Here is a 553,719-nt window from a genome sequence, read left to right on the forward strand (position 1 = left end):
CTTCATGACAATCCTGAGGCAAGCACTATTATTATCCCCATTATAAAGATGAAGAAACCACAGCACAGAGAGGTTAAGTAATTCAGCCAAGGACACACGGCAAGTTAGTGGCAGAGCTGAGATTGGATTCCACATAGTCTGACTTCACAGATCCTGCTCTTATCACCTGTACAGGTGAACTATCTCTTACAAATTTTCAGAGGAAAGCAGTAAATACAGATTTTAATGTGAAATCTCAACACTTTTAATGTTTCTAAATGTCGCTAACTAGTCACAGCTGTTTTTCAATACTGTACAGACTGGAAAGTTTGGTTTAACACAAAGGGAGGGGTGGACACACACCTTTGGCTACTTCCCCAACAGCAGTGCCACCCTGCCCACCTCCTTCCTCCCGACAGTTCTGGCCGAGGCAGGGAGAGCCTGTCACCGGGCATCCTGGGTCCAGCCAACGGCCACGCTACGGCGGGCCACCCTGCACCTGGCAGCGTGACTCCAGGCCAGGCCCTGCCCCTCTCTGAGTCCCCATTTCCCCTCTGCAACCTGGAGAGAGAATGTTCTGTCTCACAGGCTGAAGTGTGATAACTCGGCATAGAGTAGCGACTCAGTAACTGTTAGCTGCCTCATAACCAGCTGGAGATACTGCAGGCCAGCGTTTGGGCTGGAGAGGCTCATCAGGGACAATGATAGCGTTAACTGAGCACTGAGACAATTCCAGACACGGTGCAAAGCACTTTCCACGCATTGCCTCATTCAACCTTAAATCGCCCTGCTGGTTACAAGCCTAGGGTGTTTTGTTTTATTGTTTTTTTTTTAATCGGAGTATAATTGCTTTACAATGTTGTGTTAGTGTCTGCTGTACAATGAAGTGAATCGGCTGTACGTATACATATATCCCCTCCCTCAAGCCTAGGGTTTTAAGCCAAGCAGACGTCCTTGAATCTGCCACTTCGTAGCTGTAGGACCTTGGGGCGTTACTCAACTTCTGAATGTCTATTTCCTTCCCTGTAAGATGGGGAGAATAACACCCACCCTTAAGGCTGCAGTGAGGATTCAATTAATTAAAACCTAAAACACATAGTAACTTGGAACATATTCAGCGAGCACTTACTGCAAGTTAACTTTTCTCCTGATCACTATTCATTCCCATTTTTCCGATGGGGAAACTGAGGACAAAGAAAACTAAGGGACTTGTCTAGGGCAGTGGTTCTCAACCGGGGGTCCTTTTACCCTTGAGGGACATTTGTCAATATTTGGAGACATTTGTGGTTGTCACGTCTCAGAGGGTGCTACAGGGATGCTGCTAAATGCCGTCCCCGCGACACAGAATTACCCCCCACCCCCCCGCGAAGGTCAAGAGCGCTGAGGTTGAGAAGCCTTAGCCTGACTAACTCCACTAAGAAGTGACACAATCAGGGTCTGAGCCCAAGCCGGCTGGGGAGGGGGTGGTGCAAGGTAGCCATGACTACCGCGCTCTGCTGCCCCTCAGGGTGTCCCATCTGTGAGTCCTGAGCAACAAGTTGGCTCCAAAAGAAGAAGGTCACGCAGCCCAGTGTCAGGAGCAGAGGCAGGACTGGGTCCCAGGTTTGAGGCCTCCCAGCCCCAGCCTTCCCCCAACAGCCCCTGCCCCTTGCACCAGGAAGCAAGGCTCACGTGATACATGGGCGGACCCCACTCTCAGCAAACCCCAGCCACTCCAACCTGCACCTCCAACCTGATCATTTGAAGGGCGATGCTTTGCACAACAAGAGTGGTATCTTGCCTGCAGACCCACCCGTACAAGGCCTCTGTAGGGCCTCTGGGGGTGGCTCTGAAGAGGCTGGGATTGCTGCTGGCCGAATAGCAGCCCTGGAGTCCCTGGCTGGGCAGCTGCCAGGGAGAAGATGACTTCGCTCCTCAGGGAGTCTGGGCGAGATGCCCCAGGGAACTGGCACGAAACCTCCATCCTGGGCTGGCTGGCAGGGGGTGGGGGGCTGCAGACAGACCCCTGCAGGATCTGGTGGGCTCATCTGCCTGGCACTGAGCCTCTCTGTGCAGCCCCAGAAACGAGGAGCTCCCGGGAGACAGACCAGGAAACAAGGCAGAGAGACTAGGGTCATGCAGAAGGATGGCCAGGCTTTGCGGAGCACAGAGCCGAGGATGACCCATGTTTTGCTGAGGAGAGGCCACTGGAGCTGGGCTTTGAGGGACAAGAAGTGGCCCGGAAGCAGGAAAGCCAATTGGAAGAGAGAAAAGGCCAAGGCGAGAGTCAGGAGAGGGGAGAGCCGGTCTGGGGACTGTTGGGAGCCCTTCGGAGGACAGGCAGCTGGGGAGGCCAGAGCCGCAGAAGGCCCTCGGTTCCAGGGAGCAAGTGTGGGCTTATCTGAAGGGAGGCGGGGGACCCAGGGCAAGGGTGGGAAGAGGGGAACTGAGTTCAAGTTCATAGGACTTCATAACCCAACTGCACTACTAGGAGTTCACGGGGTATCAGGTACATGGTAGCCACGCAGGAAACGGTCTTATCCAGGAGGGCGTGGCCTCTGTTCTTCCCCAGGCCAGGCCTCCACAGCGGAGGGGTAGGGGTGGGTGTCCACCCTCTACCCAACACCAGAGACGCCACCAGGGCCAGGACTACGGGAGCGGAACATTTCGGAGAAAGTAGTGATTTTTCAATCCTTTAACTCAGGCAGTCTCTGTTTTTGGTGGAACAGGTGACAAAAAATGAAAGAGGAAGAATGAGAGAGAAACAGAGTCTGAGGCAGAAAAACGACAGATACACAGAGAGAGACACAGAGCAAGAGAGAGATAAGTAGATAGGACCATTGCAAAACATGCAGAGACAGAGAGAGACATACGCATGGATGCAGAGGGATGTGGGAGGGGGCAGGGCACGGGGACACAGCAAAAGAGGGGGCAGGGAGATGGAAACGGGGATGGAAAGGGAACCCCAGCAGAGAGAGGCAGAGGAGAATTGCCTGCTGTTGCATCACTACCCCAGCTGAGATGTGAACCGCGCCCAGGATGCGCAGGTCAAGACCGTGCCAGGGCCTTTGCCTGTGAGTGTGTTGCGGGCGGTGGAGGCTGCCCTCTCCTCTCTGTAGAGCTGAGCCAGCTCCTCCCTCTTTATACATCTCTTCCCCATCAGGGCTCTCTGTGCTCCAGGATGGCCCCGCTGAGATTTGAAGATGGAGATAGCCATTGAGTTCCCCAAATCTCCCCCATCGTGCATTTACTGAGCACCTACTGTTTGCCGGCCACTGTCCCAGCATCGCCTCCCCAAGCCCTCTGAACCACTTTACCAGGAACCTGAGGCTCAGAGAGGTTAGGCTGCTGGCTCAAGGTCACACAGGAAGTATGCCCTGAGATAAAATTCAGATCTACCTGTGATGATCCAAGGATTTTTTCCCACTGCCCCCTTCATCCTCCAACTCCGTGGTTTTAAAACGCCTGTGCCTCAGAATGTGCTTCAGTTTGTCTCAGTATTTTTAGAAATTTTCTTCCTCCCCCTTCTCCCAGGTTTGGTTGGAAAAGGAAGGGAGCATGGAGGGGGCAGAGGTGGGTTCAGAGGGGGTCTCCTCTGCCTCCCAAGTTTCATCTGGATCCTTCCGTGGAAGCCTGGCAGTTCCCCAGGCACCCCTCCCTCCCTCCCCGTAGTCCCCTGGCCTCTTAAGAAGCTGGAGGAACAATTGCTAATCAGCTCCCGAGAGAGCCTGGGGGATAAACGGAGGAGTGCCTGGATTGCTGGCAGCTGGCCGCCTCCCCGCACGGCAGCCCTGGCGCTGGCGCCTCGCTCCCCTTCTCAATTCCAGCTTTGCCTCCTTCTGACTGGTTTTCTCAGGTCTCTTCAGGGTTCTTCCTTGACATGATGAAGCCACAGGGATTGACAGATGTCCCCTGCCTGACATACCCCCTTCCTTCACTCACCTCCTCCCCGGTGAGGCCCTCATAATGCTCATTACGTTTTCATCTCTGAGCCTTTGCACACTCTCCTCCTTCTGCATGGACAGCCCTCCTCTGGCTGGCAAACTCCTACCCACCTTCTAAGATCCAGCTTACACGTCACCTCCTCTAGGAAGCCCTCCTGGGCCTTTCCCGCTCCTCCGAGACAAACTCCCTCCTCTGGGCTCCCATAGCAGCCCACACTGCAATATTCATGGCACAGTCCTTCTCTCCAGTGCCCAAGGCAGGACCTGGCCATGTGGGCAGTCGGTACGGCAGCGTGATGTGTGGGAAGAGCACTGGAAGTGGAGTCCAGTGGGTCTAGTCATGGCTCTGACTCGTAATGGGGCAAATACTAACTTGAGCTGTTTCTCTGACCTGCCTTTTTTTTTTTTATTTGCGGTACGTGGGCGTCTCACTGTTGTGGCCTCTCCCATTGCGGAGCACAGGCTCCGGACACGCAGGCTCAGCGGCCATGGCTCACGGGCCCAGCCGCTCCGCGGCATGTGGGATCTTCCCAGACCGGGGCACAAACCTGCATCCCCTGCGTCGGCAGGCGGACTCTCAACCACTGCGCCACCGGGAAGCCCTGAGCTGCCTGTATACCTCCCAGTCCTCCTCCTCCAGGTCTCAGCTTCTCTGTTGCTTCCTTGTTCAGACTCCTCTGACCCCTCCCCTCATCTACCCTCCTCATCCCACTAGGAGTGACTCATCCGTTGTCCCTGGGCTCCTCTAGGGCAGTGGCCCTGACTGCGTGGGCACCAGTGCCTCCCCATACGTGGTGCACGATGCATTCATGCATTCATCATGGAATGAATGAATGAATGGATGAGTGACTAGAACCTCAGGCTTCTCATCTGTAAACTGGGGATAGTAGTGATTCTGCCCTCCCATTGGCTAAAATCAAAGTTTGCTTTTCACCAGCTCTCAGTACTCACCTCTCCTGTGACTGTAAGTGTTGACTGAAGGGAACCCAGTTCCCCCGAGGTTGTTCTAACGGGATTCCTGCAGGCCCAATACCTGGAGGCTGTCTTGGAGGAGCAGCCTGAGTGCTGGTGGGGCGGGGCTGGGGATGCAGAGGGGCCAGAAGATTGGTAGAGTCAGGCTGGAGGTATAGGCCCAAGAGCCAGACTGGCAGCTCTCCCCTTCACAGCTCCAAACTCCAGACGGAGCCCCAAGTCATAGCTGCCGATGGAGAAAGAGAAGGGTGGACGAGGGCCACGCGAGATCAGCAGAAAGGTTGGACTGTGGCCTGTACACGCTGGTAGAGCAGCTAGTGCCCCCCCTCACCCAGGGCATCACAGTGCGGCCCCTCTGTCTCCCGTGTTCTCTCTCCCCCACTAGCCTGTGAGCTCCAGAGCACGGGGTGGGGGGTGGGGCCCAGAGAGTCTGCTTGGCTTGCGACCCCGGCTTCAAGCCCAGCATGCAGTAGGGAGTCAGCACAGCTTACTGAATGAAAGCACGGAAACAAAAGCTGAGAATGACGGACACCTGGAAAGCTGAGTGCCGGTGATGGGCCAGCATCCTTGGGTGGGACGGACGGGTCGGGTGGTGGAGACTGAGCCCTGCTCCTACGTGGGCCCCGGGGTGGCCCCTGGCCCAGGGCTGCTGCCGCCAAGAGGAACTGCATCCTCCCTGCCAAATCTGACCTGGCCCTGACAACACGAGTAGCACATGAAGTGGGAGTCAGGAACCAGGAGTATCCCCGACGGTCAGTATAATACAAATATTAATATGCCACTAAGTCACATGTGCAGGACGCTTTGTGTTTTATTGACATTTCCTCATTTGGTAAGAACTAGTCAAGGTAGGCACGGTTGTTCCCACTTAACAGATGAAGGAACTGAGGCTCTGGGGATAACAGCTGTGATGGTGTAGCCCAGGCCTGTGGTGGCACAGACTTGGCCCCAATCCTCTTGCCAGGCCTGGGGCTTCCCTTCTCCCTGCTTCTGTGGCAGCTGTGGCCCGGGGCTCAGTCTGGGGTATCGGGTTTTTCTGGGTGGGGCTCTTTCTGCTGAGTTATTCCTGTGGACTCCAGCCAGAGGAGGGCTTGGGGCGGGCCAGGTGGCAGGAGTGGTGGCAGATGTGGCCAGTGGCATCAGACCAACTGAATTTGAACTCAGGCTCCGCTGCTAACTGCGTGAGCCCGGGCAGGTTGTGCAACCCAGGCCGGCTGCAGGCCCCCCATCTGTCTGCTGGGGATGAGAACGGGGTCTCTGCCCTTTGCCCAGGCAGCTCCCTCCTCCAGGAACACCCTTCCCACCTTGCCCACCTGGGTGTGAGCTTAGATGCCAGTCCTGCGGGCAGCTTTTCCTGGCCGTCATTTCAGACTGACCCCTCCCTCCCTCCCCGGTGTCCTGGAAATCCGTACTTCCTGTCCTCAGCTCTGTGGGGTTTGCAGTATACCAGGCACCGCGCTGGGCTCGGAGGGTGTGACACAGGGCCCTGTTCCCAGGAGCCTGCTCACACACCTCGGGGAGAGGCTGACATTAAAATGCAAGGTCAAGGGCTTCCCTGGTGATGCAGTTGGGAGTCCGCCTGCCAATGCAGGGGATAGGGGTTCGAGCCCTGTTCCGGGAGGATCTCACATGCCACCGAGCGGCTGGGCCTGTCCGCCACGGCTACTAAGCCTGCGCTCTAGAGCCCGCGAGCCGCAGCTGCTGAGCCTGCGCGCCGCAACTGCTGGGGCCTGTGCGCCTGGAGCCCACGATCCGTGACAGGAGAGGCCACCGCGGTGAGAGGCCTACGCGCCTCGGCGAAGAGCGACCCCCCGCGCGCAGCGGCGGAGACCCAGTGCAGCCAAAACTAAATAAATAAAATGCGTAAGTTTAAAAAAAGGGGGGAGGGGCTTCCCTGGTGGCGCAGTGGTTGAGAGTCCACCTGCCGATGCGGGGGACACAGGTTCGTGCCCCGGTTGGGAAGATCCCACATGCCGCAGAGCGGCTGGGCCCGTGAGCCATGGCCACTGAGCCTGCGCGTCCGGAGCCTGTGCTCTGCAACGGGAGAGGCCACAACAGTGAGAGGCCCACGTACCGCAAAAAAAAAATAAATAAATAAATAAAAAAAATAAAAAAAAATAAAAAAAGGGGGGAGGAAAAAACTGCAATGTCAAGTGTGACTAGGACGACGAGAGGGCCAGGGTGGGAGCCACTCTGGTGCTCAGGGGCGGCTGCCCCGAGGAGGGGGCTTCTGTGAAGAGGCCTGGAGACAAGTGGATTTGGCCTGAGGAGGAAACTAGGTGTGTCAAGCCCTTGAGGTGAGAGAAAGAGCTCGGCACGTGGGAGGGGCTGCGGCCTTCACGGGGGCTGGAGCAGAGTGAGGACTGAGGACAACGAGGCGGGGGGTGGGGCCAGATGGCCCAGGGCGCGTGGCCACCCTGAGGTGCTCCTGCGGACGCGGGGGTGGCCACGTGAGCTCGGGGTCCTCAACAGTCCTTGCTCAGAAGCCACCTGAGGACTGGAAGCAGGCGGCAGCCCCAGGGCAGGGGCAGCCCCAGGGCAGGGGCAGCTGGGCGTGGACGTGGGTCTGGGGTGCAGCCTTGCCAGCCACCGAGGCCACCACCATCCAGGTCTGATGGGTCCTGGATGAGACCCCCAGACCTGGCCATCGAGGGCCTCAGCTCAGAGGAAGCCCAGTTCACGCCCTGATCTTGGGAGGGAGGGGCAGTGTTGGCCAGGGTTCTTCTGAAAATGAACCTGAAGCCCGGGATAGCAGGTGGGGCAGAGCTGGTGGGATAGCAGGTGGGGCAGAGCTGGTGGGATAGCAGGTGGGGCAGAGCTGGTGGGATAGCAGGTGGGGCAGAGCTGGCATCTGCAGAGCAGGCTGCAGGGAGATGGCACTAGGCGGAGCCTGGAACGGCTGCCCCGGCCCTGCCCACTCTTTATTTTTGGAGGGTGAGGTGGGTAAGGTCCCTGCTGCCGTGTCACACGGGCCTGCACGGAGGTCCCAGCTGCTCCCGTGACTGGCTCTGAGACACTTGTCAAGTAAGTAGCTTAGCTTTCCTATGGGCAAAACGGGGATGGTCTCAGTGCCCACCTCCCAGGGCTCGAGGGAAGATTCAGTGACGTAGAGCAAGTCAGTCACGTAGTTCGCGCAGCACCTGGCATGTGAGAGGTGCTCACAAACGTCACCTGTCGCTGTGACTCAGACACGGGTCTGCTCTCAGGAGCTCACAGCCTCTCCAGGGGAGTCTGCCCCGCCAGGAATGAGGCTGAGATCAGGGCAGAAGAGGAGATGAGGGTGCACCCTTCTGACTTAGTGGATGCAGACAAAGAGGACGTGCAGGCAGGGTGGGCTTTCTGGAGGTGGCAGACTTGAAGCTCAGCCTTGAAGGACTGATGGGATTTCCACAGGCAGACACTGCTGGACGCATCCCATGAGACCTGAACTGTGATCTCTGGGGGCCGGTGTGGGCGAGAGGATTTGTTTGAGCCCCCAGCCAAGCCCCTCTCCCCTCTGCCCCTCCCGAGCCAACCCCTCCCCAACAGGAGGAAGAGAGAAGGCTTACCAGGCACAGGGGGCCGCGCGGGGCGGTGCTTGGGGGGCACAGTGCGCCGTGTCCGTGGACATCAAGACAGGGGCGGGTGGTGCAGAGCTGACTGGGAGGCGCCCCAGGTCGCCCCTGTCTGTAGGAGTTGGTGGGGAGGGGCTTCTCCCCTCTGCCCTCAGCCTTCCCCCAGCCCTGGCCCCCCCTCCCCTCCCTCCTGGCTCTTTCAGATCCTCCCTGGCCTGGAGCTGAAGAGGGCTCCGGCAAGTCTCTATTCTTGGGCCTTAACTCTGCTTCTGGGGTCTCACAATCTAATAACAGTGAGTGAAAGCACATAGGTTACTCACTCAGTGAATGGTTATCTTGGTTGTGGCCTCTTGGTAAGAATGCTACCTGGATTATCTGGGTTAATCCTCAACAATTTTCTCAGTCCCATTTTACAGGCAGAAAACTGAGGCTAGAAGATGCGTCTGTCCCCCGCCCCTCGGCGTCCCTTTGGAGGCCGGCAGCCAGTGTTGAAGTCCCCCCACCTCCTCCAGACTCCTCAGCCACACCTGCCTTCCCCTCTCCTCCCATCCCGTCTCCCACGGGCTTTCCCAGCCCACCAGCGCACACCCCCGCGGCCCCTGGGGTCCCCTCTCTCACCCCCACCACCAAAGGGCTCCACTGGGGGAAGAAACACAGACCAGGAAAAGTTGAAGGCAGGGACAATACTTGGCGACCCCGACGTGCAGGCCTAACGTTGTCGTGACGTAAGTGGAGATTTAGTCTGGGAGACTTCTCGGCTGGCCCTCGTGACAACCCACACTTAACCCGTCCCAGACCGACTCGCTGTCGTCCCCCAAGCCCGATTCCGTTTCTGGCCCATCTTAGTGAATGACGCCTCCATCCCTGAGTCGGGCAGCCTGGGGACAGCCTGGGAATCACCCCAATTTGCTTTCTCACTCGCCTCCCCAGTTTCCTTACAGATATCTCTAGGTCCGCCCCCTTCTCTCTGTCCCCACGGTTCCAAACTATGCCAACACTCGGAACAGTGCCTGGTATGTAGTAGGTGTTCAGTGAAAATTCCCTGAATGAATGAACAGGTTGGGGTCTTGCCAGCTGCCCGCAGACTCTCTCCCTCGAATCCATTCTCCACTCAGCAGCCAAAGTGACGCGTGGGCCACGTCAGCCCAACCCCATCCTGCTCTGGTTCCAAACCCTCAGTGTCCTCCACCCGCCACTGAGTGCAGGATGGTGTTCACTCCCGCCTCCTGGCTCACAAGACCCTGAACAGCTGGCCACGTCCACCTCCCCAGTGCCCTCTCCCCACACTGTGCTGTATATGGAGATGTTCCAGCCGTCACATGGTGTGCGTAGGCAGCCGACAGCGCCAGGCTGTTCCATGCTTTTATCCTTGCACATGCCGAGCCCTCTGGCCGGAAGTCGTCCCAGACTCCACCCTATCTGCCTGGTGAACTACCTGCTTCAGAAGCCGGACCCAGCAATCCCACTACTGGACACATACCCTGAGAAAACCATAATTCAAACAGAGTCATGTACCACAATGTTCATTGCAGCTCTATTTACAATAGCCAGGACATGGAGGCAACCTAAGTGTCCATCGACAGATGAATGGATAAAGATGTGGCACATATATACAATGGAATATTACTCAGCCATAAAAGGAAACGAAATTGAGTTATTTGTAGTGAGGTGGATGGACCTAGAGTCTGTCACACAGAGTGAAGTAAGTCAGAAAGAGAAAGACAAATACTGTATGCTAACACATATATATGGAATCTAAAAAAAAAAAAAAAATGGTCATGAAGAACCTAGGGGCAAGATGGGAATAAAGACGCAGACCTACTAGAGAATGGACTTGAGGACACGGGGAAGGGGACGGGTAAGCTGGGACAAAGTGAGAGAGTGGTAGTGTATATATGGACATATATACACTACCAAATGTAAAATAGATAGCTAGCGGGAAGCAGTCGCATAGCACAGGGAAATCAGCTCGGTGCTTTGTGACCACCTAGAGGGGTGGGATAGGGAGGGAGACACAAGAGGGAAGAGATATGGGGATACATGTATATGTAAAACTGATCCACTTTGTTATAAAGCAGAAACTAACACATCCTTGTAAGGCAATTATACTACAATAAAAATGTTAAATAAATAAAGTTCATCTTGGCGAAAAGGCTCAACGTGACCACCTTGCATGCCTCCCTTGTACAGCACTTCAAACTCTGCTGTTACATGTGGATGCGCCTGGCCCCTCAACGCAAGGGCTGCATCCCCAGGACCTTGTTTTATTCATCTGTGTGTGGAAGGAAGGAGTGAAGGAAGTTTCTCAGTGTCAGTGAAACCTGAGGCACAAAGGCAGCCAAGTCCAGGTACCTGAGCAGGCATCCTGTACATTGACCTTGACCACGAGAAGGTCACTCTTCCAGCTATTCGCTGATACATGATAAATGACCCTAAAGCAAAATTGCTTAAAATAATGGCCATTTATTGTTTTTCCTGGTCTGAGGGTTGACCGGGCTCTGCAAAGAAGATCTTCTGCCCCGTGCAGTGTAGCTGAGGTCACTCAGTGGCTGCATTCAGCTGGGAGCGCAGCTGGTGCTGGGGCTTCTCATCCTTCGCGGCCTCTCCATGTGGCCTCTCATCTCTCTACAGGGCATCTTGACAGCATGGCTCTGGCTTCCATCGAGGACCACTCCATGGTGACCAGTCCTAGTGTGTGAGACCCTCTTAGGGGTCACATCACCCTTTCTAACATTTCATTGGCCAGAGCAGGTCATATGTCCATTACTTGGGCTGCTTCATTGGGGTCATCGATGTAACTGTCCACCACGGTCATGCTTCCTTTTGTAGAAATGGCCCTGAGTACAACTGAGAACGCTCTCTACCTGTCAGTTCAAGGCAAGCTGAGTTAGTCGAAGACAGTTTGAAGTGGCTTCTGATCCTCTTGCTTTGAATCTAAGGCTTGGCCAGAGTTGGGGCCTGTCCCATTCACCTAGGCTTGGTTTGCAGGTGAGGCCATCAGGGAGACACCCAGGCCCAACCTCTGTGTGGAGCATCTCCCTTACCCTTGGGAGCCTGGGTCTTTGAGAACAGCCCCCTCCCATGGGACACCTGTCACTAAAGCCAGTAGAAAATGGAGTGATACTCTTTGTTTACTACCAGGATGGAGAACAGAAGGGGGTTCCCCTCAATGGAGGGCTTTGCTGCTTGGAGAGGGCAGGTGAGAAGAATCTTCCCCCTGCTTCTCCACTCCCCATCTGCCCCTTCCTCATTTCACTTTCTCTTTCCCCATTTCTGATTCAGGGACTTAGGCTAAATGACGTTTAAGATCCCTTCCAGCATCCCATGTTTATTCTTCCATCATCATCCGTTATTCTTTATTTATTGAGTGCCTAGCATGTACCTGGGCACTTTATCTGCCCTCACTTGAAGTCCCTGGAGGCCACTGAGCTACCTGAGTTTCATACACTGTCCTTTAAAGTGTGGTTCTGGGACCTGGGGCTCATCATCCCGGTCCCTATCTGAGGTGGTTCTCATGAGACAGTTCACTAAACATTTCCAGCTGTCCTCCCTTATCACATGGGAGGGCTGCCTGTCTTCTCTGACTCTGATGTTATGCTTACTCTGGTCAATGTGTACAAGCAGAACTGTCATGCATCACTTTCAAGTGAAGCTTTAAAAGCCAGTGTGTAAGTCACCATGTCCCCTTCTTCCCACCCATCGTGGTCATAGAAGCACATGGTAGAATGGAGCTTCTGATAGACTATGACCTTGAGTGACTACTATGTCCAGAGCCCCTGCCCTGGATATGTGGTGAGTGAGAAATAGACTTTTCTGTTAAGTCACTGAGATTTGGGGAATGTTTGTTACTGCAGCATAACATAGCCTATGCTGACTGATACCTACACTCAGGTTCAACACAAGAGACCACAGGGCTGCTGCAATCACTTGTCTAGCTCTCATAACCAGCCTTTTTGGAAAACGGCAAAACATCTTTCAAGCTCTTTCAACATCCATTTGATAAATTCCATGGAAGTCAATATGGGTCTTGATGGTTAATTGGTTATGGAGGGGTGGGGGAAATGGAGGAGCCAGGCTCCAAAAACAGAAGGAAATCCCCTCCCTTAATTCACCCCTAAACCAGCCAGGAGAAGGATTTCTTCTCACATTAGGCCATTTGGGAACATCAGGGATTTATTTTTCCCCTTCCTCTCTCCCACACTCCTTCCTTCCTCCCTCCCACACTCCTTCCTTCTTCCCTCCCTCCATCACTCCCTTCCTTCTTCCCTTCCTTCCTTCCTTCTTTCCTTCCTTCCCTCCTTCCCTCCCTCCCTCCATTCTTTCTTATTTACTTTCTTTTTTTCTTTTCTTTCATCTTTTTTAAAACATTGCTTTCCAAAGTTGGGTTAAGATGGAATTCTTGGTAGTGTTGTTTTTTTTTTTCCTAGTAGAACTCCAGTGATACACTTCAACAGGCCCCGCTTCCTGACTGGGGTGAGGCATCTGGATTGCATACAGATGATTGCTTTATAAAATATTTTAAAACCCTGACGGCTCTCCAAAAGAGAAGCCTGTTGTTAGAAGAGTGCAATGGCTTTCAATTTCTCTTGACCTTTAAGGAAAAGTAATTTGAAATGTGGTGTTTATTTTCTGCCTGCACCGAGCACTTGAAGAATGCAAGATGGCATCATGTTGTCAGTTATGTTATTTCCAGCTTAGAGCTGCACAAACCTGGCCGTTATTCTATTACCTGCAGATAGAATCTCCTCTTCTCCAGGGGGCTGACATGAGAGTCCAGCAAGGGAAGCAGGAAGTCCATTCTCTAGGTTTCAGTCTGATGGCACAGATGCATGGTGCATGGAGCCGGGACCCCAAGACTCAGCATTTCCACACCATCTTCTTCACCAATTTATTAAAATGTCATACTTTTTATGAGCATCCTGGCCAACCTCCTCACTTGGCATGGGGCAAATGGAAGCCCAGAGGGCACAAGGCCAGGCCAGGGCCTCTCAGTGGGTTAGGACCTACCAGGAGACGACAGCATGATAGAATGGCGGAATGCAAAGAACTCGGGCTTAGCGCTGGATGCGCTGGACTTTGGACTTCAGCTCTGTCACTTACTCACTATGTGACTGTTGTCTCAGCTTCAGTTCCCTCACCTCTAAAATGGGAACCATAATGATCATCAACACTCATAGACCACTACGTGCAGGAACTCTATTTCAACTCAGTTTTTACAACTGCACTCTGAGATAGGTCCTATTTTCACCCCACTTTTTTTTTTTTTTTTTTTTTTTTTTTGCGGTACGCGGGCCTCTCACTGTTGTGGCCTCTCCCGTTGCGGAGCACAGGCTCCGGACGCGCAGGCTCAGCGGCCATGGCTCACGGACCCAGCCGCTCCGTGGCATGTGGGATCCTCCCAGACCGGGGCACGAACCCGTGTCCCCTGCATCGGCAGGTGGACTCTCAACACCTGCCCCACCAGGGAAGCCCCTATTTTCACCCCACTTTTCAGATGAGGAAACTAGAGGCCAGAGGAATTATAAGACTTGCCTGAGGTCACAAAGAAGAACACAAACTCCAACCCAGCCATGTGGGGAAGATTGTACTTTTCTCCCTGGAGAGTTGCTTGGGAGAATTAAAATGCTAGAATAGCAACAGGGCTTGACATACAGGTGTGCTCAGTGAAGAATGGCTATTATTGTCATTCAAAAAGATACCACCTATTTGAGAAACAGTTGACCCAGAACTGCACATGAAGCCTTTTGCTCACTCATTAAGAATGCTCACTCCAGGGACTCCAGTGCTCCCAGGAGCTCTATCACACCTTGTCTAAGGAGAGGAGATTTTGGATCTGAGCCTTAAGAATAAACAGCTCACTTAGCAGGCGGGGCCAGTGAGAGGATGCACCAGGCAGAGCGAGCAACATTGGCAAAAGCCTACGAGGTGCAAAAGTGTGTGTGGTTGCAAGTAGAGCGGGGTGGGAGCTGCTGGGTGTTATTCAGATGCTTGTTGCCGGGGGACCTCCCCTGCCCCTCATCCTCCTTCAGCCGCTTCAAAAACCGGACCTCACGCGCCACCTGGTGGCGTCCTCTGATGCTAACAGGGCAGAACCTACCAACGGGAGTAAAAGCTGCCCACAACCCTGTCCCCTGTCCCTTCCTGTCCCTTTCCCCGGAAATGGACTTGCTATAAAAGTGACAGAACAACAATCAAGAAACATTTTTAATTTAAAAATTACATTTTTCCAGTTATCAAAACAATGCATGGTCATTGTAGAAAATTGGGAAAATACAGAAAAGTTTAAAGGAAAATAGTCTCTCTCAATTCCATCACCCAGAGTAACCACTATTAATATACTGGCATATTTGAACCCAGAGATTTTCTCTGCATGTAATTTTCATGTAATCCACATATGCTGAGAATTAGTGTGTACATATATTTAGGTATAAATACATATACATATATATGGACTCAGTTATGTTTAAACATACGTGGCTTATTTCTGTGAACAAAGGGTTTGGTGTGAGGGGTAGTGTGGGTGTTGGGAGCTGGGTGCTAGTGTCAGATCACCCTGAGTCTGAATCCTGTCTTTGCCTTTACAAACTGTGCGACTCCAGCAAGTGACTTCTCTTCTCTGAGCGGCGATTTCCTTCACCATCTGTAAAGTGTGGCAAATAACGGGATTTATCCCAGGGCCGCTGAGAAGCTTAAATGACACAACGTATGCAAAATGCTTAGTACAGTGCCTGGGACAGAGAGGTTTCTGACTGATATTAGGTTACCACGGAAAGCTTAGTCTGCCTTTCTGATCGTAGCAGAAACCTCTAGAAATGGGATGAATTTCTGGGTCCAAAGGTAGGAAGAGCCTCCAGGTCGATACAGTTTGCCAAAACCAAGAGGGAAAATTTCAACCAAGATCGCATGTCTCCAGCACCACAGCTGTTCTCATTTGTCTCTATCTTCCTCCAGGTCCTGTTTATGCAGAACAGTCTTTAAGCGTTGTGATTACGATGCTTGCACCAGTTCGCTAATGTTATATCACCAGGATACTGTTTATCCTAAGCGGCTAAAGCTGTCATTGACATTTGCTATAATTTGCATATGTATTTTCTTATTATTGAATATCTGAGTTTAATTTTTAATTCGTTCATTCATTCGCTTGCTCATTTATTCATTCGTTTGTTTATTCATCATTAGCAAATTCATTCATTCAAGAAATGGTTATTGAATGCCTACTGTCTACCAGGCACTGACTGGGTGTTGGGATATGGTCAACTAGAACAGGACACTCCTTACTTTTGGCACTTGGACTCTGGTGAGACAGACCGTTATAAGTAAACAAACAAGTAAAACTCTGACTATAAGCTGTGGTGAGTGTGTGAAGGAAAAGGAGAGACCTACTTCTTTATACATTTGTGTATTTTGGGAGGTGGTCCTGGTCCCTGATTCTCACCTGCTCTTTGCTCCGCAACAGCCGTAACTAAGCTCCCCTGTGAGGAGTCCCATGTGGGGTTGGATTTTCCACCAGCACACGTTAGAATTTCCTGAGAAGTCAGAGGTCAGCACAGCATTCGAAGACCTGACAGGGAGCTCCAATGGGCCTCGCCTCCTGCTCACCCTTCCTCTAAGGCTTGTGTTTCCACCGGTCTAGTCTGCTAGAAAAGCCTATGATTATCCCCCCTTTTTTACAGGACTAATAAATTTTATTTTTTTCTTCCAGTTTTACTGAGATATAATTTACATAAGCCGTGTATAAGTTTAAGGTGTGTACAACGTAATGATCCGATTTACATACACCACAAAGTGTTGATCGCAGTAAGTTTACTGAACGTCCATCACCCTATATAGGTACAAAATTAAAGAAATAGAAAAAAAATTTTTTCTTGTGATGAGAACTCAGGATTTACCCTCTTAACAACTTTCATATATAACATACAGCGGTGTTAATTATATGTGTCACGTTCAACGTTACATCCGTAGTACTTATTTATCTTATAACTGGAAGTTTGTTATCTTTTGACTGCCTTCATCCAATTTCCCCTCCGCCAAACCCTTTACCTTTCCCCTCGTCCCACCTCTGGTAACCACGAATCTGTCCTCTTTTTCTATGAATTTGTTTGTTTGTTTTTGAAATATAATTGAATTACAACACTATGTTAGTTCCTGGTACACAACTTAGTGGTTTGATATTTCTATACATTTCAAGCTGATCACCATAATTTATCCCCTTCTTAAATTTACTTGTACTGTACCTTTTCCTCACCTCCCTCTCAGTACAGGGCTTCCTTTAGCCCTGGGAGCCTTTGAACCAATCAGCAAAGGTGCTCCTTTCTGGTGGACAAAGCCTCAATGGGTGAGGCTAGGCAGGCAGAGTACAAGTTGGATTTCAGCCCCTTTCAGGCCCCATGGGTCAACTGCATGACTGTACACGCTGCCGTGCCCACAGCCTCTGGAATGACCACCCCACCTACTTTCTTTCTTTTTTTTTTAAAATAAATTTATTTATTTATTTTTGGCTGCGTCGGGTTTTTTGTTGCTGCACGCAGGCTTTCTCTAGTTGTGGCGAGTGGGGGCTACTCTTCGTTGCGGTGCGCGGGCTTCTCATTGCGGTGGCTTCTCTTGTTGCGGAGCACTGGCTCTAGGCGCACGGGCTTCAGTAGCTGTGGAGCACAGGCTCCACAGTTGTGGCTCGCAGGCTCTAAAGAGCAGGCTCAGTAGCTGTGGCACATGGGCTTAGTTGCTCCGCGGCATGTGGGATCTTCCCGGACCAGGGCTCAAACCCATGTCCCCTGCATTGGCAGGCAGATTCTTAACCACTGAGCCATCAGGGAAGTTCCCCCACCTACTTTCTATCTAGCTGATTCTTACTCCATCTTGAAGACTCAGTTTATATTCTATCTCTTATATGAAGTTTATCTAGCTTTATAATTTACAGTAAATCCTCCATTCGTGGAACTCCTAATTTTTCTTCTTACTCTTTGCCTCATTTGACACTTAACTGCATACTGCCTTGTGATTCCTCTCGTTTTCCTCTCTTGTATCATTATTTCATCTGCAGAGTGTGGCAAAGTTCACCACTGTGGGCTGTCACAGCTACTGTCCTCAGTGTGGGGTACTCTATCCTCCCACCCCCATTCCCTGAAAGAACAAATATGGTTCCCTAAGGTGATAAGGGAAAGCCCTCTCCTTGGGTTGGCTTTAAAAATACATGGCAACCCAAAAGAATGGAGAGCGGGGACTCAAATAGGTATTTGTGTGCTCATGTTCATAGCAGCATCATTCGCAATAGCCAACAGGTGGAAACAACCCAAATGTCCATTGTCAGATGAACTGATACAATGTGGTCCATTCACACCATGGAACGCTATTCTGCCCTACAAAGGAATGAAATTCTGATAATGCTACAACATGGATGAACCATGAAGGCATTAGGCTGAGTGAATAAGCTAGACACAAAGGGACAAATATTGTATGATTCCACTTCTATGAGGTAATAATCCAATTCATATAGACAGAAAGGAGAACGGGTAGTTCACGGGCTGGGGGAGGGCGGACGGGAGTTAAGAGTTTAATGGGTACAGTTTCAGTTTGAGAAGATGGAAAAGTTCAGGAGACGAATGGTGGTGATGGTTGCACAACAATGCGAATGTATTAACGCCATTGAAGGCTATACCTAAAAATGGTTAAAATGATACATTTTATGTTATGTGTATCTTACCATAATTTTTAAAATGACAATATGAAAAGGGTTGGTTAATGTCCTCAACCGCGAATCTGCAGGCTTCTCCACGGCCTCCCTATGCCATTGGGAGCTCCCTGAGAACAGGGAAACGTGTCTCCCCTCTCAGTCTGGGGCTCTCCCAGGACCAGAAAGGGATTTCCTCAAACGGGGAGCTAATCCTTGAGAGTTTGGACTTGTCATGTCCATCATCAGACTGAGGTGCTTCCTGATGGTGGAGCTGCCTAGAACGGGTGAGGCTGTGCTTCCTCCAACAGACCGGGAGTTATCCCAGTGAGTGTGTACGGGGTGGGAGAAAGTGGGCTTCGTGTTTGAAATTGTTGCCTCTCCGGCCCAGCCCCTGGGCTCACGAGCCCCGCAAGCGCCTAACGGCTTTCTGCCCTCAAGCTCCAACCTCTCCCCTCCAAGTTCCGCGGGCTCAGAACGCCAGCGGGTTGTCCGGCTGGGCGGGCAGAGGCCGCTTCCGCCCTCTTCCAAGATGGCCGCCTCCTCTGCGACAGGCACGGTCACGTGAGCACCCTCGCCTATGAGGTAGCCGGGGCTGGGTCGGCGATTGTCCCTTCCCGCGCCCCGTCCCGAGTCGGCGACTGCCCTTGTCAACCGGAGCCTGAGAAATCATGGCAACTGGCTCGGGTTGGGAGCGAGTGGCAGCTGCGGCAGCGGCGGCAGTTTGGTCGCGGGCCGGGGCGGCGGAGCGGCGGCGGCGGCGGCGGCAGCAGCACTGGCGCTGGCACCGGCCCTGAGCACCATGCTGCGAGGCAGACCCGAGAGAGAGCTGGCGGCCTGGTGGGAGGCGGAGGCCGTGGCCGCGGCCAAAGCGCATGCGGCGAAGGAACAGGTCCGCGTGGACCCGGGCGCAGCCGGGGAGCCGGAGCGCAAGGCGGGGGAGGAGCAGCCCAAGGAGCCGACCCCGGCGCAGCCCCGCGCGGCCGAGGAGGGCGACGCCCGCTCCCCACCGCGGCCGCCGTCCACGCTGCCCACGTACCAGGCGAAGCCGGTGTCGGCGCAGGGCCTCTACCCGCACGGGAAGTCCAGGAGCAAGAACCGTAGCTGCAAGCGGAGCTCGGACCGGTCCGAGGAGTACTGCTCTCCGCGGCCTGTCACCGTGGACAGCTCCAAGGCCAGGACCTCCCTGGACGCCCTGAAGATAAGCATTCGCCAGCTCAAGTGGAAGGAGGTGAGGCCCGGCCCGGCCGCGTGGGCACAGGGGGGTGGACTGGACGACCTCAGAGGAGACGGACGGCCCAGGCCAGGTCTGAGGGCCGAGCTCCTGCTGTGCGCCACGCTTGTCAGCCGCAAACTGCTCATCCTTCAAAGCCTAGCCCCCAAGTCACTTCCTCAAGACGGCTCTAGACCCCTCCAGGTCAAGTTAGCCACTCCCTCCTCTAGCGCCCCTGCAGCTCCGCTCCAGCTCCATGGTCTCCAGCCATCAGCGCTGGCCTTCCCACATGGTAGATATTTGTTTATATGTCTGCTCCCTCCACCAGTTTTTGAGTCCCCGGAGGCCTGGATCCTCTCTCTGTCTTTCACTTCTTCCTTAAGTTATATTTATTTAGCATTTACTGGGTGACCCTTGGGGCGGTTGAACCGTTTGTACTTTGGAGGCAGGCAGACTAGGGTCTCAGCACCCTGCCACTTAGCTCTGTGACCTTGAGCAAGTTGCTTCACCTCTTCAGCCTATTTTCTTCTCTGTAAAGTGAGGCTAATAAAACCTATCTCATAGTTTTCTTAGTATTAGAAGACTCGCCGCTTATTGTAGTATAGCCCAAGTGTGCAATAAATGGTAACTAACCTTACCACTACTCCTTTCTCTCTTCCACCATCACTATCACCATCACATCACCATTAGCATCATTGTCATCAGTGTAGGCACTGTGTTTTATGTTTCAAGGCTTGGCTTATAGCAGGTGTCAGGAAGCGGTGGGTGAAAGGGTGAATGAAGGAGTGGGTTATTTGTCCCTGAACTCATTTTAGACCCGGTGGGGGCTGGGATGAAGCACCAGTGACATCCAGAGATATCTGTTGCAGTTGGCGGAGTGGATAAAGCCATTTGACTTTATTTGCAGCACCTAAGGTTATTTAATGTGCTTTTGGGAGTGTCAGGATTGTGGTTTGGGGTAGTCGAATCTGGAGGCTTGGACCCAGATGGTCTGCTGATGGTATAGGATCTGTAGCAGGCAACATGAGGACGCAGGTCCTTAGCCCTGGATCTTAGTTATAGTAGAAGTTCAGGAATGGTTTAATGAAGTTGGAACATGCAGAGAGGTGGCCACAGAAAGGATTGATGAGGTCAGAGGGTTGATATCGCAACAGAAGGGGTCGTGTGGTTTGGAGGGCAGTCAAGAATCAGGCAGGGCAGACTTCCAAGTAGGGAGGTGTTAGCCATTGCGAAGTCTGATTCCAGGGGTCAGGGCCCCCCAGCCTTGGGGCTTGGGGTTCAGGGGAGGACTTTGATGCCTATGAAACCTGGAGAAAGTGAGGGAGGCTCCCAGTACTAGGTGTCTGGGTTTCGGGACAGGGTCCCAGGTCCAGACCAGAGATATGAGCACCAGAACAATATAAACCTGGAGAGCCTGTCAGTACTATAGTCCTAATGAAGGGAGGATCCAGGAACTGAGACCAGGCCACAGAATTAAAGAAGGCTGATTGGCCCAAGCCTGTGCTTAGCTTAGCCCTGGGGAGGAGAGAGACGCAAAACTGGCCAGATCTCAAGTGATGGAGCCACACGGACTCAGAAATCAGCAATCACACGTGCTGGGCCAACTTCATTCACTCATTCCGTAAGTGTCCATAGTGTCCACTGTGGATACTGGGCCCTGCGAATCAAAGATGCTTAAGATGTAACCCTTGCCTTCAAGGACCTCCAGGTTCAGTAGGAGGTAAGACACAAGTAAAGAAATCATTGCAGTAGTTACAGGGCCTTTGCTACTGCTTCTTGAAATGCTCTTTTCCCAGCTGTTGGCATGGCTTACTCTGTTACTTCAGATCGCTGATCAAATGCCACTTCCTTGAAGAGGCCTTCCCCCAATATCCCTCCACTCGTCTTTATTTTTTTTTTCATAGCACTGAACTCTAGTGACATTATATTTTGTATTGTTTATTGTCTGTTTTTCTCAGTAGAATGTAAGCTCCATGAGGGCAGGGGCCTTTATTTTATTTACTGCCATATCCTCAGGTGCTCGGCACATAGAGGTGTTGATTGGATGAACACCTTATGGAATGAGCGTTTCTCTCTCTTTGTAAAGGCATACATGCTATAGGAGATAGAGGGGGGCCATGTCAGGGCCAGGTGCTGGAGGAGAGAGCCCTGAGCTGAGTTCTGAGTGCTGAGAATGAGTTGGCATTATTTAGGGGTTGTCGACTTTGGCTCCCTGGCCGAGGGAGTGGGATGGACCAAGCAGAGGTGCATTTGGGGCTTCACAGGTAGTTCAGTAGGGCTGAGTCATAGAGTGGGGGGCAGAATGGTGAGAGAGGGGGCAGGAGGGGTGAGCAGGGGTCAGATCATGTGCTACACTGTGGAATGTGGATTTTTTTGGAAGCCTACATGAGCCACTACAGAATCTTAAGCGTCTTCTGTTTATCTGCTGTGCTACTTTGGCAAGTGAGTTAAATTCTTTGGGCCTCAGTGTGCCTGTCTGTCAAATGGGGTTGGGTCGGTGGCTCCCAGTCTCCTTACCGCTGTAGCCACGTAATGGTAATGTGAGTCTGTGTGTGGCCCTTGCACAGGTGAACCCGGTGGGGTGAGCAGTTTACAGGGCGCTACCTGTAACTGCCTCCTCCAGCCCCAGTCCTGCCTGTTCTGCTCAGAAAGCATGTTGGCATGTAAGTGGAGATGCTCATTCTAGTATATTTTAAAACATAATTCACTCACAACAAGACTTTACTATTAGACATGTAATTATTTACATAGTCACGCTTCCCTATTCGTCTGTGAGGTCCCGAGGACAGGAGTGTTGTCTGACTTGTGTCCCTGATGCCCAGCAGATGGCGGGTGATCCATAAATGAATGAATAAATGACTTGCAACAGAGCTCACATCTCATCTTGACACCATAGAATGTGGAGTTTGAAAAGTGCCAGACTGGGTAAACTTTGAAGTTCCTTCCAGCTTTAAACAATGGTCATGGTATTCTTAGTACCTACCACAAAATTGGCTGCATGACAATTAACATATATGTAAACTGGGTGCTAACAAAATGTAAGCACAGCCTCCCCAGGCCTCAGTTTCCCCATCTGTTCCAGGGGTGCTGTTGGAAAAGGTCACCTCTAGCGCTCAGCACTGATATTCTAGGAGCAGGAAGTCTGCTGGGGGCTGGGTTGCAAGGAACTGAGCTGCAGTGTCCCTTGTATGTCATGCTGTGCTGTCACTGCAGGATTTGGGAGTCCCTAGCTGGCTGGCTTTGGCAGGGGTTGGGCAGCAGCCCAGGCAAGAAATAAGGTTACGAGCACCAACCAGTGTGAAAGCTCTGTGTCTCCTTTTGCGAGTCAGTGGTGAGGGGTTCCACCATCGGGCTATTCAGCAGGACAGCGCTGAGCCAGCGTGGGAGTTCAGACGTTTGCTCAGCTGCAGGGCACAATCTCCCTTCTTTCTGCACTTTTCTCTTTTCTGCACACACTTAATGACAGTAACGATAACAGTGATACTGAACAGCAACTGTGATGAAGCCTTCCACAGCTCTTCCCCCGTGCCAGGCACTCTTCTAAGTGCTTTACATTATAGCCAAGGAGTTGATTCTCCCAACAACCGATAAAGTAAATGCCCTTTTGTCTCCATTTTACGCAGGAGGAAATCGAAGTACACAGAAGTTAACGTATTCAAGGTCCGACAGCTGGTAAGGGGCAGAGCTAACATTTGAAACAGGTTTCCCCTTGAAACCAGCCTCCCGTTCTGTGCCCTTCCCACTGCTCCCCGCTGGCTGATACTGGCGGACCCTGGGTCAGGGGTGGCATAGACATGACAAGTCCCTCCTTGCCCTCCAGGGATAGACATGCATACAGAAGATTGCAGTCCAGCCTGGGAGTTGAGTGGGTAGATGGCATTCCATACAGAATAGGAGCAAAGGCAGGGAGACCCGGTTTTATATGCAGGATGGGGTGATGGTGGCTTAGAGAGTGTGTGGAGAGCAGAGAGAGATGAAGAAGGAGCCAGGTTGGAGGACGTCGAAGGCCATGCTGAGAGGCTTGCACTTCTGGCTGAATATAATCTCAGATTCTTGCCATATATAGACCGAGCTTCCCTTGCCCACTCTGTCAGTCTCAAGGGCCCCACACCAACTCTCTGAAATGATTCAGTTGTCAGTTGTAACTCCAGTCAGGTCTAATGCAATGGTGCCCACCATGCTAAATTTGTTTCTCAAAGGACAGTTCACAAATGTTAGCTCTGTAAACTTGTAGGTAAGACGAAAGTTTATTCTAGAAGAGCAAAATCATGTTTACAGAGTCACCGTGAAGTTGCAACGTGAAGAGGGATGGTTCCTGGCTCATAGTAGATGTTCAATAAATATTTACGGAATTGTATGGTCCTCTTCCAATCGTGTGAGCCTCTCTCCCCCTCTCCTGTATATTCTTTTTGCAGTTCTGACACCCTCATTAGAGAAAACCTTAGGGAAAAGACACCATGGAGGATAGATGCCACTGTTGTTGTGAGCTGCCCTCCTTGGAGATGTCGGTTGTGTATTTGTGCGCAGTGGTACCATGGACACCAGCTGACGTGAACGAGGGCCCTGAGAGATTTGATAGAGGGACCTTTGTTGATAACAGTTGGCATAAGCCCCATCCCAAGATCTATTACAGTGTGAACTCTTTGTCTGAGAGTGTCCAAATCAAGTGCTGTTTTCTGAAATGTATCCAGCCTTTCTTCAGAACGTATATATATACTTATGCTATCATCCTATTTATAACTTGTACTATGTTAGTTACTGTTTATGAAATACCGTATTATGTGCTAGGCATCGTTTTACGTGCTTTATACTCATTAAAACTTGTGTAAAATGTTTATTATGGATTATTTTATTTAATCCTCGCAGCAACCCTCTGAAGTGGATCCCCTTATCATTTCCAATTTACAGATGAGGAAACTGAGATTGAGAGGAGGTTAGTTCAGGGGTGAGCCCAAGTTCACACAGGTAACAAGGGGCCGAGCCATCCAGGGCCTGTGCTTGTAGCCAGTATGCAATCCTATACTGTCTTCTTTGCTAATCCTTTGCTAAAATCCACCCTGCAAGGAGTTACTCTATTTTCATTATTCCCAGATAACAATTGAAGAAACTGAATTGGGCACAGCAAGTAAGTGGGAGGGTCAGGGTTCAAACAGTCTGTCTTGTTCCCAAGCCCACTTTTCAGTATGTTTTATCATCCTCCACTTCTTAGCCCTCCAATTCCTCATCTGACTCATAACTCTGAAATGGCAGTGGTGTCACTTAGAACCAGGAGGGTGACATTGCAAACAGGACTTAAAGTAAAACACATTGAAACATATCCTGCCTGGCAGAGGGAGCATTTGGTGTCTGCACCTCGCAAATCCTATCTCATCGCTGCCCACGAGGGAGAAGAGATTCTGGTGCATTTGACTTGCCGAGTGGCCTTGCTCCTCTGCAGGATGTGAGCCTGCTGCATGAACTGCTGTGTCTCAGACTCTTTGGGGAAGAAGGCAGATTAGAAAATGAAGAATTGTGTAGTTTAACATTCCTCCCTTTCTTATTTTAATGATAGTCATCGCGAGATTTACTTTCCATTTTTTGAAAACAGCATTACCTTTAGGGACGGTTTATAGCCTACTCCATCAAATGTTCGCCTTCAATAGACACGTTATTTTAACGCCTAGTCCACTAGAATTTTTCCTTTGCAAGTTAAGCTTGTCACACCATAAAAGTCACAATTCACTGCCACTCTTATACAATATATATAATAGCTTCAAGAATCCACACTAATGCCTTAGAGTCCTTTAAAAGACAGTAAATTCCAGGAGCTCATATTCGAGTTCTATAACTACTACAAATAAAAATATGGGTTTTTAAGGTGTTAAAATTGTTAGAGCAGTTTTCTGTGTTATACAAACATGCCCTCTGCTGTAAATAGCCTCGATTTTCTTAGCGTTCTCGATTTTGGTTTTGTATCGGCAGAAGTTGAGTGCAAAAATTCAGTCATACATTTTCTTTTTCTTTTAAATCTGTTCCTTGAAAAGAACATATTGTAAAGGTAATTGGCTACTCTTTTAGGTGGCTTCTCTAGAGTGAAAGTATTGTGTTCCGGAGCTAGCGTGGACTTTGAATTCAGACAGATGAGTTAAAAATCCTTGCCACTGATTACTTGTGTGACCAAGCCAGTTGGGTACCGCATACAGAACCACTCTGAGCGTCGACTCTTCGTCTGTATCGGTGGGCTAGTGATGCTTCTTGCAGAATTCTTGTGAGATTAAATGAGGGGATGTATGTAAATTGCCTTAACCCAGTGCTTTGCACATGGTCTGTATTCAGTTAAGGTTACTTTTCCTTTTGTTGGATAACTATAGACATTGGTTATTTGATCTATATATTTTTTTAAACTAGAAAACAACTAGTATAGAATTTCATCTGCATATATAGGTTACTGGTTAAATAGACATGACCGGCTCATTTGAATCATTTAACCAATACTTTGAGGCCTGCTTTGTGCCGGGCTATATTTGGGTTCTTGGGATACAGCAGATAACAAAAGCACCCAGAGACCTCTGCAGGATAATGGAGAGTTACAGTTACATTTTTTGCATGAATGTCAACGTGATGTAGTTTAGGTTTAAAATTTTTTAAATAACACTGATTTAAAGTTCTTTTCTTTTAAAATCAATTATACTTTTAAGGTTTCACGAGTTTAACTGAATTATTTTAAATTTATTTTATTTTTAAATTTATTTTTGGCTGCATCGGGCCTTCATTGCTGTGCGCAGGCTTTATCTAGTTGTGGCCAGCAGGGGCTACTCTTCGTGGCGGTGCGCGGGCTTCTTATTGCCGTGGCTTCTCTTGTTGCGGAGCATGGGCTGTAGGCACGCGAGCTTTAGTAGTTGTGGCACGTGGGCTCAGTAGTTGTGGCTCTCGGGCTGTAGAGCGCAGGCTCAGTAGTTGTGGCGCATGGGCTTAGTTGCTCCCTAGCATGTGGGATCTTCCTGGACCAGGGATCGAACCTGTGTCCCCTGCATTGGCAGGTGGATTCTTAACCACTGTGCCACCAGGGAAGCCCCTTAATTGAATTTTTTAAAGCCTCTATTCTGGACCTGGTGCCTGTCTCATCATACTCTGGTATATTAACTATATATGTCACCATGGGAAACTTATTTTAGCTCTTCAGGTGACATCAGTACTTAACTTTTGTGTTCATAAAACAAATAAGGAGGTTGTTGATGTGAATGTATCCGTTAGCTATATAGACGAGAAGCAGATTCCCTGGGCTGACTCCTTAGTTTCATCCCTAAGCAGCCCTCCCCACTGACCCTGCAAAGTCCATGCCAGGCATGGGTTTGAATCTTGGCTCTGTGACCCTGGACAAGTTCCTTTACCTCTCTGAGCCAAAGGTGCCTCATCTCTAAGAATGAGCATAAAAACATGGTAGGCTTGTGAGGATTAATTCTGAAAACGTTTGAAGTGCCCGGTGCTTTAAAGTAAGAATACCTGTTGGTTTGGCTTTCCCTCCGATGAATTTCTGTGACATCTTAATTCAATTTTATAATAGAAAATTGATTGGTGTGAACAGGCAAATAACCTTGCTGTTGCTTTAATCAGTTTGGAGCCCCTGCTTCCCACATGGCTGCTCCTCCGCAGCGCAGTCACTCCCTGAGATCCCGCCACGAAGGCTGTGGTTTTGTCAGAGAGAACGATGGTCTTGTTTCTCTCTTCCAGATGGACTAACATCTCTCCTTCCGCATCACCTCACATCGGGCCCTGCCTTAACAGCTGCCTCGGCTGCCATTTGTGTACATGTTTGTTTCTCTGGGTGTTTTGAAACCGTTTTCTAGTAATTTTTTTGTTTGTTTGTTTTTTGCGGTACGCGGGCTTCTCACTGCTGTGGCCTCTCCCGCTGCGGAGCACAGGCTCCGGACTTGCAGGCTCAGCGGCCATGGCTCACGGGCCCAGCCGCTCCGCGGCATGTGGGATCTTCCCGGACCGGGGCACGAACCCGTGTCCCCTGCATCGGCAGGCAGACTCTCAACCACTGCGCCACCAGGGAAGCCCTTATTTAGTAGTTTTTATAAGTGCTCCCTAAGTCCTGGCAGGCATTGCTGACAGCTCCTTCTGTTCCCCCATCTGCTTCTATGTCATCTGAGAAAAACCTTCGCATCCTTATTGGAGCTGGAAGAATAGGGCGGTTTGTCTCGCGTGCTGTCATCCCTAAGTATAGTGTTACTTTTCAAAGAAGCCCTTCAGTCTCTCTGCCTAGAACTCTTACAAAGGCCAGTTTTCATATTTTGTTCGTTATGGTCACAGGGGGATTTTATTTGTGTCAGAACTGTGGTTATTGGAATTTTAAAAAGCAACAATGTAAAAATTTCTGGACATCTTAGATTATTTGCAAATACCTTTTGTTCAAATTCCAAAAACAATATGTGCTTATGAAAATTTATACAATTCCCAAATATGTAAAATAAAACCCCAAAGTCCCGCTGACCCCCATTTCCTGCCCTTCCCCTCTCCCATTCTCATTCTTCTCTTAGGGTAGCCCCAAGATTGCAGTTTGGTATGTATCTTTCCAGATTTTTTTTTTTTTCTTATTCCTCTATGTATCAGGACCACTAAATTGTGCTGGAGTATCAGACAACCACAAACTATCAGTGGCTTGCTACAACAAAAGTTTCTTTCTTGCTCCCACCTAGGGGGTAGATGAGATTTGGCATGGGGGTGGGGCGAGAAAGGGCTCCCGCCATCTTGGTTATTCAGAGACCCAGGCTTCCCAGCGCAGCACCTGCTTCAGTGAGTCACGGAGAGGAAGGGAACGTGAAACATTCTGCGATGGCTTTTAAGCCTTCTACCCCGAGGTGATTCTGCTCACATTTCATTTGTCGAAGCAAGATACATAGCATGGTGAACTTCAGAGGGGCTGGGGCATGCAGTCCTACCATGGGAGTGTAAAGAGGAGAATCAAAACATCCCACTAATGACCACCAACTACACATCATATGTAGAGATACAAGAGATACATATATAGTATAGAAATAGAAATAGAAACAATTTTCATTTTATTTTAAATGCTGACATTGTACAATATATATGGTATTTGGCAAGTTTTTCTTTAGCAATACCTCATGGACATCTTTCTCTGTTAGTACATATGGATTCATTTCATTTTAATAACAACCAAAGAGTCCATTCGATGGATATACCACCATAAAACGTATTGACGGATGTGTTTCCATATTTTTTGTTTGCTGTTACAAAGAATGGTGCAGTAAACATCACTGTGTACAAATGCTTCTGTAGGATAAATTCCTAGGAATTGTTGGGTCAGAGGATACGTGTACTTTGTATTTTGATAGTTACTGTCAAGTTCGCGCCAGCAGTGTTTGAAAGTGCTCATCCATGCATATCCTTTCCAATGCTGTGTACTATTAATCTTCTACATCTTTGCCAAACTGATAGGTAAAAATATGTGCTTTTAATTTACATTTTTGTAATTGTCATCAGGGTTTGGCTTTTATTTTTGCGGTACGCAGCCCTCTCACTGTTGTGGCCTCTCCCGTTGCGGAGCACAGGCTCCGGATGCGCAGGCTCAGCGGCCATGGCTCACGGGCCCAGCCGCTCCGCGGTATGCGGGATCCTCCTGGACCGGGGCACGAACCTGTGTCCCCTGCATCGGCAGGCGGACTCTCAACACCTGCGCCACCAGGGAAGCCCCTACGGGTTTGGCTTTTTGTATACGATTTTTAGTCATTTGTACTGTTTCATCTGTGAGATGCCTAAATGTCTTTTTGTTCATTTATCTTTTGGGTAGTTTATGTTTGCATTTTGTTTGTTTATGTTTTTCTTATTGGTTTGTAAATATTATGGGTAGTTACTTTTTGTCTCATTTGTGTTGTAAATCTTTTCCCCCGTTGATATTTAAACATCTAATAATCATTTGCCTTGCATAATCTACATTATTATAATTTAAAACATTTTTTTTCTTGCTACTTACTAAAAGCAATCTTTATTTATTATTGACTTAGCTTAAGAGGGCAGAAGAAACATGCAATTCTGACTTCAGGTAATATTAAACTCCTGGAGAATTAAGAGGCAGTGTGGAGGGCCTTAGAGTCTTACATTTCCAGGAACTAGATATTTTATGTGGAACTGTCACATATATTTATCTAAGTTGACTTTTACGTTGTGCAGTAAGCATGGTAGACCTTGTTATTTCTGTTTTACAGATGTCAGTGTGGTGTGGAGTTAGATTTGGGTATGAATCCCCACCACTATTTGTTCTGTCACACGGGGCATCGTGATACTTGTTTTGTACGCTTGGTGTCCCATTTTAATAACATATGTAACCTGTATTCCAAAGTCAGAATGCACTAAGTATGTGGTCTGTTTCAACTTTCCCACCATTCAAAGGTGTTAAGTGACACACAGCTCAGAACTCGAGGGTGGTGTCCTGGCTCTCAGGCCAGGTCTTGTTACAGTGGATCATACTGTTTTCTCTAAGTAGAGTATGATTTCCTGGCCCTTAGAAATAAGACCACTGGAAATTAGTGTTTACTGAAGGCATTCAGTGCAGGACTGGGCTTTGAGCCGGGCCGTTAGTTTTATTTAAAACCACATTTATCACTTATGTAAATAATCCTTGGGGACTTCCCTGGTGGCGCAGTGGTTAAGAATCCGCCTGCCAATGCAGGGGACACAGGTTCGATCCCTGGTCCGGGAAGATCCCACATGCCATGGAGCAACTAAGTCCATGCGCCACAACTACTGAGCCTGCGCTCTAAAGCCCGTGAGCCACAACTACTGAGCCCGTGTGCCACAACTACTGAGCCCGTGCGCCTAGAGCCCGTGCTCCACAACAAGAGAAGCCACCGCAATGAGAAGCCGGCGCATCGCATAGAAGAGTAGTCCCCGTTCACCGCAACCACAGAAACCCCGCGTGCAGCAACGAAGACCCAACGCAGCCATAAATAAATAAATAAATAAATAAATAAATAAATAAACACACCTATTAAAAAAATAATAATCCTTGTACATTGTTTAAAGTATTAAAATTTTATAAAAAATAGAAAAACCCATTTTTAATCCCACCACTGAGATGCAATGACTGTTTTTTTAAAGGTTTTAATATTTAATTAAAAACCCAATTAAACAATGAAACGTTATTATTAGTAACTAAAAACAATTCAAACTCCTAAATATTTATAGTGCTTGTTTTGCAGTGGTGGGATTCTCTTTTTTTTTTTAATCAGTGTATTTTATTTTTAAGTTGAAGTATAGTTGATTTACAATATAATTTCAGGTGTACATCATAATGATTCAGTATTGCAATGACTTTTTATTTTGAAGGATTTCATTTCAGTATTTCTTCTAGGCATACATTTTTATATTTTACAAAGCTGATATAATTTTGTTATATTAACATTAATGCCCACATTATAATTTAAACATTTTTCACACTATACAAATTTTTCATAAATGTCATTTTAATTACTGCAATATATCTCAGTGAAATATTTTTCATTATTTATTTTCATATTATTAAATGTTTAGATTGATTCATCTATGAAAAAATTTTTGGTTTACTTTTTTCCCTATATTTCACATTGATTTAAGACAACTTTCCAGAAATGAAATAATTAGGTTCAAGGGCATATACATTTTAGGGCTTTGGAATGTACTACCAAATTGCTTTCCAAAAAAGTTGTAGCAGTTAATATGCAACAGTGTATGAGGGTTCCTGTAAGTGCTTGCTTTTGAAGAATATAATGACAAATATTGGGGAAGAGAGTGAAATAAATGAATCTTCTCTCTGTCTTTACCAAATCTAATTCTAATAATCAGTGCCTAGCTCAGAGCAGGGCATTTTGACATGGCTATTTTGGTGTAGTCATTACATCTACATTACATTTGATAGCCATATCAAAATGTAAGCCACTTTTGAATTTTCAAATAATGTATTCAGTGGACACGTTTGAGTTTCTCCCCATCGTCGACCCTCTCCCTGCATCTGATTCCTTACCCCATCCCTGTTCGTCTATAGATGAGCTAAGACTTAAGCATTTTATGTACAGTTGAGCAAAGAAACTGCTGGAAGTCTCAATAGGTTATTTCTTAGGTTTTTGTCAGAAATATCTCGTATGAAAAAAGGATACATTAAGAGCTGTGTTCAAATGTCATATGCCATCATTAGCCAATAGGGAAGTGAATATCAGAACCACACTGAAATACCACTTTGTACCCACTAGGATGTCTATAATAAAAAAGACAGATAATCTAAGTGTTGGTGAGAATGTGGAGAAATTGGAACCTTCATACTGGTGGGAAAGTAAAATGGTGCAGCCATTTGGAAAACAGTTTGGCAGTTCCTCAAAATGCTAAACACAGAATTACCCCATGCCAGCAATTCACTCCTAGATATACACCCAAGAGAACTGAAAACATAGGTCTACACAAAAACTTGTACACGAATGTTTATAGCATCATTATTCACAATAGACAAAAAGTGGGAACAACCAAAGGCCTATCAGCTGAAGGATAAATAAAATGTGGAATATCCATACAGTGGAATAGTATTTGGCCATAAAAAGGAATGAAATACTGGTACATGCTACAACATGGATGAGCCTTAGAAGCGTGTTATGTGAAAGGAGCCAGGCACAAAAGACCATATGTTATGTGATTCCATTTATATGAACTGTTGAGAATAGGAAAATCTATAAAGACACAAAGTATATTCGTGGCTGCCTAGAGCTGGGGGTGAGGGAGGCTTTTGATGGGAGAAGTGGGGAGTGACTGTTAGTTAGGATTTCTTTTTGGGGTGATAGAAATGTCCTTAAATCAATTGTGTTGGTGGTTGCCCAACTCTGTGACTATACTATAGAATGTTGAATTGTACAATTTAAATGGGTGAATTGTATGGTCTGTGAATTATACTTCAATAAATCTGTTGAAAAAATGCCATATGCTTATCCAGTTCTCATCATTGAACAGTACTTATCTCCTGGGTAGTAACTGGAAATATGTTTCAGGAACTTAAATCAATCAAGTGCCCCTGTTAATTCTGCATGTTAATTCTGTGTTGCCAGGTTGCCTGTCAGTGGTACATGGGCTCCTTGGACACCTGTGTCTAACAGAATCTTTCCCTGGTGGTATAAAGTAGTGGCAGCTGTAACAGCACTCCAAACTTTCATCATAAAGAGGGAGTTTTTTTTTTGGTGGGGGGTGGAAATTCAAACATTTGCCTGAAGAATAAAGTTAGGGCTTATCATGGAGGCTCCATGTGAAGCCTTGCAGTGATGCAGTGCAGCATATGGCAGTTGAAAGTATGGGCTTTGGAGCCACACAGATATGGTTTTGAAACAACACATTGTATAACACTGGGAAAATTTTACTCTGAGCCTCAGTTTCTTTATCTATAGAATAGGCATAATACAGTCATACCTCATGGAGTTGTTTGTTGCCAGAATAAAAAGGTATAATCATGTAAAGTACTTAGCCTGTAAATACCTGGTACGGTTGAATATTTTTAAATTAACATTTGGCCCTAAGCTTCTCTAGACTCACTTCACATATTCCATGCCTTGAACTTTATCTACTGCCAACATCGCACTGCATGTGGTTATCTTGAACCTTCGTGCTGTGCCATTCCTCTTTACCTTTGTTCATATTTTTCCTTCTCCTTACTTAGAATGTCCCCTTCCTTTCTTTGGCTAACTTACACATTCTTCAAGGATCTCAATTTGATTAGTTTTTCCAAAGAAGCAACTTTTGGCTTATTGATCCATCTCCATTGTATCTTTGTTTTCTATTTCATGGCTTTCTGCTCTTCTTTTCTTCAACTTTTTGAGGTTTATTCTGTTCTTTTTCTGACATTAGGTTGGATGCTTAGCCTATCATCTTTTCTAATAAAAGCATTCAAGACTACAAACTTGTCTCTAGATACTGCTTTAGCTGCACCCACAAGTTTTACTATGTAGCATTAAAAAAGTCACCTTTTAGTTCTACGTATTTTAAATTTTCATGAAAATTTTTTCTTTGACCCATGGGTTATTTGAACTGTGGCTTTTTAGAGTTTCTAAACATATGAGGTTATTTCTACTTATTATTAATTTCTAACTTAACTGCAGTGTGGTTAAAGGATGTTCTTCCTTTTTTAATTCTTTCCTCCCTTCCTCATGCCCTCCATCTTCATTTTGTTTTCCTTTTTTTTTTTTGCTTTGTAGCCTAATACATGGTCATGTTCTATGTGTGCTTGAAAAAAGTGTGTATTCTCTAGTTACTGAATGCAATATTTTACATATGTACATTAGATTAACTTGTGGATTGCACTCCACAAATTTTGTAGTCCTAATATTTTTGTCTGATCTATTCATTACTTGAAGAGGTATATTTACATTTCCCTGTATGATTATGGATTTCATATCATTTTACATTGAGTTTTTTCTTTTTCCATTTCACCCTGTACTAGTCTGGAAGTTATACATTTTGTTTTTATTCTTCTACTGGTTATCTTAGAAAATGTAATATGTATATAATTTTGCAAAGTCTAAAGTTAGTATCTTCACTCTCCTCTTAACAAGACAAGGATCTTAGGATGCTTTCATTGTGGTTGCATCCCTCCTGACTTATGTGCTTTTGTTGTCCACTATTTTACTTCTGTCTTACTTTATCCTTTTTTTTTAACTTCACAAATTAGACCTTATTTTTATTTTACATAGTCTCGGTGTATTTTAGGTTTACCCACATGTTTACCATTTTCTTTGTTCATTATTCTATTTTATGACTCAGACCTTCCTTCTGAGATCATTTTCTTTCTCCTGGAGTAATCTTTTAGAAGTTCCTTTAGTAAGGGACTATTTGTAATAAGCTATCAGTTTTTATTTGTCCAAAATTACCTTCATTTTTCCCTCACTCTTGAGAGATAGTGTTGCTGCACATACATTGCTAAGTTGGTAGTTTTATGATCTCAGCCCTTTGAAGATATGCCACTGTTGGCTCACTTCCATTTTTGCTGTTGAGAAGTCAGCTCTCAGTCTGCTTTTTTCTTTTGCTCGTAAAGTGTCTTCTTCTTTCTGGCCGCCTCTAAAATCCTTTCTTTGTCTTAGATGTCTTCAGTGTCATTATGACTCCCTAGGTGAGGATTTCTTTTTATTTGTTCTGCTTGGGATTTGTTGAGATTCTTGTCTCTGAGGTTTTTTATCTTTTACTAATTCTGGAAAATTCTCATCTATTTTCTCTTTCAGTATTATCGGTCACCCAGTCTTTCTCTTCTCTCTTCCTGGAGTAATGAGTTAGGTATTTGTTGGACCTTTTTTTGGTAGTGAGCTCGTGTTCCCTGCAACTTTAATCTCTGATAATTCTTTGAGGTTTGGGCTTAAAGTGAGGATTTTCATCTTTTGCAGATGCTTCAGAGGGCTCTACTACCCCAGAACACTTAACACTAAAGTTTAGGTCTTAGGCTTTTTAGGTTATTGGCGTAGCTGAATTCTGACTCCAGGCTTGCGTCAAGAAGGTGTTATGACGGTGCTCTGAGGGAGGAGACTCCTCTCCTTCTCTTTCCCCTTCCTGAGCCACGGCCAAGACAAGGCAGATTTTCTTCTAGTTCACCCTCTGAGGATATGGCTTTGCAGATGGTCTGGCTGGATATGGGAGTTTCCAATGTGATGCTTGCCTTGCCGGCCGACATTCAGGGGCCAGACCACATGCAGAGGTTAGACCATTGCCTATGTACACGGAAAAAGATAATTACACTTACCTTTTAAAAAGTTCACCCCAGCTGCCCTACAGAGAATAGATTAGAGTTCCAGCAGGGAGGCAGAGGCAAGTTTGGATGCTATTGTGACCCCAGGGGAGAGACGGTGCTGCCTGGGACAGCAAGGTGCTGGGTGGGGAAGGTTATTGATTGAGATGGTCTGTCTCTTCCCCTAAACTATAAGGTATTCAGAGTGGCAAGGAGCTTGTCTTATTCATCTTTGAGTCCTTCATGCCTGGCACAGAGAAGGCATTCGGCAAATGTTAATTGAATTGAACTGTGTAATCAGTAATGGTTCTAGCGCTGTTTTTTTGTGACCGTTTTCTTTAAAGGGAAATGACATAAAGGCATTCCAGGCAGTGAACTCATCCTATCTCTGGCATTGCGAAGCTCAAGCCAGAAATAGAGAGCCAGCTGTTTGTCAGCCCCTGCAAGCCTTAGGTTTCGGCCAGGTTTACTTTCCATGATAGCATAGCTTTCTTTAGCCTCTACACTTGTTCCTTTCTTACGGAATCTCAGATTCTATTTGAAACTACCTACATAAAGCCTTACCATCTTACTGGGCTTTCTCTCTAGGCAGGTTGCAAAGGTGTCCCTCTAATGGTATGTTATAACTGTGAAACCTTCTGACTCCTAAGACATTCTTATTGGGAAAAAGTGTTCTGTGTCTAAGGAACAAACGGAGAGGCAAATGGTCCCTGCTGGGTGACAGTTTAATAAGCTTCAGCTGGCCGCTTAGGACTGTTCTAAGAGCGTATGCATTACTGTTCCATTAGAATGTGTAGAAGTATTTCTAGAAAGTACAGTGAAATAAAGCATACATATATGATTTTAAATTCTGAGGCCTTGAAGATCTTCATTTAAACAAATATACGTTGGGGCTTCCCTGGTGGCGCAGTGGTTGGGAGTCCGCCTGCCGATGCAGGGGACACGGGTTCGTGCCCCGGTCCGGGAGGATCCCACATGCCTCGGAGCGGCTGGGCCTTGGTTTTCTTTATTCGCCGTGTGTTTTTGTTAGACTAGGCTAAACTGTTGTGACAAGCAGACCCAAATACTTAGGGGCTCGACAGAATGGCAGTCTATTTCTCGCCCTTGTAACACCTGGGTGGTTATTCAGTTTGGTGGGGTGACATTTGGAGACTCAGGATTCTCCAGCCCGTGGCCCTGCCATCCCGTGGGGTCTCTGCATCAACAGCCAGGTCCCAGGAGAGGAAAGAGCGAGGGGGAGCACACATGTCGCTTCTGCTCACATCTCAGTGGGTGGAACTGGGGCACGTGTCACACTTAACTGTCAGAGGAAACCAGAGCTGGACAGTCGTGGTAAAAACAGCTTTTCTTTGAGAACTATTGCAATTAGGGAAAAGAGTCTTCAGTATGCAACTGGGCTCCATTCCAAATACAGTCGGGGCAAGTAGGGATTGGTAGCCAAGGAATTTGATTAGATATTGAGGGAGATCAGATATCAGGGGTGGGGCATTCTTGCTAAACTCCCTTTAGCAGGATTCTTGCTAAAACTGCGATACAGTGATGAACACGGAAGCCCAAAGGTGGAGGCCTAGTTGGGAAGAGGGTTCAGAGGAGCCTGATGGAAGTTCGGGCAAGGAGAGAGTCTTTGTCGCTGCCAGGGAGACTAGCGTTGTGTCCAGGAAAGAGAGGAACTGGATTTTGGTGAACTTCCCGCAGTCTCTGCCACAGTGCCGTGTAGAAAAAGGGTGTGGAGTTTGTCAAAACTCCTGGTTCAAATCCAGGTCCGCTCTTTGCTAGCTGTGAGGGTCTGGATGAGTCACTTAACCCGTCCAAACTTTGAGCCTCAGTCTCAGCTGAATAATGGGGGAGAGTAACCCCACCTTAGAGGTTGATTGAGAGAGAATGTAAGGAAAGCCCCAGTGGTACATAAAATATGTCCAATCCATTGTGACTATTATAACTCTGGTCGTTATTACCATGTATCTCAATTTTATTGATTGACTAAAAATTTAATAATATGCACATTGCAAAAAATCTGCATAGTATGAAAGTATAAACACAGAAAAATATGTCTTTCACTCATCCCACCTTCATTTCCCTTCCTCAGAAACAGCCACCATTAGCAGTTTCTTGATATGTTCCCAGAGATTTGCAAACACAAGCATATGTGTACAAACAGCCTTTTTTATTTACCTAATGCTTTCATATGATACACTCTGTTCTACACCTTTTATTTAACAAAATAACTTAGCTATTGCTTCATATCAGTATATATTGATTTATTGCATCTTTTTTTTTTTTTTATGGCTGCATAACATTCTGTAGTAGGAGTGACCCATCATTTACTTAAGTTCGTGCCACACTGACACTCATTTAGCTGTTTAGGGGGCTGTTGCCACCATATCCTGGTATATATCAGTATGTCTTTGATATATACATATCCTGGTATATGTCAATATGTCTTTGTGCCCTTGTGTGAGAACAGCTGTAGGATGAAAGTCTAGGATTCGTACGTTGCATTTAATTCTCTTCAAAAATAGGATTTAAAATCTGGAAGATTTTTCACTTGGGTAACTATTGTGGAAAGAAAGATTAGGAATTAGAGACCTCGCTTGTCATGAGAAGGTGAGATAAAATACATTGTTTCTTTATTTTTAAAAGCTTTACTAATACAGACCTCTGGTCCCTCTTCCCGTGGCGCCTTGGATTCCAGATTTTGCAGCAGGAATATTTGGCCGATTTATAAACCGGTGCAAATCGGCTCTTAGCTTCAGAATGTATTTTCCCACAGAAACGAATTGTCAACCAGCTTTCTGAGCCCCACACTTGTTAAAGAAGTTAGATTCACCACAGTAGAAACAAAGTCCACTTTGTTTTGTCTGTTTGTTTTTGTGGCTGAGAAGCAAACACTGTGGAGTGCTTTCTCTGTGTTTGATACTTTCTCGTAGATGGCCTTATTTAATGCTTACAAAGCTTTGAGGTGAAAAATATTATCTCTGTTTTCCAGACAAAGAAAGGGATAGGTTCACAGATGTTAGGTAACTCGCCCAAGGTCACGCAGAACCAAGATGTGAGCTCAAGTCTTGATGACTGTACCACTCTGTGGACCTCTCCTTCCTAATTAGGAAATTCAGAACTTTCCTGAATGGCAAAGAAGTTTGACCTGTTGCATAAACATCTGCTGATTAGCAGTGCCTCTTAAAGATGCTGTGGCCTTGCTGAGCTTAGTAGAGAAAGAGGGTCTGTTATGGCCCCAAGTTCGGTATCTGACATGCTTAGAACTTACCTCATTAATCAGGCAACTCTCGGGTGATGGTCCAGTGTCCACTGTCGGCTCTGCTGGTTTCCACCTTTGAATTGTTTCTACCCTCAGTTCTAAGGCAAGATTGCTCTCTGCATGACCCTGGACTCTGGCTCTGTGATTTGTGTCCTTCCCTGGTGTCCTCCCCACACGCTTTATCCAGCTTGTCTTCTTACTGTGTTTTCTGTCTCTTAGCAAAGGAAAGTTATTTAAAGCACTTTCTAAACTGCATGGCATTACTATTTATTTATTTTTAATTTTTATTGAAGTATAGTTGATTTACAATATTGTGTTTTTGGTGTACAGCAAAGTGATTCAGTTATATATATACTTTTTCATATTCTTTTCCATTATGGTTTATTACAGGATATTGAATATAGTTCCCTGTGCTATACAGTAGGACCTTGTTGTTTATCTATATTTAGTATTTTGTACCTGCTAATCCCAAACTCCTAATTTATCCCTCTCCTACCCCCTTTCCCCTTTGGTAACCATAAGTTTGTTTTCTATGTCTGTGAGTCTGTTTCTGATTTGTGAATAAGTTCATTTGTATCGTATTTTAGATTCCACATACAAGTGACATCCTGTGATACCTGTCTTTCTCTGTCTGACTTACTTCACTTAGTATGATAATCTCTAGATCCATCCATGTTGCTGCAAATGGCATTTGCATGGCATTATTATTACTAATGACCCACAACCCCCATCGTCACCACTTTGCTCCCCTCGTTCTCCAGCCTTCGAGCTGGTGTCACCTCACCCTGAAGTCTGCTCTTGTTTTTGGAACCCTGGTTCAGTTCTCCCAGCTCTCAGGAAATCTATTGCCTATAAACAAAATTAGCACCTCAAAGCTCCCTCCCACCCCCACTTTTTAGAACATGCAGAGAACCACGTTAGAATTCAATATGCATATACTGGGGCGCCCCGTTTTTCCAACATAGCTTAGAATTAGTGCCTTGTGCCTGTGAATCTCTATTTTATTAATTTAGTATATCTTTATTACCTGTTGTTTCCATATTAGTACAGTCCTTTTCTTGTTGGGCTATAAATCCACCCTTGTTTTATTATTTATTAACAAACACTTAAGGGGCTGATCGAGTCAGACCACCACCTCCATTATCTTACACATTCCTCAGAATAACTCCACAGAGAGGGTGTTATTAGCCCCCTATGCAGTTGGGTAAAATGAAGTTCAGAGAGGTTCATTAACTTGTCCATGTTTCATCTAGTAAGTGGTAGGCCTGGGATTTGAACCCAAGTGTTCGGATTCTAAATCCATAACCTCTCCCAGATGAAAGCCAAGGCTTGTAGTTTCTTATTATCTTGTTGCTTCAGTTACTCTATTCAACTCCTTAATTAATGATGACTCCAAATTAGCAGAATGTTACTGAGGCTTCTGGTGTGGGAATGGGTCTTGTTTTGACCGCAGTCACAAAATCTATACTGAGAAGACATTACTTAAATCCAGAATGAGAGACGGTGAAAATCCACAGAAAATCCGGAAGAGAGAGGGACCAGTTTTATGTGACTGGCTAACCGATTGACCTCTAGAGGGTTTTTATTTATTTTTTGTCCATTCCTTTGCTTCTTGAAAGGCTAAATTACTTCAAGGAGCTCCACCCAGTTCTTAAAAATGTCCAGGAGGGACTCCCCTGGTGGCGGAGTGGTTAAGAATCCGCCTGCCAATTCAGGGGACACAGGTTTGAGCCCTGGTCCGGGAAGATCCCCCATGCCGCGGAGCAACTAAGCCTGTGTGCCACAACTACTGAGCCTGCGCTCTATAGCCCGAGAGAGACAACTACTGAGCCTGTGTGCTGCAACTGCTGAAGGCTGTGTGCCTAGAGCCTGTGCTCCGCAACAAGAGAAGCCACCGCAATGAGATGCCTGCGCACCGCAACGAAGAGTAGTTCCCGCTCGCCGCAACTAGAGGAAGCCTGTGCACAGCAACGAAGACCCAATGCAGCCATAAATATATAAAGAAAAGAAAAGAAAATGTCCAGGAGATTGCGGTTAAGTAAACTCCCAGCGTGTAGGGTTTTAGGTTTTCCAAAGTCTGATATCCCAAACTTGTCTGGTCATAGGAAGCACTGGGGCATTTGTTAAACTTTGATTTCCCGGTAGGGGTAGGACCTAGGGAATCTTTATTTTTTTTAACAAGCCCCCTTGGGCCGATTCTTCTGATCAGACTAGCTTGGGAAGCACTGATACCAGCACTGGGAATCAGGTCCTCCCTTTGGGCTGTCCCCTTTAGATTTGAAGCACAGCTGGTCACATTGTATTACAGTAGAAGGAACAGGAATTCTGGAGTCAGAAAGCACAGGAATCAAAACCCCAATCTGACCACTGATAAATTGTGTTATCTCGGGCACATAACTGAATGTTCCCAGCTCGAAATGTCTGCTGCCACTTCCTCTGCCTGGAAACAGGAAATTGTTTCCCTTTCTCTGCCCACCTGTTCTCGACTCCTTTGTCCTCTTATTCTTTTTTTTTTTTGATCTACACATTTTGTTTATTTATTTATAATTTAATTTTTATTGGAGTATAGTTGATTTATAATGTTGTGTTAGTTTCTGCTGTACAGCAAAGTGAATCAGTTATACATATACGTATATCCACCCTTTTTTAGGTTCTTTTCCCATATAGGTCATTACAGAGTATTGAGTAGGTCCTTATTAGTTATCTGTTTTATATATAGTAGTGTGTATATGTCAATCCCAATGTGCTACTTTATCCCTCCCCCCCTTTCCATAAGTTTGTTTTCTGCACCTATGACTCTGTTTCTGTTTTGTAAATAAGTTTATTTGTACCATTTTTTTAGATTCCACACATAACTGATATTATATATTTATCTTTGACTTACTTCACTCAGTATGACAATATCTAGGTCCATCTGTGTCTCTGAAAATGGCATTATTTCATTCTTTTTTATGGCTGAGTAATATTCCATTGTATATATGTACCACATCTTCTTTATCTATTCCTCTGTTGATGGACATTTAGGTTGCTTCCATGTCTTGGCTATTGTAAATGGTGCTGCCATGAACATTGAGGTGCATGTAACTGTTTGAATTATGGTTTTCTCTGGATATATGCCTAGGAGTGGGATTGCAGGATCATATGATAGTTCTGTTTTTCATTTTTTGAGGAATCTCCATACTGTTCTCCATAGTGGCTGTACCAATTTACATTCCCACGAACAGTGCAGGAGGGTTCCCTTTTCTCCACACCCTCTGCAGCATTTGTTGTTTGTAGATTTTTTTGGTGATGCCCATTTGTCCTCTTATTTTTCAGCTCTCCAGCACATGCCCAGATTCCCCCCATACTGGGTCACTCATAATTATCTTTGTAATCATTTTTAGGTGTCTGGCATTCCCCACTAGACTCTAAGGTTCATGAAAGCAAGAACCGTGACTCTCATGTTTATTACTTGTGAATATTATGTTTAATATTTGTCATTTTATTATTATGACTCTCATGTTTATTGTTGCATACCCAACACGTAGCATAGGGTGGTATGAATGACCTCTGAGCTTTGCTTTCCTCTTCTGTAAAAATGGAAGAATATGATCTATCCATCGGGGTATTGGGAGATTAAAATGAAATAGTGAGCATGAGAGCAACTGGCATACAGTAGGCATCTCATAAATGTTAGTTTTTGCCTTCCTTTGGAAAACCCACTTAGGATTACTGTACTGAATAGAATAGATTATAACCAAGGCTTTAAAGCTGTTTGCTTGACACTCTATTCTAAAAAGGTTCTAGTATTCTTATTCTTAAGGTTTTAGCATTTAGTCTTCTTTCCCCACCAAGTCCAAAGGCTCTTCCATCAGACTTTTAACTTTGTTCTGGTGACCTGTTTTGAGGTCTCTAATAATTTTACTTGATTTCCTGTGGGTAGCATATCTTTAAGCTTTCTTTATTCAGTTCAGTGCTGAGAATGAAAATATGATTGTAGATTGAATGAATATTTTAAAAAGATCATGGGTGGTAGAATGGGTTTCAAAGGTAGCTTTATGGAATCTCTTTTCCTGGAATTCTTTAGAAGAGAATAAGAACACTGACTTGTGAAGATTTCTTCTAATCCTTTGGCTGTGAAATCCAGGCTGATGTTATTAGGTGAACCACGTTCAGAGTTTTATTTTTTTCCCTACCAGTTAGGAATAATTTTCAGATGTATGGCTGCCTTTCAGATATAAAGTACAGGAGAAGGGCTTGCTATTAAGGCCTTCTTCCACACATTGGCAAATGGAAGCTGCCCCAGTGCTAGGATGACCAACTGTTCCAGTTTGCCTGGGAGTAAGGGGGTTCCAGGGGCACTGGACTTTGAGTTTTAAAATCAGGACAATCCTGGAAAAGCTGGGATGAACTGGTTGGTATCCTACTCAGTGCAGAGGAGCTTGCTGGAGGAATTGGAGTAACAGGGAAGTAAGCATTAACATGCTTTCCTGTTGTTTAAAAAAATAGAAGAGCCACAAGAAGTTAAAAGTGTCTTAAAAAAATTTTTTTAACATCTTTATTGGGGTATAATTGCTTTACAATGGCGTGTTAGTTTCTGCTTGATAACAAAGTGAATCAGTTATACATATACATATGCTCCCATATCTCTTCCCTCTTGCGTCTCCTTCCCTCCCATCCTCCCTATCCCACCCCTCCGGGCGGTCACAAAGCACCGAGCTGATATCCCTGTGACATGCGGCTGCTTCCCACTAGCTATCTACCTTACGTTTGTTAGTGTGTATATGTCCATGACTCTCTCTCGCCCTGTCACAGCTCACCCTTCCCCCTCCCCATATCCTCAAGTCCGTTCTCCAGTAGGCCTGTGTCTTTATTCCTGTCTTACCCGTAGGTTCTTCATGATATTTTTTTTTCTTCTTAAATTCCATATATATGTGTTAGCATACGGTATTTGTCTTTTTCTTTCTGACTTACTTCACTGTGTATGACAGACTCTACGTCTATCCACCTCATTACAAATAGCTCAATTTTGTTTCTTTTTATGGCTGAGTAATATTCCATTGTATATATGTCCCACATCTTCTTTATCCATTCATCCGATGATGGGCACTTAGGTTGTTTCCATCTCCGGGCTATTGTAAATAGAGCTGCAATGAACATTTTGGTACATGACTCTTTCTGAATTTTGGTTTTCTCAGGGTATATGCGCAGTAGTGGGATTGCTGGGTCATATGGTAGTTCTATTTGTAGTTTTTTAAGGAACCTCCATACTGTTCTCCATAGTGGCTGAACCAATTCACATTCCCACCAGCAGTGCAAGAGTGTTCCCTTTTCTCCACACCCTCTCCAACATTTATTGTTTCTAGATTTTTTGATGATGGCCATTCTGACTGGTGTGAGATGATATCTCATTGTAGTTTTGATTTGCGTTTCTCTAATGATTAATGATGTTGAGCATTCTTTCATGTGTTTGTTGGCAGTCTGTATATCTTCTTTGGAGAAATGTCTATTTAGGTCTTCTGCCCATTTTTGGATTGTGTTGTTTGTTTTTTTGTTATTGAGCTGCATGAGCTGCTTGTAAATTTTGGAGATTAATCCTTTGTCAGTTGTTTCATTTGCAAATATTTTCTCCCATTCTGAGGGTTGTCTTTTGGTCTTGTTTATGGTTTCCTTTGCTGTGCAAAAGCTTTTAAGTTTCATTAGGTCCCATTTGTTTATTTTTGTTTTTATTTCCATTACTCTAGGAGGTGGGTCAGAAAGGATCTTGCTGTGATTTATGTCATAGAGTGTTCTGCCTATGTTTTCCTCTAAGAGATTGATAGTTTCTGGCCTTACATTTAGCTCTTTAATCCATTTTGAGCTTATTTTTATATATGGTGTTAGGGAGTGATCTAATCTCATACTTTTACATGTATCTGTCCAGTTTTCCCAGCACCACTTATTGAAGAGGCTGTCCTGTCTCCACTGTACATTCCTGCCACCTTTATCAAAGATAAGGTGTCCATATGTGCGTGGGTTTATCTCTGGGCTTTCTATCCTGTTCCATTGATCTATCTTTCTGTTTTTGTGCCAGTACCATACTGTCTTGATTACTGTAGCTTTGTAGTATAGTCTGAAGTCAGGGAGCCTGATTCCTCCAGCTCCTTTTTTCGTTCTCAAGATTGCTTTGGCTATTCGGGGTCTTTTGTGTTTCCATACAAATTGTGAAATTTTTTGTTCTAGTTCTGTGAAAAATGAAAGTTTTTGAAAATTAATTTAACTTTTAAAGCCACTAAACTAGATATAGGTGGTCTTAAATAATAGTAATATTATAAAGTATTAATATTAATAAGTAATAATATTAATAATAATTTAAAAACTCAGTGACAGTCATTTAGAAACAGGACTTCCCTGGCGGTCCAGTGGTTAAGACTCAGCGCTCCCGACGCAGGGGGCACGGGTTCGATCCCTGGTCAGGGAACTAAGATCCCACATACCGCGCGGCGTGGCCAAAACATTCTTAAAAATTAAAAAGAAAAGAAAAGAAATGAATGGTATTGTATTATAAAACCCAATCTTGTCTTTTCTGCACCTGAATGGCTATAGCTTTGAATGGCTACCATTTTCTAGTGTTAATCATTTTCACTTATTTTGTGAATAGTTTATCTTTGAAGTATTTTTTCTACTTAAATATCAACAGTAGAACTGATATTATCATTGATGAATCTTGAAAACAGGTCAGTTTTGAAAGAAGGGCCTTAACTCACATAAATGTGAGTTTTATTTAATTCTTATTAAATTTATTTAATTTTATTAAATTTATTAAATTTTATTTAATTCACTTAATTCTCACAAGGTAAAATTTAAAATTATTTTAATGCGTTTATGCCTATCTTATTCCCTAAAAGCATATAAGTAGCTTTCAAAAGTACTTATACATTGTTATAGAAGTACTTATACATTGTTATAAATTTTAAAAAAAATTTAGGTGAAGAAAATCAGGGCAAAGGAACAATAAAACAATAAAAGTGGTATAATAAGATGAAATCAGGGAATAGTTAGCATCTAGAAATGCATTATCTAAAGATCTTGCAGTTTTAATGATGGGACAACATCAAAGTTTTAGTTCACAGAACTTTCTGGTTACCAAGGGAAAAAATGTCCGAAATTTTAAGTCATGGTGCCCGTAAGATAAAATAAAAGAGGTTGTTGAAGAGAAGTGCAGCTTTTCCTAACACTGAGAGCTGGGAGAAATTTCCCCAGAGGGCTTCATAAAGGAGCCCCCATGTGGTTAGCATCCCTCCAACAGCACCCTTTAATCAATACAGTATCAAGGTTTTTATGAGATAGCGCCCCCCAGTGGACTCTGAAGGTATAACAACCAAGTGCCAGTAAGACTGGTTACTACATTTAATACTGTGGTCCTTCCCTGGGGCTGGGCTTCAGTTTCCTGGCAAGCTTTTCAGCATGCAGATTTCTAGGTCCCAGCCCACCTCTGTTAAATCAACAACTCTTTTGAGAAGGTCCTGGATAATCCTGATAGAGAACCACTTTAGAGTTTTTTTAGAGAGATAGTCAAAGAGGAAACCCAAAGTCCAATAAATATTTGAAAAAAAATTCAGTTTCACTAGTATAATCATGAAGATGCAAATTAACACAATGATGAGATGCCATTTCCCATTGATTAGACTGGCAAACATATTTAGCAGCAGCTAGCAGAGGTGAAAATATGTGTACTCTGTGATCCAGACAATTCCACTTCTAGAGAAATTCTTGTTCATGTGCACAGAGATGCAATGAGAATGTTTACTGCAGTGTTCTTTGTAATGAGGAAAAATTGGAAAGCACCTATCTTCCATCAATGGTGGGATGCATAAAGCAATTTATGACGTGGGTTGAACTGTGTCTCCCCACTCCCCAAAAGATATGTCCAAGTCCAAACTGGTATCTGTGAATATGACTTATTTGGAAATAGAGTCTTTGAAAATCTAATTAAATTAAGTATCTGGAGATGAGATGATCTCGGATTAATGGGGCCTAAATTCAGAGATGAGCATCCTTATAAGAAACAGAAAAGGAAAAGACACAGAGACACACAGAGTGAAGCCCACGTGAAGACAGAGGCAGGGATTGGAATGACACGTCTGCAAGCCAAGGAACACCAAGCGTTGCCTGCACCCACCAGGAGAGGGAGAGAGGCATGGTACAGCTTCTCTCTCAGCGCCCTCCGCAGGGACCAACACTGCCAGTGCCTTGTTTATGGACTTCTGGCCCCCAGGACTGTAAGAGTATAAATTTCTGTTGTTTTAAGTCATGGTGGCCCTAGGAAAATAATAAAATGGAGATCTTCACCCAAACCACAGGGATACCTGGATGAGTTAGAGGTTCTCCCTCAACCAAGAGAACAGAATCCTGGAGCTAATAATCTTGCACCGTGCAGTTGAAGCAGTTTTGTCCTGATTTGAGGCTGAAAGAGCCCTTGGAGACCAACTCCCCCCACTTTAAAGATGAGGATGCCCAGAAAGAAGAAGGGACTTGCCCAAGACCCCAGAGTTCCCAAGGGGCAGAACTTGAATTTGAACCCAGGTCCATCTGACTCCAAAGCTTGTGTTCTTTCCACTTCAGTTGTATCCAGTCCTCTCACATGGCAGCAAGGGCTAGAGGAGCGAGCCCAGATGCTGGAATTGGAAGACTGCGCTAAGTCTTTGCTCTCCGAGGCCCTAACAGCGTGGCAGGGAGAAGGTTAACTCCTCTAACCTTCGGATCCCTCTTCCCAACAGACAGCGAGACTAACCTTGCTCCCCGAGCAAGGTTACAAACTCTGGATTGTAAGGCTCAAATAGGATAATACATGTGAAAACGTCTTTATTAACTGTAAATCATTATATTATTGATACAAATAGTAGTTAGTACTGTTATCATCTATTCTAGCCTCAGACTAGGAAAGTGAAACTCAGACAGTGTGAAAGACAGAATCCTAAAATAACCCCCAAGGACCTTCCCACGTGTATAATCCTCTGCCCTTTGAGTGTGGGTGGGACCTGTGTATATGATGAGATATCACTCCCATGATTATGCGACATTATGCTGCAAAAGGGAGATGTCCCTCAGTGGGCCTGACCCAATTAGGCGAGCTCTTTCAAGACAGTTTTCTCCGGCTGGTGGCAGAAGAAGTCCGACAGATGCGATCCGGCTAGTCTGGAAGAAAGTGAACACCACATTCTGAGCTGCCTATGGGGATCACTATGGCAAAGGACTGTGGCCGTTTCCAGCTGCTGAGTGTGGTTCCCGGCTGACAGCTAGAAGGAGAATGAGGACCTCAGTCCTCCAGTGGCAAGGAGATGAACTCTTCCAGTCAGCGTGGAAGAAGGCCCTGAGCCAAGACAAGAACCACAACCCTGGCCACACCTTGATTTCAGCCTGTGATGACCTGAGCAGAGGACCCAGCCAAGCCACGGTGGACCTCTGACCTACAGAACTCTGAGCTAATAAATGGCTGTGGTCTGAAGTCACTAGGTTTGTGTTCATTTTTTTGTGCAGCAATAAAAAACTAGTAAGGGAGGTGAAAAGTTTTCCCCTGGCTCATAGATCCATTGAGTGCACATGTCTGTGTATCCCTCCAAGAAACTCTGAACTTCTCTAAGGCTGGAACTATATCTTACTCGTCTGTGGAGTCGGACTGGCTGGGTTGGTCCCTGGCCCTGCCACTCATGAGGTTGAAAATGGAGGCAAATTATTTTACTTCTCTGTTGCATATTCTCCTCATCTGTAAAATGGGTGTGATAACAGTACAAAGCTCCAGGGTTGTAAGGCGTGTTAAATAACTTTGTGAACTGTAGAACTGTGCCTGGACACAGAAAATGCTCAGTGCATGTGGTGGTGGCGGTTTCGTTATATCCAAGCACTTAGCCCAGTAGCTAGCATATAATAGGCACTAAATTAATGTTTGTTGAGTGGATGAATGAATGAATTCTAATTAGAATCTTGGTCTCTTGATTCTTAATCCTACAATATTTCTACTAATCATTATTCGCAATAGGATACAGATTTTTTCCAAAGCTAATTTTACTGGCCCAATTTCTTCAGGGTGCACTGGGAAAGCACCAGATTTATAACACTGTGAAAATAGAGAGGTGCTTAAACTGATACCAGAGTGCTTAAAAACCTGTGCTCTGTGGAAGCTGACTGAAAGCTGTGAGTAGGCTGGCTTTGTCTTAATAAACCTTGTCATTTGATCAGGGTGACATATACTTAATGCAGTTGCCTAATTATCTGGTCATCAGGGAAATACCAGCTGTCATTGCCAACTGAGCTGGGCCATCAATCTGTTCTGAGTTCATTAAGTAAATTAAAAGGTGTGGCTTAAATACTTAAGAAGAGGAATAACAGCTCTCATCTCAAGGAGCTAGTGAAAGCAGGACTTTTTGCCACAGCTACTGGCAGTGTTGAGCTGTGAGAAGTGAGATTTGTAGCTTGACAATACAGCTCAACATAAGAGACAGAAGGAGATTCCAAAATTTGATAAAGGATCCTCATATATCCCCCCATCTCCCATCACATTTAGATTGTTATTGCTGATAATTCCTTTTAAAATTCTAAGCAGTAAGGTGGCCTCTAGCTGTGAACTAGCCCATCACTCTTGAACTGGCCCATGTTGAGGGCTTGCAGGTCCTTTCCCACACCTATGGAGAGACAGACATGTTGATTATTATCAAGCCTTGGGCTGGAGAAATGAATGACCAAAGTCTGCACGCACCTGCTGTATGCTGAGCGGTTTCACATCAAGATTTGTTTTGAGGTTTATAGATTCTGGTTCCATTCAATTCCCCTTCCCACAGTCATGCTCTATTCCTCCTCACTGGACTACATGCCATCCGTTCCTCCAGCATCTATTATGTGCCACTCCTTTCCAGGCACTGGGCTAGGCACCTGGAATTCAGAGATAATTAAGATGTTTTTCTTGCCCTGGAGAGACTTCTAAGCGTGCTCCCTCATGCTCCCATGCCTTTGCACACGGGGCTTCTCCAGCCTAGACTACCTTCCTGGCTTCTGGGCTTGGCAAGTTCCAGCTCATCTTCCAAGTTTTTACCAAACCACAGCTTTCTCCCCAGGAGGATAATTCACACCCCGCTTCATGCTCTCATAGCCCTTCGACCCTCATCTGCTGGAGCATTTGCCACTTTGCACTGTGATTTATTTACAACTTCCAAGGACAGAGGCTGTGCCTTGTTCTTACCTGAATTCCCAGTGCCTGACATCGAGTTGATGCATAAGTTGCACTGATACTTGAATGAAAGACTAAGTTAATAAAAGAGGATAACTATTCCTATGTAAGGTGTGTAGGAGGGTAGAAGTGAGGATGGAGCCGTAGGACAAATGTGCTTTTCTAGTATCTCTTTTGCCAGTCGGGGGAGAGATGTGCTTATAAATATTCCATCATGCAAGCCTTTAGGATCAGTGGTCTGAAAGGCCAAAGAGAGGCTCAGGGTCTTTCTGTGTGACCTCTCAAATTTATAAGGAGCCATTTTACTTCAGGTAAGAGTGGGTATGGGACTTCCGTGGTGACACAGTGGTTAAGAATCCGCCTGCCAATGCAGGGGACACGGGTTTGATCCCTGGTCCGGGAAGATCCCACATGCCTGCGGAGCAACTAAGCCCATGCGCCACAACTTCTGAGCCTGCGCTCTAGAGCCTGCAAACTATAACTACTGAAGCCTGCACGCTCTAGGGCCCGCGTGCCGCAACTACTGAGCCTGCGTGCTGCAACTACTGAAGCCCGCACGCCAAGAGCCCGTGCTCTGCAACAAGAGAAGCCACCGCAATGAGAAGCCCGCGCACCTCAACGAAGAGTGGCCCCCACTCGCCGCAACTAGAGAAAGCCCGTGCCTAGCAACGAAGACCCAACGCAGCCAAAAAAAAAAAAGAAAGAAAGAAAAGGAAAAAAAACCCCTACAGTGAAACTCATTGGAACTTGTTAAAAAAAAAAAGTGGGTATTACCTTGATTAACTTGAATCATGTGACCATATGGCAGGCTATTTTCTATTTTTCCCTTTACTACTTTGTCATTCCCTCTTTCTTTTTTAGGGCGTATGGGGGAGGAGTGAGGAGTGGTGGTGATTATTTATTCACAGGTTCAAACCTACAGGCAACACAATTCTGCCCTCTCTGAACACATTTCAGTGCAGTTTTGGGGTTGGAGAGTTTAGTTATTTGTTCCCAGTACCCACTGTCCAGGACTGCTAGGAAGAGTCCTCTTCCCTCTCTGCTCCTGGACCTTTGCTTTTCTTTCTCAGCAACCACTCCAAAAACGCACTCAGTCTTTCTTCAGTTCTCTCTTTTGTGACTCATGAATTTGCACCTCCTGCTTTGACTTCTCTCCATTCCCACTCCTGTATTTCTAATCCCTTGTAGGATAGTTCCAATTAGATGTACCGTCATCCGTTCAAGCTCACTACTTCTAAAAGTTAGCTGTTTCTCTCCCAGGTGTGCTCCCACTTTCATTCACTCTATTCCATCAGTACCCTACCGGGCACTGAAACCAGGAGGTGAGGGTTAGGACAAGCAGGGGCGCCCAGGTGGAAGGTGCTGTGAGTCAGAGTACTTTAGCAGAGGCATTTCAGCACTATGGAGAGCTCCTAGTGGGGCCAACTCCCCGACTCCGGCCCCTCCCCTGCACCTTCCCTGCACACAGCAGCCTTCATATACACCTCCTTGTCACTGGAAACTTATGCTTGTTAAAGGAACCTTATTCATTTCTTCCAGGCTTAGTTCTCTGGGGACTGAAGACTTAACAGGGCTGGATTCTGTCCTTGCTCTATCACTTATTGGATGCACTCCCAGAGACTGAGTTATCTAATTGCTCTGAGCCTCAGTTTCCTCTTCTGTAAAATGGAATGGCAGTATGTCTACCTATTTGAGAGTGCTGTTGTGAGGGTGAATTGAGATAGCACACATAAAGCATGCAGCACATAATATAAATTCAGTAAATAGTTACAATTTTTATTATTATAGAAATTATCGGTACAGTTATATTAATTCTTCTTAGTAACGTGTGATGGTACGACTCAAGGCTCTTAGGGCAGTGGCATGTCTCTGGGAGTTTACAGGCTGGTTTTGTGGGTCAGGAGGAACAAATGAGTTTAGGGGGCAAGTAAGTCCTCTGGGAAACTTCTTTGTCCCTTGGGTACATTATTAAGACAGCAGTGGGTGCTTTAGGGTTAGCCCAAGTCATAGTCAGTTGTTGGAAAAGAAGAGCAGGCCCTTGTAGATTTACAGAATAGGAAATACCCTGTATGTGGCAAACAGGGAAACAGGCCCAAGAGATCCAGTAATGCCCAAGGTGGCTCAGCAAGCTGGTGTCCACAGACAGGAGGACTGGATCTCCAGGCTACCGGCTGCTCTTTGCTAGGTCTTTGCATATGCTGTTGCTTCCTCCCGTGGGAAGTCCTTTCCCTGTCTAGTCTGGCAACTGCTCTCTTTCTCACCAAGAGTCAGCTCTCTGAGCCTCAGTTGCCTGCTCTGTGAAATGGGGATACACTGCTATTCACCAGGTTGTGTGGAGATTAAAAGTGACAGTGTGAGGAAGGGGCTTAGCTCTGACACAGGCGTATCGTAGATGCTGTGTAAGATGTGGCTGTAGGCATTACAATGATCTGTTCATGGGTCGGACTCAGCCGCTGCACTACGAGCTCCCTGAAGGTAAGGACTGCATCCTTTGTCTTCTTGTTTTCACTCTCCAACTTGGTCTCCTACCACTAACCCTCTGCTCCCATAATGTGGCACCTCTCAGCATCCCCTGAGTGTGTCACCCGGCTCAAAGGCATGACTTGCTTGTATGTTGAATGAATTGATATTTCAGCTAGACGTGGTGCCTTTAGACCGGCTTTCTGGTGGGAGTTGCCACTGTGGAAAGTATTGAACTGGCCTGGGTAGCTGGTCAACTGGGGATGAGCAGCCCTAAGAGCTGTCAGAAGCGACTTTGGGAAAAGTTTGGTATCCCGGGTGGGAGGAAGTGCTGCTGGAATGTGCTGCTGGAATCAGCCGACCTGACTTGCTTTGTTTCCATTCCAGTTAATAAACACATTTGAAGTTTTGGTGTGGAAGAGACTGGGTAGTCTGAGGCCTGGTGGTGAATTGATACCATTTACTCGCAGTGAAGGAGTAGCGAGCAGGGAGATTACTATGGAGAATTTTGCAAAGCATAATGGAGTTAATTTATAATTGTTGTGGGAGCTCTTTTCCATCAGCTGAATTATGATGGGACGGAGGTGGTTATTTTGTTGTTTGTGTCACCCTTTTGAATTGGAAAGTGGAAAAAGAAAATCATGCTAAATTGGTATCTGATCTTTTCAGAGCTATTTGCTAAATAAACTGGAATTTTAATTAAAACTGCAAGCCAAGAAGTAAATCACTTTAGAAGTTTGTGAAGTTTTTCTTTTTCCTTTGCCTAATATAATTACCACTAATTAAGGTTCTTTACGGGTGGGAAATCAGACACCAGAATAAATAACTGGAGGAGGTTGCTATGGGGCAAGGAAATTATGAAAGGGCTAAGGTTGTCGTCTCCTCCTGCTAACATGGGCCTTTTTTCTGTGGTTAAGTTGTTTGGTAACCTTTTTTTTTTTTTTTGCGGTGCGCGGGCCTCTCACTGTCGTGGCCTCTCCCGTTGCGGAGCACAGGCTCCGGACGCGCAGGCTCAGCGGCCATGGCTCACGGGCCCAGCCGCTCCGCGCCATGTGGGATCTTCTCAGACCGGGGCACGAACCCGTGTCCCCTGCATCGGCAGGCGGACTCTCCACCACTGCGCCACCAGGGAAGCCCCATGGTAACCATTTTGATCTCATTAAAAGTATTATGATCAGAAGCAGAAGCAAAGGTGGACGACAGCCCTCACTGCAGCTCCTCCAGCTTTAATTCATGTGAGTCAATTATAATGAATGGATTTAATAAAAAATACAACATGCTTTGGTGATTAACTCAGCGAACAACACATGGCACGCTTACTGGGAGTATCATATTTGCAGTAACAAAGAAGTGAACAGGAAAAGAAACTTCATAGATCACAAGAATTGCTGCTTCCCAGCAGAAGGTTGTTAATTACTTATCCCCTTGCTGTATTTATTGGCTCTATTAGAGGATGAGTAATTATCGTCTTCCCTGGAAACCCACTGGAGCCAGACGGCGCCTCTTTAAAGAGAAGTCTCCCCAGAGTGCTAGTTATCCCTGCGGGATCCTCTCCAGTCAGAGTCTCCAACAACCAGGAGCGCGGAGTGGGTGAGACAGGAATGTCAGCCCACGCGGGCACAGGACACGGGTCTCCTTCAAAGTGCAGGGGCTGTCAGAGCAGTTCTCCCTCTTAGAAACGCTGACGTGCTCTCACTCCCCCGTGCCTTCCCCCACCCCTACTTCCAGAGCATCCTTTTTCTCTCGGCTGGGTCATCCCCCCACCCCATCCCCTTTCTCCCAGCCTTGGCTCCCTCTCGGGTCTGGCTGCCCCCAGTCTCTCTCCACCTCCCCTCCGTTCTCCCTCCTAGCAGGGTCTGCACAGCCCTGCTTGAGCACTTCCTGGGCTCTCTTCCACCTGCAGAATCGAGTTCAAGCTCCTCAGCCTGCGCTGTGAGCCCCTCACGATCAGCTGGGCCGTGTGGACCTGTCCAGCTCTGTCTCTCTACTGACCCTGGGCTGCGGGCACTCTGCGCTCTCCCAGACGCCCTCCCTGGCACGCACTTCTCTTTCTCTTCATCTCTGCCTGGCAACAACAACAACTTCACACCCAGCTCAAATGGACCCTGCTTGGTTAAACTTCCCTCACCTGGAGCAGGGGCAGTTGCTCCTTCTGGGCTCTGACACAGCACTTTGTCACACAGAACGTGTTTATCTGTTACCGATCTGCCTCTACCCGCAGGCTGGCTCCCGCATTCCTGGAGCTATGTCTGATTCACTGTTGTTTTTCGAGAAGCGGATTTGTGCAGGGCCAGCCTCTGCTTTCTCTACCATCGGGGAAGACTGGGGACTCTTCCTCTCTGCCCTTCTCACCAGGGGACTTAATTAGGTGACGAACAATCTAAGCAGCCCGCTCTCAATATTCTAAACTGGATTAATTTAGCTCCTACTATGTGCCAGGCTGTTCACAAGCATCCTTTCACTTACGGGGTTGTTTTTCATCTTTACCATGCCTCCTGTGAGGGAGGGTTTGCTAGTCCTCTCTCAGGTGATGAAACTAAGGCCCTTGGTAGTTACCAGGCCTGAGATTTGAATCCAGGTTCCTGAACTCGAGTCAAGGAGCTTTTGTGCATGTACAGGCTTTCGCTAGAGTTAGATGCACACACAGGAAGGCCTGCATGGCTCTAAATGCTCCGAGCTAACGTATGCACGTTTAACCTTGGGCTAGTCCTAGAGAACACCCCTGTCCACCAGCTCCTTTGGGTAATATCTTACCAGCCAATAGGTATGGGAAAGGGTGATGGGAAAGGATGGAAGAAAAGAAGGAAACTAGCTTTTGAAAAACACCTACTGTGTGCCAGGCATTGTGGGCCAGGCACAGTGCTAAACACATTATTAATCCATCTAATAACCCAATCACATTGCCATGATTGTTCCCACTGAGGAAACAGGCTTGGAGTTGCCCCACGTGTGGGCTTTCCCCGCAGCCCCATCCAAAGATGCTGCCATCAGGAAGCTGGCAGGTCCCTCACCAGCACGGGGAGGGCTTTTCTCATCAGCCACATTTTCCACTGGCAGGAGGGAGCCTGGAATCTCCCCGTGGCCCCTCAGTTGGGTCTCTTGTCGTCTGTCTGGGAGGAGAGCGATGCTGTTAGCTGGGATGTGAGCAGCAGAGAAGAGGACTGAGCTGGTCTCCCTCTCTCAGGCTCAAAAGGGGCTCCCCTTCTTTTGATACGCTCATACTTGGCAAATAGAACCGTGTTCCATCTGGGCACACCCTTCAGGATTTGGTGGGTTTCCACCAGAATTTTCACCATCGGCTTGCTTTCTCGATTGAAGAAAAGAGTGCTAAATTTTCAGTTCATCCTTGAAGGGCAATTGCTCAGTCCTTTCATTGTCTTAACTGGCCTTCTTTGGACCCTTCTGTGCTCCATTCTTCCTTGAAGTGTTAATCACAACTCATTTTTTAATAGATGTATGTGCTCAGTTGTTTTTCATAGATTAATCCATCTATCCATCCATCCAGCATAGTGGAGTTGAAAGAGCACAATCTTTGAAAATAGACCAACATGGCTTCAGATTCTGGGTTTGCCATGTATTAGTAATGGGATTGTATTTTTTCATGTCAAAATGGAGGCATATATGTAAGATACCTGGCACATAATTAAGTGCTCAGTAAACAGTAAGTATTCATTGTAAGGTTATACGTGTCTTAAATTACTTCATTCTCTGAATGCTTCCTTTCTCTTGGACCCTGTTCTAAAACTGGAATGGTGTATTCATTATCTATTGCTGCGTAACAAAGTTCCCCCAATTCAGCATCTTACAATAACACACATCTATGTCACACAGTTTCTGAGGGTTAGGAATCTGAGAGTGGCTTAAAGGGGTTCTGGCTCAGAGCCTCTCATGAAGCTGTAATCAAGCTGTCAGCCAGAACCATAGTCTCTGAAGACTTGACTGCGGCTGAAGGATCCAATTAGCTCACTCACATGGCTGTTGGCAGGAGGCTTTTTTGGGGCTGCGTTTTGGGTCTTCGTTGCTGCGCATGGGCTTTCTCTAGTTGTGGTCAGTGGGGGCTACTCTTCGTTGTGGAGTGCGGGCTTCTCACTGCAGTGGCCTCTCTTGTTGCGGAGCACGGGCTCCAGTAGTTGTGGCCAGTGGGCTCTAGAGCGCAGGCTTAGTAGTTGTGGCGCATGGGCTTAGTTGCCCCGAGGCATGTGGGATCTTCCCAGACCAGGGCTCGAACCATTGTCCTCTGTGCTGGCAGGCGGATTCTTAACCACTGCGCCACCAGGGAAGCCCTGACAGGAGGCTTTGATTTCTTACCTCTCCCTGGACTTCTTCAAAGTGAGTGATAATGAGAAAGAGAAGAAAAGGAGAGAGAGACAGAGAGACAGAGATCGAGAGAGAGAGGAGGGCACAGTCTTTGTATAAAGATGCGCTTCGGAAGTGACATTCCCTCACTTCTGCTGTTGCTACTGGTCACATAGATCAAGCCTGTGACGGTGTGGGAGGAGACTACACAGTGTATGAATTCCAGGAGGCAGGGATCAGTGGAGACCATCTTAGAGACTGCTTCCCACCAGTGGGTAGGTTGGGGAGAGGGTAGAAAGAAGAGTAAAATATCTCTACCCTGAAGCATTCTGTGGGGTGGGGAGGCAGTCATGTAAGCATAAACACCCTACAAGGCAGCGGCTGGACCACAGGCATCCACAAAGTGCAGAGAAATCTATTAACTCTGCTTAAGGGCATCGTGGAAGGTTTCCCAAGCACAGGCCCACCGTGGTGCTGGTGTTCTTATTCAGGAGCTGTCCTACTGATGCTTGATATTTGGTTGGCATCTTTTTTTATTGAAGTTACTCATTGGGGTGATTTCCTTGGACATTAAAAATAATAACTATCCCATATAACAGCAACTGGCTGTTTACAAAGTGCCTTCCCAGGCACTACCTCAGTCTACGTAACAGCCCAGGGAGGTAGACAGGTTTTACTGTGGCCATTTTCCTCCATCGTAGATGAGCTGCTGAGGCTTAGCGGGGCAAGGTCAGCGTGTCAAGGTCTCTGGGAGGGGTGTGGTGGGTGAGGGACTTGAGCCAGGGTCTTCCTAGTCCAAGCGTGTTGCTCTGGCTGCTACACCTTCCTTGTGTCCCCCTCCCCTGAGTGTTTGGGGCCCCTTATTTTAAAGCAGTAGTTTGGGTCATTTCCCCCCGAAGAAGCTTTACACATATGTTTGCCCATATCAAAGCTTATTTGCCACTTTTATGCCCAATCACTTGAAAGGTTTTCTGTTCACGAAGAAGCATTATGAAGAAAATCGTTCCCAAAGTATAGAAATGTGAATTGTGCTTTCATCAGCATTCACTGTGAAATTGCATTTTGCAAAAATCCCTCGGGAGGGTTTGAACTTGCTCTTTGAGCCGTTAGAAGAGTGACCAGCATATCGGTTCCTCAAGCATGAATGTGCTCAAAGGACGTATGCTCAAGTTCTCATTAGAACTCGGCTATTTTGCAAGGTTTTTTCTTTTTTTTTAAGTCCTTCTGGGCCAGAGGGAAAAGGATTTTGGGTCCACACAGCTATATGCACTAGGGGAGGAACTTCCTTTGTGGCACAAATGGTGGCATGTGGGGTGCAGGGTAGGTTAGTTACTATAGTCCATGAGTGACAAATGACCACCGTAGCGATCAGTTCAAGACCAGTTGTGTGCAGTGGTTAAGAGCCTGGGCCTTGGGAACAGACAGACATGGATTTGCTCCTGACTCTGCCCCTACCAGCTCTGTGCCCTTGGGAGAGTTATTTAATCTCTCCAAACTTTGGTTTCTTCGTCTGTAAGTAGGTTAATAGGAAACCCCTTCTCATGAGGTTGTTGTGAGGATTAAATGAGGTAACATATATAAAGAGTTTAACATAGACATGGAAATAATGCGAGACATGGAAATAAGCATCGCCTAAATGCTAACTTTAATGATGACGGTGATGAAAGTGTATTTGAGTAGCTGCTGTTCACAGGTCCATTTATTCAAGTGTTCATTCATGAAACACGCTGCAGGTGTTGCTAACAACAGTGTCTGTGAACAACTAGGGGCTTCAGGGAGTCTTTGAATTCTCCTAAAATCACATGGAAAATTTTGTGCGTATGTGTGTTTTCCTGGAGAGGATCTCAAAGTGATTCTTGACCTCACAAAGGTTAAAAATAAAGTCTCTGGCTTGGTGTTAGAGATACACAAGTTTAGGAAGGTGTCTTCATTTTCAAAGAGTCCACGAGTGGGAAAGCAGACAGACTGACAGACGAGCTGCTGCTGAATGACCTGTGAAGGGTGTAAGTGATGGAGGCCCCAGAGAAGGGAGAGCTGGTGAGACAGCTTCATGGATGGTCCAGCTGAGTCAGAAGATCCCAGGCGAAAGGAATGGCATGCAGAAACCCAGGCCACGAAACAGAAAAGTGCTGTACGCTTGATGTCAAAAGTAGTCTGGCAGTAACAGTGCAAGTGGCCGAGGTGTCCATGGCCCAACCTGAAGCAAACGGGGTGGCAGAGGGGAGTTTGGGAAGTGTCTTTGAGACCAGGCTTGGAGCTTTGATGTGGGAAGAGTTGTAAGCGAAAGAGTAACATGGTCAGAGCTTTAAAAAAACATCCCTCTGGGTGTTGAGTAGACAGGAAGGGGAGACTTTGCGGGTGCGGGGAGGGGGAAGGTTGAGCAGGAGGCTGGTGTGGTCCTCATCCCAGTGAGAAGGGAGGCCCCGAATTAAGGCACTGGAGATTAAGGAAGGAGAGGAAACTTAAAAATAAATGAGGAGATAAACCAGAGGACTTGCTGACCAGTGGGATACTGGGGAGGAAGAGGGCATCAGAAGGTTCTCAGGATTATGCTTCTCATTTTCCTTGGGCCTGAAGCCCACTGGATGCCTGGTTAGACATCACTGGGGACCTGAGACAGTATGTCCAGTTGTTGTGGTCCTGGAAATTTGTAGTGTTATGAGGGACATAAGGGCTACACATGAAATACTTAACAGTGCAGGCAAATTATAAGCATGATACGACGTGCTGAAGGGATCAGCAAGGTGATCACTGAGGACTGCAGTGGCTCTGAAGCTCTCCATGTCATCACGTCTAAGTTCCCATCTTGCTTGACCTCCCAGCCACATTCACACTGTTCCCCTTGCCTGTTAGGGCTCGTGCTCGCACTCTCTCTCTGGTCCCTCTTACTCAGTCTGCCCAGCGAGTCATCCTCTTCCCCCAGGACCGACCTACTGTTCCACGGGGCACTGGGGTACAGGCCCGCGTGGGCGGCCTCTGCCTCAGTCTTCAGTCCCGTCCCACACTCCTTTCCTCTCGTCTGCTGTGTTCCAGCCGCCTTGATCTTCCGGCAGGGTTTCCAGTGGGCCCCGCTAAGTCCTGCGTCTGGGCTTTCACACGCTTGTTCTCTCTGCCTGGAACACTCTTCCTCCTCACCCTGTACCTGATCTTCCTTCCAACCTCGGCTCTAATAGCCCTTTCCCAGGAGTGAAGTGACCGTTTAATTTGTTGCCCAAACTGGGATACATTGGCACTATTAATGTTGACACCGGCACAACAGGCATCGGCTGGAGCTGCCCGGGGCTGGTGGACACGTGGTCTCCTGACTCAGGGTGCCCTTCTCTGACTTCCCGGATGTGCTCGGTCCCCTGGGCTCTCCTTGCTCTCTGGGCCTCATCTCACAGCCCTCACCGGGCTTTGTAGTGATACACTGGTGTGACTTGGACTCAACCCTTTCTGCCCATGGACTGTGCGCTCCATGAAGACAGACGTGTTCCCATGTGTCTTTGGCACCTGAGACACACTGTGCCACTAAGTAGGTTCCTCACACTTAATGAGTAAAACACTTAATGTTGAACTCAGATTTGTATTGTTCTGTGGCGCATACAAAGCACTTTCATTTCCATTATCTTGTTTGGTCACTGTTACTACCCGGTGGTTTCCTCATCTCAGTGTACCAAGGACACAGAGGTCCTGGTTACTTAAGCTCTCATAGATAGTAAGTGAACAGAGACAAGTCTAGAACTCTCAGGTCTTCTGACCCCAAATCCAGTGCTTTTTCCAAAAGGGTTTGAAGAAGAGAAAAGGAAAGATGATTCCAAGACTTAGAACCCAGGTAACTGGGAGGATGGTGGTGAACTTGAGAAAAATGGGGACTGGGGAATCTTAGAAGCACTTGTCAATTTTCAATTGCCCTGTGAAAATCCACGCAGCATTCCAGGCTCCAGAGAGCTCAGAATAGAGCCATGAGTGGCCCCTTAGCCTAGGGGGCGGGGTGTAAGCAGACAGTTTTGTCGTCGCTGTTGTTTTACTGTAAAATATACATAACATAAAATTCACCATCTTAACTGTCTTTAAGTGTACAGTTCAGTGGCGTTAAATACACGTTGCTGTGCAACCGTCACCACCATCCATCTCCAGAACGTTTTCATCTTCTCAAACTGAAACCCTGTACACGTTAAACAATAACTCCCCATCTTCCCTCCCCGCAGCCGCTGGAAACCACCATTCTACTTTGTCTTTGTGAATTTGACTACTCCAGTTACCTCACAGAAATGGAATCATACAACATTTGTCCTTTTGTGTTTGGCTTACTTGACTCAGCATAATGTCTTCAGGGTTCATCTATGTTGTAGCGGGTGTTAAAACTTCATTCCTTCTTAAGGCTGAGCGATAGTACAGTGTGTGTATACTCCACGTTTTCTTTACCTATTGATGGATAATCAGTGGACACTTGGGCTGTTTCTACTTTTTGGCTATTGTGAACAATGCTGCCGTGGACATTTGTGTACCAACATCTGTTTGAATCCCTGATTTCAGTTCTTTGGGGTATATACCCAGAAGAGGAATCGCTGGATCATGTGATAATTTTTGTTTTCCGCAGTGGTTTTTAACATTACCAATGCGCAAGGGTTCCAATTTCTCTACATCCTCATCAGCACTTGTTATTTCCTTTTTATTATTATTTTTATAATAGTCTTCCTAATGGGTGTGAAGTGGTTTTGATTTGCATTTTCCTAATAATTAGTGATGTTGAGCATCTTTTCATGTGGTTATTAGCCATCTGTATATCTTCTTTGCAGAAATGTCTATTTAAGTCCTTTGCCCTTTTTTTTTTTTTTTTTTTTTTTTTTTTTGCGGTACGCGGGCCTCTCACTGCTGTGGCCTCTCCCGTTGCGGAGCACAGGCTCCGGACGTGCAGGCTCAGCGGCTATGGCTCACGGGCCCAGCCGCTCCGTGGCACGTGGGATCCTCCTGGACCGGGGCGCGAACCCGTGTCCCCTGCATCGGCAGGCGGACTCTCAACCACTGCGCCACCAGGGAAGCCCCTTTTGCCCATTTTTTAACTGGGTTGTTTTTGTTGAGTTGTAGTTTTTAAAATATATTCAGAATATTAATCCCTTATCAGATTTATGATTTTCAAATGTTTTCTCCCATTCCATGGGTTGCCTTTTTATTCTGTTGACAGTGTCCTTTGATGCAAAAATTTTAATTCTGATGAAGTTCAATTTATTTATTTTTTTCTTTTGTTGTCTGTGCTTTTGTTGTCATATCCAAGAAATCATTGCCGAGTCCAATGTCATGAAAATTATCCCCTATATTTTCTTCTAAGGGTTTCATAGTTTTAGCTTTTATGATTAGGTCTTTGACCCACTTTGAGTTAATTTTTGTATATGGTGTAAGGTAAGGGTCCAACTTCAACTTTTTGTATGTGGATGTCCAACTTTCCCAACACCAATTGTTGAAAAGACTGTCTTTCCCCCATTGAATAGTCTTGTTATCCTTGTTGAAAAATCATTTGACCATATATGTGAGAGTTTATTTCTGGGTTCTCTATCTTATTCCATTGGTCTATATGTCTGTCTTTACGTCAGTACCATACTGTTTTTTAAAAGTTATTTTTATCATTTTTGATTTAGAGATGATTTAGAGATGCTTTAAGTTCACAGCAAAATAGAGCAGAAGGAACAGAGATATTTTTCCTTTATAATCACTACCCTCACATATGCACTATCAAAAAAACAGTACACTAAAATGGTACATTTGTTAAAATCAATGAACCTACATTGCAGATTCTTATCACCCAAAGTTCATAGTTCATTAGTGTTCACTTTTGGTGGTGTACATTCTATGGGTTTAGACAAATGTATAATGACATGTATTCACCATTATGGTATCATGTAGAGTAGTTTCACTCCCCTAAAAATCGCCTGTGCTTTACCTATTTATTCCTCCCTCTCTCCTAACCCCTGGCAACCACTGATCCTTGTACTGTCTCTGTAGTTTTGCCTTTTCCAGAATGTCATATAATTGGAATCTTACAGTATGTAGCCTTTTCAGATGGGCTTCTTTCACTTAATAATACGCATTTAAGATTTCTCCATGTCTTTTCATGGCTTGATCATTTCTTTTTAGTGCTGAATAAAATTGCATTGTCTGGCTGTTCCACAGTTTATTTATTCATTCACTTACTGAAGGACATCTTGGTTGCCTCCAAGTCTTGGCAGTTATGGATAAAGCTGCTATAAACATTTGCGTGGAGGATTTTTTTGTGGACATACGTTTTTAACTAATTTGAGTAAATGCCAAGGAGCACAATTGCTGGATCATATGGTAAGAGTGTGTTTAGTTTTGTAAGAAACCGCCAAACTGTCTTCCAAAGTTGCTGCACCATTTTGCATCCCACCAGCAATGGACGAAGAGTTCCTGTTGCTCCACATCCTCTTCAGCCCTTGGTGGTGTTAGTGTTTTGGATTTTGGCCATTCTAAGGTGTGTAGTGGTATCTCATTGTTATCTTATGCACTGTTTTGATTACTGTAGCTTTGTTATACGTTTTGGCATCAGGAAGTGTGACATTTCCAAGATTGTTTTGGCTATTTGGGATCCCTTGATATTCCATATGAATTTTAGGATGGATTTTTCTATTTCTGCAAGAAAAAAGAAAATAGTCACTGGAATTTTGGTAGGGATTGCGTTGACTCTATATATCACTTTGAGTAGTGTTGACATCTTAATAATAGGAAATCCAATCCTTGAACATAAGATATCTTTCCATTTATGTGTGTCTTTCATTTCTTTCGGCATCATTTTGTAATTTTCAGTGTACAGGTCTTTGCCTCCTTGGTTAATTCCTAAGTATTTTATTCTTTTTGATGCTATTGTAAATTGAATTGTTTTCTTAATTTCCTTTTTTGGACTGTTCATGGTCAATATATAGAAAAATAACTGATTTTTTTTGTATTGATTTTGTATCCAGCAATTTTGCTGAATTCATTTATTATTTCTAACAGTTGTGTGTGTGTGTGTGTGTGTGTGTGTGTGTGTGTGTGTGTGATCTTTAGGATTTTCTACATATAAGATCATGTCATCTGCAAACATAATTTTACTTCCTCCTTTCCAATTTGGATGCTTCTTACTTCTTTTTCTTGCCTATTGCCCTGGCTAGAACTTCCAATACTGTGTTGCACAGAAGTGGCAAAAGTGAGTAGCCCTGTCTCATTCCTGTTATTAGAGGAAAAGCTTTCAGTTTTTCACCATTGAGCATGATGTTAGCTGTTTAAGCAGTTTTTAAAAAGATCTTAAAAAGACGTGGGATTATGAAGTCCTGGGACCTACTTAAAATTGTGTTTCTCTGTGTTCTCGGTATCTAGCACAGTGCCTGGCACAAAGAAATTACTGAATAAATTGATTTAGAAAAAGATAGTTTCTCAAAACTGAATGAGCTAAGGGCTCTGAATGAAAGGTTGATTTAGGAATCATTAAAGTGCCAAGAACTGAAAGGAGATCATAAGGGTGATAAGGAGTCCTCAGTAATCCACTGACGTGGAGCACGTGTTGCTCCTGCAGTGTGGGCAGCAAAGCCACTTGGATCTTGGTAAACTTTGCTTGGATAGTCTGCTTTTTAGAGGAACCTCTCCGGTTAAGTTATTTTTCCCTCCTCTATCTTAGCACTTAATAGATGGAAGTTGTTAATGCTAAAGGAGTGTGTACTATATGTCTCACTTTGGCACAGTTTTGAGATAATGTGAATGATTTAAAGGCCTTGAGTCTGTTTGCCTTCATTTTAATTTGGAATCGTTGGAAAGCATTGAGTCACCACCATTTCATTGGTAATGCTGTGTTCTCTCACTGGAACTTAGCCCTCTTAACTTGGAGCAGATAAAAATTCTGATTAACTATAGTCTTAGGACGGGAAAATTGGATGATTTTGTTTAATGTGTTGACATTTCTCTTCATTTGGACTTTTAACAAGCAGGTTCTAAATATGAAATAACGTGTCCTCACTCTTTTCCCTTAAGGGGGGTCATCTGAGTTACGCATTTTAAAAATACATTGTGTAAGTGCAGAACTTGTTGAGAGGCAGCAAGATGTAGTAGAAAGAGCAGGCCCTTTGATCTCAGCGAGGGATTTTCTGGTTGCAAGTAACTGAAACCCTATAGTTTGTGCAAAGGAGATGCATTCTATGGGTATGAGGCTGCCTTACAGGATCCAAGGACAGAAGGGACAGCCGGGCTCAGAAGGGTCTGGGCCGAGGATCTAGAAGCCCTGGGAACTAAGGCCACTCAGTCTGTGTTGCCAGGGCCACATGGCCTCATCTCTGCTTTTCTCTCTGCACCTGCTCCTTTCTCCTCTCTCAGCAGACTGGCTGCCTTTGCTTCTCTGTCAGGCTGTGCACACGGCCAAGCACAGCTGCCGGGCTCTGGCTTTTGATCACTTCCAGTGCAAGGGCCAGCAGAGGCTGCCGGGCATCTCTGATTTCCATATTCCTGGAAGAGAGAACCTGGTTATCTCATCGTGAGTCAGAGGACCATTCCTGGTTTGTTCATTCATTCATTCAAAAAGTCTTTGTTGAATGCCGGGAACCATTTTAGGCACTGGGGAATATATCCTGCCCTTGTGGACTGTGTGTGTGTATGTGTGTGTGTGTGTGTGTGTGTGTGTGTGTGTGTGTGTGTTTGTGTGTGTAAGAGACAGAGGAAGAGAGAGAAAGAGAGAGAAAGAGATTGTGAAAGCTCGTTCTGGGGGGACTGGTTTGAGTGTTGTGGTCTTCAGATAAAGAGAAGTATGGTTTGGAATTCAGCCCTGCATTCAGTTCCTGACTTTTCCCATTTCCAGCTCTGTGCAGCCTTGGGCATGTTACATTACCCCTCTCAGCCCCAATTTTCTCATCAGTGAAATGGGCATCATGCTTTCTAGGGTGGTTATGAGGATTCTAACAAAAGGGTGCCTGTAAGGTCACTAGTACAGTGCCCGCCACGTAGAATCAGAACTCTGCCTCTCAGTGGTTGTGACCCTGAGACAGTTACTTAGCCTGTCTTACTCTGTTTCTTCCCCTGCAACATGGGAAAGAAGGTCAGCAACTTCACATGCTTATTATGAGCATTAAATCATGTGATGTGTGCCAGGCCGCTGGGAGTTTGTACAGAAGAGACCCTCGGTGCCGGAGCTGCGCTTCTTGTTCCCGTCATTCATCACATTTCCCCTCTTTCTTCTAGTTCCCATTTGGCCGACGCTTGCCTTGTGACATCTACTGGCATGGAGTTTCATTTCACGACAGTGACATATTCTCCGGTCTAGTGAACAAGTTTCCAGGTATCCACTGTTATTGTTGGCATTTAAAAACGTTTCCAGGGCTGAGCCTCAGGGTACGCTCTTCGACAAAAACATAACAGTGTTTAGACATCAAACTGAGGGCTCTTAATTGGGAATGACTGCCTACACGCTGCCTCAGTGCCGTGATCTTGGGAGGCAAGGTGATCAGGACTTAACTCACCAACGGTTTTAAGACTGGAGGTTCCAAAACGTAAAAAGACAGGCTCTTCCGGTCTAATTCCACCGGCGGAAGAGCATGACTTTCACCTTTTGGATTTCAGATATAATATGGGAGCGTCATGAGGGGACTATATTCTCAAAAGGCAAAAAAAAAAAAAAAAATCCATTTGCACTCACCATAGTTTCTGGAACATTTCAATGACTCAGTGAACGTGGACTCTGAATACGTCTACGTGTGTGGCTTGCCCAGGTAGACCGTGAGGTCCTGGGAGGGGCCATGCCTCCTACACTTCTGGGTGTTCCCACGGCTCCTGCAGTCCTTCCAGGCACACCGAGGCCCTCTGTAACTGCTGTCTCACCTCCTGATGGCGAATCGGAGGCAGCCCTAGTTTTATGCCCATTGGAGGGAAAGGAGAAAGCAGGACCTTAAAGCAATAAAATGAACCGTTTTCCCTACAGAGTTAGTCTAACAATAAAAGCTGCATGTTGCACTAAAATAATAAACAAACAAATAAATAAAATAAAATAGACCATTTCAATTTCTATTTAATATGCAGGAGACGGAAAACAGAAGTACTAAAATTCTGGGACAGTATCACAGAAATGGGGTTCGCAGCTTCCATTTTCTTTAAGTATCGTATTTGCAGGTACCATTTTAAAATCGAAATACACCAGTCTCCATACTGGGAACAGGAGCTGCAGACAGCCTCTGCCTTTAACCTGAAGGCATTGTCTAGTGAGACTGCAAGGGGGGCTCGGTGCCACACAGGTGTCACAGCCAACACTCCGAGACGCCCCTTCACTCCACTCCCAGCCTCCGCCCTATCGTATACCTTTCCGTTTTACTATTAATCTCTACCGCCCTCTTCTGCCATGATTACTATTCATTATTTTGAATGGCTCAGTGAAGAGGCTGGTTAAGTTAAGTGGGCATATGTAGGGAGAAGGGGACATTTGGTTCATCTGGGTATGATCCCAGCCAAAGGGGTCCCACGTATTTTCAGAAGTTTTAACATAACAGGCACACACCATATAGGATACAATAATATATAATTTTTAAAAAGCACGCCACCATGAATCCCGTCCCTCATTGAACAAAACCACAAGGTGAATATTTCTAGAATTTCTCCCAAACCTTACCCATGTTTATGTATGTTTACGTAGTTGCAGCCAGAGTGTAGTTGTTTTCTCTAGTTGTTTCATTTATGCTCATTTTTAAGAGGAGGATCAACTTACTCTTTTTTTTTGGAATTCCATGCCACGTCTTTAAGAAAATACCTCTCACAAAACCTGATGGCCATACGTTATACATTGGCAAGTTATGCCACGTCCACTAGCGGGTTTTTCAACTAAGCAAACAGAGCACCATGGGCCACTTGGCTCAGCTTTACTTACAAGGATACAGGACAGGAAACACAGCTTGCCAGTCAGTCAGTGTCAGACATTTCTTCTCAGTGGCGTCATGGCAAGGGTTCCAGAGCTAGTCTTTGGCTCCGTAAGTGAAAGCTCAGGTGCAAAGAGACAAGATCCACATTGGTGGATGTGGGTCTCCCTTGACTTAGAAACCCTGTAGGAGCCAATAGCTCACATAGCTCCTCCACAGCACAGCTTCCAGGGTCCCCACCAGGGTCATGCTAAGTTACAAGATTCACTACACTCAGGAAAGCCCGGAGCTGTGGCTCCCTACCAGGTATTTATGCAAGATGACAATAAGGGATCATTTTAACCATATGCTTTGTTGTCTAGTCACACAGCTAACTTTCTCCCTTTATTGGTTTCCTGGGGAACAGAGCTAGAAAATTAACCCAAGGTCAGATTGGTTCTTAGAGGAGAAAGTGTTTTGTCAGAGAATAAGGAGGACTCTTGCAGCCAGGGTCCTTGCACAGTTTAATGGGATAGCTATTATTTTCTCTGTCTTGCTGCTCATAAAAGATGACGTTTGATGCCACTAAAAGAACTTATTGGGATATTGGGAGAACATAATTTGGAAGAGAACAACTCTTTGAATATGGACAGAGTTCCCAAGACATGAATTATCAAATGAGGCTTCACTGACATGTTCCCTATTTGCTCACGCCTCAAATGGTGGCCGAGAGTCGGAAGGAAGGAGTCGCTATAGCTCTACATTTGGGACGCAAATAGAAATACAGAAAAAAATACACTCAAAGGGCTAGTTTCGTTAAAGGTGATATAAGAATATTCATTCTAAAGAAGCACATTTGCCCCATCTCACGTTCCATGTGCCAGTGATAGGTACGTACAATTTTCCACTTTACTAACGGCAATTAATTAGCTCCAATGACAAAGCAGGCCTGTAGGCAGTGGGCCAGGGCCGCCACACTCTGCCCTGTGAAAGACAGCAATCCTTAGTGATGGGGTGATTCCAGAATGGTCTGTCCTTTGGCCCCGTTGGTGTCCACGCTTATCTGCTGTCTGTGATATATCCCATTATTCTGAAGATGCATTTTGTATGCACTGTGTATTACTTAGAGCAAGTTCTAGTGGACGTGCCAGGCAAGGATAAACACTTCACATGCTGAATAAACTGAAAACTTTTGGATACGCATATGGAAGTAATTTATTTTGTTCGTGTCAGCACGTTAGATTTTAGCCACTTTTCTATGGGCAATTTCCTTCAAGATATGTTATTATATCTTAACTGATGAATTAAGACTTTCACTAAAAATAATCTGATTTAGATATGTCTTTGCCTTAAGAAAGCCTAGAACCATCAATTCTCAGCTTTGCAAGCAACAGTTTTTTTGCTGAGTTTCCGGGCCTGAGATGTACGGCACCACGTGGCGGGTGGTGCCTGAGAGCCCACCCTGAGGAGGGGACTTTGTCAGAGGAGGAGGGGGCTCCAGGGAGGGATCTCTGGGGACAGCCATCTGCCAAGCACTGGTCTGGGCTAGGGATACAAAAATAAGGAGAAAAGCACATAAAGAGAGAAGTCAAATACAAAATAAGCACCATGCCAGAGGGATGCTGTGCGAATTTGGAACAAGGGCACGTGACCTAACCCAGATTTGCTTGGGGGGGCAGGCAGGGCAAGAGATCCTGGAAAAGAGGATTGAATGTGAACTGAGCCTCCAGGGATGGATGGGCCTGTCCCCCTTGCAAATCAAGGGAGCAGATGGGGTGCAAAGGCATGGAAAGCTTTGCACGTTGCTCGTTGAACAAAGGGCACGTGGCCCATGCTAGTTAGAAAAGGTCAAGTTTGATAGGGCGGTGGAGATGTGAAAGGCAGGGCCCAAACTTCTCCGGGATCCACTGAGAAATTTCTAAGCTAGAGAGTGACGTGGCCCAGCCTGCAGTTTGGAAAGATCTGCCAGAGGGAATGCATTGGAGGCAGGGGTGCAGGTCGGGGGTTTGGGGTGGAAAGGCTGAGAGAGGAAACAGCTAAGAGGCCACTGCAGTATCCAGGATCTGAAAGTATCAATGTTTGCCTGTTGTTTGGTGGTTTTAATGTGTTTTTGCCAAGAATTCTTGTTATAAATGATACTTGGATTGCATAGCGCTCCCAACATAGCTCAGATTGTGTGTTTGATTTGTTTTGTTTTGTCTTAAATTGGGCTAAGTAGGCCTGTGTGGGCAAGCCGGAGGATCAGACTCCTGTGTAACATCAATGGGCCGAGACCACCCGAGGCCCTGGGACTCCAGCGAGGCAGACAGAAGAACCCAGGCCCAGAAGCAGTGGCAGGAGGCAAGCTCTTGGGTGAGAAGCTGCAGCCTGAGTTAGGGGCTTTCCCCAACCGACAGGGGAACGGCCACAATAGGGACATCTAGGAACAGACCTTCTTGAGAAGTGCAGGTAGACAGTTAGCCTCAGAAGAACCTGTTAGTATAGCAGGAGCCCAGCCAGTGGGCTCAAGTCACATGAGGACTCCAGCCCTTGCAGGGGAGGCTTAGGGGGAACAGAGGAGGAACATCGGAGACTGCAGGGCAAAGGCATCGCTGAGGCAGCCACTCAGGCACCAGGAGCTAAGGACCGGTGACAAAACTTTGGGGACCGGCAACAGAGCCTCAGAGAAGTAATTAAAATCCTCCTTATCTAACTGGACTACAAAGAAAGGGTCCAGGCTCCCCAAAGGGGAGCTAATGGTTGGACCTAGAGCTTCTACCTCAGGTCAGAATGGGTCCCAGAGCCTCGGGCAGGGGTCGCAGGGAGGGGTCACGTGCTGCAGCTGCTTGGAGAAGGTAGACAGAGTGTGGAGCCAGCGTGGCCTGGCAGTGACCTCCCGCTTTACAGATTTACTCTGGAAGCATATGCTCTGGCGCAGCTACTCTTGTCCGCATCTTACTGAGAGATGACAGAGCGCGCATCTCTCTCTGAGCCCCTGCCAGAGGCAGGGATGCTTGCAGCTACCGCATGGGGGCTCGTGAGGGCTCAGAGATGCTTCCCCTGCAGCTTAAAGATGGCGGAGGAACAAAGGCGTCAGTAAAAGTGGATTGAGGGAGGTTGACACTGCTGCCTTCCAGAGACAGGCATTGAGGCAGGGTTCGGGGTGAGCCGTCTACAGCCTGTGGGAAAGGTAGCCAGTGGCTTGAAGGGATGCTTCTTAAGTTGGCTGGGTTTTGTAGAGAACTGTCTGGAGACAGACGCAGATGTAAACTCAGAAACAGATCTGTTAGCCGGCATGGGGGCTGGTGAGCCGCATGACAAAAGGAGCCACTGCAGATTTAAAATGAATACTTACTCCATCTGCTGGACCTTGGTTTTCACAAAGCTTCTCTGGAGCATTCGAACCACGCTCCTGTACTCACAGCACTCCTGTGTGTGTTATGTGAGTCCTTCTGACCCGCCGAGGGATTCCTGAAAGCAAACCTTCTCCTGTCACATGGCCATTAAAGCTCGGACAATACCACAGCACTGTTTGGCCAGGGAGCATCACGTATTTGCTGTAAGGTGCTGTGTTGCACTCAGTTAAGCAGGTTTTTAGTTTAATACTATAACTAAAATGTGAAACACAACTAAAACATTTCCAAAGAAGTTGGAATTTCGTGTACTTTGCGTTCAGCTCCAGTGTTTGTAACTCAAAAATTCTAATCTCATGGGGGAATAAAAGGAAGTAGCTCTAATTTTTGGACTCATACTGATTTCTTGGGAAGTTCAGCAAAGTGTCCTCAGTGAGTTTCCTCTAATATCAGAGAAGCCGTGTTAGAGCACAGTTTATTAGTGCCTTTAAAGCTCCTTTATTTCTTTTTTAATCTTCTCTATCTCCTTCTAAACAAGAACTAACAACCTAGGCACTGACATCTTGAAGTTGCCATCTTTTAGATTTTTATTGCTCTTTTTAATATGCTGAGGGAAGCAAGAAGTAGATTATTAAAGCCTTCATTCTCAGTGTTCACCCTTTGCTTCCTGAACGTAGTTTAGAGAAACCTCATGCATTCTGACTTTGCCCATTTGCAATGCAGTAATTTGGACCTGCCAAGCTGACTTGGAACTTTGTACTTTCTATTAAAAATGACTTTGCTAGCAAATTTCTAGTTATTGATGGAACCGTGTGGCCCCTTTCAGGGTGAAGGCCATTTTTAGTCTCCATTTTTTTGAGCAGTGATATTTGCCTTAAGAAATAAGCATGCTAAAATTTTAAATAATTTTTACCTATTTGCCTAAAATTTGCTAAGATATATACTCCGTTTCTTTTCTTGTCAGCATCTCTAAAGATGTGACAAGGAAAAAAACTACCATTCTTTTAAAATGTTTCATAAGTGAGACGTTTCCATCCCCTCTGGGCAAATTAATGAGATATGATCAATGTCAGTTTCAGTACTCAAAACTGAAGAACTCCTACAGATTCCATTTTTTCCCCTTAAACTATAAATTACGCTGTGCTAACCTCTCCACTTCGTGTCCTTATTTCAAGGAGACAGATGTTCTGCTGAAAGGTGTGTATTTTTCTGTTTTATTCCTTTAATACTCATGAAAGATTAAAACAAAGCAACTTAATTAAGCTTCTCATAATGTAACCAGAGTCCACTAGTTAATATTCTCCAGGGTATAAGATGGAAGGAATCCTAGAGGTATGCGTGGTGGCCCAGAATTAGAGCGGATATTAAGTTTCAAGTGCAAGATATAAATTCTTCTCTTTATTTGTTATCTAGGGGGCTGACAAAGAGTGGAATAATAAACTAGGTGGAAACTCATTCTTTTAAACTGATGCTTCATTTTTATGAGAAAAAAATATCCATCTATTCTCTCAAGTTTTTCATTAATTTGCTAGGTCTTTCCAAACCATGAATCACTGCTGTGGGGAACCACTCAGACCTTTTTTTAAAATCCTGTCTGAAAAAGTGAATATGTCGGGTGGGTGGTTTTAAAAGTCCCCACTTATGGCTGTTTTATAGCTAGTGGCCCACTGTTGTTAAAACCTCACAACTTCTCTTCTCCCCAGGCATGACGGAGATGGTGCGTAAAATTACTCTGAGCAGAGCAGTGAGAATCATGCAGAATCTCTTTCCTGAGGAGTACAACTTCTACCCTCGCTCGTGGATTCTGCCTGACGAGTTCCAGCTCTTTGTGGCTCAGGTAGGTGGCACTCCGTCCCCATGACCCTTGAATTCTATGATGGTTGCAACTTGGTCCTGGGTCCTGTGTGCTGGGAGCTGGGGCAAGGGGTCCCCAGGAAGCTGAGACTGGTTTAGGGGGTGCCTTAACAGGACACAGCAGGTGTTGCCGCGATCAAGGCAGCTTGCAGAGTTGAACGGGTAGGATGACAGGCAGGTAAACTGAAGAAGTGGGTCCTGACACCAGGAGACAGGCCTGAGGATGGTGTCAGGAGCTAGATCATGGGGTCAGGGCGTCTGCAGAGCCAGGGAGTCAGACCTGGAGCACAGTGTTGAGTCCACACGTGGACTGGGGCTGTTAGGGTGAATCCCAGAAGTGTGGTCTCCCTGGCATCTCGTGGCGTGAAATGTGGGAGGTTGGGCTCTCATTCAAGACCACTGAGTAGGTCTGACAAACTGAGGGGGAAACCTTCTAAGTGTCCTGCTTTAAATTTGTTCCAGAATCAATTTTCAAATGACCCATTCCATATCCAAACAGTAAACAGAAACAGCTTGAAGTGGTAATTTTGAAAAGGAAGCTCTCTATGGAATGGTAGTCACGTGGGTCTGTATACATTTCTTAAAATTCTTCGAATTATCGACTTGAAATGGGTGCATTTTGTTGTATGCAAATTATGTGCACAGTTAATTAAAAAAAAATAAACAATCAGCTGGTCCCTATACTCGATCTCCCACTTCTGTGGCTTTGCTCACACCACTGTCGCTACGTGGAATAACTTTCTGTCCCATTTCTACAACTGTTTATTTAAGTATTCTGCAAGACTGAGTTTAAATGAGATAGATACCGACTGTGTCTTCAAAATCAGATAAGTTAGAAGAGCATTGCTATCATCCCCAGAAGTTCCTCTGTGCCTTTTTGCCATCATGCCTCACAACCCCCAGCCCAGGCAACTGCTGATCTGCATTCTCATTATAGATTGGTTCTGCCTGTTGAAGAAATTCATATAAATGGAATCATACAGTATGTACTCTCTTGAGTCTTTTTTTTTTTTTGAGAATTATGTTTTTGAGCTTCATCCATGTTTGTTGTGTCAGTAGTTTGTATTTTTATTGCTGAATAGTGTTCCATTATGAATATACCCTAACTTATTTATCCATTCACCAAAGGATGGGCAACTGGGTTATTTCCAGTTTGAGGTTATTATAAATAAAGCTGCCATGACTGTTCATATGCAGGTCATACACCCTTCATCTAGCTTCTCTTAATATTAACATCTTGTATAATTACTGAAACTAGGAAATTAACATTGATATAGTCTTACTAAATAATCTACACACCTTGTTTGCATTTTTCCTGTTGTCCTACTAATGACCTTTTTCTGGTACAGCATCCACCCCATATTCCCTCATTGCCTTTAGTTTTTATTTCTCCTTATTTGGTCTCCTCTGAGCTGTAACAGTTCCTCAGTCTGCCTTTGTCTTTCATGACCTTGATTCTTTTGAAGAGTACTGACCCGTTATTTCCTTAAGAGTGTCACTCAACTTGGTTCTGTCTGATTTTTCTCATGATTAAATTCAGATTACACATTTTTGGTAGAATACCACAAAAGTGATGCTGTGACCTTCTCAGTGCAGCATATCAGGAGAGATACATGATGTCAAGATGTCTTAATTCTGGTGATGTTAAGATTGATCCCTTAGTTAAGGTAGTATCTGCTAGGTTTCTCAACTATAAAGTTACTACTTTTCCCTTTGTAATCATTAAGTATCTTATGGGGAGATACTTTGAGACTATGCAGATAGCTTATTTGTCTCATAATTTTTTAAAAAACAGCTTTAACTAAGGTACAGTTAAACTGCAAATATTTAAACTTTGCAGCTTGCTATGTTTTGATATATATATAAAACCCCATAAAACCATCATCACAATGAAGATAATGGACATATCCATCACCCGCAATGTCTCCTCATGTTCATTTATAATCCTTTTGTCCCTCTTCTCCCTGACCTCTACCTTCCACTGCCAGGCAACCGTGGATGTGTTTTCAGTCAAAATTAGTTTGCACTTTCTAGAATTTTATATAAACGGAATCATACAGCAGATACTTTTCTGCGTGTGTTGGGGGTGGGAGGGGCCTGGCTTCTTTCACTCAACATGTTTTGAGATTCATCCGTATTGTTTCATAAATAATTCATTCCTTCTTATTACTAAGGAGTGTTCCATTAAATGTATTTACCACAGTTTGCTTATACCGTCGATTGCTGCTGGACATTTGGATTGATTCCAGTGTTTAGCTGTTACAAATAAAGATAATATGAACATTCATGTATAAGTCTTTGTGTGAACATATGTTTTCATTTCTCTGGAGTAAATGCATAGGAATAGAATGTCTGGATCATATAGTAGGTGTCCATTTAATTTTAAAGAAAGTACCAGTCGTTTTCCAAAGTGGGTTGTGCCATTTTGTATTCCCATCAGCAACTATGACCATTCTGGTTCTTCCACATCCCTGCCGACTCTTGGTAACAGTCAGTCTTTTTAATTTTAGCCATTCTGACAGGTGTGTGGTGGTTTCTTATTGGTTTGAATTTGTATTTTCCTAATTATTAATGATGTTGGGCTTCCCTGGTGGCGCAGTGGTTGAGAATCTCCATGCCAGTGCAGGGGACACGTGTTCGAGCCCTGGGCCGGGAAGATCCCACATGCCGCGGAGCAACTAAGCCTGTGCACCACAACTACTGAAGCCCGCGTGCCACAGCTACTGAAGCCAGCATGCCTAGAGCCCGTGCTCCGCAACAAGAGAAGCCACCACAATGAGAAGCCTGCGCACCGCAACGAACTGCAGCTAGAGAAAGCTCACACACGGTAATGGAGACCCAATGCAGCCAAAAATAAATAAATAAATTTATTTTTTAAAAATGGTGTTGAGCGTCTGTTTATGTGCTTATTTGCCATCCAAATATATTCTTTGATGAAATGTCTATTCACATCTTTCACCCATTTAAAAAATTGAGTTATTTTTATTGTTGAGTTTTGAGAGTTCTTTATATATTTTGAACACAAGTATTCATCAGATATACCAACTGCAAATATTTTCTCCCAGTCTGTGCCTTGTCTTTTCATCCTTTCAGCAGTATCTTTTGAAGAGCAAGTTCTAAATTCTGATGGATCAGTTAATTGATTTGTTCTTATATGGGTCATGCTTTTGGTGTCATATATCAGGAATCTTTACCTAACCCAAGTTCACAAAGATGTTCTCTTATGTTTTCGTCTCCAAGTTTATAGTTTTAAGTCTATGTCTATGATTTGTTTTGAGTTAGTTTTTTAATATAATGTGAGGTATGGATTCACTTTTTCTTGTTTGTTTGTTTTACATGAGATATCAAATAGCTTCAGAAATGTTTGATGAGAATACTAACCTTTCCCCCCATTGCCTTTGCACTTATGTTGAAAACAGTTGCTCAAACGTGTGTTGGGTGTATTTCTGAATTCTCTACTCTATTCTATTGGTATATTTGTCAATGTTGATGTCAATACCTCACTGTCTTTGTTATTACAGCTTTATAAGGAGTCTTGAAATCATGTAGTGAAAGTCCTTCAACTTTGTACTCCTTTTTCAAAGTTGTCTTGGCCATTATAGTCTTTTGATCTGCCTTGTGAATTTTATTTATTTATTTATTTTTATGGTTTTTGAATTTTATTTTATTTATTTTTTTATACAGCAGGTTCTTATTAGTCATCCATTTTATACACATCAGTGTATACATGTCAATCCCAATCGCCCAATTCATCACACCACCACCCCCGCGCCCCCACCGCTTTCCCCCCTTGGTGTCCATACGGTTGTTCTCTACATCTGTGTCTCAACTTCTGCCCGGCAAACCGGTTCATCTGTACCATTTTTCTAGGTTCCACATATATGCGTTAATGTACGATGTTTGTTTTTCGCTTTCTGACTAACTTCACTCTGTATGACAGTCTCCAGATCCATCCATGTCTCCACAAATGACCCAATTTCGTTCCTTTTTATGGCTGAGTAATATTCCATTGTATATATGTACCACATCTTCTTTACCCATTCATCTGTCGATGGGCATTTAGGTTTTTTCCATGACCTGGCTATTGTAAATAGTGCTGCAATGAACGTTGGGGTGCATGTGTCTTTTTGAATTATGGTTTTCTCTGGGTATATGCCCAGTAGTGGGATTGCTGGATCTTATGCTAATTCTATTTTTAGTTTTCTAAGAAACCTCCATACTGTTCTCCATAGCGTCTGTATCAATTTACATTCCCACCAGCAGTGCAAGAGGGTTCCCTTTTCTCCACACCCTCTCCGGCATTTGTTGTTTGTAGATTTTCTGATGATGCCCATTCTAACTGGTGTGAGGTGATACCTCATTGTAGTTTTGATTTGCATTTCTCTAATAATTAGTGATGTTGAGCAGCTTTTCATGTGCTTCTTGGCCATCTGTATGTCTTCTTTGGAGAAATGTCTATTTAGGTCTTCTGCCCATTTTTGCATTGGGTTGTTTGTTTTTTAATATTGAGCTGCATGAGCTGTTTATATATTTTGGAGATTAATCCTTTGTCCGTTGATTCATTTGCAAATATTTTCTCCCATTCTGAGGGCTGTCTTTTCGTCTTGTTTATGGTTTCCTTTGCTGTGCAAAAGCTTTTAAGTTTCATTAGGTCTCATTTGTTTATTTTTCTTTTTATTTCCATTACTCTAGGAGGTGGATCAAAAAAGATCTTGCTGTGATTTATGTCAAGGAGTGTTCTTCCTATGTTTTCCTCTAAGAGTTTTATAGTGTCCGGTCTTACATTTAGGTCTCTAATCCATTTTGAGTTTATTTTTGTGTATGGTGTTAGGGAGTGTTCTAATTTCATTCTTTTACATGTAGCTGTTCAGTTTTCCCAACACCACTTATTGAAGAGGCTGTCTTTTCTCCATTGTATATCCTTGCCTCCTTTGTCATAGATTAGTTGACCATAGGTGCATGGGTTTATCTCTGGGCTTTCTGTCTTGTTACATTGATCTATGTTTCTGTTTTTGTGCCAGTACCATATTGTCTTGATTACTGTAGCTTTGTAGTATAGTCTGAAGCCAGGGAGTCTGATTCCTCCAGCTCCGTTTTTTTTCCCCTCAAGACTGCTTTGTCTATTCAGGGTCTTTTGTGTCTCCATACAAATTTTAAGATTTTTGTTCTAGTTCTGTAAAAAATGCCATTGGTAACTTGATAGGGATTGCATTGAATCTGTAGATTGCTTTGGGTAGTATAGTCATTTTCACAATATTGATTCTTCCAATTCAAGAACGTGGTATATCTCCCCATCTGTTGGTATCATCTTTGATTTCTTTCATCAGTGTCTTATAGTTTTCTTCATACAGGTCTTTGGTCTCCCTAGGTAGGTTTATTCCTAGGTATTTTATTCTTCTTGTTGCAGTGGTAAATGTGAGTGTTTCCTTAATTTCTCTTTCAGATTTTTCATCATTAGTGTATAGGAATGCAAGAGATTTCTGTGCATTAATTTTGTATCCTGCAACTTCACCAGATTCATTGATTAGCTCTAGCAGTTTTCTGGTGGCATCTTTAGGATTCTCTATGTATAGTATCATGTCACCTGCAAACAGTGACAGTTTTACTTCTTTTCCAATTTGTATTCCTTTTTTTTCTTTTTCTTCTCTGAGTGCTGTGGCTAAAACTTCCAAAACTATGTTGAATAATAGTGGTGAGAGTGGACATCCTTGCCTTGTTCCTGATCTTAGAGGAAATGCTTTCAGTTTTTCACCATTGAGAATGATGTTTGCTGTGGGTTTGTCATATATGGCCTTTATTATGTTGAGGTAGGTTCCCTCTATGCCCACTTTCTGGAGAGTTTTTATCATAAACGGGCGTTGAATTTTGTCAAAAGCTTTTTCTGCATCTACTGAGATGATCTTATGGGTTTTATTCTTCAGTTTGTTAATATGGTGTATCATATTGATTGATTTGCGTATATTGAAGAATTCCATCCCTGGGATAAATCCCACTTGATCATGGTGTATGATCCTTTTAATGTGCTGTTTGATTCTGTTTGCTAGTATTTTGTTGAGAATTTTTGCATCTTTATTTGTCAGTGATATTGGTCTGCAGTTTTCTTTTTTTGTAGTTTCTTTGTCTGGTTTTGGTATCAGGGTGATGGTGGCCCATAGAATGAGTTTGGGAGTGTTCCTTCCTCTGCAATTTTTTTGAAGAGTTTGAGAAGGATGGGTGTTAGCTCTTCTCTAAATGTTTGATAGAATTCGCCTGTGAAGCCATCTGGTCCTGGACTTTTGTTTGTTGGAAGATTTTTAATCACAGTTTCAATTTCATTACTTGTGATTGGTCTGTTGATATTTTCTATTCCTTCCTGGATCAGTCTTGAAGGTTATACCTTTCTAAGAATTTGTCCATTTCTTCCAGGTTGTCCATTTTATTAGCATAGAGTTGCTTGTAGTAGTCTCTTATGATGCTTTGTATTTCTGTAGTGTCTGTTGTAACTTTTCCTTTTTCATTTCTAATTTTATTGATTTGAGTCCTCTCCCTCTTTTTCTTGATGAGTCTGGCTAATGGTTTATCAATTTTGTTTATCTTCTCAAAGAACCAGCTTTTAGTTTTATTGATCTTTCCTATTGTTTTCTTTGTTTCTATTTCATTTATTTCTGCTCTGATCTTTATGATTTCTTTCTTTCTGCTAACTTTGGGTTTTGTTTGTTCTTCTTTCTCTAGTTCCTTTTGATGTAAGGTTAGGCTGTTTATTTGAGATTTTTCTTGTTTCTTGAGGTAGGCTTGTATAGCTATAAACTTCCCTCTTAGAACTGCTTTTGCTGCATCCCATAGGTTTTGGATTGTCGTGTTTTCATTGTCATTTGTCTCTAGGTGTTTTTTTGATTTCCTCTTTGATTTCTTCAGTGATCTCTTGGTTATTTAGTAGTGTATTGTTTAGCTTCCATGTGTTTGTGTTTTTTACGTTTTTTTCCCTGTAATTCATTTCTAATCTCAAAGCATTGTGTTTAGAAAAGATGCTTGATATGATTTCAATTTTCTTAAATTTACTGAGGCTTGATTTGTGACCCAAGATGTGATCTATCCTGGAGAATGTTCCGTGCACACTTGAGAAGAAAATGTAATCTGCTGTTTTTGGATGGAATGTCCTATAAATATCAATTAAATCTATCTTTAAAGCTTCTGTTTCCTTATTTATTTTCATTTTGGATGATCTGTCCATTGGTGTAAGTGAGGTGTTAACCCCACTATTATTGTGTTACTGTTGATTTCCTCTTTTATAGCTGTTAGCAGTTGCCTTATGTATTGAGGTGCTCCTATGTTGGGCCCATATATATTTATAATTGTTATATCTTCTTCTTGGATTGATCCCTTGATCATTATGTAGCGTCCTTCTTTGTCTCCTGTAATACTCTTTATTTTAAAGTCTATTCTGTCTGGTATGAGAATTGCCACTCCAGCTTTCTTTTGATTTCCATTTGCATGGAATATCTTTTTCCATCCCCTCACTTTAGTCTGTATGTTTCCCTAGGTCTGAAGTGGGTCTCTTGTAGACAGCATATAGATGGGTCTTGTTTTTGTATCCATTCAGCAAGCCTGTGTCTTTTGGTTGGAGCATTTAATACATTCACGTTTAAGGTAATTATTGATAGGTATGTTCCTGTGACATTTTCTTAATTGTTTTGGGTTTGTTTTTGTAGGTCCTTTTCTTGTCTTGTGTTTCCCACTTAGAGAAGTTCCTTTAGCATTTGTTGTAGAGCTGGTTTGGTGGTGCTGAATTCTCTTAGCTTTTGCTGGTCTGCAAAGCTTTTGATTTCTCCATGGAATCTGAATGAGATGCTTGCTGGGTAGAGTAATCTTGGTTGTAGATTACTCTACAACCAATCTTGTAGATTACCAACCAATCTTGGTTGGTTCTTCCCATTCATCACTTTAAGTATATCATGCCACTCCCTTCTGGCCTGTAGAGTTTCTCCTGAGAAATCAGCTGTTAACCTTATGGGAGTTCGCTTGTATGTTATTTGTCGTTTTTCTGTTGCTGCTTTCAGTAATTTTTCTTTGTCTTTGATTTTTTCTAATTTGATTACTGTGTGTCTCAGGGTGTTTCTCCTTGGGTTTTTCCTGTATGGGACTCGCTGCGCTTCCTGGACTCCAGTGGCTATTTCCTTTCCCACGTTAGGGAAGTTTTCGACTATAATCTCTTCAAATATATTCTCGGGTCCTTTCTCTCTCTCTCGTCTCCTTCTGGGACCCCTATAATGCTAATGTTGTTGAGTTTAATGTTGTCCCAGAGGTCTCTTAGGTTGTCTTCATTTCTTTTCATTTTTTTTCCTTTATTCTGTCTCGCAGCAGTGAATTCCACCATTCTGTCTTCCAGGTCACTTATCCGTTCTTCTGCCTCAGTTATTCTGCTCTTGATTCCTTCTAGTGTATTTTTCATTTAGTTATTGTATTGTTCATCTCTGTTTGTTTGTTCTTTAATTCTTCTATGTCTTTGTTAAACGTTTCTTGCATCTTCTCCATCTTTGCCTCTATTATTTTTCTAAGGTCCTGGATCATCTTCACTATCATTATTCTGAATGTTTTTTCTGGAAGCTTGCCTATTTCCACTTCATTTAGTTGTTTTTCTGGGGTTTTATCTTGGTCCTTCATCTGGTACATAGCCCTCTGCCTTTTCATCTTGTCTGTCTTTCTGTGAATGTGGTTTTTGTTCCACAGGCTGCAAGATTGTAGTTCTTTTTGCTTCTGCTGTCTGCCCTCTGGTGGATGAAGCTATCTAGCTATGAGGCTAACTTGTGCAAGTTTCCTGATGGGAGGGACTTGTGCTCTGGTGGGCAGAGCTCAGTAAAACTTTAATCCACTTGACTGCTGATGGGTGGGGCTGGGTTCCCTCCCTGTTGGTTGTTTGGCCTGAGGGGACCCAACACTGAACCCTACCGGGGCTCTTTGGTGGGGCTAATGGCTGACTCTGGGAGGGCTCACGCCAAGGAATACTTCCCAGAACTTCTGCTGCCAGTGTCCTTGTCCTCATGGTGAGGCAGAGCCACCCCCCGCCTCTGCAGGAGACCCTCCAACACTAGCAGTTAGGTCTGGTTCAGTCTCCTATGGGGTCACTGCTCCTTCCCCTGGGTCCCGATGCGCACACTGTTTGTGTGTGCCCTCCAAGAGTGGAGTCTCTGTTTCCCCCAGTCCTGTCGAAGTCCTGCATTCACATCCCACTAGCCTTCAAAGTCTGACTCTCTTGGAATTCCTTCTCCCGTTGCTGGACCCCCAGGTTGGGAAGCCTGACGTGGGGCTCAGAACCTTCACTCCAGTGGGTGGACTTCTGTGGTATAAGTATTCTCCAGTTCGTGAGTCACCCACCCAGCAGTTATGGGATTTGATTTTACTGTGATTGCGCCCCTCCTACCGCCTCACTGTGGTTTCTCCTTTGTCTTTGGATGTGGGGTGTCTTTTTTGGTGAGTTCCAGTGTCTTCCTGCCGATGACTGTTCAGCAGTTAGTTGTGATTCTGTTGTTCTCGCAAGAGGAAGTGAGAGCACGTCCTTCTACTCTGCCATCTTGAACCAATCTCCTCACTCTATTGTATTTTAAAGAGATTTAAATAACAAGAAGAAAAAAATCATATATGTACTCATGTGGTTACCGTTTCCAGTGGTTTTTATTACTTTGTGTAGATTCACATTTCTGTTTTGTGTAATTTTTCTTTAGCCTAAAGAGTTTCCTTTAGCTTGTGTTAAGGGTCTTTTGGTGATGAATTCTTTCAATGTTTGTATTTATTAAAGTTTATTTTGCCTTTGGTTTTGAAAGACATTTTATCTAGGTATACAATTCTAGGTTGATATATTTTTTTTCTTTCAAATCTTTTAGTCTGTTACTCCTCTGTCTTCTTGCTTGTATTGTTTCTGACAGCAAGTCTGTTGTAGCCGTTATCGTTGATCTTCTGTATATAACATGTCCTTTCTCTCCGGCTGCTTTTAATATTTTCTCTTTATTACTGTTTTTGAATAATTTGATTGTGATGTGTTTTGGCGTAATTTTGTCTATGTTTTTCACGTCTGGGGGGGTCATTGAGCTTTTAGATTTGTGGGTTTATAATTTTCATAAAATTTGAAAAATATTTGTCCATGATTTCTTCAGGTATTTTTCTGTCCGTCCCACCTCCTCTCATTTGGGGGACACCAATGACACATATATTAGGTCACTTGAAAGTGTCCCACAGTTCACAGTTCACTGATGCTCTGTTCATTTTTTTAAAATTTTGTTTCATTTTAAAGTTTCTATTGTTTTTGTCTTCATGTTCACTATTTTTTTCTTCTTTAATGTCTAATCTGCTGTCTAATCCCATTTAGTCTACTTTTCATCTCACACATTGTAGTTTTTATTTCTAGAAGCTAGATCTGGGTCTCTTAAAATACCTTCCATAGTTTTACTTAGCTTTTTTAATGTATGAAATGCATTATAACAACCGTTTTAATGTCATTGTCTGCTAATTCTAATTTTGTGTCCATTCGGGGTTGGTTTTGATTGATTGGTTTTTCTCTTCATTATGGCTCACGTTTCCTTGCCTCTTTTCATGCCTGGTCATTTTTAGCTGGATGCCAGACTTGGTGAATCTTACTTTATTTAGATGTTGGGTATTTTTGCGTTCCTATATATATCCTTGAACTTTGCTGTGGGATCCAGTTAAGTTCCATGGAAATAGGTTTGGGGTCTTGTTTTCAAAGTTTGCTAGGCAGGACTGGAGTAGTGCTCCATCTAAGGCTAGTTATTCATCACTCCTGAGTCAAGGATTGTATATGTACTCTTCCTAATGCTCTGTGCATAATGGTGTTTACCCGTCTCTTGGTGAGAACAGACACTATTCCAGGTTCTGTGTGGCTCCGGGCACTGTTGCCTCCAGTCCTTTTGGGTGGCTCTTTCCTTGGCATCAGGTGGTTTCCTCACGAGCATGCACTGATCTGTACTCAGCTAAATATGCAAGGGAGACTCTCTGTGGATCTCCAGAGTTCTCTCTTTGTGCAAAAGTCTCTCCAGGACTCTTCCCTGAGAACTCTGGCTATCTTAGTCTCCCTTGACTCATAGTTTCATTTCCTCAACTCAGATTGTCCACTGGGCTCCACCGGAGTTCTGCCTCTCTGTGCTACAGCCTGGACTCTCCCACAAGACAGTAAACTGAGACAATCACAGAGCTCACATCATTTGATTCCCATCTCTCAGGAATCACTGTTCTTTGTTGCTCGATGTCCAGTGCCTTGAAAACCATTGTTTAATATACAGTAAGTCCCCTACGTACAAACAAGTTCCATTCCAAGAGCACATTCGTAAGTCCAATTTGTTCGTTAAGTCCAACAAAGTTAGCCTAGGTACCCAACTAACACTATAGGCTACATAGTACTGTACTGTAATAGGTTTATAATACTTTTCACACAAATAATACATAAAAAACACACAAAAAACATTTTTAATCTTACAGTATAGTATCCTGAAAAGTACAGTAGTACAGTACAACAGCTGGCATCCAGGGGCTGGCATCGAGTGAACAGGCAAGAAGAGTTACTGACTGGAGGAGGGAGAGGAGGTGGGAGATGGTAGAGCTGAAGGACCGTCAGCAATAGGAGATGGAGGGCAAGCTGCAATTTCACTCATGCCTGACGCTGATGGCACAGGTTCTGGTTCCTTGCTGGATTCAAATCTATCTACCCTCTTGATAAAAAGATCCAGTGATGTCTGGGTAGTAGCTCTTTTTTTCTCGTCATAGATGACACGGTGGCACTGGATTGCATTCTGAACAGCCGCTGCAACCTTTGTGTACTGTTCTACGTTGGGGTCCTTTGCCTCAAAAACCAACAGTGCCTCCTCACATAAAGAAAAGCCCCTTGCCATTTCCTGAGTCGTGAATCTCTTCAGTTCTTCAGTTACTTCTTCTTCCTCTTGTCTCTCTTCGTCCTTTCTCTGGGCCTCCAATTCCATCAGGTCTTCATTAGTAAGCTCCTCGTGTTGCACAGCAAGGAGTTCAGTGAAGTCGTCCTCTTGCAGATCTGGCTCCAGCTTCTTGCTGAGGGTCACCAAGTTGCTGAAAATCTCTTTGGACTCCTCATCCTGGGCAGCTACCATATCTGCACTCACTGCCTCTCCATTACCTTTACGTTGTGAAGGTTGGCTCTAGCCTTGAACCAATGAAACCAGCCATGGAAGGCGTTAAAAGATGCGCCCTCTGATTCTTTGCCATGTTTCTTCTTCAGGTCTTCGTAAAGGCTTTTAGCTTTCTCTTGAATCAGCATTAAGCTGGGTGAGACTCGACGCTGATGCTGGTCCTGCATCTGCACACTGAGAAGTTTCTCCATCTCCTCCATCCGTTTTCCTTGCTCCTTTGATATTATTGTTGACATCATCAGCACAGCAGACTTCACATGTTCCATGATCTTGTCCTCGTTCTTTAGATTCATGCTGATGGTTGAACAATTCATGTTGTAAGAACAAGCGACGTCTACCGTCTTTTCGCCTTGCTCCACCCTCCCAATTATTTTCACTTTTGTTTCCATCGTTATCGCTTGGCGCTTCTTAGCAGTACCAGCTACGTCACCGCTGCTTTTACCCCTGCTTTCGGACATCCTGGGCTTGAAATAAAGACACTGTGCTACTGTACCCTATACCGTACTGTACAGTAAAGTACACAAAAGCACAACCACTTGTAGAGGATGCACGCACGTGACAGTGTACGCCAGACACGTGAACTAACTTATGTGATTGGACATGTGGATGCATGTTCTCATCTTAGCAAGTTCGCAACCTGAAGGTTTGTGTGTAGGGGACTTACTGTATTTTGTCCGTTTTTTGGTTGTGTCGCTTGGGAGAAGCTGAAGGTTCTTAGAACTAGCGCGTTCTCTAATATAAAGGGGGATTTCTCTGTTTCTAAAAGAGCACTAATTTGGAATCCGCTGATTCAGGGTCTGACATAGGCAGAATAAGACTGTGCGACCCCACGTTAGCTGTTTGCTGGAGACCCCCGGCCCTGTCACTTACTCCTCACTTATGTCACTGCTGCATAGTATTCCACTGTATGAATGCACCGTAGCTTTCAAAAGCATTCCCCTATTGATGAACATTTAGGTAATTCTCATATTTTTTTGGTTCAACAAATAACGCCGTAGGGAACACCCTCGTGCAGGTATCTTTATACACCTGTGCCAGCATTTCCTTCAGACAGAAATCTCAAAATAGAATTGCTGTATTAAAGGATATGTGCATTTCCATTTGTGACATGTAAAGCCAGACACGAGGCTTCAATAACAGCACACTTAATTGTGAGGTTAAACGATGTCTTCCCAGTGCCTTGGAAGTGAGCGCTCAGAGGTGTGTGTTTCGGGGGGTGGTGCTCTGGGATTCCTGCCAACAACAGGAAAAGGTGTGAGTAGCTGTAAAACATTCTAAAACCTGACAATATGTGGGTATTTTATTTCTTCCATCAATTAGGATTAAATTTACTTTGTTCAAGGAAGGGGGAGATCCACATCCCTACCCCCCATCCATTTGCAAAACTGGTACCCAAATACAGTCAGCAGGTGGCGCTAGGCAGAAGCAAGCAGGAGTCTCAGTGGAAATTTTTGTGAAGTCTAGAGGAGGATGTTGGCTTTCTTTCCAATTTTCGCAGATGGCCATAAAAAAAATTCCTTAGAGTTTATTTTGCATATGGTCTTCCATCTGGGTATTTGAGAAAAGTACAGTTTTGTTATCACAACAGTATTTATTATGGTGAAGGAGTTTGCATTTTGTAGCAGAAGAATTTTTCAGCAAATCAAGCCCAAAACTTGGTCCATGATGGTTTGCAGTTTCTTGGAGGGAACCAGAAAGCATGGGGTCCTTCCATTTTCCTCTCCGGCTTCATCTTCAGTTAGCTTTTATTGATTCAGCTCGTCAAGGCTGAATGAAATGCGTTATTTGCAAAAAACCCCAGAGAACAATGTTCTCCACTGGGTTTAGGAACTCGGAAAATGTGGAGTTCTAAGTGGGTCAGAGTCAAGGCAGAAAGAAAACCTGCAACGTGGAGCTTATATTCCTTGTCCTGATTCCACGCTTGTCAAAGAACCTTCTGGTGAGTAGATTATTTGAATCACTTTCCTTCATATACACAAGATGCTGATATGGCTGGCTTCGGACCACCTGATGGTTTATCCAGAGTGTGAGGTTTGGACCTCTGCACGCCCCTTGTAGAGCCCCTCTGACCTCTGCGGCCTCAGCTCGTACCATTTCCGACCTCTTCCTCTGGTCTCCTTCCATAGTCAGCTTTTGTAGGCACTCAGCAGCACCCCAGCCTCTGCCACCTCTGCTTTGTACACGCCTCTCCCTTTGCCTGGGGCACTTGCTCCCACTTGCAAGGCTGCCTCCTTTCACCTGACCTACTTTGCCAATGCTTCAGAATGCTGCTTACCTTTTACTTTATAAAGCCTCCTCTGCCCCCCATGCCTGAGGGGGTACCTCGTTTTCCTCTCTTTATGGTACTTTCGCCTAGCACACTGCTTAGTGACTACACGTCTAATTATCTTTCTTTCCTGCTCTAAGTACCACAAGGGCAGCGAGTGACTGGGTTCGTCTTACTTACCTTTGTATTGCTGGTGCCTATCACAGGGCCTGTGCATAGTTGGAACTCAAGTATATTTGCTCAGTTGAATTGCAGATTAGTACGCAGATGCTATGGTTTAAAAACTTCGTCTCTTGTGAGTTTAGTCATCAAGAGTCAGCTTCTCTGCGGCCAAGGGTATCAGCAGGACCCAGCCTGTCACTTTACAGGAGTGCGGGCCAGAGTTGAGCCGTGAGGAACTCACCGAAGCGATGCCAGCCAGGGACAGCGCCGGGTGGTCGGCCGCCAGCCTTTCCCTGTGATGCCCCAAACCCCACCCCCACCGCCACCCAGAGCTCTCAGACTTCCTCAGCAAGCCTAGGAGCCCATGCAGAAGCCAGAACGCCTCCTGCCGGTGCAGCACGGCATCCTGAGAGGCTGAAGCACTGGCCCAGGGTTGTGAATAACTAGTAAAAGACGGAAGCGAGGGGACTCCAGCTGTCAGAAGAAGGCAGATGATTCAGGGCCGCTGGCAAAGACTCTGTAGGAGCCATGGCTTCACCTCCCCATCTGCTTCAAGTTTTACTTCCTTTGTTGCCCAAAAAAGAACTTCACCTCCTGCTTAGATATGTCATGCTGTTCTCGGGCCCCTCTCTTAACAGCTCAGTTTGTTTATTGGAAAACTGATATCATCTGAAACTCAAGATGCTGCTCCTCTCTGGACAAGCATCCTTAGGTCCTGTTCCTCAGGAAGTCCTTTTAAATAGCCCAAGGGACAACTGGCATCTGTGCAGTGCTTTGCAGTTTACCAAGTGCTTCTGATAGACATGACCTTTTTTTGCTTCTCACTCAATTTGGGGAGGTATCATTACCTCCAGTTTACAGATGAGACAATAGAGATCCCGAATTGAAGGTACTTGCCCATGATTATGACATGACTCTACAACTGCTAGCACACTTAGATCTCTGACTTGGTTTCGTTCAAACATTTTCTGAGACCTGCTAAGTGTGCTGGGATACAAAGCAAGTTAGATGTATCCTTGCCCTCATGGAGTTTCTGGTATAGAAGGGTGATCACTCACTGATTCGTTCATTCATTCAGACATTTGTTGGGTCAAGATCCCATTTTCTTCCCACTGCCTCATGTTCTTATTCATCACCTTACAGATGAGAGAGCTGAGATTCAGGGGGTTAAGTAACTTGCCCAGAGTTACATGGCTTATAGGTCCATGTCGCCAGGACTAAGACCCATGTCTTCTGACTCTGCCATAACTTCCTTTAATGCCAGCAAACATTTACTGAGTCTTTTTTTATGTGTCCAGCACTGGTGGACTGGAGAGTCAAAGACGAAAGATGGGGTCTCTGCTTAAAAGGGAGGGCCCTGCTTAGCAAAGGAGATAGATGGTATGAGCTGATACAGGCTGTGAGGGAATTAAGCACAAGTGCTGTGGGAATCAGAGTAATACATGATGGGGAAGATGGGTGATGGAAAACATCAGGAAAAGCTCCTATGCAATCAGTTAATGTGGAATGAGACTGGGCCAGAGTCAGGACACCTGGGTTCAAGTCCCGGCTCCCCCTGTTGATTTTTCTTCCCCCCTCCAGCTTTATTGAGATGTAATTGACTATGACATTGGGTCAGTTTAAGGTATACAGCACGATGATTTGATCCATGTATGTATTATGAAATGATAGCCACAGTAAGGTTAGGTATTAGATCCATCACCTCACATAGTTACAATTTTTTTTTGTAGTGAGAACATTTAACATTTACTCTCTTAGCAATTTTCAGGTATATAATACAGTATTGTTAACTGTAGTCACCACTCTGTACATTAGCTCCCCAGAACTTACTCATCCTATAACTGGAAGTTTGTACCTTTTGACCAACATCTGCCCATTTCCCCCAGCCCCTGGCAACCATCATTCTACCCTCTGTTTCTATAAATTCGACTTTTTTTTAGGTTCCACATATATGCGACATCATCCAATATTTGTCTTTCTCACTATCAAGTGAGAGAATACAGTATTTGTTTTATTTCACTTAACATAATGCCCTCGAGGTCAATCCATGTTGTTGGAAATGGCAGGATTTCCTTCTTTCCTGTGTCTGAATGATATTCCTCTGTGTGTGTGTGTGTGTGTGTGTGTGTGTGTGTGTGTGTGTGTGTAGAAAACTCTAACTTGGATATATACATGTCACATTTTCTTTATCCATTCATCCATTGATGGACACTAAGGTGGTTTCCACCTGTTGGTTATTGTGAATAATGCTGCAGTGAACATGGGGATGCAGATAACCCTTCAAGATACTGATTTTAATTTATTCAGATATATACCCAGGAGTGGAATAGCTGGATCATATATGGTAGTTCTATTCTTAATTTTTTGAGGAACCTCTGTACTATTTTCCATAGTGACTGTATCAATTTACATTCTCACTAATGGTTGTGAGGTGGTATCTCATTGTGGTTTCGATTTGCGTTTCCTTGATGATTAGTGATAGTGAGCCTCTTATATCCCTGTTGGCCATTCGTATGTCCTTTGTTCAGAAAAATGTCTTTTCAAGTCCTCTGCCCATTTTAAAATCGGAATTTTTTTTTTTTTGCTATTGAGTTCTATGAGTTCCTTACATAATTTGGATATTCACCCCTTATCTGATATATGGTTTGCAGATGTCTTCTCCCATTTCATAGGCTGCCTCTTCATTTTATTATTTCTTTTGCTGTGCAGAAGCTTTTTAGTTTGGTATATTTCCACTTGTTGATTTTTGCTTTTGTTACTTGTGCTTTTGGTGTTATGTCCTGGTACTGCCTCTGGCTCTGGGAACCTGGCCAAGTCATCTGTCCCCTCGCCCCGAGGCTTCAGTGCTTCCTCTGCAAGAGGAAAAGATTGTAGAGCATCACCAGGTCCCTTCCAGTTCTAATCTTTTGTGATTCTGTGAGTTGTCTTTCCTGGACTTCCATAAACTCCCCGCAGGAGTTAACATTCTGCACAAATTTTTGCTGCCAAGGTTTTAGGTGGAGCACAAAGGGCCTTATGTAATCAATCATCTTGCTAATGCCGGGTCAGCATAGCCTGGGGCGTGGGGAAGTGCTGGTAATGAAGGCTGCCCTACAGCTGCATCTGGACCTGCCCTTCGAGGCTGCCTGAGGCCCGGCACCCAGGGCAGTGACAGTCTCCTCACCTGCACCCACCCCGTCCCAGGAGGCTGACTGAAGCTGTGTCTGCACCTTCCTTCCCGAGTCGTCCTGTGTTGTGGGCAAATGTTGGCTAAGCCAAGACATCCTTCCTGTCGGTTCCCTCCAGAGCGCATTCAGAAAGATCCACATTTGCCCAGGCTCTTGCACCTCTTGACTGTTTCTTTTGCCGAGGATTCCCTCCCTAAGTTTGTCCACTTGACAAACTCTTTTTTTTTGTTTTTTAATTAATTAATTTTTTTTTTTGCTCTACGCGGGCCTCTCACTGTCGTGGCCTCTCCCGTAGCAGAGCACAGGCTCCGGACACGCAGGCTCAGCGGCCATGGCTCACGGGCCCAGCCGCTCCGTGGCATGTGGGATCCTCCTGAACCAGGGCACGAACCCGTGTCCCCTGCATCGGCAGGCGGACTCTCAACCACTGCGCCACCAGGGAAGCCCCACTTGACAAACACTGAGTGTCCCTGTGTTAGAGCTGATGTCAACAAATCTGTGAAGATCTTTTCTGACAACTCCTCTCCCCCTCCCTGTCCCACTCTCCTGCCGCCCTGACCCAGGGACCCCAATTCTGTACTCTCTCAATTATAGAACCCCCAAACACAGCATTTTCTATCAGTGTTCCTGGCTGGGAGAGAGTGAGGCAAAGGTTTGGGGTCAGTATAGAACTAGGTTAAAACCCTTCCTTCCTCACTCTCTCAGTATGTACCTTGGGCAAGTCAATCACTCTGAGCCTCGGTTTCCTTATCGGTAGCACCATAGTGATGCTGTGAGAAGCACACTGTACCCCTCGGTGAATGGACCTTTACTTATCTGCTGTCCCTGTTAGACTGGGGGCCCCGGGAAGCTGGAACCGGGTCACATTCATCTCCATCTGCCCGGTGTGCAGCACAGAGAGGACCTGCAGGCCTTTGTCTGATACGAACGAACAATGAAAAAGGTTTGGCGGTCTTAAGATGGAAATTTAAGCTGGAGCTAAGAATGCTTAGACAGAGCATTCTGGGTGTTTCTGGCTTATGGGAAATGTGGAAATGGACTTATTTTAATTTTTAATAAAAATCTAGTCTTGAGACTAATTGTCTCATTATTTGATGATAGATCATTTAGGAGAGGAAAAAGCTAAGGCTTCTCTTTGGCTGAATGGCATTTCAGCCAGGCTTAACCTTTTTTTCCCCTTCGATTCCCCACCACCCCTCCCCGCTCCCAAGACAGCCCTATGCATTAATACTTTTTAAGAGTAGATGCTCTATTGTTTAATTTTCTAAACTTCAGTTGGGCCCCAAATACATTTAGTGTTTTGAATCACAGCTGTGTTAATCTTGCTCCTTTGCAGTACTGATTTCCTATTATGTGGAATTTTGAGATGAATGTGATAATTAGAGGGCCATTGCTTTAATGCGCTTTTTTCCCTCTAATGGCACGCTTTATAGAAAGAAAAAAAAAGTAAAAGAGGTAAACATTTTTCTGGGAGGCTATTCTAAAGGTCAAGAAAACCCTGCTTCCCAAAGCGAGTAAAAGGTCATCTTTCACCCTTCAATTTCTGTCCTTTCATTTTCTTCTGCAAAAGTTCTTGGTGATGTCGCCTCAGTCACTTGAGTTGAGATGTCTAATTTTCTACAGGAAAATGGTGGAGCCAATTTTGACTTCAGTGCCTTTTTCAGAGAGAAATTATGAAAATTGCTCTTGCCTGTCTGTACCTTCTTTCCTCATCTCCAAAGAAATGAAAAAAGATCGCTCCTATTCTTTTGCTCAACTTCCTTTCTGTATAATCGCTTCTTGGAGGAGACCTAATGAAAGGAGAAGCAAAGTAGAGATTCGGATTTAGAAAGGGGTCGTAATTGAATTCTCCGGCCTTGTTAATGAAATCATTCTCTTGTCCTTTCCTGTCACCCAAACATACAGCCCTGCTTCTCCCCTCCTTCTGAAATTGACTCCATATGTTTCCTAGGAGCATTAGAAGAATAAGATATAAGGATTTCTTTGGCTGGGGTGGATCTAACAGCAGTGTTTCTCCATCCTCTTGGACCTAGTGTCCCCCTTCTATTTTCTTTTAACGTTTTAATTTGATAAAATTTCATACTTACTGAAAATTCATAAGAATAATACAAAGAATTTCTATACATCCTTCACTCAACCCCAAATCTCAACCTTTTTCCGCCTTTACTTTCTCTCTCTCTCTCTCTCCCTCTCCTTTTTGAGAGTAAGTTGCATATATGATACCCCTTTATCCCTAAACAGTTCTGCGTGCCTTTCCTAAAGAAAAGAGCATTTCCTTTCATAACCACAGCGTAATTATCAACATTGTGAAATTAACGTTAATCCGACACTATCGTCTAGTCTAGTCGCGTCCAGAATTTATGCAGATTTGGACCATCGTCCTAGTAACGTATAGCACCAGAAAGTCCCACATCACACACTCCATCTAATTGTCATGCCTGTTTAGTCCCCTGGAAGCTGGAAAAACTTCTTTGTCTCTGTGTGTTTCACGACATAGGCATTTTTGACGAGTACAGGCTAGTTACTGAGTAGACTGCCCCTCAATTTGGGTTTGTCTGGGTCTTCGTCACGATTAGATTCGGGATATGCGTGTTTGGCAGGAACAGTGCAGAAGCAGTGCTTTGTTTTTCACAGGGATATCGTCTCTGGGGGCACATGATGTCAGTGTGTCTTATTACTGGTGATGTTCACTTTAATTATTTGGTTAAGGCGGTGTCTGCCAGATTTCCACTGAAGAATTACCATGTTCCCCTTTCTAATTAATATAAGTATCTTGTGGGAAGATGCTTGAAGACTACCTACTATGCCGTTACTCCTCAAACTTTCACCCTCTAGTTTTAACCTCTGTTAATGATTCTTGCTTGAATCAGTTACTGTGATGTTTGCCAAATGGTGATTATCTAATACCATCGTTCCTTCTGCCCTTGTTAGTTGAGTTTCTTCTGCCTTCTCATTATTTATCTCTGTATGCGTGCCTGTTAGTGTAGACTGGGGGATTCTTGTTTGATTCGATGGATTATAATCCTTTACTATCATTATTTATTTCAATGTTCAAAGTACCCAAGATTTGGCCAGTGGAGGCCCGTGTCCTGTTAGCAGTCCCTGGGACTCTTTTGAACACTCTCTTACTTCTGCCCCAGCAAGATGTTCCAGGCTTTTCTTTTCTTTTCTTTTTTTTTTTTTTTTGTCTGGGCACCACCAATAAACAAAGATTTATTTGGAAATTTCCAAACCTGCCAGAAGTGGCACTTGCCAAGCCCTAGGCCCACCCTCCTTACCAGGCTCCAAAGGACAATAGTCCTCGCTATCTCTCCCCTGCACCTACCCCTGCCCACACACACCCATGCCTCAGGCCACGCCAGAGAACTAGTGTGCCCTCCCTCTAGGAGGCGTTACCCTCGGCCCCAGGAGCTGGGGTGGCAACCCTCTGGCCTCTCAGGAGATGATGGCGGCCAGAGCCGCTTGCATAGATTGAGAAAAGAAAATAAGGAAGGAGACACCAAGTAGGGCTCCCTGAAAAACCCCAGCTTACCCCTGTACAAAAAAAAGTGGCTCCCACATAGAAAAACCTGCTCCACGAATAGTGCAAATACCCAAGAAAGGAAAAAAAACCAGCAGCAAGGCTGGGCTGGTAGGAATGGCAAAGAACTTTGGTTTGGAAAGGCTAGGAAGAGTGTGAGCTGTGCCCCTCTTCCTCGCCCAGCTCCCCTGAGCCAGCGCTGACACTCGCCCCAACGGGGTCTGTAAACAAGCAAAGCCAGGGGCCCAGGCTTTTCTTGAATTCTCCCTGCCGTAGCCTCAGAATCCTCCAAATCTCCAGGAAGCCCTAGTTTCTTTTGGTGGGCGCCGAGTGTACTCATTCTGCAGGGTTGGCATTCCAGTGCCCTTCTCCTTTTATAAAAAATATTTTGTGACATTATCTTTACTATCCTGAAATGAAATACAGTCAACCTACACACATAGCAAACAAACAAATCCACCCTAAATAATTCTCTGAAGGAGAAAATAAAGAAAAGTTCTGTATATGTTTCAATAAGTAAATACTTTGGTACTGTTACACTAAAAGATGTAATGCAGTGGTTGAATGCTTGCACCTACCTGTAATGAAGAAATTTGGATATAAGAAAAGTAAGATGATTTGATTAAACATTATGGGGTCTCTCTCTCTCTCTCCCTCTCCCCCCCCCCCCTCTCTCTCTCTCTCTCTATATATATATAAATATATATAAATGTGTATATGCACATATATATATTTCTTTATTTTTGACATTTCAAGATATTTTTCATACGGAATCACTGCATGTTGTATGGGTGACTCAGGTACCATAAACCACCATGTCATCAGTCATATGACGCTTCTGAAATATTGAACAACTCTTGACAAAATTCCAGGAGAAAAAGGGCAAAGTATAATTTTCCCTCCGTTTACATGATTGTTGCATCCCTGGAAAATTCTGATGTTCCATTTAAATCATGTGGAAAATTCTTTTTGTTTGCATGTGACATAGAGTTGGGTTCTGGGCTATCTTCATGTTCGCTATAAGTAGGTCTTTCACTTCACGACTGCCCAGTGCACTACAGTTGGGCTGCCCCTGCCCACCAAATGCTAGCAATACCCTCCATTCACTGTGATAAGCAAACACTCTCCCAGAAATTCCCCAAACCCTCCCTAGATGGCAGTACCAGCCTCACTGAGAACCATGGATGCATCTATGTGGAACAGACATATTTTCATCTCTCTTGCTTAACAAACACAAATCCTGTTATATTGCTCGAAGGTGTTTAATAGTTAACACTTTCCAGAATTACGTCTAACATGACAGTTTCCCTGATCCCCACCTTACTTTCAGAATGAGATTGACCCTCATCTGTTCCCCTGCCTGGGTGGGGAAGCAACCTCAGTCACCGCCTTGGACCTTCAGAGCAAGCACGCAGGGAGGGTGTCGGAAGGAGGGAGGAAGGTCTGTGCCCTCTGAGAGCACAGCCCCATCCTTCTGGCAGGCTCGTCGTAACCCTTGTTCATCAGAGAGTGTGTAGAAAGAATGCTGGTAGCCCTAAGCAGACAGACACCTCCATTGTACAGATGAGGAAACTGAAGCCCAGAGAGGGAAAGAGACTTGGCCAAGTCACAGAGTGAGTCAGAGACACTGATTAGGCCTAGAGTTGAAGTTGGTACCAAAGAACCATAGGGATTGGAAAGGACCTGAGAGAGCATCCAGGCCACACCCCTCTTGGTGAATCCCCTCCGCACCTGGACACGTGATCATCTTCAGAAATGGGCAATTTAATTTTTTTCTAGGCAGTTCATTCCACCTTGAGACTGCTCTAAATTTTAAAATATTCCTGAGCGGAGACCTTTCTACGTGTATCTCATCCTTCCTTCCCTGCCCCTGCTGGATGCAGTTTGCCTCTCTTGGTCCCGTGGAACATGTGTGTTCCCTGTAGACCCTAGGACAGCCTTTCCAAAATTTCAAAATTGTATCCATGTCTCCTGAGCTCTCAGTCTGTGGCATTGAACTTGGCACTGAGATTATTGTGATAAACACACCTGACATAGTTCTTGTACTTGCATAGCTTTTAGTGTGGTAGGAAGGCAAATACTACATAAGTAGTGACACACGGGGTGAGGCTAAATGATCCCGTTTCTTTTTCCAAAGTGATCTAGTGGAAAAGCTTGGGTTCTGAAGCTGGCCACACTTGCAGTGATACCATCCATAGCGACACCTGTGGCCTTGAATTATTTGTACAGCCTCTACAAAATTCAGACAGTGACTGCCCCGTAGGGCTGTTGGCTGATGAACACAGAGGATTAAATAAGGACGCAGCACAGCACCTGGCACCGGATGCGCAAGACATGATCATTTCTTTCTCTTGTTCTTTTCCTTCCCAGCGTGTGACGTGTTTGAAGCAGCTTCTAGATATTTAGACAGGGCTTAAAGCTCGGAATAAAATAATTTATCAGAGTAAAGACACTCAGACTTACCTCTGCTGCACTTGACCTTTGTTAGATAACCATGGGATGCTTTCAAAATGATACGGGCAAAACACTAACAAAGAGATCATGCCTATTTGGATTCAAGTTGAAGGCAAAAAAGTAAATGGTCTCAGATTAACTGTTGTATGTTTAATGTTATAATATGTATATTGACTCATATCACCGTTGACTAATGTCACCATATCACCGTATCTTATACATTGAAATTACAGTCAGTCCACATTATTAATCTGAATATATGTGAGCTGCTTCAGTGCGTTGTTATTTTTAAAGTGTTCCCTGGCCATGCACATCTGGGAAAGGCTGGACTAGAGAGGTTTATTCTGATCTTCATTTGGTGGATGAAGATATTTATGCTGTAGTGTTACAAACCCTACTATTTCTTAGACATATCTCTATGGACTGTTTAGTTTGTGGGATTGTATCCTGAGATCCTGAAATGCTGTTCTGTCGAGGTTGTAGCATAGCTATCATGACTTTATGGCTCATAGGTGAGGCATCCCCTGCAGAGGCTGGTCTTTCCAACATCAACATCAGGGGATCTGTTGGCCAAGCCTCTGGGGAATCTGGCTGTGCTCCTAGGTCATGGGAAAACACTGTCTTCTGCCATCTGAGGGCACGTGGAAGAGCCCTGTCGTGCTGGGATGAGAGTGTCTGTAAACAGAATGAGCTAGTAGCTCATCTCTGTGTTTATTTCCCTTCTGCCCTCTCTGAGTCATTAATAAAGTCTTTTAGAGCCCGGGCGCATCTGGGCTTCAGGGAACTGAGTAGAGTTGGAGCCCATGCTTGGTTCAGAGCATTAAAGGGAATCAAACTCCCCTCCTGTCCTAAGTCTATTGTGGTGGCGACAGTGCCTCGTGAGATAACCCCAAAGGGAAGGTGGATTTGGGGGGAACAGTCGGGCAGCCTGTTCGCACACAGAGAGACGGCCTTCACCGCCCCTCTCTGGTTTATTGAGGAAGCAGGGAAGTTTCCTTACAGGTGACCACCGAGGTCAGGAAGGGGACACTAGGCCAGCATTGCCTGTGAGCCATCCACGAGCTTAGCCAAAAGTCCTGTTGTCCAGTGGCCACCTGCTACCATTGAAATAAAGCTGGGAGGGAAACATACTGTTTATTTAAGGAAAAGTGGCTTACAGAGCTGGCCTTCAGGGCACAGTGGGAGTTCCTTTGTAAAACTCAGCCCAGCTGCCTTCCAGCCACCAGGCTCACTTAGAATGCCACAGAGCTGCATGGTGATCAAAGCCATGTAAAAGTAATTCCTTACATGTCAACACCTTCCTGCTTCTCCTTGAAATTTAAACCAGCAGTTGAAATCCTGGGGCTTGCAGAGATCTCGTTCTCACTCTCCTGGTGTAAATGATCAGGGCTTCCTGGATAGACACTTGGCTGCCAGGCCACATTCTCAGAGGAGACTAGTTTCTTGGTTTGTCGGTTTCCACCCAGTGCCCTTGTGGCAGAGATCAGAACTGTCACCCCGCAGCGTCAGCAACGCAGTGCTGTCCATGCCCGCCTGGCCAGCTTGAGCCGGCGGACCCGGCGACATTCCATGCCATTGGGACTTAGGGCAGCGACTGCCCAGGTTCATGCCCCTGGTCCCCGGAGTCACCTCAGACTTCCCTGCCTCCTCCTGTCTTGCTGTTGACCCTTCCTGCCTTCCTGGCACTTTGACTCATCACTTCCAGCTGTGTGATTCACAGGTCACCTGACTTCTCTGAACCTCTTATTTGTAACAGTATTAAAAACAATAGCATGCACATACACAAAAGATACTAAAGGATAAAGCAAAAAATAAAAATATTTAGGGCGAAATGGGTGAAGGTGGTCAAAAGGTACAAGCTTCCACTTATAAAATAAATAAGTCTCGGGGATATAAGGTACAGTATGGTGACTGCAGTTAATAATACTGTATTGTATATTTAGAAGTTGCTGAGAGAGTTGATCTTAAAAGTTCTCATCCCAAGGGGAAAAAAAAATTAACTATGTAAGGTGGAAGATGTTAGCTAGACTTATTGCAGTGATCATCTTGCAATATATACAAATATCAAATCATTATGTTGTACACCTGAAGCTAATATAATGTTATATGTGATTATATTTTAATTTTTTAAAAGCTTATAAATATATAACTTATGTTTAACTAAGAAGTGATAGCTAATGAACTGAAAACCTGGTAGTCCCTACCCCCCAAAAAAGATAATAAGAGTGAACACTTACGTAGCACTTAATATATGCCCAGCACCATATTTTAAGAGACCTTTACATACATGAAGTCAGGGGTCCCTAACCCCCAGGCCAAGGACCGTTACCGGTCTGTGGTCTGTTAGGAACTGGGCCACACAGCAGGAGGTGAGTGGCGGGCAGGCGAGCAAGCGAAGCCTCATCAGTATTAACAGCCGCTCCCCATCACTCACATTACTGCCTGAGCTCCCCCTCCTGTCAGATCAGCGGCAGCACTAGATTCTCATAGGAGCGTGAACCCTACTGTGAACTGCACATGCGAGGGAAGAGCTGAGGTGGTGATGCTAGCCCTGGGGAGTGGCTGCAAATACAGATTATCATTAGCAGAGAGGTTTGACTGCACAGAGACCATAATAAATCAACTGCTTGAAGACTCATATTAACACCCTATCAGGGCTTCCCTGGTGGCGCAGTGGTTGAGAGTATGCCTGCCAATGCAGGGGACACGGGTTTGTGTCCTGGTCCGGGAAGATCCCATATGCCGTGGAGTGGCTAGGCCCGTGAGCCATGGCCGCTGAGCCTGCACATCCGGAGCCTGTGCTCCGCAACGGGAGAGGCCACAACAGTGAGAGGCCCGCGTACCGCAAAAAACAAAAAAACCCTATCAGTTTAAAGATGATACAAATAGATGGAGAGATATACCATGTTCTTGGATTGGAAGAATCAACACTGTGAAAATGACTCTACTACCCAAAGCAATCTACAGATTCAATGCAATCCCTATCAAAATACCACTGGCATTTTTCACAGAACTAGAACAAAAAATTTCACAATTTATATGGAAACACGAAAGACCCTGAATAGCCAAAGCAATCTTGAGGAAGAAAAACGGAGCTGGAGGAATCAGGCTCCCTGACTTCAGACTATACTACAAAGCTACAGTCATCAAGACAGTATGGTACTGGCACAGAAACAGAAATGTAGATCAATGGAACAGGATAGAAAGCCCAGAGATAAACCCATGCACATATGGTCACCTTATTTTTGATAAAGGAGGCAAGAATATACAGTGGAGGAAAGACAGCCTCTTCAATAAGTGGTGCTGGGAAAACTGGGCAGCTACATGTAAAAGAATGAAATTAGAACACTCTGTAACACCATACACAAAAATAAACTCAAAATGGGTTAGAGACCTAAATGTAAGGCCAGACACCATCAAACTCTTAGAGGAAAACATAGGCAGAACACTCTATGACATAAATCACAGCAAGATCCTTTTTGACCCACCTCCTAGAGAAATGGAAATAAAAACAAAAATAAACAAATGGGACCTAATGAAACTTAAAAACTTTTGCACAGCAAAGGAAACCATAAATAAGATGAAAAGACAACCCTCAGAATGGGAGAAAATATTTGCAAATGAAGCAACTGACAAAGGACTAATCTCCAAAATTTATAAGCAGCTCATGCAGCTCAACACTAAAAAAACAAACAACCCCATCTAAAAATGGGCAGAAGACCTAAATAGACATTTCTCCAAAGAAGATATACAGATTGCCAACAGACACATGAAAGAATGCTCAACATCATTAATCATTAGAGAAATGCAAATCAAAACCACAATGAGATATCATCTCACACCAGTCAGAATGGCCATCATCAAAAAATCTAGAAACAATAAATGCTGGAGAGGGTGTGGAGAAAAGGGAACCCTCTTGCACTGCTGGTGGGAATGTGAATTGGTACAGCCACTATGGAGAATTGTATGGAGATTCCTTAAAAAACTACAAATAGAACCACCATATGACCCAGCAATCCCACTACTGGGCATATACCCTGAGAAAACCATAATTCAAAAAGAGTCATGTACCAAAATGTTCATTGCAGCTCTATTTACAGTAGCCAGGAGATGGAAACAGCCTAAGTGTCCATCATTGGATGAATGGGTAAAGAAGATGTGGCACATATATACAATGGAATATTACCCAGCCATAAAAGGAAACGAAATTGATTTATTTGCAGTGAGGTGGATGGACCTAGAGTCTGTCATACAGAGTGAAGTAAGTCAGAAAGAGAAAGACAAATACCGTATGCTAACACATATATATGGAATCTAAGAAAAAAAAATGTCATGAAGAACCTAGGGGTAAGACGGGAATAAAGACATAGACCTACTAGAGAATGGACTTGAGGATATGGGGAGGGGGAAGGGTAAGCTGTGACAAAGTGAGAGAGTGGACATATATACACTACATATATACACTATATATATACACATATATATACCACATATATACACTACCAAGCGTAAAATAGAGAGCTAGTGGGAAGCAGCCGCATGGCACAGGGAGATCAGCTTGGTGCTTTGTGACCACCTAGAGGGGTGGGATAGGGAGGGTGGGAAGGAGAAGCAAGAGGGAGGAGACATGGGAACATATGTATATGTATAACTGATTCACTTTGTTATAAAGCAGAAACTAACACACCATTGTAAAGCAATTGTACTCCAATAAAGATGTAAAAAAAAAAAAAACCCTATCAGTGAGTGGCAAGTGAAAACAAGCTCAGGGCTCCCACTGATTCTGCATTATGGTTAGTTGTATAATTATTTCATTATGCATTACAATGTAATAAAATAGAAATAAAGTGCACAATAAATGTAATGTGCTTGAATCATCCCGAAAGCACCTCCCCGAACCCTGGTCCGTGGAAAAATTGTCTTCCACGAAAACGGTCCCTATTACCAAAAAGGTTGGGAACTGCTGCATGAACTCATTCAGTCCTCAAGATATCCCCTGTGAGGTAGATATATTATCCCTATCATATCCATGAGGAAACTGAGGCAGAGAACTTAGGTGCTTTGCCCAAGAACACATAGTAAAAACATCTTTTAAAATAAAAAAAAATAGGAAAGAAAAATCAATATCAGTAGATTTCTCAGAGCATAGCTGTGGGGATTAAGTAAAGTAATGAATGTAAGGCATATAGTAGGTGCACATTAATGGTAGTTATTCTATATTATTATTAGTTACATTTTAAAATGTTAAGTGGTGAGCTTTCCTCTTAGAACTGGTACATGAACCCTGAGAGATGATATGGTTTAGCAGAAAAAGAATAGCCTTTGGGGTTTTGAACCCACACCTGGGTTCAGATTCTGGCCCCCTACGGTACAACCTGTCTGGCCTTGGGGAAGTAACTTACCCTTTAAGTCCCAGTTTCCTCACCTGTGATAGGGTGGCGATAACAGTATTAGGTTGGAGCATATGAAATTGCTCATATCCCTACGGCTGTTTTTGACCTATAAAAATAGCAGTTTCGTCTGACTCACCCTTTAATGCCTACCTCATAGGGTTGCTTGTAAGGATTGAAAAGCGTACATGGGACCAGCCAGCACAGAGCCTGGACTGCAGTGCTTCAGGTGACTAGGAAGCTCTTCCAGTATTAATAGTTGAGGAACACGAGAGGAGTTGAGGTCGGTACAATGTGTAAAGAAGGAGAAATGTCAGAATTGGGGGACTGGGTGCGGGTGGGTGATGTGGGGGAAGGTAGAAACTAGGGTGACTCCCAGATTTCTGGCCTGGGGACATGGTACTATTTACTGATACAGGGAGCGCAGGAGGAGTAGATGTGAGGAGAGAGACAATGGATTAGTACTGGCCACGTGGAATTTGTGGTGCCTCTGTAGATGTCTAATTACATGGGACTGGAGCCCAAGAGAGAAGTGTGTGCCGGAGACAGAAAACAGGGAGTCAGCTACATCCAGGGCGTATGGAACTGAGGTCCCCAGGCTCAGATGAAATCACCCAGGATTAGCATTTGAAGTCATGTTTCCTGTGATCCCGGACCAAACACAACAACAATTGAACAAAGTGAGACGGTGAGTCGGGTTCCAACCAGCGTTTGCTGAGTCTCACACCCTCCGGGTTCCCTGCTAGGTGGGGACAGGACGGGGCAGGGAAATCTAGACATGCGGAAGTCATCTTCCCTGTCCTTGAGGAGTCAGCAGTTAACTCAGCTTCTTTTTTATAGGGTCTCTGGTTACAAAGTAGAAAAGTGAAAATGCTGTTACCCATCCTGTAGGACTGGATCTCATGGATACATCCTGACACGCCTAGCCCGACCCTTCGCGCTCATCAACACTGCAAACAGCGATGCTGTTTTAGCCTAAAGAACATCTAGGGGGGTGGGGGAGGACACCTGGTCTGAGTGTTGCAAAATATGACGTTGATCTTCTTGTCTTTTTTTAAAGTTCAATGTAAAGTGTGGCAAGAATGCAAGGGACAGACATAAGGACTGTGGTGTTGGGAAGCAGGATGAAGCTAGGGCTGGTGGTCTGAGGCGCTTTTGGTTATAACGTGGTCGTATGTATTTGGAGGTGTGTGCATTTAGCCCGTTCATTCGCAGGAAGCCCTCAGTATTGGAGAAATGTGTTTAGCTGGAAGGAGGCTTACTCAGCAGTCGAGTGTTGTGTGTTCCAGGTGGGATCAGCTGGGATTGCCCTCTGGAATCTCAGTAGGAAACTGTGGGGAAGAGAGGAAGGGGGTGGGGGTGTGAAGCTGGTGATGCCAGGGACTCTGCTGGGGTGACCCACACAGGAGCACAGAAATGTGAGGCTGCCATCCAAGGGGACCAGCCGACAGCTGAGGGTCAGAGACAGGCCCGGTCACCAAGGGCAGCGCTGTGGCCAGTGCAGGCAGGCGTTCAGACTCCAGCCAAGTAGGTCGGGATGAGCCTCAGTAGGGAATCTGGAGGATGCTCAGGGAACCGAGGCAGAATAATAAAAATGAAGTAAAATGAAATAATAAAGACTGATACTGTGTTAAGTACAAATGGAAGACATTATTTAATGCTCACGGTACCCATAGGAAGCAGGCCCTATTCTTCCAGTTTCACAGATAAGGACACTGAATGCAGACAGGTTAAGTAGCTTGGCCAGGCTCGTCCAGCTAGGCCGTGTCTAGGAGACTGGAACCCCTTGCCCCGGTTCTGCTGCCCCCCACAGACACTCAAGCACAGGGACCTGGTGGAGGTGAAGGGCAGCTGCAGCCTGGGGGCCCCCATGTGCTCAGGGATCCCCAAGGCCCATAGGCTGCAGCTTCAGGCTCGTCCTCAGCCGGCCTGGTTGGAGCCCCCGTGTTCGGGGATGAGAGGGAGTTGGGGAGTGGGTGGGGGAGGCCGGGCAGTGAGCCGGCTGTCCTCGTGTTCCCACTCTCCTCACTCAGCTCCAGCAATAAGGGGTCGGTGTTGAGGGCAGCCCTGAGAGGAAAATGGGCAGTTTCATGAAATGACGGGCTCCTTCCTGTGAAGCAGGGTTTATAGTCCCAGGTGTGTTCTATCCAGAGTGGCTTTCTGATTGCTCACTAATGATGGATAGATTATGGCCCACATAAAGTTGCTGTTCACTAAAAGTGGGATCCATTCATTACTTTACGTTGACAACAGGCTGGGTTTGGGGCAAAGCTGGTGGAGAGGCTCCTCTCTCATCATCAGAAGCGCCGGCCTCCCTAGCAGCCCAGCGATGCCGTGTCTGCCTTCCAGGTAAATCGGAGACCACCTTCAAAAGAAAGGACAGGTGATCCCAGGGCTGCTGCTTCAGTTCTGCCTTCTAGCTGGGTGACTGCAGGCTTCTGACTTTACACTCTGGGCCTCAGTTTCCTCATTCGCCCCAGAATGGGGATTCGAGGATTAAGTAAAGTGATTTCTCTGGAAAGCAGTGAAATTTATTATAACACCAAACAAATGTGATGTTACTTCGAGAGAGGACTTACTCCCAAGGACTCTTCGAAAGACCTCTTCAGATGCCGAATCCCGAATCCATTAGTGTAGAAAGAACTTTGGGTTGGAAATCTAGAGATTTTATGTTTTAGGACTGCCTCTGCCAGTAGCAGTGTGGCCCTGGGCAAGTCTCCAGTTTGTTTGTGAAGTGTGTGTGTGTGTGTGTGTGTGTGTGTGTGTGTGTGTGTGTGTGTGTGTGTGTGTGTGTGTGTGTGTGTGTGTGTGTGTGTGTGTGTGTGTGTGTGTGTGTGTGTGTGTGTGAGTGAGATGGTTCCTGGCGTGCAGGCTGGGTGTGAAGGCACAAGGCAGCTCTGGGGCTGTAGAGAAGCCCTCTTCTAACCCTGGGGGCCCCAGCAAAGGCGAGTTGAGCCCTGTCATCTGGCCTGTCACTTTGCTTTCCCACGACTCTCTCTTTCCTCATTCTACCTATTAAACAGAAGTTCAACTGCTTGGAGTTTTCCCAAAGAACATGGTTGTTATGGAAAGATCTCAGACTTTAGACTCTGACCAACTTGGTTTCAAATGATAACTTTATGCTTGTTAGCTGTGTGACGTCGGCCCTGGGACTCCACCTCTCTGAGCCTCTATTTCCTTGCAGGGTTGTTGTGAAGATTCGGTAGCTCATGGCTGTAAAGCACAGAACACAGAACATGGATTCTACAAATGGTCGTTTTTCCCTTTCCTCTTTCTCATTAATTTTGTTTCTACAGGAGAGGTTCGTTTATCTGGCAATCATTAGTTAGGTATGTACTAACTAATGTCCCTGGGGTTCATAAATGCCATAGTAATCAAGCTTCCTAATAATTTCATTTCAGAAAATGTTTATTGAGCACCCGCTTTTCTGGGAATAGTGAGTAAAATAAGGCTTGGTCTTTATCGTCAAGGAGCTCATAGTCAAATGGGAGAGAGATAATAACAATGAATAATAATAATAGCCCCGCCGTATGTTAGCCCTGGCAAGTCACATTCTTTAACTCGTGTAATCCTCACAACAACCCCACGGCAGAGGCACTGCTCTTACTCCCATTTTCCAGCTGAGCAAACCGAGGCACAGAGAGGTCAGAAAACTGTCGAGGGTTCCACAGCTAGTAAAGGGCAGCAGCGCTGGGCTTCGGAGTCTTAGCTCCCACAATATACTTAAAGATGCAACTATAATACACCATAGCTGTAGACCTAAAGACACACACGCAGTCACATTACAGTGTGATGGGGATGTTTGCCATGGACGGGTTAAGATGTCACAGCCACGGGAGCACAGAGGACAGACTCGAGGGGCCATTCTGGAGGGTTATGGGCTAGGAAAGGGTTCTCAGTGGGAACCTTTGAGCTGGGCCTTTGGGGCTGAGTCGTGCAGAGGGGTGGGCGGGAGGGGCAGGAAATGAGGCTGCTGAGATGCACCTGAGCTGGGGCCGGACGAGGAGGGAGGGCCTTTTAAGCCACACTGCCGAGGAGTTGCACGTGAGCGATCAGCTGTACTTCCTTGGGCATAATTAACGTTATTTCTTTTAAACTGTTCAAGTAAATCCAGGACACTCATCAGTGATAAAACAAACAGGCTTTTTTGGTGGTGGTGGTTTGTTTTGTTTTACCATTTAGGTTTTCTTAATTGGACCTCTTGGAAAGCCAGGGAGTGGGGGAGTGTTTGACAGGTGCAGTGATAGTTACTCCCATGGGGCCCATAGCTCCCCTGCTAACCACTGGCCTGAGGGTTTTCTTTGGCTACTCTTCCTTCAGTTCACCATATCCACGTCTGAGTTTAATCTCGGAGTCTCAGGCCTGCCAGACAGCGGTTGTTATTTTTGCTAACACGGGGAGAGTCGCCGTTATCAACATTAGCCATCTATATGAGTGATTGGACCACACAGTCCTGTTCCGATGAACAGTGAGCGTCTTGAGGGAGGAGGTGACGTAAAATCCTAAACGGGCTTTGTGGCTACAGGTGCTCAATTAGTAGTCAATGAGGTGAACTGCTCATCTCCCCCCTCCCCCCAACCCCAGACCCGCTCCTCTTCCTGTGTCCCCTAAATCTGTAAATGGTACCATCCCCCCCACCCTGCTGACAACCCTCTCTTTCCCCTTCACCTCCATCCAGCCACCAGCTGCCCCCGAATCCACCTCTACCATTTCTGCATCCCAGCCCTGGCGCCACTGCCCAGCTCAGGCCCTCGGGCCTTGGATGGCCCTGTATCTTCCTGCAACTAGTCTCCTCCCTGCCAAACCATCCTCCTCTCGGACGCCAGAGTGATGTGGGTGCCGTGTCACCCAGTGGTTGAAAATCCACTGGTTGCCTACAGATCAAGTACAAACACAAGGTGTCTGGGAATCTTTTCTGCCCATTCCCGCCTTGCATTCGTTCCCGGGTTCATCTCTCCCTCTCCGTACTTTCCCTGTGTAACCGGGTCCATCACGGGGGATTCCTCCATCATCCGGGGGCCTGACCACTCCAGACCTCTCTCCTTCCTCCTACCCCCCCTGCCGGCGTCCATTCAGGCTCGTCCTCTCTGCCCACCATGTCTACCCACTCCAGTCCAGCCAGAGGGATGTTTCTCCGGAACACATCAAATTGTGTAATTAAGTTCTCAGAACCCTTCAGGGGCTCACCATCACTTCGAGACATTGTCCAAACTCCCCTAAAATGATATTCAAGACCCTTCCTATCAGGCCCTGCCTCCTCCCCAAGCTTGATCTTCTTCCATTGCCCTACTTCACACACATCCCGCCTTCATTCTAGACATGGGCTCAGGAAACTGAGTGCCTGCATTCAAAACCTGGTTCCACATCCTTTAGGCTGTGTGACCTTTGGCAAGGTACTTAACCTCTCTGGGCCTCTGTTTCCTTATCTGTAAAATAGAGTTGTAGAGGGTTAAATGAGATAATACTTCGAACAGCACCTGACCCATAGGAAGGCCCCGTTCGTGTGTACGAATGTTGTTGTTTTTGCTGTGGTGATCTGGCCTCTGTAAATCTCCCGAGTGGGATTTCCAGAGCGCTTCCCACTCCACTCGCTGGCCGTTCTCCAGCCATCAGAACGTATGTGGCTCTCTCCTGCCTTCGCAAAACCGCACCCCGGCAGCACATTACCTGTTCTTCCTTCCCGCCTCACCTGTCCATCTCCCACCCTGCCCCTTCCTGCCTGGCCCTCGGAAACCTGACTGTAGAGCGCCTCCTTCTCGCCTGCCTCAGAAATCGCCTGGCACACTGGGAGTAGGAATTTGCCTGCACCAGGTGCGAGGCTGCCTTGGCCGAGGCTGGAAGGGGCTGCCCCCTGCCCCCTGCCCAGCATGTACTTGGTGACATCTGCTTGTCTACCAGAGGCTTGTTTTTGCCGAAGATCTGCTCCCTGTGCCCGTGACACCAAGGGTCTCAGTTGCTAAGATTGGATGCAAATCCACCTGTGTGACAGAGGACTGCTCTAACTGGCTTTGACTTCCCTGGTATTGCAGACATGGTATTTCTTCAGCAATTGTCCTCTTACCCGCCCCTCGCTGCTAATAATGTTTTGTGGCTTGGTATTCGGTGGCTGAATTTCTCTCCTGAAATATTTTAGCTCGCTTCTCCCAGATGCCCAGCTGACTTCCTCAAGTGCCTCATGCATTTCCCATGCAGAGCTCCTGTTCGTGTACAGCATCCCAGTGCGCTGATCACAGCAGCCCAGTATCAGCCCTCTGCTGACCAGTGTCACTTGCGTGTTTGTAACACAGCCGTCCACTGTGGTGATGTCAAGATAAATCATTGTTCAGAACCTGTTCGCTGGCAGAAGCCAGGGACCTCAGTGTGACCCCCTTTATTGTATAGGTGAGTCCAACAAAGCCCAGGAGGTTAGGTGACTTTCTCACAGTCGCACAGTCAGAAATTACCTGACTAAATTGGGACTAGAATCCAGATTTGCTGGTTTTCACTTCAGTATTCTTTCGAACTCACCTAAAGCTATTTCTTTTCTTTTTTTAATTAAATTTTTAAAAAACTTACAGTGGTAAAATATGCATAACGTAAAATTTACCATCTTTACCATTTTTAAGTGTACAGTTCAGTAGTATTAAGTCTATTCATTTTGTTGTACAACCATAGCCATCATCCGTCTCCGGAGCTTCTTCCATCTTCCCAGACTGAAGCTCTACCCATCACACACTCACTCCCCATTCCTCCCTACTCCCCGTCTTTGGTAACCACCATTCCACTTTCTGTCTCTGTGAAGTTGACTACTGTAGGTGCCTCATACAAGTGGAACCATATAGTATCTGTCCTTTTGTGTGATGGCTTCTTTCACTTAGCGTAATGTTTTCAAGTTTCATGGTAGCGTATGTCAGAATTTCCTTCCTGTTTATAGCTGAATAATACTCAATTGTATGTATGTACCACATTTTGTTTATCCATTCATCTGTCAGTTGACATTTGGGTTTCTCCCACCTTTTGGCTGTTGTCAGTAATGCTGCAATGAACATGGGCGTTCAAATATTTGTTCGCCAAAAGCTATTCCTTATGAAAATATAATTAGAGATACTTGCTGCTACCTACTGTTGCCACTTGTATTTTTTTTTCCTAATGGTAAGTTTGGAAAATACTAAAAAACACACAGTGAAGAATATAAAAGTTGCTAATTTTATGTGGTATATACTTACAGGATTTTATACTCATGTTGCCCATGATTATAAAAGTTTTATACAGACTGAGAGAGAATTTTAACAGGTAGCCCAATCTGTGTATTAGGGAGAACGCTTGAAATATATTTAAGGGACAGACAGCATAAGAACTGAGTGTGACCTTGGCCAACCATGGCATTTTGGAGATGAGTTTATTCAAAGTATGAGCTTACCTTAACAGTAATACAGAGGGAACTTTTTGTGGTGGTGCTTCCTTAAGACTATTTTAACATCTTCTTTAAAAAAAATTTTTGTTGGAGTATAGCTGATTTACAATGTTGTGTTAGTTTCAGGTGTACAGCAAAGTGAATCAGTTACATCTATCTATCTATCTATCTATATCTCAACTCTTTTTTTAGATTCTTTCCCCATATAGGTCATTACAGAGTATTGAGTAGATTTCCCTGTGCTACACAGTAGATCCTTATTAGTTATCTGTTTTATATATAGTAGTGTGTATATGTCAATCCCAATCTCCCAATTTATCCCTCCCCACCCCCTTACCCCCTGGTAACCATAAGTTTGTTTTCTACATCTGTAACTCTATTTCTATTTTGTAGATAAGTTCATTTGTAGCTTTTTTTTTTAGATTCCACGTATAAGTCAGAGAAAGACAAATATCATATTTTAACATCTTAATAGAGTATCTTACTGCTAAGAAGAGTCGAATTTTGAATGGGGGTCTTTCCCAGTCACATTTCTTAAATATCCACTAGAGGGCAGTAAAAGACATAAAAATTTTCAACAGGGCCGATGAGTGCCTGGCAATCAGGTCACTGCATCCTCTTTGCCTCTCTCTCAGCTATCCGTGCATACAGTTACAAGATGATGAATTTCCCATCCAAGCGTATGTTTGGGTGAAACTGGCGGTACCGTCAGCTGTAACCCAATTGCAAGTCTTCCTCACGTTCAGGCTAACATTAAGGCGTAAAACTTCATTCAACGTGTTGGGCCCAGATTGTATTTCTATTTAATTCACGTTAGTCCAGCGATTCTCAAACGGAGTGAACGTCAGAATTACCTGTCCTGCTTTTTCCCAAATACACGTGCCCAGGTCTCATGCCAGATCTAGAAAATCCGAATTTCTGGGGCTGGGGCCTAGTTATATAGACTGTCTTTAGATTCCGGCCCATGAGGAGGGGTCACCCTTGAGTAAAACCTCAGAGGAAAGTGAATGTGAATTCTGGAATTTTTTTTTTCTCTTTTGAAAATAGAAGTTGCTGAAGGGTCTGGTGGCTTTGGGAACCACATGCAGAACAGCTGTGAAGTTTTCCCATAAATGGTGCCTGTAGTAGACCAAGCCAGGAACCCAGACAGAGGATCTGGAATTGGGGCAGGCCTGGCCAACTCAGGATCTACAGTTACAGTTCCAAGAAGGCCATGCTCCGGGACCAAACTGTGCAGAGTGAGGCCAGAGCTCAGATACTGTCTGCTATATTAAGAGAATCTTTCCTCTAGTATTCAGGGGAAAAAAACCCTTTAATTTTACCTCAGCAGAGGTAAAGACGGCACAGAGGACCTGCCGTGAGGTCAAAAAGACTCCAGTTCTCATGCTAGCCTTCCCACTAGCCAGTTAGGGAGCCCAAGGCAAGTTATGTCACCTCTCTGAGCCTCAGCTTCCCTGTTTGAATTATTAAGGATTAGATACCATTGATCTCTGAGGATCCTTCCAGTTCTAAAAATTCAGTGATTCTATGAGTATTAATAACCTTGATTTGTATGGCTCTACTCTGGCAAAGAGCCGAAAAAATATTCAGTAATGCAACGAATGACAGAGACTATTGACCATGTAGTTTAATTTATTTAAGGCATATGCACTGAATTCAAAGGAGAAAATATTGCAGCCAATAATATATTGAACTGTTAGTATCTTCAGCATAGCAAAAGCTTTCCGGAGGGAAAAATTACCCATTAGTGCAAACCTGACATTTTTTACTTCCTGCTCCATAACTGCCATTTCTCCAGTACGTTTATGTTTACTGTAAAGGGCCAAACGTATGACTGCTTCGGGTGAATATTAAATAACTACATAAGCATCAAGGTCACTGGCGCAAAGAAGGCTCCGTGGAGGGCCCTGGGAGGCTGGCATTGATCTACTGTGAAGTTCCATTCTCGAATCCTGCTGACAAGGGGAAACAGTTGGTGTGGACCATTATTAAAGCTTTAAGTGTTTCTCCATTGTTAAAGATCTTTTACAAGCCCGGAGTAACTGATAGTGCCCAAGGAATTGGCAGAAGCTTCACTTAGAAATATAGGCTGGCCAGAGAGATAAGGAAAACCCAGAACACAGTTGTCCTGGGTTGGGCTTACGCAGCAAAGGTGCGTATCCCGTCGAGTCCAGCTCTGGGGCAAGCCGGCACCGCTCTGAGTTAGGGTTCAGAAAGGAAGGAAAGCTCGTTCAGGGGCTCTTTCATACCAGAAGCTGCAGAGAGAGCCGCTCCCTCTTTCAAATTCACCTTTAAATTTCCTCCAGCTTGTCCCCCAGGATAAGCGTCTGGGGCAGCTGGGTGTGTGTTGAGTGATGCAGACCCGCAGATCCAGACTTAGCTGCACTGGTCGAGTGCCCAGGGTAATTCTGTGGGCGTCCTGCTGACCCGGAGCTAGGAGGAGAGCAACTCTTAGGGTGATAGAATCCGGTTTCAAAAGGTCTCAACAGATTAAAGGTGGGTGTCCTGCTGACCCGGAGCTAGGAGGAGAGCAAATCTTAGGATGACAGAATCCGGTTTCAAAAGGTCTCAACAGATTAAAGGATTGGCTGAGTCCTGATGAACTTAATGAGAGATATAGATGGTAAACTAACAGCTCCCGAGCCGCCCTTCTGTGTAGTGCTGTGTTCCACCCTGTGCACATTTCAGTCGATTTCCTCTTTACGATGACCCAGGGAGGAAAGATTTTTATATCCCCATTTTTAAAACGAGGAAACTGAGACATGGAAGTACAGAGGAGGGCGCAAGCACTTCAGAGCCCTCGATCTCGATTCCAATCCCAGTTCTGCCCCTCCGTCTACCGGCAAGTTACTTCATCTTTAAAAACTAGCACTAGCCAGGCTTTATGGCCGCCTTTCACGTGTCAGGTCCTGTGGGCTTCGCCCTTTGCATTTATCGTCTCATTTAATCCTCAGAACAATCTTTCTCCTATTTTACAGATGAGGGAGGCACAGATGAGTAACTTGCCCAAGGTCACACAGTAAGTAGCAGGGCCAGGATATGAGCCCAGGCAGTCTGACTCCCAGGCCTGTGCTCTTCACAAGTACGGTACCGTCTCGGTTTCCTGTACCATGAAAAGGGAACAGCCGTATGTTCTGCGAGGGTTAGAGGAAATAACTTATGTAAAGTGCCTCATGTAGTCGCCACACACGGTCCGCATCATAGATAGTGCTAGGCTGTCATCATCACCATCACTATACCGTCATCGGTTAGATGACTCGCTCAGGGTTAGAGCTAATAACCGGCAAAGACCTGGCATTCATACCCAGGTCCTGTGACTGAAAATCCGCTGGACTGTGGGGGACAAGATCTGGGGCAGTTTTTAGGTCACTGTCTCAGTGCCTAGTACAGTTTTTACCTCCCTGGTAGGTGCTGAGTGAGTCCTCACATAGGTGGGGCCTGTTTTTTTCACTCATTCACCAAACATTTGACGAGGTCCTGCTGTGTCTCGAGGGACCAGGGAGGACAAGAATACAGTGCTAACCATCCTTTTTCTCCCCCCAGGTTCGAATGGTGAAAGATGGGGACCCCTCCTGGAAGCCCACTTTTATTGTGAAACCTGATAGTGGTTGTCAGGGTGACGGAATCTACCTCATTAAAGACCCCAGTGACATCCGCCTGGCAGGGACCCTCCAGAGCAGGCCGGCGGTGGTCCAGGAGTACGTCTGCAAACCTCTCCTTATCGACAAGCTCAAGTTTGATATCCGTCTGTATGTCCTACTGAAGTCCTTAGAGCCCTTAGAGATTTATATAGCCAAAGACGGACTCTCGCGGTTTTGCACAGAGCCCTACCAGGAGCCTCACCCCAGAAACCTGCACCACATCTTTATGCATTTGACCAACTATTCATTGAACATCCATAGCGGTAATTTTGTCCATTCGGACAGTACCAGCACAGGCAGCAAAAGGACTTTCTCTAGCATTCTTTGTAGGTTGTCTTCCAAGGGTGTTGACATCAAGAAGGTCTGGTCTGATATCATCTCCTTGGTGATTAAGACTGTCATTGCCCTGACTCCAGAGCTCAGAGTGTTCTACCAGTCGGATATCCCCGCAGGGAGGCCGGGGCCCACGTGCTTCCAGGTAACCGTCGCCAATTTCCAGCCTGAGTTCTTGACCTTGATGGGGCCTTCGGAGGGCTCCCTGGCCTCGTGTGGGATGAGGGATGGGGTGGGACGGCCAGAGGGATGGAGGGGTTGTTGCTGCCACGGGCTTTGGTGTGAAACCAGGGTCCAACTTCCTGCTTACTCTTTGCTGGCTGTGTAGTCTGGAGCAAGTTACTTCCATTTTCCTACCTGTAAAGTGGAACCAGGAGTACCTCCCTTAAAGGATGCTTGTAAGAGTCAAACGAGATGTATGGAAAACGCAGTGCCTCCCGTTCATTTGTTCATTCTTTCTTCTAGCAATTTTTACCACCTGCTTAGTAGGGGCCAGGCACTGTTCAAGGCAGTAAGTCAGGTCCCTGCTGGCTGATGCAGAGAGTCTGCTATCGTGGGAGACAAATAAGTTAAAAAGCAATTAGTATAAAGTGTCACAAGTGCTAGAATAGAGTAGGAAGTGTCCCAGGCGCTGTGAGATTGGGGGACCGTCTAACATTTTCTGAGTGGGAATGAGGGTGGCTGGGAAGACTTCCCAGAAGTAGCAGCAGTTAAGAACCTGGAGTAAGAGTTAGATGGAGCAGGTGAGGCTGGATAGGGCTGGGGAGACGAAGCATCCTAGGGGAGAGATGTTTGCAGCCCTAGAGGTGAGTATGGCTGGAGGGTGGGGTTTGAGGCAGAGATGTGGAGGGAGATGAGGAAGATAAGGTGGAAGAGATAGGTAGGAGGTATGTCCTGGAAAGCTACGGGCAGTAGGGGCCACAGGAGGGTGCTAGCCCGGCACCGATGCACTCAGGTTTGTGTGCTGCAAAGAACCAACTGGCCGCAGGGTGGAGAGTGGATTGTGGGGAGACTGGGAGCGGGGTGGAGGGGGGAACTGGTGAGCCGACTGCTTTCCTACGAGCAAGAGAGGATGCTGGCTTGGATTGGGAAGGGCTTGGTGGAGTTGGAGAGAATAGATTTGAGAGCCATTGAAGAGGTAGAATGGCCAGACTTGGTGATTGGCTGGGGCTGGGGGACAGAGGAGAGATGGTGGCAGGGGGGGCGTGGGGAGAACCCAGACCAACTCCCAGGCTTAGGCGCTTGGGTGGATGGAGAGAAGCCACCGATGGGGGACCAGCTTGTAGTGGCAGTGGGGGCAGGAGTTGGACTTGAACTTGCCTTTGAAGGACCTGCGTGACATCCAGGTGGGGAGGTTGGGTGGACGTTGGGCATCTGGGCCTGGAGTTCGGGAGAGAGAGATCTGGGCAGGAGAGAGATTGGGAACATCAGCGTTCGGATGGGCACTGAGCCCTGAGCGGCTACAGGGTGAGAAGAGGCCAGGAAGACCCCCATGAGCACTGCCATTCAAGTAAGGGACAGGCAGGGGGAAGGGGGGCAGCAAAGGAGGCCAAGAAGAAGTGGCTTGAGCCATAGAAGGGATGTCAGGAGAGGAAGCAGCCTAAATGCTTGGAGAAGAAGCACGCGGGGGTCAGCCATGGCAAACGCTGCTGAGATGTCGTGTCAGACCCGAACGGAAAGTGTCCATTGCACTTACTGACCCGTGGGGTGATGGGACAGGGCAATGGTAGAGGACGAAGCCAGTGTGCGGTCGGGGAGGAGATGGGCATGGGGGTGGCGCATTCTTCCAGATCCTTTGGCCATGAAGGTTGTGGCGGGGGACTCGGAGTCCAGGCCCTTGGTAGGCACACAGTTTCCTGCCACCAGATAAATCGGAGTAGGGAACAGACGGTACGAAGGAACGCCTCCAGGACCCTCTCCATCCAATCTTTAAAGTTATTTTGTAGCAGTTAGTGTATAAGAAAGAATACATGGAACATGTATGTAAGCTACAAAGCAAAACCACAAAATCGTCATCCCCAGCCCACCTCCCAACCCAAGATCCCCAATTACTCTGCTTCTCCCCCATCCCATTTCTCAGCCCGAGGTAATCATGGTCCTGAATTTTAGGTTTATCATTTCCTTGCTTCAAAAAATCCTTTTAGTATACGTGAATGTGTCCCTAGGCAGTATATTATTTTGCTTTGCTTGTTTTTGAGCTTTATAAAAATACTACGGTCAAGTCCATAGTCTTCTGCAACCTTCTCTCCCGCTCTGTGTTGAGGTGGGTCGTTGGTGCTCTTTCATCTGCACCGCTGGGTCTTCCATTGTAAATACTCACACTGCGTTCATCAGTCCTTCCGTCAATGAACATTTGAGTTGTTTCTGGTCCTTTACCTAAGACTGTGGCAGGAGAGAAACGGGTAGCGTGGAAGGGAGGGGAGGCAGTGGGGCAGCGCCTCTGATGGGTGGGGTGTTCCTTCAGCAGGAGAAGAGGAGGCTGGTCCCAAGGTGCGGCCCCAGATCCAGAGAGGTGACCCGGGCGGCTGGACACCCGTCAGCGGGATTTTCAGGCAGGCTGGCAGAAGCCTTTGCAGGGGGAATTCAGGCAGTGATCAGTTCCAGGAAGGGCTAATTGTCACCCAGAGGTCTGTCCTTAGGCACTTGTCTCCAGGTTCTTGTTCCCAGGCAGGGTGTCTAGCTCAGCCATCAGGTAGGTGGTTTAGGGCCTTAGAAAAGGGAAGTGGGCAGAGCTCAGAGGCAGGACCAGAGAAAACAAGTCCTGGCTTGAGCCATCAGAAGGTTAGGGCGAAGGAGAGAGTTGCAACTGGGAGGCACCCAGGGGTCATCCCAGGGGACTGTGTGGTCACATCTGTTCGACAGTGACAGCTATACCAGGAGTATCATGTGGGCCGGCCTGCGTGGCCAAGCCACAGAGCCCTGGCACAGCGAGGGTGCAGGGTGGAGGGCCAGGGCGGTGGTTTTGCTGCTTGTCTTGCTGTGGACAGGCGGCATGCGGCGGCCATGGGGTGGAACCAGGGGCCCAACTGGAGGGCAGACAGGGAGGGAGCCACTGGTTTGGACAGATCACGTCTAGCAAATGGAACCACAGCGCTGTGACCGTTTTCCACTGCTGACCACACTACGTGCTGCCAGGCCTGGGGTCAGGAGAGGAGCACAGGGCCGGAAGTAACCCTCCGGGAGGATCTCGTCCTCTTCCCAGCGGTGGGACCTCGGGCACGTTTCTTCACCACCCTGAGCCTGTTGCTTTCTCTGTGAATCCCCTACCTGCCTTCTTTGGAGGAGTGTGAAGTAATGAAGGCGAAGGTATAAAGCGTTAGATGTTTAAAATCTGTTTTATCGTATATTTCAGATTCATAGTGATTGAGAAAGTAGTATCTTTTTCTCCTTGGATTCCTCTCTCGCTTTCTTTAGTCTTATCACTTGTTAAAACACTTGGTAGTTAGGGTCTCAAGCACCTGAACTGACTTGGGACCCAAAGATGTAGGGACAACGTATGGTCTGCCATTGCCTTGCTGTGTTAATTTATTTTAGTCACTTTTCTGTGCCTCAGTTTCCTCACCTGCCTCACAGAGTTGTTGTGTGACTCACACAAGATAAAGATGGTGAAGTGCTTTGTGAACTCTGATGCTCTGTGCATACATAATGAATTATTTCTTTGTCATGGACGCCCGTTTTGCTTGTAGCCTGGGCCTGGCCCGTATTGTAGCATTCCCGGACATACACTCAAAGCCAAGAAAATTACATTTATCTTAAACATGTGACCGTGACCCCTTTCCAATCACAGCCGCAATAACTACTTGGGAAATCGTGATGGCCCAGAGCAGGGGCTGGCGCAGCCAGGCTGTGGGCAGGTTTCCTGTAATCGATTGCCTAGGAACGTGGCTGCCCTGTCATTCTGGCCCGTCCCCCTGTCATTGCCCAGGCAGCCCCAGCAAGATATCCCCCTGTCAGTCTTCTTGAGGACAGCTCTGTGAGCCTGGCTTAAAGAGCCAGGTCTGTCTGGGTGTAGATGATTCATGTGGCAGAAATGCACGCACAGAGGAAAGGTTTCTAGCTCAGCTTTCATGGACATTCTTTCCCAATTTCATCGCTTGGTTTCTATCTTCCTCTAGCTCCGGGTCCACTTCTCTCCTTGGCCGCGATCCTTTCCCTTCAGTGTCGGGAGGAGGCACCTTCCCTAAAGGCTGAGGTGCTTCTCCTTTTCCTTCTTTGCGCTTTTGATCTCCTCCCTCCCCATCAGCCCCAGACACCCCACGGGAAGGAGGCAAAGGAGCAGCCTGGGGCTCCCGCTCCGGCTCGGGTTTCGTTCTCGGATGTCCCGGGCTTGAGCTAACCCCAGCTCCTCCTTCCAGCAACTCTAGCTGGAGAGCTTGGCACGTTAACCTTTCTCTGCCTCAGTTTCCTTATCTGCAAAGAGAGATAATATTGTATTTGGACCGGCCTCACGGTTGTTGTGAGACTGAATGAGAGAAAGCTGTGTGGAATTCCAGCAGGTAGGAATCCCTTAATGAATGATACTGTTATTACATTGTTTGTTATCTGTAACAACAGTCGTTCTCAAACTGGTCTGTGAAGAAATGCCTTGAACTTACAGGGAAACCATGAAATATTCACATTTCCAACTTAATGGAACGCCGGTATTCCAAGGACCACAGTTTGAGAAACAAGTCCTGGCACTGGTTGCCTCCCAGCCTGGCCCCAACCTCGCTTCCCCGTCTCCTGGGGAGATTCCTGTCTCCTGGACGTCATTCCTGTCTCCTGGACGTCATTGGTGTTTCCCCCAGTTCTGCCTGTTTGTTCTGTCTTGGCTGCCATGCTCTCTCCTCTTCTCCCTCCTTTTTGAAATTCAGTGCTGACAAGATGGTGCTCAAATCCCACCTTCTCTGTAAAGCCTTCCTTGACCACTTCTGACATTTAAGCTTTTTTCTTCTTCTAGCCGCATTTGCTGGTCACCCACTGAGACAAGCCCTGAGCTAACTGTGGGCCATGTGGTTCTGGATAAGATGCAGTCTGTCCCTAAGAGGTGCACTGTGTAGTGGGGAGACTGCCACGTGGGAGTAATAAATGCTGTAAGAGGGCATGTACAGGATGCAGGGAGAGCACAGAAAAGGGAGCAATTAACTTTGCCAGTTAACCCAGTCAAGGAAGGCTTCCCAGAGAGGAGATGCTCAAGCTGGAGCTTAAGGCATGGAGAGAATTTGCCAAGCAGAGAACAGTGAGTGACACCACACCCTCCTGGTGTCCCTCCTCTCTCAGCTGCGGCTCCTCAGCCCCTTCTTCTGCGCCTGCCAGGGATGGCGATCCCAGCTCCTCTCCTCGTGTCTACAATCACTCTCTAAATGATCTCTTCTAGCCCCATGGCTTTAAGTACCAGCTATGTGCTGGTCACTCCTGTATTTGTATCTCCTGTCTTGACTTCTGCTTGAGTTCCACACTGGTCTATCCAACTGCCCACTTTACTTTTCTACTTGGATTTCTGGTGGGCATCTCACACTTGACATGTCCAAAATCAAACTCTTGATTTCCCTTCCAAACTTACTCTCCCACTGTCTTTCCTATTTCAGTAAAGGAATAGCATTCAGTTACTCAGACTAAACCCTGCCCCCCCGGCCCCCCAGTTTTAATATTTCTTCTTTTCTCCTCCTTCCCACATTTAATCCATAAGCAACTCTTGCAGATATACTTTAAAATGCATCCTGAATGTAACCACTTCTAACCAACTCCCCTGCTGCCATCCCAGTCTAGGCAGCCATCACCTTGTACTTGGATCACTGCAGTAGCCTCCTAATTGGTGTTCCTTTTCCCACCCTTGCTGCTTGTAGCCTATTTTTCTCACTGTAGCCAAAGTCATTCTTTTAAAACATGTCAGATCAAATTACTTCCCTGTGTAAACTCTCCAGTGGCTTTCTCATTGCACTTAAAATCCTGGCTCCTTACCATGGCCTACAAGATGCTGCATGATATGTCCCCTGTCATTCTATCTGACCTCATCTCCTATCTCCCTCTTGCTCACTCCTTGCTGTTTATCAGAAGTGGCCTTTGTTCTTGCCATTCCTCCTGCCTGGAAGGCTCTTGCTCAGCTCTTCAAATAACTCATTTGCTCACTTCATTCAGTCCCTGTTCATACGTCACCTGCCAAGTCTTTTGCTTCTGGTCATGATGGAGTAACAAAGACTGGACTTAGCCTTCTTTAGAAAACAACTAGAATAACACACAAAATGCATGAAATAAGTGTTTTCAGATTTTGGACAACACTTAGTTATGCATTGTGATCCCCGAGGAAAGGGGGGAAAAAGCCAAGATGTGTCTACGGTTGCCTCAGCTTTCTGTTTGGAGGCAATCTCCAGAAGATGGGCAAGGGGGGGGGGCACCTAAACAGAGCCTTGTGATATCAGTGAATTGAGGAAATGGAGATCAAAGTTCAGGAATGCCGAGGTGGTTAGGATTCTGTGGGCAGAATTCTGAAAGGTAGGGACCCAACCAGGAAAAGAGCTCCAAGAACCTGCATGGGATCCCTGTGCATCTTTGCCAAGTGCTGGGCCATTCACATGTGGAAGGTTAATCCACAAAGCTGCGCAAAGAATGACCAGGGAACTGAGAAGCTGAACTACTTACAGAGCTCACACAGAGCAGGGAGATGTTCAAGCTCCAAAGTCAGGGTGGAGAGTGCTTGGTGGTTATTGGACACATTCAATGGAGACTCCAGAGAAGTTCTGCCTTAATGGACTGAAGCTTCCCTGGAATGAAGGTTACTCTAGGCCCAACCTAGTAAAGCTTGAATAATAGGCCTTGAAGGTATCAAAATAATCTGTAAATAATTGACTGTCTAAAAACCTAGCACTTTTTAAAAGAAGGCAAAATCCAGACACTGAGCATTAAATGTCCAGCTTCCAATAAAAACCCACTAGATATTCCACAAGGCAGGAAAAGGCAACCCACACCTAAAGAGAAAATCAATAGAAACAGACCCATAAATATTAGAAATAATGAAACTAGTAGGAAAAAGATGTTAAAACAGCTATTACAACTATGTACAAAAATTTAAAGGAAAATATGAGCTTAATGTAGAGAGAAATGGAGCTATTAAAAAAGAACCAAATGGAACTTCTAGGAACCAAATGGAAGAAAATATCTGTAATGAAAATTTCACTGGACAGGAGTAATAGCAGATTAGATTCCGTAGAAGAAATGATCAGCGAACTTGAAGACATAGCAATAGAATTTATTCAAAATGAAACAGAGAGAGCAAAGTGACAGGAAAAATAAATGAACAGACCCTGAGTTACCTATGGTACAATATCGATGGTCTAACATGTGTAATTGGAGTTCCCTGAGCAGAAGAGACAAGGAAGATACAGGAGACTATTTGAAGAAATGGCCACACACACAAACATGTGCACGCACACACCAAGGCTTATCATAATCAAATCAGTGATGATAAGAAAATCTTAAAAGCAGCTAGAGAGACAAATTATGTTTAGAGGAACAAAGAATAACCAACAAGTTCTCATCAGAAGCTGTGCAAACCGGAAGAAAATGGGATGACAAATGTCACCTTCTTAGAAAGGCCTTCCCTGACCACCAGACTCTCCCCTCCATCCACTGTATCACACTCTATGTTCTTACGTTGTTTTAATTATTCACTTGCTTGTGGTCTCTCTCCTAGAATGTAAGCTCTAAGAGGGCAGGAGTTAAAACATACCTTGTCTTATTTGCTGTTTGATCCCCAGTGCCTAGAATAGTACCTAGGGTTTGGTAGGTGCTCAGTAAATATTTGATAAATAAAGTTGTCTTTTAAGTAGAAGAGCACAAAGAGAGCAGTAAAGCATCCTACAGCTACCAATAGTTTAGCACAATTAGAGCCCAAGATGTGCAGCAGTGAGTGCGAGAAAATAAAGCTAGAGTCTGAGACAGACTCTGGTCATAGAGGAATTTGCAGGACATGTTCTGGAACTTGGACTTCCTGCTGTAAGCAGGGATTTTTAGGCAGATGAGTGCTAATATTTTATTTGCCTTTATAAAAATTACTCTGGCATCCCCTTGTGCCAGGTCAATTAGAGGGGCGAGTTTGAGAGCAGGGAAACTAATGGGGAAGGTATTAAAGTAGTCCAGGTGAAAGGTGGTGCAGGCTTGATCTAGACCAGGAGCAACAAGGGATGGGCCAGATCTCGAAATCTCTTTAGAAGGTAGAATGTACAGAGTTGCTGAGCAGCTAGGTGTAAAGGAGGAAGGGGTGTTGGCTGACTGCTGCTGGCAGAGTCCCTCACAGGCTGCAGTCATGTCAAGGCTACTGGAGAAAGATCCCCTCCCCAGCTCACTCGCATGGCTGTTGGCTGGGACATCAGTTCCTTGCCATCTCAGCCTCTCCATAGGACAGGTTACAACATGGCAGCTGGCTTCCCTCAGAGTGAGCAGATGAGAGAATAAGAGAATGCATCCCAAGATGCAAGTCTTTTCATAACCTAATACTGGAAGTGATATGCCATCATTTCTGCCCTATTTTGTTTGTTAGAAACAAGTCACTAAGTGCAGCCCACACTCAAAGAGAAAGGATTACACAAGGGTATGAATACCAGGAGATGGTATCATTGGGACCATCTTAGAAGCTGCTGACCACAGATAGTGAGTTTGGATATGTTGAATTTGAGGAGTCTGGGACCTCCCAGCTGGGAATACTGTGGGTGCAGATGGATATGTAGTTCTGGGGCTCAGGAGGGAATCCCCTCTCATTGAAATGTAGTTTGGAGCCTTTGCATGAGTTTACAATTCATGGCTCAGGGCCTTTTCTCCCCAACTTGCTTTGGGAGCCTCTAGAGGTAAGGGATGAAGGACAGATATCTTTAAATCCCCAGGGCACCCCTCAAGTAGCAACACATAATTGCTGACTGAATTACTTGGAGGGGTGGAGAGTATCACATAATCGAAAAGTTCTCTTTCTTCATTTGACATTTCCTACTCTGCCACCAAACTGGAGAGAGGTTTTCCCATTTCTGAGCTGCAGGTTTCTAGTCTGCAAATTGGGTGCTAGACTAACTTAGTAGTTTTTAAAATATATATATATGTTTTTCCCCTGGGAACCCCAGGATGTACAAAAAGGTAAAAGTTGGTATGATCCGGCCTCCCCAGTGCTTCCCAAAAAAGGACCTCATTTTGAAAAACTCTGAACCAAATAAATTCCTGATTTTCCACCAGCTCTGATATTCTGGGATCTTATGATAATAGCACCCCTCCTCCTGGTTCTGTGATTCTGCTTCTTGAGATCCATTGGTGCTCCACATTTCCTTGAACTTGTGAAAAAATATAAAGATGACTTTCATTAAATACTTACTATGCGTCAGGTACTGTGCAAGACATTTTACATCACATTAAATTTATTTGCTCCTGTCTCCCCGACTAGAGTGTAAGCTCCATAAGGGCAGGGACTATGTCCAGTCCACTCCTTTATTTCCAGAAGCTAGAATAGTTTCTGGGACATAGGAGGCAGTCAGTATTTTACGAATGAATGAACTAAGGTAAGTACTATTCCTATTCCCATTTTATAGATGAGGAAACTGGGGCTTAGAACTGTCCAGCTAGTGTGAGAGACCAAGCTGGGATTGAAGCCCAAATCTGGCTCCAAAGCATTCCTGTACAAGACCCAACACGTTCAACTACCTGCACCAAAGTTTAGGTTCTGGGAAATATGATGCTACTGCTGTGTGCAGGTCCCTGTGGCTGATAAGGTTTTGCCACTCCCCTTCTCCAGCTTCCCTATAGCTGTGAATGCATAAAACCACTGTGCACTGAGCTGAGAAGAGTCCCCGAGGCTGAGAAAGTACAAGTCCAAACTTCTAATGTAGCGGAAAGTAAGCGTCTATGACTCAGGATGATGAACTGCAGCCCTCCGTTCTCTGTAGCCTCATCAGCATCACGTGTCTCAGGCCAGGTCTGAAGTTAGACTGATGATGTCACCAGAGTCTCTTAAAGGCCTCATCACTCATATCCACTTGTCATATATTATTAAGCGGATCTATAATACATGTAACATTTTCTACTGCATTTCCATTCCTTTCTTCTTATGACCAGGGAAAGAAAAATAGAGTGAGGATGACTTTTCCCAACTTTTCATCCTTATTGCCCTTTACTGAAGACTAACCTCATCTTGAATTACGCCCCCGCCCCCCCGAAATGGTCATCCGGGCTCTGATTTCGTTAATAAGGATGAAGCTACAGTTTAATAATTATCATTTAACTAGTGCATATTCTGTATAGACAAGTAAATGGATTTTCCCTCATCTTTTCTTCTTGAGTCCACAGAGGAGGAGATGCAGCTATATCTTTTTTCTTTCCTTTATTCTCCACATTAGTTTTGGGAACTTTGGGAGCTTTCTACCTTGTCACCTCCTAGAGACATCATGAGGGTCCTCCCAAGAGTCTGGTGTCCTTAGAGTCCGTCTGAATCCAATTAGTACCTGCAGTCTCAAGGGTGAGGAGGTGTTATCTCGATAAAGGGTTGTTTCAAGCAGCGGCAATGAGATGCCCAGGGTGGCTTACCCTGATCGTGGGGCCTGTGAGGAGCTGAAAGAGGCCAGAAGACAAAGCCTCACCTGAGGCAGCAGCCGGCGGCTGACCAGTGATGCTGGACTTAGCCTTGGGTGCAGGCTGGCCGCATGGGCGTGTGGGCTGTGCACTCAGCGTCCCACACTCCAAAGGCCTCCACGCTTGGTTTCATGCTCTGTTTCACTGTCATGAAATTGTTCATACTTTTTGAACAACAGACCCTGCATTTTCATCTTGCACCGGGTCCCACAAACTATGTAGCCGGTTCTGCTTGGGTGTGAAGTCCAGCTCTGTGATTTACTAGAGAGGCAGTCTCAGGAAATCCGCTGGCCTCTCCGAGACTCAGTTTCTGGTTCTGTGAAATGGAGAGCACGATCCCTTCTTCCACTACGCAGGCATGAGGATTAAACGTGATTCTGAATAATTGGTGCATTTTATCATAATTGGTGCCTAGTGGGCGCCTAATAAATATTCCCTTCCTCTTAGGAGGGTCTATCAGAATTACCCAGGGGATTTGTTATTTAAAACACATTTGCCTGCGTTCCACTCTGGAAGTTTCTGACTCATAGGTGTGGGCTGGGGGCGGGCAGTGGTTTTGAAAGGGGTCCTTAAGTGATGCTGATATATACCCGAGGTTAAGAAAGATAGCCTTGGGTTTTGTAGAGATCTAGCTAAGAAGCAACTTAATAGAGGAGAACAGAAGGAGAGGGAGAAATTGATGGACTACTACTGATCCTTAACATAATAAAAAACCTGTTAAAGAAGAAAGAGGTCATCATCTTACCACGCACTTCAGATGACACCGATGGTGCTGAAGTGAACCATGGGACCTCATCCCATTACCAAGGCCCCTATAAAATTTTCTGCTGTCCATTTGGCCTGACAAGTACATCCAGAGGAAGAGGGCCTGTGGACGAGAGAAGCCAGGGTCAAGGCCCAGGCTGGGGGTGGGGTTGGAATTAATTTTCACCTTGATTCCCCTAATACCATACTCGATTCCTGCAAAGACGCTGCAGCTAAAGGGAGTAATTCTGAATTATGTTTATACTGCCCCAGATTTTAGGCTTTGACATTCTTCTCATGAAAAATCTGAAGCCTATACTACTTGAAGTAAATGCAAACCCCAGCATGAGAATCGAACACGAGCAAGAAGTGAGTATTTTGAGTGTCTCATTGAATATATTACCATCCAACCGAATGTTCCCACTCTCCTGTTGCTCCCTTGGCTAAATGAGATTCGACATTCTCAGATTTGCCCAGCAAAGTTCTGTTCAGGCCTACATGATTTCAATTTTGTTGAGCTCTGAACATCATCTATTAATATAAGCTCCACCCGACCTATGGTAACTTCCCAGCATGCCATTCTCCACTTCTTACGATCTGCAAATGTAGAAGCAGCTGAGCCTTTCCATCAGTTTTGACATGAACTAATTAGTTAGCCTCAGGAGATGAACTAATTGAAATTCTACGAATATGATTTAGCCATGTCGACATGCTTGAATCACTAAGATAAATAGTACATTTAACAGTGGTTATCTTTTTCTCCCCCCCCCGTTCCCCCCGCCACTTAAGAATGCATAAAAAAGACTGGAAAGAAATACACCAACGATTAATACTGGGTTTTGTGGGAACTATATGGATTCTTTTGATTTTCCTCCTCTCTGCCATCTTTCCAGTTTTTCTACAGTGAGCACGTATCATTTTGATAATGAGAAACACATAGCGCTGTTTTTCCCCTTCATGTATTTTGTTGATTTGTAAAAGGAAACTGTCATTTTTCAGGTAGACTGAAGGGAGCCTTTAGAGAATTCTAACAGTACAACCACTGGGGCTTGTGCTGGTGGTCAGTTGGTGCTGAATCACTCTCTCCACTGTAACATGGAATCCTTACCCTTCAAGCTCTCTCCAGGGGTGTTTGAGAATGTCCCCAGCCTTGTCGATGAAGAAGTGAAAGTGGCCGTCATCAGAGACACACTGCGTCTCATGGACCCATTTAAGAAGAAAAGAGAGAGCCAGTAAGTATTTTTTATATCATTTATTTCTATCAACTCTGCTTCCTGTGTCCTAAGTAGGTAAGTTAAGTTCTTAAAACATGTTAACATTGGGAGTGAGGTTTATACCTTAAGCAGTCTAATAAATCGTAGTTTCATCTATGAGTATCAGCCTCCAGATATAGTGACTCGAAGTCAGGTGATGGAGACCTACAACATGAATCCAACACTTGGGGTTCAGTGGATGAATTTTTAGCCGACGGTTATCTGAGTCTGGAAAGTCTTCTCTAAAAACCCACTCTCCCCCAGTGATAGCATCTCCCCTCACTCACCATTGCCCACCTGGTGCTTCTCTGTGAAATCCTCAAGCACAGGGAGAGAGTACAAAATGCCGGAGGAGAGGGCCACAGGTAACTTGGACGTGGTAAGGATCGCTTCCTTTTAATTTTCTTCATGATGTTTGCATTCTTGCAGTATAAGCTTTTTGTTTCAAAACCTGCAGAACCAATTATTGAACTTGTGGCAGTTCCGTAATACTTACAACAGTTATAATTCTTCTCCATCCTACCCACCCAGTGGATGTTACACTGGGATATTGATGGGAGTATGTGCCCTGCCCCTCCCTCCATGGAATCACCCCTGAAATGAATGACATTTCACTTGGGTATTTTGTTTGCTTTGTTTTGTTACCAGATTCCTGGCTTTCACAAAGTAAGTGTTGAGTGAATATCATTGTGCCTCTTTTAGGCAGAAAAATCAAAGACAAGCAATCCCAACAGCGCTCCTGGTACCCCCGACATATCAGATTGACTCAAACGCTCCCAGACAAGTAAAGCACTTGTCAGCTATGGTTCGCGAACATGAGGAACGCTGACTTCCCTAAGCAAGGGGTGTTTTGCAGGTTCCTCTATGCAGCCCCTCACCAGCTGGGCTCAAGCCCACATATTGTTCGAATCACCCTGCAGTAGCGCTTCTCCCCTTGGCCGCACATTAGAACCATCTGGAGAGCTTTCATAAATACCAGTGCAAGCACCCACACATCTAGAGAAGCTTTTAATTAGCCTGGGCTGGAGGCCTGGCCACAGAAATAGTTGAGGTTCCCTAGGTGATTCTATCATGCGGCCAAGGTTGAGAGCCACTGCCCTACAGGAAACGTCACTCGGAAGGAGCATTTGGCATATTCTGAGTCAGGCTGGATGGTGCCTGCTCGGCCCAGTTCTCTTCCAGTGCCTTCTTTGCTGTGTGAGGCACAGATCCATTGCCAGCAAGACTCGCTGAGAACGCTCACCTGTCATTCACGTGGGCCGATCCTGCCTCCACCGACTAGGGCTTCAAAGTGGTGGCATGTCAGGTCTGCAGAATCCTCAGAGCAGCCCATGGCAGCTGGGTAATGGGTCTACGCATACACGCATGCAGCTGCTGTTTTTAGCCATCCCTAAAGAAAAGCAGTGGATTAATTGCAGTTTGGTCAGATTCGTTGTGATATAACTCATTTCTCAAAAATCTACTCTCTAATGGTCATTGATCTCCCCAGTAGAGGTTAGGTCTTGAGAGACCGTATTGCACTGCGGGGAGATTCTGGTGGCTTTCCACGCCAGTGTGGCCCAGGGGCATACTTTCAAAGATGACCTTGACACATTAGCCTTCTGATTCCTTTGGTGGGAACAAGTTCGAAGGCCATTGTGTGGCCTGAGCTTTCTTAACCTCTGCCACCAAAACCAGGAAGAGAGGTAAGGGTACCACTGTATTTTTCACATTAGATGGCCTCAACACATGATTAACTTTCTTTATCTGGTTCTAGTTGTTTTTCTTCACCAACACCTGGCATTCGGTATGATCCACATGAGCTGCAGATCTAAAATTTAAAAGCAATTTAAATGGACCCAGGACCACTGGGAAGGATGGGCAAGGCATTGTACGACTTATCAAGTCATAAGTAGCAGCACCTCATTTTTAATTTAAAAAGCATCGACTTTGTTTGTTTTTTATTGGTAATCAGGAACAGTTAGAGCTTCAAGAACCTGACTTCAATTTTAATAGAAAAACGCTTCCACCTCATCCTTTCCTTACCTACAATAGGAGGGTGTATGTTAATAGCTAAATGTCATTTACTGATATTTTTCCTTAATTATACCATTTAAAAAAAAAAAACCCAGCAATGATTGTCCATGAAAGAATTTTGTAATCTGTAAAGTGAATTTTTATGTAAAGAATTATTATTATCATTTTAATAGCTTTACCATACAAAAAGGCTGAAATTATTCTCAACTCTTTTATGTAGAAATGTTTCAGTATAACTTGGAAAAGTACCATATTTGTGCCCACAGATAACGCACAGTGTTGTAGTGCTGAATTGTGTGTTCCAGTCTGGGTCCAGGTCACTCCAACTGCAGGAAGTGATGTCACATGGACTTCTAGGCTGGCAGTTAACTTTAGAAGCTGGAGTTTCCTGTGTTTGAATAGGATCCAACGTAAACAGTTATAAACAAATGGTATCCTAGCCTTCCCCTTCAACTCCTTAGCAAAAGAGGGTCTGATGTGTCCTTCATCAGTTCTTTCCTGAGTACGCTTTGTCAGCAAGACTGTTGAAGTGGGCTTTCACTTTTCCTGCACAGACTAAAGAAAAAAGGTCGATAGATGTCCTGAACTCCTCATATCTCTAAACTGCTCGGGGAAGGTGCAGAGGGGGGCCTTGGAAGGGCACCAGACACGTGTGTCCGTGTGTCATGCATCTTCACACACCCCGGAAGGGCAGGTAGGCTGGGGTCAGTTCTTTGGTGGGACTGAAAGCAGTCCTCATGCCTTCCATGGTGAGAGGAACTCGCAACCCTGCTGAGACCCATCTTGCCGTAGTTGATAGAACTTTCTCTTGAGCTGAAGAGACTGAGATTCAAATCCTGACCTTGCGGACGTACAGAGCTATTCTGAGCCCCAGTATCCTTTTCTATAAAATGGAAATAATGACATTTAAATGAAACAATGTGAAAGACTTTTACTATATAGTAGGGACTTAATAACGCTTGGTTTACTGCTAACAATAAAATTATCTACTAGAATCTGAACAAACAAAAGGTAACGCTTGGTTGCCATGATCTTTTCTGGTATACTTAAAGCTGACTTTCGAGTTTAAAACCAATGACATATCCTAAAACCAAAGCTGTTAGATCACTGTGGACTAGACTTGACAGTGGAGCTGGCTGCCAGTGGAAAGTTTTGTTTCCAAGTAGCATGATGTCACCGGCCCAGGCAAATTTATTTGTTGGGTTAAGAGAAAATACACTTGGCCCCTGAAGGAATAAAATAGCTGTCATATGAGAGCTGTTTTGAACTCTGATGACTTTTTGTAATATCTGGTGACTCTATTGATTTACATACTAGGGTTCTTTGGAGGCACTGCAGGGACAGGGGAAGGGGGAGGCTAAAAGGGGAGGATTCTAGAACCGTCATCTATCTCCACACACACATATGGAGGTGAAATTCACACAATATAAAATTAGCCATATAAAAGTGGCATCTAGTACATTCATAATGTTGTGCAACCATCACCGCTTTCTAGCTCCAAAACGTTTTGTTACCCCAAAAGGAAGCCCTGTATCCATTAAGCAATCATTCCCCATCCCCGCCTCCACCAGCCTACTTTCTGTCTCTGGATTTCCATATCCTGGATTCTTCATGTAAATGGAGTTTTTTGTGTCTGTCTTCTTTCACTTACCATGTTTTTGAGGTTCACCCATGGGGTAGCATGTATCAATATTTTGTTCCTTTTTAATGGCCAACTAATATTCCATTCTATGGACATACCACATTTTATTATCCATTTGTCACCTGATGGACATTTGGGTGGAAGTCATTTCTTTTTCAACCAGAGGGGAGCTGGGATGACCTATGTTATGTTTTGGCATTCTAGAGATTTCCTTTGAGAGGAAAGGATCTTTTCTGCTACAAGAAGTTTCTAAAACCTCTGGTTTAATCCAACCCCCTCATTTTATTGATAGAAGCACAGACTGTTAGTATTGGAAGGGACCTTAGAAACCATCATGCCAGTCAGCTCTCTGGTTCAAGAACGTCCCTCCCAAGCATCCCAGGCAGAGGAGAAGCGTGTGTCCTGACAAGGCACTGGGCTTGGCATCAGCCAGGTCTGGGTTGAAGTCCTTCATCTCTGATCATTGCACTATGAGCTTGGCCAAGTCGCTTTATTCTCTGATCTCATCTTTGAAATGGGGATCAAGGGATGTCCTTGGCTGGACTCTCACGGGCATCATGTGAAATGACACATATGAGAGACCCTCAGGACATCTGAGAGGATTAGACAAATGCTAATTCTTGGGGTCACCATGTGGTCCATCAGGCTGCTTTAAAGTTACGCTGATGGTGAAACATAAGTCACCAGCTCCTGAAGCAGCCTATCTGAGTTGTGTACGTAATGATTCTGTCCGTCTGAATCGTACAAGACAAAACTAAAATGAAGAAGGTGGGTCATTAGCTGAAGGAGGAAATCAGGGAAATCAACGGAAAATTTCCTCTATTCTCAAGGTATTTGGGGAGCCCAAGCCTTTCTTTGTAAACACTTCTATCAGAAGCAGAAGTGAATAAATTGCATTCCTCAGTTATTTTAAAAATGAGGTGATTATTCCATCAATTGATTAGTTTTTGGAAGGTCGGTTTACCCCCGGGGGAGCCATTTTACTAGTATTTTGCTCCTCTTCCTGTAGATGTTTCTGGTAACCACCTTCCTTTCTCAGGAATCATAACCCTTTAGGACCCGGAGTAATATAAGTAAAGCCAGGGACAGGCTTGGAGTAATCTGAGAGGATTTTCTGGATGCCACGCAGGGCCTGGGAGCTGGGGCTAGGCTGCTTGCCTCTTATTCAAAAGTGTACACTTGGAACATGACTTATGTAAAGCACAGAAGCCCCTTTTCCCACAACACCGGTCCATGGTCCTCTCCCAGTTTCCCTTCCCTCCTACCGCCGTGACAACCAGGTTTATATGAAGGATGGAGTCAGCCTGCTGGGACAGCTTTGGCCCTAATTCAGAGACATTTGTCCTCTGAAGGCTTCACTGGGAGCTCAGGCTTCACTCTGACCTTGACTCCAAGTGTATCCCTTGGATCTTGTGCCATGTTCAGAACCAGTACATTAGGTGAATCCTCAAATTAGGTGGATTCTACATAGAATCTAGGACAAAGGCAAAACATTCTAAGAGAACAGAGATCAAGAAATCTCCCAGTGGTTCGGTTTCACCGCTGGGGGCTTATAGTTTGACCAAGGAATGTACCTCTGTCCTGTCCTGAGGAAGAATATCAAAAACACATTAATTAGTGGTCTCCAAGCCCAGATCTCTGCCCCTTAAATTGGCAGTTATGTCCTAGTGAAATACCCTCAACGATAGAGAGGAGGGGTTCCTAAACTATAGACTAAACATGCCTTTGTGAATGTAGAACATTATCTTTCTTACTTTCTGGAGTATTCTTCTGGAAACAGGCATTCTTTCAGGAGAATCATCCAACCACCCTGTGGATGGAATGGCCCATCCACGTGTGCACAGCTGACATTTTGTTGAAATTCTGGGGCTTTGTTGACCCCTCATGATTTCTTTGTGGCAAAACGCTACAGATGAGCACACCCTGACCCCAGGCACCTCTGAAGATTTCACATAAATCAGGAAGGAGTCTGGGTCACAGAGAGATGAATATTTGCATATTCATTTGGGTTTCATTTTACACCATGCCAGCATTACAGATACTGATTATTTAGAGCATTTATTGAGCACTTACTGTGTGTCAGGGAGAAGACTACAGAAATGAATTAGCTCATGGGCCAGTAATGGAGGCAAGACCCACACATAATATCTACGGGGTAGAAAGTACAAGATGCCCTAGACATAAAGACAAAGTAACAAGGGAAAGATTATTCCCTGATAAGAAGAGTTTAAAAAAAAAACCCAAAAAACTGACGAGGAGTGGCACTGGGCCTGAGGTTTAAAGGATGAGTAATATTCGGAACAGGCAAATGGATGGAAGGATTCCCCTGGTGGAGGACACAAAGGCACGGGGCTCTGTTGGGGAAACGTGAGGAGATGAGTCAGCTGGTGAGACAGGTGCGTGAAGTAGATTATTGGAGAGAAGGTGCCAATAGGGACGTAGATGAAGACCCAGAGGCCAGAGGTGGGTGGCCTAGAGTAAATCAAAGCTTGTCTTCAACCTGAGTTGAAAACATGAAGGCCTTCGGGCTGTCTGTGATCCCTGAAATGACACAAAATCTTATGTCTGTGTGTATTTTTCCTGGAGAGAAGGTCAGAAATTTCATCATATTTTCCAAAAGTTAAGGACCCAACAGCCCTATTATCATTAGAGGCTCCACGGAGCTAAAGCGATTTGCCCGGGGTTGGGGTGTCGCGGCTTCGGGATACATCATACCCGCCGTACCCGGAAAGGCTTCACATTTCAGGTGCCAGTCAGCAAACTAGAAAAATGTGTGCATTTTCACGTAAGAACAGACAGGAAGTGACTAAAGGTACACGCGTTATTTTATGTGCATGAAATAAAACCAGACAGCTCTCTTCCATTCGGAAACGTTTAAGCGTTAAGTCAGAAGTAACCAGTAAAAGCCTCTTCTGCATGCAGTTTGTTGAGCAGGAACCATTTCTTAGACTTATGGGGAAGGCGGATATCCTGAGCTGACGTGAGAGTGTCGTTTCAGGGACCATTACACTGGAGCAGGGCCCCTCCGCCGGCAGGCAGGCCGGTTCGCCCTCTCACCAGGGTGCAGAGCAGATGGGAACTGAGGTGAGCATATGGCCAGTCAGTCGGCATTTTGGGGAAACGGCAGAGCGGAATTCTGCGTGGGCCCTTCCAGAGTTATTCCAGGTAGTGATGGGGGAGCAAATGTGTTTGGAAATTTCCTCATGAGTTGCTCCAGTGAGCCTTAACTGTTCATGTGCTTTTAAATGAGGCGTTGTTAGCTTTTTGGAAGGAGGCATTGCGGTCTGGGCTTAGGATCAAGGTTTTGATACCAGTTCTACTGGGCCTCAGATAAGTCAGTATACTTCCCTGAGCCCAGTTTCCTCATCGGAAAAAAAAAAAAACAAAAGCAAACAACCTCAAACAAACAAAACAAGAGAAGAAAAGGGAATGATAGTAGCTGCTCTGCCTCTTTCACAAGGGACTGTTTGTTGAGTGCTTACTGTGTATGGCACGGTGGTGTTTACCTTTATCCCCATTTTGTCCTCATAACAGCCATATGCACTAGGTGCTATCACTACTTCTGTTTTAAGAGGAGGATACTGAGGCCTGGAGAGGTTGAGTGACAGGCCCAAGACCACACCAGTTATAAGCAACAGACTGGGATTTAAAGCCAGGTGTGTCTAGCTCTTGCCTTGAGAGAGTGGATGAGAAGGTATTTAGCGCACTAAGGAGACGTGCGCACACAAGGCATTACCTTATCGGGTTGGGTTCATGCCTTTGCCCAAACTTTAAGGCAGGGACTCATCCCTTTAGCTTCAATCACTGAACACGAGTGGGTGCTTATGAGTGATTGATCATCTCCTGTGAGGACTCTGTGGCCAGCTAGGTGGCCAATTCATATTCAGTAATCTTGAAAACCGTAATGAATAAAATGTAAGCCAGTGTGCAGAGAACACCAGCTTAAAGCAAGATCTACACGTGCCGCAAGACAGAACAGAACCAGACAGAAAATTATTCGTATGCAATCGTGAGTCCCAGACTGGGAACATGCTAGAAGTTCAGAAGAAGGCAGGCTGAGCCAAGGATGAGGTGGAATCATAGGAAATTACTGATATTCGATCTTTTTTTTTAATTTGACTTACAAGAGTGGCAGTTTCCTATGATTCAACTAGTGGCTGGCCTGGAGTGGTCAAGGCAGCCTTCCTGAAGGAGGTGGGGCCGTCATTTGCTTGGGCTTGGTTCAGTGAGGAAGATAGAAATAAGCTTGGGGGAGGAAGGATGGAGGCAGGAAGCCGGGCCAAGGGGTTAGGCAGGGTGGGGGAGGACTGCCAGTCATGCTTCCAAAATGGCGCTTGGGGCTGGAGAGGACAGATCCTGCTTCTCTGCTACATGCTTCTTATTAAATTTTTTCTTATTATAAAAGTGATATGTGTTCATTGTAGAAAAAAATGGAAAATACTGAAAACTGTGTAGCATGAAATAAAAATCTCCCTCAAATTAAAGCACCCAGAGCTAATCATTATTAACTTTTTAGTTCATAAAAATGGTATCGTTTTCTGCTGTCTATATTGTTTTATAGTTGAGGCCATACAATCTGTATAATTTTTGTATGCTGTTTTTACTTTTCTCCATTTTATGCGACAGTAATTTCCCCTTCTTATTAACAGTTCTGTAAACATCATTTTCATCAATGGCTGGGACTCTGCCTCCGTATTGGTGAATGTTTAGTTGATTTCTAGCATCTTGTGCTTAAAGCTCTGTGTGCTATTTGGAAGTCTGTCTTAGGCTAGAGAGAGCCCATGAGGAAGCAGGACTGGAGATGCACATGTGTTTTTAATGCAGAGGAGGGACAGCAGAACGGTGAGCGTAGGGGCCCTGGAGTCGAATGCTTTGGGGTGAATCCTGGTGCTGCCACTTACAGCTGTAAGTGGTACAGAGTTTCCTCCCCTCTCTGTACTTTGGCTTCTTCATCCATAAAAGGGAGTTTGCAGTTGGATGTTTTTAAATCTGCAAAGCAATGAGATGTTCTTAATTTAGAAGGAGAGAAAAATGCTGCTTATTCCTAAGGGAGTATCTGTCGTGGGAAATGTCCAATAGGAATGTAGTATTTAAACAAGTCAAACAATATATGTAACCTGGGGAGGTTTTTTGTTTGTTTGTTTTGTTTTAAGGAAAAAAATGTGTGAAGGAGGAGGTGGTAAAGCAAGTGGGAATTGATCTCCAACAGCGACAGGTTGATCTTTGCCTGCCAGGATGGATTTTTTTTTTTTAACATCTTTATTGGAGTATAATTGCTTTACAATGTTGTGTTAGTTTCTGCTGTACAGCAAAGTGAATCAGCTATATGTATACATATATCCCCACATCCCCGCCCTCTTGTGTCTCCCTCCCACGCCTCTAGGTGGACACAAAACACTGAGCTGATCTCCCTGTGCTATGCAGCTGCTTCCCACTAGCTGTCTATTTTACGTTTGGTAGTGTATATATGTCCATGCCACTCTCTCACTTCGTCCCAGCTTACTCTTCCCCCTCCCTGTGTCCTCAAGTCCATTCTCTATGTCTCTATTCCTGTCCTGCCCCTAGGTTCTTCAGAACCTTTTTTTTTTTTTGGATTCCATATATATGTGTTAGGATACGGTATTTGTTTTTCTCTTTCTAACTTACTTCACTCTGTATGACAGTCTCTACGTCCATCCACCTCACTACAAATAACTCAATTTCACTTCTTTTTATGGCTGAGTAATATTCCATTGTATGTATGTGCCACATCTTCTTTATCCATTCATCTGTCGATGGACACTTAGGTTGCTTCCATGTCCTGGCTATTGCAAGTAGAGCTGCAGTGAACACTGTGGTACATGACTCTCTTTGAATTATGGTTTTCTCAGGGTATATGCCCAGTAGCGGGATTGCTGGGTCATATGGTAGTTCTATTTTTAGTTTTTTAAGGAACCTCCATACTGTTCTCCATAGTGTCAGGATGCATTTGATCTCCCTCTAATTATCTGCTAGATTAAAAGAAATGAAAGCTCAAAATCAAAGCTGGTTTTAGTAATCACTTGAAAGCCCCTGGTTATCGCACCAAATGGTGGGCAATATTCTCCAGCTGCTTTCTTTCCTTTCCTTTTTATTCAATTTCCATTTTTTCCCTTTACTTTTTAAGCAGCAGAAGAGCCCTTTGCAGCTCTCATCACAGAGGCTAATGTGAGGGGGAAAGAAGGTGGAATTTGAAGGTTCAGAGTGGTAGGATCCGCCCCCAAGCTCATCCTCCGCTAGGTGCTCACATCACAGCGTGAGAATCAGCGGGGAGCTGGCTGCTCAGTGTGTGCACTTCCTGTCGCCGTGGAGCCTTCGTTTGATTGGCGAGGCTCTCTTTCTTCCTCCGGACTGTCCAGGCCTCTGCAGCACCAGAAGCTGCTAACACATGCATGAATGAACTCATGCACACACGCGCAGATGGGCTTGTTATGTGTGGGTCCTGGGCTGGGTCAGGGATGACCGTACATCACTGTGGGGTGCAGGGTGCAGTGGGAGCACCAGCTCAGCAAGGTGAGCAGGACGGAGGCAGTGAGAGAGGCCTCAGCAGAGAAAATGAGTCCCTTGAGGGCCTGAAGGCAAGACAGAGGAGCCCGGGGCTCTCAAAGCACAGAAAGAACTCCAGCCGGGTTGTTCATACAAGCTACAAGCTGGAGACAATCTAACTGTCCACCAACAGAAAAATGCACTAATCCTGGGTATTCACTCACGGGAAGACTCTATGTCAATGGGAAATGCGTGAATAACGTACCTCTGTGCGTTGATATTCAAGTTGAGGAAAAGAAGCAAATCATGAAAGAATATCTGCGGTATGGTTCCAACTCACGACAGGCAAAACTAAACTTTGTTTTATAGAGACGTAACCCTACCAAAGCAAGGAAGAATGATCAGAGAGTTTAAGATGTTTACTTCCGGACGGGGCTGGAGAGAGGGTGCGGCGAGGGGCACGGGTGGGTGGTTGAGATCCTGGCTGTGTTCTGTTAACCCAGGTGGTGGAGGCACAAGTATGAGAATTATTCTTTAAATGTATGCACCTGTTTTATACACTCTTCTGTATGCGTGGTGTACCACAAATTTACAGGTAAAACAAAGAAGTCCCAGGTGGCAAGATTATAGTGCGTAAGCAGGGAGGGTGTCAGGAGACAGGGCCAGGGGCTGCAGGATCTAATGGCTTAGTCCAGGCATTTTGCTTTTCATCCTAAAAGCAATGGACAACTTTTTTTTTTTATTGAAGTGTAGTTGATTTACAATATTGTGTTAGTTTCAGTGGTACAGCGAAGTGATTCGGTTATACATACGTATACATATATATCTATATCCTTTTTTTAGATTCTTTTCCATTATAGTTTATTACAAAGATACTGAATATAGTTCCCTGTGCTATACAGTAAATCCTTGTTGTTATCTGTTTTATATATGGTAGTGTGCATCTGTTAATCCCAACCATGGAAAAGTTTTAAATAGCAGGGTGACATGATGAGATTTATGTTTTCAAAGGATCACTTTGGCTGCAGCGTGAAAACCAAACTGCCAGGGAGGATGCGGAGGCAGCTAAGAGGTGTGAGAGAGATGGTGGCTGTGTGGATTAGGTGGCAGTGGTAGGTGGAGAGAAATGTTGTATTCGAGAGGCATTTAGGGACTTCCCTGGTGGCACAGTGGTTAAGAATCCGCCTGCCAATGCAGGGGACACGGGTTTGAGCCCTGGTCCGGGAAGATCCCACATGCCGCGGAGCAACTAAACCCGTGCACCACAACTACTGCGCCTGCGCTCTAGATCCTGCGAGCCACAACTACTGAGCCTGCGCACCTAGAGCCCGTGCTCTGCAACAAGAGAAGCCACTGCGATGAGAAGCCCGCGCACCGCAATAAAGAGTAGCCCCGCTCGCCACAACTAGAGAAAGCCCGCGTGCAGCAACGAAGACCCAATGCAGCCAAAAAAAAAAAAAAAGAGGCATTTAGGAGGATGGGTGGATAGGACTTGGGGATGTGTTGGATATGAGAGGTGAGGGTGAAGGAGGGGTCAAGAAAGGGGCTGGTTTAGCAACTGGGGGGTGCCAGGGAGCCCTGGGCACGTAGCAGCTTTGGGGGGACGTGATGCAGGGTCATGAGACCTCCAGGTATACTGTCTGCTAGGTAGCTGGGTAAGTGGACTGGGGCCTTACGAGGGGGTGGGGCCGTTATGGCGATAGCTGTTCCCTGAGTAGACTTGCATGTCCACATGGGCACACCCGACAGTTGTCTGTCAGGTGATTTCAATGGCAGCTGTGGTGAAGTGGGGTGAGCCGGGGCAGGAGGTCTGGGTTCAGATCCTGACTCTGCCGGTCTTTCTGACCTTCTTTAACTCCGTTCCCGGCATCCAGCTCACAGAGCTCCGCCCTGCCTGCTGGCTCAGTTGCTGGGCACAGAAACATCCTGTCTTTAAGGCATCTTTTACAAATCATCATGCCGTCTTAATTTACTTTCCGGCTTTTGGAGCCATGCATGTGCCTTGGTGTCCTTCGCGAGCACTTGGCCCCATGCCCTGGCGGGAAGGGTGATGGAGGAAGTAAGCTCGGGGGAGGGCAGGCAGGGAGGACCTCTCTGCAGCACCTGCTTCACGGGGCTTCCCCAGTCAGCCTCCCCTTCTACTGGTTATCATTGCCATTGTCACCTCCACACCTGTCCAGTGCTCTGCAGCTCACAGAGTCGTCGTTTCAGAGCCAGTGGTGCATGCAAAGTAGGCAGGGTACGAGGCATTACCCCATTTTACAGGCAAGGAAACCAAGACTCAGAAACAATGGGACATTCCACAGGCTTGGGGTTCTTGGACTCTACACATGACAAGAGGTTGCCAGTGATGGGAATGTTTGTCTGTTTGTGCAAATCTACCAGCCAAGGCCTCAGATAGGTCGTATTTCTGCACATCATGACTTCTTTAGGTGCCGTAAGGGATCGAGACTGGGGTCTGTCCTCAGAAGCCTGATTAGGAAGTAGTTCTGGACACCGTCTGCCGGCAGGAGAGAGTGAAAGAGAATAAAAGAGCCCAGGGGATGGCATTACCATTTTTAGCTTGAAAGGTGGTTATGTGGAGAGGGGATAAACTCTCTGCAGGCCCCAATGGGCAGAACAAGGAAACATGGCTGCAATTTGCAGAGAGATTTAAGCTCAAGTAAAGGAAGGAAAAAGAAAATCACCACCACCTTACTTTGCCTGAAATGATAATGGTTGACTCGTAGTAGTAGTGAGTAGTGAGTTCCACGTAGCTGGAAGTATTCAAGCCAAGACTAAATGGCCGCATGTAGGGAAGGAGCACCAGCTCTGGGGTCAAACAGACCCGGGTTCAGTGCCTGGTCGCGTGACCTTGGACAGGTCACCTGAGTCCCGGTTCCCTCATCTGCACAGGGATGTTGGTGCAGGTTCGTTGTGAGGATCCAATAGGGGCCAAAGCAGATCTCTGGGCACACTCATTCTACAAGTACCTCTGGAGTCCCGGAGGTGCATGACGTCTGTTGTCTGGCTTAATCGTCACCAGTTTGCGTGCAGGCCTGTCTCTAACATTTGTGGGGCCTGAGAAAGAGAACACATGGAGGTCCCAACTTCCTGCCAGCCCGCCTCCTCTTGCCATCCCTGACTCCATCCACCCCTGCAAGGCATGGGCATCTGAATCACCTGGGGGGTTTGTTAAGGCCCAGATGGCTGAGTCCCAGCCCCAGAGTTTCTGATTCATTTGCATTTCTAGCAGGGTGCCAGGTAATATCAACGCTGCTGGTCCAGGCCCAACACGACACTTTACGAACCACTTGCCTGCCAGTCCCAGGTCTTGGGTCTGTCCCGAACCACTTGAGGACTCAGGGCAGTGGCCCCTCAGCCCCTGCTGGGGTTTGGCACCATGGGGGTGGAGCAGTCAGTAGGACTCATCCTTATACAAAAGAGATGGACATGCCCCTGGTGAAGGCAGCCACTGGAGGTAATTTGCCAATAACACAGAGACAGGAGCCCCCAACTTAACATAACTCTAGTCGTAGGTGTCACGTACATTGCATGCTATCACAGGACTGAGAAAGCCAAACAGGGCCACTTCATAAATGCATGTTTTTATTAATCTGTTTCCCTTCCCTGCCTTTCTGTGCGGGTTTCTCAAGACAAGTAAAATATTAAATGATTATAAAGTCTAACCTTTAAGGCAAAATCACACCCTTTTAAAACAATGCTTCTCATGAGGGAAAATGTTGCATTATTCTTTTCTTCTCTTCATTCTCTTCCAGCTCGTTTGCAGGCAAAGTCCTAGATGATTTCTGAATTTTGACTCAGCCTTTCTCTACAAGAGAACAAGTGGTGGGGAAAATTTCTTCTCTAGGCAACAGCAACATTTCTGTCTCATTGGTTTGGTTTTGCACTGTAACGTGACAGCTTGTAGGGCTGCTAATTCGAACTTAGGCCCTTCTAGGAATGCATCGTTCATGAGCAGTAAATTTATCAGGTTGCAGATTTTAGCCATTTAATTATTAAAAATGGGAATGCTTCCTTGCCTCATGAATATCTTAAAATGGAGCAACAAACAAATTGTGTTTCGCTCCCAAATTTCACCGTAGTTTGGAACCACTTCATATTTCAGCCTTTCAGCCTTATCCGATGGCCCCGAAGCTGTGAGCTCGATTTTTCTTCAGGGAATTTGGTAGCAGAGTTACTTTGTTCCAAATCATGAAGTCTGAGACTTTTATAGGGAACAGGTTGTCTTAGCATCATTTCGTTTGTCCTTGGATCTATAAATGTCCTTGCATCTATAAATGTCCTTGCTGGAAATAGAACTTGAAGCAATACTTTCTATAAAGCGTATGCAGCGTCGTATAGTGGAAAAGACAAAGGATTCAGGAATCCAGTGGGCCTGGGTTTGAATCCTGAGTCTTCTCTTGCTCTGTGAAATGTAGCGCAGTCACTTCTCAAAGTCTCAATTTCTTCATCTATAAAATGTGAAATAATAGCAATGACTACTTAACAGGATGACTGTGATCATTAAATGAATTAAAGTACTTAAACACATAGCATAATGACTGGACGTGTTAGGTATTCAATAAGTGATAGTTATTTTATAATTATCCTTATTGTTGTTATTCTATAAAGTGCCTATCACAGTGCTGAGCACGTAGGCATTCAATAAATGGTATTAACATTATCATTATTATAATTCTTACAGGTGCATATAGATTAAAAACACAGTTTTCCACCATGCGAGTTACATGTGTTTTACTTTTTAAGATATTTGAGCCAACAGGAATTTATATAAGTAAATGGACAGCCTAATGAACTTTAGCAAGACTGAGGTAGATCAACGGTGCTCACATAAATAGTTTAATCAAGATAATCCCTGATGCAAAACATTTGTTCAATTTGTGCCTCAAAATGAAAGTGGGTTCCATAGATTTTCAGGAACTTCTCCTCTTTGCTGTGCACGGGTTTGGGAACCTTAAATAAGAACAGTCTTCCCATGGAAGGGCAGCTCTGACCGTGGGAGATGACCTGGGCTGGTGGTCAAGGTCCTGGGCCTCACTCTGAGCTTGACCTTGGGCGAGTCCCCACACTTCTCTGGGCCGTGGTTCGTTCATCTCTAGAATCTCTGTGGTGTGAGAATGCTGCGCTTCTCTAAGTGCATGTGATTTATTCCCTTTAAAAAGAAGGATATAGAAAAAGGGAGATTTCATCCTTTAAAAACCCTTAGACTCTGCCCATCTTACCAGTTGCTTTTAAACCACTAGGTATTAGGTGCCAGATATCTGAGGGTGGCTTAACTGGAAGCTGTGTTTATTATCTGGAGACTGTCAGAAAACACTAAGTGTGTTTTTTGACAGTCTCTCACCATCCAGCTACTTGCTTCCAACCAGAATGATTTGCTTTTCCACTGCATTCAGAAGAGACACTTTAGGGCTTCCCCGGTGGCGCAGTGGTTGGGAGTCCGCCTGCCGATGCGGGGGACGCGGGTTCGTGCCCTGGTCCGGGAGGATCCCATGTGCCGTGGAGCGGCTGGGCCCGTGAGCCGTGGCCGCTGAGCCTGCGCCTACGGAGCCTGTTCTCCTCAACAGGAGGGGCCACAACAGTGAGAGGCCCAAGTACCACACACAAAAAAAATTTAGTCCTGGTTACGAACGTTAATTAGTTTGAAGAAGAGGAGCAGCATTGTGTTTCTAAAAGTACTTCTGATACCGAAGGCCATTTTTTGTTGCTGTTATAATCTGGGTGCTTCGTGAGGGTGACAGTACCTGGCTCTGCATTTATTCTCTGCCCAAGTTCAGTTCTAGCATCTTTGAAATTGGGGAACCAGTGCTTATAATCAGGCGGTAGAATGGTGCTCATCTCTGTGCTGAGTTACTGTAGAAGTGGCCCAGTGTCTCCCATGGTTTAAATCTTAAATCTGCCAGTTGTTTGTGGGCAACTTTTCCTCTGGTCTCAGAAGCCTGTTGACGTGGCCTATGATAGCACAACAGTGTGAATGCATGGCATCGGAGCGGTGGACATACAAGTATCACTGCGGGCCGCAAAACATGAGAAAGGGAAGGCACGCTGGAGTGGGAGACCTGGGTCCTAGTTTGGCTCTGATGTTGACTCGCTTCTCCTCGTGGAGCCTGTGGACGCCAAGGTAATTCCGCGTGGCTCCTCCGCACAGCTCTGTCACCTGGCCTGTCTTCATTCCTTCACCGAGGGTCTTGGGCTTGACTGCTGAGGACCCTTTCTGTTCCAACATTCTGTTGTCTCAATTGTTGACAATAACAGTAATAAGTCCCAGGCTTGTTATTTAGGTAGAATTCTGGCAGCAGGTAAATCTCTGGATGAGTTCCAAATTATAGATGGCTCCAAAAAGTGCGCTCAGTTTTTGAGCTTGGTTATTCCCCACATAAGGTTTATTGTTGGCTTTTTCTTTTTCTTTTTTTTTTTTGGAGGCGGGTCTCCATAAACTGATTCTTGACTCCTTAGTAGTTGAGAAATGCTTTGGATTTTTATTTGTATTGAAGTATGGTTTAATTACGTTGTTGTGTTGGTTGCAAGTGTACAGCAAAGTGATTCAGCTATACGTATACTTATTATTTATCAGATTCTTTTCCATTATAGGTTATTACAAGATCCTGAAGATAGTTCCCTGCTCTATACAGTAGGTTCTTGTTGGTTTTCTATTTTACATGTAGTAGTGTGTATCTGTTAATCCCAAACTCCTAATTTATCCCTCCCCTGCCCCTTTCCCCTTTGGTAACCATAAGTTTGTTTTCAAAGTCTGTGAGTCTATTTCTGTTTTGTACTTAAGTTCATTTTTTTAGATTCCACATATAAGTGATACCATATGGTATTTTTCCTTCTCTATCTGACTTACTTCCCTTAGTGTGATAATCTCCAGGTCTATCCATATTGCTGCAAATGGCATTATTTCATTCTCTTTTATGGCTGAGTAGTATTCCATTGTATACGTGTACCGCAACTTCTTTATCCATCCATGTGTCAATGGGCATTTAGATTGCTTCCATGTCTTGGCTATTGTAACCAGTGCTGCTATGAACACTGGGGTACATGTATCTTTTCAAATTCGAGTTTTTGTCTTTTCTGGGTATATGCCCAGGAGTGGGATTGCTGGACCATATGGTAACTCTATTTTTAGTTTTTTAAGGAATCTCCATACTGTTCTCCATAGTGGCTGCACCAGTTTACATCCCCACCAACAGTGTCGGAGGGTTCCCTTTGCTCCACACCCTCTCCAGCATTTATTATTTGTAGACTTTTTGATGATGGCCATGAGAAATGCTTTGGTTAATTCTCTATTCCAGGCCCTTCGTGACATTCAAATTGCTTTATGTATTATCTCAGAATTGGTAGGGGCACGGCATTTTCTTGATTTATGGTGTTGTCATTTGAGGTTGGGTTTTCTCTTTCGGTTTGTTTCACATTTGAGTTATTTTTGGTGGTGTCACCCCATTCTCCCATTTTTCTCTTCCTTAAACTATGGGTCCTAATCTGAAGCAAAGGAATTACATTCATACAGCAAATAATGTTTTGGGCTGTTTATCGCATATGTGCTGACATTCATGCTGTCTTTTCTTTAGGAAAGAGCTCAGTGTTTTTCCAGGCTTTATCTGTAAAATGAGAATCACAATCATGAGAACCCTTGAAGGAGGCCCAATCAGCAGCCTCCTCTCTACCTAAATTCTGAATTAATCGAGAATAAGACAGAGGAGTAAAGAGCGTAAGGGCCGAAATATCACCTTCATCATGGAAGAGGTGATGTTGAGAATGTGTCTTATGTCCGTGGGCAAGTGAGCCTCCTGATGGCTGAATCCAGAGTGAGACTCGCACAGGATTGGGGAGCCTGCCCCAGCCCCTGGTGAGAGCAGCAGAACCGTTCTCCCGAGAGGAAGGGAGGAAGGACTGAGCTGCTTCCACCCGGTTTCTCCTTCCAAATACGAGGCATTTAATTTCCTCAGGGGAGTAGAGCAAGGGGGGGGCCGTGAGAGGCCAAAAGTATTACCCTAAGTCACTCCTGTCACATGGAAGGAAACACCAGGTGTGGGAAAACAGTGCCTCTCCAGCTTCCCTGTCCCCCCCCAAATAAAAACAATCACATTGACCTCACAGAAAGCAGAGGAGCAGGGGTGAAAAGAACAAACTTTGGAGTCTGACAGACCCAGGTTTCCAACCCTAGTTTCCGCTGACAGCCTGGGTGATCCTAGAGGAATTCCTCCACCTGGCTCAACCTCACCTGTCAAATAGGAGTGATGCCAGGTCACTGTGAACGTTAAGCTAGACAAGGCACTAGAACGCCAGGTACATGATAAGTGCTCAAGAAAAAAATAGAAAGTCAAAGTGAAGACTTAACCGTCCTGTGTAAATTATACAATTATATATAGATATAAAAAAGTATTATCGCTGATGGTGGTGGTGTTAGTGTAACACTGAATCCCACTTGCTATGCAACACTCTTGGTGCTCCCGATTTAGGCTGATTGAAATAGGCTGGGGTACCGGGTGGCTTGTTATGCATCTCTTTTCACTCAGCTCTTACAAAGCAGGCCCACAAGCCAGAAAGAAAGGAGAAATTAAATTAACGAGAAGCTTCCATGCAGCAGAATGACCATCCCTCTGATTTCAGCTATTTCTGTGGATCCTCCTGGAAGTCGTCATGTAATTCTGTAGCAGCCATTAGAAAGTATTCACTCCTTTTAATTTATGCTGAAAAATCATTGGTGGGAATTTGACACAGGCCTGGAGTGCTCTCAAGCCCATATTCCGCCGTCAGGCTTCGAGGGACAGCTCCCTTTTGCTTCGAGCCCTTGAAGTGCACACGGGAAAAAACCAGGGAGAGTCGGGGAGACTGTTGTAGTTTCACCCTGCCTCCTTCTTTGTCCTTCTCTGTCCTCCTCTGTCATCATCATCCGCATCACATTTATTGAGTGTTACCTGGCCAGCTACTTTCTTGCTTACTTTTGACTATAACTCTAGGAGGTTTTTATTATCTGCGCTTTACGGGTACTCCGTTTGCCCACCGACTTGGGCAGAGTCGGGATTTGGAGCAGGTGTGGCTCATTCCAGAGCCCATGGTCTCTTCCTTGGAGCCCTTGGTGACAACCTCAAACCTGGAAGGAGGCTTTGGAGAGGCCCTTGCAGCTTCCGCATCACGGACGCTGGGCAGGAGCCAGCAGAGCGCCCTCCTTTTCCTGGCAACTGTTATTGCTAAGATCTAGCTCAGCCTCATTTCTGGTTTTGTTGAAATAGCATTTGTTTTTCTCCCCGGACCAGGGAGCGCGTGAGGACCGTTGTGGGGAGCGTGCTGTCTGGAAGGCCCATGTCGCACCCTCTGTCCTCGGGGCAGGTCCTTTCCTCTGCTCTGTGGAGAAAGCAAACCCTCCGGCGCCAGGTGTGAGGATGAATCATGTGTTTCATTCAATTCTAAAAGAATTTATGCGCCACTACCCTTTGCCAGGCCCAGGGGTGGGAATGAAACAATAGCTCCCATCTCACGTGGCTGAGTGATGTGGGCAACAGTGGCTGGTGCCCGGGGACCCTCAGGGAGAGCAGCCGGTGTGGTTATCAGTACGGACCAGCTCGGGGCCTTGGGAGCTCCCAGGGCGGTGGGGCCAGGAAGGACACCTGCACATATGATTCCAGCACCGTTTGGTGACAGCAACAGCACAGGGCATAGGCTGAGAAGAGGTTGGCTGGATGGGAAAGGGTGGAGATCAGGCCGGGGAAGGGTCTATAGCTTTGTCAGTTCGGGAAGCCACGCAGCCTGGGGCACAGGAGGCTTGGGGAAGTCTGGTGACCATCCTGACTCGTGGGAACGTCCTTTCAGCGGGGGAGCGCATTTATTCAGTAGGGCTCCGGAGGGAAGAGCTAAGACTGACAGAATGTACCAGGAGGCTAGACCTTGGATAAACCTTAGCAAAAGCTTTCTAATAATCAGGGTTTTCTAAAGTGGAACAGGGCTGCTCGGGACCCTGCTCTCTGTCGCGGAAGGGCCCACGCAGAGCCAAGTAAGACAGGATGTAGAGGAGAGGGTCTAGGCTTTGGTGGCAGAGACCCAAATTGGAACTAAACCTGTACACTTGCTGTGTGACCCCAGGCAGGTCCCTTGCCTCGTCTGAATCTCCGTTTTGTGCAGTGATCCTATGACAAGTGTGAAAGCGCCCGATGAACTGTGAAACACTGTGCAAAATGTTAGCTATGCTCCTGTGGCTTCACGGCAGTTACTGGTGAACATGTCTTACTCGTCTCCTAATGGTGAAATGTGTGTTGATTGAATTCATTCATGTACAAATTATTTCCCCCCTAAAAGCGGCCCTGGAACTTGAATCGGCATCTTGTCCTTAAAGCCTAGTACACAGTAGGCACCAGCTTAAAATGTGTTGAGTGAAGGAATGAAGGAGAGATTAAACATGTTAATTACTGCTACCTATGTGGTCATCGCTGGGCTACGCACGCTACATAAATCTCATTTAATCCTAAGCACAGTCTTGTGAGATGGCCCCAGAAGACACAGTATCCAACTCAGGACTGTAATGGTGATGGTGGCATTGGATGGGAGGCTAGCCTAGCTGGCCTGTGCGTCATTCTCGCCTGTGAGATTCCACATTTCTGGGGCAGCTACCCTCTCGGTGACAGACGTTTAGCCCTATGACCGGGCTGGGCATGTGTCCATTTGGACCCCCAACAGCCCTCAGCTTGCATGATTAGGTCCCACTCTTGCTTCTGTACCATGTTGTCTGCACTAACTTCCTGCAGGCAGTGGGGGACCCAGAAAGCAGTGCCCCACTGACTCCTGGGTGGTCCTGCCGTGTCACCCACTCAGGAATGGTCGAACCCACTCCAAAGGATGTGGCAGCCCCAGGGGTGCGGATTCCGCAATGCTGAGCATCATTGTGAAGCGCGGTGGTGGTGCTGCCTCTTCCCAGCTCTACGACTTTGGGCACGTTGCCCTTCAAGCCTCAGTTTCTGTATCTGTAAACCAGGAGGATACCTACCTCATACAGTTCAGGATCATTGTTAAATGCTTGTTTAGTCCAGTGCCAGGCAATGGCAGGGCTCAGAGAGTGGCATAGCATCACTGTCGTCAAGTGACTGTTCGATTTCTCAGACACGGTAGACATCCCTGGATGATCAGTTGCTACTGTATAAAATTACTATAACTTGCCGAATTATAGAAACAGACATAAAACCATTTTCTCCATCAGTGGAATACTCAGGTGCACAGTTTGGGGGCAGATATTAAATAAACAAAGACCGGAATTTAAGTCAGCGACAGTTCCCTTCTTGCCAGAAGTATTTCCTTTTCTCAGCACAGGTAGACCTTGGAGATATTGCAGGTTTGGTTCCAGACCACCAAAATAAAGTGAATATCGCAATAAAGTGAGTCACACAAATGTTTTGGTTTCCCAGTGCATATAAAAGTTACCTTTACATTATACTGTAGTCTATTAAGTGTGCAATAGCATTATGTCTTTAAAAACAATGCATATACCTTAATTAAAAATACTTTATTGGGCTTCCCTGGTGGTGCAGTGGTTGAGAGTCCGCCTGCCGATGCAGGGGACACGGGTTCGTGCCCCGGTCCGGGAGGATCCCACATGCCGCGGAGCGGCTGGGCCCGTGAGGCATGGCTGCTGAGCCTGCGCGTCCGTAGCCTGTGCTCCGCAACGGGAGAGGCCACAACGGTGAGAGGCCCGCGTACAGCGGAAAAAAAAAAAAAAAAAGGAGAAAATACTTTATTGCTGCACTTTTCTTTTACCTAAGGATTAAATAATTACGTGGGATAGGACTTGACACGTGATCGTCGCTCCATAAATGTCTGTTCTAGTACCATGTATGAAACGGACTAGCTCAGTGCCTGGCTGCAAAAGCAGGCACTCAGTGAACAGGAGCTTCCTTTATTCCTTTTCAACTTACAATCTCCTTCATCCTCTACAAGCATCGTATTAGCATAATGAGGCTTTATAGCTATTGAGCAGTGCTGATAGAGGAACACGCTGTGAGGGGAAAATGCCGCGCATCTTTGTTCGGCGGGGAGCACGTGCAGCTGAGCTCAGCCGTGGTGGCAGGAGACCACGCGGGGGCAGGTAACTTCTGTTGACCCCTCCCGTTATTCCTTAGTAGGAGCCTCCAGTCCAGCGTTCCAATATTGGAAGTCCGCACACCCAGCAGCTGAGGCAGAAACAGGGCTGCTGGATGGATGGCTCGTTTCAGAGAACGTTTCCTGTTGCGCCGTCACTGGCGGAGACAGGGAGCACCTTCAGATGCCTGGTTCCGCTTAAATTTTCCTTCCACTGCCCCTGAGTCCAGGGCGCCCAGCGCATAGCAGCGTGCAGAATGCATCAGTACCCAGGTGGCGTCTGAATAAAAATTCCAGATGGATGTTTTCCACACACTTGAGGTTTGTCTCTTCAAACTCAAAAACTTTTTCAATTTTAACTGTTTGTATTTGAAATCCTTACAAAACGCTCGCTTCCTGAAATCAAAAGAACATAATTTCACATTTTTTCCCCTCTTTTCTTGGTGCTTTGGAATTGAGGGGTGCCGTGAACTGGCTCTCAAAAACCAGAATGGAACAAAACTCCCAGTGTTAGCGTTTGCCTATTTCCGTGGTATAAGTATTCCTACTATTACTCGTTTCAAGCTGACGATGGTTTGTGACAACCAGCTTGGAAGATTCCTGAGATCTGAGCTCCCCACTGCAGGGGGCCGCATGGCAGGGAGTGAGGACACAGACCTCAGACCTGGGAGGACCTGGCTTTCATCCTGATTTTTCCCAGTTGACAGCTGGGTTACCCGGGACAGGCTGCCAAACCCGAGTTTCTTCATATGAACTGAGGTGAAAATGACCAACCCAGGGCAATGGTGAGCACTCGACAAGGTGGCATAGGTCACGGGTCCCAAACTCCAGTGCTCTGGGGACCAAGCCGGTGACGTGGTGACCACAGCAGGCTGGCGGGCACTTGGGCAAACACCTAAAAGAGTGGTTCTCAAGCTTGGCTGGGGAACTTACCTGTGCCTGGGCCCCACCTCAGACCAATTAAACCAGAATGTCTGGGGGAGCCAGTAAGTGGAATATTGTTATAATTTCTAGAAATTCCACAGGGAGATCAATTCCCATGACAGGACTTGCTCATCACAGTGTTAATCGTGGACTACTTTCTGTAAAGGACTTAGACGTTGACTTTTAAAATAATTTCCTCTCCAATTTTACCTTAAATGGAAACATTATACTCAGGGTGAGTTTGGGAAAATTGTAAGTATAGTTTGATAGGGATGGAGGTGGCGGGATGTATAGGAAGCAGAGGGGATGAGGTAGAATGGTTGGCAGTGGTTGGATTATAAAGGGCCTTGAATGCCAGGCCAAGGAGGTTTTGATTTGCCCTGTGGGCAGAGGGGAAGACCCTGCAGACACATCAGGGGAGGGGCAGTCATGAGGGGCATTCATGGTTGGCCCGTTGAACAGATCAGCTCAAATCACTCATCCTTCAGAGCGGTCCCCCTGCCACCGCTGCGGCCCCATCTTGTGTTCCTGCCCTTTCTCCACTTGCATAATTTACCTTTAATTATTTCTTTCATGATTTTCACAGTCCAAACGGGCAGGGATGGGCTGATGCAGGGTGGAATTAACTCCTGGGACCTCAGAAGACCTCCTTCGTTCCTCTTATTAACTTGAGTATTTTTCAGAGAAGAGTTTATTAAAAGAGATCATCTGGGGTTTGTTTTCAGCTGCATTTTCCAGAGAGAGCATGGCCAGTGACTGCCCTTGAACCTGCTTCCCATCTACTAGTGTGCGCACTAGTAAAAGCAGGTGTCGCTCAGAGTTTAGGGAGCAACGGTTTCTAATTAGTTGCTTGTTAAACCACAGGCCTCCAGGTCGGGCTGCTAACATTACTAGTTTTTCAATGAGGAAACCCTGATGGTAATTTTTTTTTCACCCTGAACACAAGCATATCTGGTTCTTTGCTGCCACATTTTTCTGAGATTGTTGTTGTTGTTACTGTTACGCGTTAACTATTACTATTTGTGGCACCAGGGGCGGAGCTGGGTGCTCTGCAAATATTATTGTCTTGTTGAATTCTCACAGGATCTCTGCAGACACTGTTTTCCCAGAAGAGGAAATTCTGGTCTCCAAGAGCTGAGTCACTACCCAAGGTCACACAGCCAGAATGGGTCAACCTCAGCCCTAGGCTGGGCCCTTGGCCATGTTCTTTGCTATAACCTCTTCTCTGTGATGTTGATATCCACTTGCCTGTGTTTCACTGACCATCTTTTATGACATAGGAATGTATATTTTAGTCCCATAGCATCTGGAAAATAATGAGAATAATTTTTAAATGTAGCTGAAAAATATAGTACAGATGTAAATTAAATACCACTGATACTTCCCCTGGACTCTTGTCATTCCATTTGGGTTCATTTAAAGGAACAAATTCATTATTTCCTTACTATAGCAGTGAAGTTCCAAATTCTAAAACTACCCCACGGGCAAGAGTTTAGTTCTTCAGTGATTATTCACGGTGTAACCAGCCTTCCTAGGCTGTATTTATCATTTCATTAATTTGGTCAGAGTTTGTTCCTCCTTCCAGGAAAATGGTAATTGCATAGAGTCACTTTTGACTCAGAATTTCGAAGCATCCCATTAACTTGTTTGTTTTTTTTTAATCTCTCACTGTTAGCTGTTTACATTTTTATAGTCTAAGGATAGATTTTTGATTCTTTGATCAGACATGGAAAAAGAGATGGGCGGGATTATGGAGTCATTCATTCATTTATTCAACCAACATTTTCTGGAAACCTCCTGTGTGCCGGATGCTTTTCTAGGGGAGGGGCCAGAGCCGAGAAACAGCCCCACGAGGTCCTCTCTCATGGAGCTTACTTTCCAAAGGACGGGCAGACATTCAACAAGCACACAAAGAAAAAGCAGGGAAAAAATGCTCTCGTGCCACTGAGCATGGTAATGGGATAGCGATGGGGGCAGAGACGTGGTCCTTTCTCTGAGGTGCTCTCAGTGTACGGGGGGAGACAGATGTTTCAACAAATGGATTCAAACTCTGGCTTCTGGGCATTTGTGGGTTTAACATTTACAGTCTTGACTATTCTTGGGCAATATGGAGATCTGTGAAATGCAGCCATTTGTCATTTTGCTGAGGCGTAAGTTACCTTTTATTGTAAAGGAAAAGGTGTTTGCCTCCTGGTAAAATAATTTGGGCATCAACAAGTAGGTGAGGTGTGTGTTTGAGGGGAGTGCTGAGACTTTCCTGTGCTCATGGAATCAATGCACAGAGGTCTTATTTCATTATGAATTCAGCAAACCTTTAACTTAGTGTCTGTTACCATCTGTGTACCTAAGAAGGAAAGCTGGGCGGCTCCATCCCTGTCTTTGAGAAAGGAGAGAAGGATGCACAGATACTTATAATACAGTTGGCCCTTGATGGTCACGAGGAACATTTCCAGAGACATTTGTGAGTCCTTAAATTGACTACATTTAGACAGAAATGAACCAATTGCTCATTGGTCAGCTGGACCCATTCACTAGTTAAGTGACTTGCTGATTCACACCTGCCTCGGGGAAAGGGGGATTCAAGGTCATGCAAGGTGCTTTCCCTATGTCATCTCATTTCATCTTGGTGACAGTCGTGTGATCGGGATTCTCATCTCCCGCTCTCACACGACCTTACCTGCCAGGCCTTCAGGACTGCCAATGCCAAGGGCCTACCATGATCCATCCTGTGTTCCGTAGCACAGGCATGAAAGGCTGTGGGAACACGAACAGTTCAGATGCTGGGGGTCCTCGGATGCACCTTCTCGAAGGAGAGAGCACTAGACTGGGTCTTGCAGAAGGAGAGGAGCTCGTCAGGCAGAGAAAGAGGAGGTAGCAGGCAGAGGGAGCCACTGTGCAAAGGCATGAAGTATGAGAGCACGAACTGTGTTCGGGCAAAACAGAGATCTGGAACATGGGCGGGGTGGGAAGTTGGCAGGAGGTGAATTTGGAAAGGAGGGTTGGAAGCAGCCCAGGACAGGCCGGAGCATTTTTGGAGGCAGGGCTGACAGGATTCCTGCTGGCTACGGTGGAGGAGGGAGGGAGAGAGGAATCGAGGATGCTCCGGGTTTTGGCCTGAGCCACTGGGGTGGAGCCTGGGAAGATGGGGTCGCCGATCTGTATTGCACAAATATCTCCTGGGGGACAGTCCTCATGATGTACTGGACAGTGAGGTCTAGAAGGCTGTGGGGCCAGTCGACAGATGAGAAATGAGCGCCCTGACCCAAGCCGTTTGGCAGTGGAGCTGGAGAGAGGGGAATCAACCAGAGACCCTGCCTGGCTCGACTCAGCAGACCGGGGCGGGGTCACTGGGATCTGAGTGTGAAGTTGGAGGACTCACTCTTGCCGGGGTTGAGAGTGAAATGATTAATTGAGGTCAGGAATGCAGCCGGGAGAATAGATTTCAGGGGAAGGAAAGAAGTCCAGTTTGGAACAGGTTGACTTTTATTTTAGTTTAGTTTTTGGTTCAGTTTGTATTCTTATTTTTCAAAAAATTTTTATTGGAGTATAGTTGATTTGCAATGTTGTGTTAGTTGGGACAGGTTGACTTTAAGTTACCTGGGGGACTTGCAGTTCGAACAAGTCTAGAGGCTTTTGGAGAGGTGTGACGAGAGGCTTTTCTTTTTTTTTTTTTTTTTTTTTTTTTTTTTTTGCGGTACGTGGGCCTTTCACTGTTGTGGCCTCTCCCATTGCGGAGCACAGGCTCCGGATGCGCAGGCTCAGCGGCCATGGCTCACGGGCCCAGCCTCTCCGCGGCATGTGGGATCTTCCCGGACCGGGGCACGAACCCGTGTCCCCTGCATCGGCAGGCAGACCCCCAACCACTGCGCCACCAGGGAAGCCCGTGACGAGAGGCATTTTAACACGGGCTGGGAAGCCAGACCACAGGTGTGCAAATTCCGCTCAGTCAGCTGAGTGGCCAGGACGAGGTACTCAGCCTCAGTTTCCTCTGTGTTTAAAATGGGGGCATTAGCAGCGCCTATACTACAGATTGAGAGGATTGTATGAGAGATACAGACATATGAAATTAGCAGGGCGCCTGGCACGCTGTCAGCGCTCAGTAAATGTTGGCTGTTGTCGTCCTTGTCATTGTCACTCCCGATTTCATGGCCATCAGTGCATCGGGGGTAGTTGGGGCCATTGCGGAAGATGAGATCCGCCAGGCAGAGCGTGGTGAGCATGAGAGGAGAGGAGAGGGGAAAAAGCAGCCTCTACCTCCATTTCTTGCAGAAGCCGGTGCAAAGGCATGTTCTGGTATCCAGGGCTCACTTTTGTGATGGATGTGACTTGAAAGTTTCTCAAAATCCACTGCAATTTTAGAAGGTAAGGAGTAAGCCACCGTTTGTATCTGGCAATCCTGTGGTCCCCCTTTCACGAGAGCTCTTCTGAGCACACGAGTAAGATAATGACAGGCTCAGCACAGTAAAAATGTTTTAATGCAGAAAAATGAGTGTGAATGTCAGAATCTGAAATGCATTAATTTTCAACATTGTGAGATTAATTGGCTCCCAAATATAGCCTGCTCCTGCCATAATTGGGCTTCTGGGGAGCTTCCAGCTTTCCTGTTACCTTTCGCCAACATTTCTGGGTGCGATGGTGAATCGTGTTTTAAGAAGTTAGTCATCTAATTAAAATTATATTTCCAGTTTATATGAAATAGAAGAAGAAGGAATCATCAAATATTGATATTTTATTGGAGCCTGTTTCATACCTCGTGGTGACACAAAGGGTATCCAGAGAGGAGTAAGATCTCAGGCAGCTTGGGATCTGCAGGTGGAGGTAGCCTGGAAACAATGAAATCAACTCAAGGTGATAAGGGATGATAGTCCAAGCTGCTGTCAGAGCTCAGAGGGGAAAGTGTCTCCCTGTGCTAGGGGAGTCGGGAAGCATCTCCAGAGAAGCTGACATTTGACCGGGGCCTTGAAGGATGTCAGGGAGAAAAGGGGAGGATGCCAATCTAAGCAGAGGCCAGTTAAGAGAGTGTCGCAATGGTCCAGGGAGAGCCAAGGAGATCTGAATCAGGCACTGACCCTGGGGACTGTTTGGAGAAAGCATTTACCTCTCCTATCGTGGCTGATGGGGTGTGGGCACGTGGAGAGGGATAAATCAGGCAAGAGAGAGGAGGTCATGGATCACAGATGGGTAGAACTCCAAAGGAGGGAGAGATGGGGAACAGAGGGGGATTGAGCATACAATTTCATGGAATTTAGAAATAGGATTTATGACCATCAATCAAACACATATTCGGAAAATCTAACATAGCTGTTACAAGCTCTTCGCTGGTAATCTGGGCTTTGAGACTGGATTAAATACTTGCCCTGTGTCATCATTGAAAACCTGAGAATGCGCCGGGTTGTCAGGTCCCAGTAAGGAAGGGAGGCAAGCCAGCCTGCTTGGAAGGGTGCAGGAGGGAAGGCCAGTGTCCCTTCTAGATGAATTACCTTCTCAGGTAGTGAAAGAGATGCAGTCACCTCTCGTCCCCACCAGCTCACGCCCCTGCCTCCCTCTGCCCACTGCTCCCTCATCCTCCCCTGTGCTGAGTGAAAGTAGAGCCTGCTCTGATGAACTGCTTTTCAGAGCTGTCGCCACGTCTGCGGGGGGTCTGACCAGCAGCACAGGCCAGGCTGGTCCGAGAAGAGAAGCGGGGGACACCCAGGGGCTGGGCCTAGGGCTGGAGATTGGTCTTGTCTTTTCTGTTACGAAACTAAGAAAAAAATTTTTTTATTATGAAATATTTTAAGCATTCAGAAAACAGTAGATATTTATGCACTCCCAAGATTCTGCAGATGTGAACAATGCTGTCTTATCTACTTCGGATCTCTCTCTTTTTTAAAAAAAGAAATCATTTACAGATACGGCATCCCTTCTCCTCCCCTTCATCCCTGGCCCCAGGAACCACTGTGTTTTTTTACTTTCACAATGCGTGTATGTATTTGTAAACAGTACATAAGTATGGTTATGTTATCTGTCAATTTTTATATACGTGATATTCTACTTGTACGCTTTAGCAACTAGCCTCTTTGTTCAACATTACGTTTCTGATATTTGTCCAATATGATGACTTTGGATCTATGCTGGATCCGTATTATTCAGCTGCTCCATAATATTTCATTTAATAAACCACAGCTTATCTATCCCTTTCTTGTTACTTTATTCTACTAAGGAAAAGACAGGTTGCTTCTCATCTTTGCTGTTACAAGCAGTGCTGCAGTGAACAGCCCTGCACACGTGCAAGAGTTTCTCAGAGGTTGGCACCTAGAAGTGGGAAAAGGCACCTTCTTTGTTGCTGGTCATTTTCTAACATCAGACTTTACCTGTTCGGCTTGCTGCTATATCCCTTGTATCAGTACCTACAGCAGTACCTGGTAAATGGTCAGTAAGCATTCATTAAAAGAATGAATATTGACAAATTACTCCCCAAAGTGATGGCACTAACTTACACCCCCACCCAGTTTGTAGGACTATTTCCATTTCCAATTCTTTTTCTTAAATTTTCATTTTATCGAGTGTAGCTGATTACAATGTTGTGTTAGTTTCGGGTGTACAGCAAATTGATTCAGTTATACATATACATGTATTCATTCTTTTTTCAAGATTCTTTTCTCATACAGGTTATCACAGAATATTGAGTAGAGTTCCCTGTGCTATGTGGTAGATCCTTGTTGATTATTTATCTTATGTATAGTAGTGTGTGTATGTTCATCCCAAGCTCCTGATTTATCCCTCCCCTCCAAGTTTCCCCTTTGGTAACCATAGGTTTGTTTTTGTTATCTGTTAAGTCTGTTTCTGTTTTATAAGTAAGTTCATTTGTATCGTTTTTTTAAGATTAGATTCCACATACGAGTGATATCATATGGTATTTGTCTTTCTCTGTCTGACTTCACTTAGTATGATCATCTCTAGGTCCATCCATGTTGCGGCAACTGGCATTATTTGGTTCTTTTTTATGGCTGAGTAATATTTCACTGTATATATGTACCACATCTTCTTTATCCATTCCTCTGTTGATGGACATTTAGGTTGCTTCCACATGTTGGCTATTGTAAATAGTGCTGCAATGAACACTGGGGTGCATGTATGTTTTCGGATTATGGTTTTCTCTGTATATTTGCCCAGGAGTGGGATTGCTGGATCATATGGTAGTTCTATTTTTAGTTTCTTAAGGAAACTCCATACTGTTCTCCATAGTGGCTGCCCCAATTTACATTCCCACCAACAGTGCAGGAGGATTCCCTTTTCTCCGAACCCTCTCCAGCATTTACTGTTTGTAGACTTTTTGATGATGGCCATTCTGACCGGTGTGAGGTGGTACCTCATTGTAGTTTTGATTTGCATTTCTCTGATAATTAATGATGTTGAGCATCTTTTCATGTGCTTTTTGGCCATCTGTATGTCTTCTTTGGAGAAGTGTCTATTTAGATCTTCTGCCCCATTTCCAACATTCTCGCCAACACTTGGTTATTAAACTTATTAACGTTTGCTGATCTAATACATATTAAATGGTGTCATACTGTTTCAGTTTGTATCCCTGTGATCATTAATGAGATTGATGGTCTTTGCATAGATTTGGGGTCATTTGCATTGCTTCCTCTATGAATTACCTATTCATATTCTTTGCCATTTCTGTTTTCTTACTGATTTGTAGAAATGCTTTATTTAGTTTGGATTAAAACCCCTTGATGGTTATATGGGTTATACTTACGCTCACTCAAGCTGTAATGTGTCTTTTACGTTATTTTACTTTGCCTTTTCATAGACAGAAGTTTTTCATTTTATGTAGAAGAATTTATTGGTCTTATTATTTGTTTGCTAAGAATGGTGGTTTTATTCTAATTCCTAATTCTAATTCCTTTCTAGTCCTAATACTTTTTATTTCTCTATAAACGTCTTTTTGCTCTAACGATTATGGAAGGCTTGTCTTGCTTCTGATTTTAAACGGAATGCTTCTAACATTTCACCACTGAGTATGATGTCAGCTGTGGGTTTTGGTAGACATCTTTTATCAGGTTATTTTACACCATCCTTGCAAGCCGACAGTAATCACTGGTAATGAGTGATATGTTGTTTTTTCATCTTTACTGGATTTGTTCCCAGATGCTCTCTTTGGTTCTTTCATTAAATTTATTATTTTTTTCTTTCCTAATCATTTTTCTTCCCTTCTGGTTTGGTTTCCTTTGTTTGAAATTTTAATTATTTGAAACATACTTGTTTCAGGATCTTGTGGTTTGCCTTGTCTTTTTTTTCAGGGAGGGCCATCTCTTCATGCTTTTCACACTGAGTCTGTCTTTTGTTTCCATTGGCTTCCATTTATTAAGCAACTACTAAATGCCAGTAGAGTAGGGTGGGGAAAGGCTGAGTCCCTGGGCTCCAGGAATTTGTCACATGATTCGTGCTCACTGTTTGCAAATCCCTTGCCCAGCAGGGATCCAAGAGCCCAGGATTTGGAGTCTGATGAATCTGGATTAAAATTCTGGCTCCATCAAGTACTAACTGTGTACTATTAGCAAGTTGCTTAACATTTTAAAGCACCCAGTTAACTTCTTCTATTGAAGTGAGCTAATAATAGCATCTACTTCATAGAGCGCATCGGAAGGCGTGTGCTATACAGTCCAGAGCACAGCATCTGGCATATAGTGAGAGCCAACCAAAAAGAGCTGTCATCGTTTTATTATCCATGTCCACTTTCCCATTTGATCCGCACAATTGCTTAATGAGATAGATTATTATTACTATTTGACAGATGTTATAGGAGCATGTGGAAATATTGAGTAGAATATTATTAAAATGTTGATTTTTTATTAATATATGTAAAACAGCTTTGATAAATGTAAAACACCATGCAGATGGAAGGGAATGACATTCTCTGGAATGGTTTAAACCCAAATTCTTGTTGGCATATAGAGGTGTTGTTACAGGAATTTAAAATCATACAGAAGACCCAGAGGAACAGCCTAGCATGTCTGAAGAGGAGGGAGCAGAGAAAGGATTGCAAATTTCACTTAATGATAATATTAGGTGTTACTGCTATGTTATAAAAAGCCTATAGGATGATGTAAATATTTCAAAAGTATTTGCATATCGTGCCAATTCATTTTAAAATGTATGGTGTACATACATAGAATGTATGGGAAGGAAACACACTAAGAGTGATGACCCTTAAGTCATCTATAAGTAAGATTATAGATAATTTTAATTTTTTCTTTAAGTTTTTTTGTATTTTCCACGTTTCTACAATGAGCCTGCTCTGGGAAGGAAAGGGGGAAGCCAGAGCCTGCCTGTCAGACCTGTGTGAGGGCGGCTTGGCTTCAAGTCTCAGAGGACTTGGGGCTGATGGGACCCCTTACTTACTGGCACGTGCGGGAGCTGGGGTCCTTAGAAACGCAGCACCTGGGCCTCGGAAGGCAGGAGAAAAGTAGAATCTTGTCGTCTCTCTTTCTACAACCCAACTAATACTAATGGTCTGGATTATACATCCTCTTGTGAGCCTTTGATGGTTGGGCTGCTCTCCAGCCTCTTACCTTTGGTTCTTCAAGCAGGGAGGGTCTAACTGTGTTGGCCAAACCATCCTTTGTGCAGGTATCTTTTGTTTTTTGGGTTTTCTTAATTTTTAAATTTATTTTTATTTATTTTTTTTAAAGACTTCAAAGAGGCTTTAATCAAAATATTTAGAGGATATATCTTCTCCAATAATTTTAGAATCACCATTTAAAAACATCTTTCTATGCTTACTTTACCTATTCACAAAAGTAAATAAATTTCTGTAGCTTAATCCAAACTAATAACTGCTGGCATTTTATTTTATTTTATTTTTCTGTTTGTTAACTTGTTTTAGACTTGTTGAGGTTTATTTTTATATCAAAGGATAGTACAAAGTTTACCATACACCATTAACCTAAATACGATAAATTTAACCTTCTAAAAGTGCAGTTGCTTGCTCAGAGATAGATCTGCAGATAGTTTTGCCACGTAATGCCAAATTGCCCTCCTCAAGGATTCCATCAGATTACAGTCCCACTAACAATGTATGAGAGCACCTGTTATCCCAAGCTTTGGGGAACATAGCGTATTGCCAGCTGATCTTGAGTTTTGATGCTCTAATAGTTGAGAAATGGATCGCAGTGTAGTTTCATTTGTATTTAACTATTCTGAGTGAACTTGAACATTATCTCATATGTTTAAGGCCTTTCTAAAATCATTTTATATTGTTTTCCATAATTTTTTTCATTTCTCTATCATATCTCTCGTCTTTTTCCCCCTCAATTTTAAGAGTTATTTAATATTGTTCTTTTTTAAATTTAATTTTATTTATCTTTTATACAGCAGGTTATTAGCCATCTATTTTATACATATCACAGTGTATATATGTCAATCCCAATCTCCCACTTCATCCCACTCCCCCCACCACACCCCTGTTTTTGCCACTTGGTGTCCATACGTTTGTTCTCTACTTTTGTATGGTAATTCATTCAGTCTCAGCCAGTCACCAATTATACAAGTTACTACCTGAGGCCGCTTTTCTCAAAATAGCCAGTATGGGTCAGTGTACCTGGAGACTTTTGGAGACTTGGTGCTCCGTCCAGGCGTGGGCAGCTGGTTCTCACCCAGCTCTCACTGGGAGCCAGGCACCATACTCTGTGCATTACAGCCTTGATTTCTTTGAGCGCTTCTCTCAGTTCATCCAGGTACCTAAGCCAGAAACCATGGCGTTTCCCATGAACTCTCAATGAGTCTTCTTGAGTTCGCCTCCTAGAGAGCCCTTAATTCTCATCCAAGTCACCATTCTCTCTAGTTTGGCTAACTCTAAGAGTCTCATAACTTATTTTCCCCTCGCCCGATCTTTTCTCCATCCATGTTATTCAGCCCGAGTGATCCTTTCAAAACTCAACTCTAACTGGTTTAGGCTCCTGCTTAAAACCCTTCCCACGGCTTTTCATTTTCTCATGGGCTACAGATAAAACCATTTTAAATGCCTGCCAAAGCTTTGCGTGATCTAGTCTAGACCAGTGGTTCTCCAAGAAGGTCCTGGGAGCCTCAGCGTTCTCCAGGGTCTTTTCAGGATACCCGCAGGGTCAGAACTATTGTCTTCATCATAATACCAAGATATTCTTTGCTTTTCATCGTGTTGACTTTTGCAGTGATGGTGTAAAAGCAGTGGTGAGTAAAACTGCTGGTTCCTTAGCACTACTGAAGACAGTGGCACTGAATTATTTGTCAGTGTGTTCTCCACTGCCTCCTACTTGCTCACAGTTTAAAGCAAATGAACAAAAAAAACAGGATCACCTAAGAAAGTCCTTGATGAAACAGTACACATTATGAATTTAATTATATCTCAGCCCTTGAGTATGCTTCTTTTTAATATTCCATGTGGCAAGATGGCAAGTCAGCTTAAAGCAATTCTGCTGTGTGTGATTGTTTGGGTTACAAGCTGAACTAACCCCTGGTGTCATGGAATGATTGGAAGGAACGATCATTTTTCATTGAAGGAACGATCGGCAGACAAACTATAGTTATTCAGATTTGGGCATTTGGCAGACATGTTCTTGAAACTAAAAGAAGTGAGTTTCTCATTTCAAGGAAAACAACCAACAGCATTGGCCGCCAATGATAAAATTAGAATGTTTATGCAAAAAATTAGAATTTTAGAAAACTTGTATCTGCCACCATGAGCTTAACAGCTTTGCAGTATTTAAAGATTTTTTTTTCTGGTGAGATCAGTGGCACTATTAAGGAAGGCAATTTTCTGGTTTCATGTAATGAGTGCACAATATTTGGAAGGTCTGTATAAACCAGTATTCTCCAAATGTCCAACGCATGGTGGTGTAAAACTCTGCATAAGCAGAAGATCCACTTGCAGCGTAGGATAGATCAATGGGTTTTCCTGACATGGTATGAAAAATTCATTGATCTGGTTTTGCCTTCCACATTGCGGCTGACCTTTAAGAAAGCGCCGCTTGACAAGATCTTGGCGTGTGCCAGGTTCCCTTCATATACTTCAACCCCAAACATATCACAGCAGACGCTGTAGACACAGATAGGAGAATCCAACTATCTTTCATTAAGCCAGACATTGAAGAGATTTGCAAAAAATGTTAACACAGTGCTACTCCTTCACTACGTTTTTGGTGATGTTTTGGAAAAAATATTTTTCACAAAAAAATGTTATTAGCATTAACATGTAATGAGTTTACTAATTGCTATTTTTAAATGAATAGTTTTTAAAGTTGTCTGTTTTAGTTTCTATTATGGTAAATTGATAGATAAAGGACTCCTGAGATCCCAGAATTTGAGACCCACCGATCTAGACCCTAGATCTAGAGATCCAGATCTCTAGCCTCTCCTTACATCATTGCTAATATCCCCTGAGCTCTCTCCAAACTATCTTCTTCCCATCATTTCATCAGTTCCTCCAGCCTGACTCCCTTCTGCCTCCGGGGCCTTTGCACATTCACTTCCTTTTGCCTAAAATGTATCTGTTCCCTATTCTCCAATATTCTCTTATTAACCTCTACTCACACTTACCATCACAGCTCAGGAAGGCCTTCTCTTTCCCTGTAGCCATTGTATCCATTCTGATTCCCTCCCTCCCATAGGCTCCATGTTAATATATTTCGTCTGTGTTCTTTTCCTCTTGCCTTCAGACTTAAATTCTGGTTATGTCCCTCCTTTGTCATTTCCCCTTTGTACCTATTTTAAAAGTACCACCTCCTCAGTTGTCTGTTGTATTCCAGTAATCACCACCTGTCTGATACAAAAGAGAGGAAAAACTAACTGACATTTCAATGCTAAGGGAGCCAACTGATCAATCTTTTCCCTGAGATTTCATACATTTTTAAGAGGGTTCTCACATCCTTCTTTACACGCTCCGGTGTAATTTACTCTGTGGTTTTTTTCAACTCAGGAAGAAAAGCATCTGCATTTTGTCATTAATGAGGCCGATTTTCCTGTCTCTTGTAGTTCCAAATCCCTGAAGTATATGCTTATTTTTTTGTACCTGCCAAAGTTCCCATTTTAATGGTACATCATCTCTTCTCTGAGCTCCAACCCCTTGAAGTGTAAACTCAGACCTCACCTATCCTCAGGATCAGAGGGAATTAGCCTTATTATTCGATTTTTCTTTGCAAAGAAAAAAAAGTGGGTTATCTAGATCTATCAGCCTGCCGTCCTGCTCTGAAAGGTTTGACAAGCTTTTCCTTTTGAACTGCTAAGGAAGCCTTTGTAACAGCATAGGCTATCGGTGCTGTCGGTGAGGAAGGTATGGGAATGAAGCTTCTGGAGGCTAATGATGCGGGGCCTCTTCTCCTCCTGGGACCTGGTTTTCCCATTTGTGAAATGAACGGGCTGGATGTTCACTAACGCTCATCCTGCCCTAAGACTGTGTCATCCAGATGCATCCTGAGAACCTGGTGCCCTCCCCGGCTGTGCTTGCAACCGAGGAGGGATACAGGTGCAGGAGAAAACAAGCCTGTGTTTCCAAAGAAGAGTACAGTGTCTTTGGAAACCAAATATTTAAATCTCTGGAAACACTGGGTGCAATATAGAATGATAGTCATTCAGCTGACCCTGAACCACGTGGGCTTGAACTGTGAGGGTCCACTTAGAGGTAGATTTTTTTCAATAGTAAATTCTGCAGTACTACAGGATCCATGGTGGTTGAATCTGGGGATGTGTAGGAACCTAGTGTATGGAGGACTAACTATAAGTCATACGTGGATTTTCCACTGCTGGGAGTGTGGGCACCCCTAGCCCCCAAGTTGTTCAAGGGTCAACCTCATTACATATGTGTATCTATATATTTTTTATACGTACACCTTGTGCCAAGCCCTTTGCTACCATCCTCCTGGGCCAGGGTGGAGGCAGATGAGGAGAATTTGAAGGTCAGGAACTCACAGGGTTGTAGTGGAGACAAATGAATATCCAGCGCACTAGACCCTACGACTCAACGTGCAGGACACAGGCTGTAAGAAAGGAGAGAACAGGAGGCCCTCCGAGTGTGCAGACATCACTGAGAAAAGCTGCACGGGGGGATGGCAAGAGAGGAGCCAGGACTGGCCCCAGAATTTCTGTGCTGAGAGTGCGGTGGCGCCAGTGGAACCCTCTGGAAAACGGGCAGCTGGACCGAGGCATGGGAGAGGTGGCCTAGTCCAACGGGACAAGGCCCTCTAAGAGGATCCTCTGCCGTGTTTCGAGGCCTATTTCCAACGTTTGCCAAATTGTTTACAGTTCACCGACGTTTTAGTTCTATCTGAAGTGGCGGATTGAATATTATAGGCTGGAAAGGCAGGGGTGGGATGGTGTGGGAGCGTGAAACTTGAGAACCTATGACTCCTCCTCCAACAAGAAGTCTAGTAAGAGAGCAGCTAATTTTAACCTTTCAGCCACTTAGCCTCCTCCGTGTCTATTGGGAGAGGTTTGCATACCCGCGAGGGTCTCCGAGGACATTGGTGGCCTGGTGCTATTAGCATGTGCTCTCTGCCCCGAGCGCATTAGATCATTACCGAGTGCTCTCAGCGTTTGACAAATGGGACAGCTGCTGCTCAGGCGATTTCTTCGTGAAAGGCTGAGCCAGGTGGAGTGGGAAGATAGCCGGCCTCACCCAACAGGGAAAGCTAATACTAATCATTAGGTCTTTGAACCTTGCCGTGTTACCAATTAATGGTAGAATAAAGTGAAACCAGCAATTAGATGGATTCCAACCCACTGGCTGGGCTTCCCTCTTTGAGTGCCTCCCGTCTCCTGACTGTGTAAAGCTGAGTACAAATTCAGTTACTTGGAAGAAAGGCAGCGAGGGATTATAACACTTTTAATGTTGATGGCTGTCATCCACTGAAAACATTAAATGAGCACTTGCTATGTGCTAGAGTCTGTGCTAGGAGATGGGCATTTATATATAAATTTATCCTCACAACTGCCCTGTAAGGTGTGGATAGCGTAACAGCTCCAGTTTAAAGATGCAAAGATCAAAGCAGAGGGACTTCCCTGGTGGCTTAGTGGTTAAGAATCTGCCTGCCAATGCAGGGGACACGGGTTCAATCCCCGATCCGGGAAGATCCCACGTGCCGCGGAGTAACTAAGCCCACACACCACAACTACTGAGCCTGCGTTCTGGAGCCCGCGAGCCACAGCTACTGAGCCCATGCACCACAACTGCTGAAGCCCACGTGCCTAGAGCCCGTGCTCCGCAACAAGAGAAGCCACCACAATGAGAAGCCCGCACACCGCAACAAAGAACAGCCCCCACTCGCCACAACTAGGGAGAGCTTGCACACAGCAATGAGGACCCAACGCAGCCATAAACAAACAAATAAATAACTTTAAAAAAAAAAAGATCAAAGCAGAGAGAAACGTAGTGACTGCCAGGACCACCTGACTGAACGACAGACCTGGGACTTGAACCTAGGCTTGCCGACAACACAGTCAGGCTCTGACTTGCTCCCTGCTGTTCACTGTACACCAGACTCCGTGCTGCTTGTTTATACGCACCCGTCTCCTTTTATCCGCACGCCACCTTGCAGGGTGCAGAGGTGGTATTCATTCTGAATTTACCCGTGAGGGGAGAGAGGCGAGTTGCTGGCCGGAGCCCACTCGAGGGGTCACAGGCTGAGCCCTTGTCCGCCTCATATAGTTGTCCTTTCTACTCCCTGGCACGTCTTGGCCATGTCCACGCTGGGGTAAGTGGCCTGGGGCCTTGCGGGCTGAGGCGTCCACATCTCAGTATGCCTCTAACCCATGAGCAGGGTTGTGACAGCAGCGACCCGGGAAGTTAGGAGCCCTGGCCCTTCTGATCCTTGGCCCAAGATTCTGCCACTGACGGCCAGCTGGCTGGCCCTGGTCGGCCACTTCCTCTCTCTTCAGCAGGGGGTCCTTGAGGACAAGTGTTCTCTGCTGCTGATTGATGTGGGCTTGAGTTTAATCTCACCACCTGTAAACTTTATCTTTGAGTGGCATGTCTTGAGATGAGATGTGGAACATAGTTTTATAATCCTGTAACTGAGAAAATGAACCAATTTGTGTCTGTACTTCCCCCAGATTATCACTTTGGGCTATTTTCTTAAGTCCTCAAACTATTTGAGTAAAAGAGCTCCTAGGGGCGAAGTATCTTGAAGATCTGAACGCTTTTCTCTCGCCCCTTGAGCCCAGGTACTGCTACTGCACGTTTTACCCCACAATCTGGAAATCACAGTGACATGGTGCACCGTGGAGTTTCATCCTGGTCCAACTGGGACCTCGGCTTACTTCTCTTTTGCCTTGAACTTACTGTGTGGTCAGAGTTGGTTTCCCTGAACTCAGTTTTCTCAGTGGATGGAATTAGATCAGGAACTCTTCTAGAGCTCCAATTCTGTGATTTCTTATTTCCTGCCTTCCCATTTCTCTCATCTGGGGAATGCAGTAGTCCTTGTAAGTGAATTTGTTTCAAAGGACAGGTACACATGTCACTAATCTCCAAAATTCAACGGTTTAGTCCCAGAAAATTTGAAATCTTTTCAAAGGCTTACACACATTTGTTTTCTTAACTACAGTAGATATTAAACATTTTCTTGATGAATTAGGTTCATCATTTTGAACTGAAACCGTAGGACCTTACTGCCCAAGCCCACCCCCTTATTCAGCAAATGCCTTAAGGAGCAGAGTCCCAGTCACACAGCTGGAGAGGAGCACAGTGTGGGTGCTCAGAGCCTGCCTTGTGCTTCCTGTCCAGAGCACCTTCTTCCTGTCTGTCTCATTCTAATGAATTGTTGCCCTGAGACCTTGTCTGTATTGCACAGGACGAGCTCAGAGAACCCACTAATCAACTGTTAAAGGAGTGAGTGAATGAGCTTGTAGCACCATAAACCTCTCTGCTTGGTAGCACCAGCGTCTGATTTGAACTTTCTGTGCGGTCCTCCCCCATCACATCTTCCACACGCACTCCTTGGCCAGGAGGGAAGCTACGAATGCCCCTGGCTCTCCTAAAACAAAATGATTGAATTTTATGGAAACTCTCTGCAGTTCTGGGCCCTCTGGGGCTCGCTTCATGTTTGGAGGCTATGTTTTGATAGTTGAAATTGTCTGAAAGTGCATGTTCTACTGAAAATCACAGAGGTTGGGGCTTCCCTGGTGGCACAGTGGTTGAGAGTCCGCCTGCCGATGCAGGGGACACGGGCTCGTGCCCTGGTCCGGGAAGATCCCACATGCCGCGGAGCAGCTGGGCCCGTGAGCCATGGCCGCTGAGCCTGCGCGTCCGGAGCCTGTGCTCCGCAATGGGAGAGGCCACAACAGTGAGAGGCCTGCGTACCGCAAAAAAGAAATCACAGAGATTGTCTCTAGTAGGCTAAAGATTTTTTTTTTTTTGTCCAAATGAAAAGACATGAGTCATTTTATACTAGTGTGACAAATGTATGTTGTATGTATATATAAAATGGAATAAAAGTTTTAAAGAGCATCTATCATGACTGCAAAGAAGTAGCATCGCATTTTCTGGAAGTTATAGTCCTTACCAGGGAGCGGTTGATTGAGAGTGTTTCTGGAACAGAATTATCGATCTTTCTAAATCACAGACACCATGTATCCCGTGCCCCTCTCTACCCACCCCCCTTCCGTGGTTCTTGATCATCTGCTGTGATCCTTGAAGACTGTGGCCCCTGGAGCATCCCCACTGAAATCGCCTGGCTACATATTCGATAATATCAAAGTCTCTTGGTTTGAGGCTAGAAACATGCATTTTAAGAAGCTCCTTGGGTGATTTCTTAAGCACACCAAAGTCTTGAGGGTTATCGGCCACCACAGTGAGATCCAAACCCAGTTCCACGGGATATACAAGAGCCTCCGTGACCAGGTCTTGCCACCTTCTCCACGTGACCTCCCACCACCTCCCAGTCACCCCGACTGTAGTACCAGATGCTGGTAAATGGCGACCCAGCGCTGCCGCTGCTCTTCCTCGTCTTCAGAGCACTCCTGCAACACTGGAGTCAGCTCTGCCCAGCTGACTCCTCAACTTCCATCAAGGTCCTATTCACGACCATAGCCCGCAGAAGTCTTCCCTGCCTTCTCTTAGCTTCAAAAATTGTCCATTTTCTGTGCTCTTGTAACACTATTTTTGCCCCCAAATTATTGGTCTACATATCCTTTTCACCCACAGACCATGAACTTCCTGGGGGCAAGGAAGGGACCTCATACGACTCCAGTGCTGTGCCTGGCCCTTAGCAGGAGCTCCATCAATGCTTTTCTGAGACCTAATGATCTAAAGGGTTGCGTCAGAGTTCAGGGAGAGGCAGTTTGCAGAGGATCATGGTGCTGACATTTGCTGAGCAAAAATTGTCCCTGTGAAGGTCAAATTCCAGGGGGAGGTGTAAAGAGTGACAATAAAAATGACAATAAAAATATCTATTGTCTACCATCTATCTATTTATTATCTATCATCTATATATTATCTATTTATCTACCTATCACCTACCTATTATCTATCTATCTGTCTATCTATCCAGTGTCTATCTGGCTATCTATCTGCATGAATAGACACACAGAGCATATGCTCTGTGTCAGACACTGCTGCAAGCTCTCCAAGCACTAGTTCAGTTAATTTCTACCACAGTGCTGTAGGGCGAGGCACTACTGTTTTCTCCCTCCGATGGGTGAGGCGACGGAGGCTCTGCGACACGCTGCGGTGTGCCTAAACCCAGCTACACTGGTAGGACCCAGAACCTAGTCTGTCTGGTCCCAAAGGTGCCGCTCCAGCCTGGAGGAGAAAGAGCCGCTGGTGGGAGATGCCAGGCCGCAGGGTGACTGGGCAGGGGGACACAGTCCACCGACCAGCTCTGAGATGGGACATACGCTGCTTCTCCCCTGGCCCCGAGCATCAGATTCCTGGCCCGTGTGACAGGCCATGGATGCCCCCTCGGAGGGCTTGGGGTGGGGGGAAACTCCTTTCGGTGACATCCTTAGCCTGGCACCTGGTACCCAGCTGACACAGAGTAGATGCTGGCTATTGTTCCCACTGTGGGGTGATGCTGAGAATGAAAGGAATCAATAAACATAGTATTTCCTTAGTAAACTGGATGGCACTGAACAGGAGAAGGGAGGCGTTGTTTTCAGATTCTAAACCACAGGTAGGCCAGCAGAGAGCGAGGGACCCAGTGGAGAGAGCACGTGGGCAGCAGTGAGAGTTTCGAAGCATCTGGCTCTCTCTGCCCCACGCCTTCTGCTGGAAATGGGACGGGGGGCAGCACAGGGCCGTTCCTGGCAGTGGACCCCAGACCTGGGCCCCTCTGAAGCTGCTTCACATCTAAAACATCGTGGCTACTTCCTGGCAGGCGTGTGTGAAGGGGAACTTCAAAGTGTGTGTCAGGATCCCCTTATGGTTCTAAAGATTAAAAAAACCCTCAAGAGACAAAATCACCTCAGAGCCTTCACATGGGTAAACTGGTATCTTTTTGAGAGGAACGCAGAACCTGAGAGATTGATATGACAGGATTCTCAGAGCTCCCGTGGCACAAGAAAAATGGGAAGGAAAGATGAATGCTTTATCTTCTGAAGAGCGGCCCGTGCCTTTCATCCGGAGATTAGAGGCCCTGGATGCCAGGCTCCCTCCCCGTAATGGGTGACGATCTTCAGCAAAGGACGGGGTTGGAGGAGGGGAGCGGGGAATTCATTCGTTCCACAAGCCCGCCCTGCCCTGAGCAGGTGCTGCTCCAGGCCCTGGACTCGGCTCTGTGCCCAGATTCAGAAGACCAGAGCCTGCGGCTGCGGCCCACATGGTCTGGCCCAGAGGCAGCCAGGGAGCCCCCGAAGAGTCTTGGTACGGGAAGCTCTGGGCACCTAGGGAGGAAGCAGCTTGCTCTGCCTGGGAGTGTCCGGAGGGCTTCCCGGAGGAGGCATCCCTTGAATTTGAAGTATGAGTAGGTGTTTACGAGAGGAAGAGAAGAGGGTGGCCCAGGCAGAGGGGAGGGCAGAGCAGAGGCTCTGAGTCATGAACACACCTGGCGTGTCCAGAATACCGTGAGGATTGTCGGGATGAGGCAGACAGGGCAGCCAGGAGGCCGGTGAGGCTGGCAGAGAGCTGGGCTGTGGGAGGCCCGCCCACCTGGCCTGGGAGCCCGGGCCCCGGGGCTGAGCCCCTGGGCTCCAAGCGGCCAACCTGCACGGAATGACAGAGTCACTTTCTCTGGGTTAAAAATATAGCTTTTTCTAAGCTCCAGCCTTGGGGGAAAACCACGCAGCCTCTTTTGTCACGTTCTTCGGTGCCTCGGTCTTTCCTTCAGAAATGCCACGGTAGAAGATTGGAACTGAAATTCTGCTGGATATATTAGAGATGCAGAAAAAAGAGACTTTCAGAGATAAGCCAACCACCCAGGTCTCACTGCGCCTCTCCTGCAGCCGAGCCTGGTCTTCTCATCATAATGAGAGAGAATTCTTATCATAAGACAGGATCCAATATAGTTGGATTAAAACAGGTCGAAAAGAAACAAAATCAATATTTTGCCATTTGTTTCACCATATAGCGCCTCCACACCTGCTTTCAGACACTTTGGTGAGCGCTCCGCCCCTTGTAACACATGACGGTCTCAGGGAGAGTTGGAGGAGATCTCCAGAACGAATTTCAGATGATAAAAGTAGCTGGGCTTGATTATTTTGCCCAGGTTAAAAAAGAAAAAAAAAAAAAAAAAGGCTGTTATCCCCACAGGTATTTCGGCAGGAAATTGCCTGGGCCTGTTGTTTCTCTCCTCTTTCTGGAAGCGTCCAATTTCACTCTGACTCCTGCCTTCCCATCAGGGCTCTCCCCAAAGCTATTCCCTCCACCTGCCGTCTTCTGTTTACTTTTCAAACTTCTTGTCCTCCTCTGCAGAACCCTCACCTGTCCCCCCAGCCCCGTGTCTTGATTTGCCAAGGCTTTTTCATTTTCCTCTGAAAGGCTGCTTCTCAGCATCTTCTAACTCTGAATTTACATTATGATGAAAACAAACAAGCCAGCAAACAACACTCAGGGAACTCAGGAAATGGAGGAAAAAACCACAGCTTGGTCTCTGCCCCCCTCCCTGCCCCGCCTTGGAAATCAGCACCATTATGGAGCTGGGAAGGGAGGAAACATTCTAGGGTCCAATCCAATGACGTCGCTAGGTGCTGAGCACCTACTACGTGCCAGGCCCTGTGTCCAGTACTGGGAGCCGGAGAGGTGGATGCCAACCCCAGCTGGGTTAGGGTTAGGGTTAGGGTTAGGGTTAGAGTTGTCTGGGAAGACTTTGTGCAAAACCAGTCGCTACTCTAGCACGAAAGCAAATGCCACTGAAGGAGGAATTCTCTCACTTAAGGACCAAAATGAGAGTGTCACTTCCCAAGAGCTAAGGGAGGCTGTGTGACCCCGGAAAGAAAGCTCCAGCTGGAGCCAGACAGACCAGGTTGAGCCCCGAGTAGCTAAAATAACGCTAAAAACAAAATTTTGAAAAAAATGAAAAAACAAAAAACCCCACCTCCAACCCCAACTTCTACCAACAAAGTTACTGCTTCTCTAGACTCTGTCGACTTACGGGTGAGCCTTTAATATTTTCTTGTCATGTACAAGCTCTTTGAACTCTTCCTTTTTTAAAAAAAAAAATTATTTTATTTATTTATTTTTGGCTGCTTTGGGTCTTCGTTGCTGTGCATGGGCTTTCTCTAGTTGCGGTGAGCGGGGGCTACTCTTCATTGCAGTGCGCGGGCTTCTCATTGCAGTGGCTTCTCTTATTGTGGAGCACAGGCTCTAGGTGCATGGTCTAGAGCGCAGGCTCAGTAGTTGTGGCGCACGGGCTTAGTTGCTCTGCGGCATGTGGGATCTTTCCGGGCGTGAACCCGTGTCCCTTGCATTGGCAGGCGGATTCTTAACCGCTGTGCCACCAGGGAAGCCCCCTCTGCCGATTTTTAAGTGACGGTATGGCCTGAGCTTTCCTTCACATCACTATGCCATCCTCCTGATCATTCTTAGTGACTAGATTCTATTCCAGGGGGAAGTTGTACCTCCATTTCCCCTATCACTGGAGGCTTATGTGGTGGTCAACTTTATTCTGCTCTGAATAAAACCCAGCTCTGGAATGACTGGGTCCAAGGGAATGCTTATCTTTAAAGATCTTGCTGCAAAGTGCGAGATTTTGCTTTTCCGAAGGGCTGTCACCACTATCTTTGCCACCATTCATGCCTGTGTGTGCCCCCTCCCCTGCAAAGCATTAGGTGCTGCCTTTATACGACTAGTTGCCGATTTAGTGTGCAGAAGGTCATTAAATATACATGTCTTCGGTTAATGAGTATGAACGTGTTTCCAGGTAACTGTTTATGTTTACTGTTTATATTTTATTTTATGGGACTTGGAAAATTATCTGCCTATATCTCTTGTCCATTTAGCCATTGGGATTTTGAGTTTTGACACAAACACACACACATACGCACTCAGCACAGATATTAACCCTTTGCCCCGAATCCTGAAAACCCTTATTTGGATGTGACCAGGCAGAGGTGATTACAGACCCTACTTGACAAATACACAGCAATGGGTACCTGTTTGGGGCACTAATTTCTGGAAACCCTCTGGCAGCCCCTGCCATCACCTGTGATAGTGATAGGGAAAGTCACAAACTTGCAGTTAGCATACAAGGTCTTTCTGCTGACTCCAGGGGAACTGAAATGTCCCTGTGGGCTCTATGTCTCCACTGGCCCTAGGCCAGCTTGCTTCCAAGGTGGTTACTGGTCGAATGTAGCATCTTGCAAACTTGAGGACTCCCAGGCCCCAAGAATACTTTCAGGAACTCCAGTGAGAAAGGCCACATGAAACACTCAACAGTTGAGGTGATTACTTGGCTCCAAGGCTACAGATAACTAGCTTAAGTGCACACAGAGGAAATCGGGGGACAGCAACATACTCGTTTTACATTTTTTAAAAAGAGTTTCAATAAAATGAAAACAGAAGGGTAAAATCCTTGAGGAGTACTCAGGGATCTTGCAAGAAACGCTGGCCTGAAGGATATTTCCTAAGGATTAGCATTACCCCAGTCAGTATAAATACACAGCTGTTTCCACTCAGCCGGTTCCCCTCAGCAGCAGCTGAAGTTTAGAGAGCACGGACTGTCTGCCAGGCTGCTTGCTAAGCTCCTTAAAGGTGTTATCTCAGAATCCTGGAAACACAGACAAAAAGGGCTTAGTGTGTGAGGGTGTCCGGCTTCCCTGGGTTCCTCCGTGGGCTCAGAGACGGCTCTCCAGGGCAGACCATCAGCCCCTCTTATCCATTTCTCGGCTCTCCTTCCTTCCAGCTGAGGAGGCAGCCCTGAACATCTAAAGTTTAGGATTACTCCCTTTACCTGGCCCCAGGCTTTGCTGCAGGACTCTCTACCCTTCTCGTCCATCTGCTTTGCTCCCACTCTCTATTTTTGATCCCCTGTTCCCTCTTTGTCTCACCATCCCCACTCGGAGTGCCTCCTAATTCGATGACTAAAGCTGAAATTCTCAAGGTGCTGAAAAAGTACACAGAAATAAATCAGCAGGTGCTGGAATTCCTCCTAAGGGGGACTCAAACCTGGGGAGGGATTACTGAGGTTTAATTTACACAACAGCTGTGCTTCTGAAAGGGTGTGTAAATCAGTCCAGGGGTAATAGAAAGACACTAGGGAAAAAAATTGTTACTTAGAGGAATCCTATGGCGAGCTCTTTTGTAAAACAAATCTTACTGATCCTTCAAGGTCTGGCTCTGATGTCACCTCTTCCTTGAAGCTCTCTCTGATAATCCCCTCTCTTCCCTACCTGGATTAATTACTCCTTCATACCCAAGTGCCCTTAGGATACCGGTGATGCCTCAACCCAGCACGTGATCCAGCATGCCTTGTGATATAAATAGATCTTGGCACAAAAAAAGGTGTGAAGTGAATGTTTTGTTGAGTCAATGAAAGAAGGAACCAGTGAATTAGACTCAATTCCCTGAAGGAAAGAAGTATATCTGATTTAACTTTTTTTTTTGCGTACAACCAGCAAGGGTCTTCCACTAGGAGCTCCCTCTTCCTGCTCAGCAGATATTTGGATGAGTAAACAACTGAAAACAAATTAGCCTCTCTTAATTTATCCCTTGTGTAACAACAGAGAGATAACATTTTAAGATTATGAGAAATTTGTTGGCAGAAATCAAAGTAAATCAAAAGCGTGAGCATGCCTTACAGGCAGTTCACATATTAACTGGATGTCCTGTTCTCCTTACCTTCCCCAGGAAAGGGGTCCTGGGCCCTTTGTATTGGGTGAGGGTTTCCTCCTTTGAGAACAGTTCCTCTCCTATGATGGGGCTGCTTACATTCATATCATGCATGAGCCTGAAATGACCATGGTTCTGTTTTGGTGGCATAAACACGGGGGCTATAATCTTAGCTACTGGTCTTTGTGTCACAGCAGACCCACAACAGTTTCCAGAGGGAAATCTTGGCCTTGGCCACAGATCCTCCCTCGGCCCACTCCTGTTGAGATGGGGTGGCCATCTCTTCAAGTACAAATCTTCTTAGATACATCAACTTAAGAAAAGGATTCCAACCCTACCCTTTGGTTTGATTGACTACGGAAGAAAATAGCTTGGGTCCAAATTTGCAAAATAGGCTGCCTACCTCCCAGTGATTTGCTGCCTAGTGACGTCCCTAATAGTTTACTAGAAGGATATGGGTCTAGATCAGTGGACCAAGCCAAACCATCAGAAGGCTTTACTCTTGTATACCATCATTCCACCTGCCTTTCTTGACTCTGCTTTGGTACTTGACCTGCGGTGAGAGACTTTAGAAGAAGCATTGATTTTATTTATTGTTACTTTGTTTATTATTATATATTTATATGTGGGCTCAGTAGTTGTGGACTGCGGGTTTAGTTGCCCCTCAGCATGTGGGATCTTAGTTCCCCGGCCAGGGATCGAACCTGCGTCCCCTGTATTGGAAGGCAGATTCTTTACCACTGGACCGCCAGGGAAGTCCAAGAAGCATTGATTTTAAATTTACGTTGTATGTGTAAAGGACCTAAAACAGCGCTTGGCACATAGTTCAATAGTATTGAGGTGTCAGCTGGTAATGTTATCGTTGATATCACCATTTGTGTTATTGTTGGGATGTTGTTGAGGACATCATGCCCTACATCACTTGCTGTCTCACCACGGGAGAAATTGCTCTCCAGCATCAGTTCCAGGAAAAGCTGGGCTTTTCCTTGAGCAACTGGTATGTCTTCTGTATTGTAACATCTGTTGTCAAAGTGCATGTTTCAGCTTTTCTGTGTCCCTCTTTCCTTTGGCTATCAGGAAGCTTGGGGCCAAATTTGTGACTACCCCACTCCTGCCAGCACCTGTGCAGACCCTGGAAGCCTGTGTCTCTCTGTGCTTACTTCATCCTTAACCTTATCTTTTGATGCTACCCAGGCTCTTCATCTACCCCTATTTACATGTCGATCCCTAGTTAAAGAAAGCATTTTAGGGCTTCCCTCATGGCGCAGTGGTTAAGAATCCGCCTGCCAATGCAGGGGACACGGGTTCGATCCCTGGTCTGGGAAGATCCCACATGCTGTGGAGTAACTACGCCCTTGGGCCACAGCTACTGAGCCTGCGCTCTAGAGCCCACGAACCACAACTACTGAGCCCGTGTGCCACAACTACTGAAGCCTATGCACCTAGAGCCCGTGCTCCGCAACAAGAGAAGCCACCACAATGAGAAGCCCGCGCACCGCAACAAAGAGTAGCCCCTGCTTGCTGCAACTAGAGAAAGCCTGAGCACAGCAGGGAAGACCCAACACAGCCAAAAATTAAATAAAATAAATAAATTTATAAAAAAACAAAAAGAAAGCATTTTATCTATCTATCCACCTGTCATCTATCCCTGTAAGTCACTCCATAGTCTTTTTTATTATTTATTTATTTATTTATTTTGCGGTACGCAGGCCTCTCACTGTTGTGGCCTCTCCCGTCGCGGAGCACAGGCTCCGGATGCAGAGGCTCAGCGGCCAGGGCTCACGGGCCCAGCCGCTCCGCGGCATGTGGAATCTTCCCGGACCGGGGCACGAACCCGTGTCCCTTGCATCGGCAGGCAGACTCTCAACCACTGCGCCACCAGGGAAGCCCCATAGTCTTTTTTAAAAGGAACATGTTTGTGTTTCTTTTTTTCTAAAACCAATATTTTAAAGTATTTCAAAGGGATGAAGCAACCCAAGTGTCCATCAACCGATTAATAGATTACCAAAATGTGGTATATTCCTACAATGGAATATTATTCAACCTTAAGGAGGAAGGAGATTCTGCAGTATGCTACCACAGGAATGCAACTTGAGGACATTATGCTAAGTGAAATAAGCCAGTCACAAAAGGACAAATACTGTCTGATTCCACTTATAAGAGGTACTTAGAGTCGTCCAAATCTCAGACAGAAAGTAGAATGGTGGTTGCCAGGGGGTTGGGAGGAATAGGGTGTAGAATTTCAGATTTACAAAAGGAAAAGAGTTACGGGGATGGATGGTGGCGATGGCTGCACAACAGTGTGAATGTACTTCGTACCACTGGACTGTACACTTAAAAACGGTTAAGATGGTAGATGTTATGTGTATTTTCATACAATTTAAAAACCCACAATGTTTTAAAGTATTTCAAAGAGATGAAACTCCTGAAGTTAGAATTGCCATCTTTAAAGTTGTCTAATATTGATTTTATTAAGAAACACAAAAATGGATACTCTTAAATTTATAATGCATTAAATTAGCCCCCCTTTCTCTCCATCATTTGGTCTAACGTCTGATCTTTGTAAAATATTCCAGTTTAATCGACACAATTTTTATTGACACATACCATTTATAGAGGAAAAAGTACATCATTTATAAACGTACTGCTCAATGAATTATCATAAAGTAAACACATTGGGGTAACCAAATCCAGGATGAGACATGGAACATTGCCAGAACCTGAGCCTTCCCGGACAGGCCCCTCCCAGTCACTACCCACTGCCGCCTCCCCATAGGTAACGGCCATCCTGATTTCTCACCCCCTATGTCCTTTTTGCCTGTCTTTGAACTTTACATATAAATACAGTGGGACAATATAAATTCTTTGGTCTCTGGCTTCTCTCACTCAACATTACATTGGTGATATTCATCTGTGTTGTTGCATGTAGCAAGAATTCATTCATTTTTATTATTGTAAGGAATTATATTATGTGAATGTACCACAATCTATTTCTACATCGACAGGTTATTTCCAGTGTTGGGCTATTATTTCGTGTCCTTTTTGGGAACAAGATGGGTAATAGAAGAAATCAAGTTAAATGAGTGAATGAATGAATGTGTTCTTTAAATTATGCCAAATGATGCCCCTCCACTCCCAAGTGGCTCGGCCCTGGAGCCTGAGGGCCAGGTCCCTCCCCCAGCTGAGCTCCCTGAGAGCATCTATATTGTCCTCAATGCCATCTGCCCCAGGCCCGGCTTGGGTGGCACCATTTGTTCATTCATTCATTCATTCAACAAATATTAAGCATCTCCCATGTGCCTGTGTCGTTTTGGAATCTGGGATACATCAAGCATGGAAACACATGATGATTGCTACTCTCGCGGAGCATGTTTCTAGTGGCGTAGACTTTCCCTAACTCCACCCTGGTATTTCCCATCACTCTGTGACCCGTGTGCAGGGCCGTTCCCTGTAGCAACCGCTCTCTTAGGCCTCGCGGAGTTTCACCCTGCACGTTCAGCCCTCAACCAAGGACGCTCGGAGCACCGCTGCCCCCATCCCATACAAAGACTCGTTCCTCCCCAGACGCCTCAGCTCCCCGGATGCTGATCTCTGCTTCAGCAGCTCAGAGGATGCTCTCCTCATCTCTGGCCCGTGGTTTATAAAGTGCCTACAGGCTGAAGACTGGGTACCTGGGCCTCACCTCATGTTTCCCTTTGTTCAAAGACCACAGGCCTGTACTGCCTGCTGTCCCATGTCTCAAAACACTTCCTCAAAAAATGTGCCTCGTTTCATAGTTGTCTAGGACAGGAGTGTGAGTTTGCTATCACTCTGTCACGGCCCAAAACACAAGTGTTTGCTTATCTTTTTAATGGCCTCATATTATTCCATTACATGGGCAGAACTTAATCTTAGTGGATTTTTTAAGTGCCGTTTATCTCCTATAGAGCAATGAGAAATGTAAGGTTTAGAGATTATACTCATTCTTGCCCCTAACTCAGGCTTGCTTCACCAAGTTCTGTGGATTGCTTTTCTTTCTTTCTTTTTTTATTGTGGTAAAACATACATAACACAAAATTTGCCATTTTAACGATTTTTCAAGTATACAGTTCAGTGTCGTTAAGTATATTCGCACCGTTGTACAACCTTCAGTTCCAGGAGATTTTAAAGGTGAGTGTATTTATTTCAGTTAAAATTGACTTCTGGCACACAAGAGAAAGTATTTGTTTGAATAAATGTGTGGTTGGATCCTGTCCCTGGAAAGAACCTTTTAGAATTTGCTGGAATGCTTTTGGCTACAGGCAACTGAAAACCCAGCTTCATTTGGCAGAAGTAACAAGGAAATGTACTACCTTCCATGAAAAGATGTCAAAAGCTAAAGTAGCTCTGAAGTTGGTTAGCATGGGGCTTTCATGGGCACTGAACACCCAGGAGCCTTCCATCCTTTTGTTCATCCATCTGCAGCCCGGTGGCTTTGTCCTCGGGTTTGTTCCCCTCCTAGTCTCAGGATGGCCGCAGCTGTCTCAGGTATCATATCCCCAAACAGCAGCATCTCAAGACAGGAAAGGGGACTACACCTATTCATGTGTCTTTAAAGAGTAAAGAAACCTTTCTCAGAAGCCCCCCAGTAGGTTTCTCATCACATCCTATTAGCCAGAATTGGGTCACTGTCCCAAGCTTCAACCAATATTGACAAGGGGAATGGACCCGCCTGGGCTCAGCCTCCTCTGAAGCACATGGCCTTGAAGAAGAGCATGGCTACCTAAACAGAATGTGAGTTCTGTTAGGAAAAGGGAAGGGAGGAAATGGATCTTGGATGGGCCGTCAATCATGTCTGCAAGAGCTTCCCAACCCCAAAATAAATCTGCCTAGGTTCCAAGTAGGAGATATTTACCTGGTGAGAAATTAGGTTTGTCCAAATAAAGTAATAAGAATCTTAACTGGTGATTAAGTTTCCTAACAATTTTTCCAACTGTCTGACTGTCATCAGTTACAAATCAAATTCTAACACAGTTAGCCGTCTTCTGGGCTCACATGAGCTCATGATTCCTTCAGCTGGGATGCCATTTCTTCCCTTCTTATTTCTGGCCATCTTTTCAGACTCAGCTCAGAAGGCATTTCCTCCAAAATCCTTCCCTGACCCCCAGAATCAAAATGAAGTTTTCTGTATTTTCCTCTTCATTCTGTTTTGTATAACCACTGTCTATCCAGGCTTTTATTTTTCTTTATTTCTGTGTTTTAAAAATTATAAAAGTAATAATTTTTCCTTGTAAATAACTTAAACAATATGTGCAGTGTATAACTTGAAAAGGCAAATCTTCCCGTTCAGCTTTTCCCTCAATCCCAACCCTACTTTCCAGTGATGACCACTGGAATCAATTTGCTTTTATCCTTCCAAACTTTTTAATGTGGTATTTAACCTCCATTTAAATTCATTTTGTTATTGCAATTTTTATAAAAGTGGAATCAGGCTATGTATTATATAATATGCACGTGTCATTCTATGACTTGTTCTTTTTACCTGTCAATATAGTGAAAACATCTTTAGTATCAGTAAATCCAGATCTAGATATCGTTTCTATGGCCTGAGTGATATTCCAGTTTGGGGGCTTAACCTACTTTTTATGACCAATCCCCTGATTATGGGGACTTAAATTATTTCCACTTTTCCACATTTCAAACAGTGCTGCCAGGAACCCCCTTGTGTGTGTGTGTGTGTTTATGTCTTTGTCTACAAATAACAAGATTTCTATAGGATAGATTGCTAGAACTGAAATTTCTGTGTCAAAGAATATATAATTTTTAAACTTCGATAGCTACTGCCAAATTTTATGAGGGTGTTTTGGGACCAGCTGCTGCTGGTATAAGGTTAGTAACTTCCAAGCTATCAGACTTCATAAAGCAATAAAATTTAAAAACAAAACAGATTGTGGAGACAACGTAAAGAAAATAGCCAACATTTTCTTTTTCCAGGTAAGGACATTAAAAAGAAAATTAAGTGCCAATCTTTAGCTTGAACCATGTGAAATGGACATTTTTTTAACACCTTTATTAGAGTATAATTGCTTTACAATGGTGTGTTAGTTGCTGCTGTATAACAAAGTGAATAAGTTATACATATACATACATCCCTATATCTCCTCCCTCTTGCGTCTCCCTCCCACCCTCCCTATCCCACCCTTCTAGGTGGTCACAAAGCACCGAGCTGATCTCCTTGTGCTATGCGGCTGCTTCCCACTAGCTATCTGTTTTACATTTTGTAGTGTATATATGTCCATGCCACTCTCTCACTCAGTCCCAGCTAACCCCTGCCCCTCCCCGTGTCCTCAGATCCATTCTCTATGTCTGAGTCTTTATTCCTATCCTGCCCCTAGGTTCTTCAGAACCTTTTTTTTTTTTTAGATTCCATATATATGTGTTAGCATACGGTATTTGTTTTTCTCTTTCTGACTTACTTCACTCTGTATGAATGACTCTAGGTCCATCCACCTCACTACAAATAAATCAATTGCATTCTTTTTATGGCTGAGTAATATTCCATTGTATATATGTGCCACATCTTCTTTATCCATTCATCTGTCTGTGGTCACTTAGGTTGTTTCCATGTCCTGACTATTGTAAATAATGCTGCAATGAACATTGTGGTACATGACTCTTTTTTTTTTTTTTTTTTTTTTTGCGGTTCGCGGGCCTCTCACTGTTGTGACCTCTCCCGCTGCGGAGCACAGGCTCCGGACACGCAGGCTCAGCGGCCATGGCTCACGGGCCCAGCCGCTCCGCGGCACGCGGGATCCTCCCGGACCGGGGCACGAACCTGCATCCCCCGCATCGGCAGGCGCACTCCCAACCACTGCGCCACCAGGGAAGCCCCCCATGACTCTTTTTGAATTACGGTTTTCTCAGGGTATATGCCCAGTAGTGGGATTGCTAGGTCATATGGTAGTTCTATTTTTAGTTTTTTAAGGAACCTCCATACTGTTCTCCATAGTGGCTGTATCAGTTTACATTCCCACCAACAGTGCAAGAGGGTTCCCTTTTCTCCACACCCTCTCCAGCATTTATTGTTCGTACATTTTTTGATGATGGCCATTCTGACTGGTGTGAGGTGATACCTCATTGCAGTTTTGAGTTGCATTTCTCTAATGGTTAGTGATGTTGATCATCCTTTCATGTGTTGGTTGGCAATCTGCGTATCTTCTTTGGAGAAATGTCTATTTAGGTCTTCTGCCCATTTTTGGATTGGGTTGTTTTTTTGATATTGAGCTGCATGAGCTGCTTGTATATTTTGGAGAGTAATCCTTTGTCAATTGCTTTGTTTGCAAATATTTTCTCCCATTCTGAGGGTTGTCTTTTCGTCTTGTTTATGATATCCTTTGCTATACAAAAGCTTTTAAGTTTCGTTAGGTCCCATTTGTTTATTTTTGTTTTTATTTTGCTTTCTCTAGGAGGTGGGTCAAAAAGGATCTTGCTGTGATTTATGTCATAGAGTGTTCTACCTATGTTTCCTCTAAGAGTTTGATGGTGTCCGGCCTTACATTTCGGTCTTTAATCCATTTTGAGTTTATTTTTGTGTATGGTGTTAGGGAGTGTTCTAATTTCATTCTTATACATGTAGCTGTCCAGTTTCCCCAGCACCACGTACTGAAGAGGCTGTCTTTTCTCCATTGTATATTCTTGCCTCCTTTATCAAAGATAAGGTGACCATATGTGTGTGGGTTTATCTCTGGGCTTTCTATCCTGTTCCATTGATCTGTATTTCTGTCTTTGTGCCAGTACCATACTGTCTTGATGACTGTAGCTTTGTAGTATAGTCTGAAGTCAGGGAGCCTGATTCCTCCAGCTCCGTTTTTCTTCCTCAAGATTGCTTTGGCTGTTCGGGGTCTTTTGTGTTTCCATACAAATTGTGAGATTTTTTGTTCTGGTTCTGTGAAAAATGCCATTGGTAGTTTGATAGGGATTGCATTGAATCTGTAGATTGCTTTGGGTAGTATAGTCATTTTCACAATGTTGATTTTTCCATTCCAGGAACATGGTATATCTCTCCATTTGTTTGTGTCATCTTTAATTTCTTTCATCAGTGTCTTATAGTTTTCTACATACAGGTCTTTTTTCTCCTTAGGTAGGTTTATTTCTAGGTGTTTTATTCTTTTTGTTGCAGTGGTAAATGGGAGTGTTTCCTTAATTTCTCTTTCAGATTTTTCATCATTAATGTATAGGAATGCAAGAGATTTCTGTGCATTAATTTTGTATCCTGCTACTTTACCAAATTCATTGATTAGCTCTAGTAGTTTTCTGGTAGCATCTTTAGGATTGTCTATGTATACTATCATGTCATCTGCAAAGAGTGACAGTTTTACTTCTTCTTTTCTGATTTGGATTCCTTTTATTTCTTTTTCTTCTCTGATTGCTGTGGCTAAAACTTCCAAAACTATGTTGGATAATAGTGGTGAGAGTGGGAAACCTTGTCTTGTTCCTGATCTTAGTGGAAATGGTTACAGTTTTTCACCATTGAGAACGATGTTTGCTGTGGGTTTGTCACATATGGCCTTTATTATGTTGAGGTAAGTTCCCTCTACACCTACTTTCTGGACGGTTTTTTATCATAAATGGGTGTTGAATTTTGTCGAAAGCTTTTTCTGCATCTATTGAGATGATCATGTGGTTTTTATTCTTCAGTTTGGTGTATCACATTGATTGATTTGCGTATATTGAAGAATCCTTGTATTCCTGGGATAAACCCCACTTGATCATAATGTATGATCCTTTTAATGTGCTGTTGGATTCTGTTTGCTAGTATTTTGTTGAGGTTTTTTTCATCTATGTTCATCAGTGATATTGGCCTGTAGTTTTCTTTCTTTGTGACATCTTTGTCTGGTTTTAGTATCAAGGTAATGGTGGCCTCATAGAATGAGTTTGGGAGTGTTCCTCCCTCTGCTATATTTTGGAAGAGTTTGAGAAGGATGGGTGTTAGCTCTTCTCAAAATGTTTGATAGAATTTGCCTGTGAAGCCATCTTGTCCTGGGCTTTTGTTCGTTGGAAGATTTTTAATCACAGTTTCAAGTTCAGTGCTTGTGATTGGTCTGTTTATATTTTCTGTTTCTTCCTGGTTCAGTCTCGGAAGGTTGTGCTTTTCTAAGAATTTGTCCGTTTCTTCCAGGTTGTCCATTTTATTGGCATATAGTTGTTTTTAGTAATTTCTCATGATCCTTTGTATTTCTGCAGTCTCAGTTGTTACTTCTCCTATTTCATTTCTAATTCTCTTGATTTGAGTCAATGGCTAATGGTTTATCAATTTTGTTTATCTTCTCAAAGAACCAGCTCTTAGTTTTATTGATCTTTACTATCATTTCCTTCATTTCTTTTTCATTTATTTCTGATCTGATCTTTATGATTTCTTTCCTTCTGCTAACTCTGGGGTTTCTTTGTTCTTCTTTGTCTCATTGCTTTAGGTTAAGGTTAGGATGTTTATTTGAGATTTTTCTGGTTTCTTGCGGTAGGATTGTATTGCTATAAACTTCCCTCTTAGAACTGCTTTTGCTGCATCCCATAGGTTTTGGGTCGTCGTGTTTTCATTGTCATTTGTTTCTAGGTATTCTTTGATTTCCTCTTTGATTTCTTCAGTGATCTCTTGGTTATTAAGTAGTATATTGTTTAGCCTCCATGTGTTTGTATTTTTTACAGATTTTTTCCTGTAATTGATATCTAGTCTCATAGCGTTGTGGTCAGAAAAGATACTTGATATGATTTCAGTTTTCTTATACTTACCAAGGCTTGATTTGTGACCCAATATATGATCTATCCTGGAGAATATTCCATGAGCACTTGAGAAGAAAGTGTATTCTGTTGTTTTTGGATGGAATGTCCTATAAATATCAATTAAGTCCATCTTGTTTAATGTGTTATTTAAAGCTTGTGTTTCCTTATTTATTTTCATTTTGGATGATCTGTCCATTGGTGAAAGTGGGGTGTTAAAGTCCCCTACTATGATTGTGTTACTGTCGATTTCCTCTTTTATGGTTGTTAGCTTTTGCCTTATGTATTGAGGTGCTCCTATGTTGGGTGCATAAATATTTACAATTGTTATATCCTCTTCTTGGATTGATCCCTTGATCATTATGTAGCGTCCTTCTTTGTCTCTTGTAATAGTCTTTATATTAAAGTCTATTCTGTCTGGTATGAGAATTGCCACTCCAGCTTTCTTTTGATTTCCATTTGCATGGAAAATCTTTTCCATCCCCTCGCTTTCAGTCTGTATGTGTCCCTAGGTCTGAAGTGGGTCTCTTGTAGGCAGCATATATATGGGTCTTGTTTTTGTATCCATTCAGCCAGTCTGTGTCTTTTGGTTGGAGCATTTAACCCATTTACATTTAAGGTAATTATCAATATGTATGTTCCTATTCCCATTTTCTTAATTGTTTTGGGTTTGTAATTGTAGGTCTTTTCCTTCTCTTGTGTTGCTTGCCTAGAGAAGTTCCTTTAGCATTTGTTGTAAAGCTGGTTTGGTGGTGCTGAATTCTCTTAACTTTTGCTTGTCTATAAAGGTTTTAATCTCTCGGTCAAATCTGAATGAGATCCATGCTGGGTAGAGTAATCTTGGCTGTAGGTTTTTCCCTTTCATCACTTTACATATGTCCTGCCACTCCCTTCTGGCTTGCAGAGTTTCTGCTGAAAGATCATCTGTTAACCTTATGGGGATTCCCTTGCATGTTATTTGTTGCTTTTCCCTTACTGCTTTTAATATTTTTTCTTTGTATTTAATTTTTGATAGTTTGATTAATATGTGTCTTGGCATGTTTCTCCTTGGATTTATCCTGTATGGGACTCTCTACACTTCCTGGACTTGATTGACTGTTTCCTTTCCCATATTAGGGAAGTTTTCAACTATAATCTCTTCAAATATTTTCTCAGTTCCTTTTCTTTTTCTCTTCTTCTTCTGGGACCCCTGTAATTCGAATGTTGGTGCTTTTAATGTTGTCCCAGAGGTCTCTGAGACTGGAAATGGACATTTCTGTATGTCAAAATAGTCTAATATTTGCAATTTCATATGGTTTAACTTAATACCATCGGCATGATTTCATAAAAGAATGGACACACACGCTCACACATTCACACACACACACACCTCATTTATTTTCTCATTTAACCCATCACATGGGTGAACACTTAATCTCATGTCCAGGAATTGCCTGCATAGAATCATTGTCCAGCGGCTCCCTCCCCCAATGGCCACCAGTGTCCATCCAGTCTGTCACAGGAGAGAAGTCTTGGTCACGTGAAGAGCAGCATAGTGGGGTGGGAATGGAGAAGAAACAGCGTCTGTTCCTGTTCTGGGTCCCTTGCACTGGTTTTAAGTAGCTGTGAGGGTGAGGGGTGAAGGGGGTGAGAGGCAGAAGCTGATGAATCTGGGTGAGAGGACCAGTGTGACATTTGGCACAAAGGGGACTACAGGATCTCCCCTAGTCCCCTCCCCATCTCCCCACAGAAGGCCTGGAAGCTTAGGGAGCATCAAGAACCAGACCTCCAGCTCAGCGCTCACGTGACAGCCCAGCCTGGAAGCGAGGTCCCTCCCAGCAGCCGTGTGGGCAGTGGAAATGGCCCCTGGGGAGCCTGTGCCGGGGAGGAAGCACAGGGGTCTGTGCGTGATGATGAGGGCTTGGCCCTGGTCACGGGTGCTCCTGAGGTCTTCATGGGAAACTCTCTGGAATACCTGAGTGATGTGCTGGGAGGGCCGGAGCAGGGCGGACTCTGGCTCCGTTACTAGGCAGGTGGAAGGCTGCTGAGATAGTAAACACATGGGCTTACCATTTTATCTGAAGGTCCTGCCTGTAAGCTAAGCTCCCTGAAGCCACAGTCTGTGTCCTCTTCAACTTTGATTCCACCCCCTGCCCCAGGCCTTGCAGGTAGTAGGTGCTCGGGGAATTTCCTTGTGATGGTCTAGGCCCTATTCTGGGGGTTGGCAAACTGGTGCTGTAAAGGGCCTGATAGAAAATATTTCAGGCTCTGCTGACCATACTGGTTCTGTCTCATCTAGGTAATTTGGCCATAGATAATACATTAATGAATAGATGTGGCTGTATTCCAATAAAACTATTTACAAAAACAGATGGCAGGACCTCCCTGGTGGCGCAGTGGTTAAGACTCCATGCTCCCAGTGCAGGGGGCCTGGGTTTGATCCCTGGTCAGGGAACTAGATCCCACATGCATGCCACAACTAAGGAGCCTGCCTGCCGCATCTAAGACCCAGTGCAACCAAATAAATAAATAATCAAATATAAAAGAAAACAACAAAAACAGATGGCAGGTTGGTTTTTGACCCAAGGGCCGTAGTTTGCCAACCCCTGCCCTGTATGTACTGTCAGGGAAAGAACAAGAGCAGCCTGTCTTAGGATCAAATGCTACCTTCATCCCTTACAACCTGTGTCCCCCAGGTGAGTACATCACCTCTTTGAGTTTTAGTTTCCTCAAATGCAAAGCGGGGATAATAGTTGCCACCTTCAGGATTGATGTAGAGTTTTTTTGTTTTTTTTTTTTGCGGTATGCGGGCCTCTCACTGTTGCGGCCTCTCCCGTCGCGGAGCACAGGCTCCGGACGCGCAGGCTCAGCGGCCATGGCTCACGGGCCCAGCCGCTCTGCAGCATGTGAGATCCTCCCGGACCGGGACACGAACCCGTGTCCCCTGCATCGGCAGGCGGACTCTCAACCACTGCGCCACCAGGGAAGCCCTGATGTAGAGTTTTAAGTGAGATAGTGCATGCAAAGCCTGGGCATGGAGGTGGACGAGGGGCTCTAGCACTGCTAGTTTTTTTTAATTGGGGTATAGTTGTTTTACAGTGTTGTGTTAGTTTCTGCTGTACAGCGAAGTGAATCAGTTATATGTATACACGTATCCCCTCTTTTTTGGATTTCCTTCCCATTTAGGTCACCACAGAGCACTGAGTAGAGTCCCCTGTGCTATACAGCAGGTATTCATTAGTTATCTAATATTTTATACATATTAGTGTGTATATGTCAATCCCAATCTCCTAATTCATCCCACCCCACCTTTCCCCCATTGGTGTGCATATGTTTGTTCTCTATGTCTGTGTCTCTATTTCTGCCTTGCAGACAGGTTCATCTGTGCCATTTTTCTAGATTCCACATATATGTGTTAATATACGATATTTGTTTTTCTCTTTCTGACTTAACTTTCTGTATGACAGTCTCTAGGTCCATCCACATCTCTACAAATGACACAATTTCATTGCTTTTTATGGCTGAGTGATATTCCATTGTGTATATGTGCCACATCTTCTTTATCCATTCGTCTGTGGATGGGCATTTAGGTTGCTTCCATGACCCAGCATTGCTCGTTTTAACAGAGCACGAAGCCATCCGGAGCTGCACAGCCCAGCTGTCTTTCCCCAGGCCTGTCCAGGGAATAACACCAAAGAGCAGGAGGCAGGATTTTTAAGGGTTGACAGAGTGAAATGCTTAGGACTTTGATTTTATTTCAACACAAGCACTGGGCAGAGACATAAGGTCCCTGGTCCTCCTTACCCACGGCCTTCAGGTGTCAGTTGAGTAGCATCCTGGTTTCTTTACATCCATCACAAGCAGCTGAAGGTTTCCAAAAACACAGTCCTAGACAGATGTTGAGCCTGTCTGGGGATTAGAAATATCCTTTTCCATTAAGCATAAATTAACTTAATCACCAGGTATGAAAGATAAGCAACATAAACAGCATTCCCTGCAGCTTTCATTAAAGTTAAAATTCTATTTAAAATTTAGCTTGTATTTTCTAGGACCTGAACCCCTTCAAAGAGATAATCTTTGCTGTAAATTTTTACACTGACAGTGTGGCAGAGATGAATGGGCTGGGGACAGTGATGTACTATGTAATTTCACTTTGCCTCCTCGTCTTCTTTTCACCAACGGCTGGATCCGTACATTTTAAAGATATAATTAGGCTCAGTAAGATCTGGTCTTTGACCATTTTCAGAAGCAGACAGACTGATCCCAAAAAAATGAAACTCGGAGTCGAGATGACTAGGAGCAAGGTGCTTCAAATCTTGGTGTTCAGATCCAGACTGTAGAAAGTGCTCCTAGGAGAGAGCAAACAGCAAGAGAGGCATCAACAGTGAGTCACCCAGGGGCTTCCCTGGTGGCTCAGTGGTTAAGAATCCGCCTGCCAACGCAGGCGACCTGGGTTTGAGCCCTAGTCCGGGAAGATCCCGCATGCCGCGGAGCAACTAAGCCCGTGCACCACAACTACTGAGCCTGCTCTCTGGAGCCCATGAGCCACAATTACTGAGCCCACGTGCCACAACTACTGAAGCCTGCACGCCTGGAGCTCGTGCTCCGCAACAAGAGAAGCCACAGCCATGAGAAGCCTACGCACCACGACGAAGAGTAACCCCCGCTTGCTGCAACTGGAGAAAGCCCGCTCGCAGTAACGAAGACCCAACGCAGCCACAAATAAATAAATAAAATAAATAAATTTATTTTTAAAAAGATAAAAAGAATGAGTCACCTGGAGACCGGAAACGGAGCCCTCCTTGGCTTGGCCTCTGTTTGTCTGGGGTGGAGAATGGGGACTGTGGCCAGGGTCACTGCATTCCCTAGCAGACTCTGCAGGAGAGACCCCCGTGAGGGAAACCCGGCAGGGTCAGCGTGGTGTTGTAGAGCGAACATCAGAGGCATACAAACCTGCCTTCAGATCCTGGTTCTTTTTTTCTGACTCTGATCTTGTGCAAGTCTTACATTTCCTCCAAGCCTCAGGTTCCTAATCTGTAAACTGAGGTGAATAATGCCCGCTTCCTAGGATCATTGTGACGGTTGGAGATACCCTTAGTGCATAGAACTCATCACATCCCGGGTACGGCTGAATGCTTCGTATTATTCATACGTTTAAGAAATAGTTGTGGAACATCTGCTGTGGGCCGGATTCGAGACAAAGTGCTGAGGATGTAGAAAGCCGTAAAATACAACCAACACTCTCAGGATGCTCACAGACCCAAGAGGGGATCGAGACATAGAAACAAGGGAGTCACAACTTAGGGTGACAAGTCCAACAGGGTACAGAGGTGACACAGAAGGGAGTGGCGTACTCTGGAGAAAGTGACATCTGCTAAGTTTTAATGACCTAGAGAGCCTGGCACGGTATATGTGCAGAGAGGGGCATTCTGAGCAGAAGAGATGGCTTATGCAAAGGCAGAGAGGCGCGCAGAGGCATTTCATAGGAGGTTGGAGGCTTATAGACAGAGTGCTTTGTTAGAAGGGGAGGAGGAGAGGGGAGGGCGAGTCATGAGGATGGAGTGTTTCTTGATGTGGGGCATCCTCTGAAGACCTTGATTTGAAGTGCCCTGGATACTCCTCAGCTGGGCCACGGAGGCCCAGCAGGGACCGCGTGGTGGCCACCACCCCACCGAGGGTCGTCAAACATCCAGACCAGAAAGTGTCTCTTCCAAAAGGAAGTCCCACTGTTGATTTTAATGGAGTTGCAGATTGGAGCGGAAGCAGGTGGTAGCGCCGAAAATGCACTGCAAGAGGAGGCCCAGGCAGCGGGACCCCAATCCCTGGGCTGCCTTCCTGCCTACGACCTCACATACGCCTCCTGGGAGGAGGGGCGCTGTGTTTTCTTCAGACGTTTGCTGAGTAAATGCTCAGGTGCCCCATCTGACCATCTTTGTCCTGCCTCTCTCGCAATGCCGCTCTGAGGACCAGGGATAGAACAGGGGTTGAACGTACTTGGCAAAGTCTCAGAGTTTATTCAAATATGGGTGTGATCATCATCGTTATTGTTAAAAAGAGCTGTACACCAATTAGAACCTGCACCAATGTTGAAAAACCAGTCCTCCCCATCCATTAAAAAAAGTCTGTATGATTACCACTGACTCTCACTGAACAAAACCCAGCATATGAGGACTTCCCTAGTGGCGCAGTGGTTAAGAATCCGCCTGTCAATACAGGGGACACGGGTTTGAGCCCTGGTCCGGGAAGATCTCACATGACGCGGAACAACTAAGCCCGCGCACCACAACTACTGAGCTTGTGCTCTAGAGCCCGCTAACCACAACTGCTGAGCCTGCACACCACAACTACTGAAGCCTGCGCACCTAGAGCCCGTGCTCCACAAGAAGAGAAGCCACCACAATAAGAAGCCTGCGCACTGCAATGAAGAGTAGCCCCCGCTCGCTGCAACTAGAGAATGCCCATGCACAGCAACGAAGACCCAACGCAACCATAAATAAATAAATAAGAAATGGTAATTAGAAAACAATGATAATAACAGAGCACTCTCCTTAAAAAAAAAAAAAAGGAAAAGAAAAAACAACCCAGCATATGCCCTTTAAAAATACAAAGAAATGCAAACCTCATAGTTACCTTTGGTGATTTGCCTTTTGAGTATTGCAAAAATGACTTATTAGTCAAAACAGTAATTATATTTGAGACTATTAAAGATATCTGGGCTCTTTCCTCTGTAATCTAAAAAATGTTAATTTACAGGGGGAAAAAAAAACCATTGAACTTGTACCTACTTACGAAGCAAGCATTATCTTAAAAAAAAAAAAAGTTTCCCCAAGCATTTTCCACTGTCCCTACAGCTCAAAACATCACTTTCTCTCCAAACCCACAGCCCTTTGTTTTAATGATAAATGTGTTCTAAAGAAAACCGCCGCTGTCCTGGGCTAGAATCAGTGTTCGGTTTGGAGCTGTAATGCTGGTGCACTGTTTTCCAAGCTGTTAGACTCAGCTGACAAGGAAACTGTGAAGGAATTGCAAAGTTTCTAAAGCACTGCACAAAATACGGGGACGGTTATTGCAGCGGCAGAATGTTAAAGGACTGTTTTGTGGAAGAGTATGTGAAATCAAGCCACACTGCTCACAGCAGATAAGTAACATACTTTGGCCCAAGTGATAGCTAGATGGTATCAGATGTGCCTCCTGAGAGAGTGTCAGAGTATGAGACTTACCCAAGGTCATGTGCACAGAGCGGATTTGTTTTCCCAGGGACCTATTTCTGGGACTTCTTTAAACTGCTAGCGTTCAGTGTCTGCGGAGGGTAGGAGACCACAGTTCTACGTCCTGGTCCTGCACTTGACACTGTATTGTGTGGACCAACTAGTTATCCCCTCTGGGCCTCAGTTTACTTGCCTGTAAGTTGAGTAGTGATTTCTGCCCTGCCTACCTTCCAGCCTCGCTTTGAGGATCCAGTGAGGTAATGGGTGGAAACTGGTGCGTGGAGTCCCAGAAGGGATTGTTAGGGTGTCTTTAGCAGTCCTCCTGACCCCAGAGCCTAACATGCCCCTTTCCCTTCTCCTCGGCTCCCAGACATCTCTGTCCTTTGGAAACATCACTGGTTCTGCTTCTGCAGAACTGCCCCAAACCGTCTCATCCCAGGGGGGGCCTCCTTAAGTCCCCAGGAGACAGGGTCAAGAGAATCCCGTTCCAGCTCTGGCTCTGCTCCTTATTGGGTGGTTCTGGGCAAGTCCCTTCCCCTCACTGGGCCTCATTTTCTGGGACCCAAAATGAAGATTTGGCTGAAGTGTTTTCTGAAGTCAGAAACTCTTAAAGTCCCTGAGCACTTACAGTTCAGCTGAAGCTGGCCCTTGTCACTACAGTGAAACCTGGGCTGTTGGAGACCCTTGGGGAAATGAGGCTTTGATTCCTTTATTTTCTGATTGGTCTTGTGTTTAATCCTTTAGGCACCAAACCCTTTCCGTTTTATTGGGAACCTTGGCTTCTTAAATACCTTTCGGTGAATTTGACTTTTTACTGAATGATGATTCTGCAAACTGGTTTCAGGTTGTTCTGCGATGCACTGGTTCCCCTGAAGAGTCCTGTGATTCTCGCCTCAGCTTTGGAGGGTTTTTCTACTTCCTCCTCTGTCTGCAGGCTGGCAGCTGTCACTTCATGTACTGCAGATTGCGTGGTCGTGGCGCCCTATCTCATCCCTTCTAATTTGCTGGCTGAAAGGTGCTGTGTGATGGTCTGAAAATCAGATTGCCAACTTTGGTAGAAGTGTGGGTCAAGTAAGGCTACATAGGCGTGGAGGGAGGCGCCAAGAGGCCCTCCTTTCACTTACAGACAGAAACTTCAGGGCATGACCTTTGAGATCTTGAGTCTGGTTCCTCAGAGGGCTTCTCACCTGCCTTCTAGTTCTTGGTAGTGTTCGGAGTAGGTAGAGAAGGGGTTTGGGTGCCTGAGTTCTGACGGGGAGATTTCTCTACCGCCTGGTGTTCTCATGGTAATTAGGACGCATCAGCCCTTACCCCGAATCTCCCCGCTCTCACCGCTCCATCCCCATCACTCAAGTTCCAGGATTGGGCTCTGTTTGTTTACACATGCAGCTTCCTTTGGGTGGAATCCAGGCTTTCCTCTCTTCCTACCCGCCACCTTGAAGGCTCTACCCAAGTCTTCCACCTCTCAGCTACCTTGTGGGGGCCTCAGGAACCTGCCCTGAGCTCCCAGGGTATCGGAGCCCCTTTGTCCCTGTGCGCACCTCTCGATCCACACTTATGACACATGGACGCAACGCAAGGTCCTCCGTGGCTAAGACTCCTTGTTCAGCTTTGTATCTAGTACCTGGATCAATGCCTGGCACATGTGACGTACTTGAATAGGGTTAGAAGAATGAATGAACAAGAAAACCGATGAATGAATGAATGAATAAGATGATTGCCTGCCGTGGGCTGAATTTTGTCACCCCCCCCCCAAATGTGTGTGTTGAAATCCTAACCACCAGTAACTCAAAATACGACCTTATTTGGACAACGGGGCATAGGGACATTACAGAGGTGATCAAGTTAAAATGAGGTCGTTAAGGTGGCCCTAATCCAGTGCGACTGGCCTCCTTATAAGGAGAGGAAATTTGCACACTGGTACACACAAAGAGAGAAAACGGTGTGAGGACCCGGGGAGTAGACAGCCGCCTACAAGCCAAGGAGAAAAGCCTGGAACCCCAGCTCCTAGGGGACAAGCAACTTCTCTGCTTGTCGGGTCCTCATGATAGGCGTTGTGACTACTTGAAGGAATTGGTGGCTGGATGAACAGACAAATGTAGAGAAAGTAGGGAAAACCACCATTGACATGAAAAATGACTTTATTAGTTACGTCAGTATTTTGTGAATTCCCAGCGTGGTACCGTCAAAGTGGGAGATGGATCTCTTTTCTTTGCTCGTGAAACACCAGCACATGGCGGGGTCTTTCACAAGTATAAATTCTGCTCATGGAGCTAGGCTGGCAGTTTCTAACCTGGACCCGTGAAAGCCCGAGTGAGTGCCGTTATGATGTCTGTCTGCATTGGTACCACTCTTAACTGGGTAACTGTCCCTGCCTCACACGTTTTAGAAGAGAGAAACAAAAGGTCTGATAAAAGGTCACAACTCGGAGGGGCCATGAGGTCATCTGTTCCAGCCTGCGGATTTTACGGGTGGGAAAACTGAGGTCGTTACAGGGGAATGGAATTCCCTGGGACTCATGCTAGTCTGGGGATCTGAGTCATCGGATGCCTGGTCCCCTGCTCACCCTTCCACCCACCAGAAGACGTCTTCTCCTGCCTTCTCTTAAGCAGTCCACGTGCCCTGTGCTTGGGTACTAGGCATCCATGTCTAGTCTGCACAGACGGCCCTCTTCTTTGTTCTCCCTCTTCTTCTCCTTCCTTCTCCCTTAGGAGGTAGGTCTCAGTATCCCTGTTCTACAGATGAGAATACGGAACCTCAGGAAGGTTAAGTAACTTACCAGTGTCATAGGATTAATAATCGGCAAAGTGAGGACTTTATCCCCGGCTGTCTCACTCCCAAACTCTCCACCACTTCCTGCTTTTTCTTAATCGATCTTTATCCCTAGGCCTTTGACGTTTTATCCCAATTGGGTAGAACATATTTTCAAATATCCATTTGGTTAGAAGTAATAAATTTTTCATGGCGAACCAGGGTATGTCTGAGAGTCCATAGAGAAATTTGCAGTAAGATTTAGCAGGTTTCAAAGGTCTGACTTAATCCTTGGAAGGTTACTTCCAAATGGAAATGAGTGAGCAGATGATCTAGATGTGGCCAGGGCTGACTCGTGGTGATTGCTGGAGGGAATCTTGAATGATCTGTAGAAAACTGACTAAAGGTGGTGGTCTCTGGTTAATGGAAGACCAGACTATCCCCTGTCCTGTCCTGGTTTTGCAGGCGTACTTTCCCTCATCTGTGGATAACTGTATAATAAGACCACTGAAACCTCTATTTGTTGTTGTTTCGCCATGAGCTCTGGGAAGACAGAAAGAACTTCTTATTTCTCTCTGGATCCCATCACCTAGCACAATCCTACTATCTGGAACATACTTCATAAATATCTGTAAAATAACCAGTGAATTTTTCTTTCATTTTGGAACCATGGACATTTTAGAAGAAGTACTCTCTTCTTCTGACCATTGCTCTGAGGACAGCCTGTGGGCCGGCACGCGACCTCCTTCCACTTTCCCTTTTGGATCTGTCCTATACACCAGATTCCTAGCGAGGCCCAACCCACGTGCTTACTGGCAAGTTGAACCTCAATCCTCATCCTGTTATGAGTTGATTTCTATGCTAAGTCTTGGGAACCACACCAGCTTTTGCCTTCTAGGAGCTCCCAGCCTAGTGGGAGACTTGACAAATGACTCAAACACAAAAAGACCCAAGTAAGTGTTAAATGAGGCACTGGTGATGAGCTAGGGTAGGAAGCGTGATTAATTCTGCTTGGAGGAATCCGGGGAGGGTTCATGGGGAAGACAGATATTAAGAAAAATTTATTACATAAATGGATTCTGAACAGCTGACATCCCAAGTTCATAATCTACACAGGAAACTCAAAAATAGAGTTCACTTTTTCCAATTTTGGTTATTTAGGGTGCTGACTCAGACCCAGGTTCATAGCTTTGAGAAGAAGAGTCTAAAAAATAATTAGAGATACAAATCTCAATGACTATTTCCTATTATTGAGAAAGTGACTGTGGGTCACTTGAAAATATTGCTTAATCTCATCACTTCTGGTTTCACATACTCCTGTGTGAAATATTTGTAAACCCATATTTGTGTTGAAATTAATAGAAAAATGTGTCACCCTATTTTATTGTGATCTCAGTAGTTAATTTCAGGGCAAACAAAAGATTATTAGATAAAAAACTTTGAATTGGTGACTATGAATTTATTCTTCAGCAACTTACAAGGTCATAGACTAAAGCCAGATTATATATCAAGGGCCTTAAAAATGTTAATACCTGTTGACTCGCAAATTTCACTTCTGGGTCTTTACACTGAAGATATAATCCAAAATTATAAGAAAAATTCATCGTGTAACTATGTTCTTCCAAGTAATAAAAAATGAGAAACAATCTAAATATCTATTAGTTTGAGGGATAGTCATGCAGTCATTCAAGACATCTATAAATAATTTTGATGACACAGCCAAATGCTTACAATAAAACGTTAGATGTAAAAGGAGGCTACAAAACTGTATGTATAGTAGGATTTCAACTATGTGAAAAAATTATATCCATAGAAGAGGACGGGAAGGGAGTTTACCAAAATATTAAAAGTGATCATTTCTGGATAGTGAGATTATGTGTGAGAGTTTTGTTCTCTTACCCACATATTTCTACAGTTTTCCTGTCTTTTACAAAGAGATATGGTATTACAACATTAAAACCAGCAATGTTAGAGAGAACCCCAACAAGGTGGACCCCTGGGTAGGAACATACATCAGAGGCCAGCATATTCTGAGGTTGGGGGCCCATGATACAGAGAGTTAGCAGAGCTTTTCAAATGAAAGAGCATGACCAACCAAACTTGGATTCGTTTGGGTCCACGGCTACAGGCCCATGATGGCAAGAGGAGCGTGGAAGGTCAGGCACTGGCAACCAAGCGTAATGACCTCCTGCTTTCATGAGCTCAGGTCATTCACAGCTGGACCCAGATAGCACGAAGGAGTGTGGACAATGGCACCTGCTGCCCTGGTGGAGGAAGCAGGCAAGGGCTTGGCAGGGGGCCCTGTCAAATGGGCAGGGATAACGGCCAGGGCATCCATCTAGTGGGAAACTAGCAAATGAAACTGACCTCCTCCCTGAGGACGGGGCCAGTAGCTGCTAGAGTTTGAAGTTCTGCTTAAGCATGAAAAGTCCAGGCTTACAGCAGAAAGAAAAACACTGGGGCCCAGGGGACTGAGGGTCCAAGTGCTGGGCCAGGCCTGGCTCAAGGCTGGACAGGGCTGAGCCGGCCGGTGGAGCCTCAGGACTCTGGAACTCTAGCTGTGAGGGGCTGGCTGGTGTGTCTAGTTGAGCAGTTTATCAAACGCATAATAATATGTAAGAGGCGAGCAGTTGTAGATGTCCCTTTGATGATCTTTATGAAATGTGGAAATATTCTTAGTTGTTAGTATCTTCTCCAAAGAGAAAATGTTGTTTCCAAAGAGAGCTCTGCCATGCATGTGGGAATTCAAGCAATTCGTATTTCATTGTCAGACTTCGTGTGTGAAGCTAAGTTGGGCTGTGTGTTTTACCCGTTGGATTTGGTGTCCCTGAGCCGTGCTGGAGACACCTGCAGACCCCTCACTGTTAAGTGACGGGATGGATGTGATTTCATTCAAAGCAGAGAAGAGAAAATGCTCCTCAGTGTTTTCTTTAAATACTTTACATTTACCTAATCCTTCCAAGTACACCATGGCATCTGTGCTTCGTGAGAGATTTGGGAAGTCTAGACACGGCCAGCCCAGAGAAGTTGGGGATTGCCCTAAGCCAGCCACTGTTTATACCTGGTTTGTGTGTGTGTGTGTACGTGTGTGTGTGTACAAAATGAGTGTTTTATAACATTTTATAAAAATTAAATATATACATAATCTCGTATTTTATATATACGTATACATTTATATATAATATCACTTAATCTTTTTTTTTTTTTTTTTTTTTTTTTTTTGGCGGTACGTGGGCCTCTCACTGCTGCGGCCCCTCCCGTTGCAGAGCACAGGCTCCGGACGGGCAGGCTCAGCGGCCATGGCTCACGGGCCCAGCCGCTCCGCGGCATGTGGGATCTTCCCGGACTGGGGCACGAACCCATGTCCCCTGCATCAGCAGGCGGACTCTCAACCACTGCGCCACCAGGGAATCCCATATCACTTAATCTTTACAGCAACCTTCCAAGGGAGATATTATCTATATTTTAAGGGTGAGAAAACAGAGGATCAGAAAAGCTAAGTGACTTGCCCAAAGTCACACAGCATCTAAGTGGCAGAGTTGGGATTTGAACCCAACTCAGGTGTTTCTCCCTCTCCCGACGGGCAGAAGAGGGGCCTCGTGCTCCTGCCGTACCGGGGTCTGCGCAGTAACCCTTGCAGGCCCTTCTGGCCTCCTCACTGAAGTCCAGGCACCTGCATCTTTCCCCTCCACATACCCTTCTATGCATCCATTTCCCTCCCCACAGATGAGATGTGTGAGTCACTCCTTTCGGGAATCATTAGAAAAAGAGGGCGGGGGGGCTGGGCTCAGTAGTTGTGGCTCGTGGGCTCTGGAGCGCAGGCTCAGTAGTTGTGGCATGCACGCTCAGTAGTTGTGGCTCACGGGCTCTAGAGCGCAGGCTCAGTAGTTGTGGCACACGGGCTTGGTTGCTTCACGGCATGTGGGATCTTCCCAGATGAGGGCTGGAAGCACAGAAGGACAAGGAAAAGGAGGAGGGTGATGTGGGACAGTGGCTGCTACGGCTGTGACGGAGAAAAGGGTGCTGAGGGACAGTGCGGGGGCTGTGGACACCCTCACATATGTCAAGAGGGTGCCTGGGTGAGGGGGCGAGGGGGTGGGCTCCTCAGCCTGGAGTTAGGAAGTGGGACTGAAGCCCCCAGTGCTAGTAACAGGCAGGAGTGTGAGGGAGGCGTGTTGGAAAATTCCTCTGCATCTGAGCACCTCACCCAAGGCAGGAACATTGCAGGCATTTCACGTTCACAGCTTCCTGTGACTCTGGTAGGATCCAGAAGGCAGAATTCAACAGCTCCTGGTTATTCGGTTGGAGGTGACTGAAGCATTAGGTGGTGGAACACACTCGCCCACACACACATGCGCACACACACGCACACACACACACACACACTCACACACACACACCAGGTAACTGAAGCGTTAGGTGGTGGAACACACTCGCCCCCACACACACACACTCACACACACACTCACACACTCGCCCCCCCCACACACACTGACACACACACACACACACAAATCAGGCTCCTTGTAAACACTGCTTTGCAGCAAAGCCTAACAGATTCCAGGCATCTTGTTCAAAATGTGAGGGAGAAAGATCCCTCACGCGAAAATTGTCCAGGGAGCAAAGAGTGACAACTTCTTGTTCCTGAATTTAAGACATAGAAACTTAACATAAGATATATTATTTAGTCCTCTCTCTTTATTGTTTTCTTTTGATGAACAGAGGACTTTCGTAAAGGCATTTAATCAGTTTGTTCCCGCCTGTGGTCCCCCTAACTTTTCTTCTCCACCGTGAATTCTCCCATCTTAAAGACTTTAGGAATCTGCCCTTGAGGTTCTGGGAGCAAAAAAGGTTTCTGTGTCTGTGTCTCAGCACTGACTGCACACTTTGGGAACTCTCCCCCTGCACCAGATGTGAGCTCCGTGCAGGCAGACGCCCTGCCGTGTTGATCTGAGATCCCCTGTGCCCGGTGCACATAGGACGTTCCACGTGCTGACCTGCTTGGTGCCAACTTAAGGACGTTTAGTACGTACGGTTTTGTTCAAACCGTTTGTGCAAACGTGGACTCCAGGTCCTCACCGTTCTCTCCCCACGGGTATTTGCAGGCCGGGCCAGGGGAGGCCTTCTGGGACCGCTGGCAGCCGCTCTGTAGAAGTTACCTGTATTTGTCTCATGCAAAACAGCTTCCAAAAACTAGTTCATTATGCTTTCTGATTTCAGCTTTCAGCTTTCCAGATATCTAGATGGACAGAAAACACAGATTCCCTCCAGTTTCTGACAGAATGTCTTCATTGAAGCTTCGGCTTTCGAAGCTTTCCGTAGTCAGGACGTAGCTGGAGTGACCTGCGTCGCCCATACCTGTAGCCACGTCTCCCAGTAGAGTGTGGTCCAGTGGGCACCGGCAGAGGAGTGGGGTAGCAGGAGTCGAGATGGAATCAAAACTATCCCGGCTTCTCCCTTCACGAGTGGGAAGCAACAGGGCAGAGTGGGGAAAAGACAGGTTTTGACGACAGAGAGAGACTTGATCTGAACACCTCTCTTGCCGTTTATCTGCTGTGTGACTTTGGACAAATTCTTTATCCTCTCTAAGTCTTGGGGTCCTTGTCTGTCAAAAGGAGATAATTGTACCCAACTCGTAGGATCCTTGTGATAGTTAAAACTAATTTTTTGTAAAAGTATGATGACAGCTATGTTAAACCTTATATACCACACACACGCACAAGTGCGCGTACACATGGAGATGGATAGAGAGACAGACAGACAGAGGAGAAATCCTGGAAGGAAAACACCTACATGTTAGCAGTGGCTGGCTCTATGTGGGTGGTGAAACAAAGGGTGATTTTTTCTTTTCCCTTTCTCTGCTTTTCCGTATCTTTAAATAGTTTTTCCATGAACATATAGTGACTTTATAATTAGAAAAATAGAAAGTAAACTAGGAAGTGTAAAATAGTAAAAAAGAAATAATGTGCCTTAAGTGCCAGGCATAAGTTGGCACCCAGTAAATGTTGGCTATTTTTTACTAATTAGTCATCATGCTTAATAATGATAATTAGGAACAATGAGTTCCTCTGGGACCAGAGGTTGTGAATTAGTCTGTTGGTGTCGGCTGATGCCTCACAGTGAAGGGAAGTTCTGGGTTCACTTTCAGCTGGGGCCACCCCTCACTTGTCTCCCCGATCCTTCTGCCGACACCCTGGGCTCTGGGCTCCACGCTCTTGCCGCGGCTGCATCCCTCCACCCAAACAGCCCGGGCCCAGAGCCCCTGTGCCCGTGACCAAGGGGAGCCCAGAGTCTCCACGGGACTGTCCACGGAGGGGCTCGTCAAAGGAGAGCAGCAGTGTCTGTGGCAGGACGTTGCCATCCCTCTGTTGATGGCAGGTCATTTGTCCAGGGGGACAGCAAGAGTGAGAGGGTCAAGAGTCACATCTATTTCTTCTGTTTGGATAGCAGAGAAGGTCCTTGGTGAAAAAGATTGCCCAGCATCTAAAACTAACTTGATGCTTCTAGTTGGAAGATTATGAAAGCTAAGAGCATGTCCCTCTCTCTTCAATTATTAGTATAGTGATGAAAATGATCAGGATTTAGCCCAAGTGAGAGTGTTGGACTAAACAATCAAATTCCTCAGGGTCCACTAGGTTCAACCAGAGAGAAATAAAATTCTGCCTTGAGGAAATAGAAAGCGAAATCCCTAACTAGCTGTGTGACTGTGGGCACATCGGTCAACCTCTCTGAACCTGTGTCCTCAGGTATAAAATGAGAGACGGGCACAGTTGGTTCCTGAGGTTCCTGGAAGTTCTCAATTCCATGACATGCTGATTATAAATGCATTTTATAATCACAAGAAAGTGGACTTGGAGCTTATCTCTGCTCAGCGGACCAGCTGCCAAAATGTGATGGGGGAGGCAGGAGAGGACAGGAGTTCTCTCTGGGGCTGACATTTATGGGTGTGGCGCCCAGAGGTGACAAATGATGGCAGGGCTTCTGCTGGGGGCTCCGAGAACAATGGCCACAGCAGATCCTGCACAAATCCTTGCCACCCTTGTGCTGAGACGGAGCTGCCAGGGATTAAATGCCCACTGTGTGCCAGGCACTGTGACAGGTGTTACGGTAACGGACGTTATCTCTAATCCTCGGGCACCTGTGGGAGCGGCCTTGCCCAATTTCACAGGTGAAGCAGCTGAGTCTCCAGAGGTTGGCTCCCTTTCCTTGCTAGGTGTTTTCTGTGCACCTACCGCGTGTTCAGGGCACGGCAGTTCGAGTCGAGAGAGAACAAGATGATCCTACCCTGATGGGGCAGGCGGTTTAGAAACAGCCACAGACAAGTAAATGGGCGATGATAGTACAGTGTGAAAAGGGCTTCAGAAGAGGTAGAAGTAGGGTGTCGTGAAGCATGGTGAAGGGTGGGCGGGGGGATGGCGTTCCCAGCAGAGGCAACAGCACGTGAAAAGGCCCTGGGCTGGTGGACAGCAGGAGGATGTGGTGAGCAGTGTAGTCTGGCTTTAGTTTACATGGGAATATGGTAGGGCATGGGCTGGAGCAGGACACAGCCAGAGCACAACAGGACTTGACCAGGCTGGGCGGGGGCGGGGGTGGGGGGTGGTAAACTCCATCCTGTAAGCAGAGAGGGACCAGCCATTGGGGTCAGAGAGGGGCCAGTGCCTTCACGCGCTCGGCAAATATTCGTTGAGCACCTACTCTGTGCCAGGACTGAGGAGTCACTAGTGAGCAAACCACCAAAAATCCCTGCCTTCGAGAAGCTGACGTAGTTTATTGGGGTGGGCGGGACGAGAGGAGAGGAGGTGGGCAGTAAACAAAATAAATGAGTAAAGTGTCTATGCCGGTAAATGGTGATAAGTGCTGTGGAGGAGAAGGAAGCAAGGAAGGGACTTGGGGCGCTGGGGAAGCGTGGGTTACAGCTTTAAGCAGGGTGGTCAGGGAAGGCCTGTCTGAGAAGGGGCCGTTGTCACAAGCACTTGAAGGAAAGGAAGGAGAGAGCCAGGGACAGGCTCAGGGTCTCAGGGGGACACGCTCGGATCTGCAGTTTGGCTGTGACACGGAGGATGTGTTGGAAGGGAAGGTTGGAAGCAAGGAGACCGGTGAAGGGGCTGATGGAATTCAGGGGACCCACCAACGGGTCACAGGTGATGGCAGCTTGGATTGCAGGGCATAGCAATGGGGTTGGAAAGAGTGGGCGAACCGAGGTGGCAGAGGGACAAGGTTTGGCTACTCAGTGGGGAGGTGAGGGAGAACTGATCTCCTCTCTCTGGCTTCTGTCCCAGGCACTGGGTGGGTGGTGATTCTCTCCTCTGAGTCGGGGACAAAGCTAGAGCCTCAGGTTTGGGGTAGGAGACCCCAAAAGGTGAGCTTCAAAGTAAGTTGCCCATGTACGCCACGCACACCCATGTTCATAGCAGCACAATTCACAATAGCCGAAAAGTGCAAGCCGCCCAGGCATCCACTGATGAATGGGTAAACCGCATGTGGTCGATACACGCAGCGGAATATCATTCAGCCTTTAAAAGGAAGGAAATTCTGACACAAGCCACGACGCGGAGGGATCTTGAGGACATGGCGCTAAGTGAAATAAGCCAGACACAAAAGGGCAGATACTGTCCGATTCCACTAATATGAGGTCCCTAGTGGAGTCAGATTCATAGAGACAGAAAGTAGGATGGTGGTTGCCAGGGGCTGGGGGCAATGGGGCGTCAGTGTTTAATGGGCACAGAGTTTTATTACCCATTTCTGGAGATGGACAGTGGTGATGTTTACACAACAGTATGAATGTACTTAATGGCACTGTATCCATAAAAATGGTTAAAATGGTACGTTTTATGTTTACATAAATTTTATGAAAATGTTTGTAAATTTTTTTTTAAGCATTTTGCCCCACATCACACAACTAGGAAGTCCAGCCCACACCTTTGCCTCTCACACCCTTGCCCCTTATCCTGAGCTCTCTGCCTGTAGCTGTTCCCCATCTTCTAGGCTGGCTGGGATCACATGGGAAAGTTCCTTGCATCTCTGAGCCTGTTTGTCCTCAGGAGAGGAAGAACACAGTGTTGTGAGGATTAGATGAGTTCATACACATCACAGTCCTGGCAGAGAGAAAATTCTCATTACATCTCATTACATATTATTACTGTTCTTATGTCAGAACGCCCTGACTGGTAACAGCATAGACTAGAATCCATGGTTCGGCACTTGTGAGCTGTATGACCTTTTTTTTTTAACTTATTATTATTTGGGCCACGCCGCACAGCATGTGGGATCTTAGTTCCCCGACCAGGGATCGAACCCGAGCCCCCTGCAGTGGGAGCATGAAGTCTTAACCACTGCCCTGCCGGGGAAGTCCCGTGAGCTGGGTGACCTTGCGCAAACGACTTAACCTGCCTGAGCCTCAGTTTCCACCTATAAAGAGGGGCTGATAGTTCCTACCTGGCCGGGAGGAGGGCGACACTAAATCACACCTGGATGTCATAGCCTGTGATAAACAGCAGCTGTTACTGTGCGGACATGAGATCACAGTTTATGCAAGGAAAAAATTAACAGAGTGACATGACTAGTAAATTTAACATTCTTCTCTACTTCCGCACCGTTTTATAGGTAGAAACAGCACCTCCCCTCTGGTAGCTGAGGTGTTCGCAGAATCCTGAGATTACACCTTTGTGTTGGCTTCACTAACACATAGTGTCTGATTTGTCTTACAAAGGAGAACCATTCGGCCAAGTCTAAGTAACTGGGCACCTGCTGTGGGCCTGGCCCCAAGCTGCTGCCGGAGAGCCAGCAGTGAGAAAGATGGGGGGCCCGGCTGCAGAGAGCTAACACTGGCCAAAGGAAGAGCCAGGGATACTATCACAGCAAACTGTACCAGCAGTTAGGAAACCTGGGTTCTTCCTGACCCCCAAAACCCAAGTGCCAGGAAAACTTGGACAAATCACTTCCCATATCCAGAACTAAGTCTTTTGTACAGAACGAGGACCTCGAACTTGCCAGTCCCTGACTTGAAGCTATTTCCTTTCTAAATGCGTTGATTCCGTTGCCCCGATGCTCTCTCTGGGAGCAGCCCGCAGGATATTCAGGGGAAGTTGGACCAGAGTCACTGCCTTTGGTGCTAGACAGACCTGGCCTTGGGAGCTTAGCAGTCAGCCAGGATGGGCTTGAGCTCGTGGGTGCCAGGACCCCAGCGGCATGTTGGCGAGGAAGGGGAGGATGCTGGGGCCAAGCGGAGCCTGGGACGCAGAGACCCGGAGCCGGAACTGGAGGCTAAGGCTGCAAGGATTAGGACAGGAGATTCCACAGCCGGGGAGGCTCTGAGCTAACTGGGAGCTGGGCATGGCTTGTGGACAACTTGTGTGTCTGCTGTCGGGGAGCTTCCTGCCTGGAGCATCTTGGGGAGCCTGCTTCATGGCCCACGTTGCCCTTCACCTGTAGGGCTGCGTCCCGGCACTTTCCGAATTGCCGGTCTGCCCTCTGGTCCTCTCTCGATCTCCTGCCACGGCAGGGTCTGCTCATTTCACATGGGACGCTGCACCCGTGCATTCTTATCTCAGGCCAGAATGGAGTCAGATCCAGCCAGGCCGTGTTCAGGGCCTGGGAATCATTGGTATGTGCACCGGCAGAGCGCTTCCTAGTCAAATTCTCAGTAGCAAACCGAAGTCGATTAACGGGGCGGGCGGGGTGTGGGGGGAGATAGATGGCAGGTTATCGTTCAGCCACGGCTGCTGTCCATATGCATGAAGTCAAGGGACCTGACTCCCTTGCAGAATTAAGCATAACTTTTAGAGGGACCAGTTTCTGAGCACTCGCTACCTCCTACCCCCTTCTACCCCCGACCACTTCCCTACAAGCCAGAGCAAATGTGGCTTCAGGTCTGGAGAAGCAGAGGACACCGCTCGGGCCGCCCACGTGCAATCTATGTTCTTGAAGCGTTTGATGGGCTTCTGCCACTTAAGGAATTGGTCACACTTACGAAGTGAGAGAGTGGCATGGACATATATACACTACCAAAGGTAAAGTAGATAGCTAGTGGGAAGCAGCCACATAGCACAGGGAGATCAGCTCGGTGCTTTGTGACCACCTGGAGGGGTGGGATAGGGAGGGTGGGAGGGAGGGAGACACAAGACGGAGGGGATATGGGGATATATGTATACGTATAGCTGATTCAGTTTGTTATAAAGCAGAAACTAACACACCATTGTAAAGCAATTACACTCCAACAAAGATGTTAAAAAAAAAAAAGCAATTGGTCACATTTAGAAATATTCAGCTTCAGTGAACACGTCATGGCTGTGTATAGGAAAAGCATACTATTATCTCTAGAGCTCACCTGAAACAACAGGCTTGTTCCTGAAACAGATGTTTTGTAAAACCTGCCATGACAGGCTCATCAGAGCTGGAGATGGGCCAGCGCTGGGTTACTGGCCCCACAAGGGCACAGACATCCCTGCCGGCTTCCTGTCCATCCCCTGCACCTGGGCCAGAGGAGAGGCTCCCCGTGGCTCCTCTTTCTGGCTCTTGGGTTCTAAAGTTAAACATTTTACAAGCTTGATATTATTGTAGACAGAGGCAGCCAGCCAGGTGTGACCTGGGGAGAAGTTTCCAACATAATGACTCAGAATATGTCATTTGGTCCAACTAACATTTATCGAGGGTCTACTATGAACCAGCCACTATTCTAATTGCTTTCAGGTATATTACTTTGCAGTAACTCTCTGAGGTTACTCATTTCAGAGATGAGGAAACTGAGAGCTTGTTTTGGTTTCCTAGGGCTGCTGTAACAAGTTACCACACACGTAGTGGCTTAAAACAACAGAAATGTACCTCTCACAGTTCTGGAGGCTTAAAACAACAGAAATGTACCTCTCACAGTTCTGGAGGCTTAAAACAACAGAAATGTACCTCTCACAGTTCTGGAGGCTTAAAACAACAGAAATGTACCTCTCACAGTTCTGGAGGCTTAAAACAACAGAAATGTACCTCTCACAGTTCTGGAGGCTTAAAACAACAGAAATGTACCTCTCACAGTTCTGGAGGCTTAAAACAACAGAAATGTACCTCTCACAGTTCTGGAGGCTTAAAACAACAGAAATGTACCTCTCACAGTTCTGGAGGCTTAAAACAACAGAAATGTACCTCTCACAGTTCTGGAGGCTTAAAACAACAGAAATGTACCTCTCACAGTTCTGGAGGCTTAAAACAACAGAAATGTACCTCTCACAGTTCTGGAGGCTTAAAACAACAGAAATGTACCTCTCACAGTTCTGGAGGCTTAAAACAACAGAAATGTACCTCTCACAGTTCTGGAGGCTTAAAACAACAGAAATGTACCTCTCACAGTTCTGGAGGCTTAAAACAACAGAAATGTACCTCTCACAGTTCTGGAGGCTTAAAACAACAGAAATGTACCTCTCACAGTTCTGGAGGCTTAAAACAACAGAAATGTACCTCTCACAGTTCTGGAGGCTTAAAACAACAGAAATGTACCTCTCACAGTTCTGGAGGCTTAAAACAACAGAAATGTACCTCTCACAGTTCTGGAGGCTTAAAACAACAGAAATGTACCTCTCACAGTTCTGGAGGCTTAAAACAACAGAAATGTACCTCTCACAGTTCTGGAGGCCAGAAGTCTAAACTCCCAAGGTGCCAGCGTGGCTGTGCCCCCGCCTAAGGCTTTAGGAATCTTTTCTTGCTCTTTCCAGGTTCTGGTGGTGTTTCTTGGTTTGTGGCAGCATCACTCCAACCTCTGCCTTTGTCTTCACGTAGCGTCTTCTGTGTGTGTGTCTGTGTCAGGTCTCCCTCTGACTTTCTCTTCTGAGGATACCTGCCACTAGGTTTAGGGCCTACTCTAAATCCAGGATAATCTTGTTGCGGCGAGCGGGGGGGCTACTCTTCGTTGTGGTGCGCGGGCTTCTCATTGCGGTGGCTTCTCTTGTTGCGGAGCACGGGCTCTAGGGCGCACGGGCTTCAGTAGTTGTGGCACGAGGGCTCAGTAGCTGTGGCGCACGGGCTTAGTTGCTCCCCAGCATGTGGGATCTTCCCTGACCAGGGATCAAACCCGTGTCCCCTGCATTGGCAGGCGGATTCTCAACCACTGCGCCTCCAGGGAAGTCCCCAGGATAATCTTGAGATTCTTAACTTGATTACATCTGCAAAAACCCTTTTCCAAATAAGGTCACATTGACAGATTCGAGGGGTTTAGGGCCACCATTCAGCTCGCTATAGACCTCTAGCTATTATCTGGTTGTTTCCTGAAGCCCACACAGCGAGAAAGGGTCGCGTTGGGGAGTAGACCCTGCTGGCTGGCTCTGAGGGGGCCCTCGGTCAGGTCTTCGCCACCCAGACGCTATGAGACAGGCCCCTGCACTTAAGAAACCTACATCTGGGTGGGAAGGAGCTTTGCGTGTTGGTTACGAGTGAGTCTAGCTGATCCAGATGACCTTGCGCGAATTATGTGACCACTCTCGTGTCTCATACGGAAAGTGTGACGTGTGGAAAATGGGAATCATATTAAGAATAACAAGGACCTCAAAAGATTGCTGCGGTGCGGGGGGATCCAATGAGAGGATCAAATGAGAGGAGGAGATCAGCAAGGTCCCGGGACCCTGATCCCATAGCCTCTGCCAGTAACCACCGTGTTCCATGCTTCCACCTGTAGGACCCCTCCAAATATTTGAATCCGAGCCTCTGAATGGAAAAAGAACAGTGTGTGTGTGTGTGTGTGTGGGGGGCTTCTGTTCAGGTCCCCAGAAACCAGGGTGAGGAAGAGGAGGAAGCCACAGCTGACTTTAGGGTTTTGAGCTTGGTTCACTGGGAGGATGAAGTTGCCAGTAACAACATGGAAACAGCAAGAAGCTGGTTGGGGGTGGGGAGGTGGGAGATGGACTGGGAATAAATTGTCTTGAGCTTGGGGGCCAGGGGGATATCTGGGTAGATCTGACTGGCAGGCGTTGGACTTAGAAGGTGACTTTTAAAAGCTACACAGAGCTTAAGAGTGAAGGAAAGAATTGAACATGTTTGGCAAGTTCAAGTGCTGTCAGAGATTAAGCCTTTTGCCGGTGCGGGGGAGGGGGTGGAGGGCAGAGGGCGAACCAGAAAAGGGAAAATGAACGTTGTGTTCACACGCTTTGGTTCGTGGTCACAGCACCCCATTTTCCGGCCAGCAAAGTGGGCGCGCCGCTTTTTTCTCCCCAAGCTGTTGCTCAGGTTGCATTAGATCATGGATGGGAAATTGCTGCAGAGACTGTGCACCAAACGGTAGCAAGGGGCATCAGGTATGGGCCTCAGCCACGTCTCCCCAGATCCTGAGCACGACAGGAGAGGCACAAGGGCACCCTTCCTACCTCTGTGTTGTGGCTGAGGAAGCAGTAACTGCTCGTTCACCAGGTTTGAAGTGGCCTTGATGGTGGACTCTATTCATCGTCACCAAATGAACCATATAATAAAAACTGGAATTTCTCCATTCCCTGGCGAGGGGTGGAAGCTTTCGCCACGATTTTTGTTTTTTGGAAAAGCAAGCAGAGCACTTCTCTCACGAGCCTTGTGGAGCGCTTCTGCTGCGACGGGGTAGGTCACTCAACGTTGCCATGACGACCAAGGAAGAGGCCAGCTCTGACTTCAGCTCTTAGTTTCAGGGAAACTAAGTGACAGACTCTTTTGTTTTCTTTCTTGGGGAAGGGGTGCCCCACCACCTTCCCGTTGGCATGGAAACCTTTCACTCCCACCAGGTGAGGTGGTCACATGGGGAGATTAATTTATTTGAATGGGCATCTGGAGAGACCACTGTGAAAGGAGAAAGCGTCAGGACACGGTGGTTCTGGCCATTATGACATGATAAGCACCCTGCTCCTCGGGGAGGGGTGGTGGGTGGGCACCGTGGCCTCTAGACCCCAGTCTGTGTGTCTCCAAATCGCTGGAACTTTTCAGCTGCCTTTTATCAAGGACCAGTGATTTCTCTGGCATTATACGAGCTTCTCTATATGCGGTGTTACACTTAGTGCTCACTGCAACCCTGTGCATTGGTATTATTGTCACGTTTTGCAAATGAGGAAACTGATGCTCAGAGAGGTTAAGTACCTTCCCCAAGGTCACTCAGCTGGCAAGTGACCGTGTCGGAGCTCAAACCCAGACCTGCTTGCTGCATAATCCCTACAACTCTTGCCATTCTGCCGCCCCGCCTTAACCTTGTACTTGAACTTACACGAGCTCTCCGGAGTCTCTAGAGCCATCAGGGAGACATCGTCTAAAAAACGTACCACGATAACTAAACATTTAATACTTCTGTGAGAAACGCCACTGTAAACTGTCTGGATGCCTGCTTGGGGAATTAGGCAATGACAAGATAAATTAAATACTTTAAATGGATTTTGACAACAACTCTATGCTGGGGGAATTCAAATTGCATAAAGAAAAAAGTTAGACTTTCTCTCTGGACCTGATTTCTAATATGCATGCCTAATTTATTAGCCACATTTTTTAAAATCTAATTTTGTTAGGACCAAAGTTCTTGGAGGAAAAAAGTGTTGTGGGTTGGAGGAGGCGGGTAAATCTTCCTGGAGGAGGCTGGGCTTGCTCTGACCCCATGTGCATGATTTTTGAGGGGGGTGTTCGATAAATACACATTGAATGAATGATAACCGCTACCATTGCTTTCTCACTTACTAAGCTCTGGCCAGGATGCTAGCCCCTTGTTTTATGTCCTCCCATTGAATCCCTCCATACCCCTGCGATCAGGGTTCTATTGTCCATCTCCATTTTCCAGAACAGAAACGGAGGCTAAGTGATAGAGCCACTTTCCCAAAGCCATACCCTTAGTAAGGAGTGGAACCAGGACTATTATTCTTTTTTTTTTTTGTAAACTTACCAACTACCCTTCCTTCCTTCCTTCCTTCCTTCCTTCCTTCCTTCCTTCCTTCCTTCCTTCCTTCTTTCTTTCTTTCCTTTCTGTAGTTGTGGCACGTGGGCTCAGTAGTTGTGGCTCACGGGCTTAGTTGCTCCCCAGCACGTGGGATCTTCCCAGACCAGGGCTCAAACCCGTGTCCCCTGCATTGGCAGGCAGATTCTTAACCACTGTGCCACCAGGGAAGTCCTGACTATTATTCTTCTTACCATAAATTATTATTGTATTATTACCCTAAAAGTGGCTTTATAGAACCTCAAGCTGAAAATGACACCCAGAGGTCACCCTGCCCATTTTCTTGTCTTCAGGCAAAATTACAGCAAATTCTTCATGTCATTTGTCTTAAAGAATACTGTTCTTACACAGTCATTTATCTGCGTGTCTTTTGTCTGTTTGCTTTTTGCATCACCTATTAGATGTAGAGTACTATGAGGGGAACGAACATGGATGCTATCTTTGGCAGACTCACAGTCTCTGGGAGAAAGAAGCCGCAGACTTAAATAGCCGTAATATAAGTTCAGAAGATGACACATTTCACAAGCGAGGTGCAAATGAAGTGCTGTGGGGAATCCAGAAGAGCGTATTTTGGGTAGGAGGGATCAGGGAAGGCTCAGGGCCAGCTGGCATTTGAAGTGAGCTTTGCAGGATGAGTAGGATTGGGGCCTGGCTATTGGTGAGAAGGGGTGAGTGGAACACAAGCACCCAGGCACAGCATGCACCCCTGAAGCATCTCCACGTGTAACTGAGGTCGCCCAGGGAGACTGTGTAGGGCAGGAGGCGGGCCCAGGGCAGAGGCTCAGCGGACCATCTACCACGAAGGGTCCTCAGAGGAAGAAAAGCAGAGGATGGAAAGACACCAGGAGAATGCAGGGGCATAGAATGAGAGTTTCAGAAAAAGAGTGGCTGACTGCATCGGATGCTATGAAGAAGCCGAATGAGGGGAAGATCAAGGAGGTCCGTGGCAACGAGGAGGTCGGTGGTAACCTTTGAGAGAGCGGTGTGTTCGGAGCAGTAAAAACAGAAGCCAGCCACTCATCCTGAGGCCGGGAGGGGATCAGCACAGAGGGACTTTCTCTAGGTCGTGCCCCACCTGGGGAGGGCTGTGATTACAGTCTCCTAGCGGAGGGCCAGCAGAGAACCCCCCACCCCCACCCCGGGCACTGCCCAGCCTCATGCAGGAAGCCTGGAGAGAACAGACTCTTGCGAGTCAGACAGACCCAGGTCACCGTGTAGGGGGTGCGTGACCTTGAGTACGTACTTTATTTTACCTGAGCTCAGCTTCGTCTGATGGACAAGAGCTATCGCTTCTTGAGTGCTTAGGGCATGCTGGGTACGATTCTAAGTGCTCTACATACATTAGCCCATTTAATCGTCACAACAGTGCTACGATGTAGGTAGAGTTATCGTCCCCATGATACAGATGAAGACACGAGCAGATTAAGACACTTTCCCAAGGTCATCAGCTAGTTATGGACAGGGCAAGGATTCCAACCCAAGCATGGCTCTGGGATATATGTTAGTATCTCCACCTTAAGGTCTCAGCGTGGCTTAAGCAGGGTAATCAGTACACAGGAGAGCTCCTAGCCCAGAGGAGGCTCAATAAGAATTACTCCCTTTCCCTGACCCACTGCAGATTCAAAGTCAGGCAGCCTGGCCCGAGAGAGGCCTGGGGGATCAACCTCACGAGTCCTCACTCACATTAGTGAAAATGTCATGCAGAATGACACCCACAGAATCACCTTGCAAAGTCGGGTGCAAATGCCACGAGCCCCTGGGACAGAGTCCAGTGAGAATTGTTTTGCATTCAACACCCACGCGGCAGGGATTGGCCAGCTGCCGCCCTGCGAATCAGTGACAAGTGAAATTCACAAAGCGAGCAGATTTCATCTGAAATCTGGAGGAAGGAGTATATTTGACCAGGATATGCCTACTGAATCCCTGACTAAGGGTTCACTGGGTGCACAGTAGACAAAAGGGAATTAGGATTACCATAGAAGAGGAACTGGGGTTTGGATGAAATTGAATGCCAAAAAGAATTACAGTCTAGGCAAAGGATGACTTCTGTGCATGGGTTTCCCCACTTATTGTCTGGATTCAGGCAGCCCTATACTTTGGTGCAGAACTGTGTTCAAGCATTAAAATGCTTTTTGTTGCAGATAGGCTCTGAGGATGTAATTAAAAGGATCCCTTCATTAGCAGAACTGTACAACGCAAGCTCAAGTTGGCCTTTTCTGCTAATTTTGGAGGTGGTGAAACCGAGGCTAATCCAACCACTAATTACAACCGTCACACAGACAGTGCCTTGCTGTCGCTACTAGGAAGTCTTTGTTCTCCCCAAGTGTTGACAGTATATTCCCAGTAACTGGGAGACAAAAAAGTAGAAGAAAGATTCATTCTGGCAACCAGAAGGAGGGCTGTGGCAGCGTAGGGGTTAAAAATGTGACCTCTGGAGTGAGGCCACTGGATTCCAGTCCCGGTCTTATCCCTGACGCAGCTGACTTAACTTCCCAAAGCGTCAGCATCCTCAGATGTCAACTGGAGTCAATCATTGTGTCTAATTGATAGAATGGACACGGGAACTCACCGAAACAATGACTATTTTCACTACCGGTTATTCTGAACAGTGCCAGGAACTGTGTAGGGGTTATCGTCATAAACAAACAAGAGAGGTGTCACCCTTCCAGGCTTCCAGTCCAGTGAGAGAAACAGGCATCAAACAGACAATTGCACAAATACAAATAACCATATAGGTATACTTGTGACAACGACTCTGAAGAAAAAAATAATGGTGACGGCAGTGATGATGACGTACAAAGCCTGGAATGTTATATAGAAAAGCATGGTTGATGGAACTCGGGAAGCTATGGGAAGCTTTTTGGAAAAGGTGATACAGAATCTCAGATTTGAAGGACGAGTGTTTTTCAGGTGGAGACTTCGGGAAAGAGCATTTACAACAAAGAGGGAGGAACGTGGAACGTAGACCACAGGGCAGGCAAAGCAGGCAGCGACCAGACCCGCCGGGCCCCGCGCTCTCTGGCCGAGGGTGAGGCCCTGTCCAGCGGGCCTCGGGCAGCCCGTGCAGGCCAGGCTTGTCATTTGAAAACCGTTCCTCCAGGATCCAGCGAAAAACTAAGCACGAGCCCAGTCATCCACAGAAAGACAGCGGCCAGCTACTTGGTGGGTTTAAACAGGGACTCTGCAGCCCTTCGGGCAAAAAGATTCCTCCTCCATGCCGGCCAGCGTGGTCGGATGCGTCTGAAGCTCCTCATTCAGAATCAGAATTTTGGCCACTCTGGTGTTTTAGCTCAATAGTGGTGTCGGGTTTTTTTGTTTTTTTCTTTCTGTTTTCAAGGTTCTGAACTGGAAGTCAGAACTGGGCCTGCCCTTGCTACCACCACCTTTCCCTTGATGCCTCCCCTCAAGCAAGTGGCTCTGCTTTGATGTCCCAGTGTTATTTCAGAAGGAAAATGAGACGAGATGATCGCTAGGCCCTTTCTACTCCTCAGTTTAACTTTTGTTTTATGTGGGGCGCAGCAGATATCCCTCTCTGTGCACGATTCTGTGACATCAGTAATCCTCAGTAGAGAACCAGGGTCTCAGATGAGGGTCAGTTATCCAGCGAGGCCCGAGATAATGAGACTCACTTATTTAGGGGATTTGATTAGGTTCGGACAAGAGGGTAGGTGCAGTCTGACCCCGGGCGGCCTGCTGTGAGATTCCCCAGATGGCCCACAGGCAGTCGAAGGAGCAAGAGAACAATACAGTGTCTAGTCACGTGGGCTGGGGGTGGGGCAGAATGCCAAAAAGTGGTTAAAGAAAGCCTGTATTCTCCTGAGTTCCCGGAGGTGTGTGCCGATCTCTCCCACTGAAGCTGGGGACAGGACAGTGAGCCCCTCGAGATGATGACACATGGGAGAGAAAGATGCTGGTGATTATAACCAAAGTGGCTAACAGGAATTGGGGCACCGTGCTAAGTACCACGTATCCATTTTCTCTGTAATTACATCAGTCCTATAGTTTAGGTACCATTATTATTCCCACTTTATATAAGAGGATACTGAAGCTTTGAGGTTATATAACTTGCCTGAGGTCACCCAGCTAAAGAATACAGAGCTGGGATTCCAGCGGTGACTCTGGACTAACCCCAGAGCCCACGCCCGGGTTCCCCAGGCCGGCGCCTGTGGGGAGGAGCTGTCTGGCAGCATCTCCTCCCACCCTCCCCTGCCTGAGTGACGGTACATTTCACTGTCTCTTACTGCCCGTGCCCAGAGACAAAGAAAGCAAGAGGGACCAGGGCGAAGATACTCACGCCGGGCAGAGGGGCAGAGCAGAGAGAGCCCTGTGGGAAAAGAATCCCTTAGGGAGGTCTTTGTTAAACGAGCTGCCGGTTGGTTCATCTGGAAGATGAGAGGGCCGGGCCACATGACCCCTAAAGGCACTTCCGGCTCGGAAATCGCCTGAGTTCTGGGTCTGCGGGAAAGGGGGCCTTAGACTAGGTCTGTATGCTTGTTCTTTTGTTAATTCGTTGCCTGGCCCGATGGGTAGATGCTCGTGCGGCATATCCAGCCTGGTGGCTCCGGGAATTCATCCCAGGTGGGGGCAGAGACCTAGTCTGCTGCTGCCGCCATTGGGGGCCTCCATGAATTCCCACACGTGAGACACGCAGTGCCTCAGTGATCGTGTGGGCCTGAAACTGTGAAACAGAGATTGATTTGTTGGGCAGTGGAAGTGGAACAGCCCCATCCAGATATATCGTCACACTGAGGTCAGTTACAACTCCCCCCCGACCCAGCAGAATCATCCGGATGCTCTACACACAGGCTGTGTTTTTGATCCTAAAGAATGCAGCAGTTTTGTGCTGGGCTTAGACTAAGTGCCCTCCCAACCGCTCTCCCTCGTAAGTAGGAGGAGACTCCTCTCCCATTGAAAAGGAGGAGAAAATGAGTTCAGAGAAGTTTCGTAACTACACTGAGTTGTAACATGATGGAGTGGAAAGGGCCTGGGCTTTGAACTCAAGCAGATCCTTGTTCAAATCCTCACTCAGCCATTTAATAGCTGAGTGACCTTTGGAAAGTAGCCTAACCTCTCTGAAGCTCATTTGTCAGCAGCAGAATGGAGCCACTTATTATACCTAACTCATAAGGATCATTGCCAGGGTCAAATGAGATGTTACGAGTAACCGACCTGACTCTCAGATATTTAATGCCCGATAACTCCTCATGTATAGAAGAAGCCATAGTGCAGTGGTTAGAAACAAGGCACCTGCCTTGTTTAGTTATACATGATAACTCCTCATGTATAGAAGAAGCCGTAGTGCAGTGGTTAGAAACAAGGACACTGGCACCTGCCTGCCTGGCTCTCTGTCCTGGGTCTACAACCTATTAATTTGTATCTTTGTGCCTTGGTTTCCACATCTGTAAAATGGGAATAATGATAATGCCTGCTTTGTAGGATTTTATCAAGACTAAATGTTATAAGATGGCAGTTCCTGGCACATAATCAATATCATCACCATTGTGTTTTATTGTTGATGTGACACTGTGCTATGGAAGAAAGTGATTGAGGGAGGTAGAAGTGGCCAGGTGAGCGTTCATAGGAACATTGCACGAAGGGGAGCCAGTGGGAATAGACCCAGCATGGATCTAGGTCTTACAGGGACTAGAGCATCAGCCAGATGCCTCACTAAATCCCTTTCTTCATCACTTTGGAAACACATGCCTCACCCGTCTATCGCCTTCTCTTCAAACAATATAGCATTGCCATCAAGCAAATGGGACCCCTGTGATGGAAGAGATTTATCAAATGACACAGCCGGGCTACATGGTAGTTATGTTTATTTTTAGTGACTTTATCCTCCAGCTCTTTAAATTAGCTGCTGGGCTGACTTAAGGGACTTCTTTGGGGCATTGTTGGCCGTTTCTTCCGGAATGCCAATGTGCCTTTGAAACCCCCAAGGGGCTGGGGGGGGACATGTCTTGGCCAAACGGCGGGGAAAGGAGCCTGCCTACCTCCCTCCATTTGCCAGGGCCTTCCCGCTGCCCACCAGGCTCTCCTGTCAAGCCACAGGATTGCCCGGGAACATGATCCAGGGCCTTCGCTCCCTTTCACCGAGACCAGTGATCCTTAGACTTCAGCCCGCATCAGAATCCCCCACAGGGCTCGCTAAGGCAGAGCTTCTGAGGCCGTAGGTCTGGGGTCGGGCCAAGAGTGTGCTTCTCTAACAAGGCCTCAGGTGCTGCTGCTGCTGCTGGACCAGGGACCACGCTTTCAGAATCCCTGAGCTTGAGTGTTCCAGTAGCTTCCTGACATCGTCCACTCCGCCCTCGATCCAGGATACACACTGCTGGCAGATTCATCCATCTTCTCTGAACAGCTGATTTTGCCACTCCTTTCCCCCAAATCTCCCACAACCTTGTCATCTCCTACACTGCCACGTCCAAGCTCCCTTGTCCGATACTCAAGATCCTATAAGACCCAGACCCAAGCTGGCTTCCTGGTCGTATTCGTACCTGCTCCCCTTCCTGTACGCCACTAAGATCCAGCAAGCCGACCTACTTCCATGTGCTCCAGGTCCCACCTCTGGGTGCTCACCTGGCCACTCCCACCTGGCTCAGTCATTGTTTATGGATGGGTCTAGTCTTCCCCCCACCGGGTCACGTGCTTCTGGGTAGCTAGGACTGTGTATACCCCACCTGTGTAGCCCAGGCCCCTGGGACAGGTAAGTGCTTGAGAAATGGTTCATGAACGAATAAATTATTGAAGGGATGCTTCACTAAAAATGGGAATGATTTCTCTGAGAGAATTCAAGCACCTTCTCTGAAACTGGAACTTGCTGTATCTACCTTCCTATTTTGTTAACTCCCGAGAATATATACATATAGAGTTTGTACATCAGAAGAAAAGTCTTTGGTTTGATTTAAATCAAATTGGCACAAGAGCTACATAGTGAGCTAAGCCTTGGGTGTGTAGTGAGACAGTCCGGAGTACAAATTCTGATTCCACCATTGATTTGTGACATTGGGCAAGTATTAAGGTTCTCTGGGCCTCAGGTTCCTAATTTGTAAAATGGGACTCGTTTCTGCCTACCTTGTAGCGTTGTTTTGAGAAACCAGTGAGATCATATATAGATAGTAAGCTGCTTGACACAGAGTGGGTCCCTGATAAATAGTAGTGATTCTTAACAGTAGGCTTTCCAGGCAAAATAGTGGTAGGTGGTTTTTCACAAGAGTTTTAATAAAACAAAATTCCATTTTATTTGAAAGACAAGAATAGATAAAACATTCCAGGATTCTTTCCCCTATTTTAATGAATCAAGGACACACCAAATTCAATTTAAGAAAAAATACCCCAAAGGACCCCAAATAAGCTTGATTTATATTTTCTTTACCAGTCACTTCTATTTCATGTTTGACTTTTCCATTAAAATGCTATTAGGTAAAAACAGGATTTTACAGTATTTGTGATAACTTGGATCTCAGTGTGATCATTGGAATTATCTCCAGCAGAATAACCATTTCTCCTCGTTTTATTTCCTCTTATATATCAGCCATATCTTTACTGCCTTCTTCCAGTTGAGTAAAACCACTTCTGCCTGAATTTGTGGTTTTGAGTCCATGAAAATATCTGTGGCTTTGAGGGCCCTTTTCATCCTGAGGTTATTAATTGGGATTCAGGAAGGAAGGGGAATGGTAGTCATCCAGTAAGAAAGGTGAGAGGCTGTCACGGAGAAGAGAAGACAAACCCATCCTGTGAGGCTCTGAGGGTGGGTTGGGATGTGGGCTATGGACACCAGAGGGAGAACAGCCTCTGACGTGCCATGCAGAAAACCTTCCCAGCCTGAGAGGTGCCCTGGAGGTGGTGAGGTCCCCCTCATCAGGTAACCCAAGCTACGGCCACCCCCTTGGATGATCTGCCAGTCAGATGACCCACTGGTGCTAATGTCCTGTCTACCTGGGAGTCATTTCTTCTCTAAAATGACATCATTGTGGAAAGGTTAGGAGCTAGATAGAGGTGGTGGTTACACGACATTGTGCATCGCGTGCTTTAAAATGGTGAATTTTATGTTACGTACGGTAGACCACAATAAAAGAAAATAGATGACATCGTTGGACAGAATGATCTCCAAGGCTGCTGCTAGCTGTTAACATGTTATGTTTCTGGGAGGGAGCACGTGGCTTAGGGGACTGGCTCCCAGACTCTATTTAGTCAAAGACGAGCCATGTAGACACTATCTGACTGACAGGGAATGGCCAATTAAATTATGGTTCAGGCATTATATGGAATATTATATGTCCATGAGAGATTATGCTCATGAAAACATACTTAATGCCACGGGAAGACACTTATGATATAATGTAAAGTGTAAGAAAAAAGGATTTAAACTACCCATGATGTGATCCTAACTTATAAACATAGATAAAAAATCAAAACATTCTTAGTGTTTATCCCTGAATTGTGGGATTACAAATGATGCTGATTCCTTTATACAGTTCTCAGAATGCTTACAAAGACCATGAATTACTATTGTAATTTTTTAAAAACTATTTAAAAACAAAAAATAAATAACAGTCCTTTGGATTTGGTAACCCCCAATGTGAACCATGATGTGTTTTGGAATAATAGGGCAGCAAGATGGAAACAGCCCTGGTTAGGAGAACTGATGTGTAATTCCAGTCCAGCCAGGGCAAAGAGCTGCTTCGCCTTGTTGCGCCTCAGTTTCTCCGTCTGGAAGAGGGGTATAAAAATAACAGTGTACTGCACATGTTTTGTGAAGAGCAGATGAGATCATGAAAGTGGGACGGTTCTGTTGATTGAAGAGTTCTCAGCCCTTTGCTTTGTCATGGAGTGTATTCAAACTGTGTATTTCCAAATCTTTTCTTTAACAAAAACTTAATGAGTGCTTTTGAAGTTAGTGATTGCCACTTATCCAGGAATTTAAGAGCTAATTTCCAGTAACAGTGCTGCTTTTTTTTCTCATCTTTCTTCCTATAACCTTAATGTGAAAACATTTTATTTCATCTGAAGTGTAACCACCTGACTTTTATTTACAGTCTTAAATTCAAGGAGGTGATGATAAAACCAGTTTAGCTGAAGGGAAGTTGCACCCACTCCATCCCACTCCCCCTGGGAATGCAGTGCTTCTCAGGAGGAATAAGGTCCCTCCTCTTTGTAGGAGGGAGCATTTGTTTCCCCGGAACCATCCACATTGTTGAACTTTAGAAGAGGTTTTCCTTTGCGCTTCTCTGGTTCTGCCTGTCCTCGCTTTGAGACCCACTTAGAAGGAACCATGAACAGAACTTACAGGACCTTTTATTCACACAAGGGGGTTCTCTTTCTTGGAGGCTGGCTCCTTGGACCAGCATAAAGAAAAGACCATTTTGGTAGGGCCGTCAAGTATGCTGTTTCTCTCTCGAACCTCTTTCCCGTTTAAACGAGCTTATGGGGTGGGTACAAAGCATCATAACCTTGATGTTTTATTTGAAGCTCACCTTGCTATTAAAAGCAAACTTTCCCAATTCAACAAATTCAATGAAACATTTCCGAAGAACCTAATACGTGCCAGGTCCTGTGGAAATAGAGTTGAATAAGATGTGGTCCTTGCCTTCAATGAGCTCACAAAACAGTGAGAGGGATTGGCGTGTAAGCAGGTGCAGCGCAGTTGATGAGAGGAGTGAAGAAATCCAAGGGGCAGGAGTGGGACATGAAAGACAGTCTTCAGCACGGTCAGGGGAACAGCTGAGCTGGTTCTGAAAGTGGAACAGAAATGTGCCAGGCAGCCAGGGCTGGGAAAGTCTTCAAGGGCTGAGGCAAGCAGGTATGAAGGTCCCAAGACAGCCCAGCTTGGTGACTGACGGTGTGCTTGGAAGTGGGAGCTCTGGGGACGAGACCATTTAATAAAGAAAAGAAAAGAGTAGAAAACGGCCTTGGTATTGAGCTCAGCACCATGGGATGTGGCTCTTCTCTTCCTGGATCTCTTAGCCAGCTGGGCAGTACTTACTGGCCGTTCACACCGTGCTCAGGGTGTTACCAAGTCCAAGCTCGTACTGCTCGCTGCACGACAGGACAATAACTAGAAAGACAAGGTGTCGGGGCAAGGAATAGCGCCTTTATTCAGAAAATCAGCAGACTGAGAAGATGGTGGCCTAGCGTCCCAAAGGACCATCTTCCTGGAGTTAGAATTCAGACTTCTTTTACACTAAAAGGGGAGGGGGTAAAGTCCTGGTTACGTCAGACTCCAGAGGGGATGTGTTAATTTCTTCCTTCCTGCAGCCAGTCACAGGTGGGCCTAGTCAGGAGGTTTCCTGTGAGCTAAACAAAGGTATTTTACCTTCACACTCATCACATGGGAGGCAGGGTACCCAGAGACAGCCATTATGTATCATTTAGGCTTACAGGCAACATCCCTTTAGTGATTAACTTGTAGCAAAAGCAAGAGAACACAAAGGTTAAAGTAAAAGTAACAGATTCAATGAGGAGTCAGATTTGTTGTTCCCTATTACAAGGGTTCTGTCTCTGGAATGGACACACAGGTGGAAAGGGTTACGCCTGGCCCCTCATCCGCTATGGGCAGGACAAGAGACAGGAAAGCAAGGTGAGCTTCAGGTGCAGAGACAGGCCTGAGTGTGGAAGGGGGCTGGGCGTCCAGCAAGCATGGGTCTCTGTGTCCAGGCCAGGCCATGACTGGGGTGGCAGCAGAGGTCAAGGCCTTGCAGGGTACAGTGTGTCTAAGGCAATGACAAGAAATAAGGAGGGCAGAGAGGGAATCAGGCAGGGCCTTGCATGCCAGAGGGAGGAGTATGGACTTTATCATGTAGGCACTCAGGAACCACAAAAAACTGTAGGAAGTGCGCATCCCAGCCAGGTCTGCTTTAAAAGGGCACCTCAGGTGCCATGTGGAGGATAGGTCTGTGGATGGGAAAGGCCGGAGGCGGGAGACCCCATTGTTAGAGTCCAGGAGAGAGCAGACAAGGCCAGGGCAGGGGGAGAGTGGAGTGGGTTCCAGGGCACATTAAGGATGCTGTGGAGACAGAGGGAGAGGAGGGGTTGGAAACATGCAGATGTTTCCTGCTTGGGTCACTGACAGATGGTGGTGACATTCGAGGAGACAGGGAGTGTGGATTTGGGGTGAGGGGAAATGGTCATGTCGGTGTGAGGTTCCCGCGGGTCACCCTGGAGGGTGAACAGGTGATAGCTGCATCTGTGTGTCTGGAGGTGAGAAGAACATTCCAGCTGGAGGTGCATATCTGAGAGTTAGTAGCTGTGAACTTTCTCGAGTATCAGGATAATTTCCGAAGAAAATATCCAGACAGGAATGACAACAGTACGACCATTTTTTTGGTACGAGTTCCAAATAAGAAAATAGTTAGGCTACAAACTCCCGTTGTGCCTGTTCCTAGAACTGGGTGACTACTGTATCTTTGCACATGGTTCACTGAACTGTCTGTGGCTTCTTGCCAGCCCTCAATGAGATTTTTATATTTCTTAATTATTCAATTACTACCCATAAGTAGGAGTTTGAAATCAAACCCAGACTGCTTCATAATAGAGTATTCTCTTCAGTCATGAGTACGGAAAAGGAAATTGTCCGTATTGGGAAGCCAGGCTGGTGGAACGGAGGAAGTGTAAGTCTCTAGTCCCGGCTCTGTCCTGGGTTCAAGTTCTGGCTTTGCCACGCCCTAGCCGTGTGAGCTTGGGCAGGTCACTTCTTTGAGGTCAGTCCTCTGGTTTGTACATTAAGAATAGTAATAATACACCCCCCCCCCACCGCAGGTTGCTATAAATCTAAAGGAAAGGAGAGTTTGGAAGGGAAAGCAATCTGCGTGCTGTAAAGCCCGCTCTAAATGTTGGTTCTATCATTAACTCCTTGTGTGCTGCAGGTCTCAGCAGCTTGGGAAGCCGTTAGCCTCAAAGGAAGAGCCTTCTGAGAGCGATGTGGCCAGTGCCTCGGCAGGCAGCGCCCATCCCGAAGCCCACCTGCCCTCCATCTGCCTCAAGCAGGTGTTCCCCAAGTATGCAAAGCAGTTCAACTACCTGCGCCTGGTGGACAGGATGGCAAACCTGTTTATCCGGTTCCTGGGTATCAAGGGGACAATGAAGTTGGGACCAACAGGCTTTCGTACCTTCATAAGGTCAGTGAGACCAGCTCCTCTGGCAGGGTGGAGACCAGCCGCACATCTGGCTGGTCCCGTCTCTCTGACTGCGCCTGGGAGAATCTGTGATGCCAGATCACAGCCCCACTTGGGGTTGGATTGGCCCAGCAGCTGGCACTGGGCCTGGCACATAGTAGACTCTTGTTTGTTGAATGAATTAATGAATGTTACGGATGTGACAGTATTCACAACATTATGTTTGTGGTTAGAAAACAGTTCTGCGCTACCCTGAGCTGGGTCCTCATTCATATATGAATAATTGCCCCTTGGACTCAGACAGACCTCGTGCTTCTAAAACTGGGGTGACGTTCTCCCAGTGGTACGTGGCTAAGTGCTGAGCTTTTATGAAGCCACAGCAGAGACACAAGCCACATCTTCCAAAGTGTCAATTCCAGGAGAGAAAAGTTGAATAATTCAGTTGATAAATAATTTAATACATTTGTTCTAATATAAAAATAATGTGGTTATATTATAGAGTATAATACAAAATTTGCATGAATTTTAAAGATAAAACATGAGACAAAGAAATTGTGTTTTTGCCACAGCCTGTGAAATAAGCCATTGCCACTTAATCTCCCAAGATTATTCATTAACTTGCCTCTACCCTCTGGGATACTTTGGGGCAGTACAGGAGCACTTACTAGCTGTGTGACCTTGGGCAAGTTAATGACAGTCTCTGAACCTCAGTGGTCCTATAAAATGGAGATGAAACTATCAATACCCTAGGATTGTATGTTATACACCTCAGAGGAACTACCAGCCAGCAGCCCATGTTGCTATTGTTTTTCTCATCATTGGTTTTAATATTTCTATCTGGCAACACAAAGTCACCCTGTTCGTAGTTTTTTTCATGAAAGCAAATAATTAGAAGTCTTGAATTGGAAACCATTTGTCATATGCTTTTCTCTAAATGAATTTTATAAATTCTAACTCTAGCGCTCTGATACTCCTGATAGAATGGCATGAAGAAGTATCAGCAGGAATTTTTGCCATCTCAGCAAACCTGAAGTCATATTTACACAGTGATTTTGAGAGGGGCTTTGTGTTAGTTTCAGGGGAAGAGAAAACCCCATGGAAGGAGCACAAGCTTTGGGGTTTGGCTTCAGAGCCAAGCACATTACTTAACAGCTGTGTGGCTTTGGGCAAATTCCTTATCTTCTCTGAGTCTCAGTTCCCTCATCTGTAAAATGGGAATAATCTCTCCCACCTTGCAGGAGTGTTATGAGGTTGGGACGTAATATATCATAAAGGATCTGGCCCACTGCCTAGTTTACGGGAGCTGTTTGTGAAATGGGAGTCTTTTGTTATTATTTCCATGAGGCAGAGGGAATTTTCAAGAAAGTCAACAGGCACATGTTATTTCCCTGAGAAAACTACCTAACGTGATACCCTCTGACTCATTTAAGAATTGCATTTGACTTGTAGGAATAGATACCCATCTATAAATGGTTTAAAGAGTAAAATTAATTTTTTTCTCATATAACAGGAAATTTGGCAGTGGGGCTTCGAGGGCTGGTTAATGACCCCACAAGGTGATCAACTTCCCAGTTTCTGTCTTTGTGCTTACCCACCCTGAGCATGTGCTTCAAGCTTCAGGGTTGCCTTATGGTCACAAGATGGCTGCTCAAAATCCAGCCATCATGGTCAAGTTCCAGGCAGGAAAAAGGAAGAAGGAAGGAAGAGCAAAAGACATTGGTCAGATGCTTCCTTTTAACTCCTAATACAATTCTACTAAAATGTAAGAGAGAGGGAGAGATTTGAAAAAAAGTTACATGTCACAAGAATCACAATCTCAGTTGCCTGAGGATGGGGTGGGGGGAGGGTGCAGGCAGGAAGGATAAGCAAACCAGTGGGTGGGGTCTAGAAGGATGAGGGGGGGTGGGGCTGTGGCAAAAAGAAAGGTTGTTGCCGGGCTAGTATTACCAAGGCTTTTGATTTTTCAAGAGAAGCTAGAAATATTGATTTTTATGTAAAATATCAATGCATGTATATACTGAATGTTGGCGATTCAGAAAATAATTCTGGGTTCAATCAAAGCATGGCGGCCCATAGCGTCCACCGGTGTGTTACCTCTGGTGTGAGAGGCTGAGGTACATATTAAGAGGACTGGTATGTTCATATACAATCTTGAAAAGAAAATTCCTGAAAAGAATTGAGAGTGGTTCTAGCAAAGAAGATTCTTAAAATGCACTCAGACTGAAACTGGATGATGTGAAAAATATTGCTACAAATCTGTCTCTGTGTGAGAGGGTTTATGATTTTTCCACCCCTTTGTTCTCTATAATTAAGAGTGTTTGCATGAAAAACCCACCTTTGTGACATTAGCGACTATTAGGTCCTGCAGCCGTCATTCCCAACCTGTGGCCGAGTACTGTTAGTGGGAGCGATGGTGACCGTGACAAGTGACAATGTCTTCAGGTAGGGAAGAGGCAGCCGGAGCAGAAGGACCCAGACTGTGAGCCCCTCTCCCCTCCCTCTGTACCCACCCAGCAAGTGTCCTGAGTAATGAAGGATGCAGGAAGGAATGGAGAAAACATTGCACAACTGTTAATAGATTTCTCCTTTTCAAATGTACCAAGACATCCGAACAGCAACTTTGTTGTAAAAGATGATCTTCTCTGCTTTCAGATTTATATCTGAGTGTGTTCCGTCTCACCAGCTAAATTTAACAGCACGTGTTTTCTCTTGCTAACAACTATTCTCTCTCTGCTTTCCACTTCAGTTTAAATTTCGCTTCATTATGAGTTAATAATATTTATGCCATGTGTTCAATCAAACCAAGTGCCCTTCTCTGGGGCACTGTGCCAGAGACATATTTGCTGGCTAGAGACCCTCCCTTCTGAGCTCCCACGCAAACGGCAGAAGTTGAACTTGACTTTCATCTGTCCTGCCCACTCTTTCTCTCCAAGTTCCTTGAAGAGAACTGGAGGGAACAAAATAATAAACATTCCGATTGAATTGATTTTCAGTGACCATCTCTCATAACGTGCTGCATAGATCAGCAGTTTTAGGAGTGAATTATGCTAATGCCAGTCTGGCCGTATTCTATTTTTCTTTTCCACCAAGAAATGAGAAATAATGAACTGTCATCCTCTCGTCTAGAATTAACTCCATCTAACCAGCTTGTCGTGTCATTTCCTCAGGAGGCATATAACAGTAGCACGTATTGCCATGAATTAAGCACCTCTTTTCTCTTTTTTTTTTAATTCATAATAATTGCTGAGGTGTGGAGACATCTCTTTCTCTGAGAAACAGAAATTATCTGCTTCTTCAGTGTGGCAGCTTTCTCGAGGGAAATGCATTTTTGTTATTTTCCTTCCATCGGATCCCTAATTTGGGAGGATTTCTATGTAATTCACTAAGAACCCGTTTTCTGAACGTATCCTACATCAGAACTTGACATCAACTAGCACACGCTGCATTTTCCATTTCCACAGCCTGAAGATTAAACGGTTTGCCAGAACCGGGGTTTATTTCTAGAAAATGGGAGGCAGCTTCTCCACACCTCGAGTGTTTGCTTCACGCTGGGCCATTCCGCTTGGAGATCCCCACTCGTGTCCTTTGTGGTTTCTAATCCTGGTCTCCTTCTAAATTAGAGAACGGTTTTCTCTTTTTCCTTCTTTTCCCCCTTCCACTCCCTTTTCTCATAAGGAGATATTAACATGCTTCATAATGGGTAGCTGTGGGGTGTTATTCTCTGAGAGGCAGCATGGAGCGTTAGAATGTTCTGGAATGGAAGTGTCAGGGGCCCTGCCTCCTCCTCTGTCATTAACTCCTCAGTGACTTTGAAAATTCCCCTGTTCTGTGATGATCTCTTTCCAGTAATATCACGAGATTTTTATGCCTGGGATATCAATAGCCTTTAAAAATAGAAACATTATAAACCAAAGTTGTCTTTCCCTCCGCCCGGCAGATGTTTAGAGAGTGGGTTGTTTTTTTTTTTTCTTTTTTAAACCAATATTGATTATTTGTTAGTTTTCACCTTACAGAAACCTCTCCAGGAAAAATAAGCTTCTTTTCTTTCAGAGAGAAGGATGAACACAAAAGAAATTCTATAAATAGGATTTTATGGAGTGGAAAAAGTTGGTTTCTAAATTTCCCATGAGATGTCACTAGTTGTTGAGAGAAAATGGGGATGATAATTTCAAATCTCTCTAATCTTAGGCTCCTTATGAACTTGAATGATTTGTGATTCTCTCCATCCTCTGTGCCCATATTCTTTTGATTCTGAAAACAAAACAAAACCTTTCTTTAAACTGGTTCTGCATCATGGAGGAAGGCTGGGAGCTGTCATATGTGCCAGGCACCGAGCTAGTCCTTAAAATAGCTTTATATGGCGAGTCGCCTTATCCTCATACAAATAAGGAAATTTAGATTGCAGAGAATGTCAGTGACCTGCTCAAGGTCACATAGCAGAGTCAAGATGCAAACTCGTGTGCCTTTGACTCCAAAGCTCATTTTTTCCATGTACGTTTCTAGCCTGTCCTTTCTGCGGAATCTTTCTGGCTTCTCATGTTACCATATTTCTTGGATTTCTCTTCCACTGAAGAATTTATCCTATCACTCGTCAGTCATTTGAAGAACTGCATCCCAGAGCATAAGGGGAAACTGTTCAAACGATTAAGAGCTACCAAGGCCTCATGTTTTTACCCCAGATTCTGAGATCATTTCTACCCTCCGAGAGCCGTATCCAAGACTGATCCGGATCCCAGCGTCACTCACTGGGCCCAGAATACCACTTACACATAGTGCACACAAAACAAATTCTATACTGAGTGGGCGGATGGATGAAAAGTTCATTCCAAAATCTTAACCCTTGGAGACGTTCCCTGTTTGAGCGCATTAAGAATGTTTGGTGACCACGGGGATAAACCTAGGAAAACCTGTCTCCAAGTGACCCTGGTTGTCTTACCCCCCAGCCTTATGTCCCAAAGCTTCCCAACAGGGCCTCTCTCCAGACTTTCTGGGTTACCTGAGACTTTGTCTCTTGAATCTTGGGCTCTTCCTGAAGCTCTGGGCTGGGCCACCTCCCCATTGCTCCCCAAAGTTCCCAAGTCCACTACTCTATCCTCCAGGGGAGGCCTGGATGTGAATCCCAGCGTGTGATCTTGGGCAAGCCATTGTCCCTTCTCTTGAGTCTCAGCTGACCCGTCATTGAAGTGGGCCTAAGAACACCTCCCTCATAAAGTGGTTATAAAGATCCAGAGAGCTCATGGGCAGGAAGGGGCCTGGCATACAGATGGTGCCCAGGAAGTGCCCACAGGATCAACCTTCTTCTAAAGCGTTTCCTGTCTACGGCAGCCAGCACAGACCCCTCCTTCCCCCGCCCCAGCAGCAAATGTTACCATCGACTGTGTTTGCAGGTATCACTAGGGAGGGAAAGTTACTTTGGGAAAAGGGATAAATGGAGAATCCTCTTTGGTAAATTATGACTCCTACTAAAGGTTTGACACTTCTAATTTCTACCTGTCAGGAAAAAAATAACTATATACCGGTGGTAAGTTTGGTTTCCCTTTTTATACTCCATGAACCCACAGAGCAAGCCAGGTAGAGCTCCTGTCCTGTGGGGAGCAAGTGGTCCAGAGGACATGGATACGATAATGAGAGAAAACCCGTAGCCACTCCTAATGAAGCTTTGGAAATGAACAGTGCAGGCTGTTAGAATATACCTTGGGAGAGACTGGAGCGGGTCCCCAGCAGGACCCAATGGAGGTAGCCATCTCAGTGACGGGTGACATGAAAAGCTCTGCATCCGCTGACATGTTGTCACTGAGGCTCAGTGACTGTGTGCTGATGTGCTTTGAAGTCTGCCACCGCGACTTGTGATTGAAATACAGAGCCGGAGCCCAGGAGGAAGCAGGATGTGAATTGATGGCCTGAGGAATACAGGCTGGGAAGAAAGGAAAGAAGGGAGGGAGGGAGGGAGGATGCTGTCATATAAGGAGCATCAGCCTCGTCCAGGCACCGTGCTGGGCACACGTGGGCACGTGTCAGGGGTGTGCATGGGTTTGGAGAGGGGCCTCTCGGATGCCCAAATCCTGCTTGCCAATCAACCCCCGACTTCTCGGGTTCCTAAGGGAGCTATTCACGCAAGGGATGATGACAAATGGGAAACCAAAGAACCACTTTATCATGGCTGGGGCGACGGATGTGGACACACTTGGAAAGTTGAAAGCAGCATGCAGTGTAGTTCAGCCAGACAGCTGGTCCCAAGGTCTAGCTTTCGGGGTTCCCAGGGCAAATCCAGCCTGTCTTGGGACTCGCCTCCCCGGCACGATCTGGTTCAGGAGGGAAGTGCCTCTGGACCAGCTGAGGGCTGCCTGCATTCTGAACAGAGAGCCTGAATTCTTTCATCCAGACACTCTGACTAGCAAGCCCATTCCTCCAGAATGGACAGGGCCTTCACTGAAAGGTCAGCCTCAGGCAGCCTCTGAAGGGGCCTAGATGGTCGCAGCTCTGAGAGCAAGAGGGCAAGTAGAGAGAGATCGGGAAGGGAACCAACAGTTGTCGTGGCCCAACCAGGTGCCAGGGCCTTGGGATGCCCCGCCTCGTCTCCTCTTCACAACAGCCGTGTGGGCGGGTGTTATTATCTTCATTTAAGAGACCAGCAAATAGAGGCACCGAAGATTTAAGTAAATGGTCCACAGCCATACTAGCTAGAAAAAGCAGCAGGGCCGGGATTTCAGTCCTGGTCTGTCCGAGGCCCAAATCATGCTCTTTTCAGCGCGCCTGCCCACCTTTGCAGACCACAGTGACTGTAATCAAGACTGCCTGTTTTATAGGTCAGGAAACTGAGGCTCAAGAAGGGGAAATAGTTTAATCAGAGCCATCTGCTTCTAAGTGGTAGAGCCAGGTTCAACTCAAGACTTGCCATCCTAAAGTCCCTCCTCCTCCCAGCCCTTTAGAGCCCTAATGAACCACATTACAGGAACCCACAGGATCTGACCTCAGCTCTTCCATTTTCAGCCTCCTCTCCCATGGTTCCCTGCCATTCACCCTTCGCTAGTTCCAGCTGTGGGGAGGGAGGGCCTTCCAGGCGGGGAGCACAGCCCGGGCAAAGGCACAGAAGCCAGACAGGACAGGACGGGTCGGATCTGGCAGTGACGTGTCCTTTCCTGTCTTCTGCAGGAACTGCAAGCTCAGTAGCAGCAGCTTGTCCATGGCCGCCGTGGACATCCTCTACATTGACATCACAAGGAGATGGAACTCCATGACCGTGGACCAGCGGGATTCAGGTACCTGATGACTGGCCTCTGCCGTGTCCTGTGGGAGGACAGAGAGGGATGGGTGGTACATTATCTGTTTCTTCTTGTTAAGGGTCAAGGTGGGGGAAGGAGGAAGGTCATCCTATGGTTACCAAACCAAACTTGGGTCTGTTCGCCTGCGTGTAGTAAAGCCAACCTGCTGACTCGGAGTTGTGGTGAAGGAAAGGGCAGCATTTATTGCAGGGCCAAGCAAGGAGTCCAGGCAGCTCAGAAGGCCCGAGCTCCCCAGTGGCTTTCAGGGAAAGGTTTTTAAAAGCAGGGTGAGGGAGAGGTGTCGCGGGGTGTGTGATCAGCTCGTGGACATTCTTCTGATTGGTTGGTGGTGAGGTCATTGGGAGTCAACATCATCAACCTTCTGGTTCCAGCCTGTCTGGGGTCTGCGTGCTTGTGGGCAGCATGCAGTTAACTTCTTCCACCTGGCGGGGGTTTCAGTCTCTGCAAAACAGCTCAAAGGACGTGGCTCGGAATGTTATCTATAGCCCTTGAGGAGGACTTTGTTTAATGACTAAACTATTATTATTTTGTTTTGCTTGACTTTTCCTTTGTTTCTGCATTTTCTCACTTCTTTGATTAAATTTCTTCTTTGGAACTTGGGGAAGGCCTAGGAAGCTAAAGTTTTTCTACAAACAAAAAGCAGATGGAGGACGGGGTGGGGGGGGGCGGGGGCGGGGGGGGGGCGGTGGAGGGTAGGGTCTGTCCTGGGAGGCTTGCTTACACTATCAGCTCTAGACCTCACTGGAGGGATGGAACTGAGTTTGAATTCAGGAGCACCGTCCTGACTTCTGCTCCCAAGGCTGTGCCCACCCAAATCCTAATTCCACTGCTGGAATCCTTTGCCTAAAGCTTTGATTCCATTTATGTTGGAAACAGTCACTTATTCGTTGGTAGGTTCATCCCTCGCCACACATTTCCAGGGCATAAGTGGGGCCAGGCCCCGGATAGACTGGAGTGAACAGCACTTGGTTCAGGCCCAGGAAGAACTGGCTCTAGAGTTGGGAGGCAGATGAGAACATAGCAGTAGCTAGTGTGATGCGTGCTAGGATGGAGGGAAGCACAGAGAGGCTGTCAGGAGGCTCAGCAGAGGAGTTCCTGAGCAAGGGGGGCCCAAGGAAGACTTCCTGCAGAAGCTGAGTGGGATCAGCTGAGGGACAGGGTGGCACACGCCCCCTCCTTCAGGGCTGTTTCCCTGGTCTAGGCAGAGACACACGTGAAAGGCTCAGGTCACCCCAAGTAGCCTGGAGGGCCTGCAGCAAGGAGGGAAAGGAGAAGAGGCAGGGACGGGGTTGCAGGAGCTGTCGAGGCCTTGAACGCCACGTGAAAGAGCTTGATCTTGACCCCCTAGATCACGTGGGGCCGGTGAAGGATTCGGTAAGAAGAATCCGCCTTCGGTGGATGAATTTCTGATCTTTTCCTCCCAGAGGGGGTTTTTCTAAAAAGCCATAATAATAACTATACCTGACATTTGTTCAGCTCATCACAAAATTACAGCGGGCTCTCATGCATATTCCCTCATTAAACGTCTCTGCTGTGAACCAGTGCAGTAGGTATGAACGTTCGCATTTCACAGCCGAGTAAACTGCATCTCAAGGGGGCCACCCTCCACTCGGCTGCCTCCCTGCAAAAAGGACACACAAAGAGGGGGCGCCTCAGGGAGCAGTTTTCTCCTGCGATAGGGTGGCGAGGACCTGAAGTCAGGGGGGTTGGGAGACCCAGCTTAGAACTGACAATGCCACTTCCTACGATGTAAGCGCGAGAAGCCGTTTCACCTCGTCCTGCCCATTGCCTCCTCCGTAAAGGGCGCCAGCAGCACCAGCTGTCCGGGGTGCCCTGTGCCGGAGGGTCTGAAAGCCTGTGGCGCCCTCGTGGACAGTTCATCTTATCAGTGGGCTCCCCTTGGGGAGAATCCTGAGCAGGGTGCTCCCCGCCAGATCCTGCCCCACACCCTGGCTCTGCCCTGGGCTCGAGCTCCCTGCCCACAGGGACCAGCAGCCCTTCCTGCGGCTGCCGGGACTTGGGCATCGTCTGCTAAGTGGTTTCACGTTTGATAGTGAGGCTTCCAGCTGCCAGTCTTGGGTGTTTCCTACATGCTGAGCACACTGCCCGGCACTTGACACGTGCAGCCTGGGCTAGAGTCCTCCCAGAGGTAGACACGATGATCTCTTTCACACGGAGAAGGAAATTGAGGCTCAGAGGCGCGGCTGGTGGGTAAGGCTTTAACGCCAAGCTGCCACCCTCCCCTTCCGGTTGCTTCCTCCTGCTATTGGTCCCAGAGCAAGGTGACCGCCCAGCTCCCTACTGCTCCCCTTTCTTAAATTCAAAAGCAAAACTCAGGGGCTGCTAATACTCACTGATTCGACAAGGCGAGAGCTCCTATCACATCTCCGCCGTCGGAGCTGCCTTCCATCCTTCCCTGGCAACCAGGAGAGGCTGGAGATGGAACCTCTGAGAAGTAGGCAGATGAATTATCATCTCCAGGACGGAGGGTGCTTATGTGACAGTTGAGCCGCCTGCTTTCTGCTGACGCCTTCAGAAAGTGAAGACGTGTTTGCTCTGTGAGCCGAATGCGGGGCGTCGTTGCGGGAGCCTGTGGAGGGGGCCAGATGAGGGGGCAGGGGTGGCAGTGGAATTATTAAATATTGAAGTTGATCAGGAATAGCAGCAGGAAGCTACTTATCATGTTTTATTGCTTCAAACTAGCATTACCATCTGGCCCCATTGTTAATTCTGAGTAGCTTTTCATGTTTTGTTTGCCTCTTAAATTGCTCCCCAGCAGCGGAATCCACAGGGGCTGCCCACAGTACAGGCTCGGGTGAGGTTTTCTGGGGTCTGCAGCGTCTCTCTGTCTGCTGAGCAAGCTAAGGAGATGAGAAAAATACTTATTTTTAGAACATACAGATGCGCAAATCTGGGGCTGGGGTCTTCCAGGCCTTTCCACCCTGCCTCAGCCCCTGAGTGTGTGGAATAACAGTCCTTAGTAGTAACTGCAATTTTGAGATCACCTCCGACGTACAAATATCACTGCTAATTCTCACACCAGACCTTCGAGGTGGGTGATCAGATCCCATTTTACAGAGCAGATTCTGAGGTTTCCAAGAGCAAAAGTGACTTGTCTGAAATCCCACAGCCAGTGAGTAGCAGAAGCTGGATTTGCACTCAAGCCTCCTACCTCCTGGCCCAGGACGCTGTCCCCAATCCAGGGCCACACCGAGCAGGGCTTGTTCATCTGAGTGATGCGGAGGGGATGGGGGCTCGTGAGGCAGGGAGGTGAAAGGTCAATTCACAGAGCACAAGGAAGGCAGAACTGCAGTGGGAGTTGGTGCCTCGTCCACGCACCTGTCTCCCTTCCTCCTTGGAGCTTATACTCCTGTTCTCCTGTTTCCATCACTCCTGAAAGGAAATAATAGCGTCCAGGGTGGGGGGTCGTACAGGCAGTGAGGGCTGGGCATTAAAGCCAGGAATGAGAAGGCTGTCTGCGCCCGTGGGCGCAGGGGCCGCTGCTGTCTTAGCTGGTGCAGGCCGGGGCCCAGATGCCTCCTGAGAAGCCTGCTCGAGCACCTCTGATTCTCAAGGAGAAGGAGTTTCTGAAGCCAGCCGCGTGCTCAGGACCATTCAGGAAGCTACTGGATGTCAGAAGAAGTAAAGGCCTGGTCGGAGGTGTGGACCCATGTGAGCTGGGGCAGCTTTTCCTGCCCTAGAGCTGCTGTGGGGCTGGCGAGAAAGAAGTCAGAAGAGGGGCAGAACATGCGCTCTCAGTCTCAGAGGGCACGCACTCACTCGTGCATTCACTCATTCATTCATTCAACAGATGGGTAATGAATGTGTTACCAGGTATTGGGCCCTACTGGAATAAAAAGAAATTATTTTACAGACCCTATTCTCAAGGAAAAAAAAATAATAGAGATTACGTACTGAACATTGACTATGGGACAGAAATCAAAGATGCTTGTTATGAATTGCTTCATTTAAGTCTCATGCAGCCCTGTGAGATAAGGCTGGCTATTCCCATCTGACAGATGAGAAAGCTGAGGCTCAAAGGGGTGAACTTAAGCAAGCGTGTCAAGTCTTACAGTGGGGAGCCTGGGATCTGAACCGAGAACGGCCTGCCTTCAGAGCTCATCCTTGGCCCTTCCATTACACCCAGCGTCTCCAGCCACACAAATGAAAAGCACGCGCAGTTGAAAGTTGTAACGGGGTGGCCAGAGCTCCCATGGGGGAAGCAACAAAGGAGGGAGCCGTGCGGGTGAGGAGAGAGCACAAGCAAAGCACTTAGCGTGGTGGGCGACCCAGAAAAGGCGCTCGCTGCGCGTTCTGTATCCCTGAGGGCCTGGCACATCGACCAGAGCACGCAAAAGCCTCTCACCTGGTGCCCAGTGAATGTTCGGTGAGCAGACGAACGCCAATATAAAAAATGTCCCCCATCCCCAAAGCAGGGCCTCTGAGTGTGAGAACCATGGCTTATACTAGCGGTGGTCTATAGGGAGCTCCCTCTGCTTTCCTATTGTCCAGTGTAAAATGGCAGTCCATTTGAATAAGACCATCACCCCGACCCAAACCCCAGTGTGTCCAAGTGCTGACACACCTTTCCTTTCTGGAAGCCAGCCCAGACCTTCCTTCTGCCCTAATGAGACTTCGGTACCCACCAAGGGGGTTAACCAGATTCCCGATGCTCAAGGCCCTTATGAACCTTCATTTGACCTGCATGAGGAGACCCTGCTATTGAAATGGAGAAGAAAAAGTGGTGTTTAAAAAGACTAGAGAGGAAAAAAAAAAACAGTAAGAAGAAGCATACATATTATGAAATCTAAATCTCAGACCACCCTTTTAAATAGGCCCGTTATTGACTGCTTTTTAAAATTGGACCTCAGGTGCACAGAACCGGGTTAATCATGATCCTTGGCTCAGGAGACACTCCATCCTGGTCCGTGCATAGCCTGCTCTATTCAGTTAGCTTTTTGAACTAGTTACTTTTAGTAATGGAATAAGCATCCCCACGCTCTCGTGACCCAAAGCAAAAGCTGGGACTCGGCGATCACACGCGTTTAGCACGTGGCTCTCCCCCAAGCCCAGCCCATTTGCCACCTCTCTCCACCTGAGGAGCCCTCAGCTGCATCCCATGCCCATCGCTCTCTAAATAGACTGTCTTCCTCTCTTAAAATGCCAATGACTACTTAGGAGCTTGGTGGAATTTCGTAATATGCAGTCTCACACTCTGCAGCAGGCCAGTGTAATTGTCAATTGTCATTTAAAAAAAAAAAAAGATTTCAGTTTCCAATTCTAGAATTTCTAGCAGAGCACAGAAATCTAAAAAAGAATTTCTAGCAGAGCCCAGAAATCTGTTTGTGGTATCAGCAAACTTGGGGTGTAGTAGCCCTCTCATTGCCCAGAACCAAACGAAGAAACACAGTTGTCAGTGAAGAGGCAGTTATGTAAATTGCACTCATGAACACCTCCTTATCATTGAGACTTTGCTTTCTACTCTTCCCAGAGTGGAATTCACTCCTCTGTGGCGAGAGACTAGGAGAGCATCAAGATTAGGCAATAAAAGGCAGTATCGGGCTTCCCTGGTGGCGCAGTGGTTGAGAGTCTGCCTGCCGATGCAGGGGACACGGGTTCGTGCCCCGGTCCGCCATGGTCGCTGAGCCTGCGCGTCCGGAGCCTGTGCTCCGCAACGGGAGGGAGAGGCCACAACAGTGAGAGGCCCGTGTACCGCAAAAAAAAAAAAAAAAAAAAAGGCAGTATCACTGGCATCATCTGTGAGAGACAAACATTTCACTTGAAAAGGGAACACTTGAGCCCAGCATCTGGTGTCTGGTCCATCTAACCCACAACCGACAGCTAGGGGCTTCAGGACAGCTTTGCTCACTTCGCAGCCAGATTTTTTGCTGTTTTAAAATATAAACTAGAGGTCCTCCCAGTAAGCAATGGAAACGTGATTGCAAAGCAAGAAAGAAAATGGACCAGAGAGTCTTTCCCACCCACATGAGCACACACGCGACACCCACGTATGCGTGTTCGGCCCACACCTTGCTTGCAGAGGAAAAATCAGAGTGGCATAGTGTAATGTCTCCTATGTGCTGTAGGCTCTTTGACCAAAATGAGAAACATTTCTTCCACTGCTTGAAGAGCTCCTGAGCTACATGCCCGCCTTCGTGGGGCTGCCTCGGCTTGACTGGCAGTATAACCAAAGCCACGGGCTCTGGGATCAGACAAAGCTGGCTTCAAATCTGAGACCGGTAAATTGCAAGCTGTGTCGTCTCCGCAGGTTATGTAACTTCCTCTGAGCCTCACATTCATCTTCTGAAAAGGGGAGATAATAACGGTGCCCACTTCATAAGAACATTGATACGGCTGAAATGGGACAAAGCAGAAAGTGCTCAGAGCAGGGTCTGAGTAGGAAATGCTCAGTAAGAAGGCGCTGCCTCTATTGATATCACCTGGCTCTGACTGCACCCCTCTCCCGGGACATGCTTCCTGGGCACCTACTCGTGCCAGGTGCTCTGCAGGTGCTGGGAACAGACAGGAAGAAACGCCTGCCTGGAGACACTCGCAGCCTGTGGGAGGGATGGGATGTGGTGGCAGCGGGCCTTCCCTCGGAGCCGACAGAGTGCCAGGGCCTCCCCTCCTTTCCCTCCAAGATGGCCCTCACCCACCTTTGGCCTGGCTGCCCCATCCTCACTGCCCTGCCCCTTTGTCCTACACAGCACTGTTGGAGGGTTGGCTGGGAAGCGGAACCCATGTGTCCAACTCAAGGAAAGTAGGGGTGGGGGGTGGATACTGTGAAGCTGGGGACCTTTAGCAAGAAATGCAGCACTCCAGCTTCAGGGCTGCCGGGCCTGGAGAGTCAGGGCCAGTTTCTCTCCACGTGTGCCACGGTCTCCAAAGACCAGCTGTCCCCTCTCCTCTGCACGTCTGCTCTCACACTGTGGGTGCTCCTGCCTTCGGCCGGCCTCCAGCCCTCCTCCTGCATCACCTCTCAACCCGGAGTCCACCATCAGCCACCTGCAGTCACTGGTCTCACGACTACAACTCCAGGGGAGCGAGCGAGAACCCTTCCCCCTGTGCAGCCACCCCTCCGGTCACTAGCCCCACGCTCACTCGTTCCAGCCAAGGTGGCCGGCCACTTCGGAGGACCTCCATCGGGGCCACTTGCCTCTGTCCGAAGCCCTCACCCCTCACACACCCCTGCCCAGGCCCTCCTCGCAAGGCGCCGCCCTCAGGCTGGGACAGCTCCCCCTTCCCACAGGCTCCAGCAGCATTCAGCGCCGCTGCTCGGCAGCACCGATCCCCATGCGAAGTGAACACGGTGGAACGAGCGTGTGGCATCTGCCCCTTGAGCTAGACTCCATGACGCCAAGCCGTTCCTGCCTTGACGAAGCCTAGCTCTGTGCCTGGCACATAGTAGGTGCTCAGCAAACGCGCGCGGGATGGACGAGGGACGGGACCCTGACGATCAGCTGACATCTGTGGGTGTCTGAGTCTCGTTACTGTCTCTCACCAAATTTCCTCAGTCGACTTATGCAAATCATCTGCCTCCTCTACTTTCCTCAGCTGGAATGAGCCCCAACTGAAATGTATGTGGTTAACAACGTACTGAAATATTTAAAAGTATTTTTACTTGGAAGGTTTAGCGAAGCCTCACTTATACATATACATGGATGGCCCCCTCCCTCCTCGGTACAGGAGGCGGGTTTCACGCGGTGCCTCGCACCGTGTCTGGCACGAGCGATGTTCTTCAGCCTTGAAATTATCTCAAAGTCAGATGGGCCTCCCTGGATGTGTGCCTACACGCTTACAAAATAGTCAGTGTCAGAATTATTTTTAATAAAAGCAAGCGAGCCAACAGAAATGCCAGCTCGCCCTTCCCGCGCAGACGCTTATCTGGGGCTGCTGCCGTGCAGGCTGCACCTTCTGTAATGAATATCCCCTCGGCGACGGGAATATCCCCTCCCGTCGCCTGGAGACGTGTGATCACCGCCACAGCCCCCTTCATTGGAGCGCCTGATCGTCACCTTCCTGTCCATCACCTCCAGGGCATGGGAACAGGATCTCCGCCGTTGTCTGGTCCTACGCCCCAAAAAAGAGACAAAAGGAAAAAAGTGAGATGAATTTTTTTATGCAGCTATTTCCTTTCCTTCATCCCAGATCTTGCAGGAACAGCGGCAGCAGGATGGAAGTTGTGGGAAAAGCATGAGCCATGAACCAGCGAGTCAGCCAGGCTGAGTCTGGTTCCTTGCACCTCCCATCTTGGAGCCCAGGGTCGGGGGTGGGGGCGCTTCAGCTCCAAGAGCCACAGTTTCCTTTAAAACGGGCCAGTGCCATCCACCTTGGGTTGTTGTAAGGCTTTAGTTAGTAAGTGTACCCCCGGCTCTCCTTTTGCTTTGTTTTAACCACCATTGTCATTCTTGACACGTGTGCGTGCTTTCAGATTACAAAAGTCTTCCAATCCACTTGTGCACTGAAAGCTCACACTCCCCCTGAGCGTGGTCTTGTTCCCACGACCCCACTCAGGGAGGAGGAAACCGAGGCTCAGAGTGGTAAAGAGGGGTCAGGGACAGAGCAGGAACCGGTCTCTAGCCTCCATCTTGTGCAGCCTCAGGAAGTGACGACACTGATGAGTAAAGATGGAAGGACTACTGCCAATCCCCAAATATCCCCAGGCCGAGGCATCCATAAGGTGGGCGGAGCTGTGTTTGGTAAGACCATCGGGGAGACGTGACCAATGACAGACGCATCCTCCGCAGCCCCTCCCCCCATCTGCGCCTCTGCTACCAAGGAGGCAGGATACAGGGTCACACAGGCTTTACTGCTACAAAGCTCTGCACTTGACACTCCTCACAGCACCGCTATTTAGAGTTGAGGAAATGAGAATTAGACTGGTTGGGGGCACCTCGCTAGTAAACAGCAGTGCTTGGACAAGGACCCACGTCTCCTAACTAAATCTTCTCCCACATACTGCCCCTTAATGTGGCTGCTGGTGATTGACACAAATATGAGCTACATTTATGGATTTGTAAAAATTAATAGACAATTTTTTTGGAAAAGTTTTTTTTTTTTAATAAATTTATTTATTTATTTATTTATTTGGGGCTGTGTTGGGTCTTCACTGCTGCATGTGGGCTTTCTCTAGTTGTGGTGAGCGGGGCCTTCTCTTGTTGCAGAGCACAGGCTCTAGGTGCGCGGGCTTCAGTAGTTGTGGCACGTGGGCTCAGTAGTTGTGGCTCGCGGACTCTAGAGCGCAGGCTCAGTAGTTGTGGCTCACGGGCTTACTTCTTCTGCAGCATGTGGGATCTTCCCGGACCAGGGCTCAAACCCATGTCCCCTGCATTAGCAGTGGATTCTTAACCACTGAGCCACCAGGGAAACCCCTTTGAAACAGTTTTAGATTTACAGAAAAGTCGAGCAGATAGTACAGAGAATTCCCATATACTCCCCAAACACATACTCTTTCCTCTATAGTATGTTGCATTAGTATACATTTGTTAGTTAATAAACAAATATTAATATATTATTATTAATTAAAGTCCATAGTTTAAAGTTCACTCTGTGTTGTACATCCTATGTGTTTTGACAACTGCATAATGTAATGTATCCAGTACGGTACTATACTATACAGAATGTTTTCACTGCCCTAAAAATCCCCTGTGTCCCACCTATTCATCCTCTCCCACCCTGAATCCCTGGCATCCACTGATCTTTTTACTCTCTTCATAGTTTTGCTTTTTTCTGAATGTCATATCGTTGGAATCGTACAGTATGTAGCCTTTTCAGTACTGGCTTCTTTCACTTAGCAATGTGCATTTAAAGGTCCTCCGTGTCTTTTTGTGGCTTGATAGCGCATTTCTTTTTATCTGTGAGTAAAAGTCCATTGAACGGATATGCCATGGTTTGTTAATCCATTCACCTATTTAAGGACATTTTTGTTGCGTACAATTTTTGACAGTTATGAATAAAGCTGCTATAAACATTTGTGTGCAGTTTTTTTTTGTGGACATAACGTTTTCAAAATGGGCAAATACCTAGGGATGTGATTGCTGGATCATATGGTAAGACTACATTTAGCTTTTTAAGAAACTGCCAAACTGTCTTTCAAAATGGCTGTACCATTTCACATTCCCACCAGCAACGAATGAGAGTTCCTGTTGCTCCACATCCTTGACAACACTTAGTATTGTCAGTTTTTTAAATTTAGCCATTGTAATAGGTGTGTAGTGGTATATACTACATTGTTTTAATTTGCAATTTCCTAAAGACATACGATGTCGAGCATCTTTTCATATGCTTATTTGCCATTTGTATATCTTCTTTGATGAGATGTCCAGATCTTTGCCTACTTTTTTTTCTTATTGTTGAGTTTTAAGTGTTCTTTGTATATTTTGGATACAAGTCTTTTATCAAGTATGTCTTTTGCAAATATTTTCTCACAGTTTATGTGGCTTATCTTTTCATTCTCTTAACAGTGTCTGTACAGAGCAGAAATTTTTAATTTTAATAAGGTCTAACATCAATTTTTTCTTTCAGGGATTTTGCTTTTGGTGTTGTGTCTAAAACTTCATAGCCAAATCCAAGGTCCCCTAGATTTTCTCCTGTTATCTTCTAAAACTTGTATAGTTTTGCATTTTACATTTATGTCCATGATCCATTTTGAGTTAATTTTTGTGAAAGGTGCAAGGTCTGTGTCTAGATTCTTTTTTTTTTCTTTTAAATATGGATGTCCACTTGTTCCAACACCATTTGTTGAAAAGACTGTCCTTTCTCCATTGAATTTCCTTTGTTCCTTTGTCAAAGATCAGTTGATTATATTTGTGTGAGTCAATTTCTGGCTCTGTATTCTGTTCCATTGATCTAGTTGTCTGTTCTTTCACTAATACCATGTTGTTTTGATTACTGTAACTATAGTAAGTTTTGAAGTTGGGTAGTGTCAGTCCTCTATGTTCTTCTTCTTTAGGATTGTGTTGGCTATTCTGGTCTTTTGCCTTTCCCATATAAATTTTAGAATCAGCTGGTCAAATATTCACCAAATAACTTGCTGGGATTTTAATTTGGATTGTGTTGAATCTATAGATTGAGTTGGGAAGAACTACCATCTAAACAATATTGAGTCTTCCTGTCCATGAACATGAAATATCTCTCCATTTATTTAGATCTTTTATTTTTGTCATTCAGGTTTCTTAGTTTTCTTCATATGTATCTTCCATATGTTCCATTAGATCTATACCTAAGTATTTTATTTTATTTTACTTTACTTGGGTGCTAATGTAAATGGTGTTGTGTTTTTAATTTAAAATTCCAAGTGTTCATTGCTGGAATATAGGAAAGCAGTTGACTATTATATAATAACCTTGTACCCTACAATGTCGCTATAATCACTTAGTTCCAGAAGTTTGTCAATTTATTGGGATTTTCTACATTGACAGCCGTGTCATTTGAGAATAAAGGCAGTTTTATTTCTACCTTTCCAATCTTTTGGTATACCTTTTCTTTTCTCTTCTTGTCTTGTTTTGTCTTGTCTTATTGAATTAACTAAGACTCCCAGTGCAATGTTGAACAGGAATGGTGAGAGGGGACATCCTTGTCCTGTTCCCAATATTAGTTGGAAAGCACCTATTTTCTTAGCATTAAATATGAAGTTAGCTGTAGGGTTTTTGTAGCTATCCTTCATCAAATGGACAAAGTTCCCCTCTGTTGCTAGCTTGCATAGAGTTTTAGGGGGTGTTTTTTTTTTTCTTTTTTATCATGAATGAGTGTTGGATTTTGTCAAATGCCTTTCCTGCACCTATTGACATGATCATATGATTTTTCTTCTTTAGCCTGTTGATGTGATAGATTACATTAAGTGATTTTTGAATGTTGAGGCAGCCTTGCGTATCTGGAATAAATCTCATTGGTTATGGTGAATAATTCTTCTTATACATTATTGGATTCCACTTGCTAATATTTTGTTGAGGATTTTTGCATCTATGTTTATGAGAGATATTGGTCCGTAGTTTTACCTTTCTAGTAATGCCGTTATCTAGTATTGGGGTAATGTTGACCTCATAAAATGAGTTAGAACATATTCCCTCTGCTTCTGTATTCTGTAAGAGATTGTAGAGAATTGGTATCATTTCTTTCTTAAATGTTTAGTAGAATTTATCAGTGAAACCATCAGGGCCTAGTGTTTACTTTTTTAGAAGGTTATTAATTTAATTTCTTTAATAGATATAAGCCTATTCAGATTAACTGTTTCTCTTTGTGTGAGTTTTGTTGAATTGTGTCTTTCAAGAAATTGGTCCAGGACTTCCCTGGTGGCACAATGGTTAAGAATCCACCTGCCAATGCAGGGGACATGGGTTCGAGCCCTGGTCTGGGAAGATCCCACATGCCGCGGAGCAACCAAGCCCGTGTGCCACAACTACTGAGCCTGTGCTCTAGAGCCCGTGAGCCACAACTACTGAGCCCACATGCCTAGAGCCCATGCTCCCCAACGAGAGAAGCCACCGCAATGAGAAGCCCATGCACCGCAACAAAGAGCAGCCCCCACTCGCCACAACTTAGAGAAAGCCCACGTGCAGCAATGAAGACCCAACACAGCCAAAAGTAAATTAATTAATTAATTTAAAAAAAAGAGAAATTGAAAACAAAATTAAAAAATAAAAAAAGAGAAATTGGTCCATTTCATCTAAGTTATCAAATTTGTGGACACAAAATTATTCATAATATTCCTTTATTATCCTTTTAATGTCTATGGGATCAGTAGTGATAACCCTCTTTCATTTCTGATATTAGTAATTTTAATTACTAATTAGTAGTCTAGTAATCTTCTCTCTTTTTTTCCTGCTTAGCCTGGCTAGAGGTTTATCAGTTTCATTGATCTTTTTATAGAACCAGCTTTTGGCTTAATTGATTTTCTTTATTGCTTTCCTCTATTTAATTTCATTGATTTGTGCTCTAGTTTTTGTTATTTCTTTTCTTCTGCTTACTTTGGATTTAATTTGCTCTTCTTTTTCTAGTTTCCTAAGATGGGAGTTTAGATAATTGATTTAAGACCTTTCATTTTGTTTAATATATGCATTCAAGCCTCTAAATGTCCCTCTAAACACTACTTTCATTGCCTCCCGCAAAATTCAGTAAGTTCTATTTTCATTTTCACTTAGTTAAAAATATTTTTAAATTTCTCTTGAGACTTATTTTTTGACCCATGTATTGTTTACACATGTGCTATTTAATCTCAAATATGTGGAGAATTTTCAGCTGTCTTTGTGTTATTGATCTTTAGTTTAATTTCATTGTGGTATAAGAGCATACTTTGTATGATTTCTATTCTTTTAAATTTGTTAGGTTATATTTTATGGCTGAGAATATAGTCTATCTTGGTAAATGTTCTGTGTGAACTGAAAATAATGTGTACTCTGCTCTTATTGAATAAGGTATTTTATACATGTCAATTAGATCCAGTTGATTGATGGTGCTGTTCAGTTAAACTATATCCTTACCAATTTTCTGCCTGCTGGATCTGTCAATTACTGATAGAGGGGTGTTGAAATCTCCAACTATAATAGTGGATTTGTCTATTTCCCCTTGCACTTCTATCTGTTTTACCTCACATATTTTGACACTCTGTTTTTAGCTACATACATGATAAGGATTGTTGTCTTCTTGGAGAATTGACCCCTTTATCATTAAATAATGCCCACCTTTATCCCTGATAGTTTTCTTTGTTCTGCAGTCTGCGTTGTCTGAAATTAATATAGCTACTCCAGCTTTTTTTTTTTAGTTAGTGTTAGCATGATATATCTTTCTCCATCCCTTTACTTTTTATCTATGCCTTTACGTTTAAAGAGGGTTTCTTGTAAACAATATATAGTTGGATTTTGCTTTTTTAAGGCCACTCTAACAATCTCTGTCTTTTAATTAATATATTTAAACCATTCACATTTAAAGTGATTATTGCTATAGCTGGATTACTATTTACCATGTTAGTAACTGCTTTCCATTTATTTCCCTTGTTCTTTGTTTCTTTTTTATCTTCTCTGCCTTTTTATCTTCTCTGCCCTCTTTCTCTGCCTTCTCTGGTTTTAATTGAGCATTTTATAAGATTTCATTTTCTCTCTTAATATATCAGTTATACTTCTTCTTTAAAAATCAGTGGTTAGGGCTTCCCTGGTGGCGCAGTGGTTGAGTCCGCCTGCCGATGCAGGGGACACAGGTTCGTGCCCCGGTCCGGGAAAATCCCACATGCCGCAGAGCAGCTAGGCCCATGAGCCATGGCCGCTGAGCCTGCGCGTCTGGAGCCTGTGCTCCGCAACGGGAGAGGCCACAACAGTGGGAGACCCGCGTACCGCAAAAAAAAAAATCAGTGGTTGTCCTAGAGTTTGCAGTGTACTTTTTCTGCTAATAAACCCATTTTCAAATAGTGCTATACAACTTCCCAGAGAGTGCAAGTTCCTTGTAAAAGAGTACTCCCAATTCCTCCCCCCTTCCCTAATAACTGTGCTGTTACTCATTTTACTTATTCCTAAGCTATAATCACCCAACACATTGTTGCTGTTATTACTTTGAACAGTTATCTGTTAGATCAGTTAAGAGTAAGAAAAATAAAAAAGATTTATTTTACCTTCATTTATTCCTTTTCTGATGCTCTTCTTTTCTTTATGTAGATCTGAGTTTCTGACCTAGATCATTTTCTTTCTCTCTGAAGAGCTTCTTTGAACATTGCTTGCAAGGCAAGTCTATGGACAACAAATTCCTTCAGTTTTTGTTTGAGAAAATATTTCTCCTTCACCTTTGAAGGATAATTTCTCTGGATACAGAATTCTAGGTTTACGGGATTTTTCTTTCAACGTTTAAGATATTTCACTCCTCTCTCTTCTTGCATGGTTTCTGATGAGATGCTGATGTAATTTTTTTCTTATTCCTCTATAGGTAAGGTGTTTTTCCCCTCTGGCATCTGTCAAGGTTTTCTCTGTCTCTGGTTTTCTACAGTTTGAATATGATATGTATAGGTGTTAATTTTTTGGTATTTCTCCTGCTTGTCATTCTCTAAGCTTCTTGGATCTGTGGTTTGGATGTCTCATTAATTTTGGAAAATTCTCAGCCATTATTACTTCAAGTATCTCTTCTGTTCCTTTCTTTTTTCTCCTTCTGGTATTCCCATTGTATTTCAAGCCTTTTGTATTGTCCCACTGTTCCAAGACATTCTCCTTTACTTTATTCTTTTTTAAAAAATTCAATTTATTTATACTAAAAAACAAAAACAGTTCACCCATTTCTCCCCCACCAACTCGCCCACCTTTGGCAACCACCAATTTGTTCTCTGTTATCTATGAACTTGGGTTGTTTTTTTTAATTTGTTTTTTGTTTTAGATTCCATCTATAAGAGAGATGCACGGTATTTGTCTTTCTCTGTTCTGTCTTATTTCACTTAGCATAATGCCCTTGAGCTCCATCCATGTTGTTGCAAATGGTACAATTTCATTCTCTTTTATTGCTGAATAATAGTCATATTACAATGTCTTTATCCAGTCATCCATCAGAGGACACTTAGGTTGTGTCCATATCTCGGCTATTGTAAATAATGCTGTAATGACCATGGGAGTGCATATATCTTTTCAAGTTAATGCTTTCATTTTCTTCAGATAAATACCCAGAAGTGGAACTGCTGGATCATATTATAGTTCTATTTTTAATCTTTTATGGAGCCTCCATACTGTTTTCCACAATAGCTGCACCATTTTACATTCCCACCAACAGGGCACAAGGATTCCCTTTTCTCCATATTCTTGCCAACACTCATTATTTCTTATCTGTTTGACAATAGCCATTCTAATAGGCATGAGGTGCTGTCTCATCGTGGTTTTGATTTGCATTTCCCTGATGATTAATGATGTTGCACATCTTTTCGGATACCTGTTGGCTTCTTTGGACAAATGTCTATTCAGATCTTCTGCCCATTTTTAAATCAGATTGTTTGGAATTTTTTGCCATTGAGTTGTATGAGCTCTTTATATGTTTTGAATATTAGCCCCTTACCAGATATATAATTTGAAGTTATCTTCTCCCATTCAGTAGGTTGCCTTTCCATTTTGTTGGTGGTTTCCTTTGCTGTGCAAAGGAAACTTTTTAATTTGATGTTCATTTCTGCTTTTGGTGTCAGATTAAAAAGCTATAGCCAAGACCTATATCAAGGAGCTTACTGCCTATGTTTTCTTCTAGGAGTTTAATGGTTTCCGGTCTTAGTTTCGAGTCTTTAGTTCATTTTGAGTTAATTTTTGTGTATGGTGTTAGATGGTGGTCCAGATTCATTCTTTTGCATGTGGCTGTCCAATTTTCCCAACACCATTTCTTGAAGAAACTGTCCTTTCCCCATTGTATATTCTCTACTCTTTTGTTGTAAATTAATTGACCATATATGCATGGGTTTATTTCTGGACTCCCTCTTCTGTTCCATTGATCTATGTGTCTGTTTTTATCCCAACACCATAGAGTTTTCACTACTATAGCTTTGTAATATAGTTTGAAATCAGGAAGTGTGATGCCCACAGCTTTGTTCTTCTTTCTCAAGATTGCTTTGGCTATTTAGAGTCTTTTTTGGTTCCATACAAATTTTAGGATTGTTTGTTCTATTTCTGTGGAAAATGTCATTGGAATTTTGATACAGATTGCACTGAATCTGTATATTGCTTTGAATAGTATGGACATTTTAACAATATTAATTATTCCAATCCATGAGTACAGAATATTTTTGCATTCATTTGTCTTCAATTTCTTTCATTGATACCTTACAGTTTTCAACATACAGATCTTTCAACTCCTTGGTTAAATTTATTCCTGAGTATTTTATTCTTTTTGATGCAATTGTAAATGGGATTGTTTTCTTAATTTCTCTTTCTGATAGTTTGTTATTAGTGTATAGAAAGCAACAGATTGTTGTGTATTGAGTTTGTATCCTGTAACTTAACTGAATTCGTTTATTAGTTCTAGCAGTTTTTTGATGGAGTCTTTAGGGTTTTCCATATATAATTTCATATCATCTGCAAATAGTGACAATCTTACTTTTTCCTTTCCAATTTTGATTCGTTTTATTTCTTTTTCTTGCCTAATTGCTCTGGATAGGACTTCCAATACTATGTTGAATTAAATTGGTAAGAGTGGACATCTTTGTCTTGCTCCTGGCCTTAGAGAAAAAGCTTTCAGCTTCTCACCATTGAGTATGATGTTAGCTGAGGGCTTGTCGTATATGACCTTTATTCTGTTGAGGTATCTTCTCTCTATACCTGATTTGTTGAGAGTTTCTTTTATCATAAATGGATGTTGCACTTTGTCAAATGCTTTTTCTGCATCTATTGAGATAATCATATGATTTTTATCCTTCATTTTATTAATGTGGTATACAACATTGACTGATTTGCAGATGGTGAGCCATCCTTTGTATTCCTGGAATGAATCTCACTTGATCATAGTGTATGATCCTTTTAATGTATTGTTGAATTCAGTTTGCTAATATTTTGTTGAGGATTTTTGCATCTATGTTCATCAGGGGTATTGGCCTATACTTTTTTTTTCTTGTGGCATCCTTGTCTGATTTTGGTATCAGGATAATGCTGGCCTCATAAAATGAGTTTGGAAGAGTTCCCTCATCTCCTGTTTTTTGGAAGAGTTTGAGAAGGTGTTAGCTCTCCCTGAATGTTTGATAGAATTTGCCTGTGAAGCCATCTGGTCCTGGACTTTTGTTTGTTGGAAGGTTTTTGATTACTGATTCAGTCTCCCTACTAGTAATTGGTCTGTTCAGATTATCTATTTCATCTTGACTAAGTCTTGGTAGGTTGTTTGTTTCTATGAATTTATCCATTTCTTCTAGGTTGTCCAAAGACACTGTTCCTGGACATTCAGGTTTTTTTTGTTTTTTTATTTTATTTTATTTATTTGTTTATTTATTTATTTATTTATTTTTGGCTGTATGGGGTCCTCGTTGCTGTGCGCGGGCTTTCTCTAGTTGTGGTGGGTGGGGGCTACTCTTCACTGCAGTGCGTGGGCTTCTCATTGTGGTGGCTTCTCTTGCTGCAGAGCACAGGCTCTAGGCATGCGGGCTTCAGTAGTTGTGGCACACGGGCTCTAGTTGTGGCTCGTGGGCTTTAGAGCACAGGCTCAGTAGTTGTGGAGCACAGGCTTTGTTGCTCCATGGCATGTGGGATCTTCCCAGACCAGGGCTTGAACCCATGTGCCCTGCATTGGCAGGCAGATTCTTAACCACTGTGCCACAAGAGAAGTCCCTCAGGTTTGTTTTTTTTTTTTCATTCGTTTTTCTCTTCTCATTTCAGTTTGGTGCTGAAAGCTCGACCTCTGTGCACTGGTGCTGAACCAAATCTTGGAGACAGAGTTTTGGATGAAGTAGAAAAGAATAGCTTTATTGTTTTGCCAGGCAAAGGGAGATACAGTGGGCTTTTGCCCTGAAAAACTGTGTGTCCCAACCCCCGGGGAATTTGGTGAGGAGTTTTATAGCAATAGTTCAAGGGCAGCATTGCTGATAAGGATCTGTGTGTGTGCAGGGCCTGTATTCCTTTAATCTGGCCTCAGGTGGTCTCCTGATCCTCTCTGAAGAAAACTTCATCAAATAGTTAGCATCTTCCGTTTGGTGGGGGGTTTAGTTCTGCAGAAGAGCTTAAATATATTTTTATGTGTATCCCTTGAGGCAGAATGAGGACCCTGCCCCAAGGCTACACTATTGTTTCCTCGCTGCTCCTCCCTTGTCTCTGCGTCCCCTCCCTTCCCTGATTAACAACTGTTTGAATCTGCCCTTTGGGACTCAGGGAAGGTCATGGAGTCTGTTCCCTACAAACAAGAAACAGGGGACAGAAATGCTTCCATGCCCAGGGGCCCCACAGGGTCCTGCTCAGTTTCAAGTTTGTGACATTTCTGTTGACATATCTTCAGGCTCACTGATTCTTTCCTTAGCTATGTCTAGTCTATTTCTGAGCCCATTGAGAGCTTTCTTCATTTCGGTGCTGGTGTTTTTAATTTCTAGCATTTCCTTTTGACTCTTTCTTAGAGTATCCATCTCTCTCCTTACATTGCCCATCTGTTATTGAATGTTGCCTACTTTTTCCATCAGAGCCCTTAATGTATTAATCATCATTATTTTTAATTCTCTGTCAGATAATTCCAACATCTGTTTCATATCTGAGTCTGATTTTGATGCTTACTTTGTCTCTTCAGACCATGGTTTTTTCTCATCTTTTAGCAGCTGTTGTAATTTTGGGTTGAAAGCTGGACATGATATATCAGGTACTAAGAACTGAGGCAATCGGGCTTTAAGCGTGAGGTTTTATGTTAACCTGGCTGGGAGCTGGGCTGTATTTAATGTTTGCTGCAGCTGTAGGTACCAGAGGCTTCAGTTTCCTTGGTTTTATTTTCAACCCCCAATTGTCTTTGGGTTTCCTTAAACAATCCTTTTTAAATTGTTTTGCACCTCTCGGTTGTATCCACTGTTGTAATATTGGAGCCCTGTTGATGTGGTGGTAATTTGCTGGGGAGAGAAAGCATTTGATAATCTTATGGTTAAATTTCAGTTTCTCAGTGGGCTTGAGTACTTGGACTGTGATGTTCAGAAGTGTTTCTTAGCCTTTTTTTTTTCTTTCCTTATGTGAGAAAGAAGGAAGAGAGAGCCTGGAGTTGTCTTTCCAGGAAAAGAGAGGCTGGAGTTGTCTAATTGCCCTTCCCTCAGGTCAGATAAGCCTCTGGTAAAGCAGTTCCCCTTGAGGGCAGGCCTTCGTTATGGAGAACACTCTGGGCATATTTCAAAATGATTACCTTCCCCTCATCCCTGCCTGAAGCAAGAGGAATTTTTCTCCTATAGTCACCTTAAGAACCTGGTTGGGTTCTAGAGGTAAAGTGTGGGGGACCCCCTAAAACTGAGCCCCCAGGAATTTCTAACTCTCAATCTAGTCCATAGTCAGCCTCCAGCAGTTCTTGAATCACCAATTAAGTGTTCCTACCAGTTACTGGCTCTAGCAACTTCTGCTCCCAGTAAGCTGATCTCAGCTGTGATTCTCCATATTCACTTGTCTGTCCAGTTTTTAGGGTGACAGTTTGCCCTGTGACCTTATTTCTCTGACGGATGTCAGAAAAAACATCGATTTCCAGTTTGCTCATCTTTTTTTCTTATTGTGAGGATGGGAGTGATGACTTCCAAGCTCTTTATGTGTCAGAGCTGAAACTGGAAGTCCTCTTCACGCATTTGCACTTTTCACACCCACCTGGTTACAGAGAAGAGAGATGAAGCTCAGAGAAGTTAAGTAACGTGCCCAGGGTCACCCAGCTGATGGGTGGTGGAGCCAAAATTCTGTCTTCAGACTCCAGTGGTCTTTGAGAAACTGTACCAATGACAAGCATTCCAGAAGTATTTACCATACAGGCCCTTTCAGAGATTTTCCATGGAATTCCTGGGGAAATCTGGGCTTAATCATTTAACCTGAGAGCGAAGTGACAACCTCATGAGCCACTTAATCAGTTCTCTGTCTCTAAGCAAGAAAAGTAACCCAAGACGAAACCTTATCCAGCCCAGAGTCTATCATCTCTCGCTTGGGGCCAACTTCAGTATTCACTGGTAGCATCCTTTAAGGTGTGCTCATCTTACTGGTGTGGAATCATAGCCTTTAAAACTAGAGCGGGCTTAGAGATCATCTATTCAACCCCCTTGCTTTACAGATGAGGAACACTGAGACCCTGAACTTGCTGCTGTCCATTGGCTTTCTACCTCCTCACTTTGCTCCCTTTCTTAGGTCTTTCTAGGAGTAATTTAGACACATTTCTTTTTGAAAGAGTCAGTGCACAGTCACATGATAAAACCTGCACTCCGCTCCATCCTTTGCCCCGTGGGAGAGGGGAGAAGGCAGACACCATGCCCTCGGGCTGCTCTGCATCTCACCGCCAGACTTAGGAGACTTCTAGTGGTCAGGCATCCTTGACCGCCATCAGTCTTCCCTGAGGTCTGGATAGACCAGTGGTTCTCAACTGGAGGTGATCCCCCCCCCCCACTGCTTTCCCCTGGGGACATTTGGGCATGCCTGGAGACGTTTTTTGTTGTCACAACTGGGGAAGGAAAGAGGGATGTTGCTATTGGCATCTAGTGGATAGAGGTCAGGGATGCTTTAAACATCCTGTAATGCATAGGACACTCCCCGCTCCGCCAACGTAGAATTTTCTGGCCCCAAATCTGAAAAGCGTCAAGGTTGAGAAACCCTGAGGTGGAGTGTGCCGGCTCAGAATCTCCACAATAGCTCTCTGTGTGCTTGAAATGGCCAATTTTCCCTGCAGCTTTCCTAAAAGACAGCTCCTGGGGCGGTGGAAGCACTTACCCGAGCCCCACCACGGTCATATGATGTAGCTGCCAATCAACTCAGGGTGAGGGATAGCAGCCTCTTGGGAAAGGTGCGCTCCCGAAGTGTTCGCTGAGACCTTACATGACTGAGGTGCTTTCTTCTTGGTAGCAGGTGGTTGTCTCCGCCCACACTTCCCCGCTGATCACGTCTGGAGGAGGAGCAAGCCTTATATAAGCTCAGCCTCACGCAACCTTCTGTCATTTTGGCACTCCAGGGCCTGGGGAACCCCCTCCCTCCTGAAGTCTCAAGGGAACGTGGTTGTGTTCTGAACAGGCCTGGCAGGGATGCTTGCCACCTGCAGGATAAAATCTGAGCTCTTTAGCCTGTGAGATGGGCCCGGCCAACCTCCTCTCCATCCTCTGCAACCCCGGCCCCCCATGCCAGACCCGCGCTCCTCCCACACACCCTGTGCAGCAGCTACACGCGCTACTCCGCATGGACCAGACCAACGTGCTTCCTTCCGTGCTTACCTCCCTGCCTGTAACCCCCTTCCCTGACTGCCTGGGCAATGCCCACATGCAAGACCCTCCCTCATGAAGCTTCCAGGCCCCTCGCCCTGCCAGTCACACTCTCTTCTGTGTTGTTGGTTCTAGGCACACCCCCCAGCAGGTCTTACCTTACTGGATTATAAGTGCTTGTGTCTGTCTGTGTCCCCTTCCCACCTGCCCCTGGGGATGCTGATGCCCGTGCCTGATTCATGTCTGGGGCCCAGGGCCTAGCACAGTGAAACCTTGGTGAACGAATGAGTGAGTGAATGAATGAATGAGGGCTTGGATGGAATGTCACCGCTTCTTATTCTCAGAGTGGCCACTTCCAAGACCCCTAATGATCCCCTGTTGACCACCTGGTTACCTAAAACACAGGGCACACGACCTCAGCTCTACCTCTTCAGCCATGGATGCTGTATGATCTTGAACAAGTCACTTGCCATCTACACTAGGTACACCCAGGGTAACCAGCTGCAACACTGCAGCGTGTCCTAGGCATGGTCTCAAGAAGAGGAGGTAATAGAATCCTAACCAAGTTCAGGACTCTCCCTAATTCTCCATTTGCGGTGGCCCCAACTGGCCCCCAAACGGCACCGTTCCCAAGCGTGAGTACAGTGACAGAAATATTTTCGTGCACTAATAAAATTACCTTCTCTAAAGAAGGCAATTTGCATGTTAATGTTTTGGGTAATTCTGTGCAGCTCCAGTGCCCTCAGGGCTGCAATTTCTCTCTGACAAAGTGACAAAAATAAACTCCCACATAAAAGAGCATTTCTCTTCTCTCTCATTTGTGCTCTAAAGTGACATTCTTAATATAAGTCAAGTTGAAACCCACTTCTCTGTCTTTTTTTTGACACTCATCTGCCTCCCGTCACCTCTCCAAGTGACAAGCCGGCTTCTCAGAGCTCCTCAGAGGGGCCTCCTCTTGAGGACAGGCACCCCACCCCCACCCCCAAGGCTCCTGACTCTGGACTTCTAGAAGGTACAGCCAGTTAACTGGAGGGCAAGGATGGGGAGCAGGAAAGAGGGCTGCATTTGGTGGGGGAGTTAGGGCAGCCTAACTTCCCCCAAATTGCCTATTTTCTGGAAACAAAGAACAACTACAATGGGATGAAGATTCTGAGCCTCTGCCCTCCAGGGCAGCAGACTGTTTATCCGCCAGGGATGGCCTCTCTGATTACCTAAAGATAATAAAGAAAGAAGCTCTTGGGAATTGCCTGGTGGTCCAGTGGTTAGGACTCAGCACTTTCACTGCTGTGGCCCGGGTTCAATCCCCGGTGGGGGAACTAAGATCCCACAAGGTGCAAGGTGCAGCCAAAAAAAGGAAAGAGAGAGAGAGAGAAAAAGGAAGGAAGGGAGGGAGGGAGGGAGGGAGGAAGGGAGGAAGGGAGAGAGAAAGAAAGAAAGAAAGGAAGGAAGGAAGAAGGAAAGAAAAAGAAATTCAGATTTATGGGGTTTCTTCCATGTGCCAGGCCGGGCCCCTTACATCTAAATTCTCTCACTGAACCCATCTAAGAGCCACACAGGGGAGGTAGAAGGTGAGGCTCCCGGAAGTGAAGTGAATGAGCCGAGGTCACCTAGCACCACGTAAGAGGCAGCCCGCGGATTTGACCTTAGACACGTGTGATGTAAAGCCTGGGTTCCTTCTGCCGTAAGTGGATGCTAAAAGCATGCTCTTAACATCAATGACCCAAGCAGTGGGAAGGGAGGAGAAGACTGACATTTACCAAACACCTACTGTGTATCATGCGCTACACCTATAGATTTCTTTTCTTTTCCTTTTTTAATTAAAAATTTTAAATTAAACAATTTTTACAATTTTAAAGATTACTTTTCATTTACAGTTATTTCAAAACTGGGTATGTTCCCCCTGTTGTACAATCCACCCTCGAGCCTATCTTACACCCAATGGTTTGTACCTCTACTCCCCCATCCCTGTATTGCCTCCCTGCCCTGCCCCCACTGGTGACCACTAGTTTGTTCTCTGTATCTGTGAGCCTGCTCCTTTTTTGTTGGACTGTATTCACTCATTTGATGTATTTTTTAGATTCCCCATATAAGTGATATCATGCAGTATTTGTCTTTCTCAGTCTGACTTATTTCACTTAGCATAATGCCCTCCAAGTCCATCCATGTTGCTGCAAAAGGCAAAATTTCACTTTTTCATGGCTGAGTAATATTCCATTGTAAATATATACACCACCTCTTCTTTATCCATTCATCCGTGGCTTCCATACCCTTATGCCTATAGATTTCATTCAGCTAGTCAGCGAATGGCCTGTGAGCACCTGCCACCTGCCAGGCCCGGGTGGTGACAGCAGGTGCAGTGACCAGTAGGATAGACCTCCCCCCAGGCCCCATGCCGCGGACAGCACGGTAGCAGACAGGCAGACATTAAACTCAGAAATACAGAAATAAACACGTAATTAAATGTGATGAGTTCTAGGAAATAAGATGACTAAGTTTTTTGTTTGTTTTTGTTTTAATTAATTATTTTTTTGGCTGTGTTGGGTCTTCGTTTCTGTGCGAGGGCTTTCTCTAGTTGCGGCGAGCGGGGGCCCCTCTTCATCGCGGTGCGCGTGCCTCTCACTGTCGCGGACTCTCTTGTTGCGGAGCACAGGCTCCAGACGCACAGGCTCAGTAGTTGTGGCTCAGGGGCCTAGTTGCTCCGCGTCATGTGGGATCTTCCCAGACCAGGGCTCGAACCCGTGTCCCCTGCATTAGCAGGCAAATTCTCAATCACTGTGCCACCAGGGAAGCCCCAAGATGACTAAGTTTTAAGAAGGTTAGCAGAGAAGACCTAATATATATTAGGAGGTGGGTCAGGGAGGTCTGTCAGGAAAAGTAACACTGGAGCCGAGATCTAAGTGGCAACCAGGGAGAGGCTGAGGGAAAGGGTGTTGCAGCAGAGCGGGGGATGCGCCGGCTTGAGGGGCAGCCCAGCCGCAGAGGCAGGCAGGGGCTGGATCTTACCTGGATCTCACTGCGTGCTCACAGCACGTCAAGGAGGTAGTTTTGTTCTGAAGAGCTTAAAGCAGGGGAGTGCGCGGCTTGACTCGTGTTTCTAAAAGGTCATTCTGGATGCGGCGTTGGAAGTGGGGAGACCAGTGGGAGGCTGCATGGGGGTCCGGGGGAGCTATGGCCTTGCAGGCTCGGGGCTTGGGGGGATGGTGGGGGTGGGTGCAGGGTGTAAAGTTCTTGGGGTGTTGTGGGGAGGCAGGGACTGTGGGAGAGGAGTTTCAACAGTGGCTCTCAGACTTCTGGCAGGAGCAACTAGGAGGGTGGAGACGTCATTTATTTAAATGGTTAGGACATCAGGGAAGCAGAATCAGGAAAGGAAGACCCGGAGATCCATTTCTAACAGGCTCTTTGAGATGCTAATGAGACACCCCGGTGGCAAAAAAGCAGTGGGGCCTGGAAAGAGCGATTCGAAGGCATTGATTCACAGAGGATATTTAAAGCCTAGGGAGTGAATGACAAGGAGAGGGGGAAGCTGAGCCCAGGTGGAGAGCCCTGCAGGACTGCAAGACCCAGGAGAGCAGAGCAGAGCCAGCAGAGGACTGGCGAGCCTGAGCCGGGAGTTCCTAGAGAGACCGAGAAAAGCTGGGGAGAGAGTATTCAAGGAGGGAGCTTCCACGTGGACAAATGCAGAGAGCCAGCTAAGAAGAGGGGAAGGGGAGGCGGCCAGCCATTTGATGAGAGCAGCTTGGTGGCGAGGTAGGGGAACAGCCCCCTGAGATGCCAGGGGGGAGGCTGTGGAGACAGTGCCTGGGCCACCATCCCTTTGGGCAGTTTGGCTGGCAAGAAGCAGAGATAGAAAGGTCACTCACGTACGCGATGTCGAGGCAGCCTTTTAATGCAAGACCGGGTGCATTTGCTGGCCAGGGAGCGCGATTCAGGAGAAGGCGAGACCCTGATGATCTTGGGGGCACTGGACACTGATGCCAGCCCACCTCCTGCTCTTCCCTTAGGCTCTGCCACAGTCCTGCCTCTCCCAGGCAATCATCTGCTGCTTCCTTTGCCTTCTAACCCTACCTCCTCCCGGTTCCACCCCCTCTCTCTCCTCCCCACTCCTCCCTCCCTACCATCAGATGAGGGATGAGGGCTTGCTGGACCCTGTATCCACCTGCTGGGTGGTCAGCAAAAGTCTGTGGAAGTGAATTGCTCTGGTTGCCGCCTTGCAGATCCTCTCAGAGCAAGGCCATCGTGGGGAAGAAGAGTTAGGTTTGCTCTCTGGAAAGTGGGGTCAGTGGGGAAGTTTTGCATATTTCAGCTCAGAGGCAGAGAGCACGCAGTGAGAATGGTCCTCCTGGGGAGGTGATGAGACCCCCGTCACTGGAAGTGGCCACGTGAGGGGCTAGATGACCGTCATCAGCAATGTCAGGGCGGGCACGCTTAGCTCAGCACCTCATGGGGAAACTACCGGAAGCCAGAGACAGTGCCAGAAACCATGCTGTTTCTGCTGACCTGTGACCTGTGGCTCCTTCCCTGCCTCTCCGAGTGAACCTGGGGCCAGGAGGGCAGATTCACAGAGCTGGGCTCGCATCCCCACCGCCACCTCCAGTCTGTGGGGCTCCGGGTGAATGTCTTTACCTCCCTGCACCCCAGAAGCCTGTAGTGTCCCAATAATAAACAGCCCAAGACAAAAGCAAAGCTTCGCTACGTCCCTAAACACAGGTGAAAAACCAAAGGGTGAAATGGGGGTCAGAAACGCACCTGTTTCGAGGATGAGGCGAGAGGCGCCTTAGAGAGAGCTCGCTGCGGTGCCTGCTACATACAACGTGTGTGCTGCGTGCCAACTACTCTTATTACTTCTTCTTACTGAGTGGTGTTATGATCCTGTAAGGGCCTGGATTGTGTGACCTCTGAAGTCCTTTCCAAGCGAGAGATTGTGACCACTTGCTGAGGGTTGAGTGTTGAACCTCAGAAGGTCCGTTGGAGCCATTAATCCCACAAGAAATGTCTGGAATAGCACCAAGGAGGTGCAGGAAGTGGTCACCAGCCCTGTAGCCTGTCTCCCCAGACGGTGACTGAGGGGCTTGCATCCTTGTCATGGTGGAATCAGGGGTGACACTGGCTGGGACTGGAGCGGGACCTACCAGCCACTCTGCACCGGCCAGTGGCATGACCTGTGATTAATGAAACGATGGAATAGCTGCTTTCATCTTTGGTTATGTTTGTTATTTGGGTGCCGCGGGCATCTGGGGGCAATGTTTTTTCTCTAAGGCCTATTTATGGTTCATTCCTGACACTTAGTCATTTTTCCATCTAGCCAAGGACAAAGGTGATGGTGACTTGTTGCTGTAATGTTTAGACACAATGACTGTGCACGTGCAACTTCTGTTCCCCAGCCATGGGGAGCGGCAGGAGAAAGGCCATCCCTTCTGTCCCTTAAAGGGTGGGCCTTGAAAGGTTTCCATCTGGTTTGGGGAGAGGTGGTGTCGAGCAGCAGTGGGGGGCCCAGCGCCACCACTCCCAATGGTGCAACCTTGGGCATGGGAAGTGTGACCTTGGACAAGTGGCAAGTCACTCCTCTCGTCTGCACAGTGTGAACATTAGCAGTACCAGCCTCTCTGGGTTGCGCGTTTGGGGAAAATGCAGTGTGAGTCCTGGCGGGCAGAGCATCCTCAATAAATGTAGTTTGTGATTCTAATTAGTATCATTTTTAAAACATTCAGAAGCCACCATCCCTCCTAATGCTTCTGGAATCCTGAGAAACGGTCCAGTCCTCTGCCCATTTTACAGAAGGGGAAAGTGAGGCCCGGAGAGGGGGAGTGACTGGCTCAAAGCCACGCTGTGCGGAGGGCACAGACCACGTGAGAATCCAGGTCCTCTAACCCCCCCTTTGCAGGATTTTCCCCCCTGTAATCCCAGTCAGTCGGTTCATTGATTTCCACAAACGCTTTTTGAAAGCCTGCTCTGTGATGGCTGGAGATGGGGGCGAAGACTCCCCAGCCTCACAACAGCCTAGTGTGGAGACACGCTGTCAGCTATTGCAATAAAAGAAGAAAATGAAACCAGAGTTATGATAGCACTCCAGGCAGCGGGAAGTGAGAGGGCAGACATCAAAGTGGGGAGATGACTGGTATTTTTTAAGCACTGTATTGGGCTTTTTCTGGGTGGTGCCTTGTAAAAGCCACTCTTTACAGATGAATAAACCAAGCCCTCCAGAGGCGAAACGGCTCCCGAAAGACTCGACAGCTAGTACGTGGCGGAGCTGGAACTGAGACCAGCCCATCAGTCGCTACTCCGCAGAGCCAAAAGCCATCTCACAGGAACTGCCCAGGTTTCATCTCCCGCAGTGGAGCCCTTTGAGACCCCAGCCCCAGGCCTGGAGGGACCGTGGTAATGCCTTCGGGGATCGTGCAGCCGCAGATCAGTAACAGGCTGCAAGGCATCCCCAAAACGGAGAGAAAACAGATCCTTGTGATTAAGCACCTCAGAGCTGGTGCAGCCGTCACATAGCGCTTGTGGGGAACATTCCACTTCACAGATAGGAGCCACTAAACTAATTCGGGTCAAGGTCACTCAACTTGATTTCCTATCAACGATTCCAGACAGGAATCTTGTATACTTAAGTGCTTAAAATTTCCCTATGAGAAAGAAACATCTATTCCAGCTGAGTAATGAGAAAGAGATTAAAGGTTAGGCCAAGAGAAGGAATCGGCGAGTAGCAGTCCTAGCCCGGCACACCAATTTTTGAAATAGAATTACTAGCAAGGAAGCACAGGTATTTTTGAGAGGAAAAAAAAAAAAATCTCATATTCAGTCTGGGGTAATATCCCTGGCTGTCGACAATGATTTGGATTTAATTATATCATATGTGCAAACGTGCTCTATAAACTATAAAATAATACATAAATGTCAGATGTTAAGAAAGAACGCGGTGTCGGAAAGAGAACTGTGGGCTTGAGAGTCAGGTAGGGTTTAAATGCTGCCTCGTCCACTTGGGGGGACCTTGACAGGCCACTCCGCCTTTCTGGGTCTCAACTATAAGTGGGGAATCCTTGTAATAACGTCCTCTTCTGAACGTTACTCCGAGAACCAGACGAGATAACAGATATTCTTTGGAAATTGGCAAGTGCTCTGCACACGGAAGGTGTTATTCTCGTTTCCATCCATAAGCCCCGGAGTAGATGGTGGGATTACCGGAGAGCAGCCACCAGCACTGTCATTAAGTCCTGCGTGCAAGGTCCCCTCCCCGGGCATGGAGGGGAGCGGGCTTGTGGCCAGGAGCCCGTGGGCCCACCCTCAGCAGGCTGATTGACAGAATGAGGCCACGGTCTGTCAGGGGCTGCATTCCCAATATGCAGGTGGCAGCCTCCGTGAGAGCCACGTGGATGGCTACACGGGGATGTTTCGAAGGCTGCTTTCTCAAGTGAGATCCATCAGCTCAAAGGAAGTTTCAAAAAACACTCAGCAGCTTATCTTCAGGCACAGGGGGCAGGTGGGGAAAGCCTGTTTGCAGAGCCTGGCAGAGGGGACTGCGCCTTCTTGTTGACATCCAGCAGAGATGGGAGGGGGCGCCTCCCTCATTCACTGCAAGGCAGCATCGTTTCTTCCTTCTAAGTGACTGGAAGTAACACCCTGACTTGGCCATCTCTTTGAAGGCTCTTGAAGCAGCAGCAGAGTAAAGAAGTTATGGGAATGGTCCTAGGTCAGCCACCTTACCAGCTATATGACTTTGACAAGTCTCTTGAATATGAAACGGGATTGATGGTAACACTTGGTTCATGAGATTTCTGAGAGAGTCATTCAGTTAAATAACAAAGGCATCCCTTAGCCCAGGGCTTGCACGTAATGAGGGCTCAATGAATATGAAGTGCTACTGTTTCCTTTCATCCCTTTTACTGTAATGGGTCACTGAAGCAATGTTACCAAAGAGACGCTTCCAACTCTGCATCAGAGCTGTGAGGGGTGTTCTGGTAGGGCTGGTGGAGGAGCAGGGAAGAGGGATAGGGTCTCTTACACCTTTCCTAAGTAGCTCAAGTAATCTCAGAGACTTGGTAAATGGTAGGTGAGCATCCCAAGTACTGGGTGCGCTGCAGCAGAAACAAGCTACGGACCAGGGTGCTGTGGACTAAACCCCAATTCATATGTTGGAACCCTAACCCTCAGTTTGACTGTATTTGGAGATGGGGCCTCTGAGGAAGTAATTAAGGTTAAATGAGGCCATAAGGGTGGGGCCCTGATCCAATAGGACTGGTGTCCTTATAAGAAGAAACACCAGAGAGCTGGCTCTCTCTCTCTGCCATATGAAGGCACAGCGAGAAGGCGGCTGTCTGCAAGCCAGGAAGAGAGCCCTCACCAGAACTGAACCACGCTGGCACTCTGATCTTGGACTTCCTGCCTCCAGAGCTGTGAGAGCTGTCGTTTGAGCCACCCCGGCTATGGTGTTTTGTTATGGTACTTGGCAGCCCAAGCAGATGAAGATGGGGGAGAGAGGTGGACAGTGGGATTGCAGAGGAGAAAGCTTGTTCTGTGCATCCCCAAAGGTTCTTTTTTTTTTTGCGGGACACGGGCCTCTCACTGTTGTGGCCTCTCCCGTTGCAGAGCACAGGCTCCGGACACGCAGGCTCAGCGGCCATGGGTCACGGGCCTAGCCGCTCCGCGGCATGTAGGATCTTCCCGGACCGGGGCATGCACCCGTGTCCCCTGCATCGGCAGGCGGACTCTCAACCACTGCGCCACCAGGGAAGCCCCCCCAAAGGTTCTTGATTGCCCAGTGCTATGTTTCTCAAAGGCCATGCTCTTAACTTCTTTACTGCACTGTCTCCTCAAGAGCCCTTCGAGAGATGGCCAAGAGGGAGTGTTCATTCCCAAGCTTCCTGATCACCCTCGTGGGTCGAATCCCCAGAGCTGCAGTTACAAGTGCAGTAGCTAGGGCCTCATCACCAACAGACAATCCCCAGGGGACGGAAACAGGAACCTGCATTTCTGGCAAGGTCCCCAGGCAATTTTATGCGTAAAATGTTTGAAAACCACGGGCCTTGAGAGGAAGCCCAGTCCCTCAGCCTGCTGTTAGAGTCCCTTTTTCATGAGGGCTCCTGACTCACCCTCATACCCACATCCACCCCATCGGCAGCCCACAGAGCCACAGGCATGACCCCCAGACTCTATTCAGAACGTCACCATCCCTCACCACCTCCACCACTGCCCTCTGATCCGAGCCACTGTCAGCCCTCGCCTGGACCAGCACAGTTAGCCCCCTAATGGGTCTCCCCGCTTTCTTTCTCATGTGCCCCTGCCACCGTCAATGCGGCAGCCACCCTGACCGTGTCACTTCGAAACTTTCCAGTGGCCACCCATCTTCCTCAGCAGGAAATTCAAAGTCCCACCTTGGTCTGCAGGGCCCTTGTGGCCTGGCCCGCTAGAACCTTTCAGGTCTAGATTCCATCAGTACAGACAGAGAAGGGCAGGGCCTCGCAGAGGGCAACGGAGCTCTGCCCCCCTTAGCGGTTAAGTGATGATGCTGGAAGAAACAGGGGATGTGCGGTTCCTCAGAAACCAAGAGAGGACGTAATGCAAAGTTGGAACAAGTTCATGCTTTTCCAGCTCCATCATTAGTCTTTTAAAAATAACTGATTGAGTCTGCTTTCAATCAGAGTGTCTTAAAAGGCATTTTTATCCCAAAGTCAAGCTTCTCGCAGTTCGAGGGCAGGCCCTTTTGCAAGCAGGCCCCTTTTTGCAGATGGTCTTTGGCAGTGGAGATAGAACAGATTGAACTCAGTAGTGGGAGGAGGCGGGGCTGGGACGGGTTCTCCAAGTGGGGTCCTGACCAGCAGCCTCGTTACCACCTGGGGACGTGTTCGAAGTGCAGGTTTTCAGGCCGCACCTCAGACCTTCAGAACTAGGAACTCTGGGGGTGAGGCCGCAGTCTGTATTCCAACAAGCCCTCCAGGGGACTCTCAGCAGAATCAGCGGTGCCTGAGGCCTGGGTTCAAACCCCAGCCCTGCCACTTACCAGTGTGTGACCTGAGGGCAAGTTATTTCATCTCTCTGGGCCTCAGTTTTCTCATCTGCACAATGGGAGTTGTAGTGAGGATCAGAGCACCAGGCGCAGTGTACGGGACCCACGCACGAGTCAGTAATGTCCATTCCCCTTCATCCCCACACACACATATATATATATACACACGTATATATATAACATACATATATATACGTATATATGTAACATACATATATATAATATACATATATATGTATATATATAACATACATATATATAATATACATATATATAACTTTTATCAAAGTAGAACACATGCAGAAAGCTTGCATTGTATTTTTTCAAAGTAATGACTTCAAATTCAAATAGTAGCAAAGGGTTCATAATTAAAAGCAGCTGCCCCTGCATCACCTCTTTCTACTCTAGAATTTCCCTTTGCATATTTTTTAATTGCACACGTTTACTATAGAAAATCAGAAAATGTAGACAAGCAAAAAGAAAACCAAGTATAACACGTTAAATCCCATTTTTCATTTTAGAATGTCTTCTTCCAGGTGATTTAGCCATGTTTTTTCCTCCAGAAAAGGTCTTCATTGTATTTTTTCGGTGCGTTATAGCGCTAATCACAGCCTGCCTCCATTTAAGGGAAGGAAACGAGCGTTTGTTGAGAAAGGGTGCTCAATTCTCACTATTCAGAGTGTAGACCAGCAGCCTGGGTACCACTGGGAAGCTTGTCAGAAATGCAGGGTCTCGGGCCCCACCCCAGAATCTGCATTTTGACAAGATCGTGGTGACATTAAAGCTGGGGAAGGGGGTGTAGACTGCAGAGCTCCTGATGCTTGCAGTCACGAACTGTTCTTCACAGTCCTGGATAAGAGACTCGAGCCAGAATGTAAATGCATGTGGCTTCCTTTACAAAGAGAAGGACTTGCTACAGAGAACTGCCAGCTGAACTAAGCAATGTGATCGATGAAGAGGGTGATTTCCATTCTAGCCGGAGCTCCTTAGCTTGTCAGGGACCAGGGACACGCAGTTCCTGGACTCGGCCCCCGTCGGTCGACCACACTTGGAGTAGCGGTGCTCTTGAGATCACGCGGTTGGGAAGCTGGGGGCTGGGACTGCACTGGGTTTCTCGGGCTTTAGATCCTGGCCTCTTCACCCTGTGTGTACCAGATCCTCCCACTGACTGCAACACACACACACACACGTGGACGCACAGCCTAGGAGAGCCCTGGCCCAGAGTCGGTGATTAGGAAACGTCTGTCTCCTGATTGTAGACTGAGGCCTCCATTCCCCTGTGTCTCTGTCCGCACCAGCCCTCTGTTTACATTAAAAGGGTTACTGTCCTCTTTATCAACGCCTGTCAAGACCAAGCAGGGGACGTGCAGAACGTCTGGAGTCAAGAGAAGCCAAGCAAAAAAGCTTTGATGGACTTAGAAGAAGATTAAGAAAAAACAACTTTGCTCAGCTCAAGTTTCCGACGCAAAAAGATCTCTCAGATCCCAAGGTCCATATCCAGTATTTACAAACTCCAGGCCAGGCTTCTGCCTGCAGTGACAGAGCAGCCAGCTAGCACGTCTGAGCCGGGAAACAAGGCCACTGGGGAGGTGTGGATTAGTGGAGTGGGGACTGGCCTCATCCAGAATACTGTGTGGCATTTGGTATGCCTTAGAGCCGCCTTCCCCAAGAAGGCCATGGAATCCCATGAATGTGGATCACAGGGTTCATTTTAACGACATTGGGAAGACTCAGAACCTTTCATGTAGCACAACATAGCTAAAAGCATTGGGAGTCAGAGTTTGAATTTCCAGGCCACAATTCTCTGGCTCTGTGACCTTAGGGAAGTTACTCGACATCTCTGATGGTTAGTTTCCTCATCTGTAAAATGAGGCATCACAATAATGACCTCGAAAAGGCATGTCTGTGAAGCACCTAGCACCGACTCACTCATGCATTCATTCACTCGTGTAGTCTGTCCCTCTGTACTGAGCGCCTGCTGGCGACCTGGCACCAGGGGGACTGAGGTGAGCTGGAGCCCGCAGTCCAGACGGAAGATAGAGATTGTTAAAGAACCACACCAGTAAGCCCTGAACTAGCCACCAAAGGTGCGACAGAGAAAAGTGCCAGAAGCCTCTACCGGGAGCTGGATGTAATCTGGGGCTCAGGGGAGGTTTAGCTGAGTAAGTGATTTTCAGCTGAGATCCCAAGGATGAGTAGGAGTTTATGAGGCAAAGCAGGAGAAGAACATTCCAGGGGCATAATGGGGACTCTTATTAATACCTTCCGGAATACAGTTTTGGGTAGAGAAGGGGTCAGGTATATTTTACTTTTTGAGGTCAAATTTGCATGTAGCAAAAGGCACCAATCTTAAGGTAATATAATTTGTGGATTCTGACAAATGCACACACTCACGTAACTGACACCCCTATGAGGATATAGAACATTGCCATCAGATTGGGCTCATCTTCATACCCCTTTCCCTTATTATTAAAGCAGTGCCATGGGTTTTAATGGGAACATCTGATGGTGGTGCAGAGGGATAAGGCTTTGGGCTAGGTGTAAGTCCCAGCCCCACCGCTGTGTACCCACTGGGCTTTGCCCAGGTCTCTCCACTTCTCTGAGACTCAATTTCCCCATCTGTAAAACAGGGTTCATCGAACCTTCTTCACAGGGTGGCTTAAGGGTTGAATCTGCAAGTGGTTGCAAACACCCAGCTAGACTTTCGCATGGCAGGCACTGTGAGTCAGCCCCGTGTCGTTTCCAGAATGAGACAGCGGGTCAGCGGTGGGGAGAGAGCCTGGTGGCTGGAGTCGGGTCTTCCCAGGGCAGCGTGCCGAGGCACCTCTGCACGCGTGCGCGCGCGCGCGCACACACACACACACACACACACACACACACCACTAACCCCAGTCACCTCTGCACGCGCGCGCGCACACACACACAACCACTAACCCCAGTCACCTCTGCACACGCGCGCACACACACACACACACACCACTAACCCCAGTCACCTCTGCACGCGCGCGCGCGCACACACACACACAACCACTAACCCCAGTTCACCTCTGCACGCGCGCACACACACACACACACCACTAACCCCAGTCACCTCTGCACGCGCGCGTGAACACACACACACACCACTAACCCCAGTCACCTCTGCACGCGCGCGCGCACACACACACAACCACTAACCCCAGTCACCTCTGCACACGCGCGCGCGCGCGCGCGCGCGCGCGCGCACACACACACACACACACACACACACACACACACACACACACACACACACACACACACACACACACACACACACACACACACACACACACACACACACACACCACTAACCCCAGTCTCTCACCCACAGGGATGTGTCTGCAGGCCTTCGTGGAGGCTTTCTTTTACCTGGCCCAGAGGAAGTTCAAGATGCTGCCCCTGCACGAGCAGGTAGCCTCGCTGATTGACCTGTGTGAATACCACCTGTCCCTGCTGGACGAGAAGCGCCTGGTGTGTGGCCGGAGCGCCACATCGGGGGGCCGGCCCCCTCACAGTGGCACCCCGCAGGAGGCCACCCCCGCAGCCCAGCTGGCTGAGGGCCATCCCCCGCCCTGCACAAACAGTGCCCTCAAGCTCTCCCATTCCAGACACGCTCTGTCCTGAGGGCCAATCTGTCCTCCCAGAAGAAGATTGAGCCCTTCTGAGCCCAAGAGAACCCCAGGCTTCCTGCTGGGGGAGAGATGGCAGGATGCTGAAAATTCCCACCTGAGATTCCCCCTAATCGTCGCCATGTTCTGCACTTCCAGAGGCTGCCTGATTCTCAACCGCCCTCCTCCCAGCACCTCTTGGTGGCCCACCTGCTTGCGAGCCATCAGCGGACATATGATATCCAAAACGTGACAGATGGCCTCTTCTATTCTGGGCTCATGGGAAGCCACCGCCGGGGATAAAACTGCTGTGTTTGGGGAAGGGGGCACCAACAACCCCAAGACGGAGAGCTGCGGAGAAGAAAGAACTTGAGGCAGCCAAGACTGGGGTCTGCTGAGGCCCCGAAGAGAATACGGTTAGAGCCCAGGGACATCATGTGGACTTCCTACCACCCATTCTGTGAAAATGAAGTGGAAATACCCAGCAGGCCTGCGGGACTCACCCACCGCAATCATGTGCTACGTGGGTGCCGTTAACAGACCGACCTCGTTGATTTCATGAGCTTGCCTGTTGCTGTAGTGTCCCATGTGTTATTCATTAAGATATGATTAACTGAGAGGTAACCGAGGAAGGCTGCTGAAGTCTCAGAGCTGGCGGGAGCCTCTGAGATCATTTTGTTTGACCTTGACCCCAAAGCAGGCGTCCCCCCAGTCACATGGCCTCTGATTGACGCTCTCCATGGGTGGGGTGATCATCAAGTGTGCCCAGAGTGTGCAGGGTGCCCTGGAGGGGAGGAGAGGGCTTCAGAGGGAAGGAAAGTAAGACCTGCGTAAGGACCAGAGCGAGCGGGAGCTTGATGTCAGAAGCCGGGCAAGGGGGAGCCGGGCCCTCCCATCCACGAGACCCTTTCCCTGTCTGCATCCGTGTCCCCAGGCGGCCCCTGCTCAGAGGGGAAGCTTCAGAGGCAGCCCAAGGTAGCATTTTGGAAAATGGCCCCAGGCAAGTCAGGGTCCAGGGCCTGCTGACCACAGGCAGACAAGAGGCTGCCCTCGAACGGCCAAGCTATCCAGAGTGTTGTTGCATTTCGGGTTAATGTGGCCCTTTCCAGAGGGTCCTCGTTATAGGACCCTGGGGGCCCTGGATTTAGTTGACCATCAGGCTCTGAGTGAGGAGGATGAAGGGTCTTTGAAGGCATTGATTAGCACGGTGCCTGGCACACAGTAGGGCTCAGAAAATGCTCACAAATGTAGGGCCAGGGAGAAAGTCATTGGTGGCAGAGGTGTGTCCTAGACCAGCACAGACATCTTCCTTCTCCCGCTTTTCTTTTATTTATTTATTTTTTGTGTGTGTGGTACGCGGGCCTCTCACTGTTGTGGCCTCTCCCGTTGCGGAGCACAGGCTCCGGATGCTCAGGCTCAGCGGCCATGGCTCACGGGCGCAGCCGCTCCGCGGCACGTGGGATCTTCCCGGACCGGGGCACGAACCCGTGTCCCCTGCATCGGCAAGTGGACTCTCAACCACTGCGCCACCAGGGAAGCCCTATACCATTTCTCGAAGTTGATTTCCAGAAAGCGTTCACTTGCCAAAACGGGGTGCAGTCATCAGGTTCCAGACCAACCAAGCACGCTGAATTTTTTAGAAAAAAAAAAATGTATCGACAGGCTGAATTCCAGCCACATTGTTTGAGGTGATATGTGAACATCAGCTCCCAGGATGAGGACCGTTCTCTCCCCACCCCTTGTGTGTCATCTGGAGGCAGGTTGCTGGGTGGCCCCCCAGGGTCACTGTCTAGAAGGAGTCCCTCCAGGCCAGACAGGGCCTGAGAAGCCCCACGGCCCTCGGTGAGCACTGGGGAGACGAGGCTGCCGTTTTACAGGAGGCCAGTCAGTGACAGAGCGGGCCCTATTTGCTCAATTTCTTTGAACAGGAAGAATGAAGAGGCTGCTCCGTTATTAGAGTGAGTGATAGGAGACTTCCCCCACCGCCTCGTGCCTAATAGGAAGTCCCACTGTGTTTATCCCCTTTGGTAATTGCTGCTCGTTTTGTAGGGTGTAATTGAAGTGATTGCAAAAGCAGGTGTTTCCTTCCTCCTGGAAGAGAGGTGCTCCGTGGGGATCTGGGTCCCAGAGCTCTGCCCGTGGGGTCAGCCCAGCCCTGAGAAGGGCCCTCGGGCTCCATCCCAGCCTCGTCTCCCCCACCCTCTCCTGCCCTTCCTGCCCCTCCTTCTGGTGTTCCCACACAGTCGAGCCACACCGACGCTGTCACTATTCACTGGCTGAGCCCCTGCAGGGCCAGCCCCCAGAGTGGCTTCAATGAACGGATGAGATCAGCTCGGTCCGTTCCGGCTTGGGCCGCGTGCATCCCTGGGCCACTGCCCGCCTCCATCCTTTCTCGCCGTGCCTGCCGTGCCCCTTCTGGTGTACCCGGAAAGCATCCTTCCCCCTTCAGTGCTGGCCTTACCTGCTCCCCTCCTTCCTGCCTCCCAGGGGATGTGCTTGGCTTCTCTGCTGGTACGGTCAGGAGTTCTGTCCCCACAGCCTGGTCAGAACAGGGCTTGTGAAGGCGATTTGGATTCGGTGAGTCTGTTGGCACCGCTGGTCCCAACAGGCCCCTCCCCATGTGCAGAGGCAGGGCCCCTGGAGACAGGCGCCTCCGTCCCCAAACTCCTGGGTCCCTCCTGTATGTCCTCCATCCACTCTCCCAGCTCAGACCCCATCAGCTCTTAGCTGCACTGCATCAGTCTTCTGCCTCTTAAACCCCTCAACCATCTTCTGTCTCTTTCAGCCAGGGAGGACTCTGAGAAGCACAGAGGTGACTGCACAGTCCCCCAGTCCAGTCAACCCTCTCTCCTCCCAGTTAAAGCCCAAGCCCCCGACCCGGCATTCAGGTCCCCTCGTGATCCAGTCCCCTCCTGCCTTTCCACCCGAAATCCACACTCATCCCCCAGCCCTCAGGAGCAGCCTCTGTGCTCCCAACAGGCCCTTTGTGTCCGTTGCTACCACTCGGGAGAGAATGTGCCGGTTCCCACCCCTTTGGGAGGGCCACGGGGCCCGGATCTGCTCGGTGCTGTCCCACCTTTGCTGTCCCCTCTCCTGGACCCTCCCTCTGTCCAGTGGAAACTTACTTATCTTTCAAGGCCCAGCTCAAGTGTCCCCACTGCCATCCCCCCAACAGTGAGCCTCCCCCTCCTTCTACTTGTGAGAACCTGGAAAGTCCTTTGTTATCACACTTGTGCTGTGGTGTCGTGGCGTTCGTTCCCACCAAGCAGTGAGTTCTCTCACGGTCAGGCAGGTGCTGGATTCACGCTGGTCCCTCGGGCACCCACCGAGCCGGGGCCCGGCAGGTGCTGGGACTGTCCAGGGGGCCCGGGCGAGAAGCCTGAGCTGCAACACTGCTGCTCCCCAGCCCCCTGCGGATGCCCTGGCGGTTTAGTTTGTGAACGTGTCCGTGTCCCGGGACCCCAGCAGACAGTGGCTCCTCTGACCCTGGGCAGTCTCTCCGTGTTCCTTCGTGCCCGGGCTCTGCTCTGGGCTGCGTCCCCCATGGGCAACCCCGTCTGGGAGACTAAGGGCCACCGGGCTGGATCATGCCCGCCACGGCTCCTCCGTCGGGCATCCAGCCTGTCTCTCCAGCCCCGCAGCATCTGTGGGGGGTTGGTTAGTTCAGAGCAGATAATCCTGATGTGAATGTAGTCAGTCAGGGTGAGCAGGACCAGGTTGGGGGCGAGCCTAGACATTGGAATGGTGTTCCGTCCCTTTCTAGAATCCACTCCCCTTCCCACGTGAGTGTACCATCTGTTGGACGCTTCACAGTTTGCAAAGTACTTTTATCTCCATCCTCCCAGCGACCCCACCAAGGATGAGGATTCTCATCACCCTCTTTTCATAGCTGGGGCACTGATGCCCAGGAGGTCAGGTGACTTTCCCAAGGCCTCCCAGCTGGTGAAAGGCAGAGCCCAGCCCCCAACGCCTTGCTCCTTTCTTGGCCCGATAACCGCTCTCGTAACGGCACCTCAATGCTCCTACAGCCCATCAAGGAGAGGGTTTTGGCCCCATTTCACAGACGCAGAAACCCACATCTGAGAGAGGCTGGGTGCTGGCTCAGGTGGTCCTGGGGTTCTGGGGCTTAGCTTGGGGCAGTCCCACCTGCTCTTTCGCACTGAGCTCTATGGGCTCCGGGTTCCTGAGCTGCACCGGGGGTGACAGCTTCTCTCTCACTTTGTCTCTGGGAACAGAAGACGAGATGGAAAGCATAATACACGTGAAAGCATTTTGTAAACCCAAATGCTGCCGGGATGCCGAGTTATCTTCAGACTGGCTTCTGGTTTCCTGCAAAGTGTAAAGGGATGAAGGGAAAAGGTTCCTCCTGGAATGTTCTAATCCATCAGGACAAATGAAGTCAGAACAGTCAGCTCCCCTCCCTCTCTGCCCCGCTTCATCCTCACGTAGTTGAAGACATTCACGGGGTGAAAAATGCTTTCCGCTGCTCCTCTGACACCTGGAATTTGCCTTGTGATTGGCAGAATATTACTCCAAAATAGCTTAATTTTTTTTCATTTCTGGATGAATGCCCTAAACTCTTCGGTCCCAGCCTTGAGAACTGGCGTAACTGGCTGGCATTTGAGCCCCTTCCCTCAAAACTCAGAAATGACGAGATCTCGCTCAGTGGCTGAGAGCTGTCCTTCTCTCCAAGCGAGGCAAACTCACCCTGACTGGTATTTTTGCCAATCTCCTACTGAGTTTGACAGATAGGGGAGAAATTTTCCCATACGGTATATGAATTTCTCCCTCATGAAATACGTTCGAATTTTTTTTTCTTTTTCTGTTCCAGGGGCAAAGGAGCTTTGCAGAACAGGCAACATATTCAATTACCTCCATCTCTCGTAACCGGAAGTCCTGATTTTTCTATAACTAGGAAAACCACACAGCATACTGCTTATACATGCATGTGTGCATACACACACACACACACACATACACACACACACACACACACAGCACCATTGAGCTTTGGCATAAAATGGCAAAATTGCTTCTGAGCCTTATTTAGAGAGCAGAGGAAAGAGGGTCTTTGCAGCCCTGGGGTAACATAACACGCTCACCAGGAGGCTCACAAGCAGAACATTTCCTCCGACACGAAGGCATTTGCTAAGGTGGTAGTTTGGGGCCACAGGGACATTGCCCACCCCTCACCATGTCCCTCCAGGCCCCTCCCAGGCTGCAGAAGCAAGGCAAGGAGCTGGGGGATGAAAAGAGCAGGAGCATCTCCCTTCAGAACTTCTTGCATCAGAACGGGGAAAATGAGAATCCCAGCAGAGGCCCTGAGCGCTGTGGGAAGAGCGAGTGTCTTTGTCCGGGCCTGTCGCTCTCCAGCTATATGACCATGGCCATGGACCGGTGATTCCACCCCCTTCCCTCTTCCTCTCCTGCACAGTGGAGATGGGTCGTAACCAATGTAAAGAGCCTGGCACCAGGAAGCGTCTTAATAAACGTCCTTTGAGGAAAGGACCGGTCTCGATATGCTTGAACTAGACAGGTGCCACAGATCACTCCCGCCCACGTGGATGGCCCTGACAGGCCAGGCTCCTCCAGGTCTGGTGGGCGGCCCCACGTGCTCGTCCCTCCTCCCTGCTGCTGCTGGACTGCGGCTTCTGCTTCTTAAAAGCCTTTAAAAATTCTTTATTAAATTTTCATGGTGCATAAAGTCGAGGTTCTGTTACTTGGCCTCAGTTGTCTTGGTAACTTCGTAAAATGCAATAATAAAACAGAGCTGAGTGTCTCTGCACGCAGGCCCCACGTAGAAACGGCTGCGAAGTACTGCAAAGTACCGACGATTTCTTCTGCGTGATAATTAGCGACAGCAAATCCAGCAGGGTTGACAGGGCTTGCTCATTTGGGGTCAGCTGGGGAGAAAGGGGATCCTTCCAATTTTTTTCTCCTCTGATGGTTAATGTCTGGCTGGGGAGCTAAATATTGCCTCAGGGAACCTGTGAGATCCTGGGGGAGATGGAGGAAGGAGTTTGGAAAAACCCCCAGCCCTTGATCCACCGGGGACAGTCTCCCTGAGGGAGGGAGTGACGTGCCCCTAGAGCCTGGCCACGTCGTAGAGAGTCTGGCGGCACGCCTGCCCTCGAGGAGAAACTGGCTCCTTCCAGCTTTGTGTGGGCGGCAGCCACTGCCCACAGCGCCAGGCTGGGTAGGGGTGTGTTGCAAGCTCGGCCCCCATGGGGAGGCTCAGGGCAGGGCAGCTCCCTGGAGAACTTAGCGTTTCGAGCTGCTCCAAAGAGGCCACCTGGTGCTGCTGACACACCTGGTGGCCCTGTCCTGGCGCCAGCCCTGCCCTTGACCCTTTGGGGGTAGCCTATGTCTGCTCTGAACATTTCTCAGCCTGTGGACCAGCCGGTGGAAAGAGAAAGGCAGATGGCCTTGAGTTATAAATAAATGGGATCCCTGCCCCTTGGAAACCACCACCCAATGGCATCAGAGAGACGTCATTTCCCACAGCCCCTCCACAGTGGGGGCCACTCAGGCAGGCTCTGTCACCCCTGGGAACGTTCTTTGGACCCCTCGGATTCTCCATTTTGTGAAACATTCAGATCCTACACATTCTCTGTGCTCCAACTCTGTACCAGCCTCTTGGTCTTAGACTCCTGTGCCCGCAGGTCATGGCTTGGCCGTGCAGTAAGAGCTGCCACCCTGCTCCCTGCTGAAGAAACCCAGGTTTGTCACCCACGGTGCCCCCACCAGGTGGGGAGGCTGCTCCAGCAGCCTGGGACGTTAGCACGGCCTTGGCCCGTGGCAGCCAGGCCAGGCATACCTTCCAGGGGTCTTTCCATGCAGCTGCCTCCCACAGAAGCCCTGGGCATCTGGTGGTGCCCCTCAGGGCTCAGACCGCACTCTGTTTTTAACCCAAGCAGCTCCAGCTTGGTCTCTAAGTAATGCGCTTTGTTATAACATTCTATCCACGGCCAGAGCATTTCCAACCTGTCAATCTCACACATGGGACACTGGAAGCCCAGAGAGGGCAAGGGCCCTGCCCAAATGCCCAGCAAGTTAGGGATGTGAGCTCAGGCCTCCTCAGCGAAGGAATCTGAAGAGCAGAAGCCAGGGCCAGCCTGTAGTTCAGGGTTTTCAACTAGATTCCATGGTGCCCAAGAGCAGCTCGGCTGTTGCGTTTTTGTTTGTTTCTTTCTTCCTTTTCTGTTGTTTTGGTTGTTGTTCTGTTATATATATTGCGGTTGCACGTAAGGAAATAGCTTCAAACGCCATCATCATCATCATCACTTCCAATTTTCTACCTGTGGCAAAACTGGGGCCCTGGGAGAAGTAACTTGTTTGAAGTCATGACCAGAACAGCCTCCTCCCACCGCCGCCTGAGCCCAGCCATGGCTCCTGGAAGACGTGCATCGTGCTGGCAACAGTGACCAGTCAGGGCGGGTTCACCCCAGGGCCCGAGGCAGGAGCTGGACCGTCCTCTCTCACCCCCCATAGAATGGTTGTGGGGACCTCGGGGGCCGGTGCTGGGCTCATTTCCCACTTGGCCTCAGTCATCAGGCAGGAGCCATGTGATCTGCTCAGACACTCAACCTCAGTAGCTCCTCCCCAGGCGCTTACATGGCTGTGCTTCGAGCCATTTCCAGGGCCAGAGGCCGTGGCATCAGTGGGTCACTGGGTCTATCACTGACGGTGCTGGAGAAAAATACAGCCCAGACTGGCAGGTCAGAAGTCTGTGGGCATGGCCCTGACGCCAGCTGCAAGCAGCTGCTTACTTGAAGGCTCATGTCTTAGCTTTAAGGTCCTGTACATATTGCTTTGGGCTCCATATTATATCCATATTTTAGTCAGGATGCTGACTTATGTGATGCTGAGCTAAACCCCCCAATCACAGCAGCTGGACACCCCTGTGGTTTGCTTCTTGCCTGTGCAAATCTGACAGGGTCAGGGGGCTCTCCAGGATGACACTCCTCCATGCAGGGTCCCGGCTGCTTCCTGCCTGGCCTCTTTCTCCTCAAGGACGGCTTCCCAGTTGCCTCCAAAAGGAAGAGAAGACTGGAGGACTGCAGGAGTGGGTTGTTCAGGGAGAGGTGACTTCACCTCCACCCACATGCCCTTGGCCAGAATCTGGTCACCTGGCCCCAACCTGAGTGCAGGGGATACTGGGAAATGTGTTCTTCCTGTACATCCAAGTCGAAACAATGAAATGGGACTTGGTGGACACATGTTACCTTTTTGCCTCAATTCATATTTGTTTTACTATAAAAATGCTTCAATCTTCAAATAAAATTGCTGCTCCAAGAAAGTGACTGTGTTTATCTTACAGCTGCACAGAGCATCTCACCCCCACCACATACTCTCCACTTGAGAAGCACAATGTGATGGGGGCCACATGGGTTTCCTAAGACTCCAGAGTCAGGGGATTCTGGGAATATCTTGTGTCTTCCCACTAAGAACTCCAGTCCTGGGCTCTGTGGCTTGGCTGCAGTCCAGCTCCAAGCTCCTTCGGGAGCCTTCCCATCCCCTGGAAAGCCCAGTCCAAAGCAGGTCACTGAAGTTTCCCCTTGAGGATCGGGGCCAGGAGTGGAGAATAGATGAGGAGCCCAGACAGAGTGTGTGCCCTTCCCAGGCTGGAGCAGAGCACACAGCCCAAGGCGCTGGCGTCTTCAGGCCTAGAGACAGGTGGTCTGGCCACGCCAGCTCTAGCTATAGGTCTGCTGAGGAGGTCGGCCCTGCACAAAGCAGCCTCAGTGCGGGGAATCGAATGGCATCAGGGCTCCTCCGGTAGCTGGTGGAAGCCGTGTCACAGCACAGGGTGATCTGAATGTAACCACATTCCTCATTCACATTCCCTGAGCACATACAACGGCCAGACCGTGCCAGGCACATGGCCTGTGTTAGTTCATTTAGTCTGAGAAGCGTGCCCGGGAAATGGATACTCTTACTATCTCCCCATTTTACAGATGAGGAAACTGAGGTTCAAAACTGAGATGAAGTGACTTGGCTTAGAAATGCCAAAGCCAATTTGGGATCCCGGCCTCGTGGAGACGGGATCTCACTCCAGATGGTTCTCCTCTGTGCTGCTGCGATGGGCCCCTCTTGGAAGGGTGGGTGAGTCCCACCAACAGAGGCAGCTGAGAACATGTGGAAGTGGGAGGCTCTGGGGAGGCCTTGAGTAGCACCACATCAGCAAACACTTCTCTGAAAAGCCCTGGCATGTAATAAAAAAGGCCTCGCCGTTCTCTGCTTCCTGGAAGGCACCCCAACCCAGCCAGGTTTACAGAACAGGAGGCCTTGGGAATTGCTCGGCTGGGCAGCAAAGTGATGGCGGTGGGGGGGAACCTAGGAGGCCAGGTTCCCATAACTGGGACAGGAGTGTGCCAGGCAGGGTGGCAAGGGTGGCCGGTGGTGAAAACGGTGTCCATGTGTGGAGGACCAGCTTTGTCCCAGGCCCCAGAGTCACCCTAGCCATTGGGTGATATCACTACCCTTTCACAGCTGGGGAAACTTAGGTCTGGAGAAGCTTCTCACCTTGCCTAAGGCCGCAGTAGCCTGCCCTCCGCCAGCCCACAGGCCACCAGAGAGACTCTGCAGTGGACAGCAGGGAGAGGGAAGCAGCTGCCCCCGTTACTGCAAGGTCAAAACATCCCAGGACTCCAGCCACCCCTGTGGGAGCCACCAGCGTCACAACATCCAGAACGTCAACCCCGACCCGGGCTCCCGGTCCAGAAATGACACTCTTGTTTCAGCCCTTTCTCTGTGCTCACACGCTGTGTGTCAAGTGGCACCTGACGGGCTGGGGGGGGACAGGAGCCTCCTTACAGCTGACGGGGGCCCTGAGTGCAGGGGCAAAGCGCCCTTGGCTTCCTAGTCAGGAAACGTTCGCACACATTCCACACTCTTGATAAAATATGGAAGGATAGTATACGTCTTACAGGGGTTTCCTTTATTGAAAAAAAAGCTTTTAAAGAGTTTTGATTCTTATAATGTATCTGGAAAATTCACGTTCATGGAAATTCATTCCCCGAGGACATGGTAAAATGAGCCTCCGCTGCATGGGAATGACGCTCAGCCACCTGGGCTTCTTGTGGTTGCTGTAATTTTCTTCTTTTTTTTAATGTTGTGTTAGTTTCAGGTGCACAGCAAAGTGATTCAGTTATACACACACACACACATACATATACACAAATATATCTATTCTTTTTCAGATCCTTTTCCATTACAGGTTATTATAAGATATAGAATATAGTTCCCTGTGCTCTACAGTAGGTCCTTGTTTATTTTATAGATTGTCGTGTGTATCTGTTAATCCCAAACTCCTAATTTATCCCTTCCCCCCACCTTTTCCCCTTTGGTAACCATAAGTTTGTTTTCTGTCTGTGAGTCTATTTCTGTTTTGAAAATAAGTTCATTTGTACCATTTTTTTAGATTCCACATATAAGTGATATTTGTCTTTCTGTGTCTGACTTACTTCACTTAGTATGATAATCTCTAGGTCCATCCATGTTGCTGCAAATGGCATTATTCCATTCTTTTTTATGGCCGAGTAATATTCCATTGTATACATGTACCACATCTTCTTTATCCATTCGTCTGTCGATGGGCATTTACGTTGCTCCTTTGTCTTGGCTCTTGGAAATAGTGCTGCTGTGAACATTGGGATGCATGCAACTTTTCAAATTAGAGTTTTCTCCCAATATATGCCCAAGAGTTAGGATTGTTGGATCATATGGTAACTCTATTTTTAGTTTCTTAAGGAACCTCCATAATGTTCTCTATAGTGGCCGCAATAATTTTTTAAAAATATGCAGTGGAGATACATATATAAATGCCCATATGATATTAATGCACATATATAATGACTAAAACAAATTAAAACAGCTCAAAAAGATGTACAGTGACAAGTAATCTCCCCTTCACCCCTGTGCTTCAATTCTCCAGTCTGTCCCCAGAGGCAGCTATAGTTTCTGGGTTTTGTGTGTTCCTTTCAAAGACAGTCTGTACACATACATGAATTCTTACATATGTGTGTATCCACCAACCGGCACTCTACTTTTCACTTAACACTGTTTCTGGGAGGTTGTTGCGTGATATGTTCATGTCAGCTGACCTCAGATTTTTTTTTTTTTTTCTTTTTGCGGTACGCGGGCCTCTCACTGTTGTGGCCCCTCCCGCTGCGGAGCACAGGCTCCAGACGCGCAGGCTCAGCGGCCATGGCTCACGGGCCCAGCCGCTCCGTGGCATGTGGGATCTTCCCGGACCGGGGCACGAACCCGCATCCCCTGCATCGGCAGGCGGACTCCCAACCACTGCGCCACCAGGGAAGCCCTGCCCTCAGATTTTTAATGGCACCATTGTCATGCCATTATGCGATACACTATAATGACTTAGAATATTTTCGTTTACTTAAATGGCCCCCAATCGATGCATTTAGTTTGTTTCCGGTTTTCTGTTACTACATAAAGTGCTGCAGGGATTGTTCTTGTACACGCATCTTTATGCACACGTATGAGTACATTCTACAGGTCGAAATACTAGGTCAAAGGGTATATGCACTTTAAATTGCAGTCAATATTGCCAAATTGCCCTCCCAAGAGGCCACACCGATTTTCAGTCCCACCAACATTGTGTGAGAGGGCCAGCTCCCCCATCCTCCCCAACGAGGCTCGTTATCAAAACGCTAACCTTTGCCATCGGTGGGTGAAAAAAACATGGCAGCATCTCATTACAGATTTCATTTGTTTCTCTTACAAATGAGGTTGAGAAGCTTTCTTCTGTGTTTCAAAGTCATGAGTATTTCCTTTCCTACAAACTGGCTGCTTGTGTTCTTTGCCCATTTTTCGACTGGTCTTTTTCTTGTTGATTTGCAGCATCACTTTGCAGATGAAAAGAATTAGGCTTTTGTCATATCTTTTGGCAAAATATGTGTTCTATACGGGCCATTTTTTGGCAGCCAACCGTCTCTCTACCTCAACAAATTCTCCACAGGCTGCCAGAGTGGTCTTTCGGAAATGCCACTCTGATCATGTCCCCCTCCTCCCGAAAGACACAAAACGGCTTCCTGCCACCTGGATCCAGCTCAGACTCCCCACTTGGTTTGGGGGACCTGCCCATTTGGGGCCCAGCTTTCTCCCAGCCCCAACAAAAGGCCCACCACATGCAGCCGTGAGGGTTGTGCACTGTGCAGGGGGCAGTGACACCCAGGGAAGGACCTTGGGGGCATCCCCTGGAGGTGGACAGTGGGGCAGCCCGCCGAGAGGCTGCCTCTTTCTCCGGTGAACCTTAGATCAGGACTCAGCACATTTTCGACCATTCCTCAATGCCCCATCTCTTCCATTCCTCCCGGGCTACATCCAGGCTCTTCCTTCCGCCCCAGATGCGACCCCTCCCCTGTGGCCTGGTAAGCTTCCTCCTCTGCAAAGCTGACCCCACTTTCACGGGCTGGCTTGAGTCCCCCCGCCCCAGCCTTTGTGTGTCCCTTTAACCCACTGCAAGGTGATTCTCTCTCTAGGGGAGGGCTGTGTGCATTCACTCCTGGATCCCACCCCCGGTCAGAGGAGGTGCTCGGGAAATGTGTGTGGAATGAATAAATGAGGGAATGAGCGAAGGCAGCCTTCTTTTATTTTTAAAAGAACTTTTTAAACTGAGGCAGTATAGTTGATGTACAATATTACTGATATATAAGTTACAGGTGTACGATATAGTGATTCGCAATTTTTAAAGGTTATACTCATTTATAGTTATTGTAAGATGTTAGCTGTATTCCCTGTGTTGTACAATATATCCTTGGAGGTTATTTTATACATCATAGTTTGTACCTCTTAATCCCCTCCCCCTGGATTGCCCCCGCCCCCTCCCCTCCCCATCACCCACCCACTGGTAACCACTAGTTTGGTCTCTGTATCTGCTAGTCTGTGAAGGTGGCCTCCTGACTGCTGAAGCCAGTGCAGGTGAGGAGTGAGGGGTGAAGACCCAGTATCCCCTCAGCCTTCTCAGCCTAATGTAAAGTTATGCATTTACCCGATAGGCTGTTTTTTTTGTATAAATCTCCATTAAACACTTTGAAAAATGCAAATTAAAAAAAAGTTCAGCAGACTGGCTCTTCCCAGGTAATTATAGTAGACCCTACAAGTCTGTACTGAGGCCGTTTTATTTAGTAAGTCTATGGCTTTTCCCAGATTATAAATGAAAGCCCTTCAGGGAGCAGGTTATTCTCCCTCCCCTAAATTCCCCAGGGCGGGGCATTGCAAGAGGACTCAGTGGGCACAAACACCGTTGCCATGGGGCTCGCACAGGGGAGCGGGGGCCCAGGGCCCTTCCTGGTCGGTAGGGGCCAGTGGGATGTAGGCTCTAAAGCAGTGCCTTCCTCCTAAACCCCAAACCGTCGCTGGCAGCCCCCATCTGGGCCAGCCCTCCATCCCTCCCCCAGTGGGGAAGGTACCCACGGCTCCCCAGCCCCGCGCCGTCCCCCCTGGGCGCCTGCAGGACTTCCTGCCGCGCCACCCACCTCCACTGCTCAGCTGCCATCAGTCCTTCGCCTGCATCCTGGGGACCTTTAAACACGTGAGTCAGATAACGATCCTCACAGCTGCACTTCCCTGCCTGGCTCCTGTGGCCCCTCTGGATTCCCGTGCCCTGTGCCCTGTGGGGGGTCCGTACCTCTGCCAGGGACCCTGTGACCTGGCTAAGGCCTGCTCAGCTTGCTCACCCCTCTCCCTTTCCTGCCAGCACCGTGCCAACCCTGGGGAGCTGGGGATATGAGCAAAACCAGACATGGCCCTGCCCACCTGATGCTGCGAGATGGACGGGGGTTTACTAAGAGCAGAGAGGAGGCAGCACGGAGGGAGGCCCTGCGCACAGATCCGGCTCAGAGAACGAGGACGGTGTGGGGCAGGGGAGGCTGGCAGAGGGCCAGCCCTGCAGGCAGTGCAGGCCACCCTGAAGATGTCCTCCTTGCCACTGGAGAGTGTTCAGAGGACACTGTGGTCGGGTCTGTGGTTTGACAGATAACTGAGCTTAGGATTGGAGGGTGGACCACGGAGTGGGACGGTGTGCAGGGATGCCGGCGACAGGAAGCTGGCGGCGGCCCCGGTGATAAAGGGCCGTGAGAATTGATGGCGCTCCTCATGACGGTTATTTAATGCTCTCTCCCCTCCCTCCAGGACGGCAGGGCCTTGTCCATCCCACTGGCAGCCCTGGCAGCACCTAGCACACAACTCAGTACCTAGTAGGTGGAATGTTCTGGGAATGAATGACAGGTTAGAGAGGGAATAGTAATCAAATAATGGATTTAAACAGGTGGGGAAACTGATGCTCTATGTCGTGGAGCAGTGTGTCACCTGGGTGAGCTGGCGACGACCCCGGCACGGGGCAGCCCTGAAAACCCTGTCCCCGCCCACCTTGCTCACAAAGACCTGTTTTCATAACTTGTCATTTCCCTACACGCCCACAGGCAGGGACACACACTGCACCGCTAGATAAATCTGGGCCACTTTTCAGCATCGTTTAACATCCCCGGGAAGGTTGGATCACGTGGCCTCCAGCAGCAGCCCATTAGCTGACAGGCTGAAGCATATCATATTGAATTCCACGGCCCGCGGAGCCCGGGAGACGCCGTGCTGCTCGGAAATCTGCACTGAGTTATTAGGAGGCAATTGTCCTGCACATTTCCTATAGTGAACACGTTGCCCCCCTCCTCTCGCCAGGACTGTTTCCCCAAACCTCCAGTGGGAGTGGGAGGACCTTGAACTCACTCCCTGTCTATAGCTTGAAAGGAAGAGGGGATGAGCTGGAAGGGAGATGGTAGCGGGGCAGGGACCAGTGCGGGGGGCTGACTGTGAGTGCTGCTTGCAGAGAGATGGTCTGGAGGCATTGCGCTGGCCTCCTGTCCACCCCCGCAGCCCCCCCAGCCCTCATCCTGTGTCTCCCTGCTCCCCCACCCCCGCCCCTGTGTGCCGTGGCCCTTGGCCACAGCTGCAGCAGGACCTATGGACAGGCCAGCCAGGGACTCAGCCGCTGACGCCCACAGCCTGGCCACGGCACAAGGCATCTGCCTCCGCCCTACCTCCTGGGACCCCACGGGCCTGAGCTTCTGCCTTCGGCACGTGCCACGCACCCTGACCACTGCCCTGTACAAACTAAACTGGGACACATCACTATATGGTGAGGACACTCAAGATGGCGGCTCTCTTGCTCTGTAGATCCCCTGCTCGACCAGGCCCTGCTTCTCCTACACCCTGTCACATGAGCATCATCACCCCCTCCCCCAGCTAGAGATTGTTCTAGTCCTTAGGCTAGATGGTCGTTAACTCGAAATGCGTGCGTGACGGGCCCCAGCTGCTGGTTTCCCTGGTGACTGATGAGCCAACCTGACGTCAATTGCGCTATAAACGGCAGCCTCCTTCTCCCTCAAGTAGCCAAGATGGCTGCCGTGTCCCGCCTGCTGCCCACGGTGGGGTGTTGCTCCAGGATCCTCTGGTTCGAACGTGCAAGACACTTTATCCGATTAACCATCGATGTCTCTGGCTGTTGCCAGGCTCTTTCTTCGGTCTTATGGCTGGACAACTACAAGACTTGCAGGCCTGGGGGGTGCAGCCCAACTGCTGTCGGCCAGGAAGCCGAGGAAACTCCTGTGAACGCCGAGATGTTGGAAGGTAAGGACGGGGGCGGGGGGAACCGCAAACTGTGTGGTGATCGGGGAGGGGCGCGGTGCGGGGGCCGTCCCCTGCACTTGGGGCCCTGCGACAGCTGACCGTTGTGAGAGATGCCCTTATCTTCCACTACACTGACGATGCTCTGTTAACCTCGCTCTCCAGTTTAAGAGTAGCAGCCCCGTGCTCCTGGCTCATCTGACTGCACGGGGATGGCTGGTGCGTACAGACGAAATGTACAGACCTGGCTTAGCTATCAAATACTTAGGCGTTCTCTGGTTGGGTAAGACGAGATACCCACACCCCCCACCCCTAAACAGCTACAGACACGGCCTTTAGGGATATTAACTCAGAGACAGGCCTGTGGCCAGTTACCCGGAAAGGAGTGGTTGAGGCCTGTGGCAATGGCAAAATACTAGGTACCCTGGTGCTCCTGGTCCCAGCTGCGGGGGGGGCAGAGCTACGTGCAGCCTACGGCGTGTTGTAACAGGTGGAAGCCATTACAAAAGGCCTACCCACGTTGTTGAGCAATGCAAAAACCCACCACTGGGGGGTCTAGAACAGCTGTGTGTGACATACGGGACCCCTATGAATATCACTGGTGACCAAGGGACCCGCCCTGAAGTTGAGGAATGGGCCGCTAAGAATGCCACACGCTGCCGTTTTCACCCGCCCTCCAGCCCCAGTGCCGCCGGCCGAACTGATAGGCTGCTGGGCCAGTTAACCATATAGGGATGGGAACCCGCCCTCAGCTGTGGATCAGCAGGCTAACGCAAGCCTGGAACTATCACTGAGCATCCCAGGAGCCGTCGTCCCAGTGCCTACGCTATGTTAACCAGAGCTAACTAGTCCCCATCCGACTACGGCTCTCGACCACCAAAGAGCCGGCGACAGCTATGGGCCAGGACAATAACTCACTTCTGCTCTTGCCATGCGATCTGCCCCCGGGGGGCACGTTATCAGATGGCCCTGGGGCTGGCAGGTAGTCCCTGGTGATTTGGGTTCCCTGCCCCGTGGGGAACAGGACAGATTCTGCCTGCTGGAGAAAGCAGCGTTGCATTAGCCCTGCGGTCGATTGCCATGTGCCTGCTCCGCGGCGTGGCACTGCAGGCCAGGGCGATAACCGCAGGCGGGGGTGGTGCTAGCCCAGCATGCTGTCACCGCTCGTATTTTGCTCAGTGGTCGCGATCTCCCCTGTATTGCGCCTGTTAAGCATCTTCGGTCCCTAGTCTGGGCGGAAGGCATCCAGTTACGGACTGGGCAACAACGGCTGCCTCACTGCAAAAGGAGTCTGACTGTTGGGTCTCCAGCGAGATGCCGTTGTCGTCCTGCTCTGGACTCCCATGAAAAATTGACCGGATAAGTGCCTTACCCTTGATACTGGTTAGGTGCTGTGTCTGTATCGCACGTGTGGTATCTGGTTGCAGTGCCCCTCTGCATACCTGACCCCAGGGATATTGCGGAAGAGGGGCGAGCCAGATGGTAAGGGTCGCGCAGGGGACGTAGCGGGCAGTGTGTGGTCAGGCCACTCAAGATGGCGGCCCTCTTGCTCTCTGTACCTCCCCTGCTCGACCAGGCCCTGCTTCTCCTACACGCTATCACCTGAGCATCTTTACCCCCTTCCCCAGCTAGTAATTGTTATAGTCCTTAGGCCAGAACGGCTCCACCTGCTAGTTTCTTAAAGGGAAACAACTGCCCTCGTGATGGTGATGGTCATTAACCAGAGGGGCGGTGAGGGATGGGCCCCGGCCGTGGTTTCCCTGGTGACTGATGAGCCAACCTGACGTCAATTCCCCTGTAAATGGCAGCCTCCTTCTCCCCTGAGTAGCCGAGATGGCTGCCATGTCGTACCTGCCATCTGCTGTACACCATGGAGTGTTGCTCCAGGACCCTTTGTTTTGGACATGTAAGATCCCCTGTCCAATAAACCACTGATGTCTCCGTGGCTGTTTCCAGGCTCTTTCTTTGGTCTTGAGGCTGGACAACTGCAAGGCTTGCAGGCCCGTGGGGTGCAGCCCAACACGTGTGCACACCGATATACAGACCACCTGGACAGAACCACGCTCAAACACACACATCCCATCCCAACGTGTAGGCTATATCTACCCACACGGACCCATGCCCACACGGACCCACGCCACACCCATCACACATAGTGTCCCTGGCTCTCACACCTACACACACACACATACATTTGCACACACGCTTCTACATGCATTTTGAATTTCCAAGCGGCAGATAAACTTTTGTGATTAATTCCTACTTTTATTGCTCTGTGGTCAAGAAATATGACCTTTCCTTTTGTGAACCTACTTTGTGCCGAGCATCGTTAGGTGCTAAGTGTACAAAGTTGAATAAACTTGGACCCTACAGCCTAATAACAAAACAAATTCACCTTGACAATCTGATGTGATACCTGATGCAGCAGAATCACAGCGCTTACATTTTCTCAATATATTTTATATATTTTTCTCTACTTAGGTTGTTTCCTTTTTTGTTTCTATTACCTAAACACTGTTAGACCAAAAACATATTTTCATTGCTGTCCTCATTTGCTTTTCTTGAATTACTAGTTCGAACGGGCATATTCTCCCCTATTTACTGTCCATTTGTATTGCTTCTTTGTGACTTGCCATTTCATATCCTTTGCCTGCTTTTCTGCTAGTATGATTGTTTATTTCTCCAGATTTCCAATTATTTGTCTTTTGCAATACTCTTAGATAATTCTTCAAGCCGAAGTTCTAGCATGGACCACGACTTTGACTTCTAAGCACACGTGTTCTGTTTTTTGCTCTTAGCAATGATATGCTTTAATCCCCAGTTCTTCTTTTCAAAGTCCCTCCTTCTTCTTAGCAGCACGCTCCCATTTGTTGAAGAAGCATCATTGAGTTACTTCAACATCATTCAGGACCTACGGAGAGACTTCTGCAGACTGGTACGCTAAGGCTTGGTGGACCGTGGAGAGCAAAGCAAGACTCACTGCCAGTGGAGACAACAGTCCAGGAAGGAATCTCCCTGGGAATTTACCCTCCAGGTTGGCATGCTTGTCCGTTCCTCCATACAGGCTGTGCCCGCACCCCTCCCACTGGGGGCAGGGGTCCGGGAGCAGCTCCCCCTCCCCCTCCTCTGATCGCAGGCGTCACTCAGAACACTTGTTAAACTTCAGATTCCATGAATTTGGAGATATAGATGCAAACTCATGATTTCTAAAATGTGTATATATACGTGCACATGTATATGTGTTTGAATGTATTTTTTTTGTTTGGCTGCATTGGGTCTTTGCTGCTGCGCGAGGGCTTTCTCTAGTTGCGGCGAGTGGGGGTTACTCTTCGTTGTGGTGTGCGGGCTTCTCTTGTTGCAGAGCATGGGCTCTAGGCATGCTGGCCTCAGCAGTTGCAGCATGCACACTTAGTAGTTCTGGCTGGCAAGCTCTAGAGCGCAGGCTCAGTAGTTGTGGCGCGTGGGCTTGGTTGCTCTGCGGCATATGGGATCTTCCCCAATCAGGAACCGAACCCTGCACTGGCAGGTGGATTCTTAACCATTGTGCCACCAGGGAAGTCCTGAATGTATATTTGTATACACACACACACACTCTACATTTATTTCCTAGCTCTGTCTGCTGAAAAGGTCAAGAAGGAAGGATATTCTAGCAGCTCTCAGCTCTTGGTCTGTAATTCCATTCCCCAGAGTTCCTCAGAGAAATGACTAATCCCAGAGCTGGGGCAGGGTAGGTACATGATGAGCCTGGGACATCTCGTGAGGCTAGAAAGTAAGGGAATGTTCAAAAACCACATCGAGGGTGTGTCACAGGACACAGGCACTGGCTTGGAGGGGCTCCCAGTGGCCAAATCTGGGACTGTTTGAGCACCAAAACAATCAAGTAGAGTAATGAATTATAAGCCCATAAAAACAGACATTTACGAGCCCACACTGATAACAGATAAGCAAATACATAGGAAGAATGGAGGACCTTTGCTACAGTAAAATTCTGAGTCAACCAGTGAAGTGGAAGAAATGCTAGAACTGGAAAGCCATCCTTTGCAACCATCCTAGTAAAGACTGGATCACTCAAGAATCATTAAGGGTTGCTAAATCTAGGGGGACGTTTTGGCAATGAGCAGGATATTTGTATGATGTCAGACTGTCTCCCCACAGACTGCATATTAGTTGCAAGCAAGACCAAAAAACAAACCCCAGTAATTATACAGTGGAGAGATCGGACCACACCCTGATCGGGTGATCAAAATTAGCATCACCAGGGAGGGATAGACAGGTGTCATGTGCCTCCGGATGTATTACTCTAAGAAGGACTCAATATATGCTCTCTGCAGTATTTTGGCCAAGAACGAATAACTAGAAACTAGTCACAAGGAAACATCAGACAAATGCAAAACTATTTTTATTTAAAAGGGTGGGTGGGGGTTGGGGGAGGAATGGTTGGTCGTATTCGTCCAATGTCAATGTCATAAAAGATAAAGAACAGGGCTTCCCTGGTGGCGCAGTGGTTGAGAGTCCGCCTGCCGATGCAGGGGACACGGGTTCGTGCCCCGGTCTGGGAAGATCCCACATGCCGCGGAGCGGCTGGGCCCGTGAGCCATGGCCGCTGAGCCTGCGCGCCCAGAGCCTGTGCTCCGCAATGGGAGAGGCCACAGCAGTGAGAGGCCCGCGTAACACAAAAAAAAAAAAAAAAAAAGATAAAGAACAGTCATAGAAATGTTCCAGATTAAACGAGGCTAAAGAGACACGACAGCCGAATGCAGTCTCTGACCCCAGACTAGATCCTGTGCTGGAGGGAAAAAATAGTATAAAAGGATGTTACTGGTTCTACTGAGGATGTTGGAATGTGAATATTAGATGAGAGAAAAGTCTGTAATAGGGTTAAATTGAGGTGGGTAACTATACTGTGATTATGTAAGAGAATATCTCTAATCTTAGTAAATATTCACTGCAGTATTTAGGAGTAAAGGGCTGTGGCATAAGTCACAAAAATAGCAGTAAATGTTAAACATTTATGTTGAATACACGACTGTTTTAATGCAAATTCAGTAACAGTGCAGTATAATTGTACTGTTCACGAGAATAAGATCGGGGCTTGGGTGCACTGTGGGGTATGTTCTGGAGACTGGCTCTTTCCCTGGCTTGGGGGCTGGTCACCATCCACACTGTGTGTACAGCCGCACCACGTTGTCCAGATTTGAGGTCTCCTGTCCACCTGCCTCTCCTGCTACCCACAGGCCCACTCTGTTAATAGCTACCAATGGGTGTCTGGGAAAGCAGTTTCAATTTTGTATATTTATTGTGTATTCAGCCACTTTACTGAACCAGGAGCGTTTTTTGGTTGATTCCCAGGGAAATTCTAAGAAGATGAGCCTAACTTTTGTCTTTTCTTTCTCAATAGTTTAGTTAGTTTCTTTCCTGCCTTTTTGCCTTGAAACGCAGCAGAGTCCTGCATCTAAGTCATTTCTTACCTCATTGGGAATGTCTGTTATGTTTTAAGGATAATGTTGGCTATTGGCTTGAAATATTCTATTTTTCAAATATCTTTTTATTACAAAAGCAAAAGTATGGTCAGAAAAAAGAAACTTAGAAAATACTGATTAAGCACAGAGATGGGAGGGGGGAATAAAAAGCCATTTATTATCTCTAGGTCAGTGTTTTGTTAACACCTTGGTATATATTCCTAATAATTATTATTTGAAGATTTTATTAGAATAATCATTATTGCTCCCAGAGCAGGTAGCATTTATCTGTTATGTGTCAGTAACGGTGCTAAGTTTAGGGGTGACAAGCATTATTTCAGCAAATCCTTACAGAATACCTCTCCATAGTGTAGATACTGTTATCCCTACTTTACAGTTAAGGAAATTGAGACTGAGAGGACTTTCCCAATTTACCTAAGATCATAGGCAAATCAACAGCCCTTAAGGCTGAAACCCAGGTCTCCCTTATGCCCAAGCTCTGGCTCTTACATACACTACTATCTCCTAATCCAGACCTCTTTTTGCAAATAGATTTTTTAAAAAACTAAGCCAGAATCCTTCTGGACATATGATTCTGTTATCAGCTTTTATACCTAATGTATTATTAACATCTTTCAATGTCACTTATTCTTCTTCTACAGATGTAATGGCTGTGTAGTGTTTTATTATATGGGTATGTTTTATTTATTCTTAAACGGCTCCATATCAAAATAAAAACTGGTCGTAAAATATTCAAACAATAACAGGAATATAAAGTAGAACATGCAAGTCCTCCCTTCCACCCTGCTGAGCACCATTCCTTTGAGGAAGTTACTATTAATAGTATATGTTTGCTTCCACATAGTTCTTCTATGTAACTTATTATATGTGATGTAATTTATTTAATTTTCTTTAAAGGAATGGGTATACCAATCTACTGCTTGCCTTTCATACATAATATATGATGAACATCATTCCAAATCTATCCATCCTTTTTTAATATTTTTAAAATTGAACTATAATTGATTTACAACACTTAATTTTAGGTGTACAGAAAGTGATTCAGTTATATGTATGTATGTGTGTATATACAATATGTCTACATTCTTTTTCAGATTCTTTTCCATCATTGGTTATTACAAGATATTCAAGACAGTTGCCTATGCTATTCAGTAAATATATATATATATATGTATCATCTTTATCCGTTCATCCATTGATGGACACTTAGGTGTCCACTTAGGTGGCTCCCATGTCTTGGTTTTTGTCAATAGTGCTGCTATGAACATTGGGGTGCATGTATCTTTTCTTTTTTTAAAATTTTTGTAGTTGATTTACAGTGATGTGTTAGTTTCAGGTGTACAGCAAAGTGATTCAGTCATACATATAAAATATATATACATATATATAATATTCATTTATTTGTATAATTTCTTTTTCAGATTCTTTTCCATCATAGATTATTACAAGTTATAGAATATAGTTCCCCGTGCTATACAGTAGGTCCTTGTTGCTTATCTATTTTATATATAGTAGTGTGTATCTGCTAATCCCAAACTCCTCATTTATCCCTCCCCCACTCCCCTTTCCCCTTTGGTAACCATAGTTAGTTTCAGTATCTGTGAGTCTATTTCTGTTTTGTAAATGAGTTCATTTGTATCATTTTCTTAGATTCCACATAAAAATTATATCATATATTTGTCTTTCTCTGACTTACTTCACTTAGTATGATAATCTCTAGGTCCATGCATGTTGCTGCAAATAGCATTATTTCATTGTTTTTCACGGCTGAGTAATAGTACATTGTGTATATATACCACATCTTCTTTAACCATTCATATGTTTATGGGCATTTAGGTTGCTTCCATGTCTTGGCTATTGTAAACAGTGCTGCTATGAACATTGGGTGCATGTATCTTGTCGAATTAGAATTTTCGCCTTTTCTGTATATATGCCCAGGAGTGGGATTGCTGGATTATGTGGTAACTCTATTTTTAGTTTTCTAAGGAACCTCCATACTGTTCTCCATAGTGGCTGCACCAATTTACACTCCCACCAACGGTGTAGGAGGGTTCCCTTTGCTCCACACCCTCTCCAGCATTTATTATTTGTAGACATTTTTAAAAAAAAGTTATTTTTGGCTGTGTTGGGTCTTCATTTCTGTGCGAGGGCTTTCTCTAGTTGCGGCAAGCGGGGGTCACTCTTCATCGCGGTGCGCGGGCCTCCCACGATCGCGGCCTCTCTTGTTACGGAGCACAGGCTCCAGATGCGCAGGCTCAGTAGTTGTGGCTCACGGGCCTAGTTGCTCCGCGGCATGTGGGATCTTCCCAAACCAGGGCTCGAACCCGTGCCCCCGCACTGGCAGGCAGATTCTCAACCACTGCACCACCAGGGAAGCCCTGTAGACATTTTTGATGATAGCCATTCTGACCAGTATGAGGTGATATCTCGTAGTTTTGATTTGCATTTCTCTAATAATTAGTGATGTTGAGCATCTTTTCATGTGTCTGTTGGCCGTCTGTATGTCTTCTTTGGAGAAATGCCTATTTAGGTCTTTTGCCCATTTTTTGATTGGGTTTTTTAAATTATTATTGAGTTGTATGAGGTGTTTGTATGTATATTTTGGAAATTAATCCCTTGTCAGTTGCATCGTTTGTAAATATTTTCTCCCATTTCATAGGTTGTCTTTTCATTTTGTTTACAGTTTCCTGTGCTGTTATCCATTCTTTTTAATGGACAAAAATCGAGGAGTCACATTTGGCTCTTGGCTTGAGCAACTGGGAGAATGGCAGAGCCATTTTGGTGGGTTAGAAAATGAAGGGAGGAACAAGTTTTGGGGTCATATCAAACCTGATGCCAAGTGGACATAGGCCCTGTGAAGGGCTCAGGGAGCAGTGGAGCTGGGTATAAAAGTGTGGGAGTCGGTGAGCAGAGAATGGATGGTATGTAAATCCATGGCAATGGTCCCTGATGCCAGGGAGGAGCCACACCTGGAGAAAGGGTGTGTGCTCTCCTGTTCTCCCCAGTCCCCACCTCTCCCTGTTGTCTCTCAACACTGGGTCTGAGTGTCCTCTGATGTGGGCCTGCTTTAGTCACTCACATTGCTGCCAGGTCACTGAAGCTTTGTGCTTTGCATTGTCAAGGGGTGTTCAGAAAAATCACCCAAACTTGGAATTAAGGCAGAAGGAGGGCAGCTTGTCATCCCAACTTGTCATCCCAGTGTCCCACTGGAATATTGTTAAGAGGACCACCCCAGGATTATTCTATCACCTGGGGGAATACATCTTTATTTGACCTGCCATTCACTACGTATGTATGGACATAGTGTGTGTATTACGTGTTCACTTGTGGATTTTTGGCACCCCCACTGCTTGTGGTTTTACAGCCCTGTAGGGCATTAACTAGTCTTGACTGTAGCCAGAGAACAGCACATGATCACCCTGATTAGTCTCAATGTAACCTGACCATTTCTTACCGGGATCTCTCGCTGAGACTCTCCACCAGGAATTTTCAGGAACACCAGACTCTCTGCTCTCCAGAGCCATGGTTCCTATCTCCTCACTCAGGCCCATGTACTCAGCCACTGCTTCCTTCCCCTGGGCTCCTGGCTAACGCCAGCACGGATCCACACAGCTCTGGTATGTTTGGGAATTATGACACTGTGCCCTGGAGGGGCTCTTTTTCCATCCATTGTGCTGGGTTCTTTCATCCTGAACACTTGAGTTCTTCCTTCAACTCTGGAAAATATGCTTTTATGATTCCTTTGATCGCTTTCCCCTTTCCTTTTCTTTTCCCTCCTCTAGGAATTCCCAGTAGTTGGATGTTAGATATCCTGGATTGAGCTTCTAGATTATTTTCCTCTCACTCCCATTTTCTTTTTTTTAAAATTTATTTTATTGAATTACATTTGATTTACAATTTGTATTAATTTCTACTGTACAGCGAAGTGATTCAGTTATACATACAAACATGTATATATACATATATATACATTCTTTTTCATATTCTTTTCCATTGTGGTTTTTTAATGCAGTATTGTCTTTAATTAAGTACAAAGACTTCCATTCATGTTGCCTAGAGATCATTTTATCCATCGCTCTGTTTGGCCGCCAGTCTCTTGTCTCTCTCCTCAGCACTGGTAAGGTGGATACCCTTTCCACGGGGAAGAGAGATCCACGGTTTGTTGCCTTTGCCAATAACGAAAATGTTGGAGAGCCCGGTGGCAAAGCTGTTGCCATTGGCATCTTTCACATGAACTACATCAAAAGCACCAGGATGTCTCTCCCTGTTGGTGATCACACCAATTCTTCCCAGTTAGCACCTCCAGTCACCATGCACAGGTTACCAGTGTCAAATTTGATGAAATCAGTAATCTTGCCAGTCTCCAAATCAATCTGAATGGTGTCATTCACCTTGATGAGGGGATCAGTGTAGCCGATGGTGAGAGCATCATGGTTCACCAGATGAGGGATTCCTTTTGTCCCCACAAAGATCTTTCTCATTTTGCACAACTTATACTTCGCCTCCTCAGGTGTAATATGATGAGCAGCAAAGCGATCCTTGGTGTCATAGATCAGACAAAAATTCTCTCGTCTTGTCAATGCTGATGACGTCCATAAAACCAGCAGGGTAGGTTATATCAGTGCAGACCTTCCCATCAATCTTAATGAAATGCTGCATGAAGATTTTCTTTAGTTCATCTCCTGTTAGGGCATACTTAAGTCTGTTTCTTAGGAAAATAATTAGTGGGAGACATTCCCTCAGCTCGTGGGGACCGGTAGATGGACGAGGAGCAAACCCACCAGTTGGTTTATCCAGCGTCCAATGCTTTGGAGCTGCTACGCGCTTCAGGTGCTTCTTGGGACCACAAGCCATGGCTGCGCTAGGCATGAAAAGTGCTCCATTGTGGTTTATCACAGGATATTGAATAGAGTTCCCTGTGCTATGCAGTAGGACCTTGTTGTTTATCCATTCTGTATAAAATAGTTTGCATCCCTACCCCAAACTCCCAATCTATCCCTCTCCCACCCCACACTCCCCCTTGGCAACCACAAGTCTGTTCTCTATGTCTGTGAGTCTGTTTCTGTTTTGTAGATAAGTTCATTCTGTGTCATATTTTAGATTCCACATGAAAGTGATATATGGTATTTGTCTTTCTCTCTCTGACATACTTCACATAGTATGATAATCTCTAGGTCCATACAGTTGCTGCAAATGGCATTATTTCATTCTGTATGGCTGAGTAGTATTCCATCGTATATACGTACCACATCTTTTTTTTTAGTTTAATTTTTTAATTTTATTTTTTTATACAACAGGTTCTTATTAGTCATCAATTTTACACACATCAGTGTATACATGTCAATCCCAATCGCCCAATTCATCACACCACCATCCCCACACCCCCGCGGCTTTCCCCCCTTGGTGTCCATATGTTTGTTCTCTACATCTGTGTCTCAACTTCTGCCCTGCAAACCAGTTCATCTGTACCATTTTTCTAGGTTCCACATACATGCGTTAATAAACGATATTTTTCTTTCTGACTTACTTCACTCTGTATGACAGTCTCTAGATCCACCCACGTCTCAACAAATGACCCAATTTCATTCCTTTTTATGGCTGAGTAATATCCCATTGTATATATGTACCAAAACTTCTTTATCCATTCGCCTGTCGATGGGCATTTAGGTTGCTTCCATGACCTGGCTATTGTAAATAGTGCTGCAATGAACATTGGGGTGCATGTGTCTTTCTGAATTATGGTTTTCTCTGGGTATATGCCCAGTAGTGGGATTGCTGGATCATACGTGTACCACATCTTTATCCATTCATATGGCTCTTCTGACCAGTGTTAGGTGGTCGCTCACTGTAGTTTTTTCATTTCTCTAATGATTAGTGATGTTAAGCATCTTTGCATGTGCCTGTTGGCCCATCTGTATGTCTTCTTTGGAGAAATGTCTATTCGGGTCTTTTGCCCATTTTTCGATTGGGTTGTTTGTTTTATTGTATTGAGTTGTATGGGCTGTTTGTATATTTTGGAAATTAAGCCCTTGCCAGTTGCATCATTTGCAAATATTTTCTCCCAGTCCATAGGTTGTCTTGTCATTTTGTTTATGGTTTCCTTTGCTGTACAAAAGCTTGTAAGTTTGACTAGGTCAAAGTTTGATCAGCTCACTTCCGGTTCATCTCGCCCTCTGCTAATTTAGTCAATGCTCTTTCATCAACCTCCATCTGCCAAAGCTTTTCGAATTCTCTTACATACTGATATCTCCTCCTACATTAATTCTGCCCTTATGAGCGATCATCTTTTCAGTCCTGTCAGTACGGTGGTGCTTGAAAAGGAAACGAGATAAATGCATGTCATCAGTATACCTTGTTTAACTGGAAGATTATTTCTTTTAAAAACCTAATCCTACTGATGTAATATTTATTTTTTAAACTTTCTGATAGAAGAAAAACTAAGTAAACGTCTTCTAGTGATCTCTAGTTTTATTGCTTCAAGGTACAGAATGTGGGCCAAACTTTTTTTTTTTTTTTGCGGTACACGGGCCTCTCACTGTTGTGGCCTCTCCCGTTGCAGAGCACAGGCTCCGGATGCGCAGGCTCAGCGGCCATGGCTCACGGGCCCAGCCGCTCCGCGGCACGTGGGATCTTCCCGGACCGGGGCACGAACCCATGTCCCCTGCATCGGCAGGCGGACTCTCAACCACTGTGCCACCAGGGAAGCCCCCAAACTGTTTCTTTGGCCAGCTTTTTCAGCTTTTCATTTCTTGATACATGCAGTCAGCTTTGGGTGATGTTCTAAGTATACGTGAAAGAAGGTGTGTTCTCTCTAGGGTAAGAGCTTGATGTATCCCTGCTTATTAAACCTTATTAATTATTAAAAACCTCTGGGTTCTTATTGCCTCCTTGATCTATCATAAGCTAATAACAGTGAGGTGTTAGTCTCAGACGCAACTGTATTTTTGTCGATTTTTTCTTTTGCATTTCCAGCGGTTTTTGCTTTCTACTTGATGCTCCTTAATCCACATATGGAAGTTCATGGTTTTGTACCTTCATTACAAATGCCTGTCAACATGAAATGATTTTTCTGTTCCAGTCGTTGCTATTTCCTTGAATTCTATGTTTACAGGGCATCACCTCAGCACCTCACCAGTTTGGGAACCAGGGTCAGTGGTGCGGAAGCACTGAGGTGGCCCACGGGTTTGGCAATGACGCAGTGGAGGTGGGAAAGGCAAGCCAGGCTACAGAGGGCTGGGGAAGGGGCAGGAGGCCGGAGGCAGAGATGGCAAGTCCCTGCAGGCAGTAAGTACACTTTAAAAAAGGTTGTCTGAAGTGTAGAAAACCCAGCCTGGAGAGCAGGTGGAGACCTGGTATTTTAAATGCTGTGAGAAGGAGGGGCAGGGCCTGAAGAGTTAGGAGTGATGAAAGCAAGGGGCGGCCAGGGGCTGCCTCGGGAAGGAATGGGGGTCCCCTCCTCTCCCGTGGCTGCTTTGGGGAAGGAAGCGAGGTGAGAGCTGGGGCGCCTGGCTGGCGGTGAGCCGGGGTGGGGTAGAGGGTCACTGCCGCTGTCTTCCCGCGGTGGGCTAGGAGGCTGGCTCTTGGAGCAGGGAGAGCATCTGGCTGGGAGGTCCGAGAAGAGTACGGGTTTGGCTGAACCACGGTGGAGAACAGGGCAGGGAGTCCTTGCTGAGAGGGGAGACGGGAACCCACAAGGGCACGATCTGAAATGGGTTTTTTTTTTTCCTGCAGTGCTCACCTGTCCCCTGTGCAGGGTGCAACTGAAGGGGCTCAGGCGCTGGCTTGTTCCCAACAGAGGCCCTGGGTTCAGCCTTGCAGGTGGGTCTGGGCCATGAGTTAGGGCTTCTCAGGTATCAGAGGCTTGGGTTTAAGTCTAGCTCAGCCATGATCTGCTGGTGGCCCTGGACCACCTCCTTCCCTCCTGGAGTAGGATTTCAGGGGCTGGGGAAGCAGAGTCTGGCAGGAGCTGGTGTCTGCTGTAGGGAAATGCAGGGGCCAAGCTCTGGGAGCCTAGAAAGTCCACGCTTGTCAGAGCGAGGGGGAGGGAGAGACCCCAGCCTGGAAGAGGACGGGCAATCCCAGATCACGCAGGGTCTCCCCGACCACAACTGCCACCAGGGTGAACCGAGTGCTGGTAAAGAACAGTATCAGGCCACGATGCAGGAGTCACTCCTGGAAAAGCTCCTGAGACACAGCTGAATGGAGAGGCGAGTCAGGCTTAAAATAGCTAAATAAATCTTTAATATTTCTAATTGCAAATGTACAGAAATTGCACAGCCACACAGTCTTAGAACACCAACAACTTTCTCTGTACATTATTACATAGTTAGAGTCACAACTGGAGGGAGGCGCTCCAGCCAAGACGCCAACATTTGCATTTTTTCCTTTTCACATACTTACAAAAGGGGGGGCAGGGAGGTGGAATGGGGGCTGGGGGTGGCTTGGGGGAGTGTGTAGAAAAGAGGGGCCGTTTCCCTGGACGGTCTGCCTTCCGCAGACGGCCGGGACGGGAGGGGGAGAGGTGTACCCTGGGGCAGATGCTCTGCGGGGTGGGAGTGGGGGTGGGTGCCTGGAGCTCTGGCCCTGGTTCCCCACCCCCATTCGGGGCAGGCGGAAAGAGTCTCCACTTACAGGAAGTTTGACCATTTCCTTCACCCTAAACATAAACGTTAAGCAAAATGTCAGGCCTCCCTGTGTTGGCAGGAGAGGGGAGGGGAGAGCCTTCTCCAGCACGGCTGGGCCTGGGTCTCCCCGAGCAGGGAATGCCTTCCTTCCTCCTCTCTCAGGGACGCGGGTTCAGTGTGACCCAGGCAGGTCGCACGTCCCCACCACCCAGAGAGCACGCTGCACAGCCGACAGATAAAATGCCACGGGCAGGGAAAAACCCCATCACCCAAATCCACAACCTCTGCCTCCTGCCCAGCACTGTTCTCTAGATTAAAAATAAAATAAAAACCGTCGGAGAGCAGCGGTCCCGGGCAGCCCTCGGCAGCACCAGGACTAAAGGACTATGTACAACCATTAGGTGAAATAGTTACATTACAGTCAAACACCAAGAACATTTACAAAAATCGTCAGACTTGCAATTCAGATAAAAATCTGGGAAGAGTCTGTACACTTTTACAGTTTTTGCACTAAGTAAATAAGGCTCTCGGCCTGAGAGCTCCCAACCCAGGCCAGGGGCCGCCAGCACCGGCCACTGCTGGCCTCCTGAGCCCGGCTGTCCAGGCCCTGGGAACTTCCCCCCTGTATTGCTAAGAGGCGCTCAGTCCGAGGTCGCTCAATGAGGCATCGGCGGGGCCGGGGGTGGGGGGTGAGAGGGAACCAGAGGAGGACGTCACGGGGCCAGGCCCTGCCTGTGTGGCCAGAGGAGTGAGGCAAGGCCTCCGCCCCCATGACCTGCCTTCCTGAGGTCTGTGACCCTTGGGGGTCCTGCCCTCTCCCCACAAGCGGGTCTCTGGGCTAACTGGTTTCACCCCAGGACGGGGCACAGTGTGGTCCGAGCCCCCCGCCGTGCTCCCCTTCCTGGGGGGCTCTGGGGCAACCTGGGCCCTGGTGGAGCGTCTCCAGCCCCAGCGACAGGAAGGGGTCTCCCCAGCTTCCCACGGCTGAGGCAGACGGGGCGGCTCCTGGCTGCGGGGTGAACGCCCCAGCTCCTGCCTGAGATTCCCCAGGGCCAGGGGTGGGAACAGGGAGGGACGAGAGAAACCCACGCTCCTGCCCACCTGTGTCCCGCAAGGGGGGGCGGGGAGGGCCGATAAGCTACAGAACAGCCTAGAGCTGAGGAAAACCGGCCCCAGCCGCGGGTGAGCACCTCCCTGTCTGCAGCGCCTGGTCCTCGGCTGGGCCTGGGAGGGCTGAGGCAGAGGCCGCCGCACACACGGGGCGGTGCAGGCTGCTGCTGTCTTGGAGAGGGAGCAAGTCTAACATCCTCCAGGGCCGCTATTTCCCATGCAGTGCGCACGCTCAATTTAAAAGGCCCCTGTGTTCCAGCAAGCGAGCAAGCGGGCTTTTGTTTCTAATGCATACTGTGAAAGGAAAAAAAATCACAGTTATCCACCTTCTCAGGGCCTGCGGGCGCTAGACTTTTCTTTAACCATCCATCAGGAAAGCTCAGCCTGTCTCTCAGGGGGAGCACCTGCCGGCCACTCCCTGCAGGGCCACCGTGCCCGGGTACACTAGCTCCGGGAGAGGGGCCGGCACCGCGCAGTGCCGCCTGGGCCAGCTCTGCCCAGGTCTTTGTCTTCGGGGAGCCCCAGAGCATCAGCTTGGGCCCACGTGGCAAGTGAGGGAGGTCCTGGATCTTCCCACGGGCGCAAGGGCCCAGAAGAGAGCTGCGGTCCTCGCTGGGTCCACCTGACAGAACAAGTTAGGGAGGGAAGGACGGAGGACGGGAGCGGGAAGGCGGAGGGTCTGGGGGCAAGTGACTCCTCGGTTCCTCACAGCCGGGAAGGGTCCCCGCGCATGCAGGGACAGGTGCTCGGGGTAGAGATAGGCGGGGGACCCGGCACTCCGGCAGCTCCGTCCTGCCCCCGCCCCCCCCCCACCTGCCGACCGCCCCGTCGGCTCCTGGAACTGAGGGGCAGGTCCCACAGGGCAGGGCCTGGCTGCCTGGCAGTCCTGGGGAGGGGAAGCCACGAGAGTAGGCCCCTGGCTCTCCGACCCTCCAGCTCTCCGGGCATTTCCCTCCCTGGGGAGGGGTTGGGGGTACATGCACTCAGCCAGGTCAAGGAGGAAAGGTGACGCACACCAAATTCAACACCCGACAGAAACATTGCGCAGCCCCTGTGCCTGCTCCCCAGCCCGCAGTCTCTCGGGCCTGCACCGAACGCGCTTCTCGGGGAGCGGGCCGCTGTGCCCCGGCGCGCTGCGTCAGTCTCTCGCGGCTCCCTCTGCGGCCGCCTCCTGGACCGCGGCTGGAGGGAGGCGCCAAGCCTCGGCCTCTTGCCCCTGCGCTGGGGCCGCTCCTCCCCAGGCCGAGACCCTGCCCTGGGCCACCATGGTCCTCCCTCCTCGGGCAGGTTAACAACTGCTGCTGTTTCTGAACTCGCCGTTCTCAGTAATCTGCAATTTGGTGGGGTTGGTGGGGGAGATGCCGTTACGGGCTTGCATGCTGTACCTCTCTTTCAGCTGTGTCAGGGCGCTCATGAGGCGGGCGTTGGCAGCATCCAGTGAGGCGATGCGCTTCTCCTGTGGGCAAACAGGGCATCAGCTGGGGTCGCGGAATGGCCTCCTGGGCCAAAGGGGGTCCGTGCCGGAAAGGGATCTCCCTGGAGCTGTGTCCACCTACAAGCAGCGCTGGGAGGGGGAAGGCAGGGGGCCTGGAGGATACCACGTGTGAAGGATGGGAAAGGCACCGAGGTGGCAGTGGTCCTGCTGGGGAGGAGGCGGTCTTGCCATCATGGACCAACACCTCCTTGCGCCCGCCTTCCTCATGTCTCTACCTCATCACCTGCTTCTCACCCAAAGGGAGCAGCCCCAGCCGTGTCGGCACAAGCTTGTTCACGTGTGTGTGCACTGGCACGTACAACACAGAGGCCGCAGCTACCAGTCAGCCTGTGCAGTTTCCAGACTGAGCAAGCCCTGGGCCTGGAGAGGAAAAGGGCGCAGACCCGGGTGAAGGAGACTGGAGGCCAGTCTCTTAACTGTCTCCCCTCTCAATGCAGTTGGGAAGCCACAGCTCTGAACAAGAGCTCCTTTGCTCCCTCTCTCCCAAGCCTGCTGTCACCCCCAGCCTTTCCCATGCCCCTCCCAACAGTTTCCACTCTTTGGTCAGGAACCCTGGTGAAAGGCAATACCCACCAAGCTGCCCCTGCAGGGGAGGAGTTGCCCCGCCCTTTTCATAGCCTGTCCTAGTGAGCTTGTGGTCCACCGAGACCCTCAAGTCTGACTTCTTGGAGCAGAGATCCTGATCTCCTATCCTCCTTAGCTTCTGCAGTGGGGTATGACTGAGGATGTGAAGAAACCAAAGTCACCCCCTCCTTATCCCAGGTCCTTTAACACCCGTGGCTGACCAAAAGGCCAGAGCCCCACACCTGGGCATCAATGATCTTCTGTTTGGAGTCTACAGCTGCTTGCATCTCCGCGTGGTCCTTCTTCAGCTCCTCCTCCACTGACATCAACCTGTTACCAGAGACAAGGACAGTCAGGCTGGCATTTGAGGGTGCAAGTGAGGAGGTGAGTGCGGGGCCTGGTGGGAACAAACCATCACCCCTGCACAGAGGGGGCATACTAGGAGAGCCCCTCCTTGGGCCATAGACTCACCTCCCACACTTGCCTGGGACACAGGCCCTCCAGCTGGCCCCCAACAACTGACACAGGCTGAGCCTGCTCCTTCCTTATGCTTCACCCGCCCCAGATTCTGTTCCCAAATCCCCAGAAGTCCCTGGGGCTGCCCCTTTCCTGGTGTTCTTCCAAGAGCCACAGGAGTGGGAGTGGGTGTTAGATCCTCACCACACCCCAGAGCCAGGCAGGTGGTGTAACATCATGAGACCTGTGGTTTGAGTGGGAAACAAAGGCCCTGCGAGGCTCTAGAGCTTTCTCCACCCACCCCGTATTCACTGAGGCTGTGCCGGGCACTCGAGGTCGCAAGGCAGTAGGGACACAGGCAGGGAGAAGGTAACCATGCTCTGCAGTGGGCAGCTTGTGGGCCATGGGGACAGAGAACAGGAAGCGGCTGGCTGTCTTGGGGGTGGGGGTGGACGCACTGAACTGGACAGCTGAAGGACAAGCAAGGCCTGCCGCCTGGGTAATGAGCAGGGAAGACGCGAGGACCACGATCCACAGAAGCTCGGAACTAGGGCCAGCGGGGGCCTGTGGCCAGCTGCTCCTTCCCTGAGACCCTTCAGGTCTCAGCCTGCTTGTCTCCCACGTACCTGTCAGTCACTGCTGATCACTGCCATCTTCCTACTCTCTTCCTTCAGCTTTCAGACCCCATGCTCTCTGGGTTTGCATCCTAGCTCCCAGGCCACTGCTCTGCAGAGGCCTTGTCCTGTCTGCCCCTAGGCTGTCAGGGCTCCACAGGGCTCTGCCTCCGCGGCCACTCTTCCTGCTCTACACTCTTCTCAGAGGAGTTCACCTACTGCTTTGTTTCCGTCTCTACCCGCACAACTTCTCCAGAGCAGCAGAGCATCTAGCCCCCAGGGCGAGCACTTCGTCCATTTCACAGCAGATGCACAGGGAGGTCAATGTGCTGGGGCAGGTACCACAGAGGGCTGTCGTGAAAAGCCAATGGGATCAGGGGTTGAGGAGGAAGGGGTGTGGGCTCACACCAAGAGGGGAAGTTCCTTGTCATAGGTAGGCACGTCACTGAGCAAAGCCTGTGAGAAGCAGGAGTGGGAGGAATGGAGGAAGGGGGAGAGACTTCTGCTCCCAGCTATGGTGGAATAACAAACAGGCACTGGATTTAACCTCCTGCCCTAAGAAAAAACCAAACTAGAAAACTGGACAAAATATATGAAAACAAAGGTTTCCAGACACTGAAAAGCAGGCAGTGCAGTGCAGTACGGTGACCCCTAAGAGAAGGGAACACACGAAGCGAGCCCCACCCACTGTTGGCAGTGTCCCGGCAAGCAACGGAGGGAAGGGGTCACATGGAGTCAAGGAGACCCTGGGAGGATGGAAGGGTGGGGGAGCCAAGCTTTTGCGGGGCAGTGCCAGAGAGGAGAAAATGCAGAGAGGACTCTACCTATCTCCTGAGGGGTCCCCTTGGGGCTCTGGCTGAGGACTGCTCTGCACGCTTGTGAGAAAATAGCCGGGCTGGGGCAAGAGCCATTGGAAAGGAATACCCAAAACCACCCCAGGAATAGCTCATGATCCCTCTAGGCAGTGTGGAAAAGCACACTAACACAGGAGGCATCACGTAGAATCCCCAGCAGGAAAGTCCTCGACAGTGAAGCCAGATCAGGCCTAGGCTAAAGCCTGTCCAGGACCCGCCCCAACGAAGTTGAAAAGTGAGCCTCCAAAGAATCAAACCGATCCTTCCAACGTCATTGTGTCCCAGAGCAAAGCCCCCAGATACTGAGAGGAACACAACGCATCCAACAGCTACGTGAAAATCACAGTGTCTGGCATCCAACCCCAAATCATCAAGCACGCAGAGAAGCAGGAAAACAAAACCAACACGTGACCAGGAGGAAAAGCAATAAAAACAGACTCAGATGTCAGATGATAGAATTAGTAGACGAGGACGTTAATACAGCTGTTATAAATATATTCTACACGTTCAAGAAAATAGAGGAACGCGTGAGCATGATGAGAAAAGAAATGGATGGGATTTAAAGAAAACTGAAAACTTAGGGGCAAAAATACGACACCCGAAATGAAAAAATACTGGATAGGATTAACGGCAGATTAGACGCTTAAGAAGAAACGATTAGTGAACTTGAAGACACTGCAACAATCTAAAATAAAACACAGGAAAAAGATGAAAAAAGGGAAACAGCAGAGCATCAGTAAGATGTGGGACAACGTAAAGCAGCCTAATGTATATGCAATTAAAGTCCCAGAAAACAGACTAAGGAGGCAGAACCCCACACCCACAGATCCAAGAGCGCAACAAACCCATGCAGAAAACATGTCAAGGCACTTCATAATCAAGTTGCTGGCAATGGATGAGAAAGAAAAAAACTGTAAATCAGCCAGAAGAAAAAGATACTATCAGAGTCCCTGTGATCACAGCCTGGGTAAGGGAAAAACTGGGTCCACTGCTAGTTTCCGTAAACAGCCACACCACGTACGTGCTTCTGCTACAACAGCGGAGTTTTAGCATATTAGTTACATAGTTGCGATAGACACCACGTGGCCTGCAAAGTCTAAACACTTATTATCTGCCCCTTTACAGAAGGTTTCTAACCCCTGCCCTAAAGTGACAACAAGATACAGCTAATATGCCAATAAAGGAGATAAAGTGGAATCATAAAAAATACTCAATCTAAAATGGGGCAGGAAAAGGAACAAAACAGATGGTACAAATAGAAAACAAGTAGCAAGATAATAAGTTTAAATGTAATTATATTGACAATTACATTAAATGTAAATAGTCTAAACATTCCAATTAAAAGGCAGAAAACTGTCAGATTAGATAAAAAGCAAGAACAATAAGGTGTCTGTAACAGAAACTCACTTTATAATGAGGGACATAATTGGGTTAAAAGTATAAATAGGATGAAAAAGGATATACCAGGCTAATACCAATCAAAAGAAAGTTAGGGCAGCTGTCCTAATACCAAACAAAGTAGATTTCAGAGCAAGGAATATTACAAGGGATAAAGAAGATGATTTTATAATGATAAAGAGATCAGTTCGTCAACAGCACATAACTAGCCTAAATGTGTATGTGTCTAAGAATAGAGTTTCAGTGAACATAAAATGAAAACCAATAGAAATGAAAAGAGAGACAAATCTGTAATTAGGATTAGAAACTTCATTATCCTTTTCTCAATAATTGATAGAAAACAAGTACAGAGAAAAACCAGTAAGAATATAGAAGACGTGAACAACACTGTCAACCAAATTGACGTACAGCAGGGAGGAAATACCAGGCTTGGCTAGTAGAAATAAATGTGTTACTGAATTCAGGAAAGCGTGCACCTCTCAGAGAATAGATAAGATGAGAATGTGGTTAAATGAAAAGTGTTTCCTCTCTTGGAACCACACACATGAGGTGAGCCAAGAGCAGAGCTGGAAGTTCAGTCAACAGGGGGTTTCCAGTCACCCTGGTTATAGGCCCTCTGCTCATGCTAACCATTTTATAAAGAAGAAACCCACAGGTAAATCAAGCAAGCAATAATTAGAAGCAGAGAAACAGGTGGTCTGAACAGGAGGAATTAAGGAAGGATCTTTACAGTGGACAGAGCATGAGGCCAGGTGGGGGAACATCCCGGTTACTGCACACCTGCTGATCTATCCTGATGACAGGCTCTTGTACCATGTGAACAAACAAGCTGTAAGTCCACACAGTCTCCTCTTGCACTTGGTAGTACTGTCATAAGGAAGTAAACTCCATGACTGGGACCCTGTGGGCTGGTCTGAATGCTACACCTTGACTGTATTCCCTGCTTGCAGACATGCAGGAGGGTGTATCCACTTTATCCGTGGGCAGAGTGGAAGAGAGAAGGAAATCAACACAGAAATAAAGGTAAGCCACCAATAAGGATGAGAGTCAGCATTACAGTCAATGGTCCACCTGGAAATCTTCCTGCATAACCCACAGGCACCTTAAAACTCAACATATCCACAACTGGCATCATCTCTCTCCCTCCCCATCCAAACTGCTCTTCTTCCAAAGGCCCCCATCTCAGTAACTGGCACCATGACACACCTGGATGCTCTTGGTAAAAATCCGGGGCTCATTCTGGCTACTTCTTCCCTCCCACCCTCACCCACTGCATGTAACTGACATTCATTCCTTTTCCTGCCCCGGAATGGACCCTCACTGTCTTTCCTGGCACCTGCATCCAGCTTCTGAACTCCCCTGTGAGTGCGCAGCAAGAAAACATGACTCCCTACAGGGAGCTCAGGCCCTCTGCGGCTGCCTTGGCCAACCTCACCTTCCACCATCGACACACACTGCACCATGTGGGCCCCCCACACTCCGGGCCACCTCCCGCCTCCCGGCCTGTGCCACTGTCCCCACCGCCTCTGACGCTCTTCTCTCTCCACACTCGGCTCACCCTGCGGCTGAGCAGCCCCGCCCTCGGATCCCGGGCCTCCTGGAGGGCAGCGGACAGGTCCGCTCCTCGGTGCGCGTGCGGCCAGAAGCGGGCGCAGAGCAGTAACAGGCGGCCGCGCTCACCTGCTGATGATGCCCTTCATCTGGATGTCCTTGTCCTCCTGCTGCCGTCGCAGCCGCTCCTCGCCCTCCTCCAGCCGCGCCTGATACTCCAGCACCAGCTTCTGGGTGGTCTCCTCCTGGCACTTGAACAGGGTCTCATACTCCTCCAGCTTCTTGGTGGACATTCGCAACTTGTCCTGCAGCACTGCCAGGTCCTGCTAGGAGGGCGGCGCGCCACGGGCACAGCACCCAGGACAGAGAGCACAGCCTCGTGAGCCCGGGCAGGGGCACAGGATGGGAGGCAGCCCGGTTTGGAATGCCTCAGGGCCCATCACCATCTCAGTCCTCTTCCCACAGCGGGGAGACGCCCAGGGAGAGGGGGCCAATGACACTCGATGCCTGGCCCCCATCCGGGGCTCTCCCACCCGCCAGCCCAACCTACAGCTATGAGGCAGATGAAGACTCAAACCAGACCTCAGAAGTAAAGGTCTTGAGCTTTTCATAATAAAAAAAAGTTATAAACCTCTTGGGTACATTAAGGAGATGACAGTGCTCTGAGAGACGGGGGCTCCACAGGAGGGGACGCTGAGACCCAGAAGGCAAATGACCCAATCACATGGGGAGCACAGTGACTGATGCGGTGAGATCCTAGCCTCCCAGGCTCGATTTGACCCTGAAGCCGTGGCAAGTCGCATAGGAAGTCGGGGGAAGAGATTAAAGGCAGTGGTCTAGGGCTTTCTGGATCTGACTCAGCCCAGCACTCTCGGCCTTCAGGGAGGAAGAGGGATGTATAAAGCGGCAAGAGAAGCAGTGAGCTGGGAGGCTGTGCGAGCTGAACAGAGCGCGAGTCAGGGTCAACACCCGAATCAAGGGGCTGGAGAAGTTGGGCGCCGGGTGCTGTGAGAATACCGGGAATGGGGAAGGCAGGAAGGGCCTCTCCTTGAGTCTCGGGCATCGGGGGCCAATTCACTCATCAGCAAAGGACTGCCCAGAGGCCAGGAGGCAGCAAATATAACTCCTGAAGCAAAGCTGGCCCCAGAGGAGAGCCCAGCTCCGGGAGAAACAGCCCCATCCTAGGTCTCCTGCACAGCTGGTCAGAGTGGGGTCGGGAGGGCCCTCCCTGACAGAGGCAGGACCAGGTATTCAAGGAGCTCAAGGGAACTCCAGGATTTGCCTGCAAGGGTTAATGGCAAAGAAAGAGAGAAACAGCAGCTCACTGGGCCAAGGCACGAGGAAAGAGAACACTCCAGCTGCAGCCTGACCCTTGAAATCGTTCAGGCACTCCTTGTAATTCACAGATGGGAAGGTAGGTAGTCTCAGAAAAGCGCAGAGCCTGGCCCCAGACTCATGCAAGGAGCCTGGGGTGAAGCTGGCCCTCCTTGCTCCCCAGCCAAACTCTGGCTCTTGGAGCACTGTGCCCCATGTCCCCTGGTCCCGTTCACGCAATAATGGTGAAAGCAGGTGGATGCAGTGGACCAAGGGGATGGTGGAGGCGGCGGAATGCAGCATGGACGTGGACCTGACCGCAGGCCAGCGGGAGGGAGAGCGGACACCCCGCCCTGCGTGCCCTCGCCTGAGAGGTGGCTACAGGCTTTCCTGGGGCCGCGAGGGGCGAGGGCACCCGCGGTGAGTGGGGAAGTGGCTGATGCTCTGGGGGGCCTTGCACTGGTCCTGTGTCAGCCGGGGCTCTGGCCTCCAGGAGGAGATGGCAATCGGCCATGGGTCCAGGGTAGCTGCCACAGTCACTAAAAGAATCGTGGGGAACGGAAGCACCCCACTGCTCACCCAAATACTAGATGTACGTTGGGGGTGGGATTTGGATGTCTTAGGACCAATATTTTTCCCCTGGAAAGAAGAAAACATCTCGGAAACAATCTGACATCACCCCTCCCTGGCTCTCTCTCCCAGACCCTGGTGGAGACGGGGACTGGGGGAAAGCCAGGCCGTGGGCAGGCACAATCCCAGAGCGGAGGGGCCTGGCCGGGGTGCCTCCCTGCTGTCGCCAGGACCCGTGCCTCTGCCTCTTCATGCGTGAGGCTCCCCCCAAGGGTCTCCATGCACCTCTCAGGCACCCCTGACCCCCCAGGTCCTGGATTCTCCTCAAGTCCCAGATGCTCAGAAGCTCGGCTGCCCAGTCACTTAGGGAAGGTGCCTCCTGGGGTCTGGATTCAATACGATTCCTGGGTGGGTCTCACATGCAGCCCATGTAGGAAACCTCAGGTTTAAGCTAAATCCTCCAAATTCCACTGACGGCTGTCCTCACGTGGGACCAGGGGTTCAGAGGGGACTGGCCATGTGTGGGAATTCAGGGCTCGAGGGGAGAGAATTCTGCCAGCCACCTCGGGGAGGCAGCCCCCCTGCCCCGCACTGCCAGGGTCCAGCTTTACCTTTTCTGCTTGGCTGAGCTCTTCCTTACTCCTGAGCCTATCCCTGTGGGGGGGGTCTGGGCCCAGGCCCTCGTCTTCTAACAACTGCGCGTTCATGGTCAAGAGCCAGGCGGCCGTGCGGTCCAGGGCATTGGGGCTCACGGGTGAAGGGCCCTGCGATGAAACACAGCTGTGAGGGGCTGGAGAGAGGGGTGGGGGGGTGGCCTTGGGTGAGCCCCAGGGACAAGCGGCTCAGAGGGAATCTCTAGCTGACTGGGCACGTCTGAAGCAGCCCCCGGCCCAGGCAACTCCAGGTGGCCTGAAGCAGAGTCGGGAGCCCAGGTGGCCTCCTGAGCATGGCTCTCTGCCGCCCAAGTGAGAGCGAGTGGACCTGGCCCGGCAGGTCAGTGTCCGGCCCACAGCACATCTGTTACCCTACTGCGTGTACAGCCCTGGAGGCCATCTCAGAGCAGGAGGGGGCCTGGGGGCCACGTCAACCCCTACCCTGGGTCGGGCTTTAACAGGCTTGGAACTGGGCATGGACGGACCCCTCCCTCTTCCTCCTTGACTCCAGCTGTCTCTGAGGAAACTGGCAGAGGGAACCCCGGGCCGCAGTGTCCCTGGTTCACAGGACGCAGGCTGGGGCCGGGGGAGGGGCCGGGGGGTGCACAGGCTGGTGGGATGGGGACGAGTGGGGCATCGTTCAGCATGGGATGGCAGCGGGTGCAGGTGGCGATGACACGGCCAGGAGGAGCAGCGCAACACGGGTTCAGGCCGCCCCCGGCGCCGGAGCCCGGCAGTACTGACCTGCTTGTGCACCGCACGAGGCTTCAGCTCGGGGCTGTCGCCCTTGGAGGAGGAGGACTGTTGCCGCAGCCGGGCTCCGGGGCCAGCCCAGTCGGGCGAGGCCGACGCCAGGGTCCCGCTCGAGGGCCGCGGGTACTGCAGGGTGCTCAGCAGGGTGGGTGGCGTCCGGCCGCGGGGCGCCGGAGGCGGTGGCGGGGGTGGGGGCGGCGGCTGGTCGATCCTCCGCTGGGGGCCGGCGCTGTTCTGCCGCGGCCCCGGGGGCTGCCCGCCCTTCTCAGTCAGCGACACCTGGCGCCGCGCCAGCTCCCCGGCGGTGCTGCTGAAGCTTCCCAGCTTGGCGGCAGCTGCCAGCTCCTCGCTGTTGCTGTGGGAGCTCAAGGAGCTGTGGCCCTCGGAGCCAGAGTCGCCAAGGCCACGGGGAGACAGCGGCAGGCCGGCCGCCATCTGGTACACAGGGTTCTGGAAGGAGAGCGGCGCCAATAGCTGGGGCCGGCCCGGCGTGCCCTCCGAGGTGCCCGCTGTGCTCGGCGTCTGGCCTGCCCGCCGCACCGTGGCCAGCCCTGCCAGGCTCACTGGGGCCACCCGGGCCGGCCACCCGGCCACCAGCTGAGCTGCAGGTGCTTGCCCGTCGACGGCGAGGGCGTCGGGGCCCGCCGGGGAGCCCGCCTCCCCGTCCAGCGTGCGGGCGTCCTGGAGGTCCACCATGGACAGGCTCTTGCCACCGTTGGCCATCTGAAGATCAGGCTCGTTGGCTTCCGAGTAACTCGAGCTGCGGGCAGGTGAGGGCTGGACCCCGGAGGACCTTGTGACAAAAAACAAGTCCTTGTTTTCGGGGGTTGGAGACGGTAACCGGGTGAAATCTATCAGACTGCAGGGAGACAAGCACACACAGGGAAAGAAGGGGGAAGAGAAGAACTGTGAATGCGGCCAAGGCGGGTCCCAACCGAGAGCCCCCGCCAACCTGCCGCCCACCCGGCGGCCTGAGCCAGGGTGGGGGGAAGGGGAGGGGAGAAGAGGGAAGGCAGGGGAGGGGAGGAGGTGTGGGGGTAGTGAGAGTGGGAGAGTCCCGGGGTCCAGTGGCGCAGCTGCAAAATCAAACCACAGCCCGGGCAGCTGACCCTGGCAGAAGCCACCACGAGGGCGAGGGGCTGACGGCTGCTCCAGCGCGGAACCTCTGCACTAGGGACCCGCGCTCCCAGGGTCAGGCCAGGCGGCCTGGCAGGCCCTTTCCCTGCTCAGCTGCATCTTGGGACAGTAGGTTCTGGGGCCTGAAGTGTTCTGGAAAAGCCCTCTGACTAAATCCAAACCCACGACGCAGTGGCTCTCTGCTATCCCAGGGTCCTTCACCGAGAACTAGGGCTTCAAAGCCACGGGGGCTCCCTCTGCCTCTTCCCTCTGCTCCTAGTCACACTGGTAACCAGGTGGGGGCCTGTGCTGAGAGAAGCCTCCACCTGCAGCCTCCTGCTGCCACCCGTCTGACTGGCAGGCGGGGGCTGGCGCTTCCAGCAGAAGCAAGGAATCAGAGGAGGCTCCTCCGGGCGTGACTCAGGCGGGGAGGGCCTGCACCTGCCGTGGCAGGCCATACCCTCACCCCTATCCCGGACTCCCAGACTCTCCCTGGCCCCTCCCTGGAAGCCAACTCCTTGGAAGGAGGTACAAAGCCAGGTGGGCTTTGGAGGGAAGAATGCGGGGGTGAACAGGGCTCTGAGTGGGCTAGAGGCAGCAAGAACTTGGGGGTTCAACATGGGCTTAGAAAGGAGTGGGCTTAGCCTGGGATGGTGAGCAAGTGCCAAGCCCCAGGTGATGGGACTTAGGCAGGGCAGGTAGCGGCCACTCAGGGCCACAGCACTTGTGGGCCGAGAGGAAGTGGACAAGGGCAGCAGGTGGAGCCGGGAGAAACCCAGACCAGCCATGGGCCTGGGCCGTCCTTCCACACGCCCAGGTCAGGTCTCCTGAGAACCCATGTGCCCGGACACCTCTCGAGCCACCACTCGGCTAAGGTGTGTTCCCCACCTGAATCTCTGCTTTGCCTCACTTGGAAGATTGTATGAACGGCCCCTCAAGACTTAGAGGGACCCGAGAAGGGGCATCAAGGTCTCTGCATCTGCCGCCTCCCCCTGGGCCTCCAGTCCCTCGCACCACATCCCCAGGTCCTGATCTCAGCGCCCTCGCCTGCTAAAAGCCTGCTGCTGCCACCATTTCAGAACCAGAGAGCTCCCAACTCTGCTGCTCCAGCCTCATCCTCATCAGCTGGCCCAAGATGGCCCTGGTAGAGGAGGCGAGTGTACAACTGCGCCATAAATAGTTCACTGTAAATGCCAAGATCCTCATTTTGATGTCATCACTCAGAGAACACTCTGCCTCCCCCTCCACTGTTGTTTTATTTACTGGGCACTTGTCCCAGGGCTGGGGGCTCAGAGCAAGAGCTGGGCCTCAGCACCTCTCTAGTTTCCCAGGCTCCCAGTCTCTAAGCCTTACAGTCACCTGAGCTCCTCCTGAAAACACACACACCCTGGAGCGTCACTTCTGGAGATTCTGATTCAGGTCCAGGAAATACCAGGAAACACATACAACCCAGTGATGTGGAAGTGCTTGGGACCAGTAATTGTTCTTCAACAAAAGATGGGTTGTCTTTCTCCAGGCCTTTGTCTGTGCTAGTCCCTCTGCCTAGAACGCCTTTTCCACCAATGGAGGTATTACTTTTTCCTAAGCTCCAAACTATAGCACTACCTCCTCCAAGAAGCCTTTCCTGATTTTTCCCAAACAGAACTTCACTACTTAGGGCCTGAAAAACACACCTGAGTCTCATTCAGCTTGTTTTATAAACGCCAGCGTAGGTACCTTCCACCCCACATGAGACTGCAGGTGGCTGCACCTTGTCCGAACAGGCACCCCGCAACACCCAGCATGCCCGGCGGCATTTACCCGGAGACGTCGTTCTCGATCACCATCTTCTGCAGCCCCGCTGAGATGCTGCTGCTGCCAGAGCCGGGCGTAGAGGCCAAGTCGTTGGTTCCGGCAAGCTGCCCACTGCCTGGGGCACTCAGTGCCGTGTGCACGTCCCTCAGGATTCGAGGCAGAGGCCCCAGTTTGGATACGATGCTCTGCAAAAACACAGCAAGAGGCAGGTGTGACCCACTGGGGCTGCCTGTGGAGGCCAAGTGCGCTGTAGCCACTGTGTTCAAAACTTCTAAGGAGCCAGTCAGAAATGCAGCCCCCTCCCACGCAGGTCAGATCCGGCAGGTCTGGGATGCGGTAGCGAGCCCAGAAATCGCAAATGACGTTTTTACCAGCTCCCCACATATTTCTGGGACAGGGTGCGAGGCCCACAGGGAGAAACGCTAACCTAGTCCAAGCCTTTCACCCCAGTCTGTCCTACCTCAGTTCCCCCCCAGAGAGGACAGGCCACACGGAATCCCGGACCCTCCCCACCTGCAAGGCTTGGCTCGGGGATGGCTCCCTCCCATGTCATCTACTCCACCGGGTGGGCTGGGCCCTGACCCACTCTAACACCTGAGCCCCAGGGGCAACGGCCCAGGCACCAGGCAGGCACCACCACACGCCTGTCAGGCAGACAGTGGCACCTGGGCTGGCTAAACCTCGCTATCCTGGTTTAGACCGATGGTGCTAAGCGTTCCGGGCTGGGGACGGGGGACTCTGCCTTCCCCTGGCTTATGCCCCAGCTTCCATCTAGGGCTTTGTGCAAAAAGAAAGTATGAAAACTCATGTAGTCAACAGAGAAGAGACGTGAGCGGCAAACAGCTCGACTTTCAATCCTGCTGCAACTTCTGTAGCTCCCGCCTGCTTGCGCGGACATGGAAGACGGTGGCAGGGCACAGGCGCTCAGTTAAGTGGTGGCCGTAGACTGAATGGTGTTGGCAGCAGTGGAGGGAGAGAAGCCCTTGGCCCTCATTTCCATTTCTCCCTCCTGGGTCTCTCGGAGCCAAAGGGCAACGGACATAAAGGAGCAGAAATGACTGCAACAGCATGTTTGTAGTTAAAAGCTGGGCCTAATCTGAGCGTCCAGTAAACTAAATGGTGCAGTCACATGACAGGACAGTCTGTGCCATTAGAAAGGTCACAGTGGCGGGGTGGCATGTACTGTCGTGAAAAGATGCCGATGACGGAGGAGTGAGAAACGCATGCGGCACTGCACGCAAAGTTCTCACTTTAACAAAAAGGGAAAGGACTTTGCCTGTGTGTGTACTTAACACATGCACAGATGTATCTAGAAGGCTACACACCAGAGCGCCCTAGGTGGTCACCCCTAGGGACCTTCCAGTAAGGTCCCTTCCAGTCTCGGTTCAGCAGTAGCTACTTTTGTAAGATGGTCTCACAGAGCCCCGGAAAGCAGATGTTTTGGAAGTGGATCCTGGCAGGCCCAGCCCTTGCTGCCAAGAACCTGCTCACTGTGCGAGCTGGGGCTGCTTGGGACAGTGGAACCCAGGCCACGGTGGCTGCAGCAATGTCAGAGATGTCTAGGGAATAACCATTTCAACTGATGGCCAAGGGCAATTCTGGAAAGGTTTGCAACTTCCTGCCTGACACGTGGAGGTGTGGCATCTTCAGTCTTCTTTTTCATATCGGTGGCCTTAAAACCCAGAGCAAGGACATTTTCAGAGAAGCAGCTAACCCTGATCACACTTGTCGGAGGCAGGGAGCACACCCTCAGCAGTGGACTCCATCCACTCAACGCCACAGCCGAAGCCCCAGCACAGAGCGGGCTCCCCTGGGCAGGGGCTGCCGCGGGAACACGGCGCTCCCCACCGAGGAAGTGGGCCCCGAGATCCCCAGCGCTGACAGGGCCTGGGCTGGACCCTTGGGCTCCGGCGCCCGGCAGGGCCGCTGATCTGCACTGCACAGGCGAACCCTCTGAGCCCCTGGCTACTCTGGGAGCTGGAGCAGCCTGAGGCAGCTCTGGTGGCCTTCGGCCCGCCCTCCGCCCATTGCGGCCCGGTGCACAGGCACCTGCTCCAGCTGGCTGACGGCCTCCCAGAGCAGCGAGTGCAGGCTGGAGAGCTCGCGGCCCAGGTCGATGTAGCCCTCGAAGCCGGCCGTGTTGGAGATGGTCTCGGGGTTGGAGATCTCCAGCAGGAAGCGCTGCATGTTGGTCCACTCGTGCTCCAGGAACTGGTTCATGAACGACATGTACTCCTCCTTGCTGCCAAACCTGGAGCCGAGCAGACGGGGTGAGTGCCCTGGGCCCTGCCCAGGAGCCCCCCTTCGCCACTTACTCCCCAGCCAGCCAATCCACTCTGGCTCAGGGCCCTCATGGCTAAGGCTAGAGACCCTTTCTGGGCCTTTTCTCACAGGACCTGGAAGGTTCCGTGGCCCTCACTCCCCATTCACTGGCAGTCACAATCTGCTTCCTCTTTTCCCCCAAACGGCAATGGCCTGGTGCGCAGACGACTCTCAATCCATGCCTGGCCAGGTCTCTCTGCTGAGCTTTCAGACACATTCCGCCACGGACACCTCCCCCTTCGTCCTCAGCTTGGCCAGGTCTGCAGTCATCTCCGGCACCCCAAACCTGTGCCCTCCTCCGGGGCTCCCTGCCCCAAGGGGAGACGCCACCACCCAGCAGAGAGCTGCACGAGGAGCCCGGCCGTGGTCAGCTCCCCCCGTGCCTCCCCCACCGCTGGCCAGGCTGCTGACCTTACCTTCTAATCACCCCGTGACCTCGCAGCAGTGCCTCCAGCATCGTCACCTCCCGGGCCCAATACTTCCATCCCTTTGCTGTTACCAGAAGCGTAATTTTGCTCTCCTCCCAGCCTCTCGCCTGCCAGTCCCGCCCCCTCCACCCCCTGGCCCCACTGCTGTCAGGCTGAACTCTGCAGGACTCTCACCCTCTCCCTCGCTCCAAGGCCCTGCCTGGCCTTCAAAAGCTCCTGCTTTCCTCTTGGGTCTCATCTCCCACCTCCCCCAGCCTGGTACTTGCTGACTCAGGGACTGCACAGTGCCTGGTCCCTCCCAGGCCTGTCTGCCCCGGCTGCCCTTCGTCCTGACACGCAGTTGGGGGAGAACGTCTTTAGGAAGCCTCCCTCTCTCCTCTCCCAAGTAGCGCAGGGCCCTCCTGCGAGCCCGCGTGCCCACGTCCACCCGCTCTCTCCCCTGCTGTAGGGCTGTCTCCCGGAGGGCAGGCCGGGCCCAGAGGAGGCCCAGAGGGGGCTCCATCCATACCTCCTGAGAGCGCCTTGATGACCCAGCCCTTCCGTTTCCACCCACTCCCTCTAAGGTACAGCGAGAACACTGAAGTGCTTCACTAGCAAAGACGTCCTTGGCAGCCTTAGATAAGGACAATCTGAAACAAGCCGGGTGCCCAACCACAGGGGTCGGCTTCAGGAGACACAGGCCCTTGTCCCTCAAAGGCATATTAGTCACTAATTTCAAAACCAAGCGTATGAATGGTAAGTACATGGGAGAATCCTTATGATAAAATGTTCATTCAAAGAAGCAGAAGGGGGCTTCCCTGGTGGCGCAGTGGTTGAGAGTCCGCCTGCCGATGCAGGGGACACGGGTTCGTGCCCCGGTCCAGGAAGATCCCACATGCCGCGGAGCGGCTGGGCCCGTGAGCCATGGACGCTGAGCCTGTGCTCCGCAACGGGAGAGGCCACGACAGTGAGAGGCCCGCGTACCGCCAAAAAAAAAAAGCAGAAGGAAAAAAATACCTTGTCTTCTCCCCTTTGAAAATTACACGGAAACATACCACAGCGGCATGTACGTTCAGTAGGGGAGCTGGGGTGCGGGGAAGGACTGAGGACAGCAGGGACTGGCCTGCCGCACGGCCCAGCTCTGGGGCGGACCCTGCCGTCGGGGGACGTGGCACTCACTTGGCGAAGTTGGCCAGGTTCTGGGTGACCTTGGCGATGAGGGTGAGTGTGCGGGCGGTGCGGTCATCGGGGTACTCCTGCAGCAGGTTGAAGAGTGAGGGCGACATGATGGCCGGGCAGAGGAAGCGCAGGAACAGGGAGGCGCTGATGAGCCGCTCGCTGATGTCCGGCCGGCCACGGCTGCTGCACTCTTGCCGCCACGAGGCGAACACCTCCTTCAGCTCCCGCGGGAAGACACTGTGCCGGGACACACGAGGGGGGCCGGCCGTCAGGCAGGGCGCCAGGACCGGAGGGGGCAGAGCAGGGACCCGGTTCTGGGTCCAATGGAACCGAGTTCCAGCCCTGCTCCACCATGAGGGCTGTGTGAGCCGGCACAGGAGGAGCACAGGGCAGGCACAGGAGCAGGGCCGCCCGGGCCGCAGTCAGGTGGATCTCTCCCCGAGGGGTTGAGTGGGGTGGGACACAGGCACGGGGGAGCCGGCAGTGAGGGCGAGCTCCCAGAGGGCTTCACCCCCCTCCCCACACGGCAGGCATCAGGGTCTAGGGGAGAGTGAGGAAAACACAGGAGGAACAGACCACCACTCCTTGGTTCCCATCCCTGCCTTTTGAGACTTACTCCCTTCACTCAAATAACGTTATAGAGTTAGAGGTTTTCAGCAGAGCTCGGGGTGATCAAGAAGATGGCTGGATCCTAACCACAGGGTGAGGACACAGCTCCCTACTTTCTCAGTGGGGAGGGAAATGGAGGCAGTGGCCTCCCCAGGCGGACCCGGTCACTGTAGGCCACATTCCCGGCACCTGGCTGGGGGCTATCTCCTCTGGGCGTCCCCCCCCCCACCGCCACAGGGAGGCCCCAGCAGGTCAAGCTTTAAGTGGCCTTCCTATCTTTTCACCCTAGAAGATGGGCATTCCCTGAAGCCAGAGTCCACCTGGCTCTGTCACTAGCTCAGGGTGCTCTGACCCAGGGCCTGGCCCTCCCTGGGCTTCGGTGTCCTCACTCTCACACTAAGAACAAGGCCTGCCCTGCCGAGCTCAGAGCCATCTTAAGGCTGGGACCCCCCCAAGACTTTAAGAGGCTTTGATCAGCTTGAAAAGCTTCTGCCCAACAAGCCCAGCACCCAGCCCGGCAGACTCTGGCAGTGAATGTGGCTGAACCAACAAGGACGTGGCTAGAGAGGAAGTGAGGGCAGGTGACCTTTAGTCCTGGCCTCTGAAGTACCAGGCACAGGACTGGGCAGGGGGCAGGCGCTGAGTGATAACGTCTATCAACAGCCTTGTTCAGAATGGAGAGGTGCCTCTGGGCCTCTACAAACGCCAGAAAGAGGAAACAGAAAATCATTGTCTCTGGTTATGTTTCCCTGTGTCCCACACCCGGTCCGCCCTGGGAACAGGCGGGCAGAGGGTGAAAACACAGCCTAGCCCAAGGGTGGGAAGTGTGTTCCAGAGCTCAGGCTCTCTGGCTGCCCCTCTTCCCCTGGTGCCAGGGTTCATTTTCAGCTCAGCCCAAGAGGCCAGGCTGGCCCCAGGTGAGCACCCTGTGTAGCCCTGGGCCAGAGGGCCCTGGGCCGGAGGCGCCCACCCCACTGGCTCTGGCCACTCCCTCTGCCCAGATCCAAAGCTGTCGCTCACCTAGCAGGCCCGCCTCTGCCTGTCCTTCGGGAGCAGCAAAACATTCCCGGGCCCTCCTGTATGCCCAGGCCCGAGCTGGTGAATCTGCCTGCCCCCAGGGCGCTCAGGGTGTGTGCAGGAAACGGACTTGGACCCAGGCACAATCAGGCACTCTGATGGGAGCGGGGCTGTGAGCGAGGGTGCCCAGGAGAGGGGAGCCGACCATATGCGGTGACCTGAAGGAGGGCTGCAGAGGGGAGCCAGATACAGGCCAGGCCGGGAAAGAACATGATCAAAGAAAGGAGGGAGGTATGGCTGGGGGTCAGGGGGTGGGAACGGGGTCAGGAGAGCGACCTGGATGGGGACGGGATGCAGGTCCTGAGCTGCAGCAGTGACCGAGGAGGAAACCTTGGCAGCTCCTCCAGTGTGAAAACATACCCACTGCTTGGGGCTGGCGGCACGGTCCCCTGGACAGTGACGAGGCTGTACTCGGCACCAGGTCAGCCGCCACCAGGTCAGCCGCCACCAGACATCCATGCCTGGGACGCTAGCCTTGGAGCTAGGCTAGCACTCCTCAGCGGCCCCGGGACTGATTCTGGCCCTGACCGCGGTCCTGTATGAGCGGCCGGCTCAGCACACCTCTGCTCCTTTCTGGGGCTGCCAGGAGCCCGCGGACCTCTGTCCCAGTTAAGGCCCAATCCACCTCCTTTGTCCTCTACAGCCCCAGCAGGAGGCCCACACCTGGTGTCCAGGCACCCACACAGGCCCCTGCTGGGCCTGATCACAGCCTGTGAAGTGAGCACCAGCTCCTACGGACAGGTGAGGAGTCCCAGGTGAAGCCATCCACCCACCCCAGGCGGGTGCCCGAGCAGGGCCTTGTCAGTCTGGCTCCCTGGGCAGCCCCAGCACCTACAACAGCACCAGCTGGTGCCCGCTGTTAAGCATGTGCGATGGGCTGCCAGGTCCGGTCCTCACCACTGCACAAACCACGTCCTGCATGTATGCTCTGGAACACTGCTTACGTCTGACAGCCCAGAAAGGACCAGGACGGGGGCCTGGCAGCCCAGCGAGACTCAGCGGGGTCAGGCAGAGGGTGGCTTCCAATCCCAGAGCCCCACTCTGAAGCCGTGTGAGGTGCGGGCGTATCCCCTCTCCTCTCCTTATTAAACCTCAGCTCTCCCGTTTGTGAGTCGGGGATGATGGAGGAGAGCCCCTCACAGAGCTGTCCGGAGGGAACAAAGCCCAGCACTCCATAGGCACCTGCACAGAAGGACCCAGAAGGACAGGGGAGACGCAGGGGTGGGGGGCCCTGGGCAGCTGAGGCCGAGAAGGGCGCGGAGGCAGCACTGACCAGTAGGAGTTGATGATCTTGCAGAAGGCCAGCTCGCAGCACATCTTGAGGTTGCCCTGGTGCTCGGGGAGGTCAGCGGCTGAGCACTTACTCGGGTCCACTTCACAGTTCTCATCCGATTCATACAGCGCTTTGATGAACTCCCCTGCGGCCAGAGGGCAGGAGGGGGCAGTGAGGACCTGGCGAGCTTGCCCCGCCTCTGCCCTCTGCCCCCGGCCGGCCCACACGCCCTACCCAGTGCGTCCTGCAGGTACTTCTGGCCCACCAGCTTGAGGTACTCCTCGATGGCCTTGGTGGCCAGCGTGTTCTCCCGGAAGATGAGGTGCTCGTCTCCACAGCGGTCCACCTCCGACATCATCAGGTCTGTCAGGAAGTCCTGTGGAGCCAGGTGAGGAGAGTGGACCTGAGCAGACGTGGCAGGTAGGACCCTAGGGTTCCAGACCCACACCCTGGCCAGGAGACCCTGCTCCTCGAGGCTGCCCCATTGCCAAGCTACTGGTACCCGCTGGTGGGGGTTGCCTGGGAGTGAGGGCAGGGCAGCCTGATGAGGGGGGACGTCTAGCCATGGCCACATCAGAGCTGGGTACCGGATCAGGGATGCAAGAGCATGCTGCATGGAGCCATGGGCCCCCGTATCACAGCCGGACCCGCGGAACTCAAATCTCTGCTCAGCCCTGCCCAGGCCTGGTGGGGTGACGGGAGCAGAACTCCCCCACCCAGTGCCATCAGTGTCGAAGAGGACAGATGGGCTGCCCTCTGCCCCTCGCACAAGCAGCTGCCACTGTCCCCCCATTACTCTGACGGGGTCTCCCACACCAGACATGGGCTCGTCCTGTGCAGCCTCACAGGCAAGGACGAGAGAGAGGCAGAGGCAGTCCGGCTGCCCTGGAAGGCAGCGAGCCAGTGCTCAGATGGAGAGAGCACCGACCTCGGCCTGGGCGGGAAGGCGGCCCACCAGCCTCTCAGCCCCAGGCGCGGCTTCACGGGCAGACCCCAGGAGGGAGCCTGAGCCCACGCCTTCCCTCCTGACTGCAGGGAGGCTGCACGATGAACCTGCTGCATCACCCAGGTGGAAACTCCTCCCTGGAGCCTGCCTCCTCACGCCCACGGCCAGCCTTGTGACTTGGGGGATGGGGGGGAGGACAGGCAGGAGGCAGGAAGTCGGAGACCCGGAGGAGGGTGACAGTCGGGCCAGGGGCCGCCCTGCACAGAGGCTGCACTGGCCAGTGCGGGCCAGGGCTTCTGGAGCTCTGGAAATTCCTCACTCCGATGGGCACAACTCTGGGCCCCTCTGGAATCACAAGTGGCCCTTGAAATACAGAACCGAACTCTGGGTCCCGGAGACCTGGCTGGCTGGCCAATGGAGAGACAGGAGGGGCTGGGGGGAAGTGGCAGTTGGCCTCTCCGGGGACCACACAGCCTGAGGACCCCTTCCTGACCACAGGTGACCTCCAGGGCCCCCTCTCTGAACACACGACAGCAGAGGTAAGTACTGCGTGTACTGCTCTGCTCTTGCCCACAGGGCTTCCTGAACTCCTAGAGCAGGCGCGAGGCCCAGGTGGGGAAGAGGAGGGGCTCTGCTTAGAGCTAGGACCCAACGAGGGGGAAGAGGCACAGAACAGGACAGGGACCTGTCCAAGGCCACACAGCTACCTGGGCCACACTGGGCCCGAGTCTCTTGTTTCCAGGCCCCGTTCCTCCCCTCGCACTGAGGGGAGGGGGGACGGCAAGGAGAACGTGCCAGGTGCTCCCTCACACAGCCCTCCCCCGGGACTGCAGGGCCCTCGTCACGTGCTCTCGAGAGGCATTGCACCCGTCAGTGCCCAAGTGGTCAGAGTTCGGACAAACGTCACGCCAGCAGCCCGAGTTACTTCCTATCCTTCCATCCACTGCTCTCCCCACCTAAGGGCCCACTGGGAGGCTGCAGCCCTGGCTTCCACCTCCTTCCACAATAAGCACCCTGATTCTTCTGTCTCAGCTGTGAGTATGAGAGCTGAAGGTCCCTTCAGACCGGAGTCAGACTCCCAGGCCAGCCCAGCCCTCGGGGGCCACGTACTGGAAGAACAGACACAGAGACAGAGAGAACGCTGCTCCAGCCCTGCTGCCTCCCTGGAACTCCCTGCGGAGGCACGGCTTCCATTCACTTAGTTTCTAGCCCCCTTTCCACTGCTAAGCAAGAAATTAAGAGACAGTCCCACATGCAGCCTTGCCCAGGCAGGTCGGAGGCTGGGGACAGGGGAAGGTGGTCCAACAACGCGGAGGAACCGAGTGCCGGACCCCACGGGGCCCATGCCAGGAAAGCGCCCCTCCCTGTTCCTGCGTTGGTCCCACACAATGAGCCCAACAGGCAGGGGCTCTGAAGGGCCCGAAGGAGGCCAGGGCCTTCCGGGAACAGATAGAGGATAAGGGCCCCGATGGAGCACGTGCCCTGGGCTCTGCCTGCGGACCTGAGGCCCGGCCCCGCCCGTGTCTTCCCCAAGCCCAGGCTGAGGGCTCAGGACCTTGACCAGGGCAGTCCCTCACCCCCACCACAGGCCGCAAACCACACCACGTCCAGAGGGCAGAGGCCCAGCTCCCGGGGCCAGCACACACGGCCTCTGCAGTGTGGACAGCCCTTCTCCACTGCATCCAAGGGAGGGGGCAGGGTGGAGGGGAGGAGGTGTGCCCTCGAGGCCCACAGAACCACACTCCACTGCGATGGGCAGGTAGGCGTGTGGAGCCTTCCAGAAGGAGCCTACCTGTCTCCGAAGCCAGGTGGGTGGGGCTGAGGTGTGGTCTGGCAGGGGGAGGCAGGTGAAAGGCCTCGAGAGGGGCCCCCACCCCGGCCCTGGAGGGCTTTAGATGAGCTCTGCTCCTGGAGACTCTGGAGCTGGGGACGGCTGTAGCTGTGGCAGGCTGCCCGTCAAACAGAGGGCTGCAATAGTGACTGTGTCCCACGTGTGTGAATTGGGAGTGAGGGGGGAGTCTGGGGCTCGGACAGTGGCCTGCACCCTGGCGGTCACCTGTTGGGATGTGTCCCAAACTCAACACCTCACTGGACGTGTGTGTCTGGGTCGCTGGGACCTGTGTGCCGGCAGAGGTGGGCCTCGTGGCCTGCTCGCCTCGAGCCTCAGGGAGGGGCCAGCCCTCTGGGGCAGTGGGTGAAGTCCCTAAACCCATTTCCTCACTGCAAGATGTGCTCCGGTCCAGGGGCTCCATCCCCGCCTCTGTGATCAGCTCCAACCACGGCGAAGGAGCACCAAGTCCCCACCCTCCACGATGCGTCTCTTGGCTTTCAGAAACTCACCTGGCTGTGACCAGTGCCTCCACCAGAGCTGAAATCCATGACGTGGACATGGGGACCGGTAGGTAATCCAGCACGTCACCCAGCCTCCCACGGGGCGACATGAGGTGGGGTCCCGCCTGAGGCCCACACACCTACCTTCACCTTGCCCGTGCTCTGCAGGATGTGCACCAGGGCCGATGCCATCTCCTCCTTGGTCTTGGCACTGAGGATGGGCTCGAGGGCGGCGCAGAGTCCCAGGTAGTGGTTGGTGATGTGCTCGGCAAACTCCTTGTACATCTCCATGGGCAGGATGGTGATGGTCTGGTAGCGTGCCTTGATGCGGATCATGGGCCCAGGGCCCTTGCCGCTCTTGGGGTTGGGCGTCACCACCGGGTACCACTTCTCCACGAACTGCCGCCCGGCCACGGAGGCGGCGGGCAGGCTCACCAGGCCCAGGTAGCTGTTGCGTTCCTTCTTCTTCTTCTTGTCTGTCTCGCGGTACAGGTGGACGGTGACGGTGCGCAGGGGCGGCAGGTTGTGGAACTCGAAGTGCTCGCCCCAAAAGACGTTGTCAGTCTTGAGCTTGCCCGTGGTGCGTGCGTACAGCACGTCGTCCAGGCAGAGCTCGCACAGGTACTTCTTCTTGGCAGGCAGGTCCTTGGCCTCGATCACCCACAGCTTCAGGATGTGCTCCACGCGCCGGCTGTTGTCCTGCACACACGCACAGGGGGGCCGCGGTGACTGGGGGCCCAGCCGCCTGCCCATCGCCCAGCCCGTAGCGGGGAAGAGCTCTTGGAGCCTGGAGGAACCGGGCCCCGGGCGAGGGACAGCTCTGGAGTCTGACGGCTGTGGGGCTATGGGGCTGGATCTCTGCTCTACCTCGCCCTAGCTCACTGACCGTGGGCAAGTGACCATCTAAGCCTCAACTCCCTTTTTTTATTCCCTTCGGAATTAAAACCGAGTACGGAGCAAGTAAGAGGCTAGCACAATGCCTGGTACACGGCAGCCGCTTATTGGCTCCCCTGTAGTTTGCTGGTCTGCAAAGTCACTTAGAGGTAAGACCATCACTAAGGCCCTTCCTTAGTAATGTCATGGCGACCAGGACTCAGCCCAGGCCAAGCTGGCCAGGGAGGCAGACACAGAAGCAAGTGATGACAGTCGGGGTCCCAGGAACCTTCTGGGAGAAGCCTGGGGGCAGCAGGAACACAGAAGGGCACCAGCCTGGGCCGGCGGCGCTCGCCTGGAGGAGGGAACAGAAAGCGAAGCTGGACTCGAAGGGATGAGCAGGATTCAGCCGGGGTGGGGGAGAGGGTCAAGAGCTCCAGGCAGATGGACACCAGCACCCAAAACCCCAGTGCTCAGTTCTCTGGCCCAGCGTCTAGAGTGTGCAGCTTCGAAGGCTGAGGCCCCCAGCACGGGTCAGCCTCTTTCAGAGCCCAGCACTACGGCCCACTCGGGTCCTGCCTACACGCAGGCTGCCTGCACCCCCAAGCCCAGGCCACACCAGAGACCCCTCCGTCTTCTCCCTCACGTCGGCGTCTGTGCTCTGCTCTGAGTCTAGCCTCCACCCCCCATGCTCTGGGGACAGCGGACACAGGCCCACCTTGTTGGGATGCACCGCTCGCCGCAGGTTCTCCATCCACTTATCCCGCTCGGCTGCTGACCGGCAGGAGAAGCACTTGCTTCCCGACGACGTCGTCACCTGCGGGGGACGGGCAGGACAGCGTCACGGGGAGGGGAAGGCAGCAAGGCGGCGTGATGGAGGACCTCCAGGACTTGGGGGAGTTTCGGCTGCCAGGTCTGACCGCACCTCAGCCCCAGGCAGGACGCAGAACAACGACCCCCATATTTCACATTTGCGGGTGGTGCACCGAGACCTGTGGTCCCAGAGCAAGACAGTGCCAGGAGGGTGGCCCAGCCCCGTGCCAGCTGGTGCCTGGTCCTGGCTCCTCACCCCTGCCTCAGTGCCCTCTGACCACAGGAAAGCATCTTTCTGAGTCCAACCTCGTTCTCCTGGAGATGGTGGGAGGCAGAGGGCACGGGCCCCCGCGTGAGTCAGAGAGCAAGGCTTCACCCAAGTCTCCCTCTAGCGGTGGAGCCACAGGCACCTAGCAGACAACCACGGGTTGGCACGAGGGTCACCTTGGTCCTCAGCGGACACCTGCCGATGACGCTTCTCTTGCCAAGTGACAGCGACAGCAATGGCGGTCACAGAAGGCTAACCTACTTGGGGCCAGACTAGAGCACTGAGAACTGGGCTGTCTGGGTGTGCTGGGCCCTGGGGTCCTGCCTGGAACCCTTACCCTCCCCTCCCTGTCTGACTTGCCCATCTTCTGGTCTCCTCCGGGTGAACAAGCCCAGCCCTAGCTGTTCCTGCCCTGTTCCTGCTGTCCCCAGCACGCCGAGGTCTCTACCAGGGAACCAGACGCCTTATCCAGCCATTCACGGGCCTCAGAAGCCACAGCACCCCCTGCTGTGGACCAGTGGGCAGGCACCATCTTCAGCCCGCCCCAGGCAGAGAAGTCGGAGGCCAGAAGGAGCCCAGCTGGGCCAGGAGTCCTGAACCAGAAACGGCACCCAGTGGGCACAGGGCTAGGGCAGATGCCAGGCACCACCCTCCTCTTCCCCTGGAGCTGGGGGTGCCGGGAGGTTGCCCTATTATTCCCAGGGTCGTGCCTCTGTCAGAAAGCTCTCCTAATTATGCAAGACTGTTGGGGGTGGGAAGCTTCCCAGAAACAGAGGTGGGAAGAGAACATGAATAATTAGAGAAGCAATTAGGAACTCCCAGCAACACCTGCGACATTAGTTACCCTGGCTCTGGCTTGGCCTCAGGCTTGTAGGCTGACCTTTGACATCGTCTTGCCTTCACTGGGCCTCAGATTCCCCATCTACAGGGAAGCACTGGACAGGTGATCCTCGGTAACAGCCCTGTCAGGTCGGGTGGCTGACCCTCTGCTCTCAAACCTTGGGTCACAGAACGCCGGGGCAGGAAAGATTCTGGCTTTCACCACGCAGAGGCAGGGACAGGGCCAGAAAAGGGGACACTCCCCACTGCCCTACAATGCACTGGAGTGGTTTTGCAGGAGGGGTGAGCAGGCCTCGAGACCAGCTCTGGGGCTTGAGCCATTCCACATACGCCTTGAACTCGCTTCCACCCACTTGGACCTCTTGCACTTCCCAGCATGGGGGACAGTGCTGGTCTGTCTCCAAGGAGGCCACAGAGCAGGAATGAAGCCCCCGTCTCCCAGCTCCACTTGGTCTCTTGGGAGGCAAAAGCTATGACAGATTCTGGCCGCTGTCCCAAAGAGCCTGGCCCCTGCAGAGGCCACGCAGCACTCCAGGCGGGCGTCTGGAGGAGACCTGGCCTCGCGGGAAGAGGACACCAGTACCCGCCCCGCCCCTGCGGCAGGACCCACCTCGAAGCAGTAGTCCTGGCCCAGGATGCTGCTGTGCACTGGCTTGATGACCACCTCCTCCTCCATGCTGAGGTCCAGCGCCTCCACCGCGCTGCTGGGGCTGAGCAAGGACTCGTGCGAGCGAGACTCCTTCAGCCTCGGCATCAGATGGGACCTGGGGGGAGGGCAGCAGGGTGCGTCAGGTCAGGCCTGCCCTGTCCCCTCCCTTCCCTTCTCCTCCAGGAAGCCTGCCCAGAACCCCCCATTTGGAGGCAATCACTCCCCTCAACTCCCACGGTCCTTTCTGTCGTAAGGCAGAGTTGGGGGGAGGCGACATCATGGTGCTGGAGTCAGAGAGACCAGCCAGTCCCTTTGCCCCAAGGCAGGACTCTGGGTAAAGGGCTCAGCCCCTAAGTGGTGGTGGTGGGGGGGTGGCCAGAGGGGCCGGCGGGGAGGTAAGGAGTTGAAAGTTGGCACTGGGTGCAGGGTAGGGCTGGACCTGGCTTCTCAGCAGCCCGAGACCCACAGAGAAGAGCGGACCCGACCCAGGCAGCCTTCTGGGGGTCTGGTGCCTTCCCCATCCCATCCCCTCCCCTCTGCTCCAGTCCCCATCCAAAACAGAAGCAGTTGCCCTGTTCCAACATTTGTCCAGGACATCACTGCCGACAGAACCCTTTCTCGTACACCATCCCACTCCGCCCACTGGCCCCAGGCAATGCAGGAGCACCGGAACTCTGCTGCTCCTTTCTTAACAGACCGTGAGGCTCAAAACAGAAGGGATGCAGCCATCTCTGCACGGTGCCCAAGAGCTGAGACTCAGACAGGGTCCACAGGCTGGGGTTCGGGGGTCAGGCCAGGGTCAGTGGGTCCAGTACAGGCACAAAGAGCACAGGTAGTTCACTCCACCTGATGCCCAAATGGAACCTGGACCAGGACTGGCTCTGACAGACCTGGTCTTGGACCTGGGCCCGCTGCTCACCTACCACGTGGCCCTAGACAAGTCACTTCCCCTCTCTGAGCCTCAGTTTCCTCGGCACTTCACGTGGAAAGCGCCTTAGACGGCATCTGCTCCGGTGCTCGATAGAGTCCACCTCAGAAAGGCAAACGTCCCTTTCCAGAGTCAACAGGACACACAGCAGTGCCCCACTGGGCCTCCTCCCACAGCCGGGGCACAGGAAAAGCCAGAGGACCAGCCAGGCTTGCAAAGACCACCCCGGGAGAGGCTGGGCAGGCCTCGCCCCTACTCACGTCCACAGTCCAAACCCTGGCCTTAGCTCACCCAGACCTCCTTCCCCCAACACCCTCTGCCTTTCAGCTCCTGGCCTCCGGGTCCAAGGCTCAGGCCATCATCTCTCCCTGTCTCGCCAAAGACCCTCTCTCAGGTCAGTGAGGCCTGGCAGGACCACCACAGACCTCCCTGTAGGGCACATACACCCCGTAACCCATTTCCATAACCACCTGTGGTAAGAGGGCCTGAGGTCCACCATGTGTGGACCCAGGAATCCAGAGATGAGCCGAACAGACCCTGCCCAGAGGGCTTCACAGGCTGACAGAGGCCACCCTCTAGCCCCTATACTTCTCCATGGCAACAGCCCTCCCTGACACGCTGTCCTGTGCTAGGCACTGCATGGCAATCAGGGCTGGAACTGGGACCCCAGCTCTTGGGGACCTCACAGCCCAACCCAAGAGACCCAGCTGGGCTCCCCCAGCTGCTCCCCCATGCCCAGCATGAAGCTGGCGCAGAGCAGGGCTCAGATCCCTGGAGCCGAGTCAATGCCCTCAGGCAGGACTCCTGAGCGCTCCCAGGGGAGCGGAGCAGAGGGAAGCTGTGAGGCAGGCTAGTCAGGTTAGAACCCAGCCAAACCTCCCCAGGACGCACCGAGGCCCGAGGCCACTGGCATGCACAGCTGTGGCGCCTCTGCTCCTCCAGCACCCTCTGGGAGACCACACCGCACACACGCACGGCTGTCACGCCAGGTGCTGACAGGCTTCTCCCGGCGACAAACCCTCCACGTCCTGCTTGGACGGCCCAGCCTCCTTCCTATCACGGCACTGACCAATGTGGTGGCTGGGTCTGCCATCCACTCTGTTGAGATTCCACCCTGGGCCTCCCTCCATACCTCAGTGCAAGGGATGCCCTGCCTCAGTTGCCGGGGAAATCACCCACCTCGGAAGGGCTGAGACCCAGAGCCCCCAGGCCCGCTGTCCAGGGCTGAAAACCCAGCCCACCGATCAAGATCAGGCTGCTTTCTGGCCCAGCCCGGAAAGCCCTGCCAGGTAAGATGCTGGGAGCTGGGGCGGGTGGAGCGGGCACCCAGGAAGTATTCTACATAGGGAGGAGCTGGCAGGCTGCGGCACCGCCTCCTGCCTGGGGCACCTGAACGAGCCGGCTGGGGAGGGGAGAGAGAGGCACACTCAGCAGACAGGGCCTGCCCAGGGAGAGGGGCCTCCGCTCCACAGCCCAGGAGCCCAGCGGGCCCAGGCCAGACCCCACAGCAGCCAAAGCCCGGAACCTGTGGCTGCAGAACCCTCCTCTTCCTTCCCCACCATCCTGCCCACAAGCAGGCCCCAACTGGCCCAGGCCTCACTGGGAAGGTTCCTGACAGAACGGAGGACTACGGGAAGCTCATGGCTAAGGCGTTCTGGCCGCAGCTGGGCAGCCCTGACCCTCCCCACCTCCCCAGGGATTCTCTAAGTGGGAGGACCTGAAGCAGGGGCCGCACCCACCCCTGCAGCCCAAGCTCACTGCGGGGGGGCGGGGGGGGGGTGTCCAGGGAGGCCCAGTGGCTACTCCTAGATCTCCCAGGTGCTTCTGGGAGTGGAGTTGAGGGCCAGGCTCTGACCACTGCCCTATGATGGGGCAGGGCTAGTGGGCCTCTGCTCTCTGACTCACAGGCAGACGCATATCCTTCTCGCTCAGCCTGGAGTCCACCTGCCCCCAGCTCCCCACAAGGCTCGTGGGGGAGAGAAAGGGGCACCTATTCATCAGGCCCTGACGTGCAGCTCTGGGCCCAGAGGGGAGCGGGTCTGCTGTGACCCTGCAGGGTGGGACCTCCTGGCAGAGGGGACTGCTCCTGTGGCAGTGACTGATAAGATAGATGACGGGCTCAGGGAGGGAAAATGGTCACTTGGTCACTGGACCCAGCAGGCCCACCTCACAGCCTAAGATCCACCTCCTCCAGGAAGTCAGCCAGCCCTGTCGCAGGCCCACAGCACAGCACCCCCTAAAACTCCACCGCAGGGACTCCTGCCCCATCAATCACCCACGGCAGGCCTCGACCCGGCCCGCCTCTGCTGCAGCCAGCATCGTTGGGCACTTCCTTTCTCACCTCCAGCTCCTGCCTTCCCAGGCTGGGCCAGAAGCCCGTCCCAGGCCATGCTCCAAGAGGGCGGCGAGCAGGCACGGTGCCCCTACCCAGGAAGCTTGGTGGGCGCCCACCTCCACCTGGCCAGGGCACCCAGCTGGTCACTTTCAACTGCACACAACTCTGCCAGGAACACTCATCTACCCATTTCACAGAAAGGTAAGATGGGCTCAGGGAGCAGCAGTGCCTGCATCTGCCCGAGGCCCCCTGCTGGAAGGAGGACACAGGTTCGTCTGGGAGTCCCGCTCATGGCTGCCCTCTGTGGTGTGGAGGTCTGTGCTCTGACGCCATCGCCATCGTATGCAGGGCCTCTGCTGCCCCGAGGCTGGGGTGGGAAGAGAAGCTGGCCCAACACACCCACTGTGTGGCCTCGCCCAGTGCTCAGCTCAGTCTGTGACGGCCCCGCTGGGGACCTCCTGCGGCATCTGGGGACCAGAGCCTCGGTCTTTGGCGAGATGGCACCCAGGAAGACAAAATCCGTCGCGGGGACCTCTGCTCGCGCAGGTTATCCCCACAGCCCAGGTCTGAGCTCCTCCTCACAACCCTGCCAGGGACACCACATTGGGTCAGAGAGGCCACAGAATCAGGTCTCACGGCAGTGCTGTGGGCTCCACGCGCCTGGCCCTCCTTACCCGGGCCAGGCTCGCCCTGGGCTGTGCACGCAGGAAAGAGCACACACAGCACGTGGCTGAATCCTCACAAGGCTGAGAGGAGGACGCCCACCGGACGCCGGCGAGGCCTGCTTCAGGGACGGCAGGTGACCGGCTCAGGGTCTCAGCTTCCTCCTGAAGTGACCCCTGTTCGCGCCCCAACCCCCCCAGGGGCCCTTTCCTCATCTGAAAGAGAAAGAAGGACTCTGTCTCAAATAGCAATAAATGGTAACACGCACACACGGAAGTGCTGGAGAGAGGGTCTGCGGGGAGAGGCATTCTCCCAGGCGATGGAGTCATGAAGAGGGGGTTTCCCATCAAGACCACATGGGCTCAGCTGCAGCCCTGCTGGCCGGGGTGCATCTGCCTGTCCCACCTCACCCTGGGCTCCTCTTCCCCAGGGGTCATGATTCCCTCAGGCAGGTCTCCAGGCACAGGCAGTTCCCTCCACCTAGAAATCCCCTTGTCCTATCCAACCTTCAATACCCAGCATCAGAGCCCCTTCTTCCAGGAAGCCTTCTCAGACTCCCAGGGCAGAGAGCGACCCCAAACCCTAACGTTCATTAGGCTGTGCTGGGAAGGCCTGTCACAGAGCTGTCTCCTTACCAGGAAGGGGTCTCCTCGTGGGGAGGGCTGGGTCTGGATCAGCGCTAAGATTCAGAGTTCCTGGATCAAAGCCCCAACACCGCAGGAGCTGAGGTCAGCTAAGCCTGGGGGAGGGGGAGGAGGTCAGCTGGGATGAGGACAATCCTCCCTGGTCCCTCAGACGCTGTTAGTGGGAGAAAGCGCCGGCCTTTGGGGCAGCCGCCTGCTCATGGCCAGTTCCCAAGAGCAGCACCCTGGTGCTTGCCCAGAATCTCCAAGAAACACCCCTGCTCTTGATCTGTCCAGGTATGGGGCGCTCCCTCCATGTCTCCCAAGGTCAGGGGCTCATCCAACCCTCTGTGGCTGCACCCTCCACCACAGCCGCATCCTCCCGAGACCGTCCCAGACCCAGCTGATGCTCTAGACCTTCAACAGCCCCCCAGTCACTAGAGGCCCCATGTCCCCTGCAGTCCCCCTTCCTGACCTGGACCAGCTGTCCAGGTGGCCTTTACCTGCGTCCTCCATGCCATGGAATCCTCACACTTCCTGGGAGGGGGGGTGGTGCCACGATTCTCAGGTCACAGACAGGAGAGCCAAGGCCACAGGGGAGGGAGGCCTGCCCTGACCTCCTCTGCCTCTGAGAGGTCTTGGCCAGGGCCTGGGGGGCAGTGCCCTCCCACCAGATGGGCCCCTCTGCCCAACATGATGTCACTCCTGCCCTCGGCGCTCCCCTCACAGCCTACGGAGAATCAAGTCTCAGTGCTTCACCCTGGGGTTGAGCCCTCCCCGAAACTCCAACCCTGCCACACCACACCCTGGCAAAGGACCTAGACTCTCCTCGCCAGCGGGTCCCAGGCCAGCAGGAACTCCCTCCCTCTGGGGGGACCTCTGCCCAGGCTGTTTCCTGAACCCGTCCCACCCTTCCCTCCACTCTCTGCCCGACAACAGCCTTTTCTGTCGGCGTTCAAAGCCCAGTCCGAATGCTGCCACCATCACACTGTCCCTGGTCTCTCCAGACAGACAACTGCTCACACCCGGGCCGGGGGGCTGAGCCCCACTCCACACCACTTTCCCACCTGTCTCCTTACCCAGTTCTCATGAGAACCCATCAGGACTGAGGTACCGCACCTCAGAAAGGCCAGGTGTCGTGCCCAAGATCGCACAGGCAGCAAGTGGCCAAGGGGGACTGGAACCCCGTTCAGCAGACTCCAAGCCTAACGCTGTCCGCCCAAGCCTCGCCTTCCCCTCTGCCCACAGGCGGCCACGCAGGGCCACAGCCAGCTGACCTGCTTGCCGTGACCCGCTTCGCTCCAGGTCGGGTGGAAGAGCCGCGGGGCTGGCTGGGGTCGGGCAGCCGTGCCCAGGGCCCAGGAGCCCGGGAAATGTGGGCACGCCACAGGCACGGGCGGAGCCGCTGTTGGAGATATAGCCAGGCACCAAGAGCAGCACACTGTGAGGGCGGGGGGGGGCAGGAACAACGGGACATTGTCCTGGCTCCTGGGCCACAGCCTTATCTGATAGCCTTCCAGCCAACCCATGAGCTGTTTTTCAACTCCGTCCTTTTTTCTCTTAAAAGGTTAGTGACACAAAAGTTTAGCAAATTCCCTATTATTTCAAGGAGGGAGGAGACCTGAAAATAAAACTTGTGATACTTAAAAAGCTCTATATGACACAGGGAGGATGTTCCCAGCTACGGGTGGGGAGAGTTGAGAGTGGGATTGGATAGCCTGGAAGGTAAGAGGCTCAGAATCTCCTTCCAAACCTCAAGGGGCAGAGGGAGCTGCCGTGCCTGCCCCCAGAGGGCAGGGCTGGGACCAGGAGAGGCCAATTCCAGCTCAGTCACACTGTCCCCAAATGGGCCAGCCTGGTTTGGTTTTAGAGGAGCGGGCACTCTGTCTCTGGAGGCATGCAAGCAGGAGCTGGGAGCTCTCTTTTAGACATGTCGAGGAGGCGTTGCCCGCGCTGCTTGGGGGCTGCTGGCATAACAGGCAGGCAGGCAGCGAGTTAAGCCCCAGGGATAAACACGCAGCCCACACACCTGCCGCTGGGAACGGGCGGGAGGGCAGCAGGCCCTAGCACCAAGGGTGCCCGGCTGTAGGAGCAAATCTAGTCTCCATTCCCTATAAAACACACAACCATGAGTACTTTTAACTCGTGCCACTCTCTAGGACTCAGTTTCCCCATCTCTAAGCAGGGAGAACTGACATGCCTTCCTCCCAGGGCTCCTCAGAGCGTCAACTGAGACAAGGCAAGGTGGTGCTCGGGGGAACAGGGGTCAACGCCAGCGACCACACCAGTCACTCATGCCGGTCCCCATCCTCTTTTGTCTGCTCTAGTCACTGCCTCATGCCAGACACCCCTGTAGGAGCGCAGACACAGCTGTGAACAAGGCCGATTAAGGATTACACACCAGCATCAAGGCTGACGTTTCTAGGGGAGATGACACTCCTGATGTTTGGGGTAACGAGACAGGGATTTTGCAGGCCATTCTCTGTTCCTTTCCCCTGACCACTCAAATCTCTTACCTTCTCCAGGCCTCAGTTTCCCCCATCTGCAAACAAACTACATCTAGCCAAATGCTCTGGGATGCCTCCAAAAAGCCCCCCCCTAAAAACAAAAATGCAATAAAAAGCCCCTAATTTCTTGAAGTGAAAGGAAGAAAGAGGGTGTCTGTGGGTGGGCAGGAGACCCTGCTGAGGGCCCACTTTAGCCCTTCGGCCTGTGACCCCGAGACCTGGCCTCTCACCTGCACGCCTGTGTGGTCTCACGCCACTGCCTACAGCCACAACCAGGCCTGGACGGGGCAGAAACCCTGGACAAGGTTGGTCTCCACGGAGGAGGTGCCCACTTGAGGGCTGGCAGAACCCGTGGACTCTGGAGTCGGTCAGAACGTGCCAACCATGTTTCCACCTGTCACAGCCCGGCAGATCCAGGGAGCTGTGCCCACAGCAGAAGACGCCAGGTCCCGGGGCACAGTCAGGGGGAGGGCGCTGAGCTCCTGAGAATCAGGCAGCATGACACAAACAAGGCAGAGAGCCCCCCCGCCCCCCCAGAACATCCAGCGGAGCCGTCTCTTCCCCAGGCCCGGCCTTGCCCTGCTGGCCTGGGAACCGGCTGCTGAGGCCAGCGCTCACTCCTGGCCCCACTGGGGTCCCAGGGGAGGGGAGAAGAATGCAGCTGCCTGGTGGCTCCCAGGACCCTGGGGAGACAGAGCCTGTCCTTAAAAGGCAGGGAGGCTGGCCGCCCTGCCTGGGAAGGCTTCCTGGGATGACAGGGCCTAGAGGCCTGGTCCGTCTCGGCCCAGGGCTCTCTCAGCCCAAGGCAGAGGGGCAGATCCCAGCAGTCACTAGAACCAGTGTGAGCCCATCCGCACACTCACACTGAGCCCTGGGCTGGGAGGTGCCCGGTCTCCTGCCTCACCCTATCCCTGGGAGCCTGTGCCTTCCCGACACCGCAGGGCTGAGTTGGAAAAGGAGAGTCCACATGCCGGCAACCAAGACAGGAGGCTGGGATGTCTCCTCACGTGCCACGGCTACAGCACAGCCCGAGGCCTGGCTCCAGGGGTGCCCCGTATATGCTGAACAATCGACACTGCGACAGCTGCTGCTTTCTCACCTGCTGAGCTACTTCAGAGACTGTGACCGAACCCCCAACATGTCAACTCCCCATTAACATAAGGGACCATACACCCAGAATCCCGTCAGCAAAACCTCCTTGCTGCCTGTTGCTGACGTGGGGAGAGGCCAGGGACATGAGGGGGCTGCTTCTGGCCCCTGAGCTGGAGAGGCGCCCCTCAGCATCCTGACCGTTCCCCATCCCACCCTTTCCAGTATAATTCTGCAGCCTAAGGGAGTTTTCAAAGAACATTCAGGGACACATTTACCTCCCCACATCCCTATATCTTTTTTGGGGGGAGAGGGGAGGGCAAGGGGCACACAGAGAGAGAAGAAACAAAAAACTTTCCATCTATTCCCCCAAGTTATCCCGCAGCCTGAATAATTTCCGGTTTTTAATCAATAGCTGTCAGACTTGTCAAATGACTTTGGGGACCACAAAGGAGTTTTTAAACATTCATAAACCTCAGCAGAAGAGTAAAGTGCCCTGAATTTTAAAAGAAGAGAACCTGAGGAACATTCATTGAATAGGATGAGATTTGGGCAAATCGAAAGCGAGTTGAGGGCCAAGTGCTCCTGCTGCTGCTGAGCGGGGACAGCTCTCCGTCCCTTCCTGGTCCCCAGGAGAAACCGCCGAGCCCAGCCCGGCCGCTCAGGAAGATGAAGGAGAATGACACCCCAAGCCCTAAGGTCCCCTCAGCTCCCCCAAGTAAAGCACCCCCAGGCAGGAGCACAGCAGCAGCCCCATCTGGCCCACGGCCCGGCACTCAGCCCCTCCACTAGGAAGACTCTGGAGAACCACCGAGGCCCCGGCCGTGCTGTCCCTTCCCTGCGAGCTCAGTCTGTGCCAGTCTCCTCCTCACATGTGTGAACACGGCCCGTGCGTCCCCTTGGTCCCACAGATCACCCGCCGAGTGTGGGACTAGCTTCTGACTCGTTCCCCCACCTCCACCCAGGACCATAAATACCAACAGCTGCCTCAGGCCCTGGGGACCCATGACCCAAGTGGGGAAGGATGATGAAATGAAAACAAAGAACAAACTGAAAACCAAGGCTTCCAGTCCCCAAGGAAGCAACTTCCCTCTTGCTTATCTAATTCCTCCCAGCTCTCCACCTCCAGGAAGCCCTCCTAGGCTCAGCAGACCCCTCCAAAGAATGTCATCTTCTCCCCTCTTACCCCTCCATCCCAGACCCAGGTGCCGTGCCAGGTGGTCTTCTGGTGCTGTGCAAGTCGTTCACATTAGGGTGACAAGGTGATCTGGGGACTGTCCTTCCCCCATCCCTGGGCATTAAGCTTCCTACCTCAACCAAGGACCAGCCACGTGTCAACACAGCCCCAGCCCCTGGCACCATGCTGGTTGATGACTGGTCTAATGTGGTGAGGCCTCCTTCCTTAAAAACAAACACACGTAAACATAAAGTTCTGTGACTTTGGTCAAATTAAATAACCTGCACGTCTCAGTTTCCTTATCTGTAAAATGGGGAAGACATCACCTTTGGTGCTACAGGTGTAATCTGACACGCAGGGAGCCCTGCCTTACCCTGGGCATTCTGCCCCTTCCCACCTTGCAGCACTTCTCCTTTAAGTAGGCACCTCCACGTCCCCATTTGAGGAGAGATGGGCACCCTAGGTTCTAGCAGCAATGCCCATCTCCTGTCCCGCCACCACTTAGGACAGGGGGGCTCTGTGGCCTCAGGGAGACGAGGCAAAGACACGAAGGGGAAGGGGCATGGGCCAAGGGAGCATAGACCTCGGGTTGGTCTCTCCTGCACCTCAGTTTTCTCACCTGACAAGTGGGCTGCGCTGCCCTCCTCCCAGAGCCTGATGGAGGTCTGATATGCGAACACCCACCCCGCCTGGTTTGAGTTAATCCAGCGCCCCAGTATATAGTTACTGAGTGCCTCCAGCATGCCAACGCTAAGCCTGGGGGCCTTGGGACCCCAGCTCCCCATCCTCCCAAAGCCTGGTGTCTGGGAGCCCCAGCAGGGCATCAGAGCTCCGCTTCCCAGACCGAAACTCACAGGAGACAGCCAGGAGTGCTCAACAGCAGCAAAAAAGCAGGAGCGGGGGCGGGGGCGCGGTGGGGGTGGGGGGGGCGGGGGCGCGGTGGGGGTGGGGGGGCGGGGGTTGCTGACAATAAGCCACAGGCTCCCAGGCCGCCAGCAGAGGCAAAAACGCAGGTCAAAAGCAGGGCGTGGCTGCCGAGTTCCTCCTGCTCCTAGTGACCCATCCGTGGCTCTCCAGCTCCCGTCACCCACGACAGCCCACACACCTGGCACGTGCACCAGGCAGGCCCTGGCTCCGCGGGTTTTTCTTGTTTTTTTTTTTTGCGGTACGCGGGCCTCCCACTGTTGTGGCCTCTCCCGTTGCGGAGCACAGGCTCCGGACGCGCAGGCTCAGCGGCCATGGCTCACGGGCCCAGCCGCTCCGCGGCATGTGGGATCTTCCCGGACCAGGGCACGAACCCATGTCCCCTGCATCGGCAGGCGGACTCTCAACCACTGCGCCACCAGGGAAGCCCTGGCTCCGCATTTAGCGGATTCCGTTGCTCATGTGGCCCAGCCGCCCAACTACAGTTAAGGAAACATGCCCTGAAGCTGTGAGGAGCTTCCCAAGGCCAGAGAGTGTGCCCGACTCCAAGAGCCCACCCTCTTCCCGCCCCCCCCCACCGACTCCAAGAGCCCACCCCCTTCCCCCCCCAACCCCCTCCCCCACTGACTCTAGGATGAGCTAGCCCTGCCTGTCATTTGCCACCGGCCCACAGGATTCCAACCAGCAACGCCTTAAATACAGCCTCCAAGGTGCGTCCCAACCCAGCCACACTGGGCTGTGCACATACACTCAGAACGTGCCCAGCAGCAAGTGCGCCTTATCCTTCAATGCCCAGCTCAAAGACCACCCCTCCGTGCTGCCCCCCCCCAAAGAACCGACACCTTCCTCCAGGGTTTCCCTAAGCACTCCACCCCTGCGAAGTGGAGGCTCAGGGAGGGAGGTCCAGCAGCTTGCCCAAGGTCACAGGTCACTGGCACGGGGCAGGCTGGAGGCCTGGCATCTGGGCTCCAACTCCAAATTCTTTTCACTGCCTGTCAACGCCTCAGGCTTTCACCAAACCTACAGAGATTGTGTGATTAAATGCACCAACTTTCAAGTAAAAAACTCGTGGGTCACCAGAACTCCACTGAGCCCTGCCTTTGTCACCTGTCTGGAAAATGGCGAGGACACATAGCTGTAGGAGTCTGATCCACCGGCAGCACCCCAGCAGTGGTAGTGAACGTGGGCAGGACTAAGGGACACGGAGACTTGTAAGAAGCCAGGCACAGGGCTGGCAGTTCACAGCAGCGGCTCATGTGCCCCTCACAACCCCTCCACAGGACAGTGTGTGACAAGCCAACCCCCCGACTTCTCTGGTGATGGGGTACTTCCCCAGTAGAGACTGTCGCATCACAGGGGCCTGGCTCCGGACAACCGTTTCAAACATTTAAGCTGGAGCAAAACATACCCCAGGCTCAGACACACCGCCGGCCTGCAGGCCAACGGATCAGGGAACAGACAGAGGCAGGGAGAAGGAGGGAAACAGAAGAGTCCAGTTGAGACCCGGGGCTGGGGCAGGGATGACACGACCCCCAAACCCCAGCGCAGCCCCACCCAGGGCAGCCCCGGGCTCGGCGACTCGGAGCAAAGGCCAAGCTCATTTCCCCGTTCGGTTCTCGGTGCAGCCACAGAGACCACCAGGCCTGCTCGTGGAAAGGAGCCACTGACACTGGGTTTCCTCTCTTTCAAACACTAAAAACAGCAACACCACTCCTCGGTTTCTCGCTTTTTGTCGGGCCATCCTAATTGCTTCCACATTCTGGGCCGGTGGTAGACGTCCACAGAGAGGCAGAGGCACCATAGCTGGGGAATGACTGAGTCCCTCCCGAAACTGGGCATCCTCTCTGACCGGCCGCTCCCACCCGCCTCAGTTCTCCCTGGGCCCAGGAGGCTGGTCAGGGGCCGAGACTGGCAGCCTCCCTCCTGCCTTCTTTCCTGGCCTCCCTCACCCCAACCTCCGCTCAGGCCATCAGGTCACTCACCATCCCTCAGCGCGGCCACCAGGCTCTCCAGGCCCAGGCCAGCCACCCCGCTGCCCGCTGTCCCCCACCGGGCCCAGCCAGTCCGGCCCTGCTCTGGTCCTAGACATACCATTCCAGCCCTGTCCGCTGGGACTGATCATAGCTAGTCAAACAAAGGCTAAGTTCCAACTCTCCGTAATGTGCTTTTAAAGGGCCAGTGTCCCACTTGGGTTGCTGGGGACTTAAAGACACACCTCCCTTTTTCTGTACAGGAAACAAGACAGCAAAAACCCAAAAATCCCTCAAAAGTCATGATCAGATTAGAGCCCTTGGGAAGATTTTAGACAAAATGCACGACAGTAAAAATCCGAATTTCATCTGAAGAACCCCCAAAACCCCAAAACAACGAGGCTACATCTCAAGAATAAGGGTGGGAAGGGCAGAGTTTTTAAGCACTCACAACGGGCCGGCACAGCACTCAGCACTTCACAGCAGCGTCTCATTACTCCTCACAACCACACCACAAGACAGGCAGCAGCTGGACTCATCTTACGGAGGAGGAAGATGCGGCGGGCAGAGGCTCCTGACTCGCCCAGGATGGCACAGAGCGGCCCAGCCAGGGCCCAGCCACGTGAGGTCAGCCAAAGCCAGGATTCTTCTCCCACCTGCTCCCTCCAGAGGCCCCTCCCGTTCCATATCGACTAGCATCTTGCCTTCAAACATGCAGGCGAGGAGGAGGAATCATTTGTCGCAGGTGCCCAAACACTGGGCTTTCAGTCTAGGCCTCAAAACTTTGTGAAGTGGGTTCTACTCTTTCCCCCTTCTCACAGATGAGAAGATTGGAAATCATGAGGCACAGGAAAGTCAAGGAGAGGGAGGAGAAAAGAGGGGGTCCGCAGCCCCTGCAGGGGTGGGGCATCCAACAGCCAGGCCCTCGTCCCTTCCCAAACAGGCTCTACAGTCAGAGGGGGCAGGTAAGGGAGCCGTCCTTCCAACCTCAGGGTTCGGGCAAGCAGACCAAGGTCCAAAGGAAGGGAAGAGGCGGGGCTGCAGGGATGGGGGCTCTCCTGGGGCCCCTAGGCTCCAAGGGTGGGCAGGGGAGAGGAAAGGAGAGAGTGACGGCCTGGGCCTCAGTACCTGGGCTAGCAAGCCCTGCAAGAAAGATGGGTCATTTCCGGGCCCCAGGAGTGGTTGGGCAGCCCATAGGTGCTGTACAGCCATCCTATCAGAAAGGCCAAGGCCAGGCGGAGTCCTCAGACCTAACTCTGCAGGGGCCAGGTCATCCAAGGGTTTACCGCCCTCAGTACGCTTCTTTGGAGCCTGGCAGTCAAGTAAGTCTGAAGCCGTGTAGCCTGGTGGTTAAGAACATGAGCTCTGAAGCCAGACTGTTCAAATCTGGACTGTGCCACTTGCGACCTTTTGTTCTTGGACAAGTCATGTCACCTCTCTGGGACTGTTTCGCCCTCTGCAATAATAATAGTACTCAGCCTCACGGGCTTGCTGTGAGGAGTCAATGAGTTACAGAACAAAGCCTGGCTTCCAGTGAGCACTTAATAAGACCGGCAGGTTTAGCTACGATGAAGGACGCTGCCCCAGGATATGCTGGGAGACACAAAGTGGGAAACTAGCTTCCTGGGTAGTGACCCTGGGAAAGTCACATCTTTCTCTGGGCCGCAGTTTATTTCTGTAAAGAGGGGGTCCAACTGGGACCCTCAGTGACTACCAGGCAAGACCGCCCTCTAGCATGTCCCAGATGCCCACCGTCCTCCAGAAGCATCCAGGTCATAAGGCCATAAAGGCTGAGAAAGGCTGGGCTGTAGCCTGAATTCTTTGCAACATAAAAACAGCCTGACTCTGGCCCACCCCACCCCCCAGGCTAACTGGGGTCTGCTGGGTAGGGAGAGGGTGCAAGGGTGCAAAACCACATGGCCTGTCAGGAGGCAGCATAAGGCATCACCTCTCCAGGTAGAGCCCAGCCCCACCCAGGCAGCTCTGGACCTCAGTCTCCCCACTCCCTAGTGAGGGGCGGGCCCCCGCCTCCTCAGGTGTCTCCCAGGGGACTTGCTGCAGCTGAGCTGGCTTTCCATATTGCCAAGTTTAGCAGCCGTGCAAGCCCTGCAGCATAAAGAGCCTCCCAGAAGCTGTGGGCTCCCTGGGCCCCAAGAGTCCCCAGAGCTTGATCAAGTTCAAGGTCTGCCTCTTTCCATCTTCCTGGAGCCTAAAGCAACTGGTGTGTGTGCTGGGGGAGGGGGAGGGGGGAAGGGGAGAGACGAGCACTAGAGGAAACAGGGGCTAGGAGGCAGCAGGCATGCCTTGCAGCCCCAGCAGAGCACATGGCCACTATTCCTGAGGGGCAGTGGGGGACCAGGCCCCTTACACCCACCATCACCTCCTCATCTATAGGGTTAATCAGTCAGTCAGGAGTGGCGTGATTGGGAGGTCTGCGGGGCTGAGTGGCAATTCTAGTTGTGTTCCTTAGCAACTGTGGGATTTTGGGCAAGTTCTTCCACTTTCCTGAAGCTCAGTTTCTTCAGGTACAAAATGAGGAAATACACTATCCTCGGAAGATAACAGGTGTAAAAACACTGGTTAACCAGGTGCAGAGAAAGCATTTAACAAAACCACTGGGGAACCCAAAGACTCAAATATCTGGGTGTCACTCATTCAACAGGAGCATTAGAGCTTAGGCTGTCCCCAACCCTACACTGTCTCCCCAATAAGCCAAACACATTCTAACCCGCACCCCAACCCCACCACACAGCCAAGCACTGCGGGGAGGTCAAGGTCCCAGCTACCCAAATATTCTGAAATAGACCTCGGACTTCTCCGGAGGCCAAACACACCAAGGAACCTTCCAGAGCAAAGCCACCGGTGCAGACCAAGTCCCACTCTCAGCTCTGGGAAGGGCGGAAGGGCCCTCTGAGGAAAGCCAGGTGCACAGTGCTCTTCCTTAGGCGCCCCGGACTCAGAGAGATGGGGCAGGGAGTGGGGAGCACAGGGCTGGGTGACTGCAAGAGCGGAAAGCGAGCCCTCCAAGGAGAGAGGGAGACAGAGCTCAGAGAGCTACTGAAGACCACTGCGGGGGGCGGGGGCGCCCAATCCAGCCCTCATCTCTAGGGATTCCGCTCAGAGGCTCCTGATGCAGGCCCAAGGCAGGGGCCCACTGCTGGTGCACGGGGACCAGGACCCGGGACGTGTGAGCCCTCACCTGACCCTCCTCGGCTTCCCGGACAGGCCGCTCGCCCTGCGCTTCTCAGGCCCTGCCGCCTCCTCTTCTACTCACTTCCTTTCTACTCAACACACCTGGCCTGACCCCAGTGCTCCTCCCAAAGGTCTTCGTGTGACCAAAGCCAACCACAGTTCCTGTCCTCTCCGTACTCAACAGGACAGCTAGTTCCCTCCCTGAAACCCAGGCCACCACCCCCTCTGAGGTGCCTCCCCTCCCTCCCAGGCCACTGCCCTGCTTTCCCAGTACCGCACCACCTTTCCACCAGGTGCTGGAGTTTCTCAGGCTCTGACGTGGGTGCACTCTCCTTCAGTAAAACACTCTCCTTTGGTGATCGCATCCACGCCTTAGCTTTAAACACCTCCAGGGCTCAAGACTCCAAAGTTTCTATCCCAGCTCTCCCCTCCTCTGCGCTCCAGACTCACATATCTAAATGCTGACGCCTCACAGAATCTCAAGTCTGAAATGTCCAAAGCGGAGCTTCGTCTCAGCCGCTTAAGCCAGGAGTCTCAGAAGCCAGCCACCGTCCCTTTCCTTGGCCTCCAGAACCCGATCCATCGGCAAATCCTACCGCTACCGCCTCTAAAATCTCTCACACCTGTGCACGCCTCTTCACCGGCCTTACCCCGCCTCCCCACCCAGGAGTCACAGGGACCCTTTAGAAAGGCAAATCAGATTATTTAACTCCTGGGCTAAAAACCCTCCAGTGACTCCCTACAGCAATTTGAATAAATCCGAACGCCTCCCCAGGGAAAGAGGTCCGGAGAGTACTGGCCTACCCTCTGATCTCATCTGGCAATCCCCATCCCCCAACTGGAAGCCACTGCTTTCCTGCCCTCGGGGACTTTGCACTCACTGCTCCCTCAGTCAGGAGCTCTAGTTCCACCCCCTTCTCGTAAAGGGTGGCTTCAGGAGGCCGGTGGAGCTCAGTCCTCCCCCAGACCGCCCCCGCCCCGCTACAACAGGTCCTGCCCCACCCCCATTACTCCCCACGGAAACACTTGGCTGTTTCCTTCACATCATCTTGTTCGTTCAGCCAGCAAATATTTATTAAGTGCAAACAGTGAGCCAGACACTATTTTAGGCACTGGGAATCCAGGTGCTGAACAAAGCAGACAAAAATCCTGACTGATATCACCCCATCTGGAATTACTGATGTGTTTCTCCACTCACTTCTGATTGCCTGTCTCTCCTGCCAGAAGGGAAGCTCTGTTGTCTTTCTGCATCCTAAGGGAGGGTCTGGCAACAACTCAGTAAGTATTTATGAAATAAACATGTAACAACAAAGAAACAAAGAACAGGTCAGCAAGAGAACCAAACCCAGAAAGACACAAGAAGTCACGAGCCACGCCTTCGCTGCCTTAAGGCAGACGCCTCTCACTACCCCGGGGTCTCAGGTGAGCAGGAAGGCTTCTGTGACACCCCAACCCTCCTAGGGGACAGACTAGATGCACAGTGGCAGCTGGTTAACCGTGGAGAAGAGGCATGACTGCAGGCATGCGCGGTCAAGGAGGGCTCCTAGAGAGGTGAATCTGAACACGGCCAAGCCCCACCCCGCCTCCCAAACCTAGGGAGAGGCAGGAAAACAAATTTGTGTTTTAGAGCTCTGATGTTCTTTGGTCGAGTAGAAAACAAGAAAAAAACCTGGCTCCAAAAAACCCTTTACTTTTTATTAGTGTCTGGATCAATAAAAGTTTTGGGATTAAAGCTTCCCTCCTGCAATACTAACCGTCAGAGAGACAGCCTAGGATTATTAAATCTGTCTCCAAGAGGCAGCGGCTAGGAGCCCCCGCGGCTTCACCCTGCTCCTCACCTGCGCTGGGAGGCCCAGGCTAAGCGGACAGTAGCCCGAGGGCCCTCGCTGGCTCCTCAGCTTGGGGTCAAAGGCCCCTCCTCACAGCCCACCTTGCCAACCCCACCACCTCCCTGGGCCTAGATCTCCTTCCCCACAGCTTTGCCTGCCTGCTTCCACCTCCTTGGTCCTCCGCTCACTGGGCTTCTCTCCACCCGGATCCCGAAGACTTGAAGCTCCCGGGAGGGCTGGGCCTGGTTCCCAGGAGGGAGGAGCCAGTTAAGCAACCCGGCCCCCACCTTCCCCCTTCCTTCCAAGCCGGTGGGGGTCTCCCATTCTTCCCCCGAGGCCAGCGTGAAAACCAGGCTGCTCAGGAGGGGCTGTGGGGCCTCAACAAGGCCCTGGCCGGAGAGTGGGTGGGCTCCCAGGGCTGGGCCCCCTTGGAGAAACAGCTCCACATCTTCCAGCCTCCACCCACAGCCATCGAGGTGCCCACCCACAGGGCAAGAAGTTTCCTGCACCCCCTTCCCCAGGCAGAGCCACCCACAGACCTTGGCGGTGGGATAGGCCTCTGGGCTGACCCTGGTCTGGGCACCAGGGGCCTGGGAGCCAGATCTGGCTTTCGAGGACGGCCGGGTCTCCACAGAGCAGCTCCTCCGGCCCGGCCCAGGATCTTGCCGAGGTTATCACCGAGGAGTCCGAGGCCACAGAGGCCCATTCCTGAGAATGGCGGGCACCCAGGTGCCTCTCCCGGCCAGATCGGGGGATCTCTCAGTCCAGGCCAATATCTAAGAGGTGTGACCAGGCAGGTTTCCCCTTCCCGCAAAGCACGTGCTGACTCTGTCTTCCAAGTTGAAATTTCAGAAACGACTTAAAAAAACACATCGGTGACAACTCTAAGAGGTTTCCGGGTCCTCCACGGAACAAGAGGAAAATTACAGTCTTCCATACAGGTAATCACATGGCACAAACTCCAGGTCCAAGAAGTCTAGAAAGACGCACTTCCAACCACGAGCAGGTCGCCCGCCAAAGGCACCTGGGCGGGGTGCGGGCCCTGGGACCGAGCTACCGGTCCGGGAGGCTGGAAAAAGGCTCGCAGAGGAACCTCAGGCTCCTCCCCAAAGCGCTGACTCCGCCCAGGGTCATAAGCCGCCCGAGTCCCGCCTCCGGGCCTTTGCACTTGCAGTTCCCTCTGCTTGGCCCTGGCTCTAGGCCAGGCTGGTTTCTCCTCTCTCTCATTCTGCTCTCAGATCAATTGTCGCGCGCGTCCTAGTAGAGGTCGTTCTAACCAAAGGAGTAACTTCCACCGCCACCCCAAGTTATCACTCAACTTCACTTTCCTCATGGTACTGATCTGAAAGCTTGAGCCCCCTCCTCCTCCCACCTGGAGAACGTCCGGGCCTGTTTACCTGGTAGGCCCGGCACACCTCGGGCCAGTGCCTGGCACAAAGTAGGCACTAACAGATGTCCTGATCGAATACTAGTGTCCTTATGGCTGGCCTGAGACAGGCCGGCCAAAGCTAAGTGGGAGCTGGGGTGACCGAAAGACTCGGGGGCGCGCCAAAACCAACTCTCCCGCATCCGGCTCCTGGAGCGTTCCAGGCTCCGACCCCGCGGCGCCACGCCCCTCACGCTCCAGGCCGGAAGCGGCTGACTCCGCCCCCCGAAGCCCCGCCCCCACCCCACCCCAAGCCGCTGGCCCTGCCTTCCCAGGCCCGGCGGCAGGGGACATTCCGCGGCCAGCTGCCCCCAGCTGCAACCGCTTTCCGCCCCAACCCGCCGGTGTGCTCCGGACGCGGGCGGGGACGAGGCCCGGCCCACTCCCCACCGCCCGCAGAGGACCCGCCGGAGTTCGTCGGGCTCAGAGCAGCAGTCCCGAGGCTCCCACCGCCCCCACCCTCCCCGAGGGCCAGTACCCTCCCTCTCCCGCACTTCCATTCGGACATTTAAAAAATGCGAACAGAAACGGAGGTGTAGACAAAGCCGGGGATTTGCCTACTACGGTCACCCACTCAAACGGGGCTCCCGACTCTCTGCACCGACTCCTTGGAGCTAGACCTTTTGGGAATGGGTTCAAGCTCCCTCTCAGGGCGGTTGTTCTCTTGTATCGGGGCTGGGCCAGCAGGACAGAGGGGGAGGGTTAAGTGCCGGAGGGAAGAGACAAGGGGGTGAGCTGCGCAGGTTTGTGAATGCTACAGGACGACAGGGGCAGTCAGACCCAGGAGCCCAAATGCTGCCCCACCCGCTGGCCTGGGGGGTTCATCCTTGGGTCACCCTGACAGGGCCCTTACTGAACTGAAAATCCCTCTGGGAAAGGCACACCCAGCCACCCTGACATTTTCGCCTGGGGTTACCCGCTTTGCCATCCTTCTTGAAAAGCCATAGCAATGTTTTCCAAGTATTGAGCCTCTACCACACACAGGGAATCACCTCCCTTAACAGCCACCACCTGGAGGGGCTAATCAAAGTAGAGTGGCTGCTGCAGAACTTTCTGGTGCAACTGGAGTATGGAATCCAATCCCTCCATGTGAATATGGATAACAGGCCGGTGGGAGAACAGCGCCCCCGCCTGGGGTCCTGCCTACCCATAGCCTCTACACCAGAGGCTCACAAGCCCCAGTTCAGCCCATGGTCATTTCAGCCTGCTCCAGACCCTCAGCAACAACTGAGCTCCTATTAAGTGCCAGACTGTCAGGCACCTACTGTGTGCACGTAGGCAGCACTCTGGCTGGGGCACCTGCAGGGCTGAGGAAGAGGTCTGACTGTAACCCCACAGCAGCCCCCAACCTGGGAAGTAACTCACTCCGTCCCCTGCTGTGTCCTTCCTTGGGCTCCGCTCTGTTCTGAGCACAGGTGAACCTGACCACAGGTAATCCAACAAAACCTGCCCCCCCTCCATCTGCATCTGCTCACACCCCCAAAGCCCAGAGAACTCTTAGCCAGAGGTGCACTTATGGTGGTGGTTCCCTTCCTTCCGAGGTGAGGTTTCCCCTCGCAGCTTCATCTGGGTCTATCCAATATCTTAATAAAATTTCAAAACAGGGGAGAGGTGAGGCCATAGTCACCAAGGGAGGCCCTAGGGCAGAAGCCCCTTTGGCTCCCAGAGCATCCAAGGCACCTGAGATGGAGGGGACAGAGCCCATCTCCGAGCACTCCTCCAGGGCGCAGGCCCCAAGCAGGCCTCCCACTTGAACTCAATAATAGCAATAAACAGGTAAGGCAGATACTGTAACCACCTTACAAATGAAGAAATCAAGTCTAGAGAAGCTCAATCACTTGCACAAGTTGGCCCAGCCACATCTGAAAGTACAATAGATGTGCCTCGCCCCAGACAGCCGTTTGTACCTATTTACTGGTCCCCTCTTATCTTCCTCTAATTCTAATACCCCCTCCTCCAGGGAGCCTTCCCAGATTTCCCCCAGGCAGGAAGCCACCCCCACTGGTTGATCCACACAGTTCTAATATCTTTCTATAACAAAATAGGCCCCTGTGACAGGACCTCTCCCTCTGCATGACAGCTGTCACAGGAGGGGGGTCACAAGCTAAAAAGAAACGAGCCTGTTATCTGGGGTTCAGAAGATGTACTAACCAGCTATTTGACCTTGAATAAGGTGCTTTCTCCTTACCCTTCTAGCCTCAGCTCAGGGGACTGCATAACCTCTTGCAAGCTGCTTTCAGAGCCATCTTGAATAATATGTGAAAGGGAGTGAGAACACAGTGAGCGTCCTTGGAATTTCAGAAACTGACCCCGTGACTCCTGGTTCCAGTGCCCCCAGTGACCAGGTCTCCCGAATCATTAGGCCCCACCCACCCACTGCACACTCCTCACCTTCACACACACCCCCACCAGCCAGCCACAGGCCCTCTTCAGCTCTTCCCCAGGCATCCCTGCCCCCTCTCATGGCTATGCCTCTGCTCCCACTGACCTCCCCTCCTGCACCCATCTCCAATTCTCATTCACCTTTCAAGGCCCAGCTTAACTGCCCCACCTCAGGGAAGCCTTTCCCAGTGTCCCCAGGCCCAGGAAGTATGTGATCTCTCCCTCTCTTCCTGAATTCCCAGTCCTCCCTCCCTTTCTCCTGGGTCCTGCTGCCTGTCCTGTCAGGCCCTCCTTGGGGTCTATTCATCTCTGGTTCTTCAAGTCCTAGGACTCAGTAAATGTGTGATGGACCTCTTCTCCCAAAAGCTCAGAGCCCAAACGTCTCATGACCTTTCAGATCTGAAGGTGTCTCACCAACTGGGCCAGGCCCTGTGGGAGACTCTGGAACCTACCTTCCTCAAGGAGCTTCCCATTTCCTGGGGTACAAGGGAGCCAGTCCCAAGACTGTCAAGGAGCACTTCCAGGCAATGCTTGTATATCCCCTCGGGGAGAGAGATGCATCCTGGGAGGGAGGACCTTTCTTGTGACCACAGCACTCTCCTTTCCAGAGGCTGTGTAGAGGACAGAGGCCCTTTGTGGCCTTCCCAGAACTGCCTCAGCCAGAGGAGGGCGCTGCTGTAACCCACTGCCTCCATCCAGGTGAGTCTGCAGGCCAGAAGCAGGCACAAGACCGGAGAGGGATGCCCCACAGAGGACAGTCAGCCCCAGGCCCTGGCTGTTCGTGGACAAGGGCTTTTGAAGAGACCACTGCTGTACTCAGCTGAAGCTGAGAAACAAACTTGGTATTAGACGGAGGACCAACTCTGGGTAGCGGTTTCAATGTGCCCCAGCTGTTAATTTATGTGAACACATCTATGCTTGTGTGGTTTTATCATCACCAACAAGCAACAAATGTGTCCTGGCACCTGCTATGTGCCAGGCCCAGTGCTAGGTATTTTACATATATTACCTTCTTAATCTTCCAAAGAGCCATAAGCTGTGGGTATCCACAGGCATATTTTACTAAAATGAAGCTGAAGCACAGAGAGGTTGGAAAAGTTGCTCGAGGTCACACAGCTAGTTTCCGGTAGGAGCTGCAATTCCAGGCCCCTCAGGACTCTGGCCGCAGCCTGACTTACTGGCCTGAGCTGCCAGCGCTCACCATTCCAGAGCCTCTGTTCTCCGTCCCCACCCCTCAAGTTCCCCACTCCCTTTGTTTTGTGCCATGGGTGGGGGGCGGGTTGGGAGGGTGTTAATGTACATTGTCAGCCTGCAGCCTCCCAACTCCCTCCCCCTCTCCACCTGCTCAGACCCCCCCCCCCATAGGCCGGCTGGGCTCTGGCCCTCTGGCTGCCTCCCTGCACCAGCCTGGCTGCATCTACCCCATCTGCCAGGCCCCCAACCACTGTCTTGTGGTAATGACTTCAGCTGGCAGAGAATCCTAGAAGCTTTCCCCCCCACGGCGACGTTGACACACGTTCACTCAAAAACCGTAATGTTTCCATCAAAGCATTTAGGGGGAGTAAATTCCTACCCATGTGACGCCTCCTGGGAAAACACAGAGTAAATTTACTCAACAGGCAATGAGACGCGGTCAGCACTTCTCTTTCTTGGTTGTCACGGTGCCAAGTCCTGGGCAACAACCCGCGTGGTGTTCCAGGACGTGAGCGCTATCAAGGGGCGAGGGGAGGGGACAGTTCCGGTTCTCGAGCCTGTGACTGCTGCCCTGGCTGCACAGGACGCTGGGTCAGTTTGTGATCAAGACCCCCTCATCCCTAAGCCTCTCCCCAGAGACTCCAGGGCTACTCCCTGAGCTCCCACCAGAGCCCGGCTTCTGTGTCTCTGGCTGGGCCACCTACTGCCCAGGCCCCAAGCCCTGTCGCCACAGCCACCACCCCACCAGGTCTACACCAGGCCAAGGTCACACACGACCCCTGAAGTCACAACTCTGAAAGGTCAGGGAATACAAACCTCCCTGAACCATCCCCTTAACCCTGCCCCAACCCCTGGAACTGGCGATGGGGATGCAGGGGGGAGGCCCTGCCCCACCTCCAGGCTCTATCGCTGCCAAAAGGGGAGGTACAACGCCAGGCACTGGGACCTTGGGTTCCTAACTCATCCCAGCTCCACCACTGGGAACTGGAATAACCGTGAGGCCGAAGCAGCAGAGAAGATGGAGGGAGTGAGGCGAGGCCCACAGGCCACCGCCCTGTCCGCACTTCTCCATGTAAGCAGACAGCAATTCTGCAACAAGACGGCGCTTATGACCCTTCCCACGATCCCCCAGAGCCCCGCTCTTAGAGGTTCCCTGCTTCTAGGGAGTGGAGCGCAAGCGTCTGATCTGATTTTCTCCACATGTTTTCTGAGAATCTGTTGCAGCACTGCCGTGTCTGACACTACTGGCCTCCGCTCCGTGATGTGCGTCGGAGGGAGGCATCACTATTCCCATTTTACAGATGGGAAAACAGGCCACCAAGGTTAAACATCCAGTCCAAGGCCACACATCTAGACAGGGAGTGACACCAGGACACAGGCAGGTCAACAAGACACGTGGTCTCTGCCCTCAAGAAGTTGGCAGTCCGGTGGGGGAGGGGTGAGTACAGCCATTAGCGCCAAACAAAAACACACTTACCAGGCCCTGGGCCCCGAGGAAGCTGCGAAAGTATCCAGAGCAGGGCCTGGCCCAACAGAGGACCTAAAATGACGGCAGGAACAGTTCCGGTTTGGGGGTAAGGAATTGGGAAAGGCTTCACGGAGAGGAGGGCATCCCAGTAGAGCCTCCTCCTGAGATCTGGGACCCCCACCAAGCTCTGTCCCTGGAAGGAGCGTGGACAGATGGGTTAACTGGGGCAGGACCCTGGCACACTGTGTCACGTTTACATCGTGACTGCCTGGCCCCAGGAGGTGTGTCAAGTTCTTTGCCTCATTTACAAGACAGGGAGACAGAAGTGCAGAGCAGTCAAGTACTCTGCTCCCAGTAACACGACTAGTAAGGTCCCTGTCGGCTCGTAAGGTCCCTGTCGTGTCTGGCTCAAGGCCTGCCTTTCCAGCAAGCACTTCATTTCTCTGGGTGTCTGTTTGCTCATCTGTAAGGCACTCCACCGTCAGAATCGCCTCCACCGCAGACTGCAGTTGGGCAGCCTAGGTTTGGAAGGTGGTAGCCATGTGATTCTAGACCCCGCTCCTGCAGCCTGTTGGGTGAACGAGCAGAGGGGGCTCCCCTCCTTCAGAGTCAAGGAACGGCCACCAATAACGGAGTTCTAACTGGTGAGCCTGGTGGCACGGAGCCCAGCAACACAGCCAGTGGGTGCTGCTGTCACAGGGGAAAGAGCTGAGCACAGCAAATATAGCCGCTGACCCAATTCAGTTCCATTCTGTCTTCCAGAAAATAATTGAGTTTAAATGAATAGGCTTCCCATGTCCCCTCTGGTCTCGGGGAGGGTAGAAAAGGAGAGGGGGAGACAGGAACACTTCCCTGGGCTCACGGTTGGTTATTTTTGAGTCATTAGGCCTGTGAAAGGTTTCCTTCTTGCCTTGGCAGACAGTGGAGTTGGACATGGCTGGGAGGCAGCGAGGTAGAGTGAAAACCACACAAGGTGGACGGTGAGGATGGAGGTTTAAGGCCTAGCTGACAACAGCCTTGTGGAGTGGCCCACTCGGATCCCAGGCTCGTCATCTCTAGAATGCGAACCCTATCCCCCCACACAGCCCTCCCAGGATCACTGGGAAGAGCTAGTGCAGGCTAAGCAAACTCGAAGGCCTTCTGGGGAGTAAAAGGAGTCTGAGATGAACTGCAGAGGCTGGTTCTCTGCCCTGCAGGAATACAGTCACAACGCTGCCACATCTGTTTGTTCAAGAAAAGCCAGAAATCCAGAATTTTCTGGTGAATGTTGAAGGTGAATGTTTTGGGAGTGCTTAAATATGGGGAACTGATTTTTTTTTAAAAGCACCAAAAAACACCTTTCACCCTCCCAGACCAAATGAAACCTGCCTGTGGGCTACACATGGCCACGAGCCACCCATGTGCAACCTCTGACTTAGTGACAACACGTGTAAAGCCAGTTAGGACATGCTGGTGTCCTCCCATCTGTTTACTGTCTCATAATTTTCTTTGGCAGTGAGGCCAAGCCCAGCCCTGCTTGAGTGGGAGAGGCGAGGGACACCATCCTCTCAAGACCTCAGGGGAGGCTGAGGGGCGGCTTCCCCGTGTCCCCCGCCCCCCCCACACACACTGTGGGCAGGTAGGTGGGGACGCAGGGCTGGCTTTACCCTAGAAGTTAGAGATCCTGGGTTCGCCTCCTGAACAGCCCTCAATAACCTGTTAGGGTCTCAGCTTCCTCTTCAGCAGAAACGGGGGCGTTTCTGAGAGGACCAAATGAGAAAGAGATAGAGTGAGGCTGTGTGTCAAGTCTCCCCAGAGAAGGAGTGCCGCGGGGTGGAAGAAGCGCGAGAGTTAGCGAGACCTCGGGTCTCTTCCCCCACTGCCAGCTCGTGGCTGTGTGCGCCCAGGGAAGTTACCTAACCTCTCTGTACCTCAGTTTCATCCTCTATACACAGGAGATAAGAATCTCTGGGACACAGAGCTGTGGTGAAGATTAAATGAGATGATGACTGTCAAGTGCCTGGTAGGATGCCCCGCACGTAGCAAGGGGGCAAAAAATGAGAGGCATTATTATTATCGTTCTTGTTATCTTTAGTGAAAAGCATGCCAGAGAATTCTGACTGGGTGATTACAATAATGTAGCACAGCTTGGCAAACCTGTTGTTAACAGATGAGGCCACCTCTAATTAGCACGATCATTACATATGCAAATGGCGTGGCTGAGATGCTGGAGCTGGGTGTCCTTTGAAGTGTGCTGAATAATCCCCTCCCCTGGCCGCCTGCCCTCCCCAAATCTTGTTTACACTATTAATTTCATTAGCAAACATCTTTTTAATAAAGCAAGACAGAATGCCAAACTAGTATATATACAAATCAAGGAGGTTTAAAACCATTTGACCCCTGCTGCCCACTGTGGGGGGGTAGGGGGGCTCTCTGTGGAGGCCCGCGCCCCACCTGGAATTGTTTCTGGGGGCCCATCCTCAGGCTCCTCGGTCAGCTGAAGACCTCCACTAACTGGCTCCCCTCCGATATGCGGAGCTGGGGAGAGGGGGCTTGGGGGTGTGTTTGGCATGGAGCAGGCACTGTATTGGGGGAGAAGAGATTCATAGCAGCTTTAATATGACTGCTGAGTTCCCTAAGAGCCGGGACATAGCATAGCAGGCATATCATCATACCCATTTTACATCTGAGAAAACCCAGTCCCAAAGAGATTTACAGTGTAATTTGCCCAATGTTACATAAATATTAAGTTGCAGAACTGGATTCAAACTTGGGTCAGGCCAGTCTACCACCTCTGGAGTCCGTTCTTCTGGCTCTGCCTTGAAACTGTACTTCGAATCTCCCTGGAGAGGACACAGTAAGTTAATAATCCAAAAGTGATTGCAGAGCCTTCTTACTGAGAGGGACCATCAGAGACTGACCCAGGTTCTGAATTGAAAAACCGGAGGCTCAGAGGTCCTGTATGTCCCCTACATACGAACCTTCGAGGTGCAAACTTTCAAAGATTTGAACATGCATTTGCATGTCCAATCACATAAGTTAGTGCATGTGTCCGGAGTACACTGTCAGGTGCGTGCATCCTCTACAAGTGGTTGTGCTTTTGTGTACAGTACTGTATAGCGTATAGTACTACAGTATCTTTATTTCAAGCCCAGGATGTCCGGAAGCAAGTGTAAAGGCAGCAGTGATGTAGCTGGTACTACTGTACTTCTCAAGCTACTGTACTGTTAAGACTAAATATGTTTTCATTTTTTGTGTTTGTTTTTTATGTATTACTTGTGTGAAAAGTATTATAAACCTATTACAGTACAGTACTATATAGCCGATTGTGTTAGTTGAGTACCTAGGCTAACTGCTGGACTTACGAACAAATTGGACTTGCGAACACGCTCTCGGAATGGCACTCTTTCGTATGTAGGGGACTTACTGTCATTTGCCCACAGTCCCACAGGCAGAAAGGAGAAGAGCCTAGAACCCAGAGCCTCTGGCCCCAGGAAGGCTGCTTTTACATTGAGATCTTTACACACAAGACAATTCAACAATCATCCTCCCTCTTAATAGTTCCGTCAGTATCTTAACCATGCCTGTATCCCCTGGGTCCAACACAGACCCAAGAAGACAAAAGACGCTCAGGAAATGTTTGCTAAGCTGAACTGTTTTCTTACCACAAAAGACAATGCCGAACAGCTGGGACAGTGAAGGCGTATGAAGGAAGATGGGTGGTGCTTAGGGCAAGGGAGAGAGCGGACCATCCTCAGCTTGGGAAGGGCCCCTTTCAAAGCATTTCCCTGCTGGATGTCCGCTCAAGAGGCAGGCAGTTACTTGACCCTCAATATTGAAAGAAATGAAAATATAAGTCTTAACAAATGTGTTAGCCCCTCACATGCCCCTGCCGGCTCAGGCCACCATAATGCCTTTTCTCATTCCTTCCTTCCTTGGCCCCTGAAATTGAGGCTGGGAGAGATGAGTGACTTGCCTGAGGTCTGGGAGCGGTGAAGACTAGGACCCACACTTCTCTGCTCCTTCAACCAGGCTCTTCCCACCTCCACCTGCTGGCTCTCCCATCACCCCTCCCAACTCCCCACCTGTGGCTCTTAGGAACCTAAGGGAGCCTTGATAATGACGGTGAACATAATCACCCTCCCCCGGCCCCTACCCCACGGCCACCTCTGCCACAGCTAAGCAGACTGGGCACCTCCGACGTGTGGACACTCTGCTAAGCCCTTCCCCTTAAAAACCAATAACCCTCACACATACCCTGGGAAGCAGGTACAACGAGTGTCCCATTAACAGAGATGCAGAGTGAAGTTCGGACAAGTTAAGCAACGTGCTCAAGGCTCTGGAGCTGGACTCAGGCAGGCAGTCTCACTCAGGGGCCTGTTCCATGTGGTGGGGCCCGGGGAACCCCCAGATGGGGAGCTGACGGGGGTCCCCCCACCTCCATGTCCTGGCTGGGAGTGTGACACAGTGTATTCCCACTCACAGCACTACATCCTGCCAGGGGTCATTCAACCCCTCGCCCTGCCTCCAGACAAGCTTGTAAATGAGCCTGCAGTGGGGATGGGCTTCGGGGACTGAGGTTCAGCTGCCCAAGCCCAGACAACATTCTTCAGAGACCCCCCCCTAAGGCCCCGCCCTCACTGCCTCCTGGCGGGGTAGGGGCTGGGGCTCCTGGCAGTATGGGGGAGGGGGCAAGGAGCCCCTCCCCCTTGAAGAGAAAGGCAAAAGGGGGCCAGGCCCTCAACCGCCAGCTTGTTCCTCCTCCTTCCAGGCCCCCTCCCACAAGCAGGGAGCTGCCTCGAAATCAGGCCCCGGCTCCTCTTCAAATCCTTCCTGCTCCCAGGCACCTCCAGGATCGAGTCCTGCCTTCCCGCCATCTTCCACTCTATCCCCTGCCACCCCCCAGGCCGACGCACACCCCACGTGGCCAGCGACACATGCCGCCAGGCCCACCAGCAAGCCCTTCCCTCCTCTCCCCAAGGAAGCCCGCCACCAGCCTTCACTTCCGCCCTGTGGCCCAACCACCAGCTCTGAGGAGCGTCCCTGAGCCCCAGGGGGGCTCTCACTCCCTTCCCTGTCCACCCACAGCCCCTCTGCAGTAGGGTCTGTTCACCTCCTCCTCCAGCAGGCGTCCCTGAGGGCAAAGACTGGGTGTGACCGCCCTGCCCGCAGCGCAGTGTGTGCCCAGGCTCCTAGAATTTGCTGCACTGGGTGGGCCAGGGTCCGTGAGCCCAGATCGAAGGGTGACCACTGAAAGGGGAGTCTTTTGGAGGCAGACCTGACCACAAGCCCCCCGATCAGGTCAGGCCAGCGCCCACCAGCCGGCTCTCCCAACCCCATTCATTAGGGGAATATGGACGGTGCCAGGCCCAATCTTTCCACGGACGCTGCACAATGGCTGTGTTGAGAATCAGAGGAGATGAAGTCATTGCTCCCAGAAACAGGCTGATTAAGAAGACATGACGACAACGCAAACAGCAAGGCTGGACACACACACACACACACACACACACACACACACACACACAGACCCTCTCCCTCTCCCTCTCTCTCTCTCTCTCTCTCTCTCTGTCTCTCTGTCTCTGTCTCACCGTGCGTTTCTCTACCCTGGGAAGCCGCGCCAGGCCTGAGCTCCTCTTGGAAGCAGAGATCATGCCAGGAACCAGAGCCAGCACAGGGAGCCTGGACTTGGGCCACACACTGGTCCTGGGAGCTGTGGTGCCCCACGGCGCTCTCCTCAGGGACTCCCTGGCTGGGGCGCCCTGTCCTGACCTGCACTGAAGTCCCCGACCTGCCCCCGGGCCCTCTCAGACCCTCCAGTTCCTTTTCTCACTCCCTCCTCGGCTCCACCCCTCATCTCTTCCGGGGATCTTCCCATACGCCCCCTTTTTGGCCCCTCACAATTCTGTCCTCTCCTGCGGGCACGCCTGACTAGATTCTGAGGAGGTGGGAGCTTCTATTGGCTAAGACAGGGCTCTGGGCTACAGACACTGGGCAACAGTCCCAAACAGGAGCCAGGGCTGGGGGCTTGAGGCTTCCGGGCCAGGAGTTTCAACAAGCCCAAGTCTCTTGCTGCAGCTGTGTGACCGTGAGCTAGTCAGTCCACCTCTCTGAGCTTATCTTCCTCATCTATAAAAGGCAAATAGCAAAGCACCTAGGTCACGGAGTAAGATTAAATGAAACGTGTTGATTTGTTCATTCACCAACCTTGTGTCAGGCCCTGTTCTAAGGGCTGGAGACACACTGGGGAACAGGACAGCAATGCCCTGCTCCCCTGGGGCCTACAGCCTAGCGTGGGAGAATCACACAAATGTGTACGATCGTATCAGGGGAACTCAAGTACTAAGAGGGAACTCACAGAAGGGGAGGGTCCAGGCTAGAGGGGAGGAGGCGGCTGGGTTTGACAGTGTGGCTGGATGAAGTGGGGCAGGTCACAGACATCTGGGCAAAGAGTGACCCAGGGAGAGGGAACAACAGCAAAGATCCGGGGCTGGGGGCCTGCAGGGGTGCAGGGCGGGGACGAGGCGGGAGGTAAGGTCAGCAAGGCAGGCAGGAGCTGCCCATGTGGGGCCAGGGGAAGGGCGAGGCGCCCGCGGGGTGTACTGTTTAAAGACTGCGCTGGCGGACGGCAGACTGAAGGGGAGCGAGGTCAGAGGTGGAGACCAGCCTAGGGGTCGGCCTCAGGTCCAGGTGGGAGGTGACAGAGGCCTGGACTTGGTGGCGGTATGTGAGGCGCTCGGCACGTGCCTGTCACAAAGTGAATCCTCAGTGTTCGTTCCTCTTGTCCCTGGCTTCGTCACCATCAACACCCTCGTCACCCCTCACACTGGCCAGGGTTCCGCTGGTCCCAAAGCTGAGGGGCTCTCAGGCAGACCCCAGCAGAGCCCTGTGGGGCGGGCAGGGCTCCTCACCCCGTTTTACGGGTGACCAAGCTCCTTGTTTGAGGTCTCCAGAGCAATGACAGGCGGGGCCAGCACTCTTGCCCTTCCCCGCCCCACCCAGGGCCCGTCCTCACAGGCTGCGTCCCAATCCACACGGGCCTCCCCTGGGGAAAACACTAGACTCCGCACAACAACAGCGCCCATGTTTGCATGTCACAGGTTTCTGAGTTCTTTCCTGTCTACGTTCTCACTTGCTGAGAGGGAGGTACTTCAGGCCCCTCCACGTGAGGTTCTAGGGCTGAGAAAGCACCCTGGAATCTTAGGAGCTTTCTGAGCCCAGGCAAACACTCCCTGAGGGCCGGGCTCCAGGGCCTCTTCACGGTGGCCTGCCCAGCCCAAGAGAGCCCCAGGAAGAGACATGCACGCACCTCTCCACCCCAGGCTGTTACCACAGCTGACTCCTGTCCCTGTCCCCAGGGCCGGGCACAGGTGAGCAAAAACAGAAAACTCAATCCCAAAGGTCCCCTGGGGAGTCCTGTCTGCAAGAGAAGCCTGGAGTCAGCCAGCCAGCAGGCCTCCTTCCGTCTCTCACCCACCACCTCTGAGTTTGGGCAAAGCTGCTAGGAAACGACCATCCCTCTCCCCTCCCCACCGTGGAGCCACCAGGAGAGCCACGCTGCCCCCAGAGCTGTGGGGACAGGGATGGGACGAAGGGAGTGAGCTGGGAGGGAGGAGGTCTGCGGGAACCTGGGGAGCAGCCAGTCTTCCTCCGCTCCCCTCTCTACCGGCCAAGGCGGTAAGACTGATAAGCTCTACAGCACGCTCTCAAGCACAGAGACATCGATAACGTTTTATAAGCCACAGAAAAAGCCCCGCGAGCCACGGTCAGCAGTGGTTTGGGAGAGGGGTCTGGGGTGGCAGTGGTGTGGAAGGAGAGAGGGCACTTTTGCTTCACACTCCTCCATGATGGCTAGAATTTGGTACCCTGCGCCTGTGTTTTTAACCACCTTTACGTTAAAAAGAAGACTTTAAAGTGAAATGACGTGAATGAGAAGGCTTTGGCGAGGAGCCTGGCACGCGCTGACACCTGTTCCTCTGGAAGGCACGTGCCTGCCTCACACCTCTGTTCTTCCGTGCGGGCCTCGCCCAAGCCAGCTGCTGCCAGCCGCCCTGCACGCCCAGAGGGGACAGAGCCAGGCTGGGAGGTGGGAGGGCTGGACACTGGCCACCAACCCCCCCGCTTCAGACACACACATGTGGGGATCGCAGGGTCACCGCCCCTCGTCCCTGACCGCCCCACCCCCTCTGCTGCCTTGCTCGCCTTAGCACAGGCCCCGGGGGTGGACCCTGCCACTGTCCATGTCCGGCTACTCCCTCAGCCCCCGGCCACGCTGGGCTTCCATCATGCGTGTGTCTCTGGCCCTGCACACAGCAGGTGCTCGATGAGAGCTTGCTGGACGAATGGCTGGTGAGCAGTTGGAAAGAAACTCAAAAATGGATATGGGGGGAGTGGCCGACAGGGGGGAGAAACAGAAAAGTTACGCTTGAACAGGAAGACACCCAGACAGGCTTTGGCCAGAGCAGTTCAAACTCTCAGAAGAATGCAGGACCCCTGCAGGGGGCGGGGGGGGGGGTGAGCCCCCTTCGGGACGTTTAGACCTTCCTGTGCCCGAAGGAGCCGCAGAGCCAGCAGGAGAACAAATGCAAAGGACTGGGAGAGGTCACAGCCTCACGGACACACAGGCAGATGGGCAGCCCCCCGAAAGCTGTGTAGTTACACCTTTGCTAAAGGTCAGGATACCCTGTGTCCCAGGGCTTTCTCTAAAATACTTATGACCTTTCTTCCCTGACCAAAGCCTCTCATTCGCTGTGACAGTGCCGGGCAGAAGCACCGGGCCAGAGGCAGGCGACACAGCTGAGCAGGCTCACGGTAGCCCGGGTCAGGCCCGCCATGTATCTGCTCGTCCAGGGCAGCCCTCAGCCAGGCATGCCGGGCTTCCACAACCGCGCGTGGCCCCATCCGTCCTGCCGCTCCAGTCCCCTCTGCTCCAGTCCCAACGGTCCTAAAAAATGGTCCTGCAGATTCCTGCAGCCACACCTCTGCCCAGGTGGCTTCCCCCCCAGGAGGCCATGCCTACTCCCCACTGCACATCTGGATTTTATCCAACCTTTAGGATAAAGATTTCTAACTAAAGAATACTTGGTCGACACTCATGTTTTGTTTAGCCCACACAGTGTTTGACATTTTTAAGTTTTGAATCAACTGCCAACATTTAAAGATGTGAAATTTCAAAATGTTACCCAAAACCCTCTAGACTTCTGGCTTTTCTTATAAGTCCAAAGGCCCAGTGCCATGGCGCAGGGGCTGCTGCCTCCTTAGCAGGACACACCCGCTCCAGACTGCTGGCATCCACCACATCTGCACCAGCCTCAGCCGGGGGTTCCTGCGCGGCAGCCTGCAGGACAGGGGCAGGGCCCACCACACATCTCCCAGGGACGTGCCCAGCACCTGGAGGCACACAGTAGGGGCTTGCTTACTGTGCGTGGAATCATGAACGGCCTCACCCTGCCCGGACCCCCTGACTGCTGTCGGCCTCCCTGCGAGACCCAAGCTAGGACAGAACGGTGCTCCTCGGTCCTGGGTCCCCCTCCCGCAGCTGGGCACACCTGCAGTGGGACACTGGGGCTGCAACAAGATCCTCACATCAATATCTGATCTTTGCTTCAGAAGCCATGTCTTCTAGAACCCAGCCAAAGGAAGAGTAGAGCTCCTAGCATCTCCCCGCCTTCAATCAAAGTGGCAGGATTCCAAGCTGGCCCACAGACACTGATCCCCAGGACTTTTATTAAACTGAAAAGGAGAAATTCGGCAGCAGGAACTAACAAAGCCAGGCGTCCTCGATGCCCGCCTGCAGGAGGCCTGCCCCCCTTTGAAGCAGGTAGCCAGCTCTTCCCTTTTTCTGGGTTTTCAAGGTCAGAGTCACATTGGCAGCAAGTGCTCTCTTTGTTCTCCTGCCTCTGACTTACCCCAAACACAGCCACTGTCCCCAACAACCAGGTCCTCAGCAGTGGCAAAGGACGGTCTTGCTCCTGCTGGGGGTGGCGGGGGGGGGGAGCAGTGAGAGCCAGCCAGGCACTGGCCATGTCCCCTGGGGCCCTGCTTCCCGGGAAACGGCATCTCTGTGGGCCTGGCTTCCCTGCCGGCTTGGGAGCACCCTCTCTGATCCACAGTGCTATGCTCGATAGAGACTGATGGGAGGGGAACAGCTGACGGCCCCCAGAGTGTGCTCCCAGCCTGGGGAGCGGGCACCCACCAGGAGGATGGGCTCGTCCGAGCTCTGCCCCTCGCTGGCTGATGCTGTGACCTCAGGCTACCTACTTCCTCTCTCTGAGCTCTGGTTTCCTCATTTGGAAAACGGGGAAATAAATACCTGATCCCAAACAACTGCCCTCCTGATGGGACCCAGAGGAGCTTATGAATCACAAGGTGCCATGCCGAAGTTCATTATCCCAGCGCCCGGCACAGCACCCAGCACGAAGTCGGTGCTCAAGGCATCGTTCGTGGTGCAGACGTTTATTGGGCCCCTGCACCGTTCCAGGGTGCATGCAAGGTACCTGGGCCCAGGACGAAGGCCTGCCTGTGCATGGGAAGGCTACCCTTCAATGGGGCCCGCAGACAACTGTCATGCCATGAAAACTGCCAGGAACTAAGGATCGGGATGCCGGGAGACCCACGGGGGCGGGGTCCCGGTCTCCCTGAGGTGGGGTGAGAGACCCAGGTCTTACAAGAGCGCCACCTCGTGGCTGCCAGGCCGCAGACCAAAGTTGAGGGCGGCCCAGCTCTAGGCTGCCTGGCACTCTACCCACTTCCCAACAGCCTAGCTTAAACAGAGCTGCCAGGTATGATGAGCAACCCAATTCTCCCGTGTGCATGCACACATCAGTGCCGTGCGCACCCGGACACGTGTGCCAGGGAACTAACGGTGACACAGTACCTACGTGGGCCAGACCCCATGCCATGCCTTTTACGTACACTCTCTCAGTGGCCCCCAACACCTGCTAGGGGAGTGGTTAAAATAATACCGACTCATGGGCCCCACCCCCAGAGAGGTGATGCCGCCCCATCCCCAAAAGGCAGCACTCATCAGAGCCTGGAGAGTCGCAGCGCCTGAGGTCCCCATTATGGCTGTGCCCCTTACCAGCCCGTGAAACCTGGGTCAAGTTCACCAAACCTCTCAGCACACAGTCTCCCCATCTCTCAGGTCCCTGTGAGCATTACGAGACAAAGCACCTGGTGCAGACGGAATGCTCATCCTCACGCCCATCCTCCGCCTAATCCACACCCCACAACACACGCACGCACGCACGCGCGCGCACGGCCAGGACCCAGCTCCCGCCCAGCTCACCTCTCTGTCTCCTCCTCTCCTTCCCTGCTGCTTCTGCTCTGCTGAACTGCTTCCCACTCCCCTAATGCTCCAAGCCCTTCCCACCTCCCAGGGCAGCCCCAGGTCCCAGGAGGACACGAAGGTTCTAGGCCTTGAGCACTGGGCTCACTCAAGCGGCTGCCCAACTGCCCTTCTCCCCTCTTTGACATCTGATGAACACGTCCTCTTTCAAGCCTCAGCTCCTGCCACTTCAATGAAGCCCTCCCTGATTCCTTGAGAACAGACCCAACTCCTGTCCAGCCCCTGGCGGAGAAGTGCAGAGAGAAGGGGGCAAAGCCTCCAACTCCGTGCTTGCCCCTGGGTGCGCTCCTTCCTCACTCCTGGCGTCAGCTTCCCTGCCTGTGAAGGGATCTCTGAGACGTCTCATTCTAAGCCCCCAGAATGAGCTCGCTCACAGGCTCTATCTGGGGGTGGGGAGAGCATCTCCAGGTTCACCCCAAGGTTGTGGAAGGCTGGGAAGGAGCTAGACTCAGCCTTGTTCTCCGCGGGAGGACAGGACAAGTACAGTTCAAGAGACCCCAGGCAGCGTCCTCAAGAGGCCTCGCTTGCAACTCGGGGGAGCAGACCCAATAACGAAGCACAGAGGACGCGGAGCAAAGGGAGGTCCACATCGGCCTGGGGGAAGGGGATCAGGGCAGGCTTCAGGCAGAAGCAGCTAAGGCTTGAAAGACAGGACCAAAGTAAGAAAGAGCAGGGGGTAGAGGAGGATTCCAAACCAAGGGAACACGAGACGGAAACCATGACACAGTGATGGCGAATGTATCTCACTGCTACTCCGCATGTCTCAAGGCGCTTGGCTCAGCATTTAGCTACAAGTCTCATTTATTCCTCTCAACCACCTTCGAGATAGGAATTGCTAATATCTCTGTTTCACAGAGTTAAGCAAGTTCCCCAAAGGCACAGTACTATGGAGTGGTGGAGCTGGGATGCGAACCCAGGCATCCGCCCGCCACGTCTGAGTCCACAGGGGTGACCAGTGGGGATGCAGGGAGGGTGAGGGTCTGGGGACTCCCGACAGGCTTGTTAAGTCCTCAGAGTCGGGCTCTGTCTTCCTTGCAGCCTGCTCCTGAATGGCACCCAACCCAGGCCAGGGCTGTTGGTGAAACCCCTCGAGGGTGACCCACCCACACGTGGAGGCGCGCGAGCCACACAGAGTCCGAGGACCCCAGCCATGCACTTCCTTTGCACCATCGGCCTCAAGGATGCAGGGAGCTGCTGCTAATGAGTGAGCGAGCTGCGGAGCGGGGGAGGAGCTGGGAGCTGCAGCCAGTCAGAAGCCGCGCCTGTCAGCGGCCACCCCGACAGGCTGGCTCCGAGCTGTTGCCAGGGCAGCCCGGAGAGTCTGCCTTCACAGGCAGAGTGATTGAGAACCAGCTGCTCTCTCCTGGGCCACCAGCTCGGCCAGCCAGGGGCTCCCCATCCAGTGCCCGGCCCTTCCAAAGCCTCAGCACAAAATGTCAGGGGCCCCGGAGGGAGGGCCACCGGCATGGAAAGCTGTCAAGACAGAAGGCGTGGGCACGCCCTCACATGATGGAGACAAGCCCTTTGTCACAACAGTCCTAAACAGGGACCAGGGCTGGGGGCTTGAGGCTTCTGGGCCAGGAGTTTCAACAACCCGGGGCCATCTTGTAGGATGCTCACCACTAAGTGGTCCCTGCCCCTCCACTGAGGACCCTGCAGCAGCAGGTGTCCCACGGGCCTGGAGGGGAAGGGTAGAGAAGGAAGGTGATGGCGGGGGTGGAGCTGAGCGGGAGCAGTACGGGGAAGGTGGGACCCTGCCCGGCTGCTCACCAGGCCTCCTCGCAGCATTTAGCATGGCTGCCACCGGCGGGATCAGAATAACTCTGCATGGGGAGGAGGACCGCGCTGGAGAGGCAATGTGCCGGTCAGTTCTGCGCGCCCAGCGTGCTGCGAAGCAGGGTATCGGCCATGCTAGAGCACATTCAGGTGGATGACTGATGTGTGACAAACACACGAGTGAAACTTCAGTGAATCTACCCCAGGGCAGACTCGCAGGGCCCCTAATCAGGACTCGGACGTGCCAGGAGGAGCTACAACAAGCCCATTAAATGGTTTTCTGTACAACCGCACCAGATGGATGCAGTGTTCCTCTCATTTAGAAGTGTTTTTCCCCTAGTGTGATGAGTGGCTTCAAATGTGACCACTTCTAAGAAGCCCACAGGGCATGGCCATGCTGTCTGTACCTGCTCTGAGACACAGGCAAGCTCAGCAAACCAGCCCTTCACAGGCAGCCTCTCGCGGTCCAGAACCCTGTTTGCCCCCGAGTCCCACCACTCAGTGGAAGACCCTGGCCCCCAGGCCAATGAGAAAGTTGGCAGTTCCTGCCACGGGAACACTGGCATCACTGGGGAGTGAAACTCGGGTGCAAGGTGCTTCTCCAGGGCAGAAGGACAAAGCGGGGGCTCACGAGAGGCCATGGGGCTGTCCTTCTGAGATGAGAGCCGGCTGAAATGTGTGTGCTTAGGGCGGGGCACAGTATGCGACTCACCTTCACTGAAACTCTCTTCCTGGTAGTCGCTGGGGGCAAAAGAGACAGAGTTCCACCCACTGCCAACCATTAAAGGCTACAGAGATTTACCCACGGAACCCGCTGGCTAAGCGGCCACCTGGACTTAGGAGAGAGAGACAGCAGGGATGGCCAATCGGAAATGTGTGCTTGATGAAACACCAGGCTGGCTGTTGATCCCCTGGGTTCCCCACATGGGCCAAAGACCACGGTGGGAGCCACGGAAGCAAGCTCAGAGGTCAGCCCGCTGGCTCCCTGCAAATAACAGAGCACCGTGAAAACAAACAGGCGCCCATGGTGCCCAAGGTGGGGCAGAAGTCGAGGGAGCTAAGGTCTGAATCCATCCATGGCCCAGGCAGGAGAAAAGGATGGGACAAGCTTTGACCTGGCTCCTTCTGCTTCACAGCGGCCTGGGCCTGGGTTGGCCTGAGTCTGCCACCGTGGAGGGACAGGGACTGCCTACAAGGAGATCCAAGATTTGGTACCCAGGGTCAGGGCCATCACGGTGACCCCGAAACACCACCAGGAGTGGGTCTGGTCTGCCTGGCTTTCTCTCTGCGGGAGGGACTGGCTCCCTGAGAAGCAGGAGCAATATCAGAAAGGAGATCTCGAGGCACCGACCCCAGGAAGCCACTGGTGTCTCCCCCTGGCAGCACACTGGGCTGCTGGATCCCCTCCATACCTTCAGGGCCAGCCCCGGGCCTAGCCGGAACCCCGCAGTAGATGCCCTGCTGTTTAGCTGAAGAACTCAGCAGACTTCTTTTGGAAGTGGGATCTGAGCAGGACAGAGAGCCCTGGCTGGGGCTCTTCAACCAGACCAAATAAACACTCAGCCTCTCGCCAGGGGGGCTGCAGTTTAAATTTGGAGAGGGCAGGGAAGAGCCAATCCGAGCTGAGTTTGGGCTGAACTGGCTCTCAGCCAACAGCAGTAGGCACGCACCCCAGACTGAGCTTCGTCTGAGTCTCCCGCCCACCGGCTCCCCAAGCTGGAACAGGCAGTGGTACATCCAGCCCCAAGGTTATCCTACAGCGTGACAACCCAGCACCCTCGTCACCAACGTCCCCCAGAGGCGTGGGACCCTTCCAGAGAGGGAAGAATCCAGAGCTGCTAGCTAGACGTCTCAATACTTGAGTGGGTCTCAGAATCACCGTGTCCCTCCACGGTGGCAGACTCAGGCCAACCTGGGCCCAGGCAGACGTGAAGCAGGTGGAGCCAGGTCAAGGCTCCTCGGTACCCAGGGTCAGAGCTGCCACGGTGACCCTGAAACACCACCATGACTACAGATTCTGGGGCCAGTCCTAGGTCTGTGACTCGGACTCTCCTAGGTGGGGCTCTGGAATCTTTCTGCCTGGCACCATGATGCTCAGCAGTATCCAGGAGCCGAGAGAAGGTAAGGTGGCCGCTGATGCCTCCCAAAGCCCCCTTCCCAGAGCCCACAGGGCATGTGTGGTCTCTCCCTATCTGCTGCTGCCACTTCCTAAAACCCTGGGGAGTTACAGAGGCCCAGGTCTAAGTCCAGACTCAGCCATTTAACGGCTCTATGACCTTGTGTTGGTCTCTTAACCATCTTCAGCTTCAGATTCCTCACTTGCAAATGAGAAAGTGTCTGTTTCCTAGGACTGCTGGGAGGCCCTCTTTTAGCCCCCTCACTCCCAGACACACTGGATCTGCACAAGCTCTTCCGTCTGCCCAGAAGGCTCTTCCCTGCGAGCTCAGCCCACCCCTCTCCTCCTCGGGGATGCCATCCCCACCACCCTGACGGATGAAACCCTCCAGTTCCGGGCTCTCGGTGCCTTCAGGACACACGCTTCCACTGCAATCACACATTGACCTGTGGGACAGTTTCACGGCAGGAGGGGCCGGGGCTGGTTTTGCCTGCTCCCCCGAGCCTGGCACACGGCGGGCCCTAACTGAACGGTATCCACTCTCCCCAGCACCAGGCCATCAGAGCTCCCTGTCTCGTCCCTGGCTCCAGCCTTGACCACTCAGAAACGCCCACTTCCAGCCCCTCCGATACTCCCGTCAGCGCCCTGCCCTGGACGGGCCCTCTCAGACCATCCGGCACCTCTGGAGCCTCACACCACCACCAGCTGCTTCCTGGGACTGGGCCCTACGTGGCTCTCAGATTTCTCGTAGTAACGCCCTCTTGGAGTTTCAAAAGCAAACCAAGTCATTTGCCAACTATTTTCTCCCATTAATTTCACAATGCATTTGCTATTTTCCCTCCATAATGACTCATTTAGCAGCAACAGAGCAATTAGGCAGACCACAGAATATTGATTTTCTAAGTGGGAGAAGTGTCCGCACAAATGTCTCCCTATGCCTGTCTCAGGCTGTCTCCTGCTACCTGATGGGGTAAACCTGAGGGGGGCTGAGCCGAATCTGCTGGCAGGATTCTGGGGTCTCCAACAGAAGCTCAAAAGCATGGTGTGCGCATGTGTGTGAGAGTGTGTGTACATGAGACGACACGATGAAATTATCATGTGACATACATGACCCCATGGAGACCTCAGAACCCTAGGAGGCAGGCACCATTATCACACCCATTTTAAAGATGACGAAACAGAGGTTCAGAGATTAGGTGACTTGTCCTAGATCACAGAGGAAGTTAGGGAGCCGGATCCAGACCTAGGTCTGTGTGTCGGCAGGGCAGAACTCTGTTCATCAGGGCGCCCTTGTGTGGCTTGCTCTCCATGGGACATGGGGGATGTGACATTGGGGGCAACGCAGTCCCTGCCATAGTGTGACCCAAGGAGACTTCTGAGACATGAAACAGTTGGCCTAGGTCTTGAGGTTGCACACCTCAGCCTCAGCGCAGCCTCCAAGCCTGCCCGCTGTAAACAGGTCCACCCCAGGCTGCCCCTGGCCATCGGCTCTTGGAAAGGCCCGGAGAAAGACATAATGGCAGGACCCCCTGCCCTCCTCCTCCTCCACCCCCTGGCCACCACCACCAGCCCAGGCAAGTGCCTGCCCAGCTGGTGGGGCACTTCAAACATCCCCTGCCTGTAAAAAGAGAGGGCAGAAGAAAAGAGAGTCAGGAATGGTTTGATGAGTGGAGCATCTATGATATCTGCGAATGGCTCCCAAACCTGGCCCCACTGCTGAGAGGATCCTATCAAACAAGAGCTTAGCTTTCCTCCTACCTCCCGCTCCCAGAAACTCACTCGAGGCAAGCTGGGATGGGGGCTGTAGGGGCAACAGGTGCCCAAGTTCCTAGGGACCAACGCTAGCCTAACCCAGCTTCTTGATGGCCAAGGGAAAGAGCTGAAAGTCCAGCTATCAGACATGAGTTTAAATACCAGCTCTGCCACCATCTATGTGGCTTTGGGTGGAATAATGACCTTCTCTGAGCCTCAGTTGCCTTATCTGAAAAAGGAATAACGCCTGCTCTGACACCTCCTTAGCTGTTACGAGGGCCAAGCAGTAAATGATAAAGTGCTACATAGGGACTTACCTGGTGGCACAGCGGTTAAGAATCCGCCCGCCAATGCAGGGGAAACAGGTTGAATCCCTGGTCCGGGAAGATCCCACATGCCACAGAGCAACTAAGCCTGTGCACCACAACTACTGAGCCTGTGCTCCAGAGCCCGTGAGCCACAACTACTGAGCCCACGTGCTGCAACTACCGAAGCCCGCGCGCCTAGAGTCCGTGCTCCGCAACAAGAGAGGCCACCACAGTGGGAAGCCCGTGCACTGCAATGAAGAGTAGCCCCCGCTCGCAGCAACGAAGACCCAATGCAGCCAAAAATAAATAAACAGATTTATTAAAAAATAAATAAATAAAGCGCTACATGAATGTTGGCTAGCGAAGCTCAACAAAAGGGAAGGTTTCTAAGAGCTGGCACTGCCCAGCAATGGGATGGCATCTCCCCATTACTGGCAATGTGCAAGCAGACCCTGGATTGTCCATGGTTATGGGAAGCAGAGTATCCTATATACCTCCTGTATACCCAGATGCACATTAGCATAGCAAAGGCTCCCAGGAGTCAAGCACTGAAGAAATTTACTTGCTTTGCTTCCCTGACCTGTTTGTTGGACTATGGAATCCCCTCATCACAAATGCCCGTTAACATCTGCAAGGATGTGGTGTTCCATGGAACCGGGCCTGAGAAATTCTCCTACGGGCGCTTTGGACAATGACCAGGGGACATAGGAAAGAAAGCAAGGCCTTTCGAGTACAACCCTCATTGGAAAGGCTATAGGACCCTTCCCAATGTCAAGTACAAGTCAGGAGCAGACCCAGTCCTCAACCTCCCTCTCTAGCATGACAGGGAGACAAATCCATTTGCCCAGAGAGAAAATTCACTTCAACGAAACAACGTAAAAAGGGACTTAGAAACCTCAAACAGGAGTCACTCCCAGGCTATCCCTGACCTTAACAAGCCAAGAAACTTGGAGGAATTGAAGAAGAAGAAAGGCCTCAAGCACAAATGCCTCCCCCTTCCCTGCTCTTGCCTGAAAATTCACCATGACTGCCCTTACCCTCTGGGTCAGCAGGGCCTCGTCCCGGCTACCTGAAAGCGGGGCTAAGACTCCACAAGCGTTGACCATATTTCAGAGTGGAAGAGTTTGCGGGGCCACAGGAAGCGGGAGCCTGCAGAATCCCAGATCCCCTGTGTGTCCAGACCCCATCTGTGGATCCTGGAAGAAGGCGGCAGGCACGCCCGGCCCCGCCCACAGTGCCGCTGTGGCGCTGCATGGACATACCCCCTCCACCCCAGTGCCCGTCCTCTCTCTGGGGGGCTCCACGCCAGGCAGGGCCGACGAATCCCGGAACCACAGGCTCCCTGGAAGAGCTCCGGCAAACCCATCCATGATGGTGCAGACTTTGCTCCCAGCAAGGACAGAGCTCTATTAATTATTCAGGGAACAGTGCAATTATGCAAATCAGTGGGCAGCCTCTGCCCAACTGCTGTCTTCTGCAGGAGTCTGGGGGGAGGGGGTGCCCAGAGCCCAAGCGGCTGAGTACAAGAAGGGAGCCACCCAGTCCGTGAAAGGCGGAAGAAACCCCCCACGTTCTGGGCCCACAGAGGGCTCTGACCAGAGCAAGGCCCCATCCCACACACAGAAGAGCTAGGAGCTGCTTTGAGGAAAGATTCTGAAAACCTGGGGATGCCTTTTCCAAAAAAAGAAAATACCCCCAAAGCTACTGCTAGGCCAGCAATGCCATCATTCAAGGCTTGCTCCTGTAGGCCCTAAAGGCATGGAATACTTCCAAAGTTCCCTCTTTAAAAATACGCTTCTAAGGAGAGGTAACAACTCAGATTAGCGTTTACCCAAGAATGCTCTGCGGAATACTACTGCTCTCGGGGTGGGGGACAGGAAACCCTGGATTAAACAAGGTGAAACTGGTTTCTTTACTGCAGGACCTCTCAGGGCCTAGAGTGAGGATGCCCATGCCACCTGCGGAGGAGAATATCTAGTCTCACCTCCAGGAACCAGGAACCGAGTTTGATAAACTCTGGACAGATTGCTCACAAAATGCCCTGCCAGGTCCATCACCCCTTGACTCTGAAATCCCGCGGTGCAGGTTTTCACTACCCTCATAAACAGCCATCATCAAAAATGTGAACTTCACACGCGGAGGGCAGCTAGACACGACCGCCTCGGGCAGGCTGGCAGGGCAGTCAGAAGGCCCGCCCGTGGCCCTGCCGCCACCCCCTCCCCAAGGCCTGGCAACTGTGCAGGTGCCCAGCACCATCTCAGGTCCACAGAGGGCGGGGTCGGCTGGGAGCCTGGCTGCACGATCAGCAACCCCCTCAGCCAGTCTAGCCGGAGGTCTCGGCGCCAGACTCACCTGTCTACCCACACGTGCCCTGCCCGCCATCATCACTGCTTTCCCTTCATCCACCTGGGCAGTGATGCGAGTGACCTCGACGTGCTGACCTGGGGAGGAAGGCTGGTGAGCCCACCTGTGACCTCTGCCACCGACCCCACCTCACCCAAGATCATAAGTCAACAGATCCAAATGCAGCCACGGCTCATTAGCTCTGGCAGGAGGACAAGAGAGGTAGGGGCCCAAGGAGGAGGACACTTGTAATCACTGAGTAACTGCCAATGCGGGGGCAGGCCCCGAGCCGGCCCTACCCTCACAGCCTGGGGACCCCAGCCACTGAGACCAGGAGGATAGGCCCGCCTCCACTGCCACACACCCCCACACCCCCTCAGGACTTCAGCACCCATAGTAGCCTCCTTCAGAGCTCGGGGTGGCCCCGGGACGCTCCCCCAGCCCCCTCTGGTGGCTGTCATGTTCTTTCATGTGGGAGACAGTAAAACACTCTGGAAACATCTAGGTGCAAATCCCGTCTATGCCAGCCACCTACTGTCGGATAGGGACAAGTGGCTTTTACCTGTCGGAGCCTCCGTTTCTCATCTGTAAAACAGGGAGAGGGCAGCACTGAGCAGTAGTTAACAGCACAGACTTGGGAGCCAGGCTCCTTGAGCTCGAATCCCACCTCTGCCATTCCAGCTGTGCAATTCACATTTCCTGGTTGAAAACCAGGGATAACAACAGAGTGCAGCACGCGGGCTGTTGTGAGGATGGAGTGAGTTCCTCTCTGTGAAGGGCTGAGAGCAGGCCTGGCCCACAGGATCTGTCCATCATGTTAACTATCATACTGGAGAGGGCCTTGGCTTTGAATCCAAAGAGACCTAGATTCTCAATCCATCACAAGGGTAATCCCCGATAAGTGATTTTACCCCTGAGGCCAGTTTCAGCACCTGTAAAATGGAGGGAGGATAAAACAAGGGCAGTCAAGAGGATTAGAGATGACGTACAGACGGTGCACAGTGCCTGGCACACAGCAGATGCTCCGTAAACGGCAGGTAGGTTAGTGATGATACTACTGACTGAGCAGGTCATCTGGAAAACAGAGACCACAAGAATAGGGGTTGATGGCAGGGCCTTAGATAATAGAGCCAGTCCACCTGGGTTTGGATCCTACCTACGAGCCGTGTGCCTTGGGCAAGTGGCTCAGTCTCTCTGGGCCTCAATTTTCCTCTCTGTAAAAATGAGGAGAGTAATATCGTTCAGAGCGCTGGTGTAAGGACGACGTGAGAAAATGCAGGAAAGGAGCCCGGCCCATCAAAGGTGGCCACGTAGGGTAGGGGCTGGTGGGTGGTGGTGATATCGCAGCACTCAGAGAAGCTCGCCATGAAGAGTGCAGAGACGAAAGGCATCCTGTCCCACCTGCTACCATGGCTCCATCCCACGTCACCTCCAGGGACTTCACGACCTGAAGGCGGTGCAGCAAAGGCCGGGAAAGACAGGACGCTACCCTGTGCTAGGTACCTCCCCTCCAGGAATCCCAGAGTTCTGGGCACTGAGATATTAGTCTTTGTTTTGCTTTGTTGAGATGGAGAAACTGAGGCTCAAAGAGAAGCAGTCAGTCGAGCTCCGGGTGGCTGACTCCAGCACACCTGCTGACCTCCCGGCAGCTGGCAGAGCAGGGGATGGGGCTGGAAGGCAGTCATGGGTTCAAATTCCAGCTCCATGGCCCACAGGCCCAGATTTCCCCTGCCCCACCCTCCCCCATCTTTCTCTCCCAATCTCAGCGGGCATCTGGCCTCCTCCATTGGGGGTACAGCCTAGGCCACCTGGCCTCTCCCAGGGACCTCTGCACAGACAGCCACTCTCATCCCTGAGCCGAGACTCTCCAGGCTGTGCTTAAAGAGCTCCACTCCCAGGTGGGGGCCAAGGGCACCTGGTCCAGGCCTGAAACGTTGGCTAGTCCTGTCCTTTGGGCTTTGACTCAGTGGACCTGGGCTTGAATCACATTACTGCCACTCACTTGATCCTGGTGACCCCAGAGAGGAGTGACTACACCTCTCTGAACCACCTGTAACTGGGAAGTCGGCAAGAGGAACGGGCCTCAGTGGCTCAGGTGGGCCAAGCACTGGACCTGGAGCTAGGAGACAAGTCCCAACTCCAACTCTGCCCCTTCACCTCTCTGAGCCTCCCCCATCTTGCCTGGAGAACGCAGACCATAGTCATAAATGCCCTAATTGCTCCAGACGCCCTTAGGAGATCTAGAGCACCAGTGTGAAAGTGCTTTTAACAGCGGGGAGCCCTGGGCAAGCACAGGCGGGGGGTGCTCCTGGCACTCCTGTAGGAGGGGGAAGGTTAGTTCAAAAGACATCACAACCTTAATAAGAAAGGGCACGGCATGCTAATGGGAAGATTCTAGGCCTCAACCAGGGAATGGATCGCCTAGGCATGGGGTTCCCCCGAGTGTGACTTTGGGCCAGTCATGTTCCCCTCTTGGAGTTTCAGTTTCTACATCTGTGAAATGAGAAACAAAAAACCCTCTTACTATGAGGAATCAATAAGAACATAGCAGTGCCTAGGCAAGCTGCGGGCATACATCTGGGACACGGTCCTGCCCTCTGCAAAAGGAACAGACTTTGGGCAGTGGTTCTCACACTTTGGGGAAACATGATTACTCCACCAGAGTCTAATTCTGAAGGTCTAGGGTGGGGCCCAAGAATCTACATTTTATCAGGGGTCCTGCCTGGGGTGGGCTGGTTAGTCCTGCTCAGGGGCCAGGCCTTCAGCTTCCAAGACAAGAGTGGGGTTTTATCAGAGCCAATTCTGGGACTGAGTTTCCTGATGAAATCTGGGGAAGATGGAAAGGGGGAAAGAAGGGTAATAGGAGTAGAGGGGTGGGGCTGTGAACAACCTATTAATCAATTTCCTCCCCAGCCAGGAAACAGTAATTGCTGGGCGCACACATCCTTCACATGCTAACAGTCTGCAGCTGCAACAGGAAGCTTCCACTGCGAATGTCAACAAGACAGCATGAAATTAACTTCCCCTTAGTCAGTGGGCACAGGGAGATGCTGCACTAACTCACTGCCCTCAGTACGAAAACTCCCCAGGACAATGTCGCATCAAATTAGAGCCTGTGCTACCACGGCGGCATCTGTATTTCTACCCGAAGTGCTCTTTTACAACCAGGCCCTGCAAACAAGGGCTGGGAGAAAGAAAGGTCAGGGCTAGCCGAGGCAGGCGACCGTCCCGGGGTTAACTGGGCCCTGGCCAGAGCCAGCCGGCACCCCTCAGCTCCCCTATGGGGGCTGCCCACCAGAAAAGGGAGGCAGCAGATCACCGTGACAAGCAGTAACTCACCCCTCAGAGCGCCTGCTGTGGGGAAAAGTGCAAACCCAACCTTCTACCTGGGCCAATTCCTGGCCCGCCAACCCCCCCGGAGAGACGGGGAGACAGACTTGTGGCTCTTCCGAGTTAGCAGTGCAGCAGGCCCAGGAGGCAGGTTCCTGCGCTCCAGCCTGGCCTGTGGCAGTCCAGGTACAAGTGGCAGCAGGAGGAGCGGCAGGAGGTGGGGCGACAAAGCCCTGCTCAGGCGCCTTTGGGAGAATGCAAAGATGTCCTGGAGGCTGCCCTCTGGCCCCTCCCCTCCTGGCAGTTAATCACCAGGCAGACCCCCAGTGCCTCCCCAAAGCACAAAGTGCTGTGTTCGGGCCTCCCAGCAGCCCGCCCCAGGCCGCCATCAGCCGCAGCCTTCAAGGGGACAACCCCAGGGGTCAGGTGCACGCAGGCTTCCTGAGCGGATGCAAGTGGGGGTATCTGGGGAACGCCCTATTCTTGGCACACCCCCAGGATCAGGCTTGACCTCCAACCTTGGGGTGACCTCTTACCTTCCCCAGGAACGCACAAAGTATTCCCAGATAGGCTGCCAGGGACCCTGCAGGCGGGATCCCGCCTCCCTCTCCTTCCCCTGGGTCCTCACCGCACCACCCGCCTGGCTCAGAGGGGACCTCTGGTGCACAACTGGTGGCTTCCACAGGGACCTGGCTTCCAGTTGCCAAGGAAGGTTCATACATGTGCACGCGCTGGGGCCTGTGCTGTGGCCTGTACGCAGGACCCGGGGGGCCGCCCAGGCTGTGCCCCCCAGGATGTGTGAGATGCTGTGTGCCCACCCACAGAGCACGGAGATTCCCTCTGTCCCAGGAGGGGACGGTAACACAGGCCACCCTTCCTGGTGCCCCCAGCTGGGAGGGGCAACTTCCGCATCATTCCCATCACAGTCATCTCCTCTGGGCTTTCAGCCTGTCCTCTGAGGGGGGTGGGCAGGATCACAGGTGACTCCACACTGAGCACCGTGATCATGAGGGAGAGCACGCCCCTGGTGGAGAGCGGGTCCTCTGAGAAGCTGCCTCAAACTCTGGAATTGGGAGGAGGGGTCCCATAGGCAGCAGCCCAAGGGCCGCTAGAGGGGAAGCAAAGGGGTTAGTTTCACTGTAGAGTGGCTGGTGACTGTCCTGTCCATAGCCCAGGCCTCAGGCATGTCGCCCGGCTGCTCTGGGGCGTCAGAGGGTGGGGGTAGGAGTGGTACAGCCTCACGCCAATCCGGGCGTGCTCTCCGCGGCCACTCGCATACCCCACCCAGGCTGGGAATGCGGCCCAAGCCACCCCTTGCAGGCAGGCGCAGGCGGATGGACTGTCTGTCGGCCAGGAGACCCAGCATTAGCAAGGGGCGCTTTTCCACTCACCGGCACCAAGGCACCCAGGAGGGCGGGTGGGGGAGGAGCTAAGTGGGCCCTGCCACCTGCGAAGGAGTCACACGCCAGCCGTGGGAGCTGGGTGTTTTCCTTCCTGCCTTTTCGGTCTCCCTATGATCTCCAGCTCGCTTCTGTGGCCCTCTCAAATAGCCATTAATTAGAGCCTGGTAATTAACTTTCTGGTTCAAGTAATATTTTGCAAAGGAATTCCATTAAAGAGTCAATTTGCATATCCTCAGACATGGGACCTGGAAATAAGCAGGGTTACTCTGGGAGAATGCGAAAGGCCTCACCCACAGCACCCCTCAGGCCTGGCACCCAGGCCTGCGCTCTGCAGGCACCTACAGGCACGAGGGCATTCAGAGGGTGGCTGTGCTGATGGCCCGGGGATATGCTGAGCCCTGGGAGGCTCTTCCCAAGAAGGCAGGCGGTTTGTTCACAAAACTGGCCAGCTCGGTGGCCACACGCCCAGACAGCAACTGCACACACGCACACAGATGCGCACATGTGAGAGCGCACACACAGAACATGCCACGCACACGGCGAAACAGGATGTATGTAAACACACACGCACATGCCGGTAGACACGTACACATAAGAAAACAGACACAGTAAGAATGGTAGCCAGCACTCATTGAGCGCTTAGAATGAACCGTATGTCCATATTCGACCTACAAATACAGCCACTTCATGTGGTCCAGCCCTACATGAAGCGCCAGGCCCTGTTCCAAACGCTTTACATGCGATTATTCACCTCAGATGCACAAGGACACTTAACATACGACGCGCACACACCTTCACGAGGGCAGGTGCGTACCTGTAAGACACACAAAACCACGCACTCGTGGAGGTACACATGCCTACAGACACTTGTACAAAAAAAGGCTTCTCTAGCTTTTAAAACCCCAGGCTGGGGCTGATCACATTCTCACTAGCTAATTTCCACCGTTCCTAAAAATATTGCCCAGCTCAGATCTCTGGAAGATACACGAGGGAGCTGCAGATCTAAAAGGAGGGCGATAAAAATGAGAAAGCAAAAATAAATTGGTTCTTCTCCAAGTCTGGGTCATGTTCTGTGGCTTTCCCCTCCCTCTGGAGATGAGGCTCAGAATCATGTGCTCGTTAGTGGGGCTCCAGTCAGCCCTGCCCCAAAGGTGCCCATGGGGATCCAAGTACAATGCTGCAGCTGGGTCGGGACATGGTCATGAGGCCTGGCTTCTGTAAGGGTCCCACCACCACGCCTTTGACCATGTGCCTCAGTTTCCCTGAGTCTAACAGTCCCTTCACCACCTACCTATTCTGCATGGTGAAAGACCTTTCAAGGTGCTGTGTAAATGCCAGGCCTCCTTATGCTAATTATCGGATTAAGAATTAAATCTGATTCCCTTATGGAGAGGAGAGCAGGGGAGGGGGGAGTTGGGAAGCATTCCTTGCAGGTAATTAATGAATTCCCGGCCATACCGCTTGGAAGACAGAGACCCATTTAACAAAGATCCACCTACATGAGGCCTCTCAGAGCTGAGGAAGGCCAAACAGGGCAACTAAGACTCCTGCAAGGGACTTGCCAGAACGTTCAGAAGGCAAAGGACATGAACAGACAAGACTCAAAAGCAGCAGCACTACTGGCCCTTAAACTCAGGAAAACAGCGTTCAATCACTAACAAGCAAGAAATGCAAACAACAAAGAAATACCATTTTTCTGCCTATACAAATGACAAAGACTGTGTTAATGACGACACCCAATGTAGTTAAAGGTCTAAGGAAACAGGTGAGCACCCTCAAAAATCACTGGGGGGTGTAAATGACTACAGGCTCTCCATGGGAGGCATTTTTATCAAAAACCTGAAACTTCATATTCTTCGACCTAGTAATTCTAGGACTTTACCTCATGAAATCAATCACAGATGTAGATAAATGATGCATACTCAAGGATTAAATACCAGCACCATTTTTAATAAAGAAAAACTAGACATAACCTAAATGCCTAAATTACTAAAAACAAGTAAGGCCTGAACATCAGATGGAACAGTAAACTTTACAAGTCAATTTTTAAAACACATATAGTAGAGGTTTGCTTTCCCAGGTGTAGACAAGAACCAGGGTCATTCCACTTGGCTATTTCTTGCGTTCAAAGTAGTAATGATCCTCTGTGCAGCCCCTTTCACCTTACGAGGGACAGCAACATCGAGTATTATTTCTCGAACTCAAAATAACACCGCATGATTGCGTGTTATTATTCCCACACTGCAGATGAGAAAACTGGGGCTTACCAAGATGAGGGGCCTGTTCGCCCCCAATTATTAACTACCACTTACTGAAAACCTAAAACACACCTGTCTAACCGCTCTCGCGTGTTATAACTTATTTAATAAAATTTTAGAAACACTTAAGAAACATTTAAGACCCAGTGTGAGTTGCGAAGGAAACAGTACTGAACAGGACAGACATTTTCTATTAAACACATGCTGAATATATTAATATCATTTCCAACGACACTATTATCATCAGACCCATTTTGCCAATGTGCAAACTGAGGCTCAGAAAGGTTAAGTGACTTGCCCCAGGAATGCCTGGCTTCAAATCCAAAGATCACATACTTCCCATTATTCGCAGAGACTAAGATGCCCAATCATCTCAACATCACCCAAGGGAAGGCAGAGAAGGACCAGGCTCTCCCTGTCTACAGCAGGGGAGGGAGAGAGCGGAGAAAACCCAGGCCTGAGTGCCCAGCCCTTCCTGCACCTACTGTCAACAGAAAACAGATTCTGTCTTCCATTTTTTCCTGTTCCTCATCAAGCTTCCTCTCCTCCCACCAAGGAATGCCTCACCCAAAGGGGGAGAATTGATTCCTGCCTACTCAGGGCCGGGTGAGGGTCCCTGAAAGCCCCCTCCCTCCACTTCCAAATTATCTCCCTCCCTAGTCTTACACTGCCTGGAATCCTACCATTAGTAACTTTCAGGTGTGGGAACTCCAGGCAACACACATACTCCCTGTAAGGGAAATCAATCTCTCACTCCACACATATCAGCCTTGGGTAACTGCACCTGGGTTGCCCGCCTGTGTGGAGGGCCAGAGTCACCCAGATACAGTATCAGCGAGAAAAAAAATGAGGAAAGCACAGTATTGCCAGCTGACCCTCCTAGATACTCAGCAACATTAATAAATAAATGAGTGACTTGGAAATTATCTTCTGGGAAGGCAGAAGCACCACATCCGAGATCGCTTTTACCAACATTAATACCGTCTTGTAAATGAAGCAGGAACATTTCCAGCCTGCAAAACAAAAGTGCTTTTGCCAGCACACCTTTCACCTGGAAAGCCTCCGAGCGGCATTCATTTCTGTTATCCACGGGAAATGATTACCTGTCCTTGGTGCTTATTTCCAAAACCTCCAAAGGAGAAATGAGCGTTGAGGGGTCCAGTGATCTTGGAGACCGACTGGGAACCTCCCCCAGGCTGTTTTCAGGGAAGTAAGTACAAAGGCTCAAACCTGTCCTGTGGCCCTCGGGGACCCCAGAGCCCAGTTGTGCCCACCAAGCCCTGGCTGGCTTGACCCCAGCCTCACCACCAGGTATCAGCCCTCTCCCCGCATCAGCCAACTTCAGCGTCTCCACACCTGGGGCAGACTCCTTTCCCAAGGAGCTGAAAGATCCCAGAACGGAGCTAACTGGATGAGAGAATCCAGAGAAGAGAATCCCGGCACAAAAAAAAAAAAAAGCTCCCAGATGAGAGAATCCCAGCGCAAAAAGAAAATAACGTCCCCAGCACAGAGAGCATGCAACAAAGCCGCTTCAGCAGCCATAAAGCAGACAGATTCATCCAGAGTCAGAACCCAAGTGGCCGCCGCCGAGTTCCCTGTGCTCCTTCTCCCCATGAGGCGGCCACGGGGGCTCACATCTGCCACCCTAGAGGCCCCCAGCCCCCTTCCCGTGCCCATCTCCTCAGTGAGGCCGCTGTCTCTGCACTTGCCCCCTTCCCAGGGAGAGGCACGGCAGCCCAGCGGGGTCCCATGAGCCAAGCCAAAGGCAGCCGTTCTGTCTTCCCAGCCTTCAGCAGCACCACCACCCCACGGCAGAGCGGGGGGAGGCGCCTCTCCACTCACCCAGCGTTGACCGTGAGCTTGGGGGGTGGGGGTGGGGGTCGCCAGAGCTGGCTTGACTCACTCAACTCCAAACAGGGCGAATCCAGGGACTGCCCCAGAGAAACACCTGCCCAGCCATCCCACCAGCAGCCGCTAAATCTACTTGTCGGCGAAGCAGCACGCCAGGAGACCCCAGTCCGAGTAAAGCCCGCTGCCGCTCCAAGGCTGGACAGGAGGGCTTCAAACTCAGTCTCTCTGCCTGTCCGTGGGAAGTCTGGGCTCCCTTCCTGGGCCAGAGAAGCCACCAAGCCAGATTTCGTTTATCGAAAATTAATAAGACAATTCCACACCACTGTCAGTGACGTTCTGCTCCAACCGCTACCATTTACCACCGCTTCTAGAAACAGACTTGTAGTCTTACTCCCTACCCAACCCCATCCGTGCCCCTCCGGCATGTGGCAAAGCTGACCTGAAGCCAAGCTGGGCAGGACCTGCTCCAGGTCATCTCAGCCGGGCCCTGACCTCCGGCCAGGGCTGCCAGCCGAGCGCTCGCCGGCATCTCCGTGCAGGCTTCCGGCTGGAGGGAGGTAAACATGGCATGCACGCTGTCTGCTCCCAGGAGGGCAGGCACACTCAGAGGCCGGACCGCCTGCCGTCTCTCCTGTTCCCCAGACACCCACACATGCACACAAAACTGGGTACGTACACGAGGCCCTGAATGCGGGTGCAGAGGGTCCTGACCCCCACCAAGGAAAGCGCAGAGAAGGGCATGTTCCTGGGGAAGAAAGCCAGAGGAAGGGGCCGGGCGGAGGGAGGAAGGCAGCAAACCGGGTGGCCTGCCGCCCAGACAATAACAAAGATGGGAACCGAGATTTTCAAAGACGCAGTGGCTGCACCCAGCGCTGAGCTCTGGCCTGGCTAAATCTTCCTGCCAGGGCACGCCTGGTCCCCTGGGGCACCACGGCCATCAGAAAAAGGCTGAGGGTCCTGCCTCGGGCTGGGCTTGGCAGCTGGGGCAGCAAACCAGCTGCAGGCAGCGGGGAGGATGCATTAGAGAGAGCAGCTCCGGGCTGATGAAAATTAAAGGTCTAGTAATTCTCCTGGAGAGTGGAAAGAGTACTCTTCGGGAAGATGCTAGGGGTCAGTTAAACAGTCACTCAACCTTGGGCAGGAGTTGGGCTATAACTTGTACTCCTCTGCCTGCTGGAACCAAGGGGGAGGGGAGAGAGAATTTCATTCTACCTGTGCCTCCCTCACAGGGAGTGCCAACTCACCAATCATACACAGGGGCACAGCCCTATGAAGGAAGGCAGATGCCAGGGGCCTGAGATGCTGGGGCTGAATGCCGAAAAGGTTCCTTGCTGCCTGCCCGTTCTTTCTTTCACCCCCACTTAGCTGAGCAGGAACACGTTCTAACTGGCACCAGAATCCACCACCATGCTGTGCCCAAGCAGAAAGGTGCTGGGGCTGGCACGGCTCAAGGAGGGGGGGACCTGGGCCCCAAGAGGCTGTGTCTGCCGGGTGTCCCCGCAAGCGGACAGGAGGGCTTGCCCTTGCGAGGTGAAGCCGGCTCCTTGCCAGTGACTCCTGGCGGGCTGAGCCACCTCCTCTCTCTCCTCCTCTGCCCCACAAGCCACCTCCCCTTGGAATTTCCACACCTGCTCCTGGCTTGCCCAGGAAAAGGAAACAGGGAATAGGAGACACCCCTGGGAGTGGAGAGGTGAGGGAGGGAAGCAGCTGCCCAGGGCTGGGAAGGATGAGGCCCTTATTCCTTGGCCTCAGGCACTGCCCGCTCTGCTCAACCCAGCCCCCAGCGGAGCACGCGCCCTACTTACAGCAGATGTGCCCCCTAAGCGGCCCAGCCCCCTGTTCCTCCCCTCCAGATGTTCACCCTTTTCGTCTCCGCTGGGTTTCCGCAAAACCCAGCCGAAATGCCTTTTGTATCGGACACTCAAGGGCTCCAGAGGCAGGAGATGGATCCTGGGGTGGAGGCGCCACTTCTGTCCCCAGCTCCGGGCACTGTACCGCCCGGGAAACAATGCCCACCTCGGCGAGGCGAGGCAGGACTTCTCGGCGAGGGCACTTCCCTCTCGGCCTCGCCCCGAGGCTCGGGCACCCTGTCCTCACCCCTGGGGGAGTGAGAAGGGTCCTCCCGTCGCGCCCCGCCCCCGTCCGAGATAGCCCCACAAGTTGCCGGAGGGCGGCGTGGGGTGCCCTCGCGCTTTCGGCGCGCCCCAGCCCGGCTCTCGCTTTGTCCCCGCGCCCTCCGGGGCGCATCCCGGGGCGGCGGCGCGCGGAAGCCGGGCCGGCGGCGACGGCGGGCTCACCTCTCATTGTCCGCGGCGGAGGCGGAGGCGGCGGCGGCGGCGGCGGCGGCGCTCCGGAACCCCGGCAGGATGTGGCGGAAGCTGTGGTTGCGGTCCAGCTTGGGCTGGCTCTTGGTGCGCTTGATGGAGCCCTTGAGGCGGCGGCTGAGGAAGCCCTGCGCGCGGGGCGACAAGAGGGGGGAAGGGAGGCGGGGTTAGCGCGGCGGCGGCGGGCCCGGGACCCGCGCGGAACCCGCGCCCTGGCTCGGGCGGCCGTGCGGCCGAGGGCGGGCGCGGGCTCGGGCTGGCCCCTGCACCTCGCGGCCCGCGCCGCCCGCCCGCCGACCGAGCGCCGACGGCCCGGCCCGCGCAGCGCGGCCCAGCCCACCCCGCGCCGCCAGCCAGCCAGCCAGCCAGCCACGTCGCCCCCGCCCCCTAAGCCGCTGTTGCCATGGCGACGCCGAGCCGAGCCGCGCCGGCCGCTACCGAGGACGCCCGAGCCCCCCCGGGCGCGGGGGCGGGGAAGCCCCCGGGGGCTGAGGGGGCGGGGCTGCAGAGGGGCGGGGACCCTCGGGGGGCCTCCGCGGCAGCAGCCTCCTCAACTCTTACAGTAACAAGGTCACACACCGCCACCCACCTGGAGGAGTCCACGCCCCCCTCCCGGTCCTGGATTGCCAAAGCGCCTTCCTCCACCCGCGAGGTCGATGTTCTCAGCCCGGGTAGTACAGATGGGGGAAACTAAGGCTCTGCGAGCAGGCGTCCGGTCCTCTGGGGAATGACCGGCTAGCGCAGCTCCTGGTAGTACCCTGGACCCCTAACCTGTGCGTCTTTCCTTTCGCAGGTGACTGTCACAGGCCCTCGGGGTGGAGCCCTTTGCCTGGAACCGTTGTACCCCACCAGGGGCAACCACCTTGGGGGCAGGGTGACCTAGTATCTAGCTCAAGGAGAGGCCGAGGGGCTGAAGGGTTTGCCGAGTACCCCCACTGCGTGCTTCAAGATTTGGAGCCAGGTCTGAGGGAAGGCTGGATCTTCCCTAGAGAGACTGCTGCCTGCTGGCCCATTCATGACCCATGGCGGGTGGGGTCCACTCCCGGGAGGAGTATGACAGACCTCAGCGGGGCCTCCCCATTAGGCCATTCATGCATCTATCAGACTGCGCTGGACTCTGAGACCGGAACCTAAGCTGAGTCCAGCCCCCAGAGCTCCGGGTCTAATGGAAGAGACAGGGAGGAGACAGCGTTCAGTACCCCACGTTGAACCAGTCTACCCTGGGGTAGATTTGGGGGCTCAAGGGGCCACAGCCTGGGGTGTTCTGGACTTGGTACCCTCAGGCAGTTGGAGGGAGAGGAAAACTGCAGGAAGAGTGATTCCCTGTGGGTGGAGTTGTCGGAGAGGGATTCTGGGGACTCACCCACCCCAGCCTCAATTCCAGGTGATATAAGGATAGAAGGGAATGAGATATTAACTCATTTTAGAGTTAATGTCGTTCACAATCTGAACACCATATTTCATCCGTCACACAATAAAGGGTAGGCTTGGTGGCCCTCTCTGCTCTGGGGGGAGAGTTGGACATTTGCTGTAGTCTACGCCCTTACTGGATCTGTCCATCTCTATGGCCCTGGCACCCAAGACTGATGAGAGCAAATGTTGGTTGTACCCATCATCTCATGTCACCCACACAAACAGAAATGACAGAAAAACATCCCTTTCTGCAAATGAAGAAACCTTGCTCAGAGAGGTGAAATGACTCACCCAAGGACACACAGCTCTCAGACCTGCCTAATGTCAGAGCTTTTCCCATAGGACCCCCGTCTTCTGCCCACCCTCTTCAAGCTTTCCCTTTTCCCATCTTTCTGCCCCTACTTTTTCCTCCCCCTCAATCTCTCCCATCCATAGAAGGCTTATCCCTGTGGCCACCTGCCAGAATTCTGCACATCCTTCAAGGCCCTTCTTCAGGCCTTCCCAGGCAGTGGAATCCAAATGCCTCTCACCTCTACAGCTTGGTATTACTCTAATCAGTTGCAGTTTAACAGTTATCTCTTAGGGGTTAGGGACTACAGGAGGGACCCTCTTCCAGAGTGGTGACCCACAGACAGGACGAGGCCTAATGCAGAGGGACCACAAATTGTGGTGGGCCAGGGGGACAGCAGGCTCTCTGGGAGACACGGCATGAAGGCAGGGACCTGCACCCCTGAATAAGCTCTGGGCTCTCCCAACCTTGGCCTCTTGGCAGGTGTTGGGGGAGGAGGGATGCGCCTGGCTAACTTGGATGGGTTCTTCTCTCGCAGGTGTGGTTGTCAAGCAAGTTCCCCCAATGGGCTTGTACTTTTTATTGGTTTTTATTTTCTACACTGATTAAAATTTCACAATTTTTTACACTCTTGTGGTACAAAGAACCACAAAGCATGTTTCAAAATTTACGGAGCTCATTATGTAGCAATATGGACAGCTTTATCCTATTCCTGAGTTTAAAAAAAAAAGTTTTCTTCCTTCTAAGAGGTTGAGTGGGACAGTGTCACTTCGTCTTCCCCACCCCCACCATCAAGGCTACACTTAATGCTCCTCTGATAAGCATTACCTGTAAGCATCCTTGAAGCCTACTCTGAATGTACCTCCCCAAACTGACCATGACCTTGGGGACTCAAACTCTCTATAATATCATTCATTCACCGTTTGTCAAGAGCCTACCATGTGCTAGGCATAGTGACCAAGACTGACATGAACACTATGAAGTGAGCAGTGTACGGAATAACAAAAGGACAGGGAGCTCACCTGTCCCCCACCTCACCACACATATCCACCATGGAGGACCTTATGTCCCCCAGAGGACCCAGCTCAGGGCTCTACATATGGCAGGCTTAACAAACGCTCATTATCCCAGAAAGCCACAGCTGGAAGGGGACTCAGATCCAAAAGACTGTATTACAAGGGTGAATAATGCCCAGAGAGGGGAAGGTCTTTCCCAAGGTCACACGGCAAGGTTAATCAAAGACCCCGGACTCCAGTTCCCTGCCCTGCTTAGCCTCACAGCTTGCTTACTGACCTCCTTCTTGGGGTAAAGGGACAAGGGTGGCTCCTCGCCCAGCCCTGGATGAAGGGAGACGAGCCTTTTCTCCTGTCCCTTCACGGGCAGGTCCCAGGACATGATTTCTGGAGGCAGCTGCAGCCCTGAACTCAGGAAGAGGGAATGACTGGCCTTCAAGTCAGAAAATCTTGTTCTAGACCCTAGTCGACCTTTAGTGAGGGGCAGTGGGCAAATCACGTCCCTTCTTTCAGTAAAACAGGGCTCTCGAGGCTCACTGCCGCGGACCCCACTGACAGCCCAGTGGCTGAGAGCTGGGAGCCAGAGGCAAACAAATGGGGCTCAAATCCAGCTCCATAGACCCCTGGCGGTGAGATGGTAGGCAAGGTCCCTCACCTCTCTGTGAACTGGGTGGGGGCTGCAGTGAGGATTAAGTAGGACAGACAAAGCCCTGGATCCCCTCCCCTTCCACACCCCCAGGGCCTGACTTTATCCACCTTCTCCAGGAGGCCCTGACTACATACTCCAGCCTGGCTGATCACACTCCTCAGGCCAGCTGAAGTCCTCTCACACTGCTTGTGTTCAAATCTTAGTTCAGATAAACTGTGGGAAAATTACTGGACCTCTCTGAGCCTCAGTGTCCCTATCTGTAAAATGGGTTAAGGATGATACCTTCTCTATAGGGTTGTGGGAAGGATTAAATGAGGTAAGCTATCCCCAGTAAAACGGTAAATACTAAGCAACTAAACACAGTAGTTGCCAGCTTTATTATTATTATTACCGAGGTTGGCTCCGATACAGCCACCAATTTTTGCCCCAAGGAGGTATGTGACCACCACAGGTGGGAGTCCGTCTGGGCTCTCGGAGGAGCTTGAAAGCAACGTGGCGGTGGGGACAGGCCTGGTGTCATGCCTAGTGAATGAATGAATGTGCTTGCAAAAATTATCCAGGAGCCACAGAATATCACTCGGTTTGGTAGTTTTGAACTCTTTTAAACAAGCACTTCTCTTCTAAAGCAACCTCCCAGAGACTCCGGAGGTTCAAAGTGCTCGGGCGGGTGGAGCCGCACAGGTGGAGGCCTCCGCTTTCATTCACTGGCGCCGGGTCTGATGGCTAAAGCTCAGCAAGGCGCCTGCACAGTCCGCGGGGAACAAGCCTGCCCCCTCCCCAGATGGCGCGCTGTGTCTCTGCTAACACAGCCCCATTCCCCTGCGCTTCTCAGGCAGCTGTACCACTGTGCTTAGGTCAACTAAGGCCCCAGGGACTTTTGCACGAGGCTGCTGCCTGGTGTCACCACCCCCAGCCCTTTGGTGACAGGGTGTGGACAGCCCTTGTAGCCTCTGCCCACGTCCGTGACAGCTCACTGCCCATGCAGATGTCCTCCCTCCCAGCTAATCCATGTCAATGGTCCAAGCCCCTTGGGCTTCCATCCATGTCAATGACCAAAGTGCAAGAAAAGTCCCGAGCGGAGGACAGAGGCCCATGGGGTCTCTGGCTTGCAGGACCCGAGTTGTCGGCTGCTCCCCCATCCCTATTCTCTGCCCCCACGCTGACCCCGGCCTCAGTGCTACTTCTCCAGGAAGTGCTGGGAAGCTTTCTCAAAGGCCTTTCAGAATTCCAGACTCGTGATTTCTCCATTCACCATTTCAATCCATTCCATGTGATGACGATGCTGATAAATTACCAATTTCCAGGCTCCTGCTCTGCCAGGTCGCTCTGCCCGGGGCACTCACGGAACACATCCGGAGCCCGAGCAGAGGGGTTGCCTAGGAGGACCCGATGCCTCTTATCAGGAATCCTCGTGAGGACATGTGCTTCAGAAAGATGTTTGGGGTTTTCAAGTGGGGAGACAGAGGCTCAGAGAATGTAAGCTACTTGTTGAGAGTGGCAGAGCTGTTAGGTGGTAGAGCTGGGACTGTAACCAGGAGAGTTCTAGCCCCTGAGCAGGCAGGGCAGGGATCCTCTTACACATGCACACACGCCACACACACACACACACACACACACACACACACACACACACACACACACGTGTCAAAGGCCAGAACGGAAGTGACTGTTCAGCCCCTCCTCCCCATGCCCCAGGTACCATGCTGGGCCCGGGGGAGAGAAGAAAGAAGGGAAGGTGGGCTTCTCCCTGAGTGCAGGGCTGTCACCTGGGGCTCACAGGTGAGGACCTGGCGGCTCAGGGAGGGGAGACTTGCCCAGTCCCATCCTCACGTATGCATCACTCCCCATCCAGGAGGCAGCATTTGGGGGGCCATGGGTTTGTATTCCAGCAACGCCACTTGGGCACCTGGGAGTCACGTGTCACCACTGGTCTCACCTGAGTGAGACCACCTTCTCACCTGAGTGTAAAGCACTCGGCACCAGGCATGGCACATAGTAGGTGCTCTACCAGCCCCGACTCCATCATCTGTTTGGTTCTGCACCCTCAATTCTGCTTTCATCACCTTCTCCCTTTTAACAAACCAACTCTGGGTCACTGCAGACGGGTGGGTGGGCCTGACCTGCGACAGTGCTCAGGGTGAAGGCAGAACCCCATGGCCCTCCCTCGGCCCCGGACCAGCTTCTCCTTTGTGGCCGTTTCTAAGGCCTGCGCCCAAACAGATCCCCTTCAAAGAAGGAGGCTCTTTTAACAGGCATGTCTCTCAATTTCTTTCTGAGGCTCTGTGCAAATGCCAAAAGTACACCTAAATAAACAGGAAAGGGAGCGGAAGATCCCATCCAGATATCACCGCCTCTCTCAGCCCCAGGAGAGGAGATCTGCCGGGCTCAGAGGCTGGCAGGAAGACCTGACACCTTGGCAGGCTGGTAGGGACACCTCACTCTACCCTGGCAGAGGCTCCAGAAAGGGGCTGGAGATGGTGAGGAGTCCTATGTTATTCTAAGATAGCAGCGTGAGAGCTGGGAGTGCCCAGAGCCGGCAGCCAGGCCAATGCCCACATGATACAGATAAGGCACCCGAGGCCCAGAGGGCAGGGGGACTTCCCCAGAGTCACTGAGCAGGGCAGTGGCAGACCCATGGCAGAACCTAGGTCCCCTTTCTCCTTGCCCGGTGCTCTTTGCAATGCCAGAATGCTTCCAGAACCTCCCAGGCTCCCCATGTTTCCTCTTTCCAGGCCTCAGTCTTCCCATCTGTACTCTGAGGGCCTGGGTTGGGTGATCACCAAGCTCCTTTCCAGTGCTAGTATTTGATGATTCTCTAAAGCTAGAGCAGCTGCCTTTCACAGCTGGGCTCTCCCACGATGGCACTAACAGTACCAGCAATTTCTGTGGCTTTGCTCGAGTCCTTCAGATGCACAACTCCTCCTGCCCTCTTCCCCTATCCTGGGGCTCTACCCTCAGCAAGCTGCCAGGCCTCCCTGGCCTCCTCCCCTGGGAGCTACGCACCACCAAAGCGGGTCCCAGTTGGGAAATAACTCAGTAACGGTGGAATGTCAGACACTGTGACAGGTGAAAGGTAGGAGGAATTTTAAGCCAGGATCAAGTTGGTGCCTTCCCAGTGGCCACCTACTCACAGGCCACCCTAAGTGCACAGAACGCTCACTAAGCCCATGACGGCGCTCCTTTGAACATAAGACCTCCACACTCCACCTTACCCAGAGAAGGTAGCCGGACTCCTCAGATCACACAAAGAGAACCAATTCACTGGCCGTGAGGACCGGGAGGGGGCTGGAGCCTGACACTCGAGCATCACTCTTGCATTAAAATATTGCCCGGATAGCTACACCCACACATATTCACATGGAGAAGTACCCAGGGAGAGAAACACACCCAGGTTCAAGGACATGGATGGGGCACATGTCGGGGAGGGACATGGCCACAAAGAAATGCGTGTATAAACATAACAGGTCTCCCTAGCACCACCAGATACACACACCTAAACACACAGGTGCACACTGACCAGCGCACACACAAATACACACATACACAACCATGAAACCCACAGATAAACATACAAATATACTGAGACAGGCTCACAGATTTACACATATATTCAACGGTCATCAGGTACTCACAGAGTTACGCTGACACCCAGGCCAGACACACTGGCCCACACGCGCTCACGTTCACAGCCACGGCAGGAAGGGAGAGTGGCCGGGTAAGCTCAAAGAGCCACACGCCCACATCTTGGGCCGCGGCGGAGAAAACGGCTCCATGTTGCTGCCGCCACAATTTCACCTGCTCCGCAGGCAGGGCCTCACTTTGTGCCAATCTCTGAGGACGACATACTTGCTTCTCTCACACCCTGAAAACTGTCTTCACAGCTCCCTAAATGTGTGGTTTCTGGGTGCCTTGAGGCCTGGCAGGTTGCTCTGCAGGGCCTCACCCCTACCCAGAACTGGAGACCCCTGCCCCGAACATCTCTCCTTCTGCCCATCACCGCACCTGAAACACCACCATTTGACACACCTCTTTAGGTCCTAGGATTACCTTGACGTCTAGGAATCCCTGGGTAAGATGCAAATACCTTTCTTCCCCCTCCCCCAAGAGGCAAGGTAGTAGAGGGTTCCACCACTTAATGACTGTGGGCCTTAGGCCAGTGCCCTAACTGTCCGAGCCTGTTTCCTCTTCTATAGAACGGGGACTACAGTAGCTACCTCACAGACTATTGTAACGAGTCAGTGAGATCATGCATGGAAAAAACTGAGCCTATTTCCCGGCACACAGTAAAAATATTAGCTACTGTCATCATCACCGTCATCGTCATTGTTTTTATTGCTCAGACTTTGCTCGGTCACCAGGGGACGGCCCAGCCATTAGCCAGGAGGAAACAGAAGGCAGTAGCTTACAGAAGCAACTTCTAGGACCCAAAGCTCCTGTGATGGAGAAGGGGGCTGGTCAGTGGCTCACGCAGGGCGTGTTTCCTGAGCCTCGCCATGTGCTGAGCCCCAAGAAGCGCTAGCTCTCTGCCTTCAGGGGTCCCGTGGTCCAGGTGGAGAGGCGGCCCAGGTCGTTCCGAGGCACCTGTGGGAGCCGCCTCGCTGCTTTGGCTGTCCCCAACCCTGTCACCCTTCCCTGTTCGTTCTCCGAGAGCATCCAGAGGGACACTTGGAAAACCAGACGAGACCCTGCCGTGGACCAGCTCCACCCCTGGGCTCCTGGGATGAAGGCCTAGCTCCTTGGTGAGGCCTAAGACCCCTCATGATCTCCCTCCTGGGCTCCAGCCCCAGTGGCTTCAGCGGCACTTTTGGAACTGCCAGCTCCTCCTGCCACAGGGCCTTGGCCCAGGCTACTGCCGCTGCCTAGAACAGAGTCCCCCTTTGCCCGGCGGGCCCTGCACACCTTTTAGTCTCTCTTCAATCTTCTCCTCAGGGGCCTCCCAGATGCCCTCGGATTGGGCCATATCTCCCTGCAGACCTATCACAGTTGTAGTTGTACATGCATTTTTTTCATGCCTTCCTCCCCCACAGGACTGTGGGGGCCATTACGGCCTGGGTCTCCAGTGCTGGACACCTGGCAGGCATTCCGTAAATACTTCCTAAATGAATAAACAAATAAAAAAGAAAAAGGAGAAAGGCAGAGAATGTGCTCTGGGAGGTCTTTTAAGGGATTCCACTTGGGGTCAATCTGGGTGGACTTGCTGGAGGAGGCAGCTTTTGAAGGCATAATAGAAACACTGAAGGTGAGGCAGCAGGTGGGCTTGCTGAGATCATGTGGGGCAGGGCAGCCGTACAGGGATATTCCAGGCAGAATCACAGCACAGGCAAAGATTGAAGAGGTAGGACAGCAGCGGGTCTGGCTGACCTGGAGGGCCCCGGAGTGATCACAGGTCCCACCGACCTCCAAGTTACACACCCGAGCCCAGGCTCATGACACGGGACATACAACCCCCTCCCCAAAGCAGAGGACACCCAGGTCAAGGGGGCCCATTAGAAACCCTGAGAGTCTAGAGGAGGGAGGAGGGGTCACGCAGTTGGGAAGCAGGTGGGGGCATGAAGGTGGGAGGGGGAAATGAGGACAACAGAGAGACCCTCCTGGTAGCTGCCAGTGCCCAGGACTGAGTGGCATCAGTTAACAGAAATCAGACACTCATTCCTAAGGTCTCGAGCAGGGATGTGATAACCCAGAGCAGCCAGGGAGTGACTCACTCCCACAAATCCTCTGGCTGGCCAATGCTTGCCTTACCTCGTAAGCCCACCCCAGAGGTCAGGATGGGCACACACACTTCATCAGCTCTTTAAGCCCTCAGCCAGCCCTGACCTCGGGGCAGGGAGTCCAGCATGAGGGCCACATGGCTGGGGGAAAACCAACTCCATCAGGGAGCCACACCCCTGCAGCAGGCTCTCTACTGTCTCTTTCTGCCTCCCTCCAGGCCCTGTCACTGAGGCCCCGGCACCAGGCCCGTCTTCCCAGGGTGACTCACTGCTTATCCCCCATCAGAACAACCCTGTCCTATGCTCTGTGCACTCTGCGTGAATGAACACTCTCACCAGAGGCTGCCTGGCAGGAGTGGCAAGAAAACCATGCGTAGACTCAAGAAATCTGGGTTCAAAACCTAGCTCTGCTATTAACAATAATGAGAACTATTCCAACGCGTTAATAAGAGCATGCCAGATGTATTTATTAAGCTCTGTCTAAGCTTCAGGCACTGGATTAGAGCTTTACATGACTTTCCTTGTTTAATTCTCAGAACCCAATGTGCAGAGGAGAAAATGGAGGTTCAGAGACATTAAGCTCCTTGCACAAGGCCACACAGCCAGGAAGTGGCAGAGCTGGGTTCAACCCAGGTGGTCGGCACCAGAGCCCAAGACCTTCCATAATTCCACTACTGCACTATGAGGCTGTGAGCAAGCACCTTAGCCTCTCTGTGACTCAGTTTCCCCATCCGTACAATGAGAGGATTGGTCTAGATGACCTCTAACTCCCTTTCCAGCTTGGGCATGCCATCCTTCCCCTCCTTGGTGACCCATTTGCTGGTGAGAACAAGGGGACCTTCTGGAGACAAAAGCTTGCCTGAAGGAAGGGTGCTAACGGTGGGACTTCAGGCCCTGTGCTGGGCCACAGGGAGCTTCTGCTGGGTCAGACTGCGCCACCCTGCCCTCCCAGGCACTTAGCTGGGCGGGGATAGCCCCAGAGCATCAAGGCAGGGAAGAGGAGCTATCCCATCTCTCCCTGGACCAGGAGCCACCAGGGAACACCAGGACCCCAGGGTGCTCCAGCCCCAGAGACCAGTGAACGCTAGCAGCAGGGAGAGGGGAGAGGTGGGCGGCAGCTCCATAAATCCACCTGAGTGAGCAGTGCTCTTAAAAGCCCTTTTCACTGCAGGATACAAAACGCACCGTTTGGGGAGAGGATTTTATAGGCTATTTCTCCTCCTGGGTTGATTTACCGTCTGCAAGCCAGGCTCACCTGGGCGTCCTGCCCCTGAGGGATCATGGGGTGGAGGCAAGGTCAATTTCAAGGCAAGACAGCGGTGGTCTGGGTGACTTGTGCTGACCTCCTCCCACGGGGGTGGCCCCTCCGCCTCAGAGATGCAGTGGGCTCTCAAGAGGAAGGAGGTGGAAACACACCGCCTCTCCTCACCCCGCCCTCACTCACTGGATGTATTCACTCCCTGCGTCTCTCACATACCTTCACCCCACAAACCCCTCGGGTGCCTGCGACAGGTGAGGCCCTGCCCCAGTGCCTGGGGCTCAGAGAAATCAGAAACAGTCACCTTGAGAAAGTCACCACGTCCGGTTAAGTCACAGCGTCTAAGTTCCGGAGCCTGTGGGGAGGGGAAGTCTGCAGGCGTCTGTGGCGGAGCACAGGGGAGGGAAGGAGCTCTCGAGGAACAGAAATGGGGAGGAAGTGTGGGCAGAAGGACCAGCCTATACGGATGCCAGGACAGGCCTGGGGGCCTCGATGCCAGCAGGGGAGCTGGATTCCACTCCCTGGCAGCCATTGAAGGCACCGGAGCGGGGCAGTAACAATCATGGCTCATTTTAGATGGTCTTTAAGCAATTCCATGGGAAAAGTTACTCATCCCCATGCAGGGCCTTGTGTCGGAAACAGATGCCATTGCTGCCGCCTCCAAAGAGGGCCTCCTGGCTTTGGAAACAATTCCCACCCGAAGATTCGGATATAATTATGTCTGCGATCCAACCCAAATGCCACTGGATGTGATAGAGGCAATCACTGCATTTTCATATGGGGGTGGGGTGGGAACAAAGGCCTCTGAGCCCTGCCCCTCACACCCAGTTTCCTGGGTCCCCTAGGAGAGGGGAAGGCCTACAGGGGCCACACAGGGTGGGGTGGGAAGAGGAGAGCAGGTCCCTCCCACGCAGGGTGGCTGCCCTGCACGGGCAGCTTCTGACCTGTGAGGGCCAGGCCAGCTGAAGGCAGGGGCAGAGCAAGATGAGGCCGAGTGCTAGCTGTGTCCCCGATTGGCTGTGTGGCCTGGAGCAACCTCCCCTCCCAGGGCCTCAGTGTTCTCATCTACAAAATGGAAAGAATAACAACACTGGCCGGCAGAGACTGAGCTGCGTGTTGTGGGCCAGGCTCTGTGAGACCTTCACTATCTAGGCTCTCGAGCTGAGTGAGCTTCAGCAAGTTCTTCACTCTCCGTCTGCCTTGGTTTCTTCACTTTAAACAAAGTGGGATTTGTGTTATCTGCCTCATGGTATCATGAGATGCTACCCAGTGAGGGCTCAGGAGAGGGCCTGACCCAGCGGACTGTGTAAAACAGGTTTTATGACTGCCCCACCCCTGCCTCCTTGTGCCCTCATGCAGACAGCAAGGAGCTGGCAGAGCCTGGATTCGAACCCAGGTCAGCCGGACTTCGTCAGAGGACAACCGTGATGGAGGGTCTATTGGTCCAGCCTGGCGACCGCGGTGCAGAGACAGTGCCAGCCTACACACTGGGCCCCTCAACCCCCTTCCTCCTGCTGGAAGGCTGCCTCGGCTCCATATCTTGCCCCCCTCCATGTCCCTGATGAGGGTCCCCTTTCAGAGGTCCCCCAGCTCCCTGGTCAACCCCGCCCAGTCGGCTCAGCCCAGCGGCCTACAGGCGCTCCTGATGTGAGCTGTTGCCTCTGCCCGGCAGTGGGCTCTGCAGCCTGTGTAGCTGGACCCCCATGGCCCCAAGGTCGGGGTGGGGGGCACACAAACCCCTGGGATCTCCACTCTCCTCTGGGAGCTGCCGCCCAGGCAGTCACTTGCTGCCCTCTGCTGCCCCCACCTGGGCAGAAACCACCCTGCACGGACACCTCCAACCTCCATCTGTACTCACCACCTGGGAACTTGGTCTCTGGTCTCTTAGGGATCCCTTCACCCCCTCTAGGCCTTCTGGTATCAGAGCCCGGTGTCAGAGCCAAGCCCTAGGAGCTCTGTCAGGGGCAATGTCATTTGGGGCAGCAGGAGGAGGGGTGCGGTAGGGAGGACCCGAGGCTCTGGGGAAAGGGTGGGGTAGGGTGAGCCCCGTCCACCAGAAAGAGGGGCAGGGCGTGAACACTGGCTGAATGCCAGGCACTGAGCCCTCACAGCCGCCCTGTGAGCAAGGGACTCCTGTGCCCATTTACAGATGGGAAAAAGAGAGGCTCAGAGTTGAGGACCTTGCCTGAGGGATCCCACAGAGGGGAGCCATGGGGCTAAGATTCAAATCCTGCCCCATCCCAGGTAGACCTATGAGAAGAGCCAGTACTGTATCCCCAGGACCCAGGGAGGTGTGAAGAGAGGAAGAAAGACCCCCAAACAGTATCCCACCTGCCAGTCACAGAGCCCGACATTCCACCGTGACTCCAACTTCCAACGGATAAGGTTCCTTTCGTGCAAGGAAACTATGACACAGGGATCAGGGAGTCAGCCACTGACACCTTAGTGGGGACTAGTTTATCCAACTCCTTGCCGCCCAACAGGCTTGAGTGCAGGGCCTTACAGGGGTGTCCTAGAGGTACCTCTGCAGGACACGGGGGGCAGAGACGGGTGGTTGAGGGTGCAGAGGCTGTCCTTGCTCCCCCCTCCATCCTCCCACCCAAGCTGCTCGAGCCAAGCTGGCATCTCCCGAAACGAGGCAGGAGATTCCAGGTCTCCTTGAATTGGTTCCTCCCTCCACCACCGCCCTCACGGACACCTACAAAGACATTCTAAGCTCAGACGTTGAGGGCGGGGACGGGGTCCCGACAACCTGCTTGAGAAAAGCAGTTCGCTTGCTCTCCATCCCTCATCCCCCACCCTGGTCCTGGTCTCTGCCCACTTAAGGAGCTCCAGACTCTCCCAGCCGGGTCAGGTCTGCTGCTCTGAAGGACACACTGCACTCCAGGTCTGCTCCGGCCAGCTCTGGCCCACCCTCAGCTCCCTCTCTGGGGACTCCATACTCCTGCAAATTCAGGCTCTGATCCCGTTTGCTCTACATGCTGCCATGGGTCTCCTGTCACTCATGCCGTTTCCCATCTCCTGGCCTTCGCAGGGGCTGTCCTGGCTGCCTGTCCTTTCCCCTTACCTGCCTGGAAATGACTTTGTCAAGGCCCAGCTAAACCCGCCGTATTTTTGCAGGTAGAACCTACGTTTTAATGCTATTTGTGTCAGTGCCCCACACAGGCCCTGAAACATAGTTGGTGCTGATTAAAAATGTACTAAAAGAAAGAAAAAAGGCAGGCAGAGAAGCGAGGGAGGAAAGTAAGTTAGTTCACACCCACAATAGGACTCGTAGACCAGAGCTTGACTTCCACCTCTGCCGCTCACCGGCTGGGGGACCCCGGGCCAGTTCCTTCTCCCTGAGCCTTGCTTTCCTAATCTGTAAAACTAAGCTGATGAAACCACCTTCATGTTTATTAATGGGGCAGGCAGCCTCCCAACCCTACCAAATACCACAGCCTGCCCTCAGTCCCAGGCCTCAGATGCTGGCCTGGCCTCAACTCAGGAGGCGCCAAATAGCCCCCGGCCCCATGCTCCCGCCCTGCAGACCGTCCTGGCCAGCCCTGACCACCCTGGGCTGTCTGCGACAATGTTCCCATCTCCTACTTTCCTGCTGCGGGAAAGGGGGCCTCTCCCCACGGAAGGCAGACGCAGACCAAATGGACACAGACCAAAATGATAGTAATTTGCCTTTTGGGTGTAAACAGTTTAATAACAATTAGGCTCCACGAAAGGCAGGGGAGGAGGAGGGCTGAGGGTCCGGGGCAAGCTCTCCCCACCAACCCTCTCATCTGCAGAAAAATGGCCAGACCCTGGGCCAGGAGACTCCGGCTCAGGAGGCTCAACAGAGCAAGGGACATCGGCCTCACAGGCAAATTCCTGGTACTACGAGGAGGAAACTGGGGCATCCAATCTGGGGTCCAGCAGGGCACCCAATCTGAGGTCCAGCACTCCTGCCTGCCAGTCTGCCACACTGCACGATTGACATCTCTCCACCAGTCTGTGGGCCACAGACATAGATGTGTCCCATGTAAATGTGCATTTGGGATGGGCCGTAGAAGCCTGGAGTGGTAGAGGGAGGCCCAGCAGGTATTCCAGGCAAACCTACCTTCTCTGGGCCTCAGTTTCCCCATCTGTGCAGTGACAGAGCAGGCTCATGTGATCTGGAAGTCTGACCAGCTTTTCTGTCCACCATCCCCATGCCCAACAGGAGTCCCCTTAGCCGACAAGGGCTACTAATGGGGGCAGAGAGGCAGACCAGGAGGTGGCAGTGTGCTGATGAGACATCAGGGGCCTCTGTGGGTAGTTGGACCCACACATGTCCATTCCCTTCAGTCCCCTCCTCCCAGGAAGCATGATGGGGGTGGGGAGAAGGACTCAGCTGCAGGGAAATGAGGGCAGGAGGGAGCAAGGCATAAGGAGCACAGGACAGCAATGGAGAGACCTGGGCTCAATTCCAGGCCCTGCTCCGGACATGCTGTGTGACCTTGGGAAAGGACCCTGCCCTCTCTGAGCCTCAGTCCCTCCTCTGGAGAAGGAAGGTTTAGACCAGTTAATTTCCAACAGCCTTTCCACAGTGGTGTTGAGGCGGTCACCCACAGTCCTGCATGTTGTGGTCATGTACCTGTTTCTGTGTATGTGAGAGAGAAAGAAAGAGCGCTGAAATGTGGGGAGGGTTTGGGGAAGCCACAGGAGCAGGAAGAGGGGTGAGCAGCTGGGGAAACCTATGGTCCACATCCCAGAGATCTCCTGCCCACTCCACTCTCACTCATCATCCCCTGACTCCTGTGTCCTGTAGCGGAAAGCCCAAAGGCCTCACCCACTCACTTTTCTGTCTAGGCTCCTCTCCATCATGTCTTCAACTCATTCAACATCATATCTAATCACACAGGGCCACTGGCTAGTTCCTATTTTGTTAGATCCCACTCTAACTGGAATACTCTTCTCCCTTTGTTCCCGACAAACTCCTACACATCCCTCAAAGCCCAGCCCCAAAGATCCTCCTCTAGGAATTTTTCCCTACCCTCGCCAGTGAGAGGTAACTGTCCCTTGTTCTGGGTTCTCACAGCACCCCAGGCACACCTCCGTCACAGCTTCAGGACCACCTAGGGTGCACACAATTGAGCATCCAGTAAAAGTGGGTGGTTGAAAGGAACGGAGACCCGCTTCTAGAAGTATCTGCAATCAACTGGTACTGAGTTTATCTGCAGCATCCACCAGCCCCCTGGGCCTTCCCCTCCCTGACACTTCTCCTTCTCCAACTCGCAAAAAATAGCCCTGAGACCTAATTTCAGCTAAACCTTCAAACACAACTCTTCACTTTCAACTTCCTGAGGAAGAATCAATTGGCTGTCAAGTTTCCCAGAGCCTCTGCCACCTCCCACACCCAGACCCTGACAGCTCTCCTCAAGGTCGATGGGAGGGGCCAGGAGCAGAGGAAGGAGGGAGGAAGCCCACACCAGGGGAGGTTGGGTCTGGGGAGGGCGGCGGGCTGAGGGGACCGGTAACAGTCACCATCTCCTTAACTCCCAAATCAGACTGTGAATTCCTCGAACATGGGGTGGCAGGTGAGAGGGGGCAGCCTGCTGCTGCTAAGAGTCCCTGGGCTTCAAGAAGAGGGATGGGTCCATGCAGAGCCCCTGGACCCAGCCTGACAGTCTGTGCAGATCCAGGCCCCCAGCTCGCTGCCTGCCTGCCTCCCCTACCTCTGACCCTCTCTCGCTTCCAGGATTCCCTGCTGGCTGCAGAGAAGACAGACATGGGTTCGAATCTCAGCCTCGCCATCTCTTTGGAGCCCAAGAGCTGAAGGCCGGAGATGGGCGGGAGGTCCCTTTGGTCGCCTGCTCCCAGCTCCTTCCCCATCCTGCCCTCATCCAGGGCCCCCCACAGCTTTCAGGGTGCACCCACTAGGCCTGCTAGCACCCAGTGGCCCCGAGGAACCACTCCCCCACCCCCAACTCCACCTGTAGGTAGAAGGAAGTTGTGCCAGGTAGGCAAAAGTTTCCATATCTTGTCCAGGTCACAAAGCTGGCATGAGGCTCAGCCCCAGGTCTATGGACTTTATGGCTCATTCCCTTAAACCGCATCAAAGTGTTTAAGCGCCTACTGTATGCTCAATACTCGAAGTCACTGCCCCCCTTTTACAGAAGGGTAAACTGAGGCTCTCCCAGGGTCCCATGGTCTCCAAGAGGCAGAGGTGGGAGCAGCACTGAGCCCGATGCCCTGTGGGGTGACTGCGGTCCCAGGCTGACTCACAAAAGGGGTAAAGGCCGCATGTGAGGGTGCAAACAGCCCAGACTCAGAAGCCCTCCCAGCTGAGTGGCGACCTGGTCAAGTCTGGCCCCTCCTGGGCCTCAGTCTGCATGAAGGAGGTGGATAGAGTGAGTCCTACAGACCCCAACGGGGATTCTCCATTAAACTACATCACTGCCAAGGGGCACCGCTGTAAGAGGTGGTGACATCTCATCACCCTGGTTTGAAATGGAGGCGAAGACGACAGTTATTCAAGTACATCCTGTGACATCTCCCCTGCCTCCTCCAGGCAAAACCATGTTCCCTGCGTTCCTTCAGGGGGTACACAGAGCAGCAGTCAGCGAGCGCGTGAGGATCTGGCTCATAGGAGCACACGGGGGCAAGTGCAAGTTCAGGCTGCAGGGGAGAGGGTGTGCTTCTGGTCCTGCACAGGGTCCGTGTCAAGCCTGTCTCTAAGGCCCAGGTCAGGCGCACATCTGACCTTCCCCCAAGCACCCGGTCCTCGCCCTCCACCCCGACCCTCCCCAGATCTTTACTGTCCTGGAGCCAAAAGAGGAAATGCAATTCAGATGATAATGGTGGATTTCATGGGGTAAGCATCTACCATGGGTCAGACCTGGGCTGGTGTGTACACACAAAGGTCCACCAAGTCCTTCAAGGAAGGGCAGTCATTCCCTACCCTTTACTGGTGAGCACACATGGCTCAGACAGGTTGAGTGACTAATGAGGTCACACAGGTCATGCAAGAGCCGGGATTTGAACCCAGATCCCCACCTCTGAGCTCCCTAGTCCCCCCCCAGCTCTGAGCACCGGCCCAGGATAGAAATTCGACTCACGCCCCTTTCCTTAACTGCCGCACACAGAAAAGGACAAGGTGCCGAGCAAAAGGACACAAAAAATAAATGTCCGGCCATCCTAGTGTCCATGCCAGGCTCTGTCACTCAAGAGCTGTGTGACACCAGGCAAATAACTTCACCTCTCTGAGCCTCAGTTCCCTCATCTGTGACTGGTAGACACTAATGGTACCTCCCTCAGGGTTGCTGTGAGAAGTGGGTAAAATGACGGCTGAACACACTTTCCATCCTGCAGACCCTAATCTCACGGGACTGTGAGTCGGGGGCCTGGTGGCTCAGAAGGCTGGCTCTGGCTCTGGCTCTGAGCCACAGGTGGTTTCCATACCAGGAAACATAGTGAAGACGACACTACAGAAAAAAAGCCAAGCCTAGCTGGCAATTAAAGAACTGCAAATTATAGCAACCTCGAGGTGTGATGGTACACCTATTAGAGCAGCAAAAGAAAGGGAAGCGGGTAAAAAGTGATGCTGAGGGGGTTCTGGGAGGGTGTGGGGGAAGGGTCCCCCTCCTCTGGTTCCAGTCCAGCCAGAGGGGTGCAGCATGCTCCTGCGCTAGGGGTGCAACACGCTCAGGTCAGGGAGACCTGAGTCCAAATCTTGGCTCCACCATTATGAGCACTTGGAGCTCGGGTTAGGGACGTCACCTCCCTGGGCCTCAGTTTTCTCATCTGTAAAACGGGGTGATAAAAGTATCCGTTTCAGGGTTGTCTCAAGGTTTAAAAGAGATCGAATAGGTAAGACCGTGAACATAGTACAGGGGGCTACACTATGATTAGTCATCGTTCCCCAAGGCATCCTGAAGGCTCAGCCCTGGTGCCTGTGGCCCTGGGGGTCCAGAAAGGGCAGGCTGATTCGATCAGGGTCTCTCAGGTGCCAGCCTCCTGATCCTCCCCACAGCTGGAGACCATCTCCCAAGGGCCCTGGTCTCACCCAGGGAGGTGATCAGGAATCCTTCCTCAGCACAGGTGTCCTTCTCCTTCTCACTGCCTGGAGGCTGATCTGACCCAGAGCCTAGGGCTCAGGACTACCTCTTTCATGAGCTTGTTAAAAATGCAGATATCCAGGCTCTGCCCCTGGCCCACTGCACTGAAATATTGAGGGGACCCAAGGTTCTTATTTTGAGAGCATTTTTATGACACACAAAAAGCAGGAGAATCAGTGGCCCTGGGGAAAGCCCCGTCCCCTCAGCTGAGGACTTGAGGCGCCACCTGACCCGGACCTGGCCCATCTTCCCAGCCTCACCTCCTACCCTGACCTCCAGACGCCTCATGTCCAGTCCCACCAAGCATTTCACCATTCCACACACATCAATTTCTAGTGTGCTTCCATGCCAGCCTCCATGTTTTTGCAACTGCTGTTCCCCTTACCTGGAACTCCCTCTCTGTCGCTGCCTGCCCAATTCCTAAGGAACCCTTCAAGACCCAGCTCAAAGGTGTTCCCAGGGAGCACCTTTCCCAGCCCACTGTCACCTCACCTGGAACCCCCATATCACACTGTATGGCAACAGCCAAGCCTGTGCCCTCTCTATTCCCTCCATCAAAACCTTCTTTCCGGGCTTCCCAGGTGGCGCAGTGGTTGGGAGTCCGCCTGCCGATGCAGGGGACACAGGTTCGTGCCCCGGTCCGGGAAGATCCCACATGCCGCGGAGCGGCTGGGCCCGTGAGCCATGGCCGCTGAGCCTGTGCGTCCAGAGCCTGTGCTCCGCAGCGGGAGAGGCCACAGCAGTGAGAGGCCTGCGTACAGCAAAAAAAAAACCCCCAAAAAACCCTTCTTTCCCCGGAGCCCCAGAGGGCTAGCTCTTTATCCCTTGGACTCCAGCTCAACTATCACTTCTCAACCACACCACTGCAAGGAAGCTCTCCTGGTTTTCCCTATCAGTCTACTTTTCTCCTTCACGGCACATAGCTCCAACACAAGAATGTCAGCCCATAAGGTCAAGGGCTTCATCCACCTGGTACTCTCTTGGCCAGCTCCTCCCACTTAGCCCCAGTGCAAAGAATGGTACCTGGCACACAGCAGGCATGCCATAAAAAATGGTTGAATGGATGAATGGATGAACGAATGATCAAATAGCCCCCTCCCCTACAGACTGTGAGCTCCCAGGGGAAGAGAACATGTCCACTTCTCCAGCAGCTGGCAGAGCATGGACAGAGGGGCACATGGTAACATGCGCATGGGGGCAGTAAAGGGACGTAGAACTGCAGGTGCGTGGAAGGATGGTGGGGACACAGGAGAACACAGAGAGTCAGATATTAAGGCTCACTGGATTCTGTTTCCATTAAGTCATTTAGGTTTGAAAGAAAAGAATGTGTGCTGGTGGGACTACTAATAATCAGTAGCTAAGATATATATACTGTCCTTTGCTGATTCTAAGACATCATCAGTTGTAAGATACAGCATTATTTTATGTGCCACCAAGAAAGAAGACACAGCAATTAAATTATGACACACCACGGGCTGTAATATGAGAGACATTAAAATGGGGAAACAAAAAGGGTGCATTCTAAGGAAGCGTGGCATGTGTGCGCACACGTGAGGGTGCGTTTATCCGACCTAACACTAGCCTCTTTCTTCCCAGGCCAGCTCAGCTCTGGGCCCCATGGCCTGCAGAGCTGTCTGTCCTCTGTCGGGCCCCTCCCTCGCAAGAAGGGGCCCCCACGTGGCCCCCTGGGATGGGGCTGAGCCACAGAGAGGGGAGCAGCTGAGCGATCGGATACCTAGAACAAGGGAGGCTGGATGCTCTCCCGGTCCGTGAGGCTCCAGGAATGGGGGCCGCGGGGTCGCAGAGCAGCACCCCAGGCCAGATGGCGATGGTGACGCAGAGATAGTTACCGTGACCCGGAACGGCGTAGCAGCTGAAGCCTCCATGCTGGGGCTCTTCTCTGAGAGGCTGCCCGGCAGGCTGCGCCGGGAGCCCGGCCTTTCTTGGGGCGACTCTGTCAACAGAGGGAGAGAGAGGGTGAGCGTGGACAATCTAAGCCACCCAGTCAGGCCCTCCTGTCATTCCCGTCCAGGCCAGGACGACACACAACTGGTCCCCATAAAATGGTCCAACCATTGTGGAAAACAGATAGCGGTTCCCCAAAAAGTTAAAGACAGAGTGGCCACATGACCCAGCAATTCCACTCCTATACCCCAAAGAACTGAAAACAGGGACACAGAGAAATACTTGTATGCAAATGTCCATGGCAACATTATTCAAAAGAGCCGAAAAGGTAGAAGCAGCCCAAGTGTCCATCAACAAGAGGAATGGATAAACACAGTGTGGTAGCCACATACAATGGAAGGTAATCCCATCATTAAAAGAATGAAAGTTCTGATACATGCTGCAATCTGGATGAACCTTGAAAACATGCTGAGTGACAAAAGCCAGACACAAAAGGACAAATATTGTATAATTCCACTTGTACGAAATACCCAGAACAGGCAAATTCATAGAGACAGAAAGGTTACCAGGGGCTGGGGACAGGGGAGCTTGGGGAGTTATTGCTTGATTGTACAGGGTTTCTATTTGGACTGATGGGAAAGATTTAGAAATGGACAGTGGTGATAGTCGCACAACTTTGTAAATGTACATAATACCACTGAGTTGTACACTTAAAAATGATTAAAATGGTAAATTTCATGTATATATTTCGTATATATTTACAACTTTTTTTAAAAAAAAGGTCTCCTAAAACCCGCACTTCAAGGCGTACATCTTGTGATGTGTGACAATGAGCTCCCTGTTACTGGAGGTATACAAACAGTCCCTTCAAACACGAGACTCTATGATTTCTAGCTTCCAGTTGGAACTGTCTCTTCCTGAGGCTTTAAACTTGAGAATAGTGCCAGGGCCAGGCAGGTAATGGAGGAAAGGGGAGCAGCGGCCAGCTGCTCAGCTCCAGCCAATTATTTCAGCATAGCAACGGGGGGCTCAGTGCAGCCAAAGCTTCCCGCGGTTCAGGAGGACCTGGAAATCTGGGGTGGGGGGGCGTTTAATATGAAACATTCTGATTTTTAAATGGCGACCGCTCATTCTAAACTCTTAGCCCCGGCCTGAGCGCGCCCATCTGAACAGCCAGGTCAGTCCACTGGCCGCTTTCCCCCGGCTCCCTGACGCCGGGCTCGGCACTGGCTGCCTCTTTTCTAGTGCTTGGGCTGTGGCTCCCACAGAGGCCCCCCTTCCTGCTGGTCCCAGCCTGACCCATCCAGCACGCCCTGGAGGAAACCCTTGGCAACCTCCTCCGCCCCCAGCTCTCAGCCCCCTCAGGGCTCCTGTAGCAAAGGCCAGGCCAGGGTAGCCTACCTACGCTCTCATTTTGCACAGTGTGTGCGCGCGCGTGTGTGTGTCCTCTGCTTGACGGTGGAGTCCAGGGTAGCCTACCTACGCTCTCATTTTGCACAGTGTGTGCGCGCGCGTGTGTGTGTCCTCTGCTTGACGGTGGAGTAGCCTATCTACGCTCTCACTTTGCACAGTGTGTGTGTGTGTGTGTGTGTGTGTGTGTGTGTGTGTGTGTGTGTGTGTGTGTGTGTGTGTGTGTGTGTCCTCTGCTTGACGGTGGAACTCCTAATGCCCACGCCTAAGCCGGCTGCATCTCCACACCCCCAGCGCCCTGCACGGAGGCTGGTGTGTGTCGGGTACTTGGGAAAGACCTGTTGACTCAGAAGAAGAAAAAGGACGGGAAAAAGGACGGGGTGGAGATTTCCCTGGTACCTGCGAACACCCCGGGGTGCAGAGTCAGAGGCGCACACCCAGAACACACACACACGTTTGCATCCATGTAGACACTCGAATGCGTACCGACTCGGATCCATCCCCAGATACACGTGCACGAGTGGATGTGTGGACACGTGCACACACACAGGACAGACGAGGAGCAGGTTTTCCCAGAAGGCAGATCGGGCTACTGGGGGGCCGCGCTACACTTTCCGGTCCATTCTCTCCGTGCAGCCGGCTTGCACAGGGGTCCTCATAAGTGTGGAAGGACAGAGCTGAGCCCCTCATCCCACTAGGGCAGGCCAGTGCTGAGCCCTGGCCAGTGGGCAAGCAGGCAAAGCCACTTTGGGACTGGAGGAAGTGGGCCACCGGAGGGGATGGGTTCAGGCCTACCAGGCAGCCCTGGGGCCACCTCTTCCAGAAAAGCTTCCTCTTCAGCCCAGTGACTGCCATGTCTTAGGGCCTCTCTGATTCCCTCGTGGCGCTTCCTACTTAGAGCCTTCCTCACTCCACTCCCCCCTCTACGGTGTCTGCTAGTCACACAATAGGGAAGACCCACTCTTTTTGGAGATTTCCGCAGGAAATCTCTTCCTGCACCCCCCAGGCTGCCTTCATCTCGCCCCCACCCCCAGTATCCCCCGTCACCTCCAGCTGGGGGTCCTCCATAACTAACCACTGTGTCCCACCCATGTGTGCGACACTGCCCTCAGCCTCCAGAAGCCTCTCAGGAACTACCCCCTCTCCCTGACACACACACACACCTGGCCACAGCTTCACTGCCCCCTCCTGGGCAGGTGTGCCTTCACACCTCTAGGCAAGAGACACACAGAGGCACCTGGCAGGACACAAGGAGCCCAGCGAGGCTGCTGCTTCTCTAAGATCAAGACTGATGTTCCGGGCTTCCCTGGTGGCGCAGTGGTTGAGAGTCCACCTGCCGATGCAGGGGACACGGGTTCGTGCCCCGGTCCGGGAAGATCCCACATGCCGCGGAGCAGCTGGGCCCGTGAGCCATGGCCGCTGAGCCTGCACGTCCGGAGCCTACGTGTCCGGAGTTTGTGCTCCGCAACGGGAAAGGCCACAACAGTGAGAGGCCCGCGTACCGCCAAAAAAAAAAAAAAGACTGATGTTCCAGGGCTTCCCTGGTGGCGCAGTGGTTGAGAATCCGCCTGCCAGTGCAGCGGACATGGGTTCGAGCCCTGGTCTGGGAAGATCCCACATGCCGCGGAGCAACTAAGCCCTTGCACCACAACTACTGAGCCTGCGCGTCTGGAGCCTGTGCTCTGCAACAAGAGAGGCCGCGACAGTGAGAGGCCCCCGCTCACGCAGCTAGAGAAAGCCCTCGCACAGAAACGAAGACCCAACACAGCCAAAAATAATAAATAAATAAATAAATAATTTTGAAAAAATAAAAAAGACTGATGTTCCCACAGCCTGTACAGATCACGGCCATTGCCTGCTGGGTCTGAGCAAGAGGCGCTCAGAGGCTGCGTGGTCCAACCACCATTTTATAGATGAGGAAGCTGAGACTAGAGGAAAGGAACTTATCCACTAGCTCCTAACCCAGTAGATAAATAGCAAAGACCCTCGTGGGTGCTCCCAAAGTAGCCGTAAACTTCAATTCAGACACCCTGGGGAGCATCTCTAACCACTTCCAGTTTGGCACTGCACAATTCAAATTGATTTTTGCTCAAATAAACTCAAGATTAAAAAAAAAAAAAAAAAAGCCCAGGCTACACTATCTGCATCAGAAGGCAGAAACCCAGCAAGGGGGCTGCAGGGAAGGATGGTTGGGGTAGAAGTCCACTCTTCCTCCTGCACGCCAGAGGAAGAGGAATCTAGGCACCTTTCCGGACAGCTTCCGCTTAGCCCCAGTTCCATTCTCCATCCTTCTCCACCCCGCCTCCTGCCCCAGGGTGTAGACCACCAACCCGGCTTCTGGGTCCTCCGGCTTCCATGGGGTTTGGCCAGTGGGGAGCCCTGGCAGGAGATCAGGGGAGGGAGGAGAGTCGCCTGGGTCAGCTGCCTCTCTCCACCAAAGCTCCCGACTACCACAGACTGCCATCAGGTCTCCTGCGCTCTCGCCTCCCAGCAGCCACGCTCCCCTCCCCTCCTACCAGCCTCGGTGGACCAGCCCCAGCTGCCAGTAGCTCTGGGGTCCTGCACTCCTCTTCATGGCTCCCCACACCCGCCCACACCTCAAATCATCCTCGTGTAAGTGCCAACTGCTTCCTGCCGGACCCCCACGGATCCACCAGGCGGGATCTTGGCTGCCTGAGAACCAGGCCCCACTCACGGAGCTGGCGGGACCCCCTTTACATATGGATGGGAAGCTGTGACATGCCTGGGGATCACACTGAACCACAGGGGCAGAGTCTGGGCTCGGTCAGGCTCCCTTCTGACCCTACACGCCAAACAGCTCCCCCTAGAAGCCAGCAGCCAACACAAGCTCCAAACACAAAGTTAGTAATAATAACCACATGGTTCCCCGGGGTACGGACCAGTGTTTCTCTACCTTTTATTCATTCCCCCTAAGGAGTCTTTTTCATTTCCTAGTTTCCCCTCAACAAAATTCTAAAACCATAGATATACAGTAAGTATCTTTTTGTCCTATATGTATATCAGGCTTTACACAGAAAAAGAGTGAGACTTTTTCACCTCCCCTTCCTAGAATCAATTTTTTTTGTCCACTTAGGGGCAATACTGCCCGCATTGAGACACATTCAAATATCATCCCCACCTCACAACTTAGACAGCTATGGGGAGGCTCCATTTTCCAGATGAGTAAATTGAGGTTCTAAGAGGGAAAAGTGACTTCCTCTAAAGTTCCCCCAGGTAAGAAGCAAGAGTATATGCTGAAACTGTTCCCCGCAAACCCACACTTGGAGGGGCTCAGAGAAGGCAGAGGATGCCTGGAGCATGGGGTAGGGGGCGGAACACCAGGCTGGGACCAGGAGACTCGACTTAACCTTGACTCCGCTGTGTGACTCCAGGCCAGCCCCTTTCCATCCCCCAGCTCATGACTTATCATCAATCCAGTGAGTCAGGAAGTAAGAGCAGTGACTGTCTCTATGCCCCACCACCTAAAATAAAGGAAATGGAAAAAGAAAACCGCTCTTTATTTCACAAAGGCAAAGAAGACAGAAAGCTGACCCCCTGAGTTCTATCTCTGCCTCTAAAAACACAGCTGCCTTTGGCCTTTGACTTAGTAGCAAGTCTTTTCTAATTTGAGGAAGCAGACACTGGGATGCTTGGGCTCATGCCCCGCACCGAGCTCTAAGCAACACAACTGGTACTAGCAGGACCCCAGAGAAGTTGAGTGAGTTTGCTAACATCTTGCAGGATGAAGGTGGCATCCCCAGGGACAGACCCCAGGAAGGGCGAACCGGCCGACCTCCGAGTCTCCTCCAGACCTCGGAGCACTGGTTCAGGCGTCTTCCCTCGGCTCAGACTCACTGTGTGACCTCCACATGACCTCTCGGGCTTCCAGTCTACAAAATTAGGTCATAGGACCAGCTGATCCTGCATCCCTTTCCAGCAGGAGGTCAAGAGTCTCTGTTTCACCAGGCAGACCAGGCTGCCTTCCTATTCTTGGAAGCCATAGTCGGAGAAACGCATTTTAACCTTCATGTGTTTGCAAAAAAAATAAATAAAATTGGTTTCATTCAAATGCTGCTGGCTTGGTTGCCATGGATACCTCCTAATCATGAAGGATGACTGTTACTTGTTCCCATGGAAACACGGAGGCCTGAGGAACATCCTGTAATTTCAGACAAGACACCAAATTTCAGTTGTCGGGTTGCACCGCCCAGATCTTACTGCTTAAAAACAGGTCGAGGCGGCAACCTCTGATACTGGCAGCAGGAGAAAAGAAGTCAGTTCTATAGAAAGAGGAGGTGCAAGGCAGGGGTGGATGTGTGTGCAGGACCTCAACAGTGATCAGGAAGATGCAAATTAAGACTACCAGATGTCATTTCACACCTTTCAGGGAGGCAAAAATGAAAAAGAACAATGACCCCAAATGTTGACAGGGATGTGGGAAAGTCTTTCTTCACTGCTGGTGGAAAGAAAAGAATTTGAGAACAATTAGAAAAGAGCTAGTTGAAACTGACACACACACACACACACACACACACACACACACACACACATACTCTAAGACAGGAAATTCCCCTCCTACATGTCCAGTCTAGAAAAATGCTTCAGACTTGCACATGGAGATCTGCACAGAGACGTCAACTGCAGCACTGTTTGTAGTAGCAGAATGTGGGAAGCAACCTAAATGTCCACCAACAGGGGAATGGATGCCCCAGTGGATGACTCCTTGGGGCAGTCATTCGGTGGAATAGGGTAGGACTCCAGGGGGCAATGTCCACGGACCCCTACAAAGGACCCAGTTCTATAAGATCAGCATGAATCAAACTCAGAAATAAGAGGTTGAGTGAAAAAAGTACATTGCAAAAGGAAACAGAGTGCAATCCACTTATACTTTTTTTTTTTAACAAGAATGTTCACAACAGCTTTATTTGTAATAGCCAAAAACTGGAAATAACCAAAACGTCCTTCAGTAGGTGAATGGTTAAACCGTGGTACATCCACAGTGTGTGAGGCAGAATAATGTTCCCTCCAGAGAAGTCTACCCTAATTCCCAGAACCTGTGAAGATATTTTATATGGTAAAAAAAACTCTGCAAATGTGATTAAGGTTAAGGACTTTGAGATGCAAGTGTATCCTGGATTTCCAGGTGGGGATAATCTTAAATGTGCAAGAGGAAATCAAAAGGATGGCTCTGAGGGATTCAATGATGCAAGAAGAGACAAGAGAGATTCTAAGCATGAGAGGAATGATGGAAGAATGGGGTCACGAGCCAAGAAACGTGGGTGACCTCTATTTAGAAACTGGGAACATCCCTCAGCTGACAGCCAGCAAGAAGATAGGAACCTCAGTCCTACAACCACAGGGAACTGAATTCTGCCAACAAGGAATGGGCAATGAAATGGAGTTTTCCCGAGAGCCTTCAGAAAGCAATGCAGCCTACTAATACTTTGATCTTAGTCCCTCAAGGCCCACACCAGACTTCTGACCTACAGAACTGTAAGATGACAAATCTGTGTTGTTAAAGCTAAGTTTTTTTTGTTTTGTTTTCGTTTTAATTTATTTTTGGCTGCATTGAGTCTTTGTTGCTGCGCGCAGGCTTTCTCTAGTTGCGGCGAGCAGGGTCTACTCTTTGTTGTGCTGCACTGGCTTCTCACTGCGGTGGCTTCTCTTGTTGCAGAGCATGGGCTCTAGGCACGCAGGCTTCAGTAACTGTGGCATGCAGGCTCAGTAGTTGTGGTGCACGGGCTTAGTTGCTCCGTGGCGTGTGGGACCTTCCCGGTCCAGGGATAGAACCTATGTCCCCTGCATTGACAGGCGGATTTTTAACCGCTGCGCCACCAGGGAAGTCCGAAGCTGCTAAGTTTTAACTTGCTATGGCAGCAATAGGAAACTAATACACATGCCATGGAATACTACTTTGCAAAGAAAAAGGAATGCACTATTGAAATATACAACAACTTGGATGATCTCCAGGGCAACGTGCTCGGTGCAAAAAGCCAATGTCACAAGGTCACGTGGTGCATGATCCCATTTATATGGCATTCTCAAAGCGGTAAAGTCATAGAGATGCAAAACCAATTGGTGGTTGCCAGGAGTTAGGGATGGGGGGGGCAGGTAGGTGGGTGTAACCATAAAAGGGCAGCACAAGAGGGAGATCTTTATGGTGACAGAATAGTCTTGTGTCTTGATTGCAATGGTGGTTACACGAATTTACACATGTGCTGAAATGGCACAGAGTCATACACACGCATCGGACCGATGTGCACAAAAGATGAGAGAGGAAGGAGGAAAGCAGACACTGAAATCCAGAAGCTGACCTGGCATTCACAGCTCTGCCATGTTATTCTCCTTTTGGACATAAACAACCTCACAGGATACCAACCTCAGACAAGGCTACCATGATAAAATGAGGCAAAACAAGTCCACTTTATCGTTTTGTCTAAGCCGCTGACAAAAGCCAGGTCACTGAGCCACCCACAAAATACCACAAATCTCCCCACCTTGGCGAAAATGAGTGTCTGCTGCTTCTTTACCGAAGACAGCTTTATCCTTGTGCTGCCTCTTCTCCCTGGAGATAAGATTTGAGGCACCCCATCACAGAATTGCCCCTGCTTTCTGAGAGCAGCCAATCAAGAGTGAACCCCACTTCCTTAGACGTCCCCCAAATCACCCAACCAAAGCCCAAATCCTAGAGTAGGTTCTCTCTACCACACTCCGAGATGTCCCGTGGCTCCCCACAGTGTGTGTTCTCCATCACTGCAATAAGTAATAAACCCAACTTGTTCAGCTGGAGGTGTGTTCCTGGTGGGTCTTTGGCTGGAGGGCATTGTACTGGTTACATGAGATGTAACTATCAGGGGAAACTGGGTGAAGGAGGCACGGAAGCCTCTCTGTACTGGTTTTGCAACTGCCTACATATCTGTAAAAATTTCAGAATGAAAAGTTAATAAATAGCCTATTTGAGATACATGGAATCATATCTGTGTGTAAACAATTGAGATTTTCCATCCCGAGAAACTAACTGCAGAAATGTATTCATATCCAGGGTTCCCTGAGTAGAGAGAATGGCCAGCAATCTAGAGGCAAGAGGCACAGAAATAGAAACACCCCTGCAAAGGCTTGCCATGGGCTCTTTAGAATGAAATACATTTGCTGTCGACATGATTAAACTAATATGATGTTTTACTTTCTGTTTGTATGTGTGTGCACTTACATAGAAAAATATCATGAACAGTACTCAAAAACTTGGTATCAGAGATACTCTTTGGAGAATAGGATGGGCTACGGGTGGGACCCGTACCACTTGCTGAATGAAGAATAATTCAGCCTTCCCAAAACTAATAGTAAAATAGAAATAGGTGGTATGATGATTCAGTGCCAAATTGTACCCTCTGAATACGTCTGAATAGGAAAAAGGAAAAGAAGCAAGAGAAAAAACAAAATCAGAAAACAAAACAAATGATATTGAAATCAACAGCAGCCCAAATGACCAGTTAGAGAAAGTGGATCAGGAAAGTCCAAAAATTAGATTTAGAAACAAACTCGTGGGTGAGGGAACGAAATTCCCCAAGCGTAAAGCTGCCAATGAACTGATGTCCCAACTTCCCCTCCCCCGCTACTGCAGGAGTGGCCGGATGAACTGCAGGAAGAGCCAAAGGTAAGATCACCATGGCAGCAGGTCAAGGAACCTTCAGAGTGTTAGAACTTTTCAGACAGGGCCGTCCAGTTGATGCCACTGTGTATCTGTGTGCGTGTGTGTGTGTGTGTGTGTGTGTGAAGCACATCTGTACTGTTCTTATCTGCTCTTAACAGTTAGCCAAATGAAGAGTGAGTTTGCCAAAACAGTGCACCGATATGTTGGTAGGTCTCCTACACACACTTTTTCCAGTTCAGACTTTGGCCATCCATCTTTGTTTTTTATTTTATTTATTTATTTTTGGCTGCATTGGGTCTTTGGTGCTGCGCGTGGGCTTTCTCCAGTTGCGGCGGGCGGGGGCTACTCTTCGTTGTGGTGCACGGACTTCTCATTGCCGTGGCTTCTCTTGTTGCAGAGCACAGGCTCTAGTCGGGCGGGCTTCAGTAGTTGTGGCACGTGGGCTCAGTAGTTGTGGCGTGCAGGCTCAGTAGTTGTGGAGCATGCACTTATTTGCTCCACGGCATGTGGGATCTTCTCGGACCAGGGCTCGAACCCGTGTCCCCTGCGTCGGCCGGCAGATTCTTTACCACTGCGCCACCAGGGAAGTCCCCCATCCATCTTTGGAAGAAGGAGGAGACATGGTTCTTAGAGGTTATTAAACCTTACCTGCCTGTGGTAGGCAGAATAATGGCCCCCAAAGAGCCCATCCTGATCCTAGAACCCATGAATATGTTAACTTCAATGTCAAAAGGGACTTCAAAGACGTGATTAATGATCTCGAGATGGGGAGATTATTTTAGATTACCTGGGAGGGTCCAATGTAATCACAAGAGTCCTTATAAGAGACAGACAGGAGCATCAGAGAAGACAGGGAAGGCGATGTGGTGATGGAAGCAGAGGTGGGAGTGAGGTGGGGCCATGGGTCAAGGCAGCTTCTAGAAGCTGCAAGAGGCAAGGAAACTGATTCTCCCCTAGAGCCCCCAGGGAGAATGCAGTCCTGCCGACACCTTGGCTGTAACCCAGAGAAACTGATTTCAGACTTCTGACCCTGAGAACTGTAAGATAAGTCTCTGTGTTCTAAGACATGAAATTTGCAGTAGTTTGTTCCAGTAGCAATAGGAAGCCAATACACCCACTGATCAAGGTTCAACTTATTCTAGTAAAAATGGAGGGGTAGTGACATCACACCATTGGCTGACCCAGGACTGTGGACTCTCAAGGTCCCTTTTCCAAATCGATGGCTGCCTTAAAAGGAGAAAAGCTTCCTTTTGGAAACATAATATTCATGACCCTACCTAATGTAAACTTCTTTCTTTCTCTACAATGCACTTGTTATCAATCAACATATGTAAAAGGGTTTGAAAACCACGAAAGTATATGGTACCTTTCTTGGTTATTTTATAATGTAGTTTACAGATGTTTTCACATCTGTACGTAGAGAATATTTCTCTTTGGATAGTCACTCCACACGCTGTGCATTTATCCTCAGTACAGATACTAAATACATTATTAAAACTTCTTTAGGGTATATAAGCTCCAACAACAGCACTCCAGAGAGACTCATGATTATCAAACCCTAAATATTCAGGTATAGAACTAAATTCACTCTATTTTTCATTTCATTCAGAAAATATAAATGATTTCTTTTTACCCCAAAATTCCACCTCAGGACTTAGTGTTTGTTCAAAAAGTATATTATTTTTTTTTTTTTGGTGTGAGAGCTGGAATTAGCGCTTTATTTTTTAAAATGACAATAGAAAAGTACCTTTAAACAGTTTATAAAAGCATAATAGACTGTGTAGAAGTTGCTCGGTTTTCCTCAGAAACAAGGATACTATTCAATTAGAACAACGTGGCTATACAACAATCTTATAGTTTTCCAACAACTTAAAATAGGCATAAAGTTTTAAGTGTGTACATACTGATTTTTTATATATAACTTTAAAACCCTCTTTACCTTTCTGTATTTGACAGCTTGGAATTCAAATTTTAAATTATCTCTAAATAACAAGGTCCTACTGTATAGCACAGGGAACTAAGTTCAATATCCTGCAATAAACCATAATGGAAAAGAATATGAAAAAGAATAAATATATATGTATAACTGAATCACTTTGCTGTACAGCAGAAACTAACAGAACATTGTAAATCAACTATACTTCAATAAATAAATAAATAATCTCCAAGTTTCTAATTTAATGGTTTAATACTAAAGCAAACTGAATTTCAGCTCTTTGTGTAATTTTTTAGCTTGAGGAACAGTTGACGCATAGATTGTACATTAGGTCCTATGAGGAACATGAAGCTATAATTTGACAAAACAAAAGAGCAGATTGTTTTACGTTCTACAAAAACACCTGTGACTGCCCTAGGAACTTGGAGGGAAAGAAAATTGATGCAAACATGAAGTTCATGCTACCGGCCATGAGTCATAGTGCCCTTTGTCTCTGACCCACGAGTCTCGTGTCTTCTGCCGGCACCCGGGAAACTCTACCAGGCTAGGTTGCTAGTCAGCAAGTAGGGTAAAAACTCCACCCTTCATAGTTATTAACAAAGAGTAGCAAAAATACTTAGGAATAAATTTAACAAAACAAGTACGAGGCTAATAACTTTAAAAATATTGCTGAGAGACATTAAAGAAAATCTAAATGAACAGAAAGATATACCACTTTGAAGGATTGGGAAGACTGTCTTGTAAAGATGGCATCTCTCCCCAAACTGATCTATAGATTCAATGCAATTCTAGTCAAAATCCTACAGGCGTTTGAAAGACACTGGCAGGCTCAATTTTACATTTAGGTGGCAAAGCAAAGGATCTAAAAGAGCCAACCAATCTGGAGAAAGCAGAAACAGGTTGGGGGACTTATATTACTTGGTTTCAAGACATACTTTATAGTCTTGAAATGTAACTAAAGTAATCAAGATAGCGTGATATTAGCAAAAGGATAGACATATAGATCAATGGAACAGAATAAAGAGTCCAGAAATAGTCCCACATATATGTGGTCGATCGATTTTTCGAAAAAAGTACAAAGATAAATTGGTGGTGGAAAAGATCGTTTTTTCAACAAATTTAGCAGCAGAACAACTGGATATTTGTATGTAATAAAATGGACCACCAGGAAATGTGGAGAAACAGATCTAAGAGAGACAGGGACTGCACGGTATGGGTATGTTTACCCTCACGCTGACTCCTAAAGTAGGAAACATCAGCTCCAACTTTAACAGGAAGAAACTGAAGTTCAGAGACATCAACTGAAAGGACCACAACCACTCGGCGAAGAAACGCAGAAGGCAGGATTCGAGCCTGGCGAGCTCTGAATCGAAGGGCTGCCCCAGGATGGGAAGCGCCTCCATGGAGAGATAAGTGAGAGGACAACAGGTCCCAAGTCCCCCGGAAGGCTGAGTGTCCTCCCTGCCCTTGGGCTCTCTCTACATCTCCAGGTGCCATCCCAGCCCTGCTACACGGCAGAAAGGGATAAGGGATGCCTCATTCGACGGCATGTTTTGGTCCCCTGATGTTGGGTCGGGGAAGGGAGAAGTTTTGAACCTATGGAACTGCGATAACCTGCTATCTCCCAAAAGGAATCAGGATCAGAGTTCAAGCTGTCTTTAAGTTCAGGACATGGTTCAGAGTCAATGGAGGTTGCCCACTGTTTCGGGGGTGGGGTCTGCTGGGAGAGAGGCATGGAAATGACTGTGGAGGGCTGGGGTCCAGGGCACCTCCCCGCCCTGGGAATCCTCAACATAGAGCATTTGGTGGGGGCACAAGAACGCCTCAGAGGGGACGTGGAGGGGTCAGGCTTCTGGTTCTCAGAAGGTGGGAGGGAAGCGCTGAGAAGACGTGCCTCCCAGCTATGTCTCAGGATTCTGGGTAGGGCCTCCCAAAAGGACAGCACTAGTGTTCACCCCTTAGTCCCTGGTTGGCCTCATGAATAACAGTCCAGTGTAAGCGTTGCAAACTTTCAGCATCTATAGACACAGCTCTTCTCTAAGCCCCTCTACTTGAGTCCCTTAACAATTGCCTTTGGGACTTTCCTGGTGGCGCAGTGGTTAAGAATCCGCCTGCCGATGCAGGGGACACGGGTTCGAGCCCTGGTCCGGGAAGATCCCACATGCCGCGGAGCAACTAAGCCCGTGCGCCACAGCTACTGAGCCTGCGCTCTAGACCCCGCGAGCCACAACTACTGAGCCCGCACGCCTAGAGCCCATGCTCCGCAGCAAAGAGAAGCCACTGCGATGAGAAGTCCACGCACCGCAACAACGAGCAGCCCCCGCTCGCCGCAACTAGAGAAAGCCCATGCGCAGCAACGAAGACCCAACGCAGCCAAAAGTTTTGTTAAATCTTTAAAAAACAAACAATTGCCTTTGACCATCCATACTTCCTATTCCTCATCCTGACATACACCTCACTTTCAAAGAATCCCCAGCCTTCCCAAAAGTCTGGGTTTCCCGGTCACTCCAAGGATTAATTACCTGGCCTGAAGCGTTCTCTAGTCCCTGAGTCCCTTTTTGCTCCTTTGCTTTCTGAGGATTTCTAGGAAATTTAGCCTCAAGTGTGACCTTCTCCATTTTTCCTCCTGAGTTTTCTCCTGTGACTCTGTAGCCCCAGGGCCTATTCCAGGCCCGGCAGAGAGCTGCCATTTATCTGTGCTGCTGGAATTCAGGATATAAGGAGGTCCTAGCGTGGAGACATGCGTTTGCTCTTCTCCACCGTGTGCCATTTCCCTGTACCCATTTTTGAAACCCACAATGCAATACTACACATTTTGAAGCATTTGCAAATGTAGTAAGAGCACACGTGGGCAGGACATGCACCGCCTTCAGGAGGCTGGTTGTCCCCGGGGAGAGCCTAGGAGGCTTTAGCTGTATCTCAGGGGTCAGCACGTTTTTTTCATAAAGGGCCAGAGAGCAAATATTCTAGGTTTGTCTCAGCTACTGAACCCTGTCAAGGTAACATGTAAACAGCCACAGACAATATGAATAAGTGGGGCTGTGTTCCAAAAACTTTACTTATAGACACGGAAAATTTGAATTTCCCGTCATTTTCACATTATAAAACATTATTCCTCTTTTGATTGTTGTTTCAACCCTTGAAAAATGTAAATGCTATTCTTAGCTCGCAGGTCATACAAAAACAGGCGGTGGGCTATATGAAAACAGGTGGGATTTGGCCTGTGAGCTGTACTTTGCCGACCCCCTGCTGTACCTGAATCATTTTATTTCTAAGAAAAAGAAAAAATGAAGAAAAGAGAAGCAGTCATGGCAATGTTAACGTTTGCTAAATCTGAGAGGTGAGTACCTGGGTGTCTGTAATGTCATTTTCTACACTTTTTATACTTTCAAATATTTTAGAATTTTCAAAAACTTCAAGAAGGGAAGAAGCCTGGAAATCACCTTCCAGATGCTCCCAGAGCTTATCACTGGGGGCTAGAATTAAAGGTTATTTTGTATTTTCTTCTCTTGCAGTAATGGATATTTATTACTTTATTACTTTTGTAATCCTAGGGGTTGGGGGAGAAGGGGAAAAACACTAACATAAACATCATATTCTTTAAAAAAAAAAGAGGAGATGGAGTGATTTGGCCCATAGCGGGTGGTCTCCCCTGGGGACCACCAGTGACCCAGGAGCCTCTTCCACAACATCCCCATGAAGGGCTGCCCCAGCGCCCAGCACCCCTGCTCCCCACTCCTTAAACTGGCCCCTCCCTCTGCAGATGGCTCTCCCTCTGCGGGTGGGACCGGAGGGCTGCACCCCTGGTTTTCTGAAGCCCAAGGTCCTGTCCCAGGAGGGCTCAGAGGCTGACGCTGATGCCGCGGAAGGGCCCTCAGGGCCCCAACCTGCTTGCTGCTAACATGTAGCTCTGAACAGCTCCCTAGACACCAGGGGGAACAGTGACCACACAGACAGTTCATGGGAAACCCAGGCTTCCCTCAGACCTCCATAGCCACCCAGCTTCTCCAGCAATGTCCAGTTCTGCCCGCCACCCTCACCCCTCAACCATTTGACCTCCTGCAGCCTCTAGTACCTTTCCACCACTTTCCTGAAGCTACTCCCCAAAGGCACCGCCTGCCCAGTCTGGTGCCCCCCTCCCGCCCCTGCAGCATCAAGAGTCAGAGCAGGCCTGTCAGCCATGCCCACAGCTCTGCTGCCCCCTCACCCCAAACCCTCCTCACTTGCCTGGGCCTATCCCATCACCAGCTCCCACCCCTCTCGCTGTGAGGACGACCCCTGACCTCTCTCTCTCCCTGCTCAAACCCACTGCCTCTTGCAACAGGATGGCCAACATAGTCACCTGTGATCACTGATACCCACTCTCTCTGCTCCCCGGACCACATCAGTCTAGCTTTCTGGTTGCTTAAAATCATTTTCCTAAATTGCAGTTCTGGTAAGTACAGTGAGAATGAAACATCCTGAACTCTGCCACTCAGTAGCTGGGTGACGTTGAGGAGGTCAATTAACCAGTCTGAGCCTCAGTTTTCTCATCTGCAAAATGGAGCTGATACAATTATCTGCGAGAATGAGGACTTAATGAAATGATGCACGCAAAGGACTTAGAAAGGCGCCTACACTGTGTTAAGTGCTCAGAAAATGGAAGTCGGTGCTATTATAATGACTGCTATTTTCAAAATTCTCCCTTTGGTTCCGTGTGGCCTGCCAGGGGGAGTTCCAACCTCGTGGCTTGCCATCCAAGGCCCTGCTTACCCTTCCAGTCACACCATCTGCCAACCCGCTTACAGGACTACCTTCCCCATAAGCCCGGCTCCCTGCGGGTGGGGGCTGACTGTATCCTCCACGGCAGCCCCTGGCACAGGGCTTGCAAACAGTAGGTGGCTCACTAAAGCTCTGCTGCTCTGAACAAGTACAAGTGACACTTGTAGCAGCCTCTGGGGGACGGGAATGCCAAGGAGCCATATGGATGGCTCTGATTCCCACAAGCATCACATTTTATTTCTAGATCAGCCCTAATAGAGCTGCAATTAACCCCTCAGGCTTTGGATGAACAGATAATGACAACTCACCCCGCATATAATGATACCCTATGTTGTTTCACATCTACTTGTTCAAAGTGCTTCTGAGCCCAGAGATGTTTAGTGACTTGCCTGAGGTCACCAGCATTTATGGTGCAGTCAGAAGGACTCCCGCCCTGGCCACACACCTGACCCAAACTCAGTCCCCAGGATAGAGGGATAAATGGATAGAAAACCGCTTTTCCAGAAGACTATCCCAGATTGCCAATTTATTGGTTTCCAACCTTTAAACCCAAGTTCTACAGTCCCCAAGCCAAGCAGGACACCAAAAGGAGCCCCATCCCTGGCTGCCTGGCTCCCTCTAGCCCCACTCTCTTCCCCTCCCCTCTGCTCCCTCATCCACCAGAGGCTTTAGGAGAGCGGCCGAGCCTCACAGCAGCCACATCGTCCTCCCTGTGCTCTGCCTTTTCCATTTCACAGCCGTGTCAACACATCACCCCTAAGGGCCAAGAAAAAAGAAGTAACACAGCCCAGATGCCGACAGTCGGGGAGAAGAGAGGAGGGAAATAAAAGCTAACAAGACTTCCAAAAGCAAAATCCCCAAACCTCCTCTCGGGTACCTGGCAGCTGTCAAGGTCAACACAGGAACCTGGTGGAGGGGGGGAAACCCATCCCCAGTAAAACCCAGGCAGCTGTGGAGTCTGAGAGTCACAGACCCAGCAGGGCTGCATTTCCAAGTGCGTGCTAGGCACCCTCACGGGCTCATCTTTCCTACTGACGTACAGGTGGTCTGTCTAGACTGTGAAACCAAGCCTGTCTTTTCTGAGTACTGAGTCTACTCTCTTTATTTTTTTATTAGTATTATTTGGAAGGCTATTACGCTTCCCCTCCCTTCCTTATTTACGCAATCAGAGGAAATCACAGCACAGACAGCCACTTCCAAACTCAAGGCCACATGGGCCAATTTCAGATGGATAATTAAATATTGAACAAATGCTGAAATGTCTCTACAGGATCGGGATGGCTAAAAATAACTACCCTGCCACTCCACGCGCGGGCATCTCGGCTGTTCCCTCTCAAATCCCTCCTCCCAGCAACTGTCAAACACAACCTTCCCAGGGAACGGCGGGTGGGGGGCGGAGGAGGGCTGGGAACCGATTCCCCAAACACCTACTTAACAGAAAACAAAACTTCAGCTCCCAGCAAGCTCCTAACGTTCCTGACCAGGAAATACTCTCCCTTTCCTGACATTTAACCAAGTGGCCTCGAGAGGAAGGTGCAGGGGAAATATCACAGCCATTGCTTTTCTTTTAAAAATAGTCAAGAGGCTGCGTGTCATTTCGAAGCAAAACACGTAAGCGGTCGGGGATGTGAGCACATTTGTATCAAGTTACACAGGAATTCAACCCCTATTCCCTCCCGCCAAGACCCTGCAAGGAGCCCAGCTGCCTCAGTGTCCCGATCGATCGGGGCTAACGTTAGGAAAAGCAACAAACAAAATCAACACCAAAATAGGATGCAAAGCGCTGTGGATTCCAGACCTGGATATCTCCTTACCTCGGGGATACCTCGGGAAAGTGGCCTTGGTTCTCTGGGCTTCAGTTTCTCCAATTGTCAAGGGGAACAGTTAGCTCCCAGGACCACACAGGTCAATCCCTCCAACCTCCCCCCATCAGCAGCTGAGCAAAGCAGGCTCCGGGCCTGTCCCTGTGCCACCAGGTTTCAGGAAGTACAGAACGCAACGGGGCAGAGAAAGAGCGCCCAGGAATCAGAGCTCCAGACCTGACCCTTGGAAGCGCGCTTCTAAGCGTGAGCTTGGGAGTACGGTGGCCTCGGGTTGAACCTTGCCTCTTCCTCCACACCCTGAGCTCAGTTTCCTCACCTGGCAAAGGGAAGTGATGGTAATGACCCCTACCTCCTAGGAGGGTTGGAAAGGTAAAAGGAGATACGAGATAGTCAGATGAAGCTCTTGACACAGGGCCTGGCACACAGTCAGCTGGGTAAAAGGAAGTGGTTACCTTCCTTGTTATTAAAGGGGACGAGGATGCGCCAGAAACACAAAGACCAAGAAGCTGACATTCCAGCAGGTGAACTTGGGCCTCCGGCCTCCCTCAAGGACCTACACAGCTCTGGGAAGTGGGCCTCAAGCTGTCTGCTCGTCTCCAGGGACCTCACAACACGGGATGCTGAACCCTCAGCACAAAGGAACTTGGTGGAAAAACAGGGCTGAGTCTGTAAGACCTGTGACCTGCCCAGGGAAAGGAGGACATGGCTGGTAGGCATGCATGGGAGCAGGATACAAGGGTGGGGGCCGGGGGAGAGCCCGGGCCTGAGGGATGGTCTGAGTCATCCCAGGCAGACAGAGGGCTCAACGAGCAGGATGGACCCTCCCCACCTCAGATGCCAGTGGGGTCATTCCCCTGCCTCCCTCCTGAATTACGGTCAGGATTGTGGAAGCGGATGGCTGTGAACGCTCAGTAGAGCTGCTGACTGTGCAAATCAGATAGAAGGAGGAGGTGGCCTTATCAAAGGCAAGGCCTAACCTCAGAAGGATCCGCCTGCCCACGGGATAGCGAGGCGGTGCGTTCACAAGCCCAGGATGTGGAGTAGGGCAGAGCTGGGCTCCACCGTTCCTTAGCTGCGTGACGTTGGACAAGGCTCCCACTCTCTGGGACACAGTTTCCTCACCTCTAAAATGAGAATTATGCCAGTATCCATCTCCAGCATTGTTGTGAGCATTAAATCAGGCAAATACAGAGTGAAGCTCACTGCCAACACTGAGCAGGCATTCGGCAAACAGAAGTCATCTGAACTTTATCACACGTCGTGGGAAGGAGTGAAGGTCCACTACCTGAGTTATGTAAAGGCCTGGAGAAGCTGGAGCCAATCCCCAAAGGAGAGATAGTGTCTCAGCAGGAACAGAGGAGGAAACAAGGCAGAAAAAAGTATATGTACAATTTCAGAGGTCTCAGCCTTGGGCTCTTGGAAGGACATTTAAAGACTGGGGGGACCACAAGGTACAACCAGCCCCCACCCTCAGGGCTGTTCTCAGGCTTGTCCAGCCCCTGGGGCCCCAAGATGCTGCCCAGGGGCCTCTCAGCGGGTCTCCCTGAAGCCAGGGTCCCCATGGAGAGGTCCCAGCGCCCGCCCTTCCCTATGGTGACACCCAGGCCCCTCTCCCTAGCCATCGCTCCCAGTCAGGAAGCAGCCATGGCAAATCAGCACCCTCTCCAACCATGTTGCTATCTTCCTGGGGGCCAGAAGCCCTGGGTTCCATACCCCGCTCTGTGAAGGTGGCCCCTCTGTGCCTCAGTGCCCCCCCCTCTGGACGTCAGGGGTTAGATCACTCAGCTGCCAACTTCGAAGTCCTGGGAGGTGACCCCCACCTCAGGAGGTCAGTCCTAGTCCTCCGGGGCACCTCCTGCCCAGGACATTCCTCAGGGGATGCTGGAGCGATCCTGGGAGCCCCCTCCTGAGGCCCCTCACACAGACTCCAGCATATCTCGGAAGGAAAGACACCCAGGTGGAGGGGAGTGGGACCACACAGCAGCCACGACACAGGGCCATGCAATGGGGTATGTGTGGGCGTGGAGAAGGAACTGACCATCTAAGGAGAAAACACAGGCCAAGTCTGCAGCGCCCAGGCAGGGCCTGGCATGTGCCTGGACCCCAGGAAAAACTCAGATGAAAACACGAAGAAAAGAATCAAAACCTCCCCTGAGTACAGGGATGGGCATTCCAAGAGGTCTCCCAACATGTGAGGCAGCAGGACAGGATTAGCCCCAATTGACAGATGGGGAAACTGAGGCCCTGGGATGTGCCGGAATCGCATAACCAGCTCATGATCGAGCTGGGACTAGAGTCCGTTTCCCACTAACCACTGCCCGGTACCCCCAAAAGGGCTCTGTGCCCCAGGGCAGCTCAGCAAGCCAGCCTCCCCAACCAACTGGGGGCTTGCCAAGAGCTGGGAGCCTATGCAATTCATCCCCATGTGCCCCATGCCCAGCACATAGTAGGTGCTCAAGACGTGTTTGCTAGTTGAATGAATGGGTGGACTTCATCCAGGGCAAGAAGAAAACTTGTATTTCCCAGCAGCCCTGGGGGTACAGGTAGGTCAGACAGACAAAGCTTTTCTTGACCTTGGTGGGGGCAGGCGGGGAGGTACCCTGGCTGGTGAGGACCCCCTCGAATTCGTGGGCCACGCCCAGCCTTCAAGCGGACCCAGGGGCACAAGGCGCGACGCAAAATGGCCAGATGACGCTTGCCATGCAAACGTCACTCTTCCCACCCTGCCTCTGGCCATCGTCAAACTTTGTGCCCCCCTCTACCAACAACAGATTCGCTCTGCCCGTTCTTCAGATGGAGAACTCAGGGCGCAGAGAAGGGAAGAGGCTTGCTTACTGCCCTGCTTTGGTCACACCTGGGGGACTGCAGACACTGTCCCTCACTGGCGGCCCCACCAGGGACAGTCTTAGTCTCGAGTCTGCAGCGAGCCCCCTCCCACCACTCCAGAGGGACAGTAGGGGCGGTGGGCAGGGAGCTTCCTCAGGGAGGTGGCAGTCTGGTCACAACCCTCTCCCTGGCTGGGCCAGCTGTGCGTCCCCACCACCAGCCAATTCTTCCCTGCACTTTCCTGTTTCTGAACAAACACACGCTGCGTTCTCGGTCATTGTCCTTCCCTGCTTGTGGCAGAGGCCAGAATGGGTGTGCAGCAAGGGCCCAATCAGGGCTGGGATGCTGGGTACCACCACCTCCTTGGGGATCTGATGATGTCACCCTCATGGGACCAAGCCCCACTGCAGATGGGGAGACTGAGGCGTGAGGTCAGAAGGCTCCCCCAGAATGAGTTACCACCCGGGGGGCGGGGGTGTGCTGCCCTCAGGAGGAGGGGCAGCCCTGGAGGCAGAGTCAGGGATCTGGGAGTTTAGTGGAGGAAGGTCAGTGATGCTCTAGCTGCCCCCAACCCGGGTGCCTCCACCTCTCACCCTGCCAGGCAGCTCCCAGCCCCCACCCATGACTCCCCATCACTCAAGGGCCTTTATCAGGCCCAAACTACTGCTCCCCGCTATTCCCTTCCACCAACCCAGGCCCTCTGCCACCCCGGGATGAACTCTGCCCACACACCCAAGAGGTTTTCCAACTCCCTGTCTTTGCACAGCTGCTGCTCTGTCCAGAGTAAGGACATCCATAGCTCACACTCAACTGTGGCCCAAGTCCCAGGCAGCGCGGGCTTGCACCTTTCCATGCCTTTGCTCTCAGTCTTTAAATAACCCTGCCATCACCACCCCCATTTACCAGACAAGGCCACTGAGGCTTGGAGAGGTAACTGGCCAAAGGATGCCTTTGTGCAGAGCGGGGGCTTGAACTCAGATTTGATTCAACCACTCCTTCTGCCAGAGGAAACTCTACCCATCTGGTGAGCCCAGTCCAAATGTCACCTACTCTGTGAAGCTCTCCCTGATTTCCCCAGATGTAACTTCTGTTCAGGGACAGTCTCCTCCCCCCTCCTTGCAGGCTGGGTGCTCCTTTGAGGCTGGGACACAAAGCAGTGACTCCTGCACAGGCGAGCCTGGGAGCTGGGGTTCAGGCGATGGCCAGACATGTATTGATTGTCTCTGGCCCAGTCAGCTGAGCAGGAGGGGGACTTCGGGTCCTCTCTGTGCCCGCAGGGATGGAGCTGGGCTGAGGTGAAGAGTGAAGGGAAGGTCACACAGGGCATCGAGCAGGGGTGGGGTGAGTACCGGAGGACTCATGGTGACCTGAGCTTAACTGGCCATCTGTACAGCTCCCATTTCTCACAACCTGAACCCATTTCCTCACGGAATCTTCCATGTATCAATACTACTAGCCCCCTTTTACAGCTCAAGAAACTGAGACTCAGAAAAGGGAAAAGACTTGCCCAAAGTCACCGTGCTTGAGCCCAGATCTCTGATCGTCCAGGCCAAGCCTGGAGGGAGGCAGTAGCCAGAGGCCTTTTCAAGGAAGGCAAGGGGGAGGAGATCATAGGCCTTGGGAGACCCTTAAAGACTGAACTCCCAGCACACACATGTGTGCATTCCCAACCTCAGCTTGAACCCTCCCACGAACAGGGAACTCACTACTCCAGGAACTCACCACTTCCTGAGGAAGCCCTGTACATTGTTGTTCAGCCCTGACTGTGGGAAAAGTCGTCCCCATTCTGGGAGAAGCAAATGAACGTATACTGCCTGCCTGCCTCACTTATCCTCATACTGATGAGAAAACTGAAGTTCAGGGGCAACTACAGGGCCCAGGACACACAACCAGTGCCCGGAGGGGTATTTGACCAGATTCCAAGCACAGATTTGCTCAAACCCCTCTGGGTCAGGCTGGGCACCGGGCCAGCCTTCCAGATTCCGAAGATAACCTGATGGTGTAAACTCAGCCCAGGTGCCCACTAGGTACTCCCAAGCCCCCTCCTCCCTCCCACCCACGGGCGCGTCAGTGGGCCTGAGCCTTTGCCAGGGACTCCAGCCTCCCCAGGGCCCCTTCGAAGCCCTCCTCCTTCCAGGGGGCCTCCCCCCACCTCCTACCCAGCCATGGAAGGAAGTCCCGGCCCCCACCCAGCCCCCTGGATCACACGCCTTTCCAGCTGTGGATCCTGTTACTGGAAAAAGAAAATGCTGCTCGCACCTCCCCCTCCGGGTCCTGCCTCCTGGCCTTGAAAAGAGAGAAACTCATTTCAAAGGAGGTGGCGCCCACCCACTCAGAGACGTCCTGGACAGATGTTACCCGCCACCACTCCGGTGGAGCCAAGGACCCCGGGATAGGACCCCCCTGAGGTCCACCCACGTGCCCCTCCACCCAAGAGGCGGGGGAGTCCACTTAAGTCCCAGAGGAGCGAAGAGGGAGTTGGGGGGAGGTAAGCTGAGAGGCCAGGGCAGTGCAGGCAAGGGGAGGAAAGCCAAGTCGCTCAGGGTGATGATGCCCCCGCTGCTGAGTAAACTGAGGCACCGTGGTCAAAAGTGAGAGGCGGAAGAAAGAAGCTGAACTGCGATCTCCCCTTTGCCTGCCCTTGGCAAGAGGAGACACCGGAGCCTCAGTTTCCCCACCAGGGTGGAGGTTGAGGAGAAGCTGGGGGAGTGGGAAACAAGCACAGTTCCGGGCAACCAGAAGGGGCGGCTGAGAGGGTCCGGAGTAAATAGACAGCAGGAGGACCCAGGGTCGCGGGCATCCCGGGGCATCAGGCGGTGATCCGGCGCTAGGGAGGGCCTGGGGTCAGGGGTCAGGGGTCGGGGTGGCGCCTACCCCTGGCGGGCCGGGTCCGGCTGCGGGAGCGGCTCCTCTGTCGCTGCAGCCGGGGCCGCCTCAGCAGCCGGTAGTAGTAGGAGGGCCTCCCGGTGCTCTTCCTGGCGCCGCCCGCGGACATGCTGCCGCCCGCCGGGCACCGGGCCGGGCCTGGGCGCGCTCACACGGGCCCCATCGCCCGCTCCGGCCGGCCCGGCGGGCGTCCTCGCGTTCTCCCGCGTGCCGCTGCGGCCGCCGCCGAGGCCGAGGCTGCCCCACAAAGTCGCGCAAACTCCTCCTCCTCCTCCCGCCCTCCCCGGAGCAGCCGGCCCCGCCGCGGGGGCCGGGGACCCGGAGGCCGGACTGGCACGGGCCCGGAAAGTCAGTGCGGGAGAAATCCCGGCCTGGAGTCGGCCAGGCCAGGCGGGCCGGAGTGCCCGGGACCCCAGGCAGGTCCCCAGGACGGCCACCGCCCTCCGCCCCGCGCCTGAGAGCCCGAGCCCCGGGCGCACGCGGCGTCCCACCCCGCCGGCGGGTATAGACAGTGCACACCCGCGTGTGGGCGCTCCCTGGCACTGGGCAGGGCGCAGGCAAGGCGACCAGGAGGGCACCGTGCTTCCGAACCGGGAACCCTCGATTAGGGTCCGAATGAGGCCGGTGCCGCAGGGCCGGTTTCCGCCCCAAGCTCACTGGGCTGCGTGTGGATCCGCAAACACACCGTCCAGCACGCCCCCCCCGCCCCGGCAGGTAGAAAGACTTCTCTTTCACGCAGGATACTCGCCTGTGCTTTAAAAATCGTCCCGTTTGATACGCATGTTACTTTTATATATTTACAATTAGGGTGTATATTTCAAGCACAGAAAAAGTAGAGAGAACATAGTGAACACCTATGTATTCCTCAGGTCTTCGCCAAATCAGAACTTTCTGCCCTTTTGATCTAAACCCTCCTCCAAATGAAACACCTCAGATGCTGTGAGGTCTCCCTCCCGCTGGGCATTTACAGCAGTTCTAGCAGGGCTGCGGGCAGGGCAGTACTCTCCCCACTGTAGGGAGAGGAAACCGAGGCTAGAGAAGGGAGGGTGCCAGCTCCCTCTATTGCATCCTGCTGAAAGCTTTCTCCGAGTCATGCACCCCCCTCCCCAGCTCAAGAACCATCCGTGGCTCCCAGAGTCCAAAAGCCCCAAGTCCAGAGAACCTTCTCTGGTATTTGAGACTCCAGCGATGTATCCTCAATCAAACTACCTCCCAGCCTCACCTCCACTCCCCCGCCCCCCTACTTCTCACTCCTCTTTTCTCTACTCCCAGCAGGGACTGGCCTCCTACTGACTTTTCTCTGCCTCGCCAAAGTCTATTGCTCTAGAGCCCACCTCCTCCAGCCTTCCCTGACCACCCTTGGCTGCGGTACCTCTCTCTACCCGCCAGCCTCTGCAGCGGCATTTATTTTTTAAATTATTCTGACAACCACCTGCCTCAGTTCCATCCCTTCAAGTACAGAAGGGGAAACTGAGGCCCTGACAGGAGGTCTGACTTGCCTCAGCGGCAGAGGCAAAGGGTCTTAGCCAGGGCTCTGACAAGTAGTCTTAAGGATGTGTTGGTGGGAGAGTCACGTGTGGGTCCTGAGGGAGTCTGGACGTCCTCCTCCAGCACAGCTGAAAAGGTGCGGCCCTGGAGGGGGCGGGGCAGTCGGCAAGAATCCAGACCAGGTTTTGCACCTCACAAAGGGGACCCCCCTCCCTTGCTCCCTCAGCCAGAGGGGAGGGCCCCCAGGTCAGAAGCCTGGATCACAGCTGGAAGCCAGGCGCCTTCCCAGGACTAGGGGGGAGGGGCAGGAGGGGTATTGCTCCTCCAAACCCAGTCTGGGTTGTCAGAAGCTATCAACTCCCCTGGCCCCTCTCCCCAGAGCTCTGACCAATCCCTGGGGAAGATGGAAAACCACAGGGCCTGCAAGGACCCCATTAGCCTCCTTTGGGTTAAGCATTGCTCTAGCTCATTTTCAGTAGCAGACATCACCAGGAGGCCCTTTTACAAGTGCAGAGGCCCCTGGGAAAAGTAGTACCCAATTCCTCCATCCAGAGGCAACCTGTGGGCCCTCTTGGCGAGCCTCCTCCAGAACACAGGAACCCAGTTCAGAGCCTCCCCGTTCAGCTGGGGCTCCCGCAGCCACCTACCCACACCTTGGCACTTCCAGAAAGAATAACCTCCGAAGCCAGGCCCACCAGTTTTGGGGGGAGGAGGACTCCCAGGAAGTCCAGCTCAGGGTGGGGACACGAATCCTGTTCCCAGGGCCTGGACTTCACGTGGCCCAGTTTCCTCCCCAAAGCAGGAACTCCCTGATTGGCCAGGTCCTAGCCTTCCATGAAGGAGACGAGACACTGATCAAGTGATCGAGCTGATTAAGGCTGGGACAAGTGGTCTTAGCCTGAGGCCCCCAACTAGCAGATTTAGGTGAGTGTGTGTAGAGGGAAGGGAAAGCAGCCAGGACCTCAGCATCTCACCTGTAAACACAGTTGGGTTCCAAAGGTCTGGCATAGACTCTGCTTATGCTTGGGATTCTCAAGTCGTTCTCTGTGCCTCAGTTTCCCTGCCTACAAGAAGTTACAGACTCCCTAACCTATCTGCCTTGTGGAGGGAGGGTCAGCTAATGAAGAGGAAGAAGCTTTTGCATTCCTGGCCTTCGGATGGTGTGGGCATTGCCAATCACCCAAGCTGAACATCTCCACTGTACCAGCTGGAGGACTGAGTAGGAAAGGGACAGGGTGGGAGGTAGGAGAGGAGGTCCAGGACCCCTGGGATGGGCAGGCAGACAAAGGCTGCTCCCTGCACACCCAGCAGAGCATCTGGAATCAATCCCGCTGTGGAGCAAGCCACCCACCTCCTCCCGCTGCCCCTGTGGCCTCCTCCCTTCAAACAGAAGCAGCCCCCCTTCTGGAGACTGCCTAGGCTGGAGGAGGGGCACCTGAAAATGTCCCCCACCCCACCCCGACCACTTCCTGCAACAGACCCCGTCAAGGGCCAGGCCCTGCTGACCTGTGAACCCCGGGCCCTGCAGGGAGGGTAGTCCCATCAGTGGTCTTGTTCTCCCACCTCAGTTTTGCCTCCAGAGGGTCTCCTGAATAGGCCCAGCTCCCACCTCCCCTACCTCCATGCCCCTCAGCCTCCAAATGGCCCCAGCTCATTAAACGTGCCTATTTCTGGGGTTCCTCCAGGACTCTTGATTCGGTGGGTCTGGATGGGGCCTGGAAATATGCCTGTTTAGCAAGTACCAGGCCGGGGGCTGGGGACTAGCTAATCAGACCCCACCCGACCCCACCACCACCTTCAGCGTCCCTCAAAAGCCGCCAAAGGTGAACTCCCAGAGTACCGAAAAGGACCAAACTCTGTCACAAAGCAGCCAGCCCACTCCATGCACCCTGATCTATCTGCTCTCAGCCCCCTAATGGCCAGATGGCTGTCATGACGCTTTTCCTCTGCACCCACCTGGTGAACTCCTTACCCCTCAGGACCCAGCTCAAACATCACCTCTTTAAAGAAGCCTTAGCCCCCAACAGAGCCACCCCCCATCCCCGCCACACACGACCAGTTAGATTTGAACAATGAGGACACAGGAGAAGACCAGAGAGGGATGGACCCAAAGAATTTCCCTGCAGGCAGAGGACCATTGGCATCGAGGTCTGGAGGAGAATTACACCCTGTTGGGCTGGAAGTCCAGGTAAACCGGAGGCCAGGCCAGGGCTGGGTCAGGAGGGGTCAGATGCAGGGAGGGGACCAGCCCAGTGCAGTCTCACATCTATTAGGTTTACAGTCAGTGAGGAAGGAGCAAAAAAAGCATATAGTCAGAATTACCCTTGAAAAGCCATAAATTGCCCATCCAGGACAGTGTTTCCTCCAGTGTAAAGTCAGATCACCTATTTCTTCAGCTTCGCGCAAAGCAGAAGGGCCTGACCTTTCCAGAAGGGCCATTTTTGTGCAGGAGGAAAACAACAGCAATAATGAACATTATCTAACACATGACTCCACTCAGGGAGGAGAGATGCTCACGCCTGGAGGGGACCACAGAGTCCAAGACCTCTAACATAGGAAGGTTATAAGTTTGGCCTCGAAAAGGCTGTCAGAGGGTGAAGTTTGGATTTAATAGCAATAAACTGTGTTCAGGATTTACTGTCTGCATTATCTATGCACATTATCTCATTTAACGTATGAGGCAGGTGGTCACCACCTTCATTTTACAGAAAATATTGGGGGCACAGAGAGGGTAAGTAATTTCCCTAAGGTCACACTGCTTGCACTAGGAGTCAGGATTTGAACTCAGGCAGGCTGGAAAGAGCAAAGGTCTTAAGGCTGAGCAGGACTTAATGCAGAGATGGAGGAGGGGCAACCGCCTGGAACTTCCCTTAAAAGCCAGCTTTGACAAGGAACAGGAGGAGGCGAGAAGGGAAGGAGTCCTGACAGGGGAAACACCGGAGCCCACCAGGCTCCACACAATGGGTGTCTGGAGGGCTCAGACCTGTCAGGTTTCCTGTCGGGACGAGGCTGGGCAGTGGCGACCAGGGGAAGTCCCCAGCTAGGCAGCCCTGCACACATCCGCCTCCCAGGCTGGTCTCAAGCTTTGAGTCGCTGGAGCCCTGGGCAGGGTGTGGGTGGGAGTGCTGCGGGACATTCACGGTTAAGGTCATGGGCCTCTGCCATGGGAGGTGGCCTGTCTGGCAGGCAATGACGGCTTCCAGTGTCCACTGTTCGTCCGGGAATGAGGTTGGACCACGTATAGGACCTTCATTCAGATGGGGAGGGCTGGAGCGGGGGATCTCCGACATGGCGGAAGGTGGAGACAAGCCCGAGAGGTCAAGCTCGAGTGCTCGAGGCCCGACTAGGTGTCCACCACCTCCACCAGCCCCTGGACTTCCTAAAGCCATCAACAAACTTAATGACATCCTTCAGAGAAAATGGCCCACTCAGGGCGGCGATGATCCCGGGCTTAGCGGGCCCTGCCCCTCTTAACACAGGCAGAACTAGGGAAGCAATCAGGCGTGGACATTGGAACACACACAGACAGAGCCTCGGGGAATGCGAGTGTTTTTTTGAAATCAAGTCACCCGAAACTGGGCTAAGGGTGAACCCTCGGGAGAGGCAGGGCTCTAATAGGGTGGAAGGCCAGTGGGTGGGGTCATTGTTTCTTTGGGCACTGCGTAACTCAAAGAAAGCCCTTGCCATCTCTGGGCCTGAGGTTTCACATGTTAAATAAAGACGAGTTATCTCTGCCCAACTCACCTCCATGGATCCCATCAGGATCTAGAAACTTCCTCCAGTCCCAAACCACCACCTCCTGCCCTCCAGAAGCCCAGAGAAGAGGATATATCTCCCTCATACATGACAACAGCCCGTCATTAAAATCCTGGAAGGTCAGGTTTAGAAGGAAACTTCAGAGCAGGTGATGGAAGCTGGGGCCCTATAGGACAGCCACTTGGCCAGAGGAGCCCGCCTAATTCATCGCAAGCCGGGGTCTGGCATCAATTCTCCAAACATGGAGGGTCTGATGGCCCCTCCCACCCCAGCAGTCAGGGTGGAGCAACAACACTCCCCGCAGATGGGGCAGTGAGGCCACAGGAGGGAGGGACTCCCCCGAGGTCACACGTGAGAGCTGGGGGTCAGTCCACCTCGGGACTGAAAGAGATGCCAAGACCCTCTTTCCCTCTCAGTTACCTGGACCACCCCTCCCAGATGCCTGATGCGTTCTGGCCACAGGTGCCCTGCCTTCCACTCCCTGCTCCAAAGCACAGGGCTCCAATCCTGTGGCTGGGAGAGGCAGGGATCCACTCTCCAGGCTGAGCCCCAGACCCCCCTTCTTACCCCCACCCTAGCAGCCGGCATTTCAGCCCAGATGGCCTGGCCTGGAGCGACTCTCTCTGCGTACTTCCTCTCCTGCCCTGACCCAGAAACACTGCCAATCTCCAGGTGGGCCCACAGCTCCTCTTTTTCCCAGCCCAGCCTGGGGCCGAGGCTCCAGGTCTCCAGCCTCCTTCCTCCCCTTCCAGCTGATGGGGCCAGACAGCTCCACACCCACTGGGCAACAGGAGGGGGTGGCATATGGTCCCAGGGTGAGGTCAGAGAGCCCCCTCCCTTCCCAGGCAGACCTTCCTGGTCATCTGTGAACCACTTCGTGGTTGGCACTGGCCTGGGTTCTGGGGGGAGGGGTCTCGCTCCACCCCTACAGATTCCACTGAAGAGGACAGATGAACCAGCCCAGTAGCCAGCTCCTAGGAAGCTTCCATCTTGGCAGGGAGCTGAAAGAGTATGGGATTTGGAGTGAGGAATCAGCACTTCTTGGCTGCGTGACCTCAGCTTACTACCTTTACCTCTCTGTGCCTCTTGTTTCCTCAACTATGGAGTGGGCATGATGATACTTACACTTTGTAAGGTTGTGGAAGGTCAGATAGCATAGTGAGTCAAAGCCTTGTGGACAAACTGGCTCACATCTGCCCCCTCCAGCCTATTTATTTCCTCACGAATCTGTGGGCTCCTTGAGAGCAGAACAGCCAGAGCTGGTCAGCACAGTTACTGGCCCAGAGCAGGCTCTCAGTAAGACTGACTAGGAGAGATAGTGGCAGTGTTTGGGAAAAGTGGCTGAGTCCATCTGATCTGGAGTCAGCACTGAGGGAATTTGGAAGAGGGAGAGATCCTGGAAGACTGCCTGGAGGAAGAGTCATTGGTACTGAGCTAGAAGGCTAAGTAGGAGTTGACTGAGTAGAGAACAGAGGAGGAACAGGCAGCATGAGCAAAGACCCAAAGATGGAAACCAGCAAGGCGTATACTGGGGGCAGCATATAAAACTGTGAGGCTGGAACAGAGGATGAGGAGAGGGACTGGGGAGCAGGCTATATGGGGTATGTAAGGGTGAGATCAGGGAGAAGAGATGGGGAGATAGATCCAAGTAGAGGTGAGGCCCAGACAGCCCCTCCAAAGGGGAGAAGTAAAGTGGTAATGAGGGAACCCTGGCCAAGGAGGCAGAGGATCAGGGCTCCAGGCCTAGCTCTGCTGCTGTGTGACTGCGTGACTTTGAATAAGTCACAGCCCTCTCTGATCCTCACTCTGCAACTGAAAGGAGAGGCTGGCTCCATGAGGCAGGCCTGCAGGGGTGGGGCTAGGCTAGATGCCCATGAACTACAGTGAGAGCATTCAGAGTTTCCTAGCAGGTTTCTTGAGGAACCACTGGCTAAGATGGTTATAGATGAGACTGGACACCCTTCTAATCCTTGAAGGTGACACACATGGCCCCACCTCAGGGCCTTTGCATATTCTGTTCTTCTACCTCACACACTTACCCCAGACCTTCAGATGTCAGCTCCTTCCTTCCATTCAGGCCTCAGCTCAAATATCACATCCTCTGAGGCCTCCCTGGCCACCTTATCTCACGTACCTCTGCCCCAATCCCCACACCCTATCCCACTGCCTTGTTTTATTTTCTTCTACTTATCGCTTCCTGAAACTATCTTATCTGTGCATTCTGCTGTTCACTAATTGTCTTCCCCCAAACTTTAATGAGGGCAGGGGCCTTGTTAGTCCTGTCCCAGGCATGTCCCTAGTGTGCACAGCAGCACTCAATAAACATTTGATGAATGAGGTGAATGAAAGGAGCTGGGCTCAAAGCCCCCCTTCTTTTTTTTTTTTTTTTTTTTTTTGCAGTACGCGGGCCTCTCACTGTTGTGGCCTCTCCCGTTGCGGAGCACAGGCTCCGGACGCGCAGGCTCAGCGGCCATGGCTCACGGGCCCAGCCGCTCCGCGGCATGTGGGATCTTCCCGGATCGGGGCACGAACCCATGTACCCTGCATCGGTAGGCGGACTCTCAACCACTGCGCCACCAGGGAAGCCCCCCCCTTCTTTTTTAAAGAAGGGAACCAGGGACAAGGGACTTCACCTCTCTGGGCCTGGGTTTCCTCCATGTGACATGTGGACAACGAGCTACAGTTTACTTTCAAGCAGCAGCCTGGGGCTGGTCGGGAGGTCAGGATGTAAGTCCTGACTCTACGCAAGAGCTGGCGCAGAAGAAATGAACGGATGAATAAATGCCTTTGCTTTGCTGTGTGCCTTTGAGCAAGTCCCCTCCTGTTCATAGGCCCAGCTTCCCCTCCTAGAAAATGGAATTGCCTGGGTGGTCTTTCAGGACCCCTGGGCACTGACACTCAGAGCTTCTGTGCCCAGTCTGGAACACACATGGGAGCCACAGCAGGTGTTAGAGGAGGGGCAGGCTATGCCAGTGCCATGGTTCTCGCACTTACTGGCTTTTCCTGGAGATCCCACCCAGCCCATAGCTGGCATCCTGAGGCTTGTAGGTGAGAATTAAATGTAGCTTCTGCAACCTGTCACCCCTCAACTCCCCTTGAGAGTGAGAACAATGCCAGCCCTGCCCCCACCGTAGGAACACCATTTTGTCTGGAAATTCCACCACGGGGGAGGAGGAAGGGCTGGGGCCCTAGAATTTTTGTGCCTGCTCAAACAGGAAGTAGCTGAAAGTTTGGGGCCAAGGAAAACAAGTTCAAGGTCATCCTGGAAATCAGCCCCTGTTCCCCCTATGGCTAGGGACTTGCCCCTTTCCCCAGGTGGGGCTCTCCTGGTAATTAATGATTAGCAAAGTGTGGAGCGGGGATGGTCCAGGACCACAGGCAAAGGCCTAAGAGAAGGCGAAATTCATCCAGCCTCATCTGGCATACCCTGGATGACAGGGAGCTCACTACTGAACTGGCCCCCTATCCTCAGAAAGTCTGAAAGTGAAGATGCCTTCCCACAACTAGGACTTGCAGGAGACCTTTAGGAATCTAGTGGTCATCCTACTGCCTACTCATGGCTCAGAGGGCTTATGACTTGCCCAGGGTAACCCAGACACCCCCAGCTACTCCCTCAGTTTCCAGCAGCAAATGAAGCTGTTACAGGGACAAGTAAGGAGGAGCCAGCAGGAGAGCTGGCGCCAGAGCCTGGGCTTCAGCCCCACCCCACATCCCTGCTGGCTAAAATGCCAGGGCTTGGGGGGGGGGAGGGCGGTGACCTCTGGCTGGCCTTTATTAGAAAGCCCAGAGGACATGGGAAGGGGCCCTGCGTTGATCCCAGTCCCACTGAGGGCCCTAGGGAAGCAGCCTGGGTTACAGAGTCCTTAACACAGCCCCTCTGACACCTCGGCCTTCTCTTGCCCTGTAGCCCCTGCCCCAGGAAACTGCAAGGCAGCTTCAGAATTTTCTGGGCCTGCTCTCTCTGACTTCATGTTTCTTGTGTCCTCCTGGTGCCCCCTCTCTCGTACCCACCCCCTTACACGGCCTCCTGTGCATGTACAGACCTGCCTTCCCACTCAAGCCCTTTGGTGGGCTCCTTCCACGCCCTACCGGGCCAGGCCCACAGAGCTGCCTGGAGCCCTCGGGAGATGCTGGCCGGTGCTGCCCCCTGCCGGTCTGCAGAGCTCTGGGAAAAAGCCTTCTTGGCCCTGGCAGGACCGACCATGAGGAGGCCCAGCCTAGGACTCCCAGGGCTCCGGGGATGTGCCCCCCGCCCGAGGACCCCAGAGTGGCCTGGCACAAGGGTCCCAGTCTGCTGAGTGACTTAGACAAGCCTTGCCCACCCCCTCTCTGCCCTGTTCCCAGCGGTGCAAAGCGGGTGGAGCAGAACCTCAGTTCTCAGACTTCAAGCCACTTCAGTCCCCTGGGGAGCATGTTAAAATGCAGATGCCCAGGCCCACCAGGGAGAGTCTGGTTTAGCTGGCCTGGGAAGAACCCAGGAATCTGCATTTTAACCAGCAGTGGTTGGGCCCACACTGGCCTACATACTGCTCTCTCTCAGGGCCCCCGGCTCTACATGGAGGCTTCTGGGAGTCTAGCCCCTGACAGGGTCACCAGCCTGTTACAACTGCAGCCTCTTGCCTTCCTCAGCACCTGTGTGTGGCAAGCAGGCAGGGGTTCCCAGTCTCACAGTACAGATGGGCAAACTGAGGCTCAGAAAAGAGGCTAGTTTGGCCCCGTCCCATGATGAAACTCCCCGCTTCCACCTCCCTCTCTGGGCCCCCCAAACGCGGTCTAGATTCTGGGGCCCAGAAGGTCAGTTCAGGCCAGGCAGCAGCCCTGACTGGCCCCCTTTGTCCTGGTCTCTGTGCCCTCTGACCTTGCCGGGTCCTGGGCTGATTAAAATATCCCCTTACAGCCCCGATAGGCCTGGTGTCTTCTTACAGGCTGGAAGGGACGCAGTCCCGTCGGAGGCATCACTGCCAGCTTGGCCGTCCTCAGGAGCTGGATACTGCTGGCATAATGAGATCAGAGAGCCTTCGCCCAAAGTGTCTGCAAAGACCGGCCTGGAGAAACCGAGGCCCAGAGAGGGGAGAGCCTTGCCTAAGGTCACACAGGACACAGTTATTAACCCCATTATAGCCACTTACTCTCTGCCGGGCCATATTAATTCAGCAAGTCTTTATCCCAATCCTAAGAGGTGGACATTGTTACTCTCCCATTTTACAGGCATAGAAAACTGCCAGGACTCGATTCATGCAGTTTGGCCCTTGATGATGACCCTGTGCTGCCACAAATGGTCTCCCCTTACCTGTCCTCAGGTAATTCACCTGCTAGCCCCTTTTCAGACACCAAGAAGACAGAGACATTTGTAAAAAAAGGTGACCTGTAGCAGTAAGGCCAGGGCCTTGGCTTCCAGTCCCAGCGGGCGGGGGGTGGGGGGCGGCGTGGTCAGTGGGTGCTGCCCCAGGCCCCTCCCCGACCTCACCTCTCAGCACTCCCTACACCTACCCCTCCTCAGCCGCACGGGTCCCGGCCTCCCACCACTTCTCTCCTTCGTGGCTTTGCTCCTACCGTTCCCACTTCCAGGACACAGGACAGGGGGCAGGCTTCCCCGGCTCCCAGCCCCACTGTGAAGTGGGTTATTGCTAGCTCCAAATTCTAGCTTGAGTCTGTCCACCTCTCTCCTCTTCACCGTCACTACCTGCATCCAGGTCACTGCCACCTCTAGCTTTGGGGACTCCCACAGCCCCTAACTGGTCCCCCCAGATCCTCTCTGGCCCTCCCGAGTCTTATTTTCCACAGAGCAGCCCGAGTGAGCATTTTCAAAGCTGCCCTCTCTCCCAGCCACCTTGGCCTTCCTGGCCTTTGGACACTCTGTCTGGCTCATTCACCCCTCCCATGGCTCCCCCTTCCCCCCTGCCCCCATCCGGGCTGTCCTGAGCCACCTGGTCTACTCAGAGTGGGGACTCACTCTTCCCTTCCAGAGAACACATCCCCCTTCCCTCTCCAAACTCGCTGCTTCCTGAGTCATTTTCTCCGGGCCCCTGCACCTTTCCTCCAGGGAGCCCATCGCATTGTGCCATGACATCTATTTTTTGATGAGTCATCTCACATCTGTCTCTCCTGCTGCTCCCCCGAGGGTCAGGTCCCGTCTGCCTGGCTCACCGTCATGACCCCAGTGCCCCGGCCGGCTCTGACACATGGTCAATCAAGGGGAGGGGGAGGGCGTCATTGGCGTTGGAGCCCCCAGACCTCTGGGCCTCAGTATACCATGACGCTCCACGGCTCACAGCAAAATGGGGACACATGGCCTCCGGCCCCGCCCCAAACAAGTCACAGCTCAGGACTTAATTCTCCTCCCCAGTAGGTTTTGCGTTTTCATTCTGTGATTTATAGCCCATTCAATAAATTTCCCCCATTATCTTTCACGTGCAGCGTGCTGCCTTTCTGCCATTTAATAATGCAGTTGGCTCGCCAGGCCTCTCCCCGGAGAAATCGAAGGCTTGGCTCCGATGCGGGAGCAGGCCCAGAAGGCCGCCAGGGATTCCGGGGGCTCCTTTTCAGACCCAAACCTTGAGCAGGTCTGAGCCTCACACTCAGGGCTAACTGGGCAGGGGCCCAACTCCTCCCCCCTCCCTCCTCCCCTGTGGCAGGGAAGCTTGGCAGCGAGAATGAAGGCTCAGATGTCCGGGGCCCACGGGGACCCTAGTGGCCAGTTTTAGGGCTAAGTAGGAGACTGGTGCTTCCCCCAACCAGCCTCAGTGGTTTCCAGAAGCTCCACAGCCATGATCTTAATCTCCCTCTCCGACTCCCCAGGCAAGACAGGAACCCATCAGACCCGCTTCACACATGAAGAAACTTCTCTGAAATACAGGGAGACTGCAGCCCAGCCTTGCCTACCCCACTGGGTGCTTGCCAGGTTCAGACGCGGCCAGCGGAGATTTCTGAGGGTAGCCTCTGTGCTGGCGCTGTACCCAGTGCTTGACTTGAACTGTCTCACCCACAACAAACTTTAGAAGCAGAAGGTACTATTATGCCTATCTTATGGATGGGGAAATCAAGCCTCAGAAAGAAGCAACTTCCCTGGGATTATTCGGGAAGACAATGGCAGTGCCCCGGAGGAATTGCTCCTGGAGTGAGGGATGAGAAGGGTCTAGAGGCTCCAGGGAGCACACAGCTCCAGCCAGAGCTTCCCACCAAAAACACAAAGCGGCAGAGAGGCAGGGAGAGCTCAGGGCCGTAAGGTCCAACAGCTCAGGGGGTGTGATTCTACCCCTGGGCGTCCTCAGCTGTGTGACTGGGACAAAGTCCCTTAACCTCTCTGGGCCTCATCTCCCCCATCTGTAGGATAGGAATACCGTCCTCCCAGGACTGTCACGGGACTTGCATGAGGCAACACGTGGGAAGGTGCCTTGTAAACTGTCCGGTCCTGGGCCGCGTCACTTTTGCATGTTAGGACAGTGGCATGAGACATCATGCAAAGACCTGCAGAAAACCCTTGGGCTCCTCTAGGCAAAGTGTAACCGGCAGCTCTGAACCATGCAGGGATGTGGCCACACAACACAGGCTCCTTCTCAGGCCACAAGATGCTTACGTCACTCTGGTACCAGGCACCTCCCACCCAGACTTGGGAGAAACTGGGCGGTGCTGCCCGGCTGGCTGGGGTGTGTTGGGCAGGGGGGCGCTCCAGGCTAGCCCGGGCCAGGCCTGCCCCCGCCATCCCCTTCCCCAGCCCTCAGCTACTAGGTCTGCTTTCCTCCTCCCTCTTGCTCCTGGAAGTTTCTGCTTCCACTTGAGAGTTTCCGTGGCAACCACCTCTCTTCCTTTGATTGTTTTCCTCTCCTCAGTCACTTCACCCTCTTAACAAGCAAGTTCCTCTCTTCTTTCCGCTAAAGGGAGGATCACAGTGGGTTGGGGCAGGAGGTCTGGCCAGGAGAAAGAGAGCAGAGAGGGCCGGGGCTGGGAAGGGAGAGGTGACCCCTGGGGTGCAGCCAGGGCGCTGGTGCAGCCACGGTTTGCCCTCACGTGACCTCGGGGTCTGAGACGGCCCACAGGGTCCTCCACGGGGGGCTTCCTTAAAGGTGGCGAGCCTGGCTCTGCAGGGGAGGCTGGCTCTGCAGGGGAGGCTGAGGGTGCACGGTCGAGGCCTTGCAAGCTGGCTGGGCCTCAATCTGCTTCCCACTGTCTTGTCTTCACTCACAGATGCCCCGCATTTGGACGGCCTCCACACCCAGGCCCCACTCTGCTTCGGCGCGCCCTTCCTTTCGCGGGGCCCGGCTCCAAAGTACCCCCCACCCCAGTAAGGCCCCGCCCTCCCAGCACCCCCAGCCCGTCAGTCAGAGCTTCTCTCCTCCGCTGTGTCCATCCTAACCCTTCTCCCAGGCAGCCTTCTGCCCTGCAAGGCAGGGCATCTGGACAGCAAAGTCAATGTCCCCCTGGCTCCATCTCCAAGCAGGTCCACAGGAGGCCGCGCTGAACCTACGGCCAGAGAGACCGGGGCTTCAGGCTGGGGTCCACCCCCAGCTAGCTACGGGCCCTTCACAAGTTTGCTCCAGAACTTGATGTTCCCTGTGGTCAAACATGGATGGAATTCACTTCCTCCCAGGCCGCTGGAGGCCGAAATGAGTTTTGTGGGTCTGAAAGAGCTTGGAAAATTCTGAAGAGTTGCACCAAGTCCAGGATTATTTTTAGACACTGAATTAGTGCCGTCCAATGAATAGCCCAGAGGCCTCCTTGACCCCACGGCTCTCGCGGCTCTCCCTCTTCACCTGCCCACCTCCTGAGGCAGGTACTGCGTCCGCACCACAGTCAACGGCCAGCAGCTTCCCTGACACACACACACACACACACACACACAGCAGCAGCAGCGGCAGGTTGGCTGAGGGGGCCTCTGAGGCCCCAGTCAGCAGGGAGCCCACGTGCTGGGGGCAGGGCTTGGGCAGGAGGCAACACCCGAAGGGGCTCCCCAGCCGAGCAGGCTGTCCACCGCCTTCCCCTGTTCCACTACCTGCTTCCTTTCCACGCCCGCCCCTGAGGCTGGACCACCAGGACCCTTCCCTCATGGGCTGGGAGGCTCCCCCCGTAATACCCGCCAGAAGCGCTCTCCCCAGAGAAAGGTCCCCTCCTCCGGGGCCCCCCTCCTTTCCCTGGTGCTGACAGAGCACTTCACCCCCACTGCCCGCCCAGCCTCAGACCTACACGTCACCCCTTACAAGCTGCTCACAGAGGCTGCGCCTGCCCAGGCTTGTGCTAGGATGGGGCTGGTTTCCATGCGCAAGGGGATGCCTGGGGCCACGGTGGCTCTGGGAGGGGTTCGTGTGTACACTTGAGGCCATTTCTCCTCCCTCCAAAGACCTGCAGAATCAGAGGGATTTGAGCAGGCTCAGAGGAAAAGGAATAAAGAGTGTGAAATGTCAGAACCAAGTGGGTAAAGACAGGCCCAGCTGTGGCCAGCCAGGGACTCTCTTCTGCCTCCCCTTCTGTCTCCGATCTGCTCCCAGTTCAAGAGTCCAGATTCCCACAACTGACACTGGGAAACCAGGCCATTCAGCTCCACACTGGGGTGCATGGGGGACGCACCCCAGGAGCTGGCATTCGAAAACCCATGCAAGTACTGGCACGGCCCTGGGAGGGACACCGTGTGGGCCCAAGGGGGCTCCGACACAGTCCCTGTCCGCAGGGAGCCGACAGTCTGGTGGGACACGTGACCTCCCACAGGGACCCACCGACAAGAAACCAAGGCAGAGGAAGCATGAGGAAGGGAGTAACTAATTCTGACTGACAGGGCAGGGAGAAATCAAGGAAGGCTTCACAGAGGAGGTAGCATCTGGGCCAGGCCTTTGAGAAGGATTCCAACAGGTAGATTGTGTTGGGGAAGGGGGGCAACCCACTGAGGTTTAGCGGCAGCCTGGGAACCACAGAGAGACTTAACTTGGCTTCCCTTTTCCAAATGCCACGTGGTTTGACCGTGGTGAGGGCTCGGGCCAAGAGGATGCTGGCCCTGTGTGGAATTAACTGGGCCTCTTAGGCCAGGCAGGCGGTAAGTCCCCCATGATGGCCCAGAAAGAGGCACTTTCCAGGCTGGTTCCTGAGACCAGAGCCTAGAGCAATGTCTGTTCTGGTCACTGGTGTCATGGGGCAATGGCCCAAGAGTGCAGAATGGGGCGGGGACATAGAACCTGCCGGGTCTTAAAAGCCCTAAAGAAAAGAGTCTCCTCGAGTTCCCTGAGCAGCCCATTCCGGGATTTCACACCGCCCCGCGGTCAGCCAGGAAGTTCTTCCCCTATCTAACCTACATCTCTCTTGCTGAAATGTACACCCACCTTGCTGGGGAGACACAGGATTCACAAAGCACAGAGGCTGAAATGCCTCACCAGCCACTCCGTCTGCGGCCAAGGTGGGAGTGGGGGTGGGTCAGTGGGCACAGCTCTGACAAGAGAGGACAGGGCCCTGTTTGTGCGCATAATTAATCTACAGGCCTGAGGAGGGCCAAGCGAGTGGGAACGTCCTCTCCCTGGGCCTCGGAAGCTTCCCTGACCCAATTTAGAAGCCGCGTTTATTGTGTTGCTCATGTCAAACCTTCCCAATGAAGTCTCTGTTCCCAGCGTGCTCATGAATTTTCCGGGGCTTTAACAGCGTACAATCTGAGAACGATTCATTAAGAAGATTAACCCCTCCCCCCAAATATGCTTCCGCGTGCTCTACAAAACGGGGCAAACTTATTCTCCGGCATCAGCAGGCTGCCACTGCCCGGAGCAGCGCAATCCCTCAGAGGGGTGAAAGCTAGGCCCCCTCGAGCCGGGAGGGAGGGAAGCCATGTGGGTAGTGGGAGACCCCGTGAGGGTCCAGGGTGAGCGTGGGAAGGTGCGAATGGAATGCCAGGACCCCAAGGCCCAGCCGCAGAGCGAGCAGGGCCCGTGTTCCAAGACCCCGTCTTCCTCCCTCGCCAGCTTTACCCAGGGCATCCCTGCTTGGGGTGGGGGGTGGGAGGGCTGGGGCCCTGGGCTCCCAGCTGAATGCTGGTCTAGAGACTTCTGCTCTGGGACTTGGAAACAAAGAGGGGCTCCTAATGTCACTCCCTGAGCACCCCTCTCTTTTGCCACATCTTCCCGACACTGGGACCTCCCAGACGGAAGGAACTCTGGTCAGATGCCACCAGAGGTGTCAGAAATAAACGCAACTTGCGCTTGATCCTTCCTGAAAGACTACACTTGAGGCGCCAGAGCAGGCCTTGCCGAGGGACAGCTGGACAGAGGAGGTGAAGACAGGAGAAGGGGCAGCTGCCCCAGCTCTTTGGAACAACAGGGAAGGTGGCACCAGGCCCAGGCTGGGGGATGGACCCGGTCTCTCAGATGCCGGCACACCGGCCCGGCCTCCGTGAGGATCTGAAACCTCAGACTTCGCCTCTCTTCTCCCTGCAGCCCCTCCCATCCAGCGGGTCCCCAAGAGGATGATAAAAAGTCATAGCGACGGCACGCCCACCACTCCCTCTGTGCCTGGCACTGTGCTGAGTTTTAAACACATTTCACGGTCAGAACAACCCTGCCAGGCCGGTGGGATTATCACCGCAAGTCTCAGATGAGGAAATGAACCTTAGAGGGTGTAATCGACGTGGCCGAGGCCACACAGCTAATAACCGACAGAACCAGGATTCTAGACTTCAGACTCTAGCGCCTGAGGTCTCAGGGACCTTCCACTCCCCTCATCCCACAGCGGGGACGACTCCCTGCTCTGTCCCCATGAGGACCCTCAGTTTGGGCTCCGTTCAGGTCTCCACATCCCCCATCAGAGGACCGCCCAGTCGCCTCACTGGCCACCCAGCCCCCAAACTGACAGATGGGCCCCCATCCCCATCCCCTCCCATCGTCCCTCCACCAGCAGCCAGAGGGACTGTCCTGGACTGCACACCTGACCACGTCTCTCCACTGAAAACTTCACCGAGGCTCCCTGGGCCGACAGCATGGGCACGAGCTTCCTTGCCTTGCATTCAGGGCCCCCAAACCATCCCTCTGCTCTCTGTCCCACCATCTCCCTCCTCCACGCTCACCACGCGTACCCAGGCTTGCGGTCTCCATGCCCGGGCTCCTGCTGGCTTTTCCCCACGTCTCTTACTTCAAAATCTCAAGGCTCAAGTCCAATACCACCTTCTCCACATAGCCACCCCGGGATCAGGCCCCACAGCAGAAGTGACTTCTCCCTCCTCTGAACCCCGACAGCACAGGGTCTCCTGGGCCCCTGGTACAGCCAGTTTAGGTGCAGGTCTTGCTCCCCGCCCCCTACCCCCAAGGAGCCCAGGAGCTCCTGGAGGGCAAGGTCTTCCCTCACCAGGGGCTCCTTCCCCACCCCACCCCCATGCAAGGCCCAGCACACAGCTGGGTGCACGTTGCAGGCTGGTTCAGTGCAGACGAGTCCCCTTGGCAACAGGACACCTTGACCAGTGAGTTGGGGGGAGGCCAGAGCAGCCTGGGTACCCAAGCCTGCGAGTCCTTCACCTTTTCCGGTGCCGTGGACTCCTATGGCCTCTGGCAAAGCCTAAGACCCCCTTCTCAGAAAAATGTTTTTAAATGCATAAAATAAAATATCAAGGATTACAAAGGAAACCAATTACATGGAAATATGATTATCAAAGTATTAAAAATTATTAGCAGTATGTTTGCTTCTTTATTAATGCCTTAAATAACAAGGTACCGTTCTAAGAGCTACTATAATTTTGAAGTAGGAGGAAAAAAAGCATTATTCAAGATACCCACAAAACTATACTATGACGTGGTAGTTCCTGTGTTTCTATGATTTCTACAAAATCACAGAACAGTTAATGCCACGTGGTTCATCACCTACATTTGTAATGAAAGAATTACAATTTGGAATTGTAATTAGAGGTTAGCAAAAAAGGTGGGATTTTATTTTTCCTGTCCAAGTTCATGGACACTCCAGATTCCACCCAGAGACTCCTGGGGTCCCTGGTTAAAAAAGAACCCATGGCTTAGAGGCAAGGGCTGAAGGGGAAAGAGCAAGGTTCGTCCTGGAGCCCCGATTCCGGCTGTGCACTGTGTCCTGAGAGTCCCTGACGTTTTCAGAGCTCCGTCTCCACCCACCTGCATGGTCAGATCACCATGGAGGAACCAAGCCCTGTGCTCACTGTCTGCTTGTTCTGGCTTATCCTGAAGCCCCTCAGTGGGGTAGGCCTGGCAGACCTCCTGGAGAATGACCTCTTGGAGCCGCTGTGCCCCAGACAGCCTAGCCCAGGGCCTCAGGGCCCCTGGCCGCCTCCCAGGGAACTTGTTTTATGTCCCCAAAGAGCAGGGCTGACAGGCGATAAATCGCCAAGGAAGGCTGGAGTGGGCTCAGACTATCTGCCTGGCGCCCGCCCAGCCACACTGCTGTACCCACCACCAACCTCCGTAGGGATGAAAGCACCATTAATTACCCGGGAAGAAAGGGCGCCATGACAACGCGCCCAATGGCTGCTCGGAGATCATCTCTGGCCACATTTTCCGAGTGTAGCGCCAAGCCTGGGGGCTGCTGTCAATCCTCCCCTCCCTCTGTCACCTCCTCTCCTCCTGGGATCTCCCAGGGCCATCTTTCAGCCTGGGTCCTGCCCTCAAAGACTCCTGACCTACCCACCAAAGACTCATGAATGGATTGCTTTTTGCAGACAGGGCCCCCAAACAGTGCTCCCCAAGGTGGTGTGGGACCCGAGAAGGCAAGGGGGTCAATTCTGTCACCTCTGTCGCCTTCACCAGCACGAGCCCATCACCGATTCCTAGGGACTCCACTCGGGAAGTCTCTGGCCTCACCCAGACCTCGCTGCCAGCTCTAGTCATCATCCCACGCCCAGGTGATTGATTCACCTGCATGCTACCCCATACCAGTTATCCTGTGCAGCTCTGTGCCAACCACTGTCCAGGCAAGAGCTCAGAGGACCCTACTGCCAGCCCTGTGAGTGAGGCACTATTATTATCCCATTTTACAGGCAAGGTAACTAAGGCTCAGAGAGGTTAAGTGATGGTACAAGGAGTCACAACTGGAAACTGACAGAGCCAGAGTTTGAGCTCTAGTCTGTCTGGCTCCAAATACCCCTTTATCAGCTCTCCAGCCTCCAAGTGGTCCCCCCATTCTCTCTAAAGAGTCTCTCTTAAGGAGGTTTGCCAGGCCCCTCCACACACCCTTCCCTCCCTTTCCTGCCTCTGCCCAGGGGCTCCCTCAGAGACCAGACACTCGTCTCCCTGCCCTGCTGGCCCCATACCACCTCCTCCAGGAAGCCTCCCCTGATTGCAGAGCCAGAAGCCTTCCAGTCCTCCCAGCCCTTAGCAGAAGCCACCAGAATTGACCACTAGTATCACCTGTGGGTAGGGGCTAAATGAGTCTTTTCCCTCATCACTTGCACCACCATACTCTCAGCCAGACCCAGACACACCACAGGGGCTCTTCCAAGAGGAAAGATGAGGAAAGTCATGCTGGTAGATGAATGAGTGAGCTCCTGGCTCGATGCTCCTGCCAACCTCCCACCAGAGGCAGGTCTGTTCATCCGCAGACAGGGGGTGGCTGCCCCAGGATCACCAGAATGGGGGCCCACCTGACCAGTCAACCAGGATGGCTAAGGGGAGTAGGAATTGGCATCGCAGCAACTCCCTGAGCAGAGGGGAGCCCTGGGCCAAAGGAACAAAGTCAGCAGATGCCCTGGACCCGCACATTGCTCAAGAAGAACCTAGAGAAGGGCCAGACCCAAGTTCAAGGCCAAGGAAGAACCATGACTTCTGCTCTGAGCTCACAGAGGGAAAAACATCTGTGCCATTCCCAGCAACAACCACTTTCTCTAGACAGAAGCCGACACTGGCACCTGAGCCTGATGTGGTCCACAAAGGATGCTCCCTGAAACACCCCAGGGGTCCTCAGACACCTGCAGAGGGGGCCTAAATCAACCATCTCACCCTAGACTGAAGAATGTTCTATGCAGCACATAGAAACAGTGAGGTAGAGGTCCATGTCCTAACTAGGAAAACCTCTCCAAAATATCTTAGTGAAAAAAGCAATTTGCAGAATGATAGATGATTTTTTTTTAAATTGTTGAACAGAATCATAGATTTCTTCCATGGATACATATGTATAAACGAGAGCTCAAAAGAGCACTGAGAAAAACGCACTCCAAAGGCCCCCACTTCCGACTGGGTCCCGCCCCATAAAGCCCACCCAAACTCTACCGGAGCCCTAGCCCAGCCCCACCGCTCATGCAGGAGAAGCTCGTGACCACATCACTTCTCACCCATGATGGGCAGGAGTATAAATGACCCCAACCTTTGCGGAGGGCGCCTTGGCAAAGTGTATCAAAAATTAAAATCCATAAAATGTCCATTTTAAATTCACGTAATGTTTCTCCATCCTATCCCTCAGACAAACTCTCACAAGAACAAATGTACAAGGATGTTTCCGTACCCCTGTTTGCAGCAGGAAGAAAAACCCCTGAAAACCACATCCATGTCCATCGTGGGGGGCCTGGCAGAATCATTCACGGTCCCCTCCGGAAGACGGAATTCTGTGCCCCCCTTTGCAGCGGGAAGTAGAGATGCATGTGCAGACATGGGGTGCTGCAGGGTGAAGGTGCAGGATACATGGGACAACCCCCTGGATGTACACATCCATGGAGGCACGGAAGCAGGTTCCTGTGTACTCTTCCAAAAATAAACAGTGGTTACTCTGGGGAGTGTGCTTGTGTGTGTGTGTGTGTGTGTGTGTGTGTGTGTGTGTGTGTGTTGAGTGGGGGGCAAGCAAGGGGAGAGGTTTAGTTTTCACACTTTGTACCCTTCTGGAAATATTTTATTTTAAATCATGGAATAGGCTGTTCTTATATATTAGAAAACAGATCCTGGTGTGAGATGTTGATAGCGGAGGAGGTCGTGTGTGTGGGGAGCAGAGAATACGGGACTCTCTCTACTTCCCGCTCAATTTTGCTGTGAACCTCAAACTGCTCTAAAAAATAAAGTCAATTTTAAAAGGAGAATTAGAGATTAAAAGCCTTTAGACATTTGAAAACACGCAGAACTTTGTCCTCCCAAGTCACGGCGGCTCCAAGTTGAATCTCCCTGCCCCTTCCTCACTCTCCAGCAAGTCCTAAGCTCCAGCCTGGCTCCCACGTGGGGAGGGGCCGGAAGGTGGACCCGCCCAATTAAAGCTCAAACTGGGGAGGCCTGTTGAGGTCCCACCTCTGAACTTCGGCTCACTCTACTCCCTCTGCCTAGAACGCCTCTGTGCTTTCACTGTGCAGGTTCAAATAACATCCTGCTTGAAAGCCCATTCCAGGCACCTTCACCCCCTGAGATGCAGACTTTCTGAGTCTGTGTCCCCAATATCTCCTTGCAGCCTCCAGGGCTGGCCAGTGCCTGGCACGGAGCTCAAAAGCCCCAACCACTGTCTGGACATCTCTCCGGGGCCACTCATTTTGCCTTGAATTATGATTCTGCCTTCCCTTAGCAGCAGGGAGCTCCCCAGAGGGGCTCCCGGGGCCACACTCGCGATACCTGCCCAGGCCTGTCCAGCTCAGGCATCTCGAGGGCTAATGCCAGTGGGAGCCAGGAAGGGAAGAGAAGGAGGGAAGCAGGCCAGCCAGACTCAGAGAAGTACTCACGGGACTTCCCCGGTGGCACAGTGGTTAAGAATCCGCCTGCCAGTGCAGGGGACACGGGGTCGAGCCCTGGTCCACAAAGATCCCACATGCCACGGAGCAACTAAACTGAGCCTGCGCTCTAGGGCCCGCGAGCCACAGCTACTGAGCCCATGTGCTGTAAATACTGAGCCCACGTGCTGTAACTACTGAGCCCACGTGCCTAGAGCCCATGCTGCACAACAAGAGAAGCCACCGCAATGAGAAGCCCGCACATAGCAATGAGTAGCCCCCGCTCGCCGCAACTGGAGAAAGCCTGCACGCAGCAACAAAGACCCAACGCAGCCAAAAATTAATTAGTTAATTAATTAATTAATTATTTTAAAAAAAGGAGTACTCACGCCCCAGCCCACAGCGAGGCTCCTGGAAAGCAGGTCCACAGTGGCCGGATGATCTGATTCAAGAGTAGCTCCCAGATTTGAATTTTTGAAAACCTCCTGACTATTATACGTAAGCAACTCGTGCACATTTTAACACAAACACCACACAGGTCATATCGAATAGGGCTGCATATGCCGGATTCGGGCCAGTCCGCCTGTCTCCGGTAGCCTCAGGGAGCAACAGCTCAGAATTCAGAGCAGCCACAATGAAAAAAAGGCAAAAAAACCAAACAACCAACGCTCCTTGATCCTGCCATCCTGTCAGCCCAAACAGCCCCAGAGCCCACACCCACGCCTCAGCACCAAGGGGGCTCAGGGACCAGCCACCAGCTGTGTGACCCAGAGCAAACGACTTCACCTCTCTGAGCGTCTGCTTCCTCCTCTGCAAAATAGGGGGGAAAATATAACAGTACCCGTCTCCCAGGGTGTTGTATGGCTACTGAGCTGTCCAGGGACCTGGGAAAGGGCCATAGCCTGTAAGGGTTCATCCTTATCGTGACCAGCAGGGACAGTTAAGCCTAGAGGAGGTGAGGGACACAGCCACATCACAGAGGGGCTGGGTGGCAGAGCCGGGGCCCCCTCTCCCTCGGCCCCCACCCATGCCCTTGGTGGGGCAGGAAATGATAAGCCTCGGAGCCGCCCAGGAAGGCCTGTCACAGAGGCACACTCTTCTCCAAACCCACTAGGTCCCCAAATGACAGAAATTAACATTCGTGGGGCGCTTACTACATGGCTGGCACCATGTGAAATCCTTCAAATGAGCTCCTATCATTTCACTTTCTCAGCAATCCCGGCAGGTAGTTATTACCACTTCCCCATTTTACAGATGAGTAAACCGGGGCTCAGACAAGTGACCTGACTTGTCCAAGGTCACCTAGTGAGCAGTACAGCCTGGACTCGGCTGGAGACAGTCTATTCCAGCGCTCTCAGCGGCCACCCCAGACCGCTCCTAAGGTGCCTTCCTTCTCTTTTCCTCAAACCCTGTGATTCCTCCAGTGTGCCAGGTGCTGACCGAGTCCTGGGGCCGCCAGGAACAGGACTCCAGCTCCAGCAGGCTGGCTAGGGCTGGGGCACAGGGGCAGGGAGCCACGGACTCGGCTTGGAAGAGCTGCTCCAGGGAGGATGGGGCTCTGAGGTAAGCAGGGGGCTGGCTGCACCAGGAGGGAACCCCCAAGCTTTGAGGCTGGAGGCTGGGACTACAGTCCAGACAAAACCGGCCACCCTGGCTTGGCCCCAGGCAGGTGAGAGAACCGCCAACAGTTTCTCTCTTGAGAGAATTTGCAAGTGTGGAAGGAATAGAAAAAGCCGAACAGTGTGGAGGTGAAGAAAACTCCAAGCCTTAAGGCTGACAACCTACCCCTGGGGTCCTCCAGCCCCCAAGAAGAGGAGGCCTCTTGCCCTGGGTGAAGCTCCACTGGCCTGACACCACCACCCTCGAGGTCATATTTGGAGGTAGTCACTCAGGCCTAGGGTGACTTATGGGCCAACATGTATTCCCCTAAAATTCACACGCTGAAGCCCCGACCCCCAGTACCTCAGAATGTAACTGTTTGGAAATAAAGTCTTTAAAGAGGTGATTAAGTTAAAACGAGGCCATCGAGGTGGGGCCTATAGTCCAATCTGACTGGTGTCCTTACAAGAAGAAACTGGATACACAAAAGGACTCCAGGGGCCCACGTGTACAGAGGACAACCAGGTGAACAGGCAGGAAGAGGGTAGCGACCTGCAAGCCAAGGAGAACAGGCCTCAAAGGAAACTATCCCTGCCGACACCTTGATCCTGGACTTCTAGCTTCCAGACGATGAGAAAATAAATTTCTATTGTTTAAGCCACCCCGTCTGTGTTTTGTTTTTTGCGGTACGCGGGCCTCTCACTGTTGTGGCCTCTCCCGCTGCGGAGCACAGGCTCCGGACGCACAGGCTCAGTGGCCATGGCTCAAGGGCCCAGCCACTCCGCGGTATGTGGGATCCTCCCGGACCGGGGCACGAACCCGTGTCCCCTGCATCAGCAGGCAGACTCTCAACCACTGCACCACCAGGGAAGCCCCCCCTGTGGTATTTTTTATGGCAGCCCTAGTGGGGTCCAGCCATGCTGTTGGAACAAGGCCCCTGGCCTGGCCATCTGGAGCTGACCTCAGGCGTGTCAAGTCAATCTCCTCTGCAAAGACGGGGTGAGAGGAGCTGCGGCCACAAGCTTAACAGGGACAGCGTGAAGCTCAGGTGAGGCCGAGAGCAGCCAGGTGGGGAGTGGCAGCCCACCTGCCCAGCAGCCCCTGTGCCCTCCCCCACACACTGTCCTTAGGAATGCACCTGCCTGGACTCCTTCTAAAGACTGTGAACATTAAAAAGAATCTGGACCTCAAAAATCACAGTCCTCCAGGAATGGACACTTGGGCAGGGGCAGGGTGTCAGTTCATCCTGGTCTCCCTGCAACTATAGTGGTTTTAAAACTCAAAGTCCCATGTCCTGGGAAATCCCTCCCCCCGCTGCCAGTCCTGGGCATATCGAGACGGCTGGTCACCCTAGCCAAGGGTCTGCCTCTCTTGAGGCCTCCATTTACCCATCCATGCGTTCATCTGACAAATATTTACTGAGGACCTACTATGTACCAGAAACAGCCAAATGCTAATGGTGAAAAGCCAGACAGAGAGCCTGTCCTCCTGGGCTTTCTGTCCTGTGAAACAAACGAAAACAAGCATTCAAAAAACTATCAATACACACACACGCACGCACGCACGCACGCACACGTATACACACATGGAAGTTAAGACTGTAATGCGCACTAGAGAGGAGAAAACAAGTATTGAGGCAGAGACTAACAGATCGCGGGAAGGGTCACCCTCGATGAGACACGTGGTCCCGGAGGAAGGTCATTTCAGGTGAGAGCTGAAGTGGGACATTCCAAGGAGGAGAGGGGACCAGAGGTGGACAAAACCAAAGGAAAGACCAGCGAGGCTGAAGAGTGGTGAGAACGGGGAAGGGGAGGTGAGCCGTGACAGGCCAGCCAGACGTCAGGGCCAAGGGCAGGTTACACGTGGCTCCCAGAGCAGTGGGAAGTGAGAGCAACTTGAACCAATCTACCTTAGATTTAAAAAAACCACACGCACTCTAGTGACTAAGTAAAGAACAGACTGTAGGAGAGCAAACAAAGGCGCGAGTCCGGTTAGAAGCATCCTGCAATCACCCAGAAGAGAGGACGGCAGCCTGGGTCTGGATCAAACTGGGGAACCGGGACTGCGGACGGATCATGGTTCTTCCCCATTACCCATCTGATCTTCCTCTTCAGTTCAGCAGCCACTGGCTTCATCCCAAGAAGACCCCTGGGAATCGGTCAGTCAAAGCCCAGGGGCCTTGGCAATGGGACTTACCCCGCCCCCCTTCCCCACACACACCCCACGGTACCTGTCACTTTCTCAGTCAACCCTGTCCCGAGCTGGCTGGGAATCAATCTCGTCCAAGGGGTCAAGTGACTGTGAGCTTTCCTCCCGCCTGGGGGTGGGGCTGGGGCCCTGGTGGTACTTTGAAGCTATTAACAATTGACATCTGTTAATTATTAGTTCGTCCACCTCTGTTTTGCTTTCACTCACACCACTGCTCAATCCACCGGCAGCCTCGGCTCTGAGAAGTGGAAATATTACCTCCCAACAGAGAGATGGGCAAGCAGAGGCCCCTCGCACTCTGGGGAGGGAGTGACTCCATCAGACCTGGGTTTAGAAAGGTCCCCTGGAGGTGGGGTGCAGGGGGAAGCAGGAGGCAGTGGCTGGGGCATCGCCTAGTGGACAGTGGGGGCAGGGAACCAGTGGCCAAGGGAACTACTGGTCTTTCACGAAGGAGGAAGGAGGGAAAGGAGGGGAGGCACCAGGCAGGGCTTCCCCAGCCCGGGTGGCCTGGCCAGCGCAGCCTTCACCTGAAAGCAGGAAGTCGGGGCTGGGGGAGGGGCGGTTAGGGGTGGGAGGAAGTGGTTTTAGTGGAAGGAACAGGATTTCCATGTTAGACCAGTTGATGTGCCTTCAGAACATCTGGTAAAAATCACTTCTCCATCTGGAACTCTGGAGGGAGGATTAGAGCGAGAGACTTACCGTCGGGATTGGAAGTAGTCCAGGTTCGGGGGTAGCTGACACCCTGAGCGTGAATGGGGTTCCCAGGTCAGAGGAGGGTAGCCAGGGTAGGACCCTCCGAGGGTCAGAAGGCATCTACATGCAAAGGGCCAGGAGGTGCAGTGTCTGGGAAGGCAAGAGTCGGGCAGCTGGAGGCTGGTACCCACCGTGGGAAGGCTGGCTGAGGCCCTGAACAGTAATGATATTATAATCATCAAAGATCCCATGTATCAGGACTTCCCTGGCAGTCCAGTGGTTAAGACGGGTTCGATCCCTGGTCGGGGAACTAAGACCCCACATGCCATATGGTGTGGCAAAGAGAAAAAAAAAAAAAAAAAGATCCCATGTAGAGTTTCCTTCATGTGCCAGGTCTTGAACTAGGGATGTGATCATCTATCTCAATGACACCTGCATAAATCCTTTGGGGGAATGGTACTGTTATCCCATTTTACAGATGGGAAAGTCAGCAAAGAGTGGTATAGTCACCCAGCTGGTCTTGAACCCAATCGGACTCTAGATCTCACACATACTTTTAACCACTGTACGGGGTGGGGGGGAGGGTCAGCGTTTGCTGACTGGTCAGTGGCGGCTATTGTCATTGGGGAAGGGGTTCCTAGGGGCCAGAAGGTGACCAGGTAGGGGCAGACAACTGTTCTTCCAGCTGGGAAGAGTGGGAGGGCGGCTCCGGCAACTTCCTCTAGCAGCTGGCCGCGGCGGCCACAGTAGGAGCCGCCCATCTGAGCGGAAGGACCTGGAAGGCTGCAGCGGTGGGCCAGAGGCGGGAAGGACCTTTAGTTCTTGTTCTCTAGGATCCAAACTTGGAAAACAATGACCGCTAAAAACGATTTGATGACTAAAATCTTTGACGGTTGCTAAGTTTAGCACCCAGGGTGGGGTAGGCACAGTGACATACAACGTGCAAATCTTGACTTCCACCACCAGCCCGATGTCCTATCCGGGTCCCCTGTTTAACTCCTCTGTCTCCACACTTCCAAATAATAACTTGCAACCCAAATAGGGCTTAGAGATCAATGAGATACACATTCAGTATCCCATTAGTACCTAGCACCTAAGCTAGTAAGGGCAATGTTTAACCCAAAGAAATCAACCACTAATGGTGGAATTTCAGGCACCAGAGGCGGTTTACAGGAGCTCCTAAAATCATACCAGTTCTCAACCCGGTAAACAGTGATAAACAGTAGGCACTCAAACTAAAACAGTGCCTGGCAGATGGTAGGCGCTCAATAAGTATGTGCCCCTGCAGGCAGGAGCCGTGCAGCTCACTGATGCCACAGTCAGAGGACAAGAAGGCCTCCCTGGAGCCTCAGAGTGCCAGGAACCACAGCCTCCAACCATCACCCCTCATCATGTCCTATCTCATTATAATTTACCTGCCGGTTCCGTAGGATAGTATTACGTATGGCCAGAAAGGGCTTCCAAGCACATGTATTTGGTCTTTTGAAGTTTGGAGGAGTCTTTCGACATTATTTAGTTTCAACCCAGTTGTTTTCAAACCTTAAAAGCCCCTATAGGGCTTCCCTGGTGGCGCAGTGGTTGAGAGTCCGCCTGCCGATGCAGGGGACGCGGGTTCGTGCCCCGGTCCGGGAAGATCCCACATGCCGCGGAGCGGCTGGGCCCGTGAGCCATGGCCGCTGAGCCTGCGCGTCCGGAGCCTGTGCTCCGCAACAGGAGAGGCCACAACAGTGAGAGGCCCACGTACCGCAAAAAAAAAAAAAGCACCTATAACACCAAAACCCAGACCCAACAAGGGATGGCACCCAGGCCCTCAGAGCACATGCAGACCCTGCCTCTCCCAGCGAGGCGCAGACCCCTTTCACTAATCAATTATGCCGCTCTTTCCTGCTGAGCCAAGCTGTGGCTTCGGATCCTTCTCAGGGCCCAGGGTCTGCTTGGTTTTGTTCTAGGATATGATGTGCCTCCAATGTAAATTCCTTCTTTGGAGGGAAAAAAAAAAGTGTCTACAAAAATCCATTGAATTTACCAGCCATTCATGACATGTGCATCGTGTTTCTGGGCTTTCTGTTGTTTTTGCCTGTGTTTGCTCCCTCTTCTTCTGGGGCCAGTGCCCCAATCTTCCCTGGGGACCCACTGTCTCCACTCCCACTGCAGTGGAGAAACAGAGCTTAGAACTGGGTGGAGTGAGAGGAGAGAAACAGATATCACGGCCTAGCTCATTCAGTTACGGTCCATTGCACTCCCTTGGGTTCTGTGGATATGTGAGCCCATAACACCCCTCTAAATGTGGCCAGTTTGATGGGATCTTTGCCTCTTATGCCTGAAAGACCCCTAGCTGACCACACACACACACACACACACCAAGCTGGGCACTGAGGGGTGATTCCAGGGTGACAAAGGGTCCCTGTCCTTCAGGAGTTTCCCAGTCTAACAGATGGTTACACAGACTCAAGGAACCAGTCATAGAACCAACTCCAACTAAGATGGTGATGGAACAAGAGAAACCACTCTCCCCTCAAAGGGCTCATCCCCTCCTCCGATGGGCTGAGGCTAAGCCTCCCAACCCCCCCCCACTACAGCCCCCAGGGGTCCTGGACCTGGAGTCAGGAGACTGGGAGTCCGGTGGGAATTTGGACAGATCACCCTGGGCCTCAACTTCGTCATCTGTAAAATGGGGAGGAAAATGCCATGTGACCCCCAGGCAGGGAGTTGCAGTGTCCAGGTCTCACGGAGGGAGCGGGGGAGGGCAGTGGTTAAGACAAAGGACAGGCCACCTCTGGGGCTGGACCCTCCTTCTCCCTGGGTGAGGGAGGGGTGGGGGGGTGGAGAGATTCCACTGAAGCCCCTGTACCATGCTGCCCCCGGCCCCCGCCCATATAAGCTCCAGGTGAGAAACCTGAGGAAACTTGTAACCCAGGCTTTCCCTTCCGCGTCTAGAACACTCACTCATTTGAAATCGGGCCTTTTCTGGGCATTTGCTGGGGGCCGTTCCTGGGAGGAAATGCCCACACTTGCCTTTTTATCCACTGAGCAGGTAAACCTCCCAGTCCCGCGCTGAGATCCTCCCTTCATGCCCTTCCCAGCATCCCACTAAGCAGGCACCCTGACCTGCCCTCCCCTCCCAGGGGACAGCAGTGCCCCAGGCAGCAGGGTCCAGGGCCAGCACTTCAGGCTGCCCAGAGGGACGGGCAGGCCGATTCACAGCAGCTGCTCTCCTTCAAGGCTCTCCTAGGAGTCGCCACTTTCTCCCTGGCCCTCCGGGAGGCCACATGACAACAGCCAGGGTCAGGGTCAGGCTGGGGCCAATGGCCAGGACTAAACGCCCAAGGCGAGGGCTGACCAAACCCATCAGATCTGATACTTGCCTTTCAGCTCTTCTTTTTCCTACAGTAAACCTGCCCCAGTTCCACAGTCAAGTGAGCTCCCGTGCCACCCGTGCACTGTCAGTATGAGAGGGGACCGATTCAAAGGCAAGAACTGTATCATCTACCACACCACCCTCACCACCACCAGCAGCGCCGCTGGCCGCCCACAACACCCTTGAAAACATATTTGTGGGCATCCCCCTGCCTCTGCACAGGCACCGACCGTCTCCTAAAACAATATTCAGCAGCTCTGAATCACCAAAAGCAATTACTCCAAGAAGGAATTTAGGCAGACAGGCACTAGAATAAAGACAGTAGATAATTCCCACTGTCAGGTAACGGCTCCCCTGAGAATTTCCCATAATAAAAGAGGAATCAGAAAGAGAGCATTTTTTCCCCAGAAAGGAAGGGGAGACTGTGCATTGATAAACAGAAGGCTCTTCTCTTCTCTGCTGCCTCTTCTCCCCTCCCTCAGCTGTGCCCCCGCGGGACCAGAGCACTGTGGAGGCACGGAACCCATGGGGATCGCTGGGGGAGGCAGGTGGGGCCGAGTTCCGGGGTCTCAGGCGCTGGGGACAGTGCTGGGTTCACAGAGGACATCTGACTCTCGTGTCCTTCCTTGGGCAGGGATGCGGACTGCGCCAGGGCTCCTGTTACACACAGGCTCAGGGATGCATGATTTGGCAGTTAACCTCTCTCTGTTTCATGTGTCCATCTCATTCCCTCAACAAGGCCAAATGCTCTTTGAGAGCAGGTCACAGCCAGCCCTTCCTTGCCACCTGGCCCTGAACACCCACATAAAGGACCTGCCACTTAATCCAGGAGTTGATGGAGACACACACAGGTTTACCTGGGGCCAGTTACTTGGTTTCCTTGACTGTCAAATGGGGAGATACCATCAAACTACTATATAGATGTCTACAACACTACATCCCCCAAGAAGGTCACAAAGCTTTGTCAATAGTTATTCCAGGAAGAAAGTGTCCTAAGGTCAGAGGTTTGAAGAGTTCTGGGGCAAACAAAGTTCGACAGATTTCTGAATTGCAGAACTTCTCAGAGCCTTTAAAATTGCCACTGTGGGTTGGTACTGTACAAATGGGCATCAAGTATGCAGCCTTTCCCAAAACTCCTTTTTTACAAAGTATCCTCCAGACTGCCATTCCATGGGACATACCTGGGCCAACAATAGTTGCAGAAAAAAGGCCTAACAAGGATATAATAAGGCATTTAAGGGGGACTGGCTGGTGGGGTGGGAGCTCTAGGAACATTTCACGGAGGGCACAGTGCTTGAGATAAGTTCTGAAGGAACAAGGAAGGGCAAAGACAGGGACATTCCAAATAGAGGGGACTGGCCAGCAGGAGCCCAGAGGTGGGAGAAGCCTGGGCATGCTGGTTCTGGTTGTTATCTGGACAGAATGAGGTAAAACAAATGGGGAGGGTCTTGGGGTAAAGAACACAGTAAGGGATTTTTTAAGATCCTTCAATAAAAACAATGGCTTACTTGTATGAGTACTTACCGTGTGCTGGCATACGTGTAGAACAATTCTTACAATTCCTATGAAGCAGGATCTATTATACCCCCCTCACTTCAGAGCCAAGGACAAGTTAAATTACTATGCCAATTTATGCAGCTACTGAGTGGCAGGGCAAGGACTGGAAGCCCCCAGGACATCAAGTTCAGAACCCATGCCCTTGGGAATTCCCTGGCGGTCCAGTGGTTAAGACTCGGCGCTTTCCCTGCTGGGGCCCAGGTTCAATCCCTGGTGAGGGAACTAAGATGCTGCAAGCCACGAGGTGCGGCCAAAAGAAGAAAAAGAACCCATGCCCTTAACCACAGCACTTCTCCGCCCCAGGGCCACGAGGGGCAGGGCGGAACCCAACGCCACCAACACCAGCAACGTGTCTAGAGTCAGTGATTCCTTGCCATGTGACACCTTCTCCCTACGCCTTGGTTTTGATTTATACTCCATCGGCCAGTCCTCCCCAAATACGTACACAGGTCGTTAGTTCTGAATATTTAAAAAGAAGTCTTATCAACCATCCTTCCGGGAACGGGCAAGAAGGTGCCCAAACAGCATGCTGACACCCAAAGAAACAGCGGCCAAACCATCAACATCCTCAACAAGATGTATGTTTCCCAAGCACGTGGCTGCACCTTGACTTATGGGGCCCATTAAGCTAGTCTAAGAGGGAGCAGACCTCTCAAGGCGGGAAGGCCGTTGTCATCTTCATCATCAGATATTTCAATAATCATCTCAATCACAGAAAAGAAGGCACCGGCCATTTCCTGCGCTTGCAAAGGAAAGGAAGTGAAATTGTTTGCCTCCATTCAATTAGGTAATTAACTAGACAATGCAAAGAGAAATTCCAGCAAGGATATAAATACTTAAAATCCCTGCACTAGTTAGTGAGGAGGATGTCAACAACAGGATCTCTGGTGGAGGGGAGGCCAGGGCCAAGAGGTGTGTCCCAAGCTAAAAACAACAGCAGGCAGGCAGCAGTTCTTAATGACAGGCACTTACTCGGAGCCAGCTCTGTGATAAGCACTTTACCTGCATTACCTCACCGACGCCTCAAAACAACTCGGTGACGTGGTCACTATTATGCTCGTATGACACATGGGAAAACTGAGGCACAGGCAGTGAAATGACTTGCCTGAGGGCACACGATGGAAGTGACAAACTGAGCTCTGATTTCAAACCCAAATCTTCATCCATACCCTTCCTCTGCCTTTTTAATGGCGTGCCCAAGATAAAGGGGCTCTAGGGATGTACAGGTCTAAAGGGGGAAACTGAGCTAGGATTGGACATCACCCCCCCCTCCTCCCCAAGTGTCCTGACTGCCAGGCTTGGGGCCTCCCAGCTGACCGGGCTGCAGGGCTGCCACAGAGACCCAGGCAAGCTTGAGAGAAGTGATTTTGCAATCCTGTCTGCAGAAACCAGGGCAGCCGCCTCCAGCACCACTTCCTCCAGGAAGCCCCCCTGATACGTCACCCTCCCCACACCAACCTGTGGCCTCTCCAAGGCTGGGCATGCTTTCTCCCTAGGAGTGGACCCCAGAGGTTCACAGGAGGGAGGGGGGAGCCGAACCTCACATTGGTTTGAATCTCTCCACCCACCCCCTTCACCCAGCAGGGCTGCTTCAGCATACACTCACCTCAGCAACTTAACCAGCAAAAACAAGCTCTACTGTAATGTGAATGCTGTGCATTTCCAGCATCTTAAAGAAATCTCATCTTAAAGAAATCTCTTCCTCTATCATACCTTTTCTCTATTCATCCCTGTAGCTCACTGAAAAACCCACATTCAAAAACCTTTTTGTTTGGTGGATTTGAGTCACCCTGTATCTTTACAAGAAAAAATAAATAAGTGATTCATATAGTCTCTTTATATCAGACTTTTCCATACCCAAAACTGCCTTCCCAGAGGCAGTAAGTTTGGAAAGGGCATTGGCCAGAGTATCCCAAGACCAATGTAAAGCTGACTGAGAAGGCCCTCAGTAACAATAATGCAAATAGTGAGAAGTAAGAACAAAACCACTAGCATTTGTTACGTGTTTACAAGGCACAGACATTGTACTGTGTTCCCTGGCTCCATGTCTAGTTTTAGCCTAACAACAACCCTAGCAGGTAAGGATTATTATTATTCCAAATTGACAGATGAGAATACCGAGGATCAGAGAAGTGAGGTAACTTTGTCCAAGGCCACAGAGCTGGTAGGTGGAGCAGCTAGGACTCCAATCCAGGTCTGTTTAATGGACCCCAGACTAGCCCCTACCCTTAGCCTCTCCAAAATACCAGGCCCCTCTGGGGTGGGAACAAGCTGCTTGCCTCTTTCCCCACCTCCCACCCCAAGCCCAGGATTCAGCAGCCAACAACAGACCCCTGTTCCAAATCTGAATCAACACAGTATTGGTCACTCCACTCAAAGGGAAACGACCCCAGCAACCATCCTGCCTTAAAGGCACCTTCCGGGAGGGGAGGGGGGGCAGGGGAGGATAGGAAAGGAATTAACATCAAAAAAGCCAACAGTTACAGGGGTTGGAAAGAGACAGGCCAGGAATGGCTTAATGTGCCCTTTCCTCCTGGAGCTTGGATACAGCCGTACCTGCTCTCCTCTGTTCCCCATCTCTGACTGCTCGTGGCCAGTGCTGGACGGGGAATATGGGGGATGATGTCAATCTAGGATTCCTCATTCACCCCTTTCCTGCTCCTTACTTGCTTAATCACACCTAATTTCTTGGTATTTATGCTTTCACAATCCCACAGGAATTAGCCCAGCAGCTGGAGGGCAGAGAAGCACAGTGACTGACACCTCGAGCTGTGGAGTGGGGAAGATTTTCATTCAAACTCTACCTCTGCCCTGTCCAAGCTGGGTGACCTCCCCTCTGGGCCTCAGCTTCCTCATCTGCAAAATGGAGATGATAACAGGACCTCACGGGTCTGTTGTGAGAATCAAAGGGGCTGATCCTGGGAAAGTCTTGAGCCCAGATCCTGGCTCATGGGAAGCACTCAGAAAGTGTGAGCTGCCAGGAATGAATTTTACAGCCCAGGGAGGTCCTGCCTCTTGCACAGAGCCAGGATGAGACAGAACATACGCTAAAACCAGGTTCAAGCTGTCTCGACACAGAGCCACTCTCCTGGAATCTGTGAGACGGCAGAGTCCAGGAGCTTGTCATGGCCCAGCAGCTTCCAGGTCCACAGTTCACAGGCCAAGTACAAAGTCCCAACCCACAGGTTTGTTTTTCTTATACAGACACACACACACACACACACACACACACACACAATCGACAAGTGGCTCAGAATGAAAGTTCCCAAACCTTGGCATCCTCCCCCATCCCGAGGTGAGTAGTGATCTCATCCCTGTGACTAAGACAACGCCAAGAGCCCTCGCCGGGAACCCGCAGGCTTGGCGCTGCTGGCTCCCAGCCCCAGGAGGGGCCAAGGCTGCAGAACCAGGATTCACACAGAGCTGGGAATCCCTGCGCTTGGAGCTCAGAAGCAGAGTGGCTCTGAAAAGCACAACAGTGTTGCAGCCAAAGCCCAAGACAGGGCTGGAGATCGGGTCTGAGTCCCAGCAAACCCAGGCCTCTGTCTGCCCAACTCTAAAATGGGCGGACGACAGATTTTCAACGGTCTGAGAGATCTGGTTTATCTCCCATCCTGCCTACCAGGGTCTCCCCCTATCTGGGGAAAGAGCAAAGAGCTAATAAAGGTATGGGTTAGAGGACAAAGGGCACTAAAATGTGTGGAAGGAGAGCCTGGTGGTCTGGGAGCTTGCCAGGGGCAAGGAGGCACTAGCGCAGCCTGTAAAAGTTTCAATGAATCAGGCCAGGAGAGAAGAGCCTTCCCTCAAATTCAGCCACCGCCTCCTCCCTCTCCTTTAATTCCTCCAACCACGGCAAGGACAGATAGACAGACAACCAGGAGAACCTAGATTGCAAACAGGAAGAAGCAGAGAAACCCAGATATAGACTTTGCTCCAGAACCCAGAGGCAGCAGAAAATGAGAGTCTCCCTCCTCTACAGTACAGGCTCCAGAAGGAGATGTGGGGAGGGACAGGGTGTCTTCTGAGGATTTAAATAAAAATCTACCCTACTGGGACTTCCTTGGTGGTCCAGTGGTTAAGACTCCACGCTTCCATTGCAGGGGGTACGGATTCCATCCCCGGATTGGGGAACTAAGATCCCAGATGCTGCGTGGCACAGTCAAAAAAAAAAAAAAAAAAATCCCCGCCCCCTCCCCGCCCCACCCCCCACCCCGCCCCGGCAAAAAAAATCTGCTCTACCAAACGCCATAAAAAGACACCCATAGCAAAGCCGGGGGAGCACGCCATCACAGGGCACTTTTGATAAAGCATTAACTGCTGTGCTCTGGAATCCTCAATGGCTCCCCGTTGCCTGTAGTATCATGTTCACGCGCCTTATTATGACATTCAAGGGGTCCGACTTGGGGTCTCGATGGTACTTCTGTGTTTCACTCTCATCACTACCCCCACCTCCCCACACACTCCCGCTCCAGCACTTACAGCCTCCCACTGCCCCCCAAGCCCTGGGGCCTTGATCCAGCCTGCGTCTTCCTTGCTGCTGCTTCGCTTAGTAATCTACCGCTATTGTTTCAATCAACCCCCTTCCCTCCTGTAGCCTGTGGACTTTAGACTTTAACTGGGCTCCTCGCAGGGGCCCAGGGAACAGACCTAGGTTCTGCCACCAAATACAGAGGCACAGCCTCCAGCAGAAATCGGGCGCATGCCGCCACATGCTCCTTCATAAAATGGGCAGCCCGACCTCCACCCACGTCAGCGGCTCAAGCCACTCGAGTGAGATAATGGAGCCGAAGGGCCCTGAGCAGCCTCAAGTCTGACACAGACCCGAGGGATTAGGATGCCTATTTTTAACTCCCCACATCCTGGCTGAAAAGCAAATCCCTCACACACCCTGCAGATCCCTATCAGGGGGCCAGCGGAGCCTTTTGGGAATTCTCTCCTCGCGGAAGCAGCGCCAGCTTTGATGGATGGGAAAGGCTCCGAGATCGTGGCTCCATCCAGAGCCAGCTTCCATTATGTCTGGCTGGGTCCTCACTGCTCCCGTCAGACAGCCATTTCCTGGTGGACTCAGCTGTCACATATTCTCCAGCCAGTGACAGTCAGACAGGGTCACCAAAGATGCTGAGAAGGACCATTCACTCATTTACTTATTCATTTACCTCCATGCTCCCTCCCCTCCCCCTCTGAGGAGGTGCGACCTAGGGTGGCCCAGAGGAGTCAACCCTGAGGCACCTGTGCTAAGATGCTCGGTCCAGGGGCAGAGGCAGGGGTGGAGACAGGTAAACTGAGAAAGCAAAGGTGAGCAGGACATTCAGTAACAAGGGCAGCATGGGAGGTGACAGGACTTCAAGGGCCCCTGCCAGCGTCTAATCGGGCAAGGGACTTGGGCAGCATCTGAACCTAAACCCAGACTCTCATCGATCTCACTTCTCTCCCTCCAGCATTCCTTGAACCTTACTCCAAGATGGGTCTTCAACAGCCACCGTGACCTACAAGGAGATGGGAGCTCCCTCCTTGGGGATAGAGAGCTCCTCCCCGGTCACCTGGCCCAGCTGTGTGGGTGTTGACTAAAGCCTGTTCTCCTTGGTCCCTCTCCTCGCCCACCTGCTACTGCCTGAGTTCACTCTCAGCAAATGATACTAGCGGGGAAAGTGACCCCAACACAAGAGCCTCATTCTGAATGGGGAGCTGTCACGATGGAGAGCCTCTTCCTGGTTCAAAAGCCCTCGCTGAATGCAGGGACAGACAGTTTCCCCGGAGATTCTGACTGCAAAGAACTGCGCATCCCTAGAAAAGTCAAGGGAATCCCTGGGTGCCTCTGGGGCCATGTCTCTGGGCCCCCAACACAATCCGCATGACCTTGCAGACCCTTTGTAAATACTTTACAAACTCTCTTCTGAATTCTAGAGAATCAGATGAATCTTGGCTACGCTGCTTTGAGACCTGAAGTACAGCCTGCAGGCAGGGGAGCTGACAAGGTACCCTTTTCAGACCTGGTTCCAGGCCTCTCTGTCTTTCATGCCACAAAGCCAGAACAGACTTTCTTACATAGCAAGAATGAGCCAAAGGAGGCAGAAAGTCTTTCCAAAAACCAAAGCCATCCCTCCGTGCATCCCTTGGCTGGAGCTAGCTTAACCCAGAGCCCAGACAGACAGGACCCCCACCTGTTTGCGTGGGGAAGCGGGGTGCAGGCAAAAAGCTCTGAGCCAGGAGCATAAAAACCAAGCCCGATTGCAAGCCAGTCCAACTCTACAAGGCTTTACGAGCGTTTACTAGACCAAGGAAGGCCCTCGCCAGGCCCCACCCACTCCGTGGGCACCGAGATGAGAGATAAAGCCAGGCCTTGCCCTCAAGAAGTTCAGAATCCATCTCTGGAGATGGACAAGCTGATGACAAAGTGTGAAGCAAGGGAGTTGATAAGAGCTACAAACCAGAACCGCACAGGGGGATGTCTCCCCCTTAGCGATGAGACTAGCAGAAGTGACATTTGTGCCGGTCCCGGCGGGGCAGTTAGAATTTGGGCAATGAAGCAGTGGTTGAGAGAGAACATACAGGAGTCACAGTTGGAGCTTGAAGAACAGAGAGAGAAGAGGCAGGGAGGGAAGTGGGAGGAGGCCTGGGGCCCTGATGGCCAGGCCAGAGAGCATGGGTTTGATCCCGTGGGAGGGTGACAGGGAGCCACCCCCAGGGAGGGGAAAGGAGGCGTGATGGACGGGGAGCTGAGGGCAGGTGGCTGGCAGAGGCCGCGGTTGACAAGGGCCTGCTTTACGAAGCCAGGCTGCTGGGAGCCCGCCCTGGGCATAGAGAACAGGCCACTGGAAGCCCCCAGTCCTGACACAGACTCCAGTTGGGAGGGGTTGGACTCAAGGAAGGCTGGGGACGCCCCATGGAGAGACATGCAGTGGTTCAGGAGGTAGATGAGAGACTATGACATTCTCTTGGTCTCTCGGCCAGGGTTGTCCTGGGCTGAGAGAGGGGCTCTACTGGGGCCCCAGCTCCCCCTCAGCTCCCATCCACACTCCCAGTCATTCCCACCATCACCCTCCTGCAGTGTTCAGAGTAATCCACCTCACTCTGCCCCGGGCACCCTCCTGCTGCCCCTCCACTGCACCCCAGCTCCCCAAGGGCCCCGGACACTGAGCCCACAAACGCCCTTCCAACTGGTTTCATAACCAGCCCCAGGGCAGCACTCTGCTCTCCAGCCCCACCAACAACTCACCCATGCCCCGAGTCCATCGTGGAACCCCACGCCCTGCCCCCGGAAATGCAAAAAAACAAAAAAGGTAACCTGTGTATGTCAAGGTTGGAAGGAATCTCAGAGATCTAACCAAACCCCCCCCACCCTTTCTAGACAAGGAAACTAAAGTTTCAAGGGATGACCAGCCCTGCCCAGGATCACATAGCCCAGTGGTGGCCCAGTCAGAACCCAGGTCTTCCAGCATCCGGGCGAGGACTCTGGCACCAAAGCCACGACCAGGTGGGGCAGGTGTGGGAGGCAGCGCGAAAAAGACCTGTGCTTATTGTCAAGGGGCCTGGGTTCAAGTTCTGACTTTACCGTCTCCCCCATGCACCCAGACGGTAGAGCTTTGGACGTGTCACTGTAGCTTCCTGGACTCCAATGACCTCTTCCGTAGAATGGATGTTTACTAATTCGGTGCTTTCAGGAGATCAAACAGGATAAAGGTGAAACAAGTGCTCTGTGTACAGCAGGGCTAGGAGGTTGGGACTGGGACCCAGCCGAGGCCGGTGCAGGTGATCCCTGTACCCCACATCCCTCCTGGCACCAGCCCTACCCAGCCAGCCGCAGCTCAGCTGTTTCTCTAGAGCTGCCCACGGACCAGCAGAGCAGCCCCCCAGGGAAAGGATGCATTTCCACTGGATTTAAAACACCAATGCAGGGCTTCCCTCGTGGCACAGTGCTTAAGAATCCCCTGTCAATGCAGGGGACACGGGTTCGAGGTCTGGTTTAGGAAGATCCCACATGCCGCGGAGCAACCAAGCCCGTGCGCCAACTACTGAGCCTGCGCTCTAGAGTCCGCGAGCCACAACTACTGAGCCCACGAGCCACAACTACTGAAGCCCGCATGCCTAGAGCCCGTGCTCCACAGCAAGAGAAGCCCGTGCACCGCAACGAAGAGTAGCCCCTGCTCACAACAACTAGAGAAAGGCCGTGCACAGCAACAAAAACCCAACGCAACTAAAAAATAAATAAATAAATATATTTTTAAAAAAACAAAACACCAATGCACACACGGCAGACCTACCCCACTCCCCTCCCCAAGAAGCTGGAGCACAGCACTTCCTGTCTGGGAGATCAGAGGCCATCATGGGGCCGTGGAGGAGGAAGGGGTGTGTGTGGAGGGGAGTCCTGCCCACCTGTCCGGGGTCCCCATCACCCGTGCTGAGAAATCTCAGCACCAGAGCTTCATCCAAGGTGCACCAGTGCTTCTAGAAAGCAGAGGCCAGATGTCTGGGGAGATGGGGGTGGGGGGAGGGGTGACGAGTAGGGCCATGCACATCCACTGTGGCAGGAGAGGCCTCACCAGGGCACTCTGTCTTCCTAGGGCCTGCCCCATAATGCGTGACATCCACCCAGGAGCCTTCCACAGCCCATCACAGACAGCAGTCACCCCGTATACTGGGGGTATAACACCTTGTCCCAGGAAGGGAAAGTAACCAGCTCAAAAGAGTGAAGCCAAGGGCTTCCCTGGTGGCGCAGTGGTTGGGAATCCGCCTGCTAATTCAAGGGACACGGGTTCGAGCCCTGGTCCGGGAAGATCCCACATGCCGTGAGCAACTAAGCCCATGTGCCACAACTACTGAGCCTGTGTTCTAGAGTCCGCAAGCCACAGCTACTGAGCCAGTGTACTACAACTACTGAAGCCCACGCGCTCTAGGGCCCACGCTCTGCAACAAGAGAAGCCACCGCAATGAGAAGCCCACGCACCACAACGAAGTGTAGCTCCCGCTCACCGCAACTAGAGAAAGTCCGTGCGCAGCAACAAAGACCCAGAGCAGCCAATAAATAAACAAGACTTGAATTCAGATCTCCTGGAACCCACATGCCACATTCTTTCCCTGAGCATGCCTTGGGGCTGTGGTTCTCAGACTGTGCTGTGCGTGAGAATGGTCTGGGGAGTTTTAAAAAGTGCAGATTCCCAGGTCTGGAGTAGAGGCGAAAGATCTGCATTTTAATAGGGGCCCCAGGTAATTGTGAGAAAAGCACTGCCAGCAAACACCACAGACTGAGACACACACACACACACACACACACACACACACACACAGTGTGTGGGCACAGTGGACACGCATGCCAGCACAGGACAGAAGTAACGATAAAGGCAGATGCTAGCTTTGGGACGCAGCCTAGCTCCTTATGTGTTGTATGACCTTGGGTAGGTCTCTTAACCTCTCTAAACCTGTTTCTTCATATGTAAAATGAGGATAAGAAAAGATTCCACCTCATGGGGCTGTCTTAAGGCTGCACAGAAATAGTATGTGTAAAAGCTCTCAGTACAGGGCCTGGCATATAATAAACACTCAATAAATGGTGCTGTGATCATTGCCAGACTCAGTTCAGTGTGTTGAACGCCTCAGGGAAGGAACAGAATGCCAGGCATCAGGGGACCACAGCGAATAATTGAGCCAATAAGAGATGCCTGAAGGGTTGTACTAGAACCAGTGGGTAGAAGTAACAGGGACACAGATTTCTACTCCAAACAGGAAGAATTTTTTAACAGACTGGAGTTGCCCAATCATGAAACCAGCTGCCTAGTGGGCTGCCACTCAAGGATCCCAGCAAAAAAGATTAGATGCTCTCCAGGTGGAGATGCAGCTTTGGGGAAGGAAGCATAGGGATGGGGTAGCTCGATGATCTTGAAGGTGACTTTGGCCAGGTTCTACAGGTCAGCCCCTCTCCCTATCATGCTGGTTAATTAGTGCACTTGCACTTCCCTGATATTTGCAACCGTAACCACCAGGCATCCAAATGGGATGGGAAGAGATCAGTGGTAGACAGAAGGCCTTATATCTTCCGAATAATTCATGACAAGGAGGGGGATGGATGGGGCTGTCTTAAATCGGAGGCTTACAAACCCAGTGAAATCACATGCCTTGGAGAGTATGTGCATCTGTCTACTTTTCTCAAAAAGGCTGGTTAGGAGGGGCTGGTCCACACCAACTTTTGAGAGGAGAGGAAACTGAGTCACAAAGGGTCTGGGGCCCTCAGGCAGCAAGAAGGCCCAAGCTCCAGGATGCAGACTGGCAGCCCAAGGCTGTTGTCCTATGAGCCAGATGCTTTCCATGCCTAACCTCACAAAAGCCTCACCACATCCCCCTGGGGTGGGAACTTTGAGCTCAGAGAGGTTAGGAAACCTGCCCAAGGACACACAGCTAATGAACAGCAGGGCTGAGTTTTTCCGGGCTCCAAAGCCTGTGTTTGGTATGCTTTTAACTCTCAGGTGTACCGTCTTAGGTCAAGAAAACAGAAAGGCATTTGGCTTTGACATTGAGGGGAAATAAAGATGATCATTAAAAAGGATGATCCTCATACCACAAACCTGTGACAAGCTACCTGCCTATCCACCCTCAATCAAAATTAATTACCCCCCTAAGTAGCAAAAGAGGGCAGGAGAGGAGAGGCGCAGTTTCCATATGACTCAAGCCAGACAGCTCAAAAGAATAGACCGTTCAGGGCTTCCCTGGTGGCGCAGTGGTTGAGAGTCCACCTGCCGATGCAGGGGACACGGGTTCGTGCCCCGGTCCGGGAAGATCCCACATGCTGCGGAGTGGCTGGGCCCGTGAGCCATGGCCGCTGAGCCTGCACGTCCGGAGCCTGTGCTCCGCAACGGGAGAGGCCACAACAGTGAGAGGCCCGCGTACCGCAAAAAAAAAAAAAAAAAAAAAGAATAGACCGTTCAGAAACAAGAAAAGCCCACGGTGTTCCTACGAGGCTGGGGACTGGCACCTAGATGGCTTTGGTCCCTGTTCCCACTCTGCTTGCTCAAGATGTTTTCTGGAGGGTAGGGTTCCAGGCAGCCCAGGAAACAGAAAAGAGATCTCACTCCAATAACACCGCCCCCCTGAAAATTGAGGAGTGGCTACTGGTCGAACAAAACAACACCCAAAACTTGGGTGCCCCGGGGTGCCTGGCTCTGGCCACAGAGGAGTGGCTGCCCAAACATCAACCCCCAGGAGTAGATGAGGAAGGTCCGAGGTTTGGGGAGACAACTTGGAATTGTTAGGGTTGGGAGGCTGCAGAAAGCCCCCAGCCAACCCCCACCGGCTGCGAGCCCCAGCTGGGGCTGCCTTCCTTGTAACACCGCGCGGTTCTCTCCCAAGGACCCAGCTGTCTAGAGAGGCGCCCAGGAAAGTTTAAAGGGTCAACTCACCACGCAAAGATCCTCGCAGCATAGGGGGCTGTAGGGTAGAAGAGGGGTGGGTAAAGCAAAGTCGCAGCCCACTCCTCAGTCAGGCACCACTATACCACCCATCAGGGTCCCCAGGTCCCCTCGAACCCCGGATCCCTCTAGGACCCCCGCAAGACCCCGAGGCCCCCTCATACGGACTCGCGGGGGCCTAGCTCTTACCTCTACTCGCCAGCCTGGCCGCTGGGCTCTGCCATCCCAAAGGCACCGGAGCCCGAGCAGCACAGGGCCAGAGTCACGAGGCGGCGAGGTCGCGGGGCGCACGAAAGTTTCAGTAGCGCCAGCCAGGCGCAGCGGAGCGGAGCCGGCCAGGCAGGCGCTGGACCCCGCCAGGCAGGCGGCGGACCCCGCAGTAGCGCGCTCTGGCCGGCTCCGCGCCTCCGCCTGCGCCGCGGTGCTTGGGCTCCCGGGCTCCCCCGGCCACTCTGCCAGCCCAGCCCCGCCAATCGCAGGCCCCGGCACCCGCAGCTCCGCCCGCTGGGCCCGGACAGAGAGGAGGCGGGGAGGGGAGGGGAGGGAGCGCACCTGTTTGGCCAGTCGACCCCACTACTACCCGCGCCGGCCGGACTGGGCAGCGCAGATCCCCTCGGTTGACGGCACAGGCTCCTGGTCCCCTCTTTTGCCCCGGATCTGGGCCGGTCCACACGCCCACTCCCCTTCCCCGGCTCAGCTAGCTTGCTGAGCCCCTCTGTGTGGCCGGACTGCGCTCTTTTCCCGGGATTTCAAAGGTAAAATCCCAGCTTTAGCCCAGGGACTATGCAGATACCAGACTGAGGAGTGGGCTGCGACTCACCCCTCTTCCACTCCACACTCTCCTCTCCCGCAAGGATCTTCGCGCGTCCGGTGACCTCTTAAACTTTGCTGTGCGTCTCCCCTTGATCTCCACCCGCGGGGGCCGTGGGCTGATGCTAGGTCCAGAGCTCCGGGAGAGGACGGCGGTGGGGGGGGGGGGTCTGGGGGGCGTCACAGGGAGGGCACCTCCAGCCCTTCCATCAACAAATTCTCCACCCCATCTGGGTTCGGGCAAACATCTCCAGAATGCTTGCGATCCGTTTCAGCAGGTTCCCCTACTTCTCTTGGGGTCACAATCAAAATTAAAGCTGGACGATTTTACTGTCCCATAATCCAGATAGGAAGACTGAGGCCAAGGGCAGGCAAAGGCTTCTCAAAAGAGGTGGCGAGACTGCGACTTCTTGCGAACCAAAGATGAGCTTGCAGAGAGCGCCTGACTCTTCTCCCCAAGCCCTGCTTGGGTTCCGACGCCTGCGTTCACCTTCCTTCGGCCCCGCCCCCCCGCCACGGACCCAGGGTGGGGAAGGAGAAAGAGGCGCCAGCAAGTGCCTGGGAAAAGCGAGAGGCGCGCCGGCTGCGGCCCGGCCTTACCTCGGCAGTAAAGCGTGTCCTCGCAGAGCGCGCCGGCGGGAAGCCCCAGCAGCGGCAGGGAGGCCCAAGCGAGCGCGCGGGAGGCCGCGCCGCGGGCTCCCATGCCGGACGGCCTCGGCCGCTCCTCGGCCCGCGGGCCTTCCGCCCTCCGCGGCACTTGTGGGGACCACGCTGTGCCCGCGGCCTCGGTCTCGGTTTCGGGGGTGGGACGTGGGCCAGGCCCGGGGTGGGGACTCCCGGTGGGGTGGGACTGTCGCGGCCGGCTCCTGGCGAGCGTAGGTCGTGCTGGGCAGGACGCTATTTTTAGCAAGAGCTGCTCTCCCAGTTGGACGGACAGAACCAGTTAATTCGACAGTTCATGAAAGGCCTGCACTGGGAGCTCCCCGGAACGGCAGCCGCAGCGCTGCTGAAAGCTGATCCTTCGCATTCCTGCCTCGGGAGGCGGGAGGGCGGGAGGAAGCCTCTAATTCCTGAGGGAAGCCGGCATCCTCTCAAGGCAGCTCCTGGGTTCCAAGGGCACGCCCAGGACAGGGCTCTCTAGATGGACTCTGAAACCCGCGGGTTTTCCTCCTCCTGACCCCAGGCCTCAGACTTCCCACAAAATGCCCACCCGAGGTCCCACTCTCCCTACTGGTCTCCAGTACTGGGAAGAGCCCCCAGAAGTGGGATGTGGCACACACACTTCACTCAGGATCTACTTGCTGAAAGAAGGAAGGAAAAGTGAAAATTCTGCACCAGAAAAGCTGGAGGATCAGGTAGAGGTCTTCAGAGCCTAGGCAAAATGGGATGGACGGAAAGGTGGCTTCGAAATGCTACAAGAACACCTTCTGTCTGTGTGACCTTGGCAAATCATCTCACCTCCTCTGTGCCTCAATTTCCTCTTCTGCATAAGGGAGTCTCGGGAGCCCAAGAGACTGAGTGTGAGAAAGTCTTTGCAAACAAAAGCATGATGTGGATGTTCATGTAATGAGTGATGAGAGGGACACAAGGATGAATAAGACACGGATATGCTCTCAGGAAGCCACTAGCTCTTCTAATTCAAGGAGGTGCTAAGAGCCTAAAAAGGTACAACTTGACCGTATATTAGCCCAAGGATAGATAAATAGGCCAATGGGCTAGAACAGAGGCTGCAAAAATAGACCCACACATATATGGAAACTTCATACGCGGCAGAGGTGGTGCTGCAGGCCACTGGGGAAAGGGTGGACTTTTCTATAAATGTTCTTTTATGGAGCAATTGGATGTCCATGTTGAAAAAAAATGAGATGGAATCTCTACCTCACACCACGCATAAAACAAAATCAATTCCAGGTGGATTAAAGAAACTTAAATGCAAAAACTTTTTAATAGGGAAAGGTTTCTTAAAGACACAAAAGGCTTTTGAGCTTAAAGACTCAAACTATCAAGAAAAAGACTGATACATTTCATTAAAGAACATAACTCCTGTTTATCAAAAGAAGACATTTGGAACATGATATCCCAAACATACAAAGATCTACAAATCAATTTTCAAAAGAAAACTGGATCAAAAATATGAACAGGGGGGCTTCCCTGGTGGCGCAGTGGTTGAGAGTCCGCCTGCCGATGCAGGGGACACAGGTTCGTGCCCCGGTCCGGGAAGATCCCATGTGCCGCGGAGCGCCTGGGCCCGGCCCGTGAGCCATGGCCGCTGAGCCTGCGCGTCAGGAGCCTGTGCTCTGCAACGGGAGAGGCCACGACAGTGAGAGGCCCGCGTACCGCAAAAAAATTAAAAAAAAGAAATAAAAAATATAAACAGTCAATTCCAAGAAGGGGAAACATGAATGTCCAATAAACATATCAAAAGAGATTCAGCCTCACTCTTACTCAGGGAAGTGCAAAATAAAGCCAGAGGAAAGTGCATTTCACACCTGTGAGATCGGCAAAAAGCAAAGGGGAGGACGGCAGAAAGTGCTGGTGAAGGTGTAGAGCACAGAGGACGCTCATACGCTGCTGGTGGAGGAGAAATGGTACCGCCACTCTGGAGGACAATTTGACAGCATCTAGAAACGACGCACACACGCCAGTGACCCAGAGACTTGGCTTCTGGGATAAGTCTAGAGAACGTCTTGCTCATTGCAACCTCGTTATCCTAGTAAAGAATCTAAAACAGCCTCAATGTTTGTCAGCGGACGAAATGCATAAACAAATTGTGGATAGGGCAGTGAAAATCTATACTGCAGTGAAAATGACTAGAGATTCCTTATGAATCATTAGTGGGGGGGATGGGGAGTAAGTTGCAGAAGATCAAATTGTATGATATCATTCATGTAGATTTCTAAAACATGCAAAACAAAATGATACCCTATATTGCTAGGAATGCACATATGTGGTAAAGTGTAAGGAAACTTAGAGGAATGATAAAGAAATACACCATTCAGGAATTGTTTACTTCTGGGGGGAGAGGGAGATGTGAAGGATGATGGGAAAGGGTTTCCCTTAGATTGGTAAGGTTTTATTTCTTGACCTGAGTGGGAAGTACGTAAGTGTTTGACTTTTCAGAACATTTTTAAGGGTACAGAGCAAGCATGATGGTATAAAATATAAAGTCCCATAAAATCTACTCCTGCTCTGAACGTCAATGTCCTTATTTGAACGATGCAGTCATCGTATCTGTGAAGTGCTCAGCACAAAGCCTGACTCATGGTGAGGTTCTCAGTAAACCTTAAGAACACGAGTAGCCTGCTCCCCAGTCTCCACTGGGGCCCTTCATACCCTAGTCCCAGCCAGGTGAGAGTCCCCCACCAGAGCACCGTCATGCAACCAGGTCTCCCGAACCCCCAACCTCTGACATGCCTTCATAAACGGTTCACTCTTCCTGGAATGCCCAGTCCTCACCCGCTCTGCTGGACCAAGACCTGTTTCTCCTATTACGATCCAGCTCTGGCCCTGTGAGGTCTTCATCAACTCTCCCAGGCAGTGGGTTCCCACGGCACCCGCCCACCGCACTATCCTTGTTTATCACATTGCGGATTGTTGCACCTGGGTGCGATCCGTCTCCTCCCCGAGCTGACTGCGAACTCCTCCAGGTCACTAACCTTGTCTGAGCTACCACTGCATCCCCACCACCCAGCCTCAGGAAGGTTTGGTGAATGAATAAAGCGGGTAACTGGATCCAGATACTCAGAAACAAAAGAGGTCATGTCAGACTCTCAAAAGGAAAGCAATCCTGCTATATGGATTGGCTGCTTGGTCTTCATGGAGTGTTCTTGCAAGGTAATGTGACCTTTGGGTCAGAGAGACCTGGGTTCACATCTGGGCTGAGCCACTGGCCAGCTGTGTGACCTAGAGCGTGCTGTCACATCCCTCTGAGCTCAGTTTCTGTGTCTGCACAACCAGGACGTGACCAGGGCTGATTGCCAGGGGGTCTTGCGAGGATTCAGTGAGATAACAGAGGCAAAATGCATGGCCCCATTCTTGGAACAGGTAGCAATTATGTGAATATTGACCAAGAGGAAGATGATTTCAGGGGAGGGCGGAAGGAACCCAAGTGGGTTACTATGAAAGTTGTGCGGCTGGTGAAAGAAATGCCAGGGTGGGGTGTTGTCCAGTTCTGAACAAAAGCATGCACCTGGAGGCTAGCCCAGACTCTTCTGGAACAGTCAGAAATGTGCTCCGGGTCGGTGCTTCTCGTGGTCCTTCCTCCTGTCCTTTGTCCTACCTCTGGGTATGGGGCTGCACAGCACTTCAGGGCCACAGACCCTCCTCCCTGTCCCCCCACATTCACTCTGGCCCCCTCCAATCTGTTTTCACACGTAGCCCAGGGATCCCAATCTGGACCCGTCTTTTCCTTGCCAACTTCCATCTGTAGGGGCGACAGACCCTGTGGCACCATCCCCAGGGACGCATCCGAGGTGATTTACCAAATGCGTCTGCGCTCTGTATGCAAAACCCACATATGTCCACTGTCGGGAGCTTCCATCAAGGCAAAGTACAGGCTGGCAAATTGCTTATAGTCCAGACTCTGCAAGATGAGTGGGCCGGTGTCACACGTTGTACAAGCAAACAGATATACGAAGTCGACAGGGCTATGTGGTCACCGGAAAAGAACAATACTGGGCGCTTCATGGGTTCGGATGAGATTTTCTGAACTAATGAGCCAATCCTCTTTGATCCAGATCGCACTGGACAATGTAATGTTATCCTGGTGACATGGACGTTAGCCACTGTTGGCGCTTTGTCCCATGAAAACGGGCATGCAAGGCAGGAATCCCATCCAGCTTAAGGTCGGCCATCTCAGTGCTTCTCAGGAAGGTCACTGATGACCTCCTTGGTGGTAACACCAAAGGACACCCGTGCACCTTGATGTCACCTGGCTTCTTGGCCATACTTCACCCCTGGAAAATCTCTGGTGCCTTCTATCTCACCATCCTCTCCCAGTTTTTCTCCTAGTTCTTTGGTCACGTTGCCCTCTCCTTGGCTACCTCATTTTACTCTATCGGGCTACAAAAGCTGGAGTTTGAGATTGTCTGCATCCCTTTTATCCTTCCAGACTCTCTCTGTGGGCAACTTCAACTGCATCCAGACCCATGGCTTCAACTGCTGTCCTTGTGCTGGTGATTCTCCAATGGTTATTTCCAGGCTGGTCCAGACACTGGCTGTCATCTTTTGCCTGAACTTCAATAAAGAACTGAGCTGGCTCTCTGCATCCACCTGGCCCTCTCCCCGTTGCCCCCTGTCTCCTCCTTGTGGGGTTTTCAAAGCTCAGATCCAATCCTATTCCGTCTACCCCTACTGGAAAGCTTTCAGTGGTTTCTTGTTACCTTCATGTGGCCTACCAGACCCTGGGTGGTCTGACCCCTGCCCACCCCTCCAGCCTCCTTCCTTGCCATCTCCCCTCTCCCCTCTCCGCCTTCAGCCCCCCAGCCAGCTTCCAGGTCCCCAAATATGCAACGCTCCTTCCCATTACACAGCCTTTCCACACGAGACTCCCCTCTCTGGACCACATTCCTCTGTCCCCTCCCATCCTTGCCTCAGTTACTTCTTCCCCTGGCAGCTTCAATGCCACGTCCTTAGGGAAGCCTTTTCGGGTTTTGCACACTACACATCCAGGGTGTTTATTGAAGTTGGCGACTGTACCTTTACTGTGTGACCACCGGATGAGCGTGTTGCCCTCCCAGGTCTGGACGTCCCTGAGCACAGGGATCACGCCCAGTTTCATTCATTGTTGTATCTCTCCCCACCCCCAGCAAAGGCCTCAGCCCATAGTAGGTGCTCCAGGTATGTTTGTCGAATGAATGAGCGAAGCCGAGTCTGCTCGCACACCTCCAGTGCTGGGCTCTGTTCATCATTGTTGGACACTGTCCGTTGCCAGAAGTTTCTACATCTCTGCACATTGGTACGTACACAAGTGCGGGGTGCTTTGCCAGGTGCTTCGCGTGTTCTCTCGCTTAATACTCACAGCCACCTCTGAGCATGCTCAGAGAGTTTAAGCAACTGGCAGAACATCACGGGGCACGCGAATACAGAGCCTGTCCTCAAACCCGCGTCTGTTTGGCTGCAAATCCTGGGCTCTATAGCCTATAAGGCCACACCACCGTTTTATAGTCGTACAAACTAATCAATGACTTAATCGCTTCTTCGGGCCCTCACCCGATGACGGAAGTGAGATTCAAAACCACAGCGACTGAGGTATCATAGAATGAACACCCAGGCCCACAGGCCCCCCCGGGCAGGGGTGACGTGAGAGGAGGCAGAGGGAAGGGAGTGAAGCTCCGATCCAGTGTGTGCAGGACCCTGAGGGTCACGGAGGATAAACAGTAAAACGTGTAAACCTCACTTCCAGCTCAGAGGTGTCCGAGAATCAATTACGCAGAGAGAATGCAGCTGCGCTCAGACACTGTGAATTACACTGGGCAGGACGATGCTCCGGTTCCCAGGACAGGCCTCTCTGAGGAGCCACAGCCCAGCCTGACTTTAATCAGTCCCCGATGCTTCGATACTGCCTTTATAGTTTCTCTCACACTGCCACCACCCGTACCCCCCGCCAGGTGCCCTCGGCTTCCCTGAGTGCTAGAGTCCGTGTCACTGGGACTCCCTCTGTGCCAGGCTCTGGACTTGGTGCTAGGGGCGCAGATAAACAGAAGAGTGGGCCGCTCACGTGCGCAGAGGGAGACATGAGGAACGACACTGCCCGGGGCCCGTGGGGCACCCCTGGGCGCCAACCCCGTGCGCTCCTGACGCAGGCTGCTGGGTGGCTTTGGGGTCCCTGATGCCAGCCTTGTGGGCCAGAGGGGCACCTCCAGGAAAGTCATCCGAGGAGATGATTTCTGAGTGTGTCTTGAAGGAGCAGAGAGAAGTTAGCCAGGCGGAGAGGAAACAGCCCCTTCCAAAGCGTGACAGCGTGAAACAGCCCAGCCCAGCGTGCTCGGGGATTCCGATCAAGCAGCTGGGAGACAGGGGCAGGAGGAAAAGGGAGCTGGGCCAGGAGGAGCCCCGAATGCCATGCCCAGGAGCGGGGACTGCAGGCAAGCTCCTGGGAGGTCTTAAGTAAGGGAGGGACAGCCAAAGCTTGAGTTTTACAAAAATCCCTTTATCTGGAAGAAGAAGATGGGTTCGTTTGTTTGTTTTTCTTTTTGCCACACCATGTGGCATGTGGGATCTTAGTTCCCCGACCAGGGATCGAACCCGCGCCCTCTACGTTGGAAGCTTGGAGTCTTAACCACTGGACCGCCGGGGAAATGCCTTTTTTTCTTCTTCCTTGAAGGTGGGTTTAAAGGGCACAGACTGGAGGCTACGAAGCGCACAGTCAGAGGAGGGGGGTGACTGTGAGTGAGGAAGGGGAACAGACAGCTCTTCAGAGAGACTTGGCTGGAAGGAAGACGAGAGATTGGGTGGTCGCCTGAGGGGAATGCTTTGGGTTAGGGTGGGGTTGGACGCTGTGATTTGCAGCCCACATCCCCGATTCCAGAATAGAGGACTCACTCCCCAGATGTGGGAAGGCTGCTGCAAGATGGCCCCCAGCTGTCAGCCCTCTTTGGGGATGTCCTCTGCGGAAGTAAGCCACCATACTGGAGGTGACACCCCCTTCCCGGGTGTCCTTCCCTCCTGCCTAGTGGGCGGTCAGCCCAAGGACATAAAGTCCCAGTCCCTTGACACCACTCAGGACAGCTCTAGAGGGCCACGCCTGCGCTCCGCCTTCCCAGGCCCTACACAGGGGGGCTGAGACCTGCACTTAGACTGTGTGCAGCTCAGCTTCTTCTGCTCCCTGCCCTGCCCTTCCCTGCCCTGCTATAGGTGTCGAGCCGTCCAGCAGGCCCTGGTGGACCTCTTGCACCCCAATACGTTCTCCTGCTGCCTGGAGAACCCACCCTGTGCCTGGTGGGAATGACCCAGGAGAGAGTGTGACCTTGAAGCCGTCAGTGAGAGAGGTAAGCCACTCTCTAGGGAGCAGGCAAGGTCTTAGGAGCAGCGGAGGGGCCAGCCCCTCCTGAGACGGAAGCAGAAATTGGAGGCAATTTGGGGTGGGGAGGGCGTCAGGATCTAGAGAGAGTCCTGGCCTTAACTTATGCAGCCAGAAGTAAGGTTCGCTGCTGAGAGGAAAGCTATGTAGTAGAACAATTACCTAAGAAAGTAACAACGGTAGTGTGAGATAAATGTTGCCACAACAGTAGTCAGGAGTGCAGGGCCTCAAAGGGTGGATAGGAGTTCGCCAGGCTGCGTGCCAAGTGGGGAAAGTCATATCAGGAAGAGGAAACAGCTGGTGCCCAGAACCCAGCTGGGGATGCTGTGGGAGGCTGGGGTAGGATTGCCAGATGAAATACAAGATAGCCAATTAAATGTAAGTTTCAAATAAACAATGAATAATTTTTTAGTCTGTGTCCTATGCTATATTGGGGACATACTTATACTCAAAAATTGTACGTTATTTACCTCATCCCCTTCTGGCCCCCTCCCTGCCAGCAGCCTACTAAGGGGTCCCCCATACTGTGGCCCAGGCACTGCTCAGATTCTATCTTATCCCTCCCTTGCTCAAACACCTGCAGTGGCTCCCCATTGTCCAAACCCTCAACTGGTCATTTGAAGCTCTCTATTGTCTGATCTTCAGCCACTCTCCCAACCTCATCTCCCATCCTTGAACACCCCCAGCCCTTTAATCTCCCACCTCTGGGATTTTTGCTCAGCTGTTTCCTCCATCTACAATTCCCTCCTTCATGTCCATGCTTCCAGGAAGCCCCCCAGATCCCTCTGGGTGAATGGAAGTGGTCATCTCCTTTGATCAGTAGCAGTAGCACCTTGGGTGAGTCATTGCTCATCTCTGAGCTTCCGTTTCCTTGTCTCTGAAATGAGGACAATACTGCCTTTCTTAGGTGTCTGACGGGACAAGAGACCATGTTCAGAAGACACCAGACACACTCTTGAATGTTGCCCATGTCTAGATCAGTGCCAGGCACCCAGTGGGCCCAGAGGCACATTTGCTGAATTGAATTGACACAAAGGTCCTGAGCTTTCATTGTTTAACTTGGAATTATCATGCCCACCAGTGGAACTTAGACAAAGTCAATTTCTTATATGAAGATGATCTGAAAAGAGATAAATAATGAAGCCACTGCAATTCTGATTGTATAATGGGTTTCCCTCCCAGTCGACAAGGAACCAAACCAGCTCCCCAAGAAAGGACCCGTTTTGGAACCAAGCATGGCGCCCAGCCTCTCCAGCTCACAGCGGGTAATATTCGCCACACATGTTTCTGTCTCAAGCCCTCCCAATCCCAGACCACAATAGGTGATTTCCTATAGCCATTAGCATAATTAGCTGACTGTGACGCTACAGAGATGTGATTAGATGAGCCTGTGATTTTTGCACAGTTATTTGTCTCAAGTAAGTCACCTGAAGTTCATCTGCCATCAGGATTCATGGCTGCATTCTGTAATCGCAGGGAATTATTTTGCTAATAACAGAGGTACCTTGATCTAATTTAATTTGAATGCCAGGAGGTACCCTCCCAGAATAATCAGCTCCAGGGCAATTCCAGTTTCCAGGTTTGTTACGTTCTGGAGAGAAGACTCAATTCAAGGAGGCTGAAGTTACTTCTTTATCACCCAAAGTCATCTAGGGGTGAAATGGAATCCTGCCTCTGCGTGCTTGCAGAAAAATGCGGGGAGAGGTCCAGAGATAGGGAGCCGGGGAGAGAGGGTGGCTCCCAGCCAAGAGGAACCACTGGAAGACATCACTTATGGATGAGGACAGGTCTGAATTAGGACCACAAGGCATTCCCTGGGAGAACCCGAATTTTCCTTGCATTCATTATCTCATTCGCTCTTTTATCCCATTTCTGGGACCTCTCTGCAAGACCTATGCTGTTATTTGAGTACAAATATTGATAACAAACCCTTAGGCAGCCCTGTTCTAGGTGCTTTACACGTATTAACTCATTACGTCCCGTGAGGCAGATGGGTGCTACTATTATTCCCATTCTATGGATGGGAAAGCTGAGGCAGAGAGGTTACGAAACTTGCCTCAAGTCACCCCGCTAGTAAGGGACATAACTGGGATTTGTTTTTTTTTTTTTTTTTTTTGCGGTACGCGGGCCTCTCACTGCTGTGGCCTCTCCCGTTGCGGAGCACAGGCTCCGGACGCGCAGGCTCAGCGGCCATGGCTCACGGTCCCAGCCGCTCCGCGGCATGTGGGATCTTCCCGGACCAGGGCACGAACCCACGTCCCCTGCATCGGCAGGCAGACCCTCAACGACTGCGCCACCAGGGAAGCCCCGTAACTGGGATTTGAACCTTAGACTGTGAACTTCCTCAAGTTCACGTACAAGGAAGAATCTGAGCCCGCCAGGAATTGTTCAGCCGCTGCTCTGTGCTCTCCTTTTTACCCCGCACAACAACTCTGGTACGGGGGTGTTGTGAGTCCCATTTTGTTGAGGAAGAAACTGAGTCTCAAGAGGGGGTTGATTTGACCAAGGTCAACACAGTAAGTGCAAGAGCTGGGGCTTGAACCTGAGATTCTGATTCTATACCTGGTGCTACTCTGGCTAAAGTCAGGACGTCACAGTGTCTTTGAACAGCTCCAAAAGCAGGTTGGGTATAATGTAATTACAGTAAGTGCACAGCGACCAGCCACCCAGCTCTGCTCTTTCCTTCCCACTTTGGGGCAGTTCTTCGCCCCAGAAATCAAGTGTCCTTTGCTGTCACCCCATGTTACCAAAGCCTACTTCCAGATTCCTACTCATTCATTCATACGTTTATGCTTTCAGGAGAGGGCCCTGCGGTTCAGCGCGAAGGGCCAGGGGGTTGACATGGCTCTGCCACCCCATTCCTCTCTAAGCCCTGCTCTTCTTATCTGTTCAAGAAGGAGGAGTGTTCTTTGTAAACTGATTGAGCCACAGAGCCGTCATTTCAAATGAAAAAGTTCAGGTAAACCCAGAGTTTACATCAAGTGAAAGCAGAGCTGTGTTAGGGGATGTGGCGGTCTCTCCTATATGTCAACCTCTGGGCATCTCCTCTGACCCAACTGGAAAACCACTGGCCTGGACAGAGTGTCTTGGTTCTTGGGGTTCTTAGAACCAAGGAATCTGGGATCCCCTGATGGCGGGTGATACCCAAAATGCTGGGTGGGCAGCAAAATGCCCTCCTGACAGCCCCCCCACCCCCTGAACACCTGTCCTGCCTTGTTGGTGGCATCAGGGGACAAATCTGAAAGGGGCCTGTCAGCAAGGCCAGGCTGTGCCCAAGCCCCTGGCCCTGGGGGAAGTTTTCCAGGAGTCTCAATGCAGAGAAAGGTTCCCTGCTTCTCCCCACAGGCCTGTGGAGTCAGTCTGTCCTGGTACATCGGCCAGAGGACAGGCTACTCCTCTCATCCAGGCTCTGCCCATTTGTTTTCTCTCTCATCCTCTCCCTTTTCTAAGAGCATAGTTTTTTTTGTTTTTTTTTTAATCCCTCCCCCACTCCCTCCTTCTTTCAACAAATGCTCACTAGTCACCAGTTTTCTGTCCTAGGCCTGATGCTTCAGGGGGAATGGGCCGACTTCACACACAGAGAGACAGCTGCATCCTGGAGGGATTGGTGCCACCAGTGCCCCAGGCACTCACTCACTCACTGGAGCTGGGAAGGCTTCCTGGAGGCAGTGGTGACCAAAGGGGCACTAATGCGTGAATAGGAGCTAGCCCAGTTTGGGGGCCATTGCCGATGGGGAGGAGACGGACATTCCAGGCTCAGGAGAGAGGTGGAGTTGGGAGCCGTGGCAGGTGGGGTGAGATAGTATCCTTGAAGCGCTGTGCAAGGGCTGTGGACTTGATCCTGAGGGTCATGGGGAGTCAGTGGCAGGTTTAAGCAGGCCAGATGGGGAGGCTGGACATGCATTTTAGAAGCTCCTCTGGCTGCACACAGCTGGGGGTAAGGAGACGGTGAAATGGGGCTTCCTTTCCTGTCCCTTGTCGCCTCCCCACCCCTGTCCTCCCTCAACACGCAGCCGGGCTCCCCCCCGGAGACACAGCCTGTGGACAGCAGGGAAGAGAGGCATTGGCCTGTCCCGACCCTGGCCTGGGCCCCAGCCAGGAGGGCAGCCCTTGACCCCTTCACCCCCAGGACCAAGGGTCGGGATGAGTTCAGATCTCCATCCCCACCAGCTGGGGGGCTTTGATTTGGGGGCGGGGCTCTGAAAAGGGCCTGTTTGTGAATCCGAGCTAAAGTGGGGTAGCTTCCCCACCCCCTCCCCTCCCAGCACCTTCTATCCAGATCCTGGCTCTGACAAGCCCCTGCCCGCCGAGCAGCCCCACTTGGCCCGGATCACGGCCCCTCGTCCACACCGGGCGGGCAGGGGGATGTTTCATCCCGAAACACAAGCTCTTTTGTTCCACCACTCCGCTCGGCTCTCAGCCCTGCAACGCGTTGGTGGAGGTTTTCCTGGCACTCAGGGAGCCCCAGGTCAGCTGAAGGATGAGGCTTGGCGCGGACGGTGAGAGGCTGGGAACCGGGGCTGGAGGACAGGCGAGTGCTGACTGCAGCTTTGGGCCCCGTCCCTCCCGTTTCTCGGCTCCTGCCTACTCTGGGACAGTCGTTCTTAATCGGGGGCAATTTATCCCACAGGGAACATTTTGCAATGTCTGGAGACGTTTTTGGTTGTCACGACTTGGGCTGGGGGTGGGGGGCGGATATGGTACTGGCATCTGGTGGGTAGAGGCAGGGATACCGCTAAACACCCTCTGACGCACAGGTCGGTCGGTCCCCACGACAGAGTTATCCACCCCACATGTCAGTAGTGCCAAGGTTGAGAAACCCCGCCTGAGGGAACAGCCCCCTCACTCTGTGTCCTCAGCCGTGACTCAGCCTTCCTTCAGGCCGGTCACCCCCAAGTTTCAGGCTGGGAGACTTGGGACACGCATTCCCACCTCTGCACCCTTGCTCAGGCTGTTTCCCTTGCTGGGGCACCCTCCCTGCTGCCCTCCACTTATCTGAATCTCATTTCTCTCCACCCACTCCTACCTGTTGGGACCCTCCCCTGCTGCCTGCACCCGCCCCCGCTGCCCCCTCCCAGAAGCCATTTCTGACTCCCTGATACCAAGTCCTCCCTTCCCTGTTCAGCCACTGCCAGCTTCAGCCCTCAGTTCGCACATCTGTGCAATGAACTGGCCAGGTGAACAGAGAACCCAGGACCTTCCTGCCTCTTCCTGGCGCAGGACTAGGCAACTTGGGACGCTCAGTGCAGACTGACAGTGGCACAGAGTGGGATGCACGCTGGCTTTGGAGCCAGCAAGACCAGGGTTCAAATCCTGCTCTACCATTTCCTTGCAGTGTGACCAGGGGCCAATTGCCAAACGTCGCTCTGCCTCAGTTTCCCCCTCTGTAAGATGAGTGAAAGCTCTATGAGCTGTGCACTTTCCCTTCCCTCCCCTTGTTCCCTGTCTGGCTGGTTTACCTCATTAAGGTGCCCCCCATCTCTGGCCAGTCTCAGATTCAGAACCATCTACTATTGGGGCCGAGAGGAAGAGGATCAGAGTGTCCCTCATACTTCTCCCTAGAAGCTCAGCTTGCACTGCTCGGGCTGCCGAGGACCTTGGGGAAGGGAGACCTCTGAAACTGGAGGTTCAAAAATCCAGAGGCGGGCTTCCCTGGTGGCGCAGTGGTTGAGAGTCCGCCTGCCGATGCAGGGGACACGGGTTCGTGCTCCGGTCTGGGAAGATCCCACATGCCGCGGAGCAGCTGGGCCCGTGAGCCATGGCCGCAGAGCCTGCGCTGTGCTCCGCAATGGGAGAGGCCACAACAGTGAAAGGCCCGCGTACCGCAAAACAAACAAACAAACAAAAAACCCAGAGGCTGGGCGGGCCCAGGTGAGCAGCGGCGCAGGAATGCTGCTGCCCTCTTGGCTTCCGGCCTTCTTGGCATCTCTCCCTCTATGCGCTCTTTCCAGCTTCCCAGCCCCCTCCTGTAGGCTTCCCCTACTGGGGCTGTGACCTCCCCAGGTAGACAGCCACCCAGACTTAGCGGAGCTGGCTCAGGGGAGGGGCACTGTGTTGAGTAGAGGTGTGGTTTGGGGTCTTAGGAATTCAGGGGAGACAGCACAACTGCACCCCTCCCCTGCTTGGACCTATTCATGGCTCCCTGTATGCAGGATGGAAACCAAGCCCCTGAGCCTGGAACCCCTAAGCTCTCCAGGCTCCTCCCCTACCTCCTCCCATCTGGATTTTGGGGTCCAGCCTCACTGAATCACTCCAAGTTTCCAGTAGACCCATCCCCAGCCTGCTAACTACCTCCTTCTGCAGGCCAAGCCCTGGTTACCTTTAAGCTCAGCACATCCCCTGCACACCACCCCCCAGGCCTCCCTGCCCTGGGCTGTCATTGTAGCTTTGGGCCCCTGTCCTGAGCTTTGCCCTGAGGACAGACACCCAGCCTTGTCCTTCCCTGGGCCTCCAGTGCCTGGCAGACAGCTAGCCTGGAGGAAGGGCTCAACATGAATTAAAGAAGTGAACGTAGGCAGGGAAAAAAGACACCCCGGCCCCCCATCCCCCCCCAGTACCCTCCTCCCCCAATTCCAGTGGCTGTCCCTTAGAATCACCTGGTGGGGGTGGGGTGGGGGGAAGGGAGGGGAGGAATTTAATATTCCAATGCCCAGTCCCCCTCTAGACTAACTGAATCCAAATCTCTAGGGCTGAGGCTGGGGTGAGGGTTAGAACTCTGGATGACTGAGATCAGACCATGTCCCCTCCCCCTTCCTGGGGGCAGTGGACACCCCTGGCAGGTGAGCTGACTCTTGGGGGAGGCTTCCAATGCTCTTTGATCCCCACTGTGTGTTGCATTGATCAGAGAAGCTCTTTACTGCTCGCATCGGGTCATCCATTCAACAAGCATCAGCAAGAAGTGCTGAGGCACGAAGACAGGCGGACACCCGGGTGTGACGGGGAGCACAGGAGGATGAGGGTGCTGGGAGCACTTGTTAGAGAGTCCCCTGGTCTGGGGTGGGGACTGGAGGCAGAGGGGGAGGCAGGAGGCCCAGGGTGGGGCTGGCAGCCGGGCCGGGGTGTGGGGTGTGAAGTAGGCCGCGTGTGGGCAGGGGTGAGATGGAGACCGCAGATGTGAGGAAGGGGCGGGGGATGTGGAAGGAGAGGGAGTCCTGCTTGGGCATCTGGGTGGCTTGGCTAGAGGAGGAGGAAAAGCAGCCTGCCCGGAAGAGTGAGAAGGGACGAGGATGGGGGAGGGGCGTGAGGGTCACATGCTTGCCGGTAGTGAGAGATTCCAACGATGACAAATGCAATAATAATAATCACAGTAATAACCACCAACGTCAACTGAGGGTTAACTCTGCCTGAAAGGGTCTCAGGACTGTTTTTTAAGCATTAACTGTTTACTCCTCCTAGTAACTTGTGAGACAAGGGCTAGCGTAATCATCCCATCTCACAGACGGGAAAACTGAGGCTGGGGGAAGTTACATAATTTTCCCAGAGCCACATACTCCCTGGTAAGTGGCGGGGATCTGATGTAGGTGGGCTGCCAGTCCAGGGACCCTGGTCTGAGCCACCCACTCCCAGCCCACCCCACCAGGGCCTCTCAGCCTGGAAGAGCAGGGAACCTGCGCCTGACATCCCGCATTCAGCAGTCAGGGCTCCTCTGGTGGCCTTGGCCAGAGCAGCCTGGGGCAGGGGGTGGTGCCGAGGAGCACGTGGGCGGTGAGGGACCCGGGCTGCCCTGAGGGAGCTTGGCTGTGAAGGAGCAGGGAGGCTGGGTGCGCTGAGGGGGTGAGATGTGGAAGAGATGGAATGGCAGGCTCGTTGAAGGAGGAGAAGCGGCCGGTGGAGGGGCTGAGCGGGGCGGGGCGGGGGGGTCCCCAGGCAGGCGGAGGGCGGGGGATGCAGACCCCAAAGCCACCTGGCCTCAGCGGGGAGCTGAGGGAAGGAGGCAGAGCTGAAGCCCCAACACCAGTGGACCTGGAGGGGCCTGGAGAGCCTTCGGGAGCTGGAGCCTCACTCCTCGCTGCCCCCAAGTCTGTGCAGCTGAATGGGGTGTGGGGGAGCTCTGCGGGAGGGGAGGGGGCAGGGCGGGAGCAGGCAGGCCCAGCGGGAGGGAGGCAGAGAGACAGAGATTCAGCAGTACTCGAGCAGTGGGCACCGTCCATTCCCCCAAGCTGCCGGAGGCCCAGTCTGGGAGAGGAGCCCCAGAAGGTGGGCACAGACACCCCGACTGGCCCACCACAGAGCTGGCCAAAGGAAAGACTCAAGGGTCTCAGAGCCGGAACCCTCCTAGGCGCCTGGCTTCCAGGCCATGAAGTTGGCACAGACGCTTGGTCAAGGACAGTCTCACCAGGAGAGAAGGGTTTCTACTGTCCCGCGCAGGCCGGTGGGGGAGGGGTGTGGAGACCAGGTACCAGGAGGGAAACCAGGGACAGACCTGGGACAGCCCCAGGAGGCTCCCGAGTCAGACCCTGAACTTGGCAGCCTGGGCTTCGGGAGGCCAGAGCCCACCCTCCCTCCAGACTTGTCTGGTCACCTCCCGGTTCAACCTCACACTGTGTTCCAGGTCCCCTCCCTCCGCTGCCCTCGTTCTCCATGCCGAACATTCCACCATTAGTAAAGGCGGGGGAGGCCATTTATCTGAAATTTGGGTCAAGGGAGAGAGAGTCCTGGGCAGAGGCGGGTTGGCGGCTAGGGAACAGGCACCCCAGCCATTTCAGGACCTGTGTTCCCCTGAGCTGGCTCTTCCGGAGCACAGCCTCCCTCATTCTGGTGCCGAGTCTGTGGTACCCCTCACCCTCACGAGCTCGCTCACAGACGAGATGGAGACCCACCTGCTGGCGCTCCATCCCACTGGCGAGGCGCTCGTGCCCTCAGCACGAGTTCGTGTCACGTACACACACATGCCCATGCACAGAGGCGCGCTGCGATGTAGGTCACCGGCTGGAGTGCCTCAGGCCTGGGGTTGTGAGGACCGAGCCATCCGGGCGGACACTTCCAGATTGGACAGAAATGCACCCCTCCCTGCGTCTGCGTCCCGCCCTGCTCGCCTGTGTCAATCTGACCCGAAGCCTCTCTAGGCTTCTGCTTGGTTTTCCCAGAATCCCCTGGCTGAGGCTGCGGAAGCTGACTCTATCCAGGGGAGGGCGCATCTTCTCAGCGTGTGGATCCTTGTGCGGGGCTTCGTGGGGTCTACAGAAGACACGGGAGTGTGGCCCCAACTCGAAGGCTTCCCAGGCGTAGCCCGTGAGACAGCCTAGGACTAGAGGTGGTGATGACCAGGAGGGCACCGTCAAGGAGAGAATAGAGCGGCCTCAGCCAGTGGTCAGGGCTGGCTTCCTAGGGGAGGTGGCAGGACCTTGGCTGGGGAGGTGAGTAAAGGTTTCAAAAAGTCTAGGAAAGGGAATGGTACTGATGCAGCTGGGAAGGTCTAAGATGCTTCCATCCTCCACCCTGGAATCGGAGCCTCTCTGGAGGTCACATCTGGAATGACCATCACTGACTCTTCTACAGAAAACCACGCGATGGCCCTGCAGGCCCTTCAGACACAGCAAGCCCAGCACATCACTCCCCTCCCACCCAGAATATGCTCTTCCACCCATGTCCCCCTCTCAGTGTGGACACCAACAGTCCTGCCACACAGGCCAGAGACCAGGTCACGCTGACTTCTTCCTCAGCCTACCCGCTCAGCCTCCAACTTTTCAATCTGGCATATGGAGCAGCTCACAGTCCAGAGGTGAAGACAGGAGGGAAGCAAATGCACTGTACTCATTGGCGTGTGGCAGGCTAGCTGGAAACCCAGGGTGTCTGGGAGCTCAAAAAAGGTAGTCAGGGAAGGCTTCCTGGAGGAGGTGACACCCAAGCTGAGACTGCAGGCTGAGCAGGAGTGGCCAGGGTGGGGGAGGAGTAGTGGGGAGAGCTGAGACGGGAGAGTATTCCAGGCAGGGGGGATTACCAAGTGCAAAGTTGAGGATGGCACATTCAAGACAGAGATTAATTGGTCGTGCTGGGATAGAGAGAAAGAAGGGGTGTGCTGGAGATAAGCGCAGAGGTGTCATCCAGGAGTCAGATGGTGGACTGCCTTGACACCGTGGTAACAAGTTTAGACTCTATCCTGCTGCATTGGGGTGCCCTGTGGGACTTTAAGATGCCTGAGAGTGGCCCCTTTAGCTGCACACAGAGGATGAGTTTGGGGAATGGGCGAAGACAGGGATCCCCAAGAGGGCGCAAGGTAGCTGTCTAGCGGTCCAAGGTGGGGCGTGGCCTGAGGTGGGGGCTGGGAGATGGAGAGTCAGGGCACAGCTCAGGACCAGTTAGGAACTAGAATGGCCCTTGAGTGGTTCTGGTTCCTCCTCTCTCAGGTCCCCATCTTCTCATCGTGTAATGGGGGATGGGCAGGAGGACCCCCAAAGACCCTCTCCCTTGGATCTCCTCACACTTGGGGCCATTTTCTGTTTGCTCCAGTCTCCCCAGGCTTCTGAGGTGACCTCTTGGGAGGAATCCCCTCTGGGCGGGGCATAGCTCTAGCTTCCAAAGGCCTGGGGTGTAGTCAGCAGCCCAGGGCACATCCACCCAGTAGAAGGAATGAGCTGGGCAGCGGGAACAAAGGGCTGGACTCGGAGTGCCCAGTGGTTGGCCCAGGGAGGCCAGCCAGTGAGAAGGTGCTGAGACCCACTGGGCCTCATGGAGAAGGTCCACCAGCCTTCTTGGCATAAGGGGGACCAGAGCAGTGGTCCAGGAGCCTGGGTGTGAGTTAGGCCCCATCACTCACAGGACTGAGATTTGGGTTAGTGACCTCACCTCCTTGTGCCTCAGTTTCTTCATCTATAAAATGGGGATTAAACATGCCAGGAAATACATCAGGTGGTAGGAAAGCTTAGGGGAACCGGGCCCTGCTGCTGAGTGATTCAACAAAGATCGGCAACTAGGTACCACAAGGTAACCTCGAGGGAGGGGCTGGCTCCAGGCAGCCACCGTCCAGGACAATATAAGAAGAAATGATCTGGGAGGTGGTTACTGCTGTCCCCAGTCCTCCGATGAGAGGCGCAGAGAGACCTGTGGCCCAGACCCCGGGGAGATGCAGCAGGATGGAAGCCCAGGCCCGTGCAGGAGGACAAGGGTGAAACGCCTTTTCTTCCTGAGTTCGCTGCTCCCTCCTCCTCCCACCAGGAGCCCCTCTCCTTGAGCTTCCTCCTGCTGTGCTGGGGGCACTGCAAGCACAGGGGCCACCCTCCCATCTTCCCCAGGCCTCACTCCCCGGCCTTCTTGTGCAGCCAGCTGCTCTGGCTTGGGAACATCCATGATTTAAGCCCCTCCCCGTCCGGCCTCATTGTTCTTTATTGACTCTTCTCCCTGATTTCACCTCATCCCAGAGTCCCGTGGGGCAAGAATTGGGGGCTCCACCCCTCATCCACCTGCCCAGCTGAGGAAGTTCAGAGGCCCAGGCAAGGCCAGCCAGCAGGACTGAGGCTCTCCTGGGCACAGGGAAAGGCTGGGGGTCAGGATACGCAAGGGGCAGCCCAGGGTGGGCAGAAGCGCAGGCGTCTGAGAGTCCTGGGTTTGAATCATGGGTGGCCCCACTAGCTGTGGTCTTGGGCCCTTCTAAGCCTCAACTGTCTCAGCTGAGCAATGGGGCCATTCCTTCCTCTGTGAAGAGCCCACAACTCCATGTGGAACACTTAGCACACAGCTGGGCACGTAGTAAGAGCTCAGTAAGTGGGGTCCCTGCTCTGCCTCTCTGGCCTGATTCCTTCACCTGTGAACTGCCCTAAAGTGGGGCTGTGGCCTTTCCTGTTCCTTCCGTCCCCAGAGGCCCAGCCAGCTGGTCCACAGCAAAGTCCTAGAGTAAGATGGAAGGAATCTGGAATTGGCATCCCTTCCCCACCCCAGGTAGGCCGGGCGTCCACGATTACCTCCATTTCACAGATGGGGAAACTGAGATTTGCTGTTGAGTTAGCTCAGCAGCAGAGAGAAGAGGAGGCCCCAGGCTCTTGGCCCTGAGGAGGCAGCGGAGGCCTGATCCATCCACACAGCACAGCCTCAGAGAAGGGCCTAGTGGGCACTGGTTCAGAGCTTGGGCTCCAGATGGGACAAACCGACATAACCCTCAGCTCTGCCATTCGCTCCCTGTGTGACTTTGGGTGAGTCACCCAGCCTCTCTGAACTTGTTTCCTCATCTTGAACATGAGAATGACAACGCCAGCCTTACAGGGTGGGGGAAAGGGGAAGCAAGATGATGAATGTGAGGCACGTGGCCGGCCAAATAGTTGCTGTTTTTTTCTATTTGTTATTTTTTCTACGGTTATTTTCTATTTGTTACCAGCTAAGGCAAGCCGCTTATGACATCTTCAGCTTCCCCCTCTCACGGGGGAAGGGCCAGGGAGTGGTGACATCAGCCCCCCTGACAGCTTCCAACCCAAAATAGCCCTTTCTTTAGACTGACCCTGTCCCGTTACAGCGGCTTCTGCACTCACTGTCCCCAGCTGACATGACATCACTCTCAGTAGTGGCTCCTGCCCTGTCGTGCTTGTCTCCTGAACTGCTCCAACAGACACTCCTAGCAAGACAGGATCTTAGGCGGCAGCTTTGGTGCAGGGACAGCTCTCGGAAAGTGCAGCAAAATGAAGCCCCCGGGCTCTGTCGCAACCTGGGTTAAATCACTGACCTCTCTGTAAGGTCTTGGTGTCACTTACTTTCCCTGAGCCTCAGTTTCCTCATCTGGAAAATGGAGCTATAACAGCAGCCTAGCAAGTTTGTTGAGGATTCAAGTAGGCAGAGTGTGGGGCCTGGCCTGGAGTAGGTGCCCAGTAAATAGTACTGGTTCTTTTACATGCAGCACCTGGAAGTTTACAAAATCACCTCATCTGCCTCCCTACAGGGCCCCCAGCTGGAGCTCATGTCCTGTGCTGGTATCATGGGAAGAAACTGAAGGCTCTGAGCTGCCGGTTCTGCCCCCAGGGTTTGCAAAGCAACCAGCCCCTTCCGGAGCTTTTATCCTGGTCGTCTGTCTGAGCCCAACTCCCTCACCCAAGAATCATGAACTCCCCCTAACAGGTGTCCAGCCTGCCATAGTTGTATCTCATCACTCCTCTGGAGACCCCAGCCGACCCGGGAAGCAGGCAGGCAGGACTGAGTCTGCCCATTTGTCAGACAAAGAAGCTGAGTCTGAACAAGGAGCAGGGACTTGGTACAGGCCACCAGATGGCTGAGGGAGCCGGGCTGAGGCTCAGGCCACAGGGAGGGAAGACGGTGCCAAGTGCTGAGTCGGATTTAGAATCTTAGATGGTCAGAGCTGGAGCATTCAGGGGTGTGGAGTGCAGTACCCTCACCGGACAGCTCAGGAAACAGAAGTCCAGGGAGGAGGAGGATGCCCGAGGGCACGAGTAAGTTAAGGGCGGGATCCAGCTGGTGCCGCTCACCGTTCACTCATTCATTCATTCATCCAATGAGTGTGTATCGAGCATCTCCTCAGGGCCAGGCACCGTGCAGGACCCTAGAGATACAGCAGCAAACAAGACACGGCCCCTACTCACAAGGATCTCAGGGTCTCGAGTGGGAGTCAGGTCAGCGAGCCGTTGATCATCTTGTCCCCTCCCTCGCAATCACAGGCACACAGGAAGGAAGTGATTCTCTGGGCTGGCCTTTCCGTGCGGCTCTGAAGAGCCCATGCCAGAGGGGGTCAGTCAGATCTCGTCTGGCCCTCGCCCCAATTTACTTACACGTGGGGAAACTGAAGCCCCTCCACGAAGGCTCTGCTAGGGTTAGTGCACAGTCTCCAAGCTCCCTCCTCCTTGCCTTCCTGCCTGTGAATGTTGTGTAAAAGAAAGCCCTGCTCCTGTGTTTGCCACTCCCCCCAGCTGTGGTCTGAGCCCTCGCTGGCCTTGCTCTAAGGGTCCCTCATCTCAGGACCCCCTATGGGGCTCTACTCAGCCCTGTCTGCTAAGATGCTCTGAATGTGCTGGAGGCCTCCAGGACATCAGTGTCAGTGGCTGGGGACGTAGCCAAACTCCTTTCATCCCCTGAACACCTGATGAATGGAATTAGAGCTCAGGATATCCACCCGACGGAAGGGAGTCTTGCCCTGCTTGAAGCAGGGAAGGGGGGCCCAGAGCCCCAACCCCAGCTGTGCTTCTCCCAACCCTGGGCCCCCTAAGGAGCTCAGCTTGCCAACACCTGACCAGAAGCTTCACCCTCAATGGGAGTTTCTCCAGCCTCCGTGCCTTTGCACCTGCTGTTCTCTCTGCCTGGAAGGCCTTTCCTCACCTCCTTGGCTAGGCCAACCGAATCGTCCACTCACTCATTCTCAAGTATTTGTTGGATGCTTACTACAGGCCAGGCAGAGGGCTATGCTCTGGGGATAACGGCTGTCAGGGAGCTTAGAGATTACTGGGGGATACAGAGGTTAAACACATACACATACCATAATGTGTAGTGCAACTAGGAACAGGTCCTATAAAGGAGAAGGGAGAGTAGAAGAGTGGGATCTAATTTGATGCATTGGGGGAACGTGATCTAGGGGAAGCTTCTCTGAGCGAGTGGCTTTCAGTGGAGACTGGGAGGAGGTGGAATTAGCTCAGTGGAGACTGAGAGGAAGAGGCAAGGAAACCCCATGTGTGAAGGCCCTGGGCTGATAACTAGCTTGCTGAGTGTGAGGAAGGTCAGATCACTGTGGCTGGAGCCTATAGAGTGAGGGGGTGAAGACAGAAGATCATGGAGGGAGGCAGAAGATGCTGACCTTGGTGATAGGACCGTGTGACTAACAGGTAGCGGGAGGGGTCCAAGAGAAGGAACCAGAAAAAGAGACTGAGAATAGATGGGAGAAAATCAGGATAGTGGCCTATAGCCCAGAAGCCAGCTGAAGAAATTGTTTCAGAAAAGAGAGAGTCATCCTCTTCTTCGGTGGAGGAGTCACCTCCTCCGGGAAGCCTTCCTGGACTCCACATATGGGGTTAGGGGTTCCACGGGGCCCTGGCCTTCCGCATCAGAGAGAACTTACCTCTCTCTCCCAGACTAGCCTGGGAGTGTCAGAAAGGCAGAGACAAGGTTTGATTTACCTCTCCAACCACAAAATTTAGTCCAGGACGTGAAAGTAGTATTTGTTAGATGAACAAATGCAGGACCTGGGCTTAGAGAGGATGTGACTCTGAGGCCACAGTTGTCCCTTTTCCAGGATGGCCCCTTCAGCGTGGGGACATTCCCAAGGACTTCCTGGGCTCTCCTCCATTCCTGCCTGCCCCTTTCCTAAGGAACGCTCCCCTGTCCCTTGTCCTCTTCCTCTCAGTTTCCAGGCTCCTCACTGCCTGACCAGCTTCCAGAAGGCCAGCCACAGGGCAAGACAAGGATCTGATGGTGCATGGGCCCTTCAGTTAGGGGGCAAGCAGCGTCCGTTTCCAGGGCCCCTGGGCTTACCCTGCCCCAAGCCTGCCACTAGCAAACCCAGGGGACAGCAGGTTGGGACTGTGGGTTCCCGAGAGACCACTGGGTGCCAGGTGGGGAGATGGAGCCCCAGGGGATCTGGAGCCTTGCTTGGCTCTGGGTTGGTCCCCCAGACAAGGGTCTGTGCCCTCCGTGGGGTAGCGTCCCCGTGCCAAGCTTCAGGTAAACATCTCTGGAGACCAGCAGGCCTGTCGCACACCCCAGACTGTCTGCCCCCATCTCCCCCCACTAGGAACTCATCACTCTGAACCCAGTATCATTTGTCTGTCTCCTATTGGAGGCTGGGAGCTCTTCCAGGGCCAGGGCCTCCGTCTCCCTTTTCTCCCCTCCCTCTCTCTCTTTCCTCCCAACATTCACTAAACACAAACTGTTTCTTAGGCTTGAGTTCTTTATTCCAGCATCCCTGACCCTGACACAGAGCCTGGCACGTGGGGGTCACTCGGCGTGCGTCCACTGGCCACCCAACCGTCCAAAGACGCCCGGCCAGCAGGCTGCCAAGCTCCCCCGAGGGGTGCAGCTCCAAACGTGGCAAAGGGCCCCTCTCCCTGGAAAGAGCTGAAGCTGGCAGGAGGGAGGCAATTTGGCCTTGAATCTGTGCCCAGCGGCCAGGCCTGGCTGCGGTGGGGCTTGGGGGTCCAGAGGGAGAAGAAAACAGTTTTCTTAGCAGGGATCATGGTCCCAGGAGGGTCTGGGCCCCCAAAAGGCGGATCCAAGCTGGGGTGAGGCCTCCCTTGACCAGCCCTCCTCTCTGAGGCCAAAAGGGCCCTCTCCCTACTGAGCCCTAAAACCTGCTGGCCCCCCAGGGCCCCCCCCAGTCCCTCCTGCCCTCCTGCCCCTCTCCTTTGCACAACACAGAGATGGCCAGAGCGCCCCAGGTGTCCTAGCCAAAGGTGCACAGCCTGGCTGGGCTGAGCAATGGGGTCTTGGTTCCCTGCACCCCTGGAGCCCCAAGCCTGCAGAAACTGCCCCGGCCGAGCCATTCCGAGCCTTACACGTCCGTGCCGTGGGCTCCAGACAAGTTGCTCTGTCCCAAGCAACTTTTCCCTAACAATCCGCCCGGGCTTCGCAGGGAGGCTGCGTCAGGGGCAGCTCCCCGGTGGCAGCCCCTGGGGCCCTGCAAAGCGGGGAGTGCTTACAGCTGGGCTTTAATTACAGACTGCGCTCCTGTTGCCTGGTCCATCTATATTTATCTGCAGGATCTAACTAATCAAACTCCCCACGGCACCCGGCAGGCCTGGGGACAGCGAGTGAGGCAGACAGGCAGGGGGGCTGCAAACTTCCTTTCCTTCTCGTCCGGGAGCAAAACAGAAGCCGCCGAAACTCCCTCTCCCTCCCCCGACCCTGCCAGTGCCCGGTCCAAGGGGCTGCCCAGGCCCCGCTCCTGGAGCCCTTCAACTCTGTGCCATAATTCCCGGCACCCATGACCCCCAGGTCCCAAGACCAGGCAGTGCCCATCTTCCTCCCCGCTTTAACTCGGATTCCGGCAGCCAACGGAGAAAAGTCTGCCTGAGCAGCGGCTGAATCCCCAACTCTGCCACTTTGCCGGCGCTTGTCTTACCGAAGGAGTCGTCTTGGTCCAGGAGGGAGTCGGGCTCCATGGCGTGTGCGCCCCCAGCCCCTGGCCCCGCCTGATTTATGAACCGAGGCTGTCTCCATGAGCGTCTGGGTTTCTCCTTTTGTATTCCATCTGGCGGCTTTTCCAACTAGATGACTGGGTATTCCTGCAAGCAGGCCCCTTTCCAGCCCTCGCCTTCATACAGTACATTTAAAGTAGCAGTAACCTCTTTTTCCTCCCCCCGCAGCCTGGCTGGAAACATTAGAAGGGACCGAGGCAGCGAGATGTCTAAAATAGGAAGACGCCGGGACGATTGGCCTGGCTGCCTGCGACGCTGGCTGTGGGGATCTGGCCCCGCTGTGCAGATGGAAAAGCTAAGAGGTAAGGCTGAGCCTGGGCTGAGCATCTGGAAGCTGGCTCTGGGGCCCAGGCGTCTGCGGGAAGTGGGGAGACTGACCCACCCGTGGGAGGGCATGCGGGGTCCGCTCTGTTCACTGCCCAGCGCCCAAACCCCAGGGGCTTCTCCCAGGCTTTGCTGGAACCTCCCACTCAAATCTGTTCTACAGACATTTCCTGCGGTGTGGGGGATGCAGAAATTGACTCATCCATCCATTCAGTCAGACACTAAACATTTTTCTGGAACATCTACTCGGCGCCAGACACCGTGCCAGGTGCTGGGTTTGCAGTGGGGAGCGAGTGGCGGTGTCTGGTCTCTTGGAGCTCACAGGTAAACAGGTGAGTGCAGCGCAGTGTGTGTGGTAGGTGCTGTGGGAGCATAAAGAAGGGCTGGCTCACCTGGATGGGGGAGGTGGTCAGGGAAGGCTTCCTGGAGGAATGGGCCCCTAAGCTGGGGCCTTATGGATGAGTAGGAGCTAGCCAGGTGACAAAGGAGGGAGTGTGCCAGGTGGAGGGAGTGGCCTGCGCAGAAGCTTCGAATTGAGAGGGTACTTGGGGTGTTCAGTGACCCCCAAATAAGTTCCGGCTGGTTGGAGCTGCGGTCACGGTACAGGTGGCGCAGAGAGACAGAACCGTGGAGAGAAGCAGTGGCGGGTCAGGCAGGGTCTCGTGGGGGTGTGGTTCTCAGGCTTGACCCAGGGGCTGACCCACGGGAGTGACACATTCCCGGCTGTTCTTTAGAAAGGCCTCTCTGGCTACTGTGTAAGAGGGCGGACGCTCGGGCAGGACTGGACTGGGGAGGCTGTCAAGTCCCCAGGGGAGAGGGACACGTGGCCTATGCAGGAACAGCTAGGATAACGCTGGGTACCACTCACTAAGTGGCCACCAGAGCCGGGCACCATTCCGAGCATTTCCCACATGGTCTCAGTCACTCCTCAGTGACCCCTCTGGCAGAAACCCTGCCTGTCCTGTTTTGCAGATGAGGGCAAGACTGCTTAGAGAGGGGAAGTGGCTTGTTCCAGGCTTGTGAGTGGCCTCCAGACCAGGCCTGGACCCCAGAGAGGTCACACCCTTGGTGCTGGGGATGGGGGGGTGGGCAGTGCTGGGGGAAGACAAAGATGCAGTAATTCAATGCACATCAGACCCAGAATACAGAACAGGGCCCCCGGGCTTGCAGGAGAGGGAGTGTATCTTTTGGGCCCAATCAGGGGAGGCTGCCTGGGTGAGGAGGCAACTGAACTGGACAAAGAGAGAAGAGCAGGATTTGGAGGGATGAGCAGGGGTAGGTGCAGGCATCCCAGGCAGAGGGAATGGCACAGGTAAAGGCACGGAGGCAGGAAGGCAGCATGCAATGGGAACGACAGACGGCTGGGAGGAGGTCAGGGCAGATGAGCCGATGGGGCTGGGGCAACAGCACCTGGAGTGAAGGCCTGGGAGTGCGGCTTTGGTGCAGGGAGCTCCAGGCAGCCTCAGAAGCCCTCTACTCCAGAGAATGGGCTGCATTCCAATGGATGCCTGGGTATCCCTGCAAAGGCCCCTTCCCAGGATGCTCCTTAACCCTCTGCACTTACAGCAGGAGAAAACTTTCTGCTCCTCACGAAATCACTGGAACATTAGAAGCTGAGCCTCCGTGACCAGATTTCTGAAGACATGGATCTGCAGCTGAGGCAGAGGGGACATCAAGAGGACAGAGATGGGGGAATTCCCTGGTGGTCCAGTGGTTAGGATTACGCGGTTCCACTGTAAGGGGCACAGGTTCGATAACCAGTTGGGGAAACTAAGATGCTGCATACCTTGGGGTGCAGCCCAAAAAAAAAAATCGAGTATCTCTCAATAAAAAAATTTTTTAAAAATGAGGAGGGGACTTCCCTGGTGGCACAGTGGTTAAGAATCCGCCTGCCAATGCAGGGGACACAGGTTCGAGCCCTGGTCCGGGAAGATCCCACATGCTGCGGAGCAACTAAGCCCGTGCACCACAACTACTAAGCCTGCGTTCTAGAGCCCGCAAGCCACAACTACTGAGCCCATGTGCCACAACTACCGAAGCCCGCACGCCTAGAGCCCATGCACCGCAACAAAGAAAAGCCACCGCAGTGAGAAGCCCGCGCACCGCAACGAAAGAGTAGCCCCCGCTCGCCGCAACTAGAGAAAGGCTGTGCACAGCAACGAAGACCCAACACGGCCAAAAATAAATTAAAAAAAAAAAAAATGAGGAGGGAGATGGGAGACAGACAGATAAGCCAGGAGGCTGGCAGGAGGGCCCAGGCCAGGGGTGGCAGGGAGGGAAATACCCACCTGGCCCCCTTCCCAGCGACCCACTGCTGCCCAGCTGCTCCCAGAGCAGCCAGTGGCTGCTGACGTGGTTGGCCCAGCCTGACAGAGTGGGCCCTCCTCTGTCACCCTTCACCACCCGTCCTTGGATGACAGATCCCAGCTCCCAGCCTCCCGCTGCCTTAACTACAGGGAGGTCAGGCCCTACCCAGGCAGCTGCAGGCACGAGGCTCCCTGGATCTCTGATTCGGTGGGTGTGGAGGGCAGGCTGCAGCGGGGCGGGGGGCATCTAGGAGTGGTGGATCGGGCCCCTGGACCACCAGTCAACAGGTGAGGTCAGGCCCAGTTACACCACCACCACTTCCCCAGCTCTCTGGGACCCCAGGGGTTCTGGGAGTTCCAGGATTCCAGGAGCTATGGGGGCCCATTTGCACACAGGCACTGTGGTCCTTTTCTAGTTATAGTGTGACGGGGCTCCTCTCCAGAACACAGGCCAACGTGGGCTTGCGTCCACTTTGGAGCATCCTGGCTGCTTTCTCAGGTGAGGACAGACAAGCCTGCCTGGGTCCAAATCCCAGCTCCCCATTTACCAGCTGGGTGACCCTTGGCAAGTGACTTTACTTCTCAGTGCCCCAGTTTCCTCATCTGTAATCAGAAGGAGAGTCCCTGGAGGGCTGCTGGGAGAATTAGTGAGCTAATATGGGTAGAGCTTAGAACAGGGCCAGAGGAAGCGCGCCGTAAAGCTAAAATCGAGAGCCCTCAGCCCTCAGCACAGCCTTCCAGGCCCTCCTGCGTGGTCTGGGCCCCCTCATCTCATCTCCCTCCCCCCCACCCCCAGACCTATTGGCCTTTTCTTTGAACTGCCTCTCAGACTCTTACCCCAAGGCCTGGCCATTTCCTCTGCTTGGAGTGAGAGTCCCCCAAATCTTCACCCACTTCTGTGTTCAGGTCTCCGACCACCTCTCTGAGATATCATGCCCCCTGCCGCTCCCCTCACCCCACCCCTGGCTTTAGTTTTCTTCCCGGCCCTTTGGACAGCTATCACCTGACATGATATTATATATTTATTTGCCTGTTATCTGCCAGCCCCTGCTTTCACGCAAGCTCAGCGCTGTACCCCCAGCACTCGTCAGAACGGTCCCCAACGGGTCCAACTGAAGCGGACCCCCAATAAACGCATGTGGAATGAAACCCCCAATAAACGCATGTGGAATGAAATACCTGTGGAAGGAGTGTTAGCCGTAGTTGTTATTTCCCCTACTGCCTCTGCCTTGATACGTTGGCGCGGCCCCCAGGAGCTCTCACTGAGTTCCAGGGCCTCTCACGTCCAGACAGTCCTGCGTCTTCATGCTTACCTGCTTGGACCGGGTTCTCCTTTCTCATTAAGTGCTGGACCCCCAGGGCCAGCTGGCAGGAGGGAAACCAGAGGGTCTTCAACTTGGGAGTGGGCTTGGGCTGTACTGTGAGCCTGGTACCCTGTCTGCTTCTCGCACCAACTTTCCCCAGAAGTTTTCTGAGTCCATTTCACAGATGAGAGGCTACACTGAGTCCGTGAGAAGTGGCAGAGCTGGGGTTTGAGACCTTGTCTGCCTGATGGGAAGGCCCTACTGGTGCCACCGTAGCACCCAGCTGGGCCTCCCAGCCGAAGAGGAAAGGAGCATGGCTGCGTAGAGGTGACAGGGAGGCTCGGAGGTGGGAGAGAACTGACAGACCAGCCTTGGGTCTGTCCCCGGTGGTCCCACCTTACATCCTGGGCCCTTCCAAGCATCTGTCCTTCGCCATCTCCTATGTTTAAGGAGAGGGTCGCTTGGCTTTTTTGGCTCAAAGGCCGCGAAACTGAGGGCTGATACCTTTCAGTAAGTTCTGAGCTAGCCGGCAGGGGGCAAGGGCACATTACCGGCCGGCCCTGTCACTGGCTCCACGGGGGAAGGAGGGTCTCCTTCTGATGACAGCAGCCCCCTCCCCACGCCCCACCTCCACGTGCGTTCCCGTGCCCTACCTCCCAGAGGATCCTAACTGCATCGTCCTGGGGAAAGCAGGACTCAGAGAAAGCAAACGCTCATAACCTCCCAGCCAGGAAGCGGCAGGAGCAAGGCCTAGACTGTGTGGCCCTGGCACCGCGCTGCTGGGCCGGATTCGAAATTTGAGTCCTTCGTGGCGCTGCTGGGAAGGTTAAGTCACTTGCCCCCAGTGGTCACACAGTGGATTCCAAGGCCCGGACTCTCAACCACAATGCGCTGTAGGCTTCTCATCCTGCAAATGTGAAGCCGAATTATCATTAAAGAACCTCAGACCTTTCCAGGAAGGGAAGCAAGCTCTAAATAAATGCCGGCAGTTAGGGGATTTCCAGGGCCAAGGGGATGGCAGGGATGGTGGCCCGGGGTCCTCAAAGTTCCTGACATCATCGATTTTGTGATGAGCTATGGGGCTCCACGTGGGACATCCTGGCTGCTGGGTCCCAGGGCCCTGCCTCGGGTTCTGGGAGACCCTGGAGACACGGGCACGCCCTGCCTTCCGGCAGCAGGGATGAGGCAGGCTGGCATGATGTGAGGGGGCTCTTCAGCAGCTGGCAGGGATAATGCTCTCCATCTGCCTCCTCCCCTAGCCCCCAGAACTTGGCCTTGGCCTTGGTGGTGCCCAAGTGCCTGGTCATCGCCCCAAGAGAATCCCAGGCTTCCCAGAGCCCCAGGTTGGAGGCTCATCCAGCTCATCGCCCCCCGCCCGCCCCAAACAGGGCAGGAATCTTCTCCATGACATCCTTGCTCCAAACTCCGCTTGCTTACCTCTCAGAACGGGGAACTCCCTCCTTCCCAGGAAGTCAGTTGCCTCTGATTCCAAGCAAGGTCCTTCCTCAATGGAGGCATGCTGTGTCTTCCTGTGCTGCTCCTGGCTCTTTTCTCTGTGGTCACAGAGTGACTCTGCCTTGGGGGAAGCCCCTGGGACCATCAGGACCCCTCACATGAGCTCAGCCCTCTGCTCTACACCTGATCTGCACCCCTCCTCATGCTTCCTGGCTAGTTTTCAGGTTTCGTGGTGAGTCAGGAAAAAACCCAAAAAGCCTGGGAGTGTTTTACCAACACAGCGTGATGGTAGTCATGCAATTCAGCAAACTGCAGCCAGAGACTCTGCCAAACGCTAGAGACACAGAAATGAATCAGAGTCCCTGCTCGGGAGGGTCCACTAGGATGGGGGGAGGGAGGGCAGGGAGGGACGTCCAAGGCACCAGCCAGGAGGGGATGGGTCAGCCCCACTGGTCACAGGGGGGGTTGGAAGCCATCTTTTAGGATGGCTAGTTTTCCAGCAGGTAGACAAGAGGAGGGACAGAGAGAGAGCATGTAGGGTAGAGGGACCTGAGGAAGCAAAGGCCAAGTAGTGGGACCCCATAACTGACTGATTTGCTTGGGATAGAAGGTACCATGTATCAGGAGTTAGCAAACTTTTTCTGTGAAGGACCAGATGGTCAATATTTTTGGCTTTGCGGGCCACATAGCCTCCGTTGTAACTACTCAGTCCTGCCATTGCAGCTCCGAAGCAGCCCTGGACAATACATCAATGACGAGCGCGGCCATGTTCCAACCACAACTTTATTTGTTGACCCTGAAATTTGAATTTCATAGGATTTTCTTGTGTCGTGAAATAGTACCCTGCTTTTGATTATTTCCCAGCCATTTAAAAATGTAAAAAGCATTCTTAGCCTGCAGGCTGTTCAAAAACAGATGATGGGCTGGATTTGGCCCACAGGCTGTAGTGTGTCAACCCCTGCCGTACGGGTTTGGGAAAGCTGGGAGACTGGGCTTGAAAGTTGGGTAGAGGGCCTTGAATGCCAGGGTGAGGCTCTTTTTTTTGATTAGAGCCTGATTATAGATCCCACGCCCACCACCCTGGCTGATGAACTCACCACTAACCCGTCAACACCCCCTCCACCCAACCCAGCTGCCATCAGACCATCGCCTGCCATCGAGAAGCTAGAAAAACGTGTGTTTAGACCAAGCGCTAAAACATTCATAGGGTCAACTGTCCAGTTACAGAGGAATACAAACTTACTGTTAAGAGTCGATACAGAAGCATATAGACTAATAAGGAAACTTCCCCTCCAATCCCACTCTGTACCCCACGGATGACCGTGGTGAGGAGGTGGGTGAGTGTGAATCCAATCCCCTTCCTACGCACATGGGCACACGGACACACACACACACAGAGTATATGCTTATTCACACCACACATGGCTTATCCTATGATGCTCTGTGACGTGCTCTTGGCACTTAGCAATTCAATCCTGAATCTTCCCATCTCACCACGTGGCTCCATCCTCTTTGATTTTTGTACTGGCCACCAATTCCTGTGTGGTGTGCTGTGCTCCCATCACCCAGCGGGCCTCTACGGAGGGACATCCAGGCTGGCCCCTGTTTTACATGATTACAAGCACACACATCTACTTCTGTGCACCAATGCTAGTATTTTTGTTGGAGACATTTTCAGAAGCAGAATTGCTGTGTCAAAAGCCATGAGAACAGACAGAGAAAGACAAATATCATATGATATCGCTTATATGTGGAATCTAAAAAAATGATACAAATGAACTTAAATACAAAATGGACCCACAGGCATAGAAAACAAACTTATGGTTACCAAAGCGGGAAGGGAGGGGGGATAAATTAGGAGTTTTGGATTAACATATACACACTACTATATATAAAACAGATAAACAACAAGGACCTACTGTATAGCACATGGAACTACACTCAATAGTTTTTATTTTATTTTATTTTATTTTTTTAACATCTTTATTGGAGTATAATTGCTTTACAATGGTATGTTAGCTTCAGCTTCACAACAAAATGAATCAGTTATATACATACACATATTCCCATATCTCTTCCCTCTTGCGTCTCCCTCCCTCCCACCCTCCCTATCCCACCCCTCCAGGCGGTCACAAAGCACCGAGCTGATCTCCCTGTGCTATGCGGCTGCTTCCCACTAGCTATTTACCTTACGTTTGGTAGTGTATATATGTCCATGCCTCTTTATCGCTTTGTCACCGTTTACCCTTCCCGCTCCCCATAACCTCAAGTCCATTCTCTAGTAAGTCTGTGTCTTTATTCCTGTTTCACCCCTAGGTTTTTCATGACATTTTTTTTTTTAAATTCCATATATATGTGTTAGCATACGGTATTTGTCTCTCTCTTTCTGACTTACTTCACTCTGTATGACAGACTCTAGGTCTATCCACCTCATTACAAATAGCTCAGTTTCGTCTCTTTTTATGGCTGAGTAATATTCCATTGTATATATGTGCCACATCTTCTTTATCCATTCATCCGATGATGGGCATTTAGGTTGTTTCCATCTCCGGGCTATTGTAAATAGAGCTGCAATGAACATTTTGGTACATGTCTCTTTTTGAATTATGGTTTTCTCAGGGTATATGCCCAGTAGTGGGATTGCTGGGTCATATGGTAGTTCTATTTGTAGCTTTTTAAGGAACCTCCATACTGTTCTCTATAGTGGCTGTGCCAACACAACCACTGAACCAACCTTAACCACTGGGGACAGACACAAACAACAACAGGAACTACGAACCTTCAGCCTGCAAAAAAGGAGACCCCAAACACAGTAAGATAAGCAAAATGAAAAGACAGAAAAACACACAGCAGATGAAGGAGCAAGATAAAAACCCACCAGACCTAACAAATGAAGAGGAAATAGGCAGTCTACCTGAAAAAGAATTCAGAATAATGATAGTAAGGTTGATCCGAAATCTCGGAGATAGAATGGACAATAGAATGGACAAATTGCAAGAATCAGTTAACAAGGACCTAGAAGAACTAAAGATGAAACAAGCAACGATGAACAACACAATAAATGAAATTAAAAGTACTCTAGATGGGATCAATAGCAGAATAACTGAGGCAGAAGAACGGATAAGTGACCTGGAAGATAAAATAGTGGAAATAACTACTGCAGAGCAGAAAAAAGAAAAAAGAATGAAAAGAACTGAGGACAGTCTCAGAGACCTCTGGGACAACATTAAACGCACCAACATTCGAATTATAGGGGTTCCAGAAGAAGAAGAGAAAAAGAAAGGGACTGAGAAAATATTTGAAGAGATTATAGTTGAAAACTTCCCTAATATGGGAAAAGAAATAGTTAATCAAGTCCAGGAAGCACAGAGAGTCCCATACAGGATAAATCCAAGGAGAAATACGCCAAGACACATATTAATCAAACTGTCAAAAATTAAATACAAAGAAAACATATTAAAAGCAGCAAGGGAAAAACAACAAATAACACACAAGGGAATCCCCATAAGGTTAACAGCTGATCTTTCAGCAGAAACTCTGCAAGCCAGAAGGGAGTGGCAGGACATATTGAAAGTGTTGAAGGAGAAAAACCTGCAACCAAGATTACTCTACCCAGCAAGGATCTCATTCAGATTTGATGGAGAAATTAAAACCTTTACAGACAAGCAAAAGCTGAGAGAGTTCAGCACCACCAAACCAGCTCTACAACAACTGCTAAAGGAACTTCTCTAGGCAAGAAACACAAAAGAAGGAAAGGACCTACAATAATGAACCCAAAACAATTAAGAAAATGGGAATAGGAACACACATATCGATAATTACCTTAAATGTAAATGGACTAAATGCTCCCACCAAAAGACACAGATTGGCTGAATGGATACAAAAACAAGACCCATATATTTGCTGTCTACAAGAGACCCACTTCAGACCTAGAGACACATACAGACTGAAAGTAAGGGGATGGAAAAAGGTATTTCATGCAAATGGAAACCAAAAGAAAGCTGGAGTAGCAATTCTCATATCAGACAAAATAGACTTTAAAACAAAGACTATTAGAAGAGACAAAGAAGGACACTACATAATGATCAAAGGATCGATCCAAGAGGAAGATATAACAATTGTAAATATTTATGCACCCAACTTAGGTGCACCTCAATACATAAGGCAAATACTGACAACCATAAAAGGGGAAATCGACAGTAACACATTCATAGTAGGGGACTTTAACACCCCACTTTCACCAATGGACAGATCATCCAAAATGAAAATAAATAAGGAAACACAAGCTTTAAATGATACATTAAACGAGATGGAGTTAATTGATATTTATAGGACATTCCATCCAAAAACAACAGAATACACATTTTTCTCAAGTGCTCATGGAACATTCTCCAGGATAGATCATATCTTGGGTCACAAATCAAGCCTTGGTAAATTTAAGAAAATTGAAATTGTATCAAGTATCTTTTCTGACCACAACGCCATGAGACTAGATATCAATTACAGGAAAAGATCTGTAAAAAATACAAACACATGGAGGCTAAACAATACACTACTTAATAATGAAGTGACCACTGAAGAAATCAAAGAGGAAATCAAAAAATACCTAGAAACAAATGACAATGGAGACACAACGACCCAAAACCTGTGGGATGCAGCAAAAGCAGTTCTAAGGGGGAAGTTTATAGCAATACAAGCCCACCTTAAGAAGCAGGAAACATCTCGAATAAACAACCTAACCTTGCACCTCAAGCAATTAGAGAAAGAAGAACAAAAAAACCCCAAAGCTAGCAGAAGGAAAGAAATCATAAAAATCAGATCAGAAATAAATGAAAAAGAAATGAAGGAAACAATAGCAAAGATCAATAAAACTAAAAGCTGGTTCTTTGAGAAGATAAACAAAATAGATAAACCACTAGCCAGACTCATCAAGAAAAAAAGGGAGAAGACTCAAATCAATAGAATTAGAAATGAAAAAGGAGAGGTAACAACTGACACTGCAGAAATAAAAGAGATCATGAGAGATTACTACAAGCAACTCTATGCCAATAAAATGGACAATCTGGAAGAAATGGACAAATTCTTGGAAATGCACAACCTGCCAAGACTGAATCAGGAAGAAATAGAAACTATGAACAGACCAATCACAAGCACTGAAATTGAAACTGTGATTAAAAATCTTCCAACAAAGAAAAGCCCAGGACCAGATGGCTTCACAGGCGAATTCTATCAAACATTTAGAGAAGACCTAACACCTATCCTTCTCAAACTCTTCCAAAATATAGCAGAGGGAGGAACACTCCCAAACTCCTTCTACGAGGCCACCATCACCTTGATACCAAAACCAGACAAGGATGTCACAAAGAAAGAAAACTACAGGCCAATATCACTGATGAACATAGATGCAAAAATCCTCAACAAAATACTAGCAAACAGAATCCAACAGCACATTAAACGGATCATACACCATGATCAAGTGGGGTTTATTCCAGGAATGCAAGGATTCTTCAATATACGCAAATCAATCAATGTGATAAACCATATTAACAAACTGAAGGAGAAAAACCATATGATCATCTCAATAGATGCAGAGAAAGCTTTTGACAAAATTCAACACCCATTTATGATAAAAACCCTGCAGAAAGTAGGCATAGAGGGAACTTTCCTCAACATAATAAAGGCCATATATGACAAGCCCACAGCAAACATCATCCTCAATGGTGAAAAACTGAAAGCATTTCCACTAAGATCAGGAACAAGACAAGGTTGCCCACTCTCACCACTCTTATTCAACATAGTTTTGGAAGTTTTAGCCACAGCGATCAGAGAAGAAAAGGAAATAAAAGGAATCCAAATCGGAAAAGAAGAAGTAAAGCTGTCACTGTTTGCAGATGACATGATCCTATACATAGAGAACCCTAAAGATGCTACCAGAAAACTACTAGAGCTAATCAATGAATTTGGTAAAGTGGCAGGATACAAAATTAATGCACAGAAATCTCTGGCATTCCTATATACTAATGATGAAAAATCTGAAAGTGAAATCAAGAAAACACTCCCATTTACCATTGCAACAAAAAGAATAAAATATCTAGGAATAAACCTACCTAAGGAGACAAAAGATCTGTATGCAGAAAATTATAAGACACTGATGAAAGAAATTAAAGACGATACAAATAGATGGAGAGATATACCATGTTCTTGGATTGGAAGAATCAACATTGTGAAAATGACTCTACTACCAAAAGCAATCTATAGATTCAATGCAATCCCTATCAAACTACCACTGGCATTTTTCACAGAACTAGAACAAAAAATTTTGCAATTTGTATGGAAACACAAAAGACCCCGAATAGCCAAAGCAATTTTGAGAACGAAAGAAGGAACTGGAGGAATCAGGCTCCCAGACTTCAGACTATACTACAAAGCTACAGTTATCAAGACGGTATGGTACTGGCACAAAAACAGAAAGATAGATCAATGGAACAGGATAGAAAGCCCAGAGATAAACCCACGCACATATGGTCACCTTATCTTTGACAAAGGAGGCAGAAATGTACAGTGGAGAAAGGACAGCCTATTCAATAAGTGGTGCTGGGAAAACTGGACAGCTACATGTAAAGGTATGAAATTAGATCACTCCCTAACACCATACACAAAAATAAGCTCAAAATGGATTAAAGACCTAAATGTAAGGCCAGAAACTATCAAACTCTTAGAGGAAAACATAGGCAGAACACTCTATGACATAAATCACAGCAAGGTCCTTTTTGACCCACCTCCTAGAGAAATGGAAATAAAAACAAGAGTAAACAAATGGGACCTAATGAAACTTAAAAGCTTTTGCGCAGCAAAGGAAACCATAAAGAAGACCAATAGACAACCCTCAGAATGGGAGAAAATATTTGCAAATGAAGCAACTGACAAAGGATTGATCTCCAAAATTTATAAGCAGCTCATGCAGCTCAATAACAAAAAAACAAACAACCCAATCCAAAAATGGGCAGAAGACCTAAATAGACATTTCTCCAAAGAAGATATACAGAGTGCCAACAAACACATGAAAGAATGCTCAACATCACTAATCATGAGAGAAATGCAAATCAAAACTACAATGAGATATCATCTCACACCAGTCAGAATGGCCATCATCAAAAAATCTAGAAACAATAAATGCTGGAGAGGGTGTGGAGAAAAGGGAACCCTCTTACACTGTTGGTGGGAATGTAAATTGATACAGCCACTGTGGAGAACAGTATGGAGGTTCCACTCAATAGTTTTTAATAACCTATAACGGAAAAGAATCTGAAAAAGAAAAAAATATATATACATATATATATGTATAAGTGAATCACTATGCCATACACCTAACATAACATGGTAAATCAACTATACTTCAGTAAAAAAAATAATAAAATTTTATTTTATTTTATGAGCATGAGAACTTAAAATCTGGATTAGTGTGGCATACTGGAGCAGTTTCTCCTCACTGCTGGTAGTAAGCACTGCACATTCTCTGGGGCTTGGGGAAGTCCTACAGGCACCTGTCAAGATCTGGGACCTCAGCATCTCAGGTGCTCCAGAATGACGCTAGAGCTCAGATGTCTCCAGGTGGACAGACCTGCCTTTTCCTGCAGAGTCAGACCCAGGACAATACTACATCAACATCTTGGTCCATCCCTCTATCCACCTATCCACATAGCCATCTACCCATTCATGCATCCACCCACCCAACCATCCATCCATCCATCCATCCATCCCTTAATCACCCATCCATCCACCCATCCATCCATCCATCCATCCATCCATCCACCCATCCATCCATCCATCCATCCATCCATCCATCCATCCATCCACCCATCCATCCATCCATCCATCCATCCATCCATCCATCCATCCACCCATCCATCCATCCATCCATCCACATCCATCACTCACCCATTCAGCCACCCATCCACCCATCTATCATTCACCCATCCATCCACCCACCTACCCATCCTCCATCCATCCACCCACCCACCCACCTAGGCATCCACCCGCCCATCCATCCACGCTTTCAGTATTTGCTGAACACTGATGATGGCTTGAGCGCTCTGGCATTGGTGGTGAATACAATCATATTCCTGCCTTCTTAGTCTTCACTGGCTGGTGAAAGAGGGTCTACCCATGCCAAATACTGAGAATACAGCAGGGAACACAAGAGGAAAAAAATCCCTGCTTTCCAGGATTTACGTTCTAGTGGAGGAGACAGATAATAAACACAGAAGCAGACAGGATAGGTGGGTGATGATAAGGGCTACTGAGGAAGATAAGGCAGAGTGAGGGGCTCTAGAGCAATGAGGGAGGGAGCTGTGCAGATATGGGGGGTAGGAGTGTCAAAGGCAGAGGGAGCCGCCAGTGCAAAGGCTCCGAGGTGGGAATAGCCAGAGAGGCCAGCACTGGGGTCGTGAGAGAGCAGGTCAGCTCTGGGAGGTCTTGTAGGCAGGGGAAGGCGTGGCTGTTACTCTGAGTGAGGAGGGGCCTGTGGAAGGTCTGGGGCAGCGGGGCTGGCTGCTGGGTTGGGAATATACTGAAAAGGCCCAGGGCTAAAGCATGGACCAGGGTCAGGAGGCCACCGAACTTGACCCCACAAGAGGTCTTGGACAAGGCAGTTGAGTGGAGGTGATGGCAGGGATGGGGAGGGGTGTACTTGAAGGTAGCCGCGGGCTTGCCCCACGGATGGGATGTGGAGTGATAAAAAGGAATGAAGGACGACGCCGAGATTTTTGGCCTCATGAACCAGACGAATGGGGACGATGGAAGAGGAGCAGGTGGAGGAAGGAGTCTGAACCAAGAACTTGATCTGAACGATGTGAGTTGGAGGCGTGCCTTAGCCATCAGTGGAGAGGTGAGGGGCAGCTTACGGGGCGGAGCCTGGAGTCGGGGGCGGGTCCAGGCTGGAGACTGAAACACGGGGCTGGCAGCGTGCAGTGGGATTGAAAGCCTGATGCCAGCCCCAAGGGAGAGAGGAGATGGATTAGAAAAGAGGTCTGGGGGCCCACTCCCAGCATTAGAGGGCAGGGAGATGCGGAAGAACCTGTCAGGAGAACTGAGAAGCAGCGGCCAGCGATCAGAGAGGGGAGGAGGGCGGGGACCCGGGAGCCAAGGGGAGGAGGGCTTTGGGCCACAAGGGCCTGAGGTGATGCTGAACAGCGAGTGAGCTGGGGACACAGCACGACCGGCTTTGGCAACACGGTGCGACCTGGGCAGAAATGGGTTAGGGAGGGTGGGAGGGAGGGAGACGCAAGAGGGAGGAGATATGGGAACATATGTATATGTATAACTGATTCACTTTGTTATAAAGCAGAAACTAACACACCATTGTAAAGCAATTATACCCCAATAAAGATGTTAAAATAAATAAATAGATAAATAATAATTTAAAAAAGAAATGGGGGAAGCCCAGGTTACCGTGGGAGCCCCAAGGAAGGGCACTGGACCAGGGAGGCTTCCTGGAGGAAGGAGTGTCTAAGCGGGAGCCTGAGGGACACATGACTCGTTCATCAGGTAGCAAGGCCAGGAGGAGAGAACAGTCACAGCTTGTTTGGGGAACTGAAAATAAGTCTGGCTGTAATATGGGGTGCAGGAGGGGTGGGGGCAGATGGCGAGGGGGTGTTATCCTCACAGGACCCTAGAGAGGTCGACAAGGCAGATGGTGGGGTCTTGATTAGAGACCAGGCTATGGTGATTAGAGAGTGGGTGGGAGAGGGAGGACGGTGGGTGGTAGCCTGGGGAATGGGGAAATAGGAGGAGAAGCAATCTGGGGAAGGATGATGAATTCAGAGAAGTTGAGGGTGCTGAGGACATTCAGCGAGATGTCCAACATCAGCGGGGCATGTGGGCTGGACACTGGGGTCTGGGAGGTGACCGCATGTGGAGGAAGGATGCTGCGCAGAGCTGGGTGGAGCTGAGCCACACATCCACCCCTTTCCTGGCGCTACTTGAGGTCAGCGTGTGTCCCGGCGCCCTCTGTGTGCTGGGGAGGGTACCCGGCAGCCTCCAGCCATCGCGGCTTATTTCCCCGGGCAGCAGGAGTCCAAGGGGAGCCCAGTGGTTCCTCTGGACGGACTGTTGTAACTGCCTTGTCCCTCCCACCTCCATCCCATCCACAGCCCACAAAGCACCTTTGCCACGCCCCCTTGGGACCTCAAAAAGAGGGGGCCCCCATCATTCGATGCACGCTCACACTGTTTCACGAAACCATAATTTACGGAGCAGGTGACATCCTGGCCCTGGGAAAGCAACGATGACCCAGGCAGACAGGCCTCAAGGGACCCACCATCCAGCGGGAGACGCAAGCAATCAATATGTGATTAGAGTCAAGTGTGGTATTAGGAGAGGGCGGCCTGGCGGCCCGTAGGGGTCAGAGGGGCTTCTAGGAGGAGGCAACATTTAAACTATGGGTGTGAAGGATGCGACAGAGTTAGCCAAGAAAAAAGGGTTTGGAAAAGTGTTTGAGTGAATGGGAACAGCATGCAGAAGGCTCAGAGGTGAGAGAGTGCACGGCGGGTGGGAGAGAAAGAAAGGATTCAGTGTGATGGAGCACGGAGGTAGTGGTGGTGGTGAGGACCCTCAGGAGGCAGGCTCGGGAGCGTGGACCTTCTCCTGAGGGCAACGGGGAGCCACCGCGTGTCTTAAGCAGGTGGTGACTTGCTCAGATTTACATGTGGGAGAATTTGGGGACAGAGACCAGAAACACCCAATCTCAACCCAGAGAGACCCAGGATCAGTCGTCCAAGGCAAGACCCTCCTCCACCCTCTTGCAGCTCCCTTGATAGATGAGGTGCGTTAACATCGCTTGCACCCCTCCATGGACCTAGAACTCACTACCTCTGGAGACAAGTCCCAACGATGATTTACCGAGCCCTCTGAGAGCTCCACAGGCCCTGGGAATCCGGTCTGGTCACTGGGATACCCGAGGGCATTGAACTCAGCGCGGCGAGGTTGGCTGGGCGGCACCACGGCTTGGATAATGGCCCGGCGGCTGGCGCTGAGAGGCTCCAGAGCCACCTACGGGGCGATTGGTTCGTGGCGTGCGAGCGCTCCCGACGCCAGGTGGTGAGCCTGTCTCAGGATGCTGAAGAAATAAATCTGTTCACGAAGATGCGCCACTCCTTCCCCACCGCGACGGCAGCCCACTCCCTCCCACCATTACTCACGCCCCTTCCGGGAGCAGCTGAACCTGCCCCGCAGCGCCATCGTGTGGGCGACGCGGCTCAGGACATCAGGAGGTCGATCACTCAGCTCCAGGTGCGGAGCGCTGGGCAGAGGAAAGGAACCCACATCCTAAACGGCCTTTCCAGGCTGTAAGGCATACCAGGTCCCATTCTCACTACGTTTAAAAAATTTATTTCTTCAGAATGGAAATGTATTTGCGGCCTGTTTGTGATTGTAATTATTTCAATAATACATGCTTACTGAAAAAAATGTGCAAACTCCATAGACTGCATACAAGGCAGAAATTGACAGTTCCTCCCAGCATTCATGCACCCCCTTGCTTGCAGACACCCACTGATTGCATTTTGGCAAATAAGCTTCTAGATTTTTTTCCTACAGAAAAAATATATGTATATATTTCTGTTTGTCTCACCTATTTTCTGTTTCTTTTTTTTTTTTTTTGCGGTACGCGGGCCTCTCACTGTTGTGGCGTCTCCCATTGCAGAGCACAGGCTCCGGACGCGCAGGCTCAGCGGCCATGGCTCACGGGCCCAGCCGCTCCGCGGCATGTGGGATCTTCCCGGACCGGGGCATGAACCCGTGTCCCCCGCATGGGCAGGCGGACTCTCAACCACTGTGCCACCAGGGAAGCCCTCACCTTCATTTTTAAAGGGTATTTTTTCCCCGTGTATGTAACTTCAGGTTGGCAAGAGAGGGCAAGAAAGGAGAGAAAAGTAACAGAAAAAGTGGGACAAATAGAAAACAAAGAGTAAGATGGAAGACCTACAGCCGAATAGATCAGCAATTATATTAAATGTAAGCAGATTAAATACTCCCATTAAAAGTCAAACATTAACACATTGGATTAAAAAAACAAACAAAAAACCCAGTCATATGCTGCTTACAAGAGAAAGATGTCCAATATAAAGATACAGAAACGAGAAGAGTAAAAGGATGGATAGTTACGCCATGCAAATAGTAACGATAAGTAAACCTGTGTAGCTACATTAATATCAGCAAAAGTAGAGTTCAAGGGGGAAAAAATGCTAAAGATAAAGAGAGTTATTCACAGCAGAAAAAAAAATGTTCGATATAGCAGGCAGATACAACGATTCTAAATTTGCATGTCACCTCAAAAGGTATAAAGCAAAACCCAAAAGAACTAAAAGGAGAAACAGACAAATTCACGATCCCTTTCAGTAATTGATGGTACAAGCAGATAAAAAATTAGTTAAAACTTCAAATATCTACGGGAACATCGCAGAAGTGACGAACGGATGCTTTGGCCTCGGGGCAGAGGCCAGGCAAAGGTACTCAAGGTAGTCAACCTGGGGCTGAGTACCTTGACCTTTTGTAGACAGTACCTCCCTCCCCATCCCTGCCCCAGGTGGAAAGATTCAAACCTGGTAAAAGTCTGCTCCTCTCTGAGCTTCAGTCACCTCCAAAGAAAGCAACCAGAACTGCCTCCCAAAGTTGCTGGGGTAGCACTGGGCCAAGGGGGAATAGCACGCAGGCACTGGAGCGGACAAGGGTGGGGGTAGGTGGGGGCCCTGTGTGCGACAGGACACTCCCTGGGGTTGCGTTCTCCCAGACCTGGGGGCTCAGAGCCAGGAGTGGGGGAAGGGATGCAGAGTGGACACTGGAGACTGGCAGCTGGGGGAGCCTTTGTCATGGATGTGAAGGAGACTTGGAAGCAATCCTTGTTGTGTCTTTGGGGGATGAAAGCAAAGAGTTACCATGGAAACCATCTCACAACAACCCACTCCAGTTGGAGCTCATGGAGGTTCCCTGAATAAGGATTCTCATCTCTTTAGAATGCAGTTTCTTAGCCACATCTACACCTCCAAAGGGTGTCTGTGTGTGTGTGAATAAGCCTGCCTCTCTCTTCTCCAGGCTTTTGCACACTGCCAGTTCCTCTGCCTGAACACCCTTTCCCTTCCCCACCTTCACTTTTGCCTGGCCCTCTCTTGCTGATTCATTAAGAGTAGGTAAAGGAGTCTTCTCCCCTGGGAAGCCTTCCCTGAACAGCCCCCCATGTCTGCTCAGGGACCCCTCTGGTCCCACCATGCCCCACGCTGGCTTCCCTCTCCCCCTGCACTGGTCCTGCTGGGCTGTAATCTCTGGGTCTTGCGTCCATGAGTTCCTCAAGTGCAGGACTGGGTCTTGTCCATCTCCGCATCCCCAGCACAGGCAGGGACCTGGCACACAGAGAGGCCCAGAAAATGCTTGTTGAATGAAAAGAATGAGGGACAGAACAGCCACTTCTGCGGAAGGGTTTGGAACCCTGCCAAGTCTTCCTTGCTCATCTCGCAAAACCAAACTGCTGTCAGAGCTGGCAGGTCTCTCAGAGGTACATCCAAGAACCAGCAGCGTGGGCACCACCGACCGGGGGAGTTTCTTAGACATGCAGCTTCCCAGGCCCCACGCCAGACCCACTGAGTCAGAATCTGCCTTGTAAAAAGATGCCCACGGGCTTCCCTGGTGGCGCAGTGCTTAAGAATCCGCCTGCCAATGCAAGAGACACGGGTTCAAGCCCTGGCCCGGGAAGATCCCACATGCCACAGCGCAACTAAGCCCGTGCGCCACAACTACTGAGCCTGCACTCTAGAGCCCGCGAGACACAACTACTGAGCCCATGTGCCACAACTATTGAAGCCTGGGCGCCTAGAGCCCGTGCTCCACAACAAGAGAAGCCCACGCACCGCAATGAAGAGTAGCCCCCGCTTGCCGCAACTAGAGAAAGCCTGTGCACAGCAACGAAGACCCAACGCAGCCAAAAATAAATAAATAAATAAATTTATGTATATTAAAAAAAAAGATGCCCAGGTGATTCACATGCACATCATCGGGTGAGAAGCATGCTCTGTGGACTCCACCTCCCATTTGATAGACAGGGAAACAGCTGGCAGAGGGGAGGGCCTTGCAAGGCAGTGGCAGGGTTGGGACTTCAAGCCCGGTGACCTTCTCCCAAGTGCCATGCTCCTACCCCCCACCCCACCTTCATCCCACCCCTCCTGGCATGCACCACCTTTCTGGTTGACTTGGCCTCAGATGTTAGACCCTTCCTTTTTCACCTCGAGGTCTTTGCAAGGAGCTCATACTCCCCCTGGTGGAAGGAGAAAGGGATGGGCTGGCCTGAGTGACCTGGACATTTGTCTCTGGGTTTAACATTAAGGATTAGAGTTGGGGGGTTGGAGGGCGGGGGACACAGAGAGGGGGCAGCGTGAGGCAGAGGCTAAGAGTGTGAGGGCAGGGCTGGGCTAAGACACTTGCTTTGGAGAAGGCTGAGTTCACGCTGGCTTCGGCACATCCTAGGTGTGCAGTCTGGGACGATCTGATCATATTCTCTGAGCCTCCGTTTTCTCATCTGCAAAATGGGGAGAGTAAATAATGGTGCCCACCTCATGGGCCATCCATGGGGATGAGGTTGGGAAAGCTCTTAGAACAGAGTTAGGGGACCAAGGTGGCAGGAGAGCCTGCCTGATGTAGCCCCTCCCTTTCTCCCTGCCCAGGCCCCAGCTAAGCCCTGCACCTCGCCCCTCTCACCCTCCCACTCCTGCAAGGAGGCTCTTAGAGACCACCCAGGCTACCCCTCCCTTCCCAGGGGGAGATGGAGGCCCAGTAAAAGGAGGCTATAGAAATATCCACTCCCAGATGGACCTGGAGATTATCATACTAAGTGAAGTAAGTCAGACAGAGAAAGACAATAACATATGATTTCACTTATATGTGGAATCTTTAAAAAATGATACAAATGAACTTAATCACAAAACAGAAACAGGCTCGCAGACTTGGAAAACAAACTTATGGTTACCAAAGGGGAAAGGGAGGGGGAAGGGATAAACTGGGAGTTTGGGATTGACATATACATACTATATTTAAAATAGATAACCAGCAAGGACCCACTGTATAGCACAGGGAACTCTGCTCAATATTGTGTAAGAACGTAAATGGGAAAAGAATTTGAAAAAGAAGAGATACATGGATATGTATAACTGAATCACATTGCTGTATACCTGAAACTAACACAACACTGTTAATCAACTATACTCCAATATAAAATAATTTTTTAAAAAGTAAAATAAAAATAAAAACAAACAAACAAAAGAGAAATATCCATTCCCACTGGTCAGGGCAGGGGCTGTGGTGGAGAGGCGGTCCAGGCCCTGTCCCTGATGCCTGGAATCTGAAAGGTTGAATTCTGGAGGGGGGGTGACTTTGGGGGGACAGGAAGCCAGGAAATACACATGCTCTGCAGTCAGACAGATCAGCTTCAGACCAGCTGGATGAACCTGAGCAAGTGACTTTGCAGCTCTGGGCTTCAGTTTCCTCACCTGGGAACCTCCTTCCAGGACTGTTGTGAGGTTTACAGGAGATGGTGTTAAGCACTCAACACCCACCCAGAAGGCCCCAGGGTCGCTGTTGAAACTGACGCGGAGCAGCTGGGAGGCCAAGGGAAGGAACCCAGTCCCACCACAGCAGTTGCCACCCCTGAGCACAGGGTGGCAGGGTCTCTGGGTCCTTCCTGGGCAAGGCTGTGGTATCAGGATGAGGAAGTGTGGGGGGCAAAGACCGGTAACCAGGCTGAAACGTGGTCTTGGGTTAAGAAAGGGCGCCCTGGGCTGGGGTCTGCTTTCAACAGTGCCAACTTCCAAGACTGGCTGTCTGATGGTCAGGTTGGCACAGGTCAGGGGCTGTCAACCTCCCCAGGTGGGTCTTAACTGGGAACCATTCTGACGTCTGCCTCACCTACGGTGCCGTCAAAGGGAGGTCCCCCCAGGTGATCAAGGGTGAGCCCTGGCTCCAAGGAAATCCTCTGCGGGTTTGTGAGTGACCTGGCTTGAAACGATGAGCTTGGACCAAACCGACTGTCCCCCTGAGTTCTGGAACTGACCAACAGAGGGAAGAGAGAGTTAGAAGGTGAGGTGACCAACCCTTCTGGCTGCCAAGAACCTTCCTGATTCGGGCACCGAAAGTTCTGCATCCCAGGAAACAGACACTGCAGTGGGAGCAGATGCTAAAGAAACGTGAACAATGCTATGAATGTTGATCACAGCTACTGCTTCTTGAGCGTCTACTGTGTATCAGCTTCTGTGCTAAGCATTTTTTCTTTTTAAGATTTTTAAAAAACTTTTCTAAAAATTTATTTTTAATTTGCCATTTGAATCATTTTTAAGTGTAAATTCAGGGCCATTAAGTACATTCACAGGGTTGTGCAACTATAACCACTATCCACTTCCAGAATTTTTTCATCATTCCAAGCAGAAACTCTATTCCCATTCCACAGTAACTCCTCATTTCTTCTGCCCCCTGACCCCTGATGACCTCTATTCTACTTTCTGTCTCTATCGCCATTCTAGGTACCTCACTTAAGTGGAATCATACAATATTTGTCCTCTTGTGTCTGGCCTATTTCACTTAGCATAGTTTTTCCAAGGTTCATCCATGTTGTCATATGTCAGAATTCCAGCCCTTTTTAATTGAGGCTGAATACTGTTCCATTGTCTGGATATAGCACGTTTTGTCCATCCATTTTTTGTTGGACTTGGGTTGTTTTCGCCTTTTGATTATTGTGAAGGATGCTGCTATGAACGTTGGTGTACAAATATCTCTCCCTGATTTCAATTGCTGGGGGTATATCCCTAGGACTGTAACTGCTGGGTCATATGGTGATTCTATATGTGCCTTTTTAAGGGGCCGCCAGCCGGTTTTCCACAGCAGCTTGTGCTGAGTATTCTTAGTGCCTTAGCTCTGGCAGTGCCACCCAAAAGGCTGGCCCTGCTATTGGCCCAGGTTCCTAGGGCAGGACACTGAGATTCAGACAGATGAAGTAAAGTGTCCCATGTCCCTCAGCTAAGAAGCAGAGAGCCGGGATTCAAACCCACCCTGAATGACTCCCTGAGCCCACGTGGCCCAGCTCTGGGTTGGCCTGGGTCTCCAGATCATCAAGGGAGGGGCTGCCACAGAAAGGGGAGGGAAGGTGCCCACAGCTCTGCAGGGCCTGCCTCAGCCCTCACCAGCTCCCTGGCTCTAGCTCCTGGAAGGCCACTGATACTGTGCTTCCTGTATGGAACATGTCTCTCTTCGCCCAGCATTCTCTTTTTTGGCCATTAGACAACCCCATCTCCCCCATTTTCCTTAAGGAGCTCCTAAAATTTCAGTCGAAGTGATTGGATTGGTTAGAAGTAGGCAGGAGGCCCAGACCTAGCCAATCAGTATAATCCTTTCCTACTGGCCATGGTGATTGGTTCAGAGATGGTCATGTGACTTACACTGGCCCAGTGAAACCTGAAGCTGTTCAGAACTATGGCTAGAGCTGATGGGAAGAGAGAAACTTTCTGTTCCCTGGGATGCCAGAGGGTGGCTTTGAGCCAGGCATGCTGCGACCACCTTATTCCATCAGGGGGCGCCTTCCTGAGACCGGAGCCAGACGGGAGGGAAGCAGGTGGGGGTACAAGACTGAGTTTTAGTGCCAGTGTTTGAGTCTCTGGATCCAGATGTACCTGATGGCAGTTCTGAACCAATTTTCTCCTCCTCTTCCTTTTTTTTTGCTTGGGGTTTTTGTCATTTGCATCTCAAAGAGCCCTGATCTGGTTGATCTTGGGGTGTCAAGAAATTCTCAACTCCCTGGCCACACCTCCTGTGTTTGCATCATAAACCTCCCTTTCTGTGAGCTGGTCTGAGGAAATATCTGTTTGTTTCAACCAATTCAGCCAGAGGGAAACAGAGGGCCCCCCCCCCCCCCCCGCACAGCCTGGAAGGGACCCGGGACCCAAGAACGTGACTCAGTGGTTATAGGGCTGGGACCCTCGGTGGAGCCTGGCCCAGCATCCAGGGGGCAAGGCTACCTAGGCAGGGTCCCCAGAGGCATCCACTCCAGGGAGGAGCCCTGGAGCCTGGGATGCTGAAAGGCAGGGGAGCGGGAGTCGGTTTTTCTCACAAGCTGAAGGGCTTAGCAGGGAGATTTAATCTCCCGGAGGAGAGACCAGGAACAAGGCTTCCACAGGGAGCCCAAGCTCAAAGTACTCACAGCCTGCCTGTAATCAAACCCTACTGAGGGGAACTAACTTGCCTGACAGTCGAAACCTCTCCAGGGGCCAGGGCAGGTCAGTGTGGTCTCGGCGCCAGTGGAAGATCTGTCCTGTCTTCAGATCCGGCGTGATGCCGCGTGAAGTGGCTCATGGGGGAAGCCACCACCAAGGACATCACTCATCTTCGCTCGTCTTCTTCCCGTGGTACCCCTCACCCAGCCTGGGAGCAACTTATTCCTATCATAGTGCCAGAGTCATTCTCCTCCTGAGAGACTGGTTCGTCTTCATTCCCAGACCGGGGATTGTGCAAGTGGCTACAGTTCCCTTTTTGTGGCCTCCATAGCAAGTCTATAGTGATGAGGGGACCCAGCCCCTCACATCAAAAGAAGCCCGTGCCTCGGATCCCAAAAGTTAAAGCTCACCTAACAGAAATACCCTTAATGTTTACACCTTCTCAGTTACACTCCCTTTGTTTTTTTTTTGAAAGAATACTGTCTTTTCAAAATGTATATCTGAATCTTTTTTCATGTGAATAAATTACTCTGTTTACAGTGACTCTCCTTGTTTTCAAAATATATACCTTGAATACTTCTCAAATCCACATTATAAGGGTCCCCCCCTGCCCTGTGCATTCCAACATGATTTCTGGAAAGATGCAACGAGTGTGTGTGTTCCGTGCATGAAATCGTGGACTGTACCCATGTATAAAGAACCTGTAAAGCCGATGGGGTGAGAACTAAATGATTGATCACTCAGCCGTGGCTACAAGATGCTCCCCTCATTTCTTTGTGCCTTGAGTAGATGATAAAAGCCATCTACAAAATTTCCTGAGTCTCTGGTGTTATTCCGCAACAGTGAATCTTTATGGTCAGTATTTTAGCTTCATTTCTGCCTCTTTTGTGTTCCCATCCTTGTGTTTCTTTCTTCTTTTTCCACACTCTAATTTTCTGCTCTGGTTGTATGTTATGCACCCTTGGAAGCTCCCCGAAATCCTTTCTGCAGCAAGGCAGGGAGCAAATCAACCAGCCAGCCCACCTACAACGAGACCGCTGGACTCCTGAACCTGTCCCTTTGTTCTTCCAGCATCAGCCAGCAGGTAGCAGTAAGGTGCTCCCAAACGTCATACCAGGGCTGGGGAGGGCATCCTCAGGTATTAAGTGGGCAGTGGCCGCAGATGGAGACCTTGGGGACTGTAGAGAGAAGGCGCTGGGGTAGAAGGCAGCTGAGAAACAACAGCATCTACTGCATTATCTCTTTTTTGTTTGTTTGTCTGTGCCGCACGGCTTTCAGGATCTTAGCTCCCCAAGCGGAGATGGAACCCGTGCCCCCTGCAGTGGAAGCATGACTTCCTAACCACTGGACCGCCAGGGAATTTCCACATCTAATGCATTAATTAGCTCCAGGCTAGGATGATCCTCAGGCCTCCTGGGCTAATTAATGTCAGGTCAGTATTCTAGGTCAATGTCAGGAGTAGGGGAGAGACTAGATTGAATGTGCTCAGTGCTTGGTGCGTAGTAGGTGCTCAGGAAATGTTGGGACCTTCCTTCCCCCTATTGTCCTAGAGGAGTGGGTGGCTTTGCTCCTTCACGGACCAGGGTCTGGGGCCCAACCTAGGACTATGCTCTCTCCACTGCATTTCTCCCGCCATGTCATGAGCCCCTCTCTCTGCAGGACAGACCTCTGTCGGACAGGGCCGATCCTTCTGTTGTAGCTGCTCTTTCTGTGATGAGATTCCAGGGGTGGAAAGAGATGGTAGGAATGGATGCAGCTTCTCCCACGTCCCCTTGTCCTCTGGCTCTTCTTCTCCCAGAAGGGGAAGCCAGTGGGAAGGGCACTTTGTCAGGAACCTGCGCTGCCCCAGCAGCGATCTTCAGTGGAAAGAACAACACACAGAGCCTGAAAATCTGTGTTGGCAGCTCCTGCTCTGGTTAAGAGCCTGGACTTTGATGTCAGGCAGACCTCAGACCTGGCATCTAAACACTGCTGCTTACAGACTTTCTAACCTTGAGCAAATCACCTATCCTCTCCAAGCCTCAGTTTCCTCATCTGTAAAATGGGCAGGGTAATACCTACCTCATAGAATAGTTACGAGAATCCAATGAATTAATGCATGTAAGGTGCTCAGCCTGACATCTGGTTCCAGCCGATGCTGCCCATCACTATCGCTACCTTTTGTGAAGTCACCTGGGGCAAGCAACTTGGTCCCACCGAGCCTTGGTTTCCTTATTCACAAAATAGGGCTATGGATAACCTCCTCCCTGGATTGTTGGGAGGATTAAGGGAGTCAGCAAGGGTAGAGTCCCTTAGACAGTGACCAGCAGCCAGATGATGCCCTCTCGTTGTGTGCTGAATTGGATTCTAAGACTCTGGGGCTGGAAGGAGCACTTATTTAATCCCTTTACAACATCCCCTCTACCCAGGTGCCTTATGTCTGCTTGAATGCTTCCAGTGATGGGGGACTCATCACCTCTGAGGAGCGTGCCCCTTCTTGCTCTGTTCAGCTCTGGCTATGACAACACCCTTCTTTATGTAGGGCTAAGACTCATCTCCCAGTAGTTTTCCAGCCGAGAGTTGAACGTGTTCCAAACCTTAATTTCCCATCACTAACCCTGGGGGCAGTCACTAACTCCTCACTTCCCTTCCCCATGACTTCTGCTAAATGGATTAGTCCTCTGGCCTCTGCAAAATTAGATTCTGCATCTGGCCAGCAGGGGAGGGCAGGAATGCAGGGGAGGGGGAGGGGTGCAGCTGAAGTTTTCCTGCCTTTTAGGAGGGCAGTTAACTGCTTCCATGCCAGGGCTAGGATTGTCATGCAAAGCTGGTGATCAGCGTGAGAGGCTGCTTCTGCTGGGATGGGTGATGTCCACATTCGGTGTTCTGTTCATCGAGCCACTGTACATGATGTGGCTGCCTGGCGTGGCTACTCTGTCATGGTCAGAGCAGCACCCGCTGGCCGCAGATGGGGAAACTGAGGCTCAGAGGATAAGTGGCCAAATGGGGAGCTCTGCCTGTAGTTCATTCATTCATTCATTCAAATGTTCTTTGAGCCCTTACTGGGTACCAGGGCCTGTGCTGGGTACTAGGGATACTGCAATGAATGAAACAAAGATAGGATTTTGCGCGAGGCGAGTGGTAAAGGTAAATAAAGAGGGAGACACCGAGGAGGAAATAATTTATTCTCCCAGCAAGCTGGAAGGATGGCTTGTTCATCCATCCATCTCTCCAGCCAGCCAGCCAGCCCACCAACATGTACTGAGGGTCTAAAATCAGGGGTCCCCAGAGTCCAGAGGTGCCCAGCATCAGGACCCAGTGACAGATCTAGACATCAGTTACCTTTGCTGTGCAGCATCCTCTCTTTGCTTGGGGCAATAGTATCCTGATTTGGCTTTGGGAGACCTTGTGCCCTACCCACGTGTTTCACAGTAGCAAACTCCATCTCCCGTCTTGGGGGTGAAACCCATCACCTAGTGTAAGCCCAACAGTGCTTTCCATGATTCCCGCCATGTCGATCAGTTCAGGGATTGAGCCTATGTCAGGCTCATCGGGACCAACAGATCTCAATCCCAGGGCTTTGATTTGAGATATAGAGGAAGAGCACTGTGCCTTCCATTGGACTTGGTGTTGAGGTGATGGGAGCTGCTGGGGGTCACGCCCAGGGAGCTGGAGAACGGAGCCAACCCAGGTGAGGCAGGCAGGGGCCAGCGACATCGTTTGAGTCCTGAATCCATTTATGCCTGAAGCCAGATCTATCCATGATGGAAGCCATTTTTTTGTTTAAGGTAGTCTGGGTTTTGTGCCATTTTCAACAAAAGAGGCCACCTGGTTCCAGCACAGTCCCCGTCCTCCCAGCTGACCCTGGGCGGGCATCAGTCTTTGGTTTCTGTTGCCCACTGCCACACCCACAGTGCTGACTCTGACTCCCCACTCTCCAAGATGAAGGATGCCTCTCTCAGCCAGCCTCAGGGAGTCAGGCTTCTCAACCAAGTTCAGTTCGTGGCAGCTTAGCTTCCTCCTCTGTTCTCCTCTCTGCCGCAGAACTTGCAACACGCCCCCTGTCACGGAAGTTCCCTTCCTTGGGCTGTCCCCTGAGGATCCTTCTTGCTGAAGATGCTTCCTGTGTTGGGAAATGGCCCCTCCATTCCCACGAGTCCCTCTCACGAGAAGTCAGCCCACCACCTCCTCCCCTCCCAAAGTTTGCCTCCTAAATACCTCCAGAATCCATCCCGCCTCTTCCCGCTGAGGATACCCCGGCCCAGGTCCCATCCCTTGTTACCCGGACTGTTGCATCAACCTTCTCCTACTGGTGTCCTGGCCTCAGCAGCAGCAGCAGAGGTCCATCATTTGGGACTTCATAGCTCCAGAGAAAATTCCTTCAGTTGCTTGCTGGTGGGTAGGGCATGAAGGAATACTTCCGGCTGTTGGCATTCTAGGAGCAGGACAGGGGAAGAGGGCTAGAAGTCCCATCACTCAGGATGCATATCCCTTAATCCCTGTCTCAGTCTTATTCTCTGCTGTGCCTGATATCTGCAAGCCTTTGTAGTTCCTCCACGAAGAAACTAATATTCTTATGCCTGTGGGTGAAGTCATCTATACCTATAAGACCTGAGGAACACCTGTTCTGTGTCCAAGCTTCCCACCAGACCTGGTCCCTCCATGACCCGGGGCTCTGGGATGTTCAGGACCAACTGGCTGTTTCCCCCTCCTCTCCTCTGCGGGCACGTCAGGTTGTAGCCACGAATTTACATGCTACTTCTCTGTTAGCATCCCATCTTCCAAAGGTTTGTTGAAATCTTCTTTTCTGCTCATGCCTCCTCTCCCAGCTTCTTTGTCATCATGGGCTGGTATATACCTACTTTTCCCCTTCACTGTCAGTTTGGTGGGGCCTGAGGAGGGACAGGGGACAGATGCTTGGCTCAATACCATGTCCAAGTGGCTCTCAGGCAAAGTCCTACCTCCCACTCCCTCCTCATCCCTTCCCACCTGGTTCTGCCCCCAGCCCTGCCCTGAAACACCCCTCATCAGGTCTCTAGGACCAGACCCATAGGACCACTTTCTGTTCTCACGTGACTTGATGTCTTGGTAATGTTTGGTACTTTCAGATTTGTTCTCTTTCATCTCTGTCCTGCCTTAGCTTCCGGCGGGGGGGCGAGGGGGGGACACGGTGTCACGAAGACCCTTCCTGTGTTTCTCCAAACCTCTGTGCAGATCTACTTTGCTGGCTTCTCTTCCTTCTGCTTCCTCTAAACAATTATTATGTCTCAGGGTTCCCTTCTCAGCCTCCTTTCCTTCTCACCCCATAGGCTTTCCCCGAGCACCTCTTCCATTCCCATGGTCCCAGTGGTTTTGCTCCAAAAGCCGCTCTCTTCCAAGTGCTGACTTCCAGCCCTGGCCTCTCACCTGGACTCCCTCACCAGCCGTCTCCTGGACCTCTCTTCTCGGATGTCCTCATGTCAAAAGCTGGCCTTGGCTTCTCCCTCCTCCCAAACATGCCTCACTTCCTAGGAAAGGCCACCATCAGCTGTTTAGTTGCCCAGAACTAAAGGTGTCGTCCTTGCCTCTCCCGTTTTCTCAATTTGCACACCCAATTGCTCACCAAGGCCCACTGACTCTACCTCTTTAATAAACCCCTCTCTGCCCACCCACTCTTCATCCCTAAAGCTTCTCTTAACTGATCTCCCTGCCCCCTGCATTCCACCATCTCCTGTTAAAATGCAAATTTCACCACATCATCCCCCTTCTGAAAAGTCTCTAATGGCTCCCCACGACTTAGGTATTAAGTCCAAACAGCCCCCAAGGCTGGAGTTGCCAGACTCAGCATATCAAAATACAGGATGTCCAGTTACATTTGAATTTCAGATAAACAATCTTTTTTTTTTTTTTTTTCAAGTGTACGTATATCCCATGTAACACCTGGCATCTGTACCCTTTCCACACCCCAACCTCAACCTCATTTCTTGCTACGCTGTATTTCACATCTGACATTCAGGACAGACTGAACTGTTTGACCTTGCACTGCCCAGCTGGGTCAGACATTTCCTCATCAAGAGGCTCTTCTTACCTGCTGCTCCCCCAACCAGAAAGGCCATGTTCCCTTCTTGTCCTGACCAACCTCTGCTCATCACTGGGGTCCCCTCCCCCAAGAAGCCTCTGTGCTCCCTCCTAATGGACTGGGTTCCTTCCCTGGGTGACCAGAAGCCCCTATTTCCCTGGATGGCAGCACTTTGTCAGCTGGTTTGTCCCATCAGTTTGCTCTTTTTCTCTCTCCCCTGCAGACAAAGAGCCGCCAGCAGCTCTGCCGATTTCCCCGCCCACATCTGGCCCAGCCCGCTTGGCTCCGCCCAGCTGGAGGCTCCCGTGGGCCTGGAGTGTTGGCCAAGACCCCAGCTTTCTTTCTGGTCTCTTGGCCTGGGTCCCAGTCTGATGGTTCACACTGTCTCCTTGCTTGAGTTCCCATGAAAAGTGGCCTCCACCCGTAGCCCCCTGCCCAGGGCCAGATTACAAGCTGCTGAGACAATGGAGGCTCCAAGCCAAGTTTCCGACGAGCCTGCCATGATATCCCCACAGCATCTGCCTGTGCATCTGGGGGCAGATGCTGGCAGCTGAGGCCACAGAGAGCACGGCTCCTCTCACACTGGGCATGCCCAGCCCTGATGGGGGTAAAGGGGAGGGAGCTCAGACTTAAAGTTAGGACATTGGGTTTGAATCCCAGCCCTGTATCTTTCTAGCTGCCTGGAGATGGGCCAAATGAGCACACACACACACACCCTCCCCGCACCTCATTTTCTTGTCTGTAAAGTGGGGATAAAAATGCTTATCTCACAAGATATGCTATCAAAGAAGAGTGCTTAACACACGCAAGAACACGCAGCAGCAAACAGGGTGCTGCTCTGACCTTCACCTGCCTTGCTCAAGGCTGGTGGTGGCAGAACCCCGGGGACCAGAGCTCTCCTGGTAGCTTTCTACTCCCAGCATCACTGACTGGGCATCACTAATTGGTCTCGAGGGGCTTTGTTCAGAGAAGAGAGGAAGAGAGTAGTCAGACCCCACTCTCCACCCCCGCACTGGCTCCACACGGAGGAGACAGCATCTCCACTGTGAATCAGCAGCCCAGGTGAGCGCAGGACAGCTGAGGAAGCAAGCTGAAGGTGAGGATGACTAAACAAGGAGGTAGTAGGGCTTCCCTGGTGGCGCAGTGGTTAAGAATCCGCCTGCCGAGGCAGGGGACACGGGTTCGAGCCCTGGTCCGGGAAGATCCCACATGACGCGGAACAACTAAGCCCGTGCACCACAGCTACTGAGCCTGCGTGCTGCAACTACTGAAGCCCGCGTGCCTAGAGCCTGTGCTCCACAAGAGAAGACACCACAATGAGAAGCCCGCGCACCGCAACGAAGAGTAACCCCTGCTCGCCGCAACTAGAGAAAGCCCACGTGTAGCAACGAAGACCCAGTGCAGCCAAAAATAAATAAATGAAAATAAATAAATACATAAATTTATTAAAATAATAATAATAAGGAGGTAGTAAAGGACAGAGGACAAGGCATTGGGGAGGGAGAGCTGGAAAAGCCGGCGCCTCCTCCCTCCTCACGTTTGCCCACCTCTGTCCTTCCTCTCTGTCCCTCTTCTCTTCCCGAGCATGCTTCAGACCCCAGCTGAACCATTGTTGCTGCAGTGCTGGCTATGCTGAGCCGGCCTCCGCCTCGATGGGGCGGGTTCCCCTGTAAACATTCTTGGGGCACTTCTCAGCGCTCCACACTATTTATATCATTTATTTACTGATGTCATTATTTATGTCCCAAATTGAACATGCAAAGAGAGAAAAGAATGGGAAAAAGAAGGGAACAGAATATCCAAAAACTGTGGGACAATTACAAAAGGTGTAACACATGTGCAATGGAAATCCCTGAAGGAGGAGAAGAGATTTTGGAAGTAAGAATGGCTGAGAATTTTCCAAAATTAATGACAGACTCTCTCTGCCACCCCCTTCCAAACTGTGAGTGCCTCAAGGGCAGAAGTCTGTCAGTTTGCAAATAACAATAACCAAAACTGTTTAGGATGACATGTATGAAGTGTTTTGTAAAAATTACATATATACACACAGACGCTCAGTTCCAACTCCAATGTGGGGAGACCGCAGGAGAGGACTTTCCTGGTGGTCCAGTGCGGCTAAGACTCCGCGCTCCCAGTGCAGGGGGCCCAGGTTCAATCCCTGTAGTCAGGAAACTAGATCCCGCGTGCCGCAACTAAGAGTCTGCATGCCACAACTAAGAGTCTGCATGCCACAACTAAGAAGACCACATGGGCTTCCCTGGTGGCACAGTGGTTGGGAATCCGCCTGCCAATGCAGGGGACACAGGTTCAAGCCCTGGTCCGGGAGGATCCCATATGCAGCGGAGCAACTAAGCCCGTGTGCCACAACTACTGAGCCTGTGCTCTAGAGCCCGCGAGCCACAGCTACTGGGCCTGCGTGCCACAACTGCTGAAGCCCGTGCGCCCTAGAGTCCGTGCTCTGCAGCAGGAGAGGCCATCGCAATGAGAGGCCTGCACACCACAATCGCATCACTGCAACTAGAGAAAGCCTGCGCACAGCAACGAAGACCCAACGCAGCCAAAAATAAATAAAATTAATTAATTAACAAAAAATAGAAGAAGACCGCATGCCGCAACGAAGACTAGTGCAGCCAAATAAATAAATATTTTTAAAAGAAAAGAAAAGAAAAAAAAAAAGACCTTAGGAGGCATCATTTCCATCCTTACAGGAAGACCAAGCTGGAGAAACTGCAAATCTTAGATCCATCAGAGAATTGAGTTCACAGGGCAAATCCCACCCCCAAAAACTGGAGAAAAAGGAGAAAAAAACAGAACCACAACATGATTAGCCTCCTGGGGGAGCCTCTGGAGCCATGATGGGCAGAAACGCTTCTGACAGTAATTGATGGATTGCTGGAGGCTCAGTGTGGACTGGGTTGAGAGTTTAAAACTCCTAGATAAAATGTGTGTGGGTTTTATCTCCAGGAGCCTACCGGGTTCTCACCCTGAAGACAGGACAGAAATCTCCTCTTGCTTCCGGAGGGGGCAGAGGAAGCGTAACCGTTTCCAAACACACCCAGATCTTTGTCTCTAACAAAGGTATGCCCCCAAGGAAAACTGCTTAACCATAGTCTTATCTGATCTGGGTAAAGGGCAGATTTCTGTATCACATGTGGTTGGGGAGTTAAGAAGGTCACAGCCCCGGCACTCAGAACCACTACAAAAATGAAACAGCTGGGATTTAATCTTAAGACTATAGCATGCTTCCCCTCCCCAACTCCATAACACACGTCAACAGGTATAATAACTAGAGTTTATAGAGCTGCAAGACAAAGAAGTTATTTAAGAAAGAATTCTTAGGGAAACCCAAAGACAATAGGAGAAAAAACAGCCTGGAACTAGAAGAAACTGAAGCCTGTGGCACCTATAGCTGCCGCAAACATTAACAGCCCAGCTCTTAGCCAGGTTAACATAAAACCTCACCCTAAGCCTGATTACCTCAGTTCCTAGTACCAGACACCTCATGGCCAGCTTTCAACAAAACATTACAAGCCCTGCTAAAAGACAAGAAAAAACATAGTATGATGAGACAAAGCAAGCATCAGAATAAGACTCAGATATGCTACAGAGCTTGGAATTGTCAGATAAAGAATTTAAAACAACTATGATTACTATGTTAAAGGGAATGTTAATGGAAAATTAGACAACATGCAAGAACAGACAGATCATGTCAGCAGAGGTAGAAACTCTAGGAATCACAAGGAAGTGCTAGAAACTGACAAAAAAGAAGAATGTTTTTGATAGGTTCATTAGACATAGCCAAAGAAAGAGGCAGTGAGCTTGAAAATATGTCAATAGAAACATCCCAAGTTGAAATGCAAAGAGAAAAAACTCTTTGCCACTTTTATTCAATGTAGTGTTGGAAGTCCTAGCCACCACAATCAGACAAGAAAGAGAAATAAAAGGAATTCAAATTGGAAAGAAAAATAAAACTGTCACTATTTGCAGATGACATGATACTATACAAAGAAAATCCTAAAGATGCCACCAAAAGACCACTAGAACCACCAATGAATTCAATGAAGTTGCAGGATACAAAATTAATATACAGAAATCTGTTACATTTCTATGTACTAATAACAAACTATCAGAAATAGAAATTAAGAACACAATCCCATTTATAATTGCATCAAGAAGAGTCAAATACCTAGGAATAAATCTAACTAAGGAGATAAAGGACTTGTACTTGGAAAACTATAAGATGACACAAATACAGTAGATGGAAAGATAGATTGTGCTCATGGATTGAAAGAATTAATATTGTTTAAATGACCAAACTACCGAAGGAAATCTACAGATTCAATGCAATCCCTATCAAAATGCCAAAGGCATTCTTCCACAGAACAAGAACAAATACTACATCAAACTAAAAAGCTTTTGTACATTGAAGGAAACTATCAACAAAACAAAAACACAGCCTACTGAATGGGAGAAGATACTTGCAAATGATATATCTTATAAGGGTTTAATATCTAAAATATACAAAGAACTCATACAACTCAACATCAAAAAAAACAAACAACCCGGGACTTCCCTGGGGATCCAGTGGCTAAGAATCTGCATCCCAATGCAGGGGATGTGGGTTCGATCCCTGGTCCGGGAACTAAGATCCCACGTGCCACAGGGCAACGAAGCCCGCGCGTCACAACTACTGAGCTCATGCGCTTCAACTAGAGCCCGTGTACCGCAACCTACAGAGCCCACGCTCCCTGGAGACCACGTGCCACAACTAGAGAGAAGCCTGCGCATAGCAACGAAAGATCCCATGTGCTGCAACTAAGACCCAATGCAGCCAAATAAATAAATACTAAATAAAATAATGGGTAGAGGATCTGAAAAGACATTTTTCCAAAAAAAGACATACAGATAGGCAACAGGCAAATGAGAAGTTGCTCGAGATCACTAATCATCGGGAAGTGAAAATCAAAACCACAATGAGATGTCACCTCACATCTGTCAGAATGGCTATTATCAAAAAAACAACAAAATAGAAGTGTTGGTGAGGGTGTAGAGAAAAGGGAACCCTTGTGCCCTGTTGGTGGGAATGTAAATGTCTAGAGCCAGTCAAAACAATTGTTTCCTAAAGTTGCTTCAGTTCGTTGTTTTCTTCCCTATTGCTTTCAGTGTGGTGATGTTATTCATTTGTCGTACTGTTGGGTTCATCTGTTACTGTTTGAATAACTTTGGGTGTTCCCCCTGCATCCTGGTTGCATCTATTTATTTAGTCAGCTTTGGGGTATGTGAAATATTGTCATAGCTCTATGAGTCAGAGCTACACAAAAAGTCAGAGAAATTCCAACGGTCTTTCTCTTCTCCACCCTGTCTTCGTTTCCCTTTCTTTCTGCCTTGTTCACACCTACCCCCTGCAGATAACCAAGCCCATTAGCTTCTGATTTATTCTGACTGTATTCCTTCTGCTCAAATGAGTAGACACATGCATATTTTATTATGTCCCTTTGAAAAACATCTTTATCTTTCTTTTTTTAAAACAAGCTCCGGCCAGTTTTATTAAAGAAAAATTGTACATGAGTTACTTTACACCAGCCTGTTCCGGCATGCTTCTAATGATATCAGAATCACCTGGATCAATGATAGCAAGTGTCCATACTCTGTAGTATTTTCCACATGCTGTGCCCAATTCAATATTATTGCCACTGTAGTGATAGACACCAGTTTTGGCCAACATGGCATAATACTCTATTTCAGATTTCCTCAAGGCTGGGCAGTTGTTGGCAAGGATGACCAGTTTCGCTTTGCCATGCCAGATTATTTTCAGAGTCCGCTTGTACCCCAGCACGTACTTTCCACTTTTCACAACCAGTTGGAGCCTAGAGTTGATCGACTCCAGTGACATTTTCATCTTCTTTGCGGCCACCATCTCCCTGCCTTAGGTGCGGGACACCCCCAGCCCACTGCAGCCGCCAAGATGGCCGGAGAGCAAGAAAAGGCCATATTTATCTTGATAGACATTTCTCCCAAGAAGATACACAGATTGCCAACAAACATATGAAAGGTTGCTCAACATCACTAATCATTAGAGAAATGCAAATCAAAACTACAATGAGGTATCACCTCACACCGGTCAGAATGGCCATCATCAAAAAATCTAGAAACAATAAATGCTGGAGAGGGTGTGGAGAAAAGGGAACCCTCTTGCACTGCTGGTGGGAATGTAAATTGATACAGTCACTATGGAGAACAGTATGGAGGTTCCTCAAAATACTGAAAATAGAACTACCATATGACCCAGCAATCCCACTACTGGGCATATACCCTGAGAAAACCATAATTCAAAGAGTCATGTACCACAATGTTCATTGCAGCACTATTTACAATAGCCAGGACATGGAAGCAACCTAAGTGTCCATTGACAGATGAATGGATAAAGAAGATGTGGCACATATATACAATGGAATATTACTCAGCCATAAAGAGAAACGAAATTGAGTTATTTGTTGTGAGATGGATGGACCTAGAGACTGTCATACAGAGTGAAGTAAGTCAGAAAGAGAAAAATAAATACTATATGCTAACACATATATATGGAATCAAAAAACAAAAAAAAGGTTCTGAAGAGCCTAGGGGCAGGACAGGAATAAAGACACAGACATAGAGAATGGACTTGAGGACATGGGGAGGGGGAAGGGTAAGCTGGGATGAAGTGAGAGAGTGGCATGGACATATATACACTACCAAATGTAAAATAGATAGCTAGTGGGAAGCAGCCGCATAGCACAGGGAGATCAGCTTGGTGCTTTGTGACCACCTAGAGGGGTGGGATAGGGAGGGTGGGAGGGAGACGCAAGAGGTCAGGGATATATGTATACGTACAGCTGATTCACTTTGTTATACAGCAGCAACTAACACACTATTGTAAAGCAATTATACTCCAATAAAGATATTAAAAAAAGAAAAAAAACATTTATCTTGAAAACATTTTGCAAATATTTCTATAAGGTAAATTCCAAGCCTGAAATTTCTGGTGTGTGTTGCATATGTTTCCTGAATTATGCAAATTGCCTCCGCATAGTGGAGTAGGTGCTCAGTGAATATTTGGGGAATGAATGATTTCTTGGCTTGACACTAACACACTGTATGATTTGGGGAAAGTCTCTTCGTGCTTCTGGACTTCAGTTATTACAACTTTGTAGGCGAGGGAAGGCTCTTCCAGCTCTGATGTTACAGCACACTGTGATGAAGGTAGCAAAATGTACAAGCACACCTCGTTTTATTGCGCTTCGCAGATTTTCGTTTTTTTGTTTTTTTTTTTAACAAATTGAAGGTTTGTGGCAACCCCGCATCGAGTGTGTCTATCGGTGCCATTTTTCTAACAGCACTTGCTCATTTCGTGTCTTTGTGTCACATTTTGGTGATTCTCCCAAAGTTTCAAACTTCTTCATGATTTTTTTTTTAACATCTTCATTGGAGTATAAATGCTTTACATTGTTGTGTTAGTTGCTGCTGTATAACAAAGTGAATCAGTTATATGTATACATATATCCCCATATCCCCGCCCTCTTGCGTCTCCCTCCCACCCTCCCTATCCCACCCCTCTAGGTGGTCACCAAGCACCGAGCTGTGATCAGTGTTCTCTGATGTTACTACCATGACTCTCTGAAGGCTCAGATGATGGTTAGCATTTTTAAGCAATAAGTTATTTTTTAACTAACGTACACATTTTTAAAGACATAATGCTATTGCACACGTAATAGACTATGGTACAGTGTAAACATAACTTTTATATGCGCTGGCAAAGCAAAAAATGTGTGTGACTCGCTTTATTGCAACGTTGACTTTATTTCGCGATACAGGCTTTGCTCCAATGATCTGGAACCCAACCCGAAATATCTCCGAGGTCTGCCTGTGTCTTTGGCCTTTTCCCTCCCCGCCTTTCATGATTCCCCCCCACTTCTTGCTACCCCTCTGTTCCATCTCCATAAACAATAACAAAAAAACAATAACAACCACAGTAACGATGACTGCAGCTGTTCACTGAGCACTTGCCTCGTGCTCTCATCTTCAATCCTCACAAAAACCACCTGTGAGAGGAGCGGTTATGATTCCTACTTTAGGGGTGAGGAATTTGAAGCCAGGGAGGTTTCAGTAACTTGCCTAAGGCTGCATCGTTCTAAATTGGGGAGGAAGACTTGAACTCTTAGCTGTCTGACGTCTGAGTGCACGTGGTCGTGCACTTGGCACACCTTTCTCCCTGTCCCCGTGGTGCATTCCTGTAAGCCTGGTTCTTAACAGATCGTTGACCAAATCTCCCATGCTGGGCATTTCCCATTCCTGGTGAATATAAATGACTGCTCTACTCGCAGGCCAGTCAAAGCCTTTCTCCTTCATGGCTACTCAGGTCTGTACTGGGCTCTGTGATTTTCCACAGGGGATGTCGACTTGCCTGAACTTACGTTAGCACGCAACTGGTTTTGTTCTTGCAACATTCGTCACATCCCGTGTATTAATTCTTTGGGCCACAGCTTAAGTAGCATCACCCTTGGGTTTTCAGAGGCCACGTGCCCCAAGAGCGTCTTTCTTCTTAGGAACAAAGAGGCTCGCAGCCTGGAAAGCATCCGTGGACCAAAAGGTGGCTCTGACAGTGAGGACTTCCAGCCCTGGAAGAGCTGTCAGGAGAGTAGGTGAGGGCAGCAGGACCTGCCTGGCCCCCTGTGTGTAACACTCAGTCAGTGTTGCTTCTGTGGCTGGTTCGAGAGGCAGACGATCCCCTTTCTGCACGGGGTGAGGGAGCTTGGTCTCAGCAGCATTTCCTGTGGCTCAAGAGGCATAGTGCTAAATGGGGTTTCACTTGCACCTACTATTAGACAATGTCCCCTGGCAAGGCAGTACAGGAAACGCACAAAGGTCCCAGAGCTAAGGGGGCTCTCTCAGGACACCTCTTTTTTTTTATTTAACATCTTTATTGGGGTATAATTGCTTTACAATGGTGTGTTAGTTTGTGCTTTATAACAAAGTGAATCAGTTATACATATATACATATATATATGTTCCCATATCTCCTCCCTCTTGTGTCTCCCTCCATCCCACCCTCCCTATCCCACCCCTCCAGGCGGTCATAAAGCACCTATCCCTGTGCTATGTGGCTGCTTCCCACACCTCTTTTTGATGATAAATGCTGCCCAGGGCCGCAGCCTCACATAACTCCTGAGGCTCTGTTCATATAGAAGGAAGCAATTCGACTCCAATAAAGATCTGTTAAAAAAAAAAAAATTGTACATGAAGTACTAAGAATGCTGCTCCGCTGGCCTCCATGCTGGTAGAGGCCCCGGAAATCCTGCCTCCATTTCCTGAGCCAAAACTGAAGGCTTAGTTTTGCTGAAAATGAGGAAAAGGGAGAATTTTAAGAAACGCTGTGGCCTCCAAATTCTTGCAATTCCTGCATTTTTCAAAAGGTCTTAATGAAAATTAGTACCGAAAAAATTATTTGGAAAAGAAACAAGAGAGAAATGCCCCGATCAGGTCTTTTCAGGAAATTCCAGATTAAATAAAATGGAACAGAGTCCTCTGCTACAGGACTTATCAGAGCCTTTCATATACTGAAGACTCTAAATCCAAGAGGAAGAGAGGGGCTATGTGTGCGTCTGGAGCCTGTGCTCCTCAACGGAAGAGGCCGTGACAGTGAGAGGCCCGCGCACCGCGATGAAGAGTGTCCCCCCCTCGCTGCAACTGGAGAAAGCCCTCGCACAGAAATGAAGACCCAACACAGCCAAAAATAAATAAATAAATAAATAAATTTATAAAAAAAAAAAAAGAAGAGAGAGGGGTTATGACATTTCTCAAACTTGTTTCACTATAGAATTTCCTTTTCCCTCTTTTTTGAAACTAACGTTTCAGGAACCACATTGGGAAACTCTGGCGTAGGAATGTGTTTTCCCCCCAAAAGTCAACTTTCCTCAAGGATGTGCAGAAAACATCATTGTCCCCCTCGCGTCCCTCTCAGCTTGAAGCACCATTCCGTCCCTGAGACGGCCCAGCCCACCAGACCACGGGTCCTGGAATAAACTGTAGTATTTGTTGAATTCCAGTATGAATGGTTGCTCAGCTTGTCCAGTCTGTGTGGCTGAGATGCCTCAGTTCCTTGCTTAGTGCTGTAGCTCCCAGCCTGAACGGGGCTATCAGGAAACTGCTATAAAGGGTATGACTCCATAGACTTCTGTTCTAAGCGGGGCTCTGCCCCTCCCCCCCCATACCCTATGATCTACTGTACCTTTTTGCTCAAGCTTTGGCATTAAACAGAAATGGGTTCTCATTTTGACTCTGCCACTCCCCAGCCATGCGAACTCGGGTGTTAGAAGACCCCTTCTGGGGTCTTAATTATGCCCACATTACCAGACTAGTCCTAGATAAAGTATGTGATGAGCTTAGGCCAGTGCTAGGCACACAGTAGGTCTCATAAGTCCTCTTTGGTTGAGTGATCCCAGCTACGCTAATGACTGGCTGTGTGTCCTTGTGCAATGGACTTTTTTTTTTTTTTTTGACACTGAAAATAGAAATCTCACTTTTATTGACAAGGTGGGGCCACAACGGGCAGCTCCACAGAACACAAATAAGCAGTCCCAAGACAAGAGTGTAAAATTGCAGCAGACAGGTTAATATCCTTCACCCTCATCTTCTCCCTCAGCGCTATCGGCTCCAGCCCCCTCATAATCCTTCTCAAGGGCAGCCGTATCCCCACGGGCCTCAGAACACTCTCCTTCCTCCATGCCCTCGCCCACGTACCAGTGAACAAAGCACGCTTGGCATACATCAGGTCAAACTTGTGGTCCAGGCGAGCCCAGACCTCAGCGATGGCTGTGGTGTTGCTCGGCACACACACGGCTCGCTGTACTTTGGCCAGGTCTCCACCAGGTACCACAGTGAGAGGCTAGTAATTAATGCCAACTTGGAAGCCAGTGGGGCACCAGTCCACAAACTGGATGGTATGCTTGGTCTTGATGGTGGTAACGGCAGCATTGACATCTTCGGGAAACATATCACCACTGGACAACAGGCAGCAAGCCAGGGCAATGGACTTCCTGACCCTGAACTTCAGTTTTCTAATTCCTAAGGTAAGAATGATCATGCATATTTCAGCAAGTCATTGGGAAGTCGAACAAGATGATGCGTGCAAATGCTCTTTGGAAGCTGTGCAGTCCTGTATAGTTATAGTAACCATGGTAACAACAATGTATTAGTGAAATGTAAAGTTGCTACACCACCAGGAACCCATTCTAAATCCCCGAGGAATTCTGTGTGCTTGGCGCTAATTCCTATGGATTGACAACGATTCAGCCCACAGATGCTGTGAGCTGCCAACTCCAGGCCAGATTTCAAGCTTAGGCTGGGGACCCCTATCAAGAACTGGGAGAGGTATGAGATTTTGCCCTACTTGTGAGCTAACTAGGGTGCCCGCAGAAAACACGAGAGCCTTGGGCCAGAGACAAAGATCTTTATTACTCACGGCATGGCAGCTGGCATAAACATCAGCATATTTGCCCCAGTTCCTCTGGCCCCCAGGTCCCACGGCGGAAAGGCTGCCTGATTTAAAAAATAAACAGAGGGCACCTGGTTAAATTTGAATTTTAGATAAATGATCAATACCTTTCTTTAGTATGTCTCAAATATTGCACGGGACATACCTATACTAAAAAAGTAGTCATTGGGAATTCCCTGGTGGTCCAGTGGTTAGGACTACATGCCTTCACTGCCGAGGGCCTGAGTTTGATCCCTGGTCAGGGAACTAAGATCCCACAAGCCTCACAGCATGGCTAAGAAAAAAAAAATTTTTTTTAATTAAAAAAAAAAATGTAGTCATTGTTTATTTGAAACTCAAACTTACAAGGGTGTCCTATATTTTACTAGGCAAGTCTAGACGAGGATGACAGAGATGGGTCCAGCTGGATGCCTCACATGCAGTGGGTTGCAATACAAGACATGAACACCAAGCTTTTATAGTGGGCAGTAAGCATGCCTGCCCTTCGATTCAGAGAGAAAGACTCTCCGTCTTCCAAGGCTGTTTGCTATACAAACATTCTTGATAAGATAGTCTAAGGCTTCCCTCGTGGCGCAGTGGTTAAGAATCTGCCCGCCGATGCAGGGGACATGGGTTCGAACCCTGGTCCAGGAAGATCCCACATGCTGCGGAGTGACTAAGCCCGAGCGCCGCAACTACTGAGCCTGCGCTCTAGAGCCCGTGAGCCACAACTACTGGAGCCCGTGAGCCACAACTTCTGAAGTCCGTGCGCCTAGAGCCCGTGCTCTGCAACAAGAGAAGCCTCTGCAGTAAGCCCGCGCACCGCAATGAAGAGTAGCCCCCGCTCACCGCAACTAGAGAAAGCCTGTGCGCAGCAACAAAGACCCAACACAGCCAAAAATAAATAAATAAATTAAAAAAAAAAAAGATAGTCTAGAACAGTTGTCAGTGTCTCTGCTTGCAAGATTTGAGAAACCCATGGAGATTCATCTCCTAAAATATCCTGGGTAAACAGGTGTGGGGAAGAGGGCACGGCTGTGGTTTCCGTTCCCTGGAGTCAGTATCCTGAGATAAATGCTTGTCAGGGGGGCTTGGTTCCACCCATTTCGCTCCCTAACCTCCCTCCCCGACTCCCTGTTACAATATGCCTCCTTCGCAGGAGCAAAGGGGGTTATATGATAATTCAGGTGCAGTTCTAACAAAGTAAGAGATGGATGCAGGAATTCCCTGGCGGTCCAGTGGTTAGGACTCAACGCTTTCACTGCCATGACCCGGGTTCAATCCCTGGTCAGGGAACTAAGATCTCCACAAGACACATGGCGCTGCTGGAAAAAGAAAAAAAAGAGAGAGAGAGAGAGATGGATGAGAACACACACCCTCCCCCTTTCCATTCATCCAGCAACTGTTTGTCCAGTGCCTACGGTGCATGGTTCAGGTGCCAGTCCGGGCACTGGGGCTGCAGCAGGGCAGGAGGCTCGCCTGGTCCTCGCCCTCACGGAGCTCACAGTCTGATGTGTTTGTGGAGGGGACCGAGAGAAAAAATGACTGCTTTCTGTAAGGAAACAGCTCCACTGGCGAAGCCCCTGCTCAGTTCTCTGCCTGGGGCCCCCAGCTGCAACCACATGGGTTTGTTCTCCGACCCCCCTCGTGTGTCTCCACTTCCCCGACTTTGCTTCCACTGCAGCCGCTGCCTGGCAATGCCTCCCCTTCACCCCTTCCCTCCTGCTGATATCCTGCTTTGTTTGGGAAAATTTCCCCTCAAATCCCTCTGCCTCCAAGAACCTTCCTCAGAATGATGCTTCCTTGCTCCACGCTCCCACTTATGTCTCGGCCTCCCTTTGAGCACCGTTGATACACAGCCTGCTCTGAATCACAAGTGCAGGGAGGGGCCCAGAGCCTGGACTCTGAGGTCAGACCACCTGGGTTCCAGGCCAGACTCAGCCATCTTAAAGCTGAGCAACCCTGGGAAAATCACTCTGCCTCTCTGGGCTCTGCCTCTCTCATCTGTCGAGAGGGGTCATAGTGAGGACTGAATACGAAAAGTCAGGAAAAGGACCCAGCATCGAGCAAATGCTAACTCATTAAGTCACAGTGAGGATGATTGTGACAAATTCCTTTACATTTTATGTCTGTTGATTCCTCACCGCAGCCCTAGCTGGCAAGTTTTATAATCCCCATTTCACAGATGGGGAAACTGAGGCTCAGAGACTTGAAGTGATTTGCTCAAGCAGTGCTAGCAGGTGCTAGAGCTGGGACTCAAACCCTGGCTGGCCTGACTCCAGCGTCTGTGTTCTTCCAGCGACAGAAAAACTATGGGGCCTGGGAGCGAAGGGCACTGAGAATACTGTCTGTGGTCTCTGGAAGGCAAGGAACTATGGCACCGAAAAGATGACGATTTTCCATTCTAAGCTTCTCCGTACAGAACCCTGGTTGTCTCCTCTAATATCTTTTCTTGCCGTTCTGAAGCTCCAACGTGGGAGAGATGGGCCATCTGCAAGAGGAATAGACTTTGCGGACAGTTGAACCTCTGGTTGTCTCGGCGATGCTGTTCCCAACCTCCCCGGCTCCACCTCCGCCAAGATCTTCCCATAATAAGTCACCCTGAGCCTTCACAGAACGCAGGCAGCTCATTTCCTTCCACTCTTGCTCTGCCTCGCCATCCCGCCCCTCTGTGTCCTTGCTCCGGAGCCCCAGGACACTGGTGTCGGAGCTGAGCCCTGCTCCAAGGCCTCCTGCTTGCCTGGAGCTGGTTTGCTCACGGGAGAGTCAGGGCTCTGAGTTTCCTGATGCCCCTGGATGCTGAGAGCCACACCTGGAGCAGAACTGGACAAAGGAAAGTGCTTGGCTCGGGCCGGTGGAGACAGCCTGCCCCCATCCCCCCCAGGCATCCCCGGGGACCAGTACCCTCTCTCCTTCTAACAACAACAAATATGGACTCTTCCACTCTCTCTGGCAGCAAATCCTATCCCATCTCCCTTCTTCAAATTTAGTGAAACCCAGCTGCACCCCCTCTTACCCTCCATTGACAGGAAGCCCTGTGTCACACTCTGGAATTGCTGGGGAAGTCCTGGGATGCTTTGGATGGCTTGTCACTGCTCCAACGCAGCTGCGTGGCGCTGCTAGGGTGCTGGTCTCATGTCTGTCCACTCGGGCTGCCCCATATTCCCCGGGCTCTGGTTCAGGCCACCGTGAGCCTCCCAAAGTTGGGGTGCTGGGCCGGCAACTTCACCCCTACTGTGGTGAGCTCTACACCTCCTGCAAGCTTACTGTTTTGAGTAGGCTAAACTTCTTTAGCCATTAGACCCAGAATGTAGTGACCTAACACAATGGAAGTTTATTTTTTTCTCTCATGATAAGATCTAGGAGGTTTGTTCCAGGTTGGTGGGATGGACATGGGGCCCAGGCTGATGATGGATCAGCCACTGTCAACACAGGGCCCCCAAGGTCATCCCACACACAGGAAGGGGATGAGCAGGGAGGGGCTGGGATGGGAGGTTTTCGGGGCCAGGCCTGGAAGTGGCACTCATCACATCCTACCGGCTCCAACGCCATCATTTGGCCAAACCTAACCTCGAGGAGGCTGGGGAATGTAGCGAGCTGTGAGCCCAGGAAAGGAGAGAGTGAATGTCCATGGACCCAGCGGTCTCTGCCAGGCCAAGCTTTCTCAGACCCTTAGCTTTTTCTTCCTTGCATATGATCTCCGTTTTGTACTGCCTTGCCTCAAACAGGAAACTTAGCTCTGTCTGAGTTACACACATACACACACACACACACACACACACACACACACACACACACACACACACACTCTTTGTATCAAGCACTCCTGGGACTGGCAGATGTTACTGATGATTTGTAGGTAGAGAGGGGACGGTGTTACAAACCACTTCTGGGGAAGAGTGGAGAAGCATCATCAATTCTAAAGCTCTCCTTCGGCCACTCCTGTTTACCTGGAAGTCTGGCTGGTTCTCCCTCCTTGGGGCTGGCTTTCTCCATCTTGCTGGGTCTTCTGTTTGCCCCTTCCTCTCCCTTCCCCCACCCCATCCTTTATTTTCCCATTCAGGAACTCCCACCCCAAACAAAGCCTTTCTGTTGTGTCTTATCACACCCAGCCTCATGCGTCTCTCCAAGATGTTTATCAAGGTAGTTTCCCCAAAGACAGTTCCCAGCTCTTAAGATAAGAGCTTTGTTCACATTTCCAGTAACCCCTCATGAACTTGACGTCTGACACCAAGAGAAGGAAAGAACTTGCTTAATTAGAGAGCTGATAAGTAATAGACTCCCCACTTGGCCAATAGACTTGCCTCTAGGACTGCAGGCTGCGGGCTAGGCGTGGCTAAATAAGGGCCCTGACATTTCTTAGGTGCTCTGCACGGTTCTAGGCCTTGACGTTTCTTATTTGACCTGGAAGTTCTCCCCATTTCACAGATAAAGAAAGTGAGCATCAGACACAGAGAAGCCGCTTGCCTGAAGTCAGCGGTGGGCTGGGCCGCTCTCTCCTGCCCAAGTCCCCACCTGGGGGCAGAAGCCTAGAAACCTGGGTCTCAGCTCCAGCTCTTCTGTTTGCTCTGTGACCTTGGCTGCATCCCTTCCCAGAGTTGAACCAGTCCGGTTGGACTGAGCCGTTCCTCCCAGCACTGACGTTTCGGAGGCCAGGATTCTACCTCTATCGGCTCTGCTGATGCTTCTTTAGCCCAGAGACTCCCCCGCCTTTTGCAGGCTCTGTGGCTCCCAGTTTCGACCCCAGGTTGCAGGCTTGTGATGGACTTTGTAGGAAAGGAAACAGTATTCCCTGCCACCCCTGACCTCACACTTCCTCCTACCACCGTTCTATGTGCAACCAGCAAGCCCCGAGCTCTGCTGGCCCCAAATCGCTTTCCAAATAACCCAGAGGGCTGAGTTCCTGAGGAAGGAAGAAATTAGACAAATAAAGCCAATCCAAAAACTTTCTTCTTCTTCTGGTCTTGGGGAGTAGCATAGGTTCAGTGCTTCAGAATGTCCCCTCCCTGGCTTCCCAGTGCCTCTCCCACCTTTACACAGACAGAGCACTTTGCCAAAGGTAACCAAGGCGTCCCAGTTTGCCTGGGACTTACCCCGGTTTTCAAACTGAAAAGCTAGCATTCCAAGAACCCCCGCTCAGTCCTAGGCAAACCGGGACGTCGGTCACCCCACGGTCACCTTTAATATTTTCTACCTTAAGAATTGCTTAGTGATTAAGACTTCAGTCTCTGGAGTCAGATGGACCAGGATTGAGTCCTGCCTCTGCCCCTTATGAGCTGTGCATCACTGGGCAAGAGACCGCTCTTCCTGGAGTCTTAGTTTCCTCCATTATTGTAAAATAGAGACAATAAAAGCATTTCGCTTCAAAGGGTTGGTGTGAAGGTTGACCGAGATGATGTTTAGTAGCATCTAGTCCCTTGGGTCACAGAGATCATACAGATCCAGCCTCACACGTGAGCATCGAATAGATGTGAGGTGTCTGATGGAGGTTGGTACTCAGTGTCGCTGGGGCACGAGGAGGGGTGGATGAAGTCAGCCCATGGGTGACAGGAGACACTTGAGGGATGGAGAGCCATTTGGGTGGGGCCTTGATAGATAAGTAGGAGTTACTCAGCAGGAGAATGCAGAAGAACATTCTCAGCAGAGGAAACAGGCTGGGGAAGTGTGTGTCTGGTCAAATTCAGCTGAGCCGGAACTACGTTTCTGGGATTACCTCTGGGTTGGGGTTGGCCGTAAGAAACATCCGCATGAGGTTTGGAAAGTGGAAGTGAATGTTGGGCGTGGCCGTGGTGTGTATGGTCAGATGATGAGGACAGACACTGCTGCAGCTCATGCATGCTGGCATGCCTCTACAGGGTCTCCTTCTCTCTCTTTTTGTTTTTGGTGTGATGTAGCAGCCAGGCCCGCACCTGCTTCAGCTCCCATTGGATTTTCTCCTTCAGTTTCTTCTTCTTGTTGTTTTTTGTTTTTGTTTTTTGGTTCGGTTTTTGGAGGGTTCTTATTTATTTTCTTAGGAGGTAATTGAAAGCAGGTTATCTCAGAGTCACTTTTGTGATTTAGCTAAGAAACTACTACCAGGACATAGAGTGAAAATTTTCTTCTTTTTTTTTTTTTTAAATTGAAGTATAGTTGATTTACAGTGTTGTATTAATTACTGCTATACAGCAAAGTGATTCAGTTATACACATATATATACATCCTTTTTTAATATATTCTTTTCCATCATGGTTTATCATAGGATATTGGATACAGTTGTCTGTGCTCTACAGTAAGACCTTGTTGTTTCCCTTCCATTTCTTCTTCATCTCTTGGATCAATTTCTTCAATGAAGGCTCCACTTCTGCCGGTCAGCCCCTTGACGGAAGCTACAGGTTCAGACACAAGGAGAGACAGCGTGGGTTCCAGTTCCTTCCCGTAAGCACCAGCTTGCCCTTGCTCTCCCCAACTCCTGACGATTTTCCCTCTCTAGTGCCTGCTCTGCTGGCCTCTGGTGCTGCACTAGTTGCAGTGACCACGGCTATGCGTAAACAACTGATGCGCTGTTACACTCCCATAATCGCATCAATCGCTCCCTGTAAGATACCCCAATTCTCTCCCACGCCTAGTGGTTCTTCACCCAGTGGACCCAGACTGATTCACTGAGTCCCGTGTGACTGGAAGCTGGAGAATCGGCAACACGGGGTCAGCAGGAGTGGTGGGAAATGAGGATAGAGAGGTGGGCTGGAGCCCCGGGAGCTGAAAGGCATGAATGTCTGGGCAAGGGGCTTGCAATTTTTCCTGCCATTAATGAGGAGCCATGAGGGGGGGTTTGAGCAGGGAAGTGATGTGGCCGGATTCCAGATGTTCTTCCCCTCCCTCACATTCTTGGTTCCTATGATTATATGTTTATGATGAGCCAAGCCCCAGGCTGGGTCCTGGGAGAGAAACAGAGAGGGTCAGACATGGGTTTTGCCCCCCAGGGGCTCATAGGCACATACGAGTTATTTCTCTTACTTGAAGAAGGACTTCAAGGCAAAGAGTGGTCAGAACAACAGGAGGAGAGCTGGCAAGATAGTGCATTTCCTCCGCTAGAGTAGGACTTTCTTAGACCGCATTTCTTCTGTACTTCCCCTTCCAGGGTTGAGTAAAGAGCAGTTGCTTCTTGGATTAACTTGAAAACTGCTGGTTCTTTCTTATCAGAAGGAGACCAAAAAAAAATCTGAGGGGTTTATACTTAACAAACAGAGGTTTCAAAAATTGTCTTTCTTTTCTTTGTCTTCATTTACCTAAATGGGTGTGTGAATCTGCTTATTAACAGGGGATGGGACAGGGAGACCATCAACCCTGTGTCCTGGGGGTCCTGACTGATCAGAGCTGGGATTCAGACACCTTAGTACGTGTGCCCACTTAGGCGACATCTTCCACCCAGCGCCATGCTGTTGTACCCACTGATTTACACGGGGTAGAGGGGCAACCTGGGAGGGATATCTGTGTTCACAATCAAGGTTCAGACGTGTACGGGTATGTGTGGCAGAGCGGGGTGGAGGAGGGAGGGACCGGCTGGCAAGGCGCGCAAGGGCAAGGGATCTGGTGTGGTGTAGCAGACTCAGCCCCAAGGCCAGGGAGGGGGACACAGGGGATTAGTGGCTGCTGTTGGAAACTGCCCTCACCCTAGTGGTCCTGGGGGGAATGTAGGAGCTGCCTCTCTAAACTCTGTAACGCTCGAGGGCCCAAGCAGCCCTGCTGTGGGTCTCTGAGCGCAGCCCAGAGAGGAAAGAGCCTTCTCCTTTAAAGCCACATGACAAGCTGTGGTGGCACTCTGAGGTCTGTGAGTGTGGGCGGCAGTGCTACAGGCTGAATCGTGGTGGCGGAGCCCTGGAGAGGATGGGGTGGCTGTGTCAGATGATGTCTTCTGCTCAGTTAGTGGCAGTGTCACCACCGGCATTAGTCACTTTCTACTTCCGAGAGCCTTGGCCATGGCGGTGACGTGGAGTGGCAGCCAGGACTAACTCTTTTTTTTAAAAAAAATTATTTATTTATTTATAGCTGCATTGGGTCTTCATTGCTGCACCCGGGCTTTCTCTAGCTGCGGTGAGCGGGGGCTACTCCTCGTTGCAGTGCGCGGGCTTCTCATTGCGGTGGCTTCTCTTGTTGCAGAGTGCGGGCTCTACGCGCGCAGGCTTCAGTAGTTGCAGCACATGGGCTCAGTAGTTGTGGCACGTGGGCTCTAGAGCGCAGGCTCAGTAGTTGTGGTGCACGGGCTTAGTTGCTGCACGGCATGTGGCATCTTCTCGGACCAGGGCTCGAACCCATGTTCCCTGCATGGCAGGCACATTCTTAACCACTGCACCACCAGGGAAGCCCTACCAGGACTAACTCTTAAGTGACTGTATCACACTCCTTGGGACTGGAGTTCCTGTGTGAGCAGGTAGAAGGTTTCCAACTTGCAGAATTGAAGGTTAACTGTTAGTGGAACATTGCTCATATCCAGAGTTGGCCAGATCTGGGAACACTGGGTTACACTAAAATAAGGACGGAGGTGGTGAAAGGATAGCAATCAGATGGGGAGAGAACTGGAACTGACGTCTTGGGTGCGGGAGGAAGAGGCAGGATTTGGTGGAGCCTGGGGAGTGGAAGCAGATACATAGGTTGGGGTAGGGGTGGGGGAGAACCATCGCTCTCTTGGTATAGAAGGTGCAGACATTCGACAGCACCCAGGGGGTGGGGAGGAGTTGGAACCAATGAGAGAAAGCCATGGGGAGGCAGATTCTCCTTCAACTCAAGGAAGAACTTTCGAGAGCCCAGATGCCTTCAGGTTACAGTGGGTACCTGCCCCACAGGATTCTAGCAGAGGTGGGACGACTGAATGATGGGAATGCTGAGGACCCGCAGACCCAAGCTCCGGGTCTCATAAAATTTAAAACATTATTCTTGGTATCAACATAAGTTTAACACCAAACAAGGGAGGAAGAACATACACATAGGTTTTCCCAAGAGAAGATTTATCAATCATATACCAAGGAGGGAAAAAAACGATACGGAAGAAAACATAATTTATGTGTCCAGTTTCTGTTCCCACAATGGACTATTATAAAGCAGTGAATATGAAGGAATTACAACTGGAAACAGCAGCATGGATGAGCCTTAGAAACATAATATCAAAGGGGAAAGAAGAATCTCAGAAGACATACAACATGATACCATGTGTATAAAAGTTTCAACATGAAGCAAAACCAAAGAATATATTGTTTAGGGATGGACACATCTGTGGGAAAGCTATTTCTGAAAAGCAAAGGTATCAGAAACACAACTTTAGGTAGTGGTTACGCGGGGTGGGGAGGAAGCCGGGGGCTGGGATGGGGGAGCACACAGGTGGCACTGACAGTATCAGCAGCTTCTAGGGTCTAATGCACGTGGTTGAAGGACAGACGTTTGCTTCGTTGCAATGCTTCATGACTTCATAATGTGATGTATGTTTTCGTCTGTGTAACATTTGCAATACAAATTAGAAAAAAAACAAAAACAAAGGATATATGCAGAATTACACAAAAATTAGTATATGTATTATTAAACTTTGTTTTGGTACTTTCATGTTTGGTAGTTTTTTTGGTAGTAACAGTTTTAAAGAATTGTTTCAGACACAGAATTCTTTCCACTTGGGCATTGACATTGACAGTGGCACAGAAACAAAGCTTGAATGTCCAACTTGTTCTAGAACTTCTACTTTTGCCAGTCCTTTTCATCAATTCAGTGTCACGTGGGTATGCGGATGCCCTTTTGCTCACTTGTGCAAACGCAGGAAATTGAGGAACCATAGCTCTGGCTGGCAGAGCTGGCAGGAAGGGGGCCACAGGGCTGGCTGGGGACGCTGTGCAAGGTGAAAACGTGAACCCAGCTTGAAACTTGGAAACCATGGTGGCGGAAAGGAAGAGAGCGGCGAGGAAGGGGCAAGGGGAGGGGATTGCTAAATGACCTTCAGGGAGGTGCTCTTAGACCCGGGGCAGAGTCCATACTGTGTGCTGGTCTTCCTCCAGCTGTGTCCTCTCTGTGGGGTGAGGAGCCTCTGAGGCCAAGGGGACCCACCCTCTCAGAGCTTGCATCGTCCTTTTCTTGGAACCATATGCTGGGTACGTGGAACCCTGGAATTCTCTGCCCAGTGGTCCCCCTGAGAGCAGAAGACACTAGCCCACATGCCAGCGTGCACAGGCCTCGGCCCGTGGTGGCTGTGCAGGCTGCAGGTGTGGACACGGCTGAGACCAACTGAGGTTGCCCGTGCAGGTAGGCAAGGCCCCTGTCGTGGTAGGGATGGGGTCATAGGTAGGGAGAGGGGCAGGGGCGAGGGCTGGGGACCTTCACTGGTATTCCTGGCCCAGCTCCTCAACTCTTAGGAGTGGGCTTGTCCAAAACTGTCTCAATTTCTAATATTGTCCCCATGTCTGGGAGCCAGTCCCAATAGCTGAAGGCAGGAGGTTGGATTGAGAGATCGCTCAGGCCAACCTGCCCATTGTCAGAAGCTTCAGGGGGCAGAGGTGGGGATGTTCCAGGTGCCTGTGTTAGCTCCCGTCCACAGGACAGGACAACTTAGGTATGAGCTGTTCTGTAGGTCCCAGCCAGACGTGGGTCAAGGGCCCTGAGCTCTGGGTTCTCCCTGACTCTGTCACCAACAAGCTTGGACATGTCAGTTGCCTTCTCTATACAGTGAAGGTGTAAGATGGCAGGAGCCCCGGCGGGTGCCAGGGAAGCGTTTCAGTGGGGGAACTGCTGTCCACCCAAGCGTCACCCCTCTGCAGCCACCCGTCTCTCACTCGGGTCTGCCCTGTCCCCTTCCAAGATGGCTGCCCCCAGCAAGCTGAGCCCATTGCCCTCTTTACACCCCGTCTCAGCACCATCCCGAAGAAATATTTCAGCAGCAACGATTAGATGGCTGTAGCAGACAGCCTCTAAGATGACCCCCAAGAATTCCCACTTCTATATCCATTTCCTCATGCAATCCTCCCTCTGAGTGTGAACTGCACCTAGGAACTCGCTTCTAGTGACCAGAATATGGAAAAAGGGATGGATGTTCATCTGAGATTAGATCTCAAAACACCCGTGGCTTCCATCACTCTCCCAGCAGGGATGGCAGCCCCAGCCAACACCTCGATTCCAGCCTCCAGAGAGATCTGAGCCAGAGGCACCAGTTAAGCTGCTCCTGGCTTTCTGAGTCTAGAAACTGTGAGATAATTAATGGTTGTCATTTTAAGCCACTAAATGTTGGGATAATTTTTAAGCAACAATAGATAACCAATCCAATGGCTTTTTCTGTCCCTTTCCAGCACCGATGGCCCCTGGTCTTCTACTTTGCTTACCGTCATCAGAGCAGCTTTCCAGCCATCTGTCCCTCTATTTTCTGGGCTCTTCTGGGTCAGGGTCAGAACCTGTCTATCCAACATGGTCTGTCTGTACCAGCCTCTGACTCTGGGACATCCTACTTTGATGGAGGGTGACAGCCCAGCCCAGAGTTACGTGGTGGGAGGGTGCTCATTCTAAAAACTTCTGCAGGTTTGCTGTGTAATGCTGGGTGCCCTCCATCCAGATCCCTCCCTCTGGGTGGCAGGATTGCCTGACCGCTCTCTCGTTACCATTGCAGCAGAGAGCACAGGAGTGTCCACAGCTTCTCTCTGGTTCACTGGTCTCCTGGGCCACCTGCTTCCACTGTTGGCACGGAAAGCAAGGATTATCAAGGGAAGCTCAGGGAAGTAGCCAAGTTGTGGGGCGTGGGGATGATACGGCCAGAGGCCAGCCTCCTCTGTTTGACCTGCAAAGGTAAGTGCCTTTTCCTCATTTCCTCAGAAATGCTCCTCTGAGACCACCTCCGCCTCATTTCTCTACCACCCTCTTCACTGTTCCTAGTGCAGGGTCTACCTCGGAGCAGAAGGACTTTTGGAAAGAACAGAGGGAAGATATTAGGAGAAAAGGACCCTGGAGTTAGAGTCAGACCTGGGTTCAAATCCCAACTCTGCTATTCTCTAGCTGTGTGATACTGGGCAAGTCAATCAATCTCTTTGAGCCTCAGCTTCCTCATCTGTAAAATGGGGTGAATCGTCTCTGCTTTGGGTATTTAAATATTTGTATTGTGGTAAAATATATGTAACATTAATTTACTATTTTAGCCTTTTTTTTTTTTCATTTTAGCCATTTTTAAGTGTACAATTCACTGACATTAGTACATTCACACTGTTGTACAACCATCTCCATCCTCTATCTCTGGAACTTTTTCATCATCCCAAACTCTGTACCCATTAAATAATAATTCTCATTCCCCCTTCCTGTCACCGCCTGGTAACCACCATTCTACTTTCTCCCTCTGTGAATTTGACTCCTCTGGGTACTTTATATAAGTGGAATCATACAATATTTGTCCTCTGCATCTAGCTTATTTCACTGAACTCCTTTAGGGTGTTTTGAGGGATCATTGAAAACTATGTGTGTGGGACTTCACTGGTGGCACAGTGGTTAAGACGCCACACTCCCAACGCAGGGGGCCTGGGTTCGATCCTTGGTCAGGGAACTAGATCCCACACGCGTGCCGCAACTAAGAGGTCGCATGCCGCAACTAAGAGCTTGCGTGCCACAACTAAGACCCGGTGCAACCAGATAAATAAATAAATAAATACATATTTAGGGGGAAAAAAGAATAAAACTGGCTAATTAGCTTTACAGGAAAATAGAAAAAAAAAAGAAAATGTGTATGTGACAACTCCGACTGGGGGTCAGCACATTATAAGTGTTTGGAGACATTTGTGGATGAATGACTGTTGGGACTGTCACAGCTGTCTCCTGTGTCTCCAGGCAGAAGGAAGAGGACTGGAAGAGGGAGGAGCCCACCCTACCTGTGGGGAATCCAAGCCCCGGGAAGGGAAGCCCAGCTGCCCAGGGATGGCCCTGTCCCAAGGAGGCCACGTAGTTGATGACGAAACCAAGGAGGTCTCTCATGCATTCAGCTCCACTGCCTGATATTCTGCCGTTAGGACTTCATTGTTCTGGGTCTTAATGGGGTTTGATTCCCGGCTTGTTCACATCTCTTTCTCCTCCTGCCTAGAAGCTCTTCAAAAGCTGGGGCCCTCGCTTCTTCACCACCGTGTCTCTGAAATCTTCAGGGCAATGCCGTGAACGGTACCTACCAGCATTAACCGGTGTGGACATTGCCCTTATAGGATGCAAGTACTCCTGGGACAGGCCTATGTCCATTTGGGGCCCCTAGAGCAGTGACTCTTCAAAACCAGAGGCCTCTTTCACCAATCCTTCCCCTGCCTGGGCTGGAGAGGTGTATTCCTACAGCCAAGCTGGGCTGGGCACTGCACCAGTGTTATCAGGGCTCTTGTGGGTTTGTTTTCTACTGCTGCTGAAACAATTACCAAACACTTACTGGCTTAAAACACACACACATCTATTAGCCTATGATCCTGATGGCCAATGTGTGATGCAGGTCTCACTGGGTTAAGATCAAGGCGTTGGCAAGACTGTGCTGCTTTCCAGAAGCTCTAGGGGACAATCTGTTTCCTTGTCTTTTCCAGTTCCAGAGGCTGCCGGCATCCCTTGACTTGTGGCCTCTTTCCACCCTCAGATCAGAGATGAGGGTTTGAATCCTTGCATCTCATCACCCCAACCTCTGCTTCCTCCTCAGCTGCTCTTCTGCCGCTGTCTTCCACTTTTAAATATTCTTGTCTTGGGCTCACCCAGACAGTCCAGAATTTTTACATTTTATTTTTAAGGTCAGCTGATTAGCAACTCTAACTCCATTCACTACCTCCGTTCCCCCTTTTCTTTTCTTTTTTTTTTGGTACGATAGAATTTTACCGAAATTTTGCTTGAGACAAATGGAATTACTCTGCTAGGAACCTAATTAGAAATAAACTTTGAGAGAGTCAAAGATTATAGATAGATTTATACTTTAAAAAATGCCCATCTCCCCAATTAAAATTATTACACTGTCTTACTAAGAAAATATAATCTTTACGTAAACCCTTATGTGACATTTCCCAGAAATCAGAAGGAAAAAAGTTGTTAAGCCACAAGAAGTGAGTTGAGAATTTGCTGTGAAAGTTGCAAATGAGACTGTAAAAATAAATGAAAATTTTCTATAAATCTAAAACTAGGTCGTAAAAGATCTTAAATGATAAAACCATGCAGACTGGCTTTCCTTTACCTTTACTCTTAGAGTTTTTGTTTGTTCTTTCTTTCTTTGTCAGGTATATTGCATGCATTTGGGGGGGGGTCTGTTTTCATTTTATAGTGAGTTTATGATTTTCAAATTATTTTTGCCAAGTCTTTTTTTTTTTTTTTTCTTTTTTTTTTTCGGTACGCAGGCCTCTCACTCTTGTGGCCTCTCCGGTTGCGGAGCACAGGCTCCGGACGCGCAGGCTCAGCGGCCATGGCTCACGGGCCCAGCCACTCCGCGGCATGTGGGATCTTCCCGGACCGGGGCACGAACCCGCGTCCCCTGCATCGGCAGGCGGACTCTCAACCACTGCGCCACCAGGGAAGCCCAGGAGTCTGTGGTTTACACCCAGGCAGTGGGAGAAAGCCGACCAGGTGGAGCTGATGTGGGGGGGCTTCCTGGTTCCATTCGCCTCCAGTGGGCCTCCTTCCCCCGTGGCCTCAGCAGCCGTGTCCTCCTCCCCCCAGAGACGGCCAGGGCAGGCCACGTGGTGGGTCAGTGAAAACCCAGGCCTTCTGTGTGTCTATGTTTTCACATGGGAGGTGGGTCATGGAGAGACAGACAGGGCGCCCAAGAGGAGAACCCCCGGCTTCTCAGGCGGGTTCTTCTGACTCCCGGAAACTTGTTTTGCGTTCCCAGGCCCCGCATCACCCTGGTCTCCTTCAGGCTGTTGAAGAGACCTTGGCTTTTGATGCAGCGTATGGCGGCAACAGTCATTTCTAGGTGTGTCTCTCTGAGATCTCGAGATGCCTGTGCTCTGAGTCACGCAGCGGCAGTGAGGAGAGCCTGCAACGGGCCTGCCAGAGCAGGTGGAGGAATCCCGGTGGTAGAGGGGATGTCTCAACCAGGTGGAAAGGAGTCATTTTGTCATGAGAAGAATTGGAAGATGAGACTGATGATCTGAATGAGGAGGGCCCTGCCTAAACCCCTCAGGCCTCCTCTGCTCTCAGGGCCACACCCCACCCCCACCTTCCGACCCACCTCACTGTCTCCCTTCCAGGCCACTTGTGTGCCATTCTCCTTTCCTGCCCACCACTGGCCTTTGCCTATGCTGCTCCCTCCTTCTTTAACACTGTTCCCTCTCTCATCCCCTTGTTACTTTCTACTCAACCTTCAGAAACCAGCTGGGTCATCACATCCTCAGGAAAGCATTCCCTGTCCTCCCAACGCACATCTGGATTTCCCCACTGTGAAGCCCTCAAGGGCACCCCGGACCCTCTCTCACACCCTGTACCTCTGTTCCCACACCTTGTAGGGTTGCAGTGTTTATCCCTGCAGTTGTTTCTCCTTGGTTTTCTCTCCCGCCAGTCCATAAGCTCCATGAGGACAGGAACGGAGCTGGCTTTAGCTCATCACTGCATCCTCGGTGCTTTGCATAGTGCCCGGCACACAGTAGGTGCTTAAAGAATATTTGCTGAGAGACTTCCCTGGTGTAGCAGTGGTTAAGACTCCATGCTCCCAATGCAGGGGGCCCGGGTTTGGCCCCTGGTCAGGGAACTAGATCCCACATGCATGCCACAACTAAGAGTTTGCATGCCACAACTAAGAGTTCGCATGCCACAACTAAGGAGCCAGTGAGCTGCAACTAAGGAGCCTGCCTGTCGCAACTAAGAAGCTCATGTGCCACAACTAGCCTGCTGCAACTAAGACCCGGCACAACCAAATAAATAATTTTTTTTTTTTAAAGAATGTTTGCTGAATGAAGGAAAGGAGATGAATAGTTGCACCCTCTAAAAGCAGAAGATGCTGCCTTGGAGGGAGTGAGCTCCCCAACAACAGGAGCATTCAAATACAACTGGACGTTTGCCTAGAGAGAACATTTGTGTAGAGAGGAGTCAAGCATGATATGCATGTCCCAGATGAGCTTTCAGGTCCCCTTTGATCCCAAGAAACTTGAGGGCTGGGGAACCCGCGATGGAGCGGCACGCTGGCTGTTGTCTGAGAGGCCCGCGTTGACAACTGGCTCAAGAGACATTTGTGGATGTCACTCTAAGCGCTTTTCCCCATTATTTCATTTTTTCCTCCATCAACTTTCATTTTCTCATCTTAAAAAGAGAATGATACCAAGCATGCCCCAAACATTGGGGTGATTGTGTGTAAAACTGCTTTCATGCTGTCGTCAGCTAGGTTTCCTAGACACAGAGCCTGGGAAGGGCTTCTTGTGAAAGTGATTTGTTAGGGGCATGTTCTCAGGAAAAGGGGGTTGAAGGACGCAGGTCGGGCAGAGAAAGAAAGTGATGGAAGAGTATGGTCTTGACTGGTGATTATCTTAACCTGTTCCCTTTGGGGACCTCTAGAGAGTGAATTGTATCGTGGAGCTGGTTGCATCTTGAGACAAGAGGACTAACTTTCTGTAGCTCATAGGAGTCAGGAGTCATTGGGTGCTGGGTGCTCTGAGGGGCATGTGACCTCCCAGGCAAGCAGCCTGCATTTGGCCGAGGACAAGAAAAGGGCAGCTGAGACTTCAGAAGCCAGTACTCACAGAGGCTGGAGACAGGTGCACCAGAGGGTGTGATGGAGATCTGGGTGGGCTCCGGAAGCCTCCACTCTACATATTCATGGTCACTGGGACCAGAAGGGGTCAACCTTGATGTCAGGTGTCCCATTGTGCCACCAAGGAAGTGGAAGCTTGGAGACTTCCAGCGACTTGTTCAAAGCCTCCCAGTTCAGCCATGGGTGGAAGCTGAACTTGAACTCAGGTTGTCTGCCTCCAAACCTCTTGCCCTGTTCAACCCTGCTCCGGACGCTGAGGCTCCCCTGGCGGGGGGAGGGACTGGTCAGCAGGGGAATCTGGGAGCACCACGGGATGGGGCACAACAGGGGCTCCCTCCTTGGGGCAAGAGCCATGGTGTTTCCTCCAGACCCTCAGCATCAGGGTGTCAACCAGTCTCAGTGGAGCTCTTGCAAGCTCAGCCCTTCTGGTTCCCACAAAGAAGTCCAAATAGGCAGGTGAATGAGAGCTGCTAAGAGGCTACCCTGAGCCCCCATTGAAATGAAAAGGGAACCGACTGATGGTACAAACCACAGGCATTTCCTGACTGAGGGGGAGGGAAATCAAGTCCAGGGCTACCAGGGTCCCTGTACATGTGGGTGCCTAGGTGCACACCCCCTCAGAGCACACACGCGTGCACGTGCACGCACAGCCGTACACCAAGACGCTTGCTCAGGCACCACCCTTGCAGGCAAGCTCACGACTGCACACAAGCACACACTCCCTGTCACTCAGCCCTGCAGCCGCACACACTGAAACACACACTCACCCTTCAAAGGCACCCACACACTTATGCGTGCAGACACACATCCAGACACCAATATGCATCCCTGCCTCGCCTCCATCACAGGCACGAACAGGCACGTTCAGAAGGACATACAGGAACGCACACGCAGCCACACGTGCGCGCCACTCAAGGAGTCACACATGTACTCTCGTGCATATTTGTTCAATGATCAGAACCAGAGGGCAGTTAACGTGTGCCCGGCGCTGTCTAGGCATGCGGAGACATGGACTCACAGGCACACATTCAAACGTATCTGTGCACATACACATGCATACTCAAGCATACACACAGTCTCAAAGGCAGACACATATATGCACACTCACACACACGTAGACAACAAATACACACAACTGCTCTCCAGGCACACAGCCAGGTTTTTTTTTCCCCCAGCTTTATTGAGATATAATTGGCCACACACAGTTTGATTTCTCAGTGAGTGAAAATAACAAGGGGTGTTGTTTCTTGAGATGTCTTGCCTTGGTGGCCTCTTCCTGCCGCCCCCTCCCTCATCCTTTCTCCCTTTCCTGCTCTCCCTTCCCCTTTCATCCCTCCTCTCCTTCTTTCTTCTCCCAAAGTCTGTCTCCTGTTTTACTCAGGAGATGGGTGGCTACAACCCTGTTACAGTTATAAGAAATTCAACCTGAAAATCTGTGGGCTTGGATTTCTTTCTTCTCTGGCGTTGCTCCAACACTTTTTCTTTCTTTTTTTTACTGAAGTGTAGTTGATTTACAATATTGTGTTAGTTTCAGGTGTACAGCAAAGTGATTCAGTTATACATACATTTTTTTCAGATTCTTTTGCATTTTAGGTTATTACAAGATATTGAATATAGTTCCCTGTGCTATACAGTAGGTCCTAGTTGATTATCTATTTTATATATAGTAGTGTTTATATGTTAATCCTAAACTCCTAATCTATCTCTCCCTCTCCCTCTCCCCTTTGGTAACTGTAAGTTTGTTTTCTATGTCCGTGAGTCTGTTTCTGTTCTGTAAATAAATTCATTTGTATCATTTTTTAGAGCCCACGTATAAGTGATACCATATGATACTTGTCTTTCTCTGTCTGACCCACTTCACTCAGTATGGCAATCTCTAGGTCCATCTATGCTGATACAAATAACAATATTTCGTTCTTTTTTATGGCTGAGTAATATTCCATCACACACACCCACACACACACACACACACACACACACACACACACACACGCTACATCTTCTTTATCCATTAGTCTGTTGGTAGACACTTCGCCAAACCCTTTTTTGTTCAGATCAACCTGACTGCTTTTAGCTGAGGGTAGGGCCAGATGCTGATGACATCTGGAAATAAAAAAAGTAAAATCTGTCCTGGAACCCAAAGTTTGAAGAATTTGGTTGGAAAGCTAGAAAGACGAGAAAAGGATCTAATCTTTGGCCACAGGGTACACCTTTTGCCCCAACTGTCAGACCCAATCCCCTCACCTTAGGAAGAAAGGATTGAGGCTGTGGAAGATGCAGAAACTTTGCTTAGGCAAGGGCTTGTACCCAGGTGTCTCTGTATCCTGTTCTGAGCAATTTTCCTCACACCAGGCATACCAACCAATGGTCTAATGGGGCTGGATGATGAAGATGATGGTGGTGATAATGATGATGGTGATGTTGGTAATGGTGACACTGATGATGGTGATGATGATGTTGATGATGGTGATGTTGATGATGGTGATGTTGATAATGGTGATGGTGATGATGATGGTGATGTTGATAATGGTGATGGTGATGATGGTGATGTTGATGATGGTGATGTTGATGATGGTGATGGTGATAATGGTGACACTGATGATGGTGATAATGGTGATGGTGATGATGGTGATGTTGATGATGGTGATGGTGATAATGATGTTGGTGATGTTGATAATGGTGATGGCAGTGATGCTGGTGATAATGATGACGATGGTATTAGTGGTGGTGATGAGGGTACCAACTCACATATAGTATCTACTTCATGCCAGGCTCTCTTCTACACTCTTTAGTGAATTATTACCCACACTTTCAGATGAGGCAGCTAAGGCACAGAGGTGACATCACTTGCTCAGGATCACCTAGCTAGTAATAATGGCAGGCAAATTCAGAGAAGGTATTGCCTTGACTCATAAATGCTCCGTAGGCAGGACGCTAGACCGGAGAGGGCCTGGGGAGACCGCCCCACCCCATGGGGTCACTGTACCGACGGGGCATCTGGAGTCCAGGGGAAGGGACTTCCTCAGGTCACCCAGTAAGGCAGCAGCAGAGTCTCTTTCAGGGAGAGTTCCAGTGCTGACACTTAACAAAGCCAGGACTCTTCAAGATGGAGAGTCCCACTTTACAGAAAGAAGAAAGCCACAGTTACAGTCAACTCCAGTCTGGACGAAAGCATTGACGTCCTCTAAAATTGATCCACGGTCAAGGCAGCCGTTCAGTTCTGTCCAGGACCCCAGCAAGTGCAGTGTACAGCGTGGGGAGAGACCAGTTGCCATAGTGAGCATTCAAAATGAGGGACTTCCCTGGCAGTCCAGGGGTTAAGGCTCCGCGCTTCACTGCAGGGGGCGCCGGTAGGATCCCATGTGCTGCAAAGCGCGGCCAGAAAAAAAAATGGAGGTCATGCCCCCACCTTCTGTGCAAAAAGAGACACAGGACTGGATTCTTGGGTACCTTGGTTTTGCCTACGGTTATGATTTGAGATGACCCAAGAATGCTCATCCCCTGTATCTTCCCCTTCTAATTCCTGACATTCCACCATTTAAGGTTCATTCCTCTGTGTCCTGATAACCATCACAGCCATCGTACACTGCCAGGTGCCTCACATACCTCATCTCATTGGATCCTGGGAGGGAGGCTTCCTCGTTACACAAATACAGAGACTGAGGCCCTGAAAAGGGCTGCATCTTGATCAAAGACCCCAGCTAGTAATGGTCAAGCCAAGATGGGGGCCCAGGTTTGTTAGAATTCAGGAGTTTCTCTCTTTACTGGGGCAGCCACCGGTAACTTGGGGTCCTCCTGGGTATGATTTCTGCCTCTAGAAGTAGGGTGGCGTGGAACATTCATGTGGGATGCCTCCAGGTGTGTGTGAGTCTGGGGGCATGAAGAATGGTAATATAGAAGGTGAAGCACTGGAGGAACTAGGAAGCTGCCTAATGGGGACACACAGAACCCGGCACAGAGCCTCAGGGCAGCGACCTCCTGACAGGGTTGCAAGTCAGAAAAACAAACCAGGTTCCCAGTGCGTCTTTCTTTGACAAGCCATAGATCAAAAGACAAATGGACACAGATTTTAATCAACTTTTTTAGCTAAAGAAGGGTTTGTGTTTGGTTTTTAATTAAAAAAAAAATCTAAGGGCTTCCCTGGTGGCACAGTGGTTGAGGGTCCGCCTGCCGATGCAGGGGACGCGGGTTCGTGCCCCGGTCCGGGAAGATCCCACATGCCGCGGAGTGGCTGGGCCCGTGGGCCGTGGCCGCTGAGCCTGCGCGTCCAGAGCCTGTGCTCCGCTGCGGGAGAGGCCACAACAGTGAGAGGCCCGTGTACCGCAAAAAAAAAAAAATCTAAGAAATACATGCTTACAATAAGTAGTGAAGTGACTATGGGTCGGGGGAGCATCCCAGGCAGAGGGAACAGCAGGTGCAAAGGCCCAGGTTTGGATTGTACTTGACCTGTTTGAGCGACAGCACAGGGGAGAATGTGGCTAGAGCCTAGGGGGCCCAAGAAGCGTGGTGGGAGGTGAGGGACCAGGTAGCCAGGTTGTGCCTGAGCTGAGATCTACAGGGTGAGGAGGGGTTAACAAGGTGCAGAGGGAATAGCATGGCCGGGGGGTGGGGGGACCTCATTCCCACTGGGTTTAGTGATCCAAGAATTCAAAGAAAAACTGTATATAATTGATGATGGGAGCTCACATTTCTTTGGTACCTTATTATATTTCGAACCTCTTTCGCAAGAGCACACTTTATCTCATTTTTTATCTTAACATACCCCTGGGAGGTAGAGATAATTACCCCATTTTATAGATAAGATAACTGAGGCTCAGGAAGTTTAAGTGTTTTTTTTTTTCCCCTCAAGGTCACCAGTCTTGTGGAATTGCAGGAACGAAGCTTGAACCTGAGCTGATCCCAGGCTTGTTCTACTACAAATTTTATTTTTTAATTTATTTTGGCTGCCCTGGGTCTTAGTTGCAGCATGCGGGATCTAGTTCCCCGACCAGGGATCGAACCCAGGCCCCCTGCATTGGGAATGCGGAGTCTTAGCCACTGGACCACCAGGGATGTCCCTACAAATTTTATTTCTAATGCCCAGAAGATAACATTCAAAGCCTTGAGAAGACCCAGGACATTAGCTTCTTTAAGTTGTGTTTTTATTTTATTTATGTGCTTAATTTTTAAAAATAGAGGCGAATTCCCTGGTAGTCCAACGGTTAGGAATCTGTGCTCCCACTGCAGGGGGCAAGGGTTCTATCTTTGGTTGGGGAACTAAGATCCTGCATGCCACGGTGTGCCAGAAAAATAAAAAAATTTGTTTCTTAATAAAAAAAACTATTAAAAAAATAGATAAGACATTCTCAGGGAATAACAATCCAGATGTATAAAAGGGTTTACAGTAGAAGTGTCCTCCCACCCCCTGCCCTTCGCTCAAGTGGATTATTTCTTTGATCTTTTTCGAAGGTTGAGAGGAACACACTTTTAACACTGGTGGAATGTAGCTTTATAAGTTTTGGTTGCAAAGGTAACATTTTATTTCAACTGGTAGAATTCTTTGGCCCTGGAAGCACTAACTGTTTTCCAAAATGAACCCAAGAGCCTTAAAGTATTTGGCTTTCTCCCTGTTTCTGCCTTTTGAAATTAGATGTATATAAATGCCAGAGGTGGAATTTAATATCATTAGAAAACAAATGACTTCCAAGTACAAAACGAAGTAAAAAGGATATTTCCTCTCCTGGAGATGATGATTTTTAATAGCATTTCCTTGGATCAATAAAGGATGGAGAAGCTGATGGGCCTGAAAGGAGCCAAGTCAGCCTCTGCTCTCCTGGGCTTGTCAATGCCTCCCACCTTATTTATTGTCAAACTGGAAGGAAAGCAATTATCTGTTGCCAGTCCCAAGTCAGAAAGCCTTTCTTTCCTTCCCTCGCTCCCTCCCTCCTTCCTCCCCCACCCCCTTCCTTCCCTCAGTAGGGGAGGAAAACACTTTTCCTTTACCCTCTTATGTGCTGTTTGTGCAGCCTGCAAATTAAACTGACAAAGACAGATTAACAGGAGAAAAAGGCATATGTTCCTTCATTGATGCTAATATTTTTACATGTTTGGGGGCTTCACAGGAAAAAAAGTGAAAACCCAAAGAAGTGGTTAGACTTGGGGGGCTTATCCACCATTTTAACACAGGACAATAAATGGTGGTGAAGTGACTAGACAAAAGGGAAAGGAGTTGGGGCTACTAAGGGCGGTAAACTGCAGCAAGGTAAATATACCCAGGGTGGGGAAGCTAATGGAAGATAAGGGTAATTTCAATCAGGTTTGTTTATGCAGTCTCATCTTGATCTCTGCTGATAAAGGTTGTTCTCCTCCTCCTGGTATGAGTTGGAGGTGGGGAGGTGGGGTACCTCACAAGGAGAATTCATGTCACCTTTACGAAGGGAAATTTATGCCCTGCTTTTAGACAGAAAGATAAGGGGGGAGGTGGTGGCACAGAGTTTTTCCTGTGTCTGCTGCTTCTCACTTGCCTTCAGCTCAAAATAATCTTTATGCCAAAGTGGCATTTATTTTTTCTTTCTTTCTTTTTTTTTTTTTGGCGGTACTCGGGCCTCTCACTGTTGTGGCCTCTCCCTTGCGGAGCACAGGCTCCGGACGCGCAGGCTCGGCGGCCATGGCTCACGGGTCCAGCCGCTCCGTGGCATGTGGGATCTTCCCGGACTGGGGCACGAACCCGTGTCCCCTGCATCGGCAGGCGGACTCTCAACCACTGCGCCACCACGGAAGCCCCGAAGTGGCATATTCTTGAGGGTGGCATATTCTGATTACCTTAACTAACTTCCTTCCTCCCTTCCTTCCTCCCTTCCTTCCTTCCTTCCTTCCTTCTTCCCTTCCCTCTTTCCTTTCTGGCTCCTGCTTTCTCCTTCCTTCCCTTGTGACCTTATTTTTCAGTGACTGTGACAGCACTGGTGGGACTATCCCTTCAGAGACAACCTCCATCATGCCACCCTCCCTTCCCAGGGGTACTCCAGAGGCTCCCTTCTCAGGAAAGGGTTAAAGGCGAATCCCTGGTCCTCCCCTTCCAAGCTCCTCTGCTTCAGCCCCTCAGCCCCAGGCTGGTGGCCCCGTGGCCCCCAGGGTGGACCTCGCCTGTCCCGTCCTCTGACCTTTGCACGAGCCGCTCTCCTCCCAGCTGCCGTCCGGCATTCCCGCTTCCTCCTCTGTGCTCAATCACCTACTTCTCCTGACTAGCTCAACCACTTCTGGAAACTGCTTTAAAACGTTTTCCCACTCTAGCCCTGGGAGTTTCCCCTCCTGTCTGGGGCTGGGCAGCAGTTGAGAGAATTAGGAATGAAACCCAGCTCTGAAAAGTTCTACTTAGTGATTTTGAGGCAGCCGCTCCCGCATCTGAATCTCATTTCCTCATCTGTAAGCGGAGCGCTGTGACTGGCCATCTCCTGGGGCGCCAGGGCCCTGGGTGTCTCTGGATCTGAGGAAGCTTCGCATTTCCTGGAGCCGGGATTCCTGTGGGAAGGGCTCACCAGACTCTGTGGACCCTGGTCCTCCCCGCCAGACCACCCTCGCTGATAGGCTCTTCCCCACAAAAACCTCAACGAGGCAATTTTCCTTCCACCGAGAACCTTCTGGATTCACATTCCAAACCCTGCCTGCCAGAGGTCACCTCACCTCAGTGTTTCTGACACGGAGAATCTGAGGGAGAAAGGGACCTTGGCAAGAGGGGAGGCCAGGGTGACAGCAGGGAGGTTTGCTGACCGTGTGGATGAGGCAGCGTATGAAGACCCTAGTGAAGTGTCCTTCGTCTATCTGGGCACCCATCTCTCCACTCAGTCAGCACGTGCCCATCACACATGTCTTGTGTGCCAGGTATGTGCTGGGGGTACGATGTCACAGGATAGATGTGGCCAGGGACGGATGCAGCCAAATGGAAAGTTCTGTCCATACAGTGATGTTAAGTGACACGAAGGGGACACCTGGGAACCCTGACCCCGTGGCATTTCACTCAGGACCTTAACCAGGTGTGAAAATTGCAGAAGAAGATGTGTCTTTTCCTGTTTATTTGCAGGGGTTCCTTGTAGACTCTGGATACCAATCCTTTTCTGTTTTCTACGTTGCAAACATCTTCTCCCAGTCTCTGGTTTGCCCATTCATTCATTGTGGTATCTTTCCTGTATGTTTTGTATTTTAATATAGTCACGTATCCATATTATTCTTTAAGGCCAGCACACTGTGTGTGTGTGTGTGTGTGTGTGTGTGTGTGTGTGTGTGTGTGTGTGTGTGTTAAATAAACTCTTACCTATCTGAGGTAATAATGATACTTTCCTCTGAAAGTTTTAAAGTTTCTCTTTTCTTTCAGATCAGTTACCCATTTGTCAGGTGGCGGGGTGTGTGTGTGTGTGTGTGTGTGTGTGTGTGTGTGTTAGGAATCTGATTTTATTTTACTTTTTGTATGGATAGCCAGTTGCTCAGAAACACTTTTTAAAATTGTGATAAAATTTGTAGAACATAAAATTCACATTTAAATGGGTAAGCCATGCTTACGTGCACAGGTCAGTGGTATTGAATGCATTCACCGTGTTGTACCAGCCTCACTACTGT

At 50.2% G+C, this 553,719-nt stretch overlaps 3 protein-coding genes, 1 long non-coding RNA gene and 1 pseudogene across 21 annotated transcripts; 2 read left to right on the plus strand and 3 right to left on the minus strand.

Annotated features, from left to right (window-relative positions):
• Nucleotides 1-18,726: 18,726 nt before the first annotated feature.
• TTLL11 (tubulin tyrosine ligase like 11) lies at nucleotides 18,727-263,564 on the plus strand. The gene is made up of 9 exons (XM_060154432.1): nucleotides 18,727-19,326; nucleotides 65,422-65,518; nucleotides 72,097-72,230; nucleotides 112,286-112,861; nucleotides 124,315-124,410; nucleotides 125,158-125,273; nucleotides 220,102-220,353; nucleotides 227,503-227,609; nucleotides 262,806-263,564. Exons 1-9 carry the CDS (start codon nucleotides 18,898-18,900, stop codon nucleotides 263,096-263,098), a joined length of 2,100 nt encoding a protein of 699 aa, XP_060010415.1. The 5' UTR covers nucleotides 18,727-18,897; the 3' UTR covers nucleotides 263,099-263,564.
• A 24,644-nt stretch (nucleotides 263,565-288,208) lies between these two features.
• Nucleotides 288,209-289,065, minus strand: LOC132522762 (small ribosomal subunit protein eS4, X isoform-like; annotated as a pseudogene).
• A 3,360-nt stretch (nucleotides 289,066-292,425) lies between these two features.
• DAB2IP (DAB2 interacting protein) lies at nucleotides 292,426-487,402 on the minus strand. Of its 17 annotated transcripts, XM_060154440.1 has the most exons (17): nucleotides 418,743-418,945; nucleotides 395,407-395,510; nucleotides 375,128-375,282; nucleotides 320,622-320,775; nucleotides 318,809-318,907; nucleotides 317,362-317,916; nucleotides 314,175-314,316; nucleotides 313,941-314,085; nucleotides 310,982-311,218; nucleotides 309,123-309,324; nucleotides 307,080-307,258; nucleotides 304,155-305,022; nucleotides 303,369-303,521; nucleotides 301,003-301,199; nucleotides 296,243-296,330; nucleotides 295,327-295,397; nucleotides 292,426-294,235 (listed from the first exon to the last, which is right to left on the minus strand). In XM_060154440.1, exons 1-17 carry the CDS (start codon nucleotides 418,861-418,863, stop codon nucleotides 294,226-294,228), a joined length of 3,480 nt encoding a protein of 1,159 aa, XP_060010423.1. In that variant the 5' UTR covers nucleotides 418,864-418,945; the 3' UTR covers nucleotides 292,426-294,225. The 17 variants fall into 17 exon arrangements, with proteins under 17 accessions (XP_060010423.1, XP_060010422.1, XP_060010418.1 ...); XM_060154439.1 differs by lacking the exon at nucleotides 418,743-418,945 and adding an exon at nucleotides 487,209-487,402 and having other exon boundaries at nucleotides 292,426-295,397; XM_060154435.1 differs by lacking the exon at nucleotides 418,743-418,945 and adding an exon at nucleotides 462,811-463,159 and having other exon boundaries at nucleotides 292,426-295,397.
• LOC132523386 (uncharacterized) lies at nucleotides 486,952-491,077 on the plus strand. Of its 2 annotated transcripts, XR_009541509.1 has the most exons (4): nucleotides 486,952-487,365; nucleotides 487,453-487,586; nucleotides 487,772-487,940; nucleotides 489,175-491,077. It is a non-coding gene; the product is annotated as an uncharacterized LOC132523386 (long non-coding RNA). The 2 variants fall into 2 exon arrangements; XR_009541508.1 differs by having other exon boundaries at nucleotides 487,010-487,586.
• Nucleotides 491,078-522,456: 31,379 nt separating this feature from the next.
• Nucleotides 522,457-522,927, minus strand: LOC132522763 (large ribosomal subunit protein eL30-like). The gene has a single exon (XM_060153310.1). The coding sequence runs from the start codon at nucleotides 522,864-522,866 to the stop codon at nucleotides 522,519-522,521; it is 348 nt and encodes a 115-aa protein (XP_060009293.1). The 5' UTR covers nucleotides 522,867-522,927; the 3' UTR covers nucleotides 522,457-522,518.
• Between the last annotated feature and the right edge of the window lie 30,792 nt (nucleotides 522,928-553,719).

Source organism: Lagenorhynchus albirostris, chromosome 7, assembly GCF_949774975.1.
Source record: "Lagenorhynchus albirostris chromosome 7, mLagAlb1.1, whole genome shotgun sequence".
Classification (NCBI taxonomy): Eukaryota; Metazoa; Chordata; class Mammalia; order Artiodactyla; family Delphinidae; genus Lagenorhynchus; species Lagenorhynchus albirostris.

Coding starts and splice junctions, on each gene's coding strand:
- DAB2IP (XM_060154433.1), bottom strand. CDS start 418,863: ATGTCCGCGGGCGGCGCCAGGAAGAGCACCGGGAGGCCCTCCTACTAC. Junction 395,511..418,742: donor CCGGACCCGGCCCGCCAGGG/GTAGGCGCCACC, acceptor CTCTGTTGACAG/AGTCGCCCCAAGAAAGGCCG. Junction 301,200..303,368: donor AGCTCAGCCAAGCAGAAAAG/GTAAAGCTGGAC, acceptor CCGCCCTCCTAG/CAGGACCTGGCAGTGCTGCA.
- TTLL11 (XM_060154432.1), top strand. CDS start 18,898: ATGCTGCGAGGCAGACCCGAGAGAGAGCTGGCGGCCTGGTGGGAGGCG. Junction 72,231..112,285: donor TCCAGCTCTTTGTGGCTCAG/GTAGGTGGCACT, acceptor TTCTCCCCCCAG/GTTCGAATGGTGAAAGATGG. Junction 124,411..125,157: donor GAATCGAACACGAGCAAGAA/GTGAGTATTTTG, acceptor TTACCCTTCAAG/CTCTCTCCAGGGGTGTTTGA.
- LOC132522763 (XM_060153310.1), bottom strand. CDS start 522,866: ATGGTGGCCGCAAAGAAGATGAAAATGTCACTGGAGTCGATCAACTCT.